Source organism: Barbus barbus (genome assembly GCF_936440315.1).
Source record: "Barbus barbus genome assembly, chromosome: 23".
In the NCBI taxonomy this organism is placed as follows: domain Eukaryota; kingdom Metazoa; phylum Chordata; class Actinopteri; order Cypriniformes; family Cyprinidae; genus Barbus; species Barbus barbus.
In genome coordinates this window covers 25,960,989-26,486,054 of record NC_136751.1, presented here as the reverse complement: position 1 = coordinate 26,486,054, position 525,066 = coordinate 25,960,989, and the positions used below count along the sequence as shown (strand labels likewise).

Sequence of the window (525,066 nt, the reverse complement as noted above, 5' to 3'; positions counted from 1 at the left end):
GTAAAATCAGACGTTTTGCACATAACCGGCTGAGGGCAACAGCTTGTACTTCGCATTTGTCCAGCGCCGTTTCTGGTGCCACCACACCAAACAATGCCATAATAGGATCCGGAATAATAGTTCTGTTATATACCACAGAAAGATGACCAAACAGCAGGTTCCAGAAATGATTGAGCTTGTGACATGAGAGGAACTGGTGGCTAAGTGTCCCTTCTGCAGCCGAACATTTTGGACACGCAGATAATATCTCTGGAGAGAATTTCGACAACCTACTTTGGCAAAAATTAAGTTTGTGGACCACCTCAAATTGAATCGGACCCAAACGTTCATTTATCGAACTATTATGAATATTGTCAATACAGGATTTTCATGTCTCCACTGATATATCAGTGCCCAATTCCTCTTCCCAGGACTGTTTAAATGCTTCTGAGGATGTCGGACTTTGCTCCAAAAAAACATTATATGCTCTAGACATAGATCCCTTCTCAAAAGGCTTAATATCTGCCGTCCTATCCAATACAGCATGTTGAGGTTTCTGCTCATAGCATACAATGTATGTTCTCAAAAAATGTCTTATTTGAAAATAACGAACATAATGAGAGGCTGGAAATTAGTATCTCTGCTGAAGATGCTGAAAGGACGCCAATTGATCCTCGATATATAAATCTTTCATTTTGACTATGCCAGCTTCCCTCCAAGACTAAAAACTTGAATCAGTTAAACCTGGCTGAAAGATTCCAGCAAACTGGACTCTCTGTATACAGTTTTGGGGGGCTTTAATTATTTTCAACACTATCTTCCATATTCTTAATGAATCACTGGATTATGATTATATAATACTTTACTCATTTTCACTGGGCTGTAGAGAATTGCTGGGAGTGAAGTATGTTTACATGAAGAGTGTTCAATCTGAAGCCAAGCCGGCATGTCTTGAAAATCACAACTTGGGAGACAGTCTTTCCAAAATGAAAAAATATTCAAATGAGCGGCCAAATAATATAATTTAAACTGAGGAAGTTTAAATCCCCCTTCACTTCTGGCTTTACTAAGGTGTTTCCTACTCATCCGTGGCTGTTTACCCCCATCATTAACATTTTTAATTTAAAAAAACCCTCTTCTTAATATAGCAACAAGGATCTCAAGGTCATGCTATATTGTGATCTGTATTTGCATGTTTATATTGCATATATTCACATGCTCTAGTAATTTAATTCTTAATGTTTAATTTAACATTTTTTAATTTTTAGAATTCAAACAAACATGCAGTTTAAACATTATTGTTTCTGTCATTTTTATTGTAGTATGATTTTTTTTTTCACATAAAATAGAACTTAGACATTTATTTTTTATTGTTGTTATAAAATAAAATGCCAATTTTTTATAATAAAAGAAGCATACATTTAATTTACATTTATTCATTTTGCAGATGCTTTTATCCAAAGTGACTTTTTACAATTTGGGAATACAAATTTTATTAATTATTCTTTCAGTTTTGGATCTGATTGTGTGCAACCAGAAACGTAAGGAACGTTCAAGCTGTCGACTCAGCATGTGACATGATCATTCTGTTCAGTACATATTTGACTGTTCTGTACTGAAGAACTTTATGAGATCACACAGGAAACATTTTACTAGCACGGCTCTGTGGCATACTTTGCTTTGTCATTGTTAGGTAAGAGATGAAGTAGCAAAATTGTTCAGTCAAGAACTAGAAGTACTGGCTAATGGCTATACACAGACATTTACTGAACAAAACTGTAGTTGAACACTATATATCAAATATACAGTTGCAATATATCACTTGTAAGTAAGATGAAGGTACAGTTTGAAAATAATCAAGTAATAGTTTCTTTTCGAGACTCCACTATTGTTTTATACTTTTCAAGTGTACTACTGTTCTGTGGACAGCAAAATATATCATAACATTTCCTATCAACGATTATCACAAATATACATATATAAAAATAAATAGAAAAGCAAATGTTTCTACACCCATAACGTGATTTCATGATGGCTCACTTAACGATTGGTCAAAAAAGGCTCTGGTAGAATAGGCCATGAGAGGCAGACGTTCCCCCAGCACGGCGTCTCTGAAATTGCGTCGTCTCCATGCGTACACAATACTGTTCAGAAAACCCTGGCGTGACACTGACAGCGCCTGTACAGCAGCACATGGGAGAAAATATTCCACATGATTAAAACATCTCTGAATAGGATCGATTTCTATGAATCTCAAACAATCTTACAATTTTTTGTTTTATTCCAGAATAAATCAACGATTTTGGACAAATCGGATAAGTGAATAATTCAAAGATTCCCTCATACAGTCAGTCACGTGTTTCATTCCTGAATGAATCAGTGTTTCTTTGAACAAATCGGTTAAGGGAACAATTTAATGAGTCACTCACATAGTCTGTCATGCCTTTCGTTCCTGAATAAGGCAGTGTTTTTGCATGAATCGGTTGAGTCAATGATTCAATAATTCACTCATGCAGACATGGCTGAATTCAGTACGTTACGTGTGTACTACTCTTAATATTTTTTAAATATTATTATATAGAAAACAGTAAGAGTTATTAGTATGTGGTAATGAATTGAGTCACTTTTGTTCCTGAAAGAAGTAGCTATATTTAACTAATCAGTTGAGTTAATTATTCAACGACTCACTCATATAGTCAGTCACTAGTTTAGTTTTCCTGAATGAATTAGCATTTTTGAAAGACTGAATAATTCAATGACTCACTCATGCAGTCACTCGATTCATTCCTGAATTAATGAATTGTTTTTCAGTCACTTAGAAAGTCAGTTGTTTCAATCCTTAACCAATCAGCGTTTTCGAACTAATAGGTTGAGTGAACAATTCAATGACTTATACAGAAAGTCACTCATTTAGTTCCTGAATGAATTGGGGTTTTTAAACAAATTGGTTGAGTGGACAATTCAGTGACTCAGTGATAAAGACAGCAACTTGTTTCTGCCTACTGAAAGAGTCCATTAAAAATCCCTACTACTAATGCAAAGATGTATAATCTTACATAAATACTGTATATAAAATAATTTATTATTTAACATAATATGTTCTGTTTTAGAAAATCTGCTTTACCTGTGTGACATAGAGAGGGAAGAGATTATTTATCCTAGGTTGTACGAAAGATAGACAGATGAGAAGCAGAGCTGAAAAATTAAACATAAGTTTATTACAACCTTTTAGGTAAATACATATAGACATATTTATATGTGTTGCATTGTAGTGTGTTATTGTACTGACCGGGTGCCCAGCAGAAAATGATAACAAGGATCATGTATCGAGCCGATGACCAAATCCCGCCTTGATTTCTCTGTGTCATTGTGATCATGGTTGTGTTCTCATAGCGCCTATAAGAGCTCTCTAGCTTACAGTACACCACCTACAGGATGAGAGATGTGCATTACACAAGATTATTTACATAAAACACCTACAGTGACTAAATGTATTTGGACTCTTAAAAAATTCTGAATGTCATTCCATTAAATAATAAAATAAGTGTCATTTATTTTAAAGTCTTTTCAAGCAAAACGTGACATGCGGCCACTATGGATTTTTATGGTGTCACGTTGACAAAATATGTGTCAACTGATGGGATTTATGATTAGTATTATTCATAAATGTGTGTGTACTCACTGTGCAGACAATGATGACCACCAACACACCGCTCAATGGGAGAATTTGAATGAACTCAGCATGTTCTTTATCCTGTTGGACAAAAGGCAGCATGATGGGAACAACTTCCGAGGTGATTTAGCTGAACTGATGGTGCCTGTAATAATTTCTTACCACTGTTATGCAGGAGTCATTTGTGAGATGCAGGAAGAGAATGCAGCTGCAAGAGAAATCAGACAAGAATTAAGTAAAATGACAAAGAAATGTACGTGCAGATGCTCACATACATAACGGACACTCTGTCTTACCTGTTGCAGAACCTGCTTCTGGTGATAGTTGTCACCGTAGGCATCTGTGCTGGTTTAAGAGTAGCTTCCATATAATGGACGGTGCAAATGTAGACAAAGTATCCAATTATTGGTACAAGCCTATATGTAAACACACAGATCATTACATAAACACTGCAGTAAAATTACTGCAAAGTATTACTTTATCATATTTACAGTTTTACATAAACCGTATTTAAATGCATTTATGAAAGCAAACTGGAACTACTCACCATGCAATAACATAGATCAGACAAAACCTCCTCCTTCTGAGTGATAACTGTTCTGACTGAATGAATGCAAGAAAAATGAGTACAATAGAAGTAGGAAACTTTAGATAACTTTAAAATGTGGTATCATCTAAATCAGTGTTTTTGAATGAGATTTTTCTATTTTCACTTTTTTAAAAATATTTTTATATAGTTTGTATAGTCATTTTTATTTTAGTTTTACTTTAGTTACTTCAAATTAAAATGAGAAATGTTGGAGACTTGCTGAAGTAAAATAAGTTTTTCATAATTTTAAGTAACAAATATGTTTTTTTTAATGGTTTTAGTTCATTATAATTACACTGAACAAAATGAACAGGTTTTGAGTTAAATATATTATGTAATAAGACTGAACTACATTAGATTACAAAAAAAGTGATTTTAGTGATCTCAAGGGATCAATCAGGTAGAAACAACTCCTGGGGTAGATAATTGTTTGTGACTACATAAAGAAAATGCGGGAGGAATGTGGCATAGCCTGACAGGTCTCAGACCCAAACTGCTGCGTCAGCAAACATTCATACCTGCTGTCATGTTGATCTGATTTATATGACAGTGACGGAAAGTGAATGTTTCCGAGCAGAAACCCCGCTCACCTGGGTTTCAAAGGCTTCCTGCACTGTTTTTTCTCTCCATCCTTGAAACGCATGTGCTGACTCACAGGCATAAATGATAACGAGCAGAAATGAGATGCAGTAGAAGGCCTGGGGAGACACAGAGAGTTAAAGCTTACACTACTGAAGTTCATAACAACTGCTGCACTGATCCACAGTGAAGTGTTTGGCCTTTTTTTTGACTGAAACCAAAAATGTTTGACATTTCAATTTAAAGGCTTATGCTACATTGCTTTAAATGAGTTTTGAAGTCCTGTAGATTTCTACCATTTACCTATGTATTTAAATATTTGATGTATATTTAATATGTATAACAATAATATACCAATATAATTTAAATCAATCTTATATACACGTATATTATATATTATTAATATATTTCAAATGAATTATACAATACCACTCAAATGTTTGGGATAAGTAGGATTAAAAACAAATCTTATTTTTATTCAGCGAAGACGCACTAAATGGATCAGAAGTGACAGTAAATTAATTTATAATGTTAAAAAATATTTCTATTTCAAATAAATTGCGTTCTTTTAAACTTCCTATTCATCAACGTGTCCTGGAAAGAAACGTATCAAAATATTAAGATTAAAAAATACATCTGAGTTAGTCCAAACTTTTGACTAGTAGTGTATATAAAAATGACATTTCATAATCTGTCCATACATTTGACTGTATTTTAAGCAGTATTAATAAACAGTTCCTTTACTGTGGTGACCTCTCAGAGTGGGTATCCTCCTGTAAATAATAAACTCGTGTTTTTACTGTACCACTGTGTCAACTCAGTGTCAAATGAGGGTTTTACAGGGCAGCACATGACTCAGTGTTCTATATGTGCATACACAAGGCCCTTCAATTGTTTTATGGTGACACCCAATAATGCAGAAAATCTGCAAAGCACTAAATAAACATCTTAGTGTGTAACTCTATACCAACATCTCACTGTTACAAAGATGTTCATTTCTTAGCCGCTCAAGGACGTTGTTGCATAACAAGGCCATTATTCAGGAAATGCATGGTACAGGGCGTTGTGTCATACACCCTAGAGATATTTATTTTTGCGCATGTAGTGTGAGTATCCCCAGCAGCGGTTGGAGACCTTAACAATTACTTTCAGACTTTTATTGCAGGTTATCATAAATCGTGTTGATTAGATAACAGCAGTTTCTCACCAAAGACAAAGGCAATCCAAAGTTGCACATCTCTACACTGAGCGACCAAATTTCATGGGGTAAATTAATTACGGCGGTGATCATCAAAACAAGCGATGCCAGGAAATCTGCCAGTGCCAGCTGAAGAAGAGGCTTTGCCTGTAACACAAGAACAATGACAGAGAAACATTAAATCATGAAGAACATATTTGCAAACGAAGAGGCCCAATTCAGCGAGACTGCTGAAGAAATATTTTTTACAAATGCTTTGGTGAACTTTGCAAAGAAGTTATCTAAAGTGTGTGATACTGACGAAGAGAGCTGTATGCAGTGACATAATCAGATTTAGTTTTCATTCTCAGCCTGTGTCTGAGTGCACTGGCCCACTTTTAGCCAATATTGACCATCACTGTTGACTTTTGCAGCAATAGTGGAGAATGTATGTACTCTAAATGTGCTTCAGCTGGGGAATGTAGATCCATCAAATTCTGCCTCATTGCAGTCGATTTGTCCACTCAAAAATTCAGATTATCTGCTGGAAATATTCAAGTATGCATTTTATGTGCCTGTTAAGAGGATGCATTGTTAAAAAAAGTACTGCTAATTTTTTGCCAGGACATTATCAAGTGATTTTATGCACATTTCTGTTAACCCTAAAACACAATGCAATGAAGTGCAAAATTCAAAATACAGACAAAACACCTGTATAAAATAACACATTTTTACATTACATTGTGCACTATTTATTGTTGTTATTATTATTATTTTTTTACAGCATGGTGGCTTGATCAGATTTGTTCCTCAAGATGAAATTTCACTATTGCATACAGATCAGGGTTATTATAGCTAACCAAAACTGAAACCATCAAAAAAACTTCCTTTTCCTTAAAATAAAATAAACATAGAATAAATACCTTGGTCTCCTAAAAAAAAAAAAAAAAAACTAAAAAAAGAAAAAAAAAAGGATTTTAATATTTGAGTTTTTGTCTTCCAATTTTAGTGTATATATATATATATATATATATATATATATATATTTATATAGGACATTTCTTTCTCTTGTCTGTGTGACTCACCTGTTCATTGAGATGCCTTCTCTTTATGATGGAAACCACGACGACAGAACAACTACCTATCAGACTGCAACAGAAAGAAAAGGTGGTTAAAATAATAAACCTAGATTCCATACAGCTAACACTGTAGCAGCAATGTGATAAATGTAATGAACAACAACCACGCATGAGACACCAGTAAGAATTCGACTTTCTCTGTCCTGTCCTGGTCTCACTGTGAAATGTGGTAAGATGCAAACACAGCAATCTTAAGGAATTATTTCTGTCTCATCTAACACTTACATTTAGTTTTGTAAGTGTAAACTAATTATTTAGATGTTACATATAGGTCTTTTGACTTAATAACACCCATTATTTTTGATGTGACCATATTTTGTAGGTTAAATTTATTATTCCTGTGTTTGGCCACTAATCTGTATAGAGGTACTTTAAACAGACAAGGCATACAATATTGCATAAACAACATTAAATGCCACATAAAACACTTTGATTTGCATGATTAAGAACAAAAATAAAGTCTAAACATTTAAATGTTAATGTGATGGTTTGTGCTGTGTTAAATTCAAAAGGACTCATACTTTAACAATATTAAACATAATTTTAACTGTAAATACAAATTACATACTGACTCATTTTTCAGTAAATTATAAAGGCAATTCATATTTTTACTTAAAAAACATGTCTGTTTTGTAATAAAATGTATTATATTGTCTTTTAAATTATAAAATCATTGTTTTATGATAGGAAAAATGACAATTATCCCATCAAATGCTAATATTGTAGTATGTTTCCTTTCTTTTCAAATTATTAATATTTTTACAGTTCAACATGATGACGGCCCCTGCAGGGGACAGACTGGGTTGCCCCATGTGTTTTCCTATTATGTCCCAAGTAAATTCCTAAAATCCTATCTTCACACTGCGAGTTACTGCCTCTCAAATCAGAAGCATAACTTCAGCTGCAAATAATGCTTTCTCTTTGTGTCCAACAAACGTTAAGTATTTCTCACCTTAAACTCAAAGTCGAGAAGTAGATCCAAGATAAAATAGTAATCTGTGTAAGCAATCGAGACATTAATATGTTACATTTAGGCTATATTTTAATAATAAATGACTCCATCAAGTGGAAGTTTGACGGTCATTAATGTATCTCCATCTGCAGTGCAGTGGAAAATAATGAGATATGCTGTTTTCTCACATTAAATGGTATTCTCGTTGACTTCAGATGAATAATTAATTGATTACCTTATCTTCATCGCTTGAATTCATGATGAAGAGATTTATTCCGTGAACTACATGACATGCCAGCTCGTTGTTGTTTGTTGTGTGTTCTGTCATGAACGTCTGGTCACGTGACTTCTGTCTTCTCACCTGTACTGGCGCAGCAGCTCTCCTCTCATTTCTTTCATAACCATGTATTTGTAGGTAAAATTGTGTGTATTTTACCTTACAGAGCTTGTTCAGGTGTTGTGTATCATGTGTCACTTTGGAGATACAATAAGAACAACAAGAATTGGGCGTTTCTTCAACTAGGGGCACTTTTAGCCTTGTGAAGTAAAAAAAACACTTGTTCAAAAGTCACGTAACACAGTTTCATAATTTTAATTAATTTGTCTAGTTTTAAGGTCTGTAAGAGGACAGACGTAGATTACAAGAGAAATTGTTAATATTTTACATTTTTCCGACCTGCAATGAACAAATGTCATTTCCACCACATCTCAATATACAGCTGTTATTTAAATATAACTTATGCCACTCAAGATCATTTTTGTAACTAGTTTTACCAGTTTTTCCACAATGTACAATAATTATACATTTGTCAATGAGATAAATTAACTGCCCTAAAGACCAAATGCTGAACCGCACACACTCTTAAATTTAATATTGGTTTGGTAAGAGCTTATTAGAAAATAAATAACTTGAATTTTTATATTAAGTAGAGCGTGATCTCATAAATGTTGGATACATTTTTAATGTGTGATGAGAACTTGTTAAATATTTTTTTAAATGCGTGGTGATGGAAATGACAATGAATTAACGTGAATGTAGAGAAACAGAAGAGATATTTATTAGAAAAAGTCTTAACCTCATCACACTCATTAAACTCAATTCAAAAAGTCATTAAACATATCAATTGTACTTTGAAAACATAAATGTCATTTCCACCACAGATGCAGTGTGATTGAAATGACATTTCTATAGTTTTTTGTGAAAAAATGGAAGATAGCTTCACTGATTAGCTTTAAATTAATACTTAGGAGTTCATGTCTGCAAAATACTCTTATTCAAATTAAAATGTTTAGCTTTTTTTTTTTTCTTTTACTTTGAAGGTACAGCATGTTTGGAAATGACATAGAATAAATATATTAACTGATCAAGCAATATTTACCTTGATTTTTCTTCCATTTGTTGTTGATGAAAATTTAAATTCCCTCCATGTCCAGCATGTGCTCTGATATCACTGAACATTTCCATATAAATCACACAAACAATCTTTCACACAAACTTTTTAAAGGGACATTACAGTGTTGTGGTGGAAATGACACCAATACTGTGCGACAGCTATATTTTGTATAAAAAGTAATATTGATAGTGGTCTCACATTAAATACTATAATGTATTTTAATTATTTTACTAGTGCTTAATTCAGGTACATTAATAGTTACCAGATAAGTCATATTTTTAAACTGTATTTTCATTGTTGAAGTTTAAAAGTCTGGGTGTGCGACAAGGAGAAAACACCTGATTTTGACACCTATAAGGAGGTTGAAAAGTATGAAAAAAATCATAATAGAAAGGTAGTAAAAAGTTTTTAAGGTGGTGTTATCGTTAGTTTGACAAAGGGTTAGGGTTAGGGTTAGGGTTGACAAAATTATATGTATTTTTAAAAATATGACCAAAGAACATAAAAGTGCCCATAGTCTAAGAATCACACAATTACGGTAAAGGGATATAAAATACAGTTTGAACAGTATAAAAACCATTACGCCTATGGAGGGACCCCGTAAACCACATACAAGTGTGTGTGTGTGTGTGTGTGTGTGTGTGTGTGTGTGTGTGTGTGTGTGCTGAAGTCACTAAAATTAGTATACAATGCCCTCTACTGGTCAAAAATGAATGTGCGACAGTCTGACATAAATAATTTTTGTATTGTGCAAATACTGCACAGTTTATTAGGCTATTATTGAACTGAGGGAGAAAATAAAAACCGAAATATATTTTGCCATTGCCTATAGTTTGCTACAAAGATCAGTCAGTTTCGAAATATTTTAAAAGTATTGGGTGAAAGCAAGGGACATAGGTTACTATTATAAAAATCATAATTTAATTGTCAACAACTTTTTTCATTTGTTTAACAGGGACAATGTGTTGTGCCAGAGTTAGCTATAAAGCTGCATGTTGTTACAAAATTACAAAATTCAGTCATAAACAATACAATACATACAATATCACATCAGCTTGATTGTTGTAAAATGAAAACCAACAATACAAATAAATAAATAATAAAAATACTAATGTAAAATATGTTTGTTTTTCATTTGATATAACAACAATATTAATGAATGAACGAACGAATACGTTACATGGATATTTATGAATTTAGACGTGGTTTTTTTTGCTAAAAAATTTTTTTTTGTTAATTTAGTTTATTCACTGTAGGCTGTCATGAGGCAATACAAAACACGTGAGCGTTTCAGAAAATCTCGGAGGTTATGAATAATTATGACATCACTGCCCGGAGTGCGATTGCAGCAGGAAGTGACGCCAAGTCTTCCACGGTGGCTCCTCTTCTTACGTGGCAACGCGTCAAGCGACCGCGAGACACTGAGCACAAAGAGACCGAATATTCATTCAAATACATTCTCACATTTTCTTTACTGTTTCGCTTATTGTTAGGGTTTAGGCGTTTCTTTTAAGTCATCATGGGTCTGACCATCTCATCGCTCTTTGGGAGACTTTTCGGCAAGAAACAGATGAGAATACTGATGGGTGAGTGTCTTCCTGATGTATTTCTGTGGTAAATCTTCATTTTTAAGACAAAATGAATAATATTTGAGTGTAAGATGAAATAATTTGTATTATTAATGTACCCATTGAAATTGAACAATGAATGTGATATTTCTTGGGCAGTGGCTAATGTTAGCATGCTAGCTTCAGATAGAGCTTGTAAGAACAGAATAAGTCACGGCTGTAATGAGTTTGACAGCTGAAGGTGTTTTATTTTTCAGTGGGGTTGGACGCTGCAGGTAAAACCACAATACTTTACAAGCTAAAGCTGGGAGAGATTGTGACCACTATCCCTACTATAGGTGAGATTACACCATCATAACTATACACGCTTTCACAATGTTAAGTTTTTCATTTAAAAAGAAGGAGCTCGTTATTAAATCTTAATATGTGATTTATCCTGATTTAGGATTCTCATCATTTTGATGACCAATGTCTCTGTCACTGCCAATGCATTTGTGAATATTGTTACAATATAGATGTACACTGGTGGTCAAAAGTTTGGAAAATTGTTTTTTTTTTTATGATTTTGCCCACCAGGGCTGCATTTAGTTTGCCAAAATTACTGTAAAAGCAGTATTGTGAAATATTAAAATTTAAAGTAACATTTCTATTTTCAAATGTAATTTATTTTCAGCAGCCATTACTCCAGTCTTCAGTGTCACACGATCCTTAAGAAAGTGTTTTCAACATTGCTCATTTATTGACAGCATAATGAGCATACGCAATAAAATTAAATTATTTAAATAAACTTCAAAATGTATCAAAATTTAAAGTACTAAGTATTTTATCCATTGACAGTAGATATTGGAGCTGACATAAGGCAGGATATCCACATTAAAAAACATCACTGACCAATCCTACCTTAGCAACTGTCACAGTCTGCCACATTATCATAATCGACAGTATGGTGAAACTATGTTTCAGGTGCACTTTCATGTTGTTTCTTAGTGAACTACAGGGACCAAATGGTCAATTAGACACTGTCATCATCTGATAATCTTTTAACAGCCAAACATAAGCCAGGGAATTGGACTGGCTGATATATGTGTTACAAATCTCGTTGTAGCCAATCAAATATATTTTTATATTATAATACAACTTGAGTAAAGTGTTCTTGAACTGTATTTTTTCTGCTCTTGGACAGGTTTTAATGTAGAGACTGTTGAATACAAGAACATCTGCTTCACCGTGTGGGATGTCGGCGGTCAGGACAAGATTCGTCCTCTCTGGAGACACTATTTTCAGAACACACAGGTATGGTCTTTATTTAAAGACATTTTGGTGGCCCGTCAAAGTGCCACTTAACTGTTTCTGGATGCATTTATTCAAAGCAACTTATCAGTTACAGGAACTATGTTGCTTGAGCATCCCGATCTAAAATCACCTTAAAGTGTAAAATATTGGTTGAAATGTACTGTGATCTTTTATAACTCGGGTGCATTTGTGGTTATTATTAATTTGAAGTATTTTAATGCTATTTTTTTTTTATTCCTTTGTCCTCAGGGTCTGATCTTTGTGGTGGACAGCAATGACAGAGAGAGAGTGGCCGAATCTGCAGAAGAGCTTTCTAAAATGGTAAGAATTGCTTTGTATTCAGCATTCAATTTAATCTTTGGATATTACATACAATCTGTATATCACTCAAAAACCTGTCGCCCTCAGTGACCTAAATTGAGATCATGTTACAAAATGTATTTACATTTACATTTGTACTTGGAGAACTTCTTACCAAAGCGTCTTGAGAAAGGTCCATGTAATATGTTTGTGATGCTTGTTACACTTGTGTTATGCTTGTGCTTTTAACCCTATTTCTTTTTATGCTATATTATTACCAAATGCTATATTCAATCTTTTTACCAATGTTTTTTCAATTAGCTCAATTTTTTCATTTATACAGTTGCAAGAAGATGAACTGAGGGATGCCGTGCTGCTGGTTTTCGCAAACAAACAGGATCTGCCTAACGCCATGGCTGTCAGTGAACTCACAGACAAACTTGGGCTGCAGAGTCTACGCAGTAGAACGGTACACACACTTACTCAATTGACCCCAACATGCACTTGCTTAGACATCAACTGCGTTCTGATTGTCTGTTTGTTTCCACAGTGGTACGTTCAAGCGACCTGCGCTACACAAGGCACCGGACTCTATGAAGGACTGGACTGGTTATCAAACGAGCTCTCCAAACGCTAGTGTGCCTGCTCATATTGGGGAAATGCGTGTGAACTTTAGAAAGACTGAGTGTGTGGGTTGATAGACTGTGTGTGTGTGTGTGCGTGCGTGCGTGCGTGGAGGAGCTATCAAGTGTTCAGCATCATGTCTAATCTATCTTATCTGTCTTTTTCTATGCTGAATTCCTACTAATGTTTTAATTTTTTTTCCTTGCAAATCTGATTGTTTTCCACGTCTGTAAGAAAATGCTTAAATTGCACGTTTACTTGATAACTGTGAGAGCATTATGGCACAATGGAAAGGAAGTTTGGGAGGAATTCCAAGTCGAGGCGTCCCAAGTTTTGAGTAGTTGTAGCTTAAGAGCGAGTAAATACAAGGAAGAAGACATTGTGCATTGACGCTCACTCCAAGATCCCTGCTGCAGTGCTGCCTAACTTGACTAGTGAGTCGCAGGATTCGCCACTCCATGAACATTCCATTTCATGGAAGTTAATTTCATTCCAGGGGGTTGTTTTGCAAAGCTACACATTAACTTTTGTTGCAGAAGCCTCCTAAGTCTTGTTTCAGGGACTTTGCCACCAACAGATTCTTTGGAACAAAATGGTACATGAAGTATTGACAGCAATATGGAGTCATCCATGATTGATTAGCCCAATGATCTCTAAACGCCTTTTATGTTAAATACCTCCATTGAACAATATTTAAGTAAATGTTTTAGTTGAAAGCATTTGAACAGATCATAGTACCTTGCCTGATTTTTCTGAGGTGGGTTGGACCGAGGTTAATTGTTTCCTCAGTCTGCTCCGTTTCTTTTCTCTTTTTATGTCAAATGTATGTATGCTGGCACCTTTTGTATGGCTGTTTTTTTTTTTCGTTTCATTGATATACTCTGGTGACACACCTCCGAGAAAGAAATCCATAATTAAAACCTCTTACCGTTGCATCTATATCTTGGAAGGCCTAAAGGGGGAAATTTTCAGGACATTTTTATTTTTGGGTGAACTATTTCTTTAAACATCATTACAATAGGTTAAGCTGCAGGTTTGTATTGTAATGGGGTGTCATGTATATGAGAGCAGATGAATCCAAATAAAAGAAAAAAATTTGGTTTAGCTCAGTACTTTTATAATGTAATGACAGCAAATACCTCACTATGACAATAGTATGGTTGACTGTTTTATGTTCATGTACATTAATGTGTAAATGGAAAATTAGCTGCTGTTGCCTGGTGTTTTTTTTTTTTTAAAGGCCCATTTAGTGTATTGAATATATGAGAATGACATTTGAAATGTGCCATCCAGTTCTGGTGCCTTCTGGATTTTAACTGCATTATTCACTATATAAACAATCATACTAAACTGCTGATCATATTTATCCAGTAGGAGAGACTTGCATTTCACAAAATTACAATATAAATGACATTTGTAATAAACTTTAGAACATACATTTTGGTACTGGTCTATAGCTCAACCTTTCTAGATCAATGGTACATTTCACAAACTGCTGATAGTGCACTTCATGCAAGTGTCAAGAGATAAATGTTATGCTTTATTTAAAAGCTTCAAAAACATTATTGTAGGATTACCAGTAGGATATATTTTACGAATTCATAACAAAAGAATAATGGCAGTCATGAAGCCCAAGAACCAAAAGTACTTCCTCATATCTTTAATCCTTCGACTGACAGATTTTCATAAAGACAGGCTTGTATTACAACTGAAACCAGCGTGGAATATTATAAGCCCATGCTGCTTATTGTTACCATTATTATTATTATCAAGTAATTTTGAACAGTATGTGAACCTGCTTGTATAATTATGCGCTGTTTTCATCTGTTCAAAAATCTGTAATTATGGAAAAAAATCACCGGAAGTGGCGTTTCGTAATTTCTTCCACGGCGGCCGTGACGTGGCATTACGCAAGCGCAGAGCCGACGAGCATCACACCGAAAACACTTTGGACATTAGGATTAATCCCGTAGTTATAGGTGATTTGTGTCCTTCATCATGGGTCTGACCATCTCATCGATCTTCAGTAGGCTGTTTGGGAAGAAACAGATGAGAATTCTCATGGGTGAGTGTTGAGTCTCGTGCTAGCTAAGCTAGCGGCGTTAGCCAACTTTTCTCCGAAATATAACAGCTAAAATACAAAAACTACAACTGATTTCCTTGCTTTACTTCAAAGTATGATTATCTTTACCTTGTAGAGAGAGAGCTAACTCAAGTGCGCGTTTATTAACGTTAGCTGCTAAATTATCTTGCGATAGGAGCTTTGAATAAATGAATTTTGGTAAAGGCAGTTTAACGTTAGCCACTGACCGTTTATTACCATTTATTATATTCGAGTGAAGTATATATTAAATTCTAGTATACTGTACTGTCTAATCGCGTTTATTTTAGTAGATATTTATATCATATTTAGTGCCCAAGACCTCTTCCACACTTGTGTACTTTTTGGCTTATTTTAAAATGCTTAAACACTAATTATTTTGACCATATTCCACATTAATAAATGCAAGTTTACTAATAAAAACTGATCTGTGTGGTTTTGTTGACTGAAGTAAGACTGTACAGTTTACATAGTATTAGAGAAAATGAGAATAAACTTCAAATAAATAAAACTTTAAAATTTTGTCAGCTTTACAGAGTATTTATTTGATATTTTCTTTACCTGATTTGATTTTTGATAGTTATTTTTCTGTACTGTTATTTTTTCTGTTTTATTTTTGCATGTATAATTGTATAATGTAATGTTCAGTATTTTCAGTTGAATGAAAGCAAGTCTACTATTTCATATGGTATACTGTGGAATACTTCAAATTCAAATTCAAATTTTATTTGTCACATACACAGTCATACTTCTGGTATACTTATAGTATTTATTAGTACAGTACTGTTCACTCTGTAGTGTATTAACTAATACAGTTTAAATTGTGTTCTAGTTTATTATAGTACATAAAGGTGTATGCTATGGATTTAGTGCATATTTAAGATTATACTCTACTGAAGTATGGTTATTAGAAATAGTACAGTGTAGTTTATATGCTTGGCCATTTAAAGAGATGAGCTGTGCATTGAATTTTTAGAAGTGACTGCTGTTTAAGTCTTATATATTTAGAAACCTTATTCTCATCATGAATTCTTGTTGTTTTACAGTGGGGCTGGATGCTGCCGGCAAAACCACAATACTGTACAAACTCAAACTAGGAGAAATTGTGACCACCATTCCAACCATAGGTAAGAGGACAGGACTGTTTTTGATTTGACTATGATCTCAAAGTAGTTATTGAGGTAGTAGCAGATTGAGGTTATTGTCTTGTGTTGTGTTCTGAGTCATATGAGTATCCTATCATGGGGAATTTTTATGAAATTGTAGTGCTTTTATGATATGTCAGCATCCACTGGCTGTCATCATACATGTGGCTTCAGTGATTGCCTGAGTGTCCTGTCTTACACCACAACATTCAGCCAGTGTTTCATTAAAAAGCAGAACTATTCCACATAATGTATTGTATGTCACTGCATTTCTTTTGGCCAGGTTTTAATGTAGAGACTGTTGAATACAAGAACATCTGCTTCACCGTGTGGGATGTCGGTGGCCAGGATAAGATTCGTCCTCTGTGGAGGCACTATTTTCAGAACACACAGGTAAGATCTTGATGTGAAAATAACATAAGGGCGCACATACTTACTATAGTCCTTGCAGAGACTCATAGCTCTTTCTGTTTTTCCTTTTGTCCCAGGGTCTGATCTTTGTGGTGGACAGCAATGACAGAGAGAGAGTGGCAGAATCTGCAGAGGAGCTTTCTAAAATGGTAGCATATATCATTGTGATCTTCTCAAATGGAAACCAAGTGCAATGAATCAGGACATTTGTGGAAGTGTTTGTGGTTGAGTTGCCTCATCTGTGTCTTTTCCTGTGCGTATCTGCAGTTGCAAGAAGATGAACTGAGGGATGCCGTGCTGCTGGTTTTCGCAAACAAACAGGATCTGCCTAACGCCATGGCTGTCAGTGAACTCACAGACAAACTTGGGCTGCAGAGTCTACGCAGTAGAACGGTAACACCAGCATGCACTACCTACTCTCTAATGCTGGGTACACACTAAAAGATCTTCAAAATGTGAGAGACCACAAACATGAGGAACAAAAAATCCTAGATTTAACCGTTTTGCTCCTATAGTGTGTGGTGTCCTCACCCCCCCCCCCACCCCCCAAACACACCCACACACACACACACACACACACACACACACACACACATCAGACCAACATGTTGAATATTTACGATTCAAGATCGGGGCGCCTCCGACGTTCTTCCGAGGAGATTCAGTCACTCTTAAAACACCTCACACCACAGGAAAATCTGATAAGATAATCTTTAGAACCACCAGGATAATCGGGACATTACCTAGGATTGTCGGAAGGGGAGAAATCGGCCCAAAATCAGCCCGATTATCTTGTGGTGTGTACCCAGCATTAGATTTTTTTTTTTTTTTTTTTTGGAAAGAAGTCTCTTATGTTCACCAAGGCTGCATTTAGTTGATCAAAAATGCAGTTAAAACCGTAATATTGTGAAATGTTTTTACAATTTAAAATAACAGTTTTCTATTTGGATACTATATTTCTATTTGGATTTTAAAATGTAATTTATTCCTGTGTTGCAAAGCTGAATTCTCAGCAATATTACTCCAGTCTTCAGTGTCACATGATCCTTCAGAAATCATTCTAATATGCTGATTTGTTGCTTAAAAAATATTTCTTATTATCTTATTATCATTGTTGAAAACAGTTGTGCTGCTTAATATTTTTGTGGAAACTTTTTGTGGAGAGATTTTTCAGTTCAAAAGAACAGTATTTATTTTAAATAGAATAATAATAGACTTGTCACTTTTCATCCATTTTAATGCATTCCTGTTAAATAAAAGTATTAATCTGTTTCAAAGAATAAAAAAATGGAATCTTCCCAACACTAAACTCTTGAACAGTAGTAAATATGCCAGACAAAACCACTGCTACTATTGCTTTTATCACATTATCTTGGTTTGTTAGTCTGACTTTTCAAAAATTGACTTGTATAGATTGAAGCGTTTACATGACATTTTAAAAAAATATAAATTATTTCTTAAGAGTGATTGAAATCAAAATATTAAAGTGCATGTTCACTCAGGAAAAAAAAAGGTACAATCCTGTTACTGGGGTGGTACCCATTTAGTACTAATATACAGCATTTAGGGGTAAATAAGGTACAAAGATTTACTTTTGAGATTTTTTACCTTAAGGTATCGCCCCAGTGACAGCATTGTATCTTTTTTCTAACATAATTTGTGAATAGAGTGTGGTCTGCTTTGCTTTTTATTTTGGTTGATGTTTTTTTTCTTTTCTGTTTGCTCTTCTTGCAGTGGTATGTTCAAGCGACCTGCGCTACACAGGGCACTGGACTCTATGAAGGACTGGACTGGTTATCCAATGAGCTCTCCAAACACTAGTGAGGCTGTTAGGGGTGAGATGGTGCGTATGAACCAATGGAAAGGCTAGAGACTCCTCTTAGAATTTTTAAGTGTGTGACACAGCTGGCAACTGGGGAGAAACCATCAAACACTCTGCGCCTGTCTTAGCTTTCCTTTTCTACAGTATATTTCTTTGCCCAAGGCTATTTCTTTTCTTATTTCTTTTTTGTTTTAAATCCAACAAAAACAACTTTTTTTTGTCATTTTGCGAGAGGAAAAATGTTTTGAAGGACCTTCCTTCGCTGTGGCTTTTTCAGTTTCTCAGAACGTCCTCATGCAAAACCAAAAACACTGGAGTCCCTGATCAGTGAGCAGGGTTATTGGTTTTGCTTTAGTCTGATCAGCATCGTTCATCTGAGAATTTGTTGTCAAGATCACTGGAGAATCTCTGGGGTTAGTAATATTTCAGAACTGGACTTTACATGTGGAGTCGATTGGCGAATCAAAGCCATGCCTGTTCCGTCTTATAGATATGCAAGCTGTGAAGTTTGTTACATTGCATTATCCGCTGTAGTGGTGTGGAGTCCTGTGGTCCTTCTAAACATTATCCTTGTCTGCATGAGTTTACAGCTTCTGGGTCTTGGTTTAAATTCCCCTCATCAACAGCACATGGCATGAGTGGCATGAAAAGGTTAAGTTTCTTTTATTAGATTAGTTTTTTTCCACACAATCCATTGTCATTCGTGGCAAATGTTTGAGAGACCCAGAACACTGGTTTTGCTGTAGGTCAGAGTCAAAGGGAACGTCACGTTCTTTAACCACAACGACACAGTGAAGTTCTTTCCATTAGAATTTAAAGCTGAAATTGATTGTGTTATGTTTGTCATGCCATGTGAAATGTTTCGCTCGGGCATGTTTCTTGAGCTTATCATTATCTCCTGTCTGAATTTGACTGCTGAATGCAGGTTTAATGTGTTGATGAATTCCATGTCTGGTTGAAATGGTTTGCTTTCCTAAACTGATGTGTAACAGATACAATCTATTTTACCCTATTATCATGCAAATTTGTTTGTGTATTATATGTATCATATTGTTTTAGAATAAAACGTAATTGTGAACTTATCATTGTGTCGAATGTAATTAATCTGTTTTGCTCCTTAAATGCAGACTTTAAGTTCATGTGTCCCACTTTTTGGGAGCAAAAATAGTCATTGATTTGTGTTTTCACAAAATCAAAAGCGAATGTTTATAATTTTCTCAATGACAAACAAATCAGAAAATGTCTCAGTTGTACTAAGTTCTAAGCTGCATTACTGCATCAGTCCAGCAGATGACACCTGGAATTAAAAACTCCAACTGAGCAGTACCTTAATTACTACAGATAAATAACTAAACCATAGCTAATAATAAGATAATTGTGATGGAGAGCTATAATTGATTACCTCCTATAAATGTTTCTGTTTAAAGTGTGTGTATATACTGTATGTGTGTATATATACACATGCATAAATATGCATACTGTGGTGTTTGTACTCAAACTGCTTGCACTGTGTCATTTCAGGACTTTCCAGGGCAAGATCTGTCCAAATAAATGACAGGAGGCACCAGTTAAATGTACACTTATAAATGTCATTCGGGTACATTTTCGGAGAACAAAGTTTATAAACTGCAACATTAATGTTATTAACTGCAATCCCATTTGGTGATCTTGATATGTTTGTGTTGATTGTTTCGTTAGAGGAAATTGAGTTGAGACGATTCTGCTCCAAATGGCAGAACATAGCAGGTTTTGTTCTACTTTGTGACTTTGGTGGTTCTGGTTGTGTGAGGATATACACACACAAAAACATGGACATGATTCGAAAAGTAAAAAAAAGGAATTACAAAAAAATATGTTTTTTGAGAAACAGCTTGAAGAGCTGTGCAAAGCTCTATAAATGATTCACTAAAGTCACAAGGTAAGCATCATATTAAACTCAAGTTTCCCCACCTACATTTCTACCGTTCTCAAACATTTCAGTGTTCTGAACATAAAAAGAGTGAAAGCAATTGGTCAGAAACACATTTTGCCTCAGCAAAGATAAGTGACTTTTAATAGATGTTTAAAAGATGTTGGATGTTTAAAAACAAAAATACTGTCATTTACCAAGAAAGCAAACCCTTCAAGCAATGTTTCCAGTCCTTGCGACTGACCTCCCAGAATGTTTTCGATGTCTTGCTAATTAAAAGACCTGATTCAGCTCATCAACTTCTTAGTTTGTTGAATGAGAGAAACACCTATATCATTCTGGGAGATCAGATGGGTCCCAATCGAGGTCTGGAGTTGAGAAACAGAGCAATGGGCAGATAGAAGGTCAGAAAGCAAAACTTAGGAAAACAAGGGCAACAGCTGTTCACAAATCAGTTGAGGGTGGGAACAGAGTACCAGTATAAATTACAGAGAGATACACTGATCTGTCCTTTCCAGAGCCTTCTGCTGACAGATCAACAAGGTAAGACTGTATAGAGTTCTAAATTAACCTCAAAATTATATAAAAAGTGCTTCAAAGTGATTGCAATGTTTATTTTGGTGTTTTTTCAATTTGTAACCTGGAAACTGATTAATCTTGGCAGGTCTCGTCATCATACTTGTGTGATTATATCAGATATTTTAGATTTTTTTGGGTTTGCTGTCAAAGACATTAGTGAACAAACCAAACAAACCTTACAATGTTACATCTATTGATTCCATTCAAATACATACTTAGTCATATTTTGGTAATGAGCATATCATTGATATTAATCAATTTGTTTTAGTATATATAAATCATACAGTTTTTCAGGATACCTTTTATATGATTCTACGTTGATTACTTGTATATTTTAAATGTATATATATTTTTATGCTCTCTTGTATTCGTGAAGCTTGCTTTAAACGTGCTCTGATAAGAGTTTTTTTTTTTACTACTTTATTTAAAATCTCTGCATTTCCTATAGATAAATGGCTTTCCTGTTTGTTCTAGCATCATGAAGCAGGAGGAGTTCATGTAAAACCTTGCTGCCTGGCCCAGCGCCATTCAGAGGATCCATGACCTTTGCTTTGCAGAGGGACTCTGCATTTCCTAGAGTCACCTTCTTTGTTTTGTGCTAATGGACCAGATGCACAGAGACCACTGAGGTCTTATGCAAGGAGCTGAATATGTTATATGAATGTTATGCGAATATGTCAAAAAATGAACCATGGAGTACCCCCTTTTTGGTGTCTGTGGGCGTGGTTTCAGTTGGTTGTGGACTAGCGTCATGGTCCACTGCTTGTGGACCAACTGAGTAAAACCTTCCCATGAAACATTTAAAAAAAATGTATGCAGAAATGTCATGAAACATCAAAATAAAAACGTCTTTAGACAAGTCACTACTGTAGCTTTCTCTTTACTGACAAACCGAAACTGATGAGGAGAGGGAGGAGTTTATTGAGGAAATGTAGAGTATTTAAGCGAGAGGAAGCAGAGGTTGGCCCTTTCTATCCTGCAGACTCTCTTGTCTGAGACGGAGCGGAGATGGACTGCTTGTATGCTGTGTCTAGTGTGCAGTCTGGTGGGTGATCCTGTCTATCTATATGCTTTTTAGAACTTACAGAAGTAATAATCGTATACTTTTATAAAAATAATGTAGCCTATAATTTTCTGTGATCTCTTTACAAGGAAGTTGTGCTTGTGTAGCCTATAATGAATCAAACCTCCACCCATTTGTCAAATAAAATGTACAATCCATTCTTGTCTGCTAACAAGAGATTTAGACCTACAGTTTTACCGTAGTCTCATCTGATTAAATAGAAAAACATTTCCTACTTGATAAATTCTTGATCATTATGTGCGCAGATTTATCTCACAGAATTGTTTTCACAGAATTGTATAGGTTTGAGTCTGTTAATAATCGATTATGTTAATGTATTTTTTTTTTTTTAAATTTTAGCTGCCACTAGATGACTGCACATGAGTTGAGACATCACGCTTTCTAAGGATCTCTTTCGATGCTTGCATTTATTATTTTGTAAGTTTCTTGCATTTATTATTTTGTTGTATAATTATTATTAGATCAGTCCTGAACTTTAGATATAATAATGTGATCATTTTATGTTTAGATTTTGAGGAGGAGAGGAGGAGAACCCAACTGCCAAGGGATTCGGGCACTCGGGTCCGCTGCCCTGTTCTAGTGCATTCTCTGGCAACACTGGATCTCTGGCCGGGGTTCAGTGGACCTGCAGTGAACAGCGCCAGGTCTATGACCCGCTGACGAAGCACCAGAAAACTAGAAGCAACCAAACCTCACACAAAAATGAAAAATGAAGCCGACTACTACCCTTAACCCCCCTTTTTTTCCCCTTTGGTCGGCTTCTGGTTGTCTGTTGCTTGGTTGGCAGGCTGTGGGGATGGCCTGCTATAAAAACAACCAGTTTTTTATTTTATGAAGGCTGAGCGCAACTCTTTCCAGAAAAATCAATAAAAATGGAAGAAACTGAAACTAATGTCTGTGTTTTATTTCATTCGAGTTATGGAACACGTTTTAAAGAATAACAAGCTAAATGGATACAGACTATAATTTTATTTCCCAAAATCTTTTGTGTTTCACAGAAGAAATACATTCAAATGACATGGTAACTTTCATTTTTGGATGAACTGCTATCATCCAAATTTATGAATATTATCCTTCTAGCCTCCTTCCTCAATAAGGTCTGATAAACAGAGAGCAATAGCAGAATCAAACATAACTTGCTTATTCTGTGTCCAAAGTAAACAAAACAAAACCTGGTGCAACCAGAAACCCTGCTGAAGAAAAGGCTAACATAAAGCAATACAACACAAAACAATAAGGTCTCGTTTGTTAACATTAGTTATTACTGCTAATAGTGAGCTAACAATAAGCAATACACTTTTACAGCATTTATTAATCTCTGTTGGGAATTCATGGTAGTTTTTAGTGCTTTAACTTAATGTTAACAGATACAACTTTAAATGAGTAAATGTTACGATTAAGATTAAATGGTGTAGAAGCAGTCTTCATTATTCATTCATGCTAATAATATAGATACAGTTAAAAAATATAACTTTATGATAAAGTGTTACAATGATTATTAATACTGACGGTAAGTGAACGTTCAGTCCTCTGTGTTGTAATGTTTGGGAAATAGGTGTTAAGGAGGGCATTTTTACCAGCCCCAATTTTCAATATTCTCAAGTAATGGTTAGTAAAATGAAATTTTGGAACATATAAATGGATGCAAAACAACTGGTCAGATACAACAAAGGTAAAAGTGAGTTAGATTCATTTTAAAAGGCTCAAAGAAAAATGCAGTGTCATTCACTAAGAAACAACAACAAAGCATTCCTGTAGAGGGATGGGCCGACAGAGGACAGAAACTTACTGAGAAAATGAAACTTAGGGAAACAAGGGCAACAGCTGATCACAGATTGAGGGCGGGAGCATGCGTACCAGTATAAATTACAGAGAGACACACTGATCTGTCCTTTCCAGAGCCTTCTGCTGCCAGATCAACAAGGTAAGACAACTAGTTATAGAGAAAATATCTCACAATTATTATTATTATTAGAAAAACATAATCCCTTAACGTGGTTTCTGTCATCGCAATTAAATGATTTTGTAATGCACATTTTGTTTTGGTGGTTTGTCACTGTGTAACCTGGAAACTGAATAATCTTTACAGGTTTTATGGCGTTTCCTCTGTGGGAAATGCCGTGGAATCTTGACTAGTCTTGCAGCACTAATGTGTGAGTACATCAGATGTTTTCCAGACTTTTTTTGAGCTACTGTAAAGACAGGGAACTAAAAATAAACTGCACAATGTTATATCCAATGATGTTATTCAAATGCAGATTGTTTTTTATACAGTTGCTATATAATTGATATTTGACACCCTCTGCACTTCCTGTAGCTGAATGATTTTGTTGTTTGTTCTAGCATCATGAAGGAGGCGGAGTTTAAATCCCTGCTGCCAGGGGCAGGGTCATCTGGCCCTGTGCCATTCAGAGGGGAAACCCATTTGATTGGTGCTGGTGTCCAGATGCGCAGAGGCCAGCGCAGTCTGCGAAGCCTAACACCGTGTGACGCCTGACAATCAAAGCGCAAAGCCTCAAGCCTACAAATTCCTACAAATCCAAGAACCGACCACAAAAAAAACCAATGCATGTGATGCTAAAAGTGAACCAAGAAATCTCTTTAACATGTTGCTGACTCCTGAATAATGCTACAAAATGTAAAGTGAAGTGAAGAAGCGAAATTTTGGTGAAACCTTTGGTTTCTGCATTGCTTGGTTCAGTTTTTCCGGGGCAGAACTGGGAAACAAAGAGCCCCGGAACAGAATGTGGAAAAAAAAATGAAAAAGAAATAAAAACAAGAAAAATGTCATATTGTGCTGTGTTTATTTTTGTTTATCTGTTAATGATTGATGATGAGTTTACTAACCATAGCACTTCTTACATAGGCCACTATAAGATTGTTTAGATTCTGTATGAAAATAGGAAATAAAAAATAAATCAAAGTATATATAAGTATGGTAACACTTTACAATGAGGTTCCATTAATTAACAATGAGCAAAACATTTGTTACAGTATTTATTAATCTTTGTTTGTGTTAGCTAATAGAAGTACAACTGTCCATGTTAGATAACAAAATATTAACATATGAAGACTTAAGATGCAAGTCTGTGTTTCAAAGTTCCGATTTTTCTTTGAAATTAGCATTTTTATTATCAGGCATTTATGAAAATTCAATAACTTACTAATATACTTTTCATTGCCATTAAAGTGAAACTACTGAACATAAAAAAAAAAATGCTAATTTAAAAAAAAAAAAAAAAATCTCAGACCAACAGATTTTTGCATCTGAAGTTTTCATAACTCTTGATTTTAATTTTGAATTTGACATTAACTAGGATTAATATAATCCAGTCATAAATTTTCTCACCATGAAAATATCAGAAGCTGGCACGGCATTAAACACAAACAAACAACTAGGATTAATAAATGCTTTAGAAGTATTTATCACTTATAGTTCATGTTATGTAACTTATGTAGTTTACGAATGTGAACAAATTAAATTTAGCTAATTGTTACCAGAAGTATAAAATATACAAAACAATCAAAAGCATTGCATATATTTGACATAAGTAACTTTAGGCCAAACATGATCAAAACTTCCTCATATATGTCACTGTCATTCCCTTTTAACAAGGCTATATTTTCTTAGCTTAAACTTTTGTACTGAATCTAATTTGTTACATGATAAATGATATAATTGAGAACATCTGAAATCCCTCACAAGTAAAGTTTTACTTTCGTTTCTGTGGAAAGATTTCCTCTAACGTGTCTGCAGCAGACAGTTGTGTTCTTTGAGGAGGTGTGATCAGTTTCTGTAGGAAGAGTATAAATAACGCATGAAGATCCACTTCACATATATAATGGATAATAGATCATGTTATTGCAAGTGTCTCTGCAGATAACATACTTTTAAAGATATATTCACTAATGTGTCTTGTAGGAATAACTAACACTATGGTAAGGGCATCTGCTATCATATTATAGTGGAGACACAAACAGTTTAATTATACTGTATTTTAAGTTAACTCTAAGCTCAAAGTTCAGGCTATTGTTTTACATTCACCCCACCTCTGTAGAGAATGTGTTTATGTATGAGGGTGTGCCAGTTTCCTCAGGGCAAACGATGGGTGGATACCTCCAACTTACTTTCTATATATAAATTGATAATCTGCAAGTAAGATAATAAAATTATAACAAATCAATATCACCATTTATTTATTTATTAGTCAAGTAGCTATTTATTAGATGAGAAAATGCACCCCATAACTATGACAGCATAAATAAAAATAAGACATTTAAGGTTCATAAATATGCAATGCATTGTTTTCTTCGCATTTCTTTTATTGCATTGTGCAACCTGCTCTTATTTTAATATTTAATCCATTTTTAAAACTATAGACAGGATTGTTTTTCAAAAACATTCAAGTGTGGATCTGAATGACAAAGACTAAATGTTTGAAATGGAGCTTTGGTCTGTCTTTTTTTGGTCTGTCATTTTGTTCAATTGATAAAGTGTGTTGTATAACGTGTGTTTTCAGAAATTTTATATTTTAGAATTGTGCTCCTTGAGTAATATATATATATATATATATATATATATATATATATATATATATATATATATATATATATATATATATATATAAAGTTGTGACGTCAAAATTAAAAGACTAATTCTCCACTGCTTCCCTCAAGATTTTCCTATATTTTATAATGGGGGTTTTCAATTAATGAGTAAAATAATGTAAACAACTTGATGGTGCTTGACATTTTGCTCTACAATGCAAATTACACACCCATGCAGAAAGCACACATTTTGAAACCGTCGTTTATTTATTTTTTAATATATGTCATTACATAGGAATGATTGGGGTGGGAGTGTGTGCAGTTTATATTGTACAACAAAATGTCAAAGTATAGTTATGTTTAACACAGACCAGAATATGACATGCCATCTCATTTCTAGGCCATTTACACAAAATCTGCATAATGTAAATGCACATACAGTACATGATCAGCATTAAACAGCCTGTGGAAATAATTTGAAATGCAGACTATAGCACTGTGATTGACTGAAGAAACTGGTTATTTTTAAATATTTGACAAATGACAAACATTTAATAAGCTAATTATATTGTTATAAATGCTCCTGGAAGTCTGTTCCGGGGAGAGAGAGACACTGGTAGCTAATTAAGCTGTCAACATAATGTTAAAAATGACCAAAAAACATCCAGAAACAAGTGTTCAGTCTTACCGGTGAAAGATGCTCCCCCGACATCGGTTTTTATTAATGTGCGACGGTCTGCAGATCCCCAAACTGCCACAGAGTCAAAATTGTTTTTTGAAACTTTGTCCATGCTTAGCATGAGAATCCAACTCTTTAACAGTGTAAACAACTCTGAATGCATGAAACAGCATTGTACCCCCCTTTAATTATTTAAAATGTGCATGAGAATGTCACGGTGCACACAGGAGGAGGATACAGGAACACGCAGATGAGGCGTAAACTCAAATAACAGTCTTTACTGAATCCAGGCAAGGCAAGACGAGGCTCACACAGACAGAAGTAACGAGTAGACCAGACTAAATCAAACTGAACAGACAGGACTATAAATACACAGGATAATCATAGATAGAGACCAACACAGCTGAATGGAATTAACTAATAATCACACTAAACGAGGACAGGAAACAAACCAAATATGGAAACAAGAGGCGGGAACACATGACACACATGACAGAGGTCTGACAGAGAAACAGTTGTTTATACGTATATTGTATGTACAGACGGCTAGACTCAGAATATGTTATATAATGAATCATGAATGTCTATCCACTAATGTGTATGAGACACATAAGAAAGTTGTATACTAGATAATGTAGTGAACTTATGTTAACAAATAAAAACCTTATTGTAATGTTACCACAATTTCTGTTCTGTTTTTGTTCTGTTCTGTTTTTGTTCTGAACCTAGACAGAGATGCAAAGCAATTGGTCAGAATAAAATTAGTTATATCGGTAAAGAGTGACTGACATTCATTTTAGTGAATGTATAAAGGGCTACCAGTGGGATGGGCCGACAGAAAATCAGGAATTAACTAAGAATGCAAAACATCAGGAAACAAGGGCAACATCTGTTCACAGATCAGTTGAGGGCAGGAACAGTGTACCAGTATAAATTACACACAGACCCACTGATCTGTCAAGGTAAGACAACTAGTTGTAGAAATAAATTTACAAAAATGTATTTACTTAAAGTTTTCATAAAGTGTTTTCAGTCATGACAATTAAAAGATTTTGTAATGCAGATTTTATTCTGGTGGTTTGTCACTGTGAAACCTGAAAACTGAATCATCTTGACAGGTCTATGGTGTTTCCTCCGTGGGAGACGCTGTGGAAACTTCACTGGTCTTGTGTATCAGATGTTTTAAACTTTTTTTGAGCTACTGTAACTAAACTTTGTTCCATCCAATGATTTTATTCAAATCCATTATTCAGTTAGGGTTATACAGTTGGGATATAATTGATTTTTGACACCATTTGCACTTAAATATACATATACACACACACATACTGTATATATATGAAACCTTTGGCTGTCGCCTTTTGCATTGATTGGTTTAGATGGTCCGGTGCCCTGCTAAGAAAACATATTGCTTTGGAACAAAGGTAAAAAAAAAAAAAATGTTAGTGGTAATGTAGAAATTTTTAATTTTTACTTTCAAGTAACTTTCAGTACCTTTTCCATTTCAGCAACCATTTCAAATCACTATTTTGTGTGTTTTTGGGTTAGTGATTGACTGATAGGGAAGTGTCACTGCAGGTAAAATATTTTAAAAAATGTACGCACTAAACAGGTCTTGCAGGAATGATATTGTCAATGAGCATCAGGGCATTGCACCTATAGGCTATTGTTTTCTTTAAAATTTTCTGTCTATTGTTTTCTGTTCATCCTCCGTCACTCAAGAGTGTCCTCAGGTTTTACGTGGAATGCTCTATAAATGCTCACATCCTTTGTGCTCATATAGTTTCTTCCTATATGTAGCTGTGCGTCCTGTACAAGAAAATGCACGCATGCACACACGTTTGTTTTTGTGAATTGTGGGGAATTTCCATAGACTTCTATTACTTTTATACTGACCAAATGATATGTTCTATCCCTTAACAAGCATTGTTATACTTTCAGATAAACATCATTTACTATTATTAATAATTTTTTTATTCCCTTGTGGGGACCACAGGCCGATCCACACAATATCAGAAATTTCAGGTTTTACTATCCTTGTGGGGATATTTGGTCCACACAATGTAGCATAAACAAGTAGCCTACACACACACACACACACACACACAAACGAGAGAGAGTCATAAACACAGTTTAAAAACACTTCATGAAATTATTGTATTGTTCAGTATTTTGTAACCTGCTATATTTAACTGAATAATGCTTATCCCCCATATAAACAGATTTTGTCTGAGGAGAGTGAGGAAGGGGATGATGAAGAAGGTGATGTAGGATCTGAAGTCTGTTGCCAAGGACAGACGCCTTGCAGTCAATGAGTTAATCGGAGGCTAGCTCCACAAACTGCCTTGGATGAAAACTTCTATGAGAAAGTTTCACACCATTTGCACAGCTCAAGCACCTTCCGATGAAGTATCTTCCTCTCTTCACTATCCCTCATGAACATGAACATGTTTTATGAGTTTGATGGATCTTGCAGTATTCTTGCTCTTCAGTGGCATTCCTATTGTTCAGAGACATTCTCACTGTTCAGCAGTAATGTCATCATTTTCCTTCAGAATGATTCTGCGTGCAGTATCTATCTGTCTAACTATGAAGAGAAGAATGACATGGAGATGGGATGGTTAGATGGTTGGATTTTGCCATCCAGCTGACTGAATGTATTGTTTCTGACCGTTGACTGTTTCTGCTAGCAGTCAAGCATTCTTTGGCATACAAAGATGGACATTTCTATATATGAAAATGAATTAAATTCAATGCATTTTTCACATATATAAAAGGAGGTAAATGCCTTTTTGTAGTTCAGGCGTATTTGTAGTAAAGACATGACAGGAAGATGCACTCTTAAAAATAAAGGATCTTTACTGACAAGTTCTCTATATGGTTCCATAAAGAACCATGAACATTCATGAACATTCTTCACAATTATTACTATTTTACTACGAATGGCCAAAAATTAATCTAATCAATTAAATCAACAAATTAAATGAATCTTTTTAAAATCAAATTCACTTACATTCTCAACATTTTAATTCGTAAATAAAAGAAAAAATGAAAAAACTAAATAATACATTGGAAATATGAAAATATGCTTAAATAGTATGTCATCCCCACCCTTCTTTTGATATGCCACGGTGGGCCAAATCAAAGGTCATCACAAGCCAACTTGGGCTTGTTAGCCTTAGGTTGGGCCTCTCTGTTGCTGCAAAATCCCTTTTTGGAACCTTTATTTTTAAGAGTGTCGGGTTCTTAGGCAAAGTAACTTAACTAATGCTTAACTTGCTAATTTAATCCACTGATTCATATCTTACTAACGTTACATAGTATGACGCACTGCTGTACATTTTGTTAAAGCTATAATGCTTTTACATTATAGCACATTATAGAACATGGTCCAAAAATCAAAGGCCCTTTGCTTGGACCTGAGCTAAATTGGACCCTTATAGCCTACTATTATATAACTTGGTTATGTAGCATTTGGGAACATTAGCTACAAAAAATGCTGGGTTAAATACAACCCAGCGCTGGGTAAAACATGGACAAACCCAGCGATTGGGTTTTTTAGACCCAGTGGTTGGGTTACTGCCCAGAAGGTTTGGTTAAACATTTAATCCAACTGTTGGTTGAAAACAACCCAGCATGTGTTCTGTACGATATTTACCCAGCAGGGTTGTACTTAACCCAGCATTTTTTTTAGAGTGATCTGTTCAGACATAACGTTATATAAATTATAACATTTTTGTATATGAATGTTTCACTGTCTAATGGCTACAAGTAGAATTCCCTTTAAAATAAATAAATAAACAAAATAGATATATTTATATGTGTGTGTGTGAGAGAGAGAGAGAAAGAGAGAGAGAGTATATTTTGCTGATAGATCCAATCTCTAGTATAATGTTTGACAAAGTCTGCGCCATGTTGCTCTGTGTAAATTAACATTTAGTTTTTGTAATTTTATATGCTTTATCATTTTTATTTGTTTTTTTCTATAGCTTTAAATAATATTTTTTTTTAGTTTTAGTTTGTAACAACACTGACAAATTTCTTAAATATAATTGAACATACTGTCAACAGATAAAATGTCTATAGATAAATTCATGCTATTAAGTTTTTCATACTGAGAAATGAAAATAGAGACTACAAACTATACAAGTGCAGTACTTTTATTTTATTCAATTTCACTTTGAAATTCAAACTTTAATTAATTAAACTGCACATGAGAAACATCTTTCCAGTTTGTTAGGTAGATATATTGTATGTCGACTGCCGGACCCAGAACATGTTATATAATTAGGCTTACTATGAATCGTGAACCTATCCACTAATGTGTTTATGACACTTAATAAGGATTAGAAGCCAATCGCTGGGTCAGCTTTGAGGCATGAACATGTTTCTGTATGGCAGCATAGCCATGCTAGATTCTCTCTACATGTTTGCCATGCTATCTACAAGTAAACATCTCACATTTAACACTTTCTTTGGATGGAGCCACATGGGTAAGTCTGTAAGAACAGAGCAGTACATATATCAACATGCTTAAAATGTAGGTCATCTAACATGGAGGCGACACAGTGATTAATTATTGTGTGTTAGCTTGACTGCTCTGCTGTTATTTGATTAATTTCTTATGTAGAAGGTGGAATTTGACTCTTCTGTTTTCTGTCTCTTTGTCATATTTCTGTCTATAGTATTCCTCAGCTAATTTCCGAATGCACAGTAAATCCACAAAGTTGCCTGCTAAGTGTTAAGCTATTAGTGCATATAGAAGCAGTGATTTGCTGTTAGTTTCTGTCCTGTCCTCTCCTGTCCTCCATGACGCCGCAGGTTCCAGTGCCCAGACCATCATATTCTCAGGCCAGGGAGAGTCTGGTGAAGGCTATTCCTTCTAAGATCATCTGTCTTTTTGCCTGTGGGGGAAAAGACTGTCGATATGAAGGTCCGGCGTGCTGGAGCATAAGCCAACAGGCCATTAAAGGAGTCTTCTCCAGCTGGTGAGGCCTACAGTGTTTCTATTGTCTGACTGATTAAGGCTACATCAATATTAATCTAGGTAACACAGCGGCAACATGCAAATGTACTCACTTGGGAGAGCGTCTTCAAAAAGCTCCGTGTTTGCTGGACAAAAACTTTGTTTCCGTGTGGACTAAAGGCCAAAAGTCAAGAAAAAAGATGTTTTCAAATTTATCGAGATTAATGTGGACATAGCCTTAGTGTTAGAAGAGACACACCAAACAAATAGGAATATTTATATGTGAGAAGAACCAGTGACATCAAACCTTTGAAAAGAAAATGTTCCATTAAAACGAATATTTAATATAATATTTTTTCCTATTTCTTTGCCTTACAAACATAGCCATGTATATATTCACTGCATGTGATTTTTGTATTTAGGGTGACCGACGACATTATTGCAATGGCACGACCTTCTACGTGTCTCATCAAAAGATACTGCATCATAGAGCAGTTCAAACAGTGAGTGTTATTTAAAAAGATGTTTAATATTTACTTACAGGGAAGTGGTTCTGGTTAATAAGTGACAGTGTGTGTATGTGTGTACTTGCTTACAGGTTCAACATTAAATCCATCATTAATATGCAGCTCCCAGGGGAACATGCTCACTGCGGCCCTCCTTTGGACCCTCGCAGTGGGTTCACATATTCACCTCAGATCTTTATGGACAGTCAAAGTGAGCCAAAGTTATTAAGTTTCATAGAACTTTCATAGAACTAATATTAGTATGACTCTCTTGCAACATATCTGGTTCATATTACACCCTAAACAGATATTTGCATTGTGCCACTCCTAAATATCATTATCTATCTATCTAAAATTGAAAAAAAAAACACAAAATAATTATTTAATACAATTCTAAAGTAAATTATACAATTATTGTGGAAAGTTTGAATTTTAAATAACATTTTTTTATATGCACTACTGTTCAAAAGTTTGAGGTTGGTGAGATGTTTTAAAAATGTTTTTGAAAGATGATTCCTATTTTAACCAAGTCTACATTTATTTGATCAAAAATATACAGTAAAAAAAGGACTTTTACAGTACTTATACTATATATATATATATATATCTGTCTATATATATATATAAGGATTTTTTGATGAATAGACAAATTCAAAAGAACAGCATTTATTTGAAATTTAAATCTTTTATAAATTATATAAATGTCACTTTTGATCAATTTATTGCGTCCTTGCTGAATAAAAGTATTAATTTCTTTATAGAAAATCTTACTGACTACTAACTTTTGAACAGTAATGTATATATCACAATATATAATATAATCACATGCAAACATGTGTATTGGGCCTAAAATATATGAATGGTCATTTTCTACATGCCATGCAATTTTTCTTTTAATGCTGGGGTAAAATATAACCTGAAAATTCCTTGTGAGATTTACCCAATAAATTCACTGATGAATTACTGAATTATGTTCCTTTTTGTCTGACAGTTTACTTCTATAATTTTGGGATGTCTGATTTTGGAGTGTCGTCTCTGGAGGGGATGCTGGATGCCGTGAAGGTTTTGGCCTTCGCTGTGCAGGAAGGAAAGGTGGCTGTTCACTGCCATGCTGGACTGGGCAGAACAGGAAAGTTGCAATTCATGCTTTATTACTTTAAGATGATATTTTATTTGAGTATAGTCTTTAATATTAACCCTACTTTACAGGTGTTCTTATCGCATGCTATCTGGTCTACACCTGTCGAATCAGCGCTTGTGAAGCTGTCCACTATGTTCGGATCAGAAGGCCTCGCTCAATCCAAACTCGATCACAGATCAATCTGGTGTTTGATTTCGCCCGGCTGATGGGCTCTCAGCTGGCCCAATACCCGTGTCTGAACATGCGGCACGGTTCCTCCTTCAGTCTCCGGCAATATCTCCTGCGTCAGGGCCTTCTGCTGCATGGGGACGAGGCCCGAACCCTCAAACACACACCCAAGATCCTGCACGTCCTCTGCAGCATGCTGATCACTCTCACCCAGGGGGCTCCCAGTCCTCCAGAGGTCCAGAGAGAACTGGAGAAGAGGCTGAACATCTTGGCCCTGAAGAAGGCAGTGAAGGTGACACTTCTGAAGAGAAACCTGTCTGCTCTGAAGGAAAGGAGAGGCTCATGCAGAGCGTACTCCTGCGAGTTCTGGGACGAGCCATTCGGGTTCCTGGAGAGGAAGAGAGACGTCCTTCTAAACAAGAGAAGCTACAGCGAGTCAGATCTCAGCAAGATTACTATTATTGAGGTGAGTCAGTCAGTTTACTGCAAATTTGCTGTATTTAGAAATTTTTGAAAATAAAAAGAAATGGTAATGTTAAAATTAGTTAACTACATTAGTTAACATTATATTGAACAAATATATTCAACTCAAGTTGAACAAATATATTGCTCATTGTTAATTAATGCAGTTTTATTTTATAAATAAACATATTCTATACCACAAATAAAGTGTAATTAATTAGATGCATCAATTCAGAATCCACGCACATTATCTCCAAAGTTGGATTTCAGCCTCAAAGCTTCTTTTGTTTTTGGATTATTATTTTAATTTTGAGTGTGTATATATAAGAAATATAAGAAAATGAAGATATATTATTGTGCCACTCCTACTTCTCATTACCATAATAGAAATATATATATATATACTTCCCTCCTTCCATATTTATATTAAACAAAGTTATTTGGTTAATATAAATAAATTTATATATTATATTTAAATTCTAAAATTGTGTGTGTGTATTAAAATACAGTTTTTAAATGTATTTTCTAGATTATAATTTTAATAATTATAATTTTGTTTTTTAATACAATTTTATAATTCTTTATGAAAGTTTAAGTTTATGAAACTGCATAAGTGACATATGAGATCCTGTTGTTTCTGCAAGGATTTTATGTTCTCACGCTACTCTCCTCAATCTGGTGGACACCATAAAATAAGCAATGGAGAAATCGTCCCATCAACAGATCAGAGAATCCCAACAGAATCCCAAAAGAGTCCTCAAACCCCAATGACAGACCAGTGCAATGGGACTACAGAGAAACACAGCCCCAATCCACCATCAGCTCCTCTCTCACAAAATGAGACCGTGAACAAGAACACAAAATGTACAACCAAGAAACCTCAGGCTTATCTAAAGTTCAGCTCAAACATTGAGGTCAGTGTGTGACCAAATAAAATATCCACCGTTTTTCTGCATCTTAGACCACTGCCTGAAGAATTTTGATAACTTTTATGTTGTATTACCTCTTATTTGTGCAACTGTTGTGGATGTTTTTCTTAAAGCTAAGGCTGGAGCATCGTACATCAGTTCAGTCATCATTATCAAGAGCTGTCGCTAAAGCAATGGCACAACAGAGCCCTCCACTGGACACTGTATTGAGAAAAGCAGCGGTTTTACAGGTAAAGCATGCTTGACTTGATTTCGACAAGTACAGTAATGTTCCTGGATCCACATCCTTGTTAGTTTCAGGAAAGGTTTTGGAACAGTAAAACATTATTTTCACAATACAAAGCATGATCATGTTTTCATATGACTGCATGTACAGATATAATATCTCTCAGATAACCATATTGGCTTTTACATTTTATCATATTTAGCTACACTGTAAAAAAAAAAAAAAAAATTGAGCCAACTTAAAATTTTAAGGCAACCAGATTCAGCAGATTTGGGAGTTCTCTCAACTTTTTTTTTTGTAGGAGATTCTCAACTTTTTGTTGAAACAACAAGTTGAGAAAACTCACAAATCTGCTGAAGCTTGCATTAAAATTTTAAGTTGGCTCAACTTTTTTTTTTTTTTACAGTGTAGCATTCTCCTTACATTTACACATTATTCTGTCCGAATGACAAAAGCTTTTGTTTTATCCCAGGTTCTGCCGAGTCTGTGAATACTGTGTTAATGCAGGAGATTTTACCCTGTTTTAATTCTCTTCAGGATGAGCTCAACTTGAGTGAATGTGGCTGGGCTACACTTGCCATGGAAACAGATCCAGATGTTCTGAGCACACTGTTATGGGTCTGGCTGGACAAACTAAAGGTCAGAGGTCACATACTTCTAGCGCAAAAAGATGCCAGTGATAGGTTTTGGAAAACAATAAGCCTGACATAAACATAACATGCTTACGAACTTTTAAAAACTATACTTTTTTAAGAGTTTTTTTATTGTTTCGTATGCAGTGTTTTAGCTGTTGTGCTTGATCATAACAGGATCCCGTTCTCAGTAAAGATGACATAGAGAGGATGACCTCAACCTGGCCTGCACAAAACCTGCACAATATTTCACTGCAAAAGGTGAAAATCTGAACTCCTTCTGACAGGACACACTACAAAAACACAGTTTGAACTGTATTATGTACAATTTGGGAATACATTTAAGCATAAAAACACAGAAATGGCTGTTTAACGAGTTTAAAAATGTGCTGTTACACTTTTCTGTGAAACTATTTAAACAGAAATTGCTAGTAAATTTCACAAATAATTACAAAGAAAAAGCAAGTAACACATTGAATTAAACATGAAATTTTGAAGTACTTACAGATTGTTCAACAATGTACATCTTCATGTGGTTATATTTCTTCTGTGTTTTAGTATCAGCGGCACACCATCTGCTGTTTGCTGGACTGTGTGGGTCAAGTGGCGCATCGATGTCCTCAGTTTGAACATGCTATACTACAGAGACTCATTCAAGCTTTAACAAGAGTAAGTTTGTGTGTGTGCATGTGCTAATTTTCCTAAATAAACAGACATATAAACATAGAAGTATTTTAAATTAACTTTTGCATGATTTTGTGTTTTAACAGCACCTTCCAGAGGAAATAGAGAGAAACAACATCTTGCTAAAGGTCCTCAGAGCTACAATGAGAGAGCAGTACCACTACCCAAACACTACAACACCATCACAGTGTTAGGAGCAGTGCTTAACTAATGAAACCAATCAAGAGATCCATATAAAGAACCACTGTTTGATTAAATGAATGACTGATCAAGATTTCTGTTTCAGTGTGTACAGTCTTCCTTCAAAGTATTTAAAAACTTATTATTTCACGTATAAAACTATATGATTTTGTGTCAACAAAATATCAACTGAGTGGCTTCTGTTTTGTCTTTTTAAAAGAGTGTGGAAGTATAAATGTAAACATATGTTTGTAAAATGTATTTATTTATTTACATATTTTCTTCGGAAGTGACACACCACATAATATATAAGATATTTTCTAATTTATCACTGGTTTTCCATACATTTTTTCAAACAATATTTTACAAAACCAAGACAAAATACAAAAATCAAGGAGAAAAAAAGATAAATATATATATTTAGTAAATAATAAAAAAAAGTTGTTTTTGCCCCTGATGTATCTTCTCTAAACTCATTGTGATTAAAAATAATAATTATAATTTTAATACATTTTTATTTACTTAAGTGCTTAATTATTTAATTTAGATATTTAGTTATCCAGTGAAATTATATACAAACATTATTAATTGTCTTAAAGTGTCCAAATAAGTTTTGTTTTCACTGCTAAAAAGTTTTTATTATATAATGGTTGTTGAAATTAATGTGTTTAATCATTTTTTTTTTTTTTTTAGCATGTGTGTTTGGCTCGGTGTTATTTTTTAGGATTACCGATAAACTAGTGTAGTTTGATTTGTATTTGTTATCTATTTTAGTTTTAGTTACAGTTGTAGTAATGCCGTTTTATTCGTTTTTATTAAGTTTTTTATTAAGTTTTAGTTTTATTTCATTTGAGTTATTTTAATACTTCAACATACTACATGGAAATTAAATTATATATATATATATATATATATATTGAATTTATTTTTGTATGTGTGTGTGTGTGTGTGTGTATATGAATATATATATAGGTATTATTATACTGTTGTTTTAATACTTTGAATTGTTTTTAGCTTTATTGTTTTGTTTACTTTTGAAATGTTGTCGTATGCATTTGTCATTTTTACTTCATTTATTTTCTTAAATGTGTATATATAGTATTTATAGAGTTTTAACTTATAGTTTTAGCTACTTTTTCTTATTTGTAAGTCTGCTAAATGACTAAAAGTAAAGTAAGTAAAGTAATAATTCTGATCTAAAGACGAAGGAACTTAATACAGTAGGTGTGTATTAAATGAACATTTGAAATATCTCCAAGGAGAGCACTTATTGAATTTGGTTATACCTTAATTTGTTTAATAATTAATAATACTGCGGATTCTCATGTAGAGACACTGGAATGTCACTCAAAAATGACATCAAAGAATCACCATAGCGACGGCGTCATAGAGATTCAAAAGAAACAATTATAAACAATAACAGTCGAGCAGCTGGTAGATTGATTAGAGCTCTTCGCGAGCTACATTTATAACTTTATTTTATTTTTCTATGTCAATAGCGTCGTTTTTGTGCAGATATTGTAAGTGGCGTCGTTTTGTTTTAAGTTAAGTGTAACTTACATCTAAAAATAATCATCTAACGTTACGCACTGAACACAATCTAATAAGCCATAACATATTTAAACGAGTATTTCTTTCAAAACTCACCTGGCCATCGAAAGTCTATTAAATTCACGAACTTTTTAATATCTTGCACTTAAGGTAAGTTGCTATTTTTACTTCGTTTGCTGTTTACTTTTATGCTTTTTGTTACAGTTACCAGTTAAGGAGCTGTATGCTAATTTTATTTAGATTAAATTGAAATATTTTGCATATGCCTACACTTGACAGTTGTCATGGTAATGTGTTAGATAGTCTACCTGTCATCACTTCCAGAAATCTACCACACTAATGTGAGGGTAGAGAAGGCTACTGTGCATCATAAAATGCTACTATTATTCATATGTTGTTATTTTATTTAACACAAGTATTTATTTAATTACAAGCAGTTTTAGTAATTCTTTTTTTCCAACAGACATCATGTCACATGCGGAAGTATGGGTTGGTCCTTGGAAGCCCCACAGGCCAAGGGGCCCCATTGCTGCAATGTATAACAGTCCAGGGCCAACATATGCTCTGCCTGTTGCAACTGGTACACACACACACACACACACACACACACACACACACACACACACACACACACACGCACACACACACATGCACACACACACACACACACACACACACACACACTTGATTCACTATATTAGTGAGGACATCTTGTAGACTAGACAATGGCATTAAATATTAGATTAATGATATATAGCCAAGGCTGACCGGAGCCCTACCCATAAAGTTAACCCTCACAGAAACCTCTGCAAATGAGCAGATTTTAAAATATAAACATTATTTGACCGTTTATGAGTCTTTTAAACTAGTGAAACCATGTGAAACGTCCTCACTTGTTGGTTGTCGTAATATTTCACTATGTGGATATTCCACATTAATCCACAATCTAACCTTAAGAGAAAACGTTTGACATTTTTCACAGTTTCTAAAACACTTTTTTATTTACTTTTTTATACAAATGATGACCTCCCGAAAAAGAGGGTTCAGCTCTCTGGGTACAAATTTGTCCCAAAAATATTAAGTAGGTACATACATACAATTCACAACAAATACCCCGGGTAAATCAGGAGCAAAAAAGTGGGAGTGATTCTAGGGACCAATGACAATTTCTAAATGTTATTTTTTAAAATGATAAGCTATTGCTCTGCCATGAATTTGTGGGATTTCTTACACAGGAATGAACAACCATGACCCGCGGATGCAGAAAGGCCCAGCGTTTAGCTTCGGCATACGTCATCGTGACATACAGAAAAACTATTCCCCAGGTCCTGGATACCTCGTTCCCTCCAACATCACCCGGATGGGTCGGGATGGAACCCCTGTGTACTCCGTTTATGGCCGAACTAAGGATATTCAGCCCTTTAAAACCCCTGGCCCAGGTCTTTACACAATATAAACACAGGCTTTGTAGCAAGGTTCACTCTTATAAGAAAAGGTACAAAACTGTCACTGGGGTGGCACGCTTTCTAAAGGTACTAATATGTAGCATTTAGGAGTAAAAAGGGCCTTAGAACAGCCAAGTGACAGCATTGTCCCTTTTCTCTGTGAGTGTAGTACAGATTAAACTGGATTTTTATTTTTCTTTCAGGCAGTTATTCCCCTGAAAACGCATCAAAAACCATCTTTTACTCTTCCCCTGCATTCTCTCTGTCGGCAAGGACTAAGTTGTTCCGTAACGATCAAACACCAGGTAGATTTCCACAGATCTACACAGCAACACTACTGGAACAGGTGTGTTTCCTGTGACTTTCATGCATTATCTTGTCTCCAGGTCCAGCTGCATACATGCTTCCCCCAGTATTAGGGTCGAGAGTTGTGAATAAAGCATCTGCCCCAAATGTCTTCTTCGGCGGTCGTAGCGCAATCGGCAGCTTCCATGAAGATCTACGGAAGGTGCGGACACATAATTTTACAGTGTTTACCTCTACATTTGCACCTCTACATTTGCAAAGATGATAACATTCATTTTCTCAGACTCCAGGCCCAGGGACCTACCAAGTGGTGGATTCAGGTGTGTACAAACACAAGGCCCCTCAGTACAGCATGACCGGACGCAACTTCACACCTGGAGACACTACAAAGACACCAGGACCTGCAGCCCACCATCCAGAAAGGGTCTGTACCACGCTAACATATACAATACCATATTATACTGCTACTATACATTATATGCATTTATAACATTATTACAGATGACTTTCAAATAAATGCTGTTCTTTTGAACTTTCTATTAATCAAAGTATCTTGAAAAAATGTATCATGGAATCCACAATATATGGCTGTTTTCAACATTGAGTAATGAGGGTGAAAACTCAGAAATAAATAAAAGTTTAAAATATATTCAAATAGCAAACAGTTCTTTTAAATTGTTATATTATTTCACAATATTTCTGTTTTTACTGAATTTTTTAAATCTATGGTGAGCATAAGAGCATTTTTTTTTAGTTTCTAACTTTGGAATGCTCTCTACTAAAACTATTTAAATAACAAGAGTTAGTACTAAAATGTATCCCTTTGTCTTTGTCCACAGGTAACTTTCGCAGGAACCAAAGCTCCCAGCTATTCCTTTGGAATTCGTCATTCTGAGTACACCGCTCCTTTAATTGTGGATGCGGCTGATTAAACAGGTCAATTCTGTTAAACAAGCTAGTCTGTCGTATCAGGTCTTAATGTTGCTAAAACACAACTTACACAATAATGGTGTTTCAGTGAAAAAGGCTCCAAGATGCAATAATTGTCCTGTTGCAACAATATAAGAAATAAGCTCTATTCCAAAACCAAGTGAACCAAGTCTGCCTACAGTACTAGCATTCTAACACATCACAGACACAATCTCTGATTCCACCTTGTCGAGTCCGAGTCAAGTCCAAATCCTTGGAAATTTCAGTCCGTGTTCATTTATATTTGCAGTCTGAGTCCAAATACCCCAACTCTACAATCCACACACAGAGGTTGATCCAAAAGATAGGCAGCAAAAACAAATAATTAAAAACTAGTTATACAATGTAAAATTTCTCTTATGTTCACCAAGGCTGCATTTATTTTGATCAAAATACAGTAAGAACAGTAATATTGTGAAATATTATTACAATTTATTTTCAAATGTAATTTATTTCTGTAAAGGCAAAGCTGAATTTTTGCATGCCAACTCGCTACGTTTTGGAATGGCATAGAGGTGGCAGACAGCACTGATGATTACTGTGTAACTCAAAATCAAAATACATTATTGTTGTTACTTTATTATTCAGTCATACAGCATCTAAAAATTTAAGTTTAGCTCAAAGCAAAAGAGACAAATCAGGCACAATATTTATAGTACATACATTCTATTTTTAATCTTTCTGTAAAACATTTTTTTCTGGTTCATGCCATAATACATTTAGTGAGCTTTTCTTTCTTTCTCTGAAAACCTAATGCAATCTTTCAATACGTGACTCTGGAGCACAAAACCAGTCTTAAGTCGCTGGGGTATATTTGTAGCAATAGCCAAAAATACATAGTATGGGTCAAAATTATTATTATTTTTTCTTTTATGCCAAAAATCATTAGGATCTTAAATAAAGATCATGTTCCATGAACATATTTTGTAAATTTCCAACTGTATATATTACAAAACTTCATTTTTGATTAGTAATATGCATTGCTAAGAACTTCATTTGGACAACTTTAAAGGTGATTTTCTCAATATTTTGAATTTTTTGCACCCTCAGATTCCAGATTTTCAAATAGATGTATCTCGGCCAAATATTGTCCTATCATAACACACCATACATCAATGGAAAGCTTATTTATTCAGCTTTCAGGACGTGTAAATCTTAATTTTGAAAAATTGTCACTTATGATGGGTTTTGTGGTCCAGGGTCACATATAGTTTGTCAGGTAAATCTGTTTTTAAGGTTTTTTTTCTCCAAAACACAACAATTCTAGTAATTTTATTGATTTATTTGTTGTGTAGGTGGATTGAATATTGCCGTCATGCAGTAACGTTTTATTGCTGTACTTGCTCCTGTCTCCTTAAGATGATTTTATATGGTTGTATTATTGATATCACAGTTAACCTTTAACTGCTTAGTGTCACCAGTTTAAAAGCAGTATTAGCTCTAAACGTGTACTTCCACAGCTGTTTTTACTGGCATGATCCTCATCGAATGTTTCATACAGTGACTATAAAAGTAAGGGTACACTCTCTCAGTGAATGTGTGTTTAAAAACATGCAGAACGATATTACGACCCGAATCGGTGAATGTGACTTTGCCCTTGTCCCAGTCCAGCTGCACCCTGATCCTCTGAATTCTCTGGGTGACCCGTAGAAGGGTGAGGATCTCTGGAGAATAGCCCTTCCCGTATTTACCGTTGCAGAAGCCCACATACCACAGGCCCATTTTGGAGGGGGTCTGTCTGTGTTTGTATGCGGACTCTTTGATCACTCCCACGGCCCAGGCTGTGCTGTCGCCCACCTCGGTGTCCCAGCAGTGAGTCCCTGAGTTAAAGCCCTCAGAACCTAGAATGCTTGTGTAGCCGTCGAATCTCTCTGGGTTGGCTGGAAGCTGTTGGAAGTGCTCGTCAGTGTAAGTTATACTAGTCAGATCATCTGACACGAGCAGATAAGGATGGGCGGTGTTGGGGTCAAAGGTTACTGGGGCTGGAGGGAAAGAGATAGAGATGTATACTCACTTTTAAGACATTCACACACAAAGTATTTTGAAAAATGCAAGACACTGGCAGTGGAATGGGGGAAAAAGCTAATTCTTAAACTTCTTTAAACTTGAGTGCTGCATTTTTAGAACTATGGAAGCCCATTTCTGCCATAGAATAAGAAAAACAATTGTGACTTTATATCTCACAATTTTGACTTTTTTTTGTTTTTCTTTTCTTTCTTTTTTTTTTGACATTCTGAGATACTCTGAGAACTCAGAATAAACTCCCAATCCAAAAGTCAAAACTCTCGCAATTCTGACTTCCCCTCAATTCTGTTTACGTCACAATTCTTTACTGTATATCTCAAAATTGAGTTTATATTTTACAATTCTGACTTTTTCTTTTCAGACAAGATACAAGCTTGCAATTCTGACTGTTTTTCTCAGATTTCCATGTATATATCTTTGAGCTTATATCTCCAATTCTGACTTCTTCTTGAAGAGTTGACATCTCACAATTGTTTTTTCTGCCATTAATAAAAAATAATAAAAAGGGTCATTTTGACATTTTATCTCATACTTCTGACTTTTTTTTCTTGCAATTGCAAGTTTATGCCTTACAATTATGGCTTTTTTTCAGAGTTTACATCTCGCATTCTGACATTCTGGAGTTTTTCAAAGAAAAAACATTCTGTGTGAGTGGCTCTCAACTTTTAAAATGCATCTGTAGACATTGTGTTTTTTTCATTCTGCTGCATCACGGTGTGAGAAGATTGAGAAGATTTACTTTATCTGCTCAGTACTCACTGTATCGGATGTTGGCTTGTAGTTTCTTTGATACTTCAAAGGTTATGTTACCCACATGTTTTGCTTCATTTATGAGCATTCCTGAAGGTTTGGTCTGATCCCGCATTGCACACTTTGTTCTGAAACAACATTTAGTCAGCACTGATGTGGGTTTGGGTTCAAAACCAGAAGTTAAAGAAAATAAAATAAACTTCTCACCTTTCAGTTGTAGCCTTGTAATTCTAGAAATAATGTAGAAAACAGAAAGATTAATCTTTACAATATGATCAGGAAATCTACCAAAGCTGCATTTATTTGACCAAAAAAATACAATAAAAACTATAATATTATGAAATATTATAACAATTTAAATTTTTTTTTTTCTATTTTAATACATTTTCAAATGTAATCATCCTTCAGAAATAATTCTAATATGCTGATTTGCTGCTCAAGAAACAATATTTATTATCATCAATGTTGAAAACAGTTGTGCTGCTTCATATTTTGTGGGATTTTTAAAAAATAGAAATAGAAATGAATAGAAAGTTTACTTTTTGGGACATTATAAATGTCTTTAATTTTGATCAGTTTAAAGCATCCTTGCTCATTTTAAAAAAAAAATTACATTCTGAAATTATTATTCAATATAATGTAAAAATATGCTTTTTTCTTGGATCTTTTGAAATAAAACATCATAAATCCCCATTAAAGTATTGAGCGATCCTGAAGCCAAACCAAGTGCTTCTTACCACAAGAAATGTGAAGTCATTCCTTCTCAGCTGTTCTTCGATGGACTCAATAATGCGGGAGAGAGATAACATCCCTGATCTAATCTCCTCAATCTTCTTTTTAATTATCTCACTCTTCTGCTCTTCTTCTTTCCTCAGCGTCGTCATCCTGGCTGCCTCTTCATTTTCTAGAAACTGGTGAAGCTTTTCAAACTCCTCCTTAATTTTAGTCTCAGTGTGTTGGCTCTGTTTCTAAGCACAAAATATCAGCAGATAAAGGCTGAAATTTCCATACGGTAGTTAAACTGTGACAATGTTGAAATATCCTCCCGTTACTCACCTTAATATACTCTTCTGTTTCATCCCAAGACTGTTTAATTTGTTCGTAGACGCTGAGTTTCTCCAGAAAGGCCTTTAGTTTCAGCTGGAGCTCTTGCTAACAAATGTTAGAAAGTGAAGTGAGACAAGTAAAGTTGGGGCAAGTTGCCACTTTTTCTCATTTTTTTTAACGGGCATGTACAATATTTGTGTTATTTTAGTATTATTTATATAGTATTATCATATAGAATACTTCTATTTTGAATTAGCTTTTATTTTTATATTTGCAGTTTTAGTAATATAGTTTTGTGCTTTTTTATTTTTATGACTTTTTAAAAATATTTCTGTATTTCTATATAGCTTTAATTTTGTAATGCAATAGTTAGAATTAATTTAATTTCATCTTTATTTAAATCAATGATTTTTAAAAACTATAATACACACACACACACATCAGATGTTTAAGCATGATGATTTTCCCAGCTTTGTTTACTGATGTTAATCAGGTTGCTTGTTACAAACCTGCAGTGTCCAGCTTATATTTGATATTATCAGCAAATTCCCACAAAACTTTTGTTTCTGTAAGTCTGAGAATGTGTGTCATATAAGGGCCGTTAGTGTGCTAAGACCTGTTTGACAAGACAGCTTTCATATCTCACCCACTTCCAATCCATTAAATCTGACAATCAGTGAAATCTGACTAAAGTCCACAAGCTGGTCATTTCAACCAAGCTACTGACTATTGTTTAAAACTGTTTCCATACAATCTGACGCTCTGAGCTCTTACCCGGAGGTCCTGCGATGCGTCTGCTGTTGAACGAATGCAGTGGTTCTTATGCGATTTGGCACTTCTGCATTTCTCACAAGCTAGTTCTTGATCTTTGGTGCAGAAGAAAGTAAGAGGTTCTCCATGAAGACTACAGAACTCCACCGTCTCAGCGGGAGGCTCCTGAGTTGGTTCTTCTCTCATCAGATCACACATGTTTCTCAGCACAATGTTTATAGGTGGGTTAGGGATGGAGGACACAGTTCTGCAGATAGGACACTCTTGAGTTCCTCGGCGGTTCCAGAAGGTTTTCACACAGCTGTTACAGATGCTGTGAGAGCAGGGAAGGAGAATGGGATCTCTGAAGATGTCATAGCAGATGGGGCAGTAGAAATCCTCCTCTGTAATGGACAGTCTACAGGCCATTTTGCATTAAATGTTTTAGCTAGTTGTGTTTCTCTGGCTCTCTCTGTGTGTCTGATCCAGCTGTCAAAGAGCACAAGAGTGTCTCTCAGCTCAGCTCAGCTGTGTTTACATCCCAGACACCTGAAAATCAGGGTGGAGCTATAAGTGCAAAGACAGCATTTCATGAGAACTATCTATTGTCTAGTGTTCAATATTTCTACAACACCCTATTAATTACAATAATTAGATTTAATAAACTTTATTCACCATGTTTGCTTTTGTGAAAAGTGGGGACATCCCATAGGCATGTCCCACACACACTCTCTCTCTCACACACACACACACACACATGTTGGTTTTTGTGGTTTATGGGGACTCTCCATAGGCGTAATGGTTTTTATACTGAACAAACTGTGTGTGCTATTGCCCTACACCAACCCTACACCTAAACTTAGCCCTCACAGGAGACTTTGTGCATTTTTAGATTTTCAAAAAAACACCATTTAGTATGTTTTTTAAGCCTTTTGAATTACGGGGACATAGGCAGTGTCCTCATAAACCACCTTCATATTGTAATACCTCTGTCATACCCATGTCATTATACAAATTTGTGTCCTCATAAACCTCATAAACCACATAAACCACATAAAAATATATATACTGTGTGTATATATATATGCTCACCATGCCTGGATTTATTTGATCCAAAATACAGCAAAAGCAGTAATATTGTGAAATATTTTTACTATTTAAAATAACTGCTTTACATTTGAATATATTTTAAAATGTAATTGAATTAAAACTAAGTTATTTGTATCATTACTCCAGTCTTCAGTGTCACGTGATCCTTCAGAAATCATACTAATATGCTGATTAGCTTTGAACACAGGAATAAATTACATTTTAAAATATGTTCAAATAGAAAGCAGTTATTTTAAATAGTAAAAATATTTCACAATATTACTGCTCTAGCTGTATTTTGGATCAAATAAATGTAGGCTTTGTGAACAGAGGAAAATTCTTTAAAAAAAACATTAAAAAAAATCTTACTGTTCAAAAACTTTTGACTGGAAGTGTATAGAGTGACGTAGAAATAAGGAACTAAAATAGTTTATACTACATCTAAACATATTTATATTTTTATATGCAGTTACAAAATAATTAGTATAGTAAATGTGAAATACAAAATATGTAAAAACAATGTTGGTAGGACTTGTCTTTACTATAGAGTATCTCTGTTATTTTAGTAGCCTATCATTTATATTCTATTATAGTATTATTAATATTTTTAATTTTATATTTTCAGTTTTTTTTATAAGTTATAAGTTTTATTTTTATAAGTGTATTTTTCCCCCTCATTTTTATATTTATATAAATAGGCCTACTATAAATATTAATTTTCGTTTTCATTTTTCTGTGTAACTTTAATTTGTTTTTAGTCATTTTAACACTCCAACTTATTTATTTCAGTTAAAGTTATTAATCTATTTTTTCAATCTGAAATCACTGTGTTCTTTAACCTTTTTATTTTAATCTAGTCATGAACTGTTCTGTTTTCTCATGTCAAGAATGTGACCAAGACAACATTCTGTGACGTGCTGCTGCTTTCTCACTCAGAAAAGTAAGATTATTGTGTTTGATATTACTGACAGGCAATTTGTCAAAGACAACGAAGACATTCTAGGTAGCATTTCTTGGATTTGTTTCCTAGAAAGCATAAATATAGGTCAAAGTTTAACCCTACAGAATTGAATGATAATTTTGAAAAAAAATAAAATAATTAAATTATGATCACGTCAAAATAATCACATCAGAATGAAGACGTAATTGCTTAATTTAATTAACCCGTGTATTTTTAGTATTACTATTCATATTAGTAGTAGTAATACCAGTATTTCCTTCTGCCACTTTAGTTCTATTACGTTTAGAACAATGATTAGAATAAAGCACTTTAAAATTAAAAAGTGAAATTGAAACGAAACAGGAATCTCCAGGGGCATACAGATGATCATCCTACGAAATTGGTGGTACAGAATTGTTGGGAGCAGAATGAAGGATGTAGAACAAGCTTTGGGTGGAGTAGTAAAATATATGCAGAAGAAATACAAGTAAATAACATCAAGATGAGCCCAACAGTTGTTATTCAGGAAAACGAACCATGGATATATGTAACGCCTCAAGTAGATCTGCATCTGTTAGAGGTTAAAAAAACAGAAAGAGAAGCTGACCTGGCATCTGTGTTTTTAATATATACCAGAAAGCAATACCCTCAGCATATACAATACAGATGGATCAAAAGATCCAGAACGTCAAATAACTGGGTCTGCTTTTTAGTCCAAAACAGTGGCCACCAGGGTATCAATGGAGTAAAGCGAACTTCTAATCATTTGTCAGTTTATACTGTAGAAATGATAGGAATGCTGTTGGCATTGCAGTGGATAGAGGAACACAAACCTGGGAATGTTTTAATTTGTTCTGACTCAGTTGCTGTCTTAAAGAGTTTGATATCTTTTAAATCAAGTCACCAAGATATTCTCTTTAGTATTCTACAAATTCACTCAAGAAATGTTCAAAATAATACATTAGTCAGGTTTATTTGGGTCCCAGCACATATAGGAATAAAGGGAAATGAAGAAGTGGATAAATTAGCAAAGCAAGCATTACGGAGAGAAACAATAGAGATACAAATTCCATTAAGTAAATCAGAGATTAAGGTTTTAATCTGGAATGAAGTGAATAAAGAATGGCAAGTTAAGTGGAACAATGGGGAAAAGGGTAGATTCCTTTATAGTTTAATAAATAAAGTAAATCAAAATATAAAGTGTATAGGAAAGTCAAGGAAAGAGGAGGTCATCGTTAACAGAATACTACTATTAGGGCATTCAAATTTAAATGGCAATCTTAAAATATTAGGGAAGCATCCAAATGGATTATGTGAATACTGTAATGTTGAAGAAACAATACCTCATGTATTTATTGATTGTAGGAAGTATGAGCAAGAAAGAGGAAGAATGATAGAACAATTAAGGAAAAATAGAATTCAGGATCTAAATTTTAGGATGTAGGATGTAGGATGATCATCTTTATGCCCCTGGAGATTCCTGTTTCGTTTCAATTTCACTTTTTAATTTTAAAGTGCTTTATTCTAATCATTGTTCTAAACGTAATACAACTAAAGTGGCAGAAGGAAATACTGGTATTACTACTACTAATATGAATAATAATACTAAAAATACATGGGTTCATTAAATTAAGCAATTACGTCTTCATTCTGATTATTTGGACGTGATCATAATTTTAAACTTTTTTTTTTTTCAAAATTATCATTCAATTCTGTAGGGTTAAACTTTGACCTATATTTATGCTTTCTAGGAAACAAATCCAAGAAATGCTACCTAGAATGTCTTCGTTGCCTTTGACAAATTGCCTGTCAGTAATATCAAACACAATAATCTTACTTTTCTGAGTGAGAAAGCAGCAGCACGTCACAGAATGTTGTCTTGGTCACATTCTTGACATGAGAAAACAGAGCAGTTCATGACTAGATTAAAATAAAAAGGTTAAAGAACACAGTGATTTCAGATTGAAAAAACAGATTAATAACTTTAACTGAAATAAATAAGTTGGAGTGTTAAAATGACTAAAAACTAATTAAAATTACACAGAAAAATGAAAACGAAAATTAATATTTATAATAGGCCTATTTATATAAATATAAAAATGAGGGGGGAAAATACACTTATAAAAATAAAACTTATAACTTATAAAAAAAACTGAAAATATAAAATTCAAAATATTAATAATACTATAATAGAATATAAATGATAGGCTACTAAAAAAAATAACAAAGATACTCTATAGTAAAGATGGGCAAGTGAAGTAAACAATAAAGCTTTCTATGATTTTATTAGAGAGACGGGATTGATTTAACAGAATATAAAAATCTGTTCCACACTCCGGAGCAGAAGGTGGCGGTAATGCACCTATTTTCGTTGGTTGCCAGCCGCCGTTAAAAACCAAGAAGAAGAAGAAGAAGAAACGAAACAGGCATTTTTACTGACAGCTCGTCGTTTACAGGGAGGCCCTTTATGGGTCCTAGTGTTGCTTAGAGACGCGTTGTTGTCGCGAATGTTCAGTGAATTTTCTGGAACCAAACCGATCATTTTTTATTTATTTTCTCGTCTATAATACAGCCGTGAATGCAAACAAACTGTCGACGAGCGTTAAATATATCTTCCCGGGATTGTAAAACAATATTCTGCCGTAAATAGTGGTTTAGCGGGGTTAGTTTGATAGCTTGGGTTCCAAACACGCTAATCTGCTAATTAGCCAGCTAGCCAAAGCGAGATTCGGACGCGCTCGGCGTATCTTTGGGAATATAAACTTTACGTTTTACGGCTTATTGCCTGTAAAGATGAGCTGAATGCCACTTTTAGAGTTGTTCGTGTGATGGAGTAAAGCAGCAGCAGCGGCTGTCATCATCATCTAATCCCGCGGCGTTAAGAGGCTCAGTGTTTAAACTCTCTCTCTCTCTCTCTCTCTCTCTCTCTCTCTCTTCCTCTCTCTCTCTCTCTCTCTCTCTCTCTCCCCCTCTCGCTCTCGATGGACGCAGGAGGCATTTCTGATCTGGACCTGGACAAATATGACGCTGATGAGCAGGTCAAGATCATCTGCCTCGGAGACAGCGCTGTGGGCAAGTCCAAGTATGTTTAATGTCTTACTGCTCTCCTGCATTCTCTTTTTCCTTTTCTTTTCTAAAGGCTTTGATGATTTTTTTTTCAGGCTTATGGAGAGATTCCTTATCGATGGATAGTATCCTTTGACAGTGTTGTTTGATGTCAGTATGCTATCTGTTGTCTGTATGGTTCATTCTGAGAGTTGTCAGGTTCTTAATGTAATGTGTCAGTCGTCCTCAGCAGCTCTCCACATACGCTCTGACTCTCTATAAATACACCACCACTATCAATGGGCAGACTGTCCTGGTTGGTAAGTTGTTATTTTAGTGTGTGATAATGTAACAATTGGCTCCACTGGCTTTGATGTCAACTGAAGCTGTTCATCTGCATACAGATTTCTGGGATACTGCAGGACAGGAACGTTTTCGAAGTATGCATCCGTCATACTACCATAAAGCTCATGCCTGTATCATGGTAAGAGATGGTCGGTCACAAACCACTCTGTCTTATTTTAGTGTTGCTATTGTGAAATTTATCACCCTCATGCCATTCAAGATGTAGATTAGTTTGTTTTTTCACTAGAACAGATTTGGAGAAATTCAGCATTATGTCACTTGCTCACCAATGGATCCTCTGCAGTGAATGGGTGCCGTCAGAATGAGAGTCCAAACAGCTGATAAAAACATCACAATAGTCCACATAACTCCAGTTCATCAATTAACTTTTTGTGATGTGATAAGCTGCGTGTTTGTAAGAAACAAGAATCTTTAAGAAACGTTAAACCATTGCTTCTGGACAAAATGAGTCCTTAATCCATTATAATGCTTTATCAATTGGTGAACAAATGATATAATATCTAATGTGAAGTATAGAGTTTGTCCAAATCTGTAATGTAAATGAGGGTGTTTGATGCCTTTTCCAGGTGTTTGATGTCCAGAGGAAAATCACATATAAGAATCTCCCAGTTTGGTACAAAGAACTGCGAGAGTACCGTCCAGAGATTCCCTGTCTGGTGGTCGCTAACAAGATTGATGGTAAATTTGGCTTGTGAGATGCCAGATAAGAGCATTATTAGCCAGTGTTACGCTCTGCATGTCTCTTATCTTTTGTTCTTTCATGTGTTCTGCTCTCTTTAAAAGCTGACATGAAGGTCACCCAGAAGAATTTCAACTTTGCTAAGAAACAAGGTCTGCCCTTCTACTTTGTATCTGCTGCTGATGGGACCAATGTGGTCAAGGTGAGGATGGAAAACAGTGAGTCCCTGATTCAGTAGCCCTAAATGTTTTTATTCCGCTATATTTTTTGTATAAAACATGTTTTCATCTGACAGTCCGTAAATTCCCCATGTCTTTGACTATGTGAACTTATTGTGGTCCAGTTTTGCTATTAATTCCATACTCAAATCAATATTTTCCCTTTATATTTTCATTTGTCAATGCATATGGTCAATTTTAAACACACAGGACTGGAGTTTGGTTTTTAATTTCTAGAGATGTATTAAAAAATATTTAGATGTGTATTTTAGGGTTCAAAGAACCGTGTTCTTTGAAGACAGTCGTAATGTTGTGTAAATGTTCCACAGGTGTTTAAAGATGCCATTCAGATGGCTCTGTCCTACAAGAGGAACTCCAACGACTTTATGGATGAAGTCATGAGGGAGCTAGAGGTGTGTGAGCATCTCTTGTGTGAGAGTATGTGTGTGTTTGAAGGGGAATGCTTACTCTTCATGATGCAGAAACTGATTGATTTTATTCATGCTATTTTTCAGAACTTTGATTTAGACCGTAAAGAAGAATCATCTGATAAAGACGAAGAGACGCAAGAGGGAAAACCGGACTTGGCGTGATCACGTCGCATTCCTCGTTCTCTCATTCTCTTTCTCCGCTGCTCCTGCACTTGTACTGATGAGTTCCTCAGATCATGGCTGTCCTCCCACCATCCTGAGAAGCAACTCTACCTCACACCACTCAAAGTGCGTGTCTGTTCATGAAATAAATTATGATTCTGTGAATGTACAGCTGATTGATCTGATAATGGAATCACAATGCACTCTGAACTCAGATTTGATACAAATTGCGCAGCATGAAGACTTTTAGTAAAAACAAAAACTTCTAGCACTCTAAAGAGACTCTGTCTGGAATGTGAAGCTTTGTGCCGAATTCAACATGAAATATTAAAAAAAATTTTTTTTAAGTGTAATATTTTACAACAGTTGCACATTTCAAGTAACAATTTGTGATGCTCACCAGAATTAATAATCTACTTGATCTTTGTACAAGGGTAGTTGATTATACTGTACTTTAAAACATTCCTGTTCCCTTATACATTTATATTAATGCAAAATTTGATGTCCACCTTTGCCAACTAAACAGATTTTTATATTAAAGCGATCTGCTGCAAGCATATCTGAGCCCAGGATAAGACTCTCCTCAGGAATGGATGAGAAGACAGCCATGACACAAACTCAGTGTAGCAGATGAATGTGTTTGTGTGGATGTGAGCAAAGAAACAGCAGCGACTGCTCTGGATGATCACTGACAATTACAAACTGCCAGGCTACAGTTCAGGATGTGAAACGCTGTCTTGAAATGATAAACTTGATAATGTGCAGCTTTCAATCTTTGGTAACGCGTTCGTGTGCCACGTCCACGTGATGATCTGTCCCATGAAACTGAGGAAGTTCAGGAGTGAATCTCATGAAATGTCAAGAACATGCCTGTCAGGTTACAACAAAATCAAAACACAATCACTCTCTTTTTTTTTAAATTACTGATTGTAAATGTTTTCAGTTTTAAAGTATTTGTTTATCATAGTTGTCTTTTCTAATGAATGTAATTTAGGCTGATTTTAAATGATCAAAATTATGTTTGGATAGATGTTTGTCATGCATTGTCAAAAAAATACAAAAATTGCCCTAAAAATATCATGCTAAAATAGACATAAAATATATATTTGGAGTAAAATATGACCCTGATATTTCTTCATGAGTTTCCCCTTTAGAGACAAGAAATAAATATTACTGTAAAGAGCATTTAATCATATTGCACAAACTGTGAAGTTTTCCTTTTTTTAATTTAGATTATTGCTTTTGGTTTGTGTTTTGTGATGTTTTGCACAAGTGCTTTATATATGGAACATGGATCCATGTTGGTGAATTCAAATAGAAGCAGCTTTGTACTCCACATGAATGTGTGTATCTGAACTGGATACAACTTTTACGTCATTAGAAACATTTTCTTATTTCTGAAGCCTCTGGTGTTTTTATGTTATGTACACTCATTTGTTCTGTAAGCAGAATGTGGTTCATATTAAAGAAATATAAACAAGCGAGAGCTTACATGTAGCATCATTCAGCTATTAATTATCAGCACTCTCCAGGAATGGGGTAAGTTGACAAATTCATCTAGCTTCGAACAGAAAATGATCAATGCATGAAAAGTTGCTAGTTTTGAAATCAAATGTGAACCAGTCCAACACTCCTCAACACTCAATTCACATGAAATATAAAGATTCCAAAATCAAATATTCTTTATGTGAAATTCATTAAAAATCAGCATTAGAGACTAAATTAGAGAAACAGTGAAATCTGCAAGCGACACCCATTCTGGTCATTTTGTTTTAATGCTATATATTTTAATATTCTTTTATACATTTAATGTACATCAAACCTATAAAACTAAATACTATACGAGCAGTTTTTTTTATTTTACATTTATTTGAGTCAAACAATTCCTGAAGGTTAAGCAATCTTTGCTCAGTTACAAAATGAAGACCTTTTCAGAGTTTGAAGCCTTATTTTGCACTTCTTTGTGGAAAGTGCTTCTCTCTCTGTGCTAACAGAACCTGAGTGAAATAAACTTCAATCACCACCTCAACTGAGCAATCAACCCACCAGAAAACAATGCTCATTAAAGCAATATATACTGCATTTCTTGCCATTTTTATTGTGCTTTTGTTGGTCAGAAAACAAGATGGACAACCCTATAGAACATACTGTAGTCATGTAAATGATGTGTTTTATTTCATGTTTAGTCCTGCCATTGGTAGAGTAAAATTACAAAGAAATTGATTGCAATTTTCATTCTGGTTAAACCCCTGATGTCTGCGCTACATTGGGAGAGAGTAAAGGGCAAAGGTCAGGGAGAGCGTCCACCGAATGTGCAAGTCAGTCATTAATTGACTTCCTGGAATTCAAGCCAAACAGAACAGACCATTAAACCCAGACATGAATGTGGCCATGAAACTCAATGAATCGGGCCACATATGGGAATCGTTGAAAAACATTAAAATGTATATAAACTCCTATATTTGGGGTTAGATAACAAACCTCAAAGAAAAAAAAAACTATAATTACTTTTTGGCACATTTGTTCATTTTTCTTCATGTCCTTTCATCTCCTGCTAGAACTACTATAATGTAATGTACATGACCAAATCAATATTATGAAAGATGAAAGTGATGTGTACAGAAGATGAGAAGAGGAAAACTGTGGTACATATGGCTCAGAAATGCAGTTCCAATTCTCCAGAGTGGGACGACATTCACAAAAACATACGCACGCTTGCTTATGTTCTTCTGGATGAACTGAAAAAAGGGACATGATTTTTTTTAGCGGGATGGGAAATGAAATAGGTGATCTCTAAATCAAAACTCGAGCATTTCTGTAAGATTTTATGTAAAAAACGAAGTGGGATAAAGGAATCTGTGTGTATTTTTCCAGGGCTCATCTGCATTGGAGGACATGTATAGTAAGTAATTCACAGTTATCTTGGGGCCCGACTCCAAACGGCCCCTCAACACCTTCATTCAAGCCCTTGTACAGTCAAACAGACTGATGTTTAACGCAGAGCGGATGCTTTAGGAGGGGAGGTCAGTAACTCTGTTAATGAGCTAAATAGTAACTAGTCTTGGAGAGGATAACTAGGATGGGAGAATAAAATATAATCAGAGCAACCACCATATTTACAGAAAAGAAATGAGGCTACGAAGTGATAAAAGTACAGTCTGTTCAATTTTGTACTGTTTTAAGGTCACAAGTCACATTTGATATTTAAAACCCTTATTTTATGCTGGAAATTTGTATATTTTAAATGCCAATCAGAGGAAAAAATGTATATAAATATCTTTGAGACACTACCGATAGCATATTAGTAGATTTATTAATATTGATAACTATTTAACTCATTTGAAAGAAGTATTTTATGCATGTTTTGATGGGATCAAAACATGCAGTAAAAATAATTTTATTACAATTAAAAATATATATTTTTGCTATTTTAATACATATTCAAATGTAATTTATTCCTGTGGTGCAAAGCTGAATTTTCAGGATCCAATCAGTGTCACATGATCTTTCAGAAATCATTTTAATATGCCGATTTGCCGCTCAAGAAACATTTCTTATTGTCATCAATGTTGGAAACAGTTTTTCCACTTAATATTTCCAGTGGAAACAGTGATACTGGATTCTCTGAGGAATAGAAATATTTGAAATAGTAAAGACATTTATAATGTTACAACGATTTCTGTCACTTTTGGACAATTTAATGCATTTTTGCTGACTAAAAGATGAACCCCCCCCCCCCCCCCCCCCCCCAAAAAAAAATAAAAATAAAAAATTAAATTAATATTTACCAGTAATAAATGAATAACTGTAAAATATCATCTTTAGCAAATCCAAGAATTAATATCTATTTTTCATTCTGTACTGTTGTAATGTCTAAAATCACAATTGATTTTGCATCAGGTTTAGAATGTTACTCCCATATTTAACTGTGTGTCCAGAACAGCATAAAGAAGAGGAGTGACATCTGTATTTACCTTCAGTGTGAACAGGCTGTACTTCAATCCCTCACAGCTTCTCTTTTCGTTCATCTCAAGATAAATATGGCATCTACTCTGAAGGGCTTTTTCGCACACAGTGTTATTGGCGTGCTCATCTGATGATGCACTGAGAAGGTCTCGTCATCCTTGGCTGTTTGCATGCGGCCTGATTTCAGATGCAAGAGAAGAGATGACCAATGGTGAAGCATCAACTCTTTCTGCCACACACACACACACACACACACACACACACGTTAGCTATTAAAAACAGGACTGATGGTGCACAGAAGAGAAATGAGCATCTGTGTGTCTGTGTTTGCATGTTCCAGGTTTCTTTAAATATGCATCTGTTGAGCCCTAATGGAGGGTTGAACGGGACAGGTGGGAATGAATGGCTTTAAATGCTAGCACCTTGTTTTGTGCAAATCACCCCCGAACTCCATACAAAGAGTAAAATCTTCACCTTTTTTGACAGGTGGTTAACTATGCATATATGCCAAACATTCATATATAGATCTATATATTTTTTGATTTTTAAAAATTTATATGAAAACTATCGTATATACATTGCTTGTGATTGATATAAAAAGCAAATATTTTAGTCATTTGTCCATATATACAGCTGCAGGATCTCTGGGCTTCTTTTTCATTGATTGTTTTTTCTTTTGTCCACAGGTACTTCTTTTAACTAGTTGTCATTCTAAAATTCATTCTAAATGAATTCATAAAAATTCTTCTAAGCATCATATTTCACAAGCTACAAAATCCACCTATGAGGAGAAAGAAAAAATAAATAAACAAAAAAGGCCAAAACAAATAAGCCAAATGCTTCAGTGCTTACAGCAGTTTAACATATAATCCATATGTTGGAAACTTTTACAATTATAGATTCTGTCTTCTGGTTTCTTAATGAGATGTCGAACACCAGTCGTTACCATCCAGATGTTTCTCGTCCCAAAGTGGTCCTGTCATGCACACCGCACACACGTTTGTACACACACTTGTTTGCATGCACACTTATTGCAGAGTTTCTTATTCGGAATTTCTTATTACCAGATTAAGAAGACTTATTTAGATCAAATTTGGATAAGAAACCGGTGTGGTTGTGTGCATGAAAGTGTGTAACTGTACTGGGAACGCGTTTTTGTTTCATACGAAAAAACTTCAAATGATTAACTGACAAAAGCGGTGTGTGTGAAGGGCTCAAACATGAACACACCGTTACAGCCCAATTAAAGATGGAAGACCAGGTTCTGTAAAACTATAACAAAAAATGGGGTGGTACAATGCAAATCGAACAAACCAGTCAACCGTCATTCCGTATGGTGATGTAACGTTTCATGCTACAGTCCGTCATAAAAGGATAACCATCAAAAATCATTTTCAAGAGTGTTTTTTTGTCTTATATATATATATATATATATAATATCATATATAAGTTTTATATTTATGACAAAAATGTTATATTCATATATCTATATACTTTTTTCTGTCAAATATATATGTATATAATTGGTAAAAATGGGTCAATTATTGGTGGAATAAATCATCTAGGGAGAGAGACAGGTGCAGTTTTGCACAGTCTGTCCTGTTGTTTGCTGTCTCCCTCCATTTTCAAAGCTATTTAAATACATTGATATTCTATCTAATGTCATATTTCCTTTGGAAAGCCAAAGTTAAGAGTCTGATTATGAAAAAGCCACTAGTGTTGGTTAAACATTCTCAGAGTGTAGTACGTCCCTCAGCCAGAAGGGGGCAGGCGGTAGACAGAGAGGATCCGGCCACGCCCACTCTGCTCATCCACTCCTAAAAAAATACTCTGAAAGGCAACTGAACTTCCTTTTCTCAACAGCATCCCTCCTTTCTGAATGACACAGCGGTAAGACGCAGATAGTAAAGTAGAAAAAAATGGATTTGGGACTAAGGGATTAGTGGGTGTTTATCATGCTAATGAAACTGAAGAATCCATTACGAGATGTATTGAATAGGCTTTGTTTAGACAAGAAAGCAAAAATCTGAGTTTTGTAGTCTGGATAGCAAAAAAAAAAAAATTATTATTTTCGACCGACATTACTGTAAGTGGTTTGAAATCAGATTACAATGCAGTGTGAACTGTCAAATTGGATTTCAAGTAGTTTTTCCTAATTTGGGATGAGATTTACTTTCCAAATACACAAATTTTCTTTCACTTTTTCACCATATAGCAAACTATACCGTGAATAGTAAATGAGTTGAATCAATGAGCATTTTTAAGTATTTGCAAAAATGCATTAAATACTTGAATGCACCATGAAACAACTGTGAATAAACCAGTTATCAGCCGATCTGATTTTGCTAAATAAATGAGATTTTGTTTTTTTGTGCAGTGTGAACAAAGCCAATTCGATCACTAATTCGATCACAGCCCCTTCCAAACACACAGCACCCATGTGATTGGCTGCTAGCAATAGAGTGGGAGAGGCTTAGGATAGTGCTACAAAAAAACAGCATGGAGTCAACACCCACTACACCAATGATGGATTTAGGAAATAGTTAGATTATTTAAAACTGAAGTGTGTCATTTCTGCGGCAATTGCAAAAAATATTGTTTAAATTGTTTCCCAATCTGTCATTGGTTGGACAAACACTGCCAATGTTGGTGCGTTGGATTGGTTGGGAGCAAATAAACAGAGCAATGTTTTTCAGGGGAATATTAAATTGCATTCCTGGGAAAAAAGGTCCAAAAAAAGCTATCACTGGTGCAGTACCCTTCCTTTGTACCTTATTTATAGGGTTGCAAAGGGTTGAAGATTTCTGCTTCTTTGCAACCCTACTTATTTCTTCCCCTAAAGGGTTCATAAAACAGCTAACCATGATCTACAGAATCACTAGAAAGTTCCAGGCAAGTGTATTGAAAATGCTGAGAGCTAAACTCTGAAAAAAGTGGCCCATCAAAAGGAAAATTAAACATCTCTGCCTTACATATTAGCACCAAAAAATGTACCAATTAGTACCTAAATGGTACATATTAATACCACACCAGGGATTGCTTTTTACGAAAGTGTGGGTTAGGACAATTATTTTAACATCGAAATGACACACTTCGGATTTAAATCTCAAGAATTGCAAGAAAAATTACAAGACAAGCAAATTAAATAAGAAAAATAAAAGAAAGAAACTGTGTTGAGACTAGCTACAGGTAGAGGGAGGCGCGTGGTCAACTCTCCAGCAGCTGTTTAAGGGCGCGCTCAATGTTCATGCGGTGACCGACACGCGTCACGCCCAGCTCAGCGAAGTCCTCCTTGGTCAGAGCAGGCAGATGGGAGCCCTCGATCTCATGCTCTTGGAATCGCTCCCGGTGTTCAGACAGGTTAATGCTGGCCAGCCAGTCGCCAACGTCATACTTGTTCCACAGGTGGAGGGGCTTCTGGTGGAACGGCCGCAGGGTGAGCAGGGGGGAGGGCATGCCCGAGGAGGGAGCGGGTGAGGGAGAGCGACTCCGCGCGCTGGAGCTCCTCATGACGAAACGCACTTCTTTAGGTTCGTGAGGGAGACTGAGGCTAGACGACTTAAGGATGGTGGGGGGTGTAATGGGAGAAGTGGCCAGACCGAAGCCCCGGATGGGTCCCAGAGGATCCGAGCGGTCCGGGGAACCGGGACTGGGTGTCCGACGGGTCATTGGGTAGCGGCTGCCTGGTCTGATGGTGTAGGTGGTGCCGTAGCCTCTCTGAGAGATAGTATGGAGCTCCCCCAAACTGCTGAAGAGTCTGAAAGTAGGAAACAGAAGAAAAGAGAAAAAGAAGGGGGCAGATAGGATGAAAGTCAACTTTTTATTTTTTATTTTTAGTGAGAAACAGTAGAACAGTAAAGCATCAGCTATGTTAGCACTCTACGTTATTTGAGTTAGACGTGGTTAGTGACACGTTTAATTAATGCATTTAGCCGTAATAATAGAAGTGCAAAGGTGTTACAGACCTGCGGAGCAAAGATAGAGAATACATTATAAGATCCAAGGAGGAGCTTGTATTTTAGTTTTTAGAGTTTATAGTTCAGTCATACAACTTAAATTTTAAGTGTTTTCTCCTTAGTCAAAATGACAGCAAAATTCAACCTATTTACACTGTAAAAATGAGTTAATGAGTTTTAATGGATTTTTTCATTTTTCAGTGAAAATATCTAAAAATCCCTCCATTTACTTGTGAAGCAAAATGCAAATAATATTAAGACTTGTTTTCATGCATTGTATTTTGAGTAGTTTGTCTTACTGCACTGGAAGATTATTTTTTTTAGTATCAATAAGGTAAAAACAAGTAAAAAATACTGGTAAAAATTTACAAGAATTGTTTCATTTGTTAACATTAGGCTACATTTGATCATCAGCATCTAAACTTCTAAATCAGTTTTTAAATTTGAGGTATTTATGTTAATTTCAACATTTACTAATACATTATTGCAATTTAAAAGTTGTTCATATTATGTATTGGAGCTAAGATCACTTGAACTAACAATGAACAGTTGTATTTTAATTAACTAACATTAACAAAGATGAATAAATTCTGTAACAAATGTATTGCTCGCTGTGAGTTAATGTTAATTAACCTTACTGTGTATGGCTTCACAAGTACATTTTTCTTGCTTCGAGGATTTCTACATATTTTCAGATGACAATCGGACAAAAACCTTAATGTAATTTCAATAATTTAAGATTATTCATTTTTCAATGTAATTTAGTTAAATAAAAACACTAAATGCAGAGCAACTGACCAAATGCATATCCATATTAAATTTAATTTATACTTTTTTAATGTTTTAATTTTTTAATGACTTTAGTTTTTGCCACTAAATTTAAGACTGTTTAAAAAACATTTTATAAGGTTGAAGTCATAAATTTTTTTTTAGTTCTGCATGCTACAACTGTAACTAGGCAAAAGAAACTCACTCTCCACTTAAAACCTGCCTCTGTGTGCAATGAAGCGAAGATCAGATGTAATTACTCAGTTAACAATCAACGGTAATGACTGGGGTGTTATGTCAGTTTGAATGCAATCTGAATGAAATGTAAAACATGGCCAGATTTACACAGATATTATGAGCACTACAGCAGAACACTGAAAGCACAACCAAACATGCAACACATGAGAAACAACAGAAGACAGATATGGAGACACGTATAACATCTCAGCCTTCAAATTACTTATTGTATTATTTAGTTAAAAATATATAACAATATAGGATTCATAATTTGAATGATTTTTACATAACTAGCCAAGTCAGCCATATTTTTGCACCCCGGGTGAAGAGGACAGAACTTATTTAGCAATACAGGTGCAAGCTCTGATCATTACCTATCATATCTGTAGAAGCAGTCTATGAAAAATCTAAATGAAAACTAATGCCCTATACTTGAATTGATCGAATTCTTTTGCCTCTGTAACTTGAGGATTGAGAATTAAGCAGCCAATGAAAAACATGGAAAAGCTGGGGTTTAGAGGGGACTGGCCAAATTAGCATAAGGCAGGTCAGTAAATGAGATAGGGTGGATGATGATCAGGGCTTGACTCAGAGGTGTGGAAACAGAAAAAAAACAGAGATGAGATGATTCATGCGCACTTACACAGGTGCCCGGCTCTTCTGGGCTTAGCCTCAGATTCAGCTCTAGACAGAGCAGCGTAGCATGCAAAGAGAGAGTGAGAGAAAGAGGGAGAGAGGGAGATGGAGAAACAGAGAGAGAGAGTGAGGGGCAATGAGAGAGAGAGAGAGAGAGCGGTCGGTTAGCATCAGTCCATGACAGAACAAAAACAAACACCACACACTTCACATCCTCAACAATGTCAATTGAATGCAAACCAAATGCGCAGCGACACAGACCAGAGCGCAGCTAGCCCCAGACCTCAGCTTTCAATGGTGGAACGTGCACATATAAACACTATCAATAAAGAGTGACTTTTGATGATGTGAAATTAAACACAGCATTTCTTTCAATACATCCTCTGTCTGGGGTAAGGTGCCGTTCTGGTCAAATAAAACAAAAATTAAGCAAAATGAACAAATATGCATGAAAAAATTAACAATTCATAAAACTACATGAGCAACAATTTTTCTCAGAAGAAGCTGGAGCGATCACTGTGTTAGCATGATTAATGGATGAAAGTGTCACAAAACACTTAGCAAGTACAGTAAACTTGGACAGCATGTTTGAATGGAGAGAAAGAAAAAGAACGACTACACAGACTGAGAGGAATGAGATGTTATCATTATTATTATGGTGACACTGTGATGATTATGTTGGTTTTATGTTGGATTATCCAATGAGAAATGACAACTTTCAGCTAGTGTAATTAATTTAAATTTAATCCAGTTTTAAAATAACTTTATTGAGGGTTGGACAAACATGGGTTTATAGCTCACGATTACTGTGATAAACATGGTTCAAACAACACATTCATATCCCATGATGTTGCAAGAAAAAACCATCAGCCACACATGGGCCCACATACATACTGCTAGCACGGTGCCATAGAGAAGCAGGCCGCAGGGAAAAGCTCACTGAGTTAGATGTGACAGAGTTTGGAAGGTGAGAGGTCGAAGCTTGAGATGGTGCATGCCCTCAGGCCATGTTACCTTGTGAACACCCAAATGGCAAGACAGAGGGACTTAAAGAAGTGCTTTTCGAATAAAATTGATGTCATAATGTAGTTACCCTAACCGAAATAGATGCACTTAGAATACTTGACAATAATGTCAAGGGAGAGGCATTTTGGTTGATTTGCCAGGGTGGACAAGGGAACACAGAACCTGCAGAAGTGATTAATAAAACCCAGGACAATGTCAGCAAAAGTGATTGAATATGGGATTAGTGGATGTTAAAGAATAGAAAATAAAAGGAATGACATTTGATTTACCCTAGTGGCTAAAAGCTAAGGTTTACTGTCTTCCATGTCCTTGTCACATCTGTTGGGATATAAAGGACTTCAGCTGTATTTAAGGATATAAGCAAAATAGTACACAGCTGGTGCTTTAAAAAAATCAAGACAGAAAAAAACATTGACGTTTATTGATTTTATATGAAACATTTTTATTGGAATTAATTATTTGATCTCAAACTGTCCCTGTAGCTCTGGTTATGTGCATTGGTGTATCTATAGAAAAGTCTGTATCACTAACTATTGTCTACAGGTTATGTGGTAGAGCTGTGAGATCAGCCTGAGGCCGTTCTACATTACTTACCAGTGGTCGTCCAATGCTGAGATAGTTCGGGGGCTCCAAACATCTCAATGAAGAAAGCATGTTAAACATGATCACTTAATGCTTCTAAACGAGTAAGAAATTTTATGGTTCTGGATTAGCGTTCTTTTAAATAAAGTTAAAGGTGACTGCTTGTGAAACTCTAGACAGACACATGTTATGTTCTTTGGTATTCTTTGTGATTTTCACGAGGATGTTTAATATATAATTTATGTTCATTTTATTTTATATTACTAAATGCAAACTGTGAGCTCCGATTGAACATTGTTATTCAGATATGGGAAAAGAATTGCACAGTGTTCTCACTGTTATTTAACCAATAGCAAACTTGCATTTGCAGTATAAACAACCAACTTCTGTATTCTCTTTGCAATGTTGCTTTAGAAAAGGTGTTGAACTTTTTTCATAGAAGTTCAGATTCAGTTGCAAAGCTGATATGCATTCGGTCTTCTCCAGGATTCACGCCTTACCTTGCACCGACCACGGGCGATTTTCTTCCAGGGTCAAGTGAAGCACCAAGCGGCTCTTCCCCGAGTGAGCGCGTGTCCTTATTCAGCTGCTGCAGCCGAGAGCTGAGCTCGCTGATCACAGTGGGCTTGCCTTCCTCTGCCCCCGAAAGCGGACGGGGTTCCACGGGGTCCCCCCACAACTTGGAGCGTCTCTGGAAGAGGTAGCGGGGTCTGGCCGGGCCTGAGGCTCCCGCAGCAGCAGCCAACGCAGCCACGTGCTGCTGTGAGAGCAGTTCGCTGTCGGATGACTGCTTGAGCAGGGGGTCCCTGAACGTCACCGGGCCCTTGCTGAGCTGGGACTTGAGCTTTGGCTTTGGAGGCACTGGCGGCTTATCAAGAATGAATGTCTGGCCATCTGCGTGGGTGGTGTAGGTGTCCATGGGCTCGCCGCTTTCCGAGGACAGTGTGGACATACTGGAGACGGTGGAGATGGTGCTCGTGGTCTCTAGGTGGTGATCACTGGAGCTGCGAGTGTCTACCTCTTCCACCCCGGAGTCAGCAGCAGACTCTGGGCCCAGGTGGGACTCAGATGGCTTCCCTGAGGCTGCTTGCGGGCCACTGCTAGCGGGGACCTGTGCTGCAGCGGCGACCGCTGCTGGAGGAGCAGGAGGTGGGGGTGGAGCCGAGGGCAGGGCAGAAGGGGTTGTCTGCGCCAATGTAGGAGCAGGAGGTACTGCAGTTGCAGGTGTCTTTCCAAGAAGGCCATTGGCAAATTCATTTGGTGGAGTAACCACACCGATTTTGCGGAGCTCCTCACGCGTCTCCTCGTCACTGGAAGAGAGTATGGCAGGTGGCAATGTGACCGTATAGGGTTCCACATCCTCCTCAGAACTACCCTGTGCCAGGGTTTTATCTGAGGACGGGCTGGGAGGTGCCTGGGAAGTTGGAGCTGTGGCTGGAGGCGGGGTGGATCTCGAAGGAGCATCGGGACCAGGGGACTTAGCGCGTTTAATTTCGGCTAACATGGGTTTCGGGCTCTCTGACAATGCCCCCTTAGGAGAGGGAGAGGGGACAGCGTGTTCTGGGCTGGGCCCCACGGCCTCCCCATTACTCGTTGCATGAACCATGATAAGCCCAGCAGTTTTCTGCTGAGACGTGTCCATGATGCTGATGATCATACTCTTCTTGTCCTCAATTTTCCTTTCCGCCTTCGATTCTGTCCTTATTTCTAACTCTTTCCTGGTGGATATGGGACTTCCCCACTGGATTCTGCTGGTGGGGGCGGAGGTCTCGTAAATTCTTTTTGTTGCAGGGGAAAAGGGAGGCGAGGCAAACTCCCCCTCACCCTCTGACCGCGCAGCCTCTTTGGTCTTGGTCTCCATATACAGCACCCCTCCAGCAGCTTCATGTTTAGTTCTGGGCTCAGGGCTGCTTGAAGGGGACTGACTCTGGGAGGTTAATGCCCGTTCCCTTGCGGCCAGCGCAAGTGCCAATGGAGAGTTGGGGTCCAGGGGCTTGCCCGTCAGTGGGTGAATGAAGGTGGTGCCCCCAGGAGAGGGCCGCAACGCCAGGGCGGGAGGAGGCAACTGACCAAGTTCACGTGTGAGCATTCGTTCATCAACAGAACGGGATGGTGTGAGTGAGGGGGCCTCTGGTGGTGGCGCCGAACTGCCCTCCATAGTGCCCACTGATAGGAAGACTGTGGATTTCCGCCTCTCCTCCAGACGACGTTCCCGGTCTTTCACAGCATCAGCAATGGTGGCAGCGAAAGGTCCCTTTCCTTGCAATAGTCCCTGAGCCTGAGCTTTACTGCGTTCCTGCAACAGCTGCTGCTGATAGAAATCAGCCCTGCTGGTATGATGGGCAGCTAGGCGCCCAGAGGGAGAGTGATCTCTCGCATGGATGGATGCCAGTGCTAGCGAGGCTCTCTCCTGAGCATCTTCCACCTGCAGTTGCTTTACAAGCGGGCTCTTCCTCCGCTGTGGCTTGCTCGGAGGCGGTGTGAACAGACCCACACTGAACTGGCCCACATTGGCGTAGGGGTTATCGATGACCCGACCTTTCCGCTTGATCCTTTCGGGCGGAGTTGAAACAGGACCTGGCCTGGGGATGTCAGTAGGCTCCACGGGAAGGTGGGAGGAGTCCTGCAGGATGATCATGGAGCGGGCTTTCTTCTGCCGATCCATGTGGGAGGCATGGCGAGGCGGCTCAAACAGCTCAGCAGACATTGTCTGTGGCAAAGCGTGCAGTCTTGGTTCAGAGCCTGGTTTAAAACTGGAACGGCTGGGGTCGTGAATGCGGCCAGGGGGAGGGGGTGGGCAGAACGAAGGAGGGGGTCCAGTATCTAGATAGTAAAGCGATGGGGGAGGTGGGGGAGCCGTTTGAGGAGGTGGAGGGATATTATGGCTGTCTCTCAGGCTGTCCGTCATGGAGGAGCTCCGTGGAAACCTGTGCTCTGCTGCCAGGGCAGACAGTCGATCCTCTTCCGTTGCTCCTGCACAGACAGACAGATAGATCTATAAAAAATTATTTTGGGTTTGGCTGAGCTTTGATGACGAACAAGTATGCAATAGTTAACAGATTTGATCTTTGGTCTTTCCTTTCACTGCTTCCCTTATTCTTGGCATTCCAAATGTTACTGTGTGTTAAAGTGCTGCATTTAAATGCATTCAGATTTTGAAGATCAAAGGACAGATAACTAAAAGAAACTAGAACAAAGCCAAGCACTTTACTGCTATTTCAAATTGAGGAGCTTAATTGAGGAGTGTATGTAAAAGATTCCTGAAGAATTACCAAAAGACTTTGTTCTAGCCATGCTTTTCGGCAGCTGCATGTGGGCTTTTTCCAACGCTGGGTGTAGAGCACCATGGAGAGCAAGTCCTTGCCGCTCAAAAAGAGACTGCACAAAGAAAACATTTATGTTTAAAAGGGTCAAGCAAGAAAATTTTGGCATATTTTCAACAAAGTGTTTCTATTGGCTACTGTTATTGTAAGAAGCTTCATCCCTACTGAAAATACCAGCATACAGCTGTGTTTTGGAAAACTATGCTGGTACATTAGACCAGGGGTTTTCAACCTTTTAGGACATGCGCCCCCCCAAGTTTGTCTAATTTCACTCGCGCCCGCCTCAACACCCAACCCCCCCCCGCCGCCGCCGCGCGAGCCCAAAGTGTGCGAACATCATTCACATATTGTTTGCTGCGATTCCAGTGCGTAGCATTAAGAAACATAAACATATAACCAGCTTACCTGATTCAGTGTGATGGCTGAGCCTGTTTCTGAGATAACAACATGCCAATCCGTGGTTGGATTTCTGACATGACTAACCGTAAATCATTTTACACCATTCTCACTGTCGCCTAACAGCGGGAGTCAGATTGCCCCCTAGCGGATGGCTGAAGATTTGAAAGCTCGTATTCATAAATCTTCAAGGCAATGTCTCTGAATTAATTGATGCTCGCGCCCCCCTTGACAGGTGCTGGCGCCCCCCTGGGGGGGCGCGCCCCACAGGTTGAAAACCCCTGCATTAGACCACCATCAAACCTGCATCAAGCCAGTTTTTCAGTTTGATAAATGTAAAACAAAGAAACATTTTTGACTTTTGAAGTCCACTGTGTACATACAGCGTATTTGGTCAATGCTGCTAAAATGGGACCCTTTCTGATCATCTGAGCATGTGCGGACATACTGTATCTTACACTGATTTCTGCTGGTGTAATTCTGCGACTAGTAGGACGTTGCTTCACCGTTGCTGCTCTGTAGTCTGTTTCCACCTTTGGCCTCAGTACTGTCTCTTGAGAGGCCAAAATCTCATCTAGCCTTTCTGTTAAGAAACACAAACATGAAACCAAGTTCAAACACTCACACAGGTAGTTCTCAACAGGTTGCAATATGGATCTCATTTGATCACATGCTTTGAAATAAAAAAGGCAAAATAAATATGAAATGGAAATGTTAATGACACATAATTAATGGAATGCATCACTGCTCCTTATTTATGGCAAAAGGTGTAGTTTGACAAGCTCGGTTCCAACCCATAGACCTGCCCGGCTTGAGTAGTGTCTTACACAGGATACATTCGTATGTTCTTCTGAAGTTTATCAAGGTATTGCATGTTGACAAAAAAAACTATTAAAAAACATCACAGATAGAATTCCTCGTGTGAAGCACATGAGAGGTGAAACTCACAATGGATTTCTAGTTTGGCATCAGCACATGTTGCTACGTTAAGAGTGTGAAATTCAAATAAGCATGAAAAATACAGAAATACTGGATAAAATAGTCATTAATCTATTACATGTTGACACGTTGGTTTTTAAAAATTTGAATAATATAATCAATGTATGTTTAAATAAGTATGATAATTTTAATATTTGCTTTTTTTCAAAACATTCTGGGACATCCAAAACAAGGTATTTTTTAAGAGAGCATAATTTTACTGCCTTCGTGATGGGAATGGCTAAAAATACTGGTTAGGTAGGCAGCTCACTAGGTTTTGGAACAGAGCTAAATAAATCATATTCCAGCATGAGCAAGGTGAAGATGGTTGCGTACACAAATGTCTGTGATTTTGTTGGCTTCTAAAAACCTCAACTCACCTCCTCTTCTCCTCCTCGCAGAGGCTGAGCATGAAATAAATGTACAGAACACTTCTCCATTAAAGTCTCACAGCAGCAAATGTCTGTCGATATGCGTTTCAGTATGTGAATGTGAGTGAATATGTATAATGAACTCGGTAAACTCAGAGCACAGATTGAGCGAGAGAGGAAAAGACAGCTGATGTTTTGAACAGCCCAAATGGCTGCAGGAGGGAGATGACACAGTTGTTAAATAAACAAGAAAGAGCAACACAGAGAGAGACAGATAGAGAGAACATGTTGCATCCAAATGTGTGTGTACGTGTTAGGGGAATAGGATGTGTAAAACTATCTATTTTCCTAATCGACTATTTCATAATCTAAATGACTATTTGGAAGAACCCTGCTGCCCAAAAATATCCATCTTCATATGCGCATAGGCTTAAAAAAATGCACACTGAATCCAAGAATGCGCATCCCTTCAATAGTGTAAATTACAGTGTTTGTTTCTTCATTGGAAATTTATCATTACATCACTTGCTCACAAATGGATCCCCTGCAGTGAATGGGTGCCGTCAGAATGAGTCCAAACAGCTGATAAAAACATCATAAAAATCCACAAGTAATCCACATGATTCCAGTCCATCAGTTAACATGTTTGTAAGAAACAAATCCATCATTAAGTCATTTTAACTTTAAACCGTTGCTTCCAGCCAAAAAACAAGTCCATAATCCATAATAACACTTACTCACAAACATACAGCTTTTCACTTCAAAAGATGTTAATTGATGGACTGTAATGGTGTGGATTATTGTGATGTTTTTATCAGCTGTTTGGACTCTCATTTTGACGGCACCCATTCACTGCAGACGATCCATTGTTGAGTAAGTGATGTAATGCTACATTTGTCTAAATCTGTCCTGATGAAGAAACAAACTCATCTACATCTCGGATGGCCGGAGGGTGAGTACATTTCAGCAAATCTTAATTTTTGGGTGAACTATTCCTTTAAGACAAAAACTGAAAGAAAAAATATTCAACCTCACAACATAGCACATTTGTATGTTTGAGGAATTCTTACCTAGTTCTTCGAGCTCAGCAGTCATGCTTTTGGACCTCAGGGTGAGGGTGGTGCTGGGCGCTCTTTTTGGAGGTGGGGGCGCTGTGGAGGAAAGGCAAGGACTAGATGAGAAGATAGGATGGCGTGGCGAGGGGCCTTCACGGCTGCTGCCCATCGGCAGCTGCCAGCGCTTTTTCACCATCTTCATCCGAAGATCAACGTACCACACTGCCGCACCACGATTAAACTCTCTCCTTCCGCCTTTCTCTCTCTGACATGCAACATAGAATCATGCAACTATCAGACATCTCCTGTGTGATTGCACAACCAGAAACCAACTTCCGTTCTTGGTGGCCCTCCGATGGTAGAAAGAAATACTCGTCTCCCAAAACTCCTCATATCACATTCAGCCTCTTACGACCCAAATGGTGGCTGAGTTTCCCTTTGTCTCTCAGAAACGAAACCTGGTGCTATGTCCAACGCATGCTATAAACTCCCAAGCAGTGATACAAGAAGCACCAAGAAAACAATCAGCGTTCCAGGAGATCAGACACTTCTGTCGTCTCAGTAACATCGGCGTAAAACTCTTCACTCCTTCAGCTAACAACCTTGCAGACCAGAGTGGAGCTGGAGAGAGAGAGACGAGGAGAGAAATAGCAAGGCACTAATGCAATACTTACTTCAAACATGCATTGTAGTAACCATGGCAACTCTGGCAGGAGCAAGGCCTGGTTTTGTGCATTTCAACTGTGAGAATCTGTGTGTGTGAGTTTGTATGTGTGTGTGGGAGGATATAGCCACAAAACTAACAACAGACACTCTATTATTACTTCATCAGTAGTGTGTAAGTGTGTGGTAGTTCGCATAGCCCAGAGTTATGCAATAACCCTGCAATAACTTTGCAGGTGACTGTGATTTTGCCAAGTAAGAACAACATTCTTATCAACAATCAGATTTTAGGGTAAGGATCTGTCTTAGAGGCATAAACAACACAGCACTTTCCTCTGATTGCAGGGATAGTTCATTTCTGTTGTATGCTGCAAAGAATCCTGCTAGCAACACCGAGATCAAGGGTTTGACTCGCAGGGAATGCATGAACTGATCAAATATATAGCTTAAATGCAATGCAATTAGCTTTGGAAGAAAGCATCTGCCAAATGCATTAAATAGAAGTTTAGTGCACTTGAGAGACTCACTGTTGAACGTAGAAATTACCTTTAAGCAATAAATCAAGCTGTGGATCTTATAATCTACAAACTTTGTTAATAATGCTTGCATTTTCCTAAATTCCTAAATATAAAAAATGTTAAACGTGTAGTCATTTTCCATGGTGAAAAATCTAATAACTTAATAAATAATAAAATAAAATAAATAAGTTGCTTAGGATGAAAGCATCTGGCAAAGGCGTTAAATAGAAGTGTAGATAATGCATTTTGCACTTGAGAGACTCACTGTTGAACATATATGAACTACATTTAGTTGTTAAATATACAGTACTCACATTTTCTTTTGTGGAAATCCACTTAATTATAAAAAAAATTATGAAATAAAATAAAATATTCATGGAGTATGTTAAATGTGCAGCTATTTTCTTTCAATCCAGAAACGTAAGAAATAATTACATATAAAATTAAATTAAATTAAAATTATTAATAATAATTATAAAAAAAACAACAGAACAGACACTAATTTAACTAGACATGTCCATTGAGTGAGATGCTGAAAAGACAGCGAGAATGTCTGATATATCTATAAAGAGTTGCAAAAAAGCATAGAGTAAATGCAAAAAACTTATATTTACAGTACTTTCCAGTTAGGGATGGATCTGCATAGTCAACCATCCTGATTCAATCTATACTGTAAGACGCTTTGGATAAAAGTGTCTGCTAAACGACTGTCTTACTATGCTGTTCCACCATCCACTAAAGTCAAACACAGGTCAATGAAGGGTTCGGATTGTGTGGGAGTTGCAGATAAATGTGAGGATAGTTTGCATGGATATTGAATAGACTAACTCTTTGGGTTTCGAGATTTTACTGTGGTTCTAATAACTCTACCGGTGGACTCATTCAACTGCTAATCGATTGAGTGGGTGTAGGAATGCACAAATGTGTGCATGTGGAAAGGCTGCACAGAAAACACTTCAATCTGCTTAGTCATCACAATTCCTTGTGACAAATAACCCTGTCATTTAGTTAATGCTCCTAAAGTTTTCTCCTCTGACAAACACAGTCATTACCGTCACGATCGGCTATGAACATTACATTCGCTCCTTTATTCATTCGTGCAGCATTTCTTTTCCTCGTGTTTGAGACTAGATTTGGCCTGCTGAGAGAAATCTCTCACTGTCTGATCATTACTTACAGTACAGAGCATCAAAGACTGGTTCCCTAGCAACCCGTGCCTTTAAGAGCTCTTCTGTCTGACTGCAGTAGCTCCGCCCACAATAAACAAACAAAACCAGCAGTCAGCACATTCCATATAACTCAACTATAATACCACATACTCAATATTACACCATTTGCGTGTAACTGACTTAACAGTAAGATGCTATTCTTGAGAGATACACATGAATACATATGAACTACTGTACATTTAAGCAATATATTAAACTGCAGACCTTGTTTGTAAGCCGCAAACCCTATTAATAATAGTTGCATTTTCATTGTTGGAAAGTCAATTAAAATTAAAATTAAAGTTAAGAAAATTTAACTTAAAAACAATAAAATAAAATAATATTAATACTTGCATTTTCACTGCAGGGAAATTCAGCAATATATAAACTTGCATTTTCCTTTGATGGAAAAGTAATTTAATTTTAAAATTACATAAACAATGTAAAAAAATTTCATAAAAATAAAATAAAAACATAAAATAAATCATTAAATAATAATAATATTTTAAAATAAATAGAAATAAATAATACAGAAATTTAAATAAATACAGAATATATCATATAAATAGTGCTGTCAAACGATTAATCGCATCCAAAATAAACGTTTTTGCTTACATAATTATAATAAATATACCCAGTACACATAAATATATTATGTAAACAAAAACGTTTATTTTGGAAGCGATTATTCGCAATTAATCGTTTGACAGCATTAAATATAAATAAAGAAAATATAAAATAATTATAATAATAATAATTTAATTTTAAAATGACAAAATAATATATAATATAATATAATATAGCAGCTTTATTATCTAGGACAGTTCTGTTTGAGGTGAACCAGCATCTTACCCTTCTTCCTGACAGACTCCTCAGACTCTGGCTTCCGTGTGACTGACACCACCTTCATCAGGAGGTTATTCCCGCCCTGCCGTATGAGTGACACCACCTGCTTGTGTCCCACTTTTACCACGTTTACACCATTAACCTGAGAGAAAAATCATAATCATAAGTGTTTTTCAACCCCTCTGGCACAATCCCAGAATCTCAGACTAGACTCAAGGTCAGTACACAGCTGCAACAAACATTACTGCATTTTAATGTGCTGAAAATGTGAAACATGATTAATAGTAGATACAGGAAGATCTGGGATATCAGTGGACAAACCAATCCTATACCTCAATCAGGAAGTCACCAGTCCTTAGCCCCGCCCTCCAGGCCACGCCCTCAACATCCACAGACTCCAGGTACTGCAGTGCAGGAAAGGCAGGTGTGGGTGTAAACTCTTCAATGGGCGTCTCCGCTACACAAACAGAGAATCACATGGAATATGACATTATTGGTGCTTAGACTCTTTGTGAAGTCAATGAATAGCTTGCTTAGTATATACTAATATAAACGTGTACAAATAGATCTGTAAGTGTTTTCCTTTTAATCTTCGAGGAAGTCATAGTATAGAAATTATGAAAGCAATAAAGAGACTGCTGATACCCATATTCGTGAGAGATATTAATGCACCATGTGGGTAACAGATGGCATTAGGAACTCATAACTCCTACCCAGGATGGCGCACACACACACACACACACACACACACACACACACACACACACACACACTACTCACAAACCCTGCTGATCTGTATGTGTTGTCAAACACAACTGTCTAATAATGCTTTTGAGTCACCACTATACGCGTTTCAGAAATGTCACAATATGAACCAGTGACCGCGATATTTGATTATGTAAGTAATGAAGTTAACATTCACTTAACTCTATTTTATGCTGTCACCAGAACAGCATCAATAAAGCACACTAACTGTTGCATTATTGATATGCATTGAGTTTGAACTATCATTAACTATTTCATATACACTGCCCTCCAAAAGTTTGGAAACACCCCTGGCAAAGTGTGGATTTGGACGATATCAACATAAATCCTTATCATTTTTTGGTGCAAATTCATTAAAGTAACTTGACATTATCATTGAAGACCAGCAATAAAACACAATGAGAGCAATATATACATGTCAAAGTCAGACATGCCCCTTTGCCAGCTGTGATGCCTGGTTACTGGTTTAAACTTGGCCCTGGTTTTTAAAAGAGTTTTGGTTCAGCACCCCTTAATACTGTAGCTTCAACAATTGATTGCCAATTCAAAGTCAATGTTTGAATAAACTGACAGCTCGGATGCCCAGAAAATGTTTTTTCTATGTATAAACTGTTTATGTAATAAAATATGTTTTCATAGTTTGTGTTGTCCCTTATCAGTGCAAAATTATCACAAATTAAAAAGGATTCATGCCAATATTGTCCAAAACCTTTTGGAGGGCAGTGTAAATAATTGTAGATGTGTGATGAATGTTATTTCAGAGTAATATTCATTTTAACTCTGGAGAAAACTACATTTTGGTTCAATGCTTGGGTTTTTACAGGGATTCTTATATTGGTTATTCACTGGTCATTAAAATGTTCTTCATGGTACATTATATACTGTACGTTTTTCAGATGAGGCTATTGCTTTTAGGGTTCTTTTAATCACAACTAGAATATCTTAAATCGAAAAATCTTTTTTTTCTCTCTCTGTATATAAATCCCTGTATGCTATCTATTATTATTATTATTTAATAATTTAATACTAATATTTTTATTATAGTTTTCATGGCAATTTTGATTATTATTTATTTATTATCAATAAAAATAATAAAAACTATTATTAACTATTGCCACTTATTGTTATAATAATAATAATCAAATTTTTCACACATTTTTAAATAACTTAAGAACAAAAACAATACTAATAAAAATGTATTATAATTTTAATTTTTGTTAATAATAAAAATAACTATTATTAACTATTGCTAATTAGTGTTACAACAACAATAATAATAATAATTATTATTATTATACATTTTTTAAACATGTATTTTGGGCATTTTTTGCCTTTATTGTGACAGCACAGATCAAACAATTTGAAAATCCTGTTTTACTTGGAAATGCATCACATTACAAAAGTAAAATGTGTTGCGAACAGTGTTTCATGTTGACTTTAAGTGTGTAATGTAACCCAGTATTGTGAAAGAAGCTGCAACTCTGACTGTAAGGGCAAACCGAGGCCATGAACTCAAAGCCACACCTTACCTTTAGCACCCCGCAAGACGAAGCCGAATCCCTCATTCTCTTTCTTCTGGAGCACAGCATTCTTCTCCTCGATGATGTAATCACTGAGCATAAGAGAGAGCAGGACAGTGAGGTCAGACTCCAGCACCATGCCTGTATCAGGACCACCACGGCCGGACCACCTGGACGTACCCCCACACACCGCTACTCTCCCTGATCCCCGCCCCGCTCCGCTGATGAGCCAATCAGGTTAAAAGCTGAGGCTGTGAGAGTGTGGACAGTATGAAAAAGCTCAGGTGGAAGCTCCTGTCCTTCTGTTTGACTCCAGCACAGCCTCTTTAACTGCATTAGGAGATTGGACCAAATGCTAATATCCAGCCTTTTATGCTATTAAATGAAAGGACAGAAAAATGAGGGCCTTCAACTGTTTCCCCGTCCAACTCCGAATGCAGTAGAGAGACAAAAACATCCTTTTAAGAGCCAGAAATGTACAAAGACAATGTCAACCCTGCATCCATGCCTTAAAGTGCAGCCCATCAGTGATAAAAAAGATGGGACGAGTGCTCACAAAAGAGAAAGCGAGTCAGAGACACACAAAGGATCTTTTTCTATGGTGGTCTCTTCCCCTCAACACACACACACACACGGCCCATCTGTCTGGATGCATGGAGATAGTTATCATCAGCGAGAACAGCAGGGACAAATCTGTTCTTCCTTATTCATGTGAGCCACAGTTACCCGCCTGTAGACACCATCAGCCCCCCGCCAACACACACATACAAACAGCGCTCTAGACATACAAATATCACTTCACTAACCTCACTGCTATGATTAACTGCGTTGTTCTGCATTTGCATGACATCTGGCAAATGCTTCTATCTAAAACAACTAATGGGCTTCGCATGCTTAAGGCAAGACACTATACAGGTGAAAAGGGTACAATTTCTAATTAACAGATATCACTGTACTTTCCTCAGTTGATTAATCACAGTACATTAAGATAACTGTTTTTTATTACAAGTTTTCTGAAATGTTATGTTTGAATTTGCAAATGAGGCATTGTGTAATTTAATATGCGCTAATTTGCATTCATTTCCAGAACAGAAATCTGGATATTTCATTCATTTTGTTGAGTTAATGGCTTTTACTGAGGGGGTTTTAAATATCTCACTCCAAAAGCCTGAAAGTATTTTCAGGAGAAAACATTTTTTTTTTTTTTTTTTTTTTTTTTTACATGTTTTAAGGAATAAAATGCCATATAAATCAGATGAGTGATATATGAACAAAACCCTCAGTAAAAACCTTCAAAATATATAACTGTACAGTTTGCTGTATGTAAGTGCTACTGAAGTGGAGATTTCTGACTCAGTGCATGAGAAAAAAACTTATTTTGAGAAAAAGGCCTTTAAAGATATGTATTGTAAATGAAATCTACAGATGCAAACAGTTAAAGTGTAATGTGTACTTTAGATGTTTTCTTTACACTAGTCTGAAAGAAGACAAGTTATAGAAGCAAAATAGCCTGAAATCTCAAAATTGACCAGTGTTTGAAAAGCATCAGTTATGCTTGTAGCGCCTTGCATTAAAAATGTGTTAAAGTTGGTATTATAATAAAAATACACCCTATCTATTTTCTAAACACATTTGATCTATCATACTGTGAATGATTTGTTCATGCATTTGTTTTAATTTTAAAAAATGTTAGCTTTAAAGCTGCAGTCCGCAGAAAACGTTTTTTGGTTAAAAATGATCTGAAATCAATATTTGAGCAAGTACATAACCAGCCAGTGTTCAAAACTATCGCCTTACTTTAGCCCGATTCACAACGGTAAGCTTATAATAATGTTTTCTAATTTGAGTGGTACGGGTAGGTTTTTGCGGGAAATTCGAGCATGGCACTGCGTCATTATGTCACGTCTGTAAACATAAAGAAATTGTCCCGGCTACTAGGAAATTAAAAATTGTGTCCAGTGGATATTCTCCAATATGGCGCCACGCTGAAGCAGAGGAGACGAATTGTTGAGTAAAATCTTTGTTTTGTTTTCTTTGCGCAGAAAAAGTGTTCTCGTCGCTTCATTAAATTCAGATTGAATCACTGATGGCAGATGGACTATTCTGACGATGCTTTTCATATTTTTATGGAACTTGAGAGTGCAATTTACTATTCAGTCAATGGGACAGTCACAAGCCTCACGGTTTTCATCCAAAATATCTTAAATTGTGTTCCGAAGACGAACAAAGCTTTTACGGGTTTGGAACGACATGGGGGTAAGTGATTAATGACAAAATTTTCATTTTGGGGTGGAGTATCCCTTTAAATTATATTCCAGTTTTAAATGTGCTTCTGATTACAGATAGCCTGGGATTACGCAAGATTTGTATTTGAAAGAAAATAAAACCTTTCGATTACGAGTCCGACTCTCTAACCATTAGGCCACGACTTCCCCCAAGGGGAAGGGGGAAAGGGACGTTCTCTGCATTTAACCCATCCAGGTACACCTGGAGCAGCGGGCAGCCATCAATGCGGCGCCCGGGGAGAAGTTAAGGGGTTTGGTGCCTTGCTCAAGGGTCTCACCTCAGTCGTGGTTGCCGGACCTGAGACTCGAACCCACGACCTTCGGGTTACAAGTCCAACTCTCTATCCATTAGGCCACGACTGCCCCCCTTGGCAGACTTGTTACTTAAACGTGGCAGACTTGTTACTTAATTGTTCAGATGGCAATATACAGTGAAAATTCTTATTTGGGTCATATATTCCAAGATGTAGGCTAGAATCTGTGATTGCGAAGTATAGTAAATATCCACACCGGTGCAGTGACTGACAACTACACATTCACCTCAAAACATTAGATTCATCCGCGCTGAAGCCGTGCCGGAGCACAGCCCATGCAAGCAAGGTAATTCAGCACACAGCTGCAATTCCAGTTTTTCAAACAGAGATGGCGACAAAGAGGCAAAACTTACGGACCGCAGCTTTAATCAAACGTTATAACTGGATCTTCCAGTAAAATGACAGACTCTCTGGTGACTTGCGCCGGATGTTGGAAACTAAAAACACTGGAGATCATTGACTTCCACATTATAGAATAAAAAAACACTTAGCCATTTCTCAAAATATCTTCTTTTAGGTTTCACTGAAAAAAGTCATACAGGTTTGAAACGACAAAAGGGCGAGTGGTGATGACAGAATTTTCATTTTTTAACTATCCATTTAAGTATTCTTAAACTTATACAAAATGTATAGCATCTCATCTGATGCATCAGTTTGAACTCTCCTTCATATGTTTAAATGAAACAACTCATGGATGTTTCTGCTAAGTGCATGAATATTTAATTGAGTCAACGATGATTGGCTATCTGTTGCTAAACAACTTGCTGTAATATTCAAGCCCTGCATTAATTCACACTGCATGCCTTCAGCACCAGTAGAGTGTGTAAAAAACATTAATCTAAAGTTAATCATAGTGTGAAAAGCAATTTACAGTGATTTCATGATATAGATCAGTTTGTGTGTTCCCTGGGAATCAAACCCATGACCTTGGCAGTGCTGGTGCCACACTCTGCCAGTCAAGCTAAAAGATAATCATTTTATTACAGCAAAATCTATATCTCTAAACACAGCACCTCATTTATAACAACTCCCATACCATATAAAAATAGGTTTAGCATAATAAAGTCCTTGTGAACAGCTGCTTGTGTGCTGATTGCAGAATAAGTGTCTATGTGATCACATGAGACCAGAGCAACGACTGGTGTCTGTATCATCAACTATTAGAAGAAATCTCATCTCTCTCTCTCTCTCTCTCTCTCTCTCTCTCGTACCCCGAGGGTCTTCATCACTGATGCATTAGGAGTGACAAGAATCTAATTAAGCAGTGGAGAATCAATTAGATCAATTACAGATGATTTGGTGTCGTTAGCGCCTCGGGTTAACGAAACGCTCTGTCCTGCAGAACAGCAGTCACGCCTGTGATAACATCAGTATACGGTCGGGCATCTGGAACTGGCATTTGCTGTGGTTTTGTTCATGAAAAAAATCCCAGACAAGCCACATTAAACTGGGACAGTGGAATGTTTGAGTTGCATTTCCCATTAGCTATTTAATAAATTCAAAAGCGAACACTTAGAAAAAGTAACAAACACCAAAAGCTTAATATGATATCTCGTCGCTTACAATATCATAGTAAAACCGTGGCAATGCCATGGTAAAAATAACTTGTATATAAATAAATAATTTTTCACCAGTTATTTTTACTATGGTATAGATAAGTGTGTGTACATTGTCTGGGTTGATTTATGCCTTGTGTAATATTTCTGTTATATAAATGCATTAACCATTTCAAATATTTGTTATAAGCTTACAAAAGCCCTCACAGTCAAGTTCAGCTAATCTAGCGCCTAATGACAATTTGATGAGATAATGAAGTGTGAAAATGAATATATATAAAGGCCATTAGACTTTAGGTTTCCTGTGGCGCTGACTTTTTGTCAATGTAGTGCACACAACTCCCTAAAATGATCCCCTGAGACGAGGGGAACGTGCATGAGCGTGTTAACTCCACTCTGTCCCATGTCAATGAACCTACATCTCTGTACGGCGTCTGACACTGACATATATAATGAACATTTGCGAGAGGAGTGAAGAGGGAGTTGAGAGCACATATTTTAACTTCAGCCAGTTAATGTGTGCTTTCTGTCTGTGTGCTAGCTTTTCACTTTTCACAGCTAGGTCAACATGTGCCAACTCATGCTGATGTTCAGTTTAGTGCACTTAACAGTGTAGCTGGACAAGGATCAGCACACTTACATATTAACATTTACACAATCTAATTAGTGATTACGGTATTTCACTTACAACATCAATCGTTTATTATGGATTGGACATTGGAATGTATTAGTAAAAGTAGTTCATGAACACGCTACAATTTACAGTTTAAATTGAGTAGCGGACTTGTCATATTAGCAGAACATTGTTTTGCACACTTATATGCTAATATTTACAATTTACATTGATTAGCAGACTTGTAATATTAGCTAAACATTATTTTGGCCAGAGAGTATTTTGCTATAGGGAGATGAGAGGGTCTGTATTACTTACTATTGGAGAGAGAGTAACAGCTGACTTGGATCACGTGTGCCTTAATAACCAATCACATTACAGCCTTGACATCACTGAATTTCAGTCAGAGTTGCACGACACTCAATCGCTATTTACAGATACCATAGAAATGAATGAGAAGTGCCGTAACCTGAATCACACTTGTCGTAAAACTCATTAACTTCTCTTATAAAACAGCCTTTTTTTTGGCGGTAAGCTCTATTTATTGTATGGTATTGTTTAGTGTAAAATATGTTGAAGATTAGTAGATAGGCTGTCGATTCATTAAATGATAAGCCGTTTCCTCTAAAAAGCTGTTTATTCAGTGTAGTGAAGTCTTTTCCGCTAATGGTTGCAGGCTTGATTTCTAGTGGCTTTGCTTTGACACACTTACATGCTAATATTTACAGTTTTAACCGATTAGCAAATATGTCATATAAGCTAAATATTGTGTAGCACACTTACATGCCAATATTTACAATCTTGTCATATTAGCTGAATGTACTTTGCCATGCTTATGCTAATATTTACTATATACTTATAAACTGATTAGCAAACTTGTCCTATAAGCTAATATAGCACACTTACATGCTAATATTTACAGTTTAAATTGATTAGCGAACTTGTCATATTAGCTGTACATTGTTTGGCACACTTAAATGCTAGGCTAACATTTACAGTTAAAATTGATTAGCCGACTTGTATAGCTGAAGTTGCTTTGCACATTCACACGCTAACATAAATCAATTAGCAGACTTAGACAAACTTAGTTGGGCACTCTCCCATGCTAATATTTACAGTTTAAATCGATTAGCCTATCAGACTTAGCGGAACATAGTTTGGCGTACTCACATGCTTTAACATTTTAATTTGATTCATTCATTCATTTATTAATAATGATTAATTTGATACTATGACAATTTGGAGTTCAGAGATGGATCGCCATCATGGCAACTTCCAACAGTTACTCTAAACAGAGCCCCTTCTGAGGATTTCAGTAAGGTGATGGTCATTCATTCACATCTCATATTGAGAAACAGATGATTTTAAGAGTCTGGGTGAGGCTTCATTTGTCTTGTATGCTTCGAGTCAATTTCAGTAGGTAATTGATTTGACTGGGTGCAGTTCTTTAGGCTGCTGTTCTAGATCTGTTTGCTGTTGTTGAGCATCCTGGCAAGAGAAGATGAATGGAGTGAAAAGTATCAGTTTGACAGAGAGACTCCAGTAATTAATCCTCTCTCGTTCTCTCTCTCTCTTACTCCTTTCCCAACCTCATCTCATCTTATCCTCCGTCTCACATCAATCAGTCTTTAATTTCGAAAAAACTTTACAGTGTTAAATATATTACACATGCAGAATCAACAGAATTAAAATAGCAGTAACAAAAACTTGCTTATGTGTTGCATTCACACTAGCTAGAATGGATATGTGAGAGTATGTAAAGAATTTGCCTCAATAGACCTTAATGGGTTTGGACCTTAGCCAAACTGAATTTACCGTGGATTAAAGTGAGGGATACACTTACAGTCTTTAGAATGGCACACATTGTATAAGTCTTAGATCACTTAATTTTCACAACTTACAGCTTTCAAAACTTTTTATGGAGTTTTTTTTTTTTTCAGAAAGACGGTGAACAACTGTTAGTTTTGTTAAACAACAGTACAATCCATTAAACTGTACTTCTATCTCGCATAACCTTGTTTTCATCCCCCAAATTAAATATCCACTAGCCTGAATAAAGTATATAGCTGCATATAGAATTAAAAAAATATTATATTTTTTAAAACATGATGAACTCTGTCCTGCAACTTTGTATAGTGAAAAGACATTTTAACAATGTCACCATTTGGCTTCTTGGGTGTAAATCAAATAATTTTGACAGTTTTGCATCAATATAAGCATACAATATACAAACTTTTTACTGCTTTTGTAGTACAAAACTATACAAACTTTAAATGAGAAGCTGTGCAATGCTGAAACTGTAGTAGATATCTAAATGTATTCATTCAGAATAAAATAAATGCATTTAATAATATAAAATTATGTACAAAATATAGAAAATACATTTATTTTGTCATTATTTTTATATTAAAGTATACATTTTGTTGCTCATATTCGCTGGTGGGACAGAATTAACTACATTCATACAATCTAATTTGACTGTCCCTTGAAACACAGTAGATATTATTCATAAGTAGATTTGCATATCCAATTACACTGTAACATTGAGCATAATGTAAAACATGACCTCACTTTTAATAGCAGGCGCTGATTGTTTTTTTATTACACTCAGCTGTAAAATTTAACACAGTTCTCTGTTCTCAAGGGAATCAAGTTATTATGCATTTTTTTTAATCTAAAACAAACAGAAACAAAAAGAAATATGTTGCATGCAATAAAATGTGAAATGAGAACTGAACGTGTAAACAAATATGAGTGGCAAAAATCAAAAGCATGATGTAATGTGTGTTCACAACCTCTATCCTCTAGATGGCAGTAGAAACTCAATACCACAAACGACAGACTCCACCGAGTCAGACTAACTTTCTCAGGTTTGCTTTGAACTATTGATTACCAAAATGCCCTCAATATATATTTTTTTCTGCATACACACATATATACATTACCTATATGAGGTAAAGTTGTCGTAGGAGCCCACAGTGTAATGTCTGAACAGCCTCTTGGTTCGGTCCTCTCTAGTCTCTGAAAGAAAAACATGACACATTAAACATTAATCATCATAAACACCCTATTTGTCATTTTCAGTAACGTTTATCATATTTGCACTGCATTTCAGAGCCGATTGCATTTTCTGAAAAAAATGTGGGTGTTTGTGTGAGAAAATGCAGACGATCTTAATTAAATGCACATGCAATGTCAACTATATGTGTGTGTGTGTGTGTGTGTGTGTGTGAAAGAATGTGGTCTCGTTAATCCAGTCAGAGGGTCTGGCTAATAGGCCTGGTGTCTCAAGCCAGACTAGATTTATGTGATTGGACTTTGGGCTGGAAATCAATGCACTGCTCCCCTACAGAAGGCCAATCTGCTGACACACATATACACATATTCACATTCACACATAAACATTCACAACCAAACCCTGAGAATCTCACAAATAATGAATCTTACAAACATTTTCTGGCAAGAACAGACAGTCGAGCACGTGTATTTCTTTCCTAGATACATTAGAAATTGTGTTACAGTGGTTATTGAATTACACTTTGCTCTCTGTGTTATTGAATTCAACATGTCTTCCTCTCTCTCGCTTCCCTTTCTTAATAAACTCAGTGACCCACTTGCTCTGGTCTGATTACTAATGCATATTTCCTCTGTCTTTTCTTCCGTCCCCTGTCTCCACTCCTTCCTGTGTCACACTCTGGTATTCCCTCTGTGCATGTCTGCTCTTCTTCAGTCCTCTCTTGCTTTGACAGTCTGTGAAGTGTCTTGCTGATTGTGTGTTTAAAGGAGTTATATTATGATACATCAAAGTTTCCTTGATGCTTCGAAATAAACAAGTTCAGCACACTATGAAAACATACTGTAATAATACTGTCTTTCAGCCCCAAAAAAGAAATGACAGATGAATACTTATTTGTACTAATACTTATAGATACTATTCAAACTAATAAGAGTAAACTGCGGTATGCTACCCTGCATTATTACCCTACATTGCATATGACTTGCTCTACTTCTAAAAAAAAAAACAAAAAAGACAAAGGATCAAAGAGATGATAAAAAAATTTAAACTAAATTATGACGGCAATTTCTGAATAAATTGCAATTTAAATTTAAAATAAAATTATGAATATGATTAACTTTTTAACAAAATATTTCAAATGAAATAAACAGTAGTATATGTAATATACAGAAATTATTGCATATAAATAAATGAATAGAAAGAAATATAATTAAATAGATTCTAAATAAATTATATAACAGATTAATTAATAGATAAATCAGTTCATAACTCGACGATAGAAAAAAGTTGATAGCAAATAGGAAAACCTGCTTTAAAAAAATTAGAACATTTAACAAAACAGTTTTTAACTCACAATTCCATAATTAAGTCTAAAAATCTGCCTGTTGTACTCACACTTTAGTCACTTTACAGAGACTAATGTGATTAATAATTACATTATATGGATAATTGATTACATTTCAAAGATAGAGAGAGAGAGAGAGAGGGGAAAAGCGAGAGTTACATCTACTGACTGTGTCCTACTCTGTCACCACAGAATTGAGAAGTTAAAGCATGCATTAGCATTTTAATGACTTGAAGGCAAGGAAGGACGCGCAGATCAAATTCACAAGAGAAGGAAAGAGAGAACGAGAGAGAAAGAGGGTGATATATTACACGCACATATATAAGCACTGGCATTAGTATTGAATATAGCAGTGGTTCACAACCTTTTTTTACTCCAAGGCCCCCCTCCTCTCCAAATCGATACTGCAAGCCCCCCAACATTTTCTATTCACAAAATCCTTTGTATTCTGTTATTACTTTTCAATTCCATGTTATTATTTTTTAAACAAAATACATTCAAGACAGATTCAAACCTTCAGTGTTCTTTAAAAAAAACATACATTGCAAAAATGTCACTGTAGACATTAAAAACTTAACTTAAAATTACTTAAGGCTCAAATATACAGTAACAGTAACAATAAAACACGTCAACCTGCAATACCAATCAACACCACAGGGATATGCCATAGGACTGCATATAGCTACTATACCAATCCATTCAGAATCACTAAACACACCAAAATACAAATGAAAATAGACTGAATGTGGGGTAACTCAGCGATCTGAAGGTGGCTCAACTGATCGTGTTTGAAGCATCTGATGCTTATATGTAAATAAACACCACTGGTCCTCACAAACTTCTCCAAAACACGCTTCTTTGGTGAGCATCTGTTATAAAACACATTTTAACTAAATAATTATACTGAACTATGTTCAAGCAGAAATATGATGTTATAGTCCACCGAAAGTACACACGGTCTGTTTGCGCATCAATAATAATGGATACACACCTAATATTCAACTCCTGTGTGTCACTGTAATCATCTTTACTTTGATTACAATTGTTGTCCATCAAAACTTTACTAGCGCGACACTGGTTTGCTTTATCCAGCCTCATGCAGCGGTCGGGTGTTTTGAGACGCTGTTCAGTCTGTATTTCACATATCATGATGAAAAACAGCTTGGGCTGACCCGAAACAATCACAGAATACGTATGAGACAAGTGGTGCTGTTATTTATTTATTATTTAACTCATTAATCATAAAATTACTGAATTATATTAATATATTTTAAGTTAAGTATCTAAGTTATCACAATTATAAATAATACAATTTATACATGATGATAAAACACAAAAAACTCTGATCTTACTTGCCCATAATGCATCATCTTTATTCATAACTCAAAAATAAATAAAATAAAATCAACATATGGACATGTGCATGTGTGTGTAGTTGATTACACGGGTCCTCACCATCTGTGCCCAGAGGAAGAATAATGCAATCATTTATCATTCTTACAGGAAGAGGAGTGAGAGAAAAAGAGAGAGAGAGAGAGAGAGAGATCTCTGAGGGCTACACGCAGCAATCATCTGTCAAATGACAAACTACATCAACACACACTGTATATGAATCAATATATTATCTGTTCAGGAAAGGGATATGTTGATGCAGTTGTTTGCGTCATGTGAACGACCATACAGACAGGATCCGGAAATGAGATTAAAAGTTCGTAAAGCACAGCTGAGTCACATCCATTCCAGATGGCTAAACGAACAACTAGACCATTTATTCCAATATAGTGGCCAAATGAACACAATCCCACACACACAAGCAGAGGCACTGCCTCACTAAACTCGTAGTGAGATAAAAAGGCTGTCAGAAAAATTACGAGTAACCTGAAAAACACTCTTGCGTAAGAACAGAGAGAAAAAAAAGCTGCAGGAAATGACAAAAATCCATGCAGGAGAATCAAGCCATCTTGGGAGAAATAATCAATGACTTCAATGGCAAATCACGTATTTCAGAAGCAAAAATGACTCTCTGTAAAGTCTTGATCAGTTGAGTGACAGTCTATAAAGGCCTTCAGAGTCTCAAAGCTTCATTGTGGCAACTTGATGACGTGATCAATGATTGAAGCTTGTCAAAACCCATAACCAATCACACCCCCTCCGGCTCAACAGTTTAAAGTGCTAAATGCTTTTATAAAATATGCTCCTACTTTAAATGAACAGCACCATGCATGGCCGTGCCTCGGTGCCAGGGAGGGATTATGGGAAGCGTCCGTATGCCACAGATGGGATGTGGATGGCCAGAACTCAAACAGATTTTGAAATGAAAGCATACTTAAAGCCTAAAGAAATCTAATATGCAGATTTTTTTTAAAAATCTAAACAAATGGCAGAATAGATCTCCAGGATATGAGGCACTGTGAGAATTTCTCTGATTTACATCAGCTATGTGAAAGAGGCACCAAGCCATCTTGAAGAGTTTATCCGCTGCGGGTATAAATATAATTTTTCATCCCCATCGAAACAGGAAGTGACACTAAAATAAAAAAAGTAGTTTTTGACCTTATTGCTTTATAGCTGTCTTTTTAGATGAATGACACTTGAATTATACAAAGATAAATTTATATATCACTAAATAAATAAATAAATATGCATAAATGATGAATACATTTATAAATTATAATAGACTGAAAATGATAATCTAATTAATAATTATAAATTATACATTTTTAGAAATATACAAAATTAGAAATACAAATAATAAAATAAAAACAATATAACAGAAACTATGTATAAATAACATTTGAATTATATACAGATAAATATATATATTTAAATAAATACATATACCTAAATGATTTAAAATGATAATAGAATTAATAAATTATGAATACAAATAAAAACAAAATAAAAAATATATAACAAAAACTATGTATAAATAAAATTAGACTGTATAAATAAAATTAATACATCTGTTATAAATTAATAAATAATTTGATAAAATATATGACAGAAAAAAGCCTCTAAGCTCCATTTGAAATATTCTTCTAAAATGAAAATTTTTTATCAGGCTCCTATGTGTAGGTTGAGTAATTTCACTTTAATGGCAACGAATAGGTTCTTTTTTTTGTCATTAAAGTGAAATAACTGAACATAAATATATGAGCCTGAGAAAAATTCTAATTTTAGAAGAAAATTTCAGATGGCACTTTTGAAGGCTTTTGAACACTTCATATATATACATGAATAAATGACAAAATATCTGAAACAATAAATTATAAAATAAATATATTAAATAACTATAAATAAATTGTAATATTTCTAAAATATATTAAGAATAAAAACTTGGAGTTTTTATTAAAGTTTTTATTTTATTGTTTTAATAAATAAATTAATAAATTACAAAAGATTTAAAATAATACATTTTAAACAAACAAATAAATAAGATGTCTGTTGACAAATGTAATGTTCTAATAAAATTAAATGATAGAAAAATGTTCAAAACAAACAGAAATAGTTTAATATCCATTGACAGAGCATTGATTTGGAACTGGCAAAGTGGGGAGACAAATACTTGTTAAGTGTATGTCTGTTAACTGACCAAGCGATCAAATTATCTGCTTATGCTGCTAATCTTGAAATGACCAAATATCATCAGATTCATTAATTGTTGTTGGCATACTGCAGGTGTAGTCGTGTCTCTGCTGTGGATACCTAGAGCTGAAAGGTCAGTGCTCTAAGAGCTTGTGCCTTTGGCCAGACCACAGCGTCCCAGTTCACCACACTGTTAGATACATTCAGCCCTCGATCTCTCTCTCTGACCCTCTGAACAGACATGTGCGATTCATTCGGAGCGGGGTCTGTCCTGTTCTCATCTCCACAGCTCACTGATACGGTCTGAGTTTGCTTTCAGAGCTTCCTTTTTTTGCCAACAGGGTCCTCTATCCAAACACACATCAGAGAGACTCACGAGCTTTAGAAAGCCATTCAAAACAGCAGAGCGGAAGACCCAAACAAACCAATTCATTCCAAATATTAAATTAGAAGACTTTAAATTCTCAGTGGTGCTGAATAAAACTATACATATCTCTACTAACACACTCTTTCTCTCTTTCACAGCAACTCTAACACACACACACATATGGTGCAGTAAATAGGTCAGATCAATGGGGCGGCGGTTCTCTTTCCACGCTTGATCAGAGTGTTCAGAAGTAGAATATCTGCTGATGTGATTTCGGCATTACCTTACGCTTACACTCTCTCTCTTCATCCTCAACACTGTTTTTAATCTCTCCTGCTTTCTCCCAGACATCTCTCTGTCTCTCCATGGCCTCTGGCTGCCCTGCACGGAGCCGACCCACTTTTTTGCACCGAGATGAGAGAAAGGGGTCGCTGCATTTAACTGTCTCTCTTACGGCAAGCAGCCCATTTTTCCCAAGTCATAGGAGAGGATTATGAATGGTGAGACCTGAGAGTGATGAATCTGGGAGACTCAGAGGAAGTAATCTTTTCTTTCACTAAAAACATACGGCAGTGTACATGAGCAGTAAGCAGCACTTCAGCACAAGCTTTCCTATGTAAAGAGTCTTACAGTAAATTGGTACGGACAGTGCTGAAGTTTAGTGTCTTTCTCAATCACAAAATGCTGATCATTTTTTAATCAACTTGATGTTACAAGGATTGTGTAAACAGAGAAAAATATCAATCAATCAATCGAGCAGAAATAAACAATATTTGACTACATTTCTATACAACCACAATAATATATAACAAGTAGGAAATGTAAAAAAAGTTATTCTAATTGTATGCTAATGTAAAAATAGGCCTTAAAAAGTAGTTTATGTTTTGTGTGTGTGTATAGAAGTGTAACCCTGCCAAAAACCAGGACTGTTATCTCATCAAATGCATTGTCATGGTAACTCTGAAAGCATGGCGACACAATAACACACAATCACCAACAGCGACACTGTGCACCCTGGGAATGAGTTCTGCCCTCCCAGAAACACATTAGAGCAGATTACAGGCCTTCATTAGATTCCACGCTCTCACCTTCACCTGCTCGACAGTCACACCGAGCCAAACCTGTCGCCCTTCAACACATCTGATCATGTGACACGCCTCATTCACTTCACTTCAGCCTGTGCAGGCACATAATCATTAGTGCTGTTTGATAAGGCCAGCATCGCTATCACTACTGCTGAAGGACTCGAGCTGTATCTAGAGACCAGCGTATCAAAGAACCTACCATGTACAATTTATTTTTCAAAGTTATAAAAGATTACTGTAGCATGTTTTTAAAGAAAATACTGTTTCATTCTTTTTCTTTATACATTTTTTTCTCTTTGCAACCATGCACAACACCCTAGCAGCAACATAGCAAGCAATACATAGTTACAAATATAGCTGGCTCTGTTTTAAAACTTTCCCTTCAGGATAAAGCAAGGTTAAACATATACATACATATTCAGACTATCCCGTGTTTCCCATGGTAACTATCTCTGAATAGTATGCAAAACAGCCACCGTACAATGAAATCACATTTAACGTGCAGAAAAGAAATTAATAATATGAAAGCTAATTTAATGGAATACATTCCTGCTGTTATCTCACTAACTTCCCTCTCACTTACTGATCTCTCTCTCTCTTTTTCATTCTCCCTCGTTTTCTAAATGCACATTTGTTCATTCATTTGCCAGAGTGTTTTTATCTAAAATGACTTACAGTGCATTCAGGATATACATTTTATCAGTATGAGTGTTCCCTGTGAATTCAACCCATTACCGTCTAACAGTTTGTGGTCAGTAAGATTTATTTTCTAAGAAATTAATGCTTTTATTCAGCAAGGATGCATTAAATTGATCAAAGGTGACAGTAAAGACGTTTACAATGCTACAAAGGATTTATATCTCAAATAAACATTGTTCTTTTGAACTTTTGAATCCAGCCAATGCATCCAGTTTCCACAAAAAATATTAAGCAGCAAATCAGCATGTTAGAATGACTTCTGAAGAATCATGATTCAGCTTTGACATCACTGAATCTAATTACATTTAAAAAGTTATTTTAAATTTGATTCCCCCCCCCAGATATGACTGTTTTTATTGTATTTTTGATCAAATAAATGCACCTTTGGAGAGCAATAACATCTTGCTGACCCCATACTTTTGAATAGTAGTGTATACTGCACACACAAATATTGAACAAAATAATCATTTCTTAATGACACCCAACTATTTTTAGTTTTTACAGAAATTGTATTATACTCAACTTTTTTTTCATTACCACATCCACCATCTTGGATTTATATGCATTTTGGGATTGCTTCTCTGCAAAGAACCCATTCAATGCTGCATTAGAACTGGCTGAAGCAAGATTTCCAAGATTTGCTGGTTTTCCTACCTTTCCAAACAGCCTTCACATTGCACATACCCATAATGTCTTAGCATGCTGCCTCCATAGGAAGCTCACTTGGTTTTGAAACAGAAATTGCCTCTTTCCCCCTCTCTTCCTCTGTCACTATCTGTACCCTTTAGTCACAGAGTCAAACACTTCTCACCATGTGACTGACAAGCCTTTTGACAGCCCCGACTGTGTCTGACATCTTTTACTGAGTGACAGTGATACGAAAGACAATTTAACCCCCTGGACTGTTCCATCAGAAAGAGGAAATAACACATTTTAAAATTTATTTTCTTCACCAAACCATTAATTCAAGAAAATGTAAGAGCCTCAGTATACTGGAGAAAATATATTGGTCTGTGTGACACACAAATGCTTTCTCAGTATTCAATGTTTCACATACACTGTCAAAAATGATTTTCCAAAATTATAAATAAAACATTACTGAAGTATGTTTTACAAGGAAATGCCATTTCGTTTTTTCTACTTCAAAATTTCACATTTAATTCAATGTGCTACTTGCCATCTCTTAGTAATAGTTTATGAGATTTACTAGCAATTTCTGAGTGAAAACGGTCTCTACATAATTTTCTTCCCCTACTCTAATAGCTCTGTTCCAAAATCTAGTAAACTACCTTAAATACACTTATTTCATTCCACACCAAAACCATATCTCAAAATTGTTAAATCTATACTGTACTTGGTACTTAGTACAAGATAATGTTAGCTTAGTGACAAGATATCACTATTCACAGAATCTAAGCACTGGTTCAGAGTTGCCGTCTATGTAGAGCGTTCCTAATCAAACACTTGTCATGTTCCATTTCAGTTAAGATACTTCAGTTAAGAGACAGCTGCCGATGTCTGCTGTACGCTCAACACGGTTGGGAACAAGAAGCTGAGAAAAGCAACAGACATGCTAATCGATGGCTCAGGCCAAGCAAACACTAGGAGCCTACAAACAACATAAAGCCGCATGCTGCACACTAGCTGAGCAGCCATTGGGGACATGCTGGGACGACCTCAACTGGACAAATGATTTGTAAAGATATTTTATAATAGCACACTGGAAATGTTAATGATATATTGACATCTGAATTAGAAATACGCTGAATTTTCAATCCAGAAATCTGGTCATGGTCTGTCCTCATGCAGATGGCTTTATAAATCATGCTCTTGGGTCAATTCGGTATCTACATTTTCAAGAGGGCCGTATCCACGGAGACTATATTCAAACTTGCACTATTGATTCAATAAATCACTACTAAGAACATAAATGTCATACAGAGTAATTCCAGCAAATTACTGAAATCTCCAAATCTCTGTCTGTCTCTCACATATAATTCTAACAGATGTTTCTTAATGTGACACTCATTGGGCCAAATATCTCATACGCTACTGTTGAAAAGTTTTGAAAAAAATTATTTTTTTTGATTTAGCATGGACGCATTAAATTGATTAAAATAGACATTTGCAATGTTTCAAAAGATTTCCGTTTCTAATAAATGCTGTTCACCAAAATACAGACAAATGTATCAAGGTTTCCACAAAAATATTAAGCAGCACAGGTGTTTTCAACATTGATAATAAAAATAAATGTTTCCTGAGTAGCAAATCTGTATATTACAGTACAATGATTTCTGAAGGGTCATGTGACACTGAGGACTGGAGTAATGATGCTGACAATTCAGTTTTGCCTCAAAGGAGTAAACTGCATTTTAGAAATATATTCAAATAGAAAAGAGTTATTTTAAATTGTAGAAATATTTCACAATATTACTGTTTTATTTGTGATCAAATAAATGCAGCCTTTGTGGTGCCAGGTCAAAAAAGGGTATTAAAAAAATTCATTTGCTCAGTAAAACTACAAAAAAAAAAGACCTAAAAATGACTGTAATGTGAACTCAATGGATGTGTATCAGTGTGTGTGTGTGTGTGTGTGTGTTTATGTGTTGGAGAAAGACTCTGCTGGGAGACCTGAATGAATTTACTGTAGGTACTGCATTTAAACACTTACAGTTAGGTCCATATATATTTGGACACTGACACAATTTTCATAATTTTGGCTCTGTATGCCACCAGAATAGAATTAAAGCTAAACAATCAAAATGAAAATATTCATATTTAATATTTTGTTGAGAATCCTTTGGAGGCAATAACTGTCTTACGTCTGGAACTCATGGACATCACCAAAGACTGGGTTTCCTCCTTTGTGATGCTTTGCCAGGCCTTTATTGCAGCTGACTTCAGTTGTTGTTTGTTTTTGGGTCTTTCTGTCTTTAGTTTTTTCTTCAGCAAGTGAAATGCATACTCCATCGGGTTGAGATCAGGAGACTGACTTGGCCATTGCAGAATAATCCACTTTTTTACCTTCAAAAACTCCTGGGTTGCTTTTGCTGTATGTTTTGGGTCATCGTCCATTTGTACTATGAAGCGCCGACCAATCAACTTTGCTGCATCTGACTGAATCTGGGCAGACAGTATATTCCTATACACTTCAGAATTCATCCAGATGCTTCTATCTTCTGTCATGTCATCAATAAACAGCAGTAACCCGGTGCCACTGGAAACCATGCACACTCATGCCATCACACTGCTCCACCATGTTTCACAGATAATGTTGTATGCTTTGCATCATGAGCTGTTCCAAACCTTCTCCATACGTTTTCCTTCCCGTCATTCTGGTACAGGTTGATCTTAATTTCAGCCTTCCAAAGAATGCTTTTGCAGAAGTGGTCTGGCTTTTTTTTAAAGATGTTATTTGGTAAAGTCTAATCTGGCCTTGTTTGCACCTTGTGGTGAACCCTCTGTATTTGCTCTCGTGAAGTCTTCTCTTGATTGTAGATTTAGACACACCTACCTCCTGGCTGGATGTTGTGAAAGGGTTTGTCTTTATTATGGAGAGGATTCTCTGATCATTCACCACTGTTGTCCTCTGTGGATATCCATGGCTTTTTATGTTGCTGAGCTCACCAGTGTGAGCTTTTTTTCTCTGAATGTATCAAATTGTTGATTTGACCACTCCTAATGTTCCTGCTAACTATCTGATGGATTTGTTTTATTTTTTAAGCCTAACAAGCCTACCTGTTTCACTTGCATGGAGAGCTCCTTTGACTGCATGATGTAGGTTCACAGCAACAGCTTCCAAATGCAAATGGCACACTTAGAATCAACTCCAGAGCTTTTACCTGCTTAATTGATGTAGAAATCATGAAGGAATAGCCAACATCTGTCCATGAAATGGTGTTTGAGTCAACTGTCCAATTACTTATGGTTCCTTGAAAAAGGGGGGAGGTACATCTTAAAGAACTGTAATTCCTTAACCTTTCCTTCAATTGTGATGAGAATACCCTCAAATTAAATCTCAGAGTGTGCACTTTAAGTCCATATTCATTATATAACTGTAACTTGAATACGTTTTGGTCAACAGCTACAAATTGTGCCTATGTCCAAATTTATATGGACCTAGATAACTGTACGCACATTATAACATGACACAAAAACAAGATGAACTAGACTTAAAACAAAACAAAAAACATTATGCTAGGGTGTTCTGAGTGCTTGCAAGGTTGTTTCTATGGTCTTCTGGGTTGTTACTCACTGGACCAAGTCAAAAAACTACACCGCTCTATGATATTCTGGTCACTTGAAGTGTCTCAGTTCTTTCCTTCAATGCAAGTCTACAGGATTTTTTCATTTTATTGCCCACAGTTGAAAACTGCAGGTCTGATTTTATGGAAAGGTAATAGCACATCTCAAGTGACATAATTTCGGGTATCATTCAAGTCTGTAGTCCAAACGTTGCAGGATGTCAAATGCTACTTGTATACTTAAAGTTATAGATTTCAAATCACTAATCTAAACTATTATCAGTGATGCTTACCTTAGCAAACACATCTAATAATTCTGCAAATGACACAAGAAGGCACCATAAAAAAGTTTGAATAAGTCAATATGTGAAAACCCCAAAAAAGCGTCTGCCATCTACGTAAGAGAGACAGACAGTGAGAGGGATCGTGAGAGTCTGCTAAAAGAACATCAAACAAAAGAATGAAGAAAAAACTGAGGGAGTTTCTGCACCCAAACCCATAAATAAGACTAAAAATAGCAATAGAACTATTTGGGTGATTCAGAAGGATGAGTCATCGACTCAGACAGGGGCGGAGAGAGAGATAGAGAGAGACGGAGAGAGAGCAGGTACGCTGGTCTGTGTGGGTCTGTAGATGTTTACTGATTCCAGACATGCTCTCCAGATCCCGCTGCACACTGCAGCACCGCTGATGGAAATTCCAGAGTGTTGGTAAGTGTGTATAAATGCACTTGCTGAACAGCATACTAAATAGTGTACAGGTATTCCAGTCCATATGAGAAGTGTAGGACAGGAATAACTCCTGAGCAACACACAGACAGTCTTCTCACAGGAAGAGTGTGGTTGGAAGTCTTTTAAATAATAATAATATTTTTTAAGTGATCTGCTGAGTTAAAAGTTAAGTCAAGTCAACACTCAACATTCTACTCTTTTATTTTTTTATTTAGTATTACACAAATGTAATGAAATAAAAGTTTGTTTAAATAACGTTAAAATGAATACCTAGTTAAATAACACCTGAAACCATTAGTTTAGTTAAAAGATAAAATAGTGCATGTATTTCTTGTCATGTCATGAGTATTTCGTATTGAAACAGGAAGTTGGAGCTGGTGTACATGGTGTAAAACTAAAACTAAAACTATTAAAAAACCTTTGTTCATTAAAATGAAGTTAAAACAAAATACAATATAAATATTACAATAAACATTTAACTCGAAAATTATAAACGTTGCCTGAAACACGTTTAATTTGAAGCTCTAATATTGATAGTGAAAATTAAACATAAAATTTTAACAAATTAAAACAAAAAACTGAAATAAAATTGAACTAATCCTAAATATTAATATAAAAAACTAATAAAAATGACAAAACTACATTTAAAAATTACTAAAACATATATGAAAACTGACAATATAAAAATAAAAGATAATTTAAAATAATAATAAAAACTAGTAATCAATATAGTACATAAATAATACCACCGGGGGTGATGATTACTGAACAGCCACTCCCCTTTTTAAAAAATAACCAATAGTGTTTAGTTTTCCTTAACAGCTCTGAATAATAATTAGCCAACTGCTACTCCTAAGAAAAGGGAGGGAAATTCAAGAAATTTCAAGGAATTTCATTGGATTGAAATTTGAAAATGCCTGTAAATTGTTTACTTCTGCTATGTGTACTTCATCTCTATTTTGGTTCCTTTTCCTAAAAAAATAAGTCTGTAGATTATAAATGTTTACTTCTGCTAAAAGTGATTTGGTTAAAGTTTAAGAGTACAGTAGCATATATATTATTTCAACACATGCACTAAAAACCAATTTAATTTCACAGGGGTTTATTCTACTGAAAGTTAAAGATTTAGGTAAACGTTAAATATATTGTTCAATATATGCCTAATTAAATAAAAGCAACACTTAATACATATAAATATGCTAATCTTCTAACCTACAACACACTAATCTAATTACAGAGGTCAGCTACAGAGAATGAGGGATGAAAAGAAGAAAGAGAGAGAGGAGGAGAGAGCTCAAGAGAATGAGACTGATGTCACTTGAGTCACGACACAGCAGTGAACTCAGAGAGAAATCTGAACGAACATTAGTTCAGGCTTCAGAATATGACATGCATGACTGAAATCGCTTCAGTAATCGATGTTAAATCTCACACACACACACACACTTGCAAACACACTCTAAGACAAAACAATCCCAAGCTTAAAATCACACACATTTGTGGACATGCACAACTAAACACACAAGCATATGTGTGCATACACACTCACTCACACACACACACACACAGTCAGAGCACATGAAGGGATTTGTTTGGGTAAGTTAATTGTACACTGCGCTGTCTTCATCGCTTTACTGAGGCGAAACATATTGCCTCCACTGTCAAAGTGCTTTCATCTGTTATTGCTGGATAAACGCTAACACAAAATACACACAGACACAAACACACACACACATGCTCATTTTCACTCTTGCGGGTCTTGATAGAGATGGACAGATGACAGGTCTGCCTTCCCACATTGTTTAATTGACCGATAGCTTGTGACGAGTGTCTGGACAATGACACAGCAACACACTCTCATAAGCAGCATTATGCAATCCTATTACAGACCGCCTAGTGTCACCAGCTTTAGAACACAGACACTAGAGATCAGAGTGTGCAGATGTAGACACACACACATTTCACAGTGCATCTGCCATTCAGTGAAGCGCTGCAGTTCTGGACTAGTCCCCAGTTTCCTGATGTGCAGGAGCTGTCCAGTGAAATCAGGGAGCTGTCCACCACAGCTGGTGCTGAAACGCACTCAAAGAGCACTGGAGTACCTGGAGAAAGGTGCCTGCTAGCATGACAAACAACTTAGTTTACCATACCTGCTAATGGCCAATTACTTCAGCCAGGAAACTATATGTGCATTATTTCATTATAAACCAGGTAAAACTAATTGGGGAAACGCATTAAATTGAACTGAATTTTTATTTAATCAAATTATAAAAATTAAATCAATAAAGAAATATCATATATATATATATGATATATATAAAATGTTATAATGTAACAGCAGTACATTTTTTAAAGGGCTTTTTATTTTGGTGGAAATCCAACTTCTCATTTGAAATGGTTCTCTGCACTTATTTTGGGTCTAAATGGTGTAGTTACAAACTTCCACCGGCAGTAATAATAATGAATCAATGACTGAGTCATAACTAAGTCGAAGGTCAAATTACACAAATGTTTGTTTTCTAGCAGAGACTTTGTATGTTGGTTGTAAACATGCAAACCCTTCTTAAATTAGAAAAAAATAATTGTTGAAATTTCTCTAAAAGTACTCCATAGGGTATGTGTACATTTGCACCGTGTACACTGAAAACCACTATATCTGCACATACTTCAAAATGATGTGCACACAGATGCCCATAAAAGAGGATGTAGACGGCAAAACAAACAGTGGTTCCTCCATTAGAAAGACGTTATAAATTGGAAAATACAATAGCACTGTGTTTGCACTGTGTGTGTGTGTGTGTGTGATCACATGTGATCTGAAGGAAAATGTAGAGAAACTGTTAATTTAACTCTAATGGGAAGAATGAGACCAATAAAAAATTAAATGTGGTCTCGAGGGATCTTACTGGTTGTTACATTCTTTGTTCTCTGGAGTATTGATGCTCTTTTCTAATGAAACTAAAGGAAATGAGACTGGAGAAACTATCAGCCTTAGGACTCTCTCACACACAAAGGAATACAATTATCAAAGCCTTTTGTGCGTTCACTATTGTTCAAACAGGCTGTTTGGGGTGGGTATGATATTTTTGAAAGGATTCTCTAATGCACAGTAAGGCTGCATTTATTTGATCGAAAACAGTAAAAACTGAATTTTTTTAATTACAATTAAAAATAACTATTTTCTATTTGGATATAATTTGAAACGTAATTTATTCCTGTGACGCAAAGTATCATTACTTCAGTCTTCAGTGTCACATGATCCTTCAGAAATCATTCTAATATGCAGTTTTTTGGGGAGGATTATCATATTCTATAAAAACAAGCTTATAAACTTAGCATATAGCTTTCAGTCGAACATATTACAGCCACAATATTCTACAAAGGTTTTTTTTTTTCTTTTTAAAGATGGCTGATGTCTCAAGATGTTATTAAAATCCCAGATCTTTTTTTTCTTGAATCAGGCCGGCAAGCTAACATTAACCTAAATATCAGGCCTGTAGTTATATATTTGTGGTTTTTAAATAGTAATCCCTATTTAAAACACGCTTAAGCACATGTTCCTTCAGAGCATCAGATCAGAAACAAACTCATCTATCTGCCAATTCATATGTTTAAAATGGTGAAAACTGAAGGATTCTGCAATAAACATCTCTCTGCTGATGGGAAAACACCCTGGTGCTCTACAGGAGACACCTCTATAGGGACTCGCTGGTGGTTTCCTGGCATCATTAGATCTTTCATTTCTAGAAAGCTCTCAAAGGATGGAGGCAGTACATCACTCGGAGCTCCCCTTTAACCTGTTTCTCTATGCGAGCGTGTTTGAATTATTGGACACGTGCCATGCTTGTAGTCAGAAAAGGTGTGTGGGAATTTTTCATCTCTCTTTCTCACCCTCCCACAATGCATTTAAATGGGATGTTTAGTACAGGCACCCTGGCCTGCCTGCCTGATCTCAATACACGGCCCTAAAAATGACAAACACCTCCAAAAACAGTATTTATGAGAGAGAGAGGAGGAGAGAGAGTAAGAGCGAACAGACAGCAAAACACATGGATAGAGGACTATTTGTGTGGATCTGAACAAATATGATTATGAGTTTTGATCTACACACATACTGTAGTGTTGAAAATCCTGCAAGTGAGACAACGGCATTAGGCATATATATGAAGAGTTCATTTGCAAAAACCGATAAACGGCACTTAAAAACAAAAAGAAGAGCTGATCGCGGTGCATTATTCTCCACACATAGCGCGATCTGAACCCTAAACACATTTTGTCAAAAAAGCCGGTTTTGTCCACTTCCAAGGCATCGGTTTTTGCAAATTATATATATATATATATATATATATATATATATATATATATATATATATATAAATAAATGCACAAATGTAAAAGTAAAAAGGGTGATTCAAAATATTTGGAGCAACTATTAGAAAAGCAGTAAAATACAATAGAAATCTAATAACATAATATAAGTATAACATTTAATACAATGAAAGTATAGTATAATCCAACAGTATAATATGAATAATCACATTTTAAGGAAATTTAAAGCAAAATTGTAGAGTATGAATCATTTTGAACTGATTCAATAAAACACACAGAAGTGAATCAAACAAGTTGCGGGTGCAAATCTAGTATACTTGGCAGAGTTATAAAGGCAAACAAAAAAGTGAAATTCATCACAATACTCATAATGTTGTTTGATTTTATATTGCCAACAGAATCATATTTAATACAGTATAATTATTTAATATATTGCCCAGCCCTAGTATGCAAATGTGTATTTGTGTGCCACTACTTACCAAGTCGAGGATCAAACTGTCTCATCTGTACCTCCTCCACACAGTCTGCAGGAAACCAACCAGTTCTTCCTTTCACCGTCCCTTCCCAGAAACCCCCTTCTCCTATACTTAACACTGAGAGAGAAAGAGAGAGACATTAATTATCATCTCATCAACACACATTTGGTTGTTGATCACACATAGATCCCCATAAAAGTTAGGTAACATCCTAGATTATAATACCTGGATTAAACATAAATAAATAAATAAAAGCTACTAATTGATAGAATTTGCATCAATTATCCCCCCCAAAAAATAAAAATAAATATATATATAAAGCAAACTTTATTTTTAACACTTTATTTTTTATAAAAAAAAAACGATAAATAAAAAATAAACTAATATATATGTAAATACTTATCAAATTTACACATTATAAAAACACACGAAAAATGTCTATGATACATTCTCATTTAGATGTGTGGTGCGTGCATGAATGTGATTCTCAGCACACATTCAAACATTTTTTCCTTTCGGAAATAAACTTGAAGAGGGAGAGCAGATATATGACGTGAGTTGAATGACCAGTGGAATCTGTGACGGTGCAGAACATTGTGTTCAACCGGAAACTGATTCATCCAGTGATATTCTACACTAACTGAAGAAACACATGTGGTGACCACACCAGACACACTAAAAACATATGCAGTCACATGCAAGTCCTTCAGCATTTAGTTGCTAGGATACTGCAGTTTAAAAGCAGTGTATGAGTTTTTGTGTGTGTGTGTGTACGTGTGTTTATCGAAAGCACAAAGTGTGCAAAACGGGCAGGTGGCAATTTTGTGATACTCCAAGAATTATATAAATCAATAAGCAATAATGAAAGCGTGTGCTGTGTATTGTACACACATGCAGGGTTTCATTCATGCTGAAGTAGATCTTTAACTGCAGATGGCATATAAGTGAAACCCCGCTTACACAGAGCACATAACAAATGCAAACCACACACTTTCTCTCAGTGTGTCTTTCAGCCTCTTAGTGAAGTACTTGTTCCCCCTGCTCTTGTAGTGTAATCCATGATGAAAGTGCTGCTTGATGGTCTACAAGGCCAATTGACCCTTCACTAAGCTCCGCCCCCTCACTTACTGTTGCTCACTTACAGAACATCCCATAGGAATGAACTGGAGATTTCCATTAACAGAATTTAAATTATTTTAATGTAGAATTTACAGAGAAGGAACCCATTTCAGTATGAAAGCATGGCAGATGGCAACAGCTGCCAATGGATGACTGGTCAGTAACATTTTTAAAGGTGTCCTATTATGTCCTTTATGAAGCCTTGCTTTGTTTTTTTGTGTGTGTACTACAATAGGTTTTCATGCTTGATTGTTCCAACATGTTTATTTTTTACATATTTTAAATGATTTTAGCACCACTCTTTCCAGTCTGTCTCAAACATCCTGTTTAGTTCCCATTTTGATAAAACCCCTCCTTCTGAAATATGAAATGTGCTCTGATTGGTTAGCTGGCCTAGTGTTTATGATTGGCAAACCACTTAGAGTGTGTTTCAGAAAGTACACGCCCCTTACCATAAGAGTTTAATCTGCTCAGCTGTAAATATTAATGATGCTGGCAATTTTTAGATTCCAATTTGAGCCCAATTTTTTCTTTACATTCTATGATTGCTAGCACAGCTCAACCAGGCCTCACCCCTTTTTTTAATGACTGACATTACCTTGGTTTCCATTACAGATTTGTGCAAAACTTTTGTGATATTTTATAAATGTCGATAAAAACATTGCGAATTGATGGCGTTTCCATTAACCAATGTTATGCAACTAAAACATGTCACATGAAAAGTTATGTCGATGGATGTTGGTAGGTTTATGAATATTGCAGCCAATGTACTAGCTATTATTATTAATCGAAGGAGGGGAAGACATGTATTTGTAGCAAAGCAGTGTGGAGAGCCACTTCTGAAATGTGCCACGGTGTTTCTTGGAAGTTATAGTACATTAAAGAATGATCATGTGACCTGTTTCCATTGCAGTTTTGCAATATATTTAGAATTGCTTGAAAAACCACCTCATGTGAGTGTATAAACTTTTTTGCGATATATGGGAGTTTCTGCAAAATTTTAATGTATCCACTAGGCATATTTCCAATTCGCATTTTTAATTTGCACAATTTGAAGGGTAATGGAAACGTGGCTATTGTGACGACCAGAAGTGTGCCGTAGTCTGAACAAGCTGTATGTTGTAGTTCTTGAAATGTGTTTTGTGTTAAAGAGAATATCTCCCTTTGGACTTTGAGCTTTGTAACCTTGCAGATGTTTTTTATGCTCAAACAGCAACATTAAACACTAACTAATCTTAAAAAAAGTGAAAAAGCATATGACAGGGCTTAGCGAAAGTTCAGTTGATCTGTACAAACCTTCTATCACTCATCAACACACACACACACACACACACACACAATTTTCTCTCGAGAAAGACTCAAAACCTAATCATCTAAATACAACCAATTATACTGCATTTTTAATCAGGAGATTTGAAATTCTGTGAGTGGTTTTTAGTGATGATCTAGCCGGCAGCACAGCCATTAGAAAATTATCATCGAAGTGCTACTGACTGAGGTTATGCTCACACACACACACACACACACACACACACACACACACACGCCTCCAGACACGTACAAATGGATGCCTCTGCTGCCGATGTCACAATTAAACACTTGTGTAAATGGGGCTCATTTTGTAATAAATTCAGGAGGAAACGAAATGCACATCTCATCAGTAATGCTTCTCATTTGAACGTTTTCAATATTTGAGTCCAATCAAATCAGTGGAATGAGTATTTGTGGACTATACGTATTGCGTAAAGGGGACATTTAATGGAAAACAGGATTTTCCTCACTCTTCGGAAATAAAGGAGTTTGATGTGCTGTGTCAACATAATCTAATGTTCATAACACAATCCACCCATAACCCAGTCCACATAGACCATTTATGCATATTAGGCGGAGAAGTTGGGCATAATGCATGAAAAGAGGCAAATTTAGAAATATAAAGGTTCACAGACAGATATGCTGGATGTGTGTGGAAACAACTGACCTGAGTAACACAGAATAGTACATTTTGGTAAGAAGCCAGGGCCCGTATTCACAAAACATTTTATCTTACCACTAAGAGTTCTCCTAAATAACAGTAAAAGTTTTTAGCTAAGAGTTTTCTCTTAAAACCTATTCACAAAGATGCTGAGACAAACTTTTACTAAGGAACAGAGAGAAGTCTTAAGCTAAGAGTAAGGACGGGGTTGAACTCGTTGCTATGGATCATGTCAGCATGCTTACTAACTCTGCACACAGTGATTGGCTGATAGGAGAGGGGAGGGGTCTCTGACAGAGATTTATTCATAGAAATATTGTAGAGCACAATATTAAGTTGCCATATCCAAATAAAGGTTTAAAGAATAATGTTAATTGCCACATTCAAATAAATATTTTAACATGCAGGCTAAGTGTCACTAATTAAACAAATATATGTTCAGATAATTTGCAGGGGCGGTTCTAGGATTTCATCTTTAGGGGGGCTTAGCCCTCAGAGATAGAAATGACCTAAATAAACAGTTTTACTGTGCTTATGAAAACAATTACAATTACCTATTAAAGTTACAGAAGTTACTTAGTGAGTGATTCTCATGTTTTTCTTTTGTTGTTTGATTAACATTATTAGCCTAATATAAGAAATGCATACTGACAAACATCCAATATTTTCTTTCTCGTAGTGGATGCATATAAACCGCCTTTTAATTAACAGAGTAGAATAATCGTGGCTGCTAGTAAGACATGTAAACGTAAAAGAAAACCAAACTGGACGCAAGAACAGCTGGCACCTCACAGCAAAGAATTCTCTGAGGATCTGAAAAAAATTATTGTTGCTCTACATAAAGATGGCGTAGGCTATAAGAAGATTGCCAAGACCCTGAAACTGAGCTGCAGCACGGTGGCCAATTGGAAATTCTTAATTATTGCCCTGATGGTGGAAATGGGAAGCTCTACCTCTTTTCTTAAAGCCACTTCACTAATTTGTGAAGCTCAATTATCTTTTGCTGCACATCAGAAATATATTCTTTGGTTTTTCTCATTGTGATGGATGATTAAGGGAATTTGGGCTTCGTTTTCCCTCCTATTTATATTTCTGTGAAACAGGAAGCCATGGCTGGATAATTTCATGTTTATCATCACCCTGGAGTGCTCAAAATTATGAATATGAATGGGAATATACTTCAGAGATATTTTACTCATAAGAATTTCTAGGGGTGCCAATAATTGTGTCCAATGTGTATTTGAGAAAAACATTTATTTCATAATAATATTTCCCCCCATTTTAAATTCTTATTATCCAATGAAAGGTTAGATTTCACAGCCTTCTTTGATCATATTTACCAAGGGTGCCGATATTTTTGGCCATGACTTTATATATATATATACACACAAATAATTTATCTAATTTTTAATATTTTAATAATTTTCTAAAAAGAATGCATATATATATATATATATATATATATATATATATATATATATAAACATAGACACACACACACTGATAATTTCTAACCAAGACTTTCATTTAAGTTTAGAGCTTAGTTAAATTTTCAGCTCAAGTTTTTTCCTCACATTAAACTGCTGTTTTTGGTTTAAGAAGCTAACATTACAAAAAAGAAATGCCACAAATTTACTTATAGAATATTTAAGCATAAGTGACGTGTGTGCAATCCTGACACATCCTGAGAAGCATAACCACAAAGACTACAAAGAACAGCATGTCCAAACAGACGTTTTTAGGTCTTACATAACCCATCACTCAACGGACTCGCACAAGTGTGTTTACAAAGTACCAGGAGTGGGCCCGCCGGACCTCTCCAGCCCTGCCGCATGCCCGGACATGCTTGGCATATTGGAAAGAGGCCTTCACACACACTGGCAAAAGACACCATGGGAGAAACACTCGCCAAGCTCTCAGTGTCAGTCCCTGACCATCAACCAGCAACCGACTGGGGCACACTGCCACGGCAAGCTCTTGACAGAAGGACCGTTGTTTCTGAGGAGAAGGGCCTGAAGTGTGTGTGTGTGTGTGTGTGTATAAGCATACAGGAGAGTATTGCTTCTCGGATGCTGAGATACCATCACAACTCTCTATTCTTATCAGCTTCAAAGCCCCATTGAGTCTTAAAAAGGATGAAAGGAGAATGAGTAATTCAGCTAGCTTGTAACTTTTCAACTGTGCACAATAAGAGCTCAACAAATACAGACACTGTGTAATGAGCGTGATTCTTTAATTTTTGTTCAGCATAAATCAGATGTGAATGAATGTAGATGGATATTGCGAAGGGCTTTCTGTTAGGGCAGAAGAGACTCAGGCTATTGCTCATTCAATCATTTACAGCTCATTCACAGGTAAATGACACAACTGGGCCAAATCACACATGAACAAGATGGAAGAGACAAACACTTAAAAAGATATGTTAAAAGAGACCGAATTACACAGTGAAAAGGAAAAGATCAATATAGACACAAAGAGAAAGTTTTAAAGCTTACATGAAAAGAATGTTTTTTGGACAACATTTTTTTTAAATTAATATACACTATTGTTCAAAACTCAGCCTTTTTAAAATAAAGCTCAATTTTATTTAGCAAGGCTGCATTAAATTGATCAAAAGCGACAGTAAAGACATTTTAAAATGTTCAAATGTTTAAATAATGCTGTTCTCTTTGTTCTATTCATCAAAAAAAATCAAGAAAAAAGTATTATGGATTCCACAAAAATATTAAGCACCACAACTGTTTTTAACATTGCTAAAAATAATAAATGTTTCTTGAACAGCAAATCAGCATATTAGAATGATTTCTGAAAGCAAATTCAGCTCTGACATCACATCTTTTAACGAATTAAATCATTCACAGGAATAAATGACACGATTTTATGTATATGTACACTATATATACTAATTTTTTTGCAGTACTTTAATGCGTGTGTCTGCATTCATGAGTATTAGTATGAAGTACATATCAAGGCCTCTTCTGCTCACTGCCAGTGAAATGATCACAGTTGCTTTAAGAGTGTGTGTGAGTATACGAGAGCAAGTGTGTGTGTTCCAATCTGTTAACCATCTTATTAACTTGATATGTAATAAAGTTTAATCTGAGCGAACTAACCGCCGGTTGACTTGAGATGCACGTCAATCACATGCTAATCAACTGTGTTCAATTCTGTGCTCTCTTTCGTTCTATAAATAGAATGATAGCCGCAGCTCTAAATTTCCAGGCCACTTAACTGTGATAAGCCTCTCCTTCTGAGAGAGAGACAGGGTGTATCAAATCTAATCATTTGTCCCTAATGAATCCCACTGCTCAATAACTTTCATTAAAGCACCCAAAAGCTAAATGGCAAATGCTACATTGCAAAAACTACCAGCTCCAGGAAGGACGGTTTCCACGAATACGTCTAGTCTAATATCTGGTTTGTTTAATGCGTTAAATAGCTTGACGGGTAAAAGCAAGGTCACATTAAGCATTTGGTCACACTAATTGCATTACAATGTCCATGTTATGATATGATTTCATAACTATGCACTATGTACAAGTAATGAACATTTACTTTAGAAATGATGTTGTTTAACAGGTTGTGATTACATATACTTATTGCTATTGTAATTATATTAATGTGCAATATGTGCAAGGTGATGTAATGTTCGCTGAACCAATCAAATTGTGTGCCTGAATTAAAGGGTACAGCATTTTTGTCCCAGTCTGACACGGCTCCACCTAATTGGCTGGAATTAACACTAAAAGAAGAAGCAAAAACGCCAAACCCAGACAAGCTGACAGAGTGTAAACAAGGACCGTAAAAATAAGAAATGCTCTTATGAATTAATGTAATTACAGGCCTGGAGGAAAAGAGGTGGGCTTTTTCTACGCTTTTCATTCATGGGATGACTAACAAGAGGCTGCCTGTTTGAAACGTGCAAAGTGAAAATGGAGAATTAAATGAATACAGTCACTTAGTGACGTGAATGTGAAAAAGTGATGCAATTTGAAAACTGAGGGTATTTTTGATTGTCAAAAATAATAATCCAATCATTTTATTTAAAAAATACCATTGCAATGTAACTATGTTTTTGAACAAGAACAATTTTGAAAGAAAAGAATATGATTGTTTCAAATGATTCAATGATAATTAATGTGATTGACCTATTTGTGCTGAAATGTCTAAGTAAATGTTTAAATATTTGCAATTTTATAAACTGAAATGTTAATTAGACTAATGCTTGATGCAATTTTGTTCTAAAATTGATCAATAAAATAATATTGACCATTTAAATCTTGCATTAAACGAATAGTTTACCCAAAATGAAAGTTTGCTGAAAAGTTACTCGCTCTCAGGCCATCTAAGATGAGCTCATCAGAACAGATTTGGAGAAATTTTGCATTACATCACTTGCTCACCAATGGATCCTCTGCAGTGAATGGGTGCCGTCAGAATGAAAGTCCAAACAGCCGATAAAAAAATCACAACAATCCACACGACTCCAGTCCATCAGTTAATGCCTAATGAAGCGAAAAGCTGCATGTTTGTAAGAAATAAATCTATTAAGTCTTACTTGTGGCCAAAATATCAATCCAAACAATTCCAGTGAAAAAGTCAATCCCCTTTTGTCCTTTCTCATCAAAATCCACTAATATATATTTTTATTTAGAACACTTTTGAACTGTTTTCACATGTAAATAGTGATTATTATGTGCATATTTCTCTCCTGATTCAGATGAGATGACTTTTTTTTACTAGATATGGATAAAGAACTTGAAGTTGAAGCAGAAGTAATAGTTTGAAGCAAAAAACATCTTCCTGATGAATTTATTACAGACACTTTCTCAGCTCTTATTCTGACGGCACCCATTCACTGCAGAGGATCACTAATGAGCAAGTGATGTAATGTTACATTTCTGTAAATCTGCTGCAACGAAGAAACAAACTCACCTACATCTTGGATGACTAGTGGGTAAGTACATTTTCAGGAAATATGCAATTTTAGGTTAACTATTCCTTTAAAAACAAAACGACAAAAAACAGAGGGAAAAAATGAATATAAATGGAGATGACATCAGTATGAATGCGAAGTGAGCTCTGCGTGAATGCGAAATGGAGTAAACGTGTGTAAAAATCCTAGAGAAAGCACAGTATTTCAGTCCCTCAAGTTCCATTATCGGTGCGTGTGTGTTTGAGAGTGCTTTGACCTGCGCTTTTGCATTTATCAAAAAGCCATTTCCAAATGGAAACACTTAAAGAAAGCAATAAGCTGAAAACACGACTCCATAAAAGCCTCAGCGATGCTCTGAGCTGCTGAAATATCACTTCCGTCACGTCAGAATCATTAAAGGAGTCTTTTATAAAGATGCTTCTGTCGTTACAATTGTCATCTCCACCATCATCCATATCCACGTCATCATCTTCATCCGTGTCAACTTATCTGAAAGATGCAGCTTTAAATATAGGTAAAACTTTCTCTCTCGTGCACAGACTGCAATATCGTGCAGTTAGTGTGATAACATCTGATCAGCAGACAGAACTCACACACCTGCTGGGAGAGCCGCTGAATGATCAGAGAAATTTGATATTCAGTGGAAGGCTTTCCGGCTGATTGTCCGTCAGGTTAATGAAAGAAAAATGCCTGAAGTGTTCTACCGCAACACACACACACACACACACACACACACACACTCACACTCACACAACACACACACTCATCTCAGACAGATACAAAAGGGTGCTTGCTGATGGTCTCTCTTCCAATTTAATTCAAGAGTGCTTTGTAGTTACATTACTAAAGCAAAATAGTTCAGCTCAACAGAACTATTTGAACTTTTGATTTAATGATGGGAAATTTTGATTCTGAAATCTGATGAGCAGCTTTCAAAGATGCTGAATAAACTAAATTCTATATTTAATGGATTATTCACTTAAAATCATCTGACTTTCAAAATATCTTTTATTTTCCACTGGACAAAGAAATTCATACAGGTTTGGAACAACATGAGTGAGAATTTTTTTTTAGATGTCCTATTTCTTTAATGAGTTTCTTTAGTTCACAAAAATGTTACAGACACTATGTATTAGGAAAACGATGCACTTGTGAGTTAATTCTGGACCTTTTATAAAACACAATGATAGAACAAACAAATGAATGATAGACAGACAGACAGATCTTCATCCTTCAGCTAAGTAAACAGATACCCTTCATTTATTTTCACAACTCTGAAAAATCTTGAAACATTTGATACTGCTCCATCTTTGAAAGTGATCATTTTGGTATACAGTATTTGGGCCATTCTGTCTGAAAGTGCAGCAGGGCCGTTCAGCTCTGAATAATATCTCAGACTACGTCGTTTTACATATGCAAAGCTGCACTGAGTCTCTTGCAAATGCCAAATTGTTTACGGTAATGTTCAGTATACATCTCAATTCAGTGTTCTTGGCTATATCTTTTCCATAGGTGATTATCCTTTCAGTGATCATATTATCTAGCACTGCACACTACAGAGAGTTTGTGGGTGATTGATTGTTTATAATATTTGCATGCATAATACATCACCAACCCTGAGGACAGATGGTCCAAAGACACTTCCTCACATATACAGCCAGTTGTTTGATTATTAACACTAGAATATCTGTTTTCCAGATTGTGATAATTAAAGACTATTGGCCTCATTTGGCTGTGAATGCAGTGGTGGGCATTTTCCAGCATCGCCCGAGGACACTTTGTTTAGGAAAAGTTTCCTGCTTGCCAGAGATAATTGGATTTGCTGTGTCAATAACGGTACTGATACTCGTTAACATTTCTTTGCTTTTTCAAATGTAGCTGGCGGTACGTGTGACTGCAGTCCACAGGATTATTGATCAGTCATGTCTGTACAGCACATTTGAACTGTGATATAGCAGATCTGCAGCCTCTAGCAGTGAGAGTACTGGTGTATGTAATAATCTCATTTGCATATAATCATAATTAAAAGCTAACAGGAAGTGGGCCGGGTGGAGAGTGTGTGTTGTGTAGTTACAGTGGTGGGCAGCAGAATGCTGACTCTGGTGGTACAGTATGTGTGCGGTGCATTACAACAAGCTCAGTGCTTTATTCAAGAACCACGACAACCCGTCTCACATACACCACTGCTGGGCTCTTAGGAAATTAATCTGCTGATCCGCAAGCCCACATGCCATACACTGCCTGATGATAGCTCTCTCTTATATCAGAGCCCGTCTCACAGGGAATTATGGGAACTGAAGTTCAGCGAAATTAGAAAAGAGCAGAACAGAAAGAAGAGATTAAACTCATTGGTGTGAGAGAAGAGAAGAGAAGAGAAGAGAAGAGAAGAGAAGAGAAGAGAAGAGAAGAGAAGAGAAGAGAAGAGAAGAGAAGAGAAGAGAAGAGAAGAGAAGAGAAGAGAAGAGAAGAGAAGGATAGGATGAGATAAGACAAGACAACAACAGAATAGAGATACAATAATTATAAGTAGAGATGAGAAGATGAGAAATTAAACAAAATGAGACAAGATAAAAGAAAAAAAAGAGAGATACAAAATGGGATGAGAAGAGATCATCCCAAGAGATCAACCTGGAAGCCTGTTTCCGCCACTGAAAAAAAAAAGGTTTATATCTCACAATTCTAAGAAAAGAAGTCACAATCGCGAGATGTAAATCGCAATTCTGAGAAAAAAATTTGAATTGTGAAATAAAAAGTCACTATTTCCTTTTTACATTTTTTATTCAGTGGCAGAAAAAGGCTTCCACAGCATCACGAGATGAGACAAATCAAAGAAAAATAAGGACAACAAATAAATAAATAGACGCACAAGATTAAAAGAGATGATCTATTATGAAATTAAGAAAGACAGAAAGAAAGAAAGAAAATTTGAAAGAAGAGAAGAGAAGAGAAGAGAAGAGAAGAGAAGAGAAGAGAAGAGAAGAGAAGAGAAGAGAAGAGAAGAGAAGAGAAGAGAAGAGAAGAGGAGGTGGGAAGAGACAAAAGAGATGACAAAGGTGAAGAGAAGAAACTAAGGAAAATGGCAAAAAGATTCTGTAATTGTTTAAAAAGAAGAAAGGATGTGAATTTAAGCATAAGGCAGAGAAGCGAGTGTCATTGAGGTAAAGAGTGAACAGCAGAGATGAGAGAGAGTCACGACTCCACAGAGGAGAAGTGCAGTGGTGCAGTTCTGTACTCATTGGTATGCTGAACCCTCAATGAAAAGAGAGAGAGAGAGAGAATGATAGCGTTTCTCAATGATATCATCAACAGTCTAAAGGCACTAGGACTGAAATAGTTATTTGGATGCCCAGGAATCCCTCTTCTTTTCATTTCTTTCTTTCCTTCTGTCTTTCTTTCATTCTATTTTTACAGCATTCACCTTTTCCCTCCATCTCCCTCAAGCCCCAGGGGTGCAGCCCGAAATAGCCTGGCTTGGAAGTTTTATGACTCCAACCTCAGAGTCTCGCTGCATGCCCAAACTTCACGTCACCACCTTAATCTCTCCTTCACACACACACACACACACACACACACACACACACACACAGCCACACACACACACACACACAGCCACACAGCCACACAGCCACACACACACACACACCGCACACACGCAGACACACACACAGCTCAACAAAGGGAATGATGGGAGATGTGAACAGCAGCTGCTGGGCTTTTGGGAGCAATTGATAAGCACACGACTAATGCAATGGATGACAAATATTCAGGGAAGCTACTTCCAAAATGTATCTACAAGCTACTCACATTTTTTAAATCAATTTTCTGAGTTTCTCGAATTTGAAGTTTTTCAAGTTTTTAAAGATGGTTTGGAGAAACAGACAGTGATAGGGAGGACGAGAAAGAGAGACAGGCTATCTGTCCACATCAGCTCTGGTCATAATTACGAGTCTCCTTGCAGTGCCTCTAAGCACTCAGCATTATTCCTCAGCTTGCGTCTCCACCACATTCACTCCAGAGCAATTACGTTTAGATGCTGGATAGATGTAGATTGTGAGAAAACAGAAAGAGAGGGAGAGAGAAGGTGAGAGAGAAGATTGTGAGAAAAACGAGAGAGACACAGGCCTTAAAAAGTGAACAGATGAGCTGCATATCAAAGCAATGGGTTTGCTGAAGCCGAAGGGAGGCCGCAAAACACGTGGAACACGAGAGGAGAAAGCATGTAAGAGCAAAGAGCAGCTGGGAAAGTTCTTTTGTGAGGCGGTCTCTAATGGACATGAAGCGAAAAAACTGTTTTGAGAAATGTTCTGCTCTTTAAAATGAAGCACGAAGCCCATGAGCCTCAAAAAAGCAACCCAGGACAACAGCATATCCCAAAGCCACCCTTAAAACACATTTACAACTGTCCCTCTTAAACGTTGTTCTCATTTTGAAGAATGTAAAAGGTTCAGAGCTGCAGGCACATCGCCACAGGGTGATCATGATTATTAATGCTACCAATGATTATGTCCTACAGAAAATTATGAAGCCAGAGTGTAGAGGTTATAGAAGGAGTTCCCATCACTTTTGACCAGTGAATTTCCCAGTTATTTATGAACAAGGAGATTGTGCCCAAAAAAGAGCAGCCTCTAGCCAATAAAATATTATGCATAACTACAAAAACACACATATATATATATATATATATATATATATATATATATATATATATATATATATATATATATATTAATAAAAATATATTAACATTTTTACATATTACTACACATGTCATATATATTTTTTATATATATATATATATATATATATATATATATAATATTTTGTATTAGTTATATGCATATTTTTATTATACACACACACACATATATATATATATATATATATATATATATATTAACATTTTTACATATTACTACACACGTCATATATATTTTTTATATATATATATAAATATATATATAAATATATATATATATATATATATAATATTTTGTATTAGTTATATGCATATTTTTATTATACACACACACACATATATATATATATATATATATATATATTATTTCATATAATAATTGTATTAATTTATATAATCATTTTATTATTATATAGAATAATATGAAATCTGTGTATTAATATGTAAAAATGTAGTAAAAGATCAAATCTTTTGTTTTATTTTACATGGAGACCCGTTTGAAAGGAAAACGATGGAGAAGAACACTCACTGTGCTCATTAAACTGCTTCAGTGTGAAACAGTTTGTGCTGAATACAAAAAAAAAAAACATGTTGGTCAATAGTATGTTATAAGTAGCTGAAATAAGCACAAATATCAGGGCATGTCAAAACATCTCAAGGGCCCCAAAATCACCTCAGACCCCAGAGGGCTAATCATGTTCATTACTTGGGAGCTTATCTTCAACATATTGACACAAAGACTTAAACAAATTGCTATAAAAATGGTTAATAGTAGTCTCTGAAGTAACAGTCTGACGGAACTATAGCTGATCTCATCAGAAACATACAGGCTGGCAAACCTACTGTAAATGATGAACACGGCACTGTAATTATTTAATATGTCTGTTTAACACAAGCTCAATTTATGGTAAAAAAATTGTAGATGAGGAATATTTCGCATAGCAATTATTGCCTTCAATTAATTGATCTGAGCTTTATGACAATCAATATCATTTACAAGAATGTTTTACCAGAAATCTGTTTAATTTTGAATCTCATATCATATGCAAACCAGCCTGAGGTCACAAATCAAACTTGTGGATATTTGTTATAAGGATATTTGTTCAATAATACAGTAAAAACAGTAATAATGGGACACATTTTTACAATTTAAAATAAATGGTTTTTTTTTTGTGTGGATATATTGGAAAATGTAATTTATTCCTGTGAAGCAACGCTGGATTTCCAGCATCATTACTCCAGTCTTCTGTGTCACATGATCCATGATGAAAATTCAAAAGAATAGCATTTGTTTGGAACAGAACATTTTGTAACATTTTTATTTTGATCAATTTAATGGATCCTTGCTGAATAAAAGTAATTTATCTGAAATATAAGCTTACTAGTTTATTTATAAATATCTCCATATTTGGATATGATGAAGTTATAGGGTAGTGACTGATTCTGAAACACATTAAATAGACTTCATAATGATCATTTATACGACAGGTTCTTGTTCTGTTTATTCAGTATGTTTATGTATTTGGATGAGTAGGTGTTCTATTACACACAAAGGAAATGCAAGGTTTATTTGGCTCATATAAAAGATGCCCTTCATCGGGTCTGCAGGCTGCCCTCTCCCCCACTAGCGTGCTAATGAACTAACACAGCCAGAAACAAACAAACCCGCCTTTTGTTTTTCCCTCTTCCTCCCTCCCATATTTACCTGTTTCTCTATATTGGGTCGATCTTGTTATGTGTAATTCGTTCTCTCACTAATCCTGGGCAGCTTTCTTCATTGATGAGTCAGGCGCTGCTCTGTTTCACAGTGAGGCCTATCAAAGCACTTCTACACCGGGTTCAATCCAGCCTTTGTTCTAATCACAGTTGGACCCGTCACCTGCGCGTGAGTCCACTCTTTTCCAATATAAGCCATATGGACACACTCCGGGAATTCTGAGCTTACTATTCTCAGCCTCTGACTCAACCACACACACACACGCCGGCTGTGTGTTTACAATCTACGACTCGGTAAGAATCCGACCTTGTTGGTCGCCTGAACTGAATCACGGCATCTCGTACTTAAGTGCCTAAACTGTCATGATGGCTGCACAGTTGGACACGTAAATGTAAACATACAGACGTGTAACAGCGTGTTTCTCTTAAACCTAATTGCCATCATGGAAAGATCGGGAAGGGGAGCGGACAGCATGTGCACCGGCAGACGGAGCGGCAGGCTTTCTTCTCCGAGTTAATGACAGAAATCCGTGGAGGGGATTTAGGCGATCTGCTTTTTGTTTCCAGCCTTTAGAGCAAATCGCAGTGTGTCGGAAGCAGGATGGTTTTCTGAGCGGCTCTGGGTTGGCTGGAGAACGAGAGCGGCGTGCTGCGCAGGGCAATATTAGATCCTGATGGGCATGTTTTGGACAATCTGGTTATGTCTGCAATTATCATAGTGATGTCCTAATGAAGAAAAAGCTCCTGTGTCTCACCTCTAACTGCTCGTTGTAGCACAACATTCTTGTCTGGTCACTGCCGCTCTGTAAAACTAATGAGTAAACATGCACTGAAAATCCCACTGGTCATCATTAAATTGTCAAATCACGTGTTTAAAAAAGCAATATAAGGCCATGCGTTACAGGTTTTTACTGCTATTTTGAAACTATAATTTAAAGTAGTGGTAACATTTTACAATAAGGTTCTGTGTGTTAATATTAGTTAACACAACAGCTAAAATAAAATCACAATGAATAATACTTTTAAAGCATTTATACTGGGTAAATACACTAATTTGGCTTTTTCCTAATGCTGCAAAATGTATGAACCACAATTTATTGATGTTAATCAATTGAATCTTACTGTAATATGTTTGCAAAGTAGTTAAAACTGAAATGATGAATGACTGCCAGGGAGTATCAGTTTGAAAACAATAATTGTTTTTGCAATTACGTTTGGTGATGCTAGAAATGGTGCAGAAATTATTAAGCTACTGTTTTTTGGCAGGGGCACTAACAAATTATAAAAGTTACTAACATCAAAAACTAAATGTAAGCTACGTATCTTTTTTCAAATATATCAGTATTTCATGATATATTTTCCCAGCCAGTGGTTTTTTAAAAAGTTGCCAGTCACCATGAGCATTTTTGAGCATTTTCACAAATGTTTAATGGCACTCAGAATATTTTATTTTATTAATATCTGAACATGCAATATGTAAGGGATAATCAGAATCAGAATTAGATTTATTTCCAGGTATGTTTGCACATACGAGGAATTTGTTTCGGTGACAGAAGCTCCACAGTGTGACAGAATGACAGCGACAGGACACAGATAATAATAATAATAAAAAAGTACAAATATACAAAATAGACAATGTGCAAAAATAGCACAAACACAATATACAAAATAGATCATTTAGTATGTACAGGTATGTTAGGTGCAAATTTGAAATGTAATAAGTATGTGTGCTAAATAAATAAATGTATGATAGTGTTGTGTGTTTCATGTTTATTGTTAAGTGTTCAAATGTTCATGAGATGATTGCCTAATGCGCAAATAGCTGTACATTAAACAATTTTAATGCACGACGTGGAGGCCAAGAACCACCCGACACAGAGACTAGATTTTCGCAAATTTGACTTGTTATAAACCTCAGACTATTTTGCATATGACATAAGATTCAAGATTAAACAGATTTCTGGTAAAACATTCTTGTAAATGATATTGATTGTCATAAAGCTCAGCCTGATTGCTTTAAGATGCTAATTAAAGCAGTGGGACTAGTGATTATGAATAGAACAAGATGGTCGTAAATAAATCTATCAATCAAAAATATCATATTTGTGTATTCAAATTATGTATTTGTTATTAAATCATATACAAGTAATTGCTTTTACATGCTATTATTTCCTTCAATGAATATGAACCATAATCAAGGCCGGTTTTAAATTAGATCAATTAACTGAAGGCAATAATTGCTATGCTAAATATTCCTCTTCTTTTCTTACCTTAATCTTAATCCTCATCTAATGTTCTTACCTTAAATTGAGTTTGTGTTTTGACCCAGATGTTCACTACTCTTTCAGAAGATGCGTAATAGTGCCTCCTACCATACACCAGTGAAAACACAGAAAGCCGGAAAATTCTGTCAATGGTGGGGAAAGAGTTAAGGATTTCTGAATGAATGAACAGTGGATGACAATTAGAATGACATCTTCAGTACACTAAATACAACATATTTTTTTTTTAATTGAGAGATGATATATACACACACACACACACACACACACACAAACTTATTTAAAGCACTAATATTTAAAACAGACCCAGAACACCATTAGCGGTCATTAACGCAGCCACTTTTTTCTCCCTCCCTTACCTCACTCAGTCTCTCTCAAAGCACCAGATAAAAGAAGTTAGAGAAAATTAAACGCACAGTTAAAGCATTTCTCTCTGACAGCAGGCCGACAGGTACAATAGACCCATGGAAATGCTCTCAGTCCATCACCCCTCCCCCTGTGTTCTCCTGCATTAGTGATTTTGTTAACACTGCGTGACTGCTTAATGAATTTAATCAGAGAGAAAGATTGCAAAGTTCACCTTTGATGAGCGATGTGAGGTGCAAAACACTTGGAGAGTTATGTGCGAGACTGACGATTTTTCATGACTGTTGTTGCATTAACAAGTATTGGCTGTAGTTGTGGGAGGTTTTGGGTTTGGATCCAAATTAAATTGGACACTATCCTATCCCACAAATAATTCACCCAAAAAACCTGTTAGCTATTATCTTTTTATATCAAACACACATTCACAAAAAATTGTGTTTAAAAGATCAGAAACACAAAAAATGATATAGATACAAAAACGATACTATACAGAGCTAACATTAGCATCATGCTACATAAGACAATTTATGAGATTAATAGTACACTTTTACTCAGAACTCACTTTGAACCACCATCGAGTGTTTGTAATAACTTCCTTTTGCGATCACATGTGTATATATACACTTTGGGGGCCGCGGTACATTATAAAAGTTGCCCAAAAAAACGCAACCCACGGCTTAATTTTTCCCGCGACTGTATTTTTAAAATAGCCCAATTGTGCAGGAAAACCGCGACCCTGGCAATACTGGTTCGCTGTACCCTTATATCACATATGAGTATACATATCTCTCGTGCACTGTCTCGCTGTTTCTCTCTGACACACTCGCTCTCTCTCTCTCCATAATCACACAATCCCTGCGTCCCAATGTGCATACTATACACCCTATCTGCCCTAAATAGTATTGAAAATTACTAATATCACATAGAATTTAGGATGGATAGTGTGCATATTGGGACGCAGGCAATAATTACCTTCCGCGCTGCGATGACGCCAAGAAGTTGGGGTCAAACCTTATCAAACGATTAATTTGCGTTACAAAAAAATATTAACGCGTTAAATTTTTTAGATTAATCACATGCGTTAACGTGCAATATTGCAATAATTTCACATTCAATCTTCAAATTAATGTACAAACAACATATTTTTAATATCTGTTTAATGGCATCTTTTTTTTTTTATAACTGAAGGCCAGTATCACTGATACCAAGTAATACTGATTTCCCTATAAAAAAAAATCCCCTAATATTTAACCATTGACTATAGTCATTAAACATTACATTATAATTAAGAGCTATCAATTTTAACACACTTCTAATTTTAACGTTTATTAAACTTTAAAAATAACTTCTAATTTAAGTGAACTTAAAACAATCTTCACATAAACCCATTATAATAAATGTTATGTTTAGCTAGGCTACCTGTGTCCCTGAGCAGAAATATACAGAAATTGAATAAAGTTGTCAAACACTAAATTCTAAACTAAATACAGATAAATACTTACAGCTATATAAAAGTTACTGATTTCCTCTTTTTTTCCTTTTATTCTTGATGAACGGACATCACAGCAGCTGGTTATTAGGTTGTTTTGGCTTCTATTTCTTTAAGAGCTGCTGCTGAACGTGACGCGGATCTGACACGCATTGCATTTTCATATTCAGGTCGGACCCATTTCAGTCTCTACTAATGAGCTGACGAGTTGAATTGGGTGTGTTAGATGAGGGAGACAGTGCTGGGATGCTACAGGACAGTTGTGAAAACCATTTCATGTTCTTAATTTAACTCATATAGGTTATAACATATTACATGCACGCACAGTTTTAAGGCATGTTGTTTTAATCATAACCTTTTTGGTAACTTCATGCCTTAACTGACCACGACATTACATGCACATAGTTTATTCCACGCTTTGATATGAATTGATACAGGCTACAGCGCGCGCCAAATAAAACACCCGAATAAATGTACTTTTTTTGTCAAGAAAAAAACGACAGAAACAGCACTTATAAGTGGGGTGGCCAACCCTAGGCTCCGTCCCTGCGTTAACGGCGTTAAATAATTTTAATGCGTTAATCTGAAAAAATTAATCGTCTGCATTAACGTGCTAATTTTGACAGCACTAATATAATATAATCTGATTGGCTGAGAGCCTTTTCCAGCAGTGCAATATTCTAGTGATAACAGAACCGTTTCACTGTTTGCATCGCTTCCAGTATTTCCCAGTGTCGAGTAATTGCGAGTGTCATGGATGACGCTCAAATACACTACAATTTTTTAAATAATACTGTTTCTGTGTCACAGAATGTAGTTTTTTTTTTTTTAGGCAAGAACGTAGTTGTTTAGACTTCAAAAATGCAGTTTATTAATAAAGATAACGTCTATTTGAAAATTTGCTTCAACATTTTCAGCGGTGTGAGCTCCAGGGCGTAATGTTTGGGTGAATTATTTCTCATTGGCATTCACTGTCAGCACGGCTTCCCCAGGTTCAGATCAGCAAACAGCAGTTTGTTTATGGAGGGACTCCATCACCATCAGGATTGTTGCTGTGGTGGAGGTGGAAGTCTGCAGTCAGCAGCAGCAGTGACAGAGGAAGCCCCTCTCTGCCACATCACACCCACGCGCTGCTTCAATCTATTGATTAGTCCCTAGCTATCAGAACATCAGTCATGGGCTCCTGATCGATGTCGTTTTGTTAGTGTGTTCCGACTGCCCTTGGGAACAATGGGCCTTCACATGAACAGGTGCTGCTCCGGAGCGCTAACCATTTAGAAATAACACAGCCTCGTTCCAGAAGCCTGTTGCAATATCATGTCAAACATCATTAATGTGTGTGTTCATAAAGGGACGGGAGAAAGACCCAGCTCGTGTTACCTGCTATTAGATATAAAGGTGAACTGGCTTTTAAAAGTATATTCTACTATATTCTGTCATATCCTGTGCTCTTTTAATGTTAGTAAAGGTCTTACCATATTAATTAGTATAAACACACAAATTTTTACTTGACAGTTTTCTACACTCTCCAATTAAACATGCAATTGCATCTTAAAAGTCAACTGTGTTTACAATCAGTTTTACTTCCACAATGTGACATTTTCAAATGATATGGGATATTCACTGAGAAAAATGTTAGATAGGACGTGGATAAAATAAAATAAATAAAAAAAATAAAATAATTTAAAGTTACAGACAAAAAAAACATTTAAAAAAATAAATATTATAAGGTAAGTTGATTATTTTAAGGTACAATTTATTTTAATGAATTAATAAATATCTACAGAAAAAGTAAATGAATAAATACATAATATTTAATACATAATATTTAACACTGTATAACACAATTGTTTTTAATTTAACTATGATGTCACAAGCATGAAGATTCAGAATGAACTGTTTTTTATTTTTGGCTTTGCATTGTGAATATTAGTGTTTGTCTACATGCTGAATTAAATGCTTATATTCCCAAAAAGCAAGAAAAAAATGTTTTTTAAGATTTCTTTAAATAAAGACCTCTTTAAAAAAAAAACAAATCACAAGATGCTGTTCACAAGACAAATCCTCTAATTAAACACCCTCAAAGTGTGAGTGAATCATAGCTAAGAGAGAAAGACAAGAGTGCATATACAACATGCCACAAGCAGAAGGCTATTGTGTGTTAGCCCAGGTGTGTGTGTGTGTGTGTGTGTATGTATGTGACAGGTGGTGTGGATGGTGGGGGGGCAAAAGTTTGGGGCAAGGTAAAGGTGACAGAGAGAGAATACAGGTGGTAAGCTGTGACAGAAAAGTCAAAATGCAACGAGTGGCGCATTAACCTTGGGATCAAAGATATCGCATACAAACAAGCGCAAGCTGATGTAAGCGAAACATTGACTCATTATAAGCAGACACAATACGAATACAAACACCAGTGCTGATCAGTCTCAGATATAAAAACTGACATTTTAAATGATTTTGCGAGATAACTACCATGTAGTCACTTATAATAACTCTCATAGCCAGACTTTTGATCATCAGCAATAAATGCAGTTCACAGTGCAGCTTATTCTGGCCAAGAATCACCCATTTAGACGCAGGCGGACATTTCCATGACGTAATCCAATCACAGTTTCAAACACAAAGCAGAGTATCCAGGTGCACTTAAAGATATTTTTGCTACTAAGTGTCTCAAAAAAAAAGTCAGATGGATGAAACTATGTGTATTCAGAAATTACAGAAAGTCAGCCAATCAGGTTAGAGCTTGCTGTTTTGATAAAGTTGCAATAGTTGTACGGAGCTTTCTACATACATATCTATATATTTTTTAATGTTTCTTGTATGCTCATAAAGGCTGCATTTTTTTTGATCAAAAATGCAGTAAAAACAGTAACAATTTGTTTACAAACAGTAATAATTTTACAATTTAAAATATCTGTGTTATCTTGTAATATATTTCAAAAGGCAATTTATTTCTGTGATCCAAAGTTAAATTTTCAGGATTATTACTTCAGTCTTCACTGTCACGTGATCCTTCAAATTCATTCAATTAAGCTGATTTTCTTCTTAAGAAACATTTTTATTACTATCAATGTTGTGCTTTGGTAACACTTTATTTTAAGGACCAATTTTAACTCTTAACTAGTTGCTTATTAGTATGCATATTACTAGCATATTGGCTGTTTATTAGCAGGCACATATTAATTCCTTATACTCCATGGCCATATTCTAAATCCCTTAATCCTGCCCCATACCTAACCTTAACAACTACCTTACTAACTATAAATAAGCAGAAAATTAGGAATTTATTGAGGGAAAACTCTTAGTAGAGAATAGTCTTACTGAAACTTTTTATCAGTAACAATATAAATATATTTACTGTAATATTTGATCAATTTAATGCATCTAAACATTTGGATGCATTTATACATGCATGTACACATTTTACGTCATCATATACGTTTTCAAATCTTAGTTAATACCTTGTGAAGCTGCACTATCAGGCAAATGGTGTGTATCCTAAAGCTTTGAGTGAGTGTGTAAGTGCAGATGTTCAGACTCAGTGTATTTACACCATAAAGCAACATATGTTCTATTCTGTCATCTTAATAAAAGTTGTGAGTGAGTCAGCACAAATGCACAGACCCTATGATACACAGGCATGAGTCAGCAGAAAGCCTCTTACGGCCATATGCAGGTTGATGAGATGGGCTCCCTACAGCTGCAATGGGACAATACGAACCTAAATCAAAACCGCCATTCATTACGCTGACAAACACCATAAAACATCTACAAAAAACACACGGACAAACATAAATCCAAAACCGCCGCTTGATTTGAGCATCATCTCCGACATGACCTTGCAAAACATAAATTAAGGCTACTCTGACTTACAAACATCTGTATTTATGCACACTTTAAATCACATTTCAGATGAATCGTTTCCTGACTGCTTTTGGATGCAGAACTGGGTCATATTTTTCTGCATACATTGCATGGGAAATAATATTTTATATATCTGGCACATTTGAGAGCGATTACACCGTGTCGAACATGCATCGCCCAGAGCGTCAGTGCATTGTGGGTATTTATTTAGGTCACTGTGTCTACACCACACGACTTGGCAGAGTCCGACCAAACACAAATATTTTCATATCACTGAGAGTTTAACTTTGACAGTGAAATGTCACATCATTTGGCAAGCGCTAATACCATACTGAAGCACACACACCTGTTGCTAAGAGACAGGCAGATGTGCTCTTGTTTCCCGAATAACTGCAGCTGCCTTCGACATAGTTACAAACTTACCGTGAAAAGCAAGAGATCATGCTCTTGGCACGGAAAGCGTTAGATCCTGCCCGCGGGCCACCAGGACAAGTGGCTGTTTACAAATGTTCACTTTACATTTACATTTATGCATTTGGCAGACGCTTTTATCCAAAGCGACTTACATTGCATTCAAGTTACAGTTTTTTCATTTTACCAGCTCTTGCTTTCCCTGGGAATCGAACCCATGACCTTGGCATTGCTAGCGCCATGCTCTACTATTTGAGCTACAGGAAAGCCACAGTGTAACCGACGTAGGCCAGTAAGAGCTGTTGCGTGTAAACCTCACTCCCGATTGATGCTAGAGGCCGTGGCCTTTAGCCTCCTTGTTAGATCGCTCGCCTCCCGCTCCAGAGACCCGGGTTCAAGACTCACTCGGAACAAGAACGAGTTGTGGCGATTCGGACCCGGGGGGGGGGCAACACTGGTGCCGTCACCCACACGGGAGTGAGGTTTAGGGGTGTGAGTGTTACTGACATATAGGCCAATAAGAGCTGTTGCGTGTAAACCTCACTCCCCTGAGCTCTAGCGACTGACACTAGAGGCCGTGGCCTTTAGCCTCCGTGTTAGAGCGCCCGCCTCCCGTGCCAGAGACCCACTCGGAACAAGAACGAGTTGTGGCGGTGCGGACCCGGGGGGGTTACAACAGCAACACAAAATTCTCGACAAATACTAGGAACTAGTGGCCTCTTCAAATACCAATTCTATTAAGCTGCTTTGAAAAGTAATAGGGCTCTGCTGGGGGAAACTGGCCACATGCTAACACCGCCTCAAAACTAGTGGAGAAGCACAATTAAAGTTAATTGATTTCTTTAACTTTAAAAGAATTGCGGTTTTACTGTTGGCCGATAGGAAATCTTTAATGAGGTGGACAAACATACCAGGAAATGTTAGAGGAGCTACTCAATCACTGGTGCCCATCTATGAATGCCTTTTTTTATTTTAATTGATTTGAATGCTTAATGTGGGTAAAGACAATCATTAAAGTCATGAAATCAATATTTAGGTTTTTGGTCCTATGGTGAATGATTTATCAGCTAATACTAAAGATCAAATGTTTGTATTTTTCTCAATAATAATTAATCAATAATCTTAGAAGAACCTTGTAAGAACCTTCCCTGTCATAGTGACAATTAATTCTCAATAGATAAAAATTAAGTTAACCTAGATTTTTACTCATTGAACATCCTGTTGCATTTGAATTACATCATATTATGGGAGTAAAATGGGTTATGATTCCCATGTTATGTTGGCTAATCAGCCAGACCGTTTGCATAAGCAGGAATGCATTAAGGTGCATCCAAATCCAAAGTCTGCAAACGGTCCTGATCCATTTCTGCAGGCGGTACAGATGTATCTCTCACTGCCTATAATACATCATATTCCTGTGCATGCAGTTTTGGAGCTAAAAGTATAAAACTAAGTATGCTAGAGAATGCTAGAAGTTAATAATTATTTAAATAAAAATTTATTCTGTAACTACAGACATAAACATTATATTACATTTTTGCGTTTGGCATTATTGCATTCAATACCTTTTATAAGTTCATGCATTCCTTGAAATACAAACCCATAATTTGCCAGCACCAAAGATATACACTGTAAAAATGATTTATTAAATTTTCAAATTTGTAAATAAAAGATTATTGGAGTATGTTTTCCAAGAAAATACTATTTCAGCTATTCTACTTCAAAATGCCATGTTTAATTCAATGTGCCACTTGCTGTTTCTTTGTAATTATTACAAAGTATGGTCAGTGTACCGTTTGATAAGTGAACAAGCACTGTAGCCATTAAATATTTAATTAGTTATGGTCCCTTGAAAGGCCGTTTTCTTTAAAGACCCCCTATTACGTAAAATTCACTTCTACATGGTGTTTTTAAATGTGTGTTGGCAGTATGTGCACACAACCACTCTATAATGATAAAAATCCAACCACTCCTTTTTTTAATCCCCATAAATCATAAGCAGTGTCTCAGAATAGTGACATTCTGCTACATAGTGACATCACATTTTACAGGCCCTGCCCATTGTACTGTATATTATGCTGCTGTCACTTAATACACAGATCTAATAAAAACATGCAATTTCTTTTCCAGACATAACCAACTGTGTTTTTGTAAATTAAGCATGTTTTTAACATAAACTTGTGTATTTGACAGTTTAAGCGCAATAAGATATGAAAGAGAACTTACTTTAGTACTCACATGCCTTGTGACAGCCGTTTTCTGTGCGCGCGTTTCGTGTGTGTGCTCAGAAAACCGTATATAAGTTTAAACTGATATGGCTTTCAAACACATGATTTCAGAGCAACAGACATGATCATCGAAACCAAACAGATGTTTTGGGCATAGTATCTGAGGTAAAGGCACCACTCTATTCTGAAAAAGTGGGCAGGGAACAGCAGCTCATTTGCATTTAAAGATACACACACAAAAACTGCACTCAAAATAGGCATTTTCAAAACAGTATAATAAATGATCTGTGGGGTATTTTGAGCTAAAAATTCACAGACATATTCTTGGGACACCTGAGACTTATATTATGTCTTGTATAAAGGGGCATAATAGGGGCCCTTTAAAAGGAAGCTTCATACAAAAATGTTGCTCGCTTTTGGCACCCACTTACTGAATAGCGAGCAAGCAAATCGACTTCTTTCGGTTCCAAACAGCCATTGTTTCTAGGACACAATGTCAAGACAGTGTCCTTTATCCCTTCCTTCGACAAAGGCCATTTTTGAACCAAGAAACTCAACAGTTTCGCTCCCATTTAGGTTAAGATGTGTTCAAACTATCCTACAGACTTTGAACTCTAAAATGACACAGTCACATGGTCTTTGATTGAACCAGCCATGACTTTGTCACAGAGTAGATTATCAGTGTGAGCTCATGTTTCCCCAGCATGCTCTAGTCTCGTATACCTCTACTTATTAATCTTTAAGACAGGCATGATAATGGAATTGCTGCAAATAACAGCCAGATTAGACATTCACAAACATGATTAATGGCTGTGGGACACTCCCAATGCTTGTGGAATATTAACAACATCATGCGTGCGACAGCCACGTTTCTGTAACGCTGTAAGACTATCGCATGCATCAACGCCCACTAATGTTAAACAACAACACTCGTAAGACCAGCGCCCGTGTGAGTGCCGACAAATTGATTCCAATCACCGTTGATATTCTGATTGAACTAAATAGGATACAACTTTTAATATTACCTAAATATTAATGTTGTCGATGGAATGAAATGAGAAGGGAATGCATTCAAGATCATGCAGGACAGCATTAAGAGATGTAGAAACATTAAAACTTATCACAGATATAAAAACAGACACAAATCTACTTTAATCTACACCTACAGCAGACTTCTCTACCTACTGTTTCTTAGAGAAAACAGCTGAGGAACAAGGGTAAGATTACCTTTATCGTCCACAGAACCATGGCCATCCTCCTTCTTAATTTCATGCTCTACATAATGGTCTACATAGGGAGATTCTTCTGATGACATTAAGAAAAAAGGGAAAAATTAATGAATGAATGAAATGAATTTGACAGCACGGGGACATAAAACAGAAAATATAACCACATTTACACACAGTTACAAGATCTTATACAATATCATAGTCAAAATGAAATAAAAAATGTACTTTCTTATTTGAATCTTCAATCAAAATGTAATATAACATGCCCTTCCTTTGAAATGCCTTTTCTTTGCTGTTATAGCACACGGGCTATAATGTGCAACAGCTGGGTTCCAGAAGTAAAATCTCATTTATTTTACACACATAGCAATTGATTTTAAATAATTCTATATAAAGCTTTCAAGACAAACCTACCGTGAGCTCCTGAGGTTAATAATCAACAATAAATGCAGTGTTATTCCACCTTAATAAAAAAAGCATTCAACAGACAAATTCATATACAGATAGATAGATAGATAGATAGATAGATAGATAGATAGATAGATAGATAGATAGATAGATAGATAGATAGATAGATAGATAGATAGATAGATAGATAGATAGATAGATAGATAGATAGATAGATAGCAGGCTTCCTAAAATTTAGGTTTCCCCATCTTTGTAGGGACATTTGGACACACGCACACACACACACACACACACACAGCACTGGATCTACAGGGATCTTCATTCTATTGGTGGTCTGTTTTCTCAAACTGGTTCTGTCTGACCTAAAGCAGTCTACAGAGAGTCCAGCAGGAACAGCGCAGTGCACAGGGCTCTACACTAATGAATTTACCTTCCTCTTCACTTTCTTTGATAGACTCTGCCAGAGAGAGACAACACACATACATCAGAGCTCTACAACAAGATAAGTGTGCATATGTTGGTCTACAATGCTGATTTTACAAGCATACATTTCTCTACAGATAACTATGTCTGTACTATCAGTATCTACTGAATATCATACAAGAGCTATGAACAGGATAGAGGAAAGACAGGTGGAGATGAGTGGGTTTCATGTTTACCGAGCATGATCTCCTCATAAACATTCTCTTCAGTCAGAAAATGGAATGAGAGAGAAAAAAAGTCAAGGTAAAGACGAAGATGAAGAGTGAGTTGAAAAACAGGTAAACAGCGTTGTAAGAGAAGCAGAAATAGATAAAGTGTTAGACGTATACGTCTTTTTGAACAACAGACAACAGCTTATTGTGAATGTCAGTTGTACTCCTCGGTATTTATTCTGGAAGTCCTTGGCTGGTGCTTCTAAATTTGATGTCTATGATTATGTCGACTTAGTAATTATAGATTGGTACTTAACTCTTGTACTCAAATTGAGTATGAAGTAATCAGAAGTGGGGATATCAAATGAACTGGTTCAAAGTTCACACTAAATTGAAAAATATGTAATAAATTTAAAGCATATACTAGTATATATCATGTACATCACATTTGGGTAAAAACATACACTTTAACCTTTGGTTTCTCATAAATGTATTAAATCGCATATCAAGCCTGAATTGTGACTTTACCCAATCTGCCCTAAAAATGCTAAACTAAAAATATCATTCTTCAGTAGCAGGTCTCGCCCCTGTGAGGGGGATATATTTCCAGCCCTCATCCGTTTATCACCTGCAACCTCAAAGCAAGGCTGAAGTTAGTAAGCTCCAATGAACTGAAGCCACGCAGTCAAAATGCATTTCACATCTGTATGAGGCAAAGGACCATCAAAACATTCCCACATGAGCATGTTAAAGGTTATCAACCTGAAGTCACAAGCGGGTTTATTTAGTCCTCAAGGTCTCACAGACATTTGTGCACCCAAATGTGATTTTATCAGGGAGTGAGAGTCTCGAAAGGTGAACTAATGCAATTGGGGCACAACATCACATCACACACAACACTCTTACTGGGTCTCATTCACCAGTAATTCTACACAAAGTTGCATACATGTGTGCACAAAGAGGTTCTTACACAAAATCTCTGGATCATTCTATGTGCCTGCAGTTATTAATTACCATAATACACACTCATAGTCGTGGCCTAATGGTTAGAGAGTCGGACTCGTAATCCAAAGGTTGCGGGTTCGAGTCTCAGGCCGGCAGGGATTGTAGGTGGGGGGAGTGAATGTCCAGCGCTCTCTCTACCCTCAATACCATGACTGAGGTGCCCTTGAGCAAGGCACCGAACCCGCAACTGCTCCCCGGGCGCCGCAGCATAAATGGCTGCCCACTGCTCCGGGTGTGTGTTCACGGTGTGTGTGTGTTCACTGCTGTGTGTGTGCACGTTGGATGGGTTAAATGCAGAGCATGAATTCCGAGTATGGGTCACCATTCTTGGCTGAATGTCACTTCACATACCATGTCCACATAAGCTTCTTTTTTTTGCACAAATTTTTATTATTTAAAATATTTAAATATTATATAAAATATGCACAGGTTAATCTAAAAAAAAAAAAAAGTAATATTGTGTAAAATTTCAATATTTTTCTTCACTTGTTTTAGTAAGTGAAAATTTACTATTTTTTAGACTCGTAACATGTAACTCAAAATTTTTCATGCAATTATGCTGCTAATTGCAGACTACAGCTCAAAAAAGTATCTCAAATTATTAAAACAGTTCATTTCATTTTGAATTTGATTAATTTTCCATTCATACAGTAAAAATAGCGGGCATCTCTCACTCCGGTTCAGTAGTTTGAGATGCACCTGTATTATACATTATGATTCAAAGGTTAGGGGTCAGTAACATTTCCTATTTCAAAGAAATTAATAATTTTATTTAGCAAGGATGCATTAAATTGACCAAAATGTGAAACTGAAGACTTGAGAAATGGCTGCTGGAAATTAAAACAGGAATAAATTACATCATAAAATATATTTAAATGATCATAAATTGTTATATTATTTCACAATATTACTGCTTTGACTGCATTTTGATTAAATAAATGCAGCCTTGATGACCATATGAAACTGATAAAAAAAATTACTGACTCCAAATCCAAATTTAATGCACTAAACGGTAGTTTATATATAAAAAATAAAGAAATACATTTTCTATTTAAATAATTTTATAATATGATAAATTACCATAAAATATTGAATAATATATATTATATATAAATATATATTCATAATATAAAAATAAATAAATTTTATATAAGCCCAAATTCAGGATGCATTAAAGGACAAAACTGAATGGTTAACAAATGAGACTGCATAGATAGCGTTGCTGAAGCTGAAAATGAGATGTTGTTTTCCCTGCAGTGACTCCTACGTTAATGAACATAAGTGAGACAGGCATTATGAATATATCAGGAGCTGGGAGTCAAAGAGAGACTGCTGGTTGCTCGCTCGTCTCTTTCTAAGGTCACAGAGATGCTACAAGAAGAGAAAGTGCACAGGAAATATGAACGTTTTTTGACATATGGTGCTGTTACGTCAGAGATGCATCATGTGCCCAGCATATGGTTTGTTCTGGCAGTTTCTGAGCTGGCCCAAGCAGCATGCTGTCATGGTGCCACCAGATTATAGCGGCAACTCCATCTCCACCAGCATGGGCATCGTGGCACTTCACGGCCACTAATGCACCTGCTGCCCAGCACAGGAATGTGAGTCAAAATGTTTTCAGAAGGAAACGCGTACGTACAGCTGTTCTGGACTAAACGATTACATGTCCCATAGGACAGTAAAATTACAAATAAGATACAAAAAAGTGCAATATAATAATAATAACTTGCATTCAAACTCCTTCAAGCTGCATAAATATATAACTAATACTGTATGCAGGTATTCACCTCGTGTATGTCATGTACAGTATATCTGTATTTATCACAAGGAATTTTGAGAGAAACAACTGAAACTAAGCTAATATTTAAATGAAGCACAACTAGGACCTTCATTGAGTCTTAAGAACTGCAATAAAAAGCAGTTCTGATCAATAATATTAACAACAACAACTGTCATAAATATATACTTTTTACTCAAGCCGTATGCAAATATTCATCTCACAAGTCATTTTAAGAGAAACATTGCGACAAAGCTCATATATAAATGCAGCATTACTAGGACATTTATTAAGTCTCAAGAACTGCAATAAAAAGCAGCATTTGAGCAATAATAATCACAACAACAACTTCCATTCAAATTCTTTCAAGACCAAATGATCTTAGCTCTGCCAGCGGCATAAATATATAACCCTTTACTCATGCTACACACAAATATTCATCTAATGCATGTCTATTTGCATTTCTCGGAGGGAATTTTTAGCAACATCTGAGACAAAGTTAACACTTAAATGAAGCTCCACTAACTTTTCTGAGCTACACATGAGCAACCTCAGAGCAATAACAGCCTCCTCTGGGTACAAGCAGAAGAAATTATACTCTATTAAAATGCTTTAAGCATTAAATGTGACAGAAATCAGAATATGTGCAATATTTTTCCGTACAGCTTCAAGAGGGAGGAAGGAAACACAGTAACATTGCCATGTATGTGTTCAGGTATGGCGTTATTTTACTGCCAAATGTAGAGAGCGCATTTTTGTAGCGCGAAAGTAGATTAATATAATGCACGAGCGCGAATCTCCTCGCTCGCACGCGGATTTCCTTTGCTCTTGCACAAAACCGGACTTAAAACGTGTCTCTCCTCTCGCTCAAGTGTGCGTGCTCAAACTTTGTCATGTGCACTCGCACATCTCTCCGTGCGCTTGCCCTAGATATTAATTCTTTTCACACCTGGATTAAACGTCAAAAGTTATCAACCAATCCGATTTTTCTGCGACTGAGCTGATGAAAATACTAGGCCTACGCGAAGAGGGAACTGATCCTGGAATTTCTTTACAATTTAATAATATTTAGTCATATCATACGTGTATTGTGTACTTGGGATGAAATATATATATATATATATATATATATATATATATATATATATATATATATATATATATATATGTATATGTATGAAGATTAATTAATTTCGCACATGAATTAAATACTAAAATAGTTTTTTTTTTTATTTACAGTGCCCTCCATACGTATTGGAACAGTAAAGACAAAATTGCTCTGTTGGCTGTAGAGTCAAGACATTTACAAATATGATTAAAAGATGAATACGAGACAAAACTACAGAATGCCACATTTTATTATTAGCCGTTTCAACACATACATGTTTTACCAAATAAGAAGAACAGCACTTTTAGAGTTCATCCCACTCATTGATGTGAGCATAAGTATTGGGACAGTTGAACATAAGGCAGATATAAAAGATTAAAAGCTATTATTTAGTTGCAGATCCCTTGCGCACAATCACAGCAGTGAGTCTGTGACCCATAGACATCACCAGACTCTTGGCATCATCCTTTGAAATACTTTTCCCAGCCTTTAATGCAGCCAATTCCAATTGTTGCTTGTTTTGGAGAGTTTCTGCCTTTACTCTCCTCTTCAGCTGGTCAAATTCATGTTCAATCGGATTTAAATCTGGAGATTGACTTGGGCAATCTAAGACTTTCCATTTCTTTGCTCTTATAAATTCCTTGACTGAACTGCAGGGTGTTTTGGGTCATTGTCCTGATGAAATATGAAGCACTTCCCAATGAATCTGGTGGCATTTTCTTGAATATTGGTAGGCAACATGGTTTTGTACCCTTCCAAATTCATTCTGCTACTGTCATCATACATTAAGTCATCAGTAAAGTTGAGAGGGCCTGTTCCAGAGTCAGCCATGCATGCCCATGCCATGACACCACCTCCACCATGCTTTACAGATGATGCTGTACGCTTGGGATCATTTGCAGTTCCCTTTGTTTCTCCACATTTTTGATTTCCCATCACTTAGATAAAGGTTCATCTTTGTCTCATCGGTCCATAAACACAGTTCCAAACTCTTCTGGCTCACCTTTGTGCTTTTCTGCAAACTCTAATCTTGCCTTTCTATTTGTGGTGCTGGTCAGAGGTTTTCATCTTGCTGTGTAGCATCTGTAATTCTGTGTCAAAGTCTCCTGAGGACAGTAGATTGTCAGAGCATCACCCCAGCTTTCTGGAAGTTGTTGAGGATTTTACAAACACGTCTTTTAGGATTCATTTTCACAGCTTTTAAGATTTGTCTGTCATAAGTCAACACTTATGCTCACATCAATGAGTGGGATGAACTCTAAAAGTGCTGTTCTTTTTATTTGGTAAAACATGTATGTGTTGAATCACCCAATAATAAAATGTGACATTCTGTAGTTTTGTCTCATATTCATCTTTTAATCATTTGTAAAAGTCTTTACTCCACAGCCAACAGAGCAATTTTGTCTTTACCGTTCCAGTACTTTTGGAGGGCACTGTATCTATTTATTTTTTTAAATCCAGTTTTTGTTTTCAGTTCTGATTTTAGTTAGATTTTATTTTCATGAAAACTCCCTTCATATTAGCACCACATTCAATGGCACTCTCCTCTAAAACAGTGAATATACAGTTATATGACAGTTATAGGTAATGACACTGTCTGCAAATTCATTAAACCCATAGAATATAATGTAGTGATGCTATCACAAATATGATAAATTCATTATAGAGTTATATTTGGTCTCCACATCTTAAGTAGGTTATTTAGGGAATAGTGCATCTGACCCTAGTTCTGTCTTAAATCAGAAGATATATATATATTTATTTATTTCATCCCAAGTACACAATACATGTATGGACACATGAACTTTAAGAATCATATACTTTTTTGTTTGTTTGTTTAGATAAATCGCTCAGAGGGGTTTGACCAAACGATTAGAGAAACTAGGTTTTTTATTTATTTTTATAAATCATCCAAGCACCCGATTCCTAGCCATTTCGAATATACATTTGATATGACTAAATATTATTAAATTGTAAAGAAATTCCAGGATCAGTTCCTTCTTCACGTAGGCCTAGTATTTTCATTGGGTCAGTTGTAGAAATATCTGATTGGTTGAAAACTTTTGACGTTTAATCCAGATGTGAAACAAATTTATATCTAGCACAAGAGCACGGAGAGATGTGCAAGTTTGTGCACGCACACGCACACTTGAGCGAGAGGAGAGACACGTTTTAAGTGTGCGCACTCTCTCTAGCAAAGGAAATCCGTATATATTAATATATTATATTAATCTACTTTCGCGGTACAAAAATGCACTCTCGACATTTGGCAGTAAAATAACGCCATATTCAGGGTGCTGGGTACAGATGTGTGAGCATGCAGGTAAGGCAGAGTGGGAAGAAAGAGTTACTGAAGGATAAAAACACAACTGTAGGGGGCTGTGCACGGGACACACACACTCATACACACTGGAGGGCAGTGGGATGGATGCAGAGTTCTTTACCTTCCACTGCATTTGAGTGGTAGTCTGGTTTGAAGCATGAATGGAGACAAGAACAGAACAACACATAAGCCATGAACCTGAGCCATAAGCACGCACACACTTCTACAGCATTCATTCACATGCTCAACAGTGAGTATGAGTTACAACCACATCTTTTAAGAGCATCACATGTAGACAGCACAAATTCATGAATACTGTCTGAGCTGAATCTCCTCTGGATCAAGATTCCCTAGCTAGAGCACACAAGCAAGAGAGCATGTCCCTTACAGCTGAGCGTCAGTGTGTGTGTGATGTGAGAGACGGTCTCCAGAGAGCAGTGTTTGACAGACGACAACCCTTCGTCTCCCCGTTCTGAGGCATACCAGCACAGATGACATGTTAAAGATGGAAAATCATTTGCATCTTGCAAAACAGACAATCTGTAGGTCACTGTGGATCCAGCTACAGTCCTGTTCATAACTCAGCCAGCAGATCTAGTTCTACGGGCTGTCTCAAACCATTTTCTGCTTATAGCAATGACAGTGTTTCACTGTATGCAACAGATTATAAATAAGCATATTGGGTCCCCGGCCACAATATTGTCTATTCCAATTGACACTTTATAAAGTAATTGAACAGCTGTGTATTTTTTTATTTAATTATAACATTTTAACATTTATTTGCAAATATATATTTAATTTTTAAAGAATATGTATTATATGTGTTGCATTTCGAAAATGATTAATAAATCTATAACATTATTTATTGATGTATATATTTTAGTTTTTATTAAAATATAAATAGATAAATATAAACAATAATAATTAGTGCTGGGCAACAATTAATCGTGATTAATCGCATCCAAAATAAAAGTTTTTTTTATATAATATAAGTGTGTGTCCTGTGCACACACAAATATTATGTACACGAAAACTTAAATTTTGGATGCGATTAATCATTGCCCAGCACTATAATAAATGCACATTTAATTTAGCACATCAATTTTACAAATACAAAGTATAGCTGTATAATTAATTTACAAAGCATGAACACAAGGAATATCAGAACTGTTATCATTATTTATTTTGATTTTTTTGACAACGCCATTTTGAGATTATCGACCAATAACCGATGTTACCCTATTTTAGCTCCTAAAAAAACTGAGTTGAACACTCATAATCCAAACCGCCTTGTCAGTTCATAACAACAGTTTTTCCCCTTCCATTACACATGATTACGAGAAAAGCATTTTTTTTTTCTTTTGCAAGAAAGTAACAAGACTTCCCGGACAGACCGATAAAGATGCTAAAAATCCAACAAATCAACTCTAACAGCATGAGAGACACATTGCAACGCAATGCAACCATGATCACAAAGCAAACTTGACCTAACCCCACCCCTTTTCCAGATGATTGACAGCTGTCAGGTGCAAAGCCATTAGCAGGGAAAGGGCACTCACCTTTGACCCTCTCTCCACGGTTCAGCTGGATCTCTCCCTCTCCCTGCGGCGTGTATGGTTTGACCACGATGAAGGTGCGCCCCGGCACGGCGCTGTAGAGTTTCCGTTTGGGGCCCCGGGCTCCTGAGAGTGTGTGCGAGGGCCCCACGGGAGGAGGGCTAGGGTCCCGCTGAACCGTCCCCGGGCTGTAAACAAAAACATAGGTTACCGTGGTGATGCCCGGCAACTGGTAGCCAAATCCGGTGGTCACAGACATGGTCCCACGAGAAGCGTGCGTGTGCGTGCGTGGGTCTCCTCCTCGATATTCCCGAACCGGCCAGGGCCAGCGTCAGGTGAAAGCGGCTCACTCCCTCTCTTCCTATCCCTCTTCTCCTCCTCAGTTCCTCTCTCCTCCTTTCTTCCACCTCTCCTCCCTCTGAGCGCTCCCCGCCCTCCCCCTCGCTCCCGTTAACGGCTGCCTGTCGCGAACGGCGCCGAGCGCTCGGGCTGCACTCGCCGCGAGTGGGGCATGTTCACTCCCCGTGGCTCTGGCGCACACGCTCGCACACACGCTGTGACGCGGCTGCGCCGTTTCCCTGTGGCTGGGCTGGCGCGCTCCCGCCCTCAACATTCTATCCGTATGCGGACGGTCGCAGACGACAACGCGCGGGCGCAGGGGTCCGGATTGATTAGTGTGTGGGGGGGTTGAGCACGACTCACCTCACCCCCCTAAAACAGCCCTGCACCCACAAATACACACACACACACACACACACATACACATTCAATCCTAGTGCTGTAATCAACAGCCCCTCCTACCCCCTCTCTCTCCCCCTCTCTGCCCTCCAAGTCCTCCCCTCCCTCCCCTGTCTCTCTGCTCTCCCTGTCTCCCTCCCTCTCTCTCTCTCTGTCAGTAAGACAGCTTCTGAATGTTAATGCAGCTGCAGGCAGAGTGGCTATAGCCCTGTCTCTCTCATTCATCGCAAATCGTTCACCCATTCATTCCACACACACACACACACAAGCGAAAAGGCACCATCCCAATATGATTCCTGTTTTCAGTCCAGTCAGGAACAAAACTAGAAGTACAGCAAAACATTCACGAGAGAATGATGTTTAATGGGCTTTAACAGGTTTGTGTGTCCTAAGGATGTTAACTTTCCCTCTATTAGAATTCTGCTCAAATGTTTTGGGGTGAATTCATTGAGAATGACTCACACTTGTTTATGCATTGTTTATTTGTGATGTGTTATACCCGATGCACTAAAGGTGCTATGCAAATAAGGTAAATCACACAAACATGCACTGAATTTAATTTGCACAACATAAGTGGAGAAAGAAGCATACTTCAATAAGCATACTTTATTTTTCATATTTTGCAGCAACTGAAGCTGTGTAATTGTATGTATAATGTATGTATGTATAAAATTTTGTATATGTCAAAATAAAAAAATATTAAAAAATATATATATGGCTTACACAATAGTTAAACTGGATTGCAGGTGGTTAGTGAAAATGGAGCAGGTTTTTGTGCTAAATTTTGCCATGCAAAAACTGGTGCAACTGTTTAGTGAATAGACTCCTCTCTTTTGATTCTCAAAAAGAAGCTGATATCTGCCAGCATGAGCAAGGAAATTCTTAAACCGGAAACACTTTACAATAAGGTTCCATTTGTTAACTATATTTAATGCATTAACTGATAAGCAATAAGCAATACTCTCTTACAATGTTTTATACAGCAATGATGACTCTCTTACAGCAATGATTTATAAGCATTTTAATGTTAATTTATGTTAACTACTGTAGTTAACTAATGGAACCTTACTGTAAAGTGTTACCCTTAAATCTTTGTCTTTACTGTCAAAATCAGTCAGTCCAAACACACATGCATATTCATGCACTCTTTCCAGCTATCTCTCTCTCTCTCATCTATCCCTCGCTCTAAACATTGAGCTCAGTGACGGCTTTCCAATTACTGCAGCGGTACGGGGCTAGAGCGACTGCAGCATGTACATGCAGAGTAACAAGAAAGAGAGAGGAATTTAAGGGCGGAGAGATGATAAGAAACCGAGAGAGGAAAAGAAAAGGGGCGTAAAGCAAAGAAGGATGGAAAAGCAAAAGTATCAGAGAAGAAATGATGGACAGAGGCTGTAAGAATGAGAGAATGGATGCGAGACAGAGAGGTATGGAGTCCTGTCGTCACGGTTTCCTCTGACTCAGTATTGATCAGTCAGAGCCGCCTCAAGCCGGTAATAAACAGCGCTGAAAATCATCGGCGGGCTCTGCAGTAATACCATATTTCACACACATCAATCATCATAAAAACAGACATACATAGCCTCTGACAAGTGTTCTTTTTATTTAGGACATTGTAAGACGATAGATTTGAAGCAGTGCAGCCTGTAGATGACATTAACGTCACACTCCACTCCGTCTGATCTCAGGCCGATCTGACTCTTCCCATGCATGAGGAACTTCCACAAAGACATGTGCTGCGTTTCAAAACTATCAAGTGAGCTGCCTACCGAGACAATTCCAACATTCGATTTAATTGTGCGTGTGATTCACAACTATTTTATACAAGATTTGAATGTGCATGATGCCCAAAAATGACTGATTCAAACTTTGAAAAATGTGTTTCATTCAAACATTCAGACGTGCCTATGAAACCCAAAGAACATTGATTCAAACTATCATTGAATCTGAACGATTTTCAAATTGAGTCTATGCTTAAAATGTTTAATTAAAACTGATTAAAAATGTTCAGTAACACTTTCCAAAGAGGTATCATTTGTTAACAGTTACCATCAACTAACGCATTTATTCACCTCTATTAATTTCTAAATTTACTAATACATTATTAAAATCAAAAGTTGTATTGGTTAATATTATTAATAATCATAGACCTGAGCCAACATGAACTAACAATAAACAGGTGTATTTTTATTAACTAACATTAACAAAGATTAATAACCACTGTTAGGTAATATTTATACATTAATTATCATTAACTTATGGGACTTATTTAAAAGTATTATTTAAAGGTATGATATTGTATGATATCCATAAAAAGTCAAACATTTAATTTGAACATTCAAACTGGTTACACTTTATTTTGATAGTCCACTTTAGACATTCTACTAACTATAAGTAACTTTGTAACTACGTATCAACTAATTCTCATTAATTTGCAACTACATGTCTACTAACTCTCAGAGTAGACTGTTAGGGTAGGTTTAGGGTTAGTAGAATAAGTTGACATATACTTGCAAAGTTTCTCATAGTATGTTGTGGACCCATCAAAATAAAGTGTTAGAAGATATTAAACAGACAGTCTACTAATACTCTAATGACTGCAGCTAGTTGACATGAAGTTGCAAAGTTACTTACTGTTAGTAGAATATCTAAAGTGTATATCAAAATAAAGTGTTAACTTCAAACTTCCTTGTAATGTTTAAAACGGTTCGATTCAAACACGTAAATATGTCTATGATGGCTAAAACGTTAAAATACAACATTAAAATATTCATAAGATGGCCATAAATGTTTCATTCGAAAGCATTTTATGAACATTTTAATCTACTTGATGTATAGACAGGCACTTCCACTTATATAAAAATAAAACAAATGTCTATAATGCCTAAAAATTGATTTTAAAAACAGAAACACACAATGATGCCCAAATGGTTTGGTTCAGATGTGCCTGCAATGATCAAAACGTTCAATTAAGAAAAAAAAAAGCCTATGAGGAATGTGTTCAATTTGAAAATTAAAATACAGCTATAAAGCCTAAAATTGTTTATAAATATTCAAACATTCCTACATTGCCTCGAAATGTTTTACTTGAACATTCAAACACGCCTATGTTACTTAAAACATACTGTCTAGGTAGGTACTGTAGGACGCTCCCTGGGTTTTGAAACACGGCCACATTCTATAAGACCAGAGACTCATTCTAACTACTGTACTTCAGCTCTAATATGCGTTTCTCTGTCCAGAAGGACTGACCTCATTCAAACTTAATGACAAGCACCTTTAGGTATTAACTCACACATACAAACATGTGAAACCCTCAGAACCCCACACACTCTCCCACACAACAACAACCTTGCCCTAATCGACCACACTAATACCTTCAGGCATACAGTGTCCTGGTGAAGGGTGTGCAAAAGTGATATATTGGCTCTATACCTCTCCTGAACATCCTTTCGGCTGCCTCCTTGGATACCAACTATACTTCGGTAACCCTGGCAACTGCCATCAGATAAATTGAAAGCAACTATCTTGATTCGCCGGGTGCTCGTGTCAACAATGAATCAGAGGCTTCTTTTCTGAGGTCTCTCCTGATTTGTGCTCTCTCTTTAGGTAACAGCAGCTTGATCCGAAGTCAATGACTAAGTCTCCATGCTGTCATCATGCTGTGAATAACTCCACAAACTTACTTGTCATATGTGTGTTATCTGGGGCCACAGACACAAGCATCTCAACTTTCTCCACTTTCTACAACATGATAGATGTTATTGTTAGCTAAAAGTAAAACTATTAAAAAAATTTGTTGTTTGAAATAAAGCTGAATTAAAATATAAATATTAGATAAAAAATGAAATTGGTGTTTGGTGATGAGTTTTTGGCTCAAGGTCTGCATATAAAGTCACACCAGAGGTGTTCAGCTGGGATCAGGACTTGGCTTTCTGCAGACCAGTCAAGTTCTTCCACACTGACTGAATCAATCATGTCTTTTTGAACCGTGCCTTATACACAGAGGCACTGTCATGTTAGAATAGAAAAGGGTATATACATACAGAAAAAATATTATTGCAATTTAAAATAACAGTTTTCTAATTTAATATACTTTAAAATAGAATTTATTTCTGTGACGCAGCGCTGAATTTTCAGCATCATTACTCCAGTCTTCAGTGTCACATGATTTCCTTCAGAAATAATTCTAATATGCTGATTTATTATGAGTGTTGAAACTGTTGTGCTGCTTCCTATTGTTTTTTGGAACATGCAACACTTTTTTCTTTGATTCTTTGATGACTACAAAGTTAAAAAGATCAGCATTTATTCAAAATAGAAATATTTTCTAACAATAAAAGCCTTTACTATGACTTTTTATTCATTTAACACATCCCTCCTGAATAAAAATATGAATTTCTTAAAAAAAAAAAAAAAGAAAGAAAATATTTTCTTACCCCAAACTTTTGAATAGCATTGTATATTGCAACACATTTCTTTTTTTAAATAAATGCTGTACTTTTGTGCATGTGTGTGTGTTTATATGATACATTCATATATTGTTTGATATATATTCGTATATATCTTTTTTGTATTTTACAATAGAATACTATTTTTAAGCTACAGACACTACTTTAAAAAAAATAATCCAGGTGAAATATTTTGCAGTACTTGAGGGAAACATATTTGTGCATTTGTGTGACAGGTTATTCAGCATATATTACAACTAAGGTCACAAAGAAAAATTGCCATCATTGCCATCACAAAAATAGATTCAATGTGACTTGCTTTTTTAGCACAGCTCTGTCATCAGCCATATCGTGCTGCTATCAAACTAAGCTTTTCTTTAAAAATGCCAGCTAAAGAAAGCTTCCATCTTCGCCTGATAATAGGAATAAAACTAAAAGACTTTATCTGGAAGAAATGACCCTTTGAGAAAAATGATGCTGAGACCAACCAGTCCAGCCACAATGGAGAGAGACTCATATGCTTTGTAATAACAGAATAAGGCATCGGAATCGGTCATTATCTTGCAAACCGTTATTTGCATAAGTGCACAATCGTAAAATGGTCTCTGTGGACAGACTAAGATGAAAGAATGAAATGAGTTCCATCTCGTTCTCTCTCATCATCTCTTCCGTTCTTCTGTCAGAATCTCTCTCAGTCTGTCTTGCCCCTTTTAGGGGTTAATTGAGTGTAATGGAGTCGGTGTGAAGCCCTTCCTCCGACAGAGACTATGTGTGTGTGTGTGTGTGTGTGTGTATGCGTGAATGTTTGTGTTTACTGGGTCATCCCAACCTCCCAGCAATTTTGGAAACACTGCTATCAACAAAAAAATGTCCTTTTTCTCCTCTCTCTCTCTCTCAAATCCTTTTCTTCAGTTTTTTATTTTTAAAACTTCTGAATATTTTGCAAAGAGAAAGACAATCATTCTGTGAATCACATGAAACCTGTCAAGAAATGACATTTCACACCAAAAAAAAAAGCATAAACTTTTTGTATATATAGAATTCATAAACTATCAGAAACTGAAGTTGTAGAATCATTCAGCTGTTTTTGCATTTTGACAATAATCATGGAAATTCATGGGAAATCAATAAATGAATAAAACTGCGCTCTTATTCATGAATTAATAAAAAAATGATTAATGTTATATTTTTTATAATTTACACTAAATAAAAACAATTACATTTTATAGTATTACAATTGCTTTTAAAGTAACTGTTTACTCTGTAATTAAAATTACTCTGTAATTAATTAAATTAATTAAAATTAATTTAATAGGAATCACCACTGAGAAGTGAAATCATGATTCTGAAATAGATTTTAATTATTATGCAAAACATTATATTTATTTAAATTATATTTCATAGACTGCATTTCTTATTTAAAAATCTAATATTTATCATTTGTAAACTATTGTCATTAAATATTCTTTTTCTGTTGATTCTGGGGTGAAATGTCACCTGGGCATGTTTTTGTGAGAATTCTTTGATGCTTTGGTTTTAAACCCAGATGACCATGAGTGTGGATAAGGAATAAGCCAGAGGTAAAGAACAAGCCAATAGGAATGCAGAAGATGATGTTGACCTCATCGCCACCCCTTAAATCTCCCGTCGTCCAATAGGAAATCAGTTTACGGGTGAGCGTCGAGGGAGTGGCAGGTCTGGATGTCCTGAGGGTGGAATCCATCATGGAAAGCTCCAGACTGAGAGAGTGCTCTTTCAGAGTGACACCTCATTTACCTGCCTTGCACAAACAAAATGGATTCCCTTTTGCCATCAATAAATCACTCAATTCTCCTTCCCTCTCTCTTTTTCCTCTCTAAACGGAGCTCATAAATCGGCAAAGTAATGAAACAGCAGAAGTGAGGTAAGGTCTAAATTCTAGCCTCTTAACTGGTGGTAAAAGAGACATGTTAATGATGAGTGATGAGCTTTTACCTTTCTTTCACACCGGCCCATCAGAATGCTTTTATCATCATATTTTCACAGGAACGAAAACTTACGCTTAGTTTTCACTGTGTATTATTCATTAGGAACACTGCAACAGATATTCAGAGCTTTAATGAGATATTTTTTTCACTCACATGGTTGTTGTCCGGTCTCAATACCACTATATCCAATTTAAATGGCTACTACTGAGCAGAGCAAAAATCTGTAATGTGCATGTCACCTTTACTCTTATAATGACATCCAAAAGAACAATCTCCCAGACTGTTCATTATTTCTGAACACACTGTCTATGACAGACTTCATCAAAATGCTGTCTCATATATTATATTATATAACTGCTTAAAGGCCAAAGTTTTGGAATTGACAATGGCATTTAAATATTGCAATGAATCCCATAAATTAGCATTCTGTGCGTATGAACACAGGAGTCACCCCTGAAATTGTTTCAACATCATATGGTCGTAAAAAGGAAATATACATTTGGTGATATCTTTGACCACATTAATTAATGTTGGTGACTGGAGACTAATAGCTGATGAATTTCAAAACTACCAGTTACAAAGGCAGACTGTTTTAGCTTGCTGGACTGCAAAGTTGCATGTACAAAAAAAAAAAAAAAAAAAAAAAAAAAAAAAAATATATATATATAAATAAATAAATAAATGAATTCTTAGTATTTTTTGTTTTCCAGTAAAAATATATATTAAAATTAAGATATTATATCTTGTTTTTTTTTTTTTTTTTTTAATAATTGTATAATTTCTTTTGAGTTTATAAAATATCTGGCAACTGAATTCAAAGGGAAAAGTTTATTTTACTTATCCTTTTAGCACTTTTAAAAAATATATTAACCATAAAGTCACTATGATTTAGATTTTTCAGAAAATAACACCGGATTTTGTCATTTTGCTTCTCAAGTAAATGTATCTTGATATAAGAGTGTAAAATCTGCATATTTGTAATGGAACTACTGTCACACTAAATTCCTTATATTTTTTTTGTAAATATATATACGTGTGTGTGTGTGTGTGTGTGTGTCCCCATATATATGGACACTTTTTATTGTTATTTAATCTCTCTAAACGTGCAACATTGATGGTTTAAATATTTGTTAAGAAGTTTGAGATACATTCAGTGACAACATCACCTCGATCTAAACCTCATTTTTCCTTTTTATAACTTATCATATCATTCATATCATAGCAAGGGCCAAATTTAACTCGATATCCTACACTGTCAACCAATAACACTCGTGCTTGACCTCTGACCTTTGATTCCTCTGTGCTGTTGCTGCTCGTGCACCCAGCGACCTGTGATCTCTAAATCCACTTTGACAATATTTAGAACAACGTGTCATGGCCTCGAATCTGACCCTGAACAGGAAGTGGGCGGCCAGCACTGACCGCACCGCTACGGCACTAATTACACACTCTCCTGGTCACCACGCTCACCTCAGGGAGTGACAGGTGGACACAGCCAGACAAAGGGCAATGACCAGAGAGAAAGAGAGGGGACTTTTATAGAACGCCGGACACCAAGGACAGGCGCTTTGGCTTAATTCCTGTTGGTATCATCACATTCTGCGTATTAAACACAAACACGTTATTATTATTAGCGGGCCAGGATGTCAGGAAATACTGACAGATGGACAACTAGGACAGAACACAGCAAACGCCCCTCAGGACCTCACAAAGAAAGAGAGTGAGCCCTAAAGTGTTGTTCTGCGGCAGAAGTACACTACACCTGCTGGTAAAATTAGAGTCCTGAGGTCAAAATTAGCACACAAAGCCACTCATTTTGCTGAAGTGAAGTTAAACAGCACAAAAGAACTGCTTCAGAAAGTAGCTATCACTTTTCTAACCTACAAAACAGCATTATCTACCCTACCCTGTAATATCTTGTAGTAAACAATTCTGTAGAGATCATCTGTAGTAAGATCCTTATCTAGGAACAGACATGCTTTCAACACACAAACACACACACACACACACACACACACACACACGCACACACACACACACACACACACACACACACGCACACACACACACACACACACACACACACACACACACATAATGCCAAAAAGTGAAGAGAAAGGGCATATTTGCTTTGTGAATAGGTATATCCAAAAATGCATTGAGATTTATAATTCGTTCAAGAGAAACTTATAAACTATGAATATACTTTACTGTTCAAAAGTTTGGGGTCAATATAATTTTTTTTTTTTTTTCACAAAAGAAATATTTCACAATAAAAATCAATTTAATTTTCGCAAATTAAATTGATCAAAACTGACAGTAAAGACATCTATAACGTTACAAAATATATTTATTTCAAATAAATGATGCACTTTTGAACTTTTTATTCTTCACAGATCCTGAGGAGGAAAAACAGAGTTTCCACAAAAATACTAAGCAGCACTTAAAAATATTAAGCAGCAACTGTTTTCAACATTGATAACTGTTTCTTGAGCAGTAAATCAGCATATTAGAAAGATTTCTGAAAGATCATGTGACATCAATTACATTCTAAAATACACATTTTAAATTGTAATAATATTTCACAAATTACTGTTATTGTATTTTTTATCAAATAAATGCAGCCTTGGTGAACTTTCAAAAACATAAAAAATCTTATTGATCCCAAATTTTTGAACAGTAGTTGATTTATACTGTATTTCATTCAATAATAACACATATTGATAAAAAGTTCTAATTTAAATTATTAGATGACATGGTGATTTATTTAATGCATTAATCCCACTGAATGAATCTTACTGTTTCCTGAGAAATGTCTCCAGATAAAGATAATTAAAAAACATCTGATTGTTTTTGCAGGTGAAAGCTTTGAATAGACAAAAAGTGGTTTTAGAAGTCGATATATTGTTCGTTTTATTAGCAAAAATGCTAATGCTAAATGCTAATAGCAAAATGCTAATATCAAACTCAATCAGAATCAACTGTGATTGGGTCTCGCTCTCTGTTTTGTGTGGCACATAATGTGTGATTTAGAACATTTCAGATGAGTGTTTCAGACAGTAGAAAAATTACACCTGCTATAAAAGGCAGTGTGGTGATAAACAACCTTTGCTGTGTCTCCAGTGTCAGATTTGTGCTGATTAACGCTGCAAAACACCGACTAGCCACCAACCCTTGCTATAATTCAAAGGATTTCTTATTTACATCAGACACAACACTAAGAGTTGGAATTTCAAATGAATCCATATAAGTTTAACATTTTAATCTATTTAGAAACAACACAATTATAAAGTGCCACATCTCACAATATCTAAAAACTTGTCAGTCATCTCCCTGCAATAAATACACAAGATGAGATTCAGAGCAATATCGCTGGGAAATTCAATAAGGCCTGTTGGGAGTCCCAAAATACAGTCGATTCCAGCAATGTCCTTCTAATCTGAATATATATTAAACATTGGAATAGCACAATTTAAAAGCAGCAAATGTTGATCAAATGCTTCTTTGTGAGGATGTGATAGATTACAACAGTATGAGTATTTTAGATGGAGGAGAACGAGCAGAGAAATCCGAGTGATTTCATTCAATACAGGTCTCTGCAGCCATAAATAAAAGGGCTTGTGATAACTCATAAAACACACTCACAAAACTACACACATTGCCACCTTTGAAAAACACTACAGCATTACCATAAAAACATATTTCAGTCAGGACCACTCTGTTCGAGTCAGAATATTGTAGAGGTCCTGAACTTGGTTTTTGGTGGCAGGCTTCGCTCTGAAGGGTTCAGATTTTGAGCTATCCACAGGCAAACCTCACCGAGTAATTAATAATAATTATCATGTATATTACTATTTTCAAATCACTCCTTTAATAGTTTCACTATGAGGGAACAAACAATAAATACCATAGTCCAAATCCAGCATATGGTACCACCATAATACATTTGCAAGATTTCAGAAATAGAATCTAAATTTGTCATTGTTTGACCCCTCTTGCGACAGTCAATGTCTGACCGATATGTTGAGAGTTACAATTAATCATTGATTATTTGACAGTGCTGTCACTGGAGGAATGAATATTCACAAGCCCAGAAGGAATCTGCAGACTTTTCTATGCTGATTTGGTGGGGATGGATATAAACATGGAAACATTTGGTTAGATGAATAAACTACACTGCTGGGTTATTTTTTCTACCCAAATGCTGGGTTGAGACTGATGGCTATGGGAACTGAATTAATTAGGCCCAATTTGGGTTTTTTAATGCTTTAGTCTGTTTCTAATTAAGTGGCACTTAAAGCTTGAGGCTTTGCCTGTAGTAGTGGAACTATTTTCACTGGCGAAATAGAACAAATCCAACAAAACAACTAGTCAAGTTCGTTGAACTTGTAAAAAGTAATGTCATTCAATTTTCAACTATTCTGTCAAATAGTTGATTTGACAGTATTTCTGCATCATTTCTCATTCACATACATTGATTTTTTTGGTCACTTTATTTTAAGGTCCAATTCTCGCTATTAACAAACCATTAACTATGACTTTTGCCTCAATAAACTCTTAATGCTTGCTGCTTATTAATAGTTAGTAAAGTAGTTGTTAAGTTTAGGTATTGGGTAGAATTAGGGATGTACTGTAGAATATGTGACCCTGGACCACAAAACCAGTGGCACAGGTATATTTGTAGCAATAGCCAACAATACAATGTATTGGTCAAAATTATTGAGTTTTCTTTTATGCCAAAAATCATTAGGATATTAAGTAAAGATCATGTCCAATGAACATATTTTGTAAATTTCCTATCGTAGATAAATCGGAACTTTTTTGATTATTAACATGCGTTGCCATGGACTTTTTTCTCTCTCAATATTTAGATTTTTTGCACCCTCAGATTCCAGTGTGTGTTGTATCTTGGCCAAATATTGTCCTATCCTAACAAACCACACATCGATGGAAAGCTTATTTATTAAGCTTTCAGATGATGTATAACTCTTAATTTAAAAAAAATAAAAAGGACCCTCGTGGTTTTGTGGTCCAGGGTCATATATGAGCTTTATAACTACTAATAAACAGCAAATATATTCATAATAGGCATGCTAATAAGCAACTAGTTAATAGTGAGAATTGATCCTTATACTAAAGTGTCGCTGTTTTTTTCTTTTGCTTATATATATATATATATATATATATATATATATATATATATATATATATATATATATTATTGTTTTTTTTAACCATTTTTAGATGTCCTTTCTTATATGTATATTTGATCTATTGCTTATTACTCTTGTCTGTGTTGTTATTGTAGTCATTCTGCATGTGTTAGTGATTTTAAACCTATAAAGCCCACTGTATCACATGAAGCACATATGCAAAGTTTTTTTTTTTTTTTTACAATTGTTTTGTTTGAAGGTTCAAGAAACATTAAAGTTTTTTTTTTTCTGACTATTCTAAGGGGTTCTGAGAGCTCTCGGATTTCATCAAAAATATGTTAAATTGTGTTCTGAAGATGAACAAATGTCTTACGGATTTGGAACGACATGAGGGTGAGTAATTAATGACAGAATTTTCATTTCTGGGTGAACTAACCTTTTAAGGATACCAGTGTGTAATCAAATGAGCAAAAATATTTAATAATCAAACACCCAATGAACAGGTAATCTTTACATCAGAGTTCTGCAGGTGCAAACTAGGACTGTGGATGTGCGATGCTCACCTGAGGCGTCCGCGGCTGTGGGAGTGGGTGAGGGGTGCGTGTCGGCGTACTGCGTGCGTGCCGGGCTCCTCGCTGACGCGCTGGAGGGAAGGCGAGCGGGAGTGCGAGGAGAGCGAGCTGCCCGTGCTCTGCAGGCTGCCGTCGGCCGCCGCGTCGATCCCAGTGTGTGCCAGAGGGGGCAGGCTCCTCAGAGATGGCACGGGCGAGTGGGCGGGGCCTGTGTCAGCCACATTGTTCAGATTGTTGTCGGAGGCGGAGCGAGGCAGCGAGCGTGATGATGTCAGCGTGTCGCCTCCGGTCACACGCCGGCGATTTGCGTAGGAAGGCGTTTCCCTGAAAGGCACTGGAAACAGGAAGAGCAGGTGTCAACAAAAGGTCACATCGAACAAGAGGCGGCCATACGTTACAAACATATATCCACAAAAGTAAAAAACACAAGACTTACAACACAGTCATTAGTGGTTGCAAATTTGTTCTGACAGTATCCAGTGCTTAAGATTAGTTTTAAAAACTGTGTATCTGTCAATGCTTCGAATGTTTGTAGGTAAAGAATTCCATAACCTCACTACTCTAACCGAGAACGCTGTTTGACCAAAGGCGGTTTTTCTATACTGTGGTACTAAATCTCCCCTAGCAGATGCTCTTGTCCTACCGGCACTGCCGTTATGGGCCAGGCATCCCCTAAGAGGAGGGGGAGCAAGATTATGGATAATTTTGTACATCAGGCATACATCACTGTAAAATACAAAATTTTTAAAATTTAACTTTTTCAAAATAGTACAATAATGGTAATCCCTTATTTTTTTTTTGTCTAGCACTTTCAAAATTAGTTTATAAAGAGAGTACACAGGCTTAAGTGTGGTCGCACCTGCCTGTGACCAGGTTGTTATACAATATGACAAACAAGGAAATCAAAGTATGTACAAAAAGTAGTTCAGCTGATTGAGACAGTTGATGCCTGATGTTTTTAAAATTATTTAAATTGAATTTAACATTATTTATAACCCTTCTTACTTGTTTTTTAAAGAAAGGTGTTGGTCAATTATTATTCCTAAAAATTTGACATGTGTCACACATTTGATTTGCTTCACCATTGAGTACGATATCTGGATTCACAGAGTTATTTTATCATGCAGTAAAACACATGCAAACTGTCTTGCTTACATTAAGAGACAAACAAGACTTATTTAACCAATTCAAGACTTCCCCCATTGCAGATGAATAGATAATAGATAATAAATAGTTAACACCTGGACATACTTGAGGGAGATCATTAATATAAATACTAAATAAAATGGGTCCTAAAATAGACCCTTGAGGAACCCCTATAGGACAGCTAGCAAAAGAAGAACACTTATCAACCACTCTTGTACATTGTTTCCTCTTAGTCAAATATGTTCTCATCCAGGTCAAGGCAGTAGCAGATAAATTAAAATTCTGAAGTTTGGAAATTAAACAGTTATGATTAACGGTGTCAAATGCCTTTGCAAGATCTAAAAACACAGCACCAACAACACCACCTTTGTCAAGTTGACTTCTAATTTGTTAGACAAAAAAACAATTAGCTGTTTCTGTAGAATGGTTCTTTCGAAACCCAAATTGCATTGGATGTAAATTTACTTCACTTTCATTTAAATGAGAAACTAATTGATCACTAACTACCCTTTCTACAATTTTCGATGCTATTGGAAGGATACTTATGGGTCTATAATTGGATGGAAAAGTCCTATCACCTGCTTTAAAGATAGGTATCACTACTGCCGCCTTCCAGCAAGATGGAAAATAGGAGTTTGTTATTGACAGATTTATCAGATGTGTTAGAGGTTTGCAGAGAGATGATTTATAAGTTTTAAAAAATTGTGCATCGACATCATAAGCATCTTTAGACCTAGAGCCTTTTAAATGATCAAATATTTTCATTACAGTAGATTCTGAAACATTTTCAATTGTGAAAACAGAGTTTCATTGTTTATAGGTTCTAGTACTCCTGATCTAACACCAAATTTCCTGGCCAGATACAGTGCAGAATTCAAAAAGAATTAGTTAAAAATTGTAGCTATTTGTTCTTTATCTTCTATTAATTTTGATTGGTCCTTTATAGCCCAATTTTGAACTGCTTTATTCTCCTTCTTTGTAATTTTATCAATATTATTCCATATTACTTTACTATTTCCTTTAGAATCATCAATTAATTTAATAAAATAATCAGCTTTGGCCTGCCTTAATTCTTTTACTACTTTATTTTGCAGATCCTGGAATTTTCTCTTATCATGTGGTAATTTAGATTTTAAGAGTAGCTTTTAATGCCAAGTCTCTCTGCTTCATTAGCTTCCAGAGATGTTCATTTAACCATGACAAACGTATTTTATTTGAGTAAGAAATTTTTACAAAATTCATTTTTTGGGGTAAAAATCTGAACATTACACAACAAACTCAGTTTTTTCTTCCCACTGAGGAAAGCAATTAGTACAGACCATCAACACTAGATGGCAATATCTCACCTCTCCTAGATGCAGGTAAAACTCTGTACTGATGCTGTTTTAAAGCTAATGTGTAGTTAAGAATGCACGGCGTTGTGTATATCAGGGTCAAAAGAGTTCATATGGCTCAATGACAGCCTTATTTAATGATACAACGAGAGAGAGAGAAACAGAGACAAGCAGGATAAAAGAGCGTACAGCGCTGTCGTCCTGACATATGGTTTGCTGTCAGTCTCATAGCTGATTCTCTCTAATCTCTAATGTAAATGAAGTATTGTTCAAACCGCTGTACTGAACATCCACCTGTCACCTGATCAGATATGAACAGCTCTCTGCCAATCAGAACAGGATGCTAGAACAAGAACAAGCCACTCAATACATCCTACAACTGTAGTTCTCAATTGGTTTTGCCTCAATGTAACTAAAGCTGAGCATTAAGTGATGATGTACAGTGCCCTCCAAAAGTATTGTAACAGTAAAGTCAAAATTGCTCTGTTGGCTGTGGAGTCAAGACATTTACAAATATGATTAAAAGTTGAATATGAGACAAAACTACAGAATGTCACATTTTATTATTGGGTGATTCAACACACAGATGATGTTTTACCAGCTAAGAAGTTCAGCAGTTTCATCCCTCTATCTGATGTGAGCATAAGTGTTGGAACAGTTGCCTCACAGGTCTTTCTAAGTGATCAGCTGTGTCCTGTTGCATTCATTCTTCAGATATTAAAAGCAGGGAATGTATCGTATTAGTTATATCCTTAACTAATATATATATAGAGAGAGAGAGAGCGAGAGAGAGAGAGATAGATAGATATAGATATGTGCACTAATATAGCACTAATATACATACATTTGTACAGTTTTGCATCGTAAGTACATTACTCTTATCTTAAGGATAAATACATATATAAAATTTGCTGGTAAACAAGATTTTGTGCAGCTCAAAGTTTGTCTTTTTTACTGCCTCTGATTATGATTAATATCACTATAATATAGTGTGGTTATATATATTTAAGATTTTTTTTCTGAAATATATAATAACAAAAACTAATTAACAAAATGTACTGGTAAACAAGGTTTTTTTAACCAGTGCAGCTCAATGTTGCAAATTTTTATTGCATTTGACTATGTTTAATATCACTAAACGTCAAACCGACAGTACTAAAAATGATCATATATGTTACTATTCGTGTATTCAAATCACTCCTCCTTCAATAGTTTCACCCTGCGAAAACATCTAGGGCTACTTAAACAAACGGCCCATCTTAAGCAGTGTAAATACCGCGCTCTGTAGTCAAGCTGTCTGCTTGTTTAGATCCTCTACTCTTCTGCCCATCCATTCAGAGTGAAAAGGCTAACTGTCCAATCCACTCAGGACACCCTCACGCACTCTCTCTTTTCCCCTCTCTCGGTGACTGATGGGAAGGATATGAGAGGAGAGAGAGACAAAGAATGGACGCATCCTGCGAGGCTTCAGCATTAGTGACAAAGTATCAGCTCCCGTCCCGTAAACGGCATGTTTTAAGGCTGGTTCTGATTGTGTGTGTGCGTGAGAGCGTCCGTCCCATCCTTCATCGAGGTCACACATGGTTCTGATGAGATACCGGAGCCTGCGGCTACACTCCCATTGGCTCAAATCAAACTCCCAACACCTGCTGAGCCTTGGGGATTAACTCCGCTCCGTCGCCATGAAAATGGTACTCCACACTAATGGGTATGATCCATTACAGTGGTGCGACAACTGGCTGCTATTCCCCGCCAGAACTAGCACGTGGAATGAGCTAGCCTTGCCGTCGACATGGGCAAATAGAGTGATGACTCTCATTCACCCGAACGCCGCAGACTCATAAACACACACGGACACACAAGGGGGACATTTTCATGTTCCCTGGCCGTGGAGCTCTGCTGCATTTGTAAGGATTCATTAATACAAGGGTTTGTTTGCGCTTGCTTGCAAATTCGATAGCAGCTAATGATGGTGGAGGTACAGTATATGAGCCACTTACCAACATCTGATGCTTTGTGAGTCTTTATAATTTCTGCCAGGTCAAAGTTTCCAGCTATAATAGCCACCTACAGACAGAAAGAAAAATGGGTTATTTTTCTGCCAAACATCCCTGGGCAAACAAAACCCCAGTTACAGATTTATAACACTGCATGCAATTCATAAGATGTTATGTTACCCCAAAAAAACTAAGACAGCAATTCATAATCAATAATGTACAGTCAGCTGTCAGTCATTAGCTACTACAAAATCATTCTGACTGACTACTTTATACTGTCTACAAATAAATAAATAAATGGAGATGAAATATTGACTATATAGCTGATTGCCAGAATATGGAGTGAAGCTATGCACTATCAATTCAATTCTTAAATCCCAAGATCAATATTTTACTCTATTTAGGCTATTTTCTGTTGATGCGGGTCAACTAAACTTCGCAAAACATTATTTGTAGCGCGCCTCCCATCCAACAGTTGCAATAAGCTTTGTGCTTTATTACTTTTAATATGAAACAGTCTCAGCTTTCAAATTCTGTCAAGTTTCGTCGCAAATTTCAAACAATAAATTCTGTTTTAGCGCTCTTCAGCGTGGCATTACAGACGGCTATAATCGAATCATCAAGCAGCAACGCGCGTGAACGATCATCTCTTCCGTTTTACTAACCGTTACAGCAAGAAGTAAACATGAATGAACATCAGAAGGTATGCTGAAAGATACAGTATAATCTACTGAAATGTGTCATGAAATTGAGCAATCAGTGTTTCAGTCGCGGAACGTCATCAACAAAACAGCTTGTAAACATGTCATGCAACAAGTAAGCCTTCATTTCCCATACAGCTCGATAGTTAGCTAGAAAAAAATTATGTAGACAGAAACATTATTACAAATGCACTATATTACATATTCATTATATTCCTATGATGTCTCATTTATTGAATGTTTGAATACATCTGTCATGAAAAGAAGAAGTTATGACAGCCACCATTTAAATGTTGATATTTCAACAACGAATTGGAGTGAAATGGAAACATTATTAAATGTTCATATAAAAATTCATGTGCAATATAAATGTTTATATACAACGTTTTTATTTCAGTGTTAAATCTGAACCCTGTACCAACTAACAGTTTCTTGTATAATTTACAGCTTTACTTAAAAGTTTTTTTTTTTTCTGAAGAAAAACTGACATGTACTGTACCTGATATATATATATATCCAAACAAATCAATATCAATTTAGATCGACAAAAACTTGTGAATTGGATTTAAGCAGATTTGTGAAATCTGTGTCAATTATACCCAGCCCTACAAAGTAGTACCATATTAGGCCTATTGCCCTCAGATTTACATGATTTACCATTAGATTTACCATTGCACTAAGGTAATTTTTTGTAAGTGTGCAGTGAACAAACAGGTCTCAAATAAGGACCAAAGACCAATAACTCATTTGATTTAATATGATACTCTCTCTCTTTTATGAATGTGAGGGCTAATTAACTTTTCTTCACTAAAATCTGAATCAAAGCAGCTGTCTAATGGTTTCCGTGTTGGTTTATGCAGCCGCACCAAGTCGGGTTCCCCCTCCCCTTTACTAACAAATTAACTTTGATCTGAGCTGAAAATCTGTGTCAACATCAGTTGTACTGTGAGTTCAAGCACCGAGCATCACAGAACAGAAGCAGACAAACACCAATCCCAATATGCTGTTAGTATGTTCACATGAAGCATCACATTGTACATTTGGACCAGAAGGGTACGAGTGAACCATTTGACTTGTCATGTTAACATGCTGCTTACACTGACCAAATGCTAGCATGGTTAATACACAGATCCAGAAAAACTCCACAACTAATGGAATAGAACATTTAATTAAAGTGTTCTCTGAGGAGGTTGCAAAAGTGCTAAGCTAAATTTTGGTCAAACGAAGGTGTCTCATCATTTGGCTGCCTACCAGCCTTTTCGTCAGAAGTGCCTACAAATGTTATCTAGGTAGACGTTTTCATGTCCAGTGTGAATTCTCAAGACGCAGCCCTGAAACTGCTCTTGGCCTAAAGTTAAATACAGTCTGCCTCTGTGGGCAGTGAACAACAGCATCAGTTTAAATAAGATCCAGCTCCATTGACTCTTCCATGGTGTGTGATCATCAGGAAGCCAGAGGTCTTGCGCTCTCACCTGGAAGGCAGTTTGGCTGTTGTAGTTCTTAATCTCCTTATTCGCCCCTCTGAACAGCAACACTCTCGCGCAGCTATCCTGGAGAGAGACAAACAGAGCGATTACAAGCATCGTGATAATTTGTCGCTAGTAAAACGTGTACATTGCATGTCCATGAAAATGTGCCCTAGAAAGTTTTGGAACGGGATGATGTTTGTGTGCATGCGTGTCGCTTTCACAACGACAGAAATGACAAAACTGATGTTCCACTGGGACCAATTAGCTCACCAGCTCATATGTAGGTCTGCTATCAGAGAGAAAAACAGAGAGGGAAAGAGAGAGAGAGAGCTACTCTAATGGCAGTGTTTCTCTATGGGCATCCGAGACGGAGTGTTTAGAAGGTCAGCACAGCATCTGGCTATCATCCCTCTCTCTCTTTCTCTGTAGACAGTTTTGACAGTCCACACACACATTTAGGAGCTGTACCACGCAGACATGACTCAGCTGGGATTGGTGTCCTAGTTTCCTAACAGTGGTGAGTAAACATCACAGTATCTCTTGGCCCACTAACACACCTTCAATGGAACCTTAATTACACTTGTAGTGCACTTCCTGTCTGTCTCTCTCTCTCTCAAGCACACACAAATCAGAAGTGTCTCTGGTAAAGACTTCTTATAACTTCTTATTTGAAAGAAATTAACTTTTATTCAAGGATGCATTAAATGAATCAAAAGTGACAGTAAAGGCATTTATAATGTTGCGAAAAATCTATTTCAAAAAATGCTGTTCAGATTTTTTGTTCTGATTTTCATTTTCAATTTTATTTCCACAAAAATAATGAGCAGCACTGCCGTTTTCAACATTAATAATAATAAGAAATGTTTCTTGGGCATCAAATCAGCATTTGATTTCTGAAGGATCAGACTAAGGTCATGGCTGCTAAAACTGAGCTTAAATATTACAGAAATAAATTACATTTTAAAATATATTCAAATAGAAACTGTCATTTTAAATTGTAATAACATTTCTGTTTTTACTGTATTTTTGATCAAATAAATGCAACCTTGGTGAGCATAAGAAACTCTTTCAGAAACATTTCAAAATTATAATAAGCAAACTTTTTGAATAAAAGTGGAGCTGATATTGACTGGAAATCGAAGGTTAAGTTGAGTGCATTGCATTGTGGGATATAGTAACTCACACAGGGTAGGCCCCTACTGAAATACTAGTTTACTACAGAACACTGCACAGTGTTAGATGTATACTGGCAATTGTTTAAAAATAAAAAGTGAAATGCAATTATAAAATACAAAATAAGTGAATACTTGAAATATTAATGTTTCAAATAGTTGCATGCTACATAACTATTATCTCATGAAGTAGAAAATATTTTGTATTTTCAGTCTAATTTTGTGGAAGACTTATCAACTTATTTCAGTTGGATCAGATAATGAGTCAAGAAGCAAACTGCATCTGCTACATTCATGTCAAGTCTTTGAATTGTGGAAAACATCGTCTGGTTCCATGCATTCTATACAGCATATACTGCAAAAACAGCAGTATGTCAGTAGTATGAGAGTATGCTATTCAGAACCCAGTCTGCCATACAGGAGACCGAGTGGAGCGCTGCATGCGTTTAATGCTATGACTCTGTGCGAAAATCAATATGTAATTTCGACTGCAGAGTGAATTAACAGAACGATGATTGAGCTTCCACATCACAGACACCCCCCCCCCCCCCCCCCCCGCCTCTTTCTTTCTGTCTTTTGCTCTCTATCTCTGATACGCTCTTCTGCCCTATTGATCCATTTAAAGGACACAAACATTCAGAACTGAAAAATAATATGCTATACACACTAATGTAAAACAATAAATCAGAAGTTATCAGAGTTGCAGCGGTCTGGAGAAACGGTAGTATGAAAGCACAAACTCTACTGAATGTGGCCTTTTATGCCAATGTGACGTTTTAATGGACTGAATGTCTGCTGGACCATAGAGCAACATGTGACCTCTAGTGGTGAAACTTTATAAGAACACAACTAAGAGACAATACTGGACATCACTATTAGACTAGGCTCACAGAGACAGATGGAATGAAGTCACCATAACTTTGCAGCTCGTTTTGGCCATGAACTGTCCACTTACTGTAGACAGAACGAGATTGTCAAAGGTCAACCACAGTGTCTTCTTCTTATGAAATGTTTAGGGGTGGGTTCGTATGAAAAATACCATGCTAATAATACACCAGCATACATTAAAGTGATAAATCGATCAAATAGTGGTTATCTAAACAAGACATAAAAAATTAGTTTGTGATAAGAAATGCTGTTCAGCAAAAAGTACACTGCAAAAAAAAAAAAAGAAAAAAAGTTGAGCCAACTTAAAAATTTAAGGCAACCAGCTTCAGCAGATTTTTTAATTTTCTCAACTTTTTTTAAGGACATTTCTGAGTTTTCTCAACTTTTTGTTGTATAAACTTAAAACAAGAAGTTACCAAAAATCTGCTGAAGCTGGTTGCCTTAAACTTTTAAGTTTGCCCAACTTTTTTTTTCTTTTTTTACAGTGTAATAAATGCTCATAATATTCAACACACTAGCAATCACATAACACACAATCACTCAAAACCCCTTAGCAACCACACATCAATGCCCTAGCAACCACCCATAGCATCTTAGTGGAATTTGAATTGAAAAATTTTCTCTTAATAGTATTAATGAACTGAATGTGTTTTAATACACAGTAACCAGGTTTATGTTTACCAATAAGTAATTTAATTTCAATCCCATACATTTTAAAATGATCTGAATACTGCTTGCTAGCCATATTTAAACCATGTTCATACATTTTAACTGAATTCATTTAACTGTTTTCACTTGTTTTTAATTATTTTCAATTAACAGAAAATATGATAAGTAAAACCAAACAGATGCAAACAGTCAATAATAAATTGTCATTATTTTTTTATTTTTTTTTGAGTGACGAAATCTTACCCGTTTCATTTATGCATAACTGACAAATGTACATTTTATTAAGTTTTATTAGTTTGTTAAAACTGTGTAATCCAAATGCATGGAAATGTTATATGCAATTCAAATGCATACATTAGGCCTAAATCAGGCTAATATAACAACAGGACATACAGTAAATTATAAAAAACTAAAGTAGCCCTGACCATAAAATATTACTTTTTGGACATTATTATTTAGATATTTAAAGAGCCATTTTCCTTTTAGGAACATCAATGAAATGAGTTCTATTTCCTCTATTTTATTATATTATAGTATATTGTTAGAGAAGCAGACTCAGACAGATGGTTAGAATACAACAGGTGAGTTTTATTGCAATCGGTGGAGTCAGCGGTTTGCTGATGGAGGTGAGTAACAAGTTCAATGAACAGGTATAGTAGTACAATGAGGGTGATAATGGAATATCCTTTGCTTTCACAGGAACTCGTGGATAGGAGAGACGGAGCACACACCTCACAATACTGGACAGGGGAGACACACTCGTGGAGATCCTTGGAGACACAGACGATGGAGTAGAGCTGCGAAGAACACGCTGGAGATGAGACGGGGTAAGTAGGAGTTCAAGGTAAGTACACAGGTTAGTAGCTGTTGTAGCATCAGTCCACTTCGAAAGGAAACGAGATCGGACAATGAGCTGGTGTGAGGTGTGTGCTTTTATGTGCAGGCTGATGAGCGAGCTGATGAAGTGCAGGTGTGTGCAATTAATACTCAGGTGAAGGAGTGCGTTGTGATTGGGAGGTGAATGAGCCTGGCTGATCTGTGACAGTACCCCCTCCTCCACGGCCCGCTCCTGAGGGCCGAGGACCCCGACGTCGTGGTGGGCAGGTCTGTCAGGATGGGTTGAATGGAATTCCTCCAGAATTACTGTTGGGTCCAGGATGTCATCTTTGGGAACCCAAGACCGTTCTTCCGGGCCATATCCTTCCCAATCCACTAAGTATTGTGAAGTGAAGTACATACAGCCAAGTATGGTGACCCATACTCGGAATTCGTGCTCTGCATTGAACCCTTCCAACGTGCACACAAACAGCAGTGAACACACACACACTGTGAACACATACCCGGAGCAGTGGGGGTTCGGTGCCTTGCTCAAGGGCACCACAGTCGTGGTATTGAGGGTGGAGAGAGCGCTGTACATTCACTCCCCCCACCTACAATCCCTGCCGGCCCGAAACTCGAACCCGCAACCTTTGGATTACGAGTCTGACTCTCTAACCATTAGGCCACGACTTCCCCAGTAGATGGTACCGTCCTCCAGAATCAAAGGAAGAGGGGGTTCCTCTGTCGGGCCAGGCTCTGTGGAGGGAGAAACAGGAGAGTGGTAAGGCTTGAGTAAATAAACGTGGAAAGAAGGATGAATTCTGTACTGAGGAGGGAGTTGCAACTGGTAGGTGACCGGGTTGATCTGTTTGGTGATGGTGAAGAGGCCAACGTATCTGGGACTTAACTTCTTGCAGGTCAGACGCATACGGATGTCCCTTGTTGACAGCCAGACCTTCTGTCCAGGTTGGTAAGTGGGAGCTTTGGATCTTCGAAGGTCTGCTGTCATCTTACACCTGCGCACTGCCCGCTGTAGATGATAGTGAGTGGCATCCCAGATTCTCTCGCTCTCTCTGAACCAGTAGTCGATGGATGGGACATCGGATGGTTCTCCAGACCAGGGAAATAGAGGAGGCTGGTAACCGAGTACGCACTGGAAGGGAGTGAGTCCAGTGGATGGCTGGCAAAGAGAGTTCTGCACGTACTCGGCCCAGCCCAGGAACTGGTTCAAAGAGTTCTGGTGGCCATGGCAGAAGGTTCGGAGGAAGCGCCCAATTTCCTGGATCTTCCTCTCCGTCTGCCCGTTCGACTGGGGGTGGTATCCCGACAAAAGGCTCACGGTCACACCTAGGAGAGTGAAAAAGGCCTTCCATAGCTTGGAGATAAATTGCGGTCCCCGATCAGAGACAAAGTCTTCAGGGATCCCATAATAACGGAAGATGTGATTAAACATAAGCATAACCATCTCCATTGCTGTGGGCAGACCCTTGAGGGGTAACAGACGACAGGACTTGGAGAATCGATCAATGACAACGAAGACACCGGTATTAGCATCAGAGACTGGTAGATCAGTGATGAAATCAACTCCTAGGTGTGACCAAGGTCGGTTGGGAAGGGGAAGCGGGAGGAGTTTGCCCGCTGGCAAATGGCGTGGGCTCTTGGAAATGGCACAGTCCGAGCAGCCCTGCACGAACCTTCTCACATCCCTGGCCATATTGGGCCACCAGAAGCGATCTTTCAGCAACAAGAGAGTGCCGTTGGCCCCAGGGTGGCCAGTGCCCAGAGATGTGTGCACAGAGTGAATGAGTGGAGTGTGTCGTGCTCTGGTGATGTATTGCAAACCTGGTGGGCAGCCCGGTGGAGTAGGTGTGGAGACATTGGAGGGGGTGTCTGACTCAGGATTCCACCGGATGGGGCTGACGATGATCTCCTTTGGAATGATGGGTTCTGGTTCCTCACAGACCTCTTCTGGGGAGTAGAGACGGGAGAGAGCATCCACCCTCACATTCTTGGGACAGGGAGAAATAGGATATGGTAAAGTTGAAGCGGGTGAAAAACAGCGCCCACCGGGCCTGTCGGGGATTAAGTCTTTTAGCATCACGCAAATATTGGAGGTTTTTATGGTCTGTGAGGATGATGAATGGATGTTGTGCACCCTCCAACCAATGCCTCCATTCCTCCAAAGCCAGTTTGATGGCTAGAAGTTCTCTGTTGCCGATGTCGTAGTTAATCTCCACCGGGCTGAGTTTGCGTGAGAAGGCGGCGCATGGCTGGAGTTTGGCTGGAGTCCCCTGCTGCTGAGACAAGACTGCTCCTACTACCGGAGGTAGAAGCGTCTACTTCTACTAGGAAGGGCTTCCCAGGATCGGAATGGATGAGGAGTGGAGCACTGGTGAAGGCTTCCTTGAGGGTTTCGAAGGCTTCAGTGGCAGCAGGTGTCCAGGACAGAGACTTGGGCTTGTTCTTCAGGAGGTTGGTTGTAGTCATGTATGAATCTTCTATAGAAGTTGGAGAATCCTAGAAAGCGTTGGAGTTCCATGATGGTAGAAGGATTGGGCCAGGTCTTAATGGCTTCCACCTTCCTCTCGTCCATCCGGATGCCACCGCTGTCGATGTAGTATCCAAGGAGCTGCACTGAGTGAACTTATTGAGTGCCCGGTAATCGATATAAGGACGCAAGCCTCCGTCCTTCTTGGCCACAAAGAAAAAGCTCAAAGCAGCAGGGGACGTTGAAGGGCAGATGTAACCTTGTTGAAGAGCCTCTTCAATATACTCCTCCATGGCCTTCTGTTCAGGAAGTGAGAGTGGGTTAATTCTTCCATGGGGCACTGACTCACCCGGTAACAGATCTATGGCGCAGTCCCATGGCCGGTGTGGAGGTAGCTGAGAGGCTCTCTTCGGGCAGAACACGTCGGTAAAGGGGGCGTAGCATGCTGGAATATCAACTGACTGTTTCTCCTTTGGGCTCTCGATGGAGGTCGAGTTGATGGTCAGCGTCAGAGGGGAACGTGTCGGTGGTCTGGGAAGATGAGGGAAACAGTCAGGAAAGCATTTGTTGCCCCATTTCAGAACCTCACCAGTACTCCATGAGATGGAGTACTGGTCATGTTGCACGAACCAAGGGCGCCTAAGAATGATCTCAGTGGTGGATCCCTCCAGAACCAGGAGATGGATGGATTCCTCATGCAACTGACCAACTTGAAGGTGAATGGGACCCGCAGTGTATTTGAGGTGTCTACGACTGAGGGGTTTTCCAGTTATCGACTGGACTTGGTAGCTGGTCTTGTTCGCTGTGATCGGGAGATTGAGTTGGCGGCAGAGGCTTCCGGAGATGAAATTCCCGGCTGACCCGGAATCGAGGAGGGCATGTACTGGAACACAGGCATTGGAGGCAGTAAGGATTACTATGGCAGTGAGGGGCTGCATATTAGCCACACTCACCATCGTCGAGGAGGACGAATTGGGCATGTGGAGATTACATGCCCACCAGCACCGCAGTACAAAAACAGGCCTTGGGTCAGCCGCCTCTGCCGCTCAGTGGAAGAAAGACGGGTTAGGTCAACTTGCATGGGTTCGTGGCCTGGGTCTGGAGTGCTGAGAGTCGCTGGGTGGCGAAGGAGTGCAGAGTTGGGAGTATTTTGGGATTCCAAGAAGCAAGACTGCATATGGTTGGCACACCTGATGGAGAGTTGGATGAATCTCTCCAAGCCGTGGGAGTCATCGTATGCAGAGAGCTGCAGTTCCAGTCCCTGCCGATAGGTGGTAAGGAGCGAGCGCTCATTCCAGCCACTGGCCGCTGCAAGGGTTCTGAATTGGAGAGCATAGTCAGTTATAGACAGAGATCCTTGACGAAGATGATACAATTGTTCTCCAACAGATGAATCACCGGCCGGCCGGCCGAAAACTTCTCTGAAATATTCAATAAAACTGTTAGCAGATTGTGTCACAGTACCGGATTGGGCCCAGATGGTCTCAGCCCACTGGAGCGCTCGTCCTGTAAGCAGGGAAATGATGAAAGCTATCTTGGCTCTGTCGGTGGCGTAGAGATGCGGCTGCATTTCCAGAGCGAGTGAGCATTGTAGGAGAAATCCGTTGCACTCCTCCACCACACCAGAGAAGGGCGCCGGTTTGGCCATGGGACTGGCAATCACATACGGTGAAGAAGAGGTGGTGTCGGTGCTGTTAGTGACGGGAGTTACCGGAGTTGTTGTGGGGTTGCGGAGAACTCGCCGAAGATTATCCACGAGTTCCTGGAATGGATCGGGCTGACTCATCCTGCCGTATCCCTCGGTTTTGGTCCGATCTTCTGTTAGAGAAGCAGACTCAGACAGATGGTTAGAATACAACAGGTGAGTTTTATTGCAATCGGTGGAGTCAGCGGTTTGCTGATGGAGGTGAGTAACAAGTTCAATGAACATGTATAGTAGTACGATGAGGGTGATAATGGAATATCCTTTGCTTTCACAGGAACTCGTGGATAGGAGAGACGGAGCACACACCTCACAATCCTGGACAAGGGAGACACACTCGTGGAGATCCTTGGAGACACAGACGATGGAGCAGAGCTGTGAAGAACACGCTGGAGATGAGACAGGGGGTAAGTAGGAGATCAAGGTAAGTACACAGGTTAGTAGCTGTAGTAGCATCAGTCCACTTCGAAAGGAAACGAGATCGGACAATGAGCTGGTGTGAGGTGTGTGCTTTTATGTGCAGGCTGATGAGGGAGCTGATGAAGTGCAGGTGTGTGCAATTAATACTCAGGTGAAGGAGTGCGTTGTGATTTGGAGGTGAATGAGCCTGGCTGATCTGTGACATATATATTATTTATTATTATTTTATATTATATTATATTATTATTTTATTCATTTATTATTATTATTATAATTTTTTGTTACACTTTATTTTAAGGTGCCCTTGTTACAGTGTAATTATACATTTAAGCACTGAGTAATATTAATTAAGTACATGTACTTACTATATGGTTAGGTTTAGGATTAGGGTTTTGCTTAGGGTTACTTGAATGTAATTATGAATAATTTATTGTTATTATAATAGTAATTGATTAAACGTAACCTGTAACAAGGACACTGTATAATAAAGTGTTACCTATTTTTTTTTTTTTCTTAAAGTATGAATAGAGACACATAAACTCACACAAACACATATTTGCCTAAACATGAATGGAGACTTGAAATTGACGGATATTTGATCATGGAGAGCGTGATGGCCAAACTGTAGCTTCTTCGGTTTTACTGTCTTCACTTTTGGACATTTGGTCCCCACAAAGAGAGTGAAACCTGACCTCCCACACACAGACAGATCTCATCAGCCTTCTTATTATCCATAGATGTGAATTCACCCTTCTGTTCCACATCAGGTGGTCGTCTCTTCCTTTCACCTCCTCCTGCTCTCCTCATCGTTTTGGCACTATTTCACACTCTCTCTGTCTCTTCTTCCATCATTGCTTTCGTAGCTTTTCCCTCGTCTATCCAGTAATGCCTCTCTCCTCGGGCTGATACATCCTCTCTCAGAGTCTCTTTCTGGGAATCGATCCACCCTAACATCTCCTCTGAGCCTGAGCTAAACATCCACAGAGAGTCCTTAAACTCGCTATCACCGCTGAGCACTCGTAGAAGAGCACACACACACACACACACACACACACACACACACACACTTACCCACTTCATGACAGATTTAGCAACTCCTGAGCATGCTTTTTAAGAATTGTCTTTCAAGTATGACAAATTGACCTAAAAGTACAAAACTCACACAAACTCATATCAGCACGTGTTTGTCTTTCTTACCTGCATGAAAACTTCACTTGCTCTTAAGTTAAGCTATTTATAATTATACACTTATATAGGCTCTACTGTTATATATATTATATGTTGTGTGTAAACATATATATATATATATATATATATATATATATATATATATATATATATATAAAATAAACTAATCATGACCATAAAATACAACTTTTGGACATGATTTAGACATTCTTTGAAGGATCAAAGCTCTTTTTCTGAGACTTTTTCTTTTAAAAGGAAACTTTTAAAAGAAAAAAACTTTTATCAGGCTCATATGTTTAGGTTTAGTAATTTCACTTTCATAGCAATGAAAAGGTTATTAGTCAGTTATTGAATGCCTTATTTTCAAAAATGTCCAATGTTATTTTCATAGGCGCCTAATAAAAATGCTAATTTAAAAGAAAAAGCTCAGACGGACTTAGAGGTTTTTGCATCTTAAGTCAATCATTTATTCTTTTTATGAGCTATTTTTATGAGCTAAAAAGGGTCCTTTAGAATATGAATTGAAATAAACTTACAAGCACACATTTACCTAGAAATACTGTATGAATGGGGACTTCAAAATGACTTACAAAACAACAAATTTGAATTAATTACTATGTAATATACTGAAATATTTTATAAACATACTATTTGACCATAAAATACAACTTCTGGAGATGTTTAATCTCTTTTAAGAGTAATCTGTCCTTCTCAAAGAATGTCTCGAAGAATTTAAAAAATACTAAGTTAACTTTTGAAGACACTTGCTAGCAAATTTAAAAGTATGGTAAGAAACATGCTATGCTTGCAATGCTTGTAAACTGATATCCAACTGATTTTAAATTGAGCTTATGATTAAACAAATAAATTCTTTTTTTTATATTACACTGAAAATATATAAGCGATACCACTGTAATACAAATTTGGGCATTATTCAATTTCTTTACGAGCCAATTTTCTGTCTGAGAATGTCCACAAAAAAAGTTTTTGACAGATTCAGTTTACTTCCAAGGACTTCCCGTGCCCTTAAAGTAGGCTAATTCTATATATAACGATGGGATATACAGCAAGTTATAAAAATAAACTATCACTGACTGACATTATACATCATCTGGACATTATTTAAACATAATTTTGTCGACTTTTGCAGCCTTTTTTCTTATATAAAAACACCAACAAAAGGAGTTTTGACAGATTGAACTAACTTCTGAGGATATCTTATAGCAATTTTTTTCTGGCCGCATTCTCCAGCATTTTGTTTTTCTATTTTTGCCAGGACACTTCTAACTGAGTGATACAAATCAATTAATCAATCAATCAATCTTTTAACTATATTACTATACAGTTATATATCATTGAAACTTGCTAGCTGCCCATATTAGACATCTTTTGGACATCAATTAATCGTTTTATGATTAATTTGTCCTCTAGAGAACGTCTCTAACAGGACCTTTTTGAAAGACTTCTGACAGACATCTGAGGACATTTTCCAGCAAATTTGTTTCTAAAGAACAGCAAAAACACAAACAGTCTTTTGCTGTATTTTTTTCTGTATGATTTTCCTTGCTGTCTCAGCAGCTCTGTTTCTTGTTGCAGTGCGTCTGTCACACGGCTCTATTACACATCTGTGCTGTCAGAAAGATGTGAGATGCCTGGCGCTGTGCATGTGAGTTTGTGTTTGAGATGTGACGATTGAGACAAACGTTTCTAGCCAAACTTGAAGAAATGAAGTTACAGAAAATAATTAGACGTCAACACTTGAACTATGATCTAAGATCTTTCTGTAATACTCAGAGTACTATTTTTATGTTTCAGAAGTGGAGGTCATTGTGTGGTGTCCTCTTTTCTTCATGTTTTTGTTGTTTAGATGTTATTGATCTGGTTGTAACTGACTTCATCCGGACTGGATGTTACATTAGTGTAGGTCAGCTGTAGTTTAATCTCACTATAATGAGCTGAATGAAGATAAACAGAAACCACTGCTGTAAAATTAGCTCTCTCTCACAAACACACTTAACAAAATGGAGACTTAACATAGATTTTGAATGCTTTTATATAAAAGTATTTCTAATTAATTAGCTAACTCTAAGTACAACCATAAAAGAAAGCTTTTTGCGTATTAGAAAAAAAAAATGTTTGTACAATTTAACAGAATTTTGTACAATTTAGCTCAATATTCGACCCAAACTAAATAGAACAAACACACACACGCTGCAAATAATCATAAAAAAAAATTGTATTCAGAATGGATGCATTAAGTTGATCAAAGGTGACATTAAAAACTTTTACAAATGATTTCTATTTCAAGTAAATGCTGTGGTTTGAAATTTCTATTCATAAAAAAATTTAATAAATTCACAAACATATTAAACAGCACAACTGTTTTCAATATTGATAATAATAAGAAATGTTTAGAAATATGCAGAAAATCAGCATATCAGAATGATATCTGAAGGATCATGTGTGAAGGTTCGAAATTCAGCTTTGCCATCACAGATGTCACAAATCCGGTTTGTGGTCTTTTGTCCGACTGCCACAAGAGGTCGCCTCTCCATCATATTGACTCTCACACGTCACATTACACTGGACTGCATTTCCCATCATCCATTGCACTGATTGCACATACACAGCTGATTGCACTAAGTACACCCAGCTGTCTCAATCACACGTTCACACATGAGAACTGTCACACAATCACACACCCTACTTAAACCATGGACTTCCTTTCACAGATCGCCGAGTATTGTTCTGCGTTTAGCACTCTCCAAGTGTTCGCTGCCTTACCAAGCCATTCTGTGTTTATATTTAGCTCCGAGTATTATTCTGCATTTATCACTCTCCTACTGATAGCTGTTTTACCGAGCCATTCTGTGTTTGTTTAGTTCCAGTATTGTCTAGCGTTTATTGCTCTCCTAGTGATAGCTACATTACTGAGCCCTTCCGTGCTTTCTAAGTCTAAGTTTAGTTTTTGTTTATAACCACGTTTCCTGATTCCTACCCGTGTATCTTGGATTAACCCTTGTCACGCCGTTTGGACTCTGTTTATACTTCATTTGGATTATTGCTCAGGTTATCGGACTACCCCTCTTCTCAAGCCCTCTGGATATCGTTCGCTGATCAAAGACCCACGTCTTGCCCTTGCCATACTTGTTTGCCGATGTTTTGACCCTGCCTGTGTTTATGACCACATCCCTGTTTAATAAAAGCCTTGAAAACAGATCCTCACATCTCACGTCTCGTTCACCCCGTTATAACAGGAAAAAATTATATTTTAAAATATATTGAAATTAGTGCTGTCCAACGATTAATCGCATCCAAAATAAAAGTTTTTGTTTACATAATATATGTATGTGTACTGTGTATATTTATGTATATATAAATACACACACATACAGTATATATTTTGAGAATATTCACATGTATATATTTATATTCTTATATTTTATATTATATATAAATATATTTAATATATAAACATTAGGAGTGTAATGGTGCACAAATATGACGGTTTGGTACGTACCTCGGTTTTAACGTCACGGTTCGGTATGATTTCGGTACAGCAGAGGGAAAAACTAAACTTTTTTTTTTTTAAATAAACAGTGGTTTACTGAACAAGTTGCTCTTTCTTTAAATACATTCAGTTATAGTTTACATTTTCTTCCTTTCTACCTCAGCTTATGCTTAAAACTAGGGAGCCCTTTTACATTATAAGGTTACAATTAGGCCTAACAACTTAACCCAAACTTACATTTAATTACTATTTATTTTTAAATAGATGATCAACACTCAACTTTAAAAGAAATTGTATGTAAACATGTAAATTGCACATAATGCAGTTTTTTAAATAAAATTTCTAGGCTATTTGTTCAAATATATTCAATTACACACTGGCTGTCATAGCATGTTTCAAAACAGATTAATTTAAACATACATTAAATAGTTAAGACTAACAGGTTTAGTCAAATATAATGAGTATATGGTGTAATATTTTATGAAATGCTCCTCTGTAGACTTCATTTCTCTAGTGAACTAACGAGTGAACTAATTTTTCTTAAATATATACATGCACGTGTTTATATTTATATATACATAATAAATACACACAGTATACACACATATGTAAACAAAACTTTTATTTTGGATGAGATTAATCGCGATTAATCATTTGACAGCACTAACGGAAATAGAAAACTGACATTTTAAATGCTAATAACATTTCAAATATTAAAATTTTTGCTCAAATAAATGTAGCTTTGGTGACTTGATGAGCAGAAGAGACTTCTTTCAAAATATTATTTTCATATTAAATGTCAATTTTTTTTTAGAAAAAATACTATAAACTTATTTATTGACTCAAATTGTATTTATAGTATATAGTATGTGTATATATTGTAAAACTGTTTATATTTACAGTATTATACATCCTCAATACAAAAAAAACAAACAAAAGTTCAGCCTATTAGTGTAACCAGTATATCAGCCAGTCTCTATATTAGAGCAGAAAATTGAGATGTACTGTAAAAGCAGGTTCACAGACGATTCAATAGCAATAACAGTTTCGAGAGAGAGAGAGAGAGAGAGAACAGCACATGTGAGTTCTGTGACTCCATGTGTTTTCATGCGAGTCCTAAAGGACTGTCTTTTGTGTTTGCGTGGGTGTGTGTTGCGGGAGCGTCCATCAATACTTAATAAGAGCAGAATTAAAATGCATGAGCCCGCCACACACACAAACACGCACACACACCTGGGGATGAGATCACTCTTTGTGTTTCTGTGTGACTGCATGAACAATCTGTGACCTTGCTGCTTTGTATACGCTCATTAACTCTGATATTACAACATATTACACATGACAAAAATGGCTAATGCCACGTACATACAAATGTCTGCATCTGATCATTTTTCCTGTCTGAAAAGAGTGCAGATATTCCAGGCAGTATGATTGAGTGTGTCCTTGTGGGTTCAGGCATCTGAGCCTGACGTGAGTGTGTGTGTGTGTGTTATTTGGTTGCTAAGTGAATGCATACAGTATGAGTGAATGAGTGCGTGTTACCTGGTTATAGAGAGCACACACGTGCAGGGCAGTATTTCCAGAAGCGTTCTGAGCGCTCATGTCCGCTCCGTAGAACAGCAGGTGTTCCAGATGCTGCACATGTCCGTGGCGACAAGCCTGACGACACACAAACACATAAAAACTTTGCATCAGTGTGACTGTTTCCGTTTTGTGTCAATTTGCAGTCTGCACAGAACGGAAATCATGTTAATGAGTAAAACAATAGCTGCTACCTCTCTCTTTCACGCACACACACCTCGCTCTCATATCCTGATGTTCTCGCTTTATGAAATGAGAGAGCAGAACTGTTTGCCTTTGTTTGGTGTTATCAATGTCACTTTTCTTTCCACCATAATTCAAAACGTGTCCTCTCTGCATACTAATGGAGTGTGGGATGTAGAAAAACTGCTTAAAAACTGTCTGCCTGAGAAAGAGCGGAAAAGAGAGAGAGAGATAGACACAGAGAGAGCGAGCGAGCGGGGCAGGATTAGTGACGGGGCATGTGTGGGACTCCCAGGGGCCCCTAGCTGTGAGACCTACCATGTACCAATCGTTCTTCAGCACAGGGCCCAATTAACATTCACTGTTGTGTTTGCTCATCTTTGGCCATGCGATCTGGGAGAGGTCTTTGGCGTCTCCTGCGGTTTGAAAACATTTATACGGCTCTGTATGGTGACCCGCAGGACGCGCTGTCCAGATGCCCTTATGGTTAATCCATCGCTGCTAACCAAGCTTAGCAACAAGAAATGTGTCGCTGGAATTATCATTGGACAGTGAGCCGCTACAGTGACACTGACTGACAAAATGTCCTGTTGCACATGAAAGAGACAACTTTTTATTATTATTGTTGTTGTTAATGTTGGAAGTCGTGGCCTAATGGTTAGAGAGTCGGACTCGTAATCGAAAGGTTGCGGGTTCGAGTCCCCGGCCGGCAGGAATTGTAGGTGGGGGGAGTGAATGTACAGCGCTCTCTCCACCCTCAATACCACGACTGAGGTGCCCTTGAGCAAGGCACCGAACCCCCAACTGCTCCCCGGGCGCCGCAGCATGGCTGCCCACTGCTCCGGGTGTGTGTTCACGGTGTGTGTGTGTGTGTGTGTGTGTGTGTGTGCATTTGTTCACTACTCACTGCTGTGTGTGTGCACTTGGATGGGTTAAACGCAGAGCACCAATTTCGAGTATGGGTCACCATACTTGACAATACGTCACGACTTTACTTTACTTTAATGATAACATTGTGATATTAATAATAATAATACAAAAAAAATCTATATAAAATCTCCTATTTTTCCTAAGTATTTAATAGTTGTTGGTCTTATGATACTATTACTGTTAATAAAATAAAATTATTATTATTATTAACATTAATAATATTATGATATTACTGTTAATAATGATACTAATAATAATAAACTCAATTTAAAAACTTATTTTCCTAAAGTATTTATTCGTTGTTGTTAATTATGGTCTAATGGTATTATTACTGTTAGTAAAATAACAAAAATGATCAACATAATTATTATTATTATTATTATTAATGATAATATTATGATATTAGTAGTGCTGTCAAATGATTCATCGCGATTAATAGCATCCATAATAAAAGTTTTTGTTTACGTAATATATGAGTGTACTGTGCATATTTGTTATTTATATATAAATACACACACATACAGTATATATTTTGAAAATATTTACATGTATATATTTATATTATTTATATTACAGATAAATATATTTAATATATAAACATATATTTTTCTTAAATACATGCATGTATTGTGATATTATTAATGTTAGTAAAATAACAAAATTATCATTATTATTGTTAATGATAATATTATGATATTACTGTCAATAATAATAATAATAATAATAATAATAAACTCAATTTAAAAACTATTTTTCCTAAGTATTCAATATTTGTTGTTGATTATGGTCTTATGATATTATTACTGTTAGTAAAATAACAATTATTATTATTATTATTATTATTAATGATAATATTGTGAAATTACTGTTAACAACAATAATAATAAAATCAATTTGTAAAAAATCTTATCTTCCTAAAGTACTTAGATTTTACAAATAAATTTAATACAGAGTGTTGCCTTGTTTTGAACCCCAGACACTGCAAGGCAATTTCAGGCAAACTGAAACATTTGCACAAAATATTTGTGAGAGATTATATGATTTTCCTAAATGGATACAATTGGATTTTTTTACAGAAAAAAAGGTTGAAAAAATATAATGATCTTATTTTAATTACATAGACATTAAAGCTGCAGTGCGTAACTTTTTTTGGTTAAAAATGATCCAAAATCAATATTTGACAAAGTGCATAATCAGCCAGTGTTCAAAACTATCACCTTAGTTTAGCCCTATTCACAACGGTTATCTTATAATAATGTTTTCTAATTTGAGTGGTACAAATTTTTCGCGGGAAATTCGAGCATGGCACTTAGTCATTACGTCACGTCTGTAAACATAAAGAAGTCGTCCCGGCTAGTAGGCTATTGCATGTGAGGATCCTGCAGGTGGCGGCTCCTTTATAGCCTTTTCTCACAGCAGCTGGAATTATTAAATGTATCATTTTGATGGCGGATTGTAATCCAGAAAGGACTGTGTTTATGAAACACATGTGAATGAAATTAAATTATATTCCAGTTTTAAATGTGATTCTGATTACAGATAGCTTGGGATTACACAAGATTTGTATTTTAAAGAAAACCAGTTGGAAGGGAGCATAGTTTGCCTTTTTGGGTTAAAATTATTTCTTAATATGAAATTCGAATGGTATGACAATTAGATTAAACTGTACAAAAATTGAAATATACACGCTAATACACACTATACTAATACTTTGCACAGTTAGATGTGATACGAGCTAACTGATCTAGATTTAATTACCACTTGTAGCGCGATTTATGGTAATGCTTTTTTCCTCAGTTGGGCAGAACAAACATGGCAGACTTGTTACTTAATTGTTCAGATGGCAATATATGGTGAAAATTCTTATTTGGGTCAAATATTCCAAGACGCAGGCTAGAATCTGTGATTGCGAAGTACAGTAAACATCCACACTGGTGCGTGACTGACAACTACACATTCACCTCAAAACATTAGATTCATCCGCGCTGAAGCCGTGCCGGAACAACGGATCACAACCCCACGCACGGAAGATAATTCCGCAAGAAACTGCAATTCCAGGTTTTCAAACATAGATGGTGACAAAAAGGCAAAAGTTACGGACTGCAGCTTTAAATATACCATAAATTGTAGAATAACTCATATTCATTATCTTGGTTTTGTTTTTTGTTTTTATTGAGCTTGTACGAATTAATGCATTCTGGGATTGCCTTCTATTGCCTTTTAGCTGATTTTAAAAGTTGGCTAAAAGTTACTGTCAGTGTAGGTTTTTGAACTGAGCTAATGTTAGCTTTACTTCAACAGTTCCACAGTGTGTTTGCATAGTAGGTTCGCTATAATTGTCAGTGCATAATGAGAGACAGAAAGAGACAGGAATAAATGTGTTCAGATTCACATTTAGCCATCCATTCAGTGATGTACAACATACACACTAACAGATGTGCAAGGATGACTATCTAAACTAGAAAAACTACAGTGAAAAGCAATCTCATCGAGACAACCACACTTGACATTAGCTCGGGTTGCCATAGGTTCTCTTTAGAAATGACAAGTGTAGGTCAGACAGATGGATGAGAACATTAGAAAAAAGGGAGAGTGGTGGAAAAATAAATATTACGATAGGAAAAGTGCAAGCCTTCCCAAACACACACACAAATCAGCCCTGTCAACTACTGCTCTCCTTTCTGCCACACTAAAGGCAAGACTCCTGAGGGTAGTGTGTGTTTGTGAGGTGTAGGTAACATCGTTTAATAGCATGTCCATCACATTTTTGGGCCTTATCTAATTTTGGGAATGAGCCTTGGGTTAAACACTGTAAACTCACAGTGGCGGCATCGATACAGCTGTGTATACACACACACACACACACACACACAGTCCTATCTGACCCAGCAGCTCTGTCCACCCTCAGGGCATCTATGCCTCCATCCATCCATCTGTTTCCAGACGTGACGCTCTCAGCTGCGGCTGCAAAATGACTGTTTTTCATAAACAGAAAAGAGACCGCAAGCTCTCATCTTTCCTCTCAACGCACGGCAAAAAGAAACAGAAGAATAGATTTGCATATCCTGAAGGAAATATCACTGCTTGCAAAGCAGCAAAACAACATGTTTGTTGTAAAATAATGCAGAAAAAGAAAAGAAAAGCCAGAGAAGACAAGAGGCAAGGGAGGAAGTGGATGTATTAATGACATAGTACATAAATTAATAATAATAATAACAACAACAATAATAGTTATTATTATCTGCAAAGTTTACACCAATATTAATGTTATATTATCAATATTAATATACAACTATAATTGCTTATATATATATATATATATATATATATATATATTATATACACACACACACGCAGTAATATTAATTCTATATTACATAATAATAATAATAATAATATTTGTTCACTGAGAGTAATTATATTAACTTCACCAGTATTAATACTAATTAATGTTCATACAATAATATGTGTAAAATATATATGAAATTATCATTATTATTATTAGCATTAACATTAACACCAATATTGATATGTTTATAAGATGGTATAAATAATTCTATACAAAATGTCCTAATAAAGTCGCCAGATAACTGGTGAGCAAATCAGTCTTATTTACTTGCCAAAGCCAATTTTAACTTATATTTGACAATTGGCGATTAATTTTAGATCCCATGTGGAGGTTAAAACACAAGTATGGATACTTCCGTCTCTCTCTGATATTCTCTCTCTCTCACCCTTTTCAAGTTTCTGAAAAGGTCGGATGTCATGAATGCAAATGTCATGCAACAGAGGCTGCTAACTGAGAGAAATAGTTTAGAAGTAAGTGTGTGTGCCTGGCTAGCCTCCAGAACATGGATAGAGATGGCGAAAAATCCCCTGCAAGACAATCTCCCACTGTATTACCCCACAGTAATCCACAGGGTCAGCTGATTGTAAGTCAACTGTGTGAGTGTGTGTGCTCTATTTAGTTGTAGAATTATTTCCCCTGAAGTCCACTTATAATGTTCGTATAATTTCTTGAATCAAAAACAGTCGTAATTTGGTCTCTGTGACCCTGAGAAGACCCACACTGCTTTAAGACTAAGACTGTATGTAAATGATCTCAGTTATGATTGGCTGACCTCAACATAGACTAGCTGCTACCGAATATGTTTTTACAGTACCTTTCAAAAGTTCGGGGTTGGTAAGATTTTTTGCTGTTTTTGAAAGGTGTCTCTTATGTTCACCAAGGCTGCATTTATTTGATCAAAAATACAGTAATATTGTGAAATATTATTACAATTGTCAATTTGAATATATCTGAATATATAATTTGATCCTGTGATGCAAAGCCACTCCAGTCACATGAGCTTTCAGAAATCATTCTAAAATGCTAATTTGCTGCTCAAGAAACATTTATTATTATGATCAATGTTAAAAATGTTAAAAACAGTTGTGCTGCTTATTATTTTGGTGGAGGCGATGACATGTTGTTTTTCAGAATTCTGTAACATTAAAAATGTCAATTTTGATAAATTCAATGCCTCTTTGCTAAATTAAAGTATTAATTTCTTGTAAAAAAGAAAGAAAACAAAAAACTATACTGACCCCAAACATCAGTAGTGTATATATAAATGTGACATTTACCAAATGTACCATGATATTTTCCGAATGGCCCATTTTTGCAGCTTAAGGCGTCTTTGCACAGTCGAGTTAAGGCTACTCTATGCCTTATTATCTATTTTTATGCCATTAAAACCAGACTAAATTATACCTGCTCTGACCCACCTCAGCCCTTAGTATCAAAGCATGCATTTGTAATTGCTGTGGAAATGCATTTTTAGCATCTCTGAACACAGTTTGTGTAAATGCCATTTCAGAAGTGCATCTATGCCACCTTTGCAGTATAACTTTGGCATTTGATTCATTAACCTTTGAGAACATGAACATGTTAAAACAAGTGTGTTACCTGGTGAATCTCCTGCCAGCCGTTCTCGTCCATGCAGCCCACCTGAGCGTGATCATGCAGCAGGAGCTCGCAGCAGTACGGGTCGCCCCCCACCATAGAGCTGTGATACAGAGGAGTCAGGCCACGGCTGTCCTTGTAATCCGGAGAAGCGCCCAGATCCAGCAGCGTCTGCACACACAAGTCATGTTCGCTTCTCTCAATTACAGCAATCAATTAGCCTGCCTCTTTTCTCTGAAACACTGCCCTTAATAAACAAGTCAGCAAACCCGATGTTGAAAACTGACAGACCAAGAGTGCTTCAAAGTTTGGCTGCAGCGCCCCACAGTCAGATTCTTTTTTACTTTTCAAAGAGCCTTAGGCTGTCACTGAGACTATTTCAGTGATATCTGTCAAGTATTACGACATGTTCTGCATGTTATTCCATAAAAAAAATAGCATATGGCATATCTTTTTGTGTCTTGCTCAAGGGCATGGTGGTGAAAGTTCAAGGATCAATCTTGTGGGGATTGAACCTACAACCTTACCAGTCGAGTAAGACTTTAGACTATTGGCATTACGTCTGGAGCACTTTGCAGCTTATCCTTGAAGATTTTCTGCTAGCTCCTACCGGTTCTGTAATGCAATATGCATTAGGCGATCAGTGAATGGACTGTGGGTGTGCTATCTGAGACTGAGACTACACTGCAACGGCCAAGCCGATTTATTAGCCATGACAAGTCATTCAAGACTCGTTTCATGAGTTCACATTCAAAAGGTATTGTATAATGAATAACAGGAACAGTGTGGAAAAGGGTGAGGTCTGACATCAAGCTAAACCCCCACCTGCACGTCAGACATAAATATGTAGAGAAAGACAGACCTGGAGGAAAATAATGACAGTTGAAGAACTGACTTAAACAGTTGGGATTGGAAGACTGGGGTTAGTTGTCACAAGTTTTACTTCAGCGAATATATCTCATTATCTCAGGGTAGGTTTGTGATTTTTCAGTAAATTTTTGTATCTGTAGACATTTTTATTTTTATTTTAGACCTTTTTACACCACAGACTGAACAAAATTATGCATGGCTTGGTAATTGGTTGACCTAAATTGGTATTTGTGTACTTAAATTTAACAGCTGACAGCTATTCAACCTAATTCATTACATGGCTTTCTATCAAAGTTATCTGACATTATCAAGAATGAATTTGTGCTGACACAGTTTAACTCTGAAATCTTGTCATATTTTATTACCATTTTCTACACTATAGTGAATAAACTGTTATAATGTGAGAAATGTTGAAGGTATCTCAATAAATTTAGGTTTGACTGTATATGAAGAGTTTATTTGCAAAAACAGATGACTGTTTTGACAGATTGACTTATTGTGTTAGTTAGCTGTTTTTTTAAAGTTATTTTTTAACCTAGTCAAAATAACCCAACTGCAGTTTGATTGAGATTAATTGGAATGCACAATGAAAAAACGTGATTTCTGAGAATTAAAAACGGAGTTATCTGTTTTTGCAAATGAACTCTTTATATGTGTGTGTACTGTGTATATATGAGCAATATCACACGAGTAGCAGTGCGATATGGCTGTATATCAGCACGGCTGTGATTTGGTCGTAAATTTGAAACATAACCACATATCTGAAGTCTAAACAAGTACATTTTCGCCTTAGAAAAACCTCTTAAAACGCCTTAAAAAACCTCTTAAAACTACACTCCGTGATACAAAACTTTTTTTTGGATTTGGGCATCTGCCATGACACTTGCTATGAGAAATACTGTAAGTGGAGTGATACAAACGGTTAATCGGTTGGAGTTCCAATGTCAACCAATCATATTCAAGAACCAGAAAGACAAAAAGATTGCTGAAATTATTAAAATAACCCCATTCATTGGTTCTTAATACTTTTGAATGGGGTTATTTTAATAATTTCAGCTATTTTTTGTCTTGTGGACTAAATGTAATCATCTTTTATGTAAAATATCTTACTCAGGACAGTACTAAATAAAAGTAACATACATTTTGTATGATCTCTCTTATTTTGTTAAAATTACTCACATTTTCACAGATTCTGCAAGGGGTTCACAAACATTCAAGCAGCACTGTGCATAGCGTGATAGTAAAAATAGGGTTATGAATTAGTTTTTCGAAAAACCAACATAAAAACAATGCTGATTTAATTAAAATGTTACGGTTACTGAGATACCACATTGTAACAACTACACTGGTAGCCTCTCTCTATCCTTATGTTGTGATCAATACGTCATTGACATATAAAAACAACACTGATATGCCTCTTTCAGTTGAACTTCTGATGACACATCAGATGTGTATGAGTCCTCTGCTCCAGCAAAAGATCTGCTCTGATCATTAGAAAACACAGCAAGCTTTTATAAAGCCCGGTGTCAATGAACGCTTTTCATCTTTGTGCCACTCAATGACTCATGTCTGGACAGACACACACACCTCTGATGTCTCTTTCAAGTATGTTTGAGAACCCCATGTTCCCTCCTATTGTCGGCAGGACAAGTGTGTGCATTACTCACAATAAGTGCCGTGTGGTTCTTGGTGCGGACTGCTTTGTGAAGGGCAGTTATTCCCTCTCTGGTCCTGAAATCCAGGTGAGCTCCTCCATTCTTCAGAACCTTTATGAGCTCTGCACAACCTTCCAACTGCGACGCCATTGTCAATGGACATTCTGAGCACAGAGAAACAACAGTTGACATTTTTGGTGCATTTCTGACCCGTTTTATAGGAATGCTTTAACAAAAGACTTGCTGTCTTCCATGAAATAAAGTAGGAGATGTTTTGAAGAATGTTCACGCTGCTCTTTTTTAAAAAACAACTGCAGGGACTGTCAAGATTTTATTTTAATTTTTTTCTTAAAGGTGCTTTTGGAGCTTGATGGTCCCTGAAAAAGTTTGCAAAAACATATAATTTTATGTTCCACAAAATAAATAGAGCCACAGGTTTGAAACAATATGACAACACAATTTTCATATTTGGGTGAAGTGTCTTTTTAAACCTATTGTATTTTGATTCCATCTTTCTCTTCCGATCTCTTTCTTTCTTTGTTTCAAATATCAAGGATACATGGACTGTGATCAAATTGTTCATCTTCTGTCTCCAGACAGTTTAACACTGACTGTGAGATGCTGCACAACCTGGAGGTCACGGCTGCTCTATCTGTAACAATTACATGTGTGTATACAAACACAAAGTCTTCAATTCCTGCCCGTCACCATGGCCAGAGGTCAGTTCTAACCAGTTCCAAACAAACGCATGAATAAATCTGAATAAGTATGAGGAAATTTGCATAGAAGGTGATCTTATCTTCCCAGCATGCACTGGGAGAGGTCAGACGTGATTGCACTAGTCATTCATGCAGAACAATCTGTCACTCTAATTGAAAACTGAAATGAGGATATTTAAGTTCTCAATGTTTAAGTACTGAAGTGATCAAAAGTGACAGGTGGTCAAATTTCTGTCAAAATTATTGACTGAAAATGATTCCTGAACACATAGGGGTAAATTTTATTTTAAAGCCTTTAACACATCTGATCTGATCATGGTTTTGATCAACCTTCAAGTGGATTTAGCAAAATAATGTGCATTTTTGCCAATTACATTTTTTGAGAAGTTGAATTTAGATAAAATATGTTAATGCAAGTTAGCTAGTAGTGAATTACCCTAAAATAAAATAAATTGATGACTAATGAATTAAAATTCAGCAAAACTCTAACAAAAATACTCTCAGATCATGATGTAAAAATCTAAAATACATTACTACTAATATATATGCACTTTCTTTAATTATTTCTCGTTACTTCTCATTTCAAACAAAACCAAAAATAATGTTTTTTTTAATGCATGCTATGATGATAAAAGTAGCAGTATTAGGGAAAAAAATTCTAAAACAACGAAGCGTACACATAAATAATAAATTATTTGAAACCAACCTTTCCACATTTTTAACAACATTATTACCATCTTTTAAGGGGGCAAAAAAGATCATCAAACCGAGCAACCACACAAATATGGTTCAAATGGATACCCACTATTACCGTACAGCATACAAGAGTGCTTCAGTTAAAATTCAGCTGCTGTTGACTGACCCAGAGCCAAGAGATAAACGCTGAGAGATCGGGTCATGGCACCAATTTAACAGTACCGAGCAAAGTCAACATGTACGCACACACACACACACACACAGTTGGGTATTTGGAAAATGTTAGTGAATTTACTTTTTGGGAAAGGTGGTGTCGCTTACCTCCGGTCTCTGGGTCGTGGAAGTTTGGGTCGAGCCCTTTCTCCAGAAACTTTGATACCTTCTCAACGTTCCTTTGCTGAACATAATCCATAAACTTCTTCAAGTTAGCCTGAGGGAATGAGAAAAACGAGAGAAAAGAGACGGCGAGAGATGTGAGGCAAGTTGAATAATGCAAAAGAAGGATAAAAGCAAAAACAGGCGAGTTTTCCCAAGCGGAAGAAACAGAGATGGAATAAAACTCCACAGAAAGGACTTAATTTTATATTTTTGGAGATACACAGAAGAAAGCCTTAATAAATATATTAGAAAATCTGTTGATGCTGCAATCCTGATCCACAATTCATTGTTTAATATCATATAACATATGATTTCAAAAAGCAATGAACAACATTTTCACAAGAGAGTCTACTTTGAAGAGAAAATCAAATGGAAGCTATAGCTGGTTTCTTTCACCCAAAAACTTCACAGTATCTTTTCATGACCTGTCACACAAACCATTATCATGTAAGAATGAAAACTACCCCCCCACACACACACACACACACACACTCACACATAATATATACATTTTATACATATATAATTTTTTTTTTAGGGCTGTCAAAATTAACGCATTAACGCGCACATTCATTTTAACAGCACTAATTTTATTAACGCGCGATTAACTCAGTGCACATTTTCTGTTTGACCCATGGCCAAGCCTGTAGTAGTAGAAATGGAAATGGATGGAGATGCTGACAATGTTGCCAACTTAGCGACTTTTCAAATCACTTTAGCAACTTTAGTTTTTTTTAAACCCCCTAGTGACCAATCTCCAATGTTTTTTTCCCCATTCCTGTTTTTTTATTTATTTTTGGCATATTTGTCACACTTAAAAGATTCAGATCAAACGCTTTTTAATATTACACAAACATAATGCAAATAAATACAAAATGCAGTTTTTTAAAATTATGATTTCCTTTATTAAGAGAAAAAAGCTGTCCAAACCTACCTGTATGGAGGACCAGGAGTGCCACTTAAAAATAAAATGAAGAATCAATTTATTGATTTAATAATTCAAACATAAAAACGTATATAAATAAATAATTTTTAAATGGACAAATTAATAGACATATTTAAAGATGTTTATTTAATTTGAGTTTTTAAATCGAGCTTAATGAAACAATACATTTAAAAAGTTGTTTTTTAATGTATAAATACATAGACAACTTTAAAACTCTTTTCATATTTTATAATTATTTAATTCATGTTTTAAAACGTAGATTACATTAGAACACTATTGAGTGTTTGTAATAACTTCTGACTGCGATCCAACGTGGATTTTTGTCAAATGATGAGGCAGAAATATGTTAGTAACATTCTAGAAGAATTTTATGTGGAAGATACACAGTTACAACTTCTATGGGGTGTAGAGAAAAAGTAATGTAACTAGTAGTGTAACTAATTAAGAAAATAAATAATTGCCAGAAAATAATAAGTAACAATATTACTTTTATTAATATAATATATTACATTATTTGAGTAACTAGCCCAACACTGCCTGCCACATCACCCTCTAGATGTAGCCTATAATGAGCAGCAATAAACTAGGCATACTTAGAATGTCATAGCCTACTTCTGTGGATATTTTGGTGACAGTAACTCAAAGTAGTGTAACGCATTACAATTCAGAGACAGTAATATTGTACCTAATTACTTTCAAAAGATAGCAACTAATATATAATGCATTACATTTTGGAAGTAATTTTACCAACACTGAATTTAATACAATATTTTTATTATTTAGCTATTCATTTTGCACTGAAACATGACTGTGATATTGACACACTTATTGCTGGATATATAGGCTATACACGCACATGCACACGCGTGCGCAGCAGTTTCAGCTTTCTCTGATGTAGAAGCATCAAAAGCTCCTAACTCATACAAAATTTAAGCCTATTATAAATGTTTACAAATTACAGTCTTGTGATAGCCTATAAATTGTTATTATAATGACAGTCCTGTGGTATATATAATATTATTTTGTTGAAATGTAGGTTTTAAAGTGAAAATATTACATGGAATTTATGTAGCCTAACTGGCCAGTGACAGGTGCTACAAACATCGACATCTACCGGAGATGCCGTGTGAAGTGCCTCTACGAGATGCCACAATCAGCTTTGTGCAGCATATCAGAAACTCATTTCTGTAGTAACTGAACATATACACACATACATACATATACACACAACATTTTCAGCGTTAGTTTTAGTTTTAGGTTCAATATTCGCCGGACATTCGCTTGACACTGTTCTATACAGCCGACAGTTCTACAAAAGATCTCACTACCACAATCAGTTTTAACAGTATGCAACCACTTTATATCGACATGAAAACATTTATTTCCTACGTGTATTGTAGCAGTAAATTTAAACTAGAGAAAGCTTTGAAGCACTATCACAGTAACCAACTGAGTAAAAACGTCCGATGTGTTTTAAATAAAACGATGTTTAACATTTAAATAGGACATTTAAATATAACACATTGGCAAGCTGTAAAGCTTGTATTACTATTGTTTTTACTATAGCCCTGCAAACATTACTTTGAATGAATTATTGAACTTACAAAGTACTGTGAGAAAGAGCAGAACTGTTTGCCTTTGGAAAATATTCAAACATAGACTAACTTTAATAACAAACTTTATGATAAATGCTTGCAAATGACAGTCCTGTGGTATATAATGTTATTTTGTTGAAATGTAGTTTTTAAAATAAAAAAGTATTACATCGAATTATGTAATTAGCCAGTGAAGAAAGTCCGTGCTGCTGGAGATGCAGCCAGAAGTGCCGCTGCGAGATGCCAATGCCGCATTTTTGCGCCAGCCCGATAACTGAGAGGAGACTTTCTATCGCAGAAATTAGCTAAAACTAACAAATCATCCACAATCCCTCTCCAAACAAGTTTAGATTCCCCTGACATTTTGCGTCGCTTGAATAATTTGTCCATTTAAAAATTATTTATTTATATACATTTTTATGTTTGAATTATTAAATCAATAAATTGATTCTTCATTGTATTTTTAAGTGGCACTCTTGGTCCTCCATATACCTGGCCCTATACATGAAAAGTTAATTGCCCCCTCCTGTTAAATCATGAAAGAACTGTGATTAACCACATTATTTTAGAAAGCGGAGTTAAATTTCACTAGCCAAACCCAAGCCTGATTACTACCAGACCTGTTGAATCAAGAAATCATTAAATAGAACCTGTCTGACAAAGTGAAGCATGCTTAAAGAGCAACACATCATGCCGCTATCTAAAGAAATTCAAGAACAGATGAGAAACAAAATAGTTGACATGTATCAGTCTGGAAAGGGTTATAAAGCAATTTCTAAGGCTTTGGGACTCCAGTGAACCACGGTCAGAGCTAGGGCTGGGCGATATATATAGCGAACGTGATTGTCATGAGCAGTGAAGCTGGTTCCGTGATTAGAGGGAAATCTCCATCACCTGTTTTCAAATGGAGTGGCATTTAATACACAGAGCCATAGATCACTGACAAACTATGCAATATCGCGTTCATTATCGAAGGTGATTCATCTGCAATAATGAACGCGATATTGCATAGCTTGTCAGTGATCTACGGCTCTGTGTATTAAATGCCGTGCCATTTGAAAACAGGTGATGGAGATTTACCGCTAATCATGGAACCGGCTTTAATGACGAGATGCGCATGATCATCGCATTCCACACAAAATCCACAAAGGGAGAAAACTTGTAACAGTGGTGAACCATCCCAGGAGTGGCTGGCCTACCAAAATGACTCCAAGAGCTCAAAGACGACTCATCCAGGAGGTCATAAAAGAACCCAGAACAACATCTAAAGAACTGCAGGCCTCACTTGCCTCAATTAAGGTCAGTGTTCATGATTCAACAATAAGAAAGACACTGGGCAAAAACGGCATCCAAGGAAGAGTTCCAAGACAAAAGCCACTGCTGACCAAAAAGAACACAAAGGCTCGTCTCACATTTGCCAAACAATATCTTAATTATCCCCAAGACTTCTGGGCAAATATTCTGTGGACTGATGAGACAAAAGTTGAACTTTCTGGAAGGTCCGTTATATCTGGCGTAAACCAACACAGCATTTCATAAAAAGAACATCATACCAACAGTCAAACATGGTGGTGGTAGTGTGATGGTCTGGGGCTGCTTTGCAGCTTCAGGACCAGGACGACTTGCCAAAATTGATGGAACCATGAATTCTGCACTCTACCAGAAAATCCTGAAGGAGAATGTCCAACCATCAGTTTGTGACTTCAAGCTCAAGCGCACTTAGGTTATGCAGCAGGACAATGATCCCAAACACACCAGTAAGTCCACCTCTGAATGGTATAACCACAAGGACAATTTAAATAACTTTACAGCTAATACACAAAAGATATTTGAAGAATGTTGGGGTTCATTGTACAGAAAACAAAGGACTGTACATGTCATGAATGTGGTTGTGAGTTACTGGCAAAACGCAAACAAAAAGTAATGTGAGAGGAAGCAGTGCCTCCACATCACTATGGCAGGCTGATTACTCTGTCAACATGACAATACCTGCCTACACTGTTCAAATCCGTTCCACAAATCAGGTCTGAATGGGTCAAACTAGTGGAAATGGTTGGAGTAAACAGAATAAACAACTCACAGACTCAGACAATGTCACTGTTTGTCACATCTGAATCTAAATAAACCTGAAATGATCATCTGTGATAGTCAGTTTTTATTGGCCTCTTAACTAATCATCCAAATAAAAGGTACCTATTAATAAGTTAAAAAACTGTTAGTAGTAACAAAAAACTACATAGTTATAATATTTGTAAACTGATTGAGACTTTGAAGTTGTTTTAAAAATAATATGTTAAGTTGGAAATAAAACAAAAATTGCTGTAGTATGTTTTACAAGAAATCATTTTTTCTCTAAAAAATGACATTTAATTTAAAGCTATTTTCCATTTCTTTATAATTATTTTCACCATTAATTTTTTTCTGTGCATTAATAATACTAAATAACAGTTAAATATTAACAACAAAAACACAGCATTACTACAATTATAATATTGAAGCAATATAACATTTAAAAACTTGTAATAAAATTTATTTTCGAAAAATTTTCTAAAAATAGCAAGCTAATTTAAACAACAACAAAAAAATGTAGTATTAAATTGTTGGTTTGGTGTTCGTAGTATAATGTAAATGCTACACCAGAGCTCAAAATGCTATTTAAGTGCAATAAATATATAAATAAGTCCAGTATATGCCACTGAGCACAACATATAGTATGACATTAATGTAGCTCTATCTTACCATCTCTAGTCTTGCAGCCTGTTACATAAAACCCTCAGAAGATCGAGGCTGGCCAAACACACACAAACAAACACACACACACACACATTCACACGTGCATACACACACACACACACACACACACACTCTCACTCTCTCTCTCACACCTGTCCCCTGCCAAAATCAAGTAAAAGGTGTGGGTTTCTCACCATGTGTGGCGTTAGCTGATCTCCTGCTTCTTCATCTACTCTGATGTGCTTCAAGTCATCACACCGCCCTGATTCCACCCCGGCACACTACCATCTGAGCATCTCCGTCTCTAACACACACACTCACACATGCTCTCCGCAGCTCCGCCTTTCCATGCGGTGAATATTAGAAACTCACTCTCTCTGTCCTCTCTCGCTCTCGGCCACTCAGGCTGTTGTTATGGAGATGGGATACAAAAGAATTGTTGGTAAAGAGAGAGACAGAGAGAAAGAGAGAGAGTTGTGTGTTTGTGTGTGAGTCGACCGTAAAATCTCTAGTGGTTATTTGATGCTCGTAATCTCATTGGATGGTGGAAAACCAAACAGCTTTTCTGCTATGAGAAGAACAAATCATAATATAATATTACAGCTCTCGGTTTCTCTCTGTCTTTCTCTTTTTTCCCCTCCACATACTGAATAATATTTCCACAGATTTTCAGCTAGAGTACTGCCTCGCTTGCACTGAAACCTGACTCAATTACATTAGCTGGATGGTTCATATCTTAACAGTAGTTGAACAATATTATGGATAATGAAAGTTACAAGTCTGCCAATGGTGCATGATGGGTTCGTATTTTACTAGCTGCATAAAAACCCAAGATGTTGCAATAGTTGTTTTACATCCACAACCATTCAAAAGTTTGGAGTCAGTAATATTTTCTGGAAACAATCAAGGATGTAATAAATAAAAGTGACAGTAAAAATATTTATAATGTTGCAAAAGATCTCTATTTCAAACAAATGCTGTTCTTTTGAATGGTTTTAAATGCTGATAATAATAGGAAATGTTTCATGTTTCATGATCAAATCAGCATATTAGAATGATATCTGAAGTATCATGTGACACTGAACGCTGGAGTAATGATGCTGAAAATTCAGCTTTGCATCAAAGAAATAAATTACATTTTAAAATGTAATAACATGGAACTTGCTTATTACTATTAAAACTTGCTTATTACTATTAGCATTCATATTAATATCATATTAGCTGTTTATTATTACTTATAAAGCACATATTGATGCCTTATTCTGCGTGACCATATTTTAGATCTCTTAAGGACTACCTTACTATCTATTAATAACCAGCAAATTATGAGTTTATTGAGGCAAATTTGAGAATTGGCCCTCAAACTAAAGTGTTACTGAAAAAAATAAAGTTGCCTTGGCAAAATGACACCTAAAAACTCAAGTAATATACAAATAATAAATACATACATAATTATTATTTGTGGTTAACGCTGTTGATTGAGCTTAAACTTCATACACATGTGAGACCCTGGACCACAAAACCAGTCATAAGGGTCAATTTTTCAAAATTTAGATTTATACATAATCTGAAAGTTGAATAAATAAGCTTCCAATTGATGTATGGTGTGTTATGATAGGACAATATTTGGCCGAGATACAACTATTTAAAAATCTGGAATCTGGGTGCAAAACAAATCTAAATATTGAGAAAATCACCTTTAAAGTTGTCCAAATTAAGTTCTTAGCAATTCATATTACTAATCAAAAATTAAGTTTTGATATATTTACAGTAGAACATTTACAAAATATCTTAATGGAACATGATCTTTACTTAATATCCTAATTATTTTTGGCATAAAAGAAAAATCTATAATTTTGACCCATACAGTGTATTTTTGGCTATTGCTACAAATATACCCCAGCGACTTAAGACTGGTTTTGTGCTCCAGGGTCACGTATGGCCGAGTACAGAGTGTGTAGTGTGTATTTACTGTGTGTAGTATCACATCATTTGGGACAAAACTATTGAAGTCAGATGCTTGCGGCGGGTGATGCAAGTTCTGGTCTGCATCGTGTACCAATTTCAGTTCCCTCTCTTTCTCTCTGAATTAATCACATAATTAGTGTAAATCACGGAGGTCATACATTAAAAGTTTTTTCTTTTTTAATCAAGTCTATTTATGAAATGATATATTGATACATATCCAGCATGCAGTCAAGCAGTTGTCTCTGGAGAGCTCTTGGTCAGTCTGAAACAGATGTGACATATATAGGCCATCTACAGCTCAGAGAAAGAGAGCCTGAAACAAACACATACACCTTCACAGCCGCTCGGTTGCATCAACGAAGCATTTCCTGCATTATGTAGATGAATATTGTCGAGTGTAACACAATGAAATGACGAAATACATCAGACTGGAATCTGTAATACAACAGCAGCCCTCAAGTAAAGCGCAGAGAACATTTTTTACAAGCAAAACTGCAAAATCAATGAACGTTTCAAGACTGCAAAATGAACCTATTGCTTAACATTTCAGGACAATTAAAGCACAAACAAATATCAAAGTGATTGCAGCTGCAGTGGAAACGAGAAAGGGGGCATCTTTTTATTCTCGAGTGCTCCAAACTCAAATTCCCATCATGTATCTTTTTCATTGCCTAAATCGACATTATTGTCTCCGAAAACAATCAACTTAGTTGTTCTGAATCAGTCGTGCGGGGTTTTTTGCCAATGCAACCAGACACAATTAACTGTATTGGTATAATTAAACCAACTGCTATCTAACCTACAAGTCAATTACATTTAATAAAAAACAACAAAAACAAGACCATATAAGAACATTAATGCAATGCTTTTGTTTGGATCATTTTCCAATGTTGTATGCCCATCTATATGGCTGTATCTGTGCAGATACTGGACTGTTCTGACACTGTTTTTTTGGACTGGATGGAAGCTTAGAGATGATCTCCAGATGTGAGGATCACCATCCAAGCCATGGCACCATTTCAAAACGGGGATCTCACTCATTCAGGCTTTACAATGCCAGGCCACATGCTGGCATTCTGAGCATGTGTACGGCACCGTCCCTTAGGCAGGAGCAGATGAACTCAGAATTCAGATCTAAAGAGAACGCAGGACTGTGAGTAATATGAGAGAGACTGCTGCTGACAACCATGTGAGGGCTTTCTATGACTGCTTCAACCACTGCTAAAGAAGACAGCAATAAGATATTCATACACAGATAATGTAAGATTTAATTCAAGATTTAGTTCAGCCGAATATTCAATAGCATAAAAACATTTGGGTTCTGCAAGAATTTTAATGGTTTTGAAAGAAGTCTCGTGTCCACCAAGGCTGCATTTATTTGTTCAGAAAAACAGTAATATTGTGACATCTTATTACAATTTAAAATAGTTGTTTTCTATTTGAATATATTTTAAAATGTAATTTATTTCTATGATGCAATGCTGAATATTCATGCATCATTACTCCAGTCTTAAGTGTCACACGATCCTTCAGAAATGATTCTAATATGCTGATTTACTGCTCAAGAAACATTAATTACAAACTAATTTTTAAAAAATATTTTCACATTAAGAACTTTTTAAATTCCTAAGAACAATATTGCCTTCACAATATTCCCTATACAGTGAAAAATGGTGTATAAGAAAATATTTTTTGCTGAACCTATAATGTACAACTTCGAACGATAGAAGATCCTTTATTCTGAGTCTCCTGAGTCTCAGACTTCCAAGTCAGTTTCTACTTATGAGGAAATCATTATAATGTGATGCATGTTCCGGATATTTAAAGACAGAATAAATTAGATGTGTTTTGATATTTTAATATTTATTTTCTCTTTTGTACTTTCCAACAAAAAATTACAAGTGGTTTAGCACTAGTGCAACAAAATAAAGAGCCAAGCAATTTTGGCAAGCAATATTGCTATTCTTCATCAACAGTACACATAATGTACTAAACAAAACTGTACAGTCAACATCCAAAATTACAGCTCATTATGATGAACAACAATTTGCTTCTGCCATTATTCATAGTTCACAACAACTCAACTTGGAAAAATTGAGTTTCAACAGTGGAATAAGGTGATGCCGCTAATGCATGTTCAATGAAATATAATAATTCCAACGCCTTTTTTTATATAAAGTAAAAAAAAAAAAAAAAAAAAAAAGTTATATATATATATAGATAATCAATAGCTAATGCAGTATCCTGTGTCTAGCTTATTGCCTAGTTAGTTACAACTCTTAACTCAATTTTATGAGTCAATTAGGTGACATATGAGAAATTAACTGTGACAAGACTCCACAATATACAGCATTTACTCGTCAGGACACATGACTGTCAACACACATGCAAATGGCATGATGAGATGACTAACTTCTATGATATAATTATACTAAACAGATGCGTAAGTAGACATAGAACACAAAATTCACTCTATGAAATATCAACAATAAAACCAGAACCTCACGTCACACTTCAAGGATTTTGCATATTAACACAAGGAAGAGCAATTAAACTGTTTATCTGTAATTGTATGTTGAAAAATAATTGCAAATGGAAGAACTTGCGTTTAACCTGATCATCTCAAGGGAAGCCATTAGTCAAGAAATCTGAGCGAAATATGTTGATGCCAAAAGCGAAGGGACAAACCAGCAGCAGATATTAAATGAAAGGCAATTAAATCTCATTGGCTTTCAAGAAACAATTTGAACATCTGGAGCTTCCAGAGTCACGCCAAATGTTTGCGCCAAAGATAGTGGAAGACCACACTTGTGTAGAAATACATTACATTTTGTTTAACCTGACCACAGAAATAGAATAAGGCTATAAAATGACAATTTGCATGAAAATGGGCAGGGCTTAGGACTTTGAACACTGTCTTTATCTCACATTTTTTCATGAAGTTGAACTAAAAGGAATATACCACTGAATAATGGTTTCAGAAAATACGGCAGATTCATTCCAAATCTCATTTTCTACAGTACAAATTCATAAATGAATGAGATTTTTATTTATAAAACACAAACCTGACTGATGCGCTCAGTTGCGCCCCCTGCAGTTAAAAGCAACCAATAATTATTAATAAACAACATTTTGCTGTCCAGTGAACCTGAAACTGCTCCTCTCTTGGTTCTTTTCAAACCAATATCTGCTTTTCAAAATCTCCCAGAAAATCCAGGGCAAAAAGTGAAAATTGACACTGAAAGGGCCATCCCAAAACATAAATGACTGCATTGACATCGCTAGTCAGTGAACACTCATCTCCAACAGCGCATTAGTGCATAACACTATGAATGCAAGTTATGCCTGAGCGTACAGATGTAGTTCCCTTCCCCCAGAGCCCGGCTGGGTTGTACTTTGCATACCACTGAATCTGGGTTAGGGCAGTGTCAGTGCCCGCAGGGCGATTTTTGCCACACCACTAAACTAAGTGACCCACACAGAGTGGGGCCGCAACCACTCTGGTCAAAGAAGTCATATTCACAGCTACACTCCCTCTATACAAACCCTTCTATCACAGGAAAAGAGGCCGCTTTAAGGCAGAGGTCTACTGTATATTATTTAAGAGCCTAACCCACCGTTTTGGGGTTTATATGCGTGTCAGTATGAAATATGCAGGAACATGATAGAGCCATACATGATAGAGAAGAAGTGATAGAACAGGGAAAACGGATGAGAGGGATCATGACGAGAAGGATGGAAAGGACAGGAAAAGCACAGAACAAGGATAGAAAATTTCAAAAGGAACTGCATTTATTTGAAATAGAATTTTTTGTAACAATGTAAAAGTCTTTACTGTCACATTTGATCAATTTAATGCATCCTTGTGGAACAGAAGTACTAAAGTAATAGTTCACCCAAAAATGATCATTTGTTCCCTCATGCCATCCAAGATGTAGCTGAGGTTGTTTCTTCATCAGAACATATTAGAAAAAATAGCATTAAATCACTTGCTCATCAATGGATTCTCCATAGTGAATGGGTGCCGTCAGAATGAGGATTACAAACAGCTAATTAAAACATCACAATAATCCTTTTAAGCAAATAACGCCTTTTAAAGTGAAAAACAACTGTCGATTAATGCCAAGATAATAGTCCATAATCCAAAATAATGCTTCCTCCAGTGAATAAGTCCATTCCCTGTTATCCTTTCACATTCACCAATATATTTATTTAGAAATGTTTCGGACTGTTTTTGCTGTAAACAGTGTTTTTGCTTGATCTGTGATGAGACAACTGACGGCTCTCATCCACAGGTGAGCAAGTGATGCAATGTTACATTTCTCCAAACCTGTTCCAATAAAGAAACAAACTCATCTACATCTTGAATGCACTGAGGGTGAGTAAATAATCAGCAATTGTTTATTTTTAGGTGGACAATTTCTTACTTCTTACTTTTGAACAGTAGTGTATATGATGAAATGCAATCACGTGCATGACATCCACAATTTCTGAAAAAGCACTGACCTTGTAGACAAAAGTGCTAATACACCACACCAAATTACCTGAATAATTCAGTGAATTTACATGGTCTAATGCATGTAAGGTCATATATGTATTACAAAGAGTTTAGAGACGCAGTTTGAATGTGTATGTAATTAAGTTCAGAGCCAGATGCATAAATAACAAATTACATATTAACTCCTGTGATGGGATGCATTGGTAGTATTAGGGCTGGCTGTGTGTGTGTGTGTGTGTGTGTGTGTGTGTGTGAACTACACGCATATGCACAGACATTCCTGATTCATGACCATAATTTAGCTCCTCTTAATTTTCAAAAGATGAGTTGTGTTGCTAGGGTTACCTAACGGCAACACATCACTCACCTTAACAGCTCATGTTCTACTGCTATAATGAGCTTTACACTCACTGAGTCTCTCAAACGTTCACGTCACTATCTGAAACGGGAACATTTTCCATTCCATAACCCTAACAGGTGCATTTTTACAATTAAACAGTATATTTATCATTTTAAAAAGGATGTATTAAATTTAGTGCTGTCAAACAATTAATCGCGATTAATCGCATCCAAAATAAAAGTTGTTTACATAATATATGAGTGTGTACTGTGTATATTTATTATGTATATATAAATACAAACACATGCATGTATATATTTAAGAAAAATATGTTATGTTTATATATGAAATATATATATATATATATATATATATATATATATATATATATATATATATATATATATATATATATAATATAATAATATAAATATATCAATGTATAAAAATTTAAATATTTAAAAAATATATACCAGATGTGTGTATTTACATAATAAATAAACACAGTATGCATTCATATATTATGTAAACAAAAACTTTTATTTTGAATGCGATTAATCGTTTGACAGCACTAATTAAATTATTATTGCATTAAAAACTAAAAAACTAAAAGGATGTATTAAAATTGTTCAAAAGACATTTATAATGTAACAAAAATATTTCAAATAAGTGCTGTTCTTTTGAACTTTATATTCAATATCTATATCACAATATCTAAAAATATATATAATATATAACAGATATTAAAATATCTGAAAAAAGATAGATATCATCGTTTCCACAAAATCATGAAGCAGCATGATAAAAAAAATGATAATAATAATAAAAGCTTCTTGAGCAACAAATCAGCATATCATCATGTGACACTGAAGCTTGGAGTAATGATGCTGAAAATTCAGATTTGCATCACAGGAATACATTACATTTCAAAATATATTAAAATTACAAAAAAAAAAAAGTTATTTTATATTGTAATAATATTTTTGATCAAATAAATGCAGCCTTGGTGAGCATGAGATACTTTTTTCAAATGCGTATCGACCCCAAACGTTTTAACGGTAGGCTACATACTAATATATATATATATATATATATATATATATATATATGTCACGGTGCACACAGCAGGGAGGAACTAGGAACACGCAGACGAGGAGTAAACTCAAATGAACAGTCTTTAATGTAGACATCAAGGCAAGGCAGGGCAGGGCAAGACAAGGCAAGGTAAACACAGACAGGAACACCGGGGAGTAACGAGTAGCCCAGGCGACACGAAACTGAACAGGCAGGAACTTAAATACACAGGTTAATTACACAAACACAGCTGGAACAGAATTAACTAATAATCACATTAAACAAGGACAGGAAACCAACCAAATAAGGAAACATGAGGCAGGAACACATGACACACATGACAGAGGACTGACAATATATATATTTATGTGTTTATACATATATGTATATACATACATATACATACATGTGTTTACCAAATGAGTTGTGTGAACTCTTTTCTGTGCACTCAAGAAAACAAATATGCAGTAATTGAGACCAATTTTTAGTTCCCTCAAATGTGCATTACCTTTTCAAAAAATACAATCTAGGCCACATTGATGGTCAAAGATGCCAGTTTCACAAAATATATATATTTTTTCATCAGTGAAAACAATTACATACATGCACACACACACACACACACACAGAGTAGGAGTAAAACAGCCCCATTCAAATCCACATGAACCCTGCATACTTCACGTGATGCTGTCACAGAAGCCATTGTCATGAGCGGTTTTCTCTTTGTCTGCCTCTGTTAGTCATTTGACATAGCGCTGCATACTGTCATGTGCTGACACACACACAGAGTTATGCAAACAGCCTAGAAGATAAATGTTTCAGCTGAATCAAGCAATTCAATTGCAGTGGAGGTTTGAGTATAAAATATAAAACAGAAAAGGACAGAAAGAACTTGGTATTTTCCTTCTTGACAACAAAGCTTGATAACACTACATTAGCATTTACATGCATTCATTTAGTAGACACTTGTATCCAAAGAGCATAAGCAATTTATCACAGAGCCAACAATATTCATAATGTACAATACAAGTTTTATTAGCACGCTAGTTTAGCTTTCTAAGACACTATGTGAGAATATATAATCAGAAACCTAAAAACCCTGAATAGTTTGAGTCTCTTGGATCATTAAAGGCTAATCTTGCTCAAATTATATTAAAGCGATAATTCACCTGCAAATGAAAATTGTTTCCTTCTTGTATGGAACAAAAAGGAGACGTTTTGAATTGCTTCTCTCAATACACTGAAGACATAGTGACCAGTCAATCCTCAGGAAAAGACCAAACACACACACACACACACACACACACACACACAAACAAAAAAACAGGGAAAAACAGAAGTAGTTCATTTGAGCTATGCACAATATTCAAAGTCTTCTGAAGCCATATGTACTTTGTGTGAGAAACACTAAAATTTATGAGAATTTATTCGCTAGAAGCGCAGCTGCAGCTCTCAAATATTTTTAGAGTTATTATAGGTAATTAAAACCACAAAAAAATAGTTTTTAATTAAATTAAATGTTAACAGAAAAAAAAGAAAAACATGTCTTGCTAAATGCTAAAGAATGTTCAACTTAAAAATGAAAATAGGAATTAATAAATAAAAATAATTAATTAAAATGACAAGCACAAAAACAATTACTAAAACTTTAATTTGAAAATGAAAAGTACAAAAATAAAAACTAATTTAAAATATTCAAAAAATAACTAATATAGTAACTCAATTATACTAAAATAACACTGACTTGCATATTCAATCATGGTACCAGACACATTATGAGAGCACATTATGAAAACATTTATCCTTTTTGAGTAAATGATGACAAATTATAGTGTGAACTATCCCTTTAAACACTCCAGAACAGCAGCCTGAACCAAAACAACAGATATTAAGAGTGAGACTGCTTGACTTGTGAAGCAGATACACTTAAACACACACGGCTAAACCTCACACAATAATGAAACTTAATCTGCTACGACTGCTATCTGTAATTAAAGCACTGGAGCTGAAACACCTCTATGACACTATCAGCTGTGTTTTCACATCCCTCTTGATGTCTAGTCTGAAGTCAGAGTTGTTATTTTCAGAACTGGTGCATATTTTCTTAATTTTCATAAATTTCATAATTTTCTAAAGCGTGCTCCAATAATCTGTTTTATTTACAGCTTTTCATCCCCCACCTATTAACATTCACAATTATGCATTTTGCAGACACTTTTATCCAAAGTGACTCACATTGCACTTCTTTATTAAAACAGAATTACTTCACCAATGGATGCTCTGCAGTGAATGGGTGCCGTCAGAATGAAAGTCCAAACAGCTGATAAAAACATCACAATAATCAAAACCACTCCAGTCCATCAGTTAACATCTTCTAAAGTGAAAAGCTGTATGTTGTAATAAACAAACTAATAATTAAGCCATTTTTATCTTCAAACCTTTGTTTAAATACCAGTCCTCTTTCCATAAAATAGCTTTCTCCAGTGAAAAATTTCTCAACCTGAATCAGTTTTATTATGGATTAAGGACCAGAAGTGATGGTTTGAACTTAAAAACTACTTAAGGAAGGTTTTGACTCTTACAAAAATACAGCTTTTCACTTTAGAAGATGTTAACTGATGGACTGGAGTCGTGTGGACTACTTGTAGGTTATTGTGATGTTTTTATCAGCTGTTTGAACTCTCATTCTGACGGCACCCATTCACTGCAGAGGATCCATTGGTGAGCAAGTGTTGTAATGCTAAATGCCTCCAAATCTGTTCTGATGAAGAAACAAACTCATCTTCATCTTGAATGGCCTGAGGGTGAGTAAAGTTTTGGCATTTATTTTTTTCTACTGCTGTAATATATTACAGGAGGTTTCAATTACGACTACATTACCCATAGTGCAACACGTGCTTATTCATTCCCGACTCAGCAAAAGGAAAGGAATTCATGTCATTTCAGAACGGCAATAGGGGTGGTCAAAACCCAACCAATAATCTGGTAATTCAAAGTTATGTATGGCTCAAAACACTGTGTTTGTTATACTGTCTGAGTTAAAGGTGATAAATATGTTTGATGACTGGGGTTCCACAGGTTTACAGTGTAACGACAATGAAAGCAGGGCTGTGTAAACAGGGTCTGTTTATTCTCTCAGGCGTGGCATTGATGTGATTTATAAATATGAACTTATTCGCTGCAGTCATAAAGCTGAGCGCAGTCACTCCACATACTGCTGACTTCAGCTTTCAATATACACAAACACATGAATATTGTGTGTGCGCGTGTGAGAGAGTGAATTAATACGGTTTGTGAATCCGTGTTTGTGTGTGTGTGTGTGTGTGTGTGTGTGTAAAGAATGCGATGAATGCCTTCCATCATCAAATCACGGACAGACCAACAGAAAGAGAAAGCCTGAGTCAGCATTGCCATCCATGTGCCTCTGACAGCCCCAACCAATGGAACATGGCACAGCCCAAAATACACCACACACTCCCACAATACACTCGCTTTTACTCAAAATATATCCAACACATCTCATAAAACTCCCCACACTTCTCATAACATATCAACTTAATCAATATATACCCAACACAGTCCATAACATAGCCTACGCCTCCCATAAACATCATCCAACCAATACATATTGAGCACTGTCCGTAATATTTCCCACATTTCCCATTATATGCTTCACCTTAACTAATATCATTAAAAAAAAGTTAGTAACATTTTCTTAAAAAATGCATTAATATTCAGCAAGGATGCATTAAATTGATCAAAAGTGACTGTAAAGACATTTATAATAAAAACTAATAACATTAAAAATTTAAAATACAATGCTGTTATGAGCTTTCTATTAATCAAAGAAAAGAAACGCTTCTTGAGCATCAAATCAGCATATTAGAGTGATTCCTGAAGGATCATGTGACACTGGAGACTGGAGTGATGATGCTGAAAATTCAGCTTTGCATCACAGCAACATATTACATCTTAAAATATATTCAAATTGAAAACATTTATTTTAAATTGTAATAATATTTCACAAAATTACATGAGACTTTTTTCAGAAACATATTTAAAAATCGTACTGTCCTCAAACTTTTAAAAAGTGAAAAAGTGCATCCAACATTGTCCATTATATTCCCAATAATTCTCAAAATATATAATGCAATATACTTCATCTGTATATCCATTCCATTACATTAGACCACCACATAAATACACTATTTTATAGGCATTATTACCATCTGATGTATCTAATCAAATTACTGCCATACTAAAATGATATTTACATTTACATGTAGTCATTTAGCAGACGCTTTTATCCAAAGCGATTAAACAAATGAGGACAATGGAAGCAAACTAAATCAACAAAAGAGCAATGATATGCAAGTGCTATAACAAGTCTCAGTTAGCCTAACACAGTACACGCAGCAAGTTCTCTTTTTTAAATTATATAATGAATACAAAGAAAACAGATAGAACAGAAAAGAATAGAGCAAGCTAGTGTTAGAAGCCTTTTTTGCTTTTGATAATTGTATAATAAATAAAAAGAAAACAAATAGATACATTACAAAAAGATTAGAAAAGCTATGTCTAAAAGGCAAGTCTTTTTTAAAGAATAGAATTAAAATAAAGAGTGCTAGAGTTAGAGGGTCAAATAAAGATGGAAGAGATGTGTTTTTAGGCGATTCTTGAAGATGGCTAAGGACTCGGCTGCTCTGATTGAGTTGGGCAGGTCATTCAACCAGGAGGGATATAGAAAAAGATATTTATTTTATGAACTCCCTACATGCTCCCTTAATTTTACAATTAGCCTCTATATCCAACACAATCCAAAATATTCCATACTTTCTCATTTAGTTATATACTTTACTTTGCCTAATGTTTATCCAACACAAATTTCCACACGTTTTATAAATTACAGAATTACACTTTCCCCATATTATATTTATTATGACTGTTAATGAACCACAAAGGCACATCATAAGATTCATTATATATACATATGGATATGTAATCCATATCATAATCTATGAATTCCATTATAAATATCCATTATGCGTCTAATAAATTACTTTCCACAGTATTCATAATCATAAATCTAATGACCCATGTCAGACAATCCATCCTACAGAACGCATTTGCTTCCTAGAAATAACATGAATATATATATATCTAGCAAAATGCACAATACTGCACACACATTTCCTATTGTAAACTCATTTTACCCATCTAACGTGACCTTAAATGTACTCTCACTGTGAACATATAACACAGCCCATAACACCTCATATTTCTTAATATAGTCTGCAGAGCTCATAATATATCCAAAAATGGAAACACAGCACATTAACATTCCCATCAATGCTCATAAAACACCCATCACTGCCGGCACATTCCATAACAGTCCATCCCAAATCTGCTAACACATCTGATGGCATCCAAAAAACACCCAAGTCTTCCCACGATGCATTCAGCACTGCTCATAATGCATGTCATTTGGTCTAATGGCGCATAATGAAACCCATAGCCGGCACACTGGTGTTAACGTGACATGTAAATGGCATATGTGCTGTCCGTTACACTGACCGAGAGATTGGCAGGCCGGCGGTCAGATGTCAGTTCCCTATCCCACAGTGAGTTAGTGTTGAGTTATTGCTCTGCTTTCCAGCACTTCACGCCTGACAGACGGCTCCTTGAGAGATCCATTTGTCTTAATGGGACTTCAGGAGCGAGTCCTCTTGATAACAAAAAATGGTGACAAACTTACAATCTCTCTCTCTGACTCCACATAATCTGTCTCTCTGTCCACAGGTGAGAAGAAGAGTAGTTTAAACTCTCATAGGTGCAGTTTATGGATGAACAACTGGCCCATTAACCTCTGACTGGTGCACAGTGAAAGAAAGATGGTGCTCTTATGTATCGGTTTTCAATTCAATAAGCGATGACAGGACTGACATATAAAGGGCGTTTAACGGTCACCTAAAAATGAATATTTTGTCATTATTTACTCACCCTTGTGTTGTTCCAAACCTCTTTGATTTTCTTTCTTCTGTGAAATACAAAAGTACTGATTACCATTTTCAATGGGAGCTGGTTTTAAACTTCAAAAAAGGCCATAAAAGTATCATAAAACTAGCCCATACACTTCGCACACGGTATTCAAATTCTTTCAGTCTATCATAACATTAAGTAAAACACGTCAAACGTGCAAAAAGTTCCTAATTGAGTTTTATACATCAGTTCTTGTAGTCTGAAAAAGAGAAAAAGACAGATAACCTTTGTATGTGATGTATTTGTGGTGGAAGATATATGAGCAGCCATAAGGAAAAAAACCCATCCTTATACTGTATGTTATGGTGGTCTGATTTTAGGTAGCAGCATGCATGCTCTTTAAAAATGTATCTTGTACATCATGCCTGCTGTTTTGATGTCATATTAACATTATAAAACAATTCCAGCTGTGTGACGGTTACAATTGCATTGTGCATCAAAAGTGACTTGCATTAAAGTAAACAGAAAGAAAAAAATGGAATACATGTTGTGCTCACTGTATCATATCCATCTGTTCCACAAAATGGACAGACATATGAGCAGTCTGAGGAGACTGGACTGTTAGTTACACAACCATCATTTTGAAGACCTGCATGATCTCAAAAATAGCAATTATGAAAATTACTCAGTAATGAACATAACATGGATAAATGTGGAACAGCAGGCAGACAGAACTAGAAAGAGTAATCACAGATAAAACGACAGATAAAATGCTGGAACGATGGATGAAATTATGGGCGCATGGATGGATGGAACAATGGATGGATGGACGCATGGATGGATGGAACAATGGATGGATGGATGCATGGATGGATGGATGGACGCAATGGCAGATGAAATGATAGAATGATGGATGGATGGATGAATGGACAGTTGGAACGACAGGTAAAATGTTAGAACGATGGATGGATTAATAGAACCATGAATGGATGGACGGAATGACAAAGCGACAGAATGATGGATGAACAGACAGACAGAACGACAGATAAAGTGTTGGAACCATGGATGGATGGAACAATGGATGAGTGCATGGATTAATGACTGGATGGATAGACTGATGGATGGATGGATAGATGGATGGAATGACAGATAATAGATGGATGGATGGATGAACGGACAGGTGGACTGACAGATAAAACATCAGAATGATGGATTGATTGATGGAACCATGGATGAATGGATGGATGGACGGAATGAAAGATAAAACGATAGAATGATGGATGGATGAAAGGACAGACAGAAAGACAGATAAAGTGTTGGAACGATGGATGGATTTAAGGAACCATGGATGGATGGAACAATGGATGGGTGCATGGATGAATGACAGAGAATGAATGGATGAATGGATAGATGATGAAATGATAGAATGATGAATGAATGGATGGATGGATGGATGGATGGATGAACAGACAGATGTGTAGGATATCAGAGACCGAATCAGACAAATTTAAGATTCATCAGAACATTGAAACTTGAGGAGCCGAAATTCCAGAGAGGCCTCAAAAAAACAGGACAACATCATAAATTAGATTTTGGCGCCACTAATCTGAAGCAAGCGAACCAACCAACTCTTTCACAAAACAGCTTGCAACATTAAAACAAAAGAATACTTATTGATAATTCCAACCAGGAAGGAGATCGTCAAATTTGGGGGCAAGTAATAAAGATTGATGGTCAAAGAGATGGCCATCACATGTGTTCCACGCTGGAAATCACGAGCTTCCTTAGACTGATTTTTCCTCCACATAGAAGACAGACCAAACTGAAATTCCTTTGTTCACAGAACATGTCTCTAAGTCCTACACAGAACCTCACAGAGACTGTCGTTTCCATATGCACCTAAAATCATTTTAAAAGACTTTCCTTTTCATTTTAATGAAACTAATCATTTCTATGCATAACTCCATATCATGTATGCAACCCACACAATTAACTATCATGTTTTAATCACATATGGTGTATGTCTTTTTAATAACTATTGAATGACTTTAAAGGGTCATATTCGTGTTTGGTATGTATGAGTTTGAAAAATCATGCTTTAAATGTTTCTTCCAATCAATTCTTTGTCAACTGTATCATAGTCTTGTTATATAAATCATGTCCGAAATTATATTCTACAAGAGCGTTTAAAATTCGGACAATGTGATTGACCACGACATGTTGATTTATTGATTAGGTGGAGAAACAAAGCAACACCCGAGCCAGGACAGTATCTAATTGGTCAAGACAACCATTGGGAGGTGTCAAAAATCAGAGTTTAAAACTCAGGACACTTTCTTCACACTTTTTCCTTTTCTGCTTCTACCTCTTTGCCACTGCGTTTTGACGCAGTTTTTAGTGTTCTTTGAGCGTGCTCTGGCCTACATGCCAGCAGCTACTTAACACCACGAGGAGAAGAAAAACCACCTAGTCTCGTTACATCCTTTTATCCTTTTACTTTCATTTCTGTTCTTTCTGTTGAGTTTCATGTGCTAAGTTAAGTTTGCCAACGCCGTGTCTCCGAGTCCGACCTCGAGTGCCCATCTAAAACTTCAACCAGCCCACAACTCCACAACTTCAGCTAAGAGCCAATGCCCAAGACTTCACTACAAACGACTACTGAACTGTCAGCCAATCAGCAACCTCGGGAAAGCCCCTTTCTGCAACGACTACGACACAAGGGAATCCCTTAACACAGAAGCAACGCAAGCAAGTACAACTCCAGATTTTTGCTGAGCTGGTACAATTAATATAAATGTTAGCCTCATTGAGAAACTCAAAGCGAGGGTTAAATAAGTGATTGGTGGTTCAGGTCTATGCAATTGCACATATTGCTGTAAACTTGGGATTTCACATTTTCATTCTCTTAAACTCTCTTTCTGTAATGTGTGAATGCGTGTGTTCGTGTGTTAGATTAGTTTATGTCTTAGGTTTATATAAAATCTTAGTTATATTGAAAAGAGAAGTATCTTGTGTTTTGTGCTTACAAGTTAATGTCTTAATCTGCCGATCTTATTACTATGCTGTTTAATAGTGTTTTCACTATATGTTTGATTTTAATATCCCGTGCAGAGTTGATGTTACATGGCTTGGTCAATGAATCGCTGCCGCCACAGTGATCAGCCGTAGAACAGAGTCTGTTCAAATTCCCTATAAAATCATAAATGATTCTCTTTAAGCTAAATTAAACTATTTCCCTTTAAACTGCGTTACCCTTACAGATAGAACAACAGCTAAAACATTAAAACAATAGATGGATTACAATAGATGATTTTTATGATGGATGGATGGATGGATGGATGGATGGATGGATGGATGGATGGATAGATGTATGGATGATTCTTTATTTTTATATTATATCATTTAAAAGTAATAGCTGTCAATGTAAGATGACCGTTAGTCCCATTAGACCTTAAGTGACTGTCAAAACAGCAGCTGTACAGCAGTACTGATGTGTAAGTACTCTGTGGCTGTACTGGACCTCACTCTGGTTTAATTAGGTCATGTAATGGTCAGCCTCAGGGCAGGACTGATAAAAGAGTCCCGGGACAGTTCAGTAGATGAGACGCTATTCACAGCTCTATGCTCTCTCTCCAAACTCACATGCATGGTTTTTCAAAAGCACTTCAAAACAATTAAACCAAAATTAACCATACAAATATTTCTTCCACCTTATAACCTTTAATATATAATATTAACATGTATACTCTCTTGAAAACCTGACATGCATTTCAAAAGCCTCATAAATATGTAAGTAGTCATTTAGCAAATGATTTCATTAAAGTGGCGTATAACAGGGTCAATCCTCCTGGAGCAACCTGAGGTTAAGTGTCTCACTCAAGGGCTCAATTCTGGATCAAACAAGCAACTTTTCACGTTTAACCACCACAAGACCATTTGAAAAAAGTTTGTTTCAAACCCCATCAACTCTAACATACATGTAACAAACTACAGTACAGTACAGTAGTAGAGTACAGTATACAGTACATAATGTATACAGTAGAACATCGCTGGCTGAGGTCACAGCTGGCAGATATGGAGCAAACTAGCTCATGCTCCGTTATATTTAATTCACGCTCTCGTGTGGAATGAATATACTGCTTGCTAACACACTAAGACATGCATATATACAGACACGTACAGTGCATTACACTGCAGTTTCAAGTGCTTCCATGGAAAAAAAAGTGGCGTATTAAAAAAAAACAACTTGAGATATTAGACAACAATGAGATTAAAAAAAGCTCAAATGGAGATATTTGCCTAAAGCAACTGCTTCTCAAACTCTCACATATGTCTCTTTTCTAGAGTTTCAGAAGAGATCTCAACAATGCCAGATGAATTCTTGCTTGTACGTTACATGACATGTACATTATTTTAGTTCTTTAAATCTTTATAAACTGTTATCGTAGCCTTTGTTGCAAGGTCAGGTAATTATAAACAAACTTCATGTAATTTTCAGGAAAATAAAAACAATCACATATATATATACACTAATATTATCAGATTTTTTTAGGGCTGTCAAAGTGGTTTTCATAATATATGTGTGTGTACTATTAAATATATTTAAAAAGTTAATTTAAATTGCATTATCATTTAAAAATATTACTGATTTTACTGTACTTTGATAAAACAAAATGCAGCCTTGGTGAGCAGAGGAGTCTTTCAAAAACATCAAAAAAACCTTCCAGACCCCAACCTTTTGAATAATATACATAGGTATCTTAGGTGCACATACACCTGCCTTTTTGTGGTCAAGATTGTGATCCAATCACCCAAAACCCAAGCTAATATGAGGTGTAAAGGTGATCTGTACTGTTTGGAATCATCAGTATAAAAAGAGTGGGAAGAAGCCCCGTTCACCTCATGCGCTCTCACAAGTCCCAAAAGGAATGAGTCTCCCAAACATTCCAGTACTGTTTTCCCAAATCTGTCATCTCTGACTGACTACACCTCCACACTCTGTCTGATCGTGCCATCGCACAAGCGGCAGCCACTCCGAGGCTTTGTTAAATCTCCCATCAGTCACTTCACAGGATCAAGAGATTACGCATCACAGCCTGTGTCATCTTCGTCAAGACCGCGGATCAGCACGCTGTCAAATCCACGCGCAGGTACCACACGTAATCAGAATTCTGGGCATGGCATTCAAAGGACAAGCAAGCCAGAGCGAAAACAGCTGAAAATGGGGGAATACGCTGGAAATGCTTGATGCTGTAAACTTCAACGGTTAAATCGTTCTTGTTCACACCTTAAACACTCACACGCTGTTACACTCCATCTCCACTGCTGTCTTGACATTTTATGCTACACGGAACACATGCTGATAAAAGAGTGTTTGGGAGTGAAAGGTTTGTCTCTGTCTAAGGATGGTCTGATGGCCTGAACTCAGTGTGAGATAGTTTCAGGCCTGTTGACAAAGCTTGCCCTATCCTGTGTACATTGATCATATACATCATGGTTTTTACATTATGCAAATGTTTGGATTTGCAACCAGATGTATTTGAACTAAGCATCATGTAAATCCAAATATAAAAATAGAAATAATAAGCATGCACAATTAATCATCCAATATACCAAAAATGGTACCGATACTGTGCATCCTTAATTTGAACCAACTATATGTTAAGTGGTCAAATTGTTTGGATTTGTAAGGTTCTTGTGGAGATTATCGCTGGTCAATGCACACATGGTAAATTGGTAACAATGTTGGAGAAAATATGGATTTGGTAACATTATCTCAATTAATTGCACAGAATAGGATGTATCAAAATTGCAAGAATGACTAGCAAACAGTTATATTTCACACACAGTATGCAAGCAAAACTGTGTGTATGAATTTACACCTGTCCCAGAGTTGCATCACAGCTTTTGATAACAAAATTTGACCATTAAATGAACAATGACAGCAGAAGAAAATCCTGATTGTTGGTGCCTGGGGCCAGTTCTGTCTCTCTGTACCAAACTGTCTCACACATTCAAAGGGAAGTTACTCTGCTATAAATCCACATACACACACTGATGGAATGCAATACAACAAACACACACACACACACACACACACTCTTACACAATCTAAACAAGACAGACGACGAGAGACAGACACATAGAGAAGTGTCAGCGCGAGAACAGGATACCTTACTGTTGATTTTGGACTTCTTGGCGTCCTTGCCCGGCTTCCTGTTCCTCCGCTCTCTGCCGTCTCTCCGTCCGAGCGCTCCCCCCATCTCCTCTCATCACACACTCATCCACCACATACCCTCTCACCTATCGCCCTGTCTTCTCCTCCTTGTCCCCTCTCTCTCTCTCTCTCTCTCTCTCTCTCCACACACTCACGTCTTGCCAGAGTGCAGCCCGCTCACTCTCTCTCTCTCTCTCTCTCTCTCACACACACTAGCGTCTGGCGTGTGATGAAGGGCTGATTTTTCTGGATGCGGTGACGGGGAGGGAATGGGAGGGAGAGAGGGAGGAGAAAAAGAGGAAGAGGGGGAGATGTGGCGGTAGTTTTGAGGAGGGGAGGGGGGAAACCATTTGGGGTTGAGCCAGTAAGGAAAAAGCTCACGTTTATGCATTCACACTCATTCGTTCACTGATGGTGTGTGTCCCATAGAGAGAGGTGATGAAACGGATCCACGTTCTGACAACACGCACGCACACACACACACACACACACACACACACACACACACACACACACTATGAAGTCGACTGCAGCATGCTCATTGACCAGAACAGATATGACTGCGACTACATGAGCTCCGCCTCTAGCTTAACTTGATTGGCCAGCCAAAAACCAGAGTGGTAATGCTTTTCTCTCTCTCTCTCTCTCTCTCTCTCTCTCTCTCTCTCTCTCTCTTTGATGTTTGAGGTGGGACGTGTGATTGGTTGATTAAATGATTGTGTATTCAGACTGCTTGGAAACAGTAGTGATACAATGATATATCGGCCAGGGTGTCTATAACTAGAGAAAGCATCGACTGAGTGGCTGATGGATATAAACTTGTAAGATGTGGATATGAACTACAGACTGCATAGTCAATGAATAATTAATTTTTTCAGAATTTTAACTTTGAAATATATTAAACCATCCTGCAGTCCTCTTGGAAGTTTGCTGAGGCCCCTTAGTGGGTCCAGGACCCCTAGTTAACAACCATTGCTGTAATGGGACACTAAATACAGTGTGAGAAACAACGCAAGAGCTGAAAGGTCCATCTTAATGTGTATGCCTCAAGCAGCAGTGCTTTAGAATGGGACGAAGGAAGGAAGGAAATTTAAAGACACCTTTAAGAAAGGAAAGAAACAAGGCAGAAAAGAAGAAATTAAGGAATTTAAAAGTCTTTTTTTTCTGAGAAAGAAGGAAAGAAAGAAGGAATTTAAAGACAGCTTTCTGAGAAAGAAAGAAAGAAAGAAAGAAAGAAAGAAAGAAAGAAAGAAAGAAAGAAAGAAAGAAAGAAAGGAGCTTTTCCGAGAAGGAAGGTATATGAAGCAAGAAAGAAAGGACTTTAGAAGGAAGGAAGGAATTTGAAGCTTTCTTAAGAAGGAAGGAAGGAAAAGGAAGAAGGAATTGAAAGATGCAGCTTTTCTGAGAAAGAAGTAAGCACAGAAGGAAAGAAGGAAGGAAGCAAGGAAAGAAGACAGGAAAGAAAGACAGAAGAAAGGAAATATGCAGCTTTTCTGAGAGAGGAAGTAAAGAAGCAATGAAGAAAGGATAAGAAACTAGTTAACCTCACTAATTGATATTTGTCTATGATATATTTAATAAGCATGCATGTACAGACACACTAGTCTAAACCACTGCAGTGAAACAATTTATACCAGTATAATGAACTCATACAGGGTCAGGCAATTGCTGCAGTTTGCTTTACTCTCTCTCTCTCTCTCTCTCTCACACACACACACACACACACACACACACACACACACACACACACACACACACACACACACACAGACACTCTCTCTCTCTCTCTCTCTCTCTCTCTCACACACACTGCATTCAAGGTGTGTTACAACAAGGTGTGTTGTGCAGTTGCTTTGACACAATTTACATTGTTAAAAGCGCTATATAAATAAAGGTGACTTGACCTGACTTGACAACAGAGAAGAAACCACAAAAGCCAAAACGCACACTCATATGAGGCTGCTCTCTTCTCTTGCTGCGGTTAGCAGGCTTGTAATATCATTCAAACACTGTATCAATATGCTCCATGTCTTATATTATATATTTCTGTGTGGGGAAACTCATTCTGAAAGAAACTTTAGCCCTATTGAAACAGACTAGTACCCTCAGGTCGGTAAAGTCGTGTTTCTCAAACGCACTTTGTCATTTCAATCCTGTTTGAATCAAACACATCTGTGTAAATAACAAATTACCTACTTTCTGCAGTTAACTCAGACATCCTCTGAGAAATCTAATTCTGTCTGGATAGAAATGTCTGTTGTTGTCAAAACGCTTCCCCTCATCTATGCTGTCGAATTCTGTAATGAAGGCTAAATTTGTCATTGTGTGCAAATCTTCTGACTGCACCTTCATTGTGGATTTAAACCTTACTGACAAAACATAACAGTTGGTGGTTCACGCACTGCTAAAATCCCATCTGACGTGAAAATTAAATCAATATGGAAAGTCCAATCAAGAAGCGCTGAAAAAATATCTGCATCTAAGTATTAGACAAATGAGAAATAGATCCTAATCCCATCTGAATCACTATATGAAATGACAGACATCCAACGATAATAATCATAACTCCAACAGAGTTTAGCACAGTAATTCTAAACCGGGTTTGCACAAACAAAAAAATAATTATAATTATAATAATATTACTATGAACTGAACAGGTCCAACAATTTGCTAAATGTATTACGACACAGACTGAACATGAAATTTGACAATATTGGTTTCTTAACATCATTTCAGTTTTGTTTGTTTCATGGTTAGCATCTGTCTAATTTAACTGGCTTCTACCAGATGAAATAATGATAAAATCAATAGGAGTATTTTTAATAATTTATAAACCTTTAAAGATAGTAGGGTAATTGATTATAAATGCTTTAGCGGAACCCATCAGTTTCATTATTTCAAAATATTTTTTTAATATTTTTTAACAGATTAACTCCTAATGAAAAACTACATGACACCCTTGATTCTGTCAAGAAATCTTCACCAATAAATCTCCCAACACTAAAACTATATACTGCAATAAACAGAAAATATATTCTTTCTATATACATAAGTATAGTTTTCAATCGATTATGTTATTAGAAACATTACATGGCATTGCAGTTCTTCCCCTTAGTAAAGCCATTAAATTCACAATGTTGCATTTTTAAACGATTTTCAAATACTTTTTTGGTTTAAATACAAATTTGAAATGTTGCGATTCTGTATCTGGTTGGTTTGGTTCATTGCTCGTACAGTAACTCTGAAAAAGTGGGCAGACACCAATGCACTATAGACTTTAATTGGATGCACAACCTTTGACATCAACGTCAAAACATACACTAAGTGTTCTCACCTCCCATTTAAAAGTTATATAGGACTATTTTTATAACCCTAACTAAGCACAATGATAAGGTTGCTTTAATACAGCTCTTAATTATTTCCATTTAGCACTTGTCTTTCTGTGCAGTTTGCAGACCCAATTTTGGGTCACGATCCACCAGTTGAGGACCACTGGTTCAGAAAACGAAGCTGCTTTATGTGTCACAACACACACAATCAAATGAAACCGGGCCTCTTTTGGGCTAAGAGGACAAACACAGTATATATAAGAGATTCTCTCATTCGCTGCATCTTTCAGCTCATTAACTATCTCTCTCTCTCTCGCTCTCTCTGTGTCTGTCTGATGGAGGGATGAGTCAGACGGGTGTTCTGCACTGGAGGTTGACTGTCAGTAATGAGCTTCCTCAGGTGTGGCAGGAGAAGAGTAAGGTGGAAGTCAAAGGGAAGATGACTGGAGATCAGGAATGAGGGATTGATGTGTAGAGAGACATCGAGTGGTTGAATCAGATAAAGGTGAAGCAGATAGCACAAGTCAAACATGCCACATTTACTTTTAACTAGAAAGGAAAGAGTGTACGTGCAGGACACAAGTTAGCAGCCAGAACACGTTTCTCCAAACAAGCAGCTCCAAACCTGTACTAGCTCAGGGTGAATACGGAGACTTCAGTATCACACACACACACACAGTCTGAGAGGAATGGGGTGAATGTCAGTGAGACAAAAAGAAGCAGTTCAGATATCAGATTTTAAAATTCAACACACTCGCCAGTACAACACCCTTCAGTTTATACAGACAGTGAAAAATTAGTTAGTGGATGAGTGAGATATGGAATGTATGAATCAGTTTAATAAATAAGAATGAAATACAGATAAGAAGGGTGTGTAATAAAATAAAAAATAAAAAACACATCTTTCTATTGTCCTCACAGGCTGCACACAACAACAGACTACATAGCATCACCAGTGGTGTCCGATTCACAAACAAATGACTCTTATGAACTGATTCTTCAGTGAATCAAAACATATAGTGACAAGATGACAGATTGATAGACAGAATGACAGATACGATAGATACCATAGATAGATGGACGGATGGATGGATAGACAGACAGATAGATAGATGGATGATTGATGGACGGACAGACGGACGGACAGACAGACAGACAGACAGACAGACAGACAGACAGACAGACAGACAGACAGACAGACAGACAGACAGACAGACAGACAGATAGACAGATAGATAGATAGATAGATAGATAGATAGATAGATAGATAGATACAAATATGCATGTTGCAAATACAGTGTAAAGTGTGTTTGTGTGCATCAGGAGGCTGTTATCTATACGCTCTAGTTCTCTTCCTCTCCTCCTCTTCGTCTCGTTCTCTGGAGAGCAGAACTTGCTAACACACAGCTGGGCCTTCAGTGTGTCCTGCCAGCTCTGCAATGCAGCTCAGGTGAGACTGTGATGGGGTTGGCGGGGGTCAAGCTGTACGCATCTTTATGAGCTCAGTAATGCAATGATAACTTCTCATTTCCATATCAACATCAGCTGCTTCAGTACTGAGGGCATCTTGTCTCTGATAAAGAAAGACATCTTTCTACCGTCTGTCATATGACCATCTCTGACCTCCAGGCTTCAATAAACACACACACACACACACACACACACACACACACACACACACACACACACACACACACACAGTGCATTAGGTTTCATCTTGGCTCAGTCAAAACAGAGTGAATGACTGAAAACTAGGCTAATGCTTGACCTGAACACACACCACTGCACACATGTGGCTGTGCCACAAATTGACAGTTCATATGTGTGGGATTGTGAGCATGTGCAGGCACGTGCATTTGTAGATGTTTGATCATCTGCGTGTGCACCCAGCAGGAGAGGTCAGTACATCAAATAAAACAAATGTCAGTAAATAAGCGGATTACGGCCCTCACCGGTCCCCCGCGCGAGCAGGAGATGGCGCAGTCCAGCAGCTAAATGGCATGGGCCGTCAAAAAAAAACCATAAGTTCACAACAACAAAACCATAATGACAGAAATGCAACAGTGAACCATGATGGCCTGGACAAATTGGAAGAGAAATCAGTGTAGGCACCACTTAAAGAGAGCCAAGGAATATGCTTGCTCCAAATTCTCACACACAATCCTTAAATCCTCAGATATCAGTGTGCCACACTGAACAATTACAAACCAAAAACAAATAGTGATGTCTGATTCACACTCTTTCAAAAAGACTATTTTTAGTGATTCAGTCAAACTTGATCTCAAACCAAGCTTTAATAGTTTTTAATTCAAATTAATCGATAAGTTTGATAACTTCCTGCCGTCATCGCAGTGCGGAAGGTTATCTATCATTGTGTGATAAGGGTACAGCAATGTTGCCCAGGGTCGCAGTTTTGGACTATTTTGAAAATGCAGTCGCGGGAAAAATTACAGAGCTGTGGGTTGCGTTTTTTGTGCTACTTTTATAATGTACTGTGGCCGCCCAAAGTGTATATAGACAAATAAAATTGAAAATAGATCCTTTTACTAATGTGTATTATACTTGGAAAGTAACGTTTACCTGGCAACTTAAGAACGGAGAGGCGGTTGTAACATCACAAACAATGTGAGTTTCAACCAGTGCATACATGTTAAGGCTTTTACACAGCAGAAATAAACATGACAACAGCCACTATAGATTATATAAGATAATAAACACACGATTACGATAGGATATGGTTTGTATGTGATTTTCTTGAGATTTGGATATTTTCATAACAATAATGAATGTGTAGCCTACATCTGAAATGCTAATTAGTACAGTGATAAAAAAGGCTATAAATAGCAGATTTTAACAACAGTAAACCACCAAAATCCACATGTGATCGCAAAAGGAAGTTATTACAAACACTCGATGGTGGTTTAAAGTGAGTTCTGAGTAAAAGTGTACTATTAATCTCATAAATTGTCTTATGTAGCATGATGCTAATGTTAGCTCTAATGCACCTGTAGAACATGTCCAATTCTTCTTCATAATGCATTTTATCATAATACTTCATAAGGTCTCAAGAAAATGTTTTGTTGTATTTATCTAGAAATACTTTCGATAATAGTTGGGTAAATGTGTACTGGGATTGAAGCGATGTGGCTTGGTAAATGTTTTATTGTCAGTATAAAGGCTGATAATGGCTGAATTAAAACAAAAGAATATTATGGATAATCTCTCATACCTGGCGGAGATGTGAAAGGCTCTCTTTCCTTAAACTAGTTTGTCATGCATTCCTTTATTTCAACACATTTACAGGTAAATCCTAGTATTTTATATTTGCGATTAATCATGATTAATTACAGTCCAGGACTGTGATTAACGCTATGAAATTTTTTAATCGATTGACAGCACTAATATATATATATATACATATATATATATACATATACATATATATATGCACTCATACATACATCCCGAATTCCGGAAATGTTGGGACATTTTTAAAATTGGAATAAAATGGAAACTAAAAGACTTTCAAATCGCATGAGCCAAAATTTTATTCATAATAGAACATAGATAACATAACATAAAAGTTTAAACTGAGAAATTTTACAATTTTATGCACAAAATGAGCTCATTTCAAATTTGATGCCTGCTACAGGTCTCAAAAAACTTGGGACGGGGGCATGTTTACCGTGGTGTAGCATCTCCTCTTCTTTTCAAAACAGTTTAAAGAGGTCTGGGCATCGAGGTTATGAGTTTCTGGAGTTTTGGTGTTGGAATTTGGTCCCATTCTTGTCTGATATAGGTTTCCAGCTGCTGATGAGTTCATGGTCTTTGACGTATTTTTCGTTTAATGATGCGCCAAATGTTCTCTTTAGGTGAAAGATCTGGACTGCAGGCAGGCTAATTCAGCACCCGGACTCTTCTACTACGAAGCCACGCTGTTGTAATAGCTGCAGTATGTGGTTTTGGATTGTCCTGCTGAAATACACGTCATCTGGAGGGGTACATATGTTGCTCTAAAACCTTTATAATACCTTTCAGCATTCATAGTGCCTTCCAAAACATGCAAGCTGCACATACCATATGCACTTATGCACCCCCATACCAGCAGAGATGCTGGCTTTTGAACTGAATGCTGATAACACGCTGGAAGGTCTCCCTCCTCTTTCGGCCTTGTCCCTTACGCACAGAGATTTCTCCAGTTTCTCTGAATCTTTTGATGATGTTATGCACGGTAGATGATGAGATTTGCAAAGCCTTTGCAATTTGACGTTGAGGAACGTTGCTTTTAAAGTATTCCACAATCTTTTTACGCACTCTTTCACAGATTGGAGAGCCTCTGCCCATCTTTATTTCTGAGACTCTGCCTCTCTAAGACATCCCTTTTATGTTACAGACCTGATGTCAATTAACTTAATTAGTTGCTAGATGTTCTCCCAGCTGAATCTTTTCAAAAATTTATTGCTTTTTCAGCCAGGCATCAAATTTGAAAGGAGCTCATTTAGTGGATGAAAGTGTAAAATTTATCCGTTTAAACATTTATGATGTTATCTATGTTCTATTGTGAATAAAATATTGGCTCATGTGATTTGAAAGTCTTTTAGTTTTCATTTTATTCAAATTTAAAAAACGTCCCAACATTTGGGGAATGGGGTTGTATATACATACACATATAGCTATATATATATATATATATATACATACACATATAGCTATATATATATATATACACACACACACACACACACACATATACATATATATATATATATATATATATATATATATATATATATATATATATATATATATATATATATATATATATATACACATACATACATACATACACACACACACACACCTCAGGACAACTGAATAATTATTTTGTTTACATGACAGAAGAATTTGAACAGGTTCCTTAAAATGCACCATCCAAAGGAATTAATTTGCTAAAACTGTATCCAAACCAAGCTTTAAAGAAAAGTTTCAAGCATTATCAGTAAATAACTTAAATTCTGGTCTGTTCCTCATACAAAGCTTTCATACGGCTTCAGAAGATTACAGAACATTTTAATGGTACTTTCATGATGGTTATTTGTAAATTTTGGAGCTTGAGAACAAAAAATGCAAACTCATATTCAAGACAAAATTCTAAAATAATTGGAAAACCCATATTGTTCAAGCTCTAATCTGAACATTTGTGCCCTCAGTGTCTATAGTGCTTACAGTATATCAAGATCTACTTTCATTATATACAAAAGAGCACCGTGAATATTCTGCTAAAGATGTCCACTTGTATTTCAGTGAATAAAAAAAAAATAATCATTAGAAATGACATAACTGTGAACGAATGCTGACAGAATGGAAATTTTAGGGGGAACTAACCCTTTAATAAGCACTAGTGGATTATTCATTGATTATGACTTTTTTCATTTCATTCACCGCAGTAATACGGTCACACAGGGTGACTCTGTCAGAAATGTGGTATTATCGCCGTCATCTAAAGAAAGGCTCTAGTTTAATTGAATGGAATAGAGGATTCAAACTGACATGATGATACCAAAATTGGTACGAAGCCAACATTGATTTCCATTTATTGCGCTAATGGCTCATTTTAATTTAGGCCATAACTCTGGCTCTCCAGGTGAGATGAGAGGAGATCTTGTCCGCGGAGGCCAGACAGGCCAAAAACAGCAGCATTAACATGATGAGAGGGGAGTTGATTGGTAATTGCGGTGCATCACGGTGTGTGTTTATGAGAAGTGTTGTTGATTTGAGACACTGGTACAACTAAAAAGCATATTTTTAATTAAATAGTAAAAAAAAAAAAAATTGTCACGCAATCTCCAAAAATTATATAAAAATCATGCATCATCATGTAATCACTGATTGGTCCAGCTCTGAGAAAAGTAACAGGTACCATGTGACATCACCTTAAATGAAATTTAAATAATGACACGAGGATGTCTAACTTCAGATACTGGGACAACTAAAAAGCTCTTTTTATTTTTTATTTAAAACGCATTAACTAGAACGATTTCTTCCTGAAGAAATTTGCCACAGAAATCACTATGAAGTTATATAAAAAATCCCCATCATGTAATACCTGATTGGTCCATCGTTGAGAAAAGTAACAGATACCATGTGACATCACCTGAATAATGACATTGATGAAGTCTAATTTGAGACATTTTAAATCTATTAATTACAATGATTTCTCCCTGAAGCATAAATTAAAATTCTCTATAAAATATCCCCATCATGTAATCACTGAGAAAAGTAACAGGTGCCATGTTTCACCACCTTAATGCATACCTGAATCATGACATCAAGGAACTTTAGTAGCCACTGAACTTGTAAAAAATGTGTGTCTGTAGTGACAGCAGATCACCCAGATGCATTGTGGGTACAGGACAAGGCTAAAATTCCTGTCTTACCTTAGTGTGAAGCTTCGACAGCTGTTTTTCATCCAGGTGTGTCTGTGTATACACTCGCCTCTTGTAGCGAAACTGCCAAAACCAAAACACAGCATTGATTAGGTTTTATGATTATGGATATCACAATTTTAGTCTTCATTAAAGTGCACACGCTAACATTCTTCAGTGATTGTCATGTTTGCTGAATCTGTGAAGTGGAGGGAGATAGACACTGTTTGAGTGTGAACTGCTGTAATCATAACTGTGAGCTGCTAAAACATCTGCACAACTACATTACAGCTGCGCTCAGGATCACACAGTCTCTCATTAATGTGTTGAGAAGAACTGGGACGGTTGTCTGTATTTCACTGAATGATGACTTAAATTTCAGTCTATGTCATAAACTTTTTTTGGTTTGAGGGTGAGTAAATAATGACAGAATTTTCTTTTTTATGTGACTATCGCTTTAAATACCAAGAAAACCAATGAGACAAAAACTCTTCTTGAGTTATGAGTTGAAGGAAAAAAAACTAAAAACCATGACAACAACAGCAAAGTTGAAGAAACTCAGAGGCAGACTCAAAGTAATGTATTGCTGTCAAACTCTAGGCCAATAACAAACGCCTCAGGAACAACTGAGTCAAAATGTCAACGTTCAAAAGTCAAAAACTCACAAACAACAAGAGTGAATAGATCTTACACGCTCAAAACTCACCACAGGATCCCGCTGCTGCGCTACGCATCTCTCTGGCTATGGGCAGTAGCAGTGCAAGCGAGCCGACACTATAATTCTCAGCACTATCCAGAATTCCTCTGTCCTGCACCTCAGCGCCATCAATCCCAAAACATGACACCAACTATAACACCATACTGCAAAACATTACTGCGAAACAGCCATGACTTGGAACGGCAGAAGCGAGCGCTATACACAAAACCATGTGCCCGTGAAGAGGGCAGGGCCTTGCATACACCCACAGCTCCATCCCTCTCCTCCACTGGGATCTGACCATTCACATCTCTTCGTTACTGTGTGCTCTATCTGTCCATCTACATGTCTATCAAGCAAACCCAGGGGGGCTCTGTTCACTATGGGAGTTGTGTTTGTCAGGTCAGCGTGTGGTGGATCTATAGACCTGCTAGTGTGTCGATGGAGCGTCTGCTGTGCAGTGATGGTGCCTGAACTACCGGGACGGGTCTGATTCTGAGCTGTATGAAGCGTGCCAATGCTTTGCCAGGAGCAATGTGAGCACAATAAACGACTGTGGACTGTTCACGTGCAGTGGGTTGCTTTGGGGAATGATGAAACACAAACACAACGCTCCTCCTTCTGTTCACACACACATGGTATATCGCTCACGTTTGACAGTTTCGCTATTTATCAGAGACTGGATCTAGATACTGCGTATAATGTTACAATTTAACAATTTAAATATTTATCGCATAGCAATCTTCATTTATACAGGGTCTTTGTTAGCCTCATGTTCTAATTAGTAATATTAAGCAACATGAAGCAAGTTGTGTTGGTCTCTTGGGGCCATTTGTTCAGAAAGCTTAATCTGGATTTAGAAATTCGCTGTCCAGGGTCAGGTAATCCATCTTTACTTTTCTACTGGTTTTTCAAAGCAAAATTGGATTGGATCACAATTAGGGATGCACGATATTATTGGACTGATATCGGAATCGGCTGATAATGGCTTTAAATGTAACTATTGGCATCGGCCCGATATGAAACATTATGCCGATATGTCTTGCCGATAAGAGTTAACTCACATGTGCTCAGGGTGTACTAGTGATTAGAATGATTACTCATTCTTGTAGTAAAGTTTTGAAATGATGAATGATGATTAGATTCACTGTTTTGGATTCTTTTGATTCAATCAGGTAGACAGGTAGACAGACAGACAGACAGACAGGTAGACAGACAGACAGACAGACAGACAGACAGACAGACAGACAGACAGACAGACAGACAGACAGACAGACAGACAGATAGACAGATAGACAGATAGACAGATAGACAGATAGATAGATAGATAGATAGATAGATATATAACAGAGTAAAAAATATTTAGAGGCTAATATAGGTGTGTGTCTTTAACTGATGGCAAACGTTTTGAGACATTAATTCATGCTTGTCATGGTTTATGGCACCTAGGAGACATTCATAATAAATTTAGTACAGCTTCAAATTCAACAACACATTCAGAAAGAGCCTAACTGCATAAAGGCAATGATTTCTCTCTGTCATTTATCTGCTCACTGCAGAAATATGGAGAGGCCATTTTTCAGAAGCAGACTCTTGTTTGCTCTCTCTTTCAAATGCGCTTTTTTCCACAGACCCCAAAAGTCAAAATTGGAATGATAAATCAGGTGAAATGACAATCAGAGTATTCCTGAACACACAGGCTGACAGAAGAGGATAGAACAATGGAGATATACTCAGGAAGGCAGTGTGCCAAAATGAGATCTGCTGAACACACTGTAAGCAAGCCAAGCTTTTATTTTATTGGCACGCATATTGAGTGTCAAAACCTGGGTGTGAATTATGGTGGGATTTGGGGGTGTGACCCTCTAAGTAGGGATTCAACTACTTATTTTACCTGCTGTATATATTTGAGAATACTAAGTATTGAACACGTCACCATTTTTCTCAGTAAATATATATCTAATGGTGCTGTTGACTTGAAATTTTCACCAGATGTTGGTAACAACCCATACAAAGAATACTAAACAAATAAGTTCAGAAATTAAGTTATGTGTAATAGAATGCAATGACACAGGGAAAAAGTATTGAACACATGAAGAAAGTTAGGTGCGAAAAAAGCATGGAAAGCCAAGCCACCAGCTGAAAAAGCAAGACAATGATCCCAAGCACAGCCGAGGCAAATCTTGAGTGGTTTCAGAAAAATTAAATAAAGCTGATAGAATGGCCAGCCAATCACCTGACTTGGATCCAATAGAAAATAAGAACTAAAGATCAGAGTTCATAGAAGAGGCCCACAGAACCTTCATGATTTGAAGACTGGGCCGAAATCACACATGAGCACAGGAGGCGTCTTGAAGCTGTCATTACAACAAAGGCTTTTGTACAAAGTATTAAATACATTTCAGTAGTTCAATACTTTTTCCATGTGTCATTCCATTTTATTACACATAACTTAATTTAACTTATTTGTTTTGTTTTATTTGGATTACTTAGGTTGTTACTGACATCTGGCGAAAATGTCATGTCAACAGCACTTTTAGAAACATATTTATTGGAAAAAATGCTGAAAATGTTCAATGCTTATTTTACCTGCTGTATCCTTACAAGTGTATATATTTCCATGTAACCACATACATTTTTAGGTAACTTTGCAGTGTCTCATTAGTTAACACTGCATTAAATACACAGGGGTAACATTCCTTTAGGAAATCACAGGACACAACTAATCAGATGATTATATGGAGAGAGCAGGCAAAACTAGTAAAAAAAAATGGATTAATTAAAAAAAAAAAAAAAAGATCTATAAAGGTATTGAGCAGAAAATGGGTGGGCAGTGGAAGAGCATTATGGGAAATTTATAGCATGGCCACAATAGACTTGAATCTGCTCCATGAGTCAGAGAAGACCCTCACCTCTAGGTATGGGACAGGAGAGACGGCAGGAAATGGGTATTCTTTCAGTGTTCGCTGCTCATCCAGGAACTTCCCAGCTTTGCCGTTGTACGCAGGCTGGAAGAGGCCGTAGTTTAGCACGTCCTTCAGGCTCTGGTTGAGTGTGCAGAGGATTCGTTGTTTAGACAACCAGATGGGCGACTCCACATTAAACTTCATGCATTTCTGCAGAAGAAACAAAAGGAGAGACATGATAAGTCATATGTAACAGCAAACCTGATGATTCCCTAATAAATACGCCATTCAAAAGTTGGGTCGATAACATTTTTTAATGATTTTCAAAGAAGTCTTTTATACTTACAAAGGATGCATTTATTTTATTTATAGAAACATACTGTGAAATATTATTACAATTTAAAATAACCATTTTCTATATGAATATATTTTAAAATGCAATTCCTGTGATGCAAAGCTGAATTTTCAGTATCATTACTTCATTGCCACATGATCTTTCAGAAATCATTCTAATATGTTGATTTGCTGCTAAAAAGCATTATTGATTTTTCCTCTTCTTAGTGTATATATTTATATATATATATATATATATATATATAGAGAGAGAGAGAGAGCGAGAGAGAGAGAGAGAGAGAGAGGTAAAGTGATAGTAGTGAGATTAATACAGCTATAATAGATTAATTATTATAATAGATAATTTTTACATAATTATAAATATCTTTACAGTCTATTTTTAACTATGGTAAAATCAGTCAATGCACCACGTCTTCTCCTGACATAATGTTTATTCATTTATAGTATTAAAGTACTAAAGTACTATTAAAGTACTTTAAAGATCTTTAAAGTAACTTTTATTTTGGTGGAAACTAAATTTATCATGGAATATTTTTGGCACCTTCAAAAATATTTGTCAAAAATGATTATAATATGAAGTTTTTTGTTCTAATAATACAAATTTACTGATGATATACATTTCCTTCGAGGTTCTTTTGTTCGTGATGCCCTCAACGTCTCCCCAGAAATATTTCTTGTTTCTTATTATTTCTTCCTCTCATGGTCTTTCAGAGTTTACTCTGTGTTGTGACTTTGTGGAGCTTTTGCCCCAAAATCAGCACTGAAGATTTGAGAGTGAACCGAATGCCCAATCAAGCAGTGTATCAATAAAAGCCTCTCAACCGTGTCTTTGTCCTCTATACCATTACTAATAACACACAACCCCTGCCCTTTCCACAGCACCGTGATTACTAGAGGCAGAGAACCAGCAGACCACCGGGACAGAGAGAGAAGGCAGGAGTGAGAGAGGCTTTCAGCACTTTTGTTCGCTTCTCCTCTCAGCAAATACGACATCAAATGCAGCTTTGAACTCTTGTCTACTGCATTTATTTTACCAGAGAGCCCAGCATTAAGGAGACAAAGATGGGGAGGAGAGAGGACATCAGTCTGAAGCACACACACACACACACACACACACAAACATAAAAAGAAAAGTGTCTCAGAAATTTGTAATTGTGTTCAGAATTCCCCTGAAGTTAAGCCTGCGATTCATTCTGTTTTCCCGGGGATAACAACAGCCTCCACCGCGGTCGTTCCTCTTGATTTTCAATCTTAAATTTCATCACTCTTTTCTGTGTTTATCTTCGCTCACGATGACAGGCGACTGGGGCGCATTCAGCTCTATTTAAACTCAGAACCAGTGGAAAACCAGACAAACCACAAACCTCTATTCAACATACAAATGGAACTGACGCTTCAATACAATAATACAATCATCTCACGTCACACTTACATTCTTTTTTCTGACAAGAACATATGGACATTACAAATTAAATGATAAAAATTTGCAATCAAAGCAGCCGAAGTTCAATTTTTAGGCCGGCCAAGTGAATGGCATTTAAAATTACATATGCATTTTCATAAACTTTTGCAAGCTGTATGCATACATACATACAGTATACTCACAAATATATATATACTGAATATATGTTTAATGTTTTTTTATTGTAGTCTCTTATGTTCATCAAAGCTGTATTCATTTGATCAAAAATACAGAAATACATTAAATATTATTACAATTTCTTATATTACTTTCCTATTTTAATATAGTTTAAAATATAATTTATTCCTGTAATGCTTAATATTGTTTTGGACTTGTGATACTTATTTCAGGATTCTCTGATAAATAAAAAGTTAAAAAGAACAGTGTTATTCAAAATAGAAATTTTGTGTTACAATATTCAATAGTATCGTAATAGTAATAGACTTACATTTTTTGAAAATATTTCTATTCTGAATAAATGCTGTTCTTTTAAACTTTTTATTCATCGACGAATCAAAGCAAAAAAGTATCACAGGTTCCAAAAAAATATTAAGCAGCACAACAGTTTCAAAACTGATAATAAATCAGCATATATGACCCTGGAGCACAAAACCAGTCTTGGTCGCTGGGGTATATTTGTAGCAATAGCCAAAAATACATTGTATGGGTCAAAATGATTGATTTTTCTTTTATGCCAAAAATCATTAGGATATTAAGTAAAGATCATGTTCCATGAAGATATTTTGTAAATTTCCTACTGTAAATATATCAAAACTTCATTTTTGATTAGTAATATGCATTAGTAATAAGAACTTCATTTGGACAACTTTAAAGGTGATTTTCTCAATATTGTTTTTTTGTTTTGCACCCTCAGATTCCATATTTTCAAATAGTTGTATCTCGGCCAAATATTGTCCTATCCTAACAAACCATACACCGATGGAAAGATTATTTATCCAGATGATTTATTCTTTCAGGTCATGTATAAATCTCAATTTTGAAAAATTGACACTTATTAGAATGATTTCTGGAAGATCAGGTGACCCTGAAGACTGGTGTAAAAGTTCATAAATTATATTCTAAAGTATATTAAAATAGTAAACCAATATTAGAAATTGCAATAAAATGAACTGTATTTCTGTATTTTTGATCAAATAAATACAGACTTGATGAACATAAGAGATTACAATAAAACACATTAAAAATCTTACTGATCCCAAACTTTTGAATGGCATATACATAGTAAAATATTGTAAGTATAAATATTGATAATGATTATATCTTGTCTGCTTTTATATTACAGCCCAGAATATTTACTAGTGAAGGGTTTGAGACTGTGTCATAGTTTATTTTTAATTTAGACAGAACTGTATTTATTAATATCTTCACCATTGACTGAACTGAGGTTTCACTGAGGTTACTGCAGTGCATTCTGGGACTGCCTGTTTAGAATTACCTTACACTGCCTTGATTTTGGATTGATTTAGAATATAGACCAATTATGTTATCATAAAGGGGAGGTTAATTTTGCTGCTAACTTTTTTACACAACCTTTGAATCAGGAAATGCTGTCTATATACTTGTAGGTGGCATCAGGTTTTGGAACAAAACTAGGCCTATCACTTTACAAACAAGCAAACACCTCTTCCATTTGTATTTTTGTCCATAATTTAGCCAGAAATGAGAACTTTAATGTGTAATTATTAACATGAACACACGTCCCCAAATACTCCCCGCCCATATCGGGAGGGCAGTTCTCCCACAATGCAGCATTGCCAATGTGATTCCCTGAATTCATGGACTGATGCTGATGTTAGCTTGAGGAAATTCATAACAGGCCTCTATTGGCATCAGTTTAGGAGAGAGAGATTCCTAACAATGCATTGATTGAGCTGCATGCATACAACCGCGCACAATGACTCCGTTTGGCTGGAAAACGCTGTGGATTTGCTCAATAGGGCTTTGGTAAGCAGGCTGGTTTTCAGCAGGCCTCCAGGGAAACGTGGAGTAGCGATATAAAGCACATCTGGAGAATGAGACAGGGACAGTCCATCACCGTCACACACACATGCAGGTGCACACAAACACATCATGCCATGCACACATGCACTGAAAATGCCGTAACACTGCACTTTTATACATTAAACCATTTCAAGGAGTAATTAGAAATAAGCATGAATATATAATTATTCACAAGAACATACTGATTACTATATTAAGCATAGTGTATTAGTGCATATCTTTATACATATTATTTTTATATAGTATACAGGCTTTAAATAAAGTGTTGTCACAGTCTCTGCCCATAAATAATGATCTTTGTCAGTAAACACTTCAACCGTATACTGCACAATCTGATTATCACAGTTATTAGTATTTTAAGACATCCACTTTAGTGTGGTAATTTATTTAAGTGATTAACTGGGGGCAATTAATGCTCTCCAGAGCCCTGTAAGAGGATCAGCTCATGGACTCCAAACAACAATTAAAAGCACCATATTCTCACTTACAAGACTCTTAGTCTCAAATATCAGCTTGCATACAATTTGTTTCTTCATATATTAGTATTTAATGCTCTTTAAATGAAAAATGCTCTCATATGATGCTAGAAGTGAAGTGATACTGACCTGCTATTTTTGAACTTGACATGTTCTTTTTTAATTATATTTTTAGCAAGATAGCAGAGCAACAATTAAAAGCAAGTAACTTTCTTCCAAGCACTTGTACATAAGTGCAATATCTCTACTTATGCTTTCTATATTTTCTATAAAATAAGGATTATTTAACACAAAACAGCACAAAGAACACTAAAAAGAGCTGTAAACACAACTACAACCCAACATCTATCCCTAAGCCATCATACCTTGCTCTCGCCTATATAATTAAATATTCAGATACAATGGCTATTTGGCCACTCCTCCCAAAGATAATGCACAGATATGACCTCTGTCAAAGTTACTTTTACTGCATTGGTTTAAATATCAAATATGCACAACAATCCAATACTTTTTAAAATGTAAACCAGTTCAAATCAAAAGAGCTACATTTTATTATGCTGAATTTACTTATGACCAAATTCAACAGTAAAAAATGGCTTTTACTGCATTAGGGTAGTGAGAGAGAAGACAAGAAGTGATATTTTTGTTCCACAAAAGGTAACTGTGGAAAAAATACAGTTTATGTGTGAGAGCCATGTATGTTTGTGTAACAGGTGAATGGATGTTGATGGCAAATTGAATGCACTGGTGTGAGGCGGATCCACAATGCTGTGTATCATCGGAGGAAGACTGCACTGCCTCAGATGAATAAGTTCACTGAACACGATTTACTGCAGAGTGAGAGAGAGAGAGAGAGAGAGAGAGAGAGAGAGAGAGGACAACATATGCAGATAAAATGCCCCTTTCCACAAATCTATCTCTCTCCAAAATTCTTTCAAGAACACTTCAAAAACAGGTCATTAATGCTCTTAATTGCTATTAAAATAATACAAATAAGTAGTCAATGCAGTATACACATGATCTTTTCACAAATGGTCTGGTTAGTGCCCATAATCATTATCTTTTTTATTGTTTATTACTTTTGTCACAAATATCCTTTATATTGTCACATCAATTAGTGAGTTTTAAGCTGACTAAAATGGCATCTAAATAAGTCAATGAAAATTTGATTTGAAAAGTGGAAAATTTAGTCAAATAATCAAACACTTTCAATAATAAATTAAAATGCAAATTAATTTATAACTTTTTTGAAATGCGTTTTTCTGGATTTTTTTAGTTGTTATCCTGTCTCTCACTGTTCCATAAACCTACCATTAAAATTATAGACTGATCATTTCTTTGTCAGTGGACAAACGTACAAAATCAGCAGGGGATCAAATAATTGTTTTGTATGTATATATATATATATATATATATATATATATATATATATATATATATATATATATATATATATATATATATATATATATATATATATATATATATATATATATAGTGCTGGGCAACGATATTTTTTTTTAATTGCAATTAATCGCATTGTTATGCACAAAATTCAATAATGGATGCAAAAGTAGTGTTTTGTGCACTTAAAAGTACTATTATATGAACAAAAGTGCAATAACATTTGGTTTGCAAACACGTTAAACAAATAAGGTGCTTTTACAACAGTATTCCTTTTGCATAGTAGAAGTTAAAATATTTCTTGTAAATCTCAACTTATAACATTAATGTAATCAAATTAAATATAGAACAAGCTATTTGCCACTGCCAGGGCACTAACAATTTTATAGAAAATATTTTATAGTTTGTTATAGACAAGTCTAGAGCCTCGATCACAACATTATAAAAGGCACCTTCCGATTAGAGACCCGCACGATCACGGGACCCAACGCAGCAGAGTGCAGCGCGGGACAACACTTGATGGGCGAGTGCGGGTGCGGGCGGGTAGAGACTTGTGTGTGCGTGATGTGGGACAACTCGCACTAGGCAATCTTAACAGGCATATATATATATATATATATATATATATATATATATATATATATATATATATATATATATATATATATATATATGCGTGTGGGTGTATACACGCATATATACAATTATTTATTCATTTTATATTATTTTATTATTTTCTTTTATTTCCTTTTGACCTGGACATGTTTCTGTGACATTCACCTTTACAGTAACTTCCTTCTATCATTTTGTCCCTCTAAACAGTCTGATCAGCTCTAGTCCTCTGACGGTGTGAGCTGACAGGCGCTGGAAATGAGCAAGCTAGGTCTTTGCTCTCTAAAACCACATGCAGGGTCTCCAGGGGTCCCGGTAATGAGAAAGACTTGAAAAAGTCAAACGAACAAACTCTCTCCTCTCTGCAGTGCAGGGTCATGTTGATTGGCTACTTTGGTATGAAAAAGTCTTACTCAGCGATGCTCGGGATGGAGACCTTGCGGCATGAGGATCATTTACACACACAAACACATACACACTCAGCCAAGAGAGAGGACGAGAGCTCGTTGAGTCGAGAGGGTATTATGTCTCCACAAACACTCATAGCGAGGGCTCATTGACCAATGAGGTGTGCCACAACCACCATGGGAGTTTGCTAATGTGTTCGAACATGTTGCACATGCATTTGCAACAGTATTAATTATTAAACTGTTACAGATACAGTGGGGAAAACACAGGACAGGAATGATTTAAAAGCTCACATCCTCATACTGTTGCATTAAAGATTCACAACTGTAAATTAATTGAGGGCAGTAGAATAAACTTGCAGCCTGGGAACTTTGTATCCCTGGTTATAAAGTTCCCTGTTGTCAACTTTAGCTTTTAACAACTAAACTGTCAACTTTAGCTTTTAACATTAATATCTTGCAGTGTTTTTTTCTTTCTTTCTTTTCTTTCATATATATATATGGTGTATATCATTTTCTTTTTTTTTTTGAGTTTGCGTTTCACTGTTTTTATTCATTTTGAGAAATACTGAATCCTTTCTTTATGCAAGTGACATGAGTAAATGCATGTTCACATTTACTCTAGAATTACAGTAACCATCATGTTTACACACCGCAAACAACGCCTCTGCACTTACTCCCGATTCCTCTTAACATGGGGACAGGAGAGTTGTCAATAAATGAGAAAAAGTAACTGGCATTACTTATTTGAAAAAGTAACTCAGATGTTTTCTTGTAAATTAAGAAGTAATGCGTTACATTACTCGTTACATGAAAAAAGTAATCTATTACATTGCCCCCAACACTGACCGCCTGACACCAAGTCTGAATTATACAGTAGGTGATAGGACTTGCTCTGGTCAAAAAAGCCAAAAGCTTTCATCTAAGCTGCTTGTCAAAAATTAATGATAAGAGCAATATCTAAAGACACAGGAAGAGACAGAGAACAAGACACTTTCACATTACACAGTCAAGCTGAGCTGCTATTTCTTTTTGTCAGTCTGAGCACAGTGAAGATGAAACACCATCACCAGAGACAGAAAACAAGCCCAAGCCCACTTGATAATCTTTATACAGCCGTATATATCAAGCATGTGCTGACTTTAAGAGGCACATCAAATGTGTACAATCTCGATACAAGCATGTACAGAAACACAATTCTCTTACAATTCAGATATCTTCAACGAGATTAAGGATTTCAAGGACTGGAGACAAGAAGACAAGGAGAACAAGGAAACTGAAGTGTCAAGTTTCTTGCTACAGGTACAGAAAATAGAGGTCATGACCAGTTCTGGCAGAGGGACTAGTTATCAACATCTCATACTTTCATCTTAAAATTTTAAACCACCATCTTTCTTTTTTTATCATTTAAATACAAACTCTTTATACTGCTACACTTGACACCGTAAAAACAGTATGATCCATTGAGAAAAGTGGTCACCACTTTATCCAGAGTTGACTGGAGGACAAGGAGTCCTTAACATGTAACTCAACACTTGTGTTTGTGAGTCTGTAGAGAAGAATGATAAATATGGATCAAGACAAAAGCATTTAAAAAAACCATGGTGTTGTTAGGAGCAGTAACAGTAATATGGTTAAACACACTAATGCTTGATGAATGATTACATTTATAATAACGGCCAAACTAAATAAAGATCAATAAATAGTTGTTCAAATAATACTTTTTTCATTCATATATTCTTGTATATATATGAATATATGACTATTTCACATATTTAATATAGTCTGTGTCATATTTTGTTTTAACTTGTGTTGTTTTCTTCATAGATCTGAGGGCTTTTCTGGACAGATTAAACGGATGTGGCAGGTTTTGTGACATCGAAAAACATGAACAACACTGTGTAAGGTAAAACACAATATGACCCAAGAGACAATAAATATAGGTTTGGAATTGTGTTGGGTCATCAGTTAGCAGCCTTGAATTAGTTACTCAACCCGTAAAGCTAAACAAATACACAATCAGCTTGGATCAAGTCCTTTGACACTGATTACTATGGTATTTATGACGTCCTCTAAGACATCAGTGAATGAAATACATCATGAACAAGCTGTTTGCATAATCTGTGAGATTTACAAAACTCCTGTTCCTGTCTGTGTGTGTTTTGTTTCTTTAATGGTGAAGTAATTATGAGTTATGGAAAATGTTCTGTGCCGATACACTTGACTTGTCATCCCTCTTTTTTCTCTCTGTCATCAAAACCAATTCCCGATGCGCTGAGGAACATCTAATTGTAGCGGCAGAATATCTTGTCGCTATAATGAGATGGAGGGAGACAGCTTCTTTAGCTGGTTTCATTCAGGTAATCAAAGGTAAGCAGGACATGATGTAAATGATGGGAGTTCAGGCACACTGTGAGGTGCTGTAATGGCTGGAAAATGATCGTTATTAATGATTGATTCTCAAAAAGTCATTGTGAGATAGCTGGCGAATGGCTTTCTCAGCATGTCAAGGTCTTAAAGGGATAATTCAACCAAAAATGAACCTTGTTATCATATATTCATCCTCAAACCTGTATTATGTCTGACAAAACTCAACTGCACATTATACTCTAAACAGGGTTATTATAGTTAACTTCAACTAAAACCATAAACAAACACTTAAAATAAACTAAATATTAATAAAATATCTGAAAGTTTTATTTCAAGATTTCATTTTTTTTTTAAGTACTAAAATACTAAAACGAATAAATAAAAATCTATAGAAAAAACTAAAACTAACAAAAATGCACAAAAATACTAACATTTAAAAAAAACAAAATCTAATACAAAATATTAACATAAACTATATATATATATATATATATATATATATATATATATATATATATATATATATATATATATATATACACACACACACAGAGTAAAAACTAAAGCTAATAAAAATTACAAAACACACAACAAAAGTACTAAAATAAGATAAATACATTAAAATAAAAAAGAAAACAATTCATAATATAAACAAAAACTGTAATAGTATATCAAGGAAACAAAATATTATACTGGCTCTAATCGACTTTAACCATCATCACATAACACGAAGCATGCATGACATAACAACTGAACAGTACAAATACCTTTATATTTATTATGCTATAGATTCTGTGTCGGATTGTCATGTGCTGACACTATTGCTGTAAAATCAGCCTAGCGTGCACAAAGCGAGTTCTGAACGAGCCCCGATCTTATGGATGTCAGCACTACCTGATGTTGACAAGCTGTAAAAAACCGGAGTGAGAAGAGAGAGTGAGAAGAGCATCCACACAACAATCAACAGAGTGCTAACTTATTTATGTGACATGACAAATACATCTCCGAAACGCAGGTCACACACTCATGAGGAGTTAAAAGTTTGGCTGTGTGAAACTTTCCTGTGGTTTCCAGAGAAGCATGATGGAGGAAGAATCTCAGTCTACATGGTGTGTTGGTTCTTTCTTAGCCTTACAGTCTAGTTTAGAAACGTTCTCTCTCTCTCTTGCTCTCTCGCTCTCACAACTGTCAGGCAGCTGTGGTCTTGTATGTGCACAGAATTCAGAGCTGCTAGTGTATTTTGCGCTACAAATCATTAGGCCACACTGCACATAGACAAATCTTAGTTTACTACCAATTTAAATATATTATATTTTAAATCTGCTTAAGTGTTTATTGTGTCTGCCAATCCTGTCAGTGCATCTTTGTCTTATGATAGTGTATATATATAGGTCAATAGCCAATGCAGATGCATACATATTTTGTTTTTTGTCATTTACAAAGTCTATATTGTTATATTGCAAATAGCCAATGCAGACATCTATAGAGCAGGGTGATAGATGGCTGTTGTATGTATGTACTGTATGTATACATATTTTCCTCCTCACAATATTCATAATGTCGTCACAATATTTACTCAAAATCCATAAAAAATATTAAACATTGATCAATTACCAAAGCTGACACAATTCTGTTAATAGACCCAATGCTGTACAAATCTGTACGTCTTTAACATTGATCCTACATTTTCAAAAAGTGGCTCCAGGCCCTATTATTTTAAGTGAAAATGCAAAAAAACCCACAATGGTTTCTCAAAAAAGCTCTAATACTGGCCGCCTGCTGTGTAATTTCTGGGAGTCGGGTGCACAGGTTTTATTGCACCATTGGACAACAAAATTGTGCTTACAAGGTAGAGAGCTGCTCCAATGAACAAGGTTTTGTTAAAAAAAAAAATATTGTGGCATTGCATCTAGAGTCACATTTATCACTTAGCTGTTTAATGCACTTTGCTTTCAGAGTTCAGTTTATGATCTAATCAGGACTTTGGACACATTCTGGCCACATTTTCACACACTGGTTTATTATTGTGGCATCATTGATTTCAAATTTCCCTGCTGCTAAATGTGACATAAAACTAAAATAAACTGTTGCTGGTCAGACAGTCAGACAGTCTCTTCCTGTCTAAATGGACGGTTTATGACCAGAAAAGACTGCAAAGTAGACCAGATTTCATCTGACTCTGCATAAGCACCTAGATGCAATTCACAAGGGTCAAATCCCTCCAAGTCAAGTCTTACATGGCTATAAACTCTCTGGATCTCTTACATACATGTAGGAGACTGGAGGTGAGCTATTTCTTTTATCACCACATAATAGATGCTTGGGGGAATTGAAGAACACAAGACCAGCTTATGAAAAGACACACTTGTCATTCAGTTAGCTTTTGTCAGTGTTTGAAAACATGCGCACACACACACACATCCTGAAGGACATGCTGAAGCTTACGTTTTTCTAATTAAGAGACACTGATGCATGACAACACACTGTGGTTGTATCTCAGTTGGTTGATTTTTACATAGAAAACAGACACCTATAAAATATTTTACTAAATGTACACGCGTCTATACTTTCCTGCTTTTATCACTAAACAAACTTTATTAGCAGCATCTGCTCAGATAACCATCACTTACTATTGCTAATACAAAGGGATAGGTATGGAAGCCTGTATACGGCACTGAATACATTTTTTTAAAAGGTAACTGACTTATCTCACAATTGTGATTTTTTTTTTCTCACAATTGCAGATATAAACTTGCAATTCTGACTTTTTTCTCAGAATTGTGAGATAAACTTGCAATTGCAAGTTATAAAGTCAGAATTGCAGATATAAACTCACAGTTCTGACTTTTTTCTCGCCAATGCAAGTTTATATATATTTTCTCGCAATTGTGAGTTTACATCTCGCAATTCAGTTTTTTTTTCTCTCAATTCTGACTCCTTTTCTCAGAATATTGAGATCTAAACTCACTATTGCGAGTTATAAAGTCCAGCTCTGAGGAAAAATAAAAGATTGACTATTTTTGTCAATCTACAAGTTCATTTCTCATAATTTTGACTTTATAACTCGCAATTGAGAAAAGTCAGAATTGTGAGTTTATCTCTCGCATTTCTGACTTTATTTCTCAGAATTGTGACTTTATTGTTCAGAATTCTAAATTTATATAAATTCGGAGAAAAAAGTTAGAACTGCATAAAGTTTTGAAGAATTAAGAGAAAAAAAGTCAGAATTGTGAGATATCTCAATTACCTTTTTTTTTTTTTTTTTTTTTTTTTAATGTATTAATTTGTGGAAACAGGCTTTCAGAGATTTGAACAAACTTTTAATCTTAAGTACTAAACTTTAGCATGTAACTAGTCCTTTATTGTTTGAGCTACAGACACCAACGATACCTCAAATCATGCATCGTCTTAAAACATCCAAGCAACCACCTCAAAAACCATTGCACTCACTCAAAACACCCTAGCAACCATCTGAAACACTGTCGAATAGAGAGCACTTCTTATAGCTTGTACAGAAAATATAAAAAGCCTGTTTACTTTTACCTCTTTATTACACATAAATGAATATAATTTTAAAGCAATCAAATTATAGATTGAAAATGAGAAATTCTGATTAAGTTTTATTTGTACACCGTGATGAAGTCATAAATGGTACACTGCATTACATGCGCATGAAGCACAAATGCCATTGTCAACTATGGTCAAATTTATACAAACTATTAAATATTTGTCACCAAAACAGCAAGTCTGCCTTTTCAATGGAAATTCACATTAATCTTTGGAAATTTATGAGTCTTAGTTCACTGTCAGGAAATAAGAAAGTATTTTAAATGTGATAACGAATAATTGGTTGAATAGAAATATGGCATTACTTACACTTTAAATTTCATTCAACCCACCTTTTTGTCAAAAGCTCATAATGGAAAATCCATAGAGCTTCTTGGAAATGACATTTACGGTGACTATAAGTGTCAAAAAGCTCATGGGTGTTGACATATGCCCCTCAATATGTGTGCCTGAGAGATTGTTAAAGCCTGGCGAGACGGCGCGGTGACTGGGCTCAGCTGGGCATGTGAGGATGACCAACACACAGGGAAAAGATTTGATTTCTACATCTGTCTTTCAAGTCCGCTGTGCCACCACAGGCCATTTGGGAACAAAAAGCAAATAAACAAGAGGGAAAAGTCAATTGAGACGGGGAGCGTGACAGACGGGAACAGACGGAGGGATGAAGGAAAAGAAAAAATGTGAGTAATATGGAAAGATGGAAGGCTTTTTTTTGCCAGTGTTCTGCTTCTGTGCTTTACTAGTCTGAGTAAAAAGACTGTATTTTCAAACCTGTCACACTGAGAAATGGGCAAACGCTCAGACGCAAGTGCATTTTATGGCAACTCACCCAAAAAATGTAAATTATATCATCATTTACTCACTCTCATGTCATTCCAAACCTGTAAGACTTTCACAAAATAAGATATTTTGAAGAATGGACACTGGATGCTCCTTTCCACGAAAATACAATAAAGAGATAAAGAGAACTGGAGTCTTCATAAAGGAGGCAAAAGCTTCAAATAAAATTCATAAAAGTAAAAATTGACTTTGTTATCCCCCTCCAATGAGCTGTTAACTGCTGCAACTTAAAAAATGTTAATAAATAAATATTTAATAAATGAAATATATAATAAAATACATTTTAATCAATTATAATAAAGATGAAATATTAAATATCTTGGTCAAAGACCAGATATCCCTTTTTGGTGTCTTCATCAAATTAAATATACAAAACTGTTTGCATATTAAATGAAGCAAAGTTTCTGCTTTAATGTTTCAAATAACTTTTGTTAAAATAAAATGTCAAAATAAGGGTGAAATAAAGTAAAATGAAATGAATCCATCATCATTCATCGTAACAGATATATTCATGAAACAACATAATTACTCTGACCTGTACTATATATAATAAAATATATAAAACAATAAGTGGTTGCACTAAATGTATTTTAAATGTTTAAAAGCTGACAAATGGGTAAAACCTAGCGGTTTGGGAATAGTGGCAAAAATTGGAAAGATTTAAAATTACAATTAGTCTTTAAATGTCATCCAATGATTCTTGCTCTAAATATGCCTGACAAGACACAATTACATTTTAGTGGGTGTCTTCTGTAAATCATTTGACAAACATTAAAAATTGTATGATAGGCTATATTTATTTTTGTGTTCATAAAAAAAATAAAATAAACAGGACACTTTCTATGTACGGGGAAAAAAATAGTTGTTGTTTTGATGTAAACTCAACTGTGCGTGTGTGTCTTTAGGGAATACTGCCATTTGAGCAGAAGTGTGTGGATACATGAGGGATGCATGTTAAAGTGAGTGTGCAAGAGCGGAAAAAATGTATGACAGACCTCAAGGCGAGTGTGAAAGTGTGTGTGTGTGCTTGTGCCTGTATCACCTAACTAGTCTCAAATCAATGTCTCCAAAACTGAGAATATTCATGACCAGTGTATGTGTGTGGATAGAATGTGTTTTTGTGTGTCAGTGTTGTACAGTATTTATCAAAGCACTATTGGTCACTGACCCACAGTCTGAACTGAATCCCCCACACTTGAACTGCTCTTGACCTGCTTACAGCAAACACAAGCATCACAGCGCTAGGGCTGGAGGAGAGGGTCACCAGAAAGCTTGTACTTAAAGAATTATTCATTAAATTAGTTATTTTCAGAGATACCTCTCTGAACAAAAAAGTGCATTTCTCTAAATTAATATACACTATAATGTTGGAATGATTAAGATCAAAAATGCTTCTTAAAGTTAAAAGGCTGAATTTATTTGATCTCAAATACAGTAAAACAGCAATATTGTGAAATATTATTAAAATTTAAAGCTGTTTTTCATTTGAATATATTTTAAAAATGTAATTTATTTCATAGGTGACTACTTTTAAATCATTAAAAAAGTATGGAAGCCCATTTCTGCCACTGAATAAAAAATTAAAAAGGTATCGCGAATTTATATCTCGCAATTCTGACTATTTTTCTCGCAATTCTGACTTTTTTTCTCAGAATTGTGAGCTATAAACTTGCAATTCTGAGAACATATCAGTCCCCTCCCCCAAAACTGGACTTTAACTCACAATTGCAAGTTAATATCTCACAATTATGAGAAAAAAAAGGCAGAATTGCGAGAAAAAAAGTTTGAATTGTGAGATAAAAAGTCGCAAATTTTTTTATTTATTTTTTTATTCAGTGGCACAAACGGGCTTCCACAAAAAAAGTCATTTTGAATGAAAAGCAAAACAAAAAGAAGCACAAAACCTGATGATCATGTTCTCCAGTTTGATTTGAGAATTTTCACAAGAACATAATCCAATTGAAACAAGAACATATGAGGAGTTCAGTGTCACAAATTTGGTTATTTAGTTAGTGACAAAGAAATGTTCAGAATATAAAACAGTTAGTATGGTATATTGTTTTATTTTTTTAATCTAATACATTGGGATATATAATAATGAGCATATCTGGTGCATAAACTATAGTTCTGGAGCAAACCCTAGTAATCTGCTTCACTAACAACAGTTTATACTGACAGCTATTTTCCAACTAGCTAACTGAAATGAAGCCTCACACTGTAAGTCAATGATTTAAAATGGTCCTCATGAGTGACAGCTACATTAACGCTCACTCATGCATGCCACACAGATAGAGCTCCACCAACATGAGAAACACTCACAGTTGACTCCAATAGAGTCTGATGTTAGCAAGGTCCTCATCTAATGGTTTGATTATCTTATGGACAAACAAATGAGCACAAAAGTACAGAAAAAAGTTTACATTTAATATTATTTTTATACTATTATAAAAATATTTAATTTTTAATTAAACTTTAATAATTTTACACAATAATGAATTCATCCATAGTATGGAATGAAATATATTTTTAATCTAGTCTTGGATTTAGCCCAGTCTTGGACCAGTTGCTGTATTCCTAAAGGAAAGAGAGGAGGCGGGTGAAGGGGGCTGGGGAAGAGAAGAGGAAAGGAAAGGTGATGGACACGTGAAGAAAGAGCAGTCTCCATTCAGACGCAACTAAAGTCTCTCCACTCTTTTCAGACAACCTTAAGAGCATTCATCAGCTTACTTCAACACTAACGTCAGTCAAGATCTTCTCTCTGACACACACCTGTTCCCATGTGTGTGTCAGGGTGTAAATTACTGTGCTAACATCTTATATGAAGGCTGTCATCTTTAACTCAAAGTCAACACTGAAAATGACTCAAGCTGAAGGCAAAAGTCTTTAGATGAATGTTGAGTGAGATGTTAAGGTGAACCCAAAGACTTTGATTAGCAGATTCATGAGGTTTTGATGACTACAGAACCTTACATCGAGGTAAAGCAGAACTGCACTAACAAAAAACCAAAAAAAAATCATCATGGTGAGACTATGTATTTTGGACACATTACTATTTTTTAAAGGAATAGTTTATCCAGAAATTAGAATTTGCTGAAAATATACTCACCCTCATGCCATCCAAGATGTAGATGAGCTTGTTTCTGAACAGATTTGGAGAAATTTAGCATTACGACACTTGCTCACCAATCAATGTTCTGTGAATGGGTGCCGTCAGAATGAAAGTCCATCAATTAACATCTTATGAAAAGCTGCATGTTTGTAAGAAACAAAACCATCACTAAGACGTTTCAATTTTAAATTGTTGCTTTTGGCCAAAATGTCAGTTCATAATCCATAACAATACATCCTCCAGTGAAAAAGTCCATCCCCTGTTGTTGTCTCACATCGAAATCCACCAACATATTTGTTTAGAACCGTTTTGGGTTGTTTTCATTTGTAAATGATGGTTGATCTGTGCATAGTTCTCTCCTGATTCAGATGAGAAGACCTTTTCACTGGAGAAAGCAATATTACAGATAGAGGACTTGTATTTTAGCCAAAAGCAACAATCTGAAGTTAAATAATCTCTTATTGACTGATGTATTACAAACACACAGTTTATAGTTGACTTGCATGTGGATTACTGTGATCCCTGACTCTCATTCTGACGGCACCCATTCACTTCAGAGGATCTATTGGTGAGCAAGTGATGTAATGCAAAATGTATCCAAATATGTTCACAAATGTAGAAGTTTGTCTTTCAGAAACCTGCTAGTTGTACAGACCACCAATTACTCCATAACAGACAACAGTGGCAAGATATAGCCTATATGCACAAATATCCATTTCTGTCAGTTTGGCTGAGAGCCTAAGTTTTCTCCGCTCACAGGCACTCTATAGAGAGCAGGAAATTACAGCTGTATCTGCTGTACAAATGAGAGGACTGCTGCACTTCTCCTTTCATCTGCTGGATGACTGTAGCTATAGACTCACAAAATGATAAGCGTACACACATAAAAACATATCCACATATGCTGCTCTTACAGAGGGAAAAAATGCTGAAATGTAAGACATTCACAATTTAATTGGCAATTTTCATGGCACAATCTTTTGAGGTTCATCTTGAAGAACTCAAATTGCCCCAAATACCTTTAGCAAACTAACAAGAGGCCATCTAACATCAACTATTAAGCAGTTCCAATGTTTGATAAGAAACTTTTCTTTTTCTTGAGCAGCAAATCAGCATATTAGAATTATTTCTGAAGGATTGTGTGAGTAAAGATGCTTTGCATCACAGGAATAAATTATATTTGAAAATATATGAAAATAGAAATGAGCTATTTTAAATTGTAATAATATTTTACAATATTCCTGTTTGCAATATTTTTGATCAAACAGCCTTGGTGAGCAGAAGAGCTCTTTTAAAACCATTAAAAAATGTACCGATGCCAAACTCTGGAACAGTAGTGTAGGCCAAAATGTAAAGAATAAAGAATAGCACAGAATTACCACAGAACTTGTTTCATTTGTGACAAACACAAACACATTAGACAAGAAATGAATACATACAGCACTCTGGCCGTGTTACAAACAAACACTAACCGTTTTAGATGGGCAAAAGCCGGACTAACACATTCCCTCAGGATCTTTCTCATACTGCAGAGATGTGAGAGAACAATCGCTTACAATTACTTATATCAACTCAGAAGAAAAGTCTGTGTTGGGATGTAAATTGCCCAGGGCACTGAAGCTCCCTTTGGCACTTAAACAGTGAGAACACCCAGAATCCACAAACACAGCCACTCTAACAGAGAAACGAGAGATATGGCCAAAAAAGAGCAGACTACTGCAGAAAGAAACAGAAAACCGTAAGAAACAAATAAAAACAGAAACAGTGTTTAAACAAGAAGCTCTGTGTATAATAACCATAACCATACATTTCTGAGGCAGCCCTGTAATTTATATTAAATATTATAAGTTTAACATTCAATAGTTCTAAGAACAAACTAATTGCCAGCTGCAATTTTATATCATCAACAATCTGCAAATAAATAAATAAATAATTTCTGCCTGAACCTCCCTGCTGAGGAAAGACAAACAAACAACAGAAACCCTCATAGAATTGATAATGGTTTTATTGGTTATAATGGGAATTGTATTGGTTTTAATCGAAATACTAATGGTCCCTGTGGTAAATTGTTGCCTTCTATTGGTGGCATGTTAAACCCACTAAATTATAATGGAATATGGCCTAAAACAAAACTGGATAGGGTTGCCAGGTCTGTGCAACAAACCCTACCCAATCAAAAATAACCCAAAACAAGCCAAATGACCATATCTAAATATCAAAACTCAACATATGCCACTCTCATATCTAAACTACATATTTTATTGTCACTATTAAGCATTATACACAATTTCAAGTAGTAATCATAAACAGTCTTCATAAAGGAGCTCAAAGGGTTGCCAGGTTTGTAGTTCTAACAGTTAAATGTGTGTAATGTTTGTAATGGAAACCATTAAAACTTCTGTCAACTTCTATGCTTTTTTCAGCAGGGTCATGATCTAACATCAGTTGTCAGGAGTTTCTGATGCTTACAGGTTTGCTCCTAAACAAACAGCCATCCTAAATTCACAGTCATTTCTCATGTGTTGACCTCGTCATATCCAATCATTACCTCTCTGCACCGGTGATGTGCTACAGGCTGGAGTTTAAGAATCAATGAAAGAAAAAGATAATTAATAACGGGATGAGGATGCCGTCTGGAGAAGCACTGCCGCAGGGAAGAGACTGTACCGTGCTGTAGTAAATCTGAGGAAATCCTTTTTTCTCTCTCTCACATACATTTACTTGCTTAAATTAGGACAAACCGTTCAAAAGTCTTTTTGAAAGAACTCTCTCTTTTTTATTGCTCACCAAAGCTGTTAAAAACAGCAATATTGTGAAATATTATTACCTTTTTTCTATTTAAATATATTTACGATGTAATTTATTCCTGTGATGCAAAGCTGGATTATCATTACTCCAGTCTTCAGTGTCAAATGATCCTTCAGAAATCATTCTAATATGCTGATTTGCTGCTCAAGAAATATTTATTATTATTATCAAGGTTGGAAACAGTTGTGCTGCTTAATATTTTGTGGAAACGGTGCAACATTTTTTCAGGATTCTTTGATCAATATTATTTTGATAATGCAATATCATAAAAATTCCAAAATATTTGACCCCAAACTTTTGAATAGTAGTGTGTGTGTTATATAAACTCCAGACGTTCAGTCCTAAAACCCAGCTCTCATTTGTGTGAATGTGAGTGTGCGCCGTGTCCAGACGGGCAGGGAGAGTCCGCGGCAGACATGCTAGTGCAGGTTGGGTTTGAATGAGCTAAAAATAGCAACGGAAGAACGTGAGACGCCTCTGCAAACGAAGCCCCCCAACTCCATCTCTGCCGTGATGGATGGCATCGTCGTGCCGAGCGAACGTGTGTGCCAGAAGAGGGGGCAAGATGCCTTCTGAAACGCAGACAGAGAGAACGCAGGAGACTAGGATGTCTCAATGTAGCGTTGACAGTGTAAGAAAGGGAGGATCAAACAGAAAGTGTAAAAGAAAAAGACGATCCTCGTGAAGTGACACCATTGAACGCTGTGAGTTAAAAGCATATTTATGACCATGCATTACTGTTGCAAGCACGCTGTGGTGTTAAAAATGCAAAATGCATCCATTACCATGACAAAAAAAGAAAGAAAGAGAATGAGACGGAGACAGCGATGGAAAACAGGCTCTTTATGTCGCTTAGACAGCCTGCTGTGGCTGAGGTGAACGGCTAATCTCTTCTGCTGAGGTCCAAACAAAAGCTGCTCTCAATTAATGGCCTTTATTAAGCAGCAGGGCAGCCGACGTGGGGCTAATATGTTCACAACTCAATGCTAATAACGCTAACCCAAAAATAATCAGATACTGAGCGGCGAGTCCAAGACGAGCATTAGATCGGACAGTTGCAGTCAGCCACCAGTCTTCCAGAGATCCTGCTGTCTCAGACCCATCAGTCTGTCTCAAGCTCGGATGATGCCGTCTCGCCTCAATAACATCACATATCGTTCTGGAACACAACATCAAGACGGACTCCAAATACCTGCACTAGTTTCCAGGAGGTTTTGTTTAAACTATGCTGCACTGACAGTAAAGCCAAATGCAACAAATTAATCATACTGTATTTACTTTCTTAATAAATGTCCAGAAGAGAAAGAGAAAGAAAAGAAATGTTTAATCAATGTTTGATCAAAATTGAACTTTTTCCCGTTTTTCTTCTCTGCTAATGTAATCGAGGTTGAGTGGGTGGGGGAAATTAAATGAATGCAATAATATCATAGCTGAAAATTCACCGCCTAATTAAAACCTGTAGGATAAAAATCAATCACAGGCCAATGCCTGCAAGATTTCGTGGGGAAAATCTAAGTTAGAATTTTTTGATAGAAATGCAATTAAATAAATGAATAAAAAGCTCCAGATTTGCTGTGCTTCTTTGTAGGGATGCATAATATGGCAAAAAGTTTGGAATTATATATTAATATGATTATATTATGTTATAAATATAATAATAATAATAAATTATTACTGTTAATATTTAACAAAAATAATAAATAATGATAATAATAATAATAAAATGTTACAATACAACCATAAATGGCAATGACAATACTAATATTTATTTATACATGTCATTTATTTTTCATTTTGAAACATTACACCATTGAGCTTTTATTATGGTAGATAACCACAGGAAGTTCTTAAAGTTATAAGCACTTCTTCTGGGAGGATGTTTGCCGCATGTTCCTAAATGCACGTTATAAGTGACCCAAACTCAGAGCAGATGCAGGGATGTGTTTGTGTGGAGCAGAGTTTACCACAAACCAAGACACTGAAAACACTGGATCATAAGCTGCTCACATGTAATAGAACTTTGCACTGCGCTTTGCTCTCAAACACACATATATTTATTTAAAGGGTTCATATGATGCGATTTCAAGTTTTCCTTTCTCTTTGGAGTGTTACAAGCTGTTTGTGCATAGATGAGATCCCTGAAGTTGGAAAGACTAAAGTCTCAAACCCAAAGAGATATTCTTTATAATATTTAAGACTCGACCACCCCCACCTAAAACGCCTCATTCAAACATGCCCCCACATGTCTACGTCACGGTGTGGGAAGATTTGCATGACACTGCCCAAATGTATACGCAATGAAAGAAGACAGAACTATTATTCTCGCTGTAGTATTGTTTCTATAAACTGGGGCAATACCAACTTTGCAAGGACAGTCTGGCGCTTCTGACTCACAGGCTGTAAGTACGTTTTCTTATTTCAAGAACTTGCCACTGACGATTCAAACGCGAGTTTTGAGTAGCACTTGTTGTTTGTCGTTTCTCCGATCACAAATGCAGACATGGTAATGTTTACGCAGTGTGATGCGACGCGTAAAAAGACAGTACAAGTCATTATAATCAGTAATTATGTCCCCACTGGATGAGTTTTATTGTTTTTGTGTCATCGCGTTGGGACACAGCATCACAATACGGTAAGGGGTGTAACATTTCCATCTCACGCTTGAGGTATTCGGCCAATCACAACGCACTGGATAGCTGGCCAATCAGAGCATGCCTCGCTTCTCAGAACGATGAGCTTTGTAAAAATCAGCGTGTTTCAGAAAGGCGGAGCATGGAGGAGCAACAATAATGTACAATAATGTGGGGTTTTTTTTTCCTTAAACCGCATAAACATTGCATTACACCAAATAGACAAATAATTTTGTCTTTTTAGCAACGTCATATGACCCCTTTAATGAAATAACAGTCTTTCTGATTTGAGAATCGCACTAAGGTGTAACCCTATTATGGCTGATCATTACAAAGCCATAATGCGATTTCGATTTTATTGCAATTAATCATGTACCTCCCAACATTATTTCCCACTGAAAACTCAAAAATCACATTATGGAAGTTAAATGTGCTGAGAATGCTACTCCATGTCTTAAACACTCATTAGACATCCGCAGAGGAAGGCCAGGTGGACTGTAAGGTGTGTATTACAGCTGTCACTGTGCTCTGCAGCCATACTGAGCCACGCATGCCATCTGTCAACAGGAGATCTGGGACCAAGAGCCTGATTACTAGAGCGTCACAAACAAGTACAATCACCAAATCACACGGAATACTGCTAAAATTGACACTTAATTGTTTTAAAATCCAATATGAGCAGCTTTCATGAAACAGTCAATGTATATATATATATATATATATATATATATATATATATATATATATATATATATATATATATATGGCCACAGTTTACCAATTCATTTCCAAATTTCTGTTCAATTAAAACGAGTGAACGAATTAGTACAATGTGGCAATGCTTTACTAAATCTAAAGAACGAATCAGTACAACAATGGTCACAATTTACTAAACAGAGGGAACAAATCAGTAAATCATGGCCACAAATTAAAAAGTCATGGGAATGAGTATTTTGTGTAGTGTTTGATGTTAGGCATTCGAGACACCCACCAAAATACAAATACATGCCTAAAACTCTAGAAAACATATTCACAAACTACTCATTTCTGTACTCAGTAATAATGTGGCGTAGTGGTTAAAGCTCAAGTTTGAGCCCTTGAAAGGAATGAGCTATGAGCCGTCACTCTTCTGACATGGAAGTATGGCATGAAATATATGACTTGTGAACTTTATTCCAAGTTTTCTAAAGTCAGATGATAGCTTTATGTGATAAAAAGATAAAAATTTAAGATGATATTTGCTGAAAATTGCTCTAATTGCTTGCCAAACAACAACAACTGAGGATAAGTTCAGTCAGTGATTGGAGGGATTATTACGCTTTAATAATTATCAAAGAAGAAGTTTTATTTATATAGCACCTTTCCATTGCTCAAGGTCACTTTACATAGTGCTATACAAAACATTTACAAACCTAAAAAGACAGTACAAAAGCTTCTATATGGCTCCAAAATATTATACAGTGCACAAGTTACATTGACTGCTTAGTACTCTCTGGCGATGAAGCCAACAAGCATCTTTTAATACATGGAAAAATACATGCAGATGTTCCTGAATACATTCTGCAGATCTCCAAAACTGACATCGGTGATTGGCTCCTTTCTCAGCCAGCTTTTGGGAGCTGCCGTTGAAGCAGAGACACAAGATCAAGTTTTGCTTTAATGGCAAATTGCATGTATTTGAGCAGCACAGCTCAGCTGGGTAATCAACCTGAATTAACTACCTCATGCCAGACATCTCTGTGAGTGGGATTGGCAGTCAATATGAAACCAATGAAGGGATGGTTCACCCGAAATGAAAATTCTGTCATCATTTACTCACCCTCATGTCGTTCCAAACCTGTATGATTTTATTTCTTCTGTGGAACACAATAGGAGAAATATTGCAGAATGTCAAGAATGTTCTTTTTCATAATGTGGATTGTCAAGCTAGAAGAATGACGAAAAAGCATCATAAAAGTACTGCAAAATCTTCAGAAGCCATCTTTGTTTGAGGAGCAGACCAAAACATAAGTAATTATTTACTGAAAATCCCCTCAGCGTAGCCCTCAAATGACGTTCAATTCAAATACGGCATGCGAAGAAGTTTGACATCACTAATGTTAGGCGATATTAATGTCAAATCTAGCACAATGAATCTTGATGCATGAGATTGGAGAACTACTTAAATCTACCTCGTAATGACTTAAATTTCACACAAAGACACATGAGTCATATGGACTGCTTTTGTGTGGCTTTTTTATCGTTTGGTGGAGCTAAACAGTCCCAGTCCCCATTATGAAAAAGAATAGTCTAGATATTACGCAATATGTCTTCTTTTGTGTTCTCCAGAAGAAAGAAAGTCATAAGGCTTCGGAACGACATGATGGTGAGAAAACACCATTTTCATTTTTGAGGGAGCTCTTCCTTTAAGCAAAACCAATATGTGAAAAAGGAAAAGCTGAAGACATGAACATCATTTCTCTTTGGGAAATAATTTGAATTTCACATAAGAGATACGAGCAGGTTAGTTTCCTTAGTCATCCTTTCACCTGAGATGAAGAATGCACACACCCACATACAGTCAAACTTTCGCCTGTAATCTACTGTAAAGCGTAACATCTCTCTCCCAGCAGTGAGGTCCCTGTAGTCTGTACCATGTGTAAGTACATCACAGATGTCCCTCTGCGATTAACGTCAGGGAATAGGACTTTTGTCACACTTTGAAATCCTTAACCGAAACCCTCCAGAGACATGTGCTCTTCTCTACATATCATTTTTTTTCTACACCTTTTCCTTTCCTTCTTTGTATTTCCTCTCTTTTTATTAATATACACAGTCTTCTGGAAGTCATCCTGCAGTGAACACATCCAACAACGCTCGCAAGACAAACTGTAAGCAGATGCGGCATTAATGCAAGGTGAGGGATTTGCAAAACGAGTGCAACCAAACCTTCACAACTCTTCAGGTATAAACCTTTCAGAAACGATTTTTAACTTGCACTTTTTTTATCGTGACTTTCATTTATGAAGAGACACTTTTATTATTACCTCTAATTATTTTTCTAGCTATAAAATTAATGCTTGTGATAACTAGCTTTTAGAAAGTATACAAATAAAGTGCACAAGACATCCATAGTTCACTTGGTTGGACATGCATAATCATACACTCATCCACATGAGGTCATACAATGTCAAAATGCTGAAGGTTTCTAAAAGCAGTGTGGAGAACATCATTGAAAAAATGAAAGACCCTAAAGTGATTATCCATCCAAAAAGAGTAATGAGGACCCTGGCCACTCCTGTTTACTAAACCTGTGCCAGAATCTAGTCTTAGCCAACTGGCACTTCCAGGACTTTGAGAAGACTATAGAAAAAGCTTCCTAGATCTGATGAGAGAAACATCTCTCTCTTTGGCTTGCAGAAATCACTAAAACCATGAGTCAAGCAGGCTCATGGAGCAGGAAGCTTTTGGGCTAAAACTGGGAGATCTGATCATCTGAAGGAGCTAACTGAATGGAACAAAAAGAAATCTGCAATGAAAAAACCCCACCAGTCTTAGACTACAACAATGACCAATACTTGCTGTAAGGACATTTTTCTGGACGTCTCTAATTGGTACAGTCAAAGCCAAGATTTAAACCCCACAGAAAATGTGTTCAGAGACCTGAAGATTACAGTTCACAGATGATCCACAAAGCATCTGCATGGAGGACACAGGAATAACTGACCAAATCCAGTTCTGCAAATCCAGAAGACACACAACCTACTTAGGAGTAAGTCTCGCAGCTATAATCACTGCCAAAGGCAGCTCTGCAAAAGATGAATAAAGAACCTGAATACAAACGTCAATGGAGGATTTTTTTTTTTTAAAGTACACTTTTTATTTTCAACTTGAATTAATTTTTCAATATGTCCATAGCAGTATCATTTCAAGGTGAATTATCTGAGAATTATTTTAAATATTGAATGAATGAGGCATTTAGCCCAAAGCACAAAGCACTTTATAATCATATCATATTATATTATTTAAATTTAAAACACTATATGCTCTAAATGTTGAATATAATGACAATAATTGTTTCATATGTGACAAAGTTGATGCTTAAAACATAACTGAGACTATATATCCTGAGCTATGAACATTTATCAAATCGTATATATATTACACACTTTATTATATATAAAAAAATATGCATTATAATTTAGGAAGGGGGGGGGGTCTCTTATAAGAGGACCATCATATAAATTATAAGTTGGTTGTCCTTCAGATCAAAAAGTTTGAAAACCTCTGATCTAACAAAACACCAAAACACCCCTTCCCCCTCAAAAATGCATATATACCTTGTGCGAGACATTCATGATTTCTCAGAGTACCTCGTGCTCTCAGGAGCCGGATGTGGGCATATGAGAATAGAGATTGCAATCTGATATTGTTTATTTGGATTATAATGCTCCCAAAGATACTATCAGGATTTAGCGGGTGCGAGTTAGCATTTGAAAGGCGTGCGGCGGTGGGATGCGCCAGTGAAAATCTGGCATTTAACACATTCTCTCTGCTCTCATTCACCTCTCGTTATTAACAGAGACTTGGGCCCTACTAAAGGACAGCGCTCGTTAACACTATGGCTTTCTGCTTTTAATGAGGCTCTGACACATCACCACACACTTACATGCAACCAGAAGTCCACACTAATGCATGCATGGTCACCAATGCACACTCATACAACGCCGAGGGCGAGATGAAAGATTCGAGGTGAAACACATTTCTGACAGGCAGAATGAGCCATTGATCTGATGCTCACTCATTCTACTGCAGTTACTCACTTCACAGGCATCAAATGAAAAAAGGAATCGACTAAACAAGCTGAGAAACATGCAACAAACCTTACGACAAACTAACCAACTGAACCAGGGCTGGACACATAGATTCACACAATATTCACAGTATTCAATAAATCAGCTGCCTATTATTTGCATAAAGGTATAAAGCATAATGCATTTTTGAGGCTCTCACATTATACTCCACACTGCTGTCAATCCCACAATCCCTGCTCAGCTCCAAGGGGTCAAGGTTTGGATAGTTAGCATGCTCTGTTAGCACTTGTCCTTTGACATCCATTCAGAATTAGCTGTGTATTCCAATTAAATGTTTTTTTTTAGCAAGCAAGCAACATTTACTACAATTTAAAGGCTTAGAGTCAGCAAGATTTTTAGCAAAGATGCATTAAATTAAATTAAAAGTGTCAGTAAAGACATTTACAACATTAAAATACTTCTAAATAAATGTTGTATTTCTATTTAAAATAAACATGGTTTCCGCAAAAATATTAAGCAGCACAACGGTTTTCAACCTTAATAATAAGAGTGAATCATCATATTAGAATGATTTCTGAAGGATCATGTGACACTGAAGACTGGAGTAATGATGCTGAAAATTCAGCTTTGCATCACATTCATAAATTACATTTATTAAATTACATATTTTATATACAAATATTTTTTCATATTATTACTGTTGTTACTGCATTTTTGATTAAATAAATGCAGCCTTGGTGGTGACTATAAGAGACTTTGTTGATAAAAAAATCTTACTGGCACCAAACTTTTGAACGCCAGTGTATATATCATAATTACAGTATATTTGTATTGGGAATGCTAATGGTTAGCTGTCACCCGATACTACAAGAACAAATTGGAAACAGACGTTCATCTCGTCCAGTCATGTATCAAAATCGCCAGTTCTCAATGAAATCGAATGACTTCTGGTTGCTGCAAATCACACGTTTAAACGCTCTCAACATGTCTAACCTCAGGTTAAAAAAAAGAAATGAAAGCCATGCTTATATGCACTCAAAGTTCAAGCATGCCTCAAAATCCTGGTTTCAGTGTGTGCAATACTGAAAAAAAATTATTAAATTAAATATGCCACCTGCAACCGTAACACCTGTATCTGTTCAAAAGGAACAGGTGAGTAACTGCACTTGAACACGGCGCTCTCATATCCATCAGCACCATATGTCGCTCCAGAGGGCCCTGGGGACGCGCGGTACAATACGGTGCAACCCAACTGACAAGTCTGACAGCCTCGCGACAGGCGGGAAAAAGTCCCTGTGAATTACAGTAAAGCTCCGATAACCCTCCCGTCACTGTATCTACCTTTGATTTTCCGTCTCTCTCCAAGTGCCCAGTTTTCAAAGTCCGCCGCAGTCGCACTAATGAAGACGGGTTGCGTTCAAGAGCGTACAAAAAGAAAGAGAACAATCAAGAGCATGCTTGAAAGAGAAGAGAACAGGACAGGCAATAGAAGACAGAGAGAGAGAGAGTTTGGAGCGCTGACAGAACTCACCGTTTGCTGCAGGTCAGGGATGCCTATGCGGACGACCAGTGTTTTGCACTGGGGTTCCTCCATGGGGCCGGCCGGCGTTCGGCAAACGTCGGCGTGCGGAGAGCGGGAGATGTCCCCCCGGCTGGTGCTGGAGAGGTGGCGGGGAAGAGGCTGCGCAGGGCGAGAGGAGATGAGGAGAGGGAGAGAGAGAGGCAGCGAGAGAGGGAGAGAGGAGAGGGGGAGGGCAGAGGGGGACTCAGACGGGAGTTTAGGCTGCTGCTGTGGACGATCTCTAGGCTGGGAAGGCTCATGTTTGCCCGAGCCCGCACTCACAGGCATGCTCTGTGTGTGTGGAGCTCCGACTGCATAGTGCCTCCCTCACGCACACGCGCACACACACACACACACACACTGGGAGCTGCTGGCACACGCGCACACACACCAGCGCAGGGGGAGAGAGAGAGAGAGAGAGAGAGAGAGAGGGGAGGGGAGATGCAAGAGAGGATTAGAGAGAGAGAAAGAGAGAGAGAGCGAGAGAGAGGTTAGATGTGTGCTGTGATTAAGCATTTCAAGCATCAAACCTGTTGGCTATAATGCCGGTTTAACACATTTATCAATGAACAATACAACAGATTACAACATCAGCATTAAATAATGCAAAATAATCAGATTACTTCACAAAATAATTCTAATGATCTGATATTGGTTATTTATTATTGCAACAGCTGTCTTGTTTCTATTAAGATTCAAGATTCTTTATTCGTCACATACACAGAGTATAACCAGCAGTGAAATGCAAGTAAATTACATTTAATATTAAATTAATATTTTGTTTCTATAAATGACCCTTGGTGCAAGTAACCAATATTCTACAAAGCTGCACTAGTTTCATGTTCCTACACTCTCTTCTCAAATAATAAAATTAAAATCCAAACTATTTCATGTCTATTTATTTATTGGTTTAATTGAGAAATGGCCATATGAGTTATGTTATCGCAAAATATACTGCTGCATTGCTTATGTTTATGCCGTACATCTACAAGAAGTTCACCAAGCCTGCATTTACAGTATTTGATTAAAACATTAATATTACGAAAGATTACTACAAATTAAAATTGTAATATTTTTTTATATTCTATTTAAATGTAATTTAAAATATAATTTATTCTTGCGATGCAAAGCTGAATTTTCAGCATTTTTCTGTCTTCAGTGTCACATGGTGCTTCAGAAATCATTCAATATGTAGTTTTGAAATATTTCTTATTATCATTATCAATGTTTAAACAGTTGTGCTGCTTAACATTTTTGCAACAAACCATGATACTTTAGTATTCTTTGATAAATATAACGCTCACATTATAAATGTCTTTACTGTCACTTTTGATCAATGTGTCCTTGCTAACTAAAAGTATTACTTTTTTCTAAGTGTATACAAATGTTTGGGGTCAACAATTAATGTTGTTTTAGAAAGACAAAATTATAAAAATTAAATTATATCTAAAAAAAACAAAAAGAAGGTAATACATTTTAAGCCTGTGGACTATAATGCTGCTTAAATACATTTCTCAATGAACAAAAAATGAATTACAACATTTTCATTAAATAATGCAAAAAAAAAAAAATCACATCAGATATACAAAACAATTCTAATGATCTCTTACCGCATGCAGGGCTCTGTGCAATACTTGATGACACTAATTGAGCCCTGACCCAGGAAACTGATTTCGTACATAGCTGTGCTAGTTTCATATTGCCTGTATCGCTCCAAACTGTCTTTCTTCTCACATAAAATAAGTTCCAATCAATATTTAATGTCTATTCCTCTTTTATTCAGTAAACAGCCGTGTAATTTGGATAAGAGGACAATGCACTTTCAGCCAATCATTATCGCAAAATAAACCCATTCAGGGTTTACATTTTTGATAATTGCCCGAATTAGTGTAAAATGACATTCAAACCGATAATATCAGATACACAGAGAATTCTAATGACCTAATACATGATACATGAATTGGTAGAGTTTGAGTGTAAAAACATAAGCGGATGAGTGAGAGAGAGTGAGCGAGAGAGAGAGAGAGAGAGAGAGAGGCTGTTGAACTACTATATTGATTTCAAGCAAATATTGCCTTCACAGTCCACAGCAAAGCATCAGCTACAAACACTATCTGACAAAGTTTGATGTGTTCACACATCGGTGAGTGTCATCTCATGCTGTCAGTGTGTGTATGTAACATTTTATCAGGTTGACTGAATATTATGCAGCATGACTAAAGCGGTACGGCTGCATAACATCACAAAACACCTGGACCAGTAAAAGCTCCATATACAGTATAACACACGTTAATGGTCTGCTACCTGTGTTCAAGTCAGTTTTTCATGCACACTTGAGGCTTACATAATATATAGGTCTACATTTTGATTTAAAAAAGAATGAATCCATGCAATCCACTGCCAAATGCACTGAAAGAATATTATAACTGCACATATACTGTATGCAAATGCAAGTTAATACATGCAAATACATGGCACTATCAGTTGGCATCATGCATTCTTAGTGAATTCCCCCCTCAGCATGCAACCAAATGCAGGCAAACAAAAAACAAACAAATAAAGAAAGCCTGACATGTAATCAGCACAGAGTAAAACAGTTATGGATTCACCACAGGGATCCCCTCCCTCCCCGCTCCCGCCCATCATTGTGATGTCATCGTGCTAGAGCACCGCAATTGGCTGGATCAATGTCACTGACTCCTGCTCTCATTTGCGCCCATGCCCTTGTCTTTATCTCTCTGGGCCAAAATCTGATTGACCCCATGTCATTGTTCCACTTTATTATGCCGTCCATCTCAAACTTATTCGCTCCCATGGCACGTTTTCCCTCAGACTCTTTCTCATTCCTTTGTTATCCTGTTCCTCATTCACTCTCTCTCTTCCCTGTACAGTATTAACTGACTATTTCCTTTAATTTGTCTTGTTCGGCAGCATAATTGCGTGTCTAAGTCTTTCTTGCATTAACGCTCATGGGTATATTGTTTTCTAAACTGTCATTTTCCAGTGTGAACACACACAGAGCTGGGCTGTATGCCGTGCTGCCTCTGTGGGAGGTTAAATTAGCAGACAGACAGGCAGTAGATGTAAAAACAGATGAAGGTTTTATAGTGTGCCGCTAATGCTTAAAATCACTTCTGCTTGAACCACTAGCCAACTTTAAAGCCCTTCTGGGTTCTCTATATGCTAGTGCAATTTAAAAAAAAAAGGGAATTATGTATTTTTCATGTATACAACCTGAGACAAACAGTAAATATAATATTATAAAGACAATACGCAATTTGCAAAATCAAAAGATTTATTTTGGTCACTGTATTAAAGCATTTTTTTTATTATTATTACGTGGAAAATATTTCAATATTGTTTGGATAGTATATTTCATAATAAATCTTATTCTAATTGCACAGAATATAGTGTTATACAACTAGTGAACAAGCTAAAGGTGACAGAGGCAAGGAAAAAATCCTTACAAAACTAAAAGAAAAAAAATACACTAAACAAAATTAACCTATGCATGCTGCAAGAAACTAAACTAAATTAATCAAAGCAATAAAAACCTAAACAAACTGATTGATGAGCTTATGCATGCTGCAAGGAACAGACAAAGCAAAGAAAAAAAAAAAGAAAAAAAAAGAAAAACAAAACAAAAAGCAAGGCAAAGGAAAGGAAAGCAGAACAATACAAAACAAAAAGCAAAAAAAAAAACTCATTAATGAGCATACATATGCATATGGAAGCCCGTTTCTGCCACTGAAAAAAAAAATTAAAAAGGTAATTACGACTTTTTATCTCACAATTCTGACTTTTTTCTCACACACACATAAATAAATATGCAAACACATACACACAAGTAAGCTCTATTAAGTGATCAAGGATTTACACTGACATATGTATAGTTTTCTTTTCTAAGTCATTTTCTAGCAGTTAAAAAAAACACCCGAAAAGCTCTTATGTCCACTGAAAGCTCAAGGCAGTAAGCAGTAGCTGCTTATATCACTGCTGAAATCAGCTATAATCTGAAAATCAGACAACTTCACATGCACACACGCAACGAGAGAGCAGTCAAGATGATTTAACACGCTGTACATAGTGTCTTGAGCCTCTGCTAACATGAACCAAAACGGCAGCATGCATAATGTAGCTTTCACTGCTCGTATATAAATGATGGCACTTATAACAGAATATCACATTTAAAAACGTATATAGTCATACATATTTTATGAAAGCCTAGCGTCCTACGCGCAGGCTAAGTTTGATTTGTTTCAGGTCATTTCCCAATGCCATTCCCTGTTTTTTCCCCAGCCCATCTCATTAGAGAAAGTCTTCATCAATAATGACTAAAAATAACATCTGCTTTATGACTTTGAGTAGACATTTCTCAGCAACCGGCAACAGCTCAAAGACAGATTTAACAGGACAACAGGCCTGCGCACAAACTAAGACAAGCTTGGCAGAACCCAGCTTCCGTATTTCAAACAAATAGCCTTTTTTCTCTGTAAAAAACACCTCAAAAGGAACAACTTTCTGAGAAAACAGCAACAAAACCAAAAAGCCCCCACTGATACCATGAGAGAATCAAACTTTGAGGAAGTTGAGGCAAATCCGCCTGTGATCAGTCAGGCTTGTGCGAGTCTCACACATTGGAGCCATCTGTGAGCATGCGCACCGTTTCCAGATGGAGAATGAGACACATCGGCAGTGAACCTCAGTCACCACAGCGGATGTTCACATCACACCACTGCCAGCTGCCCACAATCCACATAACACTCTCAACTGAGCATCTGATGAACATTACATAAATGTTAAGCTACTATTATTTATATTTATTTATTGTACATTTGGTCACACTTTATTTTAAGGTCCGATTCTCGCATTAACTATGACTTTTGCCTCAATAAACTCCTAATTTGCTGCTTATTAACAGTTAGTAAGGTAGTTAGGTATTGGGTAGGATTAGGGATGTAGAAAATGGTCATGCACAATATGTTAACAATAGGCATGCTAATAATGAGACTAAGAGACCATTAATATCTGTTAAAAGCATTTGTACATTCTTCTAAAGTGCATGATCATACAGTATATGAATTTAATAAGTGAAGTGAGTGAAGTGACATGTGGCCAAGTATGGTGACCCATACTTGGAATTTGTGCTCTGCATTTTTTTATTAAAATGAAAAAAGGTCAATCAAACAATATGGTCCTGATATATCCCTATAGCAAGAACATGCCCAGTCCCAAACCAATCCACAAAATACCACAAACAGAAGTACATTGCCATTGACAAAGCTACTGCAGAAATGAAATGTTTGTAAGCTGAAAAAAGTCCTACTACATTTACATGATCAACACTGCCGCCGCTACCCGTGTACCAGCGTCCATCTCTAACAGCTGCATCTGTTACAGTTTGCAATATATTCAGGAAACTACATCGCTGACAAGTTTAATTCCAGAGCTGTTACACACTCCACTCGTTTGAAAAGTCTCCAAGGACAGAACAGAAATGAAGGTGAAGGGTAAATAACAGCGAAAGCAGAAAGTAAGGGAGACTGTGATAGTTTGCTGTTCGAAGAGGCTCTGACTGTTAAAATGATGTTTAAAAGTTGCCGGTGTCAGAAAACATATTTCATCTCCATTACATCATACCCCGCCAAAGATAGAGACTATCTATAGACTAGAGCCGGCCATCACCGCCTTTACACCCGCATACACTCACAGCGTGTGTGAATGTGTTGTTCTGCGCTAGACTTCTCAAAAGCAAATTATGTTGTATGCAAAACAGAACATTTTATTGGCAAGCTATGGGGTTTTAGATCTACCCAAAATCCTCCTTTGGATTCTACACAACACAAGATTCTCTGCGGCTTGCCCTCACATACAGTCTCCAATGGCTCCCCTTATTTTCAATCCAGCTGTCAAACAAAGTGAATTATTTATGTTCTGTACACTGTACACTAAGCTTTGCGCACAAACTGGCCAATGTATGTGCATTTTTAACATGGCTGAAACCTGAACATGTCCAGTGTCAGGACTAAACATCTGCCCCTAAAAACCCCTTGAGGTCTGATCTGGATCAGACCTGGATGTGGATCTGTATCCAGATCTTCAGCTTCACAAATCCCTCTTCACCATAATCCAGACCTCGGGGTCTCTGTGGAGTTGCCGATACCAAATAGCGTGAATAATATTATTAATGTTTTATTTATAACAGCTGGATTCATTTGATAGCGAATAAAAATTTCATTTTATTTATGTAAATGTATCATCTTTCATGTAAACCCTGCTTTGCGGATCCGTTTACACAACAAAATGCTGTACTTATCAATGTAAGATGAGCTGACGGGGTTTTTTTATGGCTGCGTTGAGAGATCTTCTGAGGAAGTTCAAATATCTTGATGTGCTTCTTTATCCCTTTATCCCTTCTGTATATTTACAGACAGGAACGCTGAGGATAAAACGTGGAAAAAAGAATCTGAAGACTGAGTAAATATCAAAGATCACAAACAGAAACACACCTCCAGGGTCCCATACGGCACCACAAACATATCACAACAACCTATATACATACCGGATATTAATTCAGCAACAATGGAAAAACATTACTAAATTAGCATGAGAAAATAGGAAAATAAATAATTATACACTAAGGCTCCTATAAAGACAAATATGTTTGTGATAATTTGTTATTAGTCATGTAAGAAATGAGAGGCTGTGCTGTATTGTGAAAAAGTCACAGCTGAAGGGCGTTATGGTATTTTTTTTTAAGTAAGTTCATTAAATGCTTTCCTTCTGCTAAAAATTGTTCCTAACAGCAACAGTAAATGGTGTAGGCCCTAACATCTTATGGAGCTCAAATAAAAACAGAGAATAGGAACTCTTCTCATCCGCTGTGTTATTAATTTTCAACACCATATATGATATTTTCTCTCAGACTCTCACACATACATCTGCTTGTCTTTCAGGATGAGTAAACTTCTGTTTTTTTGTTTAAAATAGACCGATTCGCAGCACAGCGCTAGTTCGCAGGCGTCATTACAGAGTAAACTAATGGACAGAATCATACCTGAAACTAATAAATACAGTAAAATTCCCTCCTCACTTCGGAAACTGTGGGCTTCCACATTAAAGATGCGCACACATCACCATATCTCTGCATGAGAAAGGTTTCTTTGACTGGGGAAGGGCGTGGTCTCAAAATTAAAGGTGAATGATGCAACATAATGCCAGCAGGGGTCACTCATACTTCATTAAATCAATAACAAAGTTAATTTTTCTGTAAGGGTTGGGCTGATAGACGATGTCATGGTCCATCGCCGATGGCTGATAGACATCACCATGTTGAGCTGGCACTTCGAAACTCGCGATCGTACGTACTCTGTTCATACTATGGAGCGGCAGAACTTACCACACATTTTACAAGATTAGATTGTCAGTGGTGCTCAGGATCTGCAAATCATTCGCTATCGTCCTCAGTCATCTCTCCTTACTCTGTTTATGTACTGTAATGTAACAGGCAACCGCTAGCAATTGCTATTTGTTTTCCGTGCCTTTCAGAATATGGATTCACGCTTCGGGCACACCCCCTAACAGGCTGTCACTGGCATTTTAACGTAGACCCGCCATGAGTGAGCTGTCAACAGCCCACCATTGTTTCGACGCCGGAGCAGGAGTAGACACGATTGTCTCCTAAGCGATTGAGGTGTTCTGTTGTTGGAAGTAATAATGAACATAGCAGTTGTCATTTACTCCCGACATCTGAGCCGCTGAAGATGCAGTGGATTACATTTATTTTTGAAGGGACCGTGTCCCCCGATCTACCTAAATGCGTCTATGTTCGCACAAATCATTCGTCATCCAGCTTCACCTCCAGAAGAATTGAGTACAAGGGTTTTTTTGTTTTTTTAATGAATTTACATTATGAACCCTCCCCACTCTCCAAGAGCTGTACTTATCCAGAGTGAGCAAAAGGGCTGATAAAATCACTCTGGACCCTCACATCCAGCACACTCCCTCTCTGAACTGTTGCCGTCTGGTCGACGCTACAGAGCTCTGTGCACCAGAACGACCAGACACAAGAACAGTTTCTTCCCTCAGGCAATCCATCTCATGAACACTCAACAATAAGCGTTGAACACACAACCATAATACATTATCCATTCACCACACTCACTTATTTTATTTCTCATTTATAATTTGCACATACTTGACCTGTACATACATAGTTGTCTATATTATATATTGTGTTTTTGCTGCTTCGTACATTGCCTATTTGGATATTTGTATATTATTCTTTTATTACCTGTGTCCTGTCCTGTTGCTGTCTTTCTGTTGCACTGTGGAGCTTCTGTCACTACAACAAATTCCTTGTATGTGTAAACATACCTGGCCAATAAAGCTCATTCTGATTCTGATTCTGAATTTATGAATTTTTGCCTTTCCAAATAATGTGCTAGTTAGCAAGTTAGGCGGGTAATTGCAGGTAAAGTTTACAGCCTCAGAGATCTGCTCATCACCCCAAGGAAGAGCGGGGCGGGGTGAGCAGAGCTCATTAGCATTTATAGGGACAGGCACCGAAACGGGTCGCTGTGAACAGAGCTTTTTTTGACAAGGTAAAAAGGGCATTGTTTTACACTACCATTGAGTATGTTACAGACTTTTCATGAAAGCCCTAAAGAATCATATCAACTTGTGGAAACTGGGCATCCGATGACTCCTTTAATACTAAAATGTCAGTGTTTTAATTGATATTTATTAAGCAATTACTTTTACTTCACTTACTGCTTGAAATATTTTATTTTAATTATTTTTACATTTTTATTATTAATACTTGTCAGTTTATATTAGTAGTGTAAAAACTAATTAATATTTATTAAGTACTTCACTTACTGCTTGAAATATTCATTTATTTTTTTAATTAATACTTAAAAGTCAGTTATATTTTGCTTACTAGTTAAAATATTTACTTCATTAAAATTTGCATTGATTAACTATTTAATTATCATCATCATCATCATCATATTATTATTATTATTATTAATTTTAGTTATTATGGTCTGTTTATACTTTAAGCCACTCTTGAATGAGGCTGTGCCCCATATGGGCCCCAGTCAATAATCTGGGCAGGATACTGTACTTCATTAGTCTTGCTTATATTAGAAATACTGAAAAACACAAACACACATACTGTAGATAAAGCCTGGTGGTAGAGGGCCAGTGCCACTGACAGAGCAGGAGAGCACGAGATGCATCTTATCAGATAAAACAAAGAGCCAATAAGCTTAATTAATTCCGGGTGAGCTGTGAGCCAGCTATTCTCTAAAGGAAGCCGATTGAAATCAGACTGTCATCCTGAATTATCACTTCATTTGAGGTTCACACTCAGGTAGTGAGAAAAGCTCATCCGGCACTCTGAAACTTCAGCGAGTTAGATGAGGAAGGCACGGCTTCTCAAATAGTTTTGTGCTTGTGTTGTCCGCAAAAAAAGCAGCACACAACCTTATGAAACAGTATCTGCCAATGTAATTCAGGCTCTACACAGTTTATGAGGAGATATTGCTTCTCTAGACATTTCTGCCTCTCAAAAGGAGGATCAAATTTGCGCTCTCTGACACGCTTTGGGCTCGCACAAACCATAAGCCTAGCAAATCTTTTCTAACAAATCAAACATGAACAAAAACAATAAATGTAACCTGATTATGTGTTGAAATCTGTCCCCCACAAGGAAATGGCGGAAATCATTTATAATGGCCTCCCAAAGTAAAACACAGTAAAACCTGAGCTTATTTACTGTTAAAAGCTGTCTTAGCCTGGGACAGCATTCCCAAAACAATTTACAATCTGATTGGCTGGATTTATGCAATTTCCGTGAGTCAGGATGCTTTATCAGTCCCCTGAGAATCAAAGACATGCTTACAATGTACCAGATTGCTACAGCGAGCACTTCTGAGGAAAAACTGGTTGCTGGACCAAATTTCAGTGTTTTATTTAAGACACTTAGTAAGCCAGCAAGGGGTTGTGTACTGTTTACTCACCACCTTAGATGTGTCCTAACCAGCTATGACTGCAACAACTCCCAAAATGTTTAATATAAATCATTTATTCACTTCTTATTGGTACAAAATTTTGCTCTAAATAACTACACAACAATGTTGAATATATTACATGACGTTCAGAAGCATCAATTACAAGTAGGACTATAATAGTGCTATAAATAAATAAAAAATAAATTAAATAAATTAAATAAACAAATAAATTTAATTTTAAATTAGTTTACAATTTTTTAATCCCCAGAGGGAAAATTTAGAGGGTGTTTCTACACAAAGTAAAATCATATAAAAAATAAAATGACATTAAACAAACAAACAAACAAAACAAAACCTAAAATGTATATAGAAAACAAAAAACTAAGCAAACAGAAAAATAATAATAATAATAATAATAATAATAATAATAATAATAATAATAATGAGAAAGTAATCTTAAACTAGATTGTGAATTAAAAATATCTGGGCACAAGAAATTGTTCTGTATTTATTTTTTTACAGGTGATTTACCAGTATTTTGAATTTTACATTGCATTGCATTGTGTTTTAGAGTTATGTCTGTAAAATGAATGGATAATGTCCCTTGTAATGAGCTGCCAGTACTTTTTCTGTTATTTTATGGATTTATTGTTTACACTGTGGGACGCTAGTGAATTAATCGGCTTGTGCAAAACTGGTGCAACTATCCAGTGAATCTACCCCTTTAGTTGTGAACAAGGCTGATTTGTCTCAGTGAATTAAATCTGTAGATCAGAACCAGTCTAATCCTGATTAGTCTAGCCTGTTCTGGTTTCTGGCGTCTAATATACAATTCTTGCTGTTTCTGCCTCTGCTGCTCTTCAGCTGTCGGGAGATTTATAACCCCATACTATCTGCCTGGAAATTCATACACACGTATTCAATTTCTGTTTTCTATCTTTAAACGATCAACTGTGCTTCAGGGGAAAAAGACGACATTATTAATTTTATATTGTAAAGAAGAAAAGGCTGTAGAATAGCATAAGAACTGTCATTGTGAGACTGTGCACCATCCTTCATGTGGTGTGAGATATTCAGGCTAAGACCCCATCTACCAGAGGCACTAGAGATGCCTGTAACCAAACAGAATACCAAGTGTTTACTTACGCAATGTTTTTTCTATTCTCAATGTATTCAGCTATTCACAAAGGTTGGAGTCAGACTGAGGGAGAAAGAAAGAGAGAAAGGGGAGAGAAATGAATAAGAGATCCCTGCGGACCCTGCACTGATATTAATGAGAGCCCTGGTTATTATTGCGGCCAATTTCCTCATCCAATCAGCTCGTCCGCTTGCAGAGTGCTCAGGGTTTCCCCTTGAAAGCGAGCAGTACATCACAGACCTACAGAGACTATTGGCTTTTACAGCACCAGTGACCCATCAACCTGTGGACACACACACACACCAGGAGGAGCATTTACGGAAAGTTTTAAATGCCAGTGGTGTTCAAAGTATGAAGACTTGTCTTTTGAAATCTCATTCAGCTTTTCAGACAGCTCATTCAGACAGTTTTGTCTCCTCCCCTTCTCCTTATATGGTCAAATACGCTCACTGCATACAAAGTTCTCACCTGTATTATTAATGCACCAAATCTGAATAGCAGAAGGGGGGGGGGGGGGGGGGGGGGGTGATAAACAACATAAACAACTGTGATTTTTATTTTATTTTTTATTTTATTTAATATATTTTAAATTTTTCAAAAAGTCATTTTCTATTAAAATGCCTCATGTATTATTACAGAACTGAAAGTACATAAAGTGTATTATTAGAGTTTTTCAATGATTATGGAATATAATATTGATTATACAACACTGTATTATTAATAATACAAAATAACTTCAAGGCTAATAGTGTTGGCTCCAAAACTGCAAAATTAAAGCAAAATTGCAAGTGCTTTTCATTTATTAATTTTTTTTGCCTTTTATTTGGACCGAAACATCAGTAAAATGAATAATGTACATAATTTTCTTCTTTATTTTACATTATTACGTATCATTCAAATTCCAAATGTATTTTTACAACACTGACAGAACATAGAATAAAAATGTAGGTTTCTTTCCAATAACAAATTATGCTTAAACTGAATTCATAATATAATATACAGAGATGATAGAAACAAGTTACAAGAAAAACTTTCACTTCAAGGTTAACATTGTTGATGGTTTTAATATACATTTTTTCCCAACACCAAAATTGTAAAAAAAAATAGTATTATATTATTTATTGTTTATAATATAATATAATATAATATAATAACAGATTTAAAAAACAAGTTACAAAGGCTTTTACTTCAAGGCTAATATTGTTGGCAAAATTCCTACCCTAGTAAAAAAAAAAAAAAAAAAAAGCCTATGCCATAATTTATTAAAAATCTAATAAAATATACCTCAGTATATCTTTAGTTGGACTTCAGCACTACTTCCGCACAAGCCAAAATTAGTTGTTCCAATTTAGCAGACTTTAAGTATACCAGTTTAGTAAAGCAAAGGTACAATTGTAAGGTATTTTTATAAAACAAAAAAATATGTAAATGTATTTGTAGTATACTTAAAACATCATAAATGTATTTCAAATACATTTTAGTTTATTTTTAGATTTCCTCTTTTCTTTTTAGACAAATGATCTACTAAATCAATGCATGTAAATAATTTTCATTTTTTAACATTATTAAGTGCCAGCATTTGGCACCAATACTGATTAGCAATCAGATGATCACAAAAGTTTTTCAATCATTTTGAAGAGGAGTATGAAAACCAAAACTGAGAACCACTGATAAAGTAAAATAAAGTATGACAAGCAATAAAGTATGAGTAACCATGCAATCTTATGAATAGAATCACAGACATGTGGATTTCAGCACGACTGAAGTATTGTATTGACCAATCAGAAGCCAAGACTAGAATTGCTCATTTTATAAATCTCCAGTGAAACTCACACACAGAAAGAGAGCAGGTGGCATTTTAATCGCAGGCTTGTGTAAATAAAAGTAAATCTAATAATCAGCCTGGCAATCCCATTACATAATTAGAAGAAGTATTTTATTTAACGGAAGAATATCTATTTATTTCACTTTAGATGTCAGTGGATCCAAATAAGAGTGTGTGTGTGTGTGTGTGTGTTTGTTTTGGTTCTGGCTTGAGTCCCACATTCTGAGGTGAAATTAGTCCGTAATGAGATTAGAAGAAAAAAAAAAAAGGCTCCAAAAACTGCAGCCCATTCAGGCCAGAGAGAGTAACACTGTCACGAATCTGGTCCATGGCCTTCCGTCCGACTGCCACAAGAGGTTGCCTCTCCATCATATTGACTCACACCACACACCACACTGGACTGCAATTCCCATCATCCATTGCACTGATTGCACATACACAGCTGAATGCACTGATCACACAGCTGTCACTAATTACACACTGACCTAAGAGCTATTACACACACTACACACTCAGATGCTGTTCTAGTTGCTGAGTATTGTCTAGCATTTAGCACTCTCCTAGTGTCAGCTACTTACCAAGCCTTTCTGTGTTTGTTTTTGGGTTCAATCTCCTGTATTGTTCTACGTTTATCACTCTTCGAGTGTTAGCTGCTTTACGGAGCCATTCCTAGTTTCCGTTTCATATTTTAGTTTAAGTCTAGTCTTTTCGTGTTGCCTTGTTGTCTGGTTCCTGATCTTCTGCCTTGTACCTTGGATTAACCCTTTGCCTTCCATTTGGACTCTGTTTGTCCCTGCCTGGACCATTGCTCGTGTACCTGGATTATCCCTCTTGTCAAGCCCACTGGATATTGTCTGCCAATTGAATCCCACACCCGTTTACTTGAGTACTCATCTGTCTTGCCCTCAATATACCTGTTTGCCATTTGTTCGACCCTGCCTGTGTTTTTGACCACGTCTATTAATAAAAACTTGCACATGGATCCACACGCCTCAGGTCTCGTTCGCCCCGTTACAAACACACTCTTTCTGTCTCTCTCTCTTTCTCTCTCGCTCTCACACACACATACACACAATACACAAGGTGTACGAGCTGTAATAGAAAATAGGCCTGTAAAACACGGCTGCAGATAAAGATCAGGGCGGAGTATCAAGGTGAAGACAGATTATTAACTGCTACTACATCAATTGTACAACTCAATTAAACATCTGTCAGACTGCAACGTCTGCACATCTCCAGTTTTTTTGTCCAGGAGAACGAGGCTGTAAAATGTATTTAGGCAGGATGATTTAATATTTTGTACTTCAATAATGAAGCACAGGTACAAAATGACAAGAATATATAATGAAGATGTTACAAGAATATTCACAGATATTTTTTTTATTTCTGCAGTCATAGAATGTCACAAAATCAAAGTTATCCTGGTGGGAATGAAGCATTTATTTGACAATGAGTGGTCAATCATATTCTCAAACTATGCATGCTGGGTTTCTGGAAATTTCCACATAAGGACAGTAGATAAAGGATCATTCTCAGTTCAATACAAGTTAAGCTCTATCGACAGTATCTGTGGCATATTGCCAGTTAACACTGAAAATAAATTCAAATTGCCGCTCACTAAGAAAAAGCAAACCAAAATTATGTGTATAATATTGCATTTATGAAGGACGTCTATAGTGGGAGACATTGCACTGCAATAAATGGTAAAATGCAAACTGCTTTGAAAGTATATTTTTGCTTCAAAACCATCTGGAATATCTTTCCCTGTAGACTTTAACTGTAGAAGCGCTGCTTTAAAAACTATTTTAGTTTCAAGTTTAAATGAGTGTACCTGATAACCGACAACATGCCCCAGATGTTGTAAACACAACTTGTATTGAACCCAGGTCATTCCTTACAAAATGCACCATATCAGCTTTTCCTTTCAGAAGGAAACATGGAAACTCAGCATTTTCTGTGGCAGCTTCATTTGAATCTAATCATGCACCAAATACTAGTGTTAACATTACCAGAAAATACCTGTTAGGAGGTTATAAAGCCAACACAAACATATAAATAATTTAGTAATTTATGTGAATGAACAACTAAAAATAAACAAAAACATTGCAGCTCATTTGGGATAGAAATTTCAGATTAAATTCAAAATTCAGTGGTTTTTGTTTATTTTTCTCTTAGAAAAGCAGCTTTATTGTAGACAAATCATGAAAACTGCATAAGATATTTCAGTTTTCACTGCTGAATAATTGAATAGTGCTATTGCTTAAAAAAACTAAAACTTTTTTTTATGTATAGTAGCCTACATTCAGTGTTATAAAAATACATTAAGCACTTAAATGATAGAAAACGGACCCCTTAAGTTTAATATTTTAGTTGTTATGGAGTTCTGGGACCCACCAGTCCCAAATCTAGTCGAATAATAGATATACAGAGAAAAACATGTATGCACTCCAAAACTGATATTTAAGTTTGCAATCAGGAATTTTGCACATGCCTTGTCTCCTTTATTTACAAAATCTTTTATTATTTTTTATCTTTTCTTGACATTTGAGAATGTTTCTACTGTTGTATTTGGTTAATTCACATTGAACTAACAGATTTCAAGCCCTCTTAATCATGATACAGAGTAACTTAACAGCTTCCAAAAAAAAAAAAAAATCGAACCACTAAAAAAAAGGACATTTACATTAACCATATTGACTAGATAACTTCCCCCATTCATGTGTATCCTCCTTTCGGAACGTATATCAGGTGTTAGGTATCCTAAACTATTTCCTTTCACTTTTCCACATAAACACTGACTTGCTGTGCTTGTGCAGTAAAGCGGCCCTAAACACCTTTAACTTTCAAGACCAATAATCTATAGCACAATCTTTGGGATTGTACAGTGCAAGCAGCCACCAAGGCATTTATGGATTCAATTAAATCCCAAATTGATTTTGCAAGTGGCCAAGCAATTAAGAGTGGATTTCAGCCTCAAATGGAGCATGGAGCACCGGTTTGATCTCAGGGAGAACTGAGCCAAAAACCAAGCACACACGACAAGACTGAAGCTCATCAGCCTTTCATGTTTTAAGTATGTGACTAATCTGTGAGAAAAAGCCAAAGATTCAAGCCAACTCACATCTCTTGCTTCGCCAAATACTATTTGAATTTCAATGTAAGGAAGTTCAATTAAAATTGAAATTCAAAGAAACTGATAGATTGTCTATAAGACAAATAGACAGAATGACAGAACTATCAATATACCGACTGACAGACAGAAATATAGTACTGAAAAACAGAATAATCGAACGATAGATAGAATGGTATAGATAAAATTAGTTCAATAAAATGAATGATAGAAAGAACACCAAAAAGAACAGACAGACAGAATGACAGAGATTGATAGAATGACAGATAGAATGATAAAACAATAGATCGATATATATGACGGACAGACGGACGGACAGACGGACAGACGGACAGATAGACAGATCATCCTGACTAGCAATTTAGCAAGAGAGCAGCTGAAAACAGCCAATGAGATTACAAGAGTGGAGAAAAAAACATAGCACTGCCACCAACATCTCAAACACCATTTCATCCATATTTTTCAGCTCATTTTCTTGGAAATCAGTGCAAAAGTGGCTGCTAGCCCTTCCTACACTTCATTTCACAGTAACAGGCCGTCGCCTGCAGACTCGAGACGGCCAGAGCTGAGCGCCACCACTAGAATAGAGTCATCATGCAGCGCAGTCAATTCAGAATGCATTACATTCGCTACCTTTCAAACACACTTAATTCAGACACTTTAACTCCAGAGGACACGGCTGCCTTCCCAAACAGACCAATAACAGCTCGGAGTCACATCCTTAGCGGCGGTCAATCAGATCAATACCACACGGGCCCCGTACAGAGCACTCATTCTTCTCATCTTCACGTAATGACCTAACACCCGCTCCTCCACGGAGAGGCGGAGGGGAAAAATTTGAGGTTCCTCCTCTCCGCGGAAATTAGGCAAGTAAGCAATAGGATTTGAAAGGCTATTGTTGTCGGCATGGGTTCCGTTTCAACAGAGAGACTAAAACAAAATAAATGGCTTATTACTCGGCATTGAGGACCCTTGGAAAAGCAGCATGGTGAGAACACACGCAAACAACGGGCTCACATTTGTAAACTGATAGAAAAGTGCACAACAACTGGGTTTCAATGAACATCTACGTATTAGCATTCATGGAAGATATTTAGGCTCTGTAAAGTGAACTATTGGACTGTACTTGTAACACAGGGTCAATAGGAAGTTGCACCAGATACAGAAACAGTGGGCTTTATTCTCCAGAAATTGCTCATTTTAGGGCAGTTAGTAAAAGAGTTACAGGTTTTTCCAAAGGAACCTTAATCTCAACAAGCATAACATTAAATAAAACATTAGGTTGTAATTTGACATAAAAACACATAATGAATGCTAAACAGCACTAGAAATGGAACTTTAACTGGGATGCAATCACTCGAGGTTTGTCTCGAGCAACTTGTAATTTGGCACCACTAGCACAGCATCAAAATGTTCAAAATCATTTGTCTAAAAGATGTTTTTAAACAAAATACTGAGTTTTTCTTAGATATTTGTGAATATCTGTGTAAATCTATGATGATAGGGATGGGAACTGTAAAGAATTTATTGACTTATTTATTGATTTATTGGGAAAAAATGCAGTTCCTCAGTCAGTAAGTGAAAAACAATTCTTGCAAAAAAATAAATAAAAAGGTTACAAGGATCTTTTATATAACTTTTTAGTGAATGCATTCCAATGACATACCTTAAATATATATTAAACTCAACTCAGCTACACTGTAAAAAAAAAAAAAAAAAAAATTGAGGAAACCCCTTGCCTTAAAATTATCAAGTAAATAATCATTTAAAAAATTAAGTTAACTTTTTATTTATTTATTATTATTTACTTAATCATTTTAAGGCAACAGGTTTCCTCAATTTTTTAAAGTTAAGTCAACTTATCACTTTTCACAGTGTATATATTTGCTAAAATATATTAAACCAAAACAAATGGCAATATATTTTATTCATTAATATTTTTAAAATACTGCTGACAAAGCTTTTATAGACTTAAAATGGTAATTCACTGCTTATTTTATTTATTTTTTCAATCTACAGAGATGCTCCCTTTTGCCAGAAGGGTAAGGAAATTAAACTCCCACAATGCAGTGGACAGCACCCCTCTGCCAATCTGACTGTCCATGGGCAGCGATACAAAAATGCACAAGTGCAAACCTTAGTTTTAACAAAAGCCCTGGAGCAATTTGCATCACTGGCAAATAAACTAGTAGGAGCCGGTAAAATGGCGAAAGAGTCCATATTGTCCTACATTGTCCATATACTACAGATATGTTGGTTGAAAATTGGCAAACTTGACATTTACTGTAAGTCTAATAGCGAATTGAACTGCATGTGTTCACTGATTCACTAAAAAGAACTGAATAATTTGTAACAAAGTTATTTGTTTTGTAATCAGACTATATTGGCTGTGCTAAACTTCTGAATCATTAGAAAGAACTGGCTTATTAAAATCATTCATGCAGGATTTGAACTACATTGGTGTCTGATTTGATAGCTGTGTTGCAGCACCACTGAATAGTATAGTGCAAAAAAGTTCAATTTCTTCTGTATATGCATTGCCAGAAAAATGCAGTTGCAAGAACCGGTATTGTTTTATTTAAAATGTAACTGGTTCTGAATAAGTTCATGATTCCCAACCCTATTAATAAGCAGAAAGGACAACAATGTGGGTAGCTAACAACAGCATACATTACACAGAACCCAGATGAGACAGGCCAAAAAAGACCTCAGTTCAGTCACTGTCAAATTAGCATATTCTCATGAACTAACAACACAATTCTGATAATGAGAATATGCCACCATCATTGTCGAGTGCACTGAACAATATTGACACATAGCATCAATCAGATCCCCATGAAAGTAGATGATGTTCTTTCTCTATGATGTTCTCTAGAGCTCTGTTACATTTGAACCAAGATCACGTAGCTTTGAAGAATGGCAGTTTAAACCAATCTTAAAGCGAGTGCAGCCGGACATGTTGATTAGTATGGAAGTTGTGTTCATGCAGGCTGAGCGGAGAAACTAAATCTGACCTTGCAGGCACACTGCTTTAATCAGACATTAATTAGCAGATGAGCTCTGACGAGCTTTCCCCCTCTCGTCCTCTTGTGGGTGCTGCTCTGGCTTATTGTGGGGATGAAACGAAAGCAGAAAGATGCACACACACACACACACAGTGATGATATATGAGCTAGGATATAAGTGGGGCTAATAAATATTCAAGATTTATTTAACAGTCCAATAGAAATGCATTAGAACGCTGATGGAGCAGCGAAACATCTACTTAATGAAATTAAATTCAAATACAGATAAGCAAACAAGCAAAAAGAGACTTTTGCATTCATGCTGTGGCAACCATATACAGTTTACAGTGGATGCAATAAATTAATAAGAATCAATAATAAATGTAGTTGAAACTTAATTAAAACTTATCTTTAGTAAAAAGTTAAAAAGAACAGCATTTATTCAAAATAGAAATCTATAAGTCTTAACGAAACAAGTCTTTAATATACTTTTTTAATAATTTAACATGCTTGCTAAAAAAAATATTATTAATTTCATTTAAAAAAATAAATATTTTTTTTTTTTACTTACCCCAAACTTTTTAACAGTAATGTATATTGTTACAAAAGATTTCTATTTTAAGTAAATGCTGTTCTTTTTTTCTTTTTGAAAATTCATCTTGCCATCACAGGAATGAATCATATTTTAAAAATGTAGCCTTGATGAGCATAAGAAACATCTTTAAAAACATTAAATATCCTACTGATTCCAAACTTTTGACACAGATATACATATATTAGTGCTGTCAATCGATTAAAAAAATTAACTAATTAAATCGCACATTTTTCTGAAATTAGTCGTGATTAATCCCACCTAACACTATCACTTAAAGTTTTTAATTATACTTTTATATTGCAATAATTTCACATTCAATCTTCGAATTAATGTAGAAACAACAAAGTTTATTTTTAATATTTGTGTAATGCCATCTTTTTTTTATGACTCAAGGCAAGTATCACTGATACCAGATATACCGGCCCTCCAGGACCGAGTTTGGACAGCCCTGTTATAGGTGATCAGTGCCGATGTGAAATGTGTACAAAGAGAAAGTAAAAAAATGAAATTAAAGCAAAATCTGAGCGGAGCGACCTGGACGGCGTCCGAACAGAGCGTCACCATCTTGCAATTCGCTTAGGGGTGTACTCACTTTTGTGGCTAGCGGTTTAGACATTAATGGCTGTGTGTTGAGTTATTTTGAGGGGACAGCAAATTTACACTGTTATACAAGCTGTACACTGTATCACTACATTACATTGTAGCAAAGTGTCATTTCTTCAGTGTTGTCGCATGAAAAGATATAATAAAATATTTACAAAGATGTGAGGGGTGTACTCACTTCTGTGAGATATTGTACATATATATATATATATATAATTTGTGTTATATTCAATTACATTCAAATGTTTTGCGTCATACCTATAATATTGTGGACTGTAAAAAGTGCTGTACTGATCAATCAGAACATACAATCAAAACTATCCTTTTTATAAGGCATCTGCTATATTATGATACTGTATATTCAGGTTTCATTTAAAAAGTATTATCATGATGATATACCAGAGAGTGTCCTGTGTACAACATCTGCTCTCACCTGCCTCATTACAGCAACACACACATCCCAAAGGGTCCTGATGGTGAACTGCTGGTGAGTTGGATCTGGCAGCTGTGTACCTGGGTCCCATTGGTACAGACCATGAGCTAATTATAGAGAATTATTAAGATTTATCTGTCTCACTCTCTCTCTCGCTCAGAGCCAATGTTCTCATCAACCCTCTCTTCTCCAAGTTAATCGCCAAACTGACTTTTGGCTTAATTGCACACGTACAAGTCTCACTCAAACAAACAAATACACATGCTGTTAAATACAAACATAACTAACATTGCAATGAATTATAATGATATCATAGGATCATGATTAAAACTGCAGTAAAAGTGACTTGTTTCTTCATTCCGTGAACTGTTAATGAAATGATATGCATGCACACATACAGTGTCCTCTAAAAGTTTAGAAATGCCCTAGGCAAAGTTGGTTTTTGAAAGATATTAGCATACATCCTTATCATTTAGTGATGACTTTGCATTGATAAAGGGCTTTGAAACTACAAAATTATGAAAACATGCTTTATGAAATACAAATTTTATGAATCCAGAGCTTCGAAATAGTAAAATACTACAGCTTTAAAATACCAGATTTATGACACAGTACAAACTGTGATCTCATTGGTCAGTTGTTCTGTCAATCAATCAATGGAGCTACACTACCATTCAAAAATTTGGAATAATTAAGATTTTTTCAGGATTTTAAAACAAGTCTCTTATTCTCACTAAGGCTGCATTTGATCAAAAATATAGTAAAAACAGTAATAATGTGGGCGGATTTTTTTTTTTTTTTTTTTATATATATATATATATATATATATATATATATATATATATATATATATATATATATATATATATATATATATATATATATATATATATATATATATATATATATATATATATATATATATGGCACTGAAGACTGGAGAAATGGCTACTGAAAATTTGGCTTTGCCAATACAGGAATGAATTACATTTTCAAAATATATTAAATGAAAGTTATAATTTTCAAAAGTTCTTAATATTACTGTTTTTACTGTATTTTTGAACAAATAAATGCAGCCTTGTTGAGAAAATACAACAAAAAAAAAAATTACCAGTAGTGTATAAAGGTTTTCAGACCCAGTAATCTTCAACTAAAAATACTGTATTAATCTAATCCTGTAAACTAACTGTACTGCTTATATATTGCCATTATAACTATATATAATTAAAAAAAAAACATTATTGCTGGTCATCTATTATAATTCCAAGACTTTATACAGATAAGGAATTACATTGACACTGTCTAAATCCTTGTTTGCATTTCTAAACTTTTGGAGGACGCTGTACATCGCACAGTCTGCTTCAGCTCATACCGGGTCACTCGGGTCACAATCTGGCAAACTACAATAGCAAAAAAACAGGGGAATAATATCAGTATATGCACCAGCTCCAGATGCTGGACAAGGATGTCATTGGAAAATATGGAAAATGAGTGAAACTGGTTTTAACACTGTTAAGGTCAGTAGTAGCAGGGTCAGATTCACTTTTTTTTTTATTCAGTCTTCACATCCCCAAGCATACACACACACACACACACATACAGCTCGTACTGTAAAGCTCAGAAATGCTGGTGGGATTTGTAACAGCACCATGCGACCGGAGGTGCACAGACACACTGACACACTAATGAACTGTGCTGCTGACCAATAAATCAACTTCCCACCCACAGCTGAACAACTTCACGTCAGATTCAAGGCCTCCAGGCACATGTAAGGATATAATGAGGTGAAGAATGCAGCAATAAGGATAGAAAATACTCAACTGTCTGTCTAAATGACTTAAGAGTGCACTAATTTGTACATAACAGAGCTACCACACTGAAACCAGCCAATGGCACTTGCATAACTATTACCATTGCTCTTATTTATGGTTAGGTATGCTTTCAAAAAAAAAAAAAAAAAAACACGCAGGACAGAACTATACTCAAACATTGAGGTTTGGCTTTATTCTAAGTCCCTGCCACTATATACTAAGCGTCTGCAATTAATTCAGCTCAAACAGCTTAAAGAAATAGTTCACCCATGTACTAAAAATGTACTCACCCTCAAGCTATCCAAGATGTAGATGAGTTTGTTTCTTCATCAGAGCAGATTCAAAGAAATTGAGCATTACATCACTAGCTCACCAATGGATCCTATGCAGTGAATGGGTGCCGTCAGAATGAGAGTTCAAACAGTGATAAAACATCACAATAATCTACATGACTTCAGTCCAACAACTAACGTCTTGTGAGGCAAAAAGCTGCATGTTTGTAGGAAATAAATCCATCAAGGTGTTTAACTTAAATAGGAGTTATATAAATGAGAAATATGAATCCATAATAATGCTTTCTTCAGTAAAAAAAAAAAAAAAAAAAAAGTACATTCCCTGTTGTCTTCTCACCATAAAATCAACTAACATATTTATGTAGAATTATGGACAGAGGACTCGAATTTCATCTGGAAGCAATGGTTTGAAGTTAAAAAGGTCTTGATGGATGTGTTTCTTACTAACAAGCAGCTTTTCACTTCACAAGACATTAATTTATAGACTGGATTCATGTTGTGGATTATTGTGATGTTTTTATCAGCTGATTTGACTCTCATTCTGACGGCACCCATTCACTGCAGATGATCCATTGGTGAGCAAGTGATGTAATGCTAAATTTCCCTAAATCTGTTCTGATGAAGAAACAATCTACATCCTCAATGGCCTCATTTCAGCTCATTTTCATTGCATCACTATTTCTTTTACATAAAGACTCCATTCAAATAGTATTATAGATCATTTCAGTCTTAAACGTTCTATAAAATAGATGCTTATACTTAAAAAGTTTAACAATGCCATTCAAAATCAAACTGACAGCAACATCACATTGTCTCTGATTGGTGTCTCTACATTGTAAATGTGCTCTTGCATTACAATTTGACCCTAACAACAACCCAGAACACCTTAGCATAAAGCAACCTCAAAGTAATGAGCTTAAAATCACTCAGAAGACAGAGGACTTCTACGTTTACAATAGATTAACGTAGAAATGGTATAACAATAGCCCCATGTCCAAAAAACACAGTAATACATGGTACAGTTTGACACTTTTAGTGATCTATTTATTTCTCTCAGAAGTAAATTAACAAAAAAATAAATGGAGTGTTAAATCAATTCTATTTTGTAACTTAGCACTCGTGTTTACTTAAGTTATAAAAGTTAAATTAATCAGTTAACAAAGTTCCTGATCATTACCACTACCGTAAGCACTGTCTGCAACCAGTTTACTTAAAATGTCCCAAAAAAAAGACCCGTCTCTCTCACCTCTCAACGAGCGCTAACAGGAAAAGCTAAAAAACACAACTAGTGCTGAAGAGCGACTAGCAGCTCTATTATGCTAATCCATCTCCCACCGAGGCGGCCGTGTTGGAACAATTAACGAGTGGAGGGTGTAATTCCTGTGTTTGATATTGAGATTTCGCAGAGGAGGGACTTTAATCAAGATCAATTGCTTCAAAGCAATCAGGCATTTGCCTTGTTTTGTCCGAACGTTTCACTCCATGACTCTCAAGGGATGTTCTCAGGGGGGGGATAAATAAATAAAAAAGGGTAATTGTTTCTTTCTTCTTCCTTTACTAACACTCCAGCCAGTTCAAATATACAGTAAAGATTTAAATGGGAAGTCTTAGCTGAAATTGTACAAATCCACAAGCTAAAAAAATTGATAGCATAAATTATTCAACCACAAATGAGATACCAGTGGAGACTTTGCTTACCTTTTCTGCTTCTCAGTAAATCTCACATGTGTGTCTCCTTGAGAATGTCACAACAGATATCAACAAAGTCTTAAAGTGATAGTTCACCCAAAAATGAAAAGTCGGTCATCCTTTACCTCAAGCTGTTCCAAACCTGTATGAATTTCTTTCAGCTGTCGAACACAAACGATGATAATTTGAAGAATGTTGGGAACCAAACAGTTGATGTTAGCCACTGTACCGTCAACTGTTTGGTTACCAACATTCTTCAAAATATTTTCTTTTGTGTTCAGCTGAAGAAAGAAACTCATACAGGTTTAGAACAACTTGAGGGTGAGCAAATTTTGACAATTTTAATTTTTTGGGGTGAACTATCCCTTTCAGTGTCCTGAGCTATGAAATGACCAACTCAGAGCAATATTTTCCTCTATGATGTTTGTTTTTGTTAGTTGAAAAAACTTTAATGCACCTAGAAATGTATTTAAGAGAAAAAAAAAAAAGTCTAAAGTGTCCCAGACATTGAAGCAATGAGTAATTTTAAGCAATGGGTAATGACTGTTGAAATCATTCCCCGGGGCTTGTAATGGCTATACAGAAGTCTGCTCGTGACACATTCTCAACACTCAGTGTTACAGGGCACAACATCAAAATCATCTTCTGCTGTGCACAGGTTCAAACCTCACTCGGAGCGAAGGCCACTTCGAAACACAAATCATGAGTTTGCACCTGTGCACTATTAACTGCACCCTCCCTGAGGACCGTTTGCTCGGATGGGGCTCTTAACTCAGTCTTTAGAGAAGAGTCTGTTCAGATGAGTTATTAAACCTTTCTGATTTCTTCCAGCACTCCATCTTCATGCTTTTCTTCAGCAAATTAAAGAGATATAGTAACGCGAAGGGTGCTATTAAGTCTATTACATGTTAAATTTCTTAAAAGCATTTACTCTCTCTTTCTCTCTCTAAATATATCTCTATATGCATATATCTATATTTGACACTATCATTCCAAAATTGCAAGTTTGCTATCACAGGAATAAAATACACTGTAAATGTATATTAAAACATAATTATATTAAAATATAAATATATTATAACCTTTAAATTCTAATAATATTTCACAATATTAATGTTATGTTTTAAATGCAGCCTTTGTGAACATAAGAGTTTTTTTTTGGGGGGGGGGGGGGGGGGGGGGGGGTATTACTTAATTCAGCAAGGATGCATTCTATTAATCAAAAATGACAGTAAAGACATTTATAAATGTCACAAAAGATTTTGATGAACTTTCTGTTCATCAATGGATTTAAAAAATGCATTATGGTCTCCAAAAAAAAAACAAAAAAAAAAAACATTGATAATGATTTTTTTTTTAAAAGGTTCTTAAACAACAAATCAGCATATTAGAATGATTTCTGACAATTATATAAAACATTTTAAAATAAACTAATATATAAACCGTATTTAAAATATATTAAAATAATTCAAAAATATATTAAAAGTTATTTTAAATTCTAATATTTCACAAATACTATTTCACTTTATTTTTGATCCAATAAATGCAGCATGAAACAATTTGTGAGACAAAAACAGTTGTTACTTTACTTTTATATATATATTTTTTAAATATAATTTTAAGAATGTCCCCAAAAGGAGGTTGTCGTCAAGTTTAATTCACTTCTGGGTACAAAACTGTGCCTACAAATTGGTTAAGAATGCACACGCACAGACAGAATGACAGACATTTCTATTTTCCTCTCTCACTCACTGTTTCTCTTTCTATCTCTCTTTTTCCTATTACGGAGGCCGGACCTTGGTACAGTTATTTAATTTAAATGCCATACAGTCATGTTGAGATAGATGGAAGTAATACCACTGATAATGACTTTGATAATGAAAGACTCTTAATCCGAAAAGACCGAGAACTTGTGTTTTTGAAGATCGAGACCAACCAGCAGCTCAATAGACGAGCTGAGTGCGTTTATATTCTGCATATGGAACGTCTCTTGGACTGCTGGATTTCTGTGAATGGAAAGGTATCACGAAACAACCACTCCATCCAGCCACACAGAGAGAGAGGCAGAGAGCGGTCACATCGTTCAGTCCTAATGTGCTTATGGAGCCATGCATTCATTAACGTCTAAAACAGCAGAAAGACCATTCTCAGCTTCAGAGGGGGAACCGAATCAATTTATTTCTATTCCATTTATTAGCATTAATTCACACAATTGAACAGGCAGGACAAAGCCATTTTCTCCTGGCATGACCAGTCCCCAAAAGGAACAGAAGAGGATGATAAATGGAAGAGGATGATAAATAAACAATAAAACAGAGATGATTATGCAAATTGTACCAACAGGTATATCAAATAAAAAAATATGAGAGACATAATAGCTCAGTTCCAAAATCCAGCAAGGTGCTCAATAATTATGTGCTTTATTGGTTTTTTTATGTTTCGTATAAATACTGTCACATCTAGGATTGTTATATAATCATACATATACGCACTGACTATACAAAACACAAAAAATGAAGTGCACTGCCTCCTGAGTCTCTAGGCTCTTCTGTGATTGATAGCTTCCTGACCAATAAGCATCATCCTCCTGTGGCCTCCATCAGCGATGGTCAGAGGTTGTAAAGTAGGTAATATTTGCCTGACGCGTCCAATGCCATTTCTATGGTGATGGCTTGTTAGAAAGGGCTGTCAGGCTGGTGTGACGCAGCCCCGCTCCACTACTGAACGCTGTCTTGCCCCATTTAATGCCCTTTCTCTCAGTTTGACGCTGATAACATGTAAACTCTCCCATGGCAACCAATTTAGACACCTCGGAAGAATCCATTTATCAATTAATAATGCCTAATACTTGACGGAAGGATACCAAGTGTTTGAATTCCTGCTTGATGCGAGCCGCTAATGAACACAAAGTCTTTCAAAGAGACACATGCCACAAAATGAATCAAAGCAATTTATCCTTTATGTGACTTCTAGTTCAGCCATCATTTGCCCAAACTCATGTCATTACAAAGATGTATGGCTTTCTTCTGTGGAACGCTAAAATAAAAAAAATTAAAAAAAAATTGAATTTCATTTTTATTTTAGTACCTCCAAATAAATAAATAAATTGCAAGTTTATACAATTTAATAATGTATTTAACAATAAATACAATTTAAATAAAAATATTTAAAAAATTATTAAATTACTAAAACATACTAAAACTACAATGATAATAAAAGCTAAATCAAAATATTAATAAATGATAATACCTTTTCTATATTGATTTGTACTAGTATTATGAATTATGCATTTTATCTGGTTGTGTTTTAGGGTTTAACAGAAAAGGTACTGATAATTTTCTGCCTGAACATTGTTTTTCGATTCATTTTTTTCTTACATTGTATAAATGTCATATAAATAATGATAAAATAACACTGATAATACATTTTTAAATGATGCTTCTGTTTCACATGGTTCCAAAGTTGCACACAGGAAGCGCAATACATTCAAAAAATATTATGCCGCTGAAACTGGGTGTTTTTAATTGGCTTCCTTCTTTATTAGTCATGTGTTAAAGACGTTCCACTTAACACCAACAAAGTTCAATTAAATTTAATAAACACCTGCATGCACGCGAACCTACATCATGCATGCCTGAATGCACAAACAACAAACGACTGTGTTTTGTGTGTGTGTGTGAGAGAGAATGTGTGTGTGTGTGTGTGTGTGTGTGAGAGAGAGAATGTGTGTGTGTGTGTGTGTGTGTGTGAGAGAGAGAATGTGTGTGTGTGTGTGTGTGTGTGTGTGTGAGAGAGAGAATGTGTGTGTGTGTGTGTGTGTGTCTGTCTGTCTGTTAAAAAAAAAGCAAATGCGAGAGTGAGAATATTGTCACATACCTGCTGCTGGACTCAGAGTAAGTGCACTAAAAAAGCTTGACATCAGCATGTGTCCGTGTGCAACTTGAGACTACAGTACAGGTGAGAAGCACAGCGTGCTCACGTTCCCTGAGTACATTAATGGTGCTAATAGGATCACGCTTACCATCTGTTCCCTGTAGCATGATGCACACTATAAATAGCACTTCAGCGGCAGGAGACTACGGGATAGCCCAGGTACTTCCTTGCCTTAAAACTGATCTCCTATGCAACAGGAAAGATCAGGGGTCAGGGTTGATAAAGGGTGAGCCAAATTAGACTAATTAAACAGCATCTACTAGCAGCGTGGCTAAAGATGTAGTGGGTTAAGGTGGTTTTTTTATGCATCGGGAATTCAATAGCTTTTGAATGAAAAAATTAATAAATAATATATTGCATTGCAGTCGAATCATAATTCAAATGATCAATAAAAATGGCTTCCCTATGTGGATAAAATAAAATATATAAACTACATAAAATAAAATCAATTAAATATTGCATTGCCTTCAAATCATAATTCAAATGATCAATAAACATTGCTTTCAAATGTGGTTTAGCTAAACAACACAAAAGATGCACTGCATTCAAATCATAATTCAGTTGATCAATAATCAATCATTTATTCCCACGTGGAAGAAATGAAGGAAGGAAGGAAGGAAGCAAGGAAGGAATGGTCCAGACGACCTTCTCTGAAATAATGTGCACCAATAAACTACTCAGAATAAGACTGAGAACATGTATGTAAAGTAAAAAGATTAAATTTTTATTTCATATTAAGTGTGAAGATATGGGTGAAAGCAGAGCTGAGGGGCTAGCTTTGGCATGTGAGGAAAAATTCAAGCTCTACTTGTGATAAGGAGATATTTATTATAACACTACCAACGTGTTTCGGCTTAAGAGCCTTCCTCAGGGTATTATACACACATTCAATACAAGCATTTAAAAGGCACACCTCCATATAGGATTGCACATTTACAAATTAACAACAGCTGACAAGCTTAACTCAAGTCATAGCTTTGGCACAAACCCAATATTTTCCATAGAAAGTCATTGCTGGATGTTTCTTAGACATTGCTGTGCCTGTAATGCAGCTATGGGCCATTCTGGGTAATTACCGGAGCTCAGAGAGGTTAGGCTATCCTCCAATAATTTTGACCTAGAGCCAGCAGCATTGCATTCAAATCATAATTCAAATGATTGAATCAAAAATCGTCTCTCCATGTGGATTCCATGCCAGCCATCTATCTTGTGTTTAACAGCTTAGAAAGAGAGAAGAGAATCACAATATGTCTTGGTATTTAACAGACGGGCTGTGCAAATCTCAATCAGAGTGCAGTGACTGCATCAAGCTAAATAATTCACAGCCAAAAGAAGCCCCTTCTCCACACTGTCCCATCACTCTCCCTCGCACACCCAACTTCTGTGTGTCTGTCTTCCCCTCCAAAGAGCATCGCTGTCACACTGTGATCTACACAGCTGTCAAGCACCTTCCACAGTCCACTAGCCACTACTGAGGCTCTCCGTCAATGTAAACAGGTGGAAAAGCAACTTTTGCTACATCTGCCAATGGGCAGTAAAGTTAGAAATATTACTTGATATCCTGTTCCCAATCTATACACACATATAGACAGATACATGCAACTGGGGTAGAGAGGAAAATCAGATGTGAGTTTACATTTACATTTATTCATTTAGCTGACGCTTTTATCCAAAGCGAGTTAAAAACAGCATTTCATTACAATACCGTTTTGCAATGCAATTTTTAATTTTTCTACAGAATGCTGGGAAAAAACACGCTGGCATATGCCAGCATCACACCATAAGTTCCACCTCATTCTGAGACGCCACTGAATAAACAAGGCAATCAGACACTCACATCACGATGAGTTATCTTGACTTAAAAGGATATTACACTGACTATAGTAGCCTGTACAAACAGCTTTCAACTGTTTAACTGGTGCTTAAACAACAGCAGGGTCAGATCATTTCATTACTCTTTAGATCCTTTCCATGGCCGCCCACTTCACAGACAGGCTGATTCACAAGGGCATGTTCATAGATAATCGCTGTTGGTATTTCCTGTTAGGATTTGTGAAATACAAGAGGGAGAAAACAGAAAACGTGGTATTTTCTTTTTGACAGAGTTATAGTTGAACCCAAGTGTTTCTCAGCTTAATTGATAACTTTTTCCTCTAGAGGGGTCATGAGCTATACCATGAATTACCAACAAAACAAACAAAAAACAAAACATTTGCATTCAAATCATAATGATCAATACAATTGCTTTTCCAATGTGAAATAAAATAAAACAAAACAGATGTACTGTTAATGCATGATTTTATTCCTCCAAGACAGACAGAGAAGCGTACAGAGAATATGATACATAAAATGAGTGACTGGACACCAGACAGCGAGAAATGGCATAGGAACACAAGACAGAAGAGTAAAGATGGAAACAATGGGCCGAGCAGAGAACGGCACTTTATCCTTTCGTAATATTCCAGTCTGTTTGTGTGAAAGGGAAGTCAGAGATGACTGCATTACAGAACACACACTCAAGATCACTATAAACGTCTAGCACATTGTCAAACACACAAATATACACACTTGCACAAATATTCATCATACTCTGTAGTACTGTGGAGGAAATGAAAGTTTCTTCTCTACACTTTCTTATACAGGGAGCTGTCAAAATGAGAAACTAACATGAGACATGCTGACAGGGCCTGCATTCAGTGTGCAGGCAAGTAAGAAAGCTATAAATGTATAGAGAGCGCACAATGGTGACATTTCAATGCTTGTTTTTACCAGGCTCAAACCAGCGGCTTTATCACTTCTTATCCTGATCCAGGAGCTGAGATTAAACCTGACTCGACTTGACCTTCACCCGATTCTACTGTAGTGGACAATCAACCTGATCGATTTCAAGAAAGCCTTCCAACAAGGCAAGTGTAAGCTAAGTGATTTTTCTAGATACACTACTGTTCAAAAGTTCGAGTAATAATACTTTTATTCAGCAAGGACACAATAAACTGGTCAAAAGTGACTGTAGAGACTTGCGTTGTTACAAAAATATATATTTCAAATAAATGTGTTCTTAATTTTAAACCTGAGAAAATGTATCACCGTTTCCACAAAAACATAAGCAGTAAACTGTGATAATGACAAGAAATGTTTTTTGAGCATCAACTCAGCATATTAAAATGATTATTAATATGATTATAATTATTATTAACATTTCTGAAGGATCACGTGACACTGAAGACTGGAAATAATGATGCTGAAAATTCAGCTTTGCATCACAGGAATAAATTACTTTTTAAAATATATTCAAATAGAAAACAGCTACTTTAAATCATAATAATATTTCACAATATTACAGATTTTACTGTAGTTTTTATTAGATAAATGCATAAATAAATAAAATAAAACCAAAATAAAATAAAATAATGTAAAATAAAATTTCATAGAAATATATTATATAATAATAATAATAATAATAATAATAAATACTTTTTAACAAACAGGGACTTTCAAACAAGTGCTCACAAATTTGATAAATTGTAAAAGTCTTATTTATTTTTTCATTCTGCTTTACTGATACAATTACATTCCTTTTGATTTGAGTGCAGGTAAAAGCGTATAAAAATTATATAAAAACAAAATGATTTTACTTCTTTTTAAATCACTAAAATATCAATCATTTTCCTCATACGGTATAAAAGCGTTTTTATACTTATGTTTTAGTATCCAAATGTTGATGTGAAGAATAGAAAAAAAACATTTTTAGATATAAATCTGTATATGCGATGTACACCAGTTATGCTCATCTTTAGTATCTCCTTTGAAGTCATCTTGTGTACAGCTCCATATTTAACAAAGCACAAAGACCTGAAGTGGAAGCAGCGCAACACGTTTTACAGAATACAGATGTTTGATGTGCATAACCTCAGGAAGAAGTTCGGTCTAAACTGACACCCTTGAGAGAGAAGCTTAGCTTGCTGTTAGCGGCAAAACTGAGCTTCGATCTGACTGCTCAACACATTAAGATGTAAATGACGGTCCTGAAGGGCATTCTGCAGTTATCTAATGCAACAATTCTGTCGACACTGTCCTGATTATATCATTTTCAGCAGAACTGGGCTCAGTGCACAGAAAATAACATTACAGAGGAGTTTGGGCGTCCTCGCTTGTTTCTGCAAAATGAAGAGACAGCAGAATAATGCAGTGAGGGAGGAAGAGGAGGACAAGAGTGAGATGATGATGGAAAAGATCAGTAGATTGTGAGATAGTGTAGCTTTCTGAAATAATCAGATATACTATGGAGCCATTATTGGCTTTGGGTGCATTATTTCTGAAGGCAGGAGCAATTTTCTTCATGTTTTCCTACTTTCTATGTGACTTGCATTCTCATCACATCTGCATTTTCTTCTATTCCCTGCTGGAATAAACTCATTAAACACCATTGTTTGTGTTAAACAGACACAAACCAGGGTTCAACAGTAAGAATTTTATTTATTTACTTTTTCTACTGGCTCAGTCGACAAGTTTTCTGCTTGACTTGACAAAAAAAAATAAAAATAAATAAACAATACAAAACTTCAAGCAATGCAAAAAACTAACTTACTGATAAAAAAATAAAAATCAATAAAATACAAAAATAATAATTCAATTAAACATTTAATTAATTTTTTTTTAATTTTGTTATTTTAAAATGCATTTAAATATTTAAAAAGTGGTTAACCATCAAAACTTTTAATATCTATTGATTCATTATATTTGCAAAATGTTAAAATTCTAATATATTTCCTATATAGGAGTATTTGGAACATCCTTTATAGAGTAACACAGAGCAAGTTCCTCAGATTGTCCCATAATCTTGGGACAATCCTGGGTTTAACTGCAGAATCCTCCACGGTCATGGACTCAAGGTGTTGAATCGGATTCAGTCTTCGAGTGTCACCTGCAAACTTTTACACACATTCACCAAGACAGTCTGAGCACAGTTCTGTAATCAGAGTGAACACTATCCTCTGAGATCCGTCCCAGCAGAAGGCTCTATAGTTATCGACCCACACAGCAGACGTATGATTGAGCCAGAGCACCTGAACACATGCTCCTCAGTGTATGCTGTCTCCTAGAAGTTTCATACAGTTTCCCAGTCATAAAACTCCAATGGAGAGACTCATTTTGATTTATATCATTTATTGTCAGACAGTTAAAACTCTAGTCTTTTGAGAGTGTCAGACGTGTTTTTCTACAAAAAAGACGTGTCCGTGGATAAAAATGGTTGGTAAATAAATACAATAAATAATTTAAATATTTAAATAAAGTTTTAGATTTATTGAAATGTAATAATTAAATTTATTAAATCAATTAAATAAAACTAAAAATATATAAATTAATAAAATGTGTGGTAATATATGTATGGTGTTCAGCTTAGTCATAGTAAGCTTTGACTGCAAATGCAGCAATTATTAGAAATATTATTAATATTACACATACTGTAATTTCATAGTTTAATATACTTTGATAATTTAAATATTCAAAATATTTGAAAGTAGTTAAATATTTTCCTGGCTATTTTCATTTGACTCCAAATGCAACAATTGTTACAAATATTATTATTATTATTATTACACATACACTTTAATTTAATATACTTTATAAACTTTACTATCAGTATTAATTATTCAAAATACTTGAGTGCAGTTGAATATTTTCTTGCAAGTGACTCCAAAAATGCAGCAATTACAAATAATATTAATATTACACATACAGAAATTTATACTTTAATATACCCTTGTACTTTAATATCAATATTAAATATAGCTGCAAGCAGCGATGACGGGCCCAAGCCGTCAGCATACGCCACCCCGGTGGCATCGATAAAACAGTGCCCAGCGAGCAAACGCATCACAGTAACCCTCTGGCAGTTTGGTTTTAAGGGATACGGCAATTAAAGGGTTAATCCAAACCATCAACTCTGTGAAACACACACACACACAGAACAACATATAAAACTTTAAATTCTGTGAAAATATATTTTTCATTGGTAGTTCATGTTAGTCAATGCATTTACTAATGCTAACAAATGAGAAATTATTATAGTTACCAAAGCTTTTAATGATTTATAAGCATTTTTTAATGATTTATTTTTCCATTAACTAACATGAATAATTTTTTCTAACACAAATGAATAAAGTAAAAAATATATTGTTAATATTTAATGTTATTTGTGAATTAACCAATGTTAAAAAACAACATTATTTAACTGTTGTTAATTTACATCATTAATAAATATATACCATTTAATGTTTATCAAAATCAATTCCAAAATGTGTTAATATATTATTACATTTTAATGTTTTATCTTTTGAACATGACTATTTTTCTAATATTACAAATATTTTGTTCATTGTTAGTTCATTGTAAGTTCATACTATCAATGAAGAATTAACATGCTGTAAAAAATATATTTTTCATTGTTAGTTCATGTTAATTAATGCATTCCCTACTGTTAACAAATGAGACTTAATTATAAAGTGTTATCAAAACCTTTAATGCTTTATAAGCATTTTTTAAGGATTTTATTGAGAAGTTTAAACAGACCCTCTCTCTCTCTCTCTCCCCCTCCACACTCACTGAACTCACACAGTCAGTCACCCACCCAGTCACCTACCGCACACATTAGAAGCACAGTGACAGGATATCTCTGATAAGTTTTAAATTTTCTCCTCTGCATAGTGTATTGTAAATTCATGAAATTAATCACATATCTCAGACTGTCTTGTTCTGTGTATGTAATTTTTTATGAAGTGTTTGGAAGCTGCTCTTAAAAGAAAAAAAAAAAAAGTTTTCTCTTTTTTACTGTAACTTTAATAAGTTGCCATTAAAACACTGTTCAAGATATCCTAAATCCATCCACAATTTAGCATCTTCAGTATTTTGGCATCATGAGAAAAAATGTTTGGTGTGATTTCTGTGTTTCTGCTTGAAGGAGTATGAATTTGTTTACAGCCTGTTTAAAAAAAAAACCACATTAAAATAAATATAGCCGACTTCCTGTTGGTCGTAGCTAATGACTGTAAATTAGAAAGTTGTCCGGCTTAATAAGAACAATTTATGTACCGAGTTTGGTGTCTGTAGCTATCAATATATATATATATATATAAACATTAATAATTATATACCATTTAATGTTGATCAATATTAATTCCAAAATGTGTTAATATATTATTAAATTTTAAAGTTTATCTTTTGAACATGACTATTTTTCTAACATTAAAAAGATTAATAAATGCTTTAAAAAAAATAGTTCTTTGTTAGTTCATACTATCATGGAAGAATTAACATGCTGTAAAAATATATTTTTCATTGTTAGTTCAGTTAATTAATGCATTTCCTAATGTTAAGAAATGAGACCTTATTATAAAGTGTTATAAAAATCTTTAATGATTTATAAGCATTTTTTTAAGATTTTAAAAAACAGACCCTCTCTCTCTCTTTCTCTCTCTCACCCACTGCCTCAATCCACACAGTCACTGACAGCCCACCCCACCCCCACCCCTCACTCAGATGCAGGCTGGCAAGAGCTCTCACTCAGCAGTCTAACAGCTTTCTGATAGTTTTAAAATTTTCTCCTAAGCATAGTGTATTGTAAATTCATGAAATTAATCACATATCCTCAGACTGTATTGTTCTGTGTATGTAATTTTTTATGAAGTGTTTGGAAGCTGCTCTTAAAAGATAAAAAAAAAAAAGTTTTCTCTTTTTTCTGTAACTTTAATAAATTGCCATTAAAACACCGTTCAAGATATCCTAAATCCGTCCGCAATTTAGCATCTTCAGTATTTTGGCATCATGATAAAAAATGTTTGGTGTGATTTCTGTGTTTCTGTTTGGAGGAGTATGAATTTGTTTACAGCCCGTTTAAAAAAACAAAAAACCCACATTAAAATAAATATAGCCGACTTCCTGTTGGTCGTAGCTAATGACTGTAAATTAGAAAGTTGTCCGGATTAATAAGAACAATTTATGTACCGAGTTTGGTGTCTGTAGCTATCATTATATATATATATATAATCATTAATAATTATATACCATTTAATGTTGTTCAATATTAATTCCAAAATGTGTTAATATATTATTAAATTTTAAAGTTTATCTTTTAAACATGACTATTTTTCTAACATTAAAAAGATTAATAAATGCTTTAAAAAAAAATGTTCTTTGTTAGTTCATACTATCATGGAAGAATTAACATGCTGTAAAAATATATTTTTCATTGTTAGTTCACGTTAAATAATGCATTTCCTAATGTTAAGAAATGAGACCTTATTATAAAGTGTCATCAAAATCTTTAATGATTTATAAGCATTTTTTTTAAGATTTTAAAAAACAGACCCTCTCTCTCTTTCTCTCTCTCACCCACTGCCTCAATCCACACAGTCACTCACACAGTCACTCACAGCCCACCCCACCCCACCCCCACCCCTCACTCAGATGCAGGCTGGCAGGGATCTCTCACTCAGAAGCAGTCTTAACAGCTCTCTGATAGTTTTTTAATTTTCTCCTAAGCATAGTGCATTGTAAATTCATGAAATTAATCACATATCCTCAGACTGTATTGTTCTGTGTATGTAATTTTTTATGAAGTGTTTGGAAGCTGCTCTTAAAAGAAAAAAAAAAAATAATAATTCTCTTTTTTACTGTAACTTTAATAAATTGCCATTAAATCATCTTTCAAGATATCCGAAATCCGTCCGCAATTTAGCATCTTCAGTATTTTGGCATCATGAGAAAAAATGTTTGGTGTGATTTCCGTGTTTCTGCTTGGAGGAGTATTAATTTGTTTACAGCCTGTTTTTAAAAAAAACCCACATTAAAATAAATATAGCCGACTTCCTGTTGGTCGTAGCTAATGACTGTAAATTAGAAAGTTGTCCGGATTAATAAGAACAATTTATGTACCGAGTTTGGTGTCTGTAGCTAAAACTAACCCCCCCATTTTTGACAAAAGGTGGCGCTATAGAGTGCCTCTTCCACGCCCGTTTATGAGCTTTTTCCAGTGTCTAACTATCATTAATACTCATATGTGTGTTGAGTTTCATGACATTCTAAACATGTTATCTGCCTCAAAATCACCAGAAACGAATTTTCAACTTTGACACGTTGCCATGGCAACATAAGTTTAGATATCAATATTGCCTTCACAGTTTTACATCGGCCGTGTTTTGACATTATTCTGGTGAAGTTTGAAGCAAATCGAGTAAAAATAAGATGCTGAATTCAAAGCATTTTGAAAACGACACACTTCCTGCAGCCAGTTGGTGGCGCTATAACTTTCAGTCATTATAGTCACATCTATCCGATCGGCATCATACAACGAACAAATCACTGAAGTTTGATCAACATCATACAATGTATGTGGACGTTATTAGGCATTTCCTGGGTCTCATTTTTCGCCATAACTTCATCGCCTCGCCACGGGCAAACCGTTCGACATATCAAAAATATCTTCGCAATTTAGCGTCCCCAATGTCTTGAGATCATGTTCACCGAGTTTGGTGGCAATCGTATGGAAATCCTCAGAGGAGTATATCAAATTCCAGAGCATGCGCTTTTTAAACAGCCCTGAATAGCCGACTTCCTGTTGGGCGGAGCCTATGACATGCTGTGCGGAAGTTGTTCAGCTCAATGAGTTCTATATGTGTACCGAGTTTCATATGAATACGTGCAAGTATGTGTGAGCTATACATCAAGTTTTCTGACAATTTTCCAGGGGGCGCCGTAGAGCCCCTGTGCCACGCCCGGGTCCCAGCCTCAGCGGCGTCCTAATGGCCGCAGGTTCCAATGTGCGTGCCAATTTTCGAGAGTTTTCGGGCACGTTAAGGCCCCCAAAAGTGCCCGGATGATTGAAATAAAAAATAAAAAAAAAAATAAAAAAAAAAAAAATAATAATCCTTAGAAGAACAATAGGGCCCTGCGCCTTACTGGCTTGGGCCCTAAATATTCAAAACATTTGAAATGGCTATTTTAATTTCTCTCCAAATGCAACAATTACTACAAATAATATTATTACACCTACAGTAATTTATATACTTTAATATAATAAATGTTTATACTTTAATATCAATATTAAATATTCAAAAGACGAATGCATTGAAAATATTTGAATGCATTGAAAATATTCACAATACTTGAGTGCAGTTGAATATTTTCTTGGCTTGTTCAATGTTTTTTTTCCCCCCACTCACAAAAAAAACTAAACTTAGTCATAGTAAGCTTTGAATCTAAATGCAGCAATTACAAATATTACACATACATTAATTTATACTTTAATATACTCTTATGCTTTAATATCAATATTAAATATTCAAAATATTTGAATGCATTTGAATTTTTTCCTGACTAGCTCAATGCAAAATGTGCAGCAAAATAAGCATAAAATATGCAATAGTAAATTGTTTATTTTCATTTAAGTTCATATGTTGTAAAAAAAAAAAGTCCCCTTTATCTCATGTACTTGCCTATAGAGCAATTTAAGTAAAAGTGACACAGCTTACCCTGACTCCCACTCTCCGAACTCATGTCATATATAAGGATTTTTTTCTTCCTTGGTCAAATATAAGTAAATGAGTCACCTATTTCAACATAACCCAGTCTCATTTCGATGTTAATTTCATTTATTTGTTCTTTTTTTCCATTGCACAGTGTGAAATAGACGAGTTCAGTGTGGCAAAGACTCCATCAGTCTTATTAGTCACAGCTGAAGCTATTTCAGTTATAGCGAGACCACCTAGAGCGCACAACCCAAGGCTGACTTCCAACCAAAAGCAGCCCAGTATTATTTCAAACATACAGTTCTCTCTTTCCTCTCATTCTAGTGTGACACGCTGTGCACAAATCAATCCATCTCAATCACGCTCAACAATAATATGCACGCTCACAGTGTGCATATTATTCACGCTAATCAGTTGGCATATGAATAAAGTGACGTCATCGTAAAAGAAATATGGCCACCGTCATTTTGTTCTCATTTTGATCCTTCACACAAAGAACAAAAAGATGAATTGACAAAAAATGAATACATTATTCTCCAACGAAAATGAATGAAAGAGAGAGAGATCTTCAAAAATTGGTCTACAGTACAAAAGAGGAGAAAAAGTAAACTATTCAAAAAGAGGGAAACATTGCACTCAGTAACCGTGAAGACTGATATTTTTGCAGAAAACAACAATATATCTAGTCACTAGCAGAGACTACACTACAAATAATTATGATCTGTCACTTTGACATGCTCTCTCTCTCATGCTCTATTTTTGTTCATCAGTTAAATAGCACTTTTAGTCTCACTATTCTTCTCTAACACTCAGAAAAAGTACAAAGCTGTCATTGGGCCGGTACCCGGAAGTACAAAATCTAAAAGGTACATCTTTGTACCTTATTTGCCCCATATGGTACATATTAGTACTTTAAAATTACATATTAGTACCCACAAACCGTGGTACCTTTTGAAAAGGCTTTTTTTTGTGTGATAGTGAACAATGTAAAGTAGATAAAGTAGTGTACCATTATTAGCATTATTTTTAATACCAACTTCCAACAACAAAATCATCACACTATCTACCGATCACCATCACAGAGTCTGAAGTCACACGTTCTCACCGAAGACTATCTTGTGTTCATTTTTTGGGCACATTATGGCAGCAGATCTTCAGATTTAGGTCTGCGAGGACACTTTGTATGAGGTTAGATTAATCATTTATGATGATTAATCGGATCTAATAATTTACACATTTGCTTTAGGGAGACAAGACTGTATTACAGCAGTGTGACATCTCATGAGGATTAATTTGACATTTGTGATCAGAAAGAAAGAGAGCAAAGTTTGGTGACTCATCAGTTCTGAGATCACCTGCAAATATATTATTCAAAGAATGAGCATATCAGTCCAGGCAGAGTACTACAACCTTAATGTGATCAAAGTTTCATGCCCATTTAGTATTACCACATACTAAACGCTTACACACTTTATAGCAGGAAAAATCTGAAACCTGTTGGCCCAAAAGTACACATAAGTCAATACACTATAGGTGAGAATGGTCCAAATTTGGATCACAGTACAGGAAGAATTTCTTTATTTATTTACATGTTGTATTACAGATTTTCTGAAATGTGTAAATATGCAAATAAATCAGATTCAACTCTTGTTTTATTTTGTTGGATATCAGAGGAGAATCTGCTTTTAGAAGTCCAAAAATACAGTCAATAGCTAGTTAAGAATGAAATGTGAAATACATATCAGGTGATATGAATCAACCTCTCTGCAAAAACCTTCAAGATATGCAGCAGATAGGAATAAACCTATAACGTTTGGTGTATAAAGTGCTACTGAAAAGGAGATTTCTGACTGGGAAAAAAATGGGAAAAATCATTTTGAGAAAGCAGCCATTATTGTAATTGGATTCTACAGACACTTATGTGTCTTTTGAATGTTTTCTTTCCACTAGTCTGAAAGAAGTCAGGATATGGAGGCAAAATAGTCCAAAATTTTTAAATGGTCTCACTTGCTAGGGCATGGGCGATGTCAAAAAATTTGCGTCGGACAATGTCTACAGTGAAACATCATGATGGACGATGGCATCGTTTCGGTGGGGGGGGGGGGATTAGTTAGGGGGTGTGCCCGAAGTGAATCCATATTCAGAAAGGCACAGAAAACAAAATTAACAGGTGTTAACAAACGTTGCCTGTTACATTACAGTACATAAAATTTCACTTACCACATAAACAATGGTGAATGATTTACAGATCCTGAGCACCACTGACAATATAATCTGCCGCTCCGTAGTATAAACAGTGTACTTGCGATCGCGAATCTCGAAAGTGAAAGTGAAACTAAAAAAACGATCATGTATTCAAAAACAGTTCAATGCCAGGCATAATAGCGGCTCCCTCATGCCCGCAATTTTATATACAGTATAATTACCCAATGATATAACTGCGAGAGAAAGTATTGAAATATATTTCCCTCCCATCTTGTATTTATCCCCTTTAGGGGTTCCGTAATTTTCTTTTCGAACACAGTATTGGGATCCAGCGGATTGCGGTGGGATCACGATGGCGGCTCAACATCGTGATGTCTATCAGCCATCAGCGATGGATGATGGCATCGTCTATCGGCCCAACCCTATCGCTTGCTTTTAAAAAGTCTGAATATCATTGCATTACATAATACAATGTTAAACCATGCTGCATCTGCAAACAAATGATGCTAGACTCAGAACTACTTTACTTTTCTGAGTCATGTTTGCAAGACTTTTACCCATCTGGTTAACCATCTGGCACCTTTAAAGACCTGTTCACACTGACAGCAACTTGCAGCAACAAACCAAGCAGAAGTCATTCATTTTCAATGGAAGTCTGTGACATGAGAGTCAATGGCCGTTGGCAAAGCAATCCAGCATGTCCAACAGCTTGACAAAGCTGAGAAAAGTTCAACTTCGTGCAAATGAGCAGCAACATCATGCATCATCGCTCACATGAGCTGAATCTATTGTTACTGTGAGTTATCCGACTGTAATATTTGTCTGTGCTCACATTAAATCACTAACAGTCAGGAATCATCACAATTCTGAGTCAGTTTGATTTGCACATTGAAAATCCTTTATCTTGCATTATGTGCTGCTGTAATTTATAAACAAAGGCTGCATCTGAATACATCCCTAACCCGTCACATGACAATGTAAATATGATGAATATAGTATGTCCTCCTAAGCACATTCATACTAAATACAGAACATGCTTGTGTTAAGTATGTATTTATTCAAAAGAAGTACCTACTCAGACAGTATGCAATTTTGGACGAAGACAAACACCGATTCCTTGTGAATTAAATGGGATCAATATGTTAATAAATATACAGTGTTTTAATAATAGCCATAAGACATAAATATGGATGTTATTTTAAATGTGAAACAAAAATGCTTAGTAAACATTTCTGGGCAAGGTTATGTCCAATTTTACAACACACTTGCCATGGCAATAGAAAGCCATACATTTTAAACCACTAAAATGACTGTAAAAGTGATTTCAACAGCTTTACAGCCTAAATAACACCAAAGATTTAACCAAGGAGTTAAATATGTGGTTTCACAAAGTTTTAAGCTTCACATTTAAGCTTTCAAATACACCAAAAATTGCCCTCATTCACTTCCACTGTAAGTGTCTCACTGTAACCTTGATTTTAGCTTAAAAAAAGGAGAGAGAAATAAGAAATTAGTGCAAGGTATTTATTGTGGTATTCAACATTATTCCATTAATGCTGTCAACTGAGCTTAACTAAACCTACAATATTTCTTTAAGAGCACAAATGCCACTGCAGAAGTTAAATAGCAGAAGATACATGAGTTTGTCACATACATTATATCTAACTGGGATGAAACTGATTAGTTACCTGGATTACTGTCAGAATGACAGGCCATCTGACTGTGTTACTGAAAGACTGACTGATTGTTTAACCAACTAACTTAGAGAGAAGGTCAAGCGGGTTCTTAGGGCATAAGAAAGCTATTGCTCAAGCTTTATAAATAAAGCACCTCCTCACTTTGGTTTCCCTCAATGAAAACTACCCATATGCCCAACTTGTGGCCTCCTCCTAGATGTAATTTGGAAAGTAAAATGCCTATAAATGACACACAATATAATTATGGCAAAATATCAAGGAGTATCACACTAATGAAATAAAGGAATTAATATTGTTATGCTCATGAATACACTCTGCATGAGGCTGATTGAAAGCACTTCATTATCCATTTCCATTAGCGGCCTTGATTGTGTTTCCATGTATCAATCTGATTGTCGCAGTAAGATTAAGGCCAGTCTGTAGGTGTGTGTGTTTGTCTTGGAAGTCAGTTATGAGCTGATTACTGGGAGAGAGCTTCAGTTCATTTGCTGTGAAGTGTCAGTCTGACCTGTAAAGACCACGTTTAATCTAACAAACACAGACAGAGAAAAAGAGATATTCGCTCAAAACATAGAAGAAGCTGCATATGAAGACAGCAAGACAGCATCATAACCCTAATGTGACTTACTCAGAACACTCTTACAACTTACAAGAAGTGCACTGGAGAGTGGACCAAACAAATAAGGGCCAATCACGTGTTTGATAGTTGAGTTTGATTACTCTACCCCAGTGATATTTCAGAATTATTTATATACCTTTAAAGCTAAACTTAGAATTTTTTTAATATTTGTATATAATATTTCATGTACATTTATATTTTATAAACATATATAATTTTCATATTTAATCTACACTGAATATTGACATTTTTATTAGAATTTTAGTCCAATTTGTTTATTTTGTTGTGCTTATGTCCTTTTTACTAGTTTTTTTCTTTTAAAAATTTTTAAAAAAAATTTTATTTCAGTTGTAGTTTTAGATTCAGTTCAGTTTTTATTTATTGTTCTTATAGAGTGAGTAACTTCAGTGCTTTTAAATGTTCTAAATTTTGTTTTATTTTGTTATTATACATACACATTATATATACATACACATACACACACACACACGGATAATGGATAATTTCCTTGCAGAAAAGTACGACCTTTTCTAAAAAAAAAAAAAAATTCTTACAGTGCATTTCACATGTACATGCAGCTGGGTTAATTAATTAATTTGTTAATTAAATAAACCTAAACTGTTTTTTCACTGAGCTCATCACAATGCATTCTAGGATTACAATGCAGTCTAGATATGCAGCTCAGTAGGTTTTGGTACTTGCAGACCAAAGAGTTACAGAGTTAGAGAGAGAGAAAGCGAGAAAGAGAGCGAGAAAGAAAGCGGACATAAAAACAATTAAACTGAACAAAAATTCAGAATAATTCAAGTGTACAACCGCACTGGCGACATCAAAGTGATGCATCGCAGAACTGATACAATATGGGTGACAAAAAAGTACAAAGACTTGTTTTACTTTAAGCAGTAAGGAGAAATAGGGTAGTTTCATGTGTTACTCACCATTACAGAAGCCAAGCAAACAGCAGACAGGCCTGCTGCTCTCATCACCATAGAGATCCAAGTGTATTTGTAAGTAGTAGAGAGAGAGAGAGAAAGAGAGAGAGAGCTTAGTCATAAAAGAGCCCTTAAACTCCACTCACCTTTAAGACTACTTGTTCTCTCTCTCTCCTTCTCTTTATCTCTGACCTACAACCAAATCGGGAGGGGGACTGGGTTGGGTGGAGACAGGTTCTGATAGTTTGATATGTTACCATGGAAACAGAGGAAGAACCAAACACAGAGTAAAGAGAAGAGAAAAAAAAAAAAACTCAGATCTCTAAGGGGGAGAATGTCAGACTGTGCACAGACTCTACACACACACACCAACATGTAAGGATTGCATGCTCAGATACACAGGAATACATACGGTCATTCGGAGTTAAGGAATAACAGATGTTTTTCACTGGTGTATTCTGGGTTGAGATAAGTCAAAGGCAGGCATTTAACAACATTTTATTGCAACAGTCTAGAACTTAGCATTGGACTTATCATTAGAGAAAAGAAAGGATAGAAGGATGGATGGATGGGTGGATGGAAGGATGGCTGGATGGAAGGATTGATGGATGGGTGGATGGAACGAACAATACATAGACAAACGGATGGACGGACTGATTAAAAGAACGACAGAACAACACAAAGAAAGAAGAATGGATGGTTTGAACAACGCATGGGCGGATTGATTGAAAGAACGATACATAGACAAATGGACAGACGGACGGAAAGCAGGAAACAGTAACCTTTTCACAGCACTGTAGATGGATGGATGGACAGAAAAACAGATAGATGGATGGACGGACAGACAAACCAATACATAAAAAGATGGATGGATGGACAACAATACATAGAAAGATTGATGGACGGACAGACAAGCCAATACATAAAAAGATGGATGGACAACAAGACATGGAAAGATGGATGGATGGACAACAATACATGGAAAGATGGATGGATGGACAACAATACATGGAAAGAACGATACACGGATGGATGGAAAGAACTATACACGGACGGACAGACAGATGGATGGACAGAACAATACATGGATGGATGGATGGACAGAACAATACACGGATGGAAGGGTGGATGGATGGATGGATGGAAAGAACAATACACGGATGGAAGGGTGGATGGATGGATGGATGGAAAGAACAATACACGGATGGGATGGATGGGTGGATGGAAAGCACAATACACGGATGGGTGGAACAATACACAGATGGATGGATGAATGAATGGATAGATGGATGGATGGATGGACAGAACAATACATGGATGGATGGATGGATGGATGGATGGACAGAGCAATACACGGATGGATGGATGGACAGAACAATACACAGATGGATGGATGGATGGACAGAACAATACACGGAAGGATGATGGATGGATGGACATACGGATGGATACACTGATGGATGGATGGATGGATGGATGGATGGATGGATGGATGGACAGAACAATACACGGAAGGATGATGGATGGACGGATGGACGGATGGATGGATGGACAGAACAATACACGGATGGATGAATGGATGGATGGATGGACAGAACAATATACGGAAGGATGATGGATGGATGGACATACGGATGGATACACTGATGGATGGATGGATGGATGGATGGACAGAACAATACATGGAAGGATGATGGATGGACGGATGGAGGGACAGAACAATACACGGATGGATGGATGGATACACGGATGGACGGATGGATGGATGGAAAGAAAAATACACGGATGGATGGATGGATACACGGATAGATATACGAATGGATGGATGGACGGATGGAAAGAAAGAAAACTACACAGAAAGATGGATGGATTGATTGATGGAACATCAACAATACATAGTAAGATGATGGATGGATGGGATTGGATTTATTGTTACCATGATAGTAAGACCACACTATTCTTTAAAGTAGATCGGAGTTCTCGTTAAATACCATGGTATATGAATATGCTAATCATACATTGCCATACCATCATCATATGAAACCATTACTGTACACAACATGTACACAAGAAGGGTTTTGACACCACATGATGGATTTTGATAATGAGGCAGAATGCCTAACTAAATATTGAGGCAGTCATTGCGGATCCTGCATGAGCTGCTCAGACACGCACGAAAGAGTGTTTAAACAAGAGAATGATAAACCACACTCACAAGGTGCTCTTGATTGCTTGCTGCCTATTTTGTGAGAACACTTTTAGCCTAAAAGCATGCATAAATTTGTAAGTTTTTACGCTTGATGATAAACATGATGCATACGCAATTAGATTTCAGAGCAATGTTAATGCAATATTTGTGTAAAAATGTTAACCATCTTAATGTACTGTTTTCAGCACACCCCACTAATTTCAATAAGAATAAAGAACAGTTCAAGGTTGCAAAGTTACGGATGAAAGAGTAACAGCACATTTACTTCATTACAGGATTTCACAAGACATTAGCTATTTAAAAGGTTGTTTTTCCCACCTTTGATTTTCTCCATCTGTTTCTCACACTGAATAAAAACATATGATAAATGCCTTAGTCGAAGTGGTTTAAAGTGGTTTTATTTACTTTCTCAATACACAATTCCTGGTGTTATTGTAGATGATTCAGTGGTGCATGCTATTCCAACCAAAACATCTCTTTGTAATGCTAATAATCAAAGTTTTGCTGCTGAAACAACTTTCCCTTTTACTGAAGGTACTAAGACTATACATACTATATTAGGTAATAGATAAACAGCTGTTTAAAGGTGCAGTATACAGTTGGGCAAAAAAGTATTTAGTCAGCCACCAATTGTGCAAGTTCTCCCACTTAAAAAGATGAGAGAAGCCTGTAATTTTCATCATAGGTACACTTCAACTATGAGAGACAGAATGGGGGGAAAGAATCCAGGAAATCACATTGTAGGATTTTTAATGAATTAATTGGTAAATTCCTCGGTAAAATAAGTATTTGGTCACCTACAAACAAGCAAGATTTCTGGCTCTCACAGACCTGTAACTTCTTCTTTAAGAGGCTCCTCTGTCCTCCACTCGTTACCTGTATTAATGGCACCTGTTTGAACTCGTTATCAGTATAAAAGACACCTGTCCACAACCTCAAACAGTCACGCTCCAAACTCCACTATGGCCAAGACCAAAGAGCTGTCGAAGGACACCAGAAACAAAATTGTAGACCTGCACCAGGCTGGGAAGACTGAATCTGCAATAGGCAAACAGCTTGGTGTGAAGAAATCAACTGTGGGAGCAATTATTAGAAAATGGAAGACATACAAGACTGATAATCTCCCTCGATCTGGGGCTCCACGCAAGATCTCACCCCGTGGGGTCAAAATGATCACAAGAACGGTGAGCAAAAATCCCAGAACCACACGGGGGGACCTAGTGAATGATCGTGTCCCCCTGCTTAAGCCAGTACATGTCCGGGCCCGCCTGAAGTTTGCTAGAGAGCATTTGGATGATCCAGAAGAGGATTGGGAGAACGTTATATGGTCAGATGAAACCAAAATATAACTTTTTGGTAAAAACTCAACTCGTTGTGTGTGGAGGAGAAAGAATGCTGAGTTGCATCCAAAGAACACCATACCTACTGTGAAGCATGGGGGTGGAAACATCATGCTTTGGGGCTGTTCTTCTGCAAAGGGACCAGGACGACTGATCCGTGTAAAGGAAAGAATGAATGGGGCCATGTATCGTGAGATTTTGAGTGAAAACATCCTTCCATCAGCAAGGGCATTGAAAATGAAACGTGGCTGGGTCTTTCAGCATGACAATGATCCCAAACACACCGCCCGGGCAACGAAGGAGTGGCTTCGTAAGAAGCATTTCAAGGTCCTGGAGTGGCCTAGCCAGTCTCCAGATCTCAACCCCATAGAAAATCTTTGGAGGGAGTTGAAAGTCCGTGTTGTCCAGCGACAGCCCCAAAACATCACTGCTCTAAAGGAGATCTGCATGGAGGAATGGGCCAAAATACCAGCAACAGTGAAAAACCTTGTGAAGACTTACAGAAAACGTTTGACCTCTGTCATTGCCAACAAAGGGTATATAACAAAGTATTGAGATTAACTTTTGTTATTGACCAAATACTTATTTTCCACCATAATTTGCAAATAAAGTGTGTATATACACACACACACACACACACACACACACACATAGGGGTCGACCGATTATCGACCTGGCTGATTATTGGCACCGATATTAAGCATTTTTATGATAATCGGTATCGGTCATTTTCAAAACCGATGTGCCGATAAAATTATTTAATTTTGAAACGCGCTATTTGGCTCTGATGCAGCCTGTCGGAACTCACCACTCTGTGGCCTAGAGCAGTCTCCGCCCACCGCGCATCTGATTTGTTGAGAGTCAGGAGTCCGACCAATCAACGTGGAAGACTAAAGGCGCTCTCACACCGAAAGCGCTTGCTAACTGGTGCTGCTTCATCACGCATCAGTTCTCTCTCAAAGGCAGCAGCAGACATTGCTCAAGTTGCAATAAATTACAATCCACTACACTGAAGTTGTAAAAACCTCAATATTATCTATTTATGGTTTCCGAGATGGGGGAAACGCAGGGGGAATCGCGGAATCCAGTCATATGGAATTTACTGTATAACGCGGAGTCACGGAATTAGTCAAAGTTTGGATGAATTAATCAAAAGTAGGTCAGTACACTTAAATCGACTCATGATATGGACTATTTGTAAACATTAAGCTGCAAAAAGACTATTTAAATATGAATTCTGCATGTTCGGCGTGTCTCTGTATATGTGAAAGGCACAGACGCGCGGTTTTGACACACACACACACACACACTGAAGTGCGCGACGCTCGCGGTGTTTTCCGCATCTGCCATGTCACTAAATGAGGACATAAATATATGAACATCGTCCCCAGAACTGCTCTGAGAGTTACTTCATGAGCATTTGACTGTTTCGTTTGAGTAAAACGATCGTCATATCATAAATAGGCTACAGAAACTTAAGAGGTCCTCATGGCAACCCGTCAAAATAAAAGTTCGATTTATTTACTAATGCTACTACAATTATTACAACTTTTGTTTAAAAGAACAATCACACAATACGCTATTTCTTACATGTTTTAATTTTAATAGTAAACACATTTGTTTGCCAAAAAATAGAGTTCAACTCTCATTTGATTAAAAGATAAATTAAATTAATGTTTTATGCCTTCATTTGCACTGTTCTGTAAATTAAAACTAATGGAAATTACTGTCACATAGGCCAAGACTAAGATACTGTCACATAGGCCAAGATTAAGTTACTGTCACATAAGCCAAGATTAGGATGACGGAAATTGGGACATTTCAATAGGCTATTGAACCAAGTGAGCCTATAACAGGCTATTAGTGTTATAGTTTCATTAAAATAGTTGCGGTCTTCTTTGCAACTTCTACAATGGAGCTATGAAGACAATTAAATTATTTACACGTATTATATACATTGCGCTTTTTAAATTAATCAATTGATGTGCATTAGATGATGAATTGAATAGTCCCCTCTTGTAGATTATGATTTAGTCAACCGAAAATAATTAATGAAGAATTATGAGAGGTTATGCTATTACACATAAATTTCTAACATGTACATTATTGAAGCCAAATACTTACATTTCCCCAAGCTGTTTAGCTGTAGTATTTAGTATTCATAGGCTTAATCATGAAGCATACAGTGGCCCCACTTTTAACTCTCTCTTTATATATTACCCTTATTGTAGATGGATGCATGGGGGAAGACAAGAGTAAGAAGTGCAACCAACACTAGGGAAGGCGTTTTTGTCAGAGCCCTTGTTATTCTTAATTTTGACATTCATTTTCATTTTTACACCAGACATATATATCGGTTCAATATATCGGTTATCGGTCTACTTGGTCTGTAATAATCGGTATCGGCATCGGCCCTGAAAAACACATATCGGTCGACCCTACACACACACACACACATTTTTAGTACATATTTTAGTACAGAAATCATATTTATATATTATATATATAAATATGATTTTTGTACTAAAATATGTACTAAATATATAAATATGATTTCTGTACTAAAATATGTACTAAAAATGTGTGTGTGTGTGTGTGTGTGTGTATGCACACATATCCACATACATTTAAGACAGACAGCTAGATAGAGTTTAATAAGGAAGGAGACTGCAAGATAAAATGGGCCAAGCAGGAACATGGTCTCTAGAAGACATGAGAGAAAATTATTTTTTTAAATTTCTGACAGTGTTTCATAAGAGGAGTCCGGAGAGCCCAAAGCCTTTTATTAAAGAAAGAAACTCTTGTCTTACATTTCAAAAGCAAAACGGTGCACACACAAGGAAAATTACTTCTCAATTATGAAAAAAGTGCAGTTCGTTGACTATGAAGATGTGAAAAGATAAAGTGGCATTACGCAGTGCTTCCCTTATTAAATTATCACTGTTTTAGCATAATTACATGTTAACATAAAATGCACAAATGTTTTGACTCAACTCGTCACTGAACGCTTGCGGTATTGCCATTACCATCAATAAACGACTATTTCAATGTGTTAGCAGGTTGCCATGGCAACCTCATATCAAGTATTTCCCAGACGCTGCCAAGAGCTTCCTCCCTTTTTTGTGTCTTGTCTTTTATGTTCGCCACGAGAGCCGAAGCACTATCCTCTCATTACTATGACGCTTTTCTTTCAGCTACATCCAAAACAGGTCATTCTCCTTATCAGCAAAGAGACACATCGTTTCCCGCCGTCAGGTAAAAGCAAACGATCCGAGGGAGCTGTGAGCGTAGCGGGAGCGAAGGCGAAAACAAGAGTGTATACAGCCAAGTCTGAGCGGTCATTAAGAATTTAGGTGGCGTTGAGCAGGCTTGTGGAGGTCTATAAAAGATGCAAAGAGGAGAAGCAGCAGCTCGGAGCTCATTACTCCAGCTGATCAGATTTCCTGTTCTGGTTTGTTCACGATGCCACCAGGCTCACAGCAGGATGGCCCAACAAGATTTAGATAAGATGAAACCTAGGCGTGCATTCACCAAAGGATCACTCACATTCTGTTCTTCATTTTATTCAGACTTTTTCGCACTGGTTGGATGCTTCTGATGAGAAGCTGAACAGAACTGCGGCTCTGACAAAGTAGCACTGAAGGGTACGCTAGCTCTGGCTGGTGCTCACGAGGGTGAAGTTTATTTAACAACAACACAGTAGGGCGAGGACAAAGTTAGCACCGTGTAAACAACAGTTAGCGCTCATTTAGCCGCTGTTTGTTCACGAGAGATAAAAAGATGGGACTGGGGCAGGGCTGGGCTGAGGAACGCAGCTCGATTATGATTCATTTCAGAGGTAAGCTAGGTTATTGCCCTCTCACGACTTTCTGAAAGCAAAAAAAGGCCAGCCAAAAGAAAGATTGAATGAACAGCCTTAGCTAAAGCTTCTGGCAGCTTTCATTGGAATAGGCTGGAAAGTGACATGCTGAGTAAAGAGCTGGATGGTGTGAATAAATGAGCCGAGTAAGAAGAGAGAGGATGGCTAATGGGAAGCAGAGGATGTGCTCTAGTTTGAATGAACATTAACCAGGTGAGATGACGAGCCTCTCCGGTTTCAATTACCTGCCCTAATAAGGGAGATGAAGAGGTTTGTTTTGGGATATAGAGAGGAAGATGAGAGACGTCAGGGAGGGCAGAAAACTCAGGAGAAAACCTTCTGAATGACATTGTCCATTACAGCTTGTTTACCACAAAACAAAAACTTGCTTCTTATGCTTGCATTTATGCATAGAGTTCATTTGCAATTTTCAATGTATCTGTGTATATTCTTAACAATATTGAGGTTCTTTAATTGCTCTTGGATTCATTTTTGTTTTCTTGCCATCAATTGTATTAATCCAGTAAGATTTTCGTTTGCACAAGAAGTCTGACAACAGCCAGTGCTCCATACAGAGATCTGATCTCAACATCATCTAGTCTGTCTGGAATGACATGAAGAAACAGAACTGAGACAGACTAAATCCTGAAGAACTGGAGCAACGTCACCAAGATGCTTTAAGAGACCTTCCTGAAAGACTATGCACAAGTGCACCAAGGGCAAAAGCTGTTTTAAACGCAAAGGATGGCTACACCAAATGTTGATTTAATTTAGATAATAGAAGTTAATTGATAAAGAAAATCTATTTATGACATTATTTTTGATATCATATTCAGCATTTTTTACACGCGTGCCTAAAACTTTTAACAGTACTGTGGCTTTGGAGGTAGGTTTCTCGAAGCATCTTGGAGACATTGCCACAGTTCGTTGCAGTTAAACAAATAAATAACCAAATAAGCAAACATACAACCAAACTGCATTTACTAATATTGAAGGACAGACCTGAACCATATCAAGTGACCAAAATATCATAGATATTTTTATATTTTGGGCCTTTTTTGAGCAACAGCCTCACAACTACCCATAACACCCTAAAAACCACTAAATAAAAACAAAATATAGTGGACGACAGAAGATGAGAATAAAATCATCTTATATTTACAACTATTTGATTGCACATAAATTATGGCCGACAATCTCAAAGTGCAATGAGGTTTATTGGTATGTAGGTTTAGTGGAGCACACTGTTGGTGGCTGGTGTTTAATGACTGGGGGTCTCATTAACAGATTCACTGCATTGTAGGGCCATCCTTCTTATAACTGATGTTGCTGGATAAGACTTTAAACTCTGACTCTGGTCTTGCTTGCTTCAGCGAGCTCTTCAGATACACCACCCTGCACATGCAGGCCCTGTGCGACATGCTCCATCGTTCTAAGTCAGAAGACGCCAATAAAACCGCTCATAGACAAACTTGTCACCTAACGTTAAGCTAGAAAAACTGAACATTTGAACTCTATAGAAGCAGGGTTATTATAGTTAACTAAAACTAAAATCACCATCACAAGATGCTTTTAATTTAACTATCATTTATCAATTCAGAAATATATACGTTTAAAAAAAAAAATTATTTGGTGGAAATACATTAAACACTGGGTCCAGCACTAGCTCTATCGGTGAAAAACTGAGAGATTTGGCATCTACTGATCTCACATCTTGAAATTGAGCTAGCCAAATGAAAAAGCATTAAGTGTTCTCTCCACTTCTTCTTCAGCACATGCCATGTGGCGAATGTTTGCGCATCTACCCAGCCAAACAGACAGAAGTCTCGTCTCCGAACACAAGCAGCAGCAGGACAGAGTTTGGCCTTCCCCGTCTCTCACTCTGCCCTGCAGGCTACAACACAGACACATGGGCCAAGAATGAGGACGGAGAGAGAGAGAAACCTACCCGACAAACAGAGTGAAATGAGATTTAATGGAGGTGCATAATGTCTACAGAGACAGAGAGACAGACAGATGAAGGAAAGCGAGGACAACCAATCAATGAGAAAGTGGTACTTTTTCCTAGAAAGAGAGAGACAATGCTGGTAAAAAAAAAGAAACTGAGAGGGAAAGACCAAGGCTCTGTTTACACAGCAAAGATGCAATATCTGACGGTGTTAAATCACATTATGTATATACACACATTTTTTATAAAATAATAATTATAATAAATAAAGAAAATAATTACAAATTTAATTAAATAAATATTTTCTCTGAAGTATTTTTGCCCGAAAATGACTATGTATAATTTAAATAATGATAATTACAAATAATAATAATAAATTATTATTATTAGTATTATTATTATTGTTGTTGTAAAATTAAAAACATTCATGTAAAGTAATAACAATAATAATTATTTATAATAATAACAATAGTTGTTGTTATTATCAATATATGATACAAAACAATAATAATAACTATTACTATTATTGTTTTTTTACATTATTTTTAATTTTACAATTATTATTGTGTGCTGTCAATCGATTAAAAAAATGTATTCGCGTTAATCACAGTCCTGGACTGTAATTAATCACGATTAATCGCAAATATAAAATACTAGGATTTACCTGTAAATGTGTTGAAATAAATTCATGCATGACAAACTAGTTTAAGGAAACAGAGCCTTTCACATCTCCACCAGGAATGAGACATGATCCTTATTATTCTTTTGTTTAAATTCAGCCATTATCAGCCTTTATACTGACAATAAAACATTTACCAAGCCACATCGCTTCAATCCCAGTACACATTTACCCAACTATTATCAAAAGTATTTCTAAATACTTTTATTATGTATTATGACAAAATGCATTATGAATTGGACCTGTTCTACAGGTGCATTAGAGCTAACATTAGCATCATGCTACATAAGACAATTTATGAGATTAATAGTACACTTTTACTCAGAACTCACTTTAAACCACCATCGAGTGTTTGTAATAACTTCCTTTTGCGATCACGTGTATACTTTGGGCGGCCGCGGTACATTATAAAAGTAGCCCAAAAAACTGCAACCCACGACTCTGTAATTTTTCCCACGACTGTATTCTCAAAATAGCCCAATTTTGCGAGACCCTGGCAACACTGGTTCGCTGTACCTTTATCAAATATGAGTATACATATCTCTCTCTCTCTCTCTCTCTCTCGGACACACTCGTTCTCTCTCTCCACATTCGCTTCATTCGTCCAGCCCGGCGCCTCATAATCACACAATCCCTGCGTCCCAATGTGCATACTATAAAGTAAAAAGTAAAGTAAAGTCGTGACGTATTGTCAAGTATGGTGACCCATACTCGAAATTGGTGCTCTGCGTTTAACCCATCCAAGTGCACACACACAGCAGTGAGTAGTGAACAAATGCACACACACACACACACACACACACCGTGAACACACACCCGGAGCAGTGGGCAGCCATGCTGCAGCGCCCGGGGAGCAGTTGGGGGTTCGGTGCCTTGCTCAAGGGCACCTCAGTCGTGGTATTGAGGGTGGAGAGAGCGCTGGACATTCCCTCCCCCCACCTACAATCCCTGCCGGCTGGGGACTCGAACCCGCAACCTTTCGATTACGAGTCCGACTCAGTACTGAAAATGACAAATATCACATAGAATTTAGGATGGATAGTGTGCATATTGGGACGCAGGCAATGATAGATTACCGCGCTGCGATGAAAAACGTGCAGCATAAACTGTCCTTCACCTTCAGGAAAATGGACCAAAATGAGCGTATGGGGAGAGACAAAGTCTTTGCTCATCTCTGCAGCTGCTCTCCTGTTATTGTTCATTCACCTCTATTTGTCTCAACAAAATCTTTTTCCTCTCATCGCTCTATCTCCATTACTGCTACCTCTGTTCCCAAACCTGCTCAGGGTAATCGAGGGAGAGAGATGTTGCACAGAGCACTCAGCAGTTGTATCGATTCCGGTCTGATCTTTTTAGGTTATACATGTTCTGTGTGTTGCCTCATTATTTAACCAAAGCAGACCGGAGGCCAGCAATGATTCCAGCAGCAGTGCCCGGAGTAGGCTCATTTTCATCCATTCATACGACACACAAAAGCAGTACACTCTTAAAGGGGTCATATGATGCGATTTCAAGTTTTTCTTTCTCTTTGGAGTGTTACAAGCTGATTGTGCATAGATAAGATCCCCGAATTTGCAAAGACTAAAGTCTCAAACCCAAAGAGATGTTAAAAGAACGGCTCATTCAAACATGCCCCTACATGTCTACGTCACAGTGTGGGAAGATGTGCATAACACCGCCCAAATGTATACAAGAAGGCGGAACTATTAGTCTCGCTGTAGTATTGTTGCTGCCACTGGCGCCATGTCGTAGAGATGCTGTGTTTCGTTGTGAAAGCGAAAGTACTTTGTTTGGGTTCAACAGTTCAAGACAAATATTAGAGTGTGTGCAGCGCATTTTATGGAGGACTGTTTTCTGATCCTGGAAGAGTAGTCTACAATGCTGGCTTGCACAAAGGATGTTTCTATAAAGTGGGGCAATACCAACTTTGCAAGGACAGTCTGGCACTTCTGACTCACAGCCTGTAAGTACGTTTTCTTATTTCAAGAACTTGCCACTGACGATTCAAACGCGAGTTTTGAGCAGTGTAGAGTAGTGCTTGTTGTTTGTCGTTTCTCCGATCACAAATACAGACATGGTAATGTTGTGTAAAAAGACAGTACAAGTCATTATAATCAGTAATTATGTCCCCACTGGATGCAACAAATGCCTCGTTTATAATGGGTTTTATTGTTTTTGTGTCGTTCGCTTCTCAGAACGATGAGCTTTGTAAAAATCGGCGCATTTCAGAAAGGTGGAGCATAGAGAAGCAACAATAATGTACAGTATGTGGAAAATAATGTGTTTTTTTAACCTTAAACCGCATAAACATTGCATTACACTAAATACACAAAATAATGTTCTTTTTAGCAACATCATATGACCCCCTTAAAATAAAGATTCCAAAAGGGGGGTTTCATAGTGATGTCACAGAGAGAGAGAGAGAGAGAGAGAGAGAAATGTTCTACTTCAGTGAATATTCTTAAAGGGATAGTTTACAAGATACAAATAATGAACATTTATTTTTAAGAGTGTATATGAAATTTATAATATATCGTTACAAAATATTATTATTGCATGCATATTTTGCACAATCAGTTTAAAAAGAGAGAGAGAGAATTAAAGTTATTGTAATTCCAGGATGCAATATTCTAAAATCTAGAAAAGGCTGAATCTGCTGACATCAGGAAGCAGAAGACATCAAAATCTGAGAAAAACTTTTTTTGGTAGGAGATATTACTTACTAAACCTTATATTTCTCACAGTTAGCTGCAAGGCAAGAAAAAAAGTTCTTAATGTGTACAAACCCAGCAACAAAGAATTTGTCCTTGAGCAGCTAAAAGTTCTCACAGACAGACTGACAATATAAAGTCACCCGTTACCTGATCAAAGGTCTCTGCCTCTATTTATTATTCACACATTCAATAAAGTGACATTTTCAGCAGGTTTCAATCTCAAGCCAATGAGATGGTCACGAATGAACCCATAATAACAATTTTGTCCTGTTTTCCCAGTAACAAGACACCTGAACAATGGGGAGGGCCACTAACATGTTGCACTTAAGGATTTACATATTAATTTTGCATAAACATTGTTCAGGAAAAATAAAACACATATTCTCTTTAAAGCAGGGGTGTCAAAGTAATTTATGTTAGATAACACAGCTAATATTGCACTAAACAACACTTTATGCAAGCTGTTTTCTTCATTTAACATGTGTACCCACGCTCCTCTACAGCTAATAAAGTCCAGAATCAAGTAATTGCTGGTTTAATAAACAACACTGGGGTAAAGCAGCATTTTCTAATTTACTAAAGTAATCCCTAAAGGTCTCAGATTACATTTACATACAAAATTGGTAATTATAGAATATTAATCAAACAACAGTATTGACAAGAAAAAGAAACTTGCTGCTCTTGTTGAGAAAACTTCAGCTTTAACAAACCATCTCAAACTAAACATTAATACAAGTAGAATTAAAAACAGAAATACCCCTCATTTTAATTGCAGGCCTTCTCGGTTAATCTGCTTTAAAGGATCTCATTATTTATTTTTATATGTTCTCTCATAAAAACAACAACAAAAAGCATTACATTAGTAAAGTCAGTTAAACAATGAAAAGACCATATGTATCAATTACGGGTTAAGTTGCATGGCTCATAAAGTCTACAAGACTAATTAACCTCACAAAAATGTGACGGCTTAATTGCAGACAGTGGAGAGTCACACAGAAACACTCCATTACACAAGGATATTAGAGCTTCCTGTGCCTGAACCGACTTGGAGAGGAAGTCAAGTAACTGCTGGATGGTTGTAGCAGCTGTAAGCTATATTGACTGACAATGAACGATATAATTGTCCAAGACCTCACAATGCAGTGTGTGTGTGTACAGTAATCCTTTAAGGATTATGATTACACTTCATAACACCATGTTGGATGTGTGATCTGCCCATTTTCTATACCAGTACACAGACAATAACCTATCCAATAGCAACACCCTATAAACACTCCGGCAACATCCCAGCAACATCTCACCTACACCCCACCAACACCCAGTCAACACCCCAGTTACACTACAGCAACGTCCCATCATCATCCCACAAACACCCAAGCAACATCTCAGCAACACCCCAACAACTCCCCAGCAAAACCCCATCTACACTCTAGCAACATCCCACAAACACCCCTGGCAACATCCGAGCTACAATCCAGCAACATCCCACCAACACTCAGGCAACAGCCCATTAACACCCCAACAACTCCCCAGCAACAGCCCATCAACCCCTAGCAACATTCCAGCAACATCCTATCAACACCCCATCAACTGTCCATCAAAATCCCAGCTACACTCCATCAACACCCCAGCACCATCTCACAGACCCACTGCAACACCCCATCAACACCTCATCGACACCCCAGCAACATCCCAGCAACACCCTAGTTTTGCAGCAACCAACAAGCACCACTCACATTTTCTTCAGGAAAAATGTCAAAATCTAGTTTTAGCGGCCTCTGACAAAAATCAAATAAATATGATCAATTCACACAGTGGATTCAAATTTCCATTGACTGAATCCAAAGATATTATTTCAAAAGACAAAAGGCAGCTGCAGACATATTTGGGCAGTTAGCTCTGACATTATTGTTCTCTTTCACAAATCAGGTCACTAGAGTAGTGGCCACGTTTTTCACAAACTCAATATGGACATTTATTCGTGCAATACTGATTTGCCTCATCACACACTTTCTGAGGAGTCTCGTCTTCTCCAGTCATTCAACATGACACTGCAGTCAAATGAGAACATCACAAAAAGGAAGCTTCTGGTAAATCTGGCCTCATATGGCGACTGCAGTGGACACCGAGAAGCATTTAAATGCTGTTTAAGGTCCGAGCAGCACTGAGAGTGACAAAACTTCCCTATCCGTGCATACAGCGCTGTCTTCACCATCAACATTTTACTGAACGTTTTTAGTGTGTGTGTGTGTGTGAGAGAGAGAATGTGTGTGAGTGTGTTTGTTGAGTGAGAAATTGCTCTCCCCAGGCTTCAACAGCAGGCAATCTATGCAAGTCCACTTGCACAGCTATCAAGCATCGAATTCCACGATGGAAGTGACGGATCAAACACACACACACATATACCTGTGGTGAGAGGTAAAAGACAGCTTGATTGCATCTGAAAGATATAATATGAACTCCTCCGGCAGCTCAGTCGAGCCCATGACATTATAAGCAATTATCCCTGTGTGGCATCCTTTAACCACAAAACATCCAATCACACATCCTGGCAGGAAGTTACACTGACCCGTGAGAATCAAGTCATTATTAAAAAACGGAAAAGGAACGTGAAAACTAAACACAGTGGAATTCTCCATCCATCATATTAAAACACAATCACACGCATGATCATACAAATCATGTTTGCTGCGGATTAAAGGGCCCCAGCAAACTATAGAAAATAATGACGGACTAACGATGAAGAATTTCCAATTAACGTCCTTAAATTAAGCTAAATGAGTACATTGTGTTTGGATCGGTGTTGGGTAACCAATGGCAACAGAGCTACTTGTTGAGTGCCCAAGGCCATGTACACACTGCAAATATGGTCGTCACTTCTTATGTAAGCACTTAATCTCGTTCTGTAGACACAGTCATTGACATATACTTAGGACTGACAACAGGTGTGATTCTCAAAGAAATGTCAAATCGCTCTTCTAGCCTTGTGATATTTGTGGGGGGGGGGGGTGAACCTGTAACCATACAGTCTTTAAGACCATAACAGCAGAAGGTTTAATCACAATGACCACAACATGACTGAATGGAGCCAGTCACCCTCATTGTTTAGTACTCCAGCACAGGACTGAATTTGGTACAGAAATTCAGGAACTAGCTTAGTTCATTCACAAATCCTAATACAAGTCTGTCCCCACCAGCTCTACAGTCTGAGGATAAGCCATGTACAGCACACTGCTAAATGCAGCAATGTTAGGATATAAACAAATTACACTGCAGCTGTATACATTTATATATTTTTTCATTTGCTAATATAGCTTAGCAGATGTTTATTATTTACAGATATGAGATGCCAAAACGTTGCTTTGATTATCTTGTTAAATATCACTATTTCTTTGAAGTAATTTTTGTAACGATAATGATAATTAAAATAATAAAATTGCATCACTCCCAAAACTTTGCAGTATTCAGCTTATGCTGAGCACTATAAATAAAAAAACCTGTAGCATGATAATTATTTAAAAATGGCAACACTTTATTGTAAAGCTCTATGCATTAACATTAGTAAATAACATTAAATTACAATGAACAATATAGTCAATCCTATTATATACACACACATATATATACACACGCACACACACATACATATATGCATATATATGACTTAAAAATTATAAAATTACAGTGTATTAAAAATTACAGTGTACAGTGTAGACTAAAAAAAACGAGCGAGCCGCAGAAGAGACAGTTTCTCAAGCGCTTTCTACAAGCGTGATTCGAGACAGACTGAACACGGACAAATGCGTTTCATTCATAACCCACTCGTAACCGCGCACATCCATCCCCATACAACCCCCCCCATCCCCCTCTGTTTTGCGTAGGGCCCCCAGAAGTCTATGATCGGCTCTGGTATTTCCAGAGTTTTTTAACTTTTTACAGTTTTTGTAAAACTACATGTGCCTTGCAGCAGTATCATATGGCCTTAACAGACTCGTATCATAACCATAATCGACTTGAATGGCCCACGGTTTGTTAGACAAGATCCTCCTGGCACCTTGCATATTTTTGTAAGGTATAAAAGAATAAATGATGTACTTTCTAAGTTATACAGATATTCACGTCTTCAGTCTAGCTATACACAACTCAATAACATTACCCACGGGCATTTCTCTTCTCAGCTGCAAGAAGCATGTCGATCCAAATCCACACTTCACAATACAGTACATGCATTTTTTTGAAATCCTAAAGATCAATTTCAGTTTCCCAGAGGGTTTTCGTTTTGAAATATTGAACAGGTACTCAAATAAAACAATAAAATAAAAAAAAGACATCCAAATAACAACGCTAAAGAATTATAGTGTGTACACAAACTCCATCAAAACTTTAAAGGTGAAGATCATTTATTATTTATTGGATTTAATTACTTTTATAGACCACTTAAAATGATAGTAAAATATTCTTGTGTTAAAAAAAAGAGTAAATTTAGTAAAAAGTTGTATATATAAACTTGAGCAGTCATGTTAATGTATGCATATATCTAATATTAGAAAAGGCTTATGTTTGGAGCTTTGTTTCAACTCTTTATGGACTGGGAAGGGAGTTTGAAAGTTACATCCAACTTTTATTATTTCAAAAGTTCAAGTAAAATTTAATTTCTATGATATTACCCCTTTAAAGGATTGGATATTAAACACACGGCATGCACTACACAACACTAAGACACACACCAAAACTGCTGTAGCTTCAGAAATAAGCCTAATTTTCAAAAGCCACCGAATGATCTTACACAAAAAGGGGAGCTTAATACAATCCTCATTAAAATCTCTGACTGGGAGTTTAACCCACATTTAAGCTCCCCTAGAGAACAGGTTCTTGGCATTACCAAACACATTCATTTTGTGTTGTAAAGTATAATGTGGTTTTGCAGGAAGAGCAAGCGAGATGGAAAGAGACAAAAGGCACATATATATGATCCCATATATATCATCGTGAAATCAGATATTAGGACTGACTGTGAAATGTAGCCTATTAGAATGCAGTTACATGCGCATACATTTAAGATATGACAGCAAAAATATCCTTCTGTAGGTTTTAGTTTTATATTTATTTCATATGATATAGTTTAGCAATATCACACATACACACAGATATTTCTGCTGGTTTTTTCCACGAATATCTGCATTATTGAAAAAGTGGTATTAATTTTTTTATGCGATAGGTTAAATAAAGTTTGTGTTAAACTGTAGACTCAATATTGCCAATATTGTCTGTTTTGCTCAATTTCATAAATGAAAACAGTGCCAAAAAGGAAAAGCAGAACTGTTGTGTTTTTCCGAGCAACACGCAGCAGTGTTTTGTTCCTGAATGAATTCACGATTTTTATCAAATCGAGTGAGCCAGAGATTCAGTGACCCATTCATAAAAACTGGCAAGGACGTCACTAACTTGATTTGATTCTGAATGAATCAGCCATTTATACAAATCTGTTAAATAACTGACTGAATGACTCACTCATTAAGACAATGACATGTCGCCACCTACTGGTGCTATTAGTTTCATATTGAGTATCATTTCATTTTTTTTTTTTTATCATTTCATACTTAAATATGAACTTTTTAACCCATTAATATGCATTATTTATGCAACGTTGAATCATAATAGTTCTAAAACTTCTTTTTGCAAGGTCTATTCAATGCTTTTCTCATCTTACACAATAATGACTGATTAAAGGTGCCACAGAATGCATTGATTAATATTTTAAATTGTTCTCTGATATCTACATAGAAGGTATGTGGCTTAGGTAAGGGAAAAAAAATCTCCAGATACAACCCTAGGATTTGTCCTTAGAATGAAATTGTCTGTTATTACCTTATTTGGAAGGGTCATGAATAATAATGTTGAGCTCTGCTCTGATTGGCTGTTTCAGAGCGCGGCTCATTTCAGTAGTTCACACAGCAAACAGATCTCTGCTGTCAGGTGTGAACGATGGAGAGATCAGGCATCCGACCTTATATGTTTGAGCCTGTATCAGACGAAGATACAGATTTTGAGAGATTTTGCAAGAATGTTTAGTGTCCGTGGTATGAACATGATCGCTGCGAGACGCTGGTGGATTGAACGAGGCTTGAGAGAGAGTTGCGAGTGAGGGCGCGGCCGCAGACGCAGCCTCTGTGTTGCCAGATCCAGCAGTTATAAGCTTTTTTGGACTTGTCTTTTCACTCTTTTTGACACTTTAGAAAGTTAATAAAGTAGGACGTTGCAGTTTAGGGCCAGCGATATCTTAAAGATTTGAAATAATTACGGTTTTTTTTTTTTTATTTATCGGTTTTTGTTTGTTTTAATAGCAATATCTGGCAACACTGCATCGATGATTCGGCTGTGCAGGTCCGGCTGGTCTAGAACATTATTATTCAGCTATAGCATATATGCCATGGTAAATACAGTTTTCCGTTCTATGGCACCATTAATTAATCAGCAAATAATGTCAGTAATTATATAATTATGTTGTGTGTTGACTGATTAATTCAATTAATTGCTATATTTTTTTTTCATAATTTTAGATTAGAACAAGGTTGTCTAATACCCAAAACCCTATTAACTGTTTGCCCAAAACTGTATTAATAGTCTTCTATCAGTCAAGAAGTTGACCGTATAAAGCCAGAGAAGAGCAGAAGCAAGAGACAAAGTAATTATGTTAACAACGAGCAGAGTTTATTGAATAATCTTGGTTGCGCATGTCTCAATGTTTATCGCTTATATGCATGTGAGCCTGTGAGTATACTGTATACACCACTCTATCCAGCCCCTGCAGCTCTCATCTGCTCTAAAAATTAAACACACTCATTAAAAGCATGTTTGTGTTGACGTCAATGTGCAACATAATTACAGCTGAGAGACTAACACCATGCACAGACTAATATCCCTGCCCATCATCCACGTGTTGTTAAATTTCCAAGAGGAGTTTTGCCAATAATATAAGAGCACCGATCTACAACTACAACCATCATCACAGTAAACATCAGTCCTGACACCTTCACCAATTGTTTTTCTAGCTGCATATACACATACCTCCCACAGCGGAGAGAGCTGTAAGCATGAAATCGCTTTCTAACCAACAGAATGCAGATGGGTTTTGGTGTTGTGCCGTTCTTCATGGTTCACTGTGTTGGAGCTGTACAGTGGTTGAGCTGTGGCCTGTAGATGAAAAGAGCCTTTGCTCCATACAAACACATTAGCATGTACAAGGACAACAGGTGACCGTGCTGGATTCACACTATTATGCATCAATTTCCATCAGAATCAACAACAAAAGAGACAGGGGAAAAGGTTGTTTAAAAGCATTTATCATCCCGTTTAGCTCTTGAAGCCTTGTAGAAAATATGCTATGCTGATGTTATTTCAGCATTCCAAAGTAATTTATAATTGGAGACCTTCTTTCAGTGTGTGCTTTGGGATTTTACTTAAATAAATCAATAAATCTGATTGCTTAGAAAACTAATAATCAGTGTTGGGGAAGCTACTCTGAAACTGTAGTTTGACAAGCTACAAGCTACTCGTGAGTTAAAGTAGTTAAACTACAGTCAAGCTACCCTTTTGGAAAAGTAGTTAGCTACACTACAAGTTACTATCAAAAAGTAGCTAGCTACATTGAAACTACTTTTGATTTTTTTGAACAGCATATATTATAAATAACTGAATAAGTGTCTGAGGAATGTTTTAAGTAAAATATTTAGTGTTTAAAACAATGCAATACAATTATGATTTCAAAGAGTATTGTTTTATTACACACAACACTCAAATATCTCAGACTGTTACAAAAAGTGTAACCTTTACTTGTCGTTTCTTTGAGAGACATGAACTTGGACAAATAAGGCCATGGGTAATTAACGTTACCATCCTCCATCCTCCAAATCTGCCGCCACGTCTTGCTCCATCATGGATAATATGGGTGTGTCAACCCACTTCTGTACGTCAGTGAACCGTTAGCCGCAAGATGCGTGATTAAACAACAGGTGGCGGTAATGGCAAGAAATGAGTTTGTAATCTAACAAGAAGAATATCCTTGCATTGCACTGATTCGCGCAGGCTCGACAAAACGCAATGTAGCTTTTGCTCGCGCTACACCGCTACTTGCTACAAAAAGTAGTTAGCTACTGGAAAAGCTACACTGTTTAAAAAGCAACTGAGCTACTGCCAAGCTACTGAAAAATGTAGTTAAGTTAGTAGCGTCGCTACTTGTAGTTAACTACTCCCCAACACTGCTAATAATACACCTTGCCCAACATTCTACAACCAAAATTATTTGCAAAACACAAATGGTATAGGATCCTACATGACCGAACTGTTTTCAGACTTTTTTTATACCAAGGACCCTCAAATATTAAACAAACAGATACATAATGTTATGAATACAGCATTTATGCATGCAGACCAATTTGTTACTGCGTGAGAAAATGTGACCCTGGACTACAAAACCAGTCATAAGGGTACATTTTTCAAACTTTAGATTTATATACATCAAATGTATATAAATTTATTTATATATCTATATACATCAAAGCTGAATACATACGTTTTCCATTGGTGTATGGTTTGTTAGGATAGGACAATATTTGACCGAGGGTGCAAAAAAAAATGTTTTTTTGAAAAATCGCCTTTAAAGTTGTCCAAATTAAGTTCTTAGCAATGCATATTACTAATCAAAAATGAAGTTTTGATATATTTACAGTAGGATATTTACAAAATATCTTCATGGAACATGATCTTTACTTAATATCTTAATGATTTTTGGCATAATTTTGACCCATACAGTGTATTTTTGGCTATTGCTACAAATATACCCCAGCGACTTAAGACTGGTTTTGTGCTCCAGGGTCACATCTTGTTGTAAACTTAGCTTTTATTTTGTTACTGTACTGAAGCCAAAGTATAAAAATATTATCTGGAAAATATTTACTTTGTATTAAGCTGACAGTATCTGTATTAATGTTAGATGCATAAATCCCAAGATAAATTTTTCAATTAAATTATTTCAATAACATTTAAATAAGCACAAAGTTGATTGATAAACATTGACTTGTTTTCTCAACAAAGCTATATTCAGATTAGTTTTTTACTGTTAAAAATGTGTCAATACAATAATCAATTAATTTAGAATAATCCAATTTTTTTAATATTTGTATATAAATATAATGTCTTTAAATATTTGAAAAATCATTGTGTTAAATATATTTAATTGACATTTAAAGTAAACAACTTAGACATACCTAAAAATAATTTTTTTATTTATGTATTTTTTTTTCAGCCAAATATTCTACAGACCGCTTCAAATTGCTGATAAAACTGTAGCGTCCCATTTACTTTTGTATTGTCTTGATTTGGGCTCCTGGCCAATTGTGCTGAGATTCCCAGCGCACATGAGGAACTAAAAGACAGAAAGGGGCTGATGGGAAAGATACCCAAAGGGCTTCCCACATTCCTTTGCCCAAAGCAAAGCTTAAATTTCAACCAAAACCCTCGGACAAGGAAAACAATGAGCTATTTAGTCCGAGACTCACTTTCGACCATTTAGCATGTTCGGTATTGAACACACATCACAGTGAAACCAGCGTTACATAACAGAAGATGACAAATAAACAATTGTCACGCTGCCGGCCTGGCTTTAGCATGAGAAATGCGTTTAGCCTCAACCTCTAATTATGAAAGCAAATAAACATCTGGTTGTTCCGGACACGTTTATAGGAAACGGTAGCGTTTATGGGCGAGATGATTGCCGAAGCCACATTAACCCTCATTCTGACAGATGTTTTGTAAGTGTTTGGAAATGGCTACGATATGATTGCCGTCAAAAGCAGCAAAATGCAATTAGCCTGCTAATCAAGGAGCCAAAACTGTGGCGGAAGTCATCTACAGCAAACGCGCTGTGTCCAATTATTTACCTCTCCTACATTAACACTGACGGATAGTACTAATGAAGCCAGCACCACAGGCTGCAAGAGTGTGTGTGTGTGTGTGTGTGTGTGTGTGTGTGTGTGGGTGTGTGACGGAAACAGAGAAAGTGAGAGAGGTAATAAGCCTTAAATACGATTAGTGGGACGCGTCTCATAAGATGACCCATGGCTGCAGAGACTCCACTGCAAATAAAAGCAGATCTGAGGCAGACGCTGAAAAGACTGACATTATGACACCATGATAAACACTAAAATAATTAGCGCTGCATGCTTAGTCATTAGCATTGAAGATAATGCTTCATTATTATTATTATTATTATTATATTGCTCATACTGAGTGTTAGGGATTTGAACAAACCCCTAATCCTAAGTATTAAACTTCATAACTCATCCCACATTGTTCATTGTTTCAATAATTACACTATGTAGGTTATGGGAGTTTGAATCCAGCTTGCAACTTTTCCCAATCCAGTTTCTCCTTTCTCTCTCCTGATCATTTCCATTCCTCAATCTGCTAAAATAGAATACCAATGCAAAAGATAAGTAAAGGCAATGTCAATATAAAAATGTATTTATGTTATAGTTTCCCCTTTCTCCTTATTTCCCCTCCCCTCAATTTGCTCAAATAAAATAATGCAAATGCAAAACATTAATAATGGAAATATCTAAAGTAAAATAAAATAATTGCAATATCAATAAAAAAACAAAAAATAAATAAAAAAATAAACATTTGAGGTTAAGGTTTCAGTGTAGTTTCTTGTCTCTTCTGATCATTTCCTCTCCTCAATCTAAAACAAAATAACGGCAATGCAAAACAAAAGCAGGTGCAAAAGACAAAAATTAAATTAAATTAAATTTTTAAATAAAATAATTAAATAAAAATAATAAAACCAAAGAAAATAAAGCCAACAGAAAAGATAAATAACAGAAATGTCAATAAATAAAATAATGTACCAGATACCCAAAACATGAGGCTTACGTTTCCTGCTAGTTGCAACAAAGAACAGAAAAGACAGAAATCAAAATGAGAACTGTGCAACTATTGTGTGTGTGTTTTATATAAATCAAGAAAACCACTTCAGCATATACATCATTTCCTCTACTGCTTTTATACAAAAAGAGTAATAACTCACCATGGAAAACAGTTACATGTCCAGAGTAGGAGTGCATGTGTGAGTATGGAGAGTAAAGCACATGCCACATGTGTACATACATGTTTGCCATTGAAGATAAAAGCATGTATCTAATGTGTGTGCGCGTATGAGAAAAAGACAAAAAGAATGCGAACGGTATGCATTTCCATGGGAAACTTTCTGCCCTGTGTGCAGTCGTCATTTACTTATTAACACACTGCAAACAGTCCTTGAGTTTACTCTGCCAGCGAGTGACAAGAACAGTTTGAGTCAACAACAGAATGTAGTTGTATAATGCTGTATATTTTTACAGCATTTAACAGATTTGTTAATGTAAATGAATAAAGAAAAATTGAGGGTCTTGCAATCATGTCACATGTGGAGTGAAAAAGTGTGCAACTAACCTAAATTCTTCCAAGAGTAAAAACTTGGTATTGCAATTGATTTGCTCCATTTCCAAAAAAGGGAAATTTAGTTAATAAAACAAAATTATTCATGTTTGTTCATACTAATGTTAACATACCCAGCTTTAGTTGTACATCTTAAAAATAAAATGATGAAACGACATGAAGATTTATAAATGCTGTATTGTTTATTGTCATTTCATTTGTTAGTTAAGGAATGTTAATGACTGAAACCTTATCATAAAGTGTTAGCAAAACTGAAATGATGCTCTGATTAATATCAAAGTGGAATTGTTGCCATTTAAAAAATGAACAGCAGGTATGGCTTAGTTTGGTCTCATATCTCAAGAATCGGTGTAATGTTTCACCTTCTCAATCCATTTATCGAGGAGCTCTTTAGGAGTGTGTGCTCCATTGTGCTCAGATCTTGTGTTGTGTAGTGGTGTTATTTGTGGGCAGGGTGAGATTCTCTCTCTATGTGACATTTAAACCCGACAGTGCAGTGAGTCCTGCACTCACTTTAATTGAAACAGATGGAGAATCTGAGGCACAGCCGCAGGGCACGAGCTCTGAATCTGCACACACACACACACAGCTAAACATTTACTGCATTTATCTGCTAAGACAACCATCACAATTACTATTGCTCATACTTGATCCCTAACATCAAGTATTAAACTTTGGCACACAACTTGTCTCCTGCTATGTTTGTGCTTAAGATATGAACGATAAACTATAGAATTCATGATATAAGCCTGGTGGACATTAAAAATGAGGGGAATAATCCAATATACTGACACTGAAGGAGCGAACTGAGTCATTTATAAAGACCAGAATATATTAGATACTTTGAGCAGTCAGCGACCACATAGCAAGAGGCTAAAAACACTACTTTAGTGCTCACAAAGCAATAGCCCAACATTGTAACAGTAAATTCTGCATGGAAAAAAGAATACTACAAGTTTTCTCAAATAAAAATTAAATTAAATTAAAAATAAAAACAAAAAAGTAAAACTAAAATTAAAATTAAAAATAAAAATATAGCCTTGCAAACTTAAAAATAAGAAAAAAACGTTTTGACTATGCAACCACCTAGTACACAACAAAATTATTTAATTTAATTTGGTTTCCTTTTAACAGTTTTTTTAGAGAAGCATTTCATATACTAGTGTTGATCTGAAGAACCTTTAAATGCATTGACAACTTTTTATTTTTTTTTTCTTTAAGGAAGACTTTCCTAAACATCTTTCTATATTATAAACACTACAAAACAGCATATTATTGTCTTTTCGTAAATTGTAGCACTTCATTGTTGTGTATGATTTCTGACTTTATCTGGACAATGACCACCACTTTTGATCTTCATTGGAAAAGAGCCCCAAACCGGATGCTCCAAAAAGAACAAAATCAAATTATAACAACAAATGCCAAAAGCACTCAACTGCAATAGAAACAGACTTGAAAGCATCATCATCTTGAATGAAACATCTCATGCTACATCACACTTTACCTTGAATACGAGCAGAGTTTAAACTGAATAATCCAGAACGTTAGTCTTTGCTGTTGCAAAAGGTTGTAGCTCAGGAGCACAAAGTTTAGGAATAACTCGACTCCATCCGCTAACTGACTCCAGTGACCATCCAAGAGAGGCAGAGAAAAGGAGGGAGAGAGGAGGTGGAGGAGGAGTTGAGCTATTCACCTGTGGAGCAGCGATCAGACGCCGATCAGCCGCAGCATGAGACCCATTGACAAAGAGTGGTGAAGCTGGTCCCAGGTCAGTAAGCAGGCCGCTGTGAGCTCACATTGCCCTCCTGTATGCAGCTGATAGCAGGCAGGGTAAGAGGATCCGTACTTATTCAGGGATGAAAACAATACCTGCTCGCTCAGGCTAGTGTGGCGGGACAGTCAGTGAAATAGACCTGTCAACACATTGCTGTTATGTGAAGATAGGCTTCCTTTTTGACCATACCTGAGCACAAACACACACTCGCAGAAAACAGCGGCAACTATATTCCTTCTTTGCTAAATTGCTGCAACATCCAGGGTGAAATGCATACTTTTCAGCTGAGTCACATATGGGTTAATATATCTACTGTATGGCATTTGTGCTGACAAATGCGTGTGAGTGTTGAATGAGAACACTGTGTCTTAAATTTGAATTCTCAGAAAGAACGGTAACATACACCTTCATTCATTATACATTCTTACTTCCAGACACTCTTTGTATCCGTGCCTTTAGCTGGGAGTGTTCGGAGTGACATACTACTCATGCAATTGCTGCAGTATGCATTATGTATACTACAGTATATACCCTATGTTCAGTATGTATGGAATGCCCAGATGACCTGCTACTGTACTTTGCTGAAATGCAACCAGAGCACAAGAAGTGCTGTATGCCACAATGCCATGAGCTCCACTTGATTTTCCAGTGTTATATACACCATTATTTAGCGTGACTCTTTAATTAGAAGCAAAAATCTTTCTGGACTTTCAAACTGAAATGTATATAAAATCGGTAAATAACCTTCTTCATTCTCTCTCATGCACCTACAGTACACTACTGTATGTTGTCTACATCAGATGCATGAAGTGAGCTGTGATGCAACCAAACTAGATCACTTCCATTATAAATGACAAAGTAGAACCATGTTTCTACTTCTGATGCACTGCAGAGATAATTCAGTGTCTTTATTTCCCCAACCATTGTAAATAAAGCAATGATTTATTGACTATTACCATATGTAAGAAGTTTTCATATTTTTTTGTTGTTTGTTTAAGGAAATTAATACTATTATTCAGCAAGAATGCATTAAACTGATCCAAGTGTAACAGTATAAAGACATTTATAATGTTATAAAAGATTTGTATTTCTAATTAAGTCTGAATTTATAATAATAATTTTCTATGCATCAAAAAAAATCAGAAAAAGAAGCAGTTTCCAGAAAAATATTAACACAATTTTCAACATTGATGATACAAAAATGTTTCTTGAGCAGCAAATCAGCATATTAGAATGACTTCTGAAGGATCATGTGACACTGAAGACTGGAGTAATGATTTATAAATTATATTTTAGAATATATTATTTTTGATCAAATAAATGCTGCCTTGGCGAGTATAACCGACTTTTTAAAAACAGTACAAAACTTGATACAACATCAATATAAAAAAGTATCATGAACTATTAATTAAATATTTAAATATAAAATTAATTAAAATCAAAAGAGACTGTGAAACAGCAGATTGTAATAAAATTATGCATTTCCATTGAAAATTAATCAAATGGTAAACATAACGTATGTTATAAACATAACTTGAAGATATTTGACAATTTGTTCTACAATGTAAACTGCACACACCCATAATGAAAATGCGAATTTTGAAGCAGTTATGTTTATTTTTGAAAAAGTATGTTTCTAATTAGTAACTTGATAAGATAGTTTGGGATGGCAGTGTGTGCTGTTATGTTGTACAACAAAACGTCGAAGTATCATCAAATTATGTTTACCACAGGATTTATTTATTATACATTTTTTAAAAACCCATTATAAAACCCATAGGACAATCTCGAAGGAATTAGCTGCTAATCAGTGTCCATGTGTCTGCTGGACAGTCATTTTACAGCATGCAGAACTGTCATAACTCTGAAATGAGACGCATAAAACTTTAACAGGAGGTGATACTGTTCCCTAGACGCATGTTAGGTCAAAATGACAACAGAGGAGAGGCAAGGTCTTTACGGTATAAATATTGCCACTTAAAACTGTTTAATATTATAATATAAACAAGCACAAACTGTTTTGTGCACCCACCCACACACACATAAAAGTTTCTAATAAATACGCAATAAACTTGTATTTTACCACCTTTGAGGAATAAAGTTCATATCTATACAGAGATGCATTTAACAAACCTATTTACACTGATGCTAAAACATGAAGAAATATAAAATGCATTGCTATCATTTCAAATTAGCATTTTACATTATGAGTGTGTGAGAATGGTTTCAGGCAGACATTTTGCAGGTATGGGGTCAAAGCCTACCACTGTCAGACACGTCTGACTTCAAACAAAGCTGGAGTAAAATATGCATGATGGAATGGAGAGTGAGAAAGAGAGAGAGAGAAGCTTCTTTTGAGATGCCTCTCCTGTGTCCTGAGATGTCATGAACTCAAGAACATTGGTTCAATGACCTAAGACTCTGTCTAACCTTTGACCCACAGCTCAAACACCCCTGAGAGAGCAATTCTAACTAGCACAACCTTAATGTTAACCTACCATGACCCAGTTAATATACACTCAGACCCCTGACCATTACCATGGGGGCAAATGCAATGGAATGTAAACGAGAATGCTACAGCAGCTAGTCAATCTGTTTATACGCACAGTAATTTACTACAGTCTAAGTTTAATGAGTGATCCAGAAAGGAAAAGAAAAGAAAAAACTAAAATAATGCAGCCTGAAGGCATAATGTAGGCCTAAAATAATATCATAATAAAACATTTTATAGTATATAACAAAACAATGCAATATAATTAAGTTAGCTTGAGAAAGGGCACCTATCAACCACATAGCAACACCCTAGCAACAGCCTCGGGCACCCTAGCAGCCACCCTGGGCACCTAGCAACCGCATAGCAACTGCTCCAGTTACCCTAGCAACCGCATAGCAACACCTTAGCAGCTGTCCCAGGCACCCTAGCAACCACATAGCAACACCCTAGCAACCACCCCATAGAATACCATAGAATCTATTAATCTACATTAGTCTGTTCTTCAGATAAATGGTATTGTCTTCAAAACTTTAAAACTACTTTAAACTTCAAACTAGTTAAAACTGAAAATCTACTTCAAACATTCTAGCTAGGCTTTTTCAAGCCAAAATAAAGTGTCTACAAACTTTACCATCTAGTTTAATATAATATAATTAATATAATATAATATAATATAATATAATATAATATAATATAATATATACAGCTTATTTGTTTTATTCTGTTTTTTGTTTTTTTTCTATGTAACTCTTTCTTACTGTTCAGCACCTACAGGTCAGCTTTGCTGTGTTTAAATGTACTATAAAATAAAAATGTACTTACTATTAAATTATATATACATACAATTTGTGCTATAACTCGTAAAAAATAGTTTAGCTTGAAACAGTTAGCAGGAAGGAAACCGGACATCCATGGGCAACTGTACACTTGCTTTGCTTGCCGATATATGCCAGTAGAATTGTCAATACTTATTGCATTTGAATGGACAGAAATTCTGAGTACACACACAGTCGACATCCTTTTGCCACTCATTTCTTTGGTGTTGTCTGTACAAGCTTTAACAAAGACACTTTGGCCTCATTTACACTGCAGATCTTGATGCTCAATTCCGATTTGTTGCCTATATCTGATTTTTTTTGGCTGTCCGGTAACACGTTCTTTCAGTTGTGACCCATATCCGATTCATGTGTTTACACTTGCCATACCATCTGAAACATCCTGCATGCGTTGTTGTCATTTAGCGCCTCCACACGTGCTTCCTCCCGAGAATAACGTGATGAATACTATACATCGTATTTTTAAACGGATTGAATATTTTGGAAGTTAATTCTGGAAGGTGAATATGAATTATTGAATTTTTAATTATGAAAATGTGTGTGAAATATTTTGAAGTGAAATAAACAACTAAATTAAATTTCAGGACCTAACAATGCAAGTCCTGGAAATACAAGGCATTAAAATGCAAGCACTGTTAATTGCAATGTATCTTTTTTTTCGATTTGTGGAATTCAGCATGCTTTATGTTTCAAAAGCTATTGTCATTATTCTGCTTCCATACATTGGCACATATCCGATTTATATCCGATTTACCTCCACATATGAATGAATCCGATCTCGCTATATCCAAATGCATGCGTCTTTTTCCTTATTTCATGGTCATAGAACAGATCCGATCTGTGTCACATATGAGCAAAAAAATCGGAATTGGGTCACATTTAGCTGACAGTGTAAACGGGGCCTTTGTTTTGCACTTGTCTGATAGTATTATCAATTTCATATTTGCCCACTAAACAGTCACTTCCTGTCTAAGCAGGCAGTTCATGATCATAATAAATATCAGGTCTAGTCCACATAAGTCATCTTGGGAGATTCTTATGTTTAAAGTTAAAAAAAATCAATGAAGAGACTGATCAGAAAAAAATAAGTCTAACAAGTTATCAGAATAAAATGAACAAAAATTCATATTTCTTGTTTCATTGTCTGGCAAAGACAGGAATACCTGTAACCTGTAACACTGAATGAGCAGGAAAAGAAGCACACTGATCAATTGTATCATTACTGAGCTGCCAAAGTGAATGATGGGAAATGTAGTTCAAATGGGTCTATTTACAGCTATCCTTCATCAATAATTAATACAAAACTTTTGTAACAAGTCAAAATGCACAATTATTGTAAATATTAACATTTATTATGATCAATACAATCAATTAGCATAGAATTCAAAGACATTCACTGCTAATTATGATATTTTTGTGGTGTTTACGTGCAATTATCTCACAGCGTGTGTGGACCAGATTTTTTGGTGAAGAAATGGCTTTAAAATACCTGCTGAAGACCTCCTGTGGTTTGCTCAGACGTCTCTGACTGATATTTCTCCCTAAGGACAGAATGTTTATCTACTTCTGAAACATGCTGTGAGTGTGAATGAAGTACCATGGAGAGGGAGATAATCTCGTAATAAACAGCATTTACCGTATAGAGAATTTCACACACGCTCACATTTCCTGATCCCTTTGGGCACACAGATAGACCACAGTGTGTGCAACAACATGTAATGCCCACTCAATGAAACATTAATCCTGTCATTTCAAATACACCCCTTCATTCAGTATATAGTGCAAAAAAAGATGAAAGATTACCACATTCATTTACCATGGAATTACACAATATGCCATGGCACTTAAAAATAGCATTTCCACAAATCTACAGATATCAGTGTTTATAATCACACAGTAATGCTAGTAATTGAATGTACAATGACATTAACATACAGAAACACCATACTAGCCCAAAAAACGTCATAAAACTACGATAAACCCATGTTTTGAACACTACCATAAAATTTCCATAGCATTCTATTCTGGAAAAAAAAACATGGTACCAGTAACAAGAGAATCATGGTATAAAGTACCATGGTATTACTGTCGGACACCATCCCAGAGCCAAGGTATTGTCTTTGTAGTTCTTTTGTAAGGTTAGACACAAACACACTGATCATCTGTTCAGAGACTCAAAGGTCATTTACAAGTAGAGCGGGAAAAAGTTGACATGTCTTTGGTTCCATTTCCTGTCTGAGACTCTGTGACAGTCTGAGCACAGCTAGTAAACATCGGATAAACTTTCACACTCTTATAATCACAAACACAATCCAATCATTTGTTGTCAAGGTGTTTGTTTTCCCCTTCAGAGTTCCCTAGAGAAGCACATATCTATTCCTCTGTTCACGAATCCACCGGCATTAGAGAATACACATTTCCCTCACGTCCCACCGCGTGTGTGTGTGTGTGTTTTCGTTTACTATTCCACAGCACGCTAACCTGCAGAACAGAAAACTGACAGCGCTATGCTAACAATCCCAATTGTTACAATGGCAACGCCACTTGCCGCTATGCTAATGTTTACAGAAATGCTTGAACCTTTCATACTGACACCTGAAGATGGAGTGAATGAGAAATTGGGTGAAAAGGGTGAAATGTTGAACAGCAAGGAGAATGGGGGAAGGGGAACAAGGGGACGATTGCTGTTATCAAGTTGGACAGGTAGAAATTGAATCAGCATTGCTAGCAGTGGAAGGGTAATTGATTCTCAGATGAGGCCGCTTTAGGATACAGTGAGAAAGAGAAGGCAAGAGAAAATGAAAACTGGGGATACTTGAATAAGACAGATTAATAGAGGAACAGAAGATCCGCAGATACTTACACTGCAATAAATAGCAGATCTTCTTCATTGATGTTTTCAAATACAGGTAAGATGCAAGTAGATAATAAATGTAAGTGGAACATATCTCGGTTTTCACAAAAATGAGTTTATCAAGGCCTCATCTAGCGACCCCAACACTCCAAATAGTAACTAAACATCAAAGCACACAATCCTGATATACAGATTAGAGTATTTCAAATCAAGATATATTGTACAGGTATATCAAAAAGAAATCTAGGAAAAGTCAAAAACTGATACATGGATGCCTCTTTTGGAATGTTTATATTTAGGACCATAGATGAAGAAAACTTTAGTAAAAACCTCCCATTACATCACATTATAATTTTGATATTATTCTCTCTTTCTCTCTCTCTATAGCCTTCAAAAATATATTATGATTCACTCATAATTCATTATACAGGACACCCAGTTGTCCCCATAATCATCGGGCTAAATTGATCAAAAATATAAAAATGCAGAAAGTTTTCTGCAAGGGTTATATTTAGGGGAGGGGTTAGAGGATGGAAAATATGATTAGCTCAGTATAAAAACTATTCTGCCTATGAAAAGTCCTCATAATGATAGATGTACCTGTTTGTATGTGTGTGTGTGTGTGTGCGTGCGTGTGTGCGTTTACTGCTTCAGCCGTCTCTCTGGACTGTAGAGGATGAGCAGAAACATATCCCAGTGTTCTGCTCTGCTGCTCTTAATGAGCTTAGTCCTGTTGCTGAAATCTCTCTCTCTCTCTCCACTTCTCCTCTTTCACAAACACATACGCACAGGATGAGAGTCAGACACAGAAATTAGCAATAGGAGGAGAGCAGCATATGTTCATTAAAAAGATGAAATAACAAGCCACATCTATTTGTCTCTATAACTTCCTGACTCCTGTTTCAGCTTCCATTCACAGTGAGGAGACTAGAACTCCGATATCCTCCGTGGTTTGTGGCTTTCCTTCTACTATAGTATTGCAGTCCAGTGGTTGTAAAATAGACTTCAGATTAAGACTGGACATTTTAGGTAGTAGATTTTATAAAACAGTTTCTACATAACCACAAACAACATAAACAACCTGCCTGCCCACAACAATACAGATAACCCTGTCCGACCTGACAAAAAAAATCATACCAATATGATATTTAACAGTGAATGAGTAAATTTATATGTAAGTGCATATATTATATATAAAGTGCCCTCCAAAAGTATTGGAACAGTAAAGACTAAATTGCTCTGTTGGCTGTAGAGTCAAGACATTTACAAATATGATTAAAAGATGAATATGAGAAACAAAACTACAGAATGTCATATTTTATTATTGGGTGATTCAACACAGATGTTTTACCAGCTAAGAAGTTCAGCACTTTTAGAGTTCATCCCTCTATCTGATGTGAGCATAAGTATTGGAGCAGTTGCCTCACAGGTCTTTCTAAGTGATCAGCTGTGTCCTGTTGCATTAATTCTTCAGATATTAAAAGCAGGGAATGGGTCGTATCAGTTATATCCATTACTTCTGAATTCTGCAATCAATGATGACACACACAAACCAGGATGAAGACGAGGGAGCTGACTTTGAGAGAAAAGCAAGCAATGGATGCTAGAAGAAAAGAGGAAGTAGAGCTATAGCAAAAAATAAAGGGCTTGGAGAAATCAAGAGTTTGGAAACCACCAGCAACCAACAACTACCTGATCGGCTGAGAAAACAACAGTAGTTGATGACAGACAAATCTTAAAAGCTGTGAAAATGAATCCTAAAAGACGTGTTTGTAAAATCCCCAACAACTTCCAGAAAGCTGGGGTGATGCTCTGACAATCTACTGTCCTCAGGAGACTTTGACACAGAATTACAGATGCTACACAACAAGATGCAAACCTCTGACCAGCACCAAAAATAGAAAGGCAAGATTAGAGTTTGCAGAAAAGCACAAAGGTGAGCCAGAAGAGTTTTGGAACTGTGTTTATGGACCGATGAGACAAAGATGAACCTTTATCTAAGTGATGGGAAAGCAAAAATGTGGAGAAACAAAGGGAACTGCAAATGATCCCAAGCGTACAGCATCATCTGTAAAGCATGGTGGAGGTGGTGTCATGGTATGGGCATGCATGGCTGCCTCTGGAACAGGCCCTCTCAACTTTACTGATGACTTAATGTATGATGACAGTAGCAGAATTAATTTGGAAGGGTACAAAACCATCTTGCCTACCAATATTCAAGAAAACGCCACCAGATTCATTGGGAAGTGCTTCATATTTCATCAGGACAATGACCCAAAACACCCTGCAGTTCAGTCAAGGAATTTATAAGGGCAAAGAAATGGAAAGTCTTAGATTGCCCAAATCAATCACCAGATTTAAATCTGATTGAACATGAATTTCACCAGCTGGAGAGGAGAGGAAAGGCAGAAACTCCCCAAAACAAGCAACAATTGGAATTGGCTGCATTAAAGGCTGGGAAAAGCATTTCAAAGGATGAGACCAAGAGTCTGGTGATGTCTATGGGTCACAGACTCACTGCTGTGATTGTCCGCAAGGGATCTGCAACTAAATAATAGCTTTTAATCTTTTATATCTGCCTTAGGTTCAACTGTCCCAATACTTATGCTCACATCAATGAGTGGGATGAACTCTAAAAGTGCTGTTCTTTTTATTTGGTAAAACATGTTGAAACAGCTAATAATGAAATGTGGCATTCTGTAGTTTTGTCTCATTCATCTTTTAATCATATTTGTAAATGTCTTGACTCCACAGCCAACATATATATATATATATATATATATATGAATTACACAAATGTACATGTACATGTATACATATGCATACATAAGCAGAAAAAAACTATCAAGGTATGTTTTACAAGAAAATATGGTAACACTTTACAATAAGACCTCGTTTGTTAACATCAATGCATTAACAATGAACAATATATTTTAACAGCATTAATTAACTTTTGTCAACCTTAGGTAATAAAAATATTCATGTTCATGATACAGTAATTCACAGTGCATTAACTGAAGTTAACACCTTTTTGATCTTAAAAATATATTAGTAATTATAAAGATTAACCTTAACTAAAATGATTAAAAGCTGTAGAGCTATTGCTCAAAGTTAGTTCATGTTAATTAATGTAGTTACTGTATGATGTTACAAATAAAACCTTATCGTAAAGTGTTACCGAAAATACTATTTCAGTCTTTCTACTTCATACTATAATTCAGTGTTACTAGTTGTTTCTTTGTAATTAATTAAAAGCCATTTTTTCTGCACTCAGTTCCCGTTTTCTACACTTCTGGTCTACATTTGGTAAAATGCAATGCACTGCTTCAAAAACCATTGGCTCTCTAAGATAAATGCCTTGTGCTTGTATTTCCCCGATTTGTAAGCTGCTCTGGATAAATAAATGTTAATACAAAAGCTACATATGGATAATTCAACCTAGAAACTTTTAAATGCTGGTTTAGTTCAAAGTAAAATTACACATCCGCGTCCCTCAGACACAGTCAATGAAAGTCATTTAACCAATCAAGCACACATCTCAGAGCCAATTAGATTCTCATCTGAGAAGAGGAAGAAAAGCTAAGTATCGACTAATAATCTGTCTGGTTTTACAATTCTGTACAGTCGCTTGGAGAATAAGAGTGACGCTGTATCATATCAGTAATTCACCACAGATCTGATCTCTCAGCTCAAGGAAGGTGAAGATCAAGATATGTTCTCTATCTCACACACAAACACACACACATACTAATGAGACTTTGGTCATAAAAAGATGAGTAGACAAATAAAAAAACAACAACAATAATAAATAAATCAAATGATCAAAGGAAAGAAAATAGGGAGAGAGCACGGGTGAAAAACACAAGCTACACCATGACACCTCTGATTACAAGTGCAGCTTTGCCACAGGATGATAAAGCTCCGGTTAGACAATAGTGGTTTCCATTAATATGGAAATAGAAGAAAGCAAGGGTTTTCTGTGATCAGACGAGCAGAATGACAAACAGTTAAAGATAATAGATGCTGGCCGAGTTTTTACAGGAAGGGTGACTTTGAGTTATTAATAATATTCAACTCCAGTGGACCTGTTGACCTCAAGATGTCCATCCGCTCGCATTGTGTCTGTGAGTATGTGTGCTGGTGTTTGGTCTCATTCTTACAAAAATTAGAGTCATGTTTACTTCTAAACAATCTTTCATGGTAATGTGCTGCATGTAATGAAGATTTTAATGTTTTTAATTAGAATCCATTATCTGTGATCCATCTTCCTGAAGTAATGGTACACCAGTATGTAAATTTGGTGTGTTGATATTTTTCCACTTAAAAATTAATTTGTTTGAAATTATATTACACCCAAATGAGATGAAAACAAGCGACCATAATCAGGGCTCTACAAAAAGATGAGAAAGGTCCAAATCTCACAGTGGCCACTTGTTGAAATATCGTTGCATAAATATATATAAAATAATTATTTTAACCTGTGTCCCATGTGTCCTGTGTCCTATGACCATGCTAAACCATAAAAATAAAAAATGTAACATTTTTAAAATAAAATAAAATGAACAAACAAAAGTAACTGTGTAAAAAAAAAAAAATGGTTTAAAAATAAAGAGTTTTAAAAGTTTTGAAAATAAATAAATAAAGATTAAGAGTGAAAATGCAGATAATAATTATATTTATTTTAACTTGTGTGTCACACGGTGTGCTACAACATACAAACAAATAGTATATAAAATGTAAAAGGGTAAAATGCAGATCATAGTTAATTACATTTATTATAAACTATTTTAACTTCTGTCTCATGGGGTGCTAAAAAAATTACAAGTAAATAAATGATTTATAATATAATGTATAATATATAATATTAAAAATATAATGTATTTAGTTTAAAAAAATGCATCAATACTTATATTTCAAATTGAATTGTCTACTAAAATTATATTATGTAGTAATCTTTTAACCTAAATCAAAATAATACCACTGGATTGCCACTGCTGGCTGTTTACAAACCAGGGGCATGACATGGATGTGTCTGTGTCTCTTAATGGCTTAAACTAAGTGGTATTTGAAGTATCACAGGGGCAAGAAAGTCACAAAAGGATGACAGTCATTGCTCATATCAACTAAGAACACACACAACATGCTGTTTACACCCAGCAAGACACAAGTAACACTTACAACAGTCATAACAGCAGCCTCTCGGTGTTTGGACACGGCCCATTTTTGTAAACGGAAGTGTGTGTGTTTGTGTGAGTTTAGATGCACTGAGATCGAAGTCAATGACTGATCCACTAATCTAACAATCCAAAAGAGCCACAGGCCAGCACAAACAAACACCTGTTCTATCAGCCAATGGGTCAAAGACAAGACGTCCCATTTTGGTGTTCACATCAAATTAAATTGACAGACGTGATTTTATATACATGCTACTTTAATGTTATAAATAATGTCATGTTTCATCATTATTCAGCGTTACAGATATATTTATGTAAAAATGAAACCACATTTTTCTTATTAAAATATGTAAAAGAATAATGATTATACTAAATTGTATTATATGTTAAAAGATTAAAAGCTTCTTGCTAACAAATAGTGATTTGAAAGGTAGTAGCAAAGATTGGTAAATAATTAAAATTACAATTAATTTGTTACTGTGATCCTTAAATAGTCTTTTAATGTCATCTAATGATTGTTGTTCTAAACATGCCTGACGAAATGTTTTGGTATACAAACTCATGTTATATAAGCTTTCATTATAGCTCACAGTTTATGAATCCTCTACAATGATTTTTTAACGACAATAATAAGGGAAACCCTTCCAGCACGAGTAGCGAGACGTCATGTTGACGCAGCTCAAGAAAGTCGTGGATTACCTTCCAAAACTCCCCAAGAGTGTGGCTTATGGCTTAAAAGAACTAGTGAAAGAGTGGAGAGTTTGCTGTGGGATACAGCTAATGCCATTTCATACTTCTGTATTCGGTTTGCTAACAGCCTCTCTGTGGGTCTGTCAGGCTTTGAGGGGGGAACCGAGCTCATCTCTCCTGTTCACTCATCCCTACCTGAACCACAACAGCAAAAGCACTACATTTTTACATTTTCTGAGGAAAATATGAGTATGGGCTGTGCAAAACTCACAGTCAGGGTGTTGCTGTGCCATTGCTAGGGGGTGGTTGATAGGTGGCTGCTTACTAGCAGTAGAGCTAGTCTCAATGTATTTCCTGTAATGCTGGTCTATGGGATTTATAGTACAAAATGAACAGCACATCACTCCTTAACAAGACAAACAAGGTATGAAGGTGCAGTCACATCAGTAGCACAAACTGGACAAACTAAACAGTCTGTTTGTAATACTGTGTTCAAATCACCAATACTCAGTATGAACAAGTCAAATTAGTGCCTTGCTTGTTAGCAAACACCACTAAAAAACATTGCTTTCACTGAATAATATATGATATGATAAATATGATAAATAAATAAATAAAAATGAAGAAATAATCATTTTGTTTGTTTTATGGTTAGTTTAGCCGCACAAAATTAGGGCTACATCAATCGAAATCAATTTAAATAATATACACTAATAGAAATAATGAATGAATGAATGAAAAAGAAAGAAAGGAGAAAGAATGTAGCACTTTTATTGTATATTGCAATACACCCAAAGCGGTTTACAATCATATCGTCTTTTGGATGAGATGTTAAACCGAGGTCCTGACTCTGCGGTCTACCCTCTAACTTTACATAAAATTTCATCAAATGTATCATAGGAAATTACAAAAAACTGCATGGATATTCTCCAAAATGGTGCTATGGTGACACAGAGGAGACGAATTGTTGAAAAAAAGTCGTCATTTTTATTTTCTTTGTGTCCAAAAAGTATTCTTGTTGCTTCGTAACATTCAGATTGAAGCACTGATGGCAGATGGACTATTTTTGACGATGTCTTTCATACTTTTCTGGGCCTGACAGTGTCGTTTACTTGGCAGTCAATGGGACCGTCACAAGCCTCCCGGTTTTCATCCAAAATATCTTAAATTGTGTTCCGAAGACGAACAAAGCTTTTATGGGTTTGGAATGACATGAGTGATTAATGACGACAATTTTCATTTTGTGGTAGAGTATCCCTTTAAAACTAACTAAAATTCTAACAAAAACTGAAAATATGTCCAGAAATTAATTCAAAGTATTAATGAAATCTATAATAGCATCTCAAGAATACAACAATATTACTGCATAGAACTAATAAAATTCTGTAAGATTTAAATTAAAAAGCTATTTGCCAATGGGACAGAAAAATAACTGAATAATATTTAAAATGAGTAAATCAATAAATTAATCCTGTATCTTAAGGATCTTAAGAAGTATTTAGTGTGAAAACAAAAATACTAAAATACACACACACAATCTATTTTTGCAGTAATGGTACATATTAATGTCATCAACCCAGGAGTACCATGCAAGCACCATAACGCTGCTATGTAATCAAAGTACAAAGATGGCATAACCATCTGATGCAATCACTGTCCTACAGAACCGCCAGTACAATTTAAGAGGAAAAGTGCCAGGAAAGCTTGTGGTGATTGATAGTGTTGGTGGTCTGAGGGCAGGTTACCTGTGTATCATGTGCTTGGAGCACTTCTCATTATGGCTAGCTGATTTATGAGAAACGTTTCCTCTTAATACTAGTCAGCAGACATGCACAATACCCTCCGCAGGAATCCAGAGACTTCTAACTGTTCTCTGACTCTGAATGTTCAATAACCATGATAGCAGTGGCAAACGCCCGACAGAGAAAACGGACGATGGGAACCGAATCCCATCCAGAAAGCTAATGAAGCTGTCTGTACAGGCAGATGGTGTGTTTAATTTGGGTGACAGCTGATGTTGGACATGAGGTAACATCTGGAGGCGGGTCATGGTTTGGACTTTTCTTTCCAATTTGCCCCCCAGGTAGGAGCTCAAAGGAGTCAAACTGCCCAACGTTCAGACTCAGAGACAGCCTGTCGGTTTGATTCAGACAAAGTGAAGAGGGTCAGGAAATAAACTTTTTTAGCGTACAAGATGATTCAAATAAAGCACAGAGGTCACTGGCTGTGCTCTAAAGGGGGAATTTGGTCTGCAAGATCATTTTATAATGGCCCATGAAAAGTATTCATACTTAAATTGACCTAGAAATCAAAATTCACTTTTTTTTTTATTTGAATTTGACGTTGTGATGCATGATTTGGAGACAAAAATTGTGATACATCACTAGGATTTCAGTAGAATAAACATTTAGGTTTTAGCTTTTCAAAAGCCCGAATCGGACGGTAATTGTTTCTCATATGGACGTCTGTAAAATGAAATTTACATATCTCATGGATTCGGATGGCGATTTATTCACAATGGAGGAGCGAGTTCGAACCCGGGAATGTGCTGCTCACATGGCCAGTCCCATGATTGTCTGCTGTCGATGTTTTATTTACAAATTTATTCATAGGAAAATAGACGCGGTATATATCCATTTATAATACACATTTTAAAATTGTATTGCATAACTGCTGCTGCCACAAGAAAGAAGTGCTTTTCTTCTCTTTCTGCTCTCACTCGCTGTCGTGGAGCAGTTATGAAGTATTATTCTTTTAAATACTTTCCAGCATTTCAGAAATAAATATGTATGCAAATTACACTGATGTACAATAGTTACCTTACGGTGTTAGGGAGTGCTCAAAAAGGGTTTAAACGCTGAATTTTGAATCGATTTCTTCTCGTAAACTCAGAGATGTGGATTCGGACGGCAATTAAATTACCACACGACCTTGGTGTTTGTCAAAAAACAGTAGGTAATTTGGCCGGGGATTTTTACGGGGGTGGTGAGAGAAAAAACACAGACATCCTGGATTCGGGCAATTAAATCACCAACTACCCCCTGTATATGGTGAAAATCACTTACGTCCCCCTGAGAAACAATTACCGTCCGAATCGGGCTTCAGACAGGTTTGTTAATTAGTTTACCAGGTGATCTTAGTTAAAGGGAAACCTATAAAAAAATAACGATTATTAAATTAAATATAAATATATTTAAAATTATTATTATTATAATTTTAATATAATTTTATATTATTATTATTATTTATAATTAGACATATTACCATGTCATATTTTACTGTATAATGAAAAAGAGTATTTAAGAAAACAACAATAATACATTTATTATACAGTACAACTGTAAAATTACAGTACTAATATTTATGACTGTCCTAATTTCTTAATTTTCAAATGTTGAACTATTGAATTCTATTAAAATGGTAATAAAAATGATGATTATTATTATTATTATTACAATTATTAATACTGATGAAGCTAATGCTATGTTAAAAAAATACTATTTTAATATGTAATTAAAATGTATGTATAATAAAAAAAAATAGCAGAAGAAAAACAAATTAATTTTACATTACTGAACTATTTTAAAATTGTAAAATTGCAATACTAATATTTATTACTGTCTTAAATTCTTCTTTCCCAAATGTTAAACTATCAAATTATATATAAATAATATAAATATTATTATGATTGCTGTTGATGTTTGTTCAAAACAGAAATATTGCCATTTCATTGACAATAACAAAAAATAATTTAGCATTAAGCGACCCAAACTCAGAGCAGACGCAGAGGTGAGTTTGTGTGGAGCCTCATTTACTGTAACACTGAAAACACATCATGTGCTGCTCATGTGTAAATGATACACACAAAGCATTTATTTATTTAATTAAATAACAGTCTTTGAGATTTGACCATCGCAGTAGCAATATTGCCATTTCAGTTTTATTTCAATTACCCGCGCAGCCCTTTGGCTTTGCAATCACTGTAATTATATTTATTTGGTAGCAAATAGAAGTACGCTAAATTAGCACACTTGATCCTGAGTGATTCCAGAGACTCGAGCACAATCACACACACACACCTGCATGTAAAGATGGCCTCTCACACACACACACACACACACACACACATATTAATCCCAGCACCGCTGCACACCAGAATCAGATCCAGAAAATGATCCAAGCTAAGCAGCAAGTGAAGTTAGATGAAATTGCTCTTGCTACCCAAATGACTCTTTAAACATTAACAAGAGTGTGCTGTTGGGCTTTGTTGCATAACCTCGCTCTGAGTGCCAGAACCAGCCAATTACAGCCAGAGATTAGACTAATGGATCTATGCCACAATATGAGGAAGTGTAGTGCTCACAGCACCGTGGGGAAAATCACGCAACTCTCCCAAAACAAATAATATCAGTAAGAGCCTGAAGCACAGCTGCGTGGAATCATGTACTGGCGTAAAATCATAGAACAACAGGATTCAGAAATACAGAATTTCAGGTACAAGTGAAATACCATATAACTCTATTAAATATCTTTCACTTTTTATAGGTTATAAAAATCCTGATCCCCCAAGATGCATTGCTTAATTAGTTTGGTTTCAGAGACTTAAGCAATCATTCCAACAATCAGCAAAAACTACTAACCAGGAGCGATACAGTCCAGGCAGGTTTCTGCTGTTATACTAATGATTTTATGAAATCAAGAGCACTGCCAACAGATCGTCAAGAGCTACAGACTTTAATTGAGAACTCATGCTATTTTATCGAACACATTGGTTACAACTAGATCTGATGAAGTGGTAGTGATCCAAAATCATGCAATTAAAAATTAACACAATTATAAAATGAAAAGGATGTTCCTGCAAATGACAATGATATCTGGGACATTTCTACGAACAATGACCAACAAACTTCCCTATACTAGATTCAGCTAATGATCATTTCAATTACTATTTGTAATGCTGGTTACCATTATTCATGAGTCATGCTTTGGGCATGTGCATGCTGGTTTTGGTTGGTCAACTAGTATTGCCCCACAAGTCAAGCTGGTCTACCTGCAACAATAAACAACTTAACCAACATCAAGTCATGATTTTCAAAGAAAAAAAGACATTTTTCTTGAGCAGCAAATTAGCATATGTGACCCTGGACCACAAAACAGTCTTAAGTCGCTGGGGTATATTTGTAGCAATAGCCAAAAATACACTGTATGGGTCAAAATGATCGATTTTTATTTTATGCCAAAAATCATTAGGATATTAAGTAAAGATCATGTTCCATGAAGATATTTTGTACATTTTCAACTTATTTTTTGATTAGTAATATGCATTGCTAAGAACTTAATTTGGACAACTTTAAAAGGTCATTTTCTCAATATTTGGATTTTTTTTGCACCCTCAGATTCCAGATTTTCAAATAGTTGTATCTCGGCCAAATATTGTCCGATCCTAACAAACCATACATCAATGGAAACTTATTTATTCAGCTTTCAGATGATAAATCTCAATTTCAAAATATTTACCCTTATGACTGGTTTTGTTGTCCAGGGTCACAAATAAGCTATCCATTGATGTATGGTGTGTTATGATAGGACAATACTTGGACGAGATAAAACTATTTGAAAATCTGGAAATCTGAGGGTGCAAAAAAAAAAATCTAAATATTGAGAAAAATCGCCTTTAAAGTTGAAATGAAGTTCTTAGCAGTGCATATTACTAATCAAAAATTAAGTTTTGATATATTTATGGTAGGAAATTTACAAAATATCTTCATGGAACATGATCTTTATTTAATATCCTAATGATTTTTGGCATTAAAGAAAAATCAATAATTTTGACCCATGCAGTGTATTGTTGGCTATTGCTATAAATATACATGTGCAACTTATGACTGGTTTTGTGCTCCAGAGTCACATATTAGAATAATTTCTTAAGGATCATGTGACACTGAAGACTGCAGTAATGACTGCTGAAAATTCTGCTTTTTTTTTAATAGTAAAAACATTTCACAATAATTCTGTTTTTGATCAAATGCATCCATGGCATAAGAGACTTCTTTCAAAATCTTACTGACCCAAACGTTTGAATGATAAAGGTGTAAATGTAACCAGATTTTACCATCATTGCCCATTTAAAATCAATTAAAACTATCTTGAAATTTAATCTGGTCCAAGCTGCAGGAATCAGCAACAAGGAATCTAAAGTGGTTTTTGTGAGGCTTTTTAAATGTTTATCAACAAATTACTCCAAAATGACAGTAAACAGCCTACTCAATTATATTTAAATAACAGATTGATGCATAATGAATGAACAAAGTAACGATCTGTCGGTGGCCACACAAAATTAGTATTTTATGTTTGTGCCTAAAGCCTAATATTCTCAAGCCTAAAGAAAGCACATTCACTTGGGTCATGAATATTTGTTTGGCATCATAAACTTCGACAGTATCCAGTCATGTTGCATCACTTCATGGTTTGGTTTTCATCTCAGCGCTGCTGAAAAGACCAGTGTGGTAACACTTACCAGAGTCTCTGAGGACATCAGCCACACAAAGCCATCGATTCCTCCAGAAGTCATGGGTTCTCACACCTGTGGGCTCAGCAGCATCAGGACCACGATTGTTAGATTCCAGTATGGTCCCCTCGCTTCTGATGGTCACATCTTTGACCTGTTAATTACAAAACCCAAACATTCTCAACTCTCAATTACAGATAATCACATCCCACGTATATATTTCAGAATATCATAATTATCCATTCTTCTTTACTGTACTCCAGCTAATTTATTACTTAAATTGCTTCTAAATTACTTCCATTCATCTGCATTTAAATTAGACACAAATTTTTGCTTCATGCTTTACACATACCACAATAAGTTGTGTATTAAATTCACGTTTATTTTGTGTGCAATGGAGTATTCCATCAATTGTATGCTCCAATTGTGAATTATGCAAATAGAATGCAGTTGTACAGTGGAATTATGTATACACTACCATCTAATGTACTATTTTTAATGCTTTTGAAAGATATCTCTTATGCTCAATAATGCTGCATTTATTATGATCAAAAATACAGTTTTTACTATCAAAACAGCTGTGCTGCTTAATATTTTTGTGGAAAACGTTTCTTTTTTAGGAGAAAAATAGAAAAGTTGAACAGGATTTGTTGGGAAAAAGCTTTTGTCTTTACTGTCACTTGACTGTTGATCAATTTAATGCGTCTTTGCTGAATAAAAGTATTACTTGCAGTAAAAAAAGAAAAAAAAAAAAACCTGTACATGTATACAACTGACCAAGTGACTTTCTAACAAGCTAAACTTTGACCACACCCCCTGTATTCTATTGGTCAGACAAACAGACAGTCCCGCCTCAAACTCACACCATTGGTTGAGCTAATGTCAGGATACTCGAACTAAACAGAAACGCTTTGATAGCAGCACAGTCGATTTCTCATAGGCTTACTCATAGATTTTCTCAGCAAATTAAATAAATTACTGCACCCATTCAACTTTGGCATAAACTGCTGTATTTATTTAAATATTTAAAAATCACTATCCAGCCAATACAGACTTCCTACTGAATTTTGATTATGAACCATAAACCTTGTACAGTGAACTCACCAATGCTCGATGCTCAATGCTGGATGCCTTTCCTCAATCTCCCTTCTCTATTTTTAATCTGTTGGCGATAAAGTCTGTCCCTTCTATTCCTCAGAGAAGCAGCGAGTGTCAGAGAGAGAGTGTTTAGGACTTATCACACTTATCCTTCAAAAAAAATAAGCACTTTCTCTGGTGTTGTGTTGGAGAGAAGCATTTCCTGATGTTCTCCGAGAGTGAGATTGGGTTTGATGATGTAAACCCATCCGTTACGATGCCATGCGGGGATTGCCAACAGGAAATTCATTTTTCTATAGACCACCACACCCTCACCCACTCGCGTTAGTGAAGCAGGGAGCGATGGAAAAAAATGTGTGTATGTGTGAGCCTCAAAGGACAGATCTAGACAGACTGGTCTTTTCCCTTGGACACACACCCCCAACTGAGAAACATGACTCAAGCAAGACTAAACTGTGATAACAACATAGAAACTGCTCAATGTCACACACACAAGCATCCCCCAATGTAACATAATTAACACTGCAATGCACATACATGAGTACATTTGGAAATTCTCTGGAGAAAACACAAGTGGTGCCGTGCAAAACTCGCTGTCATTTGGATAAGGTGTTGTAAACAGTAAACAGGGCAGCTGGAAAGGTATTCTGGGTTGTTTCTCGGTGGTTGCTTACTGGCCCAAGTCAAAAGAGTCAACAGCCAATTCTCTATGGCTTTATTTACACTGCAAGGAAAATTAGATTTTTTTTTTATGTTACATGTGGTCAGATTTTTCAGATTACACTCACTTTTGCTTGAACGTCTGCACTGGTTATCATACAGTACATGCATATTTATGCATATAATACAAAAACACAAATTGTCAAAGTCTTTCATACAGTATGTGCACCAAGTCAAGTCTATCTCAAGCATATATAATAATCATTTTGTTATTGATTGGTGTATTGATATGTGATTTTATATAGTTATATTCATACATAGTTATAATCAAAAATAATAACTACATACATTAAAAATCATACACAAATTTCAATAATATTAAAAATTATTATTATTGTTGTTGTTGTTCAATGTATATATTTTAAAATAATCAATTGTTTGTCTGCCTCAATTATTAACATATCAAAAACTCATTTGGATGTCATACAATTTAAAAAAGGATTGTTCATTTAAATTCAATCAAAATACAAAAAATAAAAAAATCTTGGAACAACTTCTGACATAACCCATTGCACAAGAAATGGAAGAGAACAAAAAAAACAGAGAAATTCAATACAATTCTGATGATTTTGAATCATGCTTGTGAAAATCAGATTTCATGTGTTTTTTCACTATTAAGAGTACAAAAAAGTATGTCTAAATAAGGTCTTTTAATATTCTAGTTTCTACGGCTACGTATCTCCCTCATTACGTCTGTGTGAGTTTTCACCTGTTTTATTGTAAAAATTTAAATCAGATTGTTTGGTAAAGTAATAGCACACTTCTTAACTAGCAATATGATTATGAATCATCCAGTCTGTAGCACATACAATAATATAATAAGCAAACATCCCGAAAAATACTACAAATATCCGTGCCCACAGACAAGGACACAAACTAAAATGTTCTGTCAAAGTGCAGACCTACTGCTCAGCACAAAGCACTTAATAGAACTGGCCCAAGTACAGAGCCTTGGGGGTTACCCGTTAAAGTACTACAATAATAACACACGCTGACCTTGAAGTCTGTCTGCTTTTTTAATAATCAGTTATGACTTTTATTTCCCATGTCTGCAGGACTCACACGCACCCGCCCGAACCACAATATCAGACGAAGCCCAAGTGTGATTGAAACAAACTAATTGCTAATATTTAAAGACATTTATTTAAATAAGTTCCCCATCAGAGTGATAGGTATTCCCTACATTAATATGTTCAGTGCTGCGTCCTGTCAAAGTCTTCATATCAACATCTTTAAAAGGTCAGAGTTGGCGTTTTTGTCACATGGCCCTGAAGAATACTGTCTCGACTATTCTTCACCCCTATCATACCTGCTGCAGACCCTGTCCAGAGATTTCCTCTCTCTCACTCTCGTTTCAGAGCGGGTCTGACATTTTATCACTGCTGTGTCAATGTGCCACTTCATGTCTTGCTCATAGCATTTCTTTTTTTCAATACAAAAATCGCATACTGACATTTCGTCATTTCTGGGTCACCCCAAGCGTCACTCCGATATCAAAGCGAGCACTGTTTGCTTGTTCACGTAACGGAGTAACAGGCTCAAACGGTGTCACAACAATAAAACCGCCCCAATCATGTGTCAGTCTGACAGAGACGAGAGAATTAGCATGTGTTTGGTATGTAGCCGTGTCACTCCAGGGGTTAAATGTGCACCTTTCAGAGGGTGTCTCCCTTGTCAGGTTTAAATATCATGTGTTTGATGTGTCTACAAGACACATTTCAAGCTGTCCTGTCCAGTTAAAATTAATCTTGACTGGCACAAAATGAGTGACTATAATGGCACTTCTTCTGTCAAATGAATCGCCAATTGAAATTGGACATATTGCTGTATAAACTGTGGACATTTCCAGTACGATTTAGAGGTTATTCCACCAATATTTAGTTATTGCACCTTCATTTTATTATCTTCTCCTCCTGTCGCCACCCCAGACACTGCAGTTTTTGATTAAGAGGAGAGGAGTGGTTACAGAGAACTACTTGAAGTGTGATGAGGTGCACCTGAAGTTAATAGTACTTTGTCAACGCTGCTATAAAAGGGGATACTTAGACTTGCTAATGTCATTTTTACTGATCATGAAAAGGCCAAGTGCCCAAGATGCATTTGGGACAGATAGCAATCTGATCATTTAAACCACCACCAGCATCATCATAGAAGTGGACTATGTTTGCACTGGATTAGTGAATCAGAATTTATTTCAGTTTTACGCACATATAGAAAGTCCTCGGGATTGGAGTCATAATTAATTTTTCCATGAATGAAAATGAGGCTGTGAGACAGACATACAGTTTATTCAATGGGTTGTAATGTTTTGTTTTTGCTTTTGATATTTGAGCTGATGCAATAGTGAACACACATCTTTACAAAACAATTCCTGGTACCACAAAACTCCAAACAAATGTTCTGTGAAATGTAGACATGACCCATTAAACGAACTGTGGAGATCTCTATTACAGCCTTCTGTTTATTCCCCCAAAAAATCTAATATGGCATATATAATACATACAAGGGATAAACCCATAAAAATAATAAATACAAATAAACTATAAAATACAAATACTATCGTTTTTTGTTTGTTTGTTTTTGAAACAAGACTCCAAGCCTCTATTTATGTGATCAAAAATAGTTAAAACAGTAATATTGTGAAATACTATTACAATTTAATAGAGCTGTTTTCTATTTTTAATATATTGTAAGATGTCATTTATTCCTCTGACGACAAAGCTGAATTTTCAGCATCATTGCTCCAGTCTTCAGTGTCACATGACTCTTCAGAAATCATTCTAATATGCTGATTTTCTGCTCAAAAAGCATTTCTTATGATCAATGTTGAAAACAGTGATTCTGCTCAATATTTTTGTGGAAATCGTGATACTTTTCATTTTAATAAATAAATGTTCAAAGGAACAGCGTTTATTTAAAATAGGAATCTTTGCAGCATGATAACTGTCACTTTTGATCAATTTAATGTATTCTTGCTGAATAAAACTATTATTTTTACTTAGAAACAAGAAAGTCTTACTGATCCCAAATCAAAAATTAGGCATCCTTCAATGGACTCTTTGTTCATTATAACTGAAATATACAATTTTTGTTGTTGTGTGCATACTGTATGTAGACCGCATTGCAACCTGGATTTATTAACAAACTATTATCTCAAGCTGCTTGTTTGAAACCCTTTTGCTTTCTAATTTTGATTGTATGCAAGTTCAAAGGCTCTCTGAGACATCAACAACAACCCCACACAACCTGACAAATCTCTCTAATACAGCACATCAATTTATTTTCACCATCTAACCATCTTGTTTACTCCTCGTTTTCAACATTTAGGTCACATTTTCCCCTGTAAAACAATACACTTATAATATTACAGCAGGATTGTATCTCTCTCTCTCCAGTGCCTTTCACGCTCTCAAGCACTTGTTCTCTCTGCATGCCTCAGTCATTCCAAAGAGCAGCTCACAGCCAAAAGGAGGCACTCAATACGGCCTGAATTATTCAACAGCTTTATCTGCTGTCCCACAACAGACAGAGAGAGAGCGAGAGAGAGAGAGAGAGAGAGAGAGGTTAAGATTAAGATCCCTCCTCCCTCTCTCGTCATATTTCTTTCTCCCTCACGTCATTGTTCAATTATTCATTGATAGTTAGTTGAGCAGAAAGTCTTTTGATAAATGGCAACTGGTGATCAATAGATTTCTATGTCACAACATATATACACTGTATATTTGTTTGTTGTATATTGCTTCCAGTTTGGCCAGTTTTCAATGTATTTTGCAATTGAGAGTGATAAAGTAGGACCAGACTCTTCAGCACTTCACTCAGTGTGACTGAAGCCCTGCAGATATTCACCTGTCTCTCTGCCACACACATCCTGAATATAGAGTTCTTATTTAAAGGCAAACTCAGGCCCTTCACATACTTCAGTGTACACTGCATGCAGATAAGGCGTATGAGTGTATCTTCATCTATCTGCCTCATTAAATACAGACTTCATTAGTCCTTTAATGCTGGCAAGATGTGTACAACAAAAGTAATTTAATCTATTGCAGTACACGCCACGTCTAGGAAGATTACTGGAATGCAACAAAGAGATAGTACCCAAAAAATGACAATTCTGTTATTATGTACGGGACCTTATGTCATTCTAGTTTGCTATTTCTTCAGTGGAACATACTGGCGGAGAATTATTAAGAAAGTAAGCTGTTTTTATTTTTCATATAATGATCTAAGTTATTTAAAAATTGCACCAAAAAGTAGACCCTACAACTAATGCACTATATTCAAAACCTTCTGAAAGTATATAATGCGAGGAACAGACAAAATGTAAATCATAATTCAGTGATCAATTATTAGGATTATGTAGTGCTAAAGATATTTTGCCGATTTTATCATTCACCAGGCAAAAACTTGAAGATAGATCACTTTGAGAAGTAATTGTTTATAACAAATTCTTAACCTGAAATATGCAATAAAAATAAGCAATAAAAGTGATAGCAAACATTCCAAAGTAGACAACATCTGTTAAATTGAGCTTTGGCTGATCTGTTAAAATAAAATAAAGATATTTACTTTATTAGATATAAAAATAAATTATTTTATATATTATTATTATTATAAATGCCATAAGTTTAATAATCATTCTTCAAGCCTTTAAAGAAATCATGACTATAAAATGGGAACGAGTGTGTCCAGAGAAATTATTTGATGCTAGAATTGCATTTTTCTCGAAATGGGATCCCGCTTCCAACATCATAAAGACTGTAATTTGTGCATAATGAACATATATCACTGTCTTAGTTTAGGTTACACAACAGATTTGTTTCAGGATTTACGTCTTTGAGTGCTTTAGCTCCACTAATAGACATACAATTACAGAATATGCCATCTATAACTGCGCTCAACTCTGAGAGGATAAACAACATATCTAAGACAGACACAGAACTAGAAGAAAAATGAAGCTCAGAGAACTGAAACAAAGCATTAAAACTCAAGTAGACATCCTTTAAGTCGCTAATGAGCATCCAGAGTCAGTCTCAGACAGCACAGCTGCCCACAGACCGTCTGATGCACGGTACACACGATAATGCTGAGGGGGATTTAAAACAGAGCTTTATGCTGATTGGCTGGGTCTGAATACTACATATTTTCAAAATTGACTAGTAGGTAGTTGCCTGATTGACTAGTCAAAATCAGTCAGAATCCCAGTACAATTTTAGGCTGGTTTCTGGTTCATCTCTCTCTGATTTGATGCGTTTAACACAGGGCACGTTCGGAAGCAGCTAGATGGAGCACAAAAAAGGAACATGGATCTTGACAAACATTTTCAAAAACTATTTTAAATATTTTTAGCTTTTAATATGCATTTTAATGCTGTTTTTACACAATGTATTTTAAAACAGTATTAAAATGTATTTTAAAGCTAAAAATATACATAGATAGATACATTTTTAAACATATACCTTTAATGTTTTTATTTATGCATTTTATTTTTTAAATAAATGAAATGACACTCTAAAGAAGAAACTAAAACTGCCAACAGCTAGCGGTAAATGTCTTTATGAGTTATTCATGCAATTCGCTCAAACGGCTGATTCATTCAGAAACTAAACACAGCTATGTTGCTCACAAACATACAACAGTCCTGCTGTGGCTTTATAGGTAATATTTTTGTAGGCAAATTTGAAGTGTGAATCTTGCTTCATAGTACTGGCTTAGTACTGCTGCTCCATAGTATAGACAGAGTATGTGCGAGTGCGAATCTCGAAAGTTAAAGTGAAACTAAAAACTATCTCAGCATCCACATGTAGGCCTAGCCTACATACACAACCATGGCAACGACAATCGCGGAAACAAGCAAAGATGACACAAAAGCATATTCACGCAAAAGCCAACACTGATAAGTTGTGTGAGACAAAGCAAAATCAACGTTAAGTTACTCACCTATCAAAAAGAAAAAACACAACCTCGGTGTCCAATAGGGATGTAACGATTACCGGTTTGACGATAAATCATGATAAAATTCCCCACGGTTAGTATTACCGTTTCATATTTTAATTCTCATTAAAACCGTATTCGATTACCACGATTTGAACAACTCACGATAAATAAATACTGTCCGGCATAAAGCAGAGTGTAACAGTCTCACGAGCGCACGGCAGCAGAGTTTCATTCTGAGTGAAAACAGGGCGGACAAGCTGGAAGGTTTTAAGAGTGCTGAGGGAATTATACAAATTAATATATCAGTGAATTAATTATATGAATGTACCTCTGAAGGATCTGACTGTCTTCTGAAACGATTCGATGGCATTTTGTTTTCATCTTAGCTCCATGTAATACCTAAAGGAAGTGTTCTTAAACACAATACTGCTTTGTTCGCGGACTTCAAGGGAATCAGCTGTAATTCAGCTTTTCCGTATAAAGCGCCACCTGCTGTCAGAGAGTGGATTTACAGACACTTATTTACATTCAGCCTGTGTGCAGTTTCTGTCTGGCCAAAAAACGGACTAAATTTGCATGCCCTGCTGTAAATTTTAACCGGTTGATGAAAAACAAGCTTATGTGGATTCTACACATTTAAACAATTCAGTTTACCTTTATATGAAACTTTTTCAAAGCTTTATTTGAACATTTACATGATTTATTTGAACATGCTATTAAACTGGTGTCAGTCAAGTTGTCATTTAAAATCCAGACCTCATTGGTAATGTTATTGTTTTAGTGATTATGCAAACAAAAAGTCATTTTATTTGCTGTTTGTTGATTTTTAAGTATAAAATTTGGTGAAGTGATTTATGTATCGGTACTTTTTGAACATCTCCAGCACATTTTAACAATACCGTGATAATACTGATAACCGTGATAATTTTGGTCACTATAATCGTGATTAGAAATTTTCATACCGTTACATCCCTAGTGTCCAATTCGAGCCCTTCCTGCTCCTTGAGTTTCTCTCCACCGCTCCGAACTATATTTACACGGGTCATACCTCTTGCCTGATCGTAACCCTTCTTTTTAATGTTTTGTTTCTATGATATTTTCCTCTTTTTTTATCTGCCATCTCTCTCTATCTATACTCGATCTGCTAATATACGTCCTGACTCCTGTGCACTCAAATAGAGCGCTCTCTTCGCGCTATCAGTACAAGACACGCCCCCTTACTGCTGATTGGCTACACGTGTTTGGGACTCGGTCAGACACTGCGGTCAAAAGCGTTTTTCAAAAATGGCTTAGCGCATGTGGCCTGGCCGCCACTACTAATGTACATAGCGGAAACTCTGATTTATCCTCCTTATACTGATGTTGCCTTTGGTAGAGACAGTGAGGGGGACGGATCGGGTCACTATGAATCTGGGGGGGGTCATGTCCCCCCAGTCATGTAATGACCCCCCTGTCCCTAGTGCCATCTGCGCGCCTGCTCGGACAATATTTGGCCAAGATGCAACTATTCGAAAATCTGGAATCTGAGGGTGCAAAAAAATAAAAATATTGAGAAAAATCACCAAAGTTGTCCAAATGAAGTCCTTAGCATTGCATATTACTAATCAAAAATTAAGTTTTGATATATGTACAAAATATCTCCATGGAACATGATCTTTATTTAATATCTCAATGATTTTTGGCATAAAAGAAAAATCGATCATTTTGACCCATACAATGAGTGTATTGTTGGCTATTGCTACAAATATACCCAAGAGACTTATGACTGGTTTTGTGGTCCAGGGTCACACTCACACTCACACTCACTATTTATATAGTTGTTTTCCTTTTTTTCCAGATGGAAAACACATTTTCCACAACTGTCTTTTTCTTTGAAAATAAGAACTTGTTCAAGTGACTTGGCTGATTAAATAAAGCTTAATTAAAAAAAGATAGGTAGATAAATAAATAAATAAAATGTCCATATTGCAGTCATGTTGCAGTAACTACCATGCTTTTTATGTACAGGATGCATAACAGTCTATTAGGGTTGGGCGAGGTCTACCAAATTGGCATCGGACGATGTCTACAGTGAAAGAAGGGCAGGGAAAACGAACAGCCACTGAAGGGACATGGTTAGCCGCTTGTGTGGTAAATACTGCCGCTCTGTAGTATACACACAGCATGTGTGATGGCAAATCTCGAAAGTGAAAGTAAAAAGCAAGCACGCATTTAAAAGCAATTTTAATGCCCCACATATAAATAATGGCTCCCTGATGCCCACAATTTATATACAGTATAATTACCCAACAATATAATTGCGAGAGAAAGTATTGAAATCTTCCCATCTCGTATTTATTCCCTTTAGGGGTTCCGTAGTACAACCCTACAGTCTATTATTGTGGTATCATCAATTTCAAGTTTACCTGCTCCTAAGTGTCATATCAAAAATGAATAAATGAAACCAAACTGTGGTAGGTCAGATTCTTAAGTGGGCACTTCTTGGCCAGACTGAAGCTGCAAAGTGCACCAGACATTATGCTGATAGTCAAAGCTTGGCTCTGCGAGACTAATGAGCATCTGTCTGCAGGATACTCTCAAAAGCATGTTTAAATCGCACACATTCAATGCAAATGGCCGCTGAAGTGCCAGACACGGACTCATTACAGAAAATTACCATCAGCTGATCTTTGATCTTTACAAAATCTTCACTTCCTGCATTGGTGAAATGTGAAGATTTTCTTTGCAATGGCGTATTTTACTACTTAAAGCAAATCTAAAAGGTTGGGTTTGCTCTACTCACAATTACTTAACGAACTCGTTAAAGAGGAATCCGAGATCAAACGACGACCTGTAAGGAAAGAAGTCAAGTGGCCAAAGTTTGGCTAAGTGAGATGAGATAGCATCCATTCCCTCAGGTGTCCAAGCTGACTCTACACCGCGGCCAGGATTTAACGCCCCAAGAATCAATGCGGTGTGCCAAATGTATCGGTGGCGATGCGGGCGTGATGTAAGGGCCTGCTCTTCCTCCGCCTCCGCCAGCAGGAACGCAGCCAGACTCAGTTAAAGTCATCTAACATGGCCGCCGGTCACTGGGGCAAAGATAATTGTCTTTTCGAGACATGATAAATAAACAACAAACCAAAAAAAAAACAGCCTGGGATGGAAGCAAAAAGGCGTGCAAAGGAGAGAGAGAGAATATTTCAACAAAGGGCAAAAAGACATTTTAGAGCATCTCACAGTTTCTCGTTCGCTATCTCATTCTCTCTCCACCTGCCTTCATTACTCTAATACCACACACACTCATGCCAAACTGAATGTAGGTCATCTCTGGACGGCCATGTGCAAGTGAATGTTAAATCAAAACCATTTATCAATGTGCAGATCTCTGCGCGCTACAACAGAAATGAGCATGATGGAGGGTCACATATCACACCCCTCACAATTAATGCATAAACACAAATCACACCACACACACAAGCATATAGAAGTACATTTCTATATTTACCAAAAATGCGCTTGCCTGTGCAGAACTCAGTTTTATTCTTTTCTTTATTTCACTTTATTCTTTTACTTGTATCAAATAAATGATGTTCTTATTAGCTTTCCATTGATTAAAGAATGAGACTGTGATAATAAGTAAAGTTTCTTGAGCAGCACATGAGCATAGAATGATTTCTGAACGATCATGTGACACTGAAGACTGAAGTAATGAGGCTGGAAATTCAGCTTTGCATCATAGGAATAAATTAAATTTTACAATATATTCAAATAGAAAACACCTATTTTAAATTGTAATAATACTTAATTTTTCACAGCTTTTGCTGCATTCATGATCAAATAATAAAGCCAGCCTTAGTGAGCATTATAGAGGATTATTTTTAAAAATATATTTTAAAAAAATATATATATTTCCGACCCTAAACTTTTGAATGGTAGTGTAAATACAAATTTCTACAAGAAACATTTATCTATTTATAGCTTCAACTTAAGATTTTGACAAACTTCTCATTTTTAGTTAAACATTATAGGCATAGGAATTTATTTGAATTCAAATACAGTCAAAAAGTGTCAAAATCAAATCCCAATTCTGCATTCTGTTTGCTACTTCAAATATATAGGAGCTCCAATGGTGCACAATCCTGTTGCTAAGGTCATCACAGTGTTTTAGCACATTGCTATGTGGTTTCTAGATGGTAATGCCATTCTGGTCACTAGATATGTCTCAGGTTCAATGCAAATCCAAGGAACTGTCCACCAACCAAAAGAAATCTGAAGCAACAGTACACCTCTCCTCAACTAGATTGATGATCAAGGGAGATTTATGATTGGATTAAGTTTTAACTGAACCATTTAGTGCAGTGGCTCTCAACCTTTTCCACTTGAAAGCCCTCCACTGTCCAACACAATATTCAAAGGTCTATATTGATATATAAAATAAGTTAATGATGATTCATTTTGTGATCCCAGAGGTTAAGCACTGTATGTTCTTCAATAAAATCAATAGTTATTCAGAGAAATAAGAAAGATTTTATGTCGGGTTTTTTATTCAATTCATATATCAATACTAATTTATTCATTTTAATCATCCTGTAACCCCCTTGGAAATTTGCTGAGGACCCTTAGTGGGCCCCGGCCCCATGGATGAGAACCATTGATCCAGTGTTCTGAAAAGAGTGAGGGTTCATGCATAATAAATCTTACTATGCATGAAATGCTTTGAACAGAGGCCATTATGTTAATTAATTCTACAAGTCTGCACATTTTTGGCATTTCCTAATTCAAGCGTATTGATTTTGTAATATTTCTTACTCCTGCACTGAAATCTTCTTCAGGTAAGGGCGTCTAACCACCCATCTCTCACTTCCGTGCGTATGAACTGTGAAGGCAGTGCAATTCAAATGCAGAGCGTGTTAGATTTCCCTCTCTCCCTGAAAATCGGCACTGACGTTCACCTCCTCCAGCTAGTGAAGCAATCTATTTTATCCCCCATTCATTTAATTGACTGATTGTCACGTTGCATCACAAGCAAAGCAAGCACAGGGTGATGTAAAGGACAGCGGTTGGACACTGCTCCCCTGCTCTCACTGACTCTAATGAGATATTAATGATCGAAGCCATCAATCGCTGCAGCTCCAGTGTGCTGCAAAACTACAGTGAGCTCCAGCACTTATGAAATAGGGACCCACTGTGGTAGAGGACAGAACTGCAAACAGATTGCCATTTCGAGTGGGACTGGACTTTTGCTGTGCAGCATTTAGCTCTCAAAATAGTTTATGAATCCTATGTGAATCTACACAGCAAGAGCAGCGCTTATTAGCAATGAAATGCTTTTAAAACATCCACAGAAGACTGCAGTTAGCCTAACACCACGCTAAAAAAATGAAGTTTATTATTATGACAGATTAAATCACCTGCCATTGGTTGCTCAATATACAACATTTATAACTCAAATATAAATTATTGGCATCAAAAACACTCCCTGCTGAAAAAAATTAAATTAAATAATAATAGAAACCATCACATAAATTTGAATGGTTACAGATACCATTACAAACCATCAACTATTAACCATTAAAACCATTAAAAATGGTTCCATGCAGTGTGTTTTGGGACATATTCCATTTGGATGTAATGGTTTTAACAAGCCACTAATAAAAGGACCCACAGGGACCAATACAGTTTCCATTAAAACCAATACAATTCCTGTTATAACCAGTAAAACCATTACAAATCCTGATGGATTTTGTTTTGTTTTCTAAGCAGACTGAGACCATAAATCCATAGGACTTAAATACATTTATGACACTGTCAACTCCACGTTCTTAGAAACATTCTCAAATAATAATGACATTATTATTATTACATTAGCACTATTATTATGTAATTTTGAGTCCTGCATTCATTAAAGCAAAAAGGTGGGCCAACCAAATAATAAGAAAATCATTATTAAAAAATCTATTTAATTTTTCACTAAAATTGTTGATATATTGATAATTTCTTTAATACAGAGAATTAATAGACACAACCACACCTTTCTAAATAATTCCCCTTTGATAAACGCTTGATTTTTTTTCAATGGTAACGTTTATATTTGCATAAAATTGCCCACTTTTATTAGTAATTATTAGCTTTTGTTACTGTTTTTAATGACGATATTAATTTCCTCATTAAACGGTGAGTCTCAGTTCACACAGATATGGAAATAAGCTAATATTAATATTTACTCACCATCATGTTTTTTTTGAATGGAACACATTTTTGAAGAATGTTGTAGCTTTAAAAAGTAAATGTGATATATTCCGTCGAATTTTGAAAACACACGCAAATCATAACCCACGCGAAACAACTATTCAGAGCAAACTTCATAATGCACGCCGTTTCTGGATAATAAACTACATATCCCATCAGCCCCCTGACCATAAACTACATATCCCATTCAGGGAAACACGTGATGTAAGTGAGATGTAAATAACAGAAGTAAAGCTGCGAGGAAAGGAGTGAACCTGAAGCTCATAACAAACCGAGCAGGAACTGTCATGTTACTTGAATAACGTTTGGTGTAAATTGTAAATATTTTGTAAGCTGCGTTATGGCTTTAATGTGCATAATCGCGTTGTTTGTAGTGATCACAGCTCAATGTGCTCGCGCGTCGCCGCCAAACTTCGTGCTGCTGTTCGCTGATGATTTGGGTTACGGTGATCTGGGCTGTTTTGGACACCCGAGCTCTCTCACCCCGAATCTAGACAGACTAGCAGCGCACGGGCTCCGGTTTACCGACTTCTACGTCACGAGTCCCGTGTGCAGCCCTTCCAGGTAAAACCAAATCCACCTGCTATCATTATATTCATGCATTCATTTGTATACCTGCTTTTGAGAATCTTTAAATCACCTTCCAGCCTCCAAGTTTAATGTAATTAAATTGGAAATATTAGAGCGGCATTTAAAACACGGAGCCGTAGTTCACTGACAAGCTACGCAACATCACGTTGATTATCGAAGGCGTATCTGAAAACAGGTGATGGAGATTTACCGGTAATCAAGAAACCGGCTTTACTGACGAGATGCGCATGCATATCCCACGAGATATATCGCCAAGCCCTAATTTGATAATATAGTGTCTGGCACAGAAGATGGCGCCAGACTTTGGTTTGAAAATATCATAAATATACTACTAATCGGCCATATATTACTGCTGTATTTAAAATGGATGTTCTGTGTGCAAGACCTAATTTTATAAAATTGTACATGCAGTGCAGACTGCATGATAAATGCAATGTGCTCTTCCATTTATCTTACAATGAATAAACCAATATCATAATCAACCTGGTTATTCACCCTCTGCTAATGACTTATTGTGCTAATGTGCAGAATTTCTTTTTACATACTGTTTTTGGTGCAGGGCAGCCTTGCTGACAGGCCGCTATCAGACTCGTTCCGGCATCTATCCGGGTGTGCTGTATCCGGCCTCAAAAGGGGGTCTCCCGCTCAACGAGACCACTGTCGCCGAGGTGCTGAAGTCTAAGGATTACACTACAGCCATAGTGGGCAAATGGCACCTGGGCTTCGGGCTGAATGGCACTTACCTGCCCACCCGACAGGGCTTTGACAATTATCTCGGTATCCCATACTCACACGACCAGGTCATTATGTTTTCTTGAATTATCTGGAAAGCACCAAGGAAATTGCAATATATTTTAATGCAGGTTTGTCATCTGATTTCTGAATGTTAGTTTTCATTTTGTTGCTGTCTTTCATCATTGCATTATATCTCTCTATCAAAGGGTCCCTGTCAGAATCTCACGTGTTTCCCTCCGGATGTGAAGTGCTATGGCTTCTGTGATCAGAATGTCGTAACTGTACCTCTCATGTTTAATGAGAACATCAAGCAGCAGCCTGCAGACTTCCTGCAGCTGGAGAAGGCCTACAGCGAATTTGCCTCTCAGTTCATCAATGATGCTGTCCGAAATAACCGTCCGTTCTTCCTGTACTATCCTTCACATGTGAGTCAAAACTACAGTCTTAATCAAATAAACTAACGGAGACATATTATTGCTCTTTTAGTTTTAATTGCTTCTATTGCCCTCGTTTGTAAGTCGCTTTGGATAAAAGCATAGACTAAATGTAAATAATTTTTGTAATGTTTTATGCAATTGTTTGCATGTCTCTAAAGGAGTTTGAAAAGGAGTACTAGATTATTTCATATTCCGGAATTTCTACAGTATAATGTTACTTATAATGCTTGTTATTGAGAAAATAAATATGTAAAGTATTTATAATAAATTTAATTCCAAATTTGGATTAAAAATGCTTTACATAATGAGTTGACAGTGTCAAAGAAAATGGTGCTATGAAATTAAATGATCATTATCTATATAGATAGATAGATAGAAAAATATAAATTGTTTAGGGAGGATTATGTCATTAGCAATGCTTCCTGGGAGTGTCTGATTACCTCTTTTGGCACAGTTCCCATTTCCTTGGTAACAGTGGCTTTTTTTGATTAGAGGAGCCAAAGAGGATTGTGGGTAGTGTAGTTCTTCATTGAGAATGAACATGACTTGAACAAAACTAAATAATTATAAATTAAATAATAATGAACTAAACAATTAAGATTAATAAATAGTTATTTAAATAAGTTATATAATAAAGATTCATTTAAATGTGGGGGGGGGGGTATTTTAAATTAAATAAAATTAAAATCAAAAGTGATAATCACACAGATTTTTCTGAAGGTTTCTATAGTGTTTAGCATCATTTAACAATCTCAAAGCTCATAGTAGGTCATTCTTGAAAGATTTACACAATAAATTCAAAATAAGTGGTATTTTTGTTATGCTCTCTTAGAAACACACTGAATGTACTTAATGACTTTCTGCCTGGTCTCTGTCTCTCCAGCACACACACTACCCTCAGTATGCAGGTGCAGACTATGCAGGGAAGTCTCCTCGTGGGCCGTTCGGTGACGCTCTGATGGAGTTTGATGGCACTGTGGGGAAAATTCTGCAAACTCTGGAGGAGACGGGTGTAATCAACAACACTCTCGTCTTCTTCACTGGTGACAACGGGTAGGTGTTTCTCCTTAGACCGTGCTTTGTGAGTTTCTGTTTCTCTTAACATCTATATATGTGTGTGTTCGCAGGCCAGAGCTCATGCGGAAGTCTCGTGGGGGAAACGCAGGACTGATGAAATGTGGCAAAGGCACGACTTATGATGGAGGAATGAGAGAGCCGGCCATCGCATATTGGCCTGGATCCATCCAACCAGGTAAACAGCCCAGTGTCTGAATCCAGCAACAAGAAATATACAATGTTTTATGAAATTGAAGACATGTAATTTATGTTTTCCCATCATTCAAAGGTGTGACGCGTGCTCTGGCCAGCTCTTTGGACATTCTGCCCACCTTTGCCAAACTGGCTGGAGCTGCATTACCTGATGTTCAACTAGACGGGGTCGACATGACAAACATCCTGTTGAATCATGGAGCGGTAAGAGACTAAATGATCAAAAGTGAAATATATTTACATGCATGCATACACAGATCTTCCAGATCTTCTGGAATTTACCCATGCCTCTAATGTCTCTATACTGGTTAAACACGAGATATAATTCATGTTGGGTAAATCTAACGGCCAGTCTTTGGTCTCATTAAACTATTATTTGTTCCAGAGCAAATAGTTTTGGCAAAAATTTGTCGTTTATGTAAATTCAATGCTGTATATCGCGGTGCCTTTGCTTATGGTTGACTGAATTGCCTTACAACTTTTATGATGGCTGTTGTTGTTATTAAATATTCAATTATTAGTATTTTATATAAATAATAATGGTATTCAATAGTGTTTAGTACTGAGACATGTTGCGTGTGTTCGTGGTTTGTTACATTGTTCCACCATTAGATGGCGAGAACAGACTGTTTTTATGAGTCAGCACTGCAGTAAAGACGGTAGGTGTGTTCGACTTGAAGCAGCGCTGCGCAGAATGATCAGTGTATGACATCAAAGTACCGCGAGAGTGATTCGAATGCATAGGATCCGTCTGCTCTCTTAATCACTCTCGCAGTACTTTGATATCATACACTGATCATTCTGCGCAGCGCTGCTTCAAGTCGAACACACCTTTTTACTTTCCCCAGTGGACATTTAAACTTACTTGTAAGTAACGTTAGGAGAATGAGATACCTGTATCAGATGCAGGTAATCACAGTCGCTCAGTCCATCTCTCTATTGATGCTTATTTTACATAATAGTGCAAGCTTTTACTACAGTAATACAATAAGTTTAATGAAGCAACTCAAAGTTCCTTCGTTACTAGTTCTATAGTGACGTTTTGGAATTAGTAACGGAGGCTTGGGCTCAGCTGTTAAACTGTCAACTATTTAAATCCGTGGCGGAAGAAAGTAGTTCTGCACAAAAGAGGGCTTTTAAAGATACTCCGTTGTTGTTTCTAAATTATTTACACACTCGTGCCGTTGAACTGTTGTATAAACACCACGGCTGTGATTTGGCCGAATATATACAGCCATATCTCACTTCTAATCGTGTGATATTGCTCATTTAGGTTTTTTCTAAGCGTACAGGAAGCATTCTTGCATTCAGTCTGCTTTATTTTTGAATAGTTAACTTATATACGTCCATTAGACATACATCTTTGACCACAGTGGATTTTGCAATTCTAGATTGGAGACACTGTGTTTAACTACTTAAAATGGTTAAAGTTTACCAAATATTTCTGTCATTGTTTATTTTACTTCATTAGTTACTATTTTACCCTGAACAAGCTCTGCCAATGAGCCTGTGCTTTAAAAACCTTGTTGATGTTTCAGAGTGAAAGACAGGCCATCTTTTACTACCCCGTTTCTCCAAGTGAGAAGTACAGCGTGTTTGCAGTGAGATGGAAAAATTTCAAAGCGCATTACTATACACAGGGTAAGTTCACCATTTCTTAGATTATATAAACCTCACCTTCCTACCTTTGTTTATTTCCTGTTATGTCTTTTTCCCCATAACTCAGGTGCAATTCACAGTGACAGCACCCCAGACAGCAACTGCTCATCACTTTTCCTCAAACGCCATGATCCTCCTTTACTATATAACTTAGAGGCAGACCCATCAGAAAACTATAACCTTAACAGTACCGAATGGGACTCTGTGCTCAAGCAAATCCAGGCCATCAAGGAGCAATTTGAGGCTTCTATGGTGTTTGGCGAGAGTGAGATTGCCAAAGGGAGGGACTCTGCACTCGAGCCCTGCTGCATTCCTAATTGCACCCCTAAACCCACATGCTGCCGCTGCACTTCTGCACTTTAATGGAAGCAGCGGCCGGCCGGCACACTGCCAAATCATCAAATTACAATTCACAAGACCACCGAAAGACTGATTGTGTTTACAAACTTCTGTTTATTTTCTTCTCAAAGCAAAATGCAATGAAAAAGCATGAACTTTTCTGGAATCTTGTTTAGGTTCTTTATTGAAGGTAAACAACTGACAAGATTTTATAAAAAATGAAGTTGATCCTATTGCTTTTTTTGTCCACAAATACTCCAGTTAATGCATAGAATGATAATGATAGGATGAATGCTAAAAACGGTGTTATTGATTTTCTCACTTATCTCTCAGTTTGTGGCTCTGACTAGTTCACGGATATAATAATAGGCTTTTAACAGGGACTGGTTACAAAGGGAATAGAGGAGCTATACTGTGAAGTATTACAGTTGTGAAAGGTGTGTATTTTTAAGTTCAAATGAATGAAAGTTTATGTCTTACTTTTTTGAGTTTCATTTACTATCAGTCTGCTTTTAACACTGAATCGTAATTACGGAGTGATTTTTTTTTTAAATAAAAAAAAGTTAAAGAACACAGGTCTTCAGATATTTTATTCCTCCTCGTCATACGTATACAAAGCTAAACTAGCTGAATGGCAACCCATTTACTAGAAAATATGGAAAAAATGTGTGTATACTACCACATTGTATTTACATGGTCGAAATGAAGCAGTGCAAATTAAAAAGCTCTTTACGTTGTATTTGCATTGTGGTACTCTCATTAATATGCATCAAAGATTGACACGAAAGAGAAAAGTAAAATTAGGGTTGAACCACTGATGTCACATGGACTATTTTAATGATGTCCTTACTACCTTTCTGGGCCTTGAACGTGGTAGTTGCGTTGTTGTCTCTGCTGGGTCAGAAAGCTCTTGGATTTCATCAAAAATATCTTCATCTGTGTTCCAAAAATGAACAAAGGTCTTACAGGTTTGGAACAACAATTTGTGGGAAATTTTCACAGAACTATCCCTTTAAAGGCTGCCTAACATGACAAACATGACAGAGAGAACTTACAGAGCTGCCGTCCACCAGCATCAGTCCCACAAGCGGCGAAGTCTCACCTTTACCAAATAAACTCAGAAACACCGTTATTATAATTAACTGGAAGTAAAAATTTAAACCATAAAACAAATTGTAGCTTGAAATAAAATGAAAGTTAAAACTTATTTCAGATGCGTTTTCAAAACGTTTAATTTTCTTTGTGTACCAAAATAAACTTTTTTTTTTAAATGACAAAAACAACAAAATTACTAAAACTTTAAAATTCAATTAAACTGAAAACAGCAAATAAACAAAATAAAATCGATTTTTTTACAATTTTTAAAAACTATAATGGAATCTAAATTGTACTAAAATAACACTTCTCAGAAACACTTTGGAGACATCAAGCATATAGTATTTTATTCATAAGACCAAATCCATGACAAGGCAGTGAGATTTTTTTTGTTTTTTCTTTACAAGTTGTCATTTTTAAAGATACAAGATACATAGTTTTGTCATACTGAAGCTGTTTCCGTTATACAGTGAAGGACTGAATTATGTACGTTTAAGTCCAGAACTTTGTATTTCAGCTACCCAAGCTTAAGTAATCAAGAAGTATTAGACGCTCTGCCTGAATGTGTTAGGGGTTTCACAGCCAATTTGTCACTACAAATTGCTAAATTGAAGGCTAAAATATTCAAGATATTCATTTACCTTATGAACACACAAAAATGTCATGTAACAGTCATAACTAACGTTTTAGAGCTCTGATTGATATAAATGATTGGCCATAAATGAGACAAAATTGCTGATTTGACCCATTAAGTGCAATGACGAATGAGATTGTGGGCATTCGATGCGTGTCTGTTTATGAATGAAGATCTGTTAGAACGTCAACTATTGCATGTTATTCCACACATGGTGACTGACCACACATCCAACTACAGATGTATACCAATGAAAAGTAGATAAAGGAAAGATACAAATACTAATTCAAAGCTATTTATATCTTTTCACCCCATCACAGTTGGCTTTTGCTTGTGAGATTTGTATCATCAACATTATTATTAATATTATTATTTCTTTTAAATTTACATATTTATCTCAATAACATACTCGACAGAAAGGACACAGCATGGAGATCCTGACTCTAGAATATTTACAGCAATCTAACGGAAAACAAGACACATTTAAAACATGAAACTCCTTCCATGAGAGTGTCACGGTCACAAATGAATGGGTAACCATGGAAACAGATTGCAGGCTGCTGGAGGATACAGTCACGTGTGCAGGGAACGTTGATCTGCGTTCAAAATAGCATACTACCATACTATGCATACTAGTACACCGCAGTGCAGTGTGCACGAAAAAGTCAGATGTTTTGCCAAAATGTGCAATATAAAAGAGCACAAAGAACAGGATAGTAAGTCCCTCAAGTACATGACATTTATTATTTTGACAGACTGACAAATCTTAAGACAGATTTCTGGGTTTAAAAAGCAAAATAACAGGTGCTTTACAAAGTATGCAGTACGCTAATATTTCATTCCAAACGCAGCCCTCCTTTTCTAGATAAGAAAACCAAGTAGGGCTCGCTGCAGCCCACAAGATCCAGGAGGTGTGGTTGGATCCACATCTAGGGCGTGGAGATTGATAGGTTTAGGGGTGGAGATGGGTAGGTTTAGGTAAATGTAAGGTGGGAGGGGTTGGATCTGGATCCAACCACGGCCCCTGGATCTTGTGGGCTGTAGCAAGACGCTCCTCAAGAAAACAGGAAATTACCTGACAGGATGTGATGAAAAATTGATGTAAATTGAAATATGCCATACCACCCCATCTTAGCCAGTTTTAAATAAAACTACACGCATTTTCCTGTAGTATTACCTGAATGTCTTCACATCAAGATTGTGAGCTGTTGCATGGCCCTGGATTGCATTCAACAGTCTGAATGAGGTAAATATTATTGTTCGTCATTATTGTGTGAAGCCTGCAGAGGGATCTGCTCTGTTCAGTCTCAGCAGCGCCGGTCAAGGTCAGGACAAGGGCGAAGTCAGAGAGCTGAACAACTGCGTCTACCAATCAGCACGATGCACAAGGATTGTTTTCTGTTGTCCTGAGCTTATTATATAATCACATGGCATCTACATAAATGGCATTCACTTATTCATTGCTTCACAGGACAGAATTGCGGTATTTTATTCTTTATCGGTGTAATATGAAGCAATATTTGTCCTGCAGATATTACTGGATTAAATTATCCAGTCCACTGGTAAAACATTCCTGCATTGAGTGCGTTTCCCAACAAACGGGGACTTTTCATTTTACTCGCTGTCTATAAGCATCATATCTCTCTGAAGTTTCTACCTGCAAACGTTCAAAGCATGAGAGGTGAGCTATATCAGGCTTAAAAGCTAAAAACGTCAGTCCAACCTGACAATCATACAGGACAGCAGACAATGGTAAGTAGAGGGGCTGTCAGGTTTGAGAGCTGGAGAAATATTATTTGACTGAAGGACTGTGCTATAGCATAACCAACTGGATGAATCACACAATGTAGATATCGGAGCAATATTTTACCCCAAAATAAATAAAAAGAATATAAATTTTATTGTGCTCAAAGAAAATAAAGCCTATTTTATGATTGTTTCATGACAATTCCAATAACATTCCCTCACCTCAATCGCAACACAAATAATAATAAAAGCTTATACACAAAAACATCTGGATGCATTACAGTAATTGTGCGTGTTAAATACTGAGATGAAAAAAATTGAGAAATATCATCATCTTTGGACAAAATAGAATATCTTGTTGTTTATTTTGATTTTGGGGTCAAATATGTTCCAGATATGACAAGATGAGATTTACCGAACCATCTCTTGATCCATCTACACCCAGCCTGCCGACCTGCTATCCATCCCACTTTCTCATTCGCAGACAGATGGTGCAGGATACTTGCATACCGTGATGTAATGAAGCATTTGTTTTCACCTACAGTCATCCCTATTTGTACAGTATTTACATCGCGGTAAAATCAGAAACGTACATTAAACCTTCTACTACATCGGAACAGACAATCTGTAGACCTATCAACGATTCCAGGTCACGTCCTACTGCCTTGTCCTTTTTAGTACAAACCCAGTACAGCAATGTATCAGAATCAGACAAATACATATTTACAAACAATCCTGGTCTTCAGATTCAAACCTCTGATCACCTTTTGCTTTTAGACATTGTGTGTGTTTGTGAGCATAACCCTCAAAGCCATGCAATCAAACGTGTGAAGTCATATTTTGCTTTTTCTACACCAGGACTATATAAAAAAAAGAAATCGAACTGATGTAACCACCCCAAAACCACGTCCCTAATTATATTATATAGTAGAAAAGTTAAATAAACAAGCAATCCATCTCAATGAAGAGAAGAAATGAACTGATAAACATTGAAATAAACAGACAGACCACTAAGAGCCTACGTAGAGTATTCAGCTCAGTTCATGTCGAGAGAACAAGAGAAACTGAGGAAGAGAATAAAGAGATGAGGCCTATGTTACATTTGAGAAGGCTGCTAGGCGCCTCGTAGTGGCCAAGCCCAGGAACAGACATCTGTCGTGACTGACAGCAGTTGCCATGGTTACCCTTTTCCTCTACTCAAGGTAGATATCTTCGGTAGGACAGGCGTATTCCAAGTGCTCCTGATAGTATTCCTGGAACGCCCGTCTGAAACAAGCACACAGACATACATGATTAGAACACACACGTGTGTGTCGTGCTTTGTGAACATGGATTTGTTTTGCTTGTCTATTATATTGCTAAAAATGGCAGGGTTTCACATTTAGTTGTAATTACTATAATTTAACTCATTTTAGGCAAATTCAAACCCGATTTGATCATATTTAGGAATTAAGCAGGTTATTCATATTTAGGTGGAGCAAGTTACTGCTTATTTTGGTTGTTTGTTGTTTTCAGGCACTGGAACACTGTACAACTATAACACTGTACAAGTGAGCAGATTGATGAGCTTCGGTCTTATTTGTGCTTGTCCATGTTTCCTTGTGTAATTAACATGATGAAAACAAAGTATCGTCATAAAAGTTTCTGTTCTTTAACTTTTTCCCCTTCATTTTTGTGCAAAATGATAAGGCTAAATAATGTATATGTTCATAAGGTCATATTATGTAATGCGGCAGAGATAGTTGCCTCCTGCTGGGGTCGATAACTCAGGTCTCCTGTCTGATCTAAAAGAGAGAAGCTTTAATAATTCACACAGCGGTCTGGCCTGTGCTCTGATAATGAAGCAGAGACTGATCACTCTCATTAATTTCTCTTCTCCACTCTTCTTTTCTCGCTATTTTCAGTGTCAAAAGTTTCTTGTAAAAGACGTTTAAGAGCATTACACTCACCCCACACACTCGGCTACATGTCTCATGGAGTCCTGAGAGACGAAGACGTGACATGCAAACCTGTTAAGCATCGGGTGCTTGGTGATGAAACCAAAATAACTACAGAAAGATGCACAGAGAGAGGGATGAGTCTTATTTTGGCCTGCAAAAATTTCCAAAACTGATCAACTGCATGAAGACTTGTTTTGAGGTTTACTAAAAGAAATAGAAAGTGGTAATGTATGTGTGTGTATTTACCAGTTGTTTTTAGGATGACATCCACAAAAGGAGATGTTTTTCATTTGGAAGAAGTGACTACATCTGTCAAACTATAAAAAGAAATGAGAAGAGGAATTATAATAAATATCAAAATCCAAGAAAAATGCTGAAATTTAGATAGTCTCACAATGTATGCTCCTGGTGTGTGTGAGTGTGTGTGTGTGTGTGTGTGTGTGTGTGTGTGTGTGCGCATGTTTATGTGGTTTATGAGGACACAAATTTGTATAATGACATGGGTATGACAGAGGTATTACAATATGAAGGTGGTTTATGAGGACACTGCCTATGTCCCCGTAATTCAAAAGGCTTAAAAAACATACTAAATGGTGTTTTTTTGAAAATCTAAAAATGCACAAAGTCTCCTGTGAGGGCTAAGTTTAGGTGTAGGGTTGGTGTAGGGCAATAGCAATCGCCTATGGAGAGTCCCCATAAACCACAAAAACCAACATGTGTGTGTGTGTGTGTGTGTGTGTTCACTACACACTGCTGTGTGTGTGCTTGGATGGGTGAAATGTAAAGCACAAATTCCGAGTATGAGACACCACACTTGGCCACATGTCATTTCACTGTCACTGTCTATTTAACATCCATGTATTAAATGTGTTTTTCTAATTAAAAGTCATGCACATATAGAAATTAATATTATTTATTTTATTTTTTGTAAAAACAAATATATATATATATATTTTTTTTAATTCATTTACACATGAGATGAAGACTCAGTAGCCAAATAATAAATTAAAAAATAATGATAATAAATATTAAAAAGTCTATGAGATGACCAGCTAAATACGAGCTTTTTAAACTTTGCAGAATAAACGATCATAGCTGACTGCTGATTGGGTAAACAAGACTACTGTCATTTCCAGAAGGGCAAAATAAAAAAGTTGCACCTTTAAATTTTGTCTATTTTTCTCTCTCTCTTACCTCCCCTGAAAAGTCATATTCATCATCCAAACTCATGACTAGTTTCACACCCTGCATGCTTATTTCCAGCTCACAAATAGATGGGGGATGAAGATGTACCGTCCTCTTCCTTGCCATAGCGATCTGAAAGACAAACAAACACATTAGTTCTTGTTTGCATCATAAGATGTATCCTTGTGCATTCATTGAGTGCTATCTCACACAGGTAAAGCACAAAATTATACATTTCCTGTTTACATTACCTTCTGCATGGCAGCACACAGGATGCCATTGCCTTGGTGATAAGGAACTTCCACCGAACCCAGGAATTGCACTCGGAAGCTTTCCATCCAAGCAGGGTTCCTCTTCATTGCTATGGAAACACACGTATACAGACAATGCTAACTCATCAAGTGCTTTAACAAAGAGACCAGATGTGAAGGCCAAAGAAAAAGAAAACAGTCACATATTACTTACCAGAATTACTCTTTTACAGAGGTATATATATGTTTTCTCCCCAAAAAATCCCAAAAAATTAATTATATTTTGAAAACACTGTATTTTCAAAATTCTTACTCATCAGGTCTTTTGTTTGGCCAACAACCTCGTGGGCATAGTATGCTGGGAAAATCCCTCTGGCCCCTGTGCGCATGTTATACCCACGGTACCAGTAATCATCCTCCTCTTCCTCAACGAATAATGGATCATCAACGTCTAACTCCAGCTCATCTGCATGTCGTGGGATGAACCTGTAGCGTGGGCATTAAAACTTGCATTTGCATTGCATGCAATAGATATTATGAGCAGTCAATTAACTGTTTTAACAGATACAGAAAAAGAAGAGTTCCTTGAGGGTTTGTGATTGGACTTCAAACCAGACTGGAGCTTTTCGATTAGAGCTACTGTAGGTGTTTTTAGGTTATATTGTGGGCAGCATTGCTCACCTGAAGACCGCTCTGTGAGTCTGATCTCTTTCTTCTCCATTTATAGTGCACGAGAAAAGCCCAAAGGACTCTGTGCCTGAAAAACACATAATGCAGATGCATTATGTCACTTTATACTGAGATATAAGCCCCAAGGTAGTGTGTGTGTGTGTGTGTGTGTGTGTCAGAGTACTGCAAAACTCATTTAGAAGCAGGTCATACAAAATCCTTCATCTTCTGATGTCATCTCATTAGGATTATTAAATATCCTTTCTGTTCAGCGAGACAGGCTCCTAAATTATGTAAAATGATCATCTAAATCTCTTAAACTGTACTAAAAGGGCTCTTTGAATGGGAATTAATTTAATTTGGTAATTTATTTTGGTAATATACAACAATTTATTTTGCCTTTCCTCCTTGAGCATATTTGTACATTAAACATTTACAGTAGCTTTAAAAATGTTGCTCTGTTAGTCATATTAGTTACTTTCTTTCTATGGACAAAAAACACTTGAACACATCTCATCTTGTTTTGTGTGCAGACCTGTCCAAACCTGTACACAAACCATCTCATTTTGTGTACAGGTTTGGAATGAAATGAAGGTGAGTGAATGATGACAGAATTTTCATTTTTGTGTGAACTATCCCTCAAATCTATTATGCACGGTGTTAAATTTCACTTACTGGAGGACCGTGATGTGCTGTTGACAAATACATTGAGGAACTTCTTTGAGAAAGGTAAATCCGCCTCAGGGGAGGAGTCTTCTTCAGAGGAGCTTAACAGCAAATTAGGTCTCATGCCTCTTTCCATCTGGCTCTGGCCGTAAATATCTTCATCTTCATCGACAACTTCGTCATCACAAATAGTAGAGAGTCCATCACTGTCCTCGCTAAGAACAGAGGTACAGCGCTTCAGGCTCACCAGCTCAAGCGTTGTGTTTTCATCCACCACTAGGGTGTACTTCATTGAATCGTACGCCAAGGAGTCATCGATGGGCCGGTCGGAGGCTGTGTTTCTCAACTCTCGCACACTCTCGTCAATAGGTGGGGAGCTGTCCAAGTAAGTCTCGTTTCCGTAGGGTGAAGGTACCTTGTGAAGATCTTCCAGAAAAGGGGAGGTATCTCGCTCATCTTCATCGTTATCTGTCGAGTATGTAAGACTGAAACAGTGATTGGTCTGTGCTGTTGGGAGGTCCAGCGTAAGGCTGTTTTTGACTTCTGTGATTCGCTGCAAAGTGATCTGATCGACCCGTGTCTCCCGTCCCTCGTCCTTGTCGCTGATTATGCTCTCGCTCAAGCTGGGAGACTCCAGCTCCTTCATTCTCTCCATCATTAAGTCATTATTTGGCTCCTCCTCTTCTTCTTTCTGCTTGTTTTTTAATGAGATCTGGGATGGGAAGTCCTCCGATTCATAATTCTTTGTCCTCGTATCGAATCGCTCTGTAAAGATGGGTGTAGCGTTGCCATATGTGGGGTTGCGCATGTACAGACAAGCGTCCGTTCTCTTGCTTTCATTTAGTCCCTCTTCAGATACATAGCTGGCTTCTCTCTCCTTCTCTTCGTCCAGTCTCTTCTCTGACTTTTCAGAGGTCACTTCCAGTGACTTTTCTTCCGATTTCTGCTTTTGTAAATTGCAGCCATCTGTCTCATTGAAAGTATCCGTTTCCAAGTCCGACGAGGGTGAGATGGTGTCAGAGATCGAGGCTGAGCGTTTGAGGCACTCTTCTGGGCAGCTGATTGGGTAGGAGCCTTCTGAGATCATCCTGTTGACCAGGTTGCTGAGAAGCCAAGGAGAATCAGAGTTTTCACTGAGCTCGTCTTCGGACTCTGACCCGGACTCTCCCTCACTGTTACCATTATAGTCGTCCACAGACGCCATTAGTTTGGGGCCAACAGGCAAATAGAAGGAGCGTTTGAAGCTCTCAAGACTGTGGTCAGGCTCAATCTTCAACAACAGCTGCTGAGAGCCGCTATCCTCACAGGGGATGGCAGGGGGAAGAGTCTCATCTGGATCAGCCTGGTGCTCATAACCCTGTTCATCATCTACATTCTGCAGGCCCATCAGAGCTTGGCCATCATCTAGTTGTAACATGTCTGTGCTGGGGTCTAGACCTGGTGAAGGTTCTTGTTTAATTGGCTCAGGTTGGCCCAGAAGAAGAGAAGCTTTTAGACCTACAATACCGCTGTCCTGCTCAGGGTCCAGCTCCTGGTCCAGTTCCTGATCTGAGGTTGGGGAGCTGGCTTCTTCAATGGAATTGGTGAGGTGTGAAGAGCGCCCGCTGCTGGATTCACTGGTCAGGTCCAACTCTGTCTCTGAGATGGAGGAAATCATGTTACTAGCAAGTGGATCACATTCAAACGCAGCCTCAAGTTCCCCTTCAATATCAGAGTCTGATCCAGGAGAGCTAAGGTCATCGCTGTTGCGGTCTGACTCCGCATAGCGTTTGGCATTCATATCAGCAATACCAGGATCAGAAGAAGGAGAAGTTGTGTCATTTGCAGCAGCAGGTTGACCCTGACGCATGTTTCGAGGTTCATCCATAGCGTCAAGGACATCTGATCGACTGGACGACATGTAGCTGGAGACAGAAATGGACTCAGCTGGTTCAATGCAGGGGAACTCAACATACGAAGACGCCTCATCTTTCTTGCAGGTTTGATCATAGGTATCCTTACTTATGAAGTCAATGTCAAACTCTTTGTCCAGCTCCTCATCCGATAGCGGAGTCTCAGCATCGTTACCAAGAGGTGCAGTTGAGGACAGACACCTACTGGTGCCATCGTTTTCCAATTCTGGGTCGTCAGCGGTCTCTGTGGTCACGGTATAAGTGTCATTGGGTCGAGAGCGGCAAGGTTGACGTTTGGTATGACCATTGAGGTCATGGTCAACCTCGGTATCAGAGCACTGAGAAGTGCAGTCATCCACTGAGGGAACAAGCTCACTTAGAGTGGATTCCTCAACATCAGATTTCACCTCAGTCGCCTCAGACCCACTTGACGAGTTATGTTGACCAAAGGAGCCTGGTTTGGAAGACAAGAAGATTTAGAAAGAAAAAGAGAGATGGAGGGGTACTGAGATAAGTTGACAAGGATAAGGACAAAACGAAAAATGTTGCTAAAGATGTCCAATATCGCCTTGATAATGGATACACTGTAGCCTATCAATTTTGATTAGCCATTAGCAATATGACTTCTTACCATATTCAGGTCGCTCTCTTCTGTTGCCCTCAAAGTCGTACAGCAGCGGCCTGCCAGGTGACTGATGAAGACCACAATGTCCTGGTGGGTTTGAGGGTGTACCATTGGCAGAGCCAGTGGTGTCTGGAACCCCCGGGCATGTGGTAGTTACATGGGAACCATCCTCAAGGCAAGAGTGGTTTGGAGACAAGCAACCTAAAATGATTAACAATGGGCTACATTTATAGCTACATAAAAAATCCAGAATAGATATTAATCAATAGAATATGATCAGTGACGCTCTGATGTAATAATTGTATGAACAGTTATAGTCTGTTAGAGCTTTTTTTTATGTGTTCGTATGTTTTGGAACCTTGGAATTGGTTTTGGAATCCTGTTTTGGAAACTTTTGGAAACTATGCATATAAACAACAATTACCCTGTGAAGTCGGGTTTCGAAGAGAATCCTGCCAGCTTGACTTTCGTGGTGACACATTGCTGTTGTTGTTCAGGGAGTCCTGAGATTAGGACCAAAAGAAGAGTTTAAATACTGATAACATTTGTTTATTGATATATTTATTTCAGGTGTGCATAAGAGGTACCTGTGAAACTGGTGCAGTCAGGTTTAGAGTGGTTGGGCGGCTCTTCAGGGTGCCCAGAGTAGGGGAGAGGGGAGGAGATGCTGATGGTGAGGGAGGGGCATCAGGATCTGCATCCTCTTCTTCTTCATCATCATCTTCATCATCGATCATCTCAAACTCTTGGAAGTCGTCTTGGAATGAGCACACTGGGTGGTGGAAATCGTTCTTTTCTAAAATTAAACAGTCCTTTACAAAGAAGAAGAAAAGAAATTGTAAATATTTTACCTGAAATTGTTTTTTTAATATCTTGTGTTGCACTGTAAAACATTACCATAAATCAATAATGCAGTCTGAAACAGGGGTGACTGAATGAACCAGTGAAGAGCAAATATACACAAAAATTCGATATCCACAAATATCAGTCAGCACGAACAGGAGCAAACGCTTTGCATGTCTACCATGCATGATTCAACATGACCTTTTTCTCTGCTGTTAATGTTGTGTTCCATCCATTAGCTGGGCCATATGTTCACCCTGGACTGGATGAAGTCTTGACTGCTAGCCAGGCCATAATTTCTGAAACATGTGTTACTATATATATAGATCAGTGGTTGCAGGAAAAACAAACCCTATCTTGCAGATATGTTTAATGACAAATACAGCATATATTTATGACTGCAATACTGAAACTAACAGCGAGTTTAAAAAAAAAAAAAAAACTAATTGAGGTTGTTACAACAGGAAATAATTTAGACATCCTTCAGTTGGTAAAAATACAATAAAAATGTATTTACAGTAATGCGTTTACAATTGAAGTCTATGGGACAATTATACAAGAGAATTAAAAATATAAAACATGTGAGACTCATATTTTTGATAAAATACTTAATTCTTTATTAAAAAATAATAATTGTAAGTGCATTACTGGAAGCTTGTTTTCACATTTACCCTGGAATATTCCTTTATAGTTATTAAAATAAATGTAGGGCGGGACTAGATTTTAATCGATCAGTAATTGATTGGTTAGTGAAAAGTGGACGTTACACCAAAACAGAGTCAGATTCAGAGTCTGATTCATATCATTCACAATGTGTATTAAGAAAGTAAATAGGATGAATTTAGAATTAATTTTGTCTTTAAAAGGGAAAGTGGATGGATTGCGGATGGACTGGACGAAGCTGAGAGAATCATGTCTTATGGGGAAGGGCAGATGGTGATCGATGCTAAAGCTTCTCAGGTTACAGCGCCCTTCCAGGAAAACAAGTCAATGCACTTACATAAGCCTAACGTCTGATATTCACCTCAATTAAGAACGCACACATTAGGGTTAAAATTCTGTTTGTTGCTTGGCAAATGTGTGTGGGTGATGTCATTAAAAGTCTCACGCTGCATTAGATTCACAACCAGCTGGCACTGCAGAGACCTGAATCTATATGTCGTCACTAACCAAATCAATACCAGCAGCAGACAAACACACTGTGACCAATAACCACACTTAGGAGAGAGACGTATATACTGTAATGCTGTTCTAGCTGTACTGCATGAGTTAGTGTATAAATGCTCTGTTGAAACTCTATCGTTCTGATATTTCCAAGGACGAGGCCTCACCCCTGACCAGCACTGATGTTACATCCCCGCTCAGAGACGGAGTCAGCATTACACCAGCAAAAAGTGTTCTGCTGAGCCAGCCGAACTCACACAGAAGTCATGAATGGATGCAGTGCTGTCGATGCTGACCGCATAGGCAGAGCAAGGGAGAGATGAAGAGGAAAAAATAAAAGATGCAGTGTTAGAAGGTCAAGAAAAAACCATAAGATTCTAAATAGAGAGAAGCTTAAAGAGTACACATAAACACAAACACTACAGCACACGCATACACACACGGATCAGCTGTATACTGCAGTAGAAGCAGGAAGGAGGCAGGGCAGTGATACCACTGATGTCTCAGACAAGTATCTATACTAATGCAGAGACATTAACTACAGCACTGCACTACACTGCATAATCGAGGGCTCTTGAATAATTCATAAGACAACCTATTCATCAGTTCTGAATGAGTCAGTCAGTGTTGCCTGATTTATTATAGTTACAAAAAAGAACATTTTTCCAGGTAATCATATATCGTATAATACGTACAATCGTATAACACATTAAGAAACTTTAAGAAAGACCAGGGGTAGTTTTTACACTTATTTTACTTTTTTTTTTTTACCCCAAGAAATATTTCTGAAGGTAAGTTTATGAAGTTATGAGTTTTAATTTTTTTTTTATTAAAGTCATACACCTTAAAGTCTTGTCAATAAAATAAGATAAAATTAAATAAAATCATGAACATTATTACAGTCATTGCCTAGGGGAAAAAATATAGTTCACTGAACATATGAACTTTTATTTCTATTGAAAACCTACTATTTAATACTCTTGAAAAAAATATATTGTTATTAAGTAAAATATAAAATGTTGAGTAAAAATCTACCTTGATTATACAGTTAAACATACAAACTGTTATCTCTGAAAATATGTCAGTTTTTACTCAAAATCTGAGATATAGCTCTTAAGACAACTTCCCCATGTGACTATCCCTTATCAACCCTATATAAAATGATATATTTAATATAAACCTAAAATATTCTTGTAAAAAAAAAGAAATACAAAAAACCTGCACATAGCACTGTTTTCTGCTCCACCCTCTGAGCTGATGACATCAATAATGACTCAGTCTTTCTTCTGGGGTCCTGAGCCACAGTGCTGCTCAGTTTAGCAGACTGCAATGTGGTGAAATGTTACCAGATAAATACTTCCTCTGAATACATGAACTAGAAAGCAAATGTGTAAGAAATGCACGAAATGAGTATTCTCACACACACACACATACACAGCTCCACAAGAAAAACATCTCACCCTCTTGTCTTTGATCTCTCATTATGAGCAGTTTGGACAGACACTAAGATGGCACATCTCATGCTGCTTAGCTAATCCCTCACACACACACACACACACACAGTCATAAAACAATATAATTGCAGATTTAACCCTTAAACATGCACTTTAGCTCTACATGATGGGTGGGCCTGAAAGACGCTAAGAAATAATATATTTACATATTTCAGCTATCTTAATGAAGGGTGCACAGCTATAGGGAACACAATAATGGACAATAACATAACTTTTTTTTATCATAATAATTTAACAAATTCATGAAGATCCTAATCACATTCATAATGTGCTCTTTTGAAACCAATATCTTGCACTTTTTTAATAATAAAATGAATTGCTTTCATCCAAACATTCTTCCTACTCTTAAATTCCTTTTCTTTTCTTTTTCTGCGGATGTAGTTAAGGCTGCAAAAGCGGGAAGCAGTGCCCCACATGATTTTAAGCCACATATACTGTGTCATTAAGAAATATGTCATATTACGCAAGTTAAATTAGATGTAAATGCAGTTTCATGTTGTTTTTCCAATACTGCACGCGACTCTGCTCAGTTAACGTTCATCAACATACAGCATATTGTAATATGCAAAACCCCAGAAACCCAAATCTGTTAAATGTACTCTGAGAGCCGGAGCTCTGTGTGACAGAATGAATAATCCATGAAGAAAGCGAGAGAGAGAGAGGGCGAGAAAGCTGGAGAGAGAGTGAGAGAGTGTTTGGAAGGATGGAATTGTTGGCTGGAAATGATCTGTACAAGAATCATTCTAGAAACATTAATGTCAAAATGTCACAATCGTTACTGACTGGCACAATGAGCACAGCCACAAATAGCTCAAATGTATTTATCTCTATTTCACAGCATGTGTAGGTGTGTTTTTGTCATGAGATGTGTGATATGGAATGTCAAAAACTGATTCAAGCTGCAAAAGAAAAATTATACATTTATGAAAACCGACTACTACACTAAATTGCGGGCTTTCTGAAAGCTCTAGCAGAAATCACATGAATAAAATAACGTTTTCACATAAGGCATCAAAAGAAAAATGGATAAAACAAAAATCGGATAAATTTATCATTGTAGCATTAGTGTCATTACAACATTTAGCACAAAAACAATCAAATGTGGTTGTAATGGGATAAACAAAATTATATTACATGAAATTACTGTTTGGAGAAAATGACAAAGTTTTCTGCTCTGAGAAGAAAAGTCAGAACTGTGCGACATAAACTTACAATTGTGAGAAAATTGTGTTGTTGTTGTTTTTAATCCATGCTGGAAAAAATAATTGTGTGATATAAACTAAGATTTGTAAAATATAAACTCAGAATTGCAACAAAAAAAATAAAAAATCAGAAAGTCACACTTTTTTCCTCAGAATTGCCAGTTTATATCTCACAATTCTGAGTTTATTTACATGCGTCGTCAAAAAAAACAGGCTTCCATAATAAACCGATTTTCAATGTCAAATAGTATAAATGTCAACATCACAGTCACATGGTAGAAAATGGCCGTTACAATCAGTCCACAAATATACTCTGATAAGCTCCTCCTCCTTAGTTACTGTTGCTAACCTGACAAACATTCCTAGTATTTGTTTATGGTCACCAAAAAAGGCTACAGTATGAAAAGAAAGCTACCTATTGTCACGAGTCCGGGCCCTGCGCTTCTCCCTGTCGCCACCAGAGGTCACCATCTCCCTTCCACCCGGACTCACCTCACGTAATCACGTACACCTGCCACATCACGTACACCTGCCACATCACGTACACCTGTCACATTACACACACCTGTCCCACTCATTACACCCACAGCTGTTCCCAATTGCCACGGACTATTTAGTCTCCCCTCTCCCACCACTCTGCCTGGTTGCGTTATTTGATATTTGTTAATTCTGTGGTAAATGTGTCAAAAGTGATTTTGTTTCTAGTGTTTGCTCTGGGCTGGGATACACGCACCTCATTGCCGTTTTTGTATCCCAGTCCTTTTTCTGTTTTGTTTTGTGCCGTGTTGGCCTTTTTGTTGCTCATTAAAAGAACCTTACCTGCAATTGGACCCTGACTTCATCTTTCCACGGTGCTTTTCACGGCGTCCCGTGACACCTATGAAAAGTGAAACTGGCCAAATTTGATTTTTGATTCAGAATCAAAGCAATCACTTAACACAGTTAACAAATAAAATTCAAATTTGATATATATATATATATATATATATATATATATATATATATATATTAGGGGTGGCACGGTACATGTATTCGTACCGACCCGTCACGGTACGGACATCTCGGTTCGGTGCATGAGGCCTTACGACGAATACAGGCAATTCACCTCCAATCCAGAACGGGGTAGTAATGCAACGCTGTTTGATAACCACCAGCAGAAGAACAGCGAATGCCATGAGTTGCGCACTTGAAAACAAAGCCCACTAGACAGTGACCATGTGTTGATTCTGAACGCGTCTCTCACATTGACTGACGAAGGAGTATACTTTAAAGGCTTGCTCACTCAACTGTTTGCGAAATGGAGCTTTGTGCTCGTGTATCCTACCGCTCTCATTTGACACAAATCCAAATATTCCATAATATTTCCATATTTGCGATGTAATGTATCTGAATGCTAAACTATTATTTATTATGTAAATTATAGCGTTTGTACTTCAGTCACGTTCCAACGGTGACACAGAGGCGGGTGCGCTGATGTTTGGTTCACTGTATTTTATTTTGATAAAGTATCAACTGCGCTGTCAAGTTAGCAATGCTGGAACTGATGTGTGTGTGCGATCACTTCAATTGTTTCCTTATACCAGCAGAATCAACTTTAAACACTTGTCTTATTAATAATCACTGTATAAAGGTCTGCTTTTATTTGTGTACACTCACAATGAAAACAAAACAGATTTTATATATATATATATATATATATATATATATATATATATATATAACATGTAATAATATTTAGTATTTTCACATCTAGATGGAAAAAAAATTGTAATTTGGACTACTTCCTGTTCAAAATAAATAAAGAAACTGAGCATAGCAAATTTCTTTTTTTTTCCTGTTGTACCGAAATCGTATCGAACCGTGACCCCCAAACTGGGGTACATACCGAACCGTGACATCTGTGTACTGTGCCACCCCTAATATATATATATATATATATATATATATATATATATATATATATATATATATATATATATATATATATATATATATATATAATATATTATATATATATATATAAATTATGTCAAAGGGATAAAATAATATTGGTAATTATTATTTGTTTATTTTTAATACATTTCTTGACCTGTTGAAAAACAAAATCAGAAGTGTAATTTTTTTCCCCAGGAATATATAAATCACCTTAATCACAGAAAAATGTTTATCATTGATAATGCCTCAAATACTAATATGAAGTTAATATGACAACAAAAAAATATTTCCAATCCAATAGCTATTGTTTGTACAAACCTTGAAGTATTCTTATGTAATTGCTCTCAGTGGCACATTGGAGGCACAGTGGATGTCTTCTGTGATTTTATAGACTCTAGTTGCATAGACAAGGGACAGGCCCTTCAAACACGATGCATAATCCTGTGGGACAGGCGTGTGTATGTGTGAGCTGAATTATAGCCGCTAACTGTGGCAAAAAAAAGAAAAACTGTAGCCTGACACACTGCATAGACTCTGTCGCCCACTTTGAGATCATCCAACCAATCAATAAACGACCAGCCTATGGACCATCCAATCACCATCCAGAACCAACTAATCAATCTGCCTACATTCTGAACAATGTGAAGTCACTGCATGCTATGATGCCCACAGACTGTGATTGTGTGAACCGAATCACTGAATTTAAATCAATTTGACACACCAAAGGCATGTGAGGTGTTATAATCGAAGCAATACATGCACATTTGAACATTTTGCAGAGAACACAGGCAGAAAAAAATTAGGAGCAGGGTGAGGAAGAGGAAGTGGTTTTGTTGTAATAGGACTGGGGTGCAGAAAGCTGAGAAGAGAGGTCTGCATAGCAGCAAACTTCACTGGGTCACCAGCCCTTCTACTGCAGCCGTGGCACACCGCCACTGCAATAAAACATTTACAATCCCTCAGTGCAGCCAGCACACACATAGTATCAAATACAAATATTTCCACAATAACATCCATATTAACACAGCACAAAGGGAAAAGACTTCTACATTTGGATGTTTTACAATAGTTCTATATAGGTTCATGTTTTCATTCCATTTAATGTTAACATTCAGAATTCAACTGAGAATGTTTTTAGAAAGGGGTCATTGGATGCGACATGCACTTTTACAAGCTGTTTGAACTGAAATGTGTGTTGGCAGTGTGTACACAACCACCCTATAATGATAAAGATCCTGTGCCACGTCACACAGACCCAAGCCCTCCCACGATAGTTGATTGACACTAGCGTTTTTCCTTAGATCCTCCTTATTGAGATGCCATCAGTCCGCCATTGTTTCGATGCCGGAGCAGATATAGACAAAAATGTTTCCATAGCGATTGAGGTGTTTTGTTGTTGATGTAATAATGAACATATTGTAGCAGTCGTCATTTACTCCTGACATCTGACCCGCTGAAGACACAGTGGATTAAAAGTAAAAGTAAAGTCGTGACGTATTGTCAAGTATGGTGACCCATACTCGAAATTGGTGCTCTGCGTTTAACCCATCCAAGTGCACACACACAGCAGTGAGTAGTGAACAAATGCACACACACACACACCGTGAACACACACCCGGAGCAGTGGGCAGCCATGCTGCAGCGCCCGGGGAGCAATTGGGGGTTCGGTGCAAGGGCCTTGCTCAAGGGCACCTCAGTCGTGGTATTGAGGGTGGAGAGAGCGCTGCACATTCACTCCCCCCACCTACAATTCCTGCCGGCCAGGGACTCGAACCCGCAACCTTTCGATTACGAGTCCGACTCGCTAACCATTAGGCCACGACTTCCCCACATTTGATACATTTGTTTCTGAAGGGAATGTGCCCCCGATCTACCTAAATGCATCTATGTTCACGCGAATCATTCGTGATCCAGCTTCACCTCCAGGAGAAGTGAGTGTAAGGTTTTTTAATGAATCTTTGCAAATCTCTTTTCCTAATAATATGCTAATTAGCAAGTTTCACAATGAATGCGGCTAAAGTTTATCGTCTCTCAGAGAGTGGCTCGGAAGCGAGGGGCAGGGTGAGCGGAGCTCATTTGCATTTAAAGCGACATGCAATAATCAGCTTGCTGTAGACAGAGCTGTTTTGACAGGGTAAAAATTGTGTTGTTTTACACTACCACTGAGAAATTTTAACCAAGCTATGTTACACACTTTTCATTAAGTCTCTAAAGAATAATATCAGCTTGTGGAAAATGGGTATCCGATGACCCCTTTAAAGGTAAATCCTGAATTTGAGTTGGATTTTAATTGATATAGCAAACAGGATGCAGAATTGCATAAAGAATCTGAATGCAAGGGAGTAGAATGGAGTATGAAAGTAGAATTGATTCAAAGGGATTTAAATTCTGAGAAATTCATTCAAAATGCAATTTTTATAAGCAAATAGATAGATCGATAGATAGATAGATAGATAGATAGATAGATAGATAGATAGATAGATAGATAGATAGATAGATAGATAGATAGATAGATAGATAGATAGATAGATAGATAGATAGAATTTATGCTTTCAAACCTAGAGCCTTTTAAAATGCAAATGAGCTCTTTGACATGCATGACTGCCAAGTGAAGTGATGACACTATTTCCAAAGGTGCGATAAGCCACATATTCATCCATATGTAAATATGTATATATTAGCTGCTCTTCCTGAATACATAAACAGCCTGCTGAGCATGCTAGAGCTTACAGTTTCCTGGAGGTACCACACTAGACTCACTGAATAAAATAAAATAAAATAAAAAAATAAAATAAAGGATGCATTGTGAATAGTTCATACCTTTTCGTAAGGGTCAGAGTCATAGTTGAGGCCTATGCCACAATCGTCTGTGATTTCAGACAAATCTTCATCATCAAACTCCTCCAGACTGATGTCATGAGCCGGCCTGCAAACAGAAACAGAAACAATGAATACAAAAGTTCTCCCATTATTTGAAATGCTCATAAATCAAAATCACGATTTTCTTTAAATATACTGAAATCAGCAGGGTTGTGTGAGGGTTAGAAAATATCATCACCGCTGTATGAAAACCATAGCATCTTTGAGATGTGCTGGCTAATGTGTGTGTGTGTGTGTGTGTGTGTGTGTGTGTGTGCGTTTTTGTGACAAATGAGGATAAATTTGTATAATGACACAGGTATGACACAGGTATTACAAGGTGAAGGTGACTTTTCAGGACATTGACCCATGTCCCCACTTTTCAAAACGCTTATAAATCATACAGAGTGAGTTTTTTTGGGGAAAGTTGAAATGCACAGTCTCCTGTGAGGGCTAAGTTTAGGTGTAGGGTAGGTGTAGGGCAATAGCACATACAGTTTGTACAGTATAAAATCCATTACGCCTATGGGATGTCCCCACTTTTCACATAAACAAACATGTGTCTGTGTGTGTGTGTGTGTGTGTGTCTGTGGAAGTCTGATCTGAAATATGAGCTGCCAAGACACAGCAGCTGATTCCACACACACAGGTCACTAGCCTAAGTAATCCACAAGGTCACTAAGATTAGCACACTCTTTCATATGCACACACACACACACATTCACACAAACACATACACAGAAGCACAACACCAGCTAAGATATGATCACTAAACCTTTAAACAACATAATTTCTCTCCTCCACCATCCCCGTTCATTATTGATAAGTGGATTAGCATGCTGCTAAATAAGGCCAGCCTCTGTTTTGCCTTATTTGGCTCTGCTTTGGCTCAACAAAATGCATTAACCCGGATTCTGGTGTATGCTAGCCACTAACGCAGGGACGATTTCATCTCAGCTAAGCCCCACTCAGCTGACAGTAGTGCTGCAATGCAGCTTTTCACAGTCAGAGCGCCACAATCACACAGATCTGTAATATATGGAGGATCCACGACAGAACAAGAGAAAGAGAGAGGAGGAGAGAGACTTGTTTACTGGGTGCACTTGTCTGAAAATATTGATATTTAATAATATACATCTGGATTCAGAAGAAGGCCCTGTGTAATGCTTTAATCAAATTTTACCTAAATAAGTCGTATAGCTATTAATCTACTAATATTGCTACAAAAATGACATAGGATGAAACATGCAGGTTAATTTCGGCACTGAAATTCAAATGGCTAAGCACTTTAAAAGTTGTAGCAAAAAAAGTCAATATACTGTATCTCTGACTGCACATCAGTTAAATTCTATAAATTATATAAGACGCTGAAGTTGAGCAGTCCAAAATGTTCCCCTGACTGTAAATCACTCTGGTCCTCTAATAAATAATATTTAGAAATTGTTGTCAGCCCATCCATGAACCTGAGAGCAATAAACAAATAAATATTTTATTAAGTACATAATTAATCCATCCATTAACTAATAAAAAAAATAAATTACAAAAGAAATCTGTCATTTTTAGTCACAAACATGGTTAGAAACAACAATTGAATACTCAAATAGTTCAATGCATGTCTTTGATTATGTAATTTATGAAGAAATAGAACATTTAAATAGAATAATATAATAAAAATGAAGTAAAATGGACTAAACTTTGTCATTTAAAAGAGAAGCAGTTCACTTTAGATTTTAATTTTATTTTGTGGCCTGTTTGTAAACCAATATCATCTATGCACATCATAAAACATGTGGGCAATCATGATTTATACTGTGATGAAATACTTCCTGAATGCAGCATTTGCTCATTTGTGTTAATTTGGTCCTTTAATGTGATCATTTCTCTGCTGGCACAGTGGCACTCATATCCTTTTTACTCACAAGGCGCATTTAAGTGAATCACATTCATCAATAATGACTCATTGTGTTCCATGCATGTTCAAGCTATTGCTGGTATTTGTGTCACAGGTCAAAACTGCTGAACTCATGACTAACTATGCTGACAAAATGTTACCAGTCATCTTCTAAAAACCACAAATCATTTCATCAGTAAAGTATAGCTCAAAACAAATGCTAAACCAATAATTGGTCTGCATTTAACATATGAAGCCTTGCAAGCTCTATAAACTCTTTGTAATGCCTCCATTTCAGAAGTCCTAATGACGTCAGTAATGGCATTGGCATTCACTCAGCCCTCTTTTGAAAAAACGAGCAAAAATAATAAAATAGTATTAACATACTTGAGGAAGAACCTGCTAGGCTCATTCAGAAAAACTCAGTTTGGCAATGAAGTGGCTTTTGGAAAAGTGAACACCACCAAGTATCAGATGTACTGGGCTCCAGTCAGCTCTGAAATGGTTAAGTGGCTGTTTAAAAGGTAATTGTACTTGTTTTGTTTTTTTTCACATTTCTCTGGGCTTTCTGACTGTATGATACAAATGAATGCTCTTTGACTTCATATGATTTCATTCTAATCAACTATACAAATGTGTGTCCTATTTTTATACTGTTGGCAGTTTAGACTATAGATATTAACAACAGTCTAAAAGTTAAATCTAGAAGTTAAATATTAAAATGGCACCTGCAGTGTAAAATATTTAGTCATTTAACTTAAATATATAATTATTTTATTCAGTTAAAAATATATGTATTTAATAACACAATCAACCTGACAATATCTGTAAAAATTGTTCAAAGTCATACAGCTGTGGAAATCTTGTTGTTTCAGTGGCCTGTCTGTCAAAGCCTGATGCACAGCACAAGGGAAATCAAGTGTGTAGAATCTCATCATGTGTGCTGACCTGTGGGTCAGATTACAGATGAATGAACAGGAGATGGACTGGTGTAATCAGAGATGCCAGGCTATTGTTGACACTGGCACCCCCCTCCTCATTTTCCCCCAACATGGCAACCCTGACTATACTGGAGCACAACAGAACCAAACTGGAAAGGTCAACTACTACTAACTATTTCTCACATCTAAGCAAGATGTTTTATTTTTTCATGCTTTATTTTTGCGTTTTATTTTTTCATGCTTCTAACAAGCGGTGTTTGCTTTTCAGTGACTTGATAAAGCAAAATTATTGTTGGTTTTCTTTTACCCATATGCTCCAAAAAGCTTTCTGAAGAGGGAAATATATACTATGTTAAGTGGATAGTTCTCACAAAAATAAAAAAATTTCTATCATCATTTACTCATACTCGAGTTGTTCCAAAGCAGTATGAGTAGCCTTCTTCTGTTGAACACAAAATAACATATTTTGAATTTGAAGATTTTTTGTAACCAAACCGTTGCTGTTAATCATTGACTAAATCTGATCATTATATAACATAGAAAAAATACTATGGAAGTCAATGGCTACCAGCAACTTTTTGAGTACCAACATTAATATCATCTTCTTTTCTTCAAAAGAAAAAAAAAATGGTAATGCTTTAGTATAGGGACCAACTCTCACTATCAACTAGTTCTTTATTAGCATAGCTATTATTAACATACTGGCTGTTTATTAGTACTTATAAAGCACAAGTTCTGCATGACCATATTTTACATCCCTAATCCTACCCAACACCTAAACTTGACAACTACCTTACTAACTATTAATAAGCAGCAAATTAGGAGTTTATTGAGGCAAAAGTCATAGTTAATGATTTGTTAATAGCGAGAATTGGCCCTTAAAATAAAGTGACCAAAAACAAAATCATACAGGTTTACAACAACATTAAGATGAGTAAATGATGACAACATTTTCATTTTTGGGTGTACTATCCCTTTAATTCACCATCCTGACTTTTTTTCCTTCTACAGAACACGTAAAACATTTTGGGGAAAAAAATCTAAACAGTAGAACAGAATTTTCCTTTATGGGTAAACTAAGTAGTATGTTATAGTCTAAACAAACAAACAAATAAATAAAGTCAATATGATTCAAAGTTGATCACCGTATAACAGCTCGTATGGTTCAGTTTAACAATCTCTGAGTTCTCTTCCAGAATCTCTGAAACTCTTTTCTTCCAGAAAAAGCTAATATTTCTCTAACCCCTGTCATTTCAGCACTGAACATATTTCTACATGAGCCTCTAATGACCCTCCCATGAGATGAAATACGGTAGTGTGGAAATAATCCCACATACATGAGAAAAACCCAGACAGTGGATTGTGTGCTTTGAAGATGCGTTTTAATGAGCTTCTGTTTAATCACTGAACTATCAGAGGATTTAGATGAATGTCGCTCCACTGAGCACGTCAACCCCAGTGTGTGTGTGTGTGTGTGTTTAGGGTATAATGCCACTTCTAAGACTAGCTAATCCAAATTGCGCCTCACACTTTAAAATAAATAAACAGATCTACAGCAGATCTCTGTCTCCATTCACACAGTCCATGCTCAGATCTAAACTGTGGCTTGACAGCAGACGGTAGAGGAGCTCCTGGGAGAAGCTGCTCTAGACTCAGAACCACTCTGTGATATTAGTTACAGACTCACAGCGATTCATGAATTATGAATGAGTTCACAAAAACCAGATCTAGCAGCAGTGCTAATGACGGAATGCATCTATAAACACATTTAGCTTTGCATATTAACCTACAGTAAATGGAGAGATATTTAAAGTCAGTTTTGCCTATAATTAAAAGTGTTTTACACACACACAAAACAATGTGTTAATATTCTATATTCTAAAAAAAAATATTTTTCCATAAACTGCATAGTAACGCCTTGGTGACATTTCCGCATTGTAGTGACAGTGTTGTGCATGTGTTCTGTGAGGATAGGGAATGCTTATTTATTGTTAAATCAATTAAGAATGTACGGAATAGGCGAGATCATTAACTGTAAATCACAGCGACAAAAAGATTTAGTATGTCCCATCTCCAGATGGGATGTTATTCACATAATTAATCAAAGATAAAACACCTGTTTTCTCAATGAACTTCTAACCTTTCCATAAACAGCCTTATCAATCTTGTACATGAAGAGATTATTTATTAGGATTCTTCACTGATGACCATCTCAATGGCTCCTTATGTTTGATTGTTTCCCAAAGACCCAATCTTACTCTCTAGTCTTCCCGGCAAACATCAGTTAGCCGCTCCAAACCTGTTAATTCTAATTACAAAAGGTGGGGCATGTTTCAGGCCCTGGGGGACGCACATACGCTGCCAATCATTGGCTGTTGCCATAGTTGCTGCGCTGTGCAAGGGGTGATGTCACACCATTAACTGAATACCACTGAGACACACGGCAGGTTAAGTAGGGTGAGGTCACCTCTGCAGCTGTCACCATGACAACCACATCCCACCAGAGATGGGCTTAATGTGCTGAATCATGCATCTATTCACCAGGCTGTTTTGTTTTCAAACAATGGTGACTTCTGGACTGTTGCATGCACTGATACTTCAATACATTCCAAATGCAATAAAGAGTCAGATTAGAAAGAAAGTGAGATTAATATGAGTAAAATAACAATACTAACAGTCAGAAACAGTCTAAACAGTGATTTTATTATGTTTGATTTCTGCAAATAATAATCAACCACAACACTGTCACATGTCTGTGTTGAGTTTCTGTTTTTGGTCTTGTTAAGTTCAATGTCACCACCTGTTGTTTCATTAATTATCCCATTAGCCCCTGGCTTTATAAATCCTGAGTTTTCCCCATTTCAGTTACCAGTTATTGTCTATGTTACACGTTTTTTGAGTGGATTGTTATTAAAGAATGTTATTTAGGATTATCTTTGCCTGATCTCATCTTCCTCCTTGGAGCTCCGTAACAGAATAACTGGCCTAAACTGTTTGAGCGGCGTTTTCCCCTTTTTGTTTTGTTGAATTTTATTATGGACCTTCCCCCCGTAAAACTTCTCTGCCTGGAGCAGGGAGATCGCCCGCTGGAAGCTCACACACTGGACTTTATTCAGCTTGCGTGCCTTACTCACTATCCAGACTGCTCGCTCTGTGTTTTTTATTACACCAGCCTGAGTGAGCGGTCAAAGGCACGCGTTCCAGCAGGTGGTCCTAAAGAGGATTTTGCCGCCTTTGTGGAGTGGGTGCTGGTACACAATGACTCTGTTCACCATCGGCCCTGTGGAGGATGATTTCGCCGCCAGCCCCACTCCACCACTGCCAGAGACCAGCCCACCACCAGCGAATGATGCGACGGAGGTGTCGCACGAGGACAAGGTTGGAAGTTACCATCGCCCTGGAGCCTACTTCTCCGCAATGGTCTGACCAGGTGTGTGAGCCGGCTACACCGCTGAGCGCTGAGGGAGTGTTAGTGGAGTTCGGGGAGTTGGAGGATTGCCCCGCCCACACTCCCACCGCTATGAGCAAGTATGAACTGGCCTCTGGTGGATATTATGAGGAGCTGAAGGACATTTTTTCTGTGAACCTGATTGACTTTTTTTTGGAGAGGCGAGCCCTAAGCCCCCTCTTTTTCAAGATACTCCTGTTTCTCCAGTGACTCCTGTGTCTCCTATATGTCCTGAATTCCTGCCCAGCCTCCCTCTCCCACCTCCTCACTCAGCCAGTGCTTCAGCCCCGTCATCACTGCTGTCCTTCAGTCCCTCTGCACCTCTTACTCGCCAGCGGGATATGCCGAGTGTCTTCAGGCCATCTGCTCCATCCTACACAGTGGATCCCCTGTCTCCGCCTCCAGCCTCTGTGCCCCCTGCTCCACCTCGGCCCGTCGACACTTCGGCTCCACCTTGGCTCCTCTCTCCCTCGGCTCCACCGGAAACCATCGGCCATACGACTTCTCCGGGCTCCCTCATCCAATCGGCTCCGCCTTGGTCAGTTGTCGACCTGCCTGCACCTGCAGCTTCGGCTGGCTCCTCCTTCCCCCCGACTCAGTCTTCGTCCTCAGTCCCACCGGCTCAGCCTCTGGCTTTCCGGTTCCTCCTCGGACGTTTGTTGCCTTTTGTTGCGGCTGCTCCTCTGTCTCCAGGACCATCGGCTGAGCGTGGACTCATCGCCTCCTCGGCTCCATCTGGGTCTCCATCAGGGAGGGCTACATCTCCATTGGTCGTCCCCAGGGTGTCCATGACTGTCAAGATGTCATTCCCACCATGGCTCCTCCCGCCTTCGATTCCGCCCTGGGGCCTCGTCCTGGTTGGTCTCTGGCTCAACACATGGCTCCTCCTGTTCCTGGCTTCCACCTTCCACTCCCCCATGGACTTTTATTTTGTTCTGTGTTTGGTTTGCCCTCTCTCCTGCTCCACTCCATCCTCAGTTTGAACTTTTTACGGGGTGAGGACACGCCTTCCCGGGAGGGGGGCGATATCTGTCATATGTCTGTTGCGTTTCTGTTTTTGCCTGTGTCTTGTTAAGTTCATCGTCATATTATAATGAAATTATGTCTCTTGACTCACAGCACAACAGCTAGAATTTAATTAAGGTGAATCTTTACCAAAATCAATATTGTGATTAGACATGCTGATTAGATCACAGGTAGGTCACCAAACATTCTCATTTGCTTTATATGATATGATAATGTCATGTGACCATACTCTACCATACTGGATAAAAGAATCCTGAAAATAATTAAGTTTCAACTAAATATTTAGCAGCACAACTGTTTCAATTTTGATAAGGAGCAATAATATTCTTGTTATATTCTAATTGAAACCAAGCAGATGTTTACTGCCAAACATAAAACATTCATTTCCAGAAGCCGCTCCAACATGCACACATACAAACATTTTCATAGTATTTGTGTATTCCAAAGGGAGCAGCCGTAGACTTACATAAACAGCTTAAGGAGAGGCTGCTTTCATGAGTGTATCTTTTACTGCATTATATGTTTGTGTATTATGCTCGTCTTTTTATGTCGCTGCAGTGTCTATTTGAGGAAGTTTAAGGTTCTGTAGAGAGCATCAGTCCTAAGACCACAGTGCATTACCTAAGAGTACTGCTGAGCCATGCTTATCATCTCACACACACACACACACACACACAGAGCCACACTGTGCTCCCTGGCTAGTGAAAATCCATGCCATAACTCAACCCACACACAGTATGAGAAATGGGAAAATCCCTTTGTGTACTAATGCTTCACTTTTTATATATATATATAAATATATATATATATATATATAAATATAAATATATATATATATATATATATATATATATATATATATATATATATATATATATTTTTTTTTATATATTTACAAATATATAAGCTTCATGTTTAAACATGAATCAACTGGTTTACAACAAAAATTTTAATGATTAGATCAAGCAAAAATAGATCAAAACAGTGCAAATATCTACTTTCTACATAATATTTTTAAGCCATTTAAATACGTTTTGTACTTTTTGTATGCATCTACACTACACTTTTTGTTGTTGTTTTTTAAGTTGCAATTTAAACAAAGATTATTAGATTACAATTTTAGAAGAAAATACTATTTCCATCTTACTAGTTAAACATTTCACATTTAAAGGGATAGTCCACCCAAAAATTAAAATTCTATCATTAATTACTCACCCTCATGTTGTTCCAAACATGTAAGACCTTCGTTCATCTTCGGAACACAAATTAAGATACTTTTGATGAATTCCACATTCCAATTCACACTTGGTGCCATTTTGGGGAGTATCACATAAGTATGTACGCGGATACTTTGATTACGTTCAGATCAAACACATACATATCCGCGTGTGGTGCTGCTGACACAGAACAGCATACGTTGTTTACATATGTGATACTCTCCAAAGATTTGGGGGTAAACTATCCCTTTAATTCAGTGTTACTTGCCATTTCAAGTGAAAAAAAAATTCAGACTAAAAAGTATTTGTGATGTGAATCATGCAATGCACATAAACAGAGCGCTAGAGGGTATGCCATGTATAAATATGTACAATGTACAAAGACTTTTTATCATGCCAGTAAAGCTACTTCAATCTGAATAGAGAGAGACTGGGATTTTCTCTTCATTAAGACATCGTCCTGAGGCATTAGAGAATGCAGAGTGCGGCCCATTATTTCTAATCTGAGAGATGACAGGTTTATGGGAGAACAAGGAGAGTATAAGAACCCACTTTTCCACTATAAAGTAAACAATGAGAGAAAAAGGATTACAAAAATGTAGAGCTGGAAAGAAAAGCAAGAGAGGTGCATCAATTTAAGATGACAACAAAAACATCACATTGGTGCTTTTTCTTAAGCTGTAACCTGTTTGAAATCACCTGCCCTGTTCCAGCACGGCACTTTAGGTTGATGCTTGACCTGAGATCGTCAGAATGTCAGACATGTGATGTGGCCTTCCAGACTGTTTTGATTCATTATGCTGGAAGCTAAGGAGGACGTTCTGATTGTTTTACCTCCGCTCACATGAGGGAAATGTCGTTTTAGTATAAAGGTGGAAGGATTGCTTTGTCTCTCTGTCTATATGTGTTTGCCAGACTGAATATACCTTTTTGACTAAACATCACCTTCATTTCAGGAATAAAATGTGATACAACACACACTTTTGAATTAATGCACTAGATGACAGAGCGACAGGAAGACTAGCATGCCATTGAGAAAATGATCTGTCACTCATAGGATGGTTAAAGCCAACAATTTCCCTTCAAAAGTGGTTAATCTAAATAATATTTCATTTACTGTCACTGCACTTTAATATTTACTTTGAGCAATTTAATCAAAAGAGGATCATATATTTTGTTTAAAAAAAGCCAACAACCCAACTAAAGTAAATTAAAAGTATTTTAATAATTTAAAATAACTATGTTTTAAAGGAATAGTTCACCCAAAAATAAAAATTTGCTGAAACTTTTTCCTCTCAGTTTATCCAAGAATAGCACTTCCTCCAAGTACATCCATGATTAAAATCCATATTTGACATACAACATGTTTCTTTAAAACTACTTTGGAGTGTTCTCGCTTGTAAAAGGTGCTTTTTCTGTGCACATTTCTCTCCTGATTCAGATGACGACTAGAGAAAACAGTATTATGGATAGAGGTCTTGAATTTAGCCAGAGGCAAGAGTTTGATATGAAAAGCATCTTAATTAAGGATTTGTTTCAACACACACACTCTAAAATAAAATCTATAAAAATATGGCACAATATAATGTATAATTTGAAGGACTTTTTCCGTATTTATTTGACCAGTTTTACCATTTCACATTTCATTGCACTGTGTTAACAGAAATGTCCATAAAATTAATGGATAATGTCAGTGAGCTTTTAACTTCACAACACTTAACTGATGGTCTAGAGTCATGATGATTACTTGTGGATTTTTGTGATGTTTTTATCAGCTGTTTGGACTCTCATTTTGACGGCACCCATTCACTGCAGAGGAATCTTGCTGAGCAAGTGATTTAATGCTAAATTTCTCCAAATCTGTTCTAATAAAAAAACAAACATCTACATCTTGTAGCAGATACCAAGCGAAAAACTGATGCACCACCAAAGCACTGTGTTAATCTACACTATAAAAACCTAAAACTAAACTTTATGCAGTAACATATAAATTAACTGCTTTTATTCAATTAAAATGATTTAATATGTCTCAACCTGACTATTGTGTTACACCAATGAAAATCGTTTTAAGGGTTGGATCAGGTGGAAATACCTCCTTACAGTAGCAACTGTAATTTTTACAGTTAAATAGAACCAAGAATATACTGTTCATCCATTTAAATGACTAATACTCAGTTGTACTAGGTACATTCACATGCCAAGAATTATATATCTACTAGCCAAATTAATGCACGTCAACATTTACTTATTTATGCTACTTGTAGGACCTAAATTATGGTACGCAATGATAAAAAATGAGCTAACTCCTTACACTCATTACCCATATTAGAGGTTCCTGTAATATTAGAGTAATACCAATACCTTTATTATTAATGTGCAATTACAAGCAGGTCCGCAAACACAATTAAGTACCGGTTCATTGGTATTACACAGCACTACACAATTGTGGGAACACTGTATTGTGTGATCAAAATTTAAAATGCAGTTATGAGCATCACAACAGGGCGTGGGCCTTTCCAGTATATGCCAACTATCTCAGAGAGGATGCGTCAGGCAATGACATGCCAGGAAAAAAAAAAAAATCATCTGTCCTTCATTCAATTTCACGTACATAAGTGCATTGTTTTACATACACATTAAATTAGTGCCAGAAAAAAAAGACAAGAAAAAAAGAAACAATAACAAGGGCGTTATTGTTGATCCACATCAATAACACAAGGATGCTGAGCATCACTGCTTGCGGATGATGCTGATGCTGATCTCTGGATGTGTTTGAGGACGTTACAGATACATAAACAGCGCAGATGGTCACATATGACCAGCTTCTATGAATACAAATGCCAGAAGAAAAGGAAACCCCGCGCGTACTCGAGAGAAATACTGCGTGCCTTACCTGCATCCCGGAGGAGAGAGGGAGTGGAAGGTGGAGAGAGAAAACATCTCTGCCCTGTCCGCCATCTTCTTAGTGACTCAAAAACAGAGACTGCAGATGCAGATGTCCGCAGCCCATCCACAGACGCTGGAGAAGCGGATATTAAATATGATCTCGCTTTATTCTCGGCCACACTGACTGCTGACGCCCGCTGGGAATCAAACCATCAAAACGGCCAAACCGCTGATCCAAAGAAATGAGAGTCAGATATAAAGAACGCACATAGGTGGCGATGTATTAATATCGATTATCTTGTGTTTCAGTCACACACCTGCTGATGAACCAGTGCGTGATCTGCGCGCATCTGATGATGCTGATGCTGATGAGGGAGGGGGCAGAGGCGCGTGCATGGATCGCATAGAATTAGAACGAGCGGCTAGAACGCCAATCAACGTTACACGGGCTATAAGTGGGCGTGGCTTAGAGGTCCACAGGCTGTCTATGATTGGTCAGGTTGATTGGTTAATTAGAATTTTATTTAATTTCTCTCTCTTCATTGTTTGAATTAAAAGTCGATTCAAGTGTCTCAGTACCAATTAGGGGATCATTCCACAAATGAGTCTTTTTCTGTTTAAGAAAAGTAAATTTAAAGAATTTACATCCTAGATAATGTTTTTGTTTTCTATAGATTGTAGGCTACTTATAATTTTAACAACCTGGGGAATAAATAGCAAATGTTTTGTGTGTAAACAATCAGTAAAAGCAGGTGTCGTTTTTTTATTAATTTTTAGGCTATATTTATACATTCTTATATTTTTTTTTTGCAAAATGCATTTATGAACAAAGATAATAAACAAAATATTATATGAGAATAATAATACATGAGATTCTGAAAATATTAGTAGGCCTATTAGCCTACGCCATAAAACAATATATACCATAAAACATGCATTTGAATTTCTAGTTTTTAAACAACTGAAATATAGGCTAGCCTACAGTATAGCTAATACATATTTAAATACTTCTTTGAAAATGTAAATTTATGAATGTAAAATGTTGCAAGGAATAGTGATGAGATCATTAATAATTAAATAAACTTAATACGAGTCACAGAAAATCACACACATATTACGCTAATACAGAAGTTTTGTGAAAAATCCGTGGTATCAGTTAGGCTACTAAAATAATAATAAAGTTTGCAGCGGATGCATTTGTATGTCAGAAACTAAACTTTTATAATAGCCTATACATGTATTTATCTCATAAACGTCTTGAGATTGAAATGCCTCTCAATGGAGGATTTGTTTTTTGAGCCGCCAAGCGCCATCTAGAGGATGGACAGTTTGTGTCTCTTTTAACATTAGTATCTAGTTAACTGCTCAATAATCGGCCTCCGTGTCCCGTTCAAGAGCTATGTAAGATTTTGCAGCACGATGTTGCATGTGGGCAGAACACAGACTGCAGTTCAGTATCACTGAGAAACCAGTGCCCTCTGGTGAAACATGACAGTCACTCACATCAACTCATGTGCTTTCAGTTCTCTAAAGCCAATTATGTAATAACATGCCAGTATTTAACAGACAAATTATAAGCTTAAGCACAAAATGATATTAATTCTCCTATTTATGAAATAACCACAAAGTACTAGAAGGTACCTATATTGGTGCTCATATATATATATAGGCTATTTTTTTTTTTTTTTTTGGACGTTTAGGCTAGTGTAGGCCTACCTAGAAAATTTCATGATTTTATGGGCATGTGTTCTAAGAATATCATAAGTTTCTGTAAATTAAATAATATTAGTAAAACACACACACACACACACACACACACAATGTAAGACATCTCTGCATGGGGGAAAATAGGCAGTACTAACAGGTTAATTATCAAGCACAGCATGTTTGCTCATATCAATAATCACGTGTCTGTGTAACAATCATAAAGCATAGACCATTCAGTTGGATTATTAACCCTCGTTCTGCCACAGAGGAGCTGTTCAGTGATCGGTGCTGAAAGCCTTACTAAGTAAGAGTAACAGTGGTGGAAGTGAGCAATGCAGGGAACACTGTGTGCTGCATTTCAAATATGAAGGTTGTTTTAGGACGTGGGGTTTCCTGTATAGACAAAATATTTGCTGACAAAGTGATTTTAAGGTTAGCTGTTTGAGTGTGAGAATAAAGAAAGACAGAAAGAGCTTCAGAGACTCAATGCTGTACTCCCCACAAATGCTGTAAGATCTTATCAAAAAATGCTCACCTTTACACTAATATAGCCTCAGACATGCAGGTTATCTCAGAGTATTAGCCAGGCTGGTTTTAAGAAACACAGACACTTTAAACATTTTATTATTATTTTTTTAATTTTGTTATTCATTAAACTTTTTCCTCCAATTCTTGATTTATTTTTGCCCCAATTAGTTTCTGACCCTGCTATCTATCTATCTATCTATCTATCTATCTATAAATGCATCTGTTTACTGATATAGATTACTGAGAATAACGTAAGTGATACAATGGAAGGCCATTTCCTCCTAACTATCAACAATAGCAGAGCACAAATACTATCACACTAATACACATTACACTAAAATAATTATATAAACATTACTAAACAGCACACAATATAACATAAGACTCCACTGTAATAAATCATTTTAAAATAAATAAATACTTTTAAGATAAAATGTACTCTTTGTGTTTTCAGCAATAAGGTAAATCATACATTTAGTAATTTTTTCGTCAGACGCTTTTATCCAAAACGACTGACAAATAATAAATAAATAATTTACAGATAATTTTATTCGTCCTCTAAAAACACATTTTAATATTTATCATATTTAAAGTGAAATTATATATTCTATATTATAAAATGTCATTTTACCGTCAAGCTACTTTAATTATCTAATTAATAGATTTTACTGTAACGTTATACTTTTCAGTGCTAACCGAACTACATTTCCCAATACTCATTGTAGTTGTGATGGAACTGACCAATCAGCGCTCTGACTTTAAGGGGGCGGTACTAGAAATGCGTTGCGTGCCGCGCTATCCAAATCTGATTGGTTAAAATAAACGTCAATCTTTTTAAGTCAATCTGCAGTGACAACGCTCTAGCGGGTACTTCACGAGGAAGTAGTGGGAAAATGTTTAATTAAGAGCTTGTTTATACGTCTGCGTATTTAATGTAACAGTTAAGCAACAGTCATGTGGAAAGAATAGCTAGGAATATTCCCGATATCTTTAATCTTTAGTTGATGGTGCGCTAGTGATAGTGGTGCATGTGCGTTTATTCGCGTTCGGTTAATGCTGGTTCTGGGGCGGATAAGTTAGGTGTCCTTGCTTATAGCGGCTCGGTTCTTTCACTCTCTTTAAAAGGAGCTTTGGATTTCTAGCGCGTAGGATCATGAATGCCAGCCCGACAGTGAAGTGCATGAGTGATGGAGCTGGAAGTGTAGGCAGATGCGTCGAGGATGACGCAGATTCAGACAGACCTGCTGGCGGAGACTCACTGATGGCGGCCGAGGAGGGACATCCGAGATCTGCCAGTCCCCGCGGTGTGAACGGAGATGATGACTCTGAAGCGGAGTCCCATCAGGACGGCCGTAGCGTGGATGTGGACCCGGACACTAGGAGGAGGGCGTTCAGCTGGTGCCGTGACTTTCTGTCCGGATCATGGAAGGATATATCGGAGCATGACTTTCAGATCAAAATAGTCAGGTGTGCAAACTATTTATAAAAGAACTTTAGGTCTCAAAATGATTTCATTTAACTTTTCATATACACTAGTCAACATTTGAAGTGGATCAAAGCCTTTCATCAAAGTTGTCCTAAAACCAAAATTCATTCTTGTCTTAGGACAACTTCAAATGTTGACTACTGTATTATTTATAATAATAAAAACAACATCTAATGTGAATTATGCCATGTATGCGTATATATACACACAACAAAAGTTTGGGATCAGTAAGATTTTTAATGTCTTTTAATTAAATAAGTTTCTTATGCTCATCAAGGCTGTATCTATTTGTTAAAAAAAACTGTAATGTTGTAAAATATTAAATAACAGTTTTCTATTTTTAATATAATTTAAAATAATTTCTTCCTGTGAAGCAAAGCTGAATTCTCAGCATCATTACTCCGGTCTTCAGTGCGACATGATCCTTCAGAAACTATTCTAATATGCTGATTTATTATCAATGTTGGAAATATAAATAAAAAGTTAAAAAGAGCAGTGTTTATTCAAAATAGAAATTTTGTGTTACAATATACACTACTATTAAAAAGGGTCAGTTATTTATATATATATATATATATATATATTTATTATTATTATTATTATTATTTATTTATTTATTTTATTTTTTTTAAGAAATTAATACTTTTATTCAGCAAAGTTGTGCTAAATGGATCAAATCTATCACAGGTTCCAAAAAATATTAAGCAGCACAACAGTTTCAACACTGATAATAAATCAGCATATTAGAATGATTTCTGAAGGAACCATGTGACACTGAAGACTTTCATAATAGCTGATTAAAATTCATCGGTGCGTCACTAAATAATATTTTAAAGTATATTAAAATAGGAAACCAGTATGAGAAATTGCATTAGTATTTCACAATATTACTGTTTTTTTCTCTGTATTTCTGATCAAATAAATACAACCTATAAATATATTTTATATACACACACATACATATATATGCATAGAAATACAGAACAATATTGCTTTTTTGTTCCCGCAGTGGAGGACTCAGTAACCTACTGTATATGTGCAGTTTACCCGACGATGTTCAGCCCACCGGGGTCGAACCTCGACGAGTTCTGCTCCGGATCTACGGGGCCATTCTACAGGTGTGCCACCCTGACCATATTATATATTAAGCAGATCAAATATGCTGTTGCAAAAGCTGGTAAGCTGATAAGAGTCTATATCATGGGCAAGATGTTTATTGCCCAGTGCTGTCGAATCCCTGATGTCATATAACTACAGTGGGGGAAAAAATGATTTGATCCCCTGCTGATTTTGTATGTTTGCCCACTGACAAAGAAATGATCGCGTTCATTATCGAAGGCAATATATCAGCGATAATGAAAGCGATATATATATATATATATGCGATATATCGCCCAGCCCTAAGAGGGATTTTGTCCCACTCCTCTTTGCAAATCCTCTCCAAGTCATTAAGGTTTTGAGGCTGACGTTTTGCAACTCAAACCTTCATCTCCCTCCACAGATTTTTCTATGGGATTAAGGTCTGGAGACTGGCTAGGCCACTCCAGGACCATAATGTGCTGCTTCTTGAGCCACTCCTTTGTTGCCTTGGCCGTGTGTTTTGGGTCGTCATGCTGGAATACCCATCCACGACTCATTTTCAATGCCCTGGTTGGCTTCAATGCCCTGGCCCTGACGGTACATGGCCCCGTCCATCGTCCCTTTGATGCGGTGCAGTTGTCCTGTCCCCTTAGCAGAAAAACACCCCCAAAGCATGTTTCCACCTCCATGGTTGGTGGTGGGGATGGTGTTTTTGGGGGTTATAGGCAACATTCCTCCTCCTCCAAACACGGCGAGTTGAGTTGATGCAAAAAGCTGGATTTTGGTCTCATCTGACCGCAACACTTTCACCCAGTTCTCCTCTGAATTATTGGCAAACTTCAGACGGGCCTGTACATGTGCTTTCTTGAGCAGGGGGACCTTGCGGGCGCTGCAGGATTTCAGTCCTTCACAGCATAGTGTGTTACCAATTGTTTTCTTGGTGACTATGGTCCCAGCTGATGTGAGATCATTGACAAGATCCTCCCGTGTAGTTCTGGGCTGATTCTTCACCGTTCTCATGATCATTGAAACTCCACGAGGTGAGATCTTGCATGGAGCCCCAGACCGAGGGAGATTGACAGTTATTTTGTGTTTCTTCTATTTGCGAATAATTGCACCAACTGTTGTCACCTTCTCACCAAGCTGCTTGGCGATGGTCTTGTAGCCCATTCCAGCCTTGTGTAGGTCTACAATCTTGTCTCTGACATCCTTGGTCCCTTTAAGAGAGGGCTCCTAATCTCAGCTCCTTACCTGTATAAAAGGCACCTGGGAGCCAGAAATCTTGCTGATTGATAGAGGACCAAATACTTATTTTACTCATTAAAATGCAAATCAATTTATAACTTTTTTTTTTAAATGCATTTTTCTGTTGTTGTTCTGTCTCTCACTGTTCAAATAAACCTACCATTTAAAATGATAGATTACTGATCATTTCTTTGTCAGTGGGCAAACGTACAAAATCAGCAGGGGATCGAATATTTTTTTTCCCCATTGTATGTAATCGTGCTATGCATGTTTGTTCATATACATCTGTCTCTCTGTGTTCACACACAGGGAGTGGATTCTCTTGTTTTGGAAAGTGTGATGTTTGCCATTTTAGCAGAGAGAGAGTTGGGCCCACATCTCTATGGCATTTTCCCAGAAGGTCGTCTAGAGCAGTACTTGCCTGTGAGTCTTAAACCAGAATCCTTAAACGTAGATAAAATATTTATCATTCCACATATTTCTGTATGCATAATCTAAGAGTGATAATCAGATCTTTTTTCCTCTTCCACAGAGTAATCGCTTGCGTACGGAGCAGTTGGGGTTCCCAGAGATCTCAGCTGAAATAGCCAGTAAAATGGCACGATTCCATGGGATGGAGATGCCATTCAACAAGAAACCCAAATGGCTGTTTGGAACCATTGACCGGTAAAAGTCTCACACTGTCTTCTGACTGCAGTCCTACGGTTAAAGAAACAATTGCTACCTTTTTTTTTAAAATACATGCTTCTATCCCGGAATATGCAAATTATTAATCATACCTGAAAACTGTATAACTGTCAAAACATTAGATTATATTAAGTTGTAGCAGCACTGGCTGAACCAATGAGTTTGGCTGTTTGGGAATAGCTGTTTTAAACAAACATACTGTATTTTGTTGCAACTGTACAGTAATCACAAGCTTTAATTACTTTGTTTACCTCAAGAATAACAGAATGTGCCTCAGATAATGGAAGTGAGCTAATGTATGAAATGGGCCTTAATATGTTTTTGTAATTATTTTTAATTTAAGCAGATGGTGGTTTTTCATGCTTGCTGTGTATATTTCTATTTGCATCAGTGTTGAAATGACTGTTTATTCTTCTGAACAGGTATATGGAACAAGTTAAAATAATAAAATTTGTGCGTGAAGCTCACATCAAGAAATTTACCAAGCTAATGAAGTATGATCTTCCTGCAGAACTGGAGAATCTGAGGTGAGAAAGATGACACGTAAATTAAAAGAGCTGAAAGGATGAATGGAAAGCGTGTTGTGATGCTTGAAATTCCAGATAACAGCAAATGGCCAAGGTACAAACTACCATTTCAAAGTTTGTGGGGTTGAAGTCTCTTATGTTAAGCAAGGCTACGTGTATTTGATCAAAAATACAGTAAAACAGTAATATTGTGAAAATACAATTTAACCCTTGTGCACCCTTATGCACATTTGTCCATTTTAGTTTTTTTTGGGGGATAATTTTGCCTGTTAATGCTAACTGCATAAATGTTGGCTCAGGTGTGTATTTGTATTGGAATTTTAATATTCCACCCGCATTTCCTTTAATAAATCTATTTTACACCAGGTACACAAAATTGAAACACTCAGCACCGTTTGATCAAAAATATCCCCATTGAAACCCATTAAAACTGCTATTTTTAATCGCAGTGCCGTTTAACTGTAAAATGATGCAATTTTTGTTAATAGGCTTTCATTCTGTTGGCAAGGCTTCAAAAAAATTTTTTTTTTACCAAATGGTGCCATTTTTTCAGGTTTGGTCTATAAAGGGTCTATAAAGCAAATACTTGCTTTATTCCTGTTTTCTGCTTCTGCATATTATAGCGCCAATTGGATAAATAATGCAGCTATAATTGTGTAGGTGTGTTGGTATAGATGTCAGAGTGTGGTTTGTATGTGTGTCATTAAAAAAAATTGTGTGTGTGTGCTTGTAATATTTGAGAAAGAAAAACTACTGTAAATCACAGATCCAAGCACTGTGTGCACCAGCAGAGTTTTGCTGGCATCTAATGGGGAAAATTTGGTACTGCGTCCAAACTAAATCTTACTGAGAGCTCATTTTTTGAGATATAAACCTCAAATTTGGAACATAACTTGTTTAGATTTATGGCTTTAATTTTCTAGCAGGTTTAGAATTCAACATGTAACAAAATATATATTTTATATAAAATATTGTTCATAAAGCATTTTCATAAATTAAACTTCTATAACTTTTTTTTGGTTTAATTTTTTTTTACTTTTTTTACTTCAATGATAATCTGCCATGGGTCTTCTTTAAAATGAGACCAAACTTAACTCCCAAGCTTCCAATTTTTATGACCGTTTTTTTGATATGGACATTTTTGTCCACTATGGATCTAAGTGTAACTTTTTTTACTTGATGCACAAGGGTTAAAATGACTGTTTTCTATTTGAATATATTGTCAAATGTAATTTATTCCTGTGATGCAAAGCAGCCATTATCTAGTCTTTAGTGTCACATGATCCTTTGTCATCTTATCATTCTAATATGCTGATTTGGTGCTCAAGTAGCATTTATTGTTATCAATGTTAATAAAGGTTGTCTTGCTTAATATTTTCAGGAGTCTTTGGATATAAAGTTCAAAAGAATAGCGTTACTTTTGTAACATTATAAATGTCTTCTTTACTGTCACTTTTGATCAATTTGCTGAATACAAGCGTTAATTTTTTTTCTTGCAAAGAAAAAAAAAATCTTACTGACTCCAAAACTGTTGAACAGTAGTGTAAGTGTGTTTATATGCTAACACCCTTAGCCCAATTCCAGACATCACTGATTAGGCACACTTACAGGAAGCTGCATTCTGTATATACTCAGCTTGCTTGGTCACACACACACACACACACACACACACATGTGATTGTGTAACTTTTCTCTAAATTAAATGCTTGTCTACCGCTCTGTGTGTGTTCCTGTCTTTTTCTGCACTTTTTGTTCAATGGGCTTTTAAACAATAAAAATAATCATTTTAAAAGCAGGTTCACGAGAGCAATATGATTAATCATGTGTCTGCTCTCTCTGTCAGGTCACTGCTGGCAGCTACTCCCTCTCCAGTTGTGTTTTGCCATAATGATGTACAAGAAGGTAAGAGATCTCACATTATCAATGGCGTGGAAGAAGGTAAGAGATCTCTCATTCGCATTCCTACACGCATACCAGAGTCCTGCCAGCTGCCTAATCTGGTGATCTGATAAGTGTCTGTCCGTCACTGTTGTGTTGTACCTTTATGTAACACATCTGCCCTTTCACCTTCAGGCAATATCCTCATGTTAGATGGCCGAGAGAATTCATCTGACAAACTAATGCTTATTGATTTTGAATACAGCAGCTATAACTACAGGTAAAACCACCCTATATAACATACTACATGTGCTTGTCATTGTATAGTTTAAAATAAAAGAACTATCCTTTTGGTCTGCTCTGAGTGCAGAGGCTTTGATTTTGGCAATCATTTCTGTGAATGGATATACGACTACACATATGACCAGTGGCCCTTCTACAAGGCAAAGGTGGAGAATTATCCCAACAGACAACAGCAGGTGAGTCACAGCCAGCTCACCCACACTACAGCCTATCATTAATTGTCTTAATATTATATAAGATTAGACAAGGAAAAAAACTCTTAACAAAGGTCTATTTATAAATGGTCAACTAAAAAATAGCAATTCAATTTATTTGGATATTGTGTTGTACAAATCTAAATAAGAGTTACAAATAAAACATCATAGGATAGAAAATAAAATTGAGGACATTATAAAATGATTATGAATTAAAGCAGTATTCTCAAGAAAACCCTATTCAAACAAAATCTTTCACGTCGATGTGAGTTTATTTAAAATTCACTACAATGTTCACTAAATCCATCGTTAAAATTTGTGAGTTTAATGTTATCTTTAATAAGATAGTATTAATTAATATTTTAAGGAATAAACGATGGTGATACAAAAATGTGAATAAAAACCTAAACCTTAGAATCATTATAATATGCCAGATAGTAGTAGTAGTATTTTTTTATACCATTTTTTTTTTCTTATGCAGATGCAATACAACATCATAAGTTATATTTGACATTAAATTGTGCTTGGCATTTCTCTAACAAATTGATGACAAATGATTTGTCAGTTGAAAGATCATTTGTGTTGGACATAATGTACGTGTAGTTTGGTGAGGCTGTCATCTAGTGGAAAGTTTTGGAACTGATGTGACATAAAAAGTGTGTCAAAGGTTATTACTATAACTCAACAGCATACAATGTTAGTATTTAACAGCATTAGAAATGACAAATTAGTAAAATCGTGTCATGGGGCAGGGGATAATATCAGTCCTTTTTAAATATCAAAACTGGATATTCGTATAGATATTATTTTGAGCCTGTTTGCGGTTTGTTTTTCAGTTACATTTTATCAGACACTATCTGTCAGAAAAGGGGGGCATTGCACCAGCCGACCAAGCCAGGATAGAAGAGAACATGATCATTGAGGCAAACCGGTACGAATCGCATTTACTATCAGACTTTTATTGACATAACATGGGAAAAGTGCCACTTTGTACCATTTTATGTTTTTAACCTTTACCTAGTAACCTTTTTATCTGTTTCTCTCAAAATCACATGCACACAAACAGGTTTGCCCTTGCGTCTCATTTCCTCTGGGGTTTGTGGTCCATTATTCAAGCCAAGCTCTCCAAAATCGAGTTTGGATATATGGTAAACTAAAAAAAATTAAATAAATGTATCACAACACATGCAAACAAATTATAACCCTTACAAACATTTTTCTAATCATTCTATGATGATTTTTTAGGACTGTCATTGTATTAAAATTATTACTTGATAACTGTTGAGTAACTGCATGTCAATGGTGGCCAATACAGCACCTAAAATATAAATATTCATTTATGCATTCATATAAAGTTAGTAGTACATGTCCATGTTATTTGTCAATTACCCATAAACTAATAAGTAATACTAAACTCTGAGCGCTCAAACAGCATCACAGTCATGTGTACAGTAAACATAAGTATGTATACAGAACAAACCCCCTCTGTTCATCATGTAAAACAGAAAAGCCATATCTCTGTCATATCCATGTCTCTCGTTTGTTTTTCCCCAGGACTATGCGCAGCACAGGTTTGACACATACTTCAAACAGAAGAAGCTCTTTTCCTAAATTGTGACATGCAGCATATGCTTCAGGATATCATTTGCATCACCTACTGTTTAGGTTTGATTTGATTTAAAAAATAATAATAATAAAAAAACATTCAAGAAAGGGCACAGTACAAAACAATTAAGACTCCTAAAGAACGGTTCATCCTGGGGAACATTACTTTTAAATAATGAAAAGTGCAAAGATAGCCTGCCTTAAAGTCATTTTGTAGGGCTTTATAGTTGTTCTTGTCCCTTCCAAAAAATCAGAACGTAAAAAGTTACAAATTATCTGCAACTGGGGGCATAGAATGTGACTGAAACCTAGATACAATTCACGTACTGTTCGTACCTCTTCGTTGTACAAGGCAAACTACAATTCATTTTGTCAGTTTATTTATAATAATGTAACTATTTTTTGACTATTTAATGTGTTTACATTTTATCTAACTTGCGTGTGGTCAACATTATCTATTAATTCTATCAAGAATCGATCCGTCCATCATAATTACTGTGCAAACCACAGGGTCCAGTGATGTCTCTTCATTTTTGTGTCCTAGTTTCAAATACTACATTTTTTTTGTATTTTCATCTGAAAACAAAAACAGCATAGTAGCTTGTTTAATTTCTCCCACACAGTTTTAAAACACTGCGATATTTGCATACTGTGAAATAAAATGCACGTCTTTTTTAAACTCAGGAGTCCGTTAATTAGTTTCAGAATGGCACATAAACTACTCTTTCTTCATGATTCTGATGGCATTTATAATTGGAAATAATCTTGAGTCTTGAGCTATGCTTTGTGTTTTACTTTGGACTTGACCAGTCTTTGCTCTGCCATATTGATATATAGCAATAACTATTGCCTACAGCCATCTTGAATACACTTGTATATAGGTTTAAATATTGTTTGAACTGCACATAAATGAAATGCCACCTCAAGAACAGAAGTTTAATTACTAAACTGACAAATGCCTTTGTCCCATTTCCAAACACAAAGTTCTTTTATGTAACTGCTGATGTGATTTTCTGTTTTAATTGTTTTATGATAATTGATTTTTTTTTTACTTGTCCAAAGCAAGTATACTGTGTTTTGTTCAACCAAATGTTAAAACCATCTCTGAATGATTCTTCAGTTGAACAGAGGCAGAAGAAGAACGATACAAATTAAGGATAGTAGCATTATACAGTGAATTAGTGGGATCATCATCTTAAGAATCTTGGTACGCTACTGTTGGAATCATATTGGGAGAATTTGAAAGGTCAAATTGATGCTCTTGTCTTTGTCCCCGTCTATAAACAAATGTATCATTTTTACAATGCTTTCTTTCCCGTATGTTGTAGCACGTTCAGGCACAAAAGAAACATTGAGGGACCATGAACATTTTAGGCTAGGCCACTTTAGCATGCTCCCAAGATCATTGTTGACATTGAGTCTGTGATTCTTAAATATTGAGTTGAGAAGCAATGGCACTGTTAGAACCAATGTTAACATCTATAATTGCTTTGGCTAATTCAAGTTATACTGTAGACTTTTCTCTTGGTACTGTATGTTTCTTTGTGTTCATTTGCTGTGCAGGTATCCATTAATTTTGCTCATTAAAAAAATCATGCTGACATTGGTGTGAATGTTGTATTTTAACTTTTAGGAGTAACTTGAAGGTTAAACATCTGAGTTGTTATAGCATAAGGGTTTCGAATTCCATTCCAAGCAATGTTGAGGTTGTTTTGGGTTTAAACATTTCTGCCATATGTCATATTTTAACAATATCTTTTATGTAAGATAATGCACTATTCAAAACACTACTACTGTAACAGTTCAAAAATTAAGAATGTTTTAAATGCATATCCATATAAAGTATATTAATCAAGCATCATCAGTTCCCAACATGGTTCAAGTGTTGTGTAATTCAGTAGACTGAACAGAAGGGCCCACCATATTTTGTTTCCTGCTCCAGCGATTCCCTAAAATAGCTCTACTGCAATTGCTCTGGCACACAGGCGCCATATTGAGCCTTGAAAACAACCATGCATGATCTACCAAAAAAAAACAGGCTGGATTTATCCTCCATCCACCATGGATTGACATGGCCTTGGCTGGGATTGTGAGTCAGGCATTTTTTTTTAAATAATAGTGTAGAAAAGCTCCAAATGCAAAATTTTAACTGCATTCAAATTGCAGTGGAAGAGGCATACACAACCTTTTAAGTCGTACAAGTATTAAAAGAGTATTCTACCTAAATGGGAACATGGCTAATCTATTGCAGGTTATAGTTGTGGCATTAATGTACTTTTGCACGTGGCTGAAAAGAAGTTTAGAACAGATACAGAGATGTTTGAGCTTCAAAAGTAGTTTAAACTGGATTCAGTTCAGACAGACAGATTCTGATGCTGTACAAGAGGAGTCTGATAACCTACAGTTAGACGTCTGGAGAACAAATCAAGAGTGCAGGACCTATCAACACCAGAGCAATGGACCAATGGTAATGGTGCAAACCAGCACACATACTTTCCATGTGAGTATCTACAACGGCATACACAAACCACAGAAACTTGACCCACAAATAAGTGATGTCTTGCCTATTGGCACTTACTTCCAGGTGGATCTGGAGAAGCTTGCAGACTGCAGCGAGTATTTCAAGGCTCTTTCCCACTCCTGCATGAGAGAGATGTCTGAACAGCTGGTGCACCTTGAACATGTTCCCTCTCCAGTCTTCCACAACCTTCTACAATTCTGCTTTCTACAGCGGTTCTGTGTTCCTGAAGACCTCCTTGAGGAAAACCTACGGGTGAGCACCTACCTGCTTGCTTCCGGGTTCACCAATCGTCTACTGATTGCCCTCGCTCAGGCCTTAACGGAGCGCACCTGCTTGGGCTATCTGCAGCTGGCTGAGGAGCTCTGCAGTGAGGAGCTCCAAGAGACTGTGCTAACCTATCTGAGCAAGTATCTACTAGAGCGTCCACACCTGAGCATGGCCTTGGATCCACACCTTAAAGCAGAGCTTCTCAGATTAAGGTCAAATGGAGCTCCACACTTATGCTGCTTGAGGAAGGAGAACTTGACCTCATGGAATGACCCAGAAACAGATGCTGCTAGAAAGCTCTTCAGGCTGGAGCAAGATGGGAAATGGAGTTCTCTCACAGATCTGCCTTTTTGTGCAGATAAGTGGTGCTTCACCACAGCGGTTCTCTATAATTACCTCTATCTCATAGGGGGTTATAGACACCGTGTAAAGAAGGGTTATGAGTTTAAGATGGCATCCTTCCGCTACAACCCTTTTACCAATCAATGGGTATCGACGGCTCCTCTGATTAAGGTATGAACATTAGGATAAAGGTCAATATCATTGCCAATGATAGTACACTCACCTACTCTTAAGGTTTTAAGCTGGTCATTAGCTGGTCCAAGGTGGTTTAAATACATGCTCAGCTGAATTACAAGCATGTGAGCACTTAACTGCGCTGTGAGACCATCTTGGCCAAGCTGGTTGGGTCTAGTAGACCTTTGAACAGTAACGAACCAATTCTTCATGTTGCAACCTGATGACCTATAATAGTATAACCTGGAAAATATTGTCCTTTAAAGGGATAGTTCACCCAAAAATGAAAATTCTGTCATTAATTACTCGCCCTCATGTCGTTCCAAACCCGTAAGACCTTTGCTCATCTTCGTAACACAAATTAAGATATTTTTGATGAATTCTGAGAGCTCTCTGACCCTCCCATAGACAGCAAGGATCCTAACATGATCAAGGTCCAGAACAGACATGAGGGTGAGTAATTAATGACAGAAATTTCACTTTTGGGTGAACTATCCCTTTAAGGTGTCATTCTCAAAACCCACATTTCCCAACTGATAGGTATCAGATAAGCAAGAATAAAGTCAAAGTTCAAATGTGATTGTCCATGATCCCTCTCAGCACAGGCGTCACTTCAGTGCAGCTGTGTGTGAAGGGAGAATCTTTGCTGTGGGTGGCTGGTATCTGGATTCCCTTGTGACTCCTGACTCCAGCACAGGCGTCTACACCGCTGTGGAGAGGTACGATCCATGGAAAGACACCTGGGAATTTGTTTCCTCTCTCCCTCTGACAGACTTCCAGTTCAGCCTGTCCCTTTCCCATGATTCCCCACTCACAACCAGCCTGGGACACTGCCTCTATGTACTGGGGAACATCCAGAGAACTGGAGAGAAACTGGTGCTGCGTTACGATACCAGACAAGGTACAATTTGGTGTGATGTAGCCTAGTGATTAAAGATCTGAGGTGGTAACCGAAAGGTTGTAGATTCAGACAACATTCAGGGTTGACCCATGAGCTGTTGCCATTGAGTTCCTTGCTCAAGATATAAGGTTGCTCAAGGTTGACTCTTAGCCTCTGGCTTCGAAGTATGAACTAACAGTGTTGTGACGTACATTCAAGTGAAACGTCCAGCAGACAACTCCAGAGAGAAGTCAAATGCATGGATAAATAATTTACAAGATCAAAATATCATTTAGAAAATATATAGGGTGAATTTCCATTTCATCCTGACTTTAACCTGTCCTTCTCTTTGCCACAATTCTCTCTCTTCCTCTCAGATTGCTGGTGTGAACTTCTCCCCACACTAACCCGCTCCAGTGCAGACCTCCCCATCTTGCACTTCCTGGGTGCTGCCAATAGTCAGTTGGTTGTAATTGGTGGGAACAATTCTGAAACCATTGTGACATCTTTCTGTGTGGACTCTCAGAAGTGGGGAAGTATCAGAGCAATAGAGAAGACCACTTTAATTGGCCAGGGCACTGTTCTGCATAACGAGGTCTACATGTCAGGAATGAAGGACAATTCTGTAGTTAAACTGAACCTGCATGCTCTGTCCCTCTGTCCTCTTCCTTCACTTCCTGTCACCACCTGCTACGAGAGTCTTTTCCACCTCTACTTCTGACCTTCTTTTTCTTCTTCAATAAAATGTAACAAAATATTTCTCATAATTAAATGTATCAACTTGTATATAAGTAAAGCATTTTGTGAGAACCTGTTGTGGCATAATCTTTCTTTGCCATCATTAAAGTTTAGACGGTACACTTTAATTGTACACAATTAGTGGTGCTTGCTAAGATGCAACCATTACCTTTGTACATATTTAAGTTTTTCAGAAATTTAAACTTTTGTAATTTTTGTATATAACTCTTTCAGAACTATCTACGCTTTGGACACAAATGATTCCCCAAATCTTGAAGCCTGAGAGGTGTGTCATTACTTTAATCAGAACACATTAGCAAACACTTTACAACACTCTTGCATTATGGCAGCAGGTTTTGGACAAGTAAGCACTGCTCACATTTTCTCAACAAAATGTACAAATCCAAATTTCTGCTACTGTCCATCAAGTTCCTTATTATGCAATATTAAAAAATGTGTCTTTAAGATGCCTGACCTATTACATAACGCACTCACAAGCCGTATTTCAAAGATGTTTTACAAAGACACATCCCTATATGTATATAAAGTCTCTGAGTCTCATACAACAATCATCAGAATGCTCTGGCATGCAGCCGTGGGATATTGCCAGCTGCACTTTAAGATTTGGGCCTGTGTTTGATCATACAGTGTGTTCCGACTGTACAGCCACCAGTTTAACTCTGCCCTGAAAGTATCTGGTTACACATACACAAAACGAGAGCGAGCATTTATGGCCACTATGTAACAAGTAGTTTAGAGTATACAAGAAGAAAGCAAACACTCAAAAAACAGACAACTCGCAAAATAAAGGAAAACAGAGAGGGAGGGAGAGGAGAAAGTTTGAGTAGAAGAGGAGATAACTAGTCACTGAGCTACAGAGTACACGAGGAGTCGACTGAAGGGCACAAGAGTGAAGAACAGTCTTCAGTGCTTCCATAAAGGACATTCCAGCCCTACTGAAAGAAAGCTGTATCTTACTATCCATTGAGTTTCATCAGACTTGCTTCGTTGCAGGTAATGTAAATTCATTATATTTCTTATTAAAATCCTTTTGAGACACTTTGAATCTTTCTGTTTGATCATCTTTCATGATTAAGCTAAATTGAGTTCTGTGTAGTTGCATCAGAGTCTGTCTTGTCTATTTTGTCTCTGTAAAATTGTACAGCTTACATTTTTCATCAAAGTACTTCCAATATCAATTATTATTTTGGTGATCACAAATATTTTCTTGGTAGTAAATATTTAAGTACTGTTAAAGTTTTACATTTTTATTGCACTACACACTGGTGTTTGAAATTGACATTGTTTATATTTATACTATTATACAGTATGATCCACAAAATTGACCATATATTTGACAATTTATTATAAAAAGTGTATTTTTAGCAACTTGCATATTCTATTTAAAAAAATAATAATCTACGCAGTCATGCGTCAGATGTCACGTGTGTTTTGGCCAGTGTTACTGAAACTTCATCACACAAGAGCCCAGCCCTCTCAGATGTCCTACTATGTTATTTCTGACTGTTCAACTTTGCCCCACTTCTTCTGACTGCAGTCATATGACATGGAAAAAGAAACATAAGCTTGACAGTGCCATGGCATAACTGAACTCAGTGACTTCAGAGGAATGCATGTCCTATGTAGGTCCCTATATAGTTTCTAATAAATGCATTTTTGTAATTTATCAGAATCTTAGAAGAGACTTTCAGAAATCTTATTAAAGCATATTCTCTTTGGAGCAATTTGATGTGAAATGGCACAGTGGTGATTGAGCTTAATAATTCTCCAATTCATAAATTTCATGGGATATTTCCAGCAGCAAATCTGGACCTGTCTTTGATCATACAGTGTGTAAATTTCCCCTGCCAGGTTTCAACCTCAAGCCTTCCATAAGGACATAAATTCACTTATTATTATTTAATCAGTTTAAGACATTTTTTTACTTATTAGTTTAGCTGATGCTTGTATCTACATTGACTTACAATACACTGATCACAGGAACATTCAGGTTAAGTATCACAAATAGCACAATGGTGATAATCCATTGGTCATCCCTAGCATAACCTTTCACTTACTAGCCCAGATCTTTCCACCAGGCTACACCAACCGAGCTGAAACGACATGTAAACACAGCATAAACTGAGAGTTTGTTAAAGATTCTCTATTATGACATCATTTATAGTGATCTTAATCTGTGATTCAGGCTGTGCTTTAAGCCTGTAAAATGGCAGAGGCTCATCAGGCAGTGGGTTTTCAGTTCACCGTCACACCTGATGGCATTGACCTACAGTTGAGCCGCGAAGTTCTCAAACACATCTACCTATCTGGAGTGACATCATGGAAGAAACGTGCCATCCGCTTCAAGGCGAGTCAATCAATCAGTCAATCTTTCTTTCTATCTATCTGTCTGTCTGTCTAATGAAAATAATATTTTATTTTATTTTAAACAGAATGGCATCCTCACAGGTGTGTACCCCGCCAGTCCCTCCAGCTGGTTAATTGTAGTTATTGCAATAATGAGCACCATGTATGCCAGGATCGACCCCTCTATGGGCATGATTGACAGGATCAAGACATCTCTACCTGTGAGGTAACTTACTAATGCATTCATTTACACTTTAGTTATGGCCATGATGGTTATATATAAACACAGATACATAAATCTGAGCCAGTGTCATAAAGCAGCTTTGAAAAACACTTCTAAAGAACAACGTGTAAATGGCCTTGTGTAGAATCTATTTTTTAATAATTTGTATTTTAATACAGAAATATTATTTTTTTTCACATGTAGCGAGTTTATGACCATTCAGACTCAGACGGTGTTGAGTGCCATCCTGTTTGCCACAGGCCTGTGGTTATCATTCATCTTCCTGCTGCGGTACATCCTGAAAGCTCTCCTGTCCTATCACAGCTGGATCTTTGAGTCACATGGCAAAATGAGCTGCTCTACTAAAGTCTGGCTGGTGCGTCTCCCATGAAATAAAACATATGTATAGTGCGGTTTAAAAAGTGGCTAGTTTTATGAATAATTCTGTCTGTTTTAGAGTCTTGTAAAGCTGTTGTCTGGTCGGCGACCATTGCTCTACAGCTTCCAGGCATCTCTGCCCCATCTGCCAGTACCGAGCATTGATGACACAATCAGCAGGGTAAAATATCATCCGCTGTCAGGAATATACAATGCTATCAAGAGTGCTACATTATACCCATTAATCTAAATATAAAAATTCATGTTAAGTTTATTATGTATTTTGCATTGTGGGATTAAAAGCACTAGAAATTAAAAGCAAACACCATCAATTTTCTTTCTTTTTCTTTTGGGAGTATTACACTGCACTCTGTATCGGCTGTTTTCCTTTATATTATTTCTTTTCTTTATTGTTTTAGTATCTTGAATCAGTTCGACCTCTTCTGGATGATGAGCAATATAAACAGATGGAGATTGTTGCTAATGACTTCAAAAAGGATCCTGCTCCCAAACTCCAAAAACACCTCAAACTCAAATCCTGGTGGGCCACAAATTATGTAAGCAAACAAAGCCAGAGATCTTCTACATGAGTTTAATATAAACCCTAACTTTACTTTACTAACCCATGAGTATAACTCTAAACCCTTGGAAACCCTTTTATAATTGCTGGCTAACTAACAGGCATCTCATTGTGTGTGTTAACAGGTGAGTGATTGGTGGGAGGAGTACATCTACCTGAGAGGACGGGACCCAATCATGGTCAACAGCAACTTCTACACAATGGTGAGCAGACATCTTCATGTAGCATATCTCTTACAGTGTTACAATAAGCATGTTAGACAAATCTTTAACCTATCATATGCCCATGAAATGAATGCAGTTTTCATTCCTGTGTTGATATACTTCAAATTGAAACAGGAAGTTGGGGAGGATATATCAAAAATCTTTTTATTTTTAAATAGTCGATAATGTTTTATTTAAATCAAGACCGTGAAGCACAGACACAGGTAGTTTTAGGGTTAGATTGACATTTATGGATTACATTTTTTTATTATTTTCATTTGTTTTCCCAGGTGAGAAAAAAAGGTATATTTTGAATCGTTATAAGCCTGATTAAAGTTAATTTTGTCAATTTTAAGTAGTATACTGACATAAAATGGAATAAAAGGCACAAAACCAGAAATGGAATAAAAGCCACCAAAGAGATGCACTTTTGATCTCTGAATTCATTTTGAAAGTTAAAAACCTGACAGGTGACAAAACAATAAATAGTTACTCTAACAGGTATTTAAACTTAAATTTCAAGTATAAACAATAATCAATCAACTTGAATCAAATTCATCGGAACTAAACTTAAAACAGGTCCAATGGCACCACCAGCTGACTAACTACAGAAAAAAAACAGTTGGCCTTCATAAACATTTTTTTAAATAGCTATTGTTTTTTTAATATCCTTATTTATTAAAACGGTCTGTTTCCATTTCTCTTTCCATCTGCCAGGATTTGCTCTATGTGATCCCTACACACAGACAGGCTGCACGAGCAGCAAACGCAGTCCATGCCATGCTGCAGTATCGGCGTAAGCTGGAGCGAGGAGAACTTACCCCGGTACTGACATAGAAACATCCACAACACTGAATTACCATGAAAAATATAAATATAGGAACATTTCCTATCATGCCCTCTGTTCTCTCTTGTCAGCTGAGAGCTCTTGGGATTGTCCCCATGTGCTCTTTTCAGTACGAGAGGATGTTCAACACCACCCGTATTCCTGGCATTGAGACTGGTAATGATATTTTTCATATTATTTTCAGCTTTATATACTACTTGACGATAGGCTTAGAGTTTCATGGATTTTTATCTCAAACCATGACATGATGGTTTCTCACACTGATTTGTTTGTGCTCAGATTTCGTGCAGCATCTGAAGGACAGGAAGCACTTGGTTGTGTACCATCGAGGCCGTTTCTTTAAAGTGTGGCTGTACTATGGTGGTCGTCACCTTTGGCCCTCAGAGCTTGAGTTGCAGTTTCAACGTATCCTGGATGACAAGTCTGAACCTCAACCCGGAGAGATCAAGCTCCCTTCACTGACTGCTGGGAACAGGTGAAGTTGAGCTCACAATAGTCCTGCAACTGTGTACTAGAATGGGGTCCTAAATGGGGTCCAGGAGGCTTCAAGAGGGTATTCAAACAGTTTCAACAGTATGACTTTCTTCTGTGGAAACCATAAGAAGATATTTTGAAATCAAACCATTTTAATTGCCATTGACTTTCAATATATAGACAAAAAAAATACAATGGAAGTCAATGGAAAATTCTTCAAAATCTTGCTTTGTGTTCCACAAAATAAAGAACAAAATGAGGGTGAGTAAATGCTGAATGAATTCTTCCCTTTTTAAAATACATCCAGGGTTCCCTGGGCCAGGGCCCGTTTAAAGTACTTCAATGAGGGGGTCAACCGGGCGTCTCTGGAGACCATTGAAACAGCTGCATTTTTTCTGACTCTGGACGATGAAGCACATGGATACGATCCAGAGAAAATACGGTCCCTAGACCTCTACGCCAAATCTCTACTACATGGAAAGTGTTATGACCGGTAAGAACCAGTGGTATTTCAGTATTATTTGTACATTTTTAAAATATTTTACAATATCATTAAATTTACTAATATTTTTGTTTTCAGTTTTCATTTGTTGTTTCAATGTTCTAGTAATTATGTGCGTTTGTTATTTTTATTAGTTTTTGTCATTTTTAATATTTCGTTATTTATTTAATATATTAATTTTTAATATTTAGTATTGAGTTTATGTTCCCTTTGAGATTTAGTAATTTTAGCTCTTTAGGCACTAGTATTTCATCTAATATTTTATTTTATCTCCGCTTTATTTCGATTAATGAAAATGTTTATCAATTTTTTTTGGTCTCAGTTAATGATAACAACGCTGCAAGTAGCTTTTTTAACAGATACTTATTTTTGGTGACCATGACCAGTTGCACATCTACACACTGAAACACAATTCTCTCGCCTGCCAGGTGGTTTGATAAATCCTTCACTTTGATTGTCTACGAGAATGGTAAAATTGGCGTCAACACTGAGCATTCATGGGCAGACTCCCCTATCGTAGGACATATGTGGGAGGTAAACAATGAATAATAATAACTGTTAATATGTAATTAATACTGTAAGAATTAACAAACATTTTAACTTTCTGTGTAGTATGTTTTAGCCACAGACTGTTTCCACCTTGGATATACGGCAGAGGGACATTGCAAAGGAGATATCAACAAAAGCCTGGCACCCCCTACCAGGCTACAGTGGGACATCCCAAAAGCAGTATGAATGAACCCTTACATCTTAGTGTTTGACATGGGTTTACATAAAAAAAAAAAAAACTAGAACTAATTCTAATTGGGTGTTTTATGTACATTCTGACAACTGCAAGATCATTTCTACATTGATACCCGATTAAAGTTCCTTATGTTTCTCAGTGCCAGGAGATTATTGAAGGCTCTTACATGATTGCAAAGAGAATTGCTGACGATGTGGATTTCCACGGCTGCTTGTTTAATGAGTTTGGAAAGGGCCTGATAAAGAAATGCAGAACAAGTCCTGATGCTTTTATCCAGCTGGCACTGCAGCTAGCTCATTACAGGGTACAAGCCACACGTATTTACATATAATCCCTCTGAAAAATGTGTCTGTATATTGTGAACAAACCGTTTAATGAAGGATGTTTGTTGGTGCAGGACAAGGGTGAATTCTGTTTGACTTACGAATCATCCATGACACGCATGTTCCGCGAGGGCCGGACGGAAACCGTGCGCTCATGCACCTGTGAGTCCACGGCTTTTGTAAAAGCAATGGAGGATGAAAGAACCACGGTGAGAGCGATATATACACACACCCAACCCAGGGGTCATATTTGAAAAGTTGGTAACAGAAAGCTTTTGTTTTTGCATTATGCTGCATCCACAATAAAAGATTTCAGTATTTTTCAAGACCATTATTTAAATATCCAGTGGAACATCAGCACTTAAGCAATAGTATAAGTTTTGAAAATTTGTATCCATTGTTTACCAGAATGAGCAAAGGTTAGCGCTCTTCGAGAAAGCTGCAGATAAACATCAGAACATGTACCGTCTGGCCATGACAGGAGCCGGGATCGACCGCCATCTCTTCTGCCTCTATATTGTGTCCAAATTAATGGGCATTGACTCACCCTTCCTCAAACAGGTGTGTACAAGTCTGTTTCTTGAGTATGAAATGTGACATACCTGTTTAATTTTGCTTAAGTCTCAAAGACACCTTCTTTTGATAGGTTTTGTCAGAGCCCTGGCGCCTCTCCACGAGTCAGACCCCTCAGCAGCAGCTCAATCTCATCGACATTCAGAAGTTTCCCAAGTATGTGGGAGCTGGAGGCGGCTTTGGGCCTGTGAGTCCCCCCCTAAGTGACATTGCAACAAGTTTAGTAAATAATAAACCTGATATTTGATAATTTTTTATTCAAAACTCTTTATATACAGGTTGCTGATGACGGTTATGGTGTTTCTTACATCATTGTCGGTGAGAATCTCGTTACATTCCACATTTCCAGCAAGTTCTCCAGCCCTGAGACGGTAGGTATGGAATTCGGTTTGATAATGCATTTATCATTTGAGATTTTTATATAATTTATAGTATAATCGATTAAATTTTTTTAATTACGGTTATACTGGATTGATAATGGAAGCGAAATATCAATACATTCATCGTTTGAGCTTAATTATTTGGTCATTTGTGGATTTGGACTTGGTGCTTATGTATTTACCGAAGATTCAGGTGTTGACCAAACTGCGAAAATATAACGATCGAGTTTATGCAAAAAATGTAATTCAGTCATTATTTAGTCAACCCCAAATCTTTCAAAACGCATGACTTCCTTTTTTGCGAAACAAAAAAAGGGGGAATTGTTAAAGAAAATTCTGGATTAAATGTTAATCCTTTAAAACCATTATTATGAATGATGATTTAGTATATTACACTTCTGAATCTGTTCCTTATCTTGTATTTTTCCTTTCTGTCCTCAGGACTCGTTCCGTTTTGGGCAGAACATCAGACAGGCCATGCTGGATATAAGAGCTCTATTCAGCCCAAAAGAGAAGAAGATGTGACTAAAAACAGGAAGCTGCAACTTCAGAGCTGACCCAAACGGAAAGCACCAGTTTAAAGATAATAATCTGAACAAATGCCACAAATAGCAACCAGTAGGTTAAGTTAGTGTTAAATAAACTTGTAAATATATTGTAGTTATTTATAGCAAATGAATCAGTGCACTAGATATTTTAGAGCAAAAGGGGAAAAGAAAGTGTAATAAAATACTGTATTTAATTGTAAATATTTTAGCATGTACTCTTTGGCAAATGACTGTAAATATTCCATTTGTGCATATTTACTTCTAAAATGTTGAATTTACTGTGCACTTAATTAAACAAACAAAAAAATCTGGATCTTAACATCCATCACACACAATCATATACACATTTTGTCAAGAATTAAAAAAAAAACAACAACTAAGATTTATTGGAGGGGCTTCAAGGCATATATATAATGATTAGCAAATATGAGAGCATGAGAAAGTATGACCTTTGTACAGAATATAAAAACAGCTCTACCACAGAACAGAACTAATGATGTTCATGTGAAACGGTGAATATCATACAATACAAACTACATCTCCAATGTTCAGCACATTCTTTGAGAAACATCAGCACCGCCATTAAAGGCAGAAGTGCATTTCCCAAAATACGAGGACTTGATTTATTAGAGAGGTATTACCTTGGATTCCTTCAGTCCAATGTGTCCACCGAACAGTGAGGGAGGGTTATTTTATCCGACATACGAGGGATAATACAAAAGTAAAAAAGCAATCCTTTCCCAACTCACTCTTCCTCGTCACTGCAGCTTCATTAACTATTGTTTCGAGGCAAAGATTATGATGTGAACTACCACATGGGCTGCGCATACTAAGAGGAAAGGCTAAAACACACCATGGCTAAGTATGAAACCGCAGGTGATGTGCGAGCAGAAGAAATCTGGAAGTAATCAACAGTATCAGAGAGGAATTATACTATTAATTATTCGTTCTACTTGGAAGCTGCCTCACAATCAGGTGCATGTTCGGTTAATGTAACAGAAAACTATAGACATAAAAAGGCAATCGAATTTTCTTTGTTAAATGTTCTTCTGCTTTATAACCGTGTCCATGTAGAGGAATCTGCCCGAAGGCCAGGGTGGGCAGACGATTTATATATCATTATGCTGATATATTTCAGGTGAGGCTAGACTACGCTAGCCATTCGGGTCGCTCGGGGGTCACGGGGTCAGGTTTAAGACGTGGCTCCTGGGGTGGTGTTGACATTTTGTGTGGCCACTTGCGGTGCGACTTCGATGATGCGGGGTTTGTCGATGATGCGTGCCGTACGGTTGCCTTTCTCTACGATGCCGATGATCCACGCCTGGTGACCCTCGCCGTACTTGGGAGACTTGATCTCTGCGCAAAAACGGGCCGCTTGCTCACGTGGAAGACAGATCAGCAAACCTCCTACAGAAAATTACAAGAGAAAAGAGCAAAAGAAACGTGTTTAAGATTCAGACTGCTGTTTTCTGCAAAGATAAAGTGAATGTGTAATAACGCCTTAAGAACACTTTAACACAGGGATAAAATGCATGTACAGTGGGATCCAAATGTCTTGAGAATACATTGAAAACATTTTTCCTTATTTGAACTTAAACATCATAAAAATGGAAGTAAAAGAAAAGGGACAGCATGAAGAAAAAAAGAATCCTAAAAGTTTCCACATTATGATAATAAGAAATGTTTCTTGGGCAGCAAATCAGCATATTAGAATGATTTCTGAAGGATCATGTGACACTGAAGACTGGAGTAATGATGCTGAAAATTCAGATTTGCAATCGCAATAATATTTCACAATATTATAGTTTTACTGTATTTTTGATCAAATAAATGCAGCCTTTTCAAGCATAAAATATATATATTTTAAAACCTTACAGACACCAAACTTTTGAATGCCATCTTTGGCACAATAAAGCGATGTTCACTTGCAGAATTACAAGTTTTGGTCTACAATAATTTTTTTTATATTATTTTTTAGTTGATTAGACTTTATTTTTGTTTTTCATATATAAAATGCACTTTTTTTAATCAATTAGAAAGTAAATAATACTACATCTTTTTTTTCATTTATTATTATTACAGATTTCATCATGTATAAAATGTGGAAAATTCATTTAAAATAAATAAAAAACATTTTTAGAAGAATTTACCTTTTTCACATTATAATTGTGTAATTTATTTGTTATTTTTGTACATATAAAATGCATAAGTTTCATTTTTAATTTATTATTTCATTATAAAGATATTATCATGTATAAAATGTGGAAAATTCATTTTCCTTTTTTCTACATAGTTTTTTTAATTGATTTGATTTTTTTAATTGCTTATTATTTTTGTTTGTCGTATATAAAAAGCATAAGATTTTATTAAACTAGAATTTTAAATTACATTAGATTTTTTCCCATTTGTTATTATTTATTATCATTTCATTATTCCGTTTTCATCAGTGTATAAAAAATTAATTACATAAAAAATAGCAATTTTAAAGGAGCGACACAGGCCTGATCTTATACCTGAGGTCTCTGGGCAGGTGCCGTGCATAAGGCCAAACATGTTCCCGCAAGCTTTGCTGACAGCCGCCATCTTGGCGAGAACCGGCAAGTTGTGAATGACGAAGGACACCTCTGTACGCTGCTGCCGGGCCAGATTCTGAGCGTGACCCAGGATCCCGAACCCTGTGATGTCAGTTGCTGCGTGTGCATTGAAGGTGTGCATCAGCCCGGCCGCTGGACAGAGAGACACAGATAAAGGTCAAACGTTTGCTAGAAGAACCTGTTATTTATGAGCCGCACACACGTCCATTACATACTGACCTGTTCTGTTGAGTCGAGCCATGTTCAGCATGGCCTCCTGATAAGCCAGTTCAACATCCTCCTGAGTGACGACCAACTTTATCTTATTCCATTTCTCTGGCTGAGATCGAAAGAAAGATGGCAAGAGTTAAACTCTGTCCAAGATATGATATGGCTCTACAAATGTATAAAACACTAACAATGTCCAGCCACTGGTGCACTGCGACCGCCACTTGTGTTCCTAGAGGTTTGGTAAGAACCAGCACGTCCCCTGGTACTGCATTATCTGGCCTATAAACACACGCACAAAGTTAGAGGAATGGACAGACATACTGGTTGACAACTGACTAGAGTATATAAAATGACTTGCATAATGAACTCATTAGGTTGGCACACTGTTGTGGCCACGCCTCCTAGGACTATCCAAGGATTGATAACAGTCTGACCTCCTGTAACGGAGGTTCCCGCCTCCTCAGATGCATCCTTAAACCCCTGGATGATCAGAGGCATGACCTTATCACGTTCCTAAAAACACACACACACACACACACTGTGATTTCTGTTTTGGATAATTAATAATTGGATAATTAATAAAGTAATTTTGTCATTACTTTCTGAAAAATTCAACATTTTTAACCCTGTAAAGCCTGACAAAATTTTATTTATTTTTTAACAGAACAGCTTATTGAACCTTTGGACAAAATATGCAAACTAATGTTTTGTTTTATTGTTTTTAAATGATCATATTTGATATATCAGGCTTTATGGCTCATACAGTATGATATAGTAAGAATATGGAGATCATACTTGAGGAAAAAAAACAGTTCAATTTTATTCAAAGGCTAAAAGTGAGCAGAAACATGCAATTTGGTGCAGTTGCTAATAATTTATATGGCCAAACAGTAAAGCTTGTAATGTAAATCAGTGAGATATAACAGCACTGCAGACTACTTACAAAAAAATATATAAATGTCAGTTGCTGCTCTATATTATATTTAAGTGCTTAGTCTTATAATCAAAGCTCTTTAGTTTTTATTGTGAGCACGACAAGCATCTGGTATCATGCAGTGCAATACAATGATGATTGAGAGATGAAAAAAAACAAACGTTGCTCAAAACCTGATGACTCATATTTCTCTCAAAAATTCATTTTCACAGTAAAATGACATATGAACCACAACCTGAAGGTGGATTTTTACAATTATAAGACCTTTTACATGCTAAAAAGTATAAACTATTATTCAGACGATATAGTAGATTGTGTACATGTTTTTCAAAGTTTTGATCATGTTGATTATTTAAAGGTCTTATAAAATACTGTATACATTAAAAAAGGTTGAAGGGCTAGTTTACTCAAAAACTCATTTACTCACAGCTGAAATGAAGACAGCTTGTATTTTTAGGTGAACTTTGCTTGTATATATATAGGCCAGTTTCGCATCTCATTAGCACTAAAGGCTTTTTCCTCTGTCTCACCTTCTCTGTGAGTTTGTTGCTGATACCAAGAAGCATCAGCATGTTATCGCACTCCGTTACTCCCATGGCATACAGATCACTCAGCACATTGGCACAAGCAATTCTCCCCTAGAAACCAAGAGAAATCATAGAAAAAAAAACATCAGATTGTGACAAATGTTCAGTTTATGATGCATTTGATCTTTATGACATTCTTTACCATCATATATGGGTCGTCCACTATGGGGTAGATATAGTCTGTGGTCTGCACAAGTGACAAGCCTCCATGTCTCAACGGAATCACACAGGTGTCCATACCAATGCCTGTTTTAAATAAACATTGTTATGCCTTTAAAAATCTTAAATATTTCCAGCTGTGAGTGTGTAGTTATGTACCTAGTCTGGGCATTACAGCACCGAGGAACTGCTCATCTTCCTGATAATGGTTTTCCTGCAGGGATTCTAGAAGTTTCTGGAGAACATCTTGAGGGACTTTGCAGCCCATTCCCTTGAGCTCTGTGAAGCGTGTTAGTCTGAAGTTCTTGTCGAGTTCATAACTCTCCGGGTTAAAAGATTCCCGCACCGACATGTTTAAAAGACACACGTAATAGCCAACACACCACCTTCACACTATGGTAATGACAATCTGAAGAAGAAATAAACAAACATTAAAGTGTGTAAAGGGATACAAAATTATGACATTAAGTGCAAACAACATGAAACACGTCATAATAATAAATATAGCATAAAACACACTGCTGTTTCACCCCAAACATGACTCTGATTATTGTAAAAGGATGCATGTTGTGTACAAATGTCTTTGCAGTAATGCTCAGCGGTGATTATCCCCTTTAAATACATCAGCTCTGTTCAAAGCTCTGTTCACTGTCCAGCCTGCTTTGTTTACATGGACACGTTTCTCTGTTTAACTGTCCAGCTCATTACTGCATATAGAACAAAACACCCAAACATACGTATATAACGCATTCTGCTCTTTGTTTAGACTTTATTTCCTGGAACAATTAATGTGTTGTTTAAAAAATAGATTATGTAATTCATTTCTATGGGCAAATAAGTGGTGTTGGGTTCTTGGAATACTACAATTCGAACTACACTGATGTGGCGCGCGCTCTCTGTCCAAAACAGATTATTTTTAGTGAGTCGGTTCGTTTGAAGTGAACCGGTTGAAAAACGACTCGTTTTTAGCCACGATCCAAAAGTTCCCAAAGCTCAAATGTTTTGATTGAACACAACAAATAGTACATGTATAATGGCGATTCAGAAACTAATACAGCAAAAATAAATAAATACTTAAATACAAAATTGTTTTTTTGTTTCTCTTTTTCATACATTTTTGTTATGCTGGATTACCAATATATTGTTTTAAGCGAAAAATAAGGCTTGTCTTTATATAGTTGCATTTATGAATGCAAACAACAATATCATTTACAGTTCAATCAAATACAATTGCTTCCAAAGAGGTTTGAACGAGTCATTAAAAAGAATCAAATGAACGATTCCCTCGAGAATCACTCAAAACCGCTGCACGCGCAGAGCCAACTCAACGACTCGCGCTATCGCATCTAATATACAATATAACTCATGCATGTTAAAGAAGAAAACGTTTATAGAGTAAACATGAATCAAATGAATAAGAGAAGTAAGCCGGCAGAAGTGTTTATAAAAATGTCGGCGGTGGAAAAAATTAACCCTTAAAGCGCCCGCGCCATGATTGCAGTGTGCACAACAGAGTAATAATATAACATTAAAATTATTTGGTGCACTTTACACAAATTCCGCTGATTATGTCTTCTACTGGAATAATTAAGACAGCTCTCCTCACAAGTAATGCATTGTGGCACAGTTATATTCGTGTCCCATTTCCCCTTTAATTGTGCTGTTCAGTTTGTGCTTACCGGTTTCGCTCGATACAAGAGACGCGACGCTCCCGCAATGCACCGCGCGCAGAAAGGGCGCCTGGAAAATGTGCCTGCATAGACTTACACTGAATCCAATACCCTATTTCTCGAGGAACAGCACCATATTCATGATGCGTACGCGATTACATTAACAGCTCAGGTGATTATATGTCCCTTCCGGACAACAATGCGAGCTAATAAGGCTTCTAAAGAGATATTTTAATAAAAAAAGTCGAAATTCTAGTGGGGTCCTTCTTTCCCGCGTGACGTCATCACCTCCCCTTTAAAGGAGATCTGAGTGTGGCAACAAAAAATGTGCACATTAGTTTGTACCTTTAAACTTCCTGTGCTCATTTTTGCCTTTGCTGTGTTGGTTACTATATAAATGATCAGTTTAGTGATGATAAGTGTTTCATTGTGCATTTAATTTGTAGATGCTACATGCACATATACAAATTTTAAGCCCCTTTTCACAGTTTTATGAAAGAAATGGAACAATATTGATATGAATTCAAAAATCTGACAACAAAGAAGCAGTCAAAATCCCTTTTCTGTTCTTTAAGTGTGTATTTATTTATTTGTTTGTCTATCTACTTCTATCAGTGTGAGGTTAAAAAGCAGAAAACGTAATTTAATTATATTTTTAATATGGATACTTTACTGTATGTTAATGATTTTTTTTTTTTTTTTAAATATGCATATATTTTTAATAGGCTTTAACTTGTGGAACTTTATCCATTGAGAGGTTTAAACTTAAAAGTAGTTGTAAATGTAATAAAATGGTTCTGTTTACCTGCAAATTTTATAGCAAATTGAACTCTGCTTTTAAAAACTATAATGAATGATGAAGTATAATACAATAGATAAATAAAAGAACAGATAACTTTGAAGCCCACCAAATAAATAAATAAAAATGACGCATTTGAAACAAGTTTAGGTCAACCATGTAAGACACAGCCATATTTATTTGACGTCTCGGACCAAACAACTTTCCACTAATAAACATAAATCATTTTTAAAACAGGAATATTAAAAAGGAGGCGCAGACACAACATCTGTGCTCTTAAAGGAATATTTCTATTTGAGCTCTAACAACAGCATCAGCGGCATTCGCTTCGCCTCATATCTCAGTTAATAAAAGCAAACATTAGCTTGAGTTGACGGTTATGCACTTACAGTGGAAGTCTATGGGGCAGGTGTACAATGTAAGTGCATTTCCGTATGTGCGTTTTTAGGATTGCTTTTACAAACTGAGACGTGAATCGAGGCCCAGATGCTGTCCAAACAGCTTAACTTGTATTTAACCCGGATATGAACATGAACAAGAACATGATTCAAGCATTTGACCGTGGGGTAAAAACCCTTTGTTACACAGACGCAGGACAATGTTCATATTCACTCATTTGTACACATTCAATAGACACTAAATCCTCTTACACAGGAAGTCAAACAGTTACAGGTCTACATTACCAGTCTGCCAGATTATATAACCAACAACACTTTAGTAAGACTATGTGCAGCGAATATGACTTTAAGTAGTATTAATATAGAAAATGCCACATATTTCACCAGAAAGTGTCAATAAACAGCACAATCGTTAAATGACATCAGTTTGTTGCTTGGCATGGCAGAGTGAATTAAAGGCACAGTCATGTTTTCTCAGCAGTCCTGCTGATATTTGTTGGTGAAGCATTTGGATGAAGCTGAAAAACTACAAACACTTCCATATATTCATTGAAGACAACTAGTGACATCTGGGATGACCCACTTTAAAACGATCAAATGGGAGTACTTGTATTATAAAAGTGTGTCTGTCTGGAACGCTAATTGATCAGCAAAACATTGCAAGTAGGGCTCGCTGCATCCTGCGGTGGACATCCAACCCCACCCACATCCAAGTATGACATCATATTGGTAGGTTTAGGGGTGGAGATGAGGTGGGTTTAGGGATCAGGGCATGGAGATTGGTAGGTTTAGGGGTGGAGATGGGGTGGGTTTAGGGATCAGGGCGTGGAGATTGGTAGGTTTAGGGGTGGAGATGGGGTGGGTTTAGGGATCAGGGCGTGGAGATGGGTAGGTTTAGGGGTGGAGATGGGGTGGGTTTAGGGATCAGGGTGTGGAGATGGGTAGGTTTAGGTAAATGTAAGGTGGGAGGAGTTGGATCTGGATCCAACCACGCCCCCTGGACCTTGTGGGCTGCAGCGAGACGCTCCTCAAACATTGCCGTTTCCTTCCAAACAAACTTTCTGTCTGTTGCACAGCTGACCATGAGAATTTCAAAGCTGTTTCTCTCCATGCGTGCTACAGTCTAGACGGACTAAACAATTAAAAATGACTCCTTTGCGGGGGTCGGAGGTTGCATTTTGTTGAAAACAATCTCTTCTCAGGCAGTGTCCATAGCAACTAGACATTCTGTTCTCTCAGAAGCAGCACCTGTGGCACAGAAGAAAGAACAATGACACTTTTTTCGAGTGAAATATTAAATATGTGCATTGCAGTACCATTTTGTGTCACAGTTTCCACTTTATCAACAGTTTGCTGACATTTCTCTGAAAAATAACACACAGAAATACTAGTGGGAATAATATTCCAATGGAATGTGTCCTCTGAAGTTATTTAGCATATTATTTAAAGTATCATTCTAATAAAGTATGCTGGGATATCATGAGGTGAAGGACACTCAACAATCTGAAGCACTTTCATTCATGCTGTGTGTGTGGGTTTGGGTCAGTGTGTCCGAGTACCTGTTTTGTGCTGAATATCATTACTGTCTGAGGCTGTCTCTGCTGCAAATCATTCAAAATAAATCACATAAATTATGACCTTGAAGCATTCGTTAAATTAACATTTAAATGATCGATTAATTGTTTTAATAGCACTCATCTAGCAAATCATCAATCATGAAGCAACAGCTTTGTTACAACTTTGAATCCTTGGTAATGTACGACACCACTACCTCTCTTTCTTTTTCACTTTCCCTGCATGTATTTCTCTTTGTGTCATGTTCTCACCTCTTTTTAAGCGTCGGCGGGCAAGTTTAATCTGGTCTTGCAGAATCTGGACCCAGTCTCTGGGGCCGGGAAGCTTCTCAATTCCATTGGCTGTGCAATACTTTTCTGTAAACACTAGATTAATACACATATATGTACAAAATTAAAGATTTTTTAAAAATTGTTAGCTGAAAAAAAATAACTGGTATAGAAACAACTTTCACTTTCACTAATTACAAAGGAATGCAAGTAACAAATAATAATAAATATTTTATGTAATAATAAATAATATATACGAAATATACAAATGCAAGTATACCAATTTTAAGCCCCTTTTCACAGTTTTATGAAAGACGTTAAACAATGTAGACACAAAAATCTTAAAAATGTGTTATGCTGGTCCTGTTTAAGCATTTTGTGTCTTTTAAGAGATAATTTATTTATTTGTAATAATAAGAAGAAGAAGAAGAAGAAGAAGAAGAAGAAGAAGAAGAAGAAGAAGTTATATAACAATAAATAAATATTTATATATAATATATAATACGTTTCACAATAATAATACATTTCACATTTAATTACAAAGAAATGCTAGTACACAAATAATACATATATTTAAATATTTTACATATTAATTATTATAATATCAAATGAATCAAATGCTACATGATTTTTAGCTACATGCTACATGATCTGGGCGAGGAGCACGCACACAATGTCCTCGAGGGGGCAATCTGCGTGCACTGTGAGCTTTTTTCTATGAGAAAGCTCCGCTCTCGTCTGTCTCTCTTTTCAAGGAGGCAGCCGTCTGCTTCCCGCGGTTCAAGACCCACTGTTGTCGAGGCACGGGGGAGAATGATCTTGTAGGGCTTGCAGGCGGATCTGGCTGATGAGTTAGAGAGGGGGCTTTCCTTCTCGCGCTCATTGGCCGCGAACGAGAGTGAGTTACTAGATGATGATGATGCCTTCAAAACCTTCATTCCAAGAAGGTCCAGGTCTGAGCCCGAACAACGCAGGGGTCCTGGCCCATCTCCGTCTGGGGATTAGAGATGGGCACACAAGGCTAGTGTCGCGACTCATGCCCCTCTCCCGTCTGCGGGTAGGGCTAGAGGGAGGAGCGGGTCAAAGAGAGGTAGGCAAGACCTGAGGGAGGTGATCCAGACGTGGTGTTCTCAACGCTCTCGTCTGGACCAGAGTAACAATTGAACATCTACTCCCTTCCCTCGGGGGGCCTCATCTTCCCCTCGCTAATTCCCCTGCAACCACCGTTAACGCCACCTGACCGAGGTTAGATGGGAACCTAGAAACCTGCGCTCGACATTGTAGTCTCTATGCTGGACTTATGATGTTTTGGTTAGGTTCTATGTTTCATAGAAACTACCTTGCTGATGGTCCGGACCCGACCCTTCGAACTTCGCCTCCGGGACTGATCTCATTCATAGGAACCATGGATGGGTGAGTACGATCCAGCTCTAACTGTTCACTGGTATTGTGTAGCCATTCTTTGCAGTATTTCTGGGACCTGTCGTTGTGTGTTTTCTAACCTCTTGCCTTCGACTCTGTGCAGTGATGACCTCACTTGTCGATACTAGATCCAGGCTAGGATGAAAGCCCTGTTCCCGGCCTCATAACCCTGGATTGTGTGGCCCAGTCGTAGGTTTCTGTGGGAGGCTTCTTGGTCATCAGGTCTCCAGCACTGCAATTCCAGGACCTGTGGGTCTTTTTATTATCAGTTTCTATGGCTGGGACGTCTGCCACTGTTGTTAGATTACACACTCTATCATCATGCATTCTCTGAGTGAAGCTCCTCTTATTGAGGTACTGAGTGGCTTTACTCTTTAATGTAAACAGCCCACTCTTTGTGGTCTGGATAGTCTCAGTCAGTCCCTCTCTGGTAGCCTTCCTAGGTGCATGGCTATCTGAGGATATCTATGTGCTAGCTCAGGGACTGCTCCCCCCCTGGGGTTTTTAAGTAGCGATCTCCCTGAGCCCTTGCCTAGAGTGTGCTTCTCCCCTGCTAGGGTGTAAGTAAATAGCCCACTCTTGTGGCAGCTTCTTTGGAGGGCTTACTGGGGTTTTTCAGGTTAGCTAGTGTGGGACCACCTGTTGATTCCCGTGTGGGATGGCTTGAGCATTGCCTTCAGACCAGGCGCCGGAGCGTCTGAGTTCCCTCTCATTCTGAGAGTTGAGTTCTCCGCTCCCCAGAGCTGTGTCATTCAGCAGCCTCTCGTTGTTCGGCCTCTCTATGCCTCCCTGTTAGGTTGTTCTCCTTGTTGGTAGAGCTAGCATTCGCTCCTCTCACCATAGAGGGTCACCTATGAGCATGCAGCTCCCTTCTGAGCGTCTGAGTTCCCTCTCATGCTGAGAGTTGAGTTCTCCGCTCCCCAGAGCCCTGTCATTCAGCAGCCTCTCGTTGTTCGGCCTCTCTATGCCTCCCTGTTAGGTTGTTCTCCTGGTTGGTCGAGCTAGCATTGCTCCCCTCACTATAGAGGGTCACCTTTGAGCATGCCGCTCCCTTCTGAGCATCTGAGTTCCCTCTCATTCTGAGAGTTAGGTTCTCCGCTTCCCAGAGCTCTGTGATTCAGCGGTCTCAGGTTGTTAGGCCTCTCTCTCCCTCCCTGTTAGGTTGCTCTCCTTGTTGGTCGAGCTAGCATTGCTCCCCTCACTATAGAGGGTCACCTATGAGCATGCTGTTTCTCTCTCATCCTGAGAATTGGATTCTCTGCTCTGTGGGATTCACCGTGCAGTCATGCCAACGGGTTAGGCCCTTTATCCGCCCTTCCCCTTAGGCTGATCTTATGGTATGCTCGGCAGTACTCCCCTCACTCCGAGGGTCTCTTATGAGCACACAACCCCTCCCTGAGCGTTGCAGTTTCCCTCTCATCCTAAGAGTTGAGTTCTCCACCCCCCAGAGTTCTGTGAGTCAGCAACTTCAAGTTGTTAGGCCTCTCTCTGCCTCCCTGTTAAGTTGCTCGCTTTGCTCCCTAGAATGGTGTTTACAAATCCATGTTATGGTAAGTGCGCTTTCTGAAAGCCACATTGTGGTAAGATCGCACATCAAGTGTTTTGCGTTCCTTCTAAAATCCTGTACGGTATGGGTTACGCGCTGCAGCTTAGTGCCCTTTCTTTGGGTTGGTTAGGCCCCGGTTTTGCCTTGGGCCCCACTCTACCTATTTCTCCCAATGTTTCTGGTGTTTAAAATCCATGTTATGGTAAGTGCGTACACTAAGTCTCTGTGCACTTTCTGAAAGCCATGGACCTAGCTACTATCCTATACTATCCTAGGCACTTGGCCGTATCCCCTTAAAGGAATCTTTTCTTATGATTCTAAGCCTTCGAGCTCTACCCTGTGTCCAGGAGTCCCGGTCCTCAACAGATAAGTTTTTTAGGGTATGCAGCTCGGGTCTTTGGCCGTAGGGGATAATGTCACTGACAGCCGTCTAACCATCCTAGGGGCAACTCCCTGAGACCGGTAGAGTTGGTGCTTAGTGCTCGCCTTTTGTGCTTGGCTTGCACTCCTCTCAGCATGGTGGTGTGGGTATTCCGTTCCCCATAGCGTCCCGTAGAGGACGCAGTTCGAAGTTTCTTCAAAAGGGAACGTCTCAGGTTACGCATGTAACCATGGTTACGAGACACTGCGTCCTCTAAGCTTTGTGTCATGCTTCGGACGCAAGCTTCAGACGAAGAAGTGGATGACGTATTTTCCCGGCACCCCTTTATACTGTGGTCGCGCCGGTAGTGACGTCATAAGCTGTCGCCGGCCAACATGTGGTGTTTTTGTATGTATGCTTCAGACACGGGTCACGCTGACGGGTCACGCGACCCCTAGAGGACGCAGTGTCTCATTCCCTACTCAGGGAACCATGGTTACATACGTAACCTGAGACGTTTTCCCTCTTCCTATAGGTGCATATCATCATACGCTTGTCAAAATGATGATTCGTAAAAGTCTTAACAATAAATCCGGACCGTCTAAAAATGAAACCCGCCAGACCACCTGCGGGTGCTGGATTTATCGATCGAAAACTTCTGAACCAAGTGTGTTTGAAACATCATATTAGCATATATACAGTGTTTTATCCACTAAATGGATGCGTCCTTTGTGGAAAGAAACACATAAACGTTGTGCTAGATCCTGGTCGCCACAACAAACTGCATAATTTGCAGCTGCGCACACTTCTGCGGTCCTTGATGTGCGTGAACTGACAGAGAGGTTTGATTATGAAATCATCAGCGAAGCCCCGTTGTTTCACAATGAGGTAATAAACTTCCTTTAGTTAATGTTAGTTAATGCATTAACTAACATTAGCAATACATTTGTTACCGTGTCTATTCATCTTTGTTAACCAGCTCAGGCAAATGTTAACAATGTTAACTTTTTAAATGTTAACTTTTAATTTTAATAATGTCCTATTAGTAAATTTTGAAATGAACATTAACATAACAAATTACTAATGTTAATGCATGCTTTAGAAGTACTGTGTAATGAACCTTGGTGCTGTATTTTTTGTTGGCAATTTGACATTTTCATATGCTACACACCTGGTCCACCCAGTTTTATGTAGGCCCACCCACTTAAATATTTCTGGTTATGCTAGTGACTATATGTATGACAGTGATCAATATCAGGCAAAAATCCATAATAACGTTCTCCTGTACACTGATGTTGTGCAAGTTTTGGTCTGGCCTAGTTATGTTCACAAACCTTTAATGGCTCCGACTATGTTTTGATCGAGTCCTTTCCTGGTGTCATTCAGACCTCTCTTCCTCTTGCCGTTGGGCAGTGAGTTTGCCAGTGTGGTATCATCAAAGAACGCACACACCAGTTTCCTGAAGAGCAGGCTGCCAGAGCGAGTGTAGTTCAGTAAGATAGAGTCCAACTGTGCTTTAGGAATAAATACGTCATAATCCTCAGCCAACTGCACCTCCGGCTGGGAGAGACAGATGGGCGTGATATTAATAAAAGGAATTAATACATACTCATGCACACATACATTGACACAGAAACTGTAATCATCCAAAATTTCCCTTTTAGTCAGGTGAGACTAAAGTATTTTAATATTTAATATTAATTTTCAGAGACACATGCTCTTATCAGAATAAACACATAACCTAGACAACTGTGAAATCATATTTATGTACTCAACCCCATATGTTGTTTCTAACCTTCACTCATTCTGCTGAGAGAGAAAGACATGGCCAGCTATCAGTCTGATGGGTGCAAACACGGTCCAAAATCAGAACTGGCCAAACATGAAAATGTGCTTTGGCAAGTAAATAAAACAAAGTTACTGGCTACCTCACTGAATGCTTCTTTTTAAAGAATTTAATCATGCAAGCTTTTAAATCACAGTCTACGACCAAAACAATATTAAAATTTGAGGATTGGTGCTTGCTGCCAATATATATATATATATATATATATTCAAGCAACAGTGAGTGTGTCAGTGTGAAAATTTTAAATAAACAATTAATATTGAGTTTCTTACATTTTAGACAGAATATTACCAATTGCTTTCTCTGCCTTTGTCTTGCCAATGAAAATACTTCTGAACAAAACCACAGCAGATCCGAACAACAGATAGTGTTTGGTTAAGAGAACGATTCAGTGACTCATTAATAAAGAAAGCTGTTTGATTAATTCATTCTGTTGAACTAATTGGTTGAGTGAATTATATGAATGAATATATATGAATAATTATTACTTTAATAAATACTAAAATAATTACTTCACTTAAATTATATATATATATATATATATATAATTTAAATAATATGCTAGATAGCATATGCTAGATAGTACATGCTCGGTTAAACATTTAACCCCAACACTGGCTCAAAACAACCCAATCTCTGGGTTTGTCCATAATGGGTTTGTTCACCCAGCACTGAGTTGTTTTTATCCCAGCATTACCAAATCTATTCACACATGTACGGTGATGTACCTCTGTGGTGCTTTGGCCTCTGGTGACACTGTAGTGAGAGGGAGGAGTCTTGGCACTGGGAATGGGATCTGGGATAAATGTTGTCACTGCAGGGGGCGTGTCCTCTCTTGACTGATTACACTCATTAACAGCATCGGTCTCAGCGGGTGGCGACAGAGGTGTGGTTCTTTTAGTGGGTGTGGTCAGAACTGTCACTCTGTGACCCGGCCTCCTCTTCCGGCTCCTCTTCCTGGAAATGGATGTTCTGGACGAGAGTGAGACCTGGGAGCCCTGTTTGTCCTGGGATCCTGAGAGTGCAGAAGAACACGTGTCAATGCAGCTGTAATTGTGTTCAGAGGAATTTGAAGGTAGTTGTGTTTGATTTACCTCTCGGAGTTTGGATTAGTTTCCTCATGGTACGTAACTCCAGCAGAATGGCCTGCAGGGTGCTCTTGCAGTTGCACATACAGCAGCTGGGCTCAGTTGCCATGGCAGCAGGCGCAAGGGGCAAGGCCATGTCTGAATCAGAACACACATGCATCGTCAACACAACGGCCATCACCGATGATGTCTAACACCCAGAGGCTCCAAGCACCCAGCACAAAAGCTGTCTGACTTGCTGACTCCAGTGTGTGTGTGTCAGACTGACACTGAGGGAGTTATTGTGTCTTTCTGTGTGTATACAGAAGGAAGATGTTACGTGTTTGCTGTGTTATCCAGAGCTGTCTAGACACTTGCTGCTGCAGTGCCAGACAGCACATCTTTCTGTAGCCCACAATCACATAACACAACTTTCCCAGGAAAGAATCCCAAAGGGAGTTCAAGTAAAATCTTCCTATGCTTCTATCTGAAGTCACTTTAAGCAGAAGCATGGCTTTGCTGAATTTAAAACCGGAAAAAAAGAACAAAAGCAGTGCCACTAAAGGCATCCAACCTCATGATAAACTGCAGTAACTAGAGGTGAAGAGATAAAAGAAATAAAATAAAATATAAATGCACTAAAATAAAATAAAAGTAAATAAAATGTGCTAAACTAAGTAATAATATGATAAAAAATAATAATAAATGCACTAAAATTATCAAATAAAATAAATGCAGTAAAATAATAAAAATAAAATAAAATGCACTGAACTAAGTGAACAAATAGAAAAATACAGTGGTGCAGATTTCGAAATTGTCCAACCAAGTGGCATCTGCAATCAAATGATGCTATGATTTAATAATGAACCATATTTTGTTTAATTAATAAATCATAGCATAATTTGGTTGCAGATATTATATATATATATTTTTTTTTTTTTATACGGTAATGAATTGAGTGAATTGAATAAATGGGTAAATTAAGAAAATGTGCTGGCCATAAATATTTGTTACTGAACATAAAACTGTATTTTGCAAAAATAAATAAATAAAAGAGCATTTTTTGTAGCTCAAACAGTAAAGCGCAACCATAGCAAATGTCAAGGTCATGAATTCAATTTCCAGGTAGTGGATGAACTAAGATTTTTTTTTATCTTGAATGCAATGGAAGTTGCTTTGGATAAAAGCATCTACATGTAAATGTTATCATTTAAAACCTAACAAACTTTATTTCTGAAATATTTGAAGTGTGCTTATTTCTATTAAATAAATGCCACTTATTTGGACAATTTGTCATCTAATGCAATGCATTTTTGTCTTTGCATTCAAATTCATAAATTTTTAGCATAACTTCAATGTGAAAACATTTTGGGGCCACTGCATATTAATATAGCCTAATCACAGTGTGAGAAACATAGCTAAACATGCTTTGTTTGGCATTTGACAGATTTGGCTCATTTAACAAACCTTCTGAAAGTAATACAATTGCTTCATTGTTCAGAGACTCACCATTAGCTTTCGAGTGGTTTTGGTTCCTCTGGGTTTTGGAGCGGGTGCCGTACTGCCCGTGAGTCATCAGGACTGAGCTCCAGCCGTATTGGGGATGTTCAGGGACCGGGCTCTGAGCCACAGGCAGGCTGAGAGCCTCCTCCTGAGGCTCCTGTTTGAGGGTCTCACCCTCTCGTCCAACCCGCTGGTACACTCGTCCTGTCTTGTCACTCAGCAAGCGCATCATGCCTGTTATCTGCTTCTTTATCTCCATCCCTTCATCACCTAACCAGACTGAGAGACACAGTTAACACACTGAGCCTGCACACAGTCATGAAGTGTGTTATGATGAACGACAGCTACCTTCAGTCTCAGAAGCATCCAAGGCATCTCCTTCAGTGTCATTCTGGTCTACATCATCCATTTCATGGCTAAAATCTAAATGAATCACAGCAGTTTTCACATCATTATGAGGTCATGACACAATTTCATTTAGAAATTGGCTTTTTAGCCTTTTATTCAAAGGAGAGTATAGAGAAAATGGAAAGCTATCTACACTGAAAAAAATTATTCATTTAATTTACTATTTTTTTTAAGGTAAGTGATTGCAATCAATTTATTTTAGCTACATTTAAATAAACAAATTTAGTTAACTAACTTTCAACATTTTTTATTTATTTAAATGTAGCTAAAATAAATAGTTTGCAACCCCTTACCTTTAAAAAATCTATCTATCCATCTATCCATCCATCCATCTTATCTATCCATCTATCATCCATCCATCTATCCATCCATCCATCTATCATCCATCCATCCATCCATCCATCATCCATCCATCCATCCATCCTATCATCCATCTTATCATCCATCTATCTATCTATCTATCTATCTATCTATCTATCTATCTATCTATCTATCTATCTATCTATCTATCTATCTATCTATCTATCTATCTATCTATCTATCTATCTATCATCCATCCATCCATCCATCCATCTATCATCCATCCATCCATCCATCTATCCATCTTATCATCCATCTATCATCCATCCATCTATCCATCCATCCATCCATCCATCCATCCATCTATCCATCTTATCATCCATCTATCATCCATCCATCCATCCATCCATCCATCTATCATCCATCCATCCATCCATCCATCTATCCATCTTATCATCCATCTATCATCCATCCATCTATCCATCCATCCATCCATCCATCCATCCATCCATCCATCCATCCATCCATCTATCCATCTTATCATCCATCTATCATCCATCCATCTATCCATCCATCCATCCATCCATCCATCCATCTATCCATCTTATCATCCATCTATCATCCATCCATCTATCCATCCATCCATCCATCCATCCATCTATCTATCCATCTTATCATCCATCTATCATCCATCCATCTATCATCCATCCATCCATCCATCCATCCATCCATCCATCTATCATCTAGATCATGTCGGTGGTTTAAAAAGTAATCTTAACACTTTAGTATCAAGTTGATTGTTCATGACTATTTTTTATAAAAACTGCAAAACAAAACCACAAAATTAATTTCATATTTGATTAATGTCCATAAAAAAAACTGGAATCCTCAGATATAAGACATGAAATGAATGTAATAAAAATGTAATGAATAATGACATGAACAGTTAGATTCTCTGTATTAAATCATTTTTCAATAATCAATCAGTTGTTGTTCTGTTGATGATGCTCGGTATTACAAATATTTTTTATTTTACTGTCTCTCATTATTATTATTATTATTATTATTGTGTAGTGTTTACTTGTATAATTTATTTCGCCCATATATACAGATATATACAGCGTTGAGGATAAAGATCACCCAAGACAAAATAAATAATACACCATACATGAATGGCATCATTTTATATCATTTAAGACAATAAACTTTTTTTTTGGTCAGCTATATTGTATTATATTATTATAACTTTTGTATGACTGTGTACAGTGTAACATACTGTCAGATTTCTGACTGTTGAAACAGTTATGTAGGGAAAATTATAACAAAAATAAAGGGAAAATAAAAATAATAGAATTGTCTAGAACATAAAAAAAAAAAACACTAAAATATCAACAGAACACAAGGAGTTCTCCGCATTTTTAAAAGCACAGATATTGCATACAGGCTCTCATATGTAATAATTACGAAAGCGTGTGCGGTGCAGATGTGATGAAGTGATGCTGCGGGTCAGGACCACCTGTAGGCTGCGTGACTGTGAAGAGCTTCATCACGCTCACGCAGCAGACAGACCTGTATTGTCTTCCATCACACCTGAAGAAGTGCACAGACTAAACGCATCAGAAGATGAGCATGCTTGTACTACGAGCGCCGCCGACAAACATGCGATCAAACACGAACAGGACGAAGCGTCCTTCATTGTGACGATGCGAGCAGGACAAAGAGGTGCATTCCAGAGCGTCTCAGATGCGCTCTATTGTCTGTCATCTGCTTACCTGCATCATTCACCAGTTTAAAGCTCTGAGATTTCCTGCTCCGCTTCCTCTCCATGAACTCCATTTTAAGGGCAGAGCGGCGAAAAGAGGTAGAATCCAGCCCAGTTCATCAGCACACAGGCTCTTTTATCACTGACAAACTCATTAGGTCCAGCTGATGATGAGTGAAGCGAACCTGAGCTTTAATAATAAGCGCGGGTCTCTCTGATGATGAGGAAGAGGAGGAGGAGGAGGGTGGACGGGACGCGTTTACATTCCCCTGCGGGGCTGCTCGTTTATGATGTAAATAAACCTCTTAATTCTTTCAGAATTCGTCTATTCCTTTGCGCCACCTGATGGTCGCTAATATTTGTGGGACGCAAATACGAGGGTCCAGATTTACACTGGACAGACTGGAGGAGAAGAAACTTTCCTGTCAGCTTTGGCAGTCGGTGACTACTCTCACAATGGAGTAATAGCCTACTTTGAAAAGTGTAAAAAATAAATAAAATTAAATCATAAATGTTTAGGCTATCTGTGTTTTAATTAGCGCGCGAAGTAAAAGCGAAACTTTACAAAAATAAATAAATAGATAAATGAAAAGCCTATTATAATTAATATAAATAGCCTAAATAAATGAAATTAAATTTAAAATGTATAAACTTAAAATAAATCTGAAATATCATAAAAAAAAAAATAAGTAGCTTAGTGAACTGTCGCATTATGGACCAAATAAATAAAAATAAACACAAAATAGGCCTATCACTTAAAAAAAAAAAATATATATATATATATATATTAATTAATTTAAATAATAATTAAATGTAACTGATATTCGTACTATAAAAATATAATATATGTTTAATATATGAGATGAAGAGGTTTCGTCCAGATAGTTTTAAAAAGATATAAATACAAACGCTATTCTTTCTCTTTTTTATCTTCTTTTTATAAACTTTTCCCGGCGTCAGGCTCTCATTTGTCCACTAGATGGCATCATAGCAGTAATGAGTCAGATCGCTCCACTAGAACGGAAGCGACTGAACTGTTTCCCGTTGGATGTTTATGTGAAAAAAGGGCACATTTTCTGATAAAGGGTTTTTGAGAAAGAGTTGTTGTTATTTTTTGAGTTATGGACATCCTCAGAGCAGAGATCGCGAGGAAAAGAAAACTCATTGAGGAGAAAGATCTGGTAGATGTGAGTAGCGACTGTTTACATCGATGTGTTGTTGTTATGTGGGTTTGTGTAATACTGTACTCGTGTTGTTTCTCCAGGACTCAAAGAAATACTTCAAACGGGCTGATCTCGCTCGTAAGGAAGAGGAGGATTATTACAGGAGATGTGGATATAAGGTATAAACACCGCTGTATTAGTAGTGTAATCCGAGACCAGTTGTTATCAATCTTTTACCTGAAACGGACCCTTAAATGTGATCAGCTCCAGGGACCATCTACTTGTCTGTCAGTCATCTACTGTGGCTTTCAAAGAAATGAACTGTCCCATTCAAAAAGTGTCTTCTATCCCATACTCACACTCTCATGATGTACTCGCCGTCATGCTGTCCAACATGTAGATGAGCCGTTTCTTCATCAGAACAGATTTGGAGAAATTTAGCAAGACATCACTTGCTCTGCAGTGAATGGGTGCCGTCAGAATGAGAGTCCAAGCATCTGATAAAAACATCACAGTAATTCATACGACTTCAATGCATCATGTCTTGTGAAGTGAAAAGCTGTGTGTTTGAAAGAAACAAATCCATCAAGACATTTTTTAATTTCAGACCATTGCTTCGAACTAAAATGAGTCACCTGTATTTTATTTAATACATTTTCACATTTTATTAAAAATATGAGTCCATAATACCAGTTCTTCCAGTTTCCATGCACTGTTGTCCTTTTACTGCAAAATAATGTTTTAACTTTAAAACAGTTCTAAACAAACTTGACATGCATATTTTTGACTTTTCACTGGAGAAAGCAATGTTATGGATTATGGACACTTATTTTAGCCATATGTGACCGTTTAAAGTTATAAGTTTTCAATGAGGGATTCGTTTCTTACAAACGCGCAGCTCTTCACAATACATGAATTGATGAGTGGTGTGGATTATTGTGATGTTTTTATCAACTGTTTGGACTCTCATTCTGACGGCACCCATTCACTGCATTGGTGAGCAAGTGATGTAATGCTAAATTTCTCCAAATCTGTTCTGATGGATGGCCTGAGGGTGAGTAAATTTGCAGCAAATTTTCATTTTTGGGTAAACTGTTCCTTTCAGAAAGCTCTTTCTCTCTAGTTCTCTTCTCATCCTGGAGTGGTGTCTTCTGTCTGCTGTGTATCTCTTCTCATATTCTCTTTCCTGCTGTCTGTGTGTGTGTGTGTTCTGTGAGTGTAGGTTTCTAATGAGCAGCCTGTGCGACAGGTAGGGCTCAGGCAGACAGAATGCATGCTGCCAGACTGATGTTTGACCGGGTTTCAGCATGACTGAAGAACATTTGTGTGTTTAATTGCCTTTGCTCCCAGTGTTGCACAAAGCTGGAGGCAGCACTATCTGAATTTTCAGCCCAGCCGCATAACGATCACAGTAAAATCGGTGCCCTTATGTGACAGAGATGCCCACCCAGGAGCAAAGCACGTTTGAATTCTAGATGCCTTGCCTGCTCTCTCATTTGTGCGGTTCTCTTTTGTTGTTTAAGCTTCCTTATTTGGTTTTGATATTGCATGCATGGTGTGTTAAATTAAAACCGGTGTCAGGATATAGCATGGCCTATCAAATGATATATGCAGTTCTTTGCTGTTCACCCATTGCATCTTGGGAGAATTATGTGCGCTCATATTTATATAAGATTAGATGAGGATTTAATCACATTTTAAAAATGCATAGCTGCATGCTTATATGGAGAACTTTTTGTTTTAGGCCTTTTATTCTGTAAGATCTTGCCAGGATTGTTATTTATAAGCTTATTATTTTGCAAGCAGCCCTACTTAATCTTACAATTACATCATTTGCAGTGGTATCAGAATAGTTTAACAGTCATTAAAATATGACTTTTGGTTTTTTTTTTTTTGTCCAAGCTGGACAAAACCGAGGAGGAGGCACCTCCATCTACATCATCCAATCCTGTGTTAGAACTGGAGCTCACAGAGGAGAAGCTGCCAATGACACTCTCTCGACAGGAGGTGGGTCAGCCAATCAGAGCTCACCTGATGAGGTTGTTTTTGTTCTTGGATGAAGAATAAATCTTGTGGCTGTGTGCAGGTGATCAGACGTCTGAGGGAACGTGGCGAGCCCATCCGTCTGTTTGGCGAATCCGATTATGATGCTTTCCAGAGACTCCGGAAGATTGAAATTCTAGCACCAGAAGTAAACAAGGTAAGACCCACCTCTCCTCTTGCCATATTCACACTCATGTCATATAGTGTGTTTATTTACTGGGAACATTGTTTTAATTTCCCTGCAAGAAAAGTTCTGTCAAGATGGACTCATGCTGAATTTGACTCAATTTTTAAGGCTTACCTTGTCTGTGTGTGTAGGGATTGAGGAATGATCTGAAGGCCGCCATGGATAAGATCGATCAGCAGTATCTGAATGAGATTGTCGGTGGAACAGAGGGCACTGAACTGGACACACAACACGATCTCAAAGTGCATGAAGAAAATACCACCATTGAGGAGCTGGAGGTAAAGCCACACACACAGAACCCATAACATTAACTTAAACTAATTCATATCCTCATTTTTAATGTAAGAGCAAGTACAGCAAACTGTAAATGTGCAAGGCTTCCAGTGTCATACACTTCCAGTTATTTTATATGTACCAAAACAGTCTTTTATGCTGCTTGACATTGCAAACTAATATTTGTTATCATTATTTTAATTTATCGTAATTAGAAATACTGGTTTGTAGCACAAATAGTTTTACCATTTACTGCATTTTTACCTTTAGCAGCTAATAAATAATAAGTCTTACACATACACAGAAAACCGCTTACTTCCACATAGCAAAATAATTACAGCACATCAACTCCAGAATCTGTCATTGAATGAGAAGTACTTCTATCATGGTCCCACTAGGTGGCACTATAGTCTTACATATGAAATCTAATGTTCTTCATAACTGAAATAACTAGACAAGGGTTTCCAAACGGGTTTGTGTTGATGAAATGCTAGTAAGTAATCAAATCCTAAAAATGTAAAGATTCAAATAAATAATTTTTAAATAAAACGCTTACTAAAAATATATTTTTTTATTTTTTTACCTTTATGCAATATGACCATTAAGAGAACATCAGAGAACAGTGGATATTTAATTTTGTTAAATTATTAAAAGGGGGTCCTTACAAGTAAATCTCTTAGGTCACAGGGGTTCAGCTGACAACCCTGAATTAGACTATCAACAATGTCCCAAATGTCTGGATACTAAAGCTCCTATGGCTTTAATTAATTGTATAATATAACAAAAGATATGTGATGCTCTATAACTGTAACATTCATGTTTAATAACCCATATTAAACAGGCTTTGGGAGCGTCTCTTGGCACAGGCAATGATGTTGGAGACATGGACATCATAAATAAAGTTTTAAGGGTATGTGTTTTTTTTTTTATTAAGCTGTGATTTTTTTTTTTTTTTTCCCAATCCCTTTTAGAGTGTTTAAATCTTGTACTGATTTGATAGTAATACATTTAGACAATATTCTAATTATTTAAATATTTTAAAATATTAATGATTTAATGAGAATCTGATGCACAATTTAAAAGTATAATAATTTTATTTTGTGTGCTTGTATGTGTATTTTTTAAGTTAATTATTAAATTACATTATTTTTGTATGTTTGTATATTGTATATTTTTATGCTTTGTGTGTTTCAGCGTGTATGTAAAGAGTTTTTACATTTTTTTTTTAAGGCACGTCATCTAAAATAAAGTATATTTTTATTATTATAGTTTTTGCTGGGCGTGTGGGCTAAAGATTTGAACAGCCGAGAGGACCATGTGAAGCGTAGTGTCCAGGGCAAAGTCGCCAGTGCCACCCAAAAACAGACCGAATCTTATTTGGAACCTCTGTTCAGAAAACTTCGTAAGAAGGTATGCTGTTCTACAAGCTTTTTTTATACAGTATTATTAGTAGATAGAGACTCACAGGCTTATTGCGTCTTCCATATATAGAATTTGCCAGCAGATATTAAGGAGTCCATCACAGACATCATAAAGTTCATGCTGGAGAGGGAATATGTTAAGGTATGTTTTACTTGTTGCAATACGTTGACAGTTTGTAATTGGTATATTTGTGAGGAAACCCAACTAACACGCTGTGTACGTACAGGCAAACGATGCTTATCTGCAGATGGCTATAGGAAACGCTCCGTGGCCCATCGGTGTGACCATGGTGGGTATCCACGCTCGTACTGGACGTGAGAAGATCTTCTCCAAACACGTCGCCCATGTGCTCAACGACGAGACCCAGAGGAAATACATTCAGGTCTGAAATTATATTATGACTAGAAGTTTGTTATATTACATAGAGCATTACTCAGTGATTGTCTTTTATGTATTTTCACAGGGGCTGAAAAGATTAATGACAATCTGTCAGAAACATTTCCCTACAGATCCTTCAAAGTGTGTGGAGTATAATGCTCTGTGACGTATGAATCACAGCATTCAAAGTCATGTCACGTCATATTGTACAATGTACGGCTGTCTCTCATTCTCTCATGTTGTAAATAACTTAATATACACCAATCTTGAGAACATACATGTGGATCTCTACAGTTGTTTTTTTTAATAAATGCTGATGTTACTGTGGGATACAGGAGTGATCTTTTCATTACATTCACTGATGCTTGATGCATTTAACTGTTCATAAGGTGGATTGCCTGGCTGTCCTTCCTGGTATGTGGGGCTCTGTAGCGTCGGCCAGATGGCAAAAGTTCAAAAAGGGGATGACTTGGATGTGAGGGATCCAGAGTGATTTTCTGAGCCCTTTTCCTCACTCTGGATGTATCCAGTTCTTGAAGGGTGGGCAGGGAGGCACCAAGAATCCGTTCAGCAGACCGAACTGTTCTCTGTAGGCTTCTGATGCCTGATTTTTGTAGCTGAGCCAAACTAGACAGTTATTGACGTGCACAGAACAGACTCGATGACGGCGGAGTAGAACTGTTTCAGCAGCTCCTGTGGCAGGTTAAACTTCCTCAGCTGGCGAAGGAAGTACAACCTTTGTTGGGCTTTTTTTTACAATGGAGTCGATGTAAGTGTCCCAGTTCAAGTCCTGAGAGATGATGGATCCCAGGAACTTGAATGTCTCCATTAGAGCCACAGTGCTGTTCATGGTGGTGAGAGGGGAGAGTGCAGGGGGGTTTCTCCTGAAGTTCACGATCATCACCACAGTTTTGAGCGTATTAAGCTCCAGGTTGTTTAGACTGCACCAGACAGCCAGCTCTTTAACCTCCTGTCTGTAGGCAGACTCGTCACTGTCCTGAATGAGGCCGACGAGTGTGGTGTCGTCTGCAAACTTCAGGAGCTAGAGGGGTCCTTAGAGGTGCAGTCGTTGGTGTAGAGGGAGAAGAGCAGTGGGGAAAGAACAGGGGCACCTGAGGGGCACCAGTGCTGATGATGCGGCTGTCTGACATGAATTTCCCCAGTCTCACTAGCTGCTGCCTATCTGTCAGAAAGCTGGTGATCCATTGACAGATAGAGCTAGGGACAGAGAGCTGGGTTAGTTTGGTCTGGAGTAGTGTTGGAATGATGGTGTTGAAGGCCCAACTGAAGTCCACAAACGGGATCCTCATATAAGTCCCTGATTTGTCCAGGTGTTGCAGGATGTAGTGCAGTCCCATGTTGACTGCGTCATCCACGGACCTGTTTGCTCATTAAGCAAACTGCAGGGGGTCCAGTAAGGGTCCAGTGATGTCCTTCAGATAAGCCAGAACCAGTTTTTCAAATGGCTTCATGACGACAGACTTTAGAGCCACAGGTCTGTAGTCATTAAGTCCTGTTATCTTGGGTTTCTTTGGAACAGGGATGATGGTGGAGCGTTTGAAGCAGGAAGGGACTTTACAAAACTCCAGAGATATATTGAAGATCTGTGAAAAGATGGGGGCCAGCTGGTCAGCACAGGTTTTCAAGCAGGCTGGTGTCACACCGTCTGGGCCATTTTAATGTGTCATTGTTACTGAGCTGAACACTACAGAACATGTAAATTCATGAACACAGCAAGAAATGTAGGCATGTCCCTTTACAGACAGGAAATATTCCTTTCAAGGGATGAGTGTCAAGATGATTTGCAATTTGAGTCACTATCAAAACAAGTCCAAAAATGCTAAAATCACATCTCATGACTTTATCTGCCCTCCTGAGATGAAATAAAGGAAGTCCTGAGTCACAGGAAGAGTGACTGACTTCCTCACGCCATGACCAAAGATTTAAAACACGAACAAGGCAACTTCTGATAACTGGCCCTTGCATTGACTTATTTCAGATCTGATTCATTTTTCATTGATTGATTCACTTTTGAGGGGTCAGTCTAAAGTTTTCTTAAAAATGACAGAACTACAGGGGGGGTTAGTTGATGAAAATCTAATAATTAAATCATGCTATAAAATTTTATTTGTTTACCTGTGTGTCATGTGACCATTAACCAGGGTTATGGCATATAACTCGCCCTGTAGTTTAAATGGACTTCACCCTTCTCTAGAGATATAATTTAAGATTGTTCACTGGATTTATCCTCTAAAACAGCTTTTTGGAAAGACATCGATTTGCAATGTGTTTTTTGTAAAGAGGGAAACAAGAGCATTGGTAGAGATGGATTTATAAAAAAAATGTATTTTGGTTTAGCATTTAGCAAGATTTATCATTTGCATTTTTAGTTAAAAGAACATGTTGTAATGCAACAGACAAAGTTATTTTATGATGTTCATTTTAAAATATGGTATATTATAAATGTACTTGTTATATATAAATAAATTATGGTTACACTTTATTTTAACGTGTCCTTGTTACCATGTAATTATATTAATTAACTACATGTACTTACTATGTGGTTGGTGTTAGGATTAGGGTTTGGCTTAGGGTTACTTACATGTAATTATGCATAATTTACTGTTATTATAATAGGAAGTACATATAACGTGTAACAAGGACATCTTAAAATAGTGTTATCCAAATTATTTATCCACAAATATAAACGGCCATCACAAAAACCTACTTTTTCTCATTTTGAAATAAAAAACAGGTCACTACTAACACAAAGATACAACAAAGCAAAAAAGACTAAATTAATGCAAAGCCTTAAATCTATTCTTTGATTTACGGTGTCTATGCCTTTACACTATGCCTTTTATCTCAGTATTAAGTCTTTGCTGTTATCATAATTACCTCTATATGTTCATTGTTTAAAATGTTGTTGTATATATATATAAAACCTCAGGTTTCATGACCCTAATATTGGCAGAGCTAGAGCAGATCTCTCTCAGGGCTGTGGAGAAACCCCAGACTCCAGCTCCCATCACCCCTTGCTGCAGTTTCCAATCCCAAACTCCCAGGACACACACACACAATATGCATCCCTTCCTTCACACAGCATTCCAACATGCGCGCTGTTCTCACGGCTCGTGGGAGAAACACACACACACACTCTTTCATCACATGAGAGAATAATGGCTTCCAGCTGCTGTGGAAAGCTGTAACAGAATAGCTGCTCTGCTCCAGGCCCTGCAGGGTTCATACAGAGACATTATTCTGGAAGAATGGACAATCTTAGGATGGTATTGCGAGTGTGTGGATATTTATGCGTTACATGAATTATAGCGACTAACCTATGCTGGAAAAAGGCGTAGACGCCGTACTTTTGTGTTGTACCGAAAAAGCCTTATGGTTGCTATATTGGTTGCTAGTATGTAACAGTACAGTAAACAAGTTAATACTGATCTTACATTTTAGAAATTAGCACACACACATCAATGAGACATCTATTTGACATCTGCAGGATGTATTTTTTAGTGTTTGTTCATCTACGTCTACAGGACGTTTCCTATCAGATGTCAAATAGACGTCTGTTAGATGTCTATAAGATGTTCATGATTTAGAATGTATGTAAAAGTGACATCTTACAGACATCTGTCAGATGTTTGAACACAGCAGATGCTTTCCTGATCAAGTGATCTGGAAAGCATCTTGCAGACGTAAGTGTGCTATCTAATGGAAATAGGACCAAACTGTGTTTCAAAGCCTGGATCAACGGTCAAGCGTCTCCAAGTATCACACAGTGAGAGTCGTACCCGAATGAACCAGTGATTCAGAATTTTGAATGAATCGGTTCAGTGAATGATTCAATCGACGTTCTCATCGTTTCACCCCTCAGTGCTTTCCAAACGGGATATATCGCCCTCCGAAGGGCATTTCGGAGTGAAAACCATCATGGACGCCATATTAAAGGGTCGTTCCAAACCGAAGAGCTCAAAACTGGCCACTTCATATTAAAGGCCCTTCGGAATTAAGGATTTCGAAGGGTACCGTTGCACAGATTCTTTGTATGATGACGCCGATGATGATGCAGAAGGGCACTTCAAGAAACAGTTGTTTGGTCCCCTACACCCTGGAACGCAGTTCCTGAAAGAATCGGTGTTTTAATCGAATCGATTAACTGTAGGGTTCAATGGCTCAGAACTGAAGGTACTGTTGAAGTATATTTGGTTGCAGCCAGTGTTTCAGAACAAATCGGTTGAGTCAATGATTCAACGACTCTCTCATAAAAGCAGTTACCACTGAGTTATTTATATAGATTATTGGTTGCTACTTGTTTCATTTCTGAACGAATCCATGTTTAGATTTGAATGGATGATTCACTGAGACAGCCAGACAGTCGACACCTGCCGGCTTGATGCTACTTGCAGAAAGATTCACTGGAAAATCCTTGTAATTTATTAATTTAAATCTGATTTACATCAAAGAGACGTTGTTTTACCATGTTGTGCAAGTTTTGACAAGGCTTGGTTTCCCTGGACTCTAGTAACAGGTTTAAGTGTCTTACTCAAGGGCACAATGTTAATGGTTCATGAATCATTTCTTGTGGAGAATGAACCACCTACCTTCTGGTTTCAAGCCCAGATCTTTCAATACTTCATCCCACCACTCCTTAAACTGATAGCAGTGGTCCTTTCTACAGCCTCCAGTGTTTATTTTGGCCTACAGTCAGTTGTGAGCCTGCCAAATTTGAACAATTCTCCAAAATATCTCCAAATGCTTTGACCCTCCATATTAAGGGTCATGGTGGTGCCCTATGAAGTCAAGCTTTCATGTTCACTGAACACAGCATTCCTCAGGGTTCCTCAAGCCCTTCACACACAGCAGGGAAATGCCATTAATTCAGTGTCGAAAATGTTTCATTCAACAAAGCGTCCACTGAGCTTCACAGGCAATGGAAGATTTCTATAAACACAGCGTCTCTTGTTGTTCACATTCCAGCTGCAGTAGATACTCAGCTGTCCCAAAACACATATCTCCAGCATCACACTGACTTGACCGCCAGCACAATAACAGCGGCCACATCGCCAATGTTTGGTTTTCCAGTGTTGTGTTCCTGTTGCTGGAGGAGACCACAAGCCATTGTCCAAGGCACAAACATCCTCACACACTTCCTGTGGGGAAATAGCACAAAATCTGTGAGTCATATTAGCACAGTATTCAAGAAGACTGGAGGGAGTTGATCAGACCCTAAGCAGGCATTGTATAATATATAGAGTCCTGTCTGTTACAGGAAGTCGTCACAGGGACTTATGGGAATTACTTGGATGTCTGCAATCAGAGCTAAAATAATAATTCTGTCATAATTTACTCACCCTCATAACATTCCAAACATGATCCTTTCTCTTCCATGGAACAAAAATGGAAAAATATATTTGGATAATAGAACAATGGAAGCTTAGCATCACCAAAAAAGTGCAAAATAGCACCACCATATACAGTGCCCTCCAAAAGTATTGGAACAGTAAAGACAAAATTGCTCTGTTGGCTGTGGAGTCAAGACATTTACAAATATGATTAAAAGATGAATATGAGACAAAACTACAGAATGTCACATTTTATTATTGGGTGATTCAACACATACATGTTTTACCAGCTAAGAAGTTCAGCACTTTTAGAGTTCATCCCTCTATCTGATGTGAGCATAAGTATTGGGACAGTTGCCTCACAGGTCTTTCTAAGTGATCAGCTGTGTCCTGTTGCATTAATTCTTCAGATATTAAAAGCAGGGAATGGGTCGTATCAGTTATATCCATTACTTCTGTATTCTGAATCTTGTATTCGATGAAGACACACACAAACCAGGATGAAGATGAGGGAGCTGACTTTGAGAGAAAAGCAAGCAATTTGGATGCTAAAAGAAAAGAGGAAGTCAATTAGAGCTATAGCAAAAACAAAGGGCATGGAGAAATCAAGAGTTTGGAAACCACCAGCGACACCAGCAACCAACAACTACCTGATCGGCTGAGAAAACAACAGTAGTTCATGACAGACAAATCATAAAAGCTGTGAAAGTGAACCATAAAAGACATGTTTGTAAAATCACCAACAACTTCCAGAAAGCTGGGGTGATGCTCTGACAATCTACTGTCCTCAGGAGACTTTGACACAGAATTACAGATGCTACACAGCAAGATGCAAACCTCTGACCAGCACCAAAAATAGAAAGGCAAGATTAGAGTTTGCAGAAAAGCACAAAGGTGAGCCAGAAGAGTTTGGAACTGTGTTTATGGACTGATGAGACAAAGATGAACCTTTATCTAAGTGATGGGAAAGCAAAAATGTAGAGAAAAAAGGGAACTGCAAATGATCCCAAGCGTACAGCATCATCTGTAAAGCATGGTGGAGGTGGTGTCATGGCATGGGCATGCATGGCTGCCTCTGGAACAGGCCCTCTCAACTTTACTGATGACTTAATGTATGATGACAGTAGCAGAATGAATTTGGAAGGGTACAAAACCATCTTGCCTACCAATATTCAAGAAAACGCCACCAGATTCATTGGGAAGTGCTTCATATTTCATCAGGACAATGACCCAAAACACCCTGCAGTTCAGTCAAGGAATTTATAAGAGCAAAGAAATGGAAAGTCTTAGATTGCCCAAGTCAACCTCCAGATTTAAATTGAACATGAATTTCACCAGCTGAAGAGGAGGGTAAAGGCAGAAACTCCCCAAAACAAGCAACAATTGGAATTGGCTGCATTAAAGGCTGGGAAAAGTATTTCAAAGGATGAGACCAAGAGTCTGGTGATGTCTATGGGTCACAGACTCACTGCTGTGATTGTGCGCAAGGGATCTGCAACTAAATAATAGCTTTTAATCTTTTATATCTGCCTTATGTTCAACTGTCCCAATACTTATGCTCACATCAATGAGTGGGATGAACTCTAAAAGTGCTGTTCTTTTTATTTGGTAAAACATGTTGAAACGGCTAATAATAAAATGTGACATTCTGTAGTTTTGTCTCGTATTCATTTTTTAATCATATTTGCAAATGTCTGGACTCCACAGGCAACAGAGCAATTTTGTCTTTACTGTTCCAATACTTATGGAGGGCACTATATATATATATATATATATATATATATATATATATATATATATATACTCATTTGCAACTACATGTCTACTAACTCTCAGGTTAGATTTAGGGTTAGTAGAATAAGTTCACATACTGGCAAAGTTTCTCATAGGAAGTATGATGGATGTTGTGGACCCATCAATATCTTCTAAAGTGTTAGAAGATATTAAACAGACAGTCTACTAATACTCTAATGACTGCTAGTTGATGACATGTAGTTGCAAAGTTACTTACTGTTAGTAGAATGTCTAAAGTGGACTATCGAAATAAAGGGTTACCCAGATAAAAATGAAGACTGGTTGTTTGAGACCCAGTGTTCTATATCATTGACCTCAAACTAAATATTTGACCGTTTGTGAAGGGAACATGATCTATTTATGCTTGTGAAAGGGTTTCTCTGTTTCCATGAGCATCCACACTAAGAGTCTGACAGTAGGTGTGGAACAAATGAGTAAATGTTCAACAGCTGCAAGAGACTCACACATAAACAAGCAGAAATGCTCACACATCCTCTGGGAAATCACAGGGTAAAATGCTTTAAGCTTAAGTCATCAGCAGGTGTCATTAAGAGCTGGAGTGATGGATGAATCACATGCATTTATAATAAAGTAGGTGATCATTACTTCATGCCAGTGTGATTCATAAATCCTTTAAATGTTGAACTGTGTGGTGGATGCTAATGTTTTCATGTCAACATTAAACATTGTTCTGGAAAATTACAAATTGCTTTTGTGCATGTCAAATGTCACTGATCAACCATTACTTATTTATCTTTGAATATAATATTAAAATACAATAAAATCTAAAAACTATTTTATTATTAATTACATTTTATAATGATTATTTTATTCTTTCAGTTGTCACTTTTTGTGAATATGCATGTAAATGTGGTCAGACAAACAAATAAATAAATAAAATATACTTTGTAATTTAGATCCAAAACAGGACATCCAATACATTTGACCTTGAATGCAGGATCAAAGCAAAATTATTTTCTTTCTCTTTTCCCCCATATAAATGATTCCGGTTTTCTGTGACACAACTGACATATATTTGCACATTTCTAAGAAGCATTCAGATTTGGCAAATCAAATTTCAGTTTCATGTACTTGGTATTTCAATCAGCTGGTGTGATTGTGGCTGATCTCATTACACATGCAGGGACATAATCCACGAGGGTGACATGCAGAAGAATTTCAATTACATCTGGAGGAAGCAGATCATCACCTTCATCCACCTGGAGGGGCATGTTGCATTCTGAATAACGATAAACATACATTAACAATGCGTATTCACTCTTATGGGACAAGAGATCTGAATAATAGCAATAAAGTGATTTCACGCTTCGGTTTAGAGAACATTCAGCAATAATTTATTTCAGAATCTCAAGAACCACCACATTTTTCATCTGGAAAAATCAGTATCAGTTGCCAACACCACGGTTTTTGAAAAATGTTACTATACAAATTCTTAATAGAAAAAAGAATAAATTAACTGTGGAATTTGGTTATCTTTAACCCACCCAACAATTCCACTTTATTTTTTCTACAACACCATTTTATTGTGTCCGGTTATGTCTGGAAATTAACTCATGAAACATGCTCTATTGTCAAGATGAAGTGAGAAGACAGTTTAGTAACTAACGTCCTTCATTTTGCACGACTGGTATTAAAACTATTGACAACAATTAGGAAAAGTCTACAGCTAGGAAACCAAAGCAGTAACTGGTCTTCCTGTAGCACCTGAACGTGTTGTAGCTATTTCCCAGCTTAAAGACTCGAAAATAAAACCAATACTGATTTATAAAAATCATTAAACTAATGCTTTTACGATTTCTTTTAAAAGAACCCAGTTTCCACAGTCCTGCCTATAAATGTTGATAAATGTTAGTTGTTTTTTTTTTTAATATAAAAAAAAATATGTTTTTGTTATAGAGTACAGGTAGACGAGAGGAGTGAGCTCACATTGGCCTAAGAGGGAACGAGGTCTGAACGACCTCTAAATGAAGGGCTGTTTTTACACCGGGTTTTAGTTTTAACATCAAGATGCAGAACACAGTGTGCTGAGCATGCACAAAAAATAATCAACAATCAATTTCAGGGCAGATAAAAACGTCTGGTTTACTTATAGGCCCTTCACGGAACATGAATCGGATGACTTTTAGATTTAATGTCTGGTGATTTGGACCCTTTTGAATAATGACTGCTTATGTTAACGCACAAACTGTTGACTTTTTTTTGAAGAGTTGTCGAGTTGTAACGGCAAAGGGTGTGCTTTCAGCTATCTGTTTCACATACAATGTTTCATATCTCGCAGTGTGTAACAAATGCGGTATTTAGCATTATGGCTTGATGTTTCCTCGGTCAGATGATCGAGGCGAGGGGCACACGTGGTTTCGGATCTTGTTGACTGCATGATAAAAGCATGAAACACCCTGTATTGTCTGAGCTCATAGTTTCTTACTGGCTGCTTTTAAAATGAAGCACCTGCTTTAATCGTGTCACATTCTGGAATGCTGTTCTCCTGAAAGCCTTTAACAGGTCAGGGAAGAGGTAATGTAATTTTCGTTGAAATATTGTGTCGGTGTGCCACATTGCGTTGTGCTCATCTGACTTTTGACTGTAACTATGTTACAGTTAAGTAAAATCCTGAATATTAAAAACAGATACGTAAAAACAGGAAACCCATAAGGCCAGGAGTGTTTGGAGAAGGTTTTTCGTGTGTCTTGTTACTTCACTGATGTCACAACACTATACGCGGGGGTTTGTGACTGGTCATGCAGTGTGGGCATACAGCAGGGCATTGTGGGATGTGCAGTTCAGGCTTAGAGCACCATGGTGGAGAGTTGCCGGTTGCGGCCTGAGTTGCAGTACTTCACAGATCAGTCGTATAAAGCCGAGGGTCATGCTAAAGCCTCTAAGCTAAACGTTTTCAGATTTGTTGTACAGCTATGGCTTCTAAATTAGCTAATGTTCTGCAAAAATGAACTTGAGAATGACAAATCAACATTATGCACAAAGATCACAATGTTTTGAATTTCCTCGGAATGTCGTACTTGTGACGTAGTAATCTTGAGCGATATGATATCAGGGCTCATCTTTCAATCCAGAACGACCGAAGAAAGGCTTCTGCCTTTTTAAATGCTCTATTGTTATTCACAAAGTATCAAAGTTCACAGACAGTGGGAGGGGCTTATGATGCACTCCAGTCCAATGGGAAGTGGCGCTGTAGGATGAAGGAAGGGCTTGTGGTCACATACTTTTTTTTTTTTTAACAGAACTGAGAACATAAAGATCTACAAAGATGGTTGACGCCAAAGCAATCCATCGGAATGTTTTCTTTGTGCATGAGAGAGAACGACGCCGGCTCTCTGACATCAGTGCAGAGGGACACACATGACAGCAGGGGACGTGTCTATTTTAGCATGTGTGTGTGCGTGAGTGGGGTTCAAGAGACGTCTCTCTTATGCACATTAATCCAACGATGGATTAAACACGGAGGGTTTGTGCATACGGAGGAACCGGCTGTCAGCTAACTGGGTCAAAGTTCAAAAGTCAGAGTGGGAGGGTCAGACAAGGTCAAGCTCAGTTCATTCTGACTCTTGTATTCCCATTGTTCATAAGCACTGTACCGCCGGATATACAGAGAGACAGAGAGGAAGGAGAGGTCGAGGTGGTACTGGCTCCAGCCATAGGTGTTTTCGAATGAGTTGAGGTCCAGACTGTGGTCAGGCCTGCCTTCTGAACACTCTTTTAAAAAGAGAGGGATGACGATTTAGACGAGTGTTCCCGGCTTTGCCTTCTCGTGCCCGTACCACTGTACGTCAACTATCTCAGAGCACAGGGGACCGCTCAGGAAACAACTATCGGAGAATGGCGATCTGCAGATGAGAAGTAGAGGAAAGTGTCAGACATCTTGACATTTCATAGGTATATTTAACATACTGTAACATTTTTCCTGCAGTTGTTAAGATTTATATTTCTGCAGCTATCAGAAGGCCCATATGGAAATGTGTGTCATCTGAATAAACGGGTTAATCTGAACATGCTTTAAACTATCCTAATAGTTTTACCATGTTACAGTATTTTGAGAAATTCCACAAATTTCCCCTTAAAATAAGCATAAAGTATGCAAAAAACTGGACCTGGCCAACACCTGCTTTATGTTTTTTGCACATGGAACCAAATCCCAAATAAGAGAAAAATGCTTATAATAAAAAAAAAAAATCAGATGAACAACATTTGATGTGTAAAACATTACATTTACTGTATTAAATTGATCTTAAAATATTGCATTTAATATCTTACATATCCTTTTAAACATATTTAATAAATTCATTAAAAATGATATATATATATATATATATATAAAAAAAGAAAATATATTCAATAAAATATATATTTTTAAAAACTATAAGCAAAGAACTGTTACACCACAAAATATCTCATTTTATGAGACAAAAATTTGGTCATCCTGCCCACAACAAAGTTTTGCTTCAGTACTCCCTAGTAAATTTTTAATGAAGTAACACTTAAAGTTTTGCAATACAAATTCAGTTACAAGTTAAATTCCAACACAAGAAAATGGCACAATCAGAGAGGTGAAGGAGTGAAAGAGTGAGATACAGAACATGCAGAGAGACAAAGATTGAGAGAGAGAGTGTACCTCTCTACTGGTCAGTGCTTTGGTGAGAGGGAGAACGGTCTTCAGTAGGAGAACTTTCAGTCGTATCACTGCCCCGAGAAAACACACACATACACATTCAGGCAGAGGTGGGTTAGTGAGACACACACAGAGAGAGAGAGAGAAAGAGAAAGGTTAGCGTTTGTGGGTAGCCGTGATCAGTTAATGTAGAGTGAGTAAATTTTAATTTTGACACTGAGGTAGTTCTGTTACACAATATTAAAGTGAACAACACAGACAAAGCATTGGTACAGTTAGGTGGACGTCTAAACCAACAGAATGTGCTCCAAGACCCAGACTTTGACCAACATCCTCAAATATGTCTGTTCTTTGAAGTAAATACCCACTGACAAACAAAGCTGCGTAATCTACAGGAAAACCAAGCCAATTGTGCAATTTTGGAAGAAACCAAGAACAGCACAATGAAAATAAGAAGTATATATAAACATTCATGGTCAAAGTTTAGTGCAAGGAAAACCATATCAGCCTAGCCTAAAACCATACTTGTTTCTAGAATGGTGCAAATCACTGCCAAATATTGCAAGTAATTTTTTTCACACAAATCTATTCACACTGACTACAATGCAAATTCAATTATGAGAGAAAAAATCTAACAACTAATTTAAAGTGATTTGTCCTTTGGATTAGGCTGAAACAGTGTCACTCACTTTTTTTTTGTATTATTACATGATTCTGATTGGTAAGTCCATCTAAGAAACTACAGAGTAGCAGTATGTTATCTAACAACCCACTGGAATACTACACACTATGTTGTGCTAGTGCTACTTAGATGAACTAATTATACATAATTAGTTCCTTCTAGACATTTAGACATCGAGAAAATATTGGACTACGAGGCATTTATATATATATATATATATATATATATATATATATATATATATATATAAATAAACGTTAGTAAAATTCTTACCCGCTCTGCCAGTTGAGTATGTGTTGTGGGCTGCAGGGGGGCGTAGCTGCAGGGTCACTACAGGGAGTTCCACTCCTCTGACTGTGTGGAGATGCAGCTGAAACACACACAGACTCCACTGTCAGACACTAATGTACACAGCTGAACTACAGTCACATTCGCTTATACACGCGGTGAATGTGTCGGAGATAAAGCTGACTACTTGCTGCCAACACCCTCTTGAGCTTCTGGAAAAGGTCTGGAGTGATTCTGCCACCCAGAGAGAGGTGATAATCCCCACGACACACACCCACACATTGACCAGACCACCCTGACAGCCTCCATATACACAGACATACACACACACCTCACAGCAATGTACTTCAGTTGACACATAAAATAGGTCTCATTCCACTACTCTTTCTCTCTCTGGAATACACACTATATCACTGCAGTAGAAAGAATTTATACACAGTGAAGTGAAATGTACAGACATTACCTAAAGGACACAGCATATGTGAATGAAATGTGAATGTGAAAATGTTGTGAGGGTGAGAAACACAGTTTGCACTGTATTTTACTCTAGTGTACCAGGGTGTTGATTATTCATAAAACATGGGTTGTGAAAACAAGACAAGACAGTATAAACTGATTTCAGTGTCACAAACCTCACAAACAACTGAAATCATACAAAATGACAACCAACAAATGACAGTTCAATGAGCTAATGAATCAATCTGATTCAAACTGATACCTCTATTGTGACTTCAACACTGATAAAATAATCTCTTTGACTAATCCTGTAAATCAGGCAAAGAAATCCAGCTGTCCTTTGTTGCATAGATAAAATTGTACATAATTACATTATCTATCTATCCATCTATGCGACAAAAAATTGCCACAATCAGGAACCATGTTTGCATCTAATTTATGATGTTAACTCTGACCAAAGTCTTGCTGGTATACATATATTTTTGCATCATTTATATTTGATCTGCTCACCTGGCGACCCCTTCACTAGTGTCCCTATTCGTCCTCCACGGCCGTCTGAAGCATTGGAGCTGGTGTGCGTGACACGGCTATGCTCCTTTATCGATCCAGATGAGCGCTGGTACCAGCACCGCAGCTCCTCTGACACTGCTGTCCGCCCCCCTCCTCCTCCTTCCCTACCCAGAGACGGAGTCCTCACAATCTGTGAGCGGGAGGGTGTCAACCTCCCACTACCACCACCCGCTTCCCCGTCCTCCCCGGAGCCCCAGCCCTCCTTATAAAGCCCCCCGGCTGTGTATGAGTTGGAGGTCTTGAACTGTGCCTTGACGCTGTAGTGCCCCTCCTGGTCATTCTCCAGGCTGCGGACAACCACAGCGCTGGGGCTGCTGCCCTCTGTATACAGCGGGTACTCTTTGATGCGATACTGTGAGGAGGGTTGGCTCTGGCTGTGGAGGTACACGCCCTGGTGGCTACCGCACACCCCTCCGTGGGTGCTCCCGTTGCGGGCAGCCAGGTTGGGCATGCTGCCAGAACTGGACGCGCCCAAGTGTCCGGCAGACTTGTGACGTTGTCGCTGCCGCTGTCGGGCTTTGGAGGGCGAGTCCTCAGCCAGCGTACAGTAGTTAGGGTTGGAGGTGGATGAGGGGTAGTAATGTTCTGAACTGGAGTGGCTGGTGCAAGATGAGCAGTCATCGGGAACAACAGAGCCATTGCTTCCTGTCCTCTGTGGTCCTGACAGAAACAGGTCAGGGCTAATTCCCGGCTCTGTGTCTGCCTCCAAGGATAGCAGCTTCCCCTGAGACTCCAAACTGGAACTCCGGCCACGGAATGGCTGAGTTAGACTGAGAAAGAATCGAAAACTGAATTTTAGTGGATTATTATTCAAACATTTTTAATATTTAAATATTATATTTTTTGAAATATGTATATTTTTACTATATATTATATTTTAGCAGAGGACACTGAGTGTGTGTGTGTGTGTGCGTCCAGCACCTGGCCGAATGCACGCAGCTCCGTGTTCTCAGGTCAGGGGTGGAGGGCATGCTGGACTGGCTGTTCCAGTGAGGGAGGGAGCGCATAGGGCTGTTCTGGAGAGAGTTGCTCCCTCCCGCCTCACAGCTGCCTGTGCTGGGGAACCGCCTGTGACTACTGCAGAAAGAGAAAAGAATAAACATAATTAATTCATTTACATGTGCACCACACCACTCACACCAACATTTTTTTTAGACAGGTCTGTACCTGGAGTGTGAGGAGCGTTTCTTCACCCGTTCGTAGGGTTCGTCTAATGAGCTTTCGCTCCACATGCGCGGTTTGATCGGGGATTTGTCATAGTCACTGCGTTGGTAATGCAGGTGTCTCAGTCCGTCCAGGGACTGTGGGGGAGGCGGTCGGCTGTGGGACGGGGGTCGGGGAGGGAGACCTTTGTGTGGGGAGGCAGCCGGAGAGAACGTAGGGGTTCCTGTCACTTGGGGGTCATCTGGAGAACAGAGTGAGAGGATATGAGATAAATATATAATTTAATGTAAAGACGGTGCATGTATACATGTTGCTTTTATTTGGGGGACAAAACTGCTAAAAGAAATGATAGAAATTAAGAAAATTAAATTAGAGTCTTGATGTGTATTATCTGACTGGATGAGCCATATTCAAAGTTCTTGTAAAATATATCAATCAGCAAATGTCTTAATTAGGCAAATGCCTGTTTTGTATATGTAAACTATATTAATTGCTAAATAATTATTGCATCTTGATGAAATCCAATCTCCAATTTTACCAAACACCACCTCTTAAAAGAAATTTTAGGAATTAAAAAAAAATTCAAAGAAATCAAAAGAACAGAAAAAGAAAATAGTTCATAAAACCTCTTGAGTATTATTTGATTAGATAATTAAAGTTCAAAGTTACTGTAAAAAATATCAAATTCTATACTAAATATTAATGTGCCAGATGAATGAATATTAATGAGACCAATGTCTGGTTTTTATCTGTAAACTAGATTATTTGGCAAAAGAATAGTTTAAATTGGCTTCATTCTTGTTTGCAAAACCCACTTTTCACAATACAATTAATTACAGATGGATATAATCAAACCCTGACCTATTTTTTTTTGTTAATTATTCTGCTTCAATTTGAAACCAGAATACAGATGTAAAATTGGTATTTATGTATAAAAATTAAACAAAACTTACCATCATCCAGCACCAGGGCGTCAGACAGCGAGCTGTCCTCTGAGCCAATATTCGCTTCTGCCGAACAAAGACAAAGTCACGTAAAAGCGAAAACTCACATACACCAACATGTCAAATCTTCGGAACCCGAGCGTGAACACCAGTCCGTTAAATGAATTTTCGCAGCAGAGGTCACACATAGACACATATGTTCACAGAGTTTTATAGGTCTATGGGGAGGTGTGATTACTCTTGCTCTCAGCATGAAAGACTTTACAGAGGAAACACTTAATGAACTCACAGGAGCGCTGCAAAAACGTCTACAGATATAACGAATAGAATTCCTCACCCTCTATGATTAGAGAGGCACGTTGTGTGGGTTTCTTCCCAGAGCGAACGCGGTGCTCGTTGATGCCATTCTCAATGTCTTGCAGCTTTTTCAGAGCATTCAGATATGACGTCTTTCTCTGTTTCTTCAGCTTTTTGCTGCTGATGTGAGGATCGGATGCTAACCGCCGCGCTGCCTCCGTTATCTGGGACTGGATGGCAAATTCCCTTTCCAAACGCTCCAACTCCTCTTCCTAAAAACACACAGATGTAAACATACACAAAATGAGTAACTGAGCCAAAAAAACAAGACAACTATGGGCGCCAAGTTATCTAGTTCTCACACACACATCGAGACAGCTAAGATATTGTGGCCTCTTATCAATGCCTTCGATTAATCACCCAAAATCAACAATCATCAGTCATGTAAGAACACACATACAAAGACAAAGATGACATTATGACCTCTTACATAAATCAGCTTTCTTCATTCACATAGCTAAGATCAGTTTTTGGGTTTTGTAATCTAGCTCCTTTGGCTGACACTCAACGCATACACTGTACTATCGCCACTTCCTCTAATCATGCCAGACTGGAGCTATTTATAGACCCCTGCACACATGCATGAATGTCTGATTGTGGCTTAAAGGGCAGTGTATGATGAAACAATTGTGCAGCGTTCGCTATGGTCAGGGGTTCTGAAGTTTGTACAGTACCAACTGTACATCACATTATAAACAGTCACTGACCTCCCCTTTAGGCAGGATCTTCTGCTCGTCCAGTTTGAAGGCGGTGCCGATTTTGCGTCTGACGGTGGGCGGCTCCTCCCCGGGGTCGAGAGGGTACTCTTTTGGAAGTTTTCCTGTCAGCTCCTGAACACAACACACTGTTACACTCCTAATCCAGCTGTTTTTGTGTGTGTATGAGTGTGTGAAATTAAGATTCTTGTCCCGATCAACACCTTTGAGAGCAGCAAATCCAGGCTTGACTGTTTGCAACATGATCTTTAGGCATCCTAAGGCATTATTATGAACAAAAGTGTGCTGCTTTCTAAGATTTTTTAAAAAGAAATTCACAAGTCATATATCGTAGATTCTTTCACTTAATTAAACAGGCTGGGGCGCATATTTAACTGTAAAGATGCTCATATACACTCATATACTCACAATGTTAAGATACTCAAACATATACTGTTTTATTCAATATACACATCTGTAATGAAATTGGTTTATGTACTAATATATATAAAGACAATAAAAGAGATTATATTGTGCCAATGCTAGTAAAATCTATATATTGAATGACAGGGCGGCCCACAGAAGTTACAAGAGTTTACATTGAATTAAATGCCTATAACAGTTCAGTCTGTAACGAAAATACCAATAATATCCAGAAATTTTAAATGAATTACCAGCTTATGGTATTGATTGATTGTGAACTGCTTTGAAACCATAACCCTGTATAGTGCAACAGTGCAGTGTTTTGACTTTGAATGTGCAGTGATTTGTTTTTTGAAGTTTAGCAATGACATCAGGGTGTACTGTGATTACTGTTTTGTCATCGAGAAATTTAAGACTTCTTAAGTGATATTTCTTTAAGAGATTTTGTTATACCATTTATGATATTTACATTTAAGACACTTTGTATAACCTTATATTTAATTAAATTAAATTTAATACTTATTAAAGACACATGCGAACCATGTATAATTTAAAACATTCTTTACGTACAAAAAATGTAATAGTCCTTTTTCTGGCAAAATAGCTTCCTATGCAGACTGCAGACAAGTCTGCAAGTAATCTCAGGTTTTCCAACAGAGCCATTATGCTGAAGTGAGAAGTTGTTTCGATCCTTACCGCTTCTCTGATGCAAATGCTCTTGAGTTCCTCTATTCTCTTTCTCAGTGTCTCCTCCAGAGCTTCCTGTCTGGCCCTCAGAGCCGCCAACATGTCCTTCTTAGCGGTCTGGGAGCTGTCTGACTCTTGAGAGCCTACAAACACACACACATACCTCATACACAAGGTAAGACCAAATCTAGGGTTGATATATATCACATCTGACCAAATATGTATGTGTGTGTGACCTAAAGGTCAAAGATCAGACATGTTTAAAGGTCAACTCAGCACAAGCAGCTCCAGACTTCAGCTTAAACAATCAGACTGACCTCGCTTAGAAAGAGGGTGTGTACTTCATTTCTTTCAATGCTATGAAAGAGGCAAAGTGTGTGCGTGTTTCCGGACAAAACTGAACAAAGGGCCCCAATGGGGCAACATAGCTGATACTCCATGTGTATCAGAGCATAAGGCAAAGTTGTGTGTCTGAGATGTTTACGAGAAAGTGAGCTAAATTTTTTGGCAAGATTGGAAAGGATTACATAACAACAGCAATACCTTAATATCACCACACAATGCTAAAGACATTAAACCAGTATTTGTTTACCTGTGGTAAAAATTAGTCGAGGCTGCGAATGTGTGTTTTCTCACACTGAAACTATGAAGTATCATGGAAGCTTCCTGCATCTCTGCAGAGGAATGTGATACATCTTGTGTGTTTGGTAGGGGACAATGAGTGTGTGTGGGCAGGCAGCTGTCTGGGAAACAGTGAAGGGTCGGCAGTAATACAGAGAGAATATGACCAGGGTCACTGGCTGTGTCGCTAGTGTCCAGTCAAGCTTTCTATGCGTGTGTGTGTGTCTGTGTCTTTGGTCTATGGCTGCAGAAGAAGCACTGAAACTTTAAATTTGTCCTGTCACTGCATGGCATTTGGCAATCCTTTATATTATGACATAAACTACCGTTAAAAAAAAAAAGTTTGGGATCAGTAATACATTTTTAAAGAAATTAATACTGATATTCAGCAAGGTTGCATTCATTACATTGGTCTAAAGTGACAGTAAAGATATTTATAACGTTACAAAATAAATGCTGCTCTTTAAAACTTAAACAAAAATATTAAGCATCACAACTGTTTTCAAGATTGATGATAAGAAGAAATGTTTCTTGAGCACCGAATCCGCATCTCATAATGATTTCTGAAGGATCACGTCACACTGAAGACTGGGGTAATGATGCAGAAAATTCAGCTTTGCCATCACAGGAATCAATTACATTTTAAAATGGAAAAAGTTATTTTAAATTGTAATAATATTTCACAGTACTGTTTTTATTGTGTTTTTGATCAAAAAATAGATACAGCCTTGGTAAAACTTCTTTCAAAAATATAAAAATCTTAGGGACTCCAAACTTTGAATGGTAGTGTATTTTGGACTAAAAACTAGTTAGTGGTATTTTAAATATTTTTTTTCTTGGACACACTAAGACCAAAAGTAAATATTCCAGAATCTCTCTGAACATACGAGTGAACCAGAGAAGGAATTCTTGACTCCCATTTCCTGTGAGTATGTGTGACAGGAGAATTTAGCTGCAAAGAGCTTTTCCACTTCGCCAAGTTTGGATTTGCTGAGTTGCCAAATAAATCCATCATTCTTCCTTCCCAGTGGAAAGCATTCAGCACAGGGATGTGAAGTGAAAGACGTTAAGAGAAAATTAGTAATGGACACACACACTTGGGCTGGGTGGGGTTCATGGGAACTCCAGAGGGGCAGAACTGTCCTGTGGTGAACCTATGAAGCAAATCTACCGCAAAAAAAGGCATCACACTGCACGACACACAAAAACAGAATAATTCTGTCACTGGAACAGAGCAACATTGTTCTGGAGAGTGTCTCTGTGAAAACTCTCTATCCTTTCAGACACTACATATAAAGAGGCAGGAGATTTCTGAAGCATCTGAGGGCTTTACAGAGCAATGATGCACACATGCACATTTAACTGTACTGTATTTATAACAATGCTTTAACCCGACTCTTGTACTTTCATAATAAATGTTCCTGTTCATACTTTGACTGATTCATCATGGATGCATTGTTCTTAAAAAATAAGCAAAATGTAATACTGTCTTCTCCCTTCTTGTTTTCTGTTTATATAACCCAAACTTCATGTGCAGGGAAAAATAATATTAACCAATAATATTACAGCCTAACTTTTACAACACAGCCAGTATAACACCAGTATACCATCAGTGGATGGTCTTACATTATCTCAGACTGAAAAGCAAGTTTAAAGTCAATGTAAAAGCAAAATTGATTTTGTTTGTTTGTCTGGACTTATTGTGCACAATTTTGTGCTTTTCAAAAAAAGAAGAAAACAAACTTCTAAAATACTTGCTTACTTTGCTTCTGAAGCAACATTCCTTGTCAGATGACATAACTGAGCCTCAACTCTACAGTCCTACTCTACAATTTCTCTCTATGAATAACCAAATTAATTCGGATTAGATCACAGAAGTAAAATGGTTTGCGAATGCTATTTCAGTTTCATGCTAACCAAAGCAAACAACTCCAAAATGAAGCGACTGTCCAAGCCTCCACTATGATCTAATCTCTCATGTGTGGTCAGTGATTAAGAGGCTGAAGACAGATGACTCAAATGAAAGGGAGATCATATGACTGACACCAGAGGAGTCCTGCTACGAGCACATTTAATTCATGATACCTGACACCACGGCAGGAGTCCAAAACCAGCATCAAGACAAGCTATTCTCACTCTCACCTCGTAGAAAATGTACACACATGCCCACACCCCAAAACTCCCAGTGTATGACATCATCATCACCATGAGATCACAAACACTGGATTCACACACAGGACAGAGAGTTTGAAGCCAAGTGCACACTTGGCTTGAAAGACCGAAGCTTGTCGCCCTTGTTTTAAGTTCCTTTACAACTGGCCCCATATCATTGCCGACTCGCCATTAACACTCTAGTTGCAGATGCAATGCTACATTTCTACAGAGCCCTTAAAGCACTGGTCTCAAACTCAATTCCTGGAAGGCCACAGCTCTGCACAGTTTAGCTCCAACCCTAATCAAACACACCTGATCCAGCTAATCAAGGTCTTCAGGATTACTAGAAACTTCCAAGCAGGTGTGATTTGGAACTGGTTGGTGGTTGGAATGGAGTTTGAGACCAATGCCTTACAGGGACATGGGAGGAAAAAATATATTTAAATGTTTTTGTGTCCTCTTCACAAAAGTTCTGTGAGCAAAGGGAAACGGTAGGGAAATGCAATAGTTTTGCAAAAAAAAATAAAAAATAAAAAATCAAGTTACAAAACATTTGCAAGAGAATGCAAAGATTCTCTGGGGATCAATCGTTTTGTGAGAGAACACAATGTTTTGCGAGTGAACGTAACATATCTCAGGGAATACAATACTGCACAAAATTTCTTGAGGGACTGTTGAGTGAATGCAAAGTTTCTCAGGGCAACACAATATTGTTGCACATTGAACGCAAATGTCTGCGAGCGAATGCAAAGTTTGTTGGGGAACGCAATACTTTTGCAAGAGAATGCACAATTTTCTTCCCATCTCATAATTTTTCCCTAATGTCCCCTAAGTAGCTCCAAAAATGTCAAACTACGAACAACACTTTATATTCGTGTCAGGACGTAATTTCCGGATGATAGCTGTAAACAGGAAGAAAGTGATCTTGTAATCGCACCTGTTTTGTGTGATTGTGTGTGCATGATCTGACCTGAGGAGAGCAGGCTTCCGCTGCTGCCGCTGATGATTTTGCCTTTGCTGCCCATGTTGGCCAGTTTGGAGGTCTTGAGGGTTCCTGTTTCTGTCAGGTCTATGGCTATCTCATTCAGACTGCGTGCTGCGTGGATTTTACTCTGAGAGACAGAGAGAAAGAATGTGCTTGCCAGCTGTGTCGAGTATGTCAGAATTTTCCAAGAGACAAACATTCCGCAGCTTTTAAAAGTGTAACAGAATCCTTGAGCAAAATCAGAGACAGATAGTTATGTGTGTGTGTGTAAGTGTATGTGGCCCTGAGGATTGCAGAGAGACGGTTGTCTAGACGGTGAGACAGTTAGAGGTAGACCACAGAAACACACAGGAAAGTCGATGTAGTAAGAGCGAGGTTATCAACCAAACACACTGATACAAGAAATTCGTTTGAAGACAGATCTGAAAACACAGACGCACTCACCTTGCTCTGTTTGCGGTCCAGGTAGAACTGGTGTTGGCTGATGGCCATGGCCCAGATGGATTTGATGAGGGTGGGACAGGCGTACCAGGTGTGCACGGCGATGCCACTGTGACCAAACGTCCTCCGTGTTACCGACGCCCTACAGTTGGAGCGAACACAAACCGACTTTATATTCACTGAATTTTATGACATTGTCAGTGTAGAAACAATGTCAAAATGTTTATTATTGCCCAAACACATTAAAACACTTATATTTTAACAGACACACACCATCTTTGTGTTTGTCATTTCATTAAATACAGTCAAAAAATGTTACCTCCTCTACATTGGAGGAACCACATCCAAAGACACATAAAAACAGCCAATAAACAGACCTGTGACCATGTTATGCTGCTTGGCTAGTTGAGCTAATGCTAAGATAAAGCTTACTGATGCTTTTAAGATTTTAATAGATTTCTTTTGCAAATTCAACAACATCTCATCTACTGTGCTCGCTAACGTGATAACATTTTTGCTTCACTGTAAATACCTTCCAATCACTACCATCCAAACGTTTGGGATCAGTAAGGTTTTTAATGTTTTTGAAAGAAGTCTCTTATGTTCACCTAGGCTGCATTTATTTCATCAAAAATATAGTAAAAATGTAATATTGTGAAATATTGTTATTATAATATAAAGTGAGTTTTCTTTTTTTAATATATTTAAAAATGTATTTTTTTTCCTGTGGTGTAAAGCTGAATTTTCAGCATCATTACTCCAGTCTTCAGTGTCACATGATCCTTCAGAAATCATTCTAATATGCTGATTTGCTGCTCATTGTCATCAATTATTATCATCATCTATCATCTTGAAAACAGTGGTGCTGTTGAATATTTTTGTGGAAACTGTGAATAGCATCCAAATGTTTGAACAATTGTGTATACTTAGATACTACTAGAGACATAAAAATTCACACACACAAAAAAAATACAAAAATGCATTTAAATTCTATTGTCTGCTATATTATTAGCCACCAGTATGATATATATTTATGTGGGAGATATGAAATGTGAACTGCACATAATACTCCCGACAGCTCTGCAATGTATCGGCTTAACAAACCACACACAGCGCAGTCCACAAACACACACACACACACCATTACACTGTGGTCGAACCCAGCGCACGTGTGTGTCCTGTGATGGGCTTTATAAAATCCTCCAGGCCTCTCCACCAGAACATAGATAAACAGCAGACCGTGTTCTGACTCTTATCAAAACTATATTAGCGTATGTGCGTGTGTTGCATTGACTTTAACTGAATGACAGTGAACTTAACAAGAAGGAAAACACATAATAGTCCCTCATGCTGCAAAATAAACAGATTGTTTCATCTTCCAAAACTGTTTTGCTCTCTTTCATGTCTTATTTCCCCAACCTCCAGCATTTCTGTGAACTCCCTCCATGTTCTTCTTGTTTCTGGGCTGTCGTGGTGGTTGTTTGAACAGCGTGAATGAGGCGGTTTATCTGTCAGCATCATAGGCAGCGTGTGATGCTGCTTTTGGCAGCGTCTGCTCTCCTAAAGAGACTAACCAGCCCTCGGCATGTACTGATGATGTCATGAGGGCCTGATTAAACCCTAAACGCATCCTAATATTGACAGAGAGAACATCAGAACAAACAGAAGATCCGAAACAATCCAAGTTTTGACAGAGCGAAAGAGAGAATTGGAGAACCGAGATCAAACTCAAACCAAATCTCAATCTCTACAGATGGACAGACAAAATGAGGAGGCTATGTTTTTGTTCATTTGTTCCAGCTATACTTCTGCCCTCTTCTCCACAGGACACAGGAAGTCAGAGATTTCAATCCAATAACAGATAGCTTAGCTTGTGGACGGAAACCAACCAGATGTGACTACGAACATTTGCCAATGAAAATTAACAATTTTTCTCTTCAGGAACAGCAGGACACTAAAATGGGTTTTCCTGTCAAAGCCTGATATATTTAGAAGATTAAACAAAACTAAACTTGCATTACTGATGTGTAGATGCTGTATAAAGATGTTCCTCTATTCAAATTACACCAAAACAGATATTCTACTCATATTCTACTCTTGTTGCTAGTAAATAGTCCAATGTAAAGCTCAGTACGTCATGCCACTTTACTTCTAAGTAATTCAAATTATTTCCACTCTTTAATCCAAAAGAATCAAATGACAAAAACTTACACAGCTGAGATGTTCCAAATGTTTCATGAGATCTAAACAAACTTGTCTTTCAAATTCCTGCTGAGTTGGAGTGAAAGTGGCGCCCATAACATGTCCTGTCAGTGTATTTGACACATTGTTTGCAAGCCTATACAGTTCATGACCTCTGAGTGTGAGTGAACACGTGTAGGCTGTAATATAGATTTACCTTCTCGGATCATGGACTTCCACTGAGAACTTCTTCTCCCTGAAGTACAGATTCTCCAACTGTCTCCATTGGAACACCTGTAGAGATGAGAGAACGTTTTTACAACATTCCCAAAACCTCAATCAAACATTCCACGGATGGTGCTCCGACTGTAAACTCCTTCCAGATCAGAAAACTTCAGGAAAAGGCTCTAAAATAAAATCCATAAGTCAAGTCCAAGCCAACGTATTTTACTTTTCTGTGCACTTTTGTGCTTATGGTGAGTGTGAGTGGGTAAAATCCTCCTTAAGCAAAGGGGAACAATGAGTCCTCCTCTGTATATGTGTAGAAAGAGAGAGACTGTTTGGATCAAGAGCGATGGAGAGAGAGAGAGCAAGCAAGAGTGGGAGGGGTCAGTCCCCTTCCAAGCCTCTCCTCCCTCTGGGACACACACTTCCTGTGTGGGCGGGGTTTATGGAGAGTTCAGAGTGATGTGTTTATGTGTGTGCTGTAGTAACCCCTCAAAATGCAGTGCTACAGCTTTGTTAAATTCCTCCACCTCTTTTCCCCTCATTCACTCAAGAAACCTGGTTCTGGTTCTCATTACACACAATCATGCACACACACACGGCTGTCTGCGGTATACACATTGGACTCCTGGAGCCATCAGCTGCACAGACACAAAGAAAACACAATAGAAATAGAGAGTGGTGGAGAAAGTGGTATGAATATACACTGTATATACCTTGAAAAGAGTGTATAGGCTCTTTTTCTTATTAAATGAATCTAACAGTTTCAGCAAATGTACAATCTAAACTTTCAATTATGTCCATAATTGTTAACAGTCATTAAACATACTTTGTATATAAGCATTCCTTAGCAAAGAACGTGATGTAAGAAAAAAAGAAGAAAATAAAGGAAAAGAGAAATTAAAAAACGATGGAAGAGAATGGAGAGAGAAAGGGAGGGGGCTGGCTTGAAGAGCTCAAGAATTTTAAGAGCCTGGGAAAACAATGGACAGATGAAGGAAGAGGGGAGGGAAGGAACATAGTTACACACACACACACATGTTGGTTTTTGTGGTTTATGGGGACTCTCCATAGGCGTAATGGTTTTTATACTGAACAAACTGTGTGTGCTATTGCCCTACACCAACCCTACACCTAAACTTAGCCCTCACAGGAGACTTTGTGCATTTTTAGATTTTCAAAAAAACACCATTTAGTATGTTTTTTAAGCCTTTTGAATTACGGGGACATAGGCAGTGTCCTCATAAACCACCTTCATATTGTAATACCTCTGTCATACCCATGCCATTATACAAATTTGTGTCCTCATAAACCACATAAACATGCGCACACACACACACAACTATTTCCACATATATCACTAGGATTGGGAATTCTTATTCCCAATCCTAATTCTTGGGGTTTCTTATTCAGAATTGGTTCCATTTTTAAAAATATACTGGAATCAAATGACTTTCACAACATTCGTTTCCGATAAAGGTCCTTTAACATCTGCAACATTCCACTGATGCAGATAACATAACGCATTAAAATAGTCTTCCTGCATGTCTACTAAATCTACAATTTTAGATAAAATGAGATTACAATATGAATTGCATGAATCGATGAATTGCAATATAAATCAATGAAATGAGAGAGAAAGACAATTTGATGCACAAAAATACATTAAGAATCACAAGAATACAGATTTGACAACTACGATGTGTAAACAAATGACTCTTTTTTTGGTCTAATGATACATATCACTACAATAACACTTATAGACATAGTAATAAAAGTAGTAGAAATAAAAGTAACAAATAAAATTAAAATGTTACAAAAGATAGTATTTTTTTTTTTTTTTTTCTCAGAAGCACTAAACGAATCATTAATTCAATTCAAATTTATTTATAAGTACTTTAAAAACCACAGTGTATACAAAAGTGCTGTACTATTAAAAGACTAATTAATATAAAACAGTGGGACATTAAATCATTTTGTGGAAATTGAAGCAGAATAGTTAAATTCCTTATGTTTTCCGTCCCAAAATATCATAGACACAGGGCAACTGAACAGCACAGAGATTTTGATGGCGTGAATGTTTCTTGGTGTTTATGAGAAGCTTTGATGGTCTCATGGGACCAAGAACAAACTTGACCCTTAACACTTTCAAAACAACTTTCATTATGGAGATACAAATCTCTCTCCTTAAGAGAGAGGGAGAGAGAGGAAAAAGAAAGTGAGGGAGGCTACAGTGTGCCATGACATCTAAACACTCTGTAGCGTAGTGCAGTTATAAGAGCCAATGAGGCATGGAGCATTAACCACACCAGAGTATTTTGGGCACAGTGAGGTGGAACTGGGGATTTCAGCTATTGTTCTGGATCGAGACAATCTAAGCTGAAAGTGTGTGTGATTTTGCGTGCAGTCACGAGAGGCTCCAAGAGAGAAAAGACATTTCAAAGGGGGCCCATGTGCCCAGTGATGTGCTGAATCTTGGTTAGTTCCAGCACATATTTCACTGCTCTAGTCCTCATGTTGTTTGGTTATTTAGATCTCTGGAAACAGGGTTAAATCTTGTTCTGGACTTCAAAGGATTTTAATGAAGGCTCACAGCCATGGTGATGGGGTCAAGAGATTGGCTATGCCTGTGTCTAAAAACCCCACCTCTGTTCTGATACAGCTGATGCCAGTAAAGTTTAGCAACAAGAAACTTTAAAAGCGTCAGAAAAAAAAGCATGCAAGCACAACACATACACACAAATGCTGAGTGAAATAGTCTATTCTTAATTAGAGGGTAGCATCTTCCTTTTTTTACTTTTCATTAAAATACATTTATACTACCATTCAAAAGTATGAAGTGTGAAAGGGGTATGACTTTTTTGTTTTTAAGAAATAAATTCTGTTATTCAGTAAGGATGCATTAATTAATGCACTGATCAAAGTGGCAGTAGAGGCATTTATAATGTTAGAAAATATAAAGGCTGTTCTTTTGCATTTTTTATTCATCAAAATATTAATAAAATATTTCAATGCATTCTGGGATCGGCCAATAATACATGCAATGGTGCCTTTGCTTTTGGCTGAAATGAGCATAATTTTGTTGTCTGCTATCTGAAACAGACTGTTAATTGAGACCATGATGCCGAATAATCTTGCCTATATAGACAGTTAACCAGGTTTTAGAACAGCTAACCACTTATTAAAACATATTCCTATCTAGAATTCAAGCACAAAGCTAAAGATCACTAAAGACAAAAACCTACTTATTCAGAAAATACATATATAAAATACAACATAAGGGAGTTCATATTTTAAGGAGTCTCAGTCTAAATGTCATAGGCGTTTCATCACTATGACTATTCACTGCAGTTGCTTCTATTATAAAGCCCACCCTGCAGTCTGTCTGTACATAGAATAATACAACAAACCCCCACCCCTTTCTCTCACAAAGACGCACAGAGTACAGGAAGACTGTGTGTGTGGCATGGTGTTTACTTAGCCGGAGCTATAACGAGCACTTATGAGAAAAGACAGGGCACTGGAAGGGTCAAAGGTCACTAGCAGCAGACAGGATGAAAACAATCACCAGTGACTCAAGGGTTGCAATCCCATGATTCAGCTATAACGTCACATCTGGCTCGAAGGGCAGTTATACATTTTTTTAGATAGGCTATGCTGTTCATATGTTTTACAAGGCAAGAATCTTTCAGTTAGTAGAGCTAATAAGCTGATCCAAACCAATCAGAAACAGCTGCACACATGCCAGTTTTTGGGGAGTGGTCCCGGATTTGTCAGACGCACTAATGTTTCCAGTATGTTTTGTGTTGTCAGGGCGACAGTAATCCTGCGGGTGTCTGCTGCTGGGTTTCCTGTTGCGGGCTTTGGAGTCAGCGAGGCTGCGGAGGGAGTTTAGGTAGAGGACAATAGCTCTTGAGAAATACATGCACCCTAATTCATGATGAAACCACAAATGTACTCGTCACACCTCTGTGAAACTTTACACACACACACACACACTTTGGCGCACATGCTCTGTGGTTTCTCATTAAGAGAGGGTTTAAATTAGTTTGAAACTCATTAAATAAACCCAACCACTAACTCACCAAGTCTGCAACTTTTAGTGTGTGGCATATTTAACAGTATATCCCACAGTCTCTCACACACACTGCCTACAGATGGAGAACAGCCACAAACCATTAGCGCATGTGAGCTTATCATCAAAACATTAAAACGTGCATATGTGATGGAGGCAAACTGTGTAATGAGAACATTAGTGGCAATGACCCATCTGAAATGCAGATCAGTGGAAAGTTGCAGCCTGGCATTAGAACGCAGGGCTAGATGTCAGATTGTTCTCTGTGATTAAATTAATAGTTCACAAAAGACTGAACATACTGTCATCATTTACTCACTCTTATGCCATTTCAAATCTGTAGGACTTTCATTCTTCTGTGGAACATAAAAGATGATATTTTGAAAAAAAAAAAAAAAAAAAAAGTCTCTATACAATATACAACTCTATACAATGAGTCAATGGGGTCCAATGTTGTTGCACTGTCTCATCAAAAATAGCTTATACATTATTTGAACTATATTATTTTGCATTCTGTAGTAGAAAAGCAAGTGTTACAGGTTTGATGATGAGGGTGAGTAAATGATGATGTTCATTTTTGGTTGAACTATCCCTTTAAATTGTCATCCAGGATTAGGTGGATTTGACAGTAGAGCTATAATTTTGTTTAGTTTGCATCTGCGGCGTTTTTGCAGACGCGTCTGTTCTTCTCACTGGTTTCTCTTCCCTCCATTCTGAGCTGCCCTCTGCTGCGTCGTTTCATTTCAACTCTCGTTTTCTGTAACAGATCCTTCTCTGTAAATAGGCCTGAGTTTGCCTTTTCGCTTGGCTGGATGTTCTGCTTTGAATGCTATTTTTAGCTTGCGGTTTTGGGAAAGGTTTTTCCGTTCCTCACCACAGGCTGAAGTTTTTGCCTGTCCTTTGGAGAGAACTTAAACACGGGTGTGTGCTGTGAGAATGGAAAACCAAAGCCAGCGGGACACACACCTGAAGTAAAGTCAGTAAAGTCATTCCGACAGCAAGCCTTTCTTCTGACTGAGACAGATTTGTAGCATTTCAGTTACCTGGTGTCATTGATCGTCTGTCTGGAAGTTTGAGAGTCTCTGTCTAAAGTTACAAAAAAGCACTATGGGGTCAGACTGCCAGAGGCCATGAGGTCACCACACCCAAGTGTCAGATGGTCAGACTTCTCTTGGCTGATATCATGAGGTTAAGCAAAGGTGACTAGGTGATGAACACATATTCATACACATGCACAAACGCACAGCTCAAGCTAAGTTTCAAAACACAGCGTAAGGGAAACTGCTTACATCCCCTGGATTTTCTGCGAAGCAGAGAGTTTTAAAGGAGAAGTGGGATTTGTTCCCCTCCCTCATGAAGAAGCAAAGCTACATTTTTTAGAAGTGACTGTGTTCTGGGTGGTTGCCTAATCAAAAAAGACGAATTAGACCATTTTATCACCTGACAAGAAAGTCTGACCACTCAGAAAAGTAATGGCACACCTCTTCTCAACAAGTGGAATGACTTAAGGTCTCGTTCCACTTGTCCGACTGGTGAGGGACGAATTTTGCCAAGCACTACTAATTACCATCAGGGAGGTAAAACTATTACGGGATGACCAAGATGAAGAGATGTGAAGGGAGGACAAAAAGAAGTCAAACTGTAGTAAGTCCACAGAAGAAAGACAGTCTTACCTTTCTTGGTTTGACTTTGTCCTGGTAGTCATATTGAAAAATGCCTTTATAACTCAAACCCAGCCACCACGGGATACCCTGCTTATCCTGAGAGAGAGCAAGAGTGAGAAAAAGAGAGCGTTAATGTGTGCACACACACACGCCAATAAAAAGAGAAGTGTCAGCTCATGGCTGATGATAGCACGATTATCTTAAACACACTGAGTCTTAAGCATCCTTTAACACTTAAGTCAAGCGCTGATACTATAGGTCGTGAGAATGTGTGTGTGTGGACTGACGGCTGTGATTATAAATTTTCCCTCCGAGCACACTGACCCACCTTAACAGCATAATAATGCACTCCATATGTGGGTAACGACTCCACTATACTCATATAACTGTGAGAGAGAAGAAGGAAGAAATCATTGACAGTATGTTATGGATGTTACACATGCAGACAATTTACAATAGCAGTGAACACATGGGAGTGGATCTCGGAAGTAGGATGCATGAAAAGGATTATCAGCACTGAAAGTGCAAAAACAAGTATTTGGATACTTTAGGCACACTTTTCAAGCAAAATGTTTCCCTAAAAGAAGTTTTAGTATAATACAAGCAAAAAATAACACATTGTGTTCAAAACTAAAAGTATAGTTCACTCAAAACAACAAAAAAAAATGCTTGCTTTCTTCTGTGGAACACAAAAAAAAAAACACTAATAAAAGTCAATGGAGTGAAAAGCATCAAATCTCATTGGTTCCTGCACGCCATGTGGCCATATGTGATGATGTTTAAGGTTTGTGTTGCCAGTGACTGCACTGATTCATGATATGGACAAAAAAAATAACTAAATATATCTGATATTTCTTTTGCTTTCTTCAGAAGTTGTTTTTGGAATGACATGAGGGTGACCAAATGATGACAAGTTTCATTTTTGGGTGAAGATAAAATGCATTTGGACACTTTTTGTTCATCAAACTTAAAGGAACATTTTGGTCAAGACAATATTCTTTCTTACTTGACGATAGCCTGGCCTCTGGACTGTCCACTTAGCTTCTTATAGTGCTCAATGACCCGGTCCTCACTGCAACACAACACACACAGACACACACACAGATTAGCGGCAACAGATGACAATGTTAATGAGAACGTGGCTGTCAGCCTATTTCAATTCCGCAGGAACACGAAACAGACAAGAGTGAAAGCTTACAGATGTACAGAGACACAGCCAATGAAATACAACTCCGTGAAGGAGATAAGTTCATTCTTAGAACAGGAAGTACACCGGCCTGCTCAATATGAATGTGTGAGCGAGAGTGTCTCAGAACGGCAGCATCTGTGAAACACTTCATTCGCATCAAATAGAATTCGGGGAAAATTAGATTAGAGAATTATTCTGGGGAATCCTTTCCCATGGTGCTCAGAAAACACAGAGCAGATACATCTTGTTAATACCTCTCCATTATCAGCTGACAGCTGTGTGTATAAGTGTGCGTGTCTCACCAGTATGCGAGTGAAGGGTGCTCCTTCAGTGCTTGTGTAGGCAGTGCTGGCAGTTTCTTCAGATCAGCCCTAGTAGCATCATTACTGTGAAAATAACACAAAATACTCAGAAATAGAAGCACCTAACAGAGTGAAAAAATCAGTCAATCAGAATTACAGAACAGAGACAGAAGACACAGAAAGGCAAATTAATTAAAATAAAATATTTTAATATTATAAATATTTTAATAATAATTATTATCATTATTATAATTGCAATTTAATGGTACTAATAATTGTGTGAATGATAATTTTCACATTCAATTTTCATTTTCAATTATTTTGCATTTGCTACCAATTTATGTAAAGATGGCAATCTGATCAACTAATAAATCAAGATGGAAATTTTAAAATCACAAGTGATATTGTTTCCAGTTCATTTCTGAAATGGAAGGTTAAGTCAAGTGCATTGCATTGTGGGATATATTATCCATTACAATGTGCTCAGGTTGTATACTGCACATTTTGGCAAACACAGTGACTATCAGGGCTTTCCACAAACACAAAATGCTCACACTATATATAAAATGCATACTGCAAAAATTAGGGCAGTATGGTAGTGTGCCATTCCAAACACAGAGCAGTGGAGAGGTTAAGAGGAAGTGTAAGAGGTAGAGGAAATTGAGTCGAAGAAAACAGAGTGACAGAATAAAGCTGGAAGGATGCACATGTGACAGATTTGTAGCTGAGATACTGTGTTTGTGTAAGTGTGTGTGTTTGATGGAGAGAGCCAGGGGTTAGTGTGTGTAATTCAACACTGTTTATCCTCTGCATTCCATTTCCTCCCCTCTGTCTCCGTTCCCAGGGTTCACACCCCCATATCTCTCTTTCTCTCTCCATCTCTCTTGAATCGTGTGCATGTGCTTATGTGGGAAGGAGAGTTTGATATACACCACAAATTGGATCTGCTTTCACTCTGCAGTGACACACTGATAGAGACTTTGATAGTGTGTGAGTGTAAAAGAGGTCACTGGAAGGTGATTCGTTCATTCAAACAGCCTCTTACCTCGTGAAGTCTCCTTTAGCTTCCTGTGGGAGAAAAAAAAAAGACATATTTTAGTATCAATGATGAGTGTTTGATGGTAGACGAGACCGCTTGGAAAGATCGTATCCTCTGATACACAGAACGGTGCATGTGTGTCTCAGTAGGGGATGTAGTCGCAGCCATCTGGACTGAATCCTCCAAAAGGTCAAACACACATAACATACCTGATACTACACCTGGATCACACATACACAGAGTCATAAAGGAAAACCATATTTCTCCAAAGTGTTTCCCTCGTATGGATAACTTACAGTACCAAGGATACATCCTGTTTTAGATTTAAAATAAAGCACCCTGTCGGGCTGAAATACTGTAGTGACCTGAATATGACTCAATAACGCTTACACAAGTGTATTTGAGATGTATGAACTTTATGAAAGTTCACTGCATGGTTACGAAGGTCCACAAAATGATAAACAGTCCGACATGATCTTACCTGTAAGATATAAGAGGCCAGTTCAAACACCACCTCGCTGTCCACCTCTATGAGCTCCTGCAGACAGAGAGAGAGAAAGAGACCCTTAAGTTCAGGATCACAGCAGACAGGACATTTCCATTAATCTGTCTCTTATCTTATCTCTCTCTCTTTTAATGACCTGATCTGTTGACTTATCACTGAAGGGTCTATCTAAATCACTTCAGCTATTTCCTGTGTAATCAATAGCACGACAAAGCCACATACATACACATGGGTTTTCTGTTTTTTTTTTTTTTTGAAGTGTAGGGGGTCTTAATTACTTCAATGACCAAGTCAAACGGAGCGATTCATTACCTTTGCTGAAGAATTTCAGGAATGTCACACACAGAGTACTGGCATGTATTAGAAAGTTGACTCTAGAGTAAAGTGTGAGCAATGAGCTCATGGTGGGAATCTGTGGTATGTGACCAGTGACACACACACATTCACAAATACAGAATGTTTTTGGAAGAGTGAAGCACTTTTTTTAAACAAATCAAAACAGCTATTGCAAATATTTAATTATATTTATTATTTATAAACACTACCATTCAAAAGTTTGGGGTTCAAAAGACTGCATTTATTTAATCAAAAATACAATGATACTGTGAAATGTTTTTTTAATTTAAAATAACTGGTTTCTTTTGATATATATATATATATATATATATATATATATATATATATATATATTTTTTTTTTTAATGAAATGTATTCCTGTTATGCAAAGTTGAATTTTTAGCAGCCATTACTCCAGTCCTTCAGAAATCATTCTAATACGTTGCTGCTCAAGAAACATTTCTTATTACTATCAATATTGAAAACTGTTGTGCTGCTTATATTTTTGTGGAAACCATTTTTTTAAAGGAAGGTTCAGCATTTATTTAACATTTAAGTCTTTATGGTTTACTTCTGATCAGTTCAGGTAATTATTGGTGAATAAAAGATTTTTTAATACCTTGATGACCCCAAACTTTTGAATAATAGTGTATATAGTAGTCAACATTTGAAGTGGATCAAAAGCTTTCATTAAAGTTGTTCTAAAAGCTAAAACCAAAATGCGTTCTTGTCTTAAGACAACTCTGATGAACTCTTTTGATCCACTTCAAATGCTGACTACTGTATATGTATAATACATGTAATATATGTTAATATATGTGCTAGTGAAGAGCTTGGTACTTTGCATATTCTTACACAGTGTTGGGTGTAACGCGTTACTAAGTAACGCGTTTCTGTAATTAAATTACTTATCCACTGAAAAAGTAAAGTAAGGGATTACTGTTAATTTTTAGGTAATTTAATTACAGTTACTTATAAAGTACTTGCGTTACATACAGTAAATAATTTCAACAGTTCTAAAAGCAATATTGAATTTGAAATCTAAATTTACCGTCTAAAGATATTGAATGCAGCGGCTTTAACCCTCCGCGTGCGGGTGCGTTCACTTTCAGATTTTCCTGATTCACAGAGAAACCTTAAATACTCAAATCAGGGCCGGCACCAAGAGGGGGCATTCGCGGGCAGAGTTACGGTGCCCCCCACTTTCCATCCTCTCCCCTTCTTGCTGAACGTGATCGTTTCGAAAGCGAAAGTGAAACCGGTAAAACAGCGCACATAAGAAAGCGATTGCACGCTTTAGCGAGCGTCACAAACTGCACGCAATCACAGATTGCACGCTTCCCATCCCACCCCGAACCCCCCCAACCACCACCACCACCCACCACACACACACACAAAACGTGATTTGTGCCCCCCCCCAGAAATTCAAATGCCCCTCTGATGGAGGTGCCCTGGCGCCGGCTCTGACTCAGATACATATAAGGCTAAAATCAATAGAATCTAAAAATCTTGAAGTGTCTACTTGAAATTAAAAACTAATGTTTCTGATTATGCAATCCGAATGAAACTAAAGCAAGGTACAGTCTTTCCCGTGTCTGAGCTCATTATATGCAGTCACCTGCGCGCATATGCCCTCACCTAGATACAAAAAAAAAAGTAAAATATTAAGAAAAAAAAAAATCATCTAATATTCATCATTTTTGAAAGAAGACCTGCTATGAGAAATTTACCTCATAAGAACAGCGCGATCTGACATTATTCAGCAGAGAAGATCATTTCTGTAATTTATTCTTTGCTACATTAGTTAACGTGTTATTTTGACATAAACCTGTACAGATTTTACTAGTTGGGTTTTTCCTGAACATCTTGCCAAACTGAAATGTATTGTTTAACTTTTAAGCCTTTTTGTTATTCAGATATTTTGCAGAGTATTTCTATTTGTTAACCAAAGGTGGTTAAATTTTTTTCATAAAAATGTTTAAGTATTACAGTTGTTTTAAAGCTAAAAGGCTAAACTATTCTATGTTTGACTCGAATTGAAAGAATATAGAGTTTAATTTCTATTAAGGTTTATAGGGATTTTAAGATGTAGCCTAATTAGCGATTTGAATAATTAAGTTACTTATTGAGTAACTAAGTTACTTTTCAGATAGAGTAATTAGTAAAGTAATTTAAATACAATATTGATGAAGTAATTAGTAACTGTAATTAATTACTTTTTTAAAGTAACTTACCCAACACTGTTCTTACAGTACCATCAGTCAATCAGCATTGCCATAATTTTCTAGAGAAATCAGTAACGTGGCATTTATGCCTAAGGTGCTCCATGGACACAGATGGAAGTAACAAATGGATGTAAAGGGGCATTAGTTAATACTGCCCTCTAGTGATAGAACAGTGACAACAGTTTACCTTAGAGATGCAGGACTTTGCATTGAGGAAGAACAGCTCTATTGTGGCATTGTCCTTAAGGTAAGAGATACTTTCTATGTAGAACCTGTAGAAGAGAAAATAATATGCACATCACATTATGGCTAAAGTTTAAAAACATTACAGTTGCATATACAATATACACAATTCACATATTAAGACTGACAAACATGATTGTTTAGTTGTGAACATGTGATTCAAAATTGTTCAGTAAGAGCAACCAATTCTGATTAATCCATAGCAGGTACATTCAGACTGTTTGAATGAACTCACTGAATGAAACACTATATTATATACACAGACCCAAAGACCAATCACTAGAGGGCATCATATACACTGCTATATCCTCTTGTTGTCTTGATCCCTCTCAAATCCCACAAAAAGAAAACAATTTCCACTGTGCACGCTTCATTTAGCAGTCAGATTAGAGTTAGCGGGAACTACAACAACAAACAAACACATAAATAAGTAATTGTCACAAAATCAGCATAAATAAATAAACACTCTCAGCATGACATTTTTCATTTCAGCTGAAGGCTGAAGCTGTGATGATTGGACTGTTATAGACACACACATGCATATTATAGTATATACGTACAGATGCAAACAGATAATATGACCTTGAACATACACTGAGGCATACACTGAACTTAAAATGAACCATATGACACATGCTTTGAATCCATGGCTGACTGTTTAAAGGAGCGAGAGGAATGAGAGAGACAGAAAACGAGTGAAAGTGAGAGAGATTAAAGTGATTAAAACTGTATTGACAGCTGGTTTAATTTGAGATGCATCAAAGACTTTAGCTCACTCCAATCAATAGCCCAATCACGAGCAGAAAGGACAACACACATACACACTGATGCACACAGGACATCATGCATGCATGCATTAAAACTGGGCCTCCGCTCCAATTTAAACTGCACTGACGTGCAATAGCTCAAGCAAAAGATACAACTTTGCACGCAGCTATTAGAGCAAAATGCATGCGTGCATGCGTATGCGTGTATCTAAGTGTTTGTGTCTGTGTGTGACCCAGAAAAGCAAAGTGATGCAAGAGGAATAGACTGAATGAGAGAAAAGCAATTCAAGTGTGTCCCAAAACATGGGTGAAATGCTGGGCTATTTTAATGCGGAGTTTGACAGCAATAAACCAGAATCCACCCACAGCGAGCGTGGTGATGTATGACTGTGTGCTGATTGCGACTTACACAGTAAAATACAGTGAGGAAGCACACAAATGTGCCCACTTTAACTCTCTCGCACACATGGAGACATACAAACACACAAGAGCAATAAATGCTCTTTGTATTGGTAATATTTCGAAGCAGATGCAATTAAAATCTAAACGAATCAACCCGCCCAGCAGATATCTGCTCATGCTCTGCTATTCAAACACAGTCTGATTAACACTCTGCTGTTGCCATGGTGCTCAAATTGCTGGGGGCGTTAATGACAGGACGTTGGATTCTGATTGGATGTGTTTCTGGTAACTGCCAGTAAACTGTGGTTTACTGACCCCGCTAATTTGAAACAATAAACAAACACATACCCAAACCCCCCAACACGAAAACACTCTAATAGAAGTGTTAATGCTAATTCATTCTGGAGGTGTTAAGTGTTTCCTTTTTTAATATTCAGCTGGGATTTGTTGAAGTGAGGGATGTTTCTCTTTTATTCTCTCTGTTGATAAACATATATTATACATTTTTAAATATTATATATTATTTGTACGAGTAATAAATAAAATAAATAAATATATATGTAATATATAACTATTTTATATGTGTAGTTTAGTATATATTTATATTATTCATGTTATTAATAATAAATTAAATAATAAATATATATGTGTATACATATAAACGTTTGTTGTGGTCTTGTTGCAGCTGTACTTACCTAACGCAGAAGTAAAGCCCAATGGGTCCAGATTTCTTAGGAAACTCATGTTCCAGAACACGACGATCTAACTGCAACCAGCTGAAATGACCCCTGAAACACAGCCCAAGAGAAATAACTGATAGCATCTGTAACAGCAACCGGAAATGTCATGCAACATCTTACAATGTCTCATTCATAGTGCCACATAACGTCATAAAACATCATGCGAAATATGAGCCACAAGAGGGCTGTTTTATGTTCAAAATGTCATAGCATGTGCATTTTCATGCATAATTTAGCCAATGATGACAAAAACAAAAGCACTCAGGAAACTATTGCATTGGTATTCTGTTGCAAGTAGATTCTACTCAGTACAATATATTATCTACTTATACATCAAATAAAATAATTAAAAAAGATCTAGTAATGTATTAATCAATTATATAAATTTTATATATACACACATAGTAGTATTTAATAAATTATATAAATATTTATATAATTGATTAACATTTTTATTTTCTGAAGAACATGAGTACAGTTGCTCCTATAGTGCTCTGGGTGGAACGATATTAATACGGATGGTTGTACCACTGACAAGCCCAATGTGTTTTAAATTGTGTTTGTATAGGGAAATGATTGTGCCTCTTTAACTCACATGGTGTGCATGTTTCTGACAGAATTGCATTTGTCCATTTGCATGTTGTCCTTGGCGAATGCAAACCGTCAACCCCTTGTTGGGAAGGATGTACAGTGGGGTGGATCAAAGGTCACCAGACAACATTTTAAAATATTTGGGAACTACAAATAACACATTCCCCCAAGCACACCAGCAGTAAGAACAGACGGGACGCTTCTCTTGATTGAGTGAGTGTGTGCGTGTGTGTGGGTGCCTTAAAGAAATCATGCGAAGATACAACTAACAAATGTCACACAGTGGTAGGTCACACTGTGTAGGATGAATGAAGAGCTGGTTGTCACAGAAAGTGAAGAGGAGAGAAAGAGTGAAGCCAATAATTTCCCTGTGGAATTATCACAGCATGTTCACTCATCCAGTCCTGGCACAGTCAGAGAGCTGAACTGTTCATGATTACACCTTTTCTCATAGGTTAGAGGCAGATGTAATATTTAATAGGATGTCTGGGGTATACGTACGTCTCATCTACATAAGAGATTCCAAAATATTCCTTCTCCTTCAGGTTGAAATGGGATGCCACCAGGTCTAGAAGATCCTTTGCCATTAGCTTGGGCTGAAAGAGACAGAAAAAAAACAGGTTTAAATCACAAAAGAGATCTTTTAGTTTAGAACAAACACACTACACACAGACAAAAACACCCAGATACACACACACACAAGGTCAGTGAGTTGGCAGGCTGTGAGCGTTGTATTCTGATGAGTATTGATGCACTGCAGTGACTCTGCAATTTCTGTCTGTCTGCAGTCTGTGTGTTGCATCTTGAACAGAGCTTTATATGCTGCACAAACTGTATCCGAAATATGCTCATACAGCTGAGATACTTCCTTTTAAGAAGGATTGATCATTATTTTTAATAATACAAAGACATACAGAGTTTTTGACTAAACAGCACTGACACACCCAGAACAATCTGGAAAACTGAGAGACACACACCAGTTGTCACAACGTCTCTGCTTCTGCAAGCTCGGGGCTTTCCCTGTGTGTGTGTGTAAGTGAGTGTAAAGTGTGTGGTAAACCATGGGTGTGTCACTGGCTTGGAGCATAGACACTGAAATCACTGGTGTCCTGGGACATCTTTGTACAGCTTACCAACCTACCAATATATCCACACACAACCATTAATGAGTAGAAAACATTTAACTTCACTTGACTTCTTGACATGTATGTCATATTCACAAAATATTAATGTTAAAGTTTTTGAAAGAAGATTCATCTGTTCACCAAGGCTACAGTTCATTGAATGTTCTGCTGTAATATATTTTAAAATGTATTTTATTCCTCTGATGCCAAAGCTAAATTTTCAACAGCCATTACTCAAGTGTTCAGTGTCACATGATCCTTCAGAAATCAGAGACATTTCTTATTTTTATCAATGTTGAAAACAGTTCTAAACTTGGACAGTAGTGTATGTTTGGGGTGTGCATGCATAGATATATTTTTCATAATGCTCTGGCAGTTTTTGTATAGTTTTTCATAAGGTTTATCTGTATTAATGTGTGGACATTTATTATTTACAAAATTATATGACAATGAAGTACTGAACGAAAGCATTGAAAAGTCTGAGAAATATCAAAATAGTTAAATCAATTTAAACAAGATGTGGACTCAATATACACATGCATTGTGTGCATGAGCCTGTGTTCAAAACACTTTAATTACTGTTTCGGTTTCAACACAGACCATGAATTAAGATTGCACACACACACACACACAGCAACAGCACTCTTTATATGAGAGCCAACCCACCCACACACCCTAAAAATAGCACAGCAAAAACTGGAGCAAAAGTACAATCACTGCCACAACCTCTGCTTTATGGAAGGAAAGAAGGAAAGAAAGAGAAGAAAAGAACAAGGGGTACATTACAGCCTGTAGAATTACAAAATCAGCATTATTTATGTTGTGTATTATCAAATTTTAAATTATAATGTACATCTTCTAGATAAAGCTTTGACTAAGGTAATTCTTAATAGTCCCAAAATCTATTGAGCTGCCTGCCTAGATAGCACTTCACCTAGAGTTACTGGAGCATAAGAGCAACAGGAAGCACAAAATTATGCAGCCAAAACACATAACTTATTTAAATGCAGAAATATCAACAAAATAGTTCAATGTAAATAACAAAAGACTATTTTCACCAATATTAATTTATGGCATGTACTTTTATTACTCCCTAGTGCAGAAATTCCCGAACTTTTTGTCAGCTGAGCCCCCTTTGATTTTAATTATAATTATTTAACAACACATTTGCATGTAAATTGTTATTTTATGTTGGTAAATAATCACACGACATAGAGGCAAACAAATAAAATGCATTTTGTTTTAGTTTAGTGTTTCATTTTTTTTTTTTTTTTTTTCATTTCAATTGTATATTTTTTTTATTATTTAACTAATTATTAGCTTTTCATTAGCTCGCAAAACCCCTGCAGTTCCCGTGTGATTTTCCCAGGGGTTCATGAACCCCAGTTTGGAAAACCCTGCATTAGAGTTCTAAGCTAAATAACTAGTGATCGACCGATATTGATTTTTTATAACCGATACCGATACCAATTATTTGCATGTTTATGTGCCCGATAACCGATATGCAGAACCGATATTTATTTACTGTTATAAAGTAAATAAATCACTGCGTGAAGTAAGTCCATACTTCACTTTGGTTTTTCCTCCTTTCAGTCGTCTTAACACAACATGTTTTGAGAATTAGCAGTCTTTCATGCAGGGCTCTAGACTCATTCTTCCCACTGATCTCACTTTTGCGCACGAGCACATAATTTGGTTGCAATTTGTTTTTTGTTTTTGCTACAACATTTGATTAATCAATGCATGCTGATGAACTTTTATCATAGTTTATAGTTATATGGTAACGAAAGTTTTCAACATTCAACTCGTTCTTTTTCATCTGTATTATTTGTGATTTAAATTTTGTGAACGGGAATTCCTTTTTTCGTGCGCTTTTTACTTTCAAATTTGCGATCTTGGTGTCACATTTTACAAGAAAAGATCATTGTCTGTTTTGCTTATATCTATACACCTTTAACTTTTTAAGACTAAAACAAAAGATGGATTCATTGTTATTCTTAATTAAAAAGCGCAACAACAATAAAACAGTACGTTGACAATGACAAACTCTTACATAACATTTATCAACAAAAACGAATAAGACGAGGCATGGCATAGGACACACCACATGCTGTACTATATACCTAGTATATTACAGAATGTTTAGCAAACTCTGAGGAAGCAAATAAATATTAATATATATTTTTTTTAGTTAAGGAAAGCCTCCATAGCATAACCTGAGGTAAACAGCAAAGATAACAAGCTTCTCAAAACGAAAACAAAAAGAAAAGTAAAACTAAACTGGCTGTAGCTGACAGGACTTGCATGTTTTTTCTACAAGAATACCACCACGTTCACCTTCTCTGGTTTAAGAAGCGGTCTTTACTTTAGTTTGAAAACAAATCCATCCGTTGCGCTCCATCCGCGACGCGCACCTTCGCGCTCGTGCTGACGCGCCGAGTATAAACCAGGCTCTACCCACGAAGCGCTCGCGCTGAAAGCCCCTCTTTTCACGTGATCAGTGAAATCTGACTCCTGCTATAATGTGCTGCGGCTGGCAGCGCGCGCTGTATGAAGCAGACGCTTTGGAGTAGCGCAGACCTGGCACTCGCACAAATGCGACCACGTCAAATTTTAACTCGCAAACAATTACCATTTTGGTCGCAGTCTAGAGCCCTGTCATGTTAAATTTAATCTTCGTATTACAACAATAAAAAACATTTTATTTATAAAAAGCTTTAGCAGCAACACTAATATTAGCAGTAAGCAAAATGAACATAGAAAGTCTAATGTTTTCAAATGGAGAAAATAAAGGAAAGGAGTCATATCAACTTCATTTTTAACTACAGTTTTAGTAGGTTTATAAGCTGTTTAATAGGATAAAGAGTGAAGAATAATTCACTGGATAATGTTAATACACAGAATAATATTCTCTGGAATATTGGAATATAACAAGCATTGTATTTTATTGCATTTCTCAACTGGCATGCTCTAAATTATGCTGCTGACAGCGCGGTTTATCTATGCCTTTACACAGAACTATAGGCTACTCAAACTGCGATCGATCGCGGAGATAATAAATAATTAATTTCCATAGAGTTGTATTAATTTAGATGTTTATAAACGAAATAATGGTTATATAGTAAGTGTTAATACAATTTAGGTTGCTTCAAAAAAGTGAATCTTGTTAAAAGTTACATGCGGTGTCCGAGCTGGAGCATTTCTTGAGCATCAACCCGCTGAGTGAACTGCAATATGAAAGCGGCTTCACGAGACTAATGATGAGCATATAGACAACAGAGAGAGAATTACATTCAATGCTTTTCTTTCCAACATGCAATCATTCATGGCTGTATTATTTAATTCATGCAAAGTTACGTCTTTATTGGGAGAGGACTTGACGGATTATCTACGCGACTCCGACTTCACGAGACTATAGACCACAGAGAGAATTAAATTCAGCGCTTTTATTTCCACCATGTGCTAATTCATGGCTGTGTTATTTCAGGCAAAGTTATAGCCTATCTTTATAGGGACAGGGCTTGACAGAGTATCTTATTTATCATATTTCTTAGAGCCAAGTTGCATTTAAACTATATATCAGGCATTTATGTAATACATCTAATTTGTGCATTAATGCCTGTAATATTAAATAGTTTACTAACTACAGCAAATCAAGTACCTGCACGCCGTTGCTGTCTCGTCTCCCCTCAGATGCGCTGCAATTGCGATCCTGCGCGCAATTCTGAAAACGTCCACAAGATAGCGGTGTTTATCGGGGAATCCGATATTACAAAACCGATATTCGATTATGGAAAAATGCTTAAATATCGGGAAAAATATCGGTAAATCGATATATCGGTCGATCTCTATAAATAACATTTGTTAAGGCTAAACTCTACTGGAACTCTACAAGATTCTCCCATCTTGACCATCACAAATCACCTATTTCAGTGAGGTTGCCTCCTTAGAAGGTAGTTGCCTTTAAAAAGAGCAGAAAATGATGCAACCAACTAGGTTTTGGAACAAAGCTGTTGTGTCAGAAGCAAAGCATCATCATACAGCTTTGAAAAACCTCAATGTCTACTGAGACTGCAATTACAGTCCTCTCTGATTCACCACCCTCCCTTCAGGTCTGATCTCAAAAACCCAGCTTTCAGCAAGACATCTTGTTCTAGATATTCTTTTATCTTTTATGGCACTAACATTGCGGTTAATCACAAATGAAACAGTCAGTATATTGTGAGATTGTTCACCTCTGGTACTTCAGGTGAGATCAGCAACTCTGTACCACATCAATCAATTGGCACATTTAATCTCATCATTCCAAGCAACGCTGTGTGAAACAGCTTGCTTCCTCAATTAGCCAAAGCGAGTGTGTAAGTGTGTGTCTGTGGCAAGAAGAGGAAGCAGGTTTAATATGACCGCAATCTTCAATCTGGACCCATTTGTGGTGGTGTGTGTGTGTGTTTGTGCAGTTGAGAAAATGAAGAGGGCTAAAACTCAACAGTGCCCATTTTCTTAAAGAATATCAGTATATTTTATCTCTTTCCGCCTCATTCTCTCTGTTTAGCCTCCAGACTTGATTATGACAGTTACTGATCTAATAATGTGTGAAGAGTCTCTGAAATGTATAGATAAGAAAGATCAAGCATTATTAATATCCTGTTAGTGTGCACTGAGGGCCATCAATATGAGCGATACATGGTTTTAACAGATTTAATGTGGGATGGCTATCATCTCCTCTCTGCCATTACACTTACTGAGATGATGCAAATCACAGACATATGTTTCCACATGGAATAGCATGTGATTGCGCGTGTGGCCGTGGAGAAGAATATCCGGACTGTTGTGATTTAATATCATTAAACAGTGTGTGTCTGATCAGGACAGAAGAGCGATGACAAGAACACACGCCGTCAGGTCTCGATCACAGAGATGAGAGATGTGAGTCGGCTTTCATCACACGAAATGCCTTCAGCACAAAGCAACGCTAGGGTTTTTGTTCAGGATTTATCGCTGTTAAAACACATGTTGATCTGATCATGAATGCCGACTAGATAGTGTCCTTCTCTAAAGCTGCCTGTAAATTGTAAAATAACAGAATTCAAATCTGAAGATGTAATTATATACCAAAGGTGCATTTACACAGATGTTTTTTACATTTACATTTTTAATCTGACACAGAGCCAGTGTAAATACATATGAAGGAAATGTAATTGTGGGAAACAATGAGTCTGTTCCAAAACAAAGTGAGCTGCCTTGCTGCTATTGTCTACACAACCAGTTACCTTCAGATATGGAACTTTAAGTGGCTAATTTGAAATGCCCTACATATGCAGTACATAACGTAAAATACACAGCACACACAAATAGTGTGTAAAATAGTAATAGTACATTTTCAAATAGCCTAAACAATTTTCATAAAAATTTTTGGTGTTATACAATTCTAAAATTTTAGCTAACATTTCTTTCATTTCTTCTGCCATCTTGGATTTCCTTTGTCACTAAGCTTGTTGCAATACATTCTGTAATTGCTTTGATGGAAATTTGGCCAAAAAAGGTATCTAAGAGATATCTAGTGAGCCTAAAACTCAGACCTTATAGTAGTTTAAGTGTATCATCTAGCACATCAAACTCAAAGGTCTATCTTCTTCAAGAGAGACCAAATATGCTCTTGTCAAACTCCTGACAGACAGTGTAACTTATAGAGGAAGGACCGAGCTAGGACACGAGAGAACCACCAACTAACAGCACCTGCTTTGACTCACCATGGAAAATGACGAAAACACGCTAAACGCACATCACTCACAAAATTACAGCCTGCTGTGGAGAGACAGGTGGTGCTAACAAGCAGTTAGACAGCTGAAAAACAGAGCGAGATTATTCAACTTGGGAAAAAATCTGAACAAGACTGTTGACAGCTCTAGTATTGTAAGACAAGTCTACCTTATTATAAACCAAAGTCATGTCAAAACTGCCGACAAAAAATAAAAAAGGAAACACGAAAATGTACCTCCACTAAAGCCAACACAAACTAGATGTTTTCTACTGCACTGTATGCAAATAAGCCCACAAATGATGAGACAGCAGCAATGTTCAGTCTCTAATGGGACTATAAAATCATTCACAAAGATACTGCCAGTCTCACAGTGTAAGGCAGGGCTCTACAGTGCAACCATTTCAAAACTACTGCGCGCGACTACGAAAAAACATTGAGGAGCACCAGCGTGACTGACCCGATCAGCATATTTGTGTTTGCGCTGAGGGAGCTTTATAGGTTTCTAACGTACTTACGTGTTTTTGCAGCATTGAGTAATGTATCCCAGACGTATTCTCTCATTATAACAAAAAAAAAAAGTGTAGACGGAGTGTAAATAAGAGATTCATTGTGCAGTGAAAGGAGCTTCGTTGATTATAATGGAGTTTTGTGAGATGGCAATGAACTAAGGAGAGTGAAAGCTTTTAATGATTATTAAGGGAGTTTGCAAATGTGATATTGATTTAATATAACAGTTCATTAACAAGACGTTAATATTAAGTGACTTATATTGTCTGACTACAACACTATTGCCTTATTTAGCTCGATTTGATCAACGAAAATAGTTTCAAACAAAGACTCAGCCAAGCCGCTGCATTTCGTTTATGAATGAACTGTGTTTTTAAACAAATCTAGTGAGTCAATGATTCAATTACCCATTCATAAAGACAGTCACGTACTTCATTCCTGAATGAATCAGCCGTTCGAACGAATCAATTAAATGAATGATTCAGTGATCAAATCAGTGACATACCGCCACCTACTGGCAGTTTAGTTTAATTTTTAAAGTATCTTTTCTGTTATTTAAATCATTTAAAATTTCTACATTCAAAATTGTATATTAAAAACATTAACCTCAACATGAATTTATGAATTTAATTGCACTTATGCAACCTCTGAGCCTCATTAAACATCTGAAAATACACCGACAAGCCACTTGTGTGTTCTTCTGTGCCACCTCTGTAGTATTTATTTATTTCTTAAATACTGATTTCATTTGATTGGTATCTTAGTCTACTTCTTTTTCTTCTGTTGTTTTAATTAGAAATGATAAAAAGTTTATTAATATATTTTTTGGAATTTGACATAAAAGATGACATACTTTTAATAAAGTTAGAAAAATGCCATTAAAAAGGTAAAAACAAAATTCCCTGTAAATCACTTTAAGGAGTCAAATATCACCTCGTAATGGGAAGGTTAATTTTTTATCAGAATTTTTGATTATTGATTTGAAGGTGCTCCTAAATTTTTTAAGTTATTTCACATCTTAAAGTGTGTTCACACTGGAATTGAAGGTTGTAAATGACTTATTTATTTGTTAGTGACTTTAAATTATAAAATACTATCTACTCCAATTTCTCCAAAACATCTGATCTTAAAGTTTGTATTTAGGTTTTCTAAAAAAAGAAATTTAGGCTATGCAAAACTGCCACAATAGGAGCAAATGATAAAATTCAACACATAATTTTGCGTATATGATCTTTTACATGCACATGAATGGAAGTGAGTTGAACATAAAATCTAGTGTAACAGTTACTTTAACGCACAGAAGATCCTGCATTGCCCTGTTAGGTACATCAACACAATTGCTCTTACAGAAAAAGGGAAGAGCTGTTCCTCAAGGAACATGCAGAAAAAAACTAACTTGGAATAACAGCAGAATTCTCAATGGCACGATTAACCTACGCAACCTTCTCAAGAACATCCGCCCACATGGAGGAGGAGAGAGAGGAGGAAAAAGAGAAGTCAGAAAGCAGAAAGAACGAGCTAAATCTTATAGCCAACGCTAAAAGAACATATATCTAAGTACTCATGACTAAAGTAAGACAAATGTGTAAAGATTATGGAATAAGCATTTCTGCAACAGCTCAATAAATCATAAACTGTAGAGAGAGTGAGGAAACATATTGACTACCCCTCTGCCTTATGCCTTCTTTTTTCTATCTCTTCCTGGAAATCCCTTCTTTTCCTCTCTCATCCTCTTACCTGATTGTTAAGGACTCTCTCACAATCAACTCAACCAGCATTTTAGAGCAGAGAAAGAGAGTGTGTGGAAAACGAGAGATGGAGGAGGCTAAGAAATTACATTTCTCCAACTATGATGGAGTTTAAACTGGATTGGAGTCTAGAGGAATCAGGTCACCTAACCGCACCTGACAGGCATGAGAGAGCATGAAAGAGAGAAAGACAAATAGAACCGAACTGAGCAGGACAGAACAGAATGATAAACAATAATAAAGAGAAAACAGAAAAGAAAATATAATATAACCCGTCTTTCGGATGAGACGTTAAACCGAGGTCCTGACTCTCTGTGGTCACTAAAAATCCCATGGCACTTCTCGTAAAGAGTAGGGGTGTAACCCCGGTGTCCTGGCCAAATTCCCTCCTCTGGCCCTTATCAATCATGGCCTCCTAATAATCCCCATCCACGTGATTGGCACTATCACTCTCTCCTCTCCACCTGTAGCTGGTGTGTGGTGAGCGCACTGGCGCCGTTGTACTGTGGCTGCCGTCGCATCATCCAAGTGGATGCTGCACACTGGTGGTGGTTGAGGAGAGACCCCCCCACATGATTGTAAAGCGCTTTGGGTGTACGGCAATACACAATAAATGCGCTATATAAATGCATCATTCATTCATTCATTCATTCATAATGGAAAGTAATCAGAAGAAAAGAAAGCAAAATATAATAAGACATAAAAGAACAAAATCAGTGTTATAAAAAATTTACAGAAATTAAATAAGATGAAATAAAATATAAATATTAGATTAAAAACTTAAAATTTTAAAAACTTAAAGATTAGATACTGTCTTGGCAACTAACTGAAATAAAATTGAAGTACTAAAATTACTAAAACAAAAACAAACAAAAATAAATTAAAGTTATATAGAAAGTTAAAAATGACAAGCAGATAACAAAATGACTTACTAACTTAAATTAAAATGAAAATACAACAAATGCTAATTCAAGATATTAATAAATACTATAATAGTAAATAAATAATAAACAAATAGAACAGAAAATAGGAATGGAAAAATAGAATAAAATGAGAAAAAACTATACAGTATAACTATAATAATAAACTTTATTCTTCGTGTTTAGTGACTGAGATGCCACAGGCAGCATTTACCTCATGATTAGAGATTTCCTGAGAAAGTTCATATGAGTGTGAGTGTTGAGGAGACATTTCTGTTTATATTGAGGTCTGAAGGCTGATGGGGCATGGGAGACAGACAGTGTTGTTATGGAAACTGAACTCATCCTGAGAGATGTTTGTGTTCTGATAGGAGGATTTATGGGGTGTTTTGAGCAGGAGGGGGCCACTGTATGTGTGATTGGGTGGGTGACTTGAGAGGCTGCTGCTTTGGGTAGTTATGGGAACCTAAACCTGCCAGATTGACTATTAGTGGTACTGATGTTTAAAAGACACTTGAGAGACAGACATATGCACAAACATATGATAGAGTTCAGGTCAGGGCAAACTAATCTCAGGGTCTGTTTGGCTGTGAAATTGGAGAAGGGCATAAAAGAGTCATATTACATTTGCACACACAGAGAAAACATTCAAACTCATACATTCACACAGACTGATAAAGAGCCCCCTATTTCCACAAGACATTAATTAAGTCTCAGAGGAACAATGAGGATTTCCCTTCCCAGACAAACAAGAGGAAACCTGAAGCCTTTATCACAAAAACCTGCACCAAAACTTCACACCTATGTATTTCAATAGTCATACAACTTTAATATTTCTGCACTAATACTGGACATTGTGCTGGTGAATTGAGCTAAACGGAATCAATTATCTATTAAAAACTAAATTATCATATTTCGGTCTTGTTGTACCATTATCTTATCTTATTATTAAAAAAAAGTATATTGTCGTACCTGTACCAGGAGCTCCAATTTCCTGTCATCCAGGAGATGGACCTGACATCTCCGCCCTTCCGTCATCTGTTGTGGAGGGAGAGAGAGAGAGAAAGAGATTAGTGAAAGCACATTCACAGCAGGGTGAAATCAACTGTAAATACTAGGTCATGGTGGCATGACAAAAATAGAAACTCTCCTTACACACATGCAGTGCAATTCCCAGTCAAGCAGCAGAATTCAATCTTATTCACTCCCACACACACACTTTTACCCTGAATTTTCTCACACATCAGTGCTGATGCTGAGTAGCATTTGTTTTGTTTTTTTATGATTTATGTGTATTTTGATTTAACTCCTGGTTAAAATATATAATAACCGCAGACACATTTAACATGTAAATTCTTACAAAATTTAGAAATAAAATATTAGGCTATACAACAAATAATAAACAAGTTAAATGTTGTTTCACTCACAGAGTGCTTGCAGGTCAGAAATGAGATAATGGCTACTTTGCATCTAAAAAGTACTGCCATTTGAACTCTTTTGCACTTTGCAGATTTTCTGAATGATATATAAAAGCAACCAAACAGTTTACTTTGTTTTTACTTGTTGTTTACGGTCAGGTTTTTCCTGAAACTGCTAATACCACAAGTGCTATAAAATGTTTAAAAAAAGTGGCTTTTACATAAAAAGACCAATTTGGTAATCAAAATTCTACATAAACTACATAAAATCACTTTGTATCGTATATACGTCATGAGCACAAACATCATGAAGTGACAAAAAAAAGTGAAGTGACATACTGCCAAGTATGGTGACCCATACTCGGAATTCGTGCTCTGCATTTAACCCATCCAACGTGCACACACACAGCAGTGAACACACACACACCGTGAACACACACCCGGAGCAGTGGGCAGCCATTTATGCTGCGGCGCCCGGGGAGCAGTTGGGGGTTCGGTGCCTTGCTCAAGGGCACCTCAGTCGTGGTATTGAGGGTGGAGAGAGCGCTGAACATTCACTCCCCCCATCTACAATCCCTGCTGGCCCGAGACTCGAACCTGCAACCTTTGGATTACGAGCCCGACTCTCTAACCATTAGGCCACGACTTCCCCTTATCATACATAAGCTTCTATTTGAACTTCATCACTGCCTAGAGATCAGGGCTTACAGCTGCTGTTAATATCCGTGTTAATATAAAACTCCCCTCAGCCATCACTAACTGATGAAAGAAGGATCATGCCATGTCAGTCTGTATAGATACCTGCACCAGCGCACAATCTGATTAGTGCTTTGATTGCCATCTGCCATGGTGAGGAATATCTCTTTTTATCAAAGCCAGATATGACTGCTCATAATGAATATTAAATGGAGTCTGCAAGAAAAACAAAGACACTAACAACACACTTTCCTCCAGGGTAAAATGAGTATGTGCATTCAGAACTCTTCCCGCAGTGTGCAGTTGGACGTTTGTAGTCCAGACGCATTCCACCTATGAAACATGTTTGGAGTTACTATCGTCTGTACGCTCCTTTCATTTGGTCTCAAATCACTGCTCACTCCCACTCGCTTTCCATTCACAAACAATTTTTGTGAGTGTTTACTTAAGATCGCTGCTTCTGTGCCAAGCTGTATAGTAAACATCCCATTACGAGCAGGTGGACAGACACATCTGTGAGGAACAGAGTCTGACTAACAGCCATGTCATCACGTGAGTTATACTGCCTTTAGGATTCAGCTGGTTTGACAACTCGAGTACAAAGTGCAACCCGATACTCCCATTGTTTTTTTTTCCTTTCAAGAGAGCTTTTCATTTTTTGTTTATTTTCTTTTAAAGGAAAAAATGTTTCGAGGGATTTTGAGTCTGTGAATGTGATACTAACAGTGGCGGTAGTTCACATCCATCAGCGGACTTTCCATCCGGTTCCTGTTTATACATCCTGTACGAGTCAGAATGCAGTAGTGCACTGACTCATTCTCTCTAGTGTGCTATATCACGCTCTTATTCTATCCCTCCATGCTTTCACATTCTCATCCACCCCCTCTACCTCTATATGTAGGCCAAGATAAAAGGAAAATGAAAAAAAAATGAAAAATACAAGACATTTCTTAAGCTTCCAAATTGCTTTCTTAAGGACATCCGAATTGGAACATGTGGAGCGTTCTGGCTGCCATCAGGAAGCGCCGTCCCTGAGGAACACAAACAATGAGGCTGATAAAAGCAGCATGGCTCACATTTCCGCCACGCACACGTGGGGGGAAAAGACTGGAAGAGGGGAAACACATCCTTTCTTCCCCTTCTCCTCTGCCTTGTTCCTCAGTGGAGCTACACAACCTCAAATGCACAAGCATGTGACAGACCACATGATTAATTGTGCGAGTGTGTGTCCGAACAAACTGGTGTGAGTTTGTTATTGACCTGTGAAGATGTTTTTACAGGGGGGCTTGGCTTGATGAATTTCTCTTGGTCGTGCTAACACTGAATCTCACTCCAACTCCTCAAAGCCGATATCCTGTCTTCAGAATAACATGCTCTCAGGCAACATGCATATTCTTATCCCTCAACCACTGAGTGAGATCACATTTCCATATAATAAAGACAAACCTAAATCAATATGAACTGGCTCACCTGAATATGGTCCAGCCTTTAATGATGAGTTTTTTTTTAAATGTCTAATTCCTTCCCTGGAGCTGCACATGACCAATTAGGTCAGCTCATCTAACTTTCATGATATTCATTTATGAGAATAAAAATGGTAGAATAATTGATCCAAACCACTGCAGCAGCACCATTAAAACCATATATATACTTCAGTTTGGGGATGGGTAATGATGGCTCACTAAACTACCAGTTGTCCAAAAAACAAATTGCTCCCCTTTCAAGCATCTTTACGTAAACGCCCCCTAAGAAATCAGCCTAGTAATACAGGACTTTCTTTAAAAAAAATTAGCTGATTAGTCATTTGGGCAACCTAATAAATCAAACTGGAAAATATGTAGTTTTGTACATTCATGCTAGAGTTTAAGTTTAGGATTATCTTTAGACTAAAAAAAATTTACATTTCCCAGCCAACAATTACTGAAAATGTAACCTATTAAAAATAGGCAAATTAAATAAATTAATAAACTCTTATTTAAACATTCCTCATAGTTCAGTATCCTTGTAGATACACTTATCATAATTAAACACACAAAAAATAACTTTTTAAAAAATGCGATTGATAAATAAATAAAATAAATAATACTTGATCCTTCCTCAAAGTACAATATCCTTGTAGACATACTATCCTAATTAAACACTCAAAACTATTATTATTATTATTTTTTTATCTGCAGAATCCTGTGGAATTGATCTAAACAAAGTAAAACAGAGCATTACACTCTTTTTGGCAGCTGAAAGCATATTCAAATCAGCCAAAACATTTCAGAAACAAACAGTGTGATGGGAAGTGCAGAACTGTGAATGATGGTTGTTCCAATTCTGTGGAGATCTGTGAAGCTTTTTGAAGGCACAGATTCCATGTGGGCCCGCTCATAACAAGCAAAAGATGCAGAATCCAGAAGCCAAAGTTTGTGGTGGCTGATATTGGGCTGACTTTCCAATCTTAAAGGTTAAACTTTATTACCGACCTTGCTGTAGCCCGAAAGCACTGCAGTTTGGTTATATCACCATATTAAACCTCTTAAGGTCTGAGTCAGGCTTGATAGGAACACTTCCCACCACACAATAGGAGATTAAACCGGAGGCTTTGAATGAAGCAAACAGCATGCTGGTGATGGGGAGCACATCCTTACAGCCTGAAGCTCAAGATGTCACACCTCCGCTCCACTGAATGAGAACGTTCCTCACTAGGGTGTATCTGGAGGGGGAGGTGAACAGCTCTCAACCACAATCCCAGAATCTAACAATCAGGCGCTGGGAATGGTGTGTTAGCAGAAGTGTGTTTGTATGCTGTGTCTGGTGTGGGGTTACAAAATGCCTCGCCTGTAATCACTGAACGGTGAGTCACTTCTTCCTCAGCTGAACTCCAGTGCGCCACACTACTCACAATGCCCTACGAACCTGTGATGTCAATAAAATCACATAACACGTATATTTCAGTCAGTTTTATCTTTGTAAACCATTGCCATTGTTTTATAGACAAAAAAAGGGCCGCAGCTCATCTTTGCATCTTCTCTGAGTTTGGGTCACATATGGGAACATAATGTGCCAACCATCTTCCCAAACTTGTAATGGCAACTTTAGAAGCATTTTTATTTGTCCACAAAATAGAAACTTTAAGGCCTCCCTACACTTTTCTGCCAAAATAAAAGCTTGATGGTTTAACGTTTGAAATTACGAAATGCATAAATATTAGTATTGCAATTTTACAGGTGTACTGTAAACGATTATTCTTGTTAAGCATTATTATTAATGTTCTAATATTTTTCGTAAATACTTTATTTTTTATTTTGCAGTGAAATATTATTTTATAGTCACATTGCGCAGTCCTATAGTCAAGCACAGCAAACGTGGAGCTTTCAAAATAATTGCAAAATTGCAATTAGATTCCCCCAAAATCATGAAGCCCTAATAATAAGGTGCAGCTACTCTGATGCACATTGCAGAAAAGACGATTACAGCGTAACATAATCTGATCTGATGATAAACCCACTCTCTAGAGCAGATTTAAGGTTGACCCTGATGCACTGTTTAGGGTTTCATTGCGGTTTATCCGTACTAAATCCTAAGCTACATGTTAGCTTCACATACACTGTCAATGAGTAGTATGATGTGTAGAAGATAGAGATATAAGAGCATTTGAATTAGTGAACATCCAATTCAGATCATATCAGACACAGATATTAAACATGGTTGGAGGTGTCTGATGTCCTTGTGATGATTTAGACCGCCAGACACAATCCCATACACACAGCAAGGGAGCATTTAGCCATTATTTCCCCTTAATGCACAATGACAACAAAATGACAGTGCACCAAACAGACCAGACATGCACATGGCCACCACAAAGCCAGAAAAATCAATGTTCATCACAAATTCAAGCACGAAATAAGTCTCATGGTGCAGACTGACAAATGATAAAATCTAGGCGACTACAGGTCTGGTTTTCATGCCTGACCGTGTGTGCTAGAGTACATCAGCCAGCTGACACTGCTGCCCTGCAGTGCAGACATCACAGGCTGAGCAGCACAGAAAAAAGACATCCGTCACCCTGAACCAGCAGGACCACAGCTGCCTAGATAGACACAGCCCGGTCTGCTTTGTTTACTGTCTGTAGACAGACCCCAATTCCAGGCTGTGCCTCAAAAAATGGGCTGGCTATCTAGACAGCCTTTTCAGGCCATTTATGATGCCAAAAAATGTTGTTTAGGTCGGAGGGTCACATCTCTGCAGGATTTTGCATCCTATGAGGATGTCATAGGACACTGTTACTAAATCAAATAAAGCTGAACGCATCTATGAAGCCCAAAAATGTTGTTTAGGTAGTCTTCTCATTAGGTTATGAAACAGTCCTTTCTATGAGTAGGTCATAGGAAACTGCAACCACATTTATTAGTGGAATGTATCTATGAAGCCCAAAAATGCTCTACTGAGCTTATCTACACAGCATTTTTGGATCAATGCAGCTATGATGCTGTCTAGGTACGTTAGGCAGCTCACATCTAATTGGACACTGCATCAAAATAGACTAAAGTGAAACACATCATATGGGGTTGAAAAGTTTTTGAGACCAAATCAACATATCTTTCCATGAGAGTCATTACTATCAAATTTAATAAAGCAAAGACATAAAAAAACTGTTTAGGTAGGCATCCAGTTAAGACAGAGACACTATAGATTGATAGATAGCCCACAAAGGTAGGTTTCGAGACAGCGAATCCTTTCTATGAGACTGTCATAGCACATTTCCAGTAACTTAAATCTAATAAGGTAAGACTTAACACAACTGCATTGTTCAAGGATTTTAAGGATATGACCGTGATGGTCACATGCATGCAGTCCTCTCAAGTTCCTGTCACTATCCACAGCAGATCTGATCATATTCAGCTGTCAGCACAGGTTAACAGCCTTGGAAAAATGGATGAATGAGACTGAATGGGCAGCTATTGTGACCAAGCAAAGCAAATGAGCTAGCAAGTTTAGTATGCAAACTCCGTTAAAAGCAACATTAATAGTTTCTAAAAATCACCTTAAGGATGATGTTCATCAAATCAGATCAACATTATGAGAAAACGACGCAGTATTTCTCACATAACATGCCTCGGTGTTTCTGAGGTAAGTGGCTAGCAGGCTAGCTGCTGAACAATTTACACTCTGAGGACCCTTAAATCGGATTTAAACGACGATATCCTCCGTGTATTGTCACAAATCAGTGCTCTATATCGAGTTGACAGTAAAATGTGTGTATAACCGTTTAGTTAAGTAGAATACACAACGAAAACGCTGATTTAACGCATCCATCCTTCCATCGTCCCTCACTGACTGAAGCGGGAAGCGCGAGACCAGCGCATAACAAGCGCGAGACATGCGCGCGATTTACCTTTAAATCCCGCGTACGTGAATTCCTCGCCGAGATAATAAATAAATGGTCTCTAACAACAACAGTAATCCAAATGGGTTAAATCCGAAGAGAAAACGTTCACACGCCGGCCTAAATCATCCTCGCAATCAGCATCATCCATGTCGTTGTTGTGATCCCCGGTGAAGCTGCACAGGCGGAGCGGAGCGGACTGACAGCGGCGGTGCCAGCGCATCCCATCCCATCCCTCTCCGCTCTCAACGCGCTGTTTCACAGGGACCGCTGGCCCGCGTCCAGCAAGCAGCTCCGCACAACACTATACACTCACACACACACACACACACACACATACACACACACACACACACTTGCAGCCCCTCCTCCTCCTCCTCCTCCTCCTGCTGCTCCTCTTCCTCCGCCTTTCCTCCCGTGACACCGGCGACACACACACTTAGTCCCGCCTGACACCATCATCATTTTACACCTTTGTTGTTATTGTTACCTAAACTAAAATATTGTAATTCATTTTCATTAACTAAAATCAAATAGAATTAAAATAAAATGTAAGTATTAGAGGAAAAACTCTAACTTTGCAATTGGCGACTAATTTTCCAAAATTACTACAACTGAAAAATAAATAAAACCTAAATATACAAATAAATAATATAATGATAAAAAGCACAAACTAAAACTTCACTTAAAATTTGAAGTGAAAATAAATAAATAAAAGCTAATTGAAAATATTAATCAATACTAATAGGCAACATATTAATAAAATGTAACTGGATTACCAGGAATATGCAAGTGTTGCATCTGTCCAAAACTTACCACTTCACAACTATTTATTTAGACATGTATGGTTTTCTTAACCTTGAACTACTATTTAAATATCAGATGGAGATGCATGTCCAAAAACAGCATCATGTCTGAAAAGCATGGTACTTTTTGGAATTTCTATGATATCACCACAATATTATCTGACCTGATAAGTTTTTGTAAGGGTTGTTTTTTTTTTTTGGGGGGGGGGGGGGGGGGGGGGGGGGGGTACTATGGTAATGACATGTTTTGGCTCGGTTTTGAAAATGTACCCAGCAATACCATCATATTCATTGAAAACGGGGTGCAAATACCATGGTATGAATATGGTAACTATTCATTATGATAGCCTATATATCAAACATATAAATCTGCTGCATCTTCGCATATTATTGTGTGTACCTATATATGTGTACATAACGTAGAATGTGTACATAAGGTGTATAATGTGTATTGATAACTGTAAGTATGTCTAATAGTACACTGAGTATATGTATGTGAATATTACACATTGTCATCTGTATAAGTCTGTAAGTATGTATGGTAATGTTTATATGTAAATTGTTTCTGCACTTTCTGGAGCACGCTCTCAAGAATTTCACTCACCAAGGCACATGTGCTGTGGTGATGTGACAATAAAAGTGATTTGATTTGATCGTACTGAAGTATTAGGCTACCATCTTTAAGGGATTTACTGCAGTGTGGAAAAACATTAAAATATTTAAAAGAGTGGACAAGAAGGTGGATGGGATGCAAATTGTGAGCTCCTTGGTCTTGTGAAACTGCACACGCACACACACTCTGTGTGTGTAGAAGCTGACCAATGACTAACAGATCCACATCTGGATTTGCAGTAGAAACACAGCAGAAACATTTGGGAATGGGCTGAACTCTTTCTCTCCCTCTGCCTGACTTCTTCCGCCCCTCCGTTTCTAATTCAGATTTCCCTTCCCGTTTGGTTTGGCCACGGTGAACGAAAGAAGGGAAAAAGGAGAGAGAAAGGTTTGAAAGATGCTTTCAAACTGAACCCGACTGTTAGAGTCAGTTGATTTGTGTGAACTCCTTCACACAGACGTCTAACGGTCGTTTCACCACAAAGTCAACATTGCAGACGGTTCAACGAAAACTTTTACAAAAACTGGAAGGTGTTTTCCTTTTAAGGGTCATAGCCTGTGTGCATAAATTCTGCATAGCAATTCACAAGAGCTATTTCTATAATTCCCAGGCCATGATAAAGAATTACACAAAGAATTTGTTTTTCATATTTTTAAATTAGACACATTTATATCCCTATCTTAATGTAATACAGCTTGTCCATTTGTAAAAATGGTGTGCAATTAATTATTTATGGTTGTCTTGTGCCTTTAAACACAAGCAAAGACAAAATAATAGAAGGCAACATTTTCTGTCATCATTTGACATTTTTAGATGACATTTTCCTCCAAACTAAACAACATGAAGTTTACAAGTAAACCTATGCAAGTGCATTAATATGAATGTTTTGTAAGTATGCAAACCAGTAATTGAGGTAAGCATGTTATTTGTAATTCTGTTTAGCCAAAGATTAAAATTGGCCTTAACCTGGGGTTTAAAAGGAACCCAAGTTGTGTTAGGATTTAAAAAAAAACATTGCTGTAAAAATTGAATTGCCATGATGCAAAATCCCCACTGCATTACGTCTTACAATGATACAGCACAGAATCATTTCCACAGCCCTTGGTTTAACGATTTTCAGCCTTGCTTTAAATGCACTTGAACGATAGAGAGAAAGACTGCACTAAGGGTCAGGATTTTCCATCTCTCTTCATCACTCTCTCACGCATACTCATGGGAAGCCCTTTGAAAAGTAATTGAAAAACACTCCAAACATAATGCAAGTAGGCTGCAGGCTTACATTTCATTATGATTCAACTGCTGGTGATAACACCGTCAATAAACAAACACAAGCGTCTGAGGTCAGACGAATCTCTGTGTGTTTGTTGGATCTGATGACAGTCCGATCCATCATCTCTGATTTGAATCATTATGCACTCTTAAAAATAAAGGCTCTTTATTGGCATTGATCTTTCCAAGAACGTTTAACACCCATGGAACCTTTCCATTGCACAAAAATTGTTCTTTAGATTATTAAAAGGTTCTTTACACTAAAAATGTATGGTATTAGGAAATGTTAACTGAAAGTTCTTTGGGGAACCAATATGCAATGTAATGGCATCTATGGGTCCATGAAGAACCTTTAACATTCATGGAACCTTCTTGGTTCATTAGAATATTAAAATGAATATAAAAACAATGGTTCTTTGAAAAACTGTTCATTGAAAGGTTCTTTGAGAAACATAATGGAGGTAGTGCAAGGTGACTGAGAACCACAACATCCCGGCTGTTCGTATCGCTGCTGATTTTGGACATTCAGCCACAGCGGAAACACCTCTGTCCAACTTAAACAGTCCCTCATGATCTCTCTGCGCTCTCTAATACATATTTTAACTTCATTTATTGGCTCCTTCCTCTGGGCACATGTCCGAACAGTGTCACAAGAGCCCGTTGTTTAAAACATGGAGAGTGTGTGTGTATTTCTGTGTGTGGATGGAGGGGAACATTCATACAAAAGGAAACCCTTGATACTGTGGGGGCGTTTCGGAATAAATGAGAAAGTCCAGGCTCACACGACTGCGACTGCAGAGAGAGAAGGTCTAAAATAAACTTCTGAAAGACCAATCCTGCCCATGTCTGCCAGACCAAAGCCACAATTAGTTTAATACGCACTGTTTTTTGTGTCTAAAGTACAAGAAGAAGAGATTGCGATGTTCCCTGAGAAAATGAAAGGCTGAAATTTCCTTAAAACGCAGAAAAAAATATATGGGAAACTGACTTCTCTTGCCTTCCTCAATAAAGGAAATGTGGTTCTGGTTAGGAGTCTCTGAGTTTGGTTATTTCTGTCTCACTGCCTCAGGCTCGGAGACAACGCCGGGGTGTATGTGTGTGTATATTTCGAGGGGTTTGTTATTTTTCGGAAGGCGGTCACACGGGTTACACTTCTCCATCTGCGGACATAAGGACAGGTTATATGGCTGACGTAAACCGTAAAATTGGATGGAGGAAGGATTGAATGCTATTGTGCGTGTGTATGCACGTATACATGTGTAGTGAGGTTGTGGCTGTATGTGGCCAATAATGTTGGAACTAGATGTAAACAGAGCTGACCTATAATTGAATCAAGATGGAGTTCATCCCTTAACCTTTCTGTTAACATTCATGCACAGACTTTCATTTTTATCTAGGGAAAAGCAACATATACAATACCTTTCAAAAATGTGGGGTACTTTTACGCAGCAAAGACTGTGAAGACTTTTTAAACTGTAAAAATAATAAGAAATGTTTCTTGAGCAGCATCAGAATGAATTTTGAAGGATCATGTGACACTGAAGACTGGAGGAATGATTATGAAAATTCAGCTTTGCATCACAGAAATAAATAGCATTTTAAAAAATTAAATTGTAATAATATTTCACAACATTACTGTTTTTTCTGCATTTTTGATCAAATAAATGCAGTATTGGTGAGCATAAAAGTCTTAATTTACAGATTCTAAACTTTTGAATGATAGTGCAAAGATTATAGGACATTACAAGAGTCAGTCAAACTTCGGAGACTTAAAGAATATTAAAAAATATTAAAGGGACAGTTCATCCATGAATGAAAATTAGTTCACCATTGTCTCACTCTCACGTTGTTCTAATCATAAATGGGTTACTCTCTTCCATTGAACCCATAAAGATACATTTTGATGACTGTTTAAACTGCAGTTTCACATACAACAAATGCATATAACCCCTCCCCTCCTTTTAAATCGTGATGGATCAATCTATGTTTTCATTCATCCAAATTTCTCTATTTCAATCCATGAAAGAAAGAAAATCATATGACTTTGCAGCAACAGATTTTATTTTCATTCAAATAGACTACTGTGAATCGCTTTATGCTGTCTGTTTCATGCTGCAGTCATAAAATCTGCTGGGATGATAAACACAAAAACCGTCTACACCAAACCAAACCGTAGGCCCTTTCATGTGCCATGTTCTCATCATCGCCAGCTCAGGGACTGGGGGTGGACAAGCCACGGGGCTTTGGTGGGGTTCAGTTTTTAGGGTGTAGGATGTTGGCTGTGGGTGGAGGTTTTTTTAATGAATAATCTTAGTGGTTAACCTCCTTTAAATCACATCAAACATCCCCCACAGTCTCTGCAGTGAGCATGGGTGAGTGTGTGCTTGTGTTGATACTGAATTTGTGTAATTCTATACACAGAGTCTTCACGGATCCAGGTGTGAGTGAAGTTAACAGCAGAAATGTATGGTATTTTCCTTATGGGAAAGCCATGGATGTATTAGCCGTGGGTTATAAAAGAGTTTCAGATCTTTAAAGGGATTAAAGGAGTAATTGTGCACCGTAAAATAGTTATCCAACAACATTTTTGGGATGGACACCAAAGCACCTGTGTCTGTACAGGTGTGTATGTTATTGGACTACTGAGGATCATAACTGCGCTCAGATGTATGTGAGAATGTTATTGAATGGTCTAAAGAGACCTGTAACTTCTCTACATATAGAGGGCAGTTCAGAATAGGGGGCCATATGCACAAAGAGACTGGGAATGACTCTTTTTGTGCCTCATGTCTGTGCATGTGTGTGTTATGAGAGAAGAAAATGTGTTTCCAGTTAAATCTGTGAAAAAAAAAGCAACACACACCCACATGCGAGCACATCAAACGTGTGTGAGAGCTCTCCTGCTGTAATTTCACTGCATAGCTTTACTCCCATCTGGCCTATATACTACACACACACACACACACACAACCTAAACATCTAAAGCTTTATAGCCTACTAATACACGCACACACACACACACACACACAACCTAAACATCTAAAGCTTTATAGCCTACTAATACACGCACACACACACACACACACAAATATATCCCACTGTATACATTGGAAACACATGGAACAAATACATAAGATATAAGACCAGATAAACATTTGAGTTGATAATGTTTACTGGAACATATTCATCTACAGTTTTATTTGAATTTTTCCATGTTTTCTATGTGATTGTAAAGGTTTCTCTGTTAAAAGCTGAGTCATTCTGTTCTCACGCCTTTTTGAATATTGATTGAGGGAAGAACTACTGAATGCAAATCCATCTCTGGCAAACAGAAACTGACCCTGCTGTGAATGTGTATGAGAGACAAAGACACGCTTAGGAATAAGTTATATCTAGACAAATATGTACTTGGCAAGTGAATTCCAATAAAAAAATTGTTACAGTATTTAATATTATGCATATGTATATGTGTGACATGCGGTTTAGGATATTAATTAGTTCATTTTGGGGATTTTTAAGTGACTTTTTCTCTGAAACATTAAATCAAGACATGAATCAAGTGGCTATAAACTCTTAAAGTGATTCAATGAATCACTGACTCAACCAATTTGTTCAAAAACACTGATTCATTCAGAAACAAAACAAGTGTCTGTCTTTATGAGTGAGTCAATTTATCATTCAGTCAACCAGTTCTTTTACATTTCAGAAACAAATCAAGTGACCATCTGAATGAGTGATTCAATGAATCATTTACTCGCGCAATTTGTTAAAAAATGCTGATTCATTCAGAAACAAATCAAGGTGACAGCCAGTTTCGCAGGTGAAGTTTAGTATGCTCTATAGATATATATACCTAGATGCCTCATTATCAACTGTTTCTATGGGCCGCGATACATAAGCCATCCGCCATTTTTGGAACGGTCAGCGAATCTTTGAGCGCATTGACTGTGTGCGTCTACAACAGCAAGTTATACGCTTGTATATCTTTGAATATTCATTGATTATTATGGTGAATGCGAAACCTACACATATCTATGGTCTGCTAGTCATTCCACGGAAGAGGGGGCGGTGTCAGCAGAGCTCACTGGCATTTAAAGCAACATGGACTAGATCAGCGTGCTGAAAACAGAGCTGATTTTGACATAGGGAAAAAAGTGTTTTTTACTCTACCATTGAGAAATTTTAACCAACGTATGTTATAGACTTTTCATTAAGACCCTAAAGAATCATATCAACTTGTGTAAAATGGGCATCCGATTACCCCTTTAAAATCAACAACTAAAACCAATTTAAACATTGCCTTTTTAATTCTTGTCATATTTAAGGCCTCATATGATTTGTTAAGTTTCTTGGAATACTTTTAAATATGACATTGTTACACTGCAGGTCTATTTAAGTGAACTGGAAAAAGAGGTAAAGTGAGAAAAAACTGTGAAAAAAACAACAACATATAGGCTAGAGTTATGATTTATCATGCAGAACTTTGCTGAGCCAAAAAAAAAAAAAAACCTCTGTCCTATGCTCAGTGAAACAAAAGCTTTCATAAAAGTGTGCTATAATTGTCACCAGTCATAAGGGACAGGAAAAAGTCTGTGTAACACGAACAGATTGCTGACTCAGGAATTGCTTGAATCAATAAATGAGATCTCCTCTCACATGACTGTGTGTCTTTCATTGTGTGCATGTCAGCAGAATCCTATGATCTCTGAGAGTGTGAAAGTGTGTGTGTAAACCAGGACATAAACCTCAGAGAGTATATGAGTCAGTGGAGCAGCAGTGGAGCGTCACAAGACAGAGAAAGCTTACAACATCACTTACAGCAATGGAGTCTGTGCCTCTTACACACTCTGACCACAGACCACATCACTGCTCTCACCATATACGCCCACTCTGTACGCTCATCTTCACAGGCTGTGTATGTGTGTGTGTGTTTAATAAAGGGCTCTCCTGGGAATGAAGATCCATCGAAGAGGAACCCTTATCTAGGAAAGGTCTTAAAGAAAAAGTTCACTCCAAAAATGAAAATTGTGTATCATTACAGCCTCATGTTGTTCAGTTATTCAAAAGGAGACAAGATCATGCTGCTCTTTTCAATATTTACAGTGACAGATGACCAAAAACACTATATGAAGTGCAACAGAATGGGAGATTTTTGGTAAATAATCTGTGAATTTAGTCTGTTCCTTCTACTTTGTAAGAAGTGCAGACTAGTTTTAGAGTACTTTCATAATGCTTTTTATTTCTTTTTGAAGCCTGATTGAAATGAGAGTGAGTAAACAATTACATAATTTAACATTTTGGACTATTCCTTTAAATGTAATTGAAAAAACACTTTCTCTTTTCCCATCACTCTCAGAGTTGTTGAGCTGTTTTCTCATGCTGTGTTTTAGAGGAATGCTTTCATGCAGCACCGCTGGCTATTTCTGTATGAGAGAACATCTTTAGCCGGTCGAGCATTCTTGGGATTCTGAAGAAACTAGAGCAATTTGGAGTTTGTTGATAAAAGAGCGAGTGAAGGAGCATTCTGGGCCACACACACATCTGCAGTTTATTAAACTGAAATAGATATGTGTATGGACTTCAGGTGTTCCTGGATATAATGGACCCCGCAAGATAAACACACACATACATACACACACACACACACAACGCTCTGAATTGACAAATGTTTTATACCACCTAAGAACTGCTTATTTCCAACACCTGAACTGCCTATTTAGACAGTCCATTTCAAAAATAGAAACATTATGCTAACTTTTAGTTTGACAACATTCCTAGCAATGACAATTATGAATGCTTTCATTACTGCAAAGAAAAGATTTTTAAACAATGTAATCTTGTGGATGCACTAGAATTAAAATTTTGGACAATGTTATCATTATTTTCACGTTATAGCCAACAGCTGATTAATGGTCATATATATATATATATATATATATATATACACACACACACCCTATTTTGTCTAAATAAATCAAACATTGTTAACTAAAACTATATAATAATTTTTGGTCATTGAAATGAAGCTCAAATTATAATACTTCAAATAAAATTTAGAATAAATTAGATAAAAAAAACGAAGGGCCAGATTTACAAAACAGGGCAAATTAGCACGAGAGCGCAATTCCAAAACAACACTGATGGGCGTGGAAATTTCTGCGGGTGATTTACTGACAACGTGATTTACTGACAACGATTATGTGTTCTTCTGGCATTCCAAATTAATTCATACGTGTGGAAGAAATCATCTCCCTTCTACCACGTGCTCTCTATTCTCTGTGGTGCCTCCTCCTAGCAACAACAAATGCAGCCATTTCAAGCACAAAATAGTTTAAGACATGTTTTTTTGGGGCATTAAATAATGACGCAAATACCAGAAATTTGACCAGCGCAAATGTTAGTAAATTGTGTTGCGTGATTCATTTTAATACTCTCTTAAATCCAAATAGAAAAAAACTAAACAAAACAAAAAACACAGAAATTCCAAAAAGCACATGATGAAAAGAAATGATTAAAACAAAACAATGTTTAAAAGACAATTAAGAAATTAAAACTGAAAGCAAAAATGAAAGTTTTTAATTTAAAATATTAATATTATTCAAAATATTAAACTATAATAGCATATAAGCAACTAAATTAACTCTATATTAATTTTTAAGATTTGTTAAAGATCACATTTACCATTGTTAAATTATTTCAGATGACAGCAAATATGGTCTAAATGTAAAAATATAGTAAATGAACATGAACAATTAAATATCCTATGCCAGCCAGTATTTGAGAGAATATCTGAAACCATCCAATCTGAAAAAAAACAACAACTTTCTTATATCTTCCATTAGCCGATATGTAACAAATATGATTTGTTTCCTATTTCTATGCTTCTATGCTTTCATTTCAGTTAGGACAGACACTAGTTATGCAATAATATGACACACACACACAAAACTCCCTCAACAAAAGCATTTTCAGTTTAAAAGTGAATTTCTCACACACACACACACAGTCACGAGTACATCATCGTGTGTTGCTGTCATGGACTAAGTAGGCAGTTTCCAAATATCTGTTTCTCTCCTATTGTCCCTCACTCATTTATAATTAAACAAGTGAAAATCAATCACTTTGACCAGGCTGCTGCATAAATGCCCATCTCAACGGTTTCTCACTGAAGCTGTGATTGGTATGTCCAGGTCAGATGTTAGAACTGAGCCCTGATTGGCTGAATCTCTAATTGGCTGTGTTGTGCAGGCACTGCAGACACAATGAACTTCATGACCCATCACACAGTCTAACCAATACACAGAATATCAAACAGAAAGAGAGGAAATGAGTGGAAGAAGCTGGTCTTGACTACCCTTCATATCACTTTCTCAAACAGGAAGAAGCAACACTCACTCCCAGACACAATTATAATCAAAGTGAACTGCTGTTTACAACCCATTTTTTAATCTGTGAGGAATTAATTGGATAAATAAACATGGTAACTACATACAGTAGCAGAATGGTACCAGACCTGAGTGAAAGCTTGCTAAAAATCCTCACTACTTAAATCTACATTACCATAATAAACTTATTTTTTTTAAATAAATGAATGCAGAAAGAAAGAAAAGAAACCATGAGATTAAGACGGTGTATCTTATCAAGACTAGATATGCAAATTAGCCTTGGGTATCCTGCCAAAATGTCTGGCTGTTTAAACACACACACACACACACACACACACACACACACACCTCTCTTTAATCCTTGTTTACAATTCAAATACGAATATATCAGCATTTCAGCCTCCTCTTGACGTGCTGATGTCACTATTAGTCACATGTATCACCATAGTAACAGAATGTGGCTCCAGGTGCATTTATCTCTCAATTCCTGACTGGCCCTAAATCAAATCTCATCTCAGCACACCTGTCATGTCTAGAGAGCCTTCCTGGAAGCTGCGTAAGTCATATCTGGAATTCCTTAGAGCCAAGAGATTCTGCTTTAGACTACATATATAACAGATTACTTGTTCTCTCTATGCATTGAAAACGTACCACAGTTTCAAAACATAACCATAACCAAACATAACCACACTGCAGTGTGCAGTATGTATATTGTGCACAGTATGCAAGTTTTCTGTCTGCAATCCCCTGATAGTCTGCTGTATTTGCCAAATACGCAGTATAGAACTAGATCACACTATGCTGGGTAAAGATGCAATCCCACAATGCAACCCACTCAACTTGATTTTACATTTTCAGCATGACAAATTAAATAACTGTGATTTTGAACATCAGTCTCTTGTTAAATAATCTCATTCTCGTAATGAGATCATGTGAGAATATAATGTAGCAAAGGGAATGACATTCTTTCATTATACAGTATATTACGAACGCAGTCTTGTTCCCCTTCAGGAGATTCTGACTGTAATTAGGGCAATTTTCTGGAATATGCCAGGTTTCAACTCTGAATATGACAGCTCGCCAATGGCAGAGGTCAGTCAAAGTCTTCATCATTTCAACAGAAAGTTCATTAAGAATCTCTTCCCCTCTCGCCCACCGGCAAAACAGGACTATTCTAGGGTTCAAAAGGTCAGCTGTGTGATCTAATATCTCTCTTTTTTTATAAAATTATTATTTTTGTACAGCAAGGACACGTTGAACTGATGTAAAAAAGATAAAAAAAATCACTGTTTCACAAATATATTAAGCACAAGGGTTTAGCATTAATAACATATATTCTTGTGTGCCAAATCAGCATATTAGAATGATTTCTGAAGGATCATGTGACACTGAAGACTTGAGTAATGATGCTGGAAATTCAGCTTTGACAAAACAGAAATAAATTATATTTTAAAATATATTCAAATAGAAAACAGTTATTTTAAATTGCAATAATGTTTCACAATATTACTGGTTTTGCTGTATTTATGAACAAATAAATGCAGCCTTGGTGAGCATATGAGACTTATTTTATTATATATATCTGCATCTATATCTATGCATCTATATTTATCTTTATATATGTGCACACTTTTCTTTTTTTTTCATTTCACTTTTAAATGAGAATCCACGTTCTTTATGATTAAGCTTTGTATTAATGAAACAAACAAACTCTAATAAATTACGATGCCATTCAGAGCTATTCATAGAGCTATTTTTGTGAAAGCCATTAGCGATAATGAAATACATAGCAGGCAATTTCAAATGCAACTTAGTTAATGTGAAAATAATATGCAATTTAATTAATGTGAAAATAAAGTCTAATTTTATGCATATTATCAACTGCCATTAAATGGCATAGAGACTTTTATTCTATCCACATCACCATCATGCCAAAGAGAATACAAACATAATCATATTGCATAAAACACAAAACATCAGTCATCTCATATCCGTGTCCAACCCAGCAAATCTAAGGATTCCCTCATCTCAGTATGTGTGTGACCCGGCTTTATGGGTAATACACACTAATCACATGCATTTGACTGTAATCCCACTAGATTACACACACACACACACACAGGGAAATCCCATGATTAGAAAACCGCTGGATTGAGCCCAAAGTAATCAGTGTCACTTCACCACATCAGTAAGGCATGATTCAATTTGTGTGAGAGAGAAGGCTATTTCTATTTATCAATATTTATGCTATACCAGTATTATATGACTCAAGAAATCTGAATATTTATGGAAAAAAAAAATCACATGTCTGGATAAAACTCCCTCTCAGTGTCAACTACACCTGATAGTGTATATTCTAGTATGCGTGACAGGAAATAATATTCACACGTGGCATCTAATACATTTTTCTTACCCACATAAAAGAAAAAGCTTTCAATTAAAAACACTTTAGCAGCTGCATAGCAACACCCTGGATGCCAACCAAAACATCTTAAAGGGATAGTTCACCCAAAAATGGAAATTTGATGTTTATCTGCTTACCCCCAGGGCATCCAAAATGTAGGTGACTTTTTTTCTTCAGTAGAACACAAATGAAGATTTTTAACTCTGTCTGTGTGTTTTTTTTCTCTCAAAGCCTTGCGTACCATTGACTGCCATTAGATGACTGACAGACTGCAACGGTTTGAGTTAAAAATCTTCGTTTGTGTTCTTCTGAAGAAACAAAGTCACCTACATCTTGGATGCCCTGGGGGTAAGCATATAAACATCAAATATTCATTTTTGAGTGAACTATCCCTTCAATGAAGTTCAAAAGGTAGGATCGGGAAGAGTCTAATGATTCAGTCCAACCAATCAAACCAACAGCAACCAATCAAAACACTTTATTAGCTGTATAGCATCTCATTGGCAACCAATCAGAACACCCTGGCCACCACCTACAGCATTAGATATTCAGAAAGACATCTGCAAGATCTCAAAATAAACTCATACATTTCTTACACATTCTTTCAAGACCAAATGATCTGAGTAATGCTAACCAAATTCATTTATAACTCCATACTCCTACTGTATGTCAACAACTGATTTCTTTTTATTTCTGCCAAGGATTTATAGAGATTTTAAGCTTATACTTTAAATGAAACTTAATTAAGAATTCCTGTAAATCTCCTGAGGCATAAAAGAGCAATAAACTTTCCCTCTGGGAAACCCGTTCGACTTGCATATACATTTCATCACCTTCTTTCGGTTAGATCCATTTTCAGCATCTGCCTTACCTATTTGCATTTTTGAATCATAACAAACAGTTAAACGTTTCTTGCAGTTGCACACTCCCACACAGCATCTGCAGCATGATAAGGCACTCAATCACACAATCACCCCGTTAGCAGCTCTGACACACACATAAACACACTCTGATCAGCATGATAACACCACTTCCAAATGAAGGCCTGAAATCACCAGTGAAGAATTTGCAAAGAGATAACACACATTATGTTCTGGGAAAATACCATTGTGAATAAATACAGCTGTGGTGTGTCAGCGTGTGTGTTTGGTTGCATCTGATGTGATGTTTAGAGCATTCCAGTTTGGAAGGAGACAAGGCCGAACAGCTCCAGAAGGCTCATAAATTTTCCCTCTCTGATATCACAGTGAGACAGGAAGGATCCAGGGGCAGCACGGTCCATTTACCTGCTCCACAGCTGGGAAACAAACTGACGGATTGTGGACCAAAGGGAGAAATGGATGTGTGTCCTGCTCCAGACCTGAGCTCTCTACAGAGTTTGAAGTGGAAGAGTCCATTCATCAGCAGCTGCAGGGGTGGCACTTTGCCATAAAACGGGAGAAAATGGTATTTCCTTCAAATTCAGGCCATTAAAAAGAGGGAGGAAAACACTGCAGGAAAGACTGCTGAACACGGTTACATTGAAACACACACAAACACCACACAGACACACACACACACACTGAGACTCGATTTAAGAAACAGGAAATTCCTTCATGGACTCTTCCCATGGTTCTCAACACAACATCCCTTACAAAGAAGAAACATGCTGTGGCTCCAGTCAGTGCTGTTACTGTTAACTAAAGCTAGTTAAAATCCTGAAATAAGTTTAAGTACTAAAACTTGCTTAAACTAAACTAAAACAAAAATAAAATTAAAGCTAAATAGAATTATTCAATCAACTAGATAAAAAAGTTCAGAAAATCTAAAAATAAAAGAATTCAAAATATTAATAAATACTATAATAATATATAAATAAATAAAAAACAAGAATATAACATTGGTTCCCAAAGTACCATGCATTTACCATGGTAATGAATGATTACCACAATCATGTACAACACAATTTATGTGATACTTCAAATACCATGCTAAAGTAATGATATGAGATGGTAATACTATTTACCATGGTAATTAAAATCCTGTACCATTGTATATATGGTACTACAAGGTACTTAAAAAACACCAAGGTATTACCACAGTACATGACCAAAATATAATTTTTTTTTAACAAGTGTTAAATACCATAACAGTACCATGTTTTTAAAAAATATGTACCACAGTAGTACCACACTATTTTGAATGTATCTGATAGTAGTACGTTTTTAATAACAGTGCTACAGTAAATACCATGGTAAGACCACAGTAAATTTAAGCATAAGCAACCACACAAAAAACTCTAGCAATGTGCTAACAAGTCAAAACAACTTAACAACTGCATAAAAATGGCCTGCTAACTACCTACAACACCCTAACATCTTGTCAGCTAGTGCGCAATACATTGTATTCAGAAATTGCAAACTATTTTGTTAGTGAAGTTTTGTTAGTAAAATGACTTTAACCTGTTCCTTTCACCGTGTACTATAAATCAGAATATGCTGGGCAGAAAAAGTGAGGATATTCAGTCAGCTAGTTGTGTATATATCAGAGCAAAATGTAAAAACCCAACTATGTGCTGAGCCCTAAACTAACCTCGGGAGACTTCGCTCTCACTCACATTCACTCGTTCTCTCACACACCCTCTGAGAGACACACAATTAGCAGCTTAAATGGAACAAAAGCTGCTCTATGGCTGTGTATTAAGGCGCAAGGATAATGCCTTCACTGAGGCTGACGGACTGTGCTGGGCTTTAAAAAGAAGAGAGAGAGAGAGAGACAGAGAGACTTGTTTATCTGCTAAGTAGAATGAAAGGAAAAGGGGAGAGGGGGGTGAAGGGTCTCCCAAGGAAATACCTGCTGGATCAAACACTGCTGCCTGCAAGGAAAGTGTATGTGTATGTGTGTATAGATGTGGAAAGAATGCGTTAGGAAGCCCCTCCTCGTCTCCTGAATGTGCCACAATGTATGTTCATCATATTTAATAGCCATGCTAAAGCCATTACCATCATACTGTATTGTGTGTATGTGGTTTTACAGACAATAACAGCACTGCAGACACTGAGAACACCCTCTGGTCAAATTTAAAGGTCATTTTGGGTGGTCTCTGTGAGATTAGCTCATAGGTTACACAGGGTTGTTGTTTTCTTTTTGTAATCTTGAGATTCAAGTGGTCATTTCTATGGTCAAGCTTAACATGAAGAGGGTCAGAAGTCTCTTGACTCTTCATCTGCATGTTGATTTCATCTGCACAGAGAAGACTACAGACTTTTGAAGTATTTAATCTAAATTTAAAATAAATAAAAAAGTCATTATATATCATATAAATCACAAAATGTTCTTTTAAATTACACAAATGTCACAAAAATCTAATAGAAATATAGAAATATATATATATATATTGTGACGAGTCGGCTGCCTCCCCCCTGTCCATCATCACCACCCCGTCCCGTATTCGCCGCCCTTCACCAGGCTCCCGACGGGAGTGGGTGTGTGAGAGAGGAGGGGCGCTGAAACAGCCAGGGCTGGCGGCGTGTGATGAGGCGCACCTGATGTGAATAGAGCCTCATCACCGCCGCCGTTAAATGCCGAGCGCGCCTCTCCTCGGGAGACCGGTCTCTTCCCCGTGCATGCACGCTGGTGTCCTCGTGGGTCCAGGAAAGGGAGCGTAGAGGGAACTACCCGCCGCCGCCAGAGACGCGAGCGGCCGGACCCGCAGTCCGGCCGACACCGCACCCGCGATACGGCCGTCGGGCCAGGACGCCGGGCCGTGGAATCCCGTCGAGCACCCGGGGATTGAGGAGTTGGACGAAGCCGCCACAGAAGCCGCCGTCACCCGCGCCCCGGGACCTCCAGACGGGAGCGCGTGCGGCCGCCGGACTCCGCCCCTTACCTGGACCCTTCCCTCCTGAACACTGCCCTCCTTCACGAGCCCCGCAACACAACGAGGACACCAGATCCCTGTTTATTTTGGACACTTTTCCCCCTTTGGACACTTTATTTTAATATTTTGTTTAATTTAAACCTCTCCGAGGCTTGACGCCACGCCCACTGTGTCTGTCGTTGGCTCCTCCCACCACAGTGGTGGAGAATGCGGGCAGGCGGAGCCTAGACAGCGCAGTTGGGCAACATCAGATGACGTCATCCCCTCTCGCTCGCAAGAAGCCGTCGAGCCCGTACAGGGACGGAGGAAGGACGGGGACAGCCTCCCAGCCACCAAAGGGGTAAGTGACGTTCTTTCTATTTGTCATTTACCCTGTGGCTGGTTGAGGCTGATAACTAATACTCGGTTCCTCTGTCCCGGTTCCGGCGCGGTGCGAGAGGGAGAGTTGCCCGGAGAGGAATCCCTGCCCCGCCCACTCCGACCGCTGGAGCCTGGTTGAGGAAGGTAGCACTCCCGCGTGGGCGGCGACCCTCGGACGGGGATGTCGCTTGGGGGGGGGAATGTGACGAGTCGGCTGCCTCCCCCCTGTCCATCATCACCACCCCGTCCCGTATTCGCCGCCCTTCACCAGGCTCCCGACGGGAGTGGGTGTGTGAGAGAGGAGGGGCGCTGAAACAGCCAGGGCTGGCGGCGTGTGATGAGGCGCACCTGATGTGAATAGAGCCTCATCACCGCCGCCGTTAAATGCCGAGCGCGCCTCTCCTCGGGAGACCGGTCTCTTCCCCGTGCATGCACGCTGGTGTCCTCGTGGGTCCAGGAAAGGGAGCGTAGAGGGAACTACCCGCCGCCGCCAGAGACCCGCAGTCCGGCCGACACCGCACCCGCGATACGGCCGTCGGGCCAGGACGCCGGGCCGTGGAATCCCGTCGAGCACCCGGGGATTGAGGAGTTGGACGAAGCCGCCACAGAAGCCGCCGTCACCCGCGCCCCGGGACCTCCAGACGGGAGCGCGTGCGGCCGCCGGACTCCGCCCCTTACCTGGACCCTTCCCTCCTGAACACTGCCCTCCTTCACGAGCCCCGCAACACAACGAGGACACCAGATCCCTGTTTATTTTGGACACTTTTCCCCCTTTGGACACTTTATTTTAATATTTTGTTTAATTTAAACCTCTCCGAGGCTTGACGCCACGCCCACTGTGTCTGTCGTTGGCTCCTCCCACCACAGTGGTGGAGAATGCGGGCAGGCGGAGCCTAGACAGCGCAGTTGGGCAACATCAGATGACGTCATCCCCTCTCGCTCGCAAGAAGCCGTCGAGCCCGTACAGGGACGGAGGAAGGACGGGGACAGCCTCCCAGCCACCAAAGGGGTAAGTGACGTTCTTTCTATTTGTCATTTACCCTGTGGCTGGTTGAGGCTGATAACTAATACTCGGTTCCTCTGTCCCGGTTCCGGCGCGGTGCGAGAGGGAGAGTTGCCCGGAGAGGAATCCCTGCCCCGCCCACTCCGACCGCTGGAGCCTGGTTGAGGAAGGTAGCACTCCCGCGTGGGCGGCGACCCTCGGACGGGGATGTCGCTTGGGGGGGGGAATGTGACGAGTCGGCTGCCTCCCCCCTGTCCATCATCACCACCCCGTCCCGTATTCGCCGCCCTTCACCAGGCTCCCGACGGGAGTGGGTGTGTGAGAGAGGAGGGGCGCTGAAACAGCCAGGGCTGGCGGCGTGTGATGAGGCGCACCTGATGTGAATAGAGCCTCATCACCGCCGCCGTTAAATGCCGAGCGCGCCTCTCCTCGGGAGACCGGTCTCTTCCCCGTGCATGCACGCTGGTGTCCTCGTGGGTCCAGGAAAGGGAGCGTAGAGGGAACTACCCGCCGCCGCCAGAGACCCGCAGTCCGGCCGACACCGCACCCGCGATACGGCCGTCGGGCCAGGACGCCGGGCCGTGGAATCCCGTCGAGCACCCGGGGATTGAGGAGTTGGACGAAGCCGCCACAGAAGCCGCCGTCACCCGCGCCCCGGGACCTCCAGACGGGAGCGCGTGCGGCCGCCGGACTCCGCCCCTTACCTGGACCCTTCCCTCCTGAACACTGCCCTCCTTCACGAGCCCCGCAACACAACGAGGACACCAGATCCCTGTTTATTTTGGACACTTTTCCCCCTTTGGACACTTTATTTTAATATTTTGTTTAATAAAAACCTCTCCGAGGCTTGACGCCACGCCCATTGTGTCTGTCGTTGGCTCCTCCCGCCACAATATATATATTCATATTGTTTGCAACATTCTTAATAATTTGGAACATTTTGTAAATAAATAATTTGTAAATATATATATGTATATACACACACACACATACACATACATATACGTACATACAAATTATTTACAAAATGTTCCAAATTATTAAGAATGTTCCATATATATATATACACACACACAGTTTTTGATATATTATATTCTATATATTCTATACATTATTCATATATAATGGAACTTACATTGTACTCCAAAATACTCCTAAGCATATCATGTTTATAAAATAACATGATATTACTATGGTTATGAAAAACACCCAGTGAGAAATGTCTGTAGCTTTATTCATTTCTGTCGGCTCTGTTTCTATAGCAGCAGCCTGTTATACAACAACAGCCTTGGAACAGATAAAAACTTAGCTGTCATTTCTTCAGGTATGTCACAGCGAGATGGAAACTCTGAGATTCGCTCTGCTGTGTTCTGTTCACACAGTAGGAAGGTAGGAGAGACACAACCTGAATACTGATCTCTCTCTCACACATACAGATAGATGGAAGTGTAGACTCCTGTGGAGAGCGGTTTTCATGACCGTGAGACAGTGTGTGACTCAAGCCCTTAGAAACCACCATAGAAACGCTAATACGCTTTATAGCTCACAACACAACCTGATTATGGCATGAATTCAAAAAGGACTACAAAACAACCATAACCAGTTTTACATTTTTTAGGTGAAATGTGAATGGCACCTGTCCATGCAAAACTCACCGCAGTAATGCTAGGGTGTTGTGGATGGTTCCTAGGGTGTTGCTATGCGGTTCTGTCTCACAATTCTGATTTAAATTGGGCCAATCTACATTTTTGTAACTGATATTAAACAGTTATGACAAGTCTACAAGAAAACAAATTAGATTTATGGTCTCTATAGCTAAAGTCTCTCTTTTTACCCATTGTATTGCATGAAATTATAAATCAGATTTAAGGTATTATGTCTTGTACACAAACAACCAGTACAAGACAAATTACCGTACATGTGAAAGTACTTTGGATTTGAAAGTTTATTCAAATCACTAAGTATGAGCTATGGTTTTAGCAACAAAATATTTGTACATAAAAATATAAATAAATACACTGAATTAAAATAATATTTTATATAGAATAGAAATTATTATTTATTTTATATATTTCACAAACCAAACTACACTAAATAAATATATAATATTAAATATTAAAATAGAGTTACTAAATATTAATTTATCAAAAAATATTTAATAATAAATAAAACAAACATTTTTTATTAAAAATAGACTGATACATCAATATTTATTTTTTATATTTTAAAAATACAATGTATTTATTCTTATTTATTTTAATACAATATTTTATATAATTATTTTATGTATTATATATTTACTATTTATATCTACTAAATATACTATAATACATATACTATTTATATCTACTATGTATTTATTATATATCTATTATATATGTTATATTTGTATTTAAAAAAACAAATATATTAAAACAAATGTATTACGTATAATAATCTATAAATTTAAAAAGACGGATGGACAGATAGACAGACAGACGGATAGACAGATAGACAGATAGATAGATAGATAGATAGATAGATAGATAGATAGATAGATAGATAGATAGATAGATAGATAGATAGATAGATAGAGAAACAGTTATATATTATATTGCTCACTCTAGTAATTTTTAAGGAGGTGGTCATCTATGGATTGTTGAAAATTATGCAAAGTGACCAATTCTGTTCATACCTGGTAGACGGCTCGGACCAGGATGTCAGGAGCTCTGATATGTGTGTGCCTCAATCTTCTGAGGGCGGCCGAGGTCACATCCCATAATGCACTGTGCCTCACACACATACTCTCTCCCAGACTCAGAAGCATCGCCTCCATGACTGACAAGTACACAGGTACACAGGTGTGTGTTCCAATAATCCCCTCTCAGAACAGGTGTGTGTGGGAGAAAACGTCCCCAGGTAACGCTGCTCTCCTTTCTGCGTTCTCCTCTTTCATCCCTTCTTCCTTTAATCCTCAGAAATGCCCCATGGGAGACTGAGACTGTGACTTCTGTGTGACTCAGCTCTCATCTTCCAAATGAATTCGGTCTCACTGGTCTCTCTCCCTCCACTGCAGGACAAATTCCCAGAATAACAGCTCTCGGTTCGCCCAACACAAACATTCCCACAAATAGAGAACTATTGGTCTCTCTCTGTCGTTCTCTCCCTCTCCCCTACTTGTTTGTTTGTTTTAAAGCAACAGTCCCAGAGCAGGCATTGAGGGGTTTTAAGCTCACATGATGCTCTGAGACGCCCATCTAGGGTAGAGTGAAGGACAGTTGTCCCTCCCCGCAGGACGATCCTGCTCGGGTTCATTGGCCCCGGGCGACTGAAGAGATACCCGATATGTGTGTCTCAGCTTTCCCAGTGTGGCAGGGCAGCAGACAGCGCTACTCATGGGAGTTCAAAACTCGTTTTCCCATAAACAGTTGGGATGACGTCCAGATTCCAGAGATTTGGAGTGGGACATGCCGTTTGTGTCAGTGTTCTCAGGGCACTAAATACCCAATCCAGATCCAGTCCCTTAACTACAGACTACCTGACAAACATTTACCTGCCAAACCCCTCCAACATCCTGAAAAAAAGTACTATTTAGGGATTTGTTCAAATCAGTAACCCTAATAGTAATAGTGATATAAATAATAAAATTAATTTATATTTTATTTAAAAAAATACAGTAATACTATAGATTTAGATGAATTGATTAATAAATATTGTTTTTATTTTTTGAAAATACATAAATGTTATTTTAAATTAAATTTGAAATAGTTTGAAGTTGTAGTTTGAAAGTATAGTCAGAAGTTTCTTCAAATCACTAACTCTAGATGAGCAATAGTAATAGTGATAGATAAATAAATAAATAATACAATTTAAAAAAAATTAGGTTAATTAATATTTATTTCTATTTTTTAAATACATATGTTAATTAAATGAAATCAATTAATTCATTAACACTTAATGCTTGAAATAATTCAGATCACTAGCCTTAAGTATGAGCAGTAGTAATAAATAAATAAATACATAAATAAGATTTACATAGGCTATATAATAAAATATTTTTTGACACTCAGCAATAATTGATGCTGTTAAACATGAAGCTAATAAAACAAAGCACACTTTTTAACTGTAAAATCCAGCTAAAATAACTGGTGGCTAAGCTTATGCGGTTTCTAGCAGCTTGAAGCTTGTTATTTATAGTCATTTGCTGGTCTAAGCTAGTTTGGTAGTGGATAAACTGGACTTGAAGGTCATGGGGTCAGGATTAAGCTGGTTAGTACTGGTTAGCAAGTCGGTGGGACTTGGATGACCAACTTCACCATCTTTTGGTTTTTATAAGCTACTTTTTTACTAGCAGGCTGCAAACTGTACATACTTTCACTGCCGTATTTATGGTAATATAGCATACAAATGGTTTACTATTTAAGTATTTTGTTTAAATGCCTTATTAGATACGTAAACAGTCCTGTAAATACATTAAAAATTCCTTCTTTTAATTTTTGCTAATGGGTAACTCATGCACTCAACCTAAACACCAGATACTGTGATTTAGATCGCCTCTTATTTGAACAGCACATTATTCTTTCTGCAATTCAACAGAAAGCCTTGGTCAATAGTAAGCAAAGTTGAACAGCATCTGATCTTGATTAAAAATGCTTCCTGTCTTAAGGAAGATTTATAAGATTTTCATATTGATGTTGGCGTAGCGTATGATCAAACTTGCACACATCAATATTGGATCTACCATGATCAATAAAAGATTTATCATGGTGGCCATAGGTTCAGCTAAAATGCCATGCAGGTATTAAAAAAATTATTGTAGTGAACAACAAAATTAACAAAAAAAAAGAAAAAAAACATGACTTTGAATTACCTACCAATATAATTTAAATAAATAAATAAATATTCTTCAAGTTTCATTAAAAAATTCAAACAAATTCCATATTAATTAATTTATTATACATTATTAACAATAACTCTGTGGCATTTTGAAGGAAATTATAGTTACCATGTGATACTCTGAATTTTTTGTGACCCACAAAGTCTACACATAAAGATTAACTAACACATTTCTATAGTGCAGGCAGAGAAACATTGTTGGCTTTTACAATAGCGAAATCATATGATTACAGAGAGTGTAATGACACTGTGTGACACCAAACCTCATTCAGTCACAGTTAGTGACAGCTGGAGTCTAATGAATGAGCACCGAAGCACATGCGTTTCTATTTGTGTTCAGGCTGCTGTGGTACTAAAGGCCAAATACAGGGCTATAGAACCAGGACAGCTACAATAACTCATCCCCGTTACTGTCCTGCCATTATGCGGCTCAGTGCATATTGATTTATGCACAATAAACCCGATGTGGAGTGTGATAGTACTATTGTAAAGCATAAATGTGAAATGAGGTGCATGCGGGAAAGAGAGAAACAGAATTTCTAAGAACCGTCTCAATAGCTTCAACAATGTTTAATGATCCGTTACAAAATGCAGATGTTTTTCCTTGAATTCTGTTCAATGTGAATGTGAAAAGCAGATCCTTTGAAAAATACATGAATTTCACATTAAGTTGTGTTTAATTTATAGGGTTTTGTTTAATGGAAATGATTGCATTCGAGGTCTGAAATGATCTCATGTGAAACATTGAGAGCACGTGTGAACCACAAAAATCGTGGTTTTGTCTAAAATGATTTCAAATCCGTGTGGGTTTTCTGGGAAATGTTGCCAAAAAAAAGCATACCAAGATTTTTGAAAATGAGAAAAGTAGAGTTTGCACAAACAAAAGTTGCATGTTGCTAGGGTGTGAATGTTCCTCAATCCTCACCCAAAATAATAAAATAAAATAAAGTTGCGCGTGGAATTCCTGTTTTTTCTCTGAAGGAAATGAGGACATAAAAACAGAAAACAAGTTGTCCAATAATAAAGCAGCATGATGTCTTACATGGTGAAAATATGCAGCGTCCTGCTTCTCCTGCTGTGTTCTATTGAAATGTTCAGAATTTGCATTCCCTGATTCTTTTGAATTTATGAGTCACCGGCTGCTGCTTCCTGAGGGGTGAGAATGTCATCTACTGTCATTTAAGTGCGGGAATGTGTGTGACTGGCTATTGTGCGCAGGAAGGGGATCAAATATTTAGCAATGGAGGTAGTTCTCAAACTTGTGTGTGTAAGCCGTCTATTTTGTGGAACCCTGGGAAATGCTGTGGTATTCAGTGGTTTTACACACACTTAGACACACAAAAGACAGAAACCATATTAATCACACAGATGTCGACCATGTACTTTTCACACAAACACTATTTGTCTATTTAGATGTAAAAGAAACACTTAAGAAATGTAGGTCACAATAAATGTGAAGTGAATCTGAGACCTCTGAAATGAGTGTCAAATAATTTTGTAGCATCACTGAAAACATTTTTTTCTCATGTTGCTTGTTTTCTAAACTGAGAGTTAAACTTTTTGTGCTAATTGAAAGCATGCACATAGCTCTGTATCATTCCCAAATTATCCCTCTCCTTCTCTTTCTCACCCAAACACACAAAAGAACCTCTGGCATCTTCAGTACCATGTGACCGAAGCCAAAAAGAGAAATAGAGTTGTGAAAGAAGGGGAGAGAGAAGGGGAGAGAGACTTGCTGTCCCAGTGCACCAGAGCTGTTTGAAGTTTATGTTCACGTGCATATGTATGTGAGAGCGTGCATGTGCATGCTGACCTACTTCATTCTGCATATAGGCTAATAAGCGTTTGCTCCTGAATCTTTCTGTGAGCATAAATATTTATGAGGATTATAATATAATAGCGCAAACCCACGAGAGCGCAGAGGAGGCGGCCGCACACACACATGCGCACACACTGAGCCGGTGGAATTAAGCCTGGTGTAACTCCAATCCAAGGCCACCAGCAGAAAGCACATACATTTCCTCCCTAAACACCCAGGCGCACCATCACACACCCCCAGAATGGCATGAATAGGCTATTGAGAGAGAGAGATGAGTCAAAATGTGTGTGTAATGCTCTATGACAGGCCTGTTCTAGCGCATGCGAAATGATCCATTCTCTACTCTTATTTTTAGCACAAAGCTCTGTACTTGTTCATGTCTAAGAGACATTCGGGACATCTTGGGGGGTGATGCATCCTGTTTTGGGGGACGAATGTGACCCTGACTGACCCTGGGATCATGCACGGGTGTTTGAACATGAGACTTAATGGAAACCAGTAGACGTCAAGTTCACATAGAGATTGGAGTAATTTAAAAAGCTTTATGCTCTCAGACATGCATGAGATTGTGTGTGTGTGTGTGTGTGTGTTTATGACAAGGCTGCATTCCAGTCTAATATTTAAAGTAGTCACAACATACTTCATATCTTCCACTGATATGAGGAAATGTGTGTGTGTTTGTGTGTGTGGAGGAATTCAATTCTATTCCTCAGGCTCCTTCAGGGCAGCTGATATTGCAGCATTCACATGCTGAAGTCCGTGAGGGGTATATGCACTCGTGTGCTTGAGTCTGTGTGTTATGGGATGTTTTTTCCTCCCAAAGATCAGTTTGAGCTTGAGGGGGTGTCTAAATGGAAAGGAAAACAATAAAAGTGGTAGCGGCAGCTTGGTGTATGTGTGTCTGTGTTGAGATTTCTTGAGGGCCCAAGTGGAGAAGCTAGTACATGATGATGTGACAAAGCTCTAAATGATCAATTTATCATCTAGATGTCATTAGTAGAGAATATTTTGACATTTACTTGGAAGGAGTCATCAACTCTGCCATGTTTAAGGCCACAAATGTACTCTACGCAATTATGAGAATGCACTGTAGGCATGCTGTACATTCTTAAAATGCATTCTTGCTTTATGTTGGTAATTTTGCTGAGAAAACCAAACCTCTTTCTCAGAATCGACTGTGAGATCATATTCAGATCCACTTATATTCAACTGATGGATAAAACCAAGTGCCCACCCTACAGGAAAAAAAGATCTTCCACTACTTCCATTGCATCATGACTTTAAAGGGAAAGTCCACCCAAAAATGAAAAGCCTTCCCCTCATGCCATTCCAAACCCATGACTTACTTTCTTATGTGGAACATAAAAGAAGATATTTTGAAGAATGTTGGTATCCAAACCAAAAATATTATGGAAGTTAATGGGACCAGAAACTGGTCACCAGCATTCTTCAAAATATCTTCTTTTGGTAAATAAATGTTGAATTTTCAGAATTTTCATGACCTCTCAGTTGATTGTAATAAATGGGTGGGTTTAAGATAATTAATGATTTGAGAAGTCAGTCTTCACTGGAAGATCAAGTTATGACATTTTGATTAAAAGTCATGAGCTTAAAGATTTAAGAAATAAAACAAGCATGGATAAATAATTCACCATAAGACCAATAAGATGCATTTAAAATACAGATAGGTTGAATTTCCACTTTAAAGTACCCTAAGATGTTTTGCTGGTTTTATCTGGTCTTTGCTGGTCTCCCAATCTGGCAAAGGTGGTCTTCAAAGGTGATGAAAAACACTCAAAGTCCCTCTAAAACCAGTCGACAGACTAGCTTGACAAGGCTGGGAGACCAGCTAAGACAAGCACACCATCTTAGGCTGGTTCAAGGTTGTTGTTTTTTCCAGCAGGGAACAAGTCTCAGTACTCATAGAGTGATGGTTTCCTTCAAATGTGCCATTTAATCAGATTATGCTATTATTATGGTAGCTAGGTATAAGAATAGCAACCATTTAGCAAACTTTAACTTGATCAGCAAGATTCTCATCAAAGTTTTGCAGCCATGTCAGTATTTGACCTGAAAGTACTTCTAGTAGAAATATTTAGAAAATTCAGCAGTGCATGAAATGCTTGCCAAAGCCAGCAGCATCTGCAATCGAGTACTTGTGTAAAGTCTAGCCTTAATGAATAAAGATAATACAAATTATAGATATAGACAAATCAAGCACTCATTTCTACACATTTTTGATTACAGACACGGTACAATGCATTAGCAACTGTAAATGTGTTACTTTTAAAGGATGGCTGATGTTGCACAAGCTCAAGCACACACTTGCATATCAGTCCACATTTTGTCTGCATCATGCCTGACCTGCTTCCTAATGGGAGGCAACAGAACGGTTAAATTTAACAAGCCTCAATTAGCACTCTGCTTTAGCCGAGAGTTAGCGTACTGCCCAGAGACAAATTCTACGGAGCACACAAAACAAGACCCAATTAAACACATACACACACACACACACACACACACACACACACACACACACACACACACACACACACAGACACAGACACACACACACACACAGCAGCGATTCCACCCAATGCAACAAAGCATCTCCAAGGAGAACCCCGGCGGCCCCCTAAACATCAAGGTAGAAAGGAACTGTTTTCCACAGCCAAACTGCTACTGTTGTTTCGTTGAGAGCCTTGGATTGAAAATCTGGCTTCGAAAACTCTGCAAGTGGTCATAAGCAGAGGAACATGCTGAGATAAATTTGTAACTCGACCTCAAAAGGACTAAAAAAGAGGAAATGAGGAGGAGGAGGAGAAGGAAGTGGGAAGCTGAAAGGACAGGAAATAGAACAGAAGAGCATGAAATGGTAAACGAATGACAGAAATATACGTGGGTAAGTAAAAGAGTAGGGCAGATGGAGGAGGAATGAAGAAAAAGGGATGAGTGGAGGACGAAAGAGACAAAAAGAACAGGGCTTCTTTCATTTGTCTCAATCTAATGGAGCAGAACATATTTGTCTGTCACAAATGACCAACAAGTGTAAAGATTTTACTCTTATGGAAAGCCCTCCAGCTACATGATTACATTAACCTTCATTAAAGAAACATCTCATACGCATACACTCAACTCAAGTTATGCAAAAGTTATTATGAGTCTAATCATAACACTGAGTTGCATAAGGGTGAAACCCATCAAGAACATGTCCGTGTCATATTTCACCCTGAAACCAAAAGACAAGGAGGCCTGTTAATGGGCCATTAAGATTTTGTACACTATAACATTAATTCCGTGACAATTAAATGCATTCTTAATAATATAATGCATAAAAACAGTAATTTTATCATTACTGCATTCAACTAACAATGTATAATTATATATTTTAAAATATGTATATATTTTTAATTTATAATTATTTTCATAATTAATTAGAATTATATTTACTGTTCAAAATGTTTTTTGATAGAAATTAATATTTTTATTCCGCAAGGATACATAATTGTTTTAAAAGTGACAGTAAATATATTGATCATTTTACAAAACATGTCTATCTCAAATAAATGCTCTTTTTGAACTTTTTATTCATCAAAAAACCCTGAAAAAAAAATCACTGTTTCCACATTAATATTAATAATTGGTTGCATTTATATGCTTTTCTAGGCACTCAAAGCGCTTTACATAGTAAGGGGGGTATCTCCTCATCCACCACCAGTGTGCAGCATCCACCTGGATGATGCGACGGCAGCCGTACTGCGCCAACCAGCTTATTGGTGGAGAGGAGACAGTGATGAAGCCAATCAACAGAATTGTAAAGCAGTACAACCCTTTTCAACATTGATAATAATATGATATTGAATATTTGGTGTAGTATTTTGTGTATTGTATGTGATTGTTTGTTATATGTATTAGTCAATTTGGGCCGCCTATCTTGGCCAGGACACTCCTGAAAAAGAAATGGTAGTCTCAGTGAGTTTTTTCAATCCTGGTTAAATAAAGGTTATAATAATAATAATTGATAATAATAATAATAGCAGCGTTTCTTAAACATCAAATCAGCATATTAGAATGATTTCTGAAGGATCATGTGACACTGAAGACTGGAGTAATGATGCTGAAAATTCAGCTTTGCACCACAGGAATAAATTATATTAAAAAAAAATTCAAAATACAAAACAGTTATTTTAAATTGTAATAATATTTCACAATATTACTGTTTTTTACTGTATATTTGATCAAATAAATGCAACCTTGCTAAGCTTAAAATCTTACCTGACCGAAACATTCTAACTTTTTTTTAAATGCAAATAGGCTTAATTTTCTTATTTAAAATATATATATTTTTTGTTTAAAGTATGATCAACTTGGTTGTACAAGTCTTTTCAACTTAAATTGCATTAGACAGGTGAAACACGGACATGTTTTAATGAGAGTCACCCAAAACAACTGGTCCTCTCTGACAAAGCCTCTCTGGCTCTGTGATTATCCTGTGGTGTATGTCTGCTGTCTGTAGGAGCTGTGAGTCAAAATCACTCAAACAGATGAAAATGAGGGATGGCAGAGCACAAACACAAAAGACAAGGGGAAGGAAAGAAGCCTAGTAATCAGAGAAGGAGAATGAAGCCCTTGTTCCTTTGATTAAATCACTTTGTCTGCTAATAGCAATGCTTATAAAGCCTTATCAACCACTGCCGTCCCCCGAAACCTCGTCTGCCGTCCTCACAGGAAATCCCTAAATTACAGCCGTGTTTCAAAAGAGCCAATCAATGCAACCCAGACACAAAACACACCACAGGCCTTTATTAAGAACAACGCTGCCTCTTAAAGGCATGTAGCAGCCTAAAGACACATTCTAATGAAAACACAAGGCGAAGTCAAGAAAAACTTCCATCATGTTTCATTAGTCTAAAAGTGACCAGTTTTTGGGTGATTGGAAGCGTCATATTATTCAACTCATCAGTCAGAGTGATTTTGGTTGAATGAACCATTACCCTGCCTCGGTAGCACTCTGATTGACAGCTCATAATTGATGGTTAAACAGGATGGTAGACATCTGTACCCTAGTTATGACCCATATGGACATATGATAGATTAAACATGCCTTCTTGCAGACAGACAGCTGGAGAAATGGGAGAGAAAGTGCGAGAGAAGTTTATGAGAGTGGCAGACACTGCACACTCACACACACACACACACACATATGTGTGTGTGCGCACGTTTACATATAAATGATCTAAATATGTAAAATTATCAATCAACATTTTATACAATAAAATTATATAACAAATATTTCAAAAAGTTTAATGTCATTTGAAGACAGATAAACAAATTAAATTAAATAAAGTATATATTAAAAAATAATTAAATTAAATTAAATCCAAAAGCACACAGATCTATTTGGCCCACATGTATCTGACATGTTTCTACCAGCAGGACTTCAGATTAAGTTGTCAGTCTTTTTTAACTTATCTCAGCAAGTACAGTAGTATCTCAGATGGTAGTATGCTCCTCTCCAGCTGGTCTGGGCCAAAACTAAGAAGCTTTAGTCTCGACTGCCATATCCATTCTCTCCTGGCAAGTTCTTGCACATGCATTCAATGCAGAGCATCCTGGCTATCAAGAAAATCTCACATTAGTCACGGTAGAGTTTTGCGGCGTGTGCTAACGACATTCGTGCTAGATCAGTTAAGTGGATGGATTCTGCTGCCTGGCGGCTCAGCGTTGCTGACAGTGGATGGAAGAGTGCTTTCTAAAGCTGCTTTCACAGTAATGAAGAACCACAGTGGATCTGAGTTACATGCACAAACACATTCACCTGCTCTCGCAGTGCTGGCTACTGCAGGGAGCGAGTAATTCACATCAGTTTTGCACGTCAGTCTGCATGTACATGCATGTAGGCATCATCCCACAATGCAGTTAGAGCTAAGTGACTATAATTTCTCAGCTAAAACTCCCAGGCTCGGCAGCTGAAGGGACAGCCTCAGGCCGCAGAAAGAGAATGACAGCGAAGAAGAGGAGAGCTCTGCAGGGATGCAGTAAAAGTAACGTGCGTGAGGAAATCCTCTAATCAATAATTCAAACTGCTATAATTACACACATCTGTCTCAGGGCAAAACGAGAGAAAGAGAGAGAGAGAAGTAATGTGTACTACGGCATTGTGAAATATTAAACACTTCTCGTAATTTTAGTGCATGACGGGATTCAAATGAAACTGGCACACCACAGCCATATGAAATAGGCATGAATGTAGGCCATTTGACCATTGTGCAAAAAAATATACATTTTTAACATTTCATGTTCTTTTTATGTCATTTGTAGATTTATAGAAGTTTTATAGAAGTGGTTGTTTTCTGTGGCCAATATTGATCTGATGTCAAGAAAGTAGGGTGGCCTATAAATGTATATTACTGATATTATTTTATGTTTTGCATAATTTATATAGTAATTTATAATCAACATATACACACACATATGTATATACCAATAGTTCTGAATATAATTTTTATTTAATGATTTTATATCCATCCATCCATCCATCCAAATGATCTAAATGATTAATCATTAAAAGATAATTAAATATTAACAACTACTTATTAATTATGAATATGTATATATTTATAATTATATATATAATATTTTAAAAATTAAATAAAATTAGTTGCACAAACAGACAGACAGATAATTATTTATAATTGTAGATAATTATTATATCTATCTACCTTATTAATCATTAAATTATAATATTTAAAATTAGACACACAAATATATGCATAATAAATTGCCACTAAATAATAAACAATAATAATTATAACTATGATTACTTGTATATAAATAATATCTTTAATAAATAATTTAATAATATGATAAAAACATGATATAATATATCATCATATATATTTATATCCGAATTTTATTACACATATTTATATGATGAAATCAACAGGCTTGAAATCATCATGCTATTTTGCATTTGTGATTTTTAAGAACCTGAATCTCCATGATTATTAAATTATTATTTCTTTTTATGGCACAAAGTGTCCACCCACACACATATGCATATAGAGATGCACACACCCACATACAGAACGAAAGCAAACCTATGCATACATACACACACACACACACACACACACACACACACACACACACACACCTGTATGGATAGAACTTTTACCCTGTGGCAGTTCCAGTAAATGTAGGCAGCTCGATGTATTTTGTCTGCTAACGTGATTCACATATCTGGGCAGGTTGCTGCGTGTTTTGGGGTAATATTTAGCTGATACCAGTATCTTCAGTGAACAAACACTATTACGCAACACTGTCATTCGAACTGTCACAGACCTCAGAAAGCCATAATTGTGACAGTGACCCTCATAAGAGCCATATGAAGCATGAGAACCACACAATTCACTGAGATTCCCTGTAAAGCACTAACACAGGTGCACATCCATCATGCCAACACACAAACGGCTAATTATCTCCATTGTCTCCTCAGCTGCAGACAAACTAACACACAAGACGTCTTACCCTCTCCTCGCTATTTCGCCTCAGTGTCCCCACCGGCAGCTTGAGGAGAAGCCTGCGGGTCCTACTGGGCGTTACGGCTGCCTGGACCACCATGGTGTGAGTGTGAGTGTGTGGTCCGCGAGCGTTCGCCGTCTGCTGTCCCGCCACAGACAGACGGGCTGTTCCTCTCTCTCGCTCCGTCTCCACGGCTCCCTCCTGCCAATTTTCCAGCCTGTCTCTCCTTGTGCTTTTGAATGTGTTCGCACCTTCTTTGTTGGTGTTTTTTGCACTCTTTCTGTCCGTTTTGCCTCTGTTCCTGTGTCTTTCAGCGGTGGGTGTCCTCACTGTGGTCTTCAGCCCATACTGTGTCGGCTTTCATACTGCTTCCTCAGGAGAAGCGCGTGTGAGTGAGAGAGCAAGCAGAAGGGAGGGAGGTTGTCGTCTCTCTCTCTCTTTCTCTGGAAGTAGCCGTGGAATGGCGTGTGCGCTCCAGATACGTCAGCCTTGCTTCCTCCAGTCAAATTCAATTCAGGTCACTGGATTAATACGAGTATTATCACATACACACATGTGAGTCACATGACGCTGCACAAGAATGTACGCATGTGTTTATAAAGCAAAGATGTGTATATGGCAATGTTTATGAGGAGGGATAAAGCGTGTGTGTGTGTGCTCTAAAATATCCATTCTCCTGCTCAAACAGAATATCTGATGTTTTGCCATCTGCTGTTCAGATTAGCTGTAAATCCCATGGCTGCTTTCACCAGACAGACTA

At 36.9% G+C, this 525,066-nt stretch overlaps 17 protein-coding genes and 2 long non-coding RNA genes across 33 annotated transcripts; 12 read left to right on the top strand and 7 right to left on the bottom strand.

The window, feature by feature from the left end:
* Positions 1–2,005: 2,005 nt before the first annotated feature.
* LOC306843044 (transmembrane protein 116-like) lies at positions 2,006–8,347 on the bottom strand (the record flags this gene model as incomplete). The annotated part of the gene is made up of 12 exons (XM_079374280.1): positions 2,006–2,158; positions 3,104–3,174; positions 3,269–3,407; positions 3,662–3,733; positions 3,815–3,860; positions 3,949–4,068; positions 4,200–4,246; positions 4,832–4,939; positions 6,028–6,165; positions 7,083–7,146; positions 8,089–8,132; positions 8,324–8,347. 12 exons carry the CDS (start codon positions 8,345–8,347, stop codon positions 2,006–2,008), a joined length of 1,026 nt encoding a protein of 341 aa, XP_079230406.1.
* A 2,459-nt stretch (positions 8,348–10,806) lies between these two features.
* Positions 10,807–14,702, top strand: LOC306842837 (ADP-ribosylation factor 4). Its single transcript, XM_079373946.1, has 6 exons — positions 10,807–11,068; positions 11,308–11,388; positions 12,234–12,343; positions 12,593–12,664; positions 12,987–13,112; positions 13,194–14,702. Exons 1-6 carry the CDS (start codon positions 11,002–11,004, stop codon positions 13,278–13,280), a joined length of 543 nt encoding a protein of 180 aa, XP_079230072.1. The 5' UTR covers positions 10,807–11,001; the 3' UTR covers positions 13,281–14,702.
* Positions 14,703–15,153: 451 nt separating this feature from the next.
* Positions 15,154–20,568, top strand: LOC306842852 (ADP-ribosylation factor 4-like). Its single transcript, XM_079373992.1, has 6 exons — positions 15,154–15,332; positions 16,415–16,495; positions 16,797–16,906; positions 17,002–17,073; positions 17,192–17,317; positions 18,659–20,568. The coding sequence occupies exons 1-6, from the start codon at positions 15,266–15,268 to the stop codon at positions 18,743–18,745; spliced, it is 543 nt and encodes a 180-aa protein (XP_079230118.1). The 5' UTR covers positions 15,154–15,265; the 3' UTR covers positions 18,746–20,568.
* Positions 20,569–21,708: 1,140 nt separating this feature from the next.
* On the top strand, positions 21,709–23,206 carry LOC306842851. Its single transcript, XR_013781790.1, has 3 exons — positions 21,709–22,279; positions 22,658–22,735; positions 22,827–23,206. It is a non-coding gene; the product is annotated as an uncharacterized lncRNA (long non-coding RNA).
* Positions 23,207–24,157: 951 nt separating this feature from the next.
* Positions 24,158–25,108, top strand: LOC306842870. Its single transcript, XR_013781791.1, has 3 exons — positions 24,158–24,242; positions 24,408–24,471; positions 24,662–25,108. It is a non-coding gene; the product is annotated as an uncharacterized lncRNA (long non-coding RNA).
* A 6,810-nt stretch (positions 25,109–31,918) lies between these two features.
* On the top strand, positions 31,919–37,817 carry LOC306843043 (protein tyrosine phosphatase domain-containing protein 1-like). The gene is made up of 12 exons (XM_079374279.1): positions 31,919–32,038; positions 32,231–32,533; positions 32,934–33,014; positions 33,110–33,228; positions 34,009–34,137; positions 34,227–34,792; positions 35,433–35,702; positions 35,831–35,947; positions 36,481–36,582; positions 36,753–36,836; positions 37,134–37,244; positions 37,346–37,817. The coding sequence occupies exons 2-12, from the start codon at positions 32,355–32,357 to the stop codon at positions 37,451–37,453; spliced, it is 1,866 nt and encodes a 621-aa protein (XP_079230405.1). The 5' UTR covers positions 31,919–32,038; positions 32,231–32,354; the 3' UTR covers positions 37,454–37,817.
* Positions 37,818–38,825: 1,008 nt separating this feature from the next.
* LOC306842803 (ciliary microtubule associated protein 1B-like) lies at positions 38,826–41,698 on the top strand. The gene is made up of 7 exons (XM_079373877.1): positions 38,826–39,140; positions 39,454–39,570; positions 40,226–40,429; positions 40,639–40,740; positions 40,822–40,943; positions 41,025–41,165; positions 41,581–41,698. Exons 2-7 carry the CDS (start codon positions 39,459–39,461, stop codon positions 41,671–41,673), a joined length of 774 nt encoding a protein of 257 aa, XP_079230003.1. The 5' UTR covers positions 38,826–39,140; positions 39,454–39,458; the 3' UTR covers positions 41,674–41,698.
* Positions 41,699–42,362: 664 nt separating this feature from the next.
* LOC306843265 (E3 ubiquitin-protein ligase TRIM35-like) lies at positions 42,363–46,711 on the bottom strand (the record flags this gene model as incomplete). The annotated part of the gene is made up of 6 exons (XM_079374637.1): positions 42,363–43,692; positions 44,495–44,613; positions 44,693–44,715; positions 45,223–45,453; positions 45,542–45,637; positions 46,307–46,711. The coding sequence occupies 6 exons, from the start codon at positions 46,709–46,711 to the stop codon at positions 43,151–43,153; spliced, it is 1,416 nt and encodes a 471-aa protein (XP_079230763.1). The 3' UTR covers positions 42,363–43,150.
* Positions 46,712–50,708: 3,997 nt separating this feature from the next.
* On the top strand, positions 50,709–54,676 carry LOC306842935 (rab-like protein 2A). 2 transcript variants are annotated; one of them, XM_079374150.1, is made up of 8 exons: positions 50,709–51,393; positions 51,473–51,502; positions 51,597–51,676; positions 51,761–51,840; positions 52,289–52,400; positions 52,506–52,603; positions 52,949–53,032; positions 53,135–54,676. In XM_079374150.1, the coding sequence occupies exons 1-8, from the start codon at positions 51,293–51,295 to the stop codon at positions 53,210–53,212; spliced, it is 663 nt and encodes a 220-aa protein (XP_079230276.1). In that variant the 5' UTR covers positions 50,709–51,292; the 3' UTR covers positions 53,213–54,676. The 2 variants fall into 2 exon arrangements, with proteins under 2 accessions (XP_079230276.1, XP_079230277.1); XM_079374151.1 differs by having other exon boundaries at positions 50,711–51,383.
* A 4,030-nt stretch (positions 54,677–58,706) lies between these two features.
* LOC306842961 (SH3 and multiple ankyrin repeat domains protein 3-like) lies at positions 58,707–317,526 on the bottom strand. Of its 4 annotated transcripts, XR_013781799.1 has the most exons (25): positions 317,452–317,526; positions 247,226–247,622; positions 218,847–219,050; positions 215,250–215,321; positions 180,077–180,185; positions 178,353–178,504; positions 175,819–175,986; positions 169,719–169,835; positions 155,323–155,400; positions 153,153–153,219; positions 148,664–149,006; positions 135,795–135,979; positions 126,978–127,055; positions 100,675–100,788; positions 83,740–83,815; positions 76,036–76,118; positions 74,074–74,198; positions 73,748–73,883; positions 70,522–70,602; positions 68,561–68,685; positions 67,656–67,761; positions 64,884–67,356; positions 64,071–64,119; positions 62,783–62,823; positions 60,797–60,935 (listed from the first exon to the last, which is right to left on the bottom strand). XR_013781799.1 is itself a non-coding variant. In XM_079374195.1 (24 exons), exons 2-24 carry the CDS (start codon positions 247,541–247,543, stop codon positions 60,386–60,388), a joined length of 5,781 nt encoding a protein of 1,926 aa, XP_079230321.1. In that variant the 5' UTR covers positions 247,544–247,622; positions 317,452–317,526; the 3' UTR covers positions 58,707–60,385. The 4 variants fall into 4 exon arrangements, 2 of the variants coding, with proteins under 2 accessions (XP_079230321.1, XP_079230320.1); XM_079374195.1 differs by lacking the exons at positions 62,783–62,823; positions 64,071–64,119 and adding an exon at positions 134,357–134,380 and having other exon boundaries at positions 58,707–60,935; positions 126,978–127,052; XR_013781800.1 differs by lacking the exon at positions 126,978–127,055.
* A 32,910-nt stretch (positions 317,527–350,436) lies between these two features.
* arsa (arylsulfatase A) lies at positions 350,437–356,028 on the top strand. Its single transcript, XM_079374043.1, has 8 exons — positions 350,437–350,824; positions 351,411–351,651; positions 351,793–352,011; positions 352,907–353,076; positions 353,151–353,275; positions 353,369–353,496; positions 354,831–354,933; positions 355,019–356,028. Exons 1-8 carry the CDS (start codon positions 350,601–350,603, stop codon positions 355,312–355,314), a joined length of 1,506 nt encoding a protein of 501 aa, XP_079230169.1. The 5' UTR covers positions 350,437–350,600; the 3' UTR covers positions 355,315–356,028.
* Positions 356,029–356,708: 680 nt separating this feature from the next.
* Positions 356,709–386,991, bottom strand: LOC306842673 (C-Jun-amino-terminal kinase-interacting protein 2-like; the record flags this gene model as incomplete). The annotated part of the gene is made up of 13 exons (XM_079373676.1): positions 356,709–360,031; positions 360,715–360,813; positions 360,952–361,022; positions 361,900–362,022; positions 362,142–362,251; positions 362,455–362,627; positions 362,823–362,898; positions 363,486–365,822; positions 366,000–366,194; positions 366,418–366,496; positions 366,581–366,805; positions 375,472–375,577; positions 386,927–386,991. 13 exons carry the CDS (start codon positions 386,989–386,991, stop codon positions 359,959–359,961), a joined length of 3,732 nt encoding a protein of 1,243 aa, XP_079229802.1. The 3' UTR covers positions 356,709–359,958.
* Positions 386,992–389,978: 2,987 nt separating this feature from the next.
* On the top strand, positions 389,979–399,761 carry LOC306842859 (choline/ethanolamine kinase-like). Of its 2 annotated transcripts, none has more exons than XM_079374008.1 (11): positions 389,979–390,621; positions 391,650–391,758; positions 393,275–393,388; positions 393,498–393,631; positions 394,075–394,179; positions 396,023–396,117; positions 396,253–396,337; positions 396,428–396,536; positions 397,391–397,485; positions 397,621–397,702; positions 398,109–399,761. In XM_079374008.1, the coding sequence occupies exons 1-11, from the start codon at positions 390,308–390,310 to the stop codon at positions 398,163–398,165; spliced, it is 1,299 nt and encodes a 432-aa protein (XP_079230134.1). In that variant the 5' UTR covers positions 389,979–390,307; the 3' UTR covers positions 398,166–399,761. The 2 variants fall into 2 exon arrangements, with proteins under 2 accessions (XP_079230134.1, XP_079230135.1); XM_079374009.1 differs by having other exon boundaries at positions 389,982–390,621; positions 396,023–396,081.
* Positions 399,762–400,137: 376 nt separating this feature from the next.
* LOC306842863 (kelch-like protein 42) lies at positions 400,138–403,151 on the top strand. 2 transcript variants are annotated; one of them, XM_079374013.1, is made up of 4 exons: positions 400,138–400,659; positions 400,744–401,460; positions 402,064–402,364; positions 402,721–403,151. In XM_079374013.1, the coding sequence occupies exons 1-4, from the start codon at positions 400,393–400,395 to the stop codon at positions 403,062–403,064; spliced, it is 1,629 nt and encodes a 542-aa protein (XP_079230139.1). In that variant the 5' UTR covers positions 400,138–400,392; the 3' UTR covers positions 403,065–403,151. The 2 variants fall into 2 exon arrangements, with proteins under 2 accessions (XP_079230139.1, XP_079230140.1); XM_079374014.1 differs by having other exon boundaries at positions 400,139–400,659; positions 402,064–402,182.
* A 586-nt stretch (positions 403,152–403,737) lies between these two features.
* Positions 403,738–411,829, top strand: LOC306842951 (carnitine O-palmitoyltransferase 1, liver isoform-like). 2 transcript variants are annotated; one of them, XM_079374169.1, is made up of 19 exons: positions 403,738–404,095; positions 405,288–405,449; positions 405,535–405,674; positions 405,876–406,047; positions 406,129–406,230; positions 406,469–406,606; positions 406,755–406,832; positions 407,550–407,657; positions 407,751–407,835; positions 407,959–408,154; positions 408,461–408,646; positions 409,084–409,189; positions 409,268–409,384; positions 409,540–409,704; positions 409,798–409,932; positions 410,132–410,284; positions 410,370–410,483; positions 410,575–410,667; positions 411,118–411,829. In XM_079374169.1, exons 2-19 carry the CDS (start codon positions 405,309–405,311, stop codon positions 411,199–411,201), a joined length of 2,313 nt encoding a protein of 770 aa, XP_079230295.1. In that variant the 5' UTR covers positions 403,738–404,095; positions 405,288–405,308; the 3' UTR covers positions 411,202–411,829. The 2 variants fall into 2 exon arrangements, with proteins under 2 accessions (XP_079230295.1, XP_079230296.1); XM_079374170.1 differs by lacking the exon at positions 403,738–404,095 and adding an exon at positions 404,640–404,724 and having other exon boundaries at positions 411,118–411,516.
* LOC306842952 (selenide, water dikinase 1-like) lies at positions 411,398–417,664 on the bottom strand. Of its 3 annotated transcripts, none has more exons than XM_079374171.1 (9): positions 417,388–417,664; positions 415,868–416,117; positions 415,692–415,795; positions 415,493–415,600; positions 414,387–414,541; positions 414,217–414,307; positions 414,038–414,137; positions 413,738–413,950; positions 411,398–412,631 (listed from the first exon to the last, which is right to left on the bottom strand). In XM_079374171.1, the coding sequence occupies exons 2-9, from the start codon at positions 416,058–416,060 to the stop codon at positions 412,417–412,419; spliced, it is 1,179 nt and encodes a 392-aa protein (XP_079230297.1). In that variant the 5' UTR covers positions 416,061–416,117; positions 417,388–417,664; the 3' UTR covers positions 411,398–412,416. The 3 variants fall into 3 exon arrangements, with proteins under 3 accessions (XP_079230297.1, XP_079230299.1, XP_079230298.1); XM_079374173.1 differs by having other exon boundaries at positions 417,315–417,394; XM_079374172.1 differs by lacking the exon at positions 417,388–417,664 and adding an exon at positions 417,261–417,374.
* A 2,109-nt stretch (positions 417,665–419,773) lies between these two features.
* LOC306843100 (BEN domain-containing protein 7-like) lies at positions 419,774–430,708 on the bottom strand (the record flags this gene model as incomplete). Its single annotated transcript, XM_079374366.1, has 10 exons — positions 419,774–419,823; positions 419,892–419,939; positions 420,135–420,176; positions 420,402–420,515; positions 425,083–425,308; positions 426,323–426,609; positions 426,689–426,820; positions 428,171–428,443; positions 428,513–428,587; positions 430,645–430,708. The coding sequence occupies 10 exons, from the start codon at positions 430,706–430,708 to the stop codon at positions 419,774–419,776; spliced, it is 1,311 nt and encodes a 436-aa protein (XP_079230492.1).
* Positions 430,709–431,632: 924 nt separating this feature from the next.
* Positions 431,633–436,430, top strand: LOC306842699 (pre-mRNA-splicing factor 18-like). Of its 2 annotated transcripts, XM_079373712.1 has the most exons (11): positions 431,638–431,821; positions 431,899–431,976; positions 433,020–433,046; positions 433,700–433,804; positions 433,884–433,997; positions 434,159–434,305; positions 435,142–435,210; positions 435,570–435,710; positions 435,792–435,863; positions 435,949–436,104; positions 436,186–436,430. In XM_079373712.1, exons 1-11 carry the CDS (start codon positions 431,756–431,758, stop codon positions 436,264–436,266), a joined length of 1,056 nt encoding a protein of 351 aa, XP_079229838.1. In that variant the 5' UTR covers positions 431,638–431,755; the 3' UTR covers positions 436,267–436,430. The 2 variants fall into 2 exon arrangements, with proteins under 2 accessions (XP_079229839.1, XP_079229838.1); XM_079373713.1 differs by lacking the exon at positions 433,020–433,046 and having other exon boundaries at positions 431,633–431,821.
* An 8,144-nt stretch (positions 436,431–444,574) lies between these two features.
* LOC306843345 (FERM domain-containing protein 4A-like) lies at positions 444,575–524,751 on the bottom strand. Of its 5 annotated transcripts, none has more exons than XM_079374771.1 (24): positions 524,313–524,700; positions 485,874–485,939; positions 475,343–475,437; positions 474,206–474,298; positions 472,286–472,370; positions 469,514–469,570; positions 469,039–469,061; positions 467,994–468,077; positions 467,509–467,574; positions 466,831–466,888; positions 466,512–466,598; positions 460,756–460,832; positions 458,361–458,499; positions 457,902–458,043; positions 454,166–454,299; positions 453,059–453,181; positions 452,332–452,563; positions 452,004–452,060; positions 451,054–451,291; positions 450,808–450,963; positions 449,827–450,656; positions 448,846–448,942; positions 447,894–447,961; positions 444,581–447,108 (listed from the first exon to the last, which is right to left on the bottom strand). In XM_079374771.1, the coding sequence occupies exons 1-23, from the start codon at positions 524,403–524,405 to the stop codon at positions 447,898–447,900; spliced, it is 3,096 nt and encodes a 1,031-aa protein (XP_079230897.1). In that variant the 5' UTR covers positions 524,406–524,700; the 3' UTR covers positions 444,581–447,108; positions 447,894–447,897. The 5 variants fall into 5 exon arrangements, with proteins under 5 accessions (XP_079230898.1, XP_079230897.1, XP_079230899.1 ...); XM_079374773.1 differs by lacking the exon at positions 524,313–524,700 and adding an exon at positions 492,399–492,753; XM_079374772.1 differs by lacking the exons at positions 447,894–447,961; positions 524,313–524,700 and adding an exon at positions 492,399–492,791 and having other exon boundaries at positions 444,575–447,108.
* Positions 524,752–525,066: the final 315 nt, after the last annotated feature.

Coding starts and splice junctions, on each gene's coding strand:
- LOC306842837 (XM_079373946.1), top strand. CDS start 11,002: ATGGGTCTGACCATCTCATCGCTCTTTGGGAGACTTTTCGGCAAGAAA. Junction 11,069..11,307: donor ACAGATGAGAATACTGATGG/GTGAGTGTCTTC, acceptor TTTATTTTTCAG/TGGGGTTGGACGCTGCAGGT. Junction 12,344..12,592: donor ACTATTTTCAGAACACACAG/GTATGGTCTTTA, acceptor CTTTGTCCTCAG/GGTCTGATCTTTGTGGTGGA.
- LOC306842852 (XM_079373992.1), top strand. CDS start 15,266: ATGGGTCTGACCATCTCATCGATCTTCAGTAGGCTGTTTGGGAAGAAA. Junction 15,333..16,414: donor ACAGATGAGAATTCTCATGG/GTGAGTGTTGAG, acceptor GTTGTTTTACAG/TGGGGCTGGATGCTGCCGGC. Junction 17,318..18,658: donor AGAGTCTACGCAGTAGAACG/GTAACACCAGCA, acceptor CTCTTCTTGCAG/TGGTATGTTCAAGCGACCTG.
- LOC306843043 (XM_079374279.1), top strand. CDS start 32,355: ATGACGCCGCAGGTTCCAGTGCCCAGACCATCATATTCTCAGGCCAGG. Junction 34,793..35,432: donor GCAAGATTACTATTATTGAG/GTGAGTCAGTCA, acceptor TGTTTCTGCAAG/GATTTTATGTTCTCACGCTA. Junction 35,948..36,480: donor GAAAAGCAGCGGTTTTACAG/GTAAAGCATGCT, acceptor AATTCTCTTCAG/GATGAGCTCAACTTGAGTGA.
- LOC306842803 (XM_079373877.1), top strand. CDS start 39,459: ATGTCACATGCGGAAGTATGGGTTGGTCCTTGGAAGCCCCACAGGCCA. Junction 39,571..40,225: donor TGCTCTGCCTGTTGCAACTG/GTACACACACAC, acceptor TTTCTTACACAG/GAATGAACAACCATGACCCG. Junction 41,166..41,580: donor CAGCCCACCATCCAGAAAGG/GTCTGTACCACG, acceptor CTTTGTCCACAG/GTAACTTTCGCAGGAACCAA.
- LOC306842935 (XM_079374150.1), top strand. CDS start 51,293: ATGGACGCAGGAGGCATTTCTGATCTGGACCTGGACAAATATGACGCT. Junction 51,503..51,596: donor AGATTCCTTATCGATGGATA/GTATCCTTTGAC, acceptor GTAATGTGTCAG/TCGTCCTCAGCAGCTCTCCA. Junction 51,841..52,288: donor AAGCTCATGCCTGTATCATG/GTAAGAGATGGT, acceptor TGCCTTTTCCAG/GTGTTTGATGTCCAGAGGAA.
- LOC306842961 (XM_079374195.1), bottom strand. CDS start 247,543: ATGCCTGTGAGTGCGGGCTCGGGCAAACATGAGCCTTCCCAGCCTAGA. Junction 219,051..247,225: donor TCCCTGACCTGCAGCAAACG/GTGAGTTCTGTC, acceptor TTTCTTCTGCAG/AAATGCATGAAGTTTAATGT. Junction 67,357..67,655: donor GGCTAGAACAAAGTCTTTTG/GTAATTCTTCAG, acceptor CTGTCTGTGCAG/GAGCAACGGAAGAGGATCGA.
- arsa (XM_079374043.1), top strand. CDS start 350,601: ATGGCTTTAATGTGCATAATCGCGTTGTTTGTAGTGATCACAGCTCAA. Junction 350,825..351,410: donor CCCGTGTGCAGCCCTTCCAG/GTAAAACCAAAT, acceptor TTTTTGGTGCAG/GGCAGCCTTGCTGACAGGCC. Junction 352,012..352,906: donor TCCTGTACTATCCTTCACAT/GTGAGTCAAAAC, acceptor CTGTCTCTCCAG/CACACACACTACCCTCAGTA.
- LOC306842859 (XM_079374008.1), top strand. CDS start 390,308: ATGAATGCCAGCCCGACAGTGAAGTGCATGAGTGATGGAGCTGGAAGT. Junction 391,759..393,274: donor TCTACGGGGCCATTCTACAG/GTGTGCCACCCT, acceptor GTTCACACACAG/GGAGTGGATTCTCTTGTTTT. Junction 396,338..396,427: donor TACAGCAGCTATAACTACAG/GTAAAACCACCC, acceptor CTCTGAGTGCAG/AGGCTTTGATTTTGGCAATC.
- LOC306842863 (XM_079374013.1), top strand. CDS start 400,393: ATGGCTAATCTATTGCAGGTTATAGTTGTGGCATTAATGTACTTTTGC. Junction 400,660..400,743: donor CCAGCACACATACTTTCCAT/GTGAGTATCTAC, acceptor ACTTACTTCCAG/GTGGATCTGGAGAAGCTTGC. Junction 401,461..402,063: donor CGACGGCTCCTCTGATTAAG/GTATGAACATTA, acceptor GATCCCTCTCAG/CACAGGCGTCACTTCAGTGC.
- LOC306842951 (XM_079374169.1), top strand. CDS start 405,309: ATGGCAGAGGCTCATCAGGCAGTGGGTTTTCAGTTCACCGTCACACCT. Junction 406,231..406,468: donor TTGATGACACAATCAGCAGG/GTAAAATATCAT, acceptor TTATTGTTTTAG/TATCTTGAATCAGTTCGACC. Junction 410,285..410,369: donor ACTCACCCTTCCTCAAACAG/GTGTGTACAAGT, acceptor TTCTTTTGATAG/GTTTTGTCAGAGCCCTGGCG.
- LOC306842952 (XM_079374171.1), bottom strand. CDS start 416,060: ATGTCGGTGCGGGAATCTTTTAACCCGGAGAGTTATGAACTCGACAAG. Junction 414,308..414,386: donor CAACCTAATGAGTTCATTAT/GCAAGTCATTTT, acceptor GTGTGTTTATAG/GCCAGATAATGCAGTACCAG. Junction 414,138..414,216: donor TGCACCAGTGGCTGGACATT/GTTAGTGTTTTA, acceptor TTTCGATCTCAG/CCAGAGAAATGGAATAAGAT.
- LOC306842699 (XM_079373712.1), top strand. CDS start 431,756: ATGGACATCCTCAGAGCAGAGATCGCGAGGAAAAGAAAACTCATTGAG. Junction 434,306..435,141: donor CCACCATTGAGGAGCTGGAG/GTAAAGCCACAC, acceptor CATATTAAACAG/GCTTTGGGAGCGTCTCTTGG. Junction 435,211..435,569: donor TCATAAATAAAGTTTTAAGG/GTATGTGTTTTT, acceptor TTATTATTATAG/TTTTTGCTGGGCGTGTGGGC.
- LOC306843345 (XM_079374770.1), bottom strand. CDS start 524,405: ATGGTGGTCCAGGCAGCCGTAACGCCCAGTAGGACCCGCAGGCTTCTC. Junction 469,571..472,285: donor CAAAGTCCTGCATCTCTAAG/GTAAACTGTTGT, acceptor CTCTGTCTGCAG/GAGCTCATAGAGGTGGACAG. Junction 466,599..466,830: donor TGCATTATTATGCTGTTAAG/GTGGGTCAGTGT, acceptor GCTCTCTCTCAG/GATAAGCAGGGTATCCCGTG.